Genomic DNA, 576,716 nt, shown 5'->3' with positions numbered 1-576,716 from the left:
TTTCATGAATCTGGCCGTTAATTTCCACGACGTCCCCCAGCGCCTTGAGACCCGTAAGGGTGAGTAGTTCGCGCTTTGCAAATACCGGATTTAGATTAATTTAGATTTTTATAAGAAGGGCCCCTCAAGATGGGGCAAAGGACGGTCGCGGGAATGGATGCCTTGAGTGTGATGGTCAGGGGCGTAGCTTGGTCAGTAAGACTAGGGGGTGAGCTTCAGAGTTTCCGACAATCACGCCGACATATCATGTTAATCACCTCTTGTGAGAAGCAGGGCATGAGGGGGACTTAAGGGCCAGTGGAAAGGGGTGCAGATTGTGAGGGGTCCCGACCATGTTTTAAGACCTTCAAAGCAGAGACGAGAGTGTTTTTGTGAGTCTTTGTCGGAGTATTTAAAATTCCCAGGTGAAATCTGAGCGTCACCTTACCATACCCGACTGAAAGCGCCTGTACCCAACTATTTATTAAAAAAACATTAGTGGGTGTAATACCCTAAACACCCCCCTGAAGCTATACCCCTGATGATGGTAGAAGTGCTCCTTAAAGGGACCTGTGTCCAAGCAAGAGGGTGGCGCAGGCCTGGTGTGCGGTGGGGTTCTGTTGCAAATGTCTGACTTGCCGCTTGGCCATACGTGTCTCTTCATCTTTTCTGTTTCGCACTTCGCGACTCTCTTTGACACACTTTGGGGCATATTAACAAGGCCAGGCTAGGATAATTATCGCTGGCCAACTCTAAATGTTATCGTAGAGAGTGCTGCGTGATATCTTTGGTGGTTAATATATATATATATAAATATTAACCACCAAAGATATCACGCAGCACTCTCCAAAGGGTTATTTTCTTTAAATGTATTGAGCCATCCTTACTCCACCTACGCGTTTTGACCAAACTGGTCTTGATCACGGTACATGGCAGTTGTCCGTCTTTTCTTTTTCCTTTTTATACAAAATTCCATTTAGCCAATAATGGTGTATTACGGGATAGGTAGTTTATACACCATGTGTATTGAACACAATTTTACATATTTACAAATTCTATTTACACAACACTGGTTTTTGTTTGAGTGTGTTTATAATTTATACTTTTCCAAGAGTGTAGATGTGTTCACACATTATGCATCATCAATCAGTATTTTAGTTATAATTTAAAGCGAATACCCCTGATCAGATATACCCCTGTTGTTGACATTATTTTCTCTACTCAGACTCAGTTCAAATCTTAGGTATAAGCTCTTGTCGGGCTGAGTGCCCTAAATCATATATATACATATATAACAACTGATTGTTTTAGTATATAATATATGTCCCTTTTGCACTCTGGCAAGCTTACACGTAGGTACCACATAGTCAAGGATATGCATTTTTATATATTATACACTCTGTGAGTCTTTGGACATGCAGATGCTGTCTTTTTAGCTCATTTCTTGGGTGCTAAGAGTCATACTTTATTAAACATTGTTGTTATAAATGTATATACATCTCTTCGTCACTATTCAGGCCTATTGGAATCTTTGCTTTGAACCTTATGATTAGCCATGACCACAAGCGTCTATATAATAAAGTTGAAGTAGCAATTCTGTTATTATATTTCAGCCATACTTGCCAATGAAAATATATTTTGTTGTTAACTAATACCTTTGGTCCCATTTTTGCACAAAATGTTGCACACCGCTAGTAAACGAGGGTGATGGTCAACTTACCAGGCGTTGCGGAGATGCATGCATGGGAAAAGGCTATGGGGGTATCAAAAAGTTGCATTTCCCATTGTACGTCCCATAGGATATTTTGCTATTTGCTATAGCAAAAGCTGCAGAACGAATTTACACCAAACTTGGCACAAAGCAAGACTTTCACTCAGAAAGCATCCTTTTGTGGTTTGGTGTAAACACATTCAGTAATTTTTCAGTATTAGTGGTTAAAAATGTGCTGAGTGAGTATCAAAGAGTTAAAATGTAGAACTATCTTGGCTGTTTAAGTCCTCAAACAATCCAGGACCCAATGTAATATATAAACACAAGTGATGGGAGGTCAGAGCTCTAGGTCCCGTTGTCCGGTCTGGGTCCGCAGACCCAAAGGTGGGTCCACTGGCGCATCAGCTCTTACTGACTGACCGCAAATGAAGATTTTCTCTCCTCCGACCCTCCTACCTCACAAGGAGAGGGACCACTCTGGGGGAAAATTATTTTCCTAAAAAATTGTTTTTACGGCGGGTTCGCAAACACAAAGCCCTTAACTGTCCTCAAATCCGTGTTTAAGGAAAGTTTAGTATCCAAATTTATAAACCCCCGAGTCCTCTCACATACGGTCCTCGAACCCAAGTTTAAAGACAGTTTGAGAAGCCAAAGTTAAATAATATGCAAAAGTGATCAGATGAGAGATCTTTTTCTGCCACCGTCCTCTTCAAGTTCATGGAAGACAACCCTGTGACCGGGTTTGCAAACCTAGAAAGGGAAACATCCATTACAAGGCAGTCATTATAACAACCTACCTTTACAACGCAACTGTTACAACGCAACTGCCTTTACATCGCATGCCATTACAATGCATGCCATTACAACGCATGTCACTACAACGCATTATAAGGTTAGTAATGGAGATTTTGAAGTATTAGGGTGGGTATGGGTTTTGGGGTACAGAGGAATAGTAGTTTTTACCCCTACACTATTCAACACTTTCCCTACTGTTGCAATCACTGGAGTGGGAATAGTAATTTTTACCCCTACGCTATCCAACACTTACCCTACTGTTGTCCCAAAAGTATTATGCGTTGTAATGGTATGCGTTGTAATGGTATGCGTTGTAATGGTAGGCGTTGTAATGGTATGCGTTGTAATGGTATGCGTTATAATGGAGTGCGTTGTAATGGTAGTTTTTAAAAATGCGTTGTAAGGGCATGCAGTATAAAATCATCCAATGTAATGGTAGTTGCGATGTAAAGACTGCATTGTAAAAGCATGCGTCATAATTGCATGCGTTGTAACTTCATATATTTACCTAGAAAGCCTTTAGCGTTTGTAAAACCCAGCCGCAGGGCCTGCAAACCCCTCCGGGCCCAGGCACTCTCTTTATGGAGAGCTGGACAGGCCGTTTCAACCCCTGCTGCAAACCAACCCTGACAGTCCCCCCCCAGAGGCTGTCTGTAGTGGTTGGACTCGGCTAGGACAGGGCAGAGAGCTTGGCCAAAGGCCTTACACAGTGGTACAAGCTACATGGCAGGTGAATGTAGCACATCATACGAAATATAGAAATTCACGCAAAACATATTTAAGGTTTTTTTATGGTTCAGTGAAGAAAAACACAAAAAAGCCTTGAAATTCACCAGTTGTGCAATGCATTATGCACGCTATAAGCCACGTGCCTGCCATGCTCCGTAGCCCCCTTTTCCGATGGTAGTGAAACAAGCATTTGCAATGCAATAGGTCTCCCATTTGTGAAAGCCAGAGCTCATGGAGGTGAAAATGACAATGTTTTTTACTTTTGTTCTTTTGAATGCAGTGGAGTGATGCTATTTGCAGGTCAAACAGGATGACTTTAGAAGCCATCCCAGAGTCATTGAATGATCATCCAACAACACTAGAAGTCATTTTCTCATCTTCAGACATCATCAAGCTCTTGTAGTCATCAGGAGAGTTTATAAACTCAGCTTGATGACTTCAGGATGACTTGAAAATAACTATCTGATTACTTCACAGGATGTGCTTGCTCTTGATGACTTGAGGATAATTCGAAAATGAGTATCTGATGATTTTACAAGGACAGTTCTATTCATTAAGATAACACTGTTTCTCTTGATTTACTGATTACTTTAAGACCATGCTCTCAATTAGGGTGTCATTTTTGTCTTAAAAGGTGAACCTGTTGCATGATTTCAGAACTATTTGCTAATTACTGTACGATGAGAACATTTAAATATCACATTTAATTTCTAGTATATGTAAATATGCCGAAAATTTGGTTTAGAAAACCGCCTGTAAGAAGAGTCACAAGTTAATTTCCCGTCGTTTCAGTACTGTCTTGAATAAGGGTAAAAACAAGAATCCATTGTGAAAAATAGCAATACATATTAATAATGATGGAAATCTGGCACAAAAGTGAGGGATGATTGAATTTGGCAGCACTGAAGTACAAGATTCAGACGACATTATGCATTAGGGAAAGATAAATTATACTGTGAAATATGTATCTAAAATAGACATAGGCTGCATAGCGTGGTAGCTGACCTATTACTTTAGTGGGCTGTGAATGAACGACTTTCGACAACCAATTAAGTTCGGGAAGTGTTAAGCAAAAGCAGGCCAGTGAAGTGGCCTTTTATCACAGTGAGTAACAATTTCAGGTGCTGTGAGGTTACTTTGGTATTAGGTTCAGCTCTCCCTTGTCAGGGGCCTACCCCCCACATCCCCTGATCAGACCCCAAAGACCACATCCTGCTCCATCAGACCCCCATCCTCATCAGCAAAGTTGTTTTCTCTGAGCCACCCACCCTCGTTATTAGAGGTTGAGTCTAGTGCTTTAAATGGGGAAAAATAGTGCAAGGACTCAATTAAATGTGGCGGTGGGTGGTGCTAGGTGCAGGACTAGGGGCAAGACATGCCGATACATAATGACTTTTACAGTAGTTGCAGCACCTATTAAATGAGAAATGCGTTGTTACACAAAACGAAAGTCAAACACAATGATATTTTAACACGTTCTTGTTTTGTAATATTCGCAGTTACAATACTGTTATTTGTTATTGCTTGGTACTAAACTATGTAATCTTGAGCGTGCACACACACATAAAGAAACAAACAGACGTGCACACAAAAAGCATTCCACACATTACCTTTAATATACCTCCTGAGAATCTAAATTATCTCTCCCTTTCTCAAGCTTTTCTATCACACACAAACTTTCACAGGCAAACGCCAAGACATAATGAGGCACTCACACAAAAGACTCAGGTGGAATTAAGTACACTTTAACCTGCTTACCTCCCATGACTTTCTTAATTGCGCTGTCACCTGGCTGCCTCGTTTCCTGTGTTTTTGCAACACAGAGTGATGGTTAACACAGGGGCATCATGCAAATGAGCCTACGCTGAATAGTTCAGCGGGGCTCAGCTCAGGGCTACAGAAGGGCCTTGTCTGTTCACCAGCACTAGCACCCAATGCGCCTACCCTTTCCGAAGTACCAGTACTCTTCTGGGCAGTGAAGACGTGCCCGTACTCATAGAGATAAAAATAAGAAATGCTGGTACTCATTACATTTAGTGCACTGGGTGAGTCCCTATGCCACTCTATATACAGTCCCCCACAATACTGTGCACTCTCAAGGGTTGGTCGTCCTGCAGGTCAGAGTGCAGGCGGATTCCACTCTCCCTCTGTGAACTTGGGACAAGCCAGGTATTTTCACACCCCTTTGTGGAAGTGAAACGGTTAAGAGTTCATCGCAATGGGCAAACCTTCTGTCTCATTTATAACACAGTGAGGCATAAATATAAAGTGTACTCCAGTACTTTAGAACAATATATTCTTTCACTTCATACTGACTGTTCGAAGTGTTGTTCCTTAAAGTATATATATTATTGCACTTCTAGCTTCCGTTCCAGGACTGGATTTTCTTTAGCACATTACAGTTCCCAAGACCCTGCTAGCAGGCTGTTGGTTTCATCTACAGTCCAGTGTGTTGTCACATGCATCCACTGCCTATTAACCAGGTGCCCATCATGAACGGTACTGTCCATAGTGTTTAATTGTTTTGCCATTCCAGGGTACCATATTGGTTCTAAACATTGCGATCATCCAGCAACTTCAAACCATGTATGTACAATACAACTGCAAGTCAGTCATCACGTGTTTGGCTGCATTTGAGTTTTTTGAAGCATATACCTGCTGTGTTTAGTCAGCAGCATTCATTCTTTCTCTACTTTATTCCTTTAATTTACCTGCACATGTTGGGTTTGTGCCTGCGTGTAAGTGTCAATTCAAGAATGGGTGGATGAACGGATGGATGCATGAGGGCAAGGATGAGTGATAGTAAATTATCATAAATGCAGTCCACGTGCCTAATCCCATGAATGACTGAATAGACCCTTTCCTTTATAAACTATATCTATCGGAATTGCCAATTTTTGTTTTAATTTTTAGATTATAACTATAGCATTAATTAGAGCTTTTTGGATTACATCGATTTGTATTAGTCTTTCTAGCAGAAAATAATAACATTTAACACAAATGCTTGCCTTCATCACAAGGCCGGCGAGGTAATTAGAGTTTTAAAAAGGATTTTTTATGATTGTAGTAATGTTAACAAAAAACATAAGCCAGTGCTTTTTCGAGATCTGTGATTATATAGTTTAAAAGTACTTGAAATGGCTGTGGCCTTCAGTGCTTAGGATGTGGCCTTTGAGCCTGCACTGTACACACCCTTCTGACCAAAGATTTGGGAGACCTCTGACAATGCCCTTTTGCCAGTGCCTTAGATGCAGTGCCCAGTTGGCTCTGGGAGCAGGAATTGGCCTCCGAAATTACCCGCTTGCCTGGATCCCCCCACAGAGCTGACAGGTTACAGACAGAGTCTGTGCCTGGCAGACTCGGGTGGCACGCTCGCACGCGCATGCCCCCATAACCTCCTGTGTGTAGCCTTTGCAGTGCCCAGCAGGCTTTGTGCTTGAGTGTGACTTTCCGTCTCGCCCTTCAAGACTTGCACCCACTCTCTGCAAAGCCTTCTGGTCACAATTCTCAAAGTGAAGATTTCTTAGTGTAGACCCCGCAAGGTATCCCTGTCATTCTCTACTGTGTTGTGTCGAGATTAACCCACAATGAAAGCGAGTAGTTGAAAGAAATTCTTTTATTATTAAAAGTAAAAACAGGCCCCACAAGACAACGCCACTGAAACGGTGTTGCTCACAGCAAGGAAACAAATTACCTAAGAACAGTTAAACACAATGCCTCAGTACAATAGTCGAACCTCCTTACATTTTGACATTGTTCTTGGCGTCAAAAGGTGAACGTCATGAACAAGTCTGCATGAACGTACCCAATGCAGACATGCCATTCCTCCCGATTCCGGCGGGAGACTACCCATTTGAAGGCAAGTCTCCCACCTCCCGCTTCATGCATCTAGAGGTGCCCCCCCCCCGTCAGCCACTCTTTCCAGTTTGTTGCTGCTGGTTCAGGTTGCCACTTCCTCGAATGAAAGAAGAGATGCACATTATTCAATTACGTGCTGCCATCGGTTTTCTAGATGCATGAATCGGCAGACTGGAGACTTGCCTTCAAATCGGTAGTCTCCCGCCTGAATCGGGAAGGTCGACAAATCTGTCCGCTACAGAAAACGTGCAGAAAAGAAATCTTGCTCATACTTGAAAAACGATCAACAACATTTTTGGGCATAAGATTAAAAAATATCTAGCAAATCGTCAATTATGTCATTTCCATCTTATGTTTTCCTGTGCCGATTCTCATGGATTTGCGTTAATAACGTGGGGCTACAATTGAAACTACATGTCCCATAATGCAATATGGTGAAGAGGAAGAAAGGGGGCGTGTGTAAAGTTTGTTTGGTGCCCGAAATGCAGCTCAAACAAGCCCCCCAAACACTGCCAAATGCCCAAATCGTTATTTCGCACTGTTTCAGACGTGGATGTCCTCACCCTGTCACATGCACTCGTCTCTAAAAGTGCAATTGGGATAGAATAAGGTCTGGTCAGATTTTTTTTTAACCCCACGCACTTCCGGTCACGCCGGAAGTTCTGCAGTGGAAAGCCATGTTTGGCGAGCGTTGTGATGGCGAGGGCAAGTGAGAGCCATCGAGATCTTTGGGGGTTCAGAGATGGCGATTTATTTGTGATATCCGAGACCTGGTTATCCTGATTGCTGCAGGAAGATGTTGCAAACAAAATAATTGGAGATTGTTGATCCTAGCAGGAGGGAGCAGGTAATGATTGTGGGGCACGGCTCGGCTCTGGGATTGTCTTATTTTTTGGGGAGGGGGAGGGATGGCAGTTTTATGCAGCGCGAACTCAACCTGAAGGTATCGGAGCGTTTTACACGCGCACCAGTTGCGTTACAGATGGACACATGCATTTTTTGGGTGGCACGAGCAAACGAGGTGATTTGCCCCAGAATCACAGGGTGTTGAGCCTACGAAACTCAAACCTAGTTACAGCTCCAAAGCCGGCAGCTCTGCCATGCTTGTTAGGATTACTTTTAGCGCTCTTAGCAGCTCCCACAAATTACACGAGGAGAAGTCCCAAAACATACCAGCAGTAACAGAATGCATGACATACATGTGTGCTCATTGCGCCGCAGACTACCAAAGATTCTTCTCTAGAGCAAATACTCCATGCGCATCTTTTTAAGCAGTCTGTGCACTCACTTGTTAAAAAGAGCGCCTGTCTCAAAGTGATTGAGTAAGTGGGCGAAGTTGCACAATAGAGGTTTATTCATTCACTCGTATCACTCTTTCATGTATGCCTCCATGTGATTCAGTTTGTAGTTACACATTACAGGTTCATTCATTCATTCGTCATTTCAGTCTTTCATGGGGTGCATGCTTTTAGGTGAGTGGGGTTGCAGTTACCCAAAACATAATTCATTTCACTCTTTCAAGAACGTATGCCCCCTGGGGAGGATTCCGTTGCAAACTTAAGTAATACAGGTGTAATCATTCCTTTCACTATTCCATTCATTTATCTCCCGCTTCTGTACATAGGTTCAGTGAATTGCCTTTTTCTCAGGTCAACGTTGGATTCTGGATTGTGCATCCAGCACGGGGAGAGCTGGCAGATATGTTTTATGGTAAATGCCAGCTATTACTTTTATCTCTTTCTATGGTAATACCCACCTCCAGAATGATAAAATGCTGAGCCCACACACCAAAATGTAAAAGGTGACTCGCGGGGTGGACTGAGTCGCTGCAGAGCGATCGTCAGCAGGTGTGCTGACCTCCTAAATCATGGGTACTCATAGTAGACAGACAGGGACAGGCACAGACGGAGACCGGGACAGGGACAGACCGGGACAGGGACAGACCGGGACCGGGACAGGGACAGACTCAGACAGGGGCAGACTCGGACAGGGGCAGAAGACACGGACCGGGGCAGACAACACGGACAGGGGCAGACGACACGGACAGGGGCAGACGACACGGACAGGGGCAGACGACACGGACAGGGGCAGACGACACGGACAGGGGCAGACGCCACGGACAGGGGCAGACGCCACGGACAGGGGCAGACGCCGCGGACAGGGGCAGACGACGCGGACAGGGGCAGAGGATGCGGACAGGGGCAGAGGACGCGGACAGGGGCAGACGACGCGGACAGGGGCAGACGACGCGGACAGGGGCAGACGACGCGGACAGGGGCAGACGACACGGACAGGGGCAGACGACACGGACAGGGGCAGACGACACGGACAGGGGCAGAAGACACGGACAGGGGCAGAAGACACGGACAGGGGCAGAAGACACGGACAGGGGCAGACACGGACAGGGGCAGAAGACACGGACAGGGGCAGACACGGACAGACAGACAGGGGCAGGGGCAGACCGAGACAGGAGCAGACAGAGACAGGAGCAGACAGAGACAGAGACAGGGGCAGACAGAGACAGGGGCAGACAGAGACAGGGGCAGACAGAGACAGGGGCAGACAGAGACAGGGGCAGACAGAGACAGGGGCAGACAGGGAGAGACAGGCTCGGACAGGGACAGACTCGGACAGGGACAGACTCGGACAGGGACAGACTCGGGCAGGGACAGACTCGGGCAGGGACAGACTCGGGCAGGGACAGACTCGGGCAGGGACAGACTCGGGCAGGGACAGACTCGGACAGGGACAGACTCGGACGAGGGAGACAGAGGGAGGGAAACAGAGGGAGGGAGACAGAGGGATACTGAGAGGGAGACAGAGGGATACTGAGAGAGGGAGACAGAGGGATACTGAGAGAGGGAGATGTAAGGAGGCAGAGTGAGGGAGATGGAAGGAGGCAGAGCGAGAGGGAGGGAGTCGGGGGGAGGCAGATGGAGACGGAGGGAGGGAGTCAGGGGGAGACGGAGGGAGGGAGTCAGGGGGAGACGGAGGGAGGGAGTCAGGGGGAGACGGATGGAGGGAGACAGACAGAAGGAGGGAGACAGAGCTGGAGACAGAGAGCGAGGGAGGGAGACAGCCGGAGGGAGGGAGACAGAGGGCGGGAGTGGTGGAAATTGAACTTCATTCACCTAACGTGGAAAGGCTATGCTGGTTCTATTAGTGAACTCCCTGTGACCTGGATACTGCTGCCCTATGATGAATAATGTTATTGCAATCACTGTATTTTTGTGAAACTGAAACCAGAAGAGCACTGCAACCGGACAAGGAACTATATCGAGGCACATTGTTAGTAGTGACAAGCTAGTAACACAAGTCTCTAGTTTTCATTGTGCCTTATGGGTAAAGGATAACATAAAGGGCACAGTCATTGAAAAAATATTGAACAGTCCGATCTGTTTTATATAGCGAATCAATACAGGTAAGGAAGCGATGTTGGGACTCGAACTGGGGACCGTCCAATTAAAAGAGCAGTTCTTCCCGCTCGGCCAATTAGCCCTGCCAAAAACACACTGAGATGCCCTAAAAAAAGTTAATTATGTTTATAAAGCGAAAGGAAAAAAAATTACCTTTTAAATTTCACGAGAGGAGAGGCAAGTCAGGGCGGTGGCCCAAATAATTATTGTTATATTGGAAAAACTGTGTATAAAAGCAAAAAGTAAACCTTTGTGATGTGATGATGTCCTTCTGTAGCTCCTCTAGCCCCTACTCCTGGTATCAGGGCTGCTTCACTGAACGCAAACCAAAAAAGTGGCACTATTTATTGTTCTTTTATCCCCCTAAATGTTCCTGTGTAACATAGGTTAGTTCTGTGGGTGAAGCCAGAGTATGAAGCACGCACCAGTTACCCCATATAAATGTGAGCTCTTGTGTCTGGCACAGATCAGTGCTCCACATCGAGTGTATGTAGCATGAATTAAATATGTTCTATGCAGCTAAGCCCTGCTATATTGTATTTGAGCCTATGTTATACAGCTTCTGCCAGGGTCCTGCTTTTTCTTAGCCTGGTTATGCAGCATGGCTGAGAGCCCACATCTTTGTTTGCCTGGTTCTGCAGAATGGGCAGTGGCCCTTTTTTGTGAGCTTAGTTATTCACCTTATGGTAAAAGGGATGTCACCTTTCCCAGAGAAAAATACAGCCCAGCTCGTCATGTTTTGAGTCACCTACGATTCTTAACTAGAACTTTATATGAAATTGCCAGTATTTGTTGGGAACACAGCCTTTCTGTCTTTGTATACCTTAATTGTCGTTTTGGGTCATGAATGATGTTGTAGAACACAGTTCAAATGGTTTTCTCGTTACATGATTTAATGTTTAAAATATGTACTGATAAGGGAAAAATACAGGCATGGGGGATTTTCCTAACTATTGTTCCGGCAGGGAGATTATAATAACGGCCATGCTGTACAAAACTGGCCAGGTGGCAACCCTAGAAGTAATCGTAAAACGTACCAAGAGACATTCCACTACCAAACTTCTAGGTAGCTATTATTTTAGCAAAGTATCCTTACACTTTCTTTAAGTTCTTTATTCTGTCGACCACCACAAGCATTGTCACATAAGTGACTACCAATATTGTGTGATTTGAAAGCCTGAGTTATGCATACTGGGATTAAAACCCTTAACTGCATTTTACGTGAGATTATTTTCAGCCGGCTACCTTTGCAGTAGTACATGAAGTTGAACCTGTGCAGTGAGGGATAACTCAGTTTGTTAAGCACCACGGCTTTAGGAGCAATCTGAATCCTTGTGTGGTGAACTCAGCCTTTCATCTTTCCAATATTACTTTACTGCACCACCCCACTCTACTTTATGCCACACAATTCCACTCAAAGCTACTCTACCCCACTTTACCCCATGCCACTCCACACAATGCCTCTCTACTGCACTATATGGCTCTCTACGCCACTCTACACAATGCCACTATGCCATTCTGCACAATGCCACTCTATCCCACTGTACTCTGCGCCACTCTATCCTATGCCTGTTCTATCCCCGCCACACTGTCTAGCTCCACCTATGCCATTTGACTCTGTGCCACTCCACTCTACGCCACTCCATTAACATTTAGCCATGCTAAACAGCAGCCACACTGCTGTACAACATGGCTAAAGGACAGTGGCAAAGACAATAGCTCTCACCTAGGCGCAATTGTAGGACTTGCCAATGCTTGTTTTTATTGTGACCCCCTCCCCCCATACCGATTCAGTATTTGGAAGGGACATGTTGTAAGCATCCCTTCCAAATATGGAATTGATTTGTGATGTATCAATGTCAATGGCAATGTCTGCCTGCTGCATAATGTGTGGTAGTGCACCTTTGGCAATGTCTGCCTGCTGCATAATGTGTGGTAGTGCTCTTTTGGCAATGTCTGCCTGCTGCATAATGTGTGGTAGTGCACCTTTGGCAATGTCTGCCTGCTGCATAATGTGTGGTAGTGCTCTTTTGGCAATGTCTGCCAGCTGCATAATGTGTGGTAGTGCTCCTTTGGAAATGTCTGTCTGCTGCGTAATGTGTTGTAATGCGCTTCTGGCAGTGTATGTCTTCTGTACAATGTGTGATCACACACACTCTTCAGTGCCTGTCTCCTGCGTAATGGATGGTAGTGTACTTTCGGCAGACTTGTTATGCATTTATGAAATTAATACATATGACTCTCTTCCTGGAAGTAAGCATGCTAAATTCTACTTACAGGTGTATGTCTACTCTACTATGCACAATTTCACTCTGTGCCACTCCACTCTATGGCATCCTATGTCGTAACACTCCACTTTATGCCACTGCACTCTTCACCAGCGGGCTGTACTCTCTACCACTTCACTGTATGCCAGTGCATTCTATGCCAATCTGCTCTACGCCATTCTAATCTACTCTGGATTACTGTACTCTACACTGAACCAATCTGCTCGGTGCCACTCCACTCTATGCCACTGCACTGTATTCCAATTTACTATACCCCACTTTACTCAATCCAAATAGCCTGTACGCCAATCTTCACTGCACTTTATGCTTCTTAGCTCTCTGCTATAGCACTCTATGCCATTTTACCCTGTCACTGCACTCTATGCCACTCTATTTATTCTTCTCTGCGTCACTGCACTCTACACTACTGCACTCCCTGACACTGCACTCTAAGCCACTCTTTGACACTTTGTTCTACCCTGCACCACTCTATGCCTCTGCTGTCTATGCTATGCCACTGTACTGTAAACCAGTGCACTCTATTCCAATGCACTCTACACCACTATACTCCACCCCAGTGCACCCTTTGCCACTGCGTCTATGCCAACTACTTTGCACCACTGCACTTTACACCAGTATACATCATTCTACTCTGTGCCACTGCACTCTACACCACCCTATTCTGTACCAATATACTCTACTTCACTGCTCTCTGCACCACTCTACTCCGCATTGGACCACTCTACGATCTGCAATCTATCCTGTACTACTCCTTTGTACCCTGCACCACTGCAATCTACTCTGCACCACTCTACGCCAATGCACTATACACCACTTTACTCAAAATGAATGCAATCCAATCTACTCTGCACCACTGTACTTTATGCCACTTCACTCTTGGCCACTCAACTCCACCCTCTGATACTCTCCTCCATTAAACTCAACTGACCCTCTACTCCACTCTGTGTCATTCTATGACACTACTCCACCCTACAAAGCTCTACGCAGCTCCCATTATGCCACTCCGTGCCACTCTACTCCACTCTACCAAGGGCCCTGCGTCCCTCCGAATGGCTGTAAAAGATAAATTGTTCAAATTTAAAGGGATAGACTGAGAAATGGAAAACACTTCCCAGACACCTGTAAGGTGGATGCCACAGGGTATATTGAGGTAGGAAATGAAGGCCTGGGAGGGGCAGCCACCATACTGACCCTTAATATGAGAGATCGCTGAGGCCAAGCACTTCCGGTGCATCGGTGGTATGAGTGTTAGGGGGCATGAATAACTCTCAGTACTACTAACAAGAGGTGAGAGGATGTAGCCTTACGTCTACAGCGGTCATCCTCGTAGCTGGGGAACTGGGTTTGAGTCTCAGCCATGACGCTCAACATCCTGTGATTCTGGGCAAATCACTTAATCTCCTTGCGCCTAACAAAAATGAATGTGTCCCTCTGTAACGAAACTGGTGCTCATGTAAAGCGATCTGATACCTGAAATCTTTGGGTCGAGTTTGCGCTATATGAACTCATTAAAAAAAATTTTTTTAAAAGGTAGGTTATTACACTTAACTTTCCCAAACTTCACAAGTTAGTCCTTCCTAACCCTACAATGTCCTTCATTTTGCCTCTTATACCTTATTCCTCTTCACCGGGTACATTTTTAATCATTCTTCTTGCTTCTTCACTTCCACTTAGTTGTTTCTTGCCAGCATTCTTCGGTCTTAACCTCCTCTTCAGCCTCCCTTCTCCCCCCCCCCTCAGCTCCGACTTTTCTGCCTGTACTCCTTTTTAATACATCGAGTCTTCTTTAGCCTCGCCTCTTCTCCTTTTCTGTGCTTCACATACCCTTACCATTCATCTCCCCATTTTAGTTACTTCATCTACTTTAACTGCTGTGACAAACCCCAGCAAAATCGACCTAATGGTTATCGTCAATGGTTTGGGAAATCCTGCAATATATTTCTACGTAATGTAAATCATTTGTATATGTTTTTCTAAAGTGTTTGTTTTTATTTCGTATGGTTAAAAAGTATGCATTTTTAGGTTGAGCTTTGGCAGCGCGCAAGCGTTGCTGCAAGCAAGACTTTCTGTAATCGATAAAACCACGTTATTCCTGCCTACAATTGGTTTATTCCAGCGTTGAACTTCTTTGCCGGCTCCTGTCGTGTTCCCCCTGCCGATTCTTCACTTCCTTTGAAAACTCAGGAGCACTGGTAAAGTACAGTGTACTAGGGCTTGCCTTCCTTATAGCCTTTGTGTAAGAACTTTTGTATGTATCTTTATTGATGCTTTTCTCCAGTCGCTGCTTCTGCCCGTTTTGGTTCAATACATTTTAAATTAATTGTGATTGTTTATATAAATTGTTTGAGATTACGTGTTGATCAGCATTAGGCACTGTATTAAGAAATGTTTATGCGAACCAACGTGTGAAATTGTAAGAATATTTTTTAAAGTCTTGGGTAAAACCTTTTTAATAAAACAATAGAATGTACATGTGGAATTAGTGATTCATTGTTATATTTTCTGCCTTTTGTGGTTCTACTTATGAATGTGAGGGAATTGAATGTGAGAATTAAGTTTAATTTGGTGCACATAGGAATTATTTACCTATGATAAGAGCTGTAGAATTGTCCTAATAGACAAATATAAAAAGACCCAGGGAACAATCCTTCTGTTTACTGTACTATACCCAGTTCCTGTGGGTTCAAGGGTTACTCTCTTTCTTTTATAAACAAATCAGATAAGAATATAGCCTCTCCTTAAGAAATTAGGAAACTAACTTACATCTATTTTCTTTTTATATCCAGCCCGTGTTAAATAAGGGAAACAAAAGAATAGCCATTTATCCACTCTCCGTGGATCAGATAAATCAGATAAGTAACTGTCCTTCTAACCATATATAACATCATCATCCTACCATATACCTGATAGACGAGGATTCTTTGGTTAAATATATCTTTCTTCTCTCATTGTATTCTGTACTGGACGAGAGGCTGAAGAAACTCGGGCGCGAAGAACCCTAGCTACACAAGCAGGTACCTCCGGCGAGGGACCATGGATGCGGACCGGAACCTGGAAGAAGAGATCAACGAACTGTAAGAGGAAGACCCGCGTGTCGGAGCCGTAACATGTCAGAGACGTCCAATCAAAGTACCACGAATTCCCGACTGCAGGACAACAGGACCGAGCAGGTAAGTCGACAACACAAAGGGAATGCAGGAACTGCTAGGCAGATCTGTGACTGAACGCAAACCACATTCTTGTCACGGACTGACCAATTTATCCGCACTTTGACTCCACCCAGCTCCCTGTCTGCAGTAGGAGTGGGCGTGACTGACAATGCCTGCACCCTGCTCTCCTTGAGCCTTGTTCTGTCTAATACTGGGTGTTTAGGGCCTTGTTTTTAGTGAACCAGCTTTTGTGTCATAGAATATGTCCATCTTCAGTATTACCTGTTTTATATGCTGAAAGAAGGTTGCAGAATGGATCATTGTTCAACAAATTTGAAATGCTTTGATAGTTATGGAACAGATGGATCACTGGTATCCTGGAAAGCTATCACTCTGCCCTGATTAGTATTTCCAGAGGCATATTTGTTTGAATGAGTGGTGAAGGGGCTTGGTGCCACAGCCATGCAACTGTAAAGGGACAACATTGAATCCGTCAACTGTTAACTGCCGAACTTATCACTTCCCCAAGCTGGAAAAGAACACACAGGATATCTCTCTCGTGTCTCTAGATGTGTTAATGTCTATTTCTGACCTGCACCATTAGTTGGCCATGTGAAAGCCACTGCAACCTTGGCTGTGCATTGAGATTTAGTCTTACAAAAATATTTGAACTCTTGCAGCAATAAAATTACCTTTCTCATGCTATCTTGGCAAAAATATTAACGTATGTCCATGTGCTAATATATAGTGAACCCCAAGTTTTTCTCAACCAGTAAGACTAAGCAACTTACAACCTGAAAAAAGAAATAGCAACTGGTGACCTGACATTATATATCCATTGTCCATGGTCTGAATCACAGAGTTGTGCCCTGTTCCTTATAATCATGAGTCCATTAAGTTATGTGGTCAGTGCCCCATGCCGGTGAAAAGTGCCATGGGACAAACTTGCCTTGCTCTTACTAAGCATGGCCTCATGGCTCTGTTTGCACTTGTCAACTGGTATTGGGGGATTCTGTTGCCCAAGCAGAACCACACCCAGCCACTACTGGCACAATTTGCACTCTGATTGATTTAGGACTATGAAAATACATGAATATACATACAGTGTTAAAATATATGTTTGCATATGTGGTCCTGGATCAAATTATTGTACACAGACTCCTTCACACTTAACTAACAGCTGTCTGCAAAAGAGCAATGGTGGAGGGGTTGTAACTCATTGAGAATTTGCGCTACAAATGACATGCAAATCTGGCGCATAACCTTGAGTTGGGATTTAATTTCAGCTCTCCCAATAATTAGATCAGTTCCTAGCATTTGGTTGTAAGCTCCTATTTGGATTTCTGGTCAGTATGGTATTTCTTTAGACTGTTTTCCAAATAAGAATACTGTCAGTAGAGTTCAGGCTCAACATGGCTGCCTCCATGATGGTTTTGTAAATGAAATCTGATATTGATTGCTTTCTGTTTGCAGAGGAAGCGTGACAGCGTCTGGTGAACAGCGGTGGTTTCTTCACTTGGACAGGTGAGTCTTCTTTACCTCCTGCCTACCGCTTCATCGATGCCTTGCTCTCACCATACCTCTTTGACCAAGTAACCTTAATGTTAAACTTATGAACCCTTGTAAGCATATCTCATCGGGCACACTATATGAAATAAATGGATTGGAATATTTTAAAGGCAGCCCCGTCCTATTAAAAACCTAAAATAGTGGTGTTAACATGATACTGATGTATGTTAATTTCTTTTTCCTCCAGACTCTTTGAAGTCTATGTGCACGGATGAAGGCTGGTCATCACTGGAAAACAGAACTATGAGAAGGAAGCTGGCTATAAAGATTTGCAATACTGGAAGAGGACTGAAGAAAACTCTGAATCTAAAAACAAAAATTGAAGTTGCTGGCTTTCATTAAGCCTGTTTTGTTCTTTTTGTATTATTCTGGCATTTTCCCCCTCTTGAACAGTGTCCTGGACTTTCTCTCTGTTCTCTTGTTCAGTATCCTGGCTCCTATGGGGCCAAAGGTGTGTTTTAGATCAATAAAATTACATCTTAACACATCCTCTTTGATGCTTTTTCATTTAATTATTACTTTTTTTAGTCTTTTGCCACTGGTCACCACATTAAACAGCTTCAGCTAATGCTCTGTACCTCAAAGTAAGGCAAGTCCCAGTGAGTCAGGAGTATGGGAGTAGCTGCCCAAGTTGTTAATCTTATCTGAATGCAAAATATAACATTGTTGAAGCCACAACTTTTGTATGCATATGGTCTTGCTACAGCACAAAGCTAGCCAGAAGGAATCTTTCTAAGATTTATTTTGTACAGTGAACCCATCTCACAGTAGAGTTTAAAAAATAATCTTTCCAGAGTAGGAGAATATTGATGTTATAATTGGGACCAGATTCATGGAAGTATTGTTTTTGGTTTGCTTAAGCTTTATAATGCAGACTTGACACACAATCTTTTCAGGATTTATAAACCAGAGCAAATTGGTATGTTACAACACTCATCCACATGGGAAAAGTTTTCAGGTTTTTCTTGGCATAGTATTTTTTGTACTGCAAGGGGGCCCTTCCAGTAAAAAATCTAAGCTAGACACCTTTGCACCATAGTGCAAACGCATGTGCATGGTGCTCGACTGCCTAATGGTGCAGTGGTGCAAGGGAGAGGGGTAGACATGGCACTTTCCTGCTCTCTCCCTGTGATGCAACGCAGCAAATTTGAGTGGTGTGCTGCGTTAAGTGACACTATTGTAAATCTAGGCCTTACTTTAGAACTCATGGCATTGCAAATAATTCATGGTATTGTATAAAGAGGGCATATTGCATCCAAGAGGCCTGTTTTTGACAGGAAGGTTCATTGAGGAGGTGATCCTCTAAATATTTCCCTACCACCAAATCAATATTCCTAAACTAATAGTGGGACCGTGCAAGGGAATACTGGCAGTCGGCTAATGTGCTTGTAACATGGAATTTTAAGGTGTAACCCAGCCCGTAACGATTTATTATTGATCCACAGCCACGCTAAGTTATTCATTAAATCACCTGGGAGCTATCTACACTTGGCCTGCCGTTGGTATAAAAACCTGCAAGAGTTTTTCATAGCCATCTTAAAGCCCTTATGTAGTCATTGTCTAGTAATCCATGCTCATTCTGTAGTAGTCCTAATATAATCCTAAAGAATCTATGCTCATTTTTGAGTTATCATTAAATTATCCTGGAGTAATTCACACTCATCCTGAAATTATCATGGGATCATTCCAGAGTAATCCACTTCCATCCTAAAGCAGTAATAGGATCATCCAGGAATAATCCACAATCATCCTTAAATTGTCTGGAGCCCATCCTGGAGTAATTCACACTCATCCTAAAGTTGTCAATTAGTATTCGTGGAGTTGTAAAAGGTAATCACTCCCTGCCAGTGGAAGTCATCAGAACACCATCCTAGAATAGTTTTTGTGATTACAGTAAGAGTCATCAGAACACCATCCTAGAATAGTTTTTGTGATTACAGTAAGAGTCATCCCATTTCCATTTTTTCCCCTGTGGGCAGACTTCAGGATGGTTTGGGATGACGTCCCCAGATAATTGCAGGAGAAGTCATCCAATGACTTCAGAATCACTCCAGGATGATCTTCATTGTTTTCAGTTTTAATTTGCAAGCACGCCTCCGCTTTAACTGTGATTTTTACAGAATATGTGTGTGATCAAATCTTGATCAAATGACAAATATAATAATGCCAAATAAATCAGTAATCCACCGTCTCTTCGGTTGCTTGTAAGAACAGAAACACACATAACCAGAGAGCTTCCACAGACAGCAATCACCCACCGGAAACCCACGGAGGGGGAAAGAACAGAGGGCAAAGGTCAAGGATACACCCGGAAATGAAAGAGCGGCTCTGGTGAGCTTTTCCCTTGCACTGCCCCTGGCACTGTGAGAGTTTGCACAGAGAGGCGCCCACGCTCTTCAAGAAAGCTCTGGAAACATTGAGGCATTTTACAGCATGTTTCCCACTATACTGGCTAAAAATTAAATAGCAACAGTTTTACAAGCAGTTGTTAGGGGGGGACTAATGAAATATTCCAATACTTCACATCCTGAGTCATGCACAGGAGTGGAGCAAACACACCCACACACATGTGTGTTGCGCAGTGTTATAAATGGGGGTCTCTAGTTGGCAGTGCCTTGCACCCTGTCCAAGTAGGGAGCCTTCTTTCTGGTCAGGATAAGGGGGTTATGCACCCAGATAATCCTCGTTCACCCCCCTTGCTAGCTTGGCACCAGCAGTCAGGCTTATATCAGAGGCAATGTATACGCACAGTAAGACAGTGAAAACACTACAAATGGACAACACACCATTTTGGAAAAATAAAGTATCTATATCTAAACCATACAAAACCTAAAATGACAAAAAAAATCCAACCTACACAACTCAAAATATGACTTTTAAAAGGTTTCAAGCAATTCTGTTCATAGAACAATGCGTTAGTTCCCGAGTCCACAGGGAGGCGGTGCGTGAATTCTGAAGCACGCAGGAGAAGTGTTGCGTCTATGATGGGGAAATTCTGGCACCCTCCCAAGAGCAAATGAATGAAACTCACCAGACATAGCAGGTTTGCTCAGAAACAGAGTGAAATGTATTTATTGGTACCAAAAGCATGCATCAATGCTAGTTAGCAAGGAAGAAGTCAGATCTGCCACCTTAGGGGCTCTCAGACCGCTTCTTCCCAGAGTGACAGGTTTCTAGGTGCTATATACCTAAAGTAATGCCATGTCAGCGGAACTAGAATAAGGCACCAAGCCAGATATGGCTAACATGGATTTGCAATGTCTGCACCATGCAAATTATAAACACCAGATATGGGCAGACCAGAAAGGCTGGCTCGGCACTGTCGCAGGAACTTGCACAACCAGAATAAGAAATATTATGTACCAGGACAAGCAAGGTGACCTCTAAGGGGGTACAGAATAGCTTGTTGAAGCTTGTCCAGTCAAGGTCAGATAGGAAGCCTTTTTTTAGCTCTAGTCCTCATGTTAATGTGATCTATCTAAGCATGATATCTTTTGAAGTGCATACACATGAATGTATATGGATATTCATATATATTTTAAAACAATCCCCCCTTTTGGATAGACCTATCCAACATTAGTGTAAAACCAATATATATATATATATATATATATATATGTATATATGAAGGAAACATTAGTTACATATCTTTGGATGGCATTACACACTGTTTGCATAAGATGCATACATTGTCACATTGATACATCCTGATGAGATCATTATTATATCAGCAGGCTGTTGTGATACCAGCAGTAAGTGTCCAACAAATATTTTTCTCTGTGCAATGAATAGTGCTACAGTGTCACTTTTAGTCACTCAGGGCCAGATGTAGGTAATCCAGATTTTCCAATTCTAAAATACAGAATTTTACTGATTCGGTATTTTAGAATCGGGTAAATTGGATGTAGGTAATCATTCGGTATTTTTTACCGAATCGGTAAGATTCGGTAAATACCGAACCGGTATTTGCCTATTCGGTAATTCCCATTCATTCCTATGGGCTTGGAGGCCCATAGGAATGAATGGGAATTACCGAATCGGTAAATACCGATTCGGTAAAAGGGGAACACAGTAAAGGGTGGCAGGGTGTCACTTTGATACCCTGTTGCACCCCTGAATCGTGCTTGTGTACAGATGTGGCACACATACATGCCCTAAGGGCATGTATGTCTGCCACATGGCACAGTTGAAAATGCACTGATTTGCATTTTCAAAGGTATTCGTTATTTACCACCAACTTATAGTTGGTGGTAAATAACGAATCCTAAAATGGGAAAAGCACTCATTTGAGAGCTCCCTACATTGCAAATTCGGTAATTTACCGATTCAGTATTTGAAGGAATCGGTAATTTACCGATCCTTAAAATAACGAATCAGTAAATTACCGAATTTGCAATTTAGGCCACCTACTTCCCAAATGCCCAATACTGGTCGGTAACGGCCGAAATTTGGTAATTTCGGCCGTTAACGACCGGTATTGGGCCACCTACATCTGGCCCTCAGTTCCTGGGCACTTTCTGCGAGTCTCAGTAATTTAAAGGCACGCAATGATTGGTCATCTGCTTCTCCTCCTGGTCCGCAGTCGTCTTGTTCAGGGGCTTTTTCATGGACCAGCCCTGCGTTGTCCTCTTCAGTCTATTTTTCTGCAGGTGCAGACATCACATTTCTTTGAGACTGCGTTGTGTACTTCACTTAACAGCATCAGTAGATGGCGTGTCCCTCTGACACTTTATGATGGGCCCCATGGATCGTGGAAATGGTCTGGTCTGTCCTCTTCTGGACTGCTGTGTTGCTCAGGTCCTCTGGTGACAGATGGTCATCACTTTCTGGTACTGTCCTCTCAGGCGTTGGGGCGCTGCCTTGCATCTTCTCCTCTCAATCCATTCATGGCGTTGGTTCACCGTCTGTGGTCCAGTCCACCTAGAACTAAAATAAACAGCTTTTATTTTTCTCACAATAACCATGAATCCATAATCACTTTAGAAGTCTTTGCCACATTGCAGGCATTACTAAAGTCAGAGCATCAGGCCATTTCAGGCCTGTTCCATCAGTTGCTTTTAGTAATAATCTATTTTTTATTTTTATTTTGGAGTTCATTTACTCCTCCTGGCCTCAAGTTGGAGGGTGGTATGGGGTATGCATGTTATAATTTATTCCCAAAAACAACCTCTTAGCATAAATGTAGTCACTAAGGGCTGGATGTAGGTTGCCAAATACCGGTCGGTAACGGCCGATTTCGGCCGTTACCGACCGGTATTTGGAGTTTGAGATGTAGGGGGCCTAAATATTACAGAATCAGTAAATTTACAGATTCGGTATATTTACCGATTTGGTAAAATACCGAATCGGTAAATATACAGATTCTGTAAATCCCGATGTAGGTGGCACTGAAAACAGTGCCACAGGCCCCTAGGAATTCGTTATTTACCACCAATTAATATTTGGTGGTAAATTATGAATTTCTGTGTACATGCACATCTGTGCATGTACACCGGTGCCATGTGGCACACATACATGCCCTAAATGGGCATGTATGTGTGTGATATTGCACACAAGCCAGGATCAGGGGTGCAACAAGGTGTCAAAGTGACACCCTGTTCCCCTTGTAAATTCGGTAATTACCGAATCTTACCGATTCGGTAATTGAATCGGTAAAAATACCTAAATCCCGATTGCCAGTTCTTAAATACGGAATCGGTATGATTCGGTATTTAAGAATCGGTAATCTGGGATTACCTACATCTGGCCCTAAGTGATCTCCTTCTACCGCTATTTATGCCCTGGTGGGTCCTAACCTTGGAGAGATGGCTTTTTCTGAAGTACTGCGCCCCAGTTGCTGCATCATTCTACCCACACCAGCAATATTTAAATCCATTAACTGGGAAGCAACATGCATCTGCGTATTCATCCTCCCTTGTGCAATATCAGAGGGTCCCTACTCCAATCTTGTAAGGGAAAGGAACATACTGCGTGGGGACACAGGCCTCTATCTCATCCTGGTAGGCCCATACTCTCTTCATTATTCGGCTCATATCCGTCATCAATCCTCCCTCTATGTTCATCTGTTGTTGGAGACCATTGTGCTTCCTTTACATTAGCTTGCAACAATTGTCTCTGAATGAGCTGTATTTTTGGAATGCTTTGTTCATTAGTCCCATCTGCACTGGCTGTAACATGCTTTCGTTTAATGCTGTGTCAGCAATTGCATCACCTTTGGCTAACTTAGATTTAGCGCCTGTGAGGGCTTCACATGTTATCACCGCTATCCTGGTGTATAATAGTATTGCTTTTAACAAGATCCTTACTAAAGGACCATTTGTAATAAGGCGCCCTGCTTCTGTTATGAATCCGTGATACCTCCACAGCTGGTCACAAATAAGTACTGCAAGCATAATGTGAGTTAGTGTTAATGTTAACAGTTTTACCCTTGACTAGTATTCATGCTTTGTTACAGCATACAGCTCATCTTATTGGGTGGATGTTCAAAGTTTGGTATAGCATACCCTGCTCTGTAATCAGTGTCTATCAGTCTGCTGGAGGAACCATCAGTGTACCACTCCTATAGTCGTCCTTTTTTAATGGTGTCTAATCTTGGCGTGGTGCCATTTTCTACAATCTGAACACCAACTTACTTAGTGGTCTTATCTGTTTCTAAGAGAAAGGATCTCATCAGAATAACCTATTGCAGGTAATACTTTTGCCAAATTAACAGGTGGGCATCTTGTTATGACAATTAAACAACGTGGTGCCATTAATAACCTGTGTGCCTGCCAGCAGAAAAACATTGTGTCGATCCAGACACCAACAACTGCACCAAATATGGCACCTAGACAATACAGGTAAAGTCCAACACAATGAGAGCCGTCCTCTCCACCATCACAGCTGCGGACCCCTGTTAGAAATGGGATCCCTGGCTGGCCAGGGCTTGCGCCAAAGTCAGTCAGAGACCACCACTTCCGTGTCAGGGCAAGGGAGTTACACGCCAAGATAACCCCTACTCACCCCCTTGGTAACGTAGTACGAGCAGTAAGGCTAAACTCGGAGGCAATGTGAGTTAAGTGTTTGCACACGCACCCCCAGCAACAACACCCCAGGCCACCACAAAGGAAACTCCACACAAGGTTATGTATAAAAATAGCCTTTGTATTACACCAAAACACATTAGATAAAAACACACACTTTACAATGTACCAACAGGCACAGGCAGAATTTACAGGGGATATGTACAAGACAGGGCCACCTGGACCACTGTCAGGAATCAGCACTTTTAGAACTTAGCACTTGGTAGAATTAGCACTTAGAACATATAATGTAAAATCACTGTAGCACAAATTAGCACACAACCAGTCACTACTGGTAACCAGGACCTCACTAGCGCCACCTGTACTAGGAGAACAACCCCCTAAGTATCACAATATCTGTAGGGGTATAAGCACATAACACATGATGCATAACATTCATTCAGAGGTGTAAGGAAGGAAAACACATGATGCCTAAAAACATTCAGAGGTGTAAGAAATGACAATTGCGCAGAAATCACCTTAGCAATTAAATCACAAGTTGCGCAAAACTCACATTAGTCACCACCTGTGACTGTCCCTATGCCAACTGGTCTCTCTAGGGCTAGGCCGCCCTGTGTCCCAAAGTCAGGGGCCTAAACGTAGCAGTTGCCGACAAAGTGCTGGGCAACTGGTGCAAACAATGGGGCCACACGTTGGAGCCTCGTGGGCTCAAGAACCAAAAGAAATGCCCCCTAGAGCCTTTCTGGGCTCTACAAACAAAGATGCAGCCTCACTGGGCGGTGGGGTCCCTCACGGGGGACCCAGGAACACTTGGGGCGCCTTGAGCCTCTCTGGGCTCTCACGACAGGTAGGTGCTTTGAGCTTCTCGGGGCTCTGACAACAAAGGGGCGGCTTGTTGGAGTCCCTCGTGGACTTGAGTGGCAATGCCTCAATGCCCCCTGGTAGTTGGAGTCCCTCCCGGACTCTGCATAAACAAAGATGCCCCCGACGTCGGAAGAGCCTCGACAGGCTCTGGAAACAACTGCGTCGGACTTTAAAGGGGGAGCGGCCTTCCGGGGCCGCTCCAGAAGTATGCACGGGCCCCCACGGGGCCTTTAAAGAGCACTGGGGCCCCCGCCTCGAGACGCCCGCACTCCACTCACCGGGCTCTGCTGTGGGGGCTCCGAAGTCGCGCTGGGTTCCTGCAGCGTCTCCCTGCTGCCGGGACTCTTCTCTCTGGTGCTCCGGGGCTCTCCCTCCTCCTTGGGAGCCCCGGCCACGATCCGGCAGACTTCTTCCGGCCTCAGGAGCGCGGGGTGGGCTCCCGTCCGCTTCCTGTTCGTTGAAGGCCTGTCCTCGTCCCACCGCAGCTTGCCTGACTTCCAGGGTCGCGGCTGCGGCCAATAGCAGCGCGGACCTGGGGTGGGGAGGCGGGACAGCGCCTCACAGAGGATCCCGGGGCCGGCGGCGGTGCTTTTCACGAGCAATGCCGGGTGGGCACCGGCTTTAAAGATAAATTAAGCGCTCCCAAAGCGCTAGTGAAAAATAAAGCGCCCCATGCGCTAGGGCACAAATAAAGCGCTCACAGGCGCTTGTGGGCACAAAATACAGCGCTCCCAGCGCCAGGACAAAATAAAGCGCTCTCAAGCGCTAGAGGCCCATATAAAGCGCTCCCAGGCGCTAGGGGCCAACAAGCCCAGCAAAAGTCCTCCAGGAATGCAGCAAGGCAGGGGTGGGCAAGGCTGGGCCAAGGGCCAGCTCACTGGCCCTCCAGGCAGGGAGGCAGTCCAAGTGGCGGTTCCTCCTGGCACCAGCAGCAGCAGCCCCCCTCAAGTAGGATCAGGAAAGAACAAATTGTAAGGGGACACAGCCCCTTCTTATACTACTAAATCCTTTGTCTATAGGTGCAGGGTGGGAGAGAAACCAGTCGCAGCTGGTTTTGGAGCACCCTTGATGGCTCAACCACCCCTTTCATTCACTAGGGAGGCAGGGGTCGTTAGACGCACCACAGGGGGCAGAGCCAGCATTGTGTGGGGAAAGCCCCATTCAGGAACCAGGTGCACTCCTCCCCAGCCATCAGCATGCTGATCTCAGCACTCACCACCGGGCAGACCCATCATGACTCATGGAGCCTGGCATCCCAGCCAGCCCCTGCCAATCACACTCCAGCACCCTCACAGCACACATACAGCCATGTCTAGAAGTGGCACTTCCACACTAGACACATACATGCCGCATACATCATCTCGCAGCATTCAGTCACACGAGTCTGCACATACCAGATTCGAGCCTGTACACCCCACGCATCAGGAACTACCAGGGACACATACATTCCTCATGCATTCGTATGGGAGGGCAGGCCAACCTTACTCCACGCAGAGTGCGCACGCACTTTCCACTGGGACACAGTGAAAGTGCGCAGAACCCAAAAATCACCATCACTAGGTCACCATTAAAAGCAAAAAATTTAGGGGTGAACCTGCCAGAAGGGCCAAGTCCAACAACCCCTAATCACTGCAGAAAGCAAAGTCACATAGTTGTGTCCCACAGGCCTTTCTTTTCCAGCTGTGTCAGCACCCCATTGGCAGCATCACTTCATTTGCAATGTTATTTTGCTCTGAAACAGAGATGGAAAGGCAGTTTGTAGTCAGGCAGTCCCCATGATGACGCAGAACACAATGTCTCTTTCAATTTCTTGAAACAGTTTGCAAGGTCATTAGTCATAGCATCTGCATTTATGGACCCATGGATGGCAGCAGTTCATTATCCCCAGGAAGGACATCATTCCTTTCTTGGTGGGCAGGAGCTGAATGCCCTGAAACATTTTTATCCTGTCAGGTGATATGCAGCGTGTACCTTGGAATATCACAAAACTCAAGTAAGTCACCTCTTTTTGGCAGCACTGGCATTTTGACAATGAGGCTTCTCTTCTGGAGGTAGTTCAGCAGAGCTACAGTGTCTTTTTCACAAGCTTTCACAGGCGTCAAGTGATGGAGGTCATCAGCCTACTACAAGACGATGCTACCGCCTTCCAGGCATAGGTGGTCCAAGTCTCTCTTTGCTGCCTGCGCATTGACATTGGGACTCACAGTGAACGAAGTGTACTTGGTATCCCAGTATGACGACCAAGAGGCTTTCCCCCTGTGGATGGACCTTAATGCTAAAACCCACTGAGGAGAGAAAAATACTCTGCCTCTACAGGTATTAATAATAATATAGTACTGGTGTCAGGCACAACAGGCTCTAAGGTAACCACAAGTTCATAAGGCAATAATTTTATGGGGACAGCATGTTATCACCACCCTCTCTTTTTTATTTTATTTATTTTAAATATCACTTTATGGTGAGGTCATTTTTCCAAACCTCTCCATTCCCTAGATCTAGATCCTTATTTATAGTTATGTGTACATCCATCCATTTCCTTTTCATATATAACAAAGTGCAGTCTAACAGCATCATTCACCATCTCTCAACACATCCACACGTGCTCTACAGGGGGTGCATACAACAGAGAATCATTACTGAAGCTGCAAGCAGCAAGTGCCCTGTTCTAACCTATCCTTAGGTATTTGTGGGTAAATTCCATTTATTAAAAAAAGATATATATATATATATATATATATATATATATATATATATATATACTGCTGCAAAATTATATTTATATATATTAAAATTGTGAAATGTATCCCTTTATCTCCCACATTAGTGGAAACATCTTCCACCTTAGTGGAAACATGATATTCTCCTTGGGCCTGTCTGATATCTTCATCCTGAAACACTGTGCAACAATAAAACGGATACCATACTCTTATCTACTCTCTGGTATCTACGCTGCACCCCTTGATAATGTTATACAGTTGAATGAACCCACCCTGCATATCTCCTACAAAGGTATTATTTCTCAAGAAAACAGGGATATCCTAAACAGATCTGTGGTGTCCAATCTAGTTCCAGGAAGGCTTAATCAAGGCCATAATTTAATTGAAACAACTATGTAAAATCTTTCATTCATTAAATGTAGTTAAATTACTAATGGCCTAGTATTATTACCATGAATTGAGAATTAATTTTGACCCTAATTTCCCTAGGCACATTATAGATTTAGACATCATTAGAGCAAAATGTACATTTACCTGTAGTGTTGTACCCTACAATCGTAGAATCAGAATATTTTATTAACACAATGGAATTAAGTTGTTTAAACTACTCTTCAACATTACAAGCAGGTATTATATCTATGTTTTTCTATTTAGAACAAGTTGCACTGGAGTTTGCATTTGCTTAACACGTGTTATTTGCTGTAGGCCAAAATAGAAGCAAATCTGCTGAAAAGGAATATGTTCCTTGTTCAATCAAACACAGCCCTGTACACACACACACAGTGGCTAACCTCAGATAAATAATGCTCAAAACTCCCTGCATGGACATTTTCTTTCGGTAGTGGTGGTCAGTTCTAACTATAGAACTTGGCCTGTATTTGACACTGCAGCCATTAGGCCATACTACAGTTTAACATTGTCACTAAGAGATAGTAATATTGGTGTTGTTAGATAAAGTAATATTCACACTTTTTATGTGGTGCAACAACATATTTTAACCAGTTGGGGATGAATCTTAATGTGCATATTGAAATCTGGATATATACTTTACACAGAATAATTTTCAATAGTGCTAAATATTCCAAACTAGTCTAAAGCTATTGTTAGCAGTTTTTATTTTAAAGCAGCTCATCCTCTGAGCAGCCACCGATTACTCATATAATGTGAATACCTTTTAATATATATATATATTTTTTTTAAGAACCTTTATTAGTTTCAGCATAGAAATACAACCATAGGCCTACAACCAATCCGGCCGGCCGCTACGCAAAGCAGGAGAAAGGGCAATAGAGCTGACAAGATGCAGCGGTCCGGGGGTCGAAGGTTGAGTAACAGCCAGGATATGCCATACATTGAAATCGCCGCACAATAATAAGGATCAGAGACGGTTCATTTTGCAATAACAAAAATAGAAGAGAATCAATGTCGCAGAGTCATACACACCCCCAGCACAGCGAATTAATAACAAAAAGGTATGCCAGCAATATATAAAGATCAAGAATGACGGGGAGGGGGCAGCAGGGCAAGGAGAGACGCAATAAGCACGAAGCGATCATGGCGAACTAGTCAAACCCAGCAAGGCAAAACACACTATGGGAGACATGAAAGACAGCGACATCGAAAAAGAAAAGGGCAAAGGGCCATAGAAACAAAAAGGGAGAACAAAACAACACACCCATCCCCAACCCCCAACCCTGCACCCCTGCAGAAGGCTATGGCCTACCCCCCCAGCAGCGTGCCTGTCGCCCTAAATAAGAGACCCGAAATACAGAGAAGAAAAAGAGAAAAAGAAAGAGAAAAAATACGGGAGGAAGGCCCTCAATCTAATGTCCCAGCCCCTCCTACCCCCGCAGGCAAAAAAAAAAACGTCTAAATGGCAGAAATTGAGAAATACAAATAACGGCAGTCATGTAGAACGCAATCAATTATAGCTCCGCGAAGCGCACCCGTAAAGCCCCATAAACCGCCATGAGTCTCTCCATGCCCCAAACAAAGTCACCCCTGGCCTCTTCTGTGAATAGTACCAACGTTGAACCAGCCTGCAGACAGGATACAGAGCAGCACAGAAGGTCCGATCACACCGGGAGGACCTGGCAGCGCCGTCGCTCCATAGGATACAAGCCACCGGAGTCCCGCCAACAATGTATGGCGGGAGACGGACCGCGACAACATCAACAGCGCCAACAGTCTCAAATCAGGATACAGTCCCGCCATCCTTAAAGAGGGAATCACACGAAGCAGGAAGCGCTGAATCCACACCGGGGTCGTCCAAACCATGGACCTACGCTGTTCCCCCACTCGCGGTTCAGAAATAGGCCCCGAGGAGACAATCACACGCGTAACCGGTGTAGCCACAGCCAGCACATGAACCAAAGCTACCCTCGTCTCCACGAGTGCAGATGCATCCGGGGAACACGCCAATGCAGCAAAGGCAGACACAGCAGTGCCTCCACGAGAGCGATCCGTGCCGACACAAAATGGCGGAGCAACAATGGCTCCCCTCAGCCTCAGGGGCTCCTCTCAGCCTCTCTGCCTCAAGGGCTCCTCTCAGTCTCTCTGCCTCAGGGGCTCCCCTCAGCCTCTCTCCCTCAGGGGCTCCTCTCTGCCTCAGGGGCTCCTCTCAGCCTCTCTGCCTCAGGGGCTCCTCTCAGTCTCTCTGCCTCAGGGGCTCCCCTCAGCCTCTCTCCCTCAGGGGCTCCTCTCTGCCTCAGGGGCTCCTCTCTGCCTCTGGGGCTCCCCTCAGCCTCAGGGGCTCCTCTCTGCCTCAGGGGCTCCTTTCAGCCTTAGGGGCTCCTCTCTGCCTCAGGGGCTCCTCTCAGCCTCAGGGGCTCCTCTCAATCTCAGGGGCTCCTCTCTGCCTCAGGGGCTCCTTTCAGCCTCAGGGGCTCCTCTCAGCCTCAGGGGCTCCTCTCTGCCTCAGGGGCTCCTCTCTGCCTCAGGGGCTCCTCTCTGCCTCTCTGCCTCAGGGGCTCCCCTCAGCCTCAGGGGCTCCTCTCAGCCTCAGGGGCTCCCCTCAGCCTCAGGGGCTCCTCTCTGCCTCAGGGGCTCCTCTCTGCCTCAGGGGCTCCTCTCAGCCTCATGGGCTCCTCTCTGCCTCAGGGGCTCCTCTCTGCCTCAGGGGCTCCTCTCTGCCTCAGGGGCTCCTCTCAGCCTCAGGGGCTCCTCTCAGCCACAGGGGCTCCTCTCAGCCTCAGGGGCTCCTCTCAGCCTCAGGGGCTCCTCTCTGCCTCAGGGGCTCCTCTCAGCCTCAGGGGCTCCTCTCAGCCTCAGGGGCTCCTCTCAGCCTCAGGGGCTCCTCTCAGCCTCAGGGGCTCCTCTCAGCCTCAGGGGCTCCTCTCAGCCTCAGGGGCTCCTCTCTGCCTCTCTGCCTCAGGGGCTCCCCTCAGCCTCAGGGCCTCCTCTCTGCCTCAGGGGCTCCTCTCAGCCTCAGGGGCTCCTCTCTGCCTCTCTGCCTCAGGGGCTCCCCTCAGCCTCAGGGCCTCCTCTCTGCCTCAGGGGCTCCTCTCAGCCTCTCTGCCTCAGGGGCTCCTCTCTGCCTCAGGGGCTCCTCTCGGCCTCTGGGGCTACTCTCAGCCTCAGGGGCTCCTCTCTGCCTCGGGGGCTTCTCTCAGCCTCAGGGGCTTCTCTCATCCTCAGGGGCTCCCCTCAGCCTCTCAGCCTCAGGGGCTCCTCTCAGCCTCAGGGGCTCCTCTCAGCCTCTGGGGCTTCTCTCATCCTCAGGGGCTCCCCTCAGCCTCTCTGCCTCAGGGGCTCCTCTCATCCTCAGGGGCTCCTCTCAGCCCCAGGGGCTCCTCTCAGCCTCAGGGGCTCTCCTCAGCCTCAGGGGCTCCTCTCTGCCTCAGGGGCTCCTCTCTCCCTCAGGGGCTCCTCTCTCCCTCAGGGGCTCCTCTCAGCCTCTGGGGCTCCTCTCAGCCTCAGGGGCTCCCCTCAGCCTCAGGGGCTCCTCTCTGCCTCAGGGGCTCCTCTCAGCCTCTGGGGCTCCTCTCAGCCTCAGGGGCTCCCCTCAGCCTCAGGGGCTCCTCTCAGCCTCAGGGGCTCCTCTCAGCCTCTCTGCCTCAGGGGCTCCTCTCTCCCTCAGGGGCTCCTCTCAGCCTCTGGGGCTCCTCTCTCCCTCAGGGGCTCCTCTAAGGCCCAGGGGCTCCTCTCAGCCTCAGGGGCTCCTCTCAGCCTCAGGGGCTCTCCTCAGCCTCAGGGGCTCCTCTCGGCCCCAGGGGCTCCTCTCTGCCTCAGGGGCTCCTCTCTGCCTCAGGGGCTCCTCTCTCCCTCAGGGGCTCCTCTCTCCCTCAGGGGCTCCTCTCTGCCTCAGGGGCTCCTCTCTGCCTCAGGGGCTCCTCTCTCCCTCAGGGGCTCCTCTCTCCCTCAGGGGCTCCTCTCAGCCTCTGGGGCTCCTCTCAGCCTCAGGGGCTCCCCTCAGCCTCAGGGGCTCCTCTCTGCCTCAGGGGCTCCTCTCAGCCTCTGGGGCTCCTCTCAGCCTCAGGGGCTCCCCTCAGCCTCAGGGGCTCCTCTCAGCCTCCTCTCAGCCTCTCTGCCTCAGGGGCTCCTCTCTCCCTCAGGGGCTCCTCTCAGCCTCTGGGGCTCCTCTCGGCCTCTGGGGCTACTCTCAGCCTCAGGGGCTCCTCTCTGCCTCGGGGGCTTCTCTCAGCCTCAGGGGCTTCTCTCATCCTCAGGGGCTCCCCTCAGCCTCTCAGCCTCAGGGGCTCCTCTCAGCCTCAGGGGCTCCTCTCAGCCTCTGGGGCTTCTCTCATCCTCAGGGGCTCCCCTCAGCCTCTCTGCCTCAGGGGCTCCTCTCATCCTCAGGGGCTCCTCTCAGCCCCAGGGGCTCCTCTCAGCCTCAGGGGCTCTCCTCAGCCTCAGGGGCTCCTCTCTGCCTCAGGGGCTCCTCTCTCCCTCAGGGGCTCCTCTCTCCCTCAGGGGCTCCTCTCAGCCTCTGGGGCTCCTCTCAGCCTCAGGGGCTCTCCTCAGCCTCAGGGGCTCCTCTCTGCCTCAGGGGCTCCTCTCTCCCTCAGGGGCTCCTCTCTCCCTCAGGGGCTCCTCTCAGCCTCTGGGGCTCCTCTCAGCCTCAGGGGCTCCCCTCAGCCTCAGGGGCTCCTCTCAGCCTCAGGGGCTCCTCTCAGCCTCTCTGCCTCAGGGGCTCCTCTCTCCCTCAGGGGCTCCTCTCAGCCTCTGGGGCTCCTCTCTCCCTCAGGGGCTCCTCTAAGGCCCAGGGGCTCCTCTCAGCCTCAGGGGCTCCTCTCAGCCTCAGGGGCTCTCCTCAGCCTCAGGGGCTCCTCTCTCCCTCAGGGGCTCCTCTCAGCCTCTCTGCCTCAGGGGCTCCTCTCTCCCTCAGGGGCTCCTCTCAGCCTCTCTGCCTCAGGGGCTCCTCTCTCCCTCAGGGGCTCCCCTCAGCCTCAGGGGCTCCTCTCAGCCTCAGGGGCTCCCCTCTGCCTCAGGGGCTCCCCTCAGCCTCAGGGGCTCTCCTCAGCCTCAGGGGCTCCTCTCAGCCTCTCAGCCTCAGGGGCTCCTCTCTCCCTCAGGGGCTCCTCTCAGCCTCTCTGCCTCAGGGGCTCCTCTCTCCCTCAGGGGCTCCCCTCAGCCTCAGGGGCTCCCCTCAGCCTCAGGGGCTCCTCTCAGCCTCAGGGGCTCCCCTCTGCCTCAGGGGCTCCCCTCAGCCTCAGGGGCTCCTCTCTCCCTCAGGGGCTCCCCTCAGCCTCAGGGGCTCCTCTCAGCCTCTCTGCCTCAGGGGCTCCTCTCTCCCTCAGGGGCTCCCCTCAGCCTCATGGGCTCCTCTCTGCCTCTCAGCCTCAGGGGCTCCTCTCAGCCTCAGGGGCTCCCCTCAGCCTCAGGGGCTCTCCTCAGCCTCAGGGGCTCCTCTCTGCCTCAGGGGCTCCTCTCTCCCTCAGGGGCTCCTCTCTCCCTCAGGGGCTCCTCTCAGCCTCTGGGGCTCCTCTCAGCCTCAGGGGCTCTCCTCAGCCTCAGGGGCTCCTCTCTGCCTCAGGGGCTCCTCTCTCCCTCAGGGGCTCCTCTCTCCCTCAGGGGCTCCTCTCAGCCTCTGGGGCTCCTCTCAGCCTCAGGGGCTCCCCTCAGCCTCAGGGGCTCCTCTCAGCCTCAGGGGCTCCTCTCAGCCTCTCTGCCTCAGGGGCTCCTCTCTCCCTCATGGGCTCCTCTCTGCCTCAGGGGCTCCCCTCTGCCTCAGGGGCTCCTCTCAGCCTCAGGGGCTCCTCTCAGCCTCTCTGCCTCAGGGGCTCCTCTCTCCCTCATGGGCTCCTCTCTGCCTCAGGGGATCCCCTGTTCACAATAATTGCCACAGCCAGAGCTTTAAGTGGGATGAAAAAACTGTGTGTGTGTGTGGGGGGGGGTGTCTCTCAAAGGGGCGTGGTTGATGTAATGTAGGGCGTGGCTTAAACACACAAACTAAAAATCTGTGCTTAGTATAGTGGTATTCTGCTGCTTCTGTCATTGCAGCCAGATAACTAATACAGCAAGTAACATCACACCTCCAACAAGTCAGGACTGTGGGCTTTGTCAATGGTTGTTTGTTGCATATGATAAATAGGCACCAATACGGCTTCCTTGTAAATAACATTGAAAATGCTTTAGTTCTGAGATGAGACTATGAAAGAACTGTAAGGCGTCTCTGCGAAGTTACATCAAAGGCAGTGAAGGGCGGGCCTGGACAGAGTTCAAGTTTTTGAGGCAAACGTGGAGACCTCGCCTGGGACCCGTCTCAGCACCTGCGCTTTAGAACTGCCGGCGCTGAGTACCGGCAGGACCCGGCACACTTAAAGCCCTGGGTACAGCCTAAGTCTAATCTCCAACCTCGGCTGGCGCCATCCACTCCACCGACCACCTCTTCCTCCTGCCCACCATACAGTGCTTCTTAAAAGCGGCAGGCGGGCAACTAGAGCCAAATTTCGGGGGCGGCTGAAAAATATGTGGGGGGGGGGGTAATTCTTTCAACCACAGACAGGGTGCTGTAAAAAGGCGCGAACACACAACAAAAGCCTCATTTACAATTATTGGTCTTCTAAAGACCTGTCAAGTGCTCGGGTGGGGCTGCAATCAGACGGTCGTCAGCCCGCGAAGCTGTCTCAGTTGGGGGGGGGGGGGGGCTGAAGCCCAGTGAGCCCAACTGAACAAAAAAGCTGAATTCGTCCAGGTGTAATTTCCAACAGTGCTTAATTTGAGCAGGTGCTTTCTGGTGCTCGGCACCTTATCCTGAGCACCGGTGCTTATAGCACCAGGTAAGGACACACTAATTTGTACGGCACTTGATTTTCCACAAAATCACAGCACGTCGAGCCACGCCGAGACTCAAAACCGGTTCCCCAGCCCCGAAATCGGCAACTTTAGCCATTAGGCCAAGTCCCCCCAGAATAATAAGTGCCAGGGCTTTTGTCGAGAGGCAGTGTGCACCAGCACTTTTCACCTGTTAGCGCTGTCTACCGAAGAGAGCCCCGGCACTTTTTATTTTACAAATTAACCACTGATTTCCAAACACCAGGACACTTTAGCAGCACCTGCACTTTGTAATCTGCTTTTTATCCTTAACAACGCGCAGGGGGGACTGGATGGGGCTCTGTTATTTCTGACTCCTGCTGGGCCCTTAACAAAGGCCGAGTCTCAGGGGTCATCAGGACTTGTTTTGTTGGAGTCTCTTGGCTGGCAGCAGTCAGGAGTTTCACACCTGATGCAAGTGCAGCAGAGGGGAAACAAAGGCTCGCACCTTGTTAGCACTTCACACATACTTAGGAGCGGCACCGTTTCACTGTGTTCAGGCTCTGTTTAAATACCCCTGAGGAGGCCTTGTAATAATTTAAATATCACTATTTCTTTTAAAGCACTGTGGCTGGAGAAAGCTTAACGCCGACAAAAGGTAACATTGTTCTATGTGTGGCGTACAAAAGTGTGAATCTTCTGCCTAAATTAGGAGGGTGTTTGCAAGTATACTCGAAATGTGCTCAAATGTACTCATGGTACAACTGCTAAACATATATGTGAGGGCTTAAGAGCTGATGTCACTTCTTGTGATGCCAGTTCCTGTGATGTCACGCTCTGTGATGCCACGCGCTGCGATGCCACTTGCCTACTGATTAACTAGGTTAGTCCCCCCACTTCTTTTTTAGGTCTCGCCTAAGCCATCGCGTTAGCGATGCTTTGGCGAGATATCAAGTAGGGGCTTTCAAAAGTGCTCCCAAAGTGCGGATTTGGTATAGTGTATGTGCGCCGGGCGTGCGCACCATTTGTTCGCCTGCTGATCACTTTCGCGGCCGCTTTGATGTTCTCAGTGAGCCGCTCGGCCACTGAGAACATCAAAACGGCCGCAAAAGTGCTCACCATTTGCCACCCTCTCCCTTATCCCACTTTCTGCTTGTTTTGAAAGCAGTTAGCTGAGCCTGCACAGTGTGTTTCATGTTCACAAACGAGTGCAAAAGGGACTAGTATGTTATGACTTTTACCACTAGCCTCTTTCTGTCTGGGTTACCTGTTCTCTAAGAATTTGGGCCTGGTAGCCCTTTCTTCCATTAGTAACATGGCAGTGCACTCTCCGAAGTAGTCATTTTTGTTCTCATTTCGCTTCTAATAAAAGCATTTATATAATCTGCAAACGAGTGGCGTGGTCTTCTCGTTTATCCAGCGGGGGCGCTATTGTATTATTGTTGTGCTGTTGGACTGTTCTAAACCTCGGAGTTCATTACAGTACCCGGGTCTTGCGGGAGGGGAGCATTACCATTTCTGGGCTTAATCCTGGAAATGTGTTACTTTTGTGCTAGGTTTATTGTCTGTGTTCGGTATTCCCTCCTCTCACAAACCCCGGCCCTCTCGCCGTATGGCCGTAATAACGCTAGCGCTTCCTGCCAGGGGCTTTGGAGCTTTCACTCCCTTCAGGATTTGCTGTTGGTGCCCTCGGGGTCAGCTCCTATCTCCAGGTTTGACACATGGACACCTGACGAGCCTAGTCCTGTCTTGGGGGTGGGGGGGCTCTGCCTTTCAGCAAAGAGGGTGCCGTTCATGAAATGAGCCACTTGGAATGGTACTTTCCTCTGTTGCAATCAATGTTTAGGACGCTTGTTCTCCCACAGGCGAGTCAGCGCGGTCCCATCCCACAGGAGCTGTCCTGTCCAGCTCTGCTGACGCTGTAACCTGCATAAAACACAGTCCGTGGACTCATTGTTTCAACCTCTACCAGGCCCAGAGGGCAGCGTGCAGTAAAATCTTTAGCCTTGGCAGCTATCGATTAACCAAAATGCACGTTCCGCCTCCATGGACATTCCACAGGGTATAATACCTCCGGCTTTCCGGGGGCTGGCTGTTGGTTGGAATGTGCAGTTCGTAGTCTGCATACATGTACGAATAATGCAGACTGCAAGGTCTTCTGATCGTCCACCACCACCCCTGACCCCTTGCTTCATATCCTCAGCTCCAAAGGGTCGTCTATGTGCCGGAGGCATATGTGAGGGGGCAAGAAGGAAGGGCACGTGGTAGAGGGTGGATCTTTGCACACGCTGAGCTCTGCTCATGCCCTGTTACTGGGTGCCTTTGCCTTCGTCTTGATTGCAACCAGTACAAATAATGCCAGCACTGAATGCCTGCCTGGTGTGTTTGTTTTTTGTGTTTTAAGGGACCGGTGGGTGTGTGACTTCATGTGTGTCTCCCACACATTGTGGTCTCCTTTTTGTATCCTTGGTGCTGTCTTTCTGGATTTTTCAGCATTGCATTTGCACAACCTGCCCCTCACCCCAAATCATGCCTGGTTGGGAAACATATCCATCCAAATCCCTTTTGAAAGCCCTCTGTTTTCTTGCCAGAGGGACCCCCCCATCTTTTCTTCCTGTGCTAGTTTCAGAAAGGCAGATCTTGTGAAATTGGAACACCAAAGTTGGAAGAAAGCTTAAGAAAAATGGAGGTATAGCTGAAAATTTCTGTTGAGCATCCACACACACACAACCACACACACACACCCAACCACACACCCAACCACACACACACACACATAACCACACACAACCACACACAACCACACATACAACCACACACAATACCACACACACAACCACACACACACACAACCACACACACACAACCACACACACAACCACACACACAACCACACACACAACCACACACACACAACCACACACACACAACCACACACACACACCACACATGCACACACAGCCACACACACACACAACCAAACACAACCACACACAACCACACAAACCACACACAACCACACACAAACACAACACACACAACCACACACACAGCCACACACAAACCACACACAACCACAACCACACACACACACAACCACACACACACAACCACACACACACACAACCACACACACACACACAACCACACACACAACCACACACACAACCACCCACACACACACACACACCCACACAACCACATACACAACCACACGCACAACCACACACAACCGCACATAACCAGAAACACAACACACACAACCACACACACAACTACACACACAACCAACACACAACACACACACACAACCACACACACACAACGGCAATCACAACCACACACACAACCACACACACAACCACAAAACCACAACCACACATACAACCACACACACAACCACACACACAATCACACCGTCAGTGCACACTTTCACCAGGCACACACACACCAGCAGCCGTCAGTGCACGCCTTCACCAGGCACACACACACCAGCAGCCGTTAGTGCACGGTTTCACCAGGCACACACACACCACCAGCCATCAGTGCAAGCTTCCACCAGGCACACACACCACCAGCCGTTAGTGCACGCTTTCACCAGGCACACACACACCACCAGCCATCAGTGCAAGCTTCCACCAGGCACACACACCACCAACCGTTAGTGCACGCTTTCATCAGACACACACCACCAGCCGTCAGTGCACTCTGTCACCAGGCACACACACCACCAGCCGTCAGTGCACACTTTCACCAGGCACACACACACCACCAGCCGCCAGTGCACGCTGTCACCAGGCACACACACCACCAGCCATCAGTGCACACTTTCACCAGGCACACACACACCACCAGCCGTCAGTGCATGTTTTCACCAGGCACACACACACCACCAGCCGTCAGTGCATGCTTTCACCAGGCACACATACACCACCAGCCGTCAGTGCACGCTTTCATCAGGCACACATACACCACCAGCCGTCAGTGCACGCTTTCATCAGGCACACACCACCAGCCATCAGTACACGCTTTCATCAGGCACACACCACCAGCCGTCAGTGCACGCTTTCATCAGGCACACACCACCAGCCGTCAGTGCACGCTTTCATCAGGCACACATACACCACCAGCCGTCAGTGCACGCTTTCATCAGGCACACACCACCAGCCGTCAGTGCACGCTTTCATCAGGCACACATACACCACCAGCCGTCAGTGCACGCTTTCATCAGGCACACACCACCAGCCATCAGTACACGCTTTCGTCAGTGCACGCTTTCACCAGGCACACACACCACCAGCCGTAAGTGCACGCTGTCACCAGGCACACACACCACCAGCCGGCAGTGCACACTTCCACCAGGCTCACACACTACCTGCCATCAGTGCACACATCAATTGTTAACGCATCCAAATGAACTATCGTAGCAATCGCAGTATGGCGCACTTTACTTTTAAACATATTCATCTAAAGCGCAGCAGGACACCATTGCTACAAAAATAAATACACACTTTTTTGCCCTACAATTAATAGACTTTTGTTGCAATTGGTGTTGCAATATTTAGCAATGCCAATAGCTCAAACATAATTAATGCGAGACCTATTGCATTGCAAATGCTTGTTTAGGACTTGTGCCCTGAACACGTATGATAGAGTGTGCTAGTGAATACTATTGCCATGTGTCACCCGGACACTGAATAGTGTGACTGTGGCGGATGCAAACATGTGAAGGGCGGGGGGTTCCTCAGCGCCTGTGACCTCCTAAGCGGGCGCCACACTTGACTGCATTGATGAATGAATGAGTTTGCAGCGCTAGATGACTGCGCCTGAATAGGGTTATGTAGCCGTGGTGTAGCGCCTAGGAGGCGCCCTTCCAGCGCCAGCATGGTCCAAGCACCGGCCCTGGTGATGGACAGGGCCGAGCCTCGCATGGGGGCGGCTCCTGTATAGAGCTATGCAGCCCTGTAGCGCCTAGGAGGCAGGCTGCCCCTTCAGCGCTAGCATGGTCCAAGCACAGACTCCGGTGATGGACAGGGCCGAGCCTCGCATGGGGGCGGCTCCTGTATAGAGCTATGCAGCCGTGTAGCGCCTAGGAGGCGCCCTGTCAGCGCTAGCATGGTCCAAGCACAGGCCCTGGTGATGGACAGGGCCGAGCCTCGCATGGGGGCGGCTCCTGTATAGAGCTATGCAGCCGTGTAGCGCCTAGGAGGCGCCCTGTCAGCGCTAGCATGGTCCAAGCACAGGCCCTGGTGATGGACAGGGCCGAGCCTCGCATGGGGAGAGGGGGGCGCCCCCCCCCCCCCAGCTGCGCTCCCTGCCCTCCTGGACTTTGTCCATGGTTTCCTGTTATTCCAGGAAGCTCGGAGGGGGTGACGTCACAGGACTCCATGGACCTTGAATGAAGGGTCACCGGGTGCACCGAGGCCCCGCCTCCAGTGTTGAGACATGAGGCTGTTTCTAGGCAGGACGTGGGCACGGATGCGGGCAGTAACGGGGCTGTAAGGACCCCTGGGCTAGCAGCAAGGAGGGGGGGGGGGGCTTCCTAGCTGGTCAGCTCGTCCTACTGGAGGCTTCTACTCGACCCGAAGGGCCTCTTTCCATGAGCACCAGTCACATTACACAAGTACACGTTCATTGTTGGCAGGCGCAGGGAGACGAAGTGACTTGCCCAAATTCACAGGATGTTTGAGCCCGTTCTAAATTCGTCAGCTCTGGCCGTTACGCCACATCCTCTCCCCGCTTCCTGGGTGAGGCGGGAGTGAGTCCAGTGGTCTGTCCCTCACGCTGGAGCTGGGGCAAGTAGCAGCCTCCCTGCCACGGTTGCTAGGGACCGGAGGATGCGCCACGGTTGCTAGGGACCGGAGGATGCGCCGGCGTTGCCAGGAGCAGGGATGCGCTTCTTAGAAACATCCCTTGCTGTCAGGAAGAGGAGAGTTGCGGCTATTTTTAAATCCCTCCTTCCTGCAGGAAGGGCCCGGAGCCGCAAGGTGAAGTCTGAGCTCTCCCGACGGACGGGGTCTGTCTGGCATCTGCATCTACAGCAATGCCAAGGTGAACCTGGCAGAGCAGGCAAGGGCAGGGCCGGGGCTGGGTGTCCACCTCAGGCAGCAGAGGGAGGCCACCTGCTGCCTGAGGTAGGACCCTGACCCGGAAAATTACACTTAAATAATGAATGTATGTCCTGATCTCGGCTGCTCTTCCACAGGGGGGTAGGGTTGTGACCTGGAAGTAGTTACTTTAGGAGCAGAGGCCTACAGTGACCTCGTCTTCTAGGACCGTGACCCGGAAATAGTTAAGTAAGCATCAGAGGTTTACACTGACCTCGCCTTCTACGTGACCAGCAGGCAGGACCTTGATGTGGAGATGGCTTTTTAAGCAGAAGAGGTATGTCTCCATCACATTGCCTGTTCTGCCGCTGGTGGGGCCCTTGGGCTACTTTCACTTTGATCGACAGACGGCATCTGTGGTACATGTTTTTACTTCCTTGGGTCTCACCAGAAGTCGGGTCTGGTGGCTCAATGGACTAATGCATCCATTGCAGGGGCCTGTGTTCGACCTCATGGTCACAGGTTCAAATCCCGGCGGGTCCACTCAGCCTTTCATCCACCTGAGGTCGATAAAATGACCATTGGGTAACAATGAACATCTGTTATTCAGCGCCAAGATACCCACGGGTGGACGTGCGCTTTACAAATACACATGTTATGTTATGTAGACGCAGTACTGTGGCACCAGTTGAATCCTCTGCGGCCTGTGCTGTCACTCACACAGGTTGCCCCTTGGACCACTTAAGTGGTGTCTGAAGCACTTCCACAGCTTCTGGGATGGCCTTTAAACCTGGGGCTATTCTCCTGCTTGCTTCCTTGTGTTGTGCTGCCATCACATGCTCCCAGATCCACGCCTGTGGTGTGTGTGTAAACATCCTTGCATGCACCATCACAACCTCTAGGTTGTCCCCCTAGATCCACGCCTGTGGTGTCTGCGTAAACATCCTTGCATGCACCATCACAACCTCTAGGTTGTCCCCCTAAATCCACGTCTGTGGTGTGTGCGTAAGCATCCTTGCATGCACCATCACAACCTCTAAGTTGTCCTCCCAGATCCACGTCTGTGGTGTCTGCGTGAACATCCTTGCATGCACCATCACAACCTCTAGGTTGTCCCCCTAGATCCACGTCTGTGGTGTGTGTGTAAACATCCTTGCATGCACCATCACAACCTCTAGGTTGTCCCCCTAGATCCACGTCTGTGGTGTGTGTGTAAACATCCTTGCATGCACCATCACAACCTCTAGGTTGTCCGCCTAGATCCACGTCTGTGGTGTGTGCGTAAACATCCTTACATGCACCGTCACAACCTCTAAGTTGTCCTCCCAGATCCACTACTGTGGTGTGCGCCTAAACATACTTGCATGCACCATCACAACCTCTAGGCTGTCCCCCTAGATCCAATACTGTGGTGTGTGCGTAAACATCCTTGCATGCACCGTCACAACCTCTAAGTTGTCCTCCCAGATCCACGTCTGTGGTGTCTGCGTGAACATCCTTGCATGCACCATCACAACCTCTAGGCTGTCCCCCTAGATCCAATACTGTGGTGTGTGCGTAAACATCCTTGCATGCACCGTCACAACCTCTAGGTTGTCCCCCTAAATCCACGTCTGTGCTGTGTGTGTAAGCATACTTACATGCACCATCACAACCTCTAGGTTGTCCCTCTAGATCCACGTCTGTGGTGTGTGCGTAAACATCCTTGCATGCACCGTCACAACCTCTAGGTTGTCCCCCTAGATCCAATACTGTGGTGTGTGCGTAAACATCCTTACATGCACCGTCACAACCTCTAAGTTGTCCTCCCAGATCCACTACTGTGGTGTGCGCCTAAACATACTTGCATGCACCATCACAACCTCTAGGCTGTCCCCCTAGATCCAATACTGTGGTGTGTGCGTAAACATCCTTGCATGCACCGTCACAACCTCTAAGTTGTCCTCCCAGATCCACGTCTGTGGTGTCTGCGTGAACATCCTTGCATGCACCATCACAACCTCTAGGCTGTCCCCCTAGATCCAATACTGTGGTGTGTGCGTAAACATCCTTGCATGCACCGTCACAACCTCTAGGTTGTCCCCCTAAATCCACGTCTGTGCTGTGTGTGTAAGCATACTTACATGCACCATCACAACCTCTAGGTTGTCCCTCTAGATCCACGTCTGTGGTGTGTGCGTAAACATCCTTGCATGCACCGTCACAACCTCTAGGTTGTCCCCCTAGATCCAATACTGTGGTGTGTGCGTAAACATCCTTACATGCACCGTCACAACCTCTAGGTTGTCACCCTAGATCCACTACTGTGGTGTGCGCCTAAACATACTTGCATTGCACCATCAATGACAACCTCTGCTTAGCTCTTAGATGTATGGTTTTGTTTACTTCCTTGTGGGTCTACGATCATGACTGTGCATTGACTCTATTGACCCCTTCCTGTGGTGTCTGTTTATCTTCCTGGAGTGGCTTGATAACTTCCTGCCTCTACTGTTGACTGTCTTCAGTTGTCTGTTGTTATCTGTCAGATTAACAACATCCAAAATATTGTCTCACATAACTATCTTGCACTGAATGCTGTTTGGGTGTAAATTGTATTTGATTAACTGTAAGTTGGCGATATTTTTGTAAACATTATTTAGGACACTCTTTTTAGGTCTTGCCTAGGCAGCGCGTGAGCTGCTTCTTCGACACACGCTGCATTCAGGATATGTGTATCTGCAAAAAATGATGGACAGAATGCTGACCTATTCAGACATTCTCCCCCAGTCAAGAAACCTGGGTTAAATCCATTGTTCTTTTGCCCACTACGCCACCCCAGTTCAGACATGGCCATATGCAAATCAGTCTTGACCCTGTGCCTCATGGGAACAGTCCAGACCGAACTGCCAAGCCAGGTCCTCCTTACTCACTGTGCCACTGGATTCAAGCTATCCTGGCTGATCAAGGGTAATACCCAGACACTAGTCACAGGATGCTTGTTTCCGATCCAGGGAGGACCTGGCTTGGCAGTTCAGTCTGGACTGTTCCCATGAGGCACAGGGTCAAGACTGATATGCATATGGCTGGGTCTAAACTGGGGTGGCATCGTGAGCAAAAGAACGATGGATTTAACCCAATCTCTTGACTGGGGTGAATATATGATTCATTCAGCATTCCGTCCATCATTTGTTTGCATAGCAGTATTCAGAATATGGGCATGAAGCTCCCGCCACTTTCCGCCCATCTTTTTAGTTGGCTCCTTTTACTGTCCTTTGTAAATGGCTTTTCATTGGTCAATAGGCTTAGTAGTCCTTCCTTAGTACCGCCTTTTCTCTTGTTGTAACATCCCATGAGGACTGCCCCTGCTACATGTGTTGCTACTCGGCATGTTTTAATTACAGCTTCGAGCACTATTTTGTTAAATCCCTTTCTCCTGCCTGCCGTTGCAGACTGGACACCCTCTCCCACAATGATTTTTTTAAAATGTATTAATTTAACCAGCACGGCACGCCTCAGCTCCAATAATGGCGGCCGCACTTATCGTTTTGTTATTTAAGTCTCGCCGCTCAGCTGTATGCCTTTTTTGTCTTGGTTTCTTTACTTTTCTTACAATGGCGGCATGCCCAGCTTGAGCTTTAAATATCTTAAGCTTCAACGCGTGGAAGCGAGACCAAGACTGGTGTTGCCTGGCTGAAAAAACTGTCTACCAGAGCAGGGGATGCACCAAAAAGTGGTAGAAAATATGAAGTGCATGGGACACGTACAGATCCTTGACACACACTGGCACAGCCGAAGGGGACTGATGGTTAAACCATAACAAATAGTTGAGAGAGTAGTTTTTCCCTCATACCCATAGAATACATCACTGTACCACCGACCTGCACTATTACTATTGTATAATATGATATCTACTGTAGGAGAGTAGGATCTGCTTCCTATGGTTACCCCCACTTTTTGCTGTGTTTCACTGGTTTTTCGACTTTAGTCTGGCTGTGGCCCTGCCAATCAGGACCACAGCCTAGCTGTTCTCTCTCTAAATTACTTACATGTACTTTAGGTACATACCAGATTGGTTACTGAGTTACCATGTGAGCCCCTAGTATATGGTACCTTAGGTACCAAGGGCATAGGTACCCCAGAGGCCTACCAGGGGCTGAAGCATGTATTATGCCACCCCTGGGAAGCCTTCCAAAATGGCACCACAGGTCTGCACTTGCAGCCTGGGTAAGGTGGTGTAAGCACCCCTACTTAGATACAGTATACCTATATCTACCTTTACATATAGACACATATTAACCTATAAGTCACTCCTACGGCAGGCCTTAACAATCCTGGAGGCAGAGTGCTTGGTTTTGTCTGAGAGGTTGCCCTAGCATGAGCTGAGCCCCACTGCAGCTTTCGGAAATCCTTCCTTATAGCTGTTCTATGATCTAGCCATACCATATACTCCTAAGTGCATTATAATTCTCGCGGTTAATGCTAACTTTGGTTTGGCTTTATCAAAACATGTCGTGGTTGGTGTCAAACACTTTCGAATACTACCCACCCGCCAGTTCTGGCGGCGGGGGTAGCATTCTGCCCTTCTAGATGGTGAAGACATGTACACACTGGTATACCACGTTAAAGTTTAAAAGAGCCTCAGCATCACAAAATGGATGCTGCTGCCACAGACAGGAGTCTGACCTCCTGCTGCAGGACGAAACTGCGGCAGGGCAGGCCTGGAAAATAGGTTTCCTGTCCAGGGAGGTGCCAGCACCCCCCCAGACAGGCTTTAGTTTATTGGGGCAGGGTGGGTTGCATTCAGTGAATGCTTTTCAGACACTGCCTGGGGCACACAAGGTGCTCCATGCATTTCCCAGTTCAAACCGGTTGCTGGGGCACTCTGCCCCAGCTCTGGCACAAAACTGGACAAAGGGGAAGGAGTGTAACCACCCCCTCCCCAGGTCCTCCCATAGGTGGGACCTTAGAGTTAGTCCAACCCCTAAACTTGGTATAAGTATAGGAACTCAGTCACTAGGACTTTAGATTACTTTGGACGAAACTCTGAAGAAGAAATCTTGGACCTTCGACATTCCATATCGACTGGAAGACAGAAGAAATCTCCCTTGAGGTCAAGGAGTGCCTCCCTGTTCAAATAGGCACCTAAGAACATATTGCCAGTCTGCATTTTCGAGGCTCCCACCGGATCCCGAAGAATCTGCGACACAGGACATGGACTTCCAGACATCTCTGAGGCCAACACGAGATCCCTGCACATCAGAGACCCCCAGCCGACACGAGAGAAGTGGGACAGGAACGCCTGGACATCCTGCAAGTCTGCCACTGCACCTACTTCCCGAAGTTTCCCGAAGCTGTGCATTGGGCTATTTGTTGCCCTTGCCCCGAGCACCTTTTGCACAAAAGCTGAGAGGCCTGCACTCCACGAGTGTTCCGTGAGTCCCTTTTCTTCACTGCAGCTCGAGGCTCCTTCGCAATCTCTAGTCTGTTGGCTAGTGGGTCCCCACGAAGGACAATTCTTTGTTTCTTGGGCTTTCCTGGTTGCTCCAGACGTGCCCTGACTCCCCTCCAAAGGGGAGTCCCTCAGACCTTGCTGGTCTGCACCGAAGCCAATCTTGTCTTCTTGTGTGGGTTGCTGTTACCAAGGCTTGTTGGGTCCAATCCAGATACCGACGCTGCAGCACTCGACATCCTTCGTGGGACAGCTCAAATCCAGCTTCTGGTCATCGTCGACGCCTCCTGGACCTCGTGGCTGAAGAGTCAAGCTTCACCTACTTCCCTTGAAAGCACCCGACATCGGCTGGCATCTTCTTGTCGCCATCCTGGTCACTGGCTAGTGACCCAGACTCTGTCCCCTCTGCTTTTAGGTTCTTCACATCTCCGATCCACCCTTGGATCCACCCGGACACTTTTCCTCTGGTCGCCTGCAGCACTTCTTTGCAGATCGCCATTGAAATCGACGACTAAACCCGACACCAAAAGACACCTATGCACCCGGCTTCCCTGGGTGAGGTAACACTAGTACTCTGGTGCTCCCGTGGGTCTTGACTCTCGAAGTGTCTAAGTCTGAAAGGGTTCCTTCGTAGTTCATCCCGAAGTGTCCTTAATCTTTAAAATTGTAACTTGCTTTTCCTCCACAGAAGTCAATGGTAATTCGCGGCTGTGTTTAGACACTGCACGCGTCCCCCATGGGTCTCCTGCGTCCCTACATTGTGTGGTTCCTGGTTGCTCCGGCGGTTCTACAGGCCCTAGGCCTCACTTCTATCCCTTACGTGGTTCTTATACCACTATTTTAGTATATGGTTAGTGAGGCCCCTAGGGCATAACGTATACTGTGCTGTTTACTGTGTGCTATCTAAAGTCCTTGTATTGTACTTTTGCCTCTAGCCTCATAAAGAGACTAGGGGGGTTGTGTTTAGAATAAACAGTGTGAACTTATTTTTCCCTTGGGTTAATTATCACAGCTAGTCTTTCAAGCTTCCACACTCTTATATCCACACAATATCAGAGGGGACAGACTCCCTCAATTAAAAAAAGACAATGCGTTTTTAAAAATCCAAGGAACTAATGCTACGTGATTTGCCAATATTGGCTTGATGGGGGATTGAAGATTCTAACGGATTTATGTAACTTGATGATTTGTGTAACAACTCACTAGATTTTGTCTCCTTTTGTGTACATGTTTTTAACTTTTTATTCTGTATTTGAGTTCAGCAAAATGTATTGTTGATTAATGTGTTTTTAAATGATCTTCATAAACGTCGTAATACATTTTTGATATTTTTATAATTTTGGAGTCACATTGTGTTTAGAATAAATACTGTAGGAAGGTGGCTACCTGACTATGGATACCCCTGATTTTTTGCCTATGTTTAGCTGGTTTTTAGGTCTCGCCTGTCGATGCGCATGCGCATCGAGCTTGCGAGCCTATTGCGGCTTAAACAACTTTTAACTAAGAAGCAAGGAATCGTGGCGATTCCTTGCAGTGCCCGTGACTTTTAAGCTCAATGCGCATGTGCATTGAGCTTAAAAGCGCGTGCACAGCCGCAATCGCCGTCAGCCGCATTCCTCCGACACCTTTTGAAGTGAAGCTTAGCTTCACTTCAAAGGCCCGGCTTCTTAACACCCACATGCCGCTCTCCCCGCTCCGCCCCCTCCCCTGCCCGCCTTGTGCATTTCTCCCGACTGACTGTCTGCTCTCTGTGCTATCTTGGGGGTGCCTGATCCCTTTACTCTCCCCCGTAGTCTTGGCCTTTCGTATCTCTCTGCCTCTCGCAGACTTCAAAACTTCTGGCAGATTCTCTGTTTCTTGCTTATTTCCCTCCCCTCAGCCCCCATAGGACTGACAGCAGGAGTTTCGCCGACAGCAGACTGTGCCAGCTTTACAGGGAAGATGTGCTCAGGGTTTAAGCACAGGTTACTTTACTGTAACCCCCTTAACACTTGCAGCAAGGACAGCTTTACTGTAACCCCTCACCCAGACACAGGTACGGTAACTGGGTTTGTTTTTGTAATCCACTCCGGAACCAAATAACTTGTATCTTCTCCCCAGTTTCCAGTTAAAGTTGCAGAAGAGTAAAGCAAAACCACATCCACAAGTATGTCTGCTGTGTGGGACTGGAATGATCGAACCCTTCTTGCCTGCACGTGGACATTGGGTTGTTGAGATGCATTTCTGACATGGGGTGTGTGCACATGCCCCCAGCCGCCTGCCTTGCCTACTCTCCCAGCTGGTGCCGCTCCACCCCCTGCGGCATCAAAGGCTTTCACGGCCGGCCGGCCATGCTTTCAGTTTCACGACCGGCCGGCCGTGTGAAGTGCATTTCAAAGCCCGCTCTCCCTGCTCCGCCCCCTGCTCCGGCCGAGACGCATTTCTCCTCCCTCCTCCCCCCTCCCCATGCACCCTCAGTGGGCTGAAGAATTGCCAGAATGCAATATCACAGGCTTAGCTCTTGTTTACGTTGGTAGTTCTCGTGGTGATTGGCTTGTGTGGTAGGTTTAAATAATCTTACCCTTATCGCACACCCATGTCTGGTTTAAAGACTGCGTTGCTTGCAGTTTGCGCCTTTCCCCGTCAGCCCAAGAACAGACGTGCTGCCATACTGACACCCGCCAGGTTGTGCTGGCTTGTATCCGGTCCGGTGCAATCCTTTTATTAATGACCCTTTGGTGGTACTCAGAAGCGTTCGTCCTCAGCCCCTCGTATCTAGTTAATAATCCGCTCTTTGCGAGCTTCTCCTCCGTGTGCTTGTCCTCCCCATTACCACTCGTACCACTCATTCCACTCCTTCGAATTTCTCTTCAACTCTTCTATGCATCCATCTCACTCCTGCCTCCCTGCTGTCTTAGCCTACCACTCCGTCATTCAAAATCTACTCTTAAGGACAGTCTGCTCTACTATTCCGGTAAAGCCTACCTGGACTCACATGTGTGGGTTCTGGTGTTTTTCCCCTCGATATGTTCAACTTCTAAACACAAGCTGTTGCATGCCTTTGTTTAACATTGTTGCTGAGAACATGACCTCGCTCATACGGTTCACGTTTAGGATACTACTTCTGGCTTAAGCACCATCAGGACATAGTATCACCGAGTGTTCGATTTTCTAAACCTCTCCTTGCCCTTTATGTAGATCCTTAATTGTGTTAAAAGCTGCTCGCGTTATGCACAGTCCCGAATAAAATGTTATAAGATACATGCATTAAAAGTTTCAAAATCCCTTAAAGATACATGATAGTTTTGCACAAGTGAAATGTCGGCATTAGGGCTACTAGAATTAGTGGCTTAAATCTATTTTAGTACTGTAGCCGCTGACACTTTAGTCGCTGGCCAGATGGTGGTTGTATTAGACGTTACAAGCAGTTTCTAAATGGGGGTGGGTAAATTCAGTGATGACACCTTCTTTTTGTAGTGGCTGCAGGCCGCCATTGTATACTGTTTTTGTGCTTTTTATACTTCTACAACATGAAGATCGAAAAAAATAACTTTTCTTTACTGCAACAGCCAGGCATATGCTCTTTTGTGTGTAATGGTAGCATCTGCGGGTATTATTTTTAGCCCGTTGTGGAAAACTGATGACTACATATAGACCTCGATAAGACCCTTTCGCGTTTAAAATAGTTTACCATTTGAGTTTGAGATGCTAATTATTTGCCTAAGATTATTCTCGTCCTATCAAAACATAAAGCACTAGTCCGCAATTTAGAACACGTATATTGTGCAACACTTCAATGACATTTTTAAAGTAACTATGCTGATTTTCCTGGCTATTGCACATTTTTCCCTCACCCACCCTCAACCCCTCATCCCCACTCACCCTCAACCCCTCACTCACCCTCAACCCCTCACCCTCACTCACCCTCAACCCCTCACCCTCACCCTCACTCAACCCCTCACCCTCACTCACCCTCAACACCTCACCCTCAACACCTCACTCACCCTCACTCTCACTCATCCTCACTCACCCTCAACCCCTCACCCTCACTCACCCTCACTCACCCTCACCCACCCTCAACCCCTCACCCTCACTCACCCTCAACCCCTCACCCTCACTCACCCTCATCCTCACTCACCCTCAACGCCTCACCCTCACTCACCCTCAACGCCTCACCCTCAATCACCCTCAACCCCTCACCCTCACCCACCTTCACTCACCTTCACTCACCCTCACTCACCCTCACTCACCCTCACTCACCCTCACCCACCCTCAACCCCTCATCCTCACTCACCCTCAACGCCTCACCCTCAACCCCTCACCCTCACCCTCACTCACCCCCACTCACCCTCAACCCCTCACCCTCAATCCCTCACCCTCACTCACCCTCACCCTCACTCACCCTCAACCCCTCACCCTCACTCACCCTCAACCCCTCACCCTCAATCCATCACCCTCACTCACCCTCACCCTCAACCCCTCACCCTCACTCACCCTCAACCCCTCACCCTCAATCCATCACCCTCACTCACCCTCACCCTCATTCACCCTCACTCACCCACACTCACCCACACTCACCCTCACTCACCCACACTCACCCTCACTCACCCTCACCCTCACTCACCCTCACCCACCCTCACCCTCACTCACCCTCACCCTCACTCACCCTCACCCTCACCCTCACTCACCCTCACTCACCCTCACTCACCCTCACTCACCCTCACTCACCCACCCTCACCCACCCTCACCCTCACCCTCACTCACCCTCAACCCCTCACCCTCACTCACCCTCACTCACCCTCAACACCTCACCCTCACCCTCAACCCCTCACCCTCACTCACCCTCAACCCCTCACCCTCAACACCTCACCCTCGAACACTCCCCCTCAACCCCTCACCCTCACTCACCCTCACTCACCCACACTCACCCTCAACCCCTCACCCTCACTCACCCTCAACCCCTCACCCTCACTCACCCTCAACCCCTCACCCTCACTCTCACTCACCCTCACTCACCCTCAACGCCTCACCCTCACTCACCCTCAACACCTCACCCTCACTCACCCTCACCCTCACTCACCCTCAACACCTCACCCTCACTCACCCTCAACCCCTCAACCACTCACCCTCACTCACACTCACTCACCCTCACTCACCCTCAACCCCTCACCCTCACTCACCCTCAACCCCTCACTCACCCTCACTCACCCTCACCCTCACTCACCCTCACTCAGCGCAACAACAGCATCTTCACTAAATATATTTAATAAACTTTAAGCTATTGGCAATATAAAATAAAATCCATTTTATTTACGTATTAATTATTAATTGTTTTTTAAAGCCATTGATTTTTTTTATATCAATACATATAAGTCACATATAAGTCCCGTTAATACAAAAAATGTTGCTTTACAAATGCTAGAGGTGTCACATTTACAAAAATTATAACTATTGGCTTTGTAAATAAGAAAGCTATTAATTTAGCTATTTAGAAAAAACAACACATAAATAAAAAACAAAAAAATAAATAACACCTATAGCTCAAACTTTCCTACTGCGAGACCTATTGCATTTCCAATGCTTGTTTGACTTAGTTGACCTGGTTCCCTGCTAATCAGGGCCCCAGGCCATCTGCTCTCTCTGTAAAATGGATTCCATGTACCCTAGGTACATCCCACAATTGGAAATGGACTCCTTGTCAGCCCCTGTATAATGCACTATAGGTGCCCAGGGCATAGGGGCCACCAAGGCCTACCAGGGGCTGCAGCATATCTTTTGCCACCCCTGGCTGGTTCTTAAATTGACACAACTGGCTGATCACTCAGCTGGGGTAAGGTGGTGTAAGCACCCCTTACTTAGATATAGTTCTTTCGGCCTGCTGGCTCCACAGATGTGGAACTCGCTTCCGCTTCCACTTCGGGGGGCTACTAGTCTTCTTGACTTTAGGAGAGGTCTTAAAACCTGGTTGTTCACCCAGTAAGCCTCTCAGCAGTCCCTTTTTATCTGTCTGTTTTGTATTCTCTTCTTTTACTGTGTTATGTTATTGTAAAGTAGTTCTCCTTACCTAAAGCGCCGGGACACTCTTTTTGAGTAACCGTTGCGCTATACAAAAGAATAAATAACATAACATAACATAACATAACAGTATACCTATGTCTAAACCTATATCTGGACACATATAAACCTATAAGCCACTCCTATGGAAGGCCTCATCAATCCTGGAGGCAGAGTGCGTGGTTTAATGTGAGATGGAGCTCTAGCATGAGCTGAGCCTGTCTGCAGCTGTCGGGAACAACTCCCTAAGCTGTTTCAGGATAAGGCCATACCATATACTCTTAAGTGCCTTATAATCCTCGCGGTTATATAGCAACTTTGGTTTGGCTTTATCAAAACATGTCGTGTAAGGTGTCATACGATTTGGAATACTATCCCCTCGCCAGTTCTGGTGACGGGGATAGCATTCCACCCCTCTAGAGGGGTAAGACATGTTACTTTACTTAAATGCGGTTAATTTCTAAAAGGGCCTTAGATCCACAAAATGGATGCCTCTGCCACAGACACGGGTCTGGACCCCTGCAGCTGACCGAAACTCAGCCAAATGGGGCCTGGACAAAGGGTTTCCTGTCGCAGGGGGGTTTTACCACCCTCCAGACAGGAGATAGTGGATTGTAGCAGGGAGGTCTGAAAGAAACCAGACACTGCTTGGGGCGCACAAGGCTGCCCCTTGCATAATCCGGCCAAACCGGTTCTGGGGCACTCCAGCCCTCGTGCCAGGGCGGCCTGGATCAAAGGAAGGGGGTGTATCCACCCACTTCCTGGGTCCCACCCATAGGGGGGGACCTAGCAGGTAATCACGCCCCCCAGATTCGAATAAGAGTGGGAGCAGTGCCAATGCACTTTAGATTTCCTGACGAAACATAAGAAACGAAACTCTGGACCCTTGGACCTCCTACTCAACGTGGAAGTCCGAAGAATCTCCCTTGTGGTCAAGGAGTGACCACCCTGTGCAAACAGGCACCATCCATCCCTCGACGTCTACTTTGTCGCAGTTCCCGCCGGAACTCGAGCGACAGAGATCAACGAGATCAAGCTTGCCTGCCTTCCTACAGCCCGATCCACAGTCCCTGCAGAGCTGAGACCCGTGGAGGCGACCGGAAGCGTGGGGCACGCCATCTTGAATTGACCACGAGACGCTGACCGTGCAGCCCACGAGTGACCCTCGAAGCTGTACACCGGGGTTTGAGAAGCCCCAACCCTGAGCCACTCTTGCAACGAAGTTCAGCCCTCCACACTCGACGAGTGCTGCGTGGGGCCCTTCTGCTCCATTTGGCTCAACGCGTTGGCCCGGTCACTTGCCAGCCGGCTAGTGGTCCCTGTGCCGACGAAACTACGAAAACGACTTGTGAATCTGGTTGCTCCAGATCTGCACCAGCTCCCCTGAAAAGGAGCCCCCACTCTGACCTTCCTGGTTCGAGTGAGAAGCAATCTCCCGGTTCCGCGTGGATTGCTTTTGCCAAGTGTTGTTTGCTCCAATCTTGAAGCCGACAGCGCCGACGGCTAGAGCCTGCGTGGGACAGATCGTGACCTGCTCCTGGACGTCGCAGATGCCCCAGAGCCCACGTGACAGCAGAGAGAAGCTCCTCGACGACCACCTGATTGCGCCCGACATTGCCTGGTTCCGTCCTGGTTCCACCTTGGTCACTGCTGAGTGACCCAGACTCTGTCCCCTCTGCTTTCAGGTACTTTTCGACTTGAGTCCACCCTTGGACTCCACCGGACACTTCTCTTTCACCCCGCCTGCAGCCCTTTCAGCTTCAAGCACCAAGAGCCTGCGTGACGAAACCCGACTCAACTTCGACCCTGTGCACCCGCTTCCTGTGGGTGAGGTAACTTTGCTCCGCCGGTGTTCCCACACTGGTACACATCTCTAGGGTCTGTGTCTTAAGTTTTGTTCCTCTAGGTTCAGCGGAAGTGTCCTTAAACTTTAACTTTACAACTTTTACGCACCATTGGTTAACATTGGTGCATGCGTGCGCTTCCCGCACTGCACCCGAATCCCGCGGGCTTTTCCCGACTTCAGCACTGCTTGTCCTGACTGCTCCCAGCGATTCTCTAGGCCCTAGGCCTAACCACTGTTCGATTGGTATCTCTTATACCACTTGTTTAGTATATGGTTTGAGTGGCCCCCCGCCCTCATCCATAATTGTGCAACTTTGTATGTTTAAACTGTGCTTTTGATTTAACGCTTGTGCCCCTTTATTCATAAAGAATACTGGGGATTGTTTTTAGTAATAAACACATATATTTTTATAATATATACTTGTGTGGTGTCCTTTCATTTGATATTACAGGATTGTATGTGGTAAAACAGCTCGCTTAACACGACCTCTTAAGTTAAGCCTTTAGGCTGCTTAGTCCATGCTACCCCTAGGATAGCTTGTCTAATAAGGTTGACTTACAACCAGACACCATAAGGGATTGTTTGGTCTGATAATCGGTGGTTCCAGAATTGGAAACATCACCTATCAGGCCAACTTCTCACAAATACATATATATTTGATATATACCTTGTGTGGTGTACTTTCATTTGATCATTCAAGAGATTATAGACTGGTAAAACAAGTTGCTTTACATTCCTTCAAGACTTAGCCTAAAGGCTGCTCTCCATAGCTACCACTAGGATAGCTTTCAATAAAGGTTGTCTAAACCTACCATCAATAAGGGTCGTTTGGACTGGTGCAAGGTGCCCACTAGAATAGTGGACATCATATGCCAGGCCAACTTCTCACACACACCACCAGCCGTCAGTGCACGCTTTCACCAGGCCCACACACCACCAGCCGACAGTGCATGCTTTCACCAGGCACACACACCACCAGCCGTCAGTGCACGCTTTCACCAGGCACACACACCACCAGCCGTCAGTGCACGCTTTCACCAGGCCCACACACCACCAGCCGACAGTGCATGCTTTCACCAGGCACACACAACACCAGCCGTCAGTGCAGCAGGCAGGCTCTTCTCAGAGTTTCTTGGTAAGTATCTGTTTGATGCCTGGGAGGAAGTGGGTCGAGTTTCCTGAAACCATGCTGAGTATGCAGGTGCAGTGCATGAACTCCTGTGTGAGTGAGTCATGCTGCCTGGATCTCACTCACTCCACACTTGTAAATTGCGCCTGCACCAGACTTTTTCTCATTTGCAAAGTTCGGCGCACAGCTAGGCAGCCCCCACACTCCCGGGAATGACTGCTTCCTACAACCAGAATGGAAACAACATTCAGAGCAATGAAAACAAGTTCATTTGATGCAAAGAACTGTTAACAAAAACCATGTCCAGCTATTGTAGATCTGGCAACTTAAACAAAACCGCAACAAAAAACAAACAAGCATTGGCACAGCCAATAGGTCTCGCTTTTTGGACCCTATAAGTATTTAGTTATGCAGCAGAATATCCTTGGTGCAACAACACCTACTGTTGCATGGCTAAACACTTATAAGGTCCCAAAGGCTAGACCTATTGGCTTTGCCAATGCTGGTTTCCTTCGTTTTACAGTAGTGTGTGTTTGCAGTTTGGTAGGTTCCTTCCATTTTGGTTTCTTGGCTTCAGCCCTTTTTACCTCCTTCTTACAGTAGTGTTCGAGTTAGGTAGGTTCCTTCCATTTTGGTTTCTTGACTTCAGCCCTTTTTTTCCTTTTTAGGTCTCGCCTAGCTATCGCGTAAGCGATGGTCTGCAAGATATTAAGTAAGGAGCTTCTGAACGTGCACCCAAAGGCTGCAGGTGGATCAGGTACAGTGCACGTGCACCAGGCAGGTGCACCATTTGTCAGCCTGCGTGATCATTTTTGCGGTCGCTTTGATGTTCTCAGTGAGCCACGCGGCCACTGAGAACATCAAAGCAGCCACGAAAGTGATCACCATTTGCGCGCGCACCACTCGCGTGCTTCCCCCACCCATCACTTTCCCTGCTGGCATTCCCCCCTCCCTTCAAGCCCAGTCCTTGTTTCCCTTGTTTTTTGATCTCAGCAAACAGCATGGAAAGAAACGTCACGCGGGAGGAAGAGATGAGCTGCATTCCCAGCCGAAGCAGCCCCGGAAAGCGTGTGAGTAAGCTGGTACCGACACTTCATTCCAAATGCCAGAACACTGCTGCTTACATGTCAACACAATTTTGCTGGCACAAAATCTTGTTATTGGTGTTGCAACTCTCCCACTCCCCGCAGGACTGCCTCGATGCCGCTCCCCACAGTGCCCAATGTCGCAACTCTCCCACAGGACTGCCTTGACCCGCTCCCCATAGTGCCCTGTGTGGCAACTCTCCCACTCCTGCCATCCCCTGCAGGACTGCCTCGACCCGCTCCCCACCGTGCCCGGTGTCGCAACTCTCCCACTCCCCCCCTCCCCCGCAGGACTGCCTCGACCCGCTTCCCACAGTGCCCGGTGTCGCAACTCTCCCTGCCCCCGCCTCCCCCCACACAATGGAACGACCCCATCAATCCCAACCGCCAGACACCATTCTTGTTATCCCGCACAATCTCCTCCAGGCCAGCCCGGTTCCCTGCCTTAACCCTGCAACCAGACCCTGACTGTCCTGTCTCACGCTGGCGAAGTTTCCTATCTCTGAGCAGCATGCACAGGACCACACTGTTTGCGGAAGGCTCAACTCCCAGTTTAAAGGCGCTGCGCCAATGAAGCTCGTTATCTCGGTTGCACACATATGCTGTTTTTATTTTGTAAGTAGATCTCAAATATTCCATATACCATTCCAATATAAAAATGTGTATCTCTGCTAATTCATATTTTGCCTTAAATGGAATGTTTACGACTTATATTTTTAAAGCAGATACACGTCAAGAGGTCAGGGTCCCGTTAATTTAGAGTTGTATTTAATAACATTTGGCAGTGTTCCAGGCGTGCCTCCGGGACCAACAAATGGTACGAATGCGCAATACAGGTGCTCGCAACGTAACATAGTTCATGTGTGCCTGCTGTGCACAAAGCAAGTCTGACACTTTACCATTGTACACAGCCTTGTTTTTCTTTACTAAGTTCTTCGTGTTTACTTTGTGACACATAGTGTTTACTTTTCATTTCTTCGCTTTTCTTGTCTAAATACACAACAGTACTGTATTCTGTTCCCTTTTCCATATACACACGCACTTTGCCTCTAGTTGATATATAGCAAACTCATGCCCTGCAGCACTGTTTACTGTCTGCGAGAAACATTCCTTTTCTAATTTATCACACCATTTATTGTGTGTTCTCAATTAGCCCCTAAAACATGCTTGTTTTGGTTTCTATACTTCAAGCTGCGCCTTTACCCCTCCCTTAAATCTTCAATCACAATTGTAAACCGCAAACAGCCAGACTAAAAAGTACCTTTAGCCATCTACCACTTACATTTCCTGTTTGACATTTCCACAAAACTTGTGAAACGTTTAACATCAGTGCCAAAACAATACAACAAATAATCTTTAAATGCATTCTCCTACTGTAGCAACAGCCACCTTATACTAGTCACAAAGCTACAATTACCATTTTCTCAGTGGACATTACCCTCCACAGCAGCACTAGCCTTATGCTAATAAGTTAATGCACCTTTCATTTTGCCTTTAAATACTCATTATTTCTTCCATCCTTTGCACAAGCTACACACGTTTCTCAGCACTCTCCACACTAAATCCCAGGAACATTTATAACACATACTACTCAAAATACAGTTCGCCCATTGCTTCCATGCTCACCTAGCCGTCCCTCTGCCCCGCACTCACTCCTGCCACCTAATATCATGTTCACTTTGCCCCTTGTACTGTCCTCATACCTACACTCATTCTTGCTTCACCTTCCTTGCACTCTACACCACACTCTGTCCTGTCACGTATCCTAATGGTTTTCGCTCGCCATGCCTATCTCTGTACCCCGCAATAAGTCCTCTTACATTAAAGCACATACATACCATACCTATAATATTTCCCCAAATCCTCTCTGCCACCTAATGGTCCTTAACCTTCAGATTGCTCCATATTGCTACTACACAAAGGTGTCCATAAAACTCCACAGCAGTGAACATTCATTGCAGCACTTAGCCCTTTTGCTCCTAAACAGTAACCTAGGCAACTCCCTTACCACGCCTCCAATCTAACAGCCAACTCTTGCTCTTTCCCAACTTGCTCACACGCTTCAAATCGCCACACTAATTAACCACACAAAAGTATCAAATACTTAGCAAAAACATTCTAGCTCAACTATCTCCATGCGAAAGCTTTCATTGTAACAGCAGCAAGGGAGCCGTCAATTTGCATTATCTTTATTAAAGTAAAAAACGGTTGCATGTAGGCGCTTGAAACAATACAAATGGGTAGTAAGTCGTTTGCCATGTCTCCTGCCACCTAAACATAAGCACACGCTCTACCTTTGCTTCCACTGTTTGCTTACTCCCTTTTTATGTTTGATAAATTCCTCGTGTTTTATTATGTACAGCAGGGTATTAACTTTCCTTTCTTAGGTCTCGCTACTAATGCTGCGCATGCGCTGCTTCGCTAGCGAGCCTCTATTGCCGCCGCTTTCTTTCCCGAAGGGAGACAGGAGGTGGCACACACAACCACAAGCACACACAAACACACACAAGCACACACGCACACAAACGCACACAACCACACACACCCAACCACGCACACACCCAACCATACACACACACACAACCACACACCCAACCATGCACACAACCACACACATCCACACAACCACACCCAACCACACACACAATCACCACACATGCACACAACCACACATGCACAAACCCAACCACACACACACCCAAGCACACACACAATCACCACAAACACACACAAGCACATACGCACACAACCACACACCCAACCACGCACACACCCAACCACGCACACACCTAACCACACACACACAACCACACATACACACACGCAAACACAGACAACCACACACACACACACACACACAGACAACCACACACACACACACCAACACACACACACACAACCACACACACAATCACCACACACGCACACAACCACACACCCAACCACGCACACACAACCACACACACACACCCACACACACACAGACAAACCCAGACAACCACATGCACACACACACACACAACCACACACACACCACACACGCACCCAACCACACACACACTCAACCACGCACACACCCAACCATGTACACAACCACACACGCACACACCCAACCATGCACAAACCCAACCACACACAAAACCACACCCACACAACCACACACACACAACCACACAACACACACACAACCACACACACACAACACACACACACAACTACACAACACACACAACCACACACACAACCACACACACACACAATCACACACACACAACCACAAACAACCACACACACACAACCACAAACAACCACACACAGAACCACGCACACACAACCACACACACAACCACATACAACCACACACACAGCCACAACCACTCACACAACCACACCCATACAACCACACACAACCACACCCATAGAACCACACCCATAGAACCACACCCATACAAACACACACACACACAACCACACCGTCAGTGCACACTTTCACCGGACACAGACACCATCAGTCGTCAATGCACGCTTTCACCGGGCACAGACACCAACAGCCGTCAGTGCACGCTTTCACCAGGCACACACAACCACACCGTCAGTGCACACTTTCACCGGACACAGACACCATCAGCCGTCAGTGCACGCTTTCACCAGGCACACACCACCAGCCGTCAGTACACGCTTTCGTCAGTGCACGCTTTCACCAGGCACACACACACCACCAGCCGTCAGTGCATGCTTTCACCAGGCACACACACACCACCAGCTATCAGTGGACGCTTCCACCAGGCACACACACCACCAGCCGTAAGTGCACGCTGTCACCAGGCACACACACCACCTGCCATCAGTGCACAATTTCTACAGGCACACACACCACCAGCCATTTGTGAACACATCAATTGTTAACGCATCCACAATTAACTAATGTATCAATCGCAGCATGGCGCACTTTACTTTATTCATCTAAAGCGCAGCATTCCACCATTGCTACAAAAATAAATACACATTTTTTTGGCCTACAATTTATAGACTTTTGTTGCAATTGGCGTTGCAATATTTAGCAATGCCAATAGCTCAAACTTAATTTTTTAAGCTTGTTTTTCTTCATTTTACAGTGGTGTGCGCACTTCGGTCGGTTCCTTCCATTCCTGGGGCGTTCCTCGATCCGACTGGAGCTGGGTACGAGGGAGGCACACACATCCCTCGAAGTCTGCTGCGAATTACCAGGCTGACCTTCCACAGTGCGGTCTTTTTCCAGGCCCTCCCGCCCTCATCCGCCATTACGTTGTAAGCCATTCTCTCACCCTCTGCGACCGCACTCACCGCCACTTCCCGGCTTTAGACTGAATTCCACTTTGTGTGTTTCAATCTCACACTGTAGGCGCCAGGAAATGATTACACAGGCTTCTTCGGCAGATCATGAAATGTATTTCTGCTGTTTCCAAGTAAGCAGAGGTTGCCACGCCATCTTTTCCATAAACGATTTTCGAGAAGAAAAAATCAGAGATTCGTATTTTTCTTTAGATTTCTGAGCTCAGAGTAAAACCACCCTATCATGATGATGACGCACACTTATTGACGGGTCGACGCGCTGCAGCTCTCAAGACACACAATTCTCCTTTTGTGCGTAGTTTGTATTAATAAATAGACATTATGTCACTTTAACTTTGTAAGTTACTCAGTGTGAAGCCGTTTCTTTTTCTGTTGTAGCTCCTTTAGACAATAATGTTTGCACTTTGACACTGTGTGATCACATATTTGCACTTGGCACTTTTTGTAATGACTTTACAAGTTTTCAAACATGGATGTTTCCTGAATAGATTCGAACCACTTCCTAATGGACTACCTACATTTAGGTGCGCATGGCTCTTGTTTTTGTCAATAGGTAAAAGTATGCTTTATTAAACGTGCCATACCCTGTTGATTAATTGGTGTTTCTCTTTAAGGTAGAAAAAGACTGGCACAGACATAGTTCCCAGATTCAGGAAGGCCAGGCTAGGAGGCTGCTCTTTCAAATGCCTGGCAGAAAAACATTGGAATTCATTACCAATGGATTTGAGGAAAGAACCATGTAAAGCTGCCTTTAGGAAAAGGCTGAAAACTAGTTTTTTTCCCACACCTATAAACATTAAGAGAACTTGAAACATTACAGCTAGGGCTCTCCTACCTATCTCTTGTCATTTCTGAGTTTCTGCTCAGCGCAGGGACACACCGTTGGTGTAACCAGGCGCTCTACAAATGCTGATGATGACCCCCCCCAGCCCACTACAGACTGGAAATGGAGTCATGGAGAATGCTGTACTCTACATTTTGAACGTGGTAGGAGCAAGATTTTGAAAAATAAATCAGGGGAATTGATTTTCCCGATTGGCTTACCTAGAAGTAGAGTAGATTTTAGGCGGGTGACACCTGACGTAAAATGAAGCCGTTTTCGGCTTAGAACCCGGGAGTCTCCTGCCGGAATCGGGTATGTTGGGAGTAAGCATGCTCTGGAGTCCACCACACTCCCTACCCCCGGTGCCCAGACTGCCTCCCCTTCTGGCACGCCGTGCTCAAACATACCAATGGGTGTAAAATCCCAACCTCAGTGCCCCCCTGTGGCGAGGCACATGGCTGGAGCGGGGAGCGACCCTAAAGGGGTTCACTCAGGGGGACTTCATCGAAATCTTAACCCTGGGAGATATTTGGAAGGGTTACAACATTAGCACACCCTGGAGACGGAGCATCAGCCACGCACCACCCAGTACTACAAGGATTTACACCCGAGATACACACTAACCACCTATAGAGACCAGCTGGCCAACCTGCCTGCCGGAACGCAGGCCCATTGAGACCCAGTGGTGAAGGATAGACTGGCAGAGGGGGCATAGCAAGACTCTTTATGACCATAGCCAACTACTCACCCAACCAGGTTCACCCACTTAGGGTGGCCTGGGAGGGAGACTCCGGCGAGCAAGATGCCGAGGAGTGGACTGAGGCCAGAATGCCCCCCGGGTGCTGGCAATCTCCATGCACTTCAGACTTATCCAATATCAATACTATAATACTATGAACCAGTCAGAGTGTGGCGCGTGGGTGGGACGGCCAGGTACAAGGAGGTACTGGCTATGTATTATCAAGTAATCTGGGGATGCCCTGTGGTTCAGCGGTACGGGCTCTCCAAAGGGGTTGAGGAGTGTGGTGGCGAGGGCCCTAGATCTTGATCCGAAAGTTGTCCTTTTGGAACTCATGGAGGACTTTGGTGGCCCAGGTAGTGTCTGCTCCCTCGTGTTGATGGGATGCGTAGCCGCCAAGAGAGATATTGCACGTCACTGGCGGAGTGGCGATCCCCCAACTATTGCAGAGTGGACACGAGGATGGACCATTGCGCCACACTGGAAGAACTGGTGTTTAAGAACAGAGTAGTGAGTAGGAAATATGCCAAAATATGGGCTCCTTGGCTTGAATGTAATTCTATTACGTGATTATTGGTACAGCAGGGGCTGGGGATGTCTCACCACCCTATTACGGTGTTGTTGTGCCACTGTGACATTTTCTAGGTGTAGCATCATGAAATGTACCGTATCAGACAAAATCTTGACTTGTTTTATTGTTTATGCAATTTCAAAATCAATAAAAAGAGTTTATTTAAAAAAGTAGAAAAATAACATTGTGAAAACATTGTTGTGATAAATATTCCATTGCCCTCGTCCCCCAAAGGTTTCGAATCTAAACATGATTGCAAAGACATATTTATGCTATAAGTAGAGAGAGTCAAGATATAGCAAATAAGGGGCTCATTACGATGTCGGGTGGAAAGCCTCCTCCCGACAGTTGGAATCTCCTCGACCGCGTCGGAGCCCTTCCGACCGACTCGATCGGTTTACATTCTGACCGTCCGATTACGATGTTCGCAGACTGAATGTAAACTGTGAGTCATTCTGAATCGGTTCCGAGCGACTCGCTGTTGGTCGGAACCGCATCGTACACCTCTATGGACAACGTTTCCGTCCTCAGGATTACGATGTCGATTTCCAACAGCCTTTCCGTGTCGGCCTGTCCGACACGGAAAGGCTGTCGGAAAGCAACTTCGGGGGCCGCTGGCAGGGCCCACTAAGCCCCGTGGTCTACGCTTGATGGCAGATGGGGTACCTAGGAGACCCCCCCTGTAAAACCCTGCACTGTGTGGCAGGCGCCGTGGGGTGCCTGCAACAGAGTGCAGGGTTTCCGCAAACACCCCATTTCCCCATAGGAGCCTGTTACACTGCTGGTTATCGGGCGGAACATGAGCTCCCATAGGGAACAATGGGACTCTGACCGAACAGTGTTTGGTCGCATCGTAATCCGGCGGTCAGAGCCGCTGACTGCAAGTCAGTCATTCCAGATTCTGAGTCGACGTAATGAGCCCCTTGATGTATTAATACCTTCTGCTTTACCTGAGCCTTTTTTGGTGATGAACATTAACACTGTAATGTCAAATGAAAATTTGTCATTTAGGGATAAATTCTGTAAATATGGAAGAGAAGCTCATTTTCCCACGTGGGATGTGCCTTGACCTTAATTCCAGCATTTTAGCTCTAAAGGGTAGCACACCTGGATTGTCTGAACAACCCACATGGCAACTGTAGCATTTGTCATTGGACTTCCATGACTTGTGAGGATATACCACAAACATTGTCTAATCAATTTTGTGTCATGTAATACATTATAGCTCTTTTAATATCTAACTTTGGAATTAACCTCCCTGCAAAGACCAAATTACATTAAAAAAAAGCAAGGTACCGGAATAGTTTCATTGTATGAAATTAGATGTTACCTTGGATTGAATAGGAGTTTTAAGTACCAGTGATATGAAAAACATAGGTTTTATTCAGGAAGCAAGAACAAGCACTTACACACAGTTCCTCTTCCAATATGTTGGAAGCTTTGATTGACCATGTGGCTCTGGAGGGAATACGTAGTGAAATGGCATGGACAATGGACTACAACACATACAGCATTTTGCTCTATATTACCGGAAAGAGCTATAATGCTTTTTGCAAATTTGCAGGTAAGAAAGGAAGCGGGCAGTGGCTGTACATCAGATAGGCTAGCTCTGCTCTATTACCTGACATAGAAAAGTCGGAATGTGGTGCAGATGTGTTTTTAGGTTTCGCTTGTGCCATGCACGCGAAATCTTATGTAATGAAAAAAAAACATCTTAAAAGGGGTTGCGAGCCCGCCTATTACTTACCATTGGTTGGCTTCCACAGGACTCTCATTTCCTTTCTTCCAGTTGGTCAGCACATCCTCCTGCCTCCAACTCTGCTTCACGTCTTCATCCTTGTGTGGAGCCTGGACCAAGTACTGCTTCCACCAGGAAGTGTCCTTCCACTTGCGGCGACTTGTAACATACTTTATTTATTTTTTTACTTTCCAGCATCCGAATTCTGTTAATTGCTTACCTGTCCCTACCACCACCTTACTTCCGTCGCTGCATGCCCCTACCCCGCAAGCCCCTTCCCTGTTTGTTGCTGGCCTGTCCCTCCCACCCACTTCATTCCGGTCACTGCACGCCCCTTCCTCACCCCGTCGCTAGTCATAGCTTCTTTTATAAAGAGCGAAGTCGACTGGAAGGACTTATATCGCTTTACATGAGGGCTAGTTACATTAAACAAGGACACAATCATTTTTACAGACACTGGGAGATGACGTGATTTGCCCTGAATCACATGATGCTGAGCCGGCTCACAGACTCAAACCTGGTTCCCCCACTCCAAAGTTAGCAGCTCTGGCCGTAATGCCACAGCCTACCCATACTCAGTGTTCCAGCTAGCTACACTTTGATACCCTGGTAACTGTAATGAGAATTTGTTCAAGAATATAAACTGCATATTAAGTAGAGAGAAAATTAAAATTTTAACTTGTTTGTACGTGCATTGTTTAAAGTAAAAAAAAATAGTGCTATTAGGTGGTCTGGCCACATCATATTCCTTTTTTTTTTTTACTTAAAGCTATGTAGCACAGCAGCCGTACCACTGTGCAACAACTTAAAACAGCATTGACAAAGCCAGTAGATCTCAAATAGGCAAAGCCTATTGGCTTTGCCAATGCTTGGTTTACAAAGTAGTGGCTCAGGTGATTTATTACACCAGTGTTGAGTGATGTGGTGGGCGCACCCAGTGAAGTGATGGTGGCATGGAGTGCCAGTACATTTCCAGGATCGATACTCATTCTGGTACACGCTTACATAACAATACTGCCCCATATATTGGGTACAGACGAGGACAAGTTCGGATCTAGTTGATTCAGAGGAAAAGCACCTCACCACATATGGGGCCAGATGTAGGTAATTGTGATTTACCTACTCTTAAATACCGATTCAGTATTTAAGAGTAGGTATATTGGAAGTAGGAAGATGTAGGTAATTTTTATTTTACAATTACCGATTCTGTAAGATTCGGTATTTACCGATTCGGTAAATCGGTAAATACCGAATCCTGGCAGGGGGAACAGGGTGTCACTTTGACGCCCTGTAGCACCCCAATTGCAGGCATGTGGCACACATACATGCCCTAAGGGCATGTCTGTGTGTCACATGGCATAGGTTTACATGCACAGATGTGCATGTACACTGGAATTCGGTATTTTACCACCCAATAGGATTGGGTGGTAAATTAAGGATTCCTAAGGGCCTGTGGCACTGCAAACTGTGCCCCCTACATATGGAGTTACAGACTCAGTATATTTACCGATTCGGAAAAATACCGAAGCGGTAAATGTACCGAATCGGTAAATATACCTAATCTGTGAATTTCGAGCCACCTACATGTCAATAGCCAAATACCGGTCGGTAACGGCCGAAATCGTCCGTTACCGACCGGTATTTGCCTACCTACATCTGGCCCATGATGACATTGTAGCGAGCCATTTGGCTGCAGTGACAGATACCTCTGATGTCAGCAGCACCTGAGGCCGGGCACTGCATCCCCTATAAATAAAAGGACGTCCTGCTGCTCAAGGCAATGCCCAGACAGAGTATCCAAGAATGTGTCGTTATTAGCTGAGCACATGCCACTGAAGTGAGGAGCTTCCTGGAGATGGGCATTCTGAACCTAGCTGCCCTGAATGAGCCACTAAATGCCCTAACCAAAGCCTTGCCAAGTGGGAGTAGGGCTGCCACAACAGACTTCTTTCATACAAGAATGCTCTACTCCATGAGGTCACCATGGCGCACTTTGACCCCACGAGAGACAGAACTCATTGTTGATGCCAGCCCAGTAGGCGTTGGAGTGGACTTAGATCTAGAGTGAAGTAAAGGACAGTATATCCCTCGCTTGCTTTCGCTAGCAAGGCTCTAGCTGAAGTCGAAACCTGCTACGTGCAGGTAGAGCAGGAGGCCTTGGCCATAAAATAGAGTTGCAGCCATTTTCATCCATACCCGTTTGTTAGGAAGTTCAACGTGGTGACCAATCAAACATTGCTAGTGAATCTATTCTTCAGGACCACTGAGTACCCTTTAACACAGCTGCGACAATACCAGCTGGAGGGCGTTGATCGGCTAGGAGCCGAGAATCCAGTGGATTTCCTCTACAGACTCCTGATACATTATCCTGAGATAGCAGCATGGTAGTCAACAGTCAAGGAGCAATAACCACAGTTTGTCGCACATGCGGCTTGTCCTCAAGTACTGACCTTCCAAGTCTTCGTTCGAGCCATCGGCCAGGACGGCTGTCTAAGGTGAGTTGCTGAAGCAATCAGCCAAAACAGATGGGGAACATTCCAAGCAAAGCTTCGCCAGCATGACCAGAGATGATCGAGAGAAACCTTAGTACAACTGTGGAGAGCCAGGGCTGAGCTCCACACAAACGCTAGACTGTCTAATATTACAAGGTCGGAGAATTGTGGTTGAATAGAACATGCAAGACCAAGTGGTGGCCCTAGAACACAAGGAACCCCAGGGAATGGCGACAATCAGGACTCATCTCAGAAAAAACCTCCAATTCCCAGGGAGGGACTCTCGAGTAAAGTAGCTGATTCTGCAAGGCCGTGCCTGCTAGCTCATGGACACCCACTCAAAATTCACTGTCGTTGAGATCGTAGAGACCACGGCCTTTGAGAACATCAAACCGAAGATTGAAAACATATTTGCGACCTTTGGGCTGCCTCTTGAACTCCGGTTAGACAATGGAGCCTGCCTTTCAAGGGCCTGACATACAGAGTTACCTGGAGAACCACAGCATCAGGCATTACTTCGTCAACCCCAGGTGGCCTAAGGCAAATGGCGTCGTAGCGAGATTAATGTGAACGTTCACAAAAGCCCTAAGAATTAGCCTAGACCAGGGAGAAGATCTGAAGTGGACATTCCATAACTTTCTGAAGACACACAAAACACACCACACTGTGTAGCTCAATGCACACCGGCATCAGAGAAGAACAATAGTTACTTACCTGTAATCTGTGGTTCTCCAGTATTGGTGTCTTTCATAGATTCACATGCCTGAATCATTTCCCGTCGTCGGAGTCCCACGGTACACAAAAAAGCAATAACATGCACATAATAACCAAAAAACCTTGGTAATAAACAACCAGGAAGTAAAGTAGCCCTAAGCTACAAGAGCAAAAACTTCCACACTCATGACTATCATAGTCATTTTGTATAGTCCAAACTGCAGCCAATCAGGCGACAGCACCCACCAGAATGTTCTCCCCAGAGGCTCAGGCTCTCAGATTTTCTCGCACAGGAGTGAAGCTAAACATCATAGCCAAAGAGCCTCTGCGGGGAGGTGGGCGGGTTGCATGCGAATCTATGAAAGACACCAATACTGGAGAACCACAGATTATAGGTAAGTAACGATTGTCCTTCTCCAGTATTGGGGTGTCTTTAATAGGTTCACATGCCTGAATCAGAGTAGATAGCAGTACAAAGCATAATGCTCGTTAGACGCTCCTTGTATCACTGTATATATGTAGACATGCATCTCAATGCAGCATGAGCAGAATCTTAAACGTATATAAATACAATAGTGCTTACAAGTGCATACTGGGTAAGACATAACAACAATGTAAGAATAAGCGTCTAAAAAGAGCATAGTGGAGGAGGGAGAACAGAGGCTCACCTTATTTAAAAAGATTGCAGAGAACTGTTCGTCCCACTGACGTATCTGCATCACTTCCAGTGTCCAAACAGTACTGTTTGGTAAACGTGTGCCGGCTGGACCAGGTTGCCTCTCTGCAGATCTGATGAAGAGGCACACCAGCAAAGAGAGCGGTGGAAGAGGAGACCGCTTTTGTAGAATGTGATCTTGGCATGGAGCGTAGAGGCCTTCCCGCCTGTTGATGACAGACTAATCGTCAAGGACATCCAACAAGCTATAGTCTGTTTGGATACAGCGTAACCTTGACGTAACCTTCCATATGCAACAAATAGCTGATCTGTTTTCCGAATTGTTGCAGTTCGCTGCAGATAGAACTTGAGACATCTCCTGATGTCAAGGAAAGCTCTTTCTGCCGCTGTTTGAGGATTTGGAAAAAATGTCTTCGGAATTACTGGATCATTAAGGTGAAAATCTGTAGGAACCTTAGGCATGAAGCTTGGATTGGTATGAAGCACCACTGAGTTTGACGTGAATTGTAGAAAAGGTGACTTAATCGTGAATGCTTGAAGGTCACTGACCCTTCTTGCTGATGTCAGCGCCAAAAGTAGAGATACCTTCCAAGAAAGGACTTAAGGTCCACCTTATGAATAGGTTCAAAGGGGTGACGCATGAGCTGAGCGAGTACCACATTAAAATGCCAGGATGGAGGCGGACGACGAATAGGAGGAAACATTCGAAATAGTCATTTAAAAAATTGCTGAATAACTCTAGTAGAATAGAGAGAGTTAGAGCCATCCTGATGGAACCTCAATATAGCTGCCAAGAATACTTTCAACGTGGAATGAGATAAACCCGATCTAGCCAAATGAAGAAAGAACGGTAAGATCTGTCCTGGCTTGGCATGAATTGGATGTAAATTGGCAGAGTGACACCAGGCGCAGAATCTCTTCCAATTGAGTTTGTATGTCTTAATCGTGGCAGGTGCTCTAGCATTGGCAAAAACTTCTTGGCAATCCGCAGGGATATCTAAGTGTGCAAACTCAAGGTGTTGAGGAGCCAAGCTGCTAATCTCAAGGAGGCTGGGTCCGGGTGACAAATTTGACCCCTCTGAATGGTCAGAAGGTTCGGTATTGGTGGAAACTGAATGGGATCGCACTCCGAAAGGAGGAAAAGTTAGGTGAATCAGTATTGGCGAGGCCATCTGGGAGCAATGAGGATGAGGCGACACGGCTGTCTTTTCATTTTGCGGATGACTCTCGGAACCAACGGAATCGGAGGAAAGGTGTATGCATATATCTGAGACCAGTTCATCGAAAGCGCATCCCAGCATGAGTCCTTGTGGGGAAGCCAGCTTGCAAAGTGTGGGCATCTGCGGTTCCGAATTGTTGCAAACAGGTCTAGATCGGGTGACCCCACCCCCGAAAGACTCGGTCCAACGTCGGTTGATGGATCTCCAATTCGTGATTGGATATTGCAGATCTGCTGAGAGAATCCACTAGGACATTGAAAATCCCTGGAACATGGATCACTGAAAGATTGATCTTGTGACGTAGAGCCCAGTCCCAAATCTCCTGGGCTTGCTGGGAGAGAAGGGCCGACTTTGTACCGCCTTGTTTGTTTAAGTAATGCATACTCGTTGTATTGTCTGTCCGAATTAGTACCGAGGACCCTTGGATGACTGTTCGAAAGGATTTCAAGGACAAGAATATGGCTCGTAGCTTCAGGAGGTTGATGTGCCACTTCCTTTGTTGCACATTCCACTTTCCGTTGACAGTCATTCCCTGAAGGTGTGCTCCCCATCCTTCGAGGGAAGCATCTGTGGCGATGGTAACATTTGGTACTTCCGCCAGGAATGCACATCCCTCTTGTAAATTCTTTATCTGAGTCCACCAGTGAAAGACTTCTCTCATACAAGGAGTTATGTGAATGATGTCGTCGAACGACCCCGAAACCTGCAACCATTGGAGGTTGAGTTCCTCTTATAAAGGTCTCATTCTGAGACGACAGTTGGGTATTAGAGGGATACAGGATGAGATCATCCCTAGGAAAGATTTGAACATTCGAACTGAAACGTACTCTTTCTTGCAATAGTCAAGCCATCTTGCAGATTTTGTGTTGTCTTTCTTTTGAGTCGAAAGCCTGAGTGAGATGGGTATCCAGTGTGGCTCCCATGAATGAATTTCTTTGAGACGGAATGAGATGGGATTTTTCGAAGTTGATGGAGAGACCCAGAGACTGGAATAGAGACAGGCATCTTTGAACATGTGCACTTAATGTTGCAAAAGAACTGGCCTTGATAAGGCAATCGTCCAAGTATGGGAAGATTTGAATGCCCTCTAAGCGGAGATGTGCTGTCACCGGAGCTATAACTTTCGTGAAAACACGGGGCACTGAACGAAGTCCAAAGGGGAGACCTTTGAACTGAAAATCCCTGCCAGCCACTCTGAAACGTAAGAATTTTCTGTGTCTGGGGAGGAAAGGCACATGAAAATAAGCATCTTGAAAGTCGAGGGTGGCCATGTGATCCCCATTGCAAGAAGCTGGAGGATTTCTTGAAGTGTTAACATTCGGAAGGTCAACTTCTTTAAGTATTTGTTGAGGGCGCGCAGGTCGAGGATGGGGCGCCATTCCCCCAATTTTTTCCTTAGGAGGAAAATTCCTGAGTCAAAGCCTGTTCCCTTTAGCAAATAAGGAACTTTTTCAATCGCTCCCTTCTGTATCATTGATTGTATATGGGTGAACAACTCCTTGATATGAGCTGGAGGTGGGTCCTTGGGAGGAGAATTTGGGGGAATCTTGACGAATTCTAAATTGTGTCCTCTGGCCACTATATCCAGGACCCACTTGTCTGTAGTAATTGCAGACCAGTTCGAGTAGAATTGGGATATTTTTCCTTCAACTTTTGACTGGGGGAGGGTAGAGATGGTTGCAGGTGGCATGTCTCACTGTTTTGTATTGAAATCTCTTCCACGGTAGGAGGACTTCCTTCTGGACTGCGTGTAGGAGTTACCCCGCTGTCTGTAAGACTGTTGTTTGAAGGGCTGATATCTCTGGCTGGTTTGATATGGCTTCTGCTGATTGTAGTTTCCTCTGTTGGAAAAGGAACCACGCCCTTTAGCCCCTTGAAAGGACGACTTACGAAACTGAAGGCTACCCAGAGATCTCGCCGTCTACGTGTCCTTCTTGATAGCCTGTAGGGCTAGTCAACAAGCTGGCCAAAAAGAAACACGCCATCAAAAGACATGTCAATTATTTTGGTCTGGACCTCTTGGCGAAACAATGTGGACTTTAGCCATCCCTGTCTCCTGAACACAGCCGCACCCGCTAGCTGTCTGAAACCTGTAGACGCCACGTCTACTGCTGCGTCGATCATTTCTGCTGAAGCAAGTTCACCCTCTCGCAATATCTGCCTTGTCTCAGATCTCGCAGGTTCTGATAACATCTCAACATAGGGGGAGATGTCGGACCACATTTGCCTGTTGTCTCTTCCTAATATTGCTAGGGAGTTCGCGGCACGTACAGTGGTTGCTGCCATTGTGGAGACCTTTTTCCCAATGGAATCCAAAAGTCTGCCATCTCGATCGGGTGGAGCAGAAAGAGGTGAAGAGGGGTTCCTGGCCCATCTTTGCGCCGCTTGAGCGACGACCGAATCAGCCTTAGGTTGTCCTATTAGGCATGCAGGAGAGTTGTCCGGTGCCTTGTACTTCTTGTCATACCGGGGCAATACAGCAGGAAGGGAATTGGGTGTCTCCATAATTTTTAAACCTTCCTTTCATATGAAGTCAATGATGGGAATAGTTTTGACTTGCCTTCGCAATTGATCTTTAACCCTTTACGTGCTGCCGTCGGACATTGGCCGTCGCGAGCACTCCCTCGACAGTGCTGCGCACGACCAACGGCCGACCCAGCCCCGCCCACCCTTCAGAACGCCAGGCGTTAAAATCATAAGGAAAGCACTCATCTTTCTTTGTTTCCATTGGGATTAGGAATCTTTAAGTAGCTCTTTCCATCAGGAGATGGAAGCCTCCGAGGTCTACTGGAGGCGAATTAGCCGCAGCTGGAGCAGAAGGTTATGGCGTCTGAATTTGGTATTCATCTCACACCGACAGACTAGATTTGTCATCCACCTCTCCTTCCTCTCTATCCTGATCCATGGTGTTCGCTTCTTGAGAATGATGAGATGGTGCTGGAGAAGGTGGTCTTGGAGATTTCAAAGAGGATGCAGAGGCCTGAGGCATGGGAGTGGATGGGAGACGGGGTATTCTTCGTCGACGGTGGGGTCGTCGACGTCGAGCCAGTCTTCGTCGACGGAGTACTCGTCGACGGAATCTTACCTTCCTTCGTCGTCGACGACGGAGCGTCGACGATGGAAGGCATTATCTTTGTCGACGAAATAGGTCTTACCACAACAGAGACCAGCGTCGACGGTGAAGAGGCTGACGACACTATCATTTTAGGCTTAGGTGATGAGAAGGTGACTGTCGACGTTGAAGTGGCGAGGGAGCCGATGACGACTCCGTCGACGGCGTAGTCTTCGTCTTCTGAGGAAAAACCTTCTCAGGAAGCCTCTTAGATGCCAAAGACTTTCCAGTCTTTTTAGGGGGCGATACAGATGATGATCCAGAAGGTGGAGAAGCCTTTTTTGCAGAAGGCAAGCCAGAGCCCTTGGAGGGCTGAAGTTTCCTCAACACCTTAGCCTCAGTGGAAGATGGATCTTCCTCAGCCATCCTCTTTCTGGAGGATACAGATGACCCTGAAGCCACACTTCCCACTTCAGATAAGGGATTGTCCTGGTCTTTAATCTTCTGTAGCCACAGAAGAAGGCATCCTTCCCCATCTCTGAGGGTCTTCTGAGAGAAGGTCCTGTAGATCTTACACTCTCTCACCTCATGATCAGGATAAAGGCAGTAGATGCACTTTTTGTGGGGATCTTCTTTAAAAAGCCAGAGCTTCCCACAAGATTCACAAGGCCTGTAGAGAGATTTTTTAGTAGATGACATCTTAGATGAAGAAATCCAGTCAGAAAAGTGAAGTACTGAGCAGAGCTCAGGGAGACTCCCTTCACACAACGTGCGGTAGAAAATCTGAGAGCCTGAGCCTCTGGGGAGAACATTCTGGTGGGTGCTGTCGCCTGATTGGCTGCAGTTTGGACTATACAAAATGACTATGATAGTCATGAGTGTGAAAGTTTTTGCTCTTGTAGCTTAGGGCTACTTTACTTCCTGGTTGTTTATTACCAAGATTTTTTGGTTATTATGTGCATGTTATTGCTTTTTTATGTACCATGTGACTCCCACTCCGACGACGGGGAATGATTCAGGCAAGTTAATCTATAAAAGACACCCCAATACTGGAGAAGAGTGCGAAACCTGTTCTCAGGAGCTCTATGGTGGAGTCCTACAAAACAGTTGGGGTGTCTAGTCACCAACAGAGAACTCATAATTATGAAAAGGACACCATCAGACGACAGGCGCACCATAAAAGGCAGTGGGTGCACCATAAGAGACGGCAGGTACACCATAAGACACGTGTGAGAGGGGATACCGTCATCCTTAAAGACAAACATCCCAGAAGGAAATTCCAGACCCCTTATATGCGAGAGGTCAACCATGGACACTGCCAACAAGGGAACGCAAAAAGTGGCCAGCAACATATCTTGGTGCAAAGAGATAATCCCACACTCCAAACCCTGAAAGGAACACACCATGGTGACACTGACCTCTGAACCCCGGTGACGAGTGACCTCAAGCTGGAGATCATGATGAGCAGCCAGCACGGATCCCAATCCTGCCAAGTCCCTCACACCCAAATCACCCAGGCAGTCCTCAGTGGCGGCCGGCATGGCTAGCGGGCCTCAGCCGTAACAGATCTTCCTTCAATGACGTACCTTCTCTTCATCTTTGATGCTGCCTCCGTGTCAGTGAAGCAATGTTTAGTGCAGTTTCCTGCCTTGAGCCATCCTGCACAGCGTACCGTGCGTGCCGGTATCTTGTGTTTGGCGTTTGCCTTGGTTATCATTGGATTATACCTAATTCTGCGGTGACTAAGTTAATTATTTTAATTTGTTTCTTTTATTCTTTATAGCTTGTAGTCTATTGTACATTGTTTGTGCTTGTGATATATTCGATTACTTGCACTTTTCTTTCTATTCAATTTCTGGTAATTGTTTTCATATTATTCTGTTATATGAACATTCAATTGTCAGTTTTAGTGTGTGTAACCCTTCGTAGTCATAAGCCTGTTTAAGTTTTTTTTTGGTTAGTTTCTTTTGTATATTGATATAACTGTACATTTCTGTTCTTCTGTGAAAAGTATTTATTACTACATTGCAGTTCTCTTTCCTTTTGCAATGTGTGACATGCTTTATCTATGTGCTATGGGTGTGTGTACCCCATTACAATTCTTAGTGGGAGGTTACATTAACTTACTTTTACCTGTTCTTTGATTCATATCACTTTAACCTCCTTTTCTTATATGTGTACCCAGCTATTATTCATTACTTTCTGTTTTCATGGGGTTTACTTGCATTAATTCATATGAACGTTCTTTCTTGGTGTAGAATGTTTACACAGTATAGTTTTAGGCCTAGTTCTTCATTTACATACTTCAGTCTTTACAGACTTACTGCACACTTTTTAGGTCTCGTCCTATTCCATTCCGCAAGGAATGAATAGGACGAGACTATTGGTGCTAAACTAAGAGCTAAACTAAGCTCTGAAAAATGCAGATTTCCAGAAGTGCATGTGGTCTCGTGAACGTGCTTCTATCTGCCTGCCTCGCATCACCACATGAAAGCCATTTGTTGCCACACCACCATTAAAGGTTTCTGCTCCCCCTCACTCCCTTTCCTCCCCCCCACTTGCTGGCCACGTCAATCGCGAGAGCTTTAAAGGGGCTTGCTTAAAGCTTGAAGGCAATCTGCTTCCCCGCCCCCCTGGTGTTTCTGGCTTTTGTCACTCGCGAATCAGTTTTTTTTCCCCTCTCACCCTTCCTTTGATGTCCGCCGCGCGTGGCCTCTGCCTGTCGCCTAAGACGGTCGTTGGTGCTACCACCTCTCACAAAGCTGCATTTACAATTCTTGAATCTTTCCTATCTGCGCTTGTCACTTTATCCACCCGGATGTTTGCAGCCTCCAGCAATGCTTTTTAAATGTATTTGTTTGCAGTTTTATATAGCGCAAACTCGACCCGAAGGTATCAGAGCGAGCGCTTTACATGAGCACCAGTTGCATAACAGAGGGACACATTCATTACTAGGCATGGGGAGATTACGTGATTTGGCCGGAATCACAGGATTTGTGAGCCTTTCGTCAGACTCGAACCTGGTTTCTTAGATTCAAGTCGGCCACTCTGCTTGTTAAGCTACATCCTCTTCCAAGGGTTTCACTTCTTGAGGTATAAATATATTATTTTATTTTTGTTAGTGCTCTGCATAATGCGGTTTCTTCTGTGTGTCATTCATATCTCAGTGAAATTTACTTTTTTATAAGGGAAGCGGAACACTAAAGGGTTTGAAGACATACAACTGTCATTTACAATGCCTAGAAACCACAACGTGCCGCATGACGTGCTGTATGCAAAGCTATTGTTGTGGTGTGTCCCTGCGCACCTCGATAGTGCACCCCAGAGCTGGAAGATACCCCTCACCACACTGTCATCCAGCTCGCCGTGTTTCCTTTCGCGTGGGGTGGGAGCACACAGTATATAATCTCAACATCCATTATTTACATGAAAACACTTCAGTCACTTTAGAAACATGTCGCTCCGTGTTACACGTCTTTTGGTGCCTCTATCTCTACAGGTCATCACAGGGATAAGTCAGGCCCGACCACCACAACACAATGCTCCTGGCACTTCCTCTCCTCCGTTCAGACAACAGTCCCAGAAGCAGGCGCCATTTTTTTTTTTTCAGCGCACCATGCACGCTTTCATTTTGTAACCAGCCATACCCCCACGCTTTAGCAGTGGCCGCCGCACACACCACTCACAGACATTGCTTTCACAATGGCGGCTGCTTCATGTGTTTTTGGTTTTCAGCGTGCCATGTGTGCTTTCCTTCTCGCAAGGGCATTTGTTCAGCAAGTTGAGAGCAGAGAAAACGGTGGGGTGGTGTGGCTCACTGGTTAGAGGCGGCAGACCCGGACGCAGAGGACGGCCCGGGACCAGGGTTCTATTCCCGATGCGGCAGGGTCGGGACCAGGGTCAGCGGACTCGATAATTCTCGCTTCGGTGCCTACTCTAACCAGGGATCACACTCGGCAACTCTGGGCATTAGCTTGCCTCATCTCTACAACGGCCCCATACAGACGCTGGGGATGCCTGGTTTCACCCTGGAGATACCCAGCAGGGACCATCTCACAGGGATAGCCAGGACGGGTTCCCCAGCGGTCTACATTGTTGGTGTAGTCATGCGCTTTACAAGACAACCTATCATAACATAACACCACGGAGCAAACTTTTCTTGGCGGGGAATTGCCCTTTTGAAAACATTTATTTTCCGTTATAGAAGCTTTTATTAAAAGACGCAAAGAAGAAAAAAAAGTTACATCTCTTCACATCTCTTGAAAGAGTACAGCTAAAAATCGAACGGCGGGAGCAGCAGAGTTTAGATAGGCGAAAGCAGTTCCCCAGGTCTAGGTGAGGCTGCTTACATTTTCTATGACTGCCACTGTGACACTGTTACTAAATATGCCCTCTCGTTAGAGGACACAATAATTTCGTTTTCAGATAGATTCTGGATTTGTAATTTCACTTTGGTGGAGCAGAAAAGAGGCTGAGCAATGAAATTGTGTTTTCATGCCAGCTCTCCGAGCATTCAAGTGCGCAAGTGTTTTAAATGTTGTAAATGTGACTTGTTTTTTTCTTCGATTACCTAACACTGACAAGTACAGCATTGACATGCAAGCACCCTGCTCACTACAAGCTCACAAAGACACAGCAAAGCTTCTCCTGTGACATTCGATGGCACTCAACCAAGTACACTTTATCGCACACTCAAAGTCACACCTCTCACACTACACTCACATAGACATATCTCTCATCCTGCAATCATATAGGCACATCTCTGACCCGTGCTTGTTAAGAGCAATGTAAACTTCTGTCATGGCTCTATTTTAATATCTCACCGATAGAGGGGGGGGGGTCCATTTTACTTGCGTGTACCAGGGTCACTAAGCGAGCTCACCGATACCTGCCTGCAATAAGACACAGTTCATGCAATGCAGAGGCTGACTCAGGGATCTCTGCACTTACGTACTGTTATCATGCATATTTGGAACTGCTTGGCAAGGTATGTGAGAATGGTCATGCCACTGCAGACTCTGGAACTAGGGAACCGAGTTCAAGTCTAGGTTCAACATTCTGTGATTCTGGGCAAATCACAATCTCCCAGAACCTACAAAAAATAAATCTGCCCTTCTGCATGCATGGTATTCCAATAAAAATTTCTTTATTTATCTATCTGTCATTAAAATAAATAACCACTGCCCACTCAGAGTGAAGTTCAGTACCTTTTTATTAATGCATCAAATAAGTCATCAGGACACAGTGCTGCATGTGCGACACTCAGTCTAGGCGGTTACCCTTGCAGCATTATGACGGAAACTGGCAGACTTTCCTCCTTCTATTCATAGATCACTGTTAGGAGGCCACTCAACAACACACAAACACAACCACACACACGACCACACAAACAACCACACTCACAACCACACACACAACCACTCCCAAGCACACCACAACACACATCCACACCCCCCGCCCCACACACACACACACACAACCACACCAAGCTTTGGCATAGCCAATAGGTTTCGCCTTTGGGACCTTATAATTGTTTAGCCACGCAACAGTTGATGTGGTTGCACAAAGGATATTATGCTGCATAAATAAATACATAGAAGGTCCCAAAAGCGAGACCTATTGGCTATGCCAATGCTTCGTGTGGTTGTGTGTGTGGCTGTGTGTGTAGTTTGTGCTATATAAAAAAAACAATTGCAATGCAATAGGTCTCACATTACTGAATCTTTGAGCTGCCAGTGTTGCATTATTATTAGCAATGCCAACAGCTAAAACGTTTATAATGCGAGACCTATTGCATTGCAAATGCTTGTTTATATTGTACTTCATACCCCTTTATTTCTGGGTGTGTGTAGGCGTTCAATTTTGCTGTTATGTTGTTCTGGAGGGTGCCTACTTTCTATTCTACACGCACGGACATTTTTCTTTTCTACGTCTGTGCTCTGGTATTTCTCGGTTTGCAGCGCTAGTTCATTGTTTTCTCCTTTCACAGAACGTAGACGTCAGGCGTACTGGTTTAGTGCGAATTCTTCTTACATTGAGATCCTGTGTGCTTGCTGTTTCTTGTGATTTGCAGGATTTGCGTCGTATGCTCTTTCTGTGGCATACACTTTACTTCTCTTTCCTTGTGAGAATAGGGGAGGGGTGTGGTTCTCTCCATTTTATTGTTATGTTATGTTCTTATTTAGCACCTGCTTCCTCCATGTCGTTTTACTGCTTATTTTATATTGTTTCATTGTTAGATGGTATTTTGTATCAATCTTCTATTTATCTTTAATTGCACTTATTTGCTCAAGTGATGTATTTATTTTTTTGCACATCTTCTTTCTTTGTTTTTTTTTGTGTAAAGAAAGAGGATATGTAGTGGGGTTAATGTTCCTATTCTTTCTGTGCTCCTTCTTTCCCCTTGCTGTTCACCCTGAGTATGTGTGGAATGTTGATTATGTCATGGAATGTTAAATGTCTGATGTGAGTCACTTGATGTCAGCAGGCTGAGCAGCTAGGAGGCTGCTCCTGGTGGGGCGTACATACAGGCCTACTTACCATCTTGGCTATACTTATAACTTCTGCAACTTGCATCTGAATAAAGCTACTTGGAACCACAACCTGGCCTCCTGTGGACTTTCATACTACGACACGCAGCAAGCATTTCTAGGAAGAACTTATACCCTTGTAACACAACGCCTGCCTTAATCCGACTTGTGACCTGATAAGACCCCATTTTTGTTCATTTCAGCCGAACGCTGCATCCCAATATCTCTGAAATAGGCGCAACCGTGGCCCGACGCCCAATTGATAAAACGGCAATCTTGCGACCTCAGGTTGGTATCCATTCCGGGTATGCCCTCGTAGAGAGATCGATTCCGGGAACGGGCCTAGGGAGCTCCGGGTCCTTCATATAGTTTTATATATATATATTCCTGTACTTTTATATTTAGGTATTCGCAAAAGAAGTACTCTTCTATATAAGTATGACGCAAAGGCTATATCTATCTACATATATCCCTATATTCGTCCCAAGTAGCCTGCACGCATAATAAGGAATAGGACCGTCAGTAAGCTCATATGCCCCCATGATTGTCCCCTACTCTTTCATTGCAGTCAATATCCTCCTTGTGCCTAATGATAGACGGCCATTCCACCTTATCAAAGAGACTTCCCCTACAACAGGGGGCTACTTTAGCCATAAGAGGTATTTTTAAGTTCTGTAATAAATTCTATAAGAGTTATATACCACATATAGGCCATTGATAACTTTGCCTTATGTTTTCCCCGCATAGCTGTTAGGAAGCATTGATCGTCTTCCTCTTACCACATGGAAGAACGTGTGCATGTAGGTTTGTGAACATCCTTTATGGAATTTCTAAGAGGTATTTGAATACATCATCTACATACGTATAGGCCTCTGCCAACGTGAAGCAAAAGTCACAGCCTGTTGCTCATTTCTCCTTCTGTCTCCATACATTCAGGACAGAGACCTACTTGCTCCTCCTCTTTCCCTTTGGTTGAAGATTGGTCATCTCTCTTGACAACCTATAAAATTACAGGTATGATATACATTATAACCTGTCATCAATTTCCTCAGTATGAATGGATTTGAGTAGTATCAGAAGCAAGTATGTATGTGGCTGCTGTACACTATCTATTGTTCACCACGTTTCCTTCCATGTTGAGCACTAATTCAGTACTGGTTCCACGCTGTGTTCACGTTATTGTTCGCACATATAGATATCTCTGGTATGGAGGACTCTCACTTTCATTTCCACACTAAAACGTCCAACAAGAGATAGTACCGTGCCATTTTTAACTATCCTTTCAGTTACCTGTTTTCTTCTAATATAACTTATTTATCAAAGGAAATATGCAGACAGATAGATTTCCATTACTTAACAATGTTTCACATTTCATTCAGTGATTACTAGGAAGGAGTCCTGATGAAGGCAATGCCGAAACGCACGTAGCTCGTCAACACACCGCCAGTTTCTGCACATCATAATACTGTGGTCTTAAATGTTAATTAACCCTGTCAAGAATCTCACAGAACAGATCGAAACATAAAGATATTGTTAAATTATGATAAGTACTCCCTTAATCCAATATACATTTATGTACGTAATCACAGAAGGAATGTTAGAATGACTTTATTCAAACATATATTTGTATACATCTGTAATCATATGTATCCCTACTAAAAGAAAGTTATATATTTTATGATATAAAACCAAAAAGAACAAAAAATATATCAATTATAAATATTTTTAATAACTCATCATACATGATATTGTGAGTATTGTATTTGCCTTGGAACTGTCTTGCCTGCACAAGTTGTTAATCACCCAGCCCAGGTCTGTCTTTTCATGTTATTAGGGTGGGCATGTAATGCCTCCTGCATGGAGAACACAGAAAGTGCGCATGGCTGGTTTGGGCAGCCCGAGAGGACAGCCCGAACAGTCATTGTGCACTTAGGAGCTGCCTGACAGATGTCTTGTAAGGGCACACCCCTGCCCAGGGCAGTGGTAGTCGCCGTGGCTCGGGTAGAATGAGCCCGCAATCCAGCAGGGGGCTCCTTCCTAGCCAAGGAGTAGCATGCCTGGATACACAAGATGATCCACTGGGAGATGGTCCTCTTGTGTACCGCTTTCCCCTTCTTAGCGCCCACGTAACCAACAGAGAGTTGGTCATCCACCCGGAACTGGCGTGTGCGATCCAAATAAAATGAGAGCGCACGTTTTGGGTCCAGACGGTGGAGCCGCTCTTCCTCTTTAGAGGGATGCGGTGGCGGAAAGAAGGTTGGCAAGGTGATAGACTGCCTGATGTGGAAGGCCGTGACAACCTTGGGCAGGAAAGAAGGTTTGGTACGTAGCACCACTTTGTCCGGATGGACAGAAAGGAAAGGTGGAGTACAAGAAAGGGCCTGGAGCTCACTCACTCTCCTGGCAGAGGTGATGGCAACCAGGAAAGCAGTCTTCAAAGTCAGAAGGCGAAGAGGACAGTTGTGAAGTGGCTCAAAGGGAGCGCACATCAGAAATGTAAGAACCAGGTTCAAGTCCCACTGAGGCATCACAAACGGAACAGGAGGAAACGTGTGTGTGATGCCCTTAAGAAATCTATTTACAATAGGGGACTTGAACAAAGAAGGCTGATCAGGTAGCCTGAGCAAGGCTGAAAGGGCAGAAAGGTAGCCCTTGATAGTGCCCAGAGCAGAGCCCTTCTGGGCAAGAGAAAGAAGGAAGAGAAGAACCTCAGAAAGAGGGGCAGCAAGAGGATCCACAGCCTTTGCTGTGCACCATGCCACAAATCTGTTCCACCTGCAGGCGTATACCGACTTTGTGGAGGGACGCCTGGCTGCCAGAATGACGTTACAGACTTCAGGAGGCAAGTCAAATGGCCTCAACTGTCGCCGCTCAATCTCCAAGCATGGAGGTGGAGACTGGACAGGTTCGGGTGGAGGACCGTCCCCTGCTGCTGCGACAGAAGGTCCTCCTGAAGAGGCAGACGAACCGGGGGATCGACTGACATACTGAGTAGCTCTGGATACCAATACCTTCTCGCCCAGTCCGGAGCCACAAGGATGACTTGGGCCCGGTCGCGCTTGATCTTCTTCAGCACTCTGGGCAGAAGTGGTATAGGCGGAAAGGCGTACAACAGACCGCAACTCCACTCGCGACGAAAAGCGTCTCCAAGCGAGTGCCGCCTTGGAAATTCCAATGCGCAGAACAGATGACATTGCGCGTTCTCTTCGGTGGTGAATAGATCTAACCAAGGCTCTCCCCATTGCTGAAAGAGGCCTTGCGCCACGTCCGAATTCAGACGCCATTCGTGATCCATCATGCACCGACGGCTGAGCTCGTCCGCCCTGGCGTTCAGAGAACCTGCCAGGTGTTGAGCCACCAGAGTCAAGCCCTGGCGTTCCAGCCATTGCCAGAGGCGCAGAGCCTCCTGGCAAAGGGTCCACGACCCCACCCCGCCCTGTTTGTTGCAGTACCACATGGCGGTGGTGTTGTCCGTGAACACCTGCACTACACTCCCCCGGACAGAGGGGAGGAATGCCTTCAGTGCTAGACGAATCGCCCGTAACTCCAACAGGTTGATGTGGAGTCGGGCCTCCGCCGGAGACCAGAGGCCTATGATCTCCGCCTCTCCCATGTGGCCTCCCCAGCCCTGGAGTGACGCGTCCGTCACAACTACATGCTCCGGTTGGGGAAGGGAGAGGGATCTGCCGCTGACCCAATCGCGGTCCGTGAGCCACCACTGCAGCTGTCTCGCAGTGCCCTCCGAGATCAGGACGTGGTCGGACAGGTTGCCCTGATGCTGGGCCCACTGAAACCTCAGGTCCCACTGCAGAGCCCGCATCCGCCACCTGGCGTGATGCACCAGTAGGATGCAGGAAGCCATCAGCCCCAGAAGCCGCAGCATCAACCTGACCCAGACCCGGGATAACGGCTGAAAGATGGGAATCAGAGCCTGAATATCCCGGGCCCGCTGTTCGGGAGGATAAACCCGAAACTGCGCCGAGTCTAGAACTGCTCCCATGAAGAGGAGCTTCTGAGAGGGGCACAGGTGTGACTTTGGCACATTGATGGAGAACCCCAGCTGGTGCAGGAGATCTGCCGTAGTCTGGAGGTGGCTGACGACTGTCTGGGGCGAGCCCGCCTTCAACAGCCAGTCGTTGAGGTAGGGGAAGACTGAAACCCCTAACCTGCGCAGATGAGCTGCGACCACCGCCATCACCTTTGTGAACACCCGTGGGGCGCTGGTAAGGCCGAAGGGGAGCACGGTAAACTGAAAGTGCTCGTGGCCAACCGTGAACCGCAGGTAGCGCCGGTGGGCCGGCAGGACAGGGATGTGGAAATAAGCGTCCTGCAAGTCCAACGCTACCATCCAGTCTCCTGGGTCCAGGAGAGCTAAGACCTGAGCCAGTGTCAGCATTTTGAACTTCTCCTTCCGGAGGAAGCCGTTGACGTTCCGTAGATCCAAGATAGGGCGTAGGCCCCCTTTGCCCTTCTTGGGTACCAGAAAGTAGTGGGAGTAGCAACCACACTCTACTTCTGGCCCAGGAACGCGCTCGATGGCCCCCTTGGCCAAGAGGGCAGTAACTTCCTCCTGCAGAAGTCGCAAATGATCCCCCGATACACGGTGGTTCTGCGGTGGCATGGCTGGAGGAGTCGCCCCGAAGGGGAGGGAGTAGCCCCTTCGGACGATTTGCAGCACCCACCTGTCCGAAGTGACAGTGCGCCAGTGGAGGTGGTGATGGCGAACCCTGCCCCCCACTGGCGTCACATGGGCCTGAAAGCACGGACTAGGAGGGTTTCGAGGCGGATGCTGCGGGGGACGGTGTGGACTGACCTCGCCGTTGACCCCTCCCGGCCGGATGGCGGTTACCACGGCCGCCACCGCGTTGGGTATTGGCCTGCGGAGCGTGGCTAGCGGCACGTGTGGGTGCACCCCTTCCGTGGCCACGAAAGGAGTGATAAGCAGCCGATTGCTGGCGCGAGGCCGAGAGGCCCAAGGACTTGGCCGTAGCCCTGGAGTCCTTAAAGCGCTCGAGCGCATGGTCTGCTTTGTCGCCAAAGAGGCGACGGCCATCGAACGGCATGTCCATGAGTGTGTTCTGGACATCTGCCGAAAAGTTGGCGGACCTCAGCCAGGCGTGGCGTCTGACCGCCACCGTCGTTGCCATCGCTCTGCCTAGCGAGTCGGTGGTATCCAGCCTACACCTGATGGAATATTTGGCTGCGTCCTGGCCCTCCACAAGGGATTGGCCGAGTTTGGCCTGTACCTCCAACGGACACTCTGGCAGCACTTCCGTGACCGTATCCCACAGAGAGTGGGTGTAACGGCCCAAGAGGCATGCGGTGTTGGAAGACCGCAGACCCAGACTAAGGGATGAGAATATCTTTTTACCATACTGCTCATACCTCTTGGATTCCCTGTCCGGCGGAGCCGACGGGAACGCGGTCTGGGAATTAGAGGCCTGGATGACCAGTCTCTCGCGGGTGGTGTGGGTGGACACGTTCCTATCTACGGGCGAACCCGTAGCGGGCTTGGACCAAGTGCCCAGAAGAACGTCGGTCAAGGCCTCATTAAAAGGCAGCAGAGGCTCGGCCGAGCTTGACTGCGGTTTAAGGACCTCAGTGAGGAGATTAGTCCTCACGGCCGCGACGGGGAGCTCAAGGCCCAAGGCCCAAGGCCTTGGCAGCCCTCATCAGCACCACACTATAAGTTGCCCCCTCCTCCGAAGCCACGGTAGGAGGGGAGACAAAACCAGTGTCTGGAGAGGTGTCCAGGCCACTGGCCTCCCCAAGGTCTCCTGCCCAGTCCTCATGAGACTGACACTCCCTGGTCAGAGGGTCCTCAGACCCCTCCCAGTCCTCTTCATCACCCATCTCCTGAAACTCAGGGTTATCAACTAATGGGGCCTGTTCATAAAAGTGAAACTCACCAAACGACGTCTGGAGCGGCGCCCATCGGGGCCGTCCCGACGTCTGAACAGGAACAAAGGTGGAACCGGGGACGGCGCCGGAGGCGACACCTGAGGGTCCGACGCCGGGGAGGTCGTAAGGTCCACCGGCGACAAACCAGATCCCGAAGGAGTGCCAGCGGCGTCCCGCACGCGGTGAGGATCCGTGACCGACATCAGGCGGTCGCAATCATCGCAGTGCTTAAAGCCGGGCATCCCTACGGCACCGTTCGGAGTCGAAAGACTTCGGGAAACAATCAATGGTGATCAAAAAAGTTAGTCAAAAAATGACTAGGGTTACTGCTTTTTCCAGATCTGCGCTTGCTGGCGTGGAAAAAAGAAGAACTGACGTCAGCACGCGGAGGCGGCGTCTAAGTACTCCGACAACGTCATCACGGCGCCCACGACGGACGCGGAGCCGCAGATGACGCCTACCGACGCGCAAGGGTACTGCTACGCAAAAATGTCCGGATCCAGTCTGACGCCTGGGGATATTCTAAGGTAAGGAATCTAATACTAACGTGTCTCTTTCAGATGCATAAAATTATAATGACTTAAAATTTATTATCATTTTATGTTTCTTCTTCACAATGCTTAAAAACAGTGCTGCGACACTGGCAGTCCTGCAAGAGGAAGAACCAACTTCGCCTGGCCGCATCGTTCCTCCGACTGCCTGGGGTTAGAGTAGCCAAAGCTACCACCTGAGACCTATCCTCAACCCACCATGAGACTCAGAGACTTTGTCAACATCACGTCTCCGATATTAGTCCAGGTTGGGAGAGCAACACAGAGATATGGGGCAAACGAAAGTGGGGAGGCATGTAGTGAGCCATGACAGCCATGACCCGAGGCCGTGCCAAGCCTCAGCTATACATAACAAGACGTCCTGCCCCTCGGGACGGAGTCCAGTGTATTCGAGAGTTTGGCATCGTTTGCAGAGTACTTGCAGGCCTGCACAGACCCCCGGCGTCCTACCGCACTTGCGCTCAGTACAGGGGTGCATGCTTGAATTAATCATAAATACCATTATATGTAATGGCGCCTTGACATTTGTCATTATTAACCAACTACAATATAACATTGGAAGACATGGCGAGACATTGGAGATTATACATTGATGATTGCACATGGGTTTTTGAAATGAGGTGTCTTAGATGCTATACATTGTTCTTCTTGACTATAGAGATTGTCTTTAATGTTTTCCCCTGTGGAAGAAGGATACATAGGATCACAGAAGAAACAAACAATGTTTACAACATTAGAAGAATGCAATATGCTGCATGAAAATTTGTTGGAATAAATGATAGGTGGCCCGATTCACAGTTTGGTGGACGGGGTACTCCAGCACAATAGCGACAGAGCACCTCGTCCACTAAACTCACAGTCCGCCCGCCCAATTTTGAGATGGGCAGACCACCAGATTTACACGGACTAAGTAAAAATTTACCTTGTTGGCATAAACCTCCTCTGACAGCCCAAGGGAGCATGAGCCATTGGAACAATCCATCAATCAATCAATCAATCAATCAAGGACATTTATAGAGCGCACTACCTACCCGGAGGGTCTCAAGGCGCTTAGGGGGGGGGGGGGGGGTGCTGCTACTGCTCGAACAGCCAGGTCTTGAGCTTCTTCCTGAAGGAGAGGTGGTCTTGGGTCAGGCGCAGGTCGGTCGGGAGGGAGTTCCAGGTCTTGGCGGCCAGGTGGGAGAAGGACCTTCCTCCTGTTGTCGTTCTTCGGATGCGGGGGACGGCGGCGAGGGCGTGACTGGCTGATCGGAGGTGGCGTTTGGGAGCGTAGAAGTTGATGCGGTTGTTGAGGTAGCTCGGGCCTTGATCGTGTAGGGCTTTGTGTGCGTCCATCAGACTGTCCGCTCTCTATTGAATGGGCAGACGTATGTTACCTTTTTTCTGTCCCGCCAGACATATCCTGATGGTGGGGGACAGTAAAAAGAAAATACCCCTCTCACCAAAACTTGCATGATGTAGAGGCAATACATTTTTTCTTTTCCAAAAACAATCTCCCACTCTGGGAGCATGTTTTTTGGAAAAGAAAAATCTGAAAAGTTTGGTGCAAGTGTCCGTCGTCAATGACAGATGCAAACTAAACTTTTAAAAGGCCTTGTATGAACTGCCCTCAAAGGGAAGTGCAATACAAATTATTCTTTGGGTTCTCAAACCGGTCGAACTTGTCCTTACCTGCAAACATCGTCTATGATCAAATTAAAAGCCAGTAACTGATTCAACATTGGAAGTCCTGCTCAGTAGTTCCTCAAAGGGGAACTTTTCTGAATGACCACAGCAAGAGATGTCTTCTAGTACTTCGTCATTTAACACTCAGTCGTGTTGTTTCCACAGATGGGAGCTCAGTTTGCTCCCTTATCATAACCTCCTTCTGCTGGAGACCACAAGCCTTGTGATGTGAGATCTTCCATATGAATGCACCAGCCCTCTAAAGAGGCACCGGTCACTAACGTTCGAGTAGGACCCAGAGGACGTAGCGGAACTCCTGCTCTTCAATCACTGCCGCGACTGCAGACCATTTGGAGTCGACTGAATCGCCTTGTTCCAGTCTCCTGACTTTTGACACCACTGATCCTACAGATCAGAAGACTTCAAAATGAGGGGCGGGCCCCCATGGGAGGCCTTATGTGATCCCAGGGGGGGGGGGGGGTAGAAAGCATCATGCTTTATTTTAAGTGATAAGAAAATGAGTGGCAGTAGGCCACTTTGGAATGCGCCATCACCAACATCTTTTTTCCTTTGTATCCAGACTGGGAGTAGGTGTCAGATTTGATAGCTTGAAGCGCCTTATCTACATGTTTACCGAAAAGGTTCTCCCCGTCAAATGGCATGTCAAGCACCTTAGCTTGGATTTCTGGGCGAAATGTCGTGCCTTCAGCCAGCCCAGGCTGGGCAACACAGCAGAACCTGCCATCTGCCTAAAGGCGGTAGAAAAGATGTCCAGCGCAACATCGATGACTTCCGATGAGGTTCTCTCTCCGTCCGAGAGTATTTCTTTCGCCTCTTGTCTCTTGTCCTCAGCCAGAAATTCCAGAAAAGGAGCAATGTCTGACCACATCTGCCTATCGAACCTCACAAGGATGGCCATAGCATTGGAGGCTCTGATGGCAGTTTCCGCCAGCGTGGAAAAACTTTTCCCAATATTGTCTAACCTGGGTCCTTCCTTGTCTGGTGAAGCAAGGCTCTTAGATCGCATTTGAGCAGCCTGCATTATTACAGAATCAGGCTTTGGATGGCCAATGAGACATGCAGGAGAGTCCTCAGGCGCCCAGTACTTCTTGTCTATTTTTGGAGTAACTGTCGGCACAAAAGCTGGATTTTTCATCAACTTAATGCCTTCTTGCCACAAGAAGTCAACAATAGGGATTGCCCTAACAGAATGCTGCGTAGCAGCCTTAACATCATATAAGGAGCATTCCGCTCGCGTTACTGGCATGGGAAGGTCAATGTGCTTCAACGCTCTTTCGGTAAGGTCATGGAAGCCGCCGATATCTGCTAGAGGAGAATAAGCCACTGGCAGCGTGGAAGAAGGCGGTGTGTTTATAGTAATCACTGAGTATCATACGCAAGTCCGTGACCAGTGACATCGGAACATTAATGGAGGGATCCTGTTGACGGTCCTTCTCTTCACGCACATAATAAGGGTAACGCTGTTGAAAAGTGTCCATGCACTGCATGCATGAGCGTCTGTCTGAGAAGGAATACTCATCTTCCAAGTACGCAGAAGGGTCATCTGGTTGGTCTTCTTCCTCGGATTCCTGGCACTTTACTCTAAGTTGAGAGGGGCTGTAAGCAGGGTCAAAATGACCTTCATCCTCAGATTCCTGGAAATCCAGGAGGAGAGAAGGAGGCAGAGGAGAAATCTTAGAAAAGCCCCGCAACAATGAAGGAATTGTTTTCGAGACTGGCATGACCATTTTCCTCGTCAACGGGATCGTCGTTAGAGACTGCATCGATGGTGTGAAAATGCCAGTTGACGGGGCGGAGAAGCTCGTCGACAACGTAGCTCCCATAACCGTCGACGGCGAAGCTCTTGATGACGGTGAACTCCTCACAGAAGCCGCCAACAACATCACCATTTCAGTTTTCGTCTACGCCACAGCCGCCGTCGTCTTGATAGTCAACGTCATTGATGTCACTGAAGAAAGCACCAACGGAGCCCTCGCTTCAACGGTCGTAGGCGGAGAATGCCTCGCCGACTAAGGGCGGATTTTTCTGACAGGGAGTATGTGGCACAGGAGGAGCAGAACCAGATCTTTTTTGGGCCAGAGATTAGCCAGATTGCTCCTTTTTCATCCTTTTCCCACAGAAGACTCCTTGCTCTGAGCTCTTGACTTCTTTGGATCTCTCTGGACAGGAGGAGGATCTTCTTCCTTTTCTTAGAGGAGGTACGCGGCCTCTCCTCTCTCTCGGAATCAGAATCATTTACAGGTTTTCTCTTTTGAAGCCAGAGTAGAAGTCTTCCCTCCTGATCTTTGAGGGTTTTTGAAGAAAAAGTCAGTCAGAGCTTACAGTCTCTAGGCTTGTGATCTGGATAAAGGCAGTATAAGCACTATTTATGAGGCTCTTCAGAGAAAAGCCTGGACTTTCCACAAGTCTAGCAGGGCCTAAACTGCCCTTTATTACACTCTGACATTCTGCAGCAAACACAGAAAGAAAAGGATAAACTCACTTTCTAGCAGCACCTCAGTTGAAGAGCAGGTTTATGAAAAGGAACTTGTAGGTCAAAGTTGAAAAGTTCAAGGAAGAAACACTGACTGAGAAGGTTCAGGTTCAAAAACAAGTTTGACAATTTGTCTATAAAACATTCTAAAAAAAAATTCTAAAAAAAAAAACTCACTGACTGAGAAGAGCTCAGGGAGACTCCCTAACACACGACGTGCGGTAAGAAATATAAGGTACGATGGCCCTGCAGGGGATGGATACTCTGGTTCTCTGATGTGATTGGCTGGGGTCAGGATGTTCTTTAATGAGGTTAAATAAATCTATTGATTTTCAAGGGAGGTTATCCTTTAAGCGGTTATACAGCTATTTTACTGTTATTGTAGGACTCCCACCAGGACGACGGGGAAGATTCAAGCATGCGAATCTATAAAAGATACACTACTGGAGAAATGACAATGCCTTTTTTTTATGTTTTAAAATCCACAACATAAATAAAAGGCATTGTCATTTACAGTGCCAAATGCTTACACTTGCGTAAATGCGAGACCTATTGTATCGCAGATGCTTGTTATCTTTTGGAACCAAAGGTTTCCGAACTGAAGGAGTGTCATCTCCGCTCGAGCCCAAATGCTGGACTTGCTGTTTCGGTGCCGAGCAAGCGGGCAGGGCATCGGAATCAGAGTCTGGGTCCCTACCATGGCTTGATGGTAGTGGTGGCCCAGAGCCTTTTGTTAGGTGAAAGTGGGTTTTGTGCGCAAAAGGGCTTTGGTACTCACGGCACCCAATCCAGCTGGAACGTTGTGGGACTCTAGTTTGATCTCCAATTCTGAATCGGAGTCCTGGACGGAGAAGGCTTCTTCCTCTTCTGCTGCAGATGCTTCCATTTCTTCTTGGGCAAAATCTTCTCCGAAGATATCAGGGGTATCCTCGAAACTCTGTCGCTGCATGTCTCTTCGAGCCTGGCGGTCCTGCAGTGTCTTTTTGGATCGGAACTACTGACAAGCGTTGCAGTTTTCTTCTTTATGCTCCGGGGAGAGAAAGAGGTCACAAAACGTATGAAGGTCAGTGCGTGGGTATTTGGAAAGGCACGGAGGACAGAACTGAAACAGAGTCCATTCCATCTGCAGAAAACTCAATGAGGGATTTTCAAGTGGAAGAAGATAGATGAAATGGGGTAGGCCCGAAGGCCGTGATTAGAGTTTCCTGACTGTATAATGAACGTTTTCAGAATTTCGACATGCAGCTGGTTAAATACGTGATCAAAACAATTCCGATGAGGGTTGAGTGAACCTTCCACTGAAGGGCTCCCGATTAACTTATTTAACAATGGAGTCTATGCCCATGCACACAATCACTGAAAAAAGTCACCAAATTGTCTCATGACTGGAAAAGACTTGTTAGAACAAAACAACTGTCAAACATCCGGACCCAACACTAGATAGCAGGAGTATGCAAAGCATGTGTATCTACAGCGCACATTCCTCAAACAGTGTTCAACAATAGAGATGGGGGCGTGGCTACGCAGCATAGCGCGATGGCCGCAAGTTAGAGTCGCTCCGTCCGATCTTTCTCCCACCCGTATATCCGTCACACAAATCCGGCCCCCGAGTCGGGAATGGGCTGTCGGAAGATCCACTGACCTCAACAAGCCAAAAACTCGAGCGGGAGGGATCTCTACAACCGAAGTTAGAGTCATCACCGATTGCAGACTTCTCCGAAGCTGAAACCGGGACCAAAGGTAGCTGCTGAGCCCGAATGGGCACCAATGAACAGCGGCCTGAGTCTGACGTGGGCCCGGGGATTGGGCCTACACCTCTACGAGCGTTGTCACCGGGAGGTGAAGGTGGTTACCGGCAACAACACCTCCAACCGGCCATAATTAGTGGCGATTGGAGCCCACGACTGACAGAAGTTTGAGGGTGGAGGTCAGGCCAATCTGGCAGTGGTACGCCCGTGATGCTGAGGCCCAACCCTGTGGAATTGCGGCGGCGAGGGAAAGGCGCCGCCAGTAGTAGGAGCCCAGAACACGCCTAAAGCCCGGAGAAGCCTGCTTTGGCCCCAGAGTCACACCCCCAACCAAGAGCGGCATCCTGCACCGCCCAGCGGAGGGTAGATGGTGTGCATTCCCGCAAGAAGAGGAGCAAATTTCACACACTGAGTGGTCCAGAGTATTGGTGGACACAGAGTCCGGAGGTCAATTTGGGCTTTAAAATCGAGCGTAAGTGGCGGCTTCCTCCCAATTGCAGATAGCAGTGTACAGGGCCCTGGAAAAACCGCAAAGAGGGACACACTGAACGTTGCGGCTTCGGGTGGCAGCTGTCGAGGGGCAGAAAACCACATGGGAGCACACTCCCCCACTTCCTCGCCAGAGACGAGCTGTAACCAGTGACACCATCTCCACCGCGTAAACCCGGAACTGGGGCCAAACCAGCACGAACCACGGTGTCGAGCACGAGAGACCCCAAAGTCACCCAACAAAACAAACTGGAACGATACACCCTCCCAAAGGCGGCGCTCCCTGACCAGCAGCAATCCAGAGATAAATCGATGGGGGGAGCAGAGGATGACCTTCCTGAACTCACACTTAAAGACGTCATGGAGGCAATCACCGGGGTCAGAATGTCTCTGGAACAGAGGATGGACACAATATCCTCTGAAACGATGCTCATCAGGGCAGACCTCACAAAAAATTGACATAAAAGTAAAACAACTAGAGATTACCACAGCAAGCCTGGTGGGCGATGCCGCACAGCTGCAAAATGAAATCCAAGAACTGCAAACATTTCGGAAATTCATGGAAAGCAAACTGGACTATGAAGGGAGCACCAGGCGTCACATACGCTTTCTTGGGGTGCCGGAAAAAGCGGAGGGGCAGGCTAAAGACCTCTTCGTTGAGAACCTTATAACCAACCACCTACAACCTAAAGGCCTATTGAAACTCTTCGTAATTGAGAGTGCTCACAGGGTTCCTGGGGGACGACCCAAACCCGGGGCCCCACGTCCAATATTGGCCAGGCTTCTCAATTTTCACGACAGAGACGCTATACTACAAACCGCCAGAGTGGCTCCGTGTAGGAGAGTAGGGTCTGCAATCCTATGATCACCCAGATTTTTGCTTTTTGCTGCACTGGTTTACGACTTTCCCTGGCTGTGGGCCTGCTAATCAGACCCACAGCCTAGCTGTTCTCTCTATCCAAAGTGTACTCAGGTACTGAATTGGCACTGGGCCCTCTCCAAGTCCCTGTACCCAGGGCTGAGGTGCACTCAGAAGTCTCCCAGGGGCTGAAGCATGTATTGTGCCACCCCTGGATTGACTAACTAAACTGACACAACTGGCTGCACGACAGCTGGGGCAAGGTGGTGTACTCACCCTTTGCTTTAGATATAGTATACCTATATCTAACCCTAAAATGGACACACAGATCTCCTATCAGTCACTCCTATGGCAGGCCTTAACAATCCTGGAGGCAGAGTGCTTGGAATCGTGTGAGATGGTGCTCTGGCATGAGCTGAGCCTGTCTGCGGCTTTCGGGATCCATCCCTTAGCCGTTTCCATGATATCGCATACCATATACTCTTAAGTGCATTATAATCCTCGCGGTTAAATGCCAACTCTGGTATCGCTTTATCAAAACATGTCGAGTAAGGTGTCATACGACTTGGAATACTAACCCCTCGCCAATTCTGGCGACGGGGTTAGCATTCCACCCTTCTAGAGGGACACGACATGCATGTAGCCTGTAACCCCGGTTAAAGTCAAACAGAGCCTCAGCTCCACAAAATGGATGCTGCCACCTAGACACAAGTCTGCCCTCCTGCTGCTGGGAGTCCTCCCAGAGCAGGAGATAAGGACAAAGGGTTTCCTGCCAGGGGCGGTGCCAGCACCGTCCCAGACAGGATTTTGTGTATTGTAGGTAGGCAGGGCTTCAGAGGAAGGTGACTGCACGTGGCACCCCGGTGCTCACTGTGCATAGGCTGGCTTGAACCAGTTCCAGGGACACTCCAGACCCTGTGCTGGGGAAAAGCCCGCCAAGGAAGTGGGTGTAACCACCCCCCTCCTGGTCCCACCCATAGGGCAGGACTTAGTCGCGTGCCAGCCCCCTTTTCCCAGATAAAAGTAGGGACTGGCCCCCTTCCAAATCAGATCATCTTTGAATCCTGAAACTACTTTCTACGAAAGGAACTCAAGACTTCTTCCTAAGATTTCTCCCTTGTGGCTAAGGAGTAGTCACCCTGCATCCGCAGGCACCATCGCAAGAACACTGCGGTCTGCTGAAAGTCCTTCCTCCGGAATCCGACTGCCCAGCTCGACGAGAACCGGCTTCCCTGGCACCTCTGACCTCTACCCACCTCTACAGCCCAGCTGAGAACCGTGGGTGCGACGAGACCTCGAGGGACCGGCCATCTGCAAGACTGCACGACTTCTGCACAGCAAGCCCGCCGAGTAATTTCCTGGTGAGTGCTTTGGGGTCCGAGAAGCCCCGACCCTGAGCAGCTCCAGCACCGAAGTGCAGCCTCCCAGCATCTCCACGATCTGCGTGGGGCCCTTCTGCTTTTTGCTGCTCACCGCGTTGTTTGGCTACTAGCCTGCTGGCTTGTGGCCTTCTGAACGACGCCCGACGACATTTCTGCTGCTGGTCTGGTTGCTCCAGACTGGCCCTTGCTCCCTTCCAGAAGACGCCATTTTGAGTCCACCGCGTGGGCTTGAATTAGCCAAGGCTTGTTGCCCAATCCTGGGTAACTTCGACGCCGACAGCTTCATCCATCGTGGGACAGCTCGCCTCTCCATCCTGGTCGCCGACAACGCCTCCTGGTCCGTGAGATCTGCAGAGCCAGCGTCGCCCACTCACCTAGTCGAGGTGACTGCCATCCGGTGCCCTCCTGGTGCCCACTGACTACTGGCTAGTAGTCACGAACTTGGTCCCCTCTGCTGTCAGGTGTCATCCATCTTCGATCCAGGCTTGGATCACTCGAACAATCTTCACTGGTCGCCTGCCAGCAACTCCTTTCTTCCAGGCTCCTGGTCCGGCAACGAGGATTCCCGACGTCTTTTGAGACCTATGCAGCTGCAGCCCCTGGGCTAGGTAACTTCGGCACTCCGGTGTCCCAGCATAGCCTCACTATCCAAGGGTCAGGATCCACTGTCGTTTTCTCCCTACCAGGTCGGGTTCGCCCGTGAACACTAACTTTAACTTTACTAGCTTCCATAGACTTTGTCCCGCATCCCGCGTGAGAGTGCACACTCTGCACCCGAGTCCCCTAGGCCTCCTAGAAGTAATCTAACGATTCCCTAGTCCAGTCCTAGCGATTCCAAAGCCTATTAGTATTGTACTTACCTGCTAGTAATTTCGCATTCCACTTTTAGAGTATAGGGTTTTTCGTGCCCCTCGGGCATTTGTATATACTGTGCTAACTTAAGTATTTTCGTAAGAGTTTTGTTGTGTGCCTAGCACCCTGTCCTCATAAAGAGTACAGGGTTGTTGTGATTCTAATAAATACACTGTTTATTTTCATAACACTTGTGTGGTGTCCTTTCAATGGGTGTTCAAGGGGTAATGTGATGGTAAAACAGCTGGCTTAACACGCCCTCTAGAGTCTTAGCCTTAGACTGCTCGTATCCATGCTACTAGGATAGCTGGTCTATAAGGTTGACTTACAACCAATCATCAATAAGGGTTGTTTGGACTGATATATAGTGATCACTCGAATAGTGAGCACTGCACATCAGGCCAACTTCTCACATTGGTGAGCAGCGGTTGGGATTTGAGCTTGCTGTTGTTTTACCACACATGCCCTAAGAATATCTTGTGAAAGATCACATAAGTACTAAAGGTACATATAACTTAGCTTAGAATACTCTGAGTTCTACTGAACCAGCTGTTGTAGCTCCTAGGGCCTAGCACACCCTAAACTACAACTCTAGCAAGGGATCAGTAGGCAAACACATAGTGTAGGTAAGTGCACCACTTACACCTCACTAGAAAAGCATGTCTACCCAGGGAGAATCTACTGAGACTCCCCTGGTCAGTGTTGACCCTCCACAGGTCACTTCAAGATATGCAGCTCTCAGTTTCCAGGAGATGAGACAAATCTGTGTCTCCAGGAAACTGAAGCAGGGGTCTAACCCCACCATTCCCTTTCTGATAGGTCTCTTAGAGACATATGATGCCAGAAAGATTTCTCAGTTACATGAGAATATGCCAGCCTTAGAGGGAACCTCTGGGGATCCAGACCTCCCCAACACTGCTACTGCAGTTGAGGAGGAGGAGGATCAGGAGGAACTCTCTGGGGATGAGGTAGACAAAGGTCTTGAGGTAGTCAGAAGGCTAACCCGGGCCAACTTAGACTTACTTGGGCTAGGATCTGGGGGACCCCCAGTACTAACCCGAAGTGGGCCTAACCTTGGAGTTAGGAGAGATAGATCTCTTTCTAGGGACTCCAATAGATCTCTGCACTCTAATGCCTCTTCCCAGAGGATAAAGAATCCTCCACAGAGGAGATTCACTTCCCCTCAGAGAATGGAGCATGAAGCTAGGATGAGACAAGCTGAACTGAGGATTGAAAGGGAAGAACTTGCCCGGGCCAAAGAGAAGCTTGCCTTTGCTAGAGAGCAGCAGATGAGTGGGCTAGCTCCCACTGGTGGCAGCAATCTCCCAAGAGATAGAGAGAAGGGTTTAGATACTAAACACCTGACTAAGATAGTGCCCCCCTTTAAGCAAGGGGATGGTATCCAGAAATGGATGGCTGCTCTGGAGAGGGCCTGCACTGTGCAGTGCATTCCCCAGAGTCAGTGGGCAGCTATACTGTGGCTCTCCTTTGATGGTAAAGGTAGAGATAAGCTCCTCACTACAAGAGTGGAGGATGCTAACAATTACCAGGTCCTGAAGAATACACTGGTTGATGGGTTTGGTTTAACCACTGAGCAGTACAGGTTGCTGTTCAGAGACACCCAGAAAACTCAGTCTCAGGACTGGTCTGACTTTGTGGATTGTGCCACTAAGGCTTTGGAGGGCTGGTTGCTGGGTAGCAAGGTTACAGATTACACAGGATTGTATAATCTAATGATGAGAGAACAAATTTTAAACAATTGTCAGAACCAGTTGCTGCACCAGCACCTTGTTGATTCAGATCTGACCTCTCCCCAAGAATTGGGAAAGAAGGCAGACAAATGGGTCAGGACAAGGATCAAGCAGAACCAGAACCAGAACCAGAACCAGGGTGGTCAGAAGAAAGCAGACCAGAAGGGTAATGTTAAGAATGAGCAAAATGACCAGAAGTCTTCACCAGGTCCCCAACAAACCAAAGAGGGTGGAGGTCAGGCTTCCCAGAAGAAGAAGACTCAAGAAGGCCAGTCAAAAAGGTGGTGCCAGTACTGCAAAAGTAAATCTCACTGGTTTAGTGAGTGCACCAAAAGAGGAGGACAAACTCCTGCCACTACAGCCCCTAAGGCAACTGCACCCCCTAGTACAGTCAGTAGTGGTAGTGTACCTCCCAAGGCATTAGTTGGGTTAACCTTGGGTACTGAGGGGTCTGACAACTTAGTTGGCACACTCACTCAGGCTGTCCTTGTCTGTACAGGGGATATGGATATGTCCCCTGAAATAAGTCCCAATACTTTGGGCAAATACAGGCAGACACCTTTGATAAATGGCAAAATGGCTCAGGCCTATAGGGACACTTGTGCCAGTGTCACCATGGTGACACCTAACTTTGTGGACCCTGGACAGATCATGCCAGGTACTGATTTCCTGGTGACCAATGCCAGTAATGTCACTACTAGTCATAGTGTGGCAATTGTGGCTTTCTCCTGGGGTGGAGTGAAGGCACAAAAGAAAGTTGTAGTCAGTTCAGACCTCCCAGTTGATTGTTTGTTGGGCAATGATTTGGAGTCATCAGTATGGTCAGAAGTGGAGCAGAGGACTCACATGGAAATGTTAGGCTTGCCAGCACATGTGCTTGCTGTGACTAGGTCACAGGCCAGAAGATGCCCCACTGAACAGGTGCTGGATCCTGAAATTATGGACCAGACACCTCCCAAGAAGAAGAGCAGTAGGGTTAAGGCTTTGCCTTCCCCCTTGCCCCAGGTTGAGGATCAAGTCTCTGAGGAGGCTGATCTGAGAGAACTGAGGGAAACTGAGCCTAAAGAGCTTGAACTTGATCAAGTTGAGTTTCTGGGCTCAGGGGGACCCTCCAGAGCAGACCTGGGGAAGGCACAGTTAGACTGCCCTTCCCTTGAACCCCTCAGACAGCAGGCTGCTGCTGAGGCTGCAGGGAATGCCACAGGTGCCCACAGGGTATACTGGGAAGATAGACTCCTATACTCTGAGCCAAGAGACCCCAAGCCTGGTGCAACCAGGAGGCTGGTCATCCCCTTGTCTCTGAGAGGTTTCCTTCTCACCTTGGCCCATGAAATTCCCCTTGCAGGTCACTTAGGCCAGACAAAGACTTGGGACAGGCTTGTCTCACACTTTCACTGGCCCCATATGAATGAGAATACCAAGGAGTTTTGTCGCTCCTGTGTCACTTGCCAAGCCAGTGGTAAGTCAGGTGGCACAACAAAGGCCCCCCTCATACCACTACCTGTGGTGGGGGTTCCCTTTGAAAGAGTGGGGATTGACATTGTTGGTCCAATGGAACCCCAGACAGCATCAGGGCACAAGTTTATACTGGTGGTAGTGGATCATGCCACCAGGTATCCTGAAGCTATTCCCCTTAGGACCACTACAGCACCTGTAGTGGCAAGAGCCCTAGTTGGAGTGTTCTCCAGAGTGGGTTTCCCTAAGGAGGTCGTTTCTGACAGAGGTACAAACTTCATGTCAGGATATCTGACTGCAATGTGGAAGGAGTGTGGTGTGAACTACAAGTTCACCACACCCTACCACCCACAATGCAATGGGCTTGTTGAGAGATTCAACAGGACCCTGAAAGGGATGATTCATGGACTACCTGAAACTCTTAGGAGAAGATGGGATGTCCTGATCCCCTGCCTCTTGTTTGCTTACAGAGAGGTCCCACAGAAGGGGGTTGGCTACAGCCCTTTTGAGCTTCTGTATGGGCATCCTGTAAGAGGACCCCTGTGTTTGGTGAAGGAAGGATGGGAGAGACCTCTCAAAAAGCCTGCAACCAACATAGTGGACTATGTACTTGGTCTCCGCTCCAGGATGGCTGAGTATATGGAAAAGGCATCTAAAAACCTTGAGGCCAGCCAAGAACTTCAAAAAGCTTGGCATGACCAAAAGGCTGTTCTGACTGTGTACCAGCCAGGACAGAAGGTGTGGGTGCTGGAGCCAGTGGCCCCAGCAGCTCTGAAAGACAAATGGTCTGGGCCCCACACCATCATTGAGCAAAAGGGAGAGGTTACCTACTTGGTGGACCTTGGAACTCCCAGGAGCCCTCTCAGAGTGCTCCATGTTAACAGGCTCAAGGCATATGTTGACAGGAAGGACATGAGCTTGCTCATGGCCACAGATGAGGGACAGGAGGAAGAGAGTGACCCTCTCCCAGACCTGCTCACTCAGAATCCTGATGATGGGTCAGTTGATGGTGTTGTCTTTTGTGGCAGCCTCACTGAACATCAGCAACAGGATTGCAGGCAAGTTCTGCAATCCTTCAGACATATGTTCTCTCTGACACCCAGCCAAACTGATTGGTGTACCCATGATGTGGACACTGGGGACAGTCTGCCTGTCAAGAGTAAAATCTACAGACAGCCTGATCATGTTAGAGACTGCATCAAAACAGAAGTGCAGAAAATGTTGGAGCTGGGAGTCATTGAGCCCTCAGATAGCCCTTGGGCTAGCCCAGTAGTTCTAGTGCCAAAGCCTCACACCCAGGGTGGTAAGAGAGAGATGAGGTTTTGCGTAGACTACAGAGGCCTCAATGCAGTCACTAAGACTGATGCCCACCCAATTCCAAGAGCAGATGAACTTATAGATAAATTGGCTTCTGCCAAATTCTTAAGTACATTTGATTTGACAGCTGGGTATTGGCAAATCAGGTTAGCTGAGGAGGCCAAACCCAAGACAGCATTTTCTACCCCTGGTGGGCATTATCAGTTTGTGGTAACGCCCTTTGGTTTGAAAAATGCACCTGCCACCTTCCAAAGGTTGGTGAATCAAGTCCTCACTGGGCTGGATGACTTCTGTGCAGCATATCTTGATGATATTGCTGTCTTTAGCTCCACCTGGGAGGATCACCTGGTCCACCTGAGGAAAGTGTTAGAGGCTCTACAAAAGGCAGGCCTCACTATCAAGGCCACAAAGTGCCAGATAGGGCAGACACAGGTTGTATACCTGGGCCACCTTGTAGGTGGAGGCCAGGTTCAGCCACTGGAGAGTAAGATACAGGCCATCAAGGACTGGACTCCTCCAATCACCCAGACTCAAGTTCGAGCTTTCTTGGGCCTGACTGGGTACTATAGGAAGTTTGTCAGAAATTATGGGTCCATAGTGACCCCTCTTAATGACCTGACAAGCAAAAAGATGCCAAAGAAAGTTCAGTGGACAGCAAGCTGTCAGAAAGCATTCAATGACCTAAAGCAGGCCATGTGCACAGCACCTATCCTAAAGAGTCCAGATTACTCCAAGCCATTCATTGTCCAAACAGATGCTTCTGAGTTGGGTGTGGGGGCTGTTCTGTCTCAACTGAATTTTGATGGTAATGATCAGCCTATTGCTTTCATTAGTAGGAGGTTGACACCCAGGGAGAAAAATTGGTCAGCTATTGAGAGGGAGGCCTTTGCTGTGGTCTGGGCCCTGAAGAAGCTGAGGGCCTACTTGTTTGGCACTCACTTCACCATTCAGACAGACCATAAGCCCCTCTTGTGGCTAAATCAGATGAAGGGTGAAAACCCCAAACTGCTTAGGTGGTCCATTTCCCTACAGGGGATGGATTTTACAGTGGAGCATAGACCTGGTACTGATCACAGCAATGCTGATGGGCTCTCCAGGTATTTCCACTTAGAGCAAGAAGACTCACCTGGTCAAGGTTAGTTTATTGTCCCAAAGTTTGGGGGGGGGGGGGTCATGTAGGAGAGTAGGGTCTGCAATCCTATGATCACCCAGATTTTTGCTTTTTGCTGCACTGGTTTACGACTTTCCCTGGCTGTGGGCCTGCTAATCAGACCCACAGCCTAGCTGTTCTCTCTATCCAAAGTGTACTCAGGTACTGAATTGGCACTGGGCCCTCTCCAAGTCCCTGTACCCAGGGCTGAGGTGCACCCAGAAGTCTCCCAGGGGCTGAAGCATGTATTGTGCCACCCCTGGATTGACTAACTAAACTGACACAACTGGCTGCACGACAGCTGGGGCAAGGTGGTGTACTCACCCTTTGCTTTAGATATAGTATACCTATATCTAACCCTAAAATGGACACACAGATCTCCTATCAGTCACTCCTATGGCAGGCCTTAACAATCCTGGAGGCAGAGTGCTTGGAATCGTGTGAGATGGTGCTCTGGCATGAGCTGAGCCTGTCTGCGGCTTTCGGGATCCATCCCGTAGCCGTTTCCATGATATTGCATACCATATACTCTTAAGTGCATTATAATCCTCGCGGTTAAATGCCAACTCTGGTATCGCTTTATCAAAACATGTCGAGTAAGGTGTCATACGACTTGGAATACTAACCCCTCGCCAATTCTGGCGACGGGGTTAGCATTCCACCCTTCTAGAGGGACACGACATGCATGTAGCCTGTAACCCCGGTTAAAGTCAAACAGAGCCTCAGCTCCACAAAATGGATGCTGCCACCGAGACACAAATCTGCCCTCCTGCTGCTGGGAGTCCTCCCAGAGCAGGAGATAAGGACAAAGGGTTTCCTGCCAGGGGCGGTGCCAGCACCGTCCCAGACAGGATTTTGTGTATTGTAGGTAGGCAGGGCTTCAGAGGAAGGTGACTGCACGTGGCACCCCGGTGCTCACTGTGCATAGGCTGGCTTGAACCAGTTCCAGGGACACTCCAGACCCTGTGCTGGGGAAAAGCCCGCCAAGGAAGTGGGTGTAACCACCCCCCTCCTGGTCCCACCCATAGGGCAGGACTTAGTCGCGTGCCAGCCCCCTTTTCCCAGATAAAGGTAGGGACTGGCCCCCTTCCAAATCAGATCATCTTTGAATCCTGAAACTACTTTCTACGAAAGGAACTCAAGACTTCTTCCTAAGATTTCTCCCTTGTGGCTAAGGAGTAGTCACCCTGCATCCGCAGGCACCATCGCAAGAACACTGCGGTCTGCTGCAAGTCCTTCCTCCGGAATCCGACTGCCCAGCTCGACGAGAACCAGCTTCCCTGGCACCTCTGACCTCTACCCACCTCTACAGCCCAGCTGAGAACCGTGGGTGCGACGAGACCTCGAGGGACCGGCCATCTGCAAGACTGCACGACTTCTGCACAGCAAGCCCGCCGAGTAATTTCCTGGTGAGTGCTTTGGGGTCCGAGAAGCCCCGACCCTGAGCAGCTCCAGCACCGAAGTGCAGCCTCCCAGCATCTCCACGATCTGCGTGGGGCCCTTCTGCTTTTTGCTGCTCACCGCGTTGTTTGGCTACTAGCCTGCTGGCTTGTGGCCTTCTGAACGACGCCCGACGACATTTCTGCTGCTGGTCTGGTTGCTCCAGACTGGCCCTTGCTCCCTTCCAGAAGAGGAGCACCCCGGACCCTCCTGGTCCACTCAAGACGCCATTTTGAGTCCACCGCGTGGGCTTGAATTAGCCAAGGCTTGTTGCCCAATCCTGGGTAACTTCGACGCCGACAGCTTCATCCATCGTGGGACAGCTCGCCTCTCCATCCTGGTCGCCGACAACGCCTCCTGGTCCGTGAGATCTGCAGAGCCAGCGTCGCCCACTCACCTAGTCGAGGTGACTGCCATCCGGTGCCCTCCTGGTGCCCACGGACTACTGGCTAGTAGTCACGAACTTGGTCCCCTCTGCTGTCAGGTGTCATCCATCTTCGATCCAGGCTTGGATCACTCGAACAATCTTCACTGGTCGCCTGCCAGCAACTCCTTTCTTCCAGGCTCCTGGTCCGGCAACGAGGATTCCCGACGTCTTTTGAGACCTATGCAGCTGCAGCCCCTGGGCTAGGTAACTTCGGCACTCCGGTGTCCCAGCATAGCCTCACTATCCAAGGGTCAGGATCCACTGTCGTTTTCTCCCTACCAGGTCGGGTTCGCCCGTGAACACTAACTTTAACTTTACTAGCTTCCATAGACTTTGTCCCGCATCCCGCGTGAGAGTGCACACTCTGCACCCGAGTCCCCTAGGCCTCCTAGAAGTAATCTAACGATTCCCTAGTCCAGTCCTAGCGATTCCAAAGCCTATTAGTATTGTACTTACCTGCTAGTAATTTCGCATTCCACTTTTAGAGTATAGGGTTTTTCGTGCCCCTCGGGCATTTGTATATACTGTGCTAACTTAAGTATTTTCGTAAGAGTTTTGTTGTGTGCCTAGCACCCTGTCCTCATAAAGAGTACAGGGTTGTTGTGATTCTAATAAATACACTGTTTATTTTCATAACACTTGTGTGGTGTCCTTTCACTGGGTGTTCAAGGGGTAATGTGATGGTAAAACAGCTGGCTTAACACGCCCTCTAGAGTCTTAGCCTTAGACTGCTCGTATCCATGCTACTAGGATAGCTGGTCTATAAGGTTGACTTACAACCAATCATCAATAAGGGTTGTTTGGACTGATATATAGTGATCACTCGAATAGTGAGCACTGCACATCAGGCCAACTTCTCACATTGGTGAGCAGCAGTTGGGATTTGAGCTTGCTGTTGTTTTACCACACATGCCCTAAGAATATCTTGTGAAAGATCACATAAGTACTAAAGGTACATATAACTTAGCTTAGAATACTCTGAGTTCTACTGAACCAGCTGTTGTAGCTCCTAGGGCCTAGCACACCCTAAACTACAACTCTAGCAAGGGATCAGTAGGCAAACACATAGTGTAGGTAAGTGCACCACTTACACCTCACTAGAAAAGCATGTCTACCCAGGGAGAATCTACTGAGACTCCCCTGGTCAGTGTTGACCCTCCACAGGTCACTTCAAGATATGCAGCTCTCAGTTTCCAGGAGATGAGACAAATCTGTGTCTCCAGGAAACTGAAGCAGGGGTCTAACCCCACCATTCCCTTTCTGATAGGTCTCTTAGAGACATATGATGCCAGAAAGATTTCTCAGTTACATGAGAATATGCCAGCCTTAGAGGGAACCTCTGGGGATCCAGACCTCCCCAACACTGCTACTGCAGTTGAGGAGGAGGAGGATCAGGAGGAACTCTCTGGGGATGAGGTAGACAAAGGTCTTGAGGTAGTCAGAAGGCTAACCAGGGCCAACTTAGACTTACTTGGGCTAGGATCTGGGGGACCCCCAGTACTAACCCGAAGTGGGCCTAACCTTGGAGTTAGGAGAGATAGATCTCTTTCTAGGGACTCCAATAGATCTCTGCACTCTAATGCCTCTTCCCAGAGGAGAAGGAATCCTCCACAGAGGAGATTCACTTCCCCTCAGAGAATGGAGCATGAAGCTAGGATGAGACAAGCTGAACTGAGGATTGAAAGGGAAGAACTTGCCCTGGCCAAAGAGAAGCTTGCCTTTGCTAGAGAGCAGCAGATGAGTGGGCTAGCTCCCACTGGTGGCAGCAATCTCCCAAGAGATAGAGAGAAGGGTTTAGATACTAAACACATGACTAAGATAGTGCCCCCCTTTAAGCAAGGGGATGATATCCAGAAATGGATGGCTGCTCTGGAGAGGGCCTGCACTGTGCAGTGCATTCCCCAGAGTCAGTGGGCAGCTATACTGTGGCTCTCCTTTGATGGTAAAGGTAGAGATAAGCTCCTCACTACAAGAGTGGAGGATGCTAACAATTACCAGGTCCTGAAGAATACACTGGTTGATGGGTTTGGTTTAACCACTGAGCAGTACAGGTTGCTGTTCAGAGACACCCAGAAAACTCAGTCTCAGGACTGGTCTGACTTTGTGGATTGTGCCACTAAGGCTTTGGAGGGCTGGTTGCTGGGTAGCAAGGTTACAGATTACACAGGATTGTATAATCTAATGATGAGAGAACAAATTTTAAACAATTGTCAGAACCAGTTGCTGCACCAGCACCTTGTTGATTCAGATCTGACCTCTCCCCAAGAATTGGGAAAGAAGGCAGACAAATGGGTCAGGACAAGGATCAAGCAGAACCAGAACCAGAACCAGAACCAGGGTGGTCAGAAGAAAGCAGACCAGAAGGGTAATGTTAAGAATGAGCAAAATGACCAGAAGTCTTCACCAGGTCCCCAACAAACCAAAGAGGGTGGAGGTCAGGCTTCCCAGAAGAAGAAGACTCAAGAAGGCCAGTCAAAAAGGTGGTGCCAGTACTGCAAAAGTAAATCTCACTGGTTTAGTGAGTGCACCAAAAGAGGAGGACAAACTCCTGCCACTACAGCCCCTAAGGCAACTGCACCCCCTAGTACAGTCAGTAGTGGTAGTGTACCTCCCAAGGCATTAGTTGGGTTAACCTTGGGTACTGAGGGGTCTGACAACTTAGTTGGCACACTCACTCAGGCTGTCCTTGTCTGTACAGGGGATATGGATATGTCCCCTGAAATAAGTCCCAATACTTTGGGCAAATACAGGCAGACACCTTTGATAAATGGCAAAATGGCTCAGGCCTATAGGGACACTTGTGCCAGTGTCACCATGGTGACACCTAACTTTGTGTACCCTGGACAGATCATGCCAGGTACTGATTTCCTGGTGACCAATGCCAGCAATGTCACTACTAGTCATACTGTGGCAATTGTGGCTTTCTCCTGGGGTGGAGTGAAGGGACAAAAGAAAGTTGTAGTCAGTTCAGACCTCCCAGTTGATTGTTTGTTGGGCAATGATTTGGAGTCATCACAATGGTCAGAAGTGGAGCAGAGGACTCACATGGAAATGTTAGGCTTGCCAGCACATGTGCTTGCTGTGACTAGGTCACAGGCCAGAAGATGCCCCACTGAACAGGTGCTGGATCCTGAAATTATGGACCAGACACCTTCCAAGAAGAAGAGCAGTAGGGTTAAGGCTTTGCCTTCCCCCAGGTTGAGGATCAAGTCTCTGAGGAGGCTGGTCTGAGAGAACTGAGGGAAACTGAGCCTAAAGAGCTTGAACTTGATCAAGTTGAGTTTCTGGGCTCAGGGGGACCCTCCAGAGCAGACCTGGGGAAGGCACAGTTAGACTGCCCTTCCCTTGAACCCCTCAGACAGCAGGCTGCTTCTGAGGCTGCAGGGAATGCCACAGGTGCCCACAGGGTATACTGGGAAGATGGACTCCTGTACTCTGAGTCAAGAGACCCCAAGCCTGGTGCAACCAGGAGGCTGGTCATCCCCTTGTCTCTGAGAGGTTTCCTTCTCACCTTGGCCCATGAAATTCCCCTTGCAGGTCACTTAGGCCAGACAAAGACTTGGGACAGGCTTGTCTCACACTTTCACTGGCCCCATATGAATGAGAATACCAAGGAGTTTTGTCGCTCCTGTGTCACTTGCCAAGCCAGTGGTAAGTCAGGTGGCACAACAAAGGCCCCCCTCATACCACTACCTGTGGTGGGGGTTCCCTTTGAAAGAGTGGGGATTGACATTGTTGGTCCAATGGAACCCCAGACAGCATCAGGGCACAAGTTTATACTGGTGGTAGTGGATCATGCCACCAGGTATCCTGAAGCTATTCCCCTTAGGACCACTACAGCACCTGTAGTGGCAAGAGCCCTAGTTGGAGTGTTCTCCAGAGTGGGTTTCCCTAAGGAGGTCGTTTCTGACAGAGGTACAAACTTCATGTCAGGATATCTGACTGCAATGTGGAAGGAGTGTGGTGTGAACTACAAGTTCACCACACCCTACCACCCACAATGCAATGGGCTTGTTGAGAGATTCAACAGGACCCTGAAAGGGATGATTCATGGACTACCTGAAACTCTTAGGAGAAGATGGGATGTCCTGATCCCCTGCCTCTTGTTTGCTTACAGAGAGGTCCCACAGAAGGGGGTTGGCTACAGCCCTTTTGAGCTTCTGTATGGGCATCCTGTAAGAGGACCCCTGTGTTTGGTGAAGGAAGGATGGGAGAGACCTCTCAAAAAGCCTGCAACCAACATAGTGGACTATGTACTTGGTCTCCGCTCCAGGATGGCTGAGTATATGGAAAAGGCATCTAAAAACCTTGAGGCCAGCCAAGAACTTCAAAAAGCTTGGCATGACCAAAAGGCTGTTCTGACTGTGTACCAGCCAGGACAGAAGGTGTGGGTGCTGGAGCCAGTGGCCCCAGCAGCTCTGAAAGACAAATGGTCTGGGCCCCACACCATCATTGAGCAAAAGGGAGAGGTTACCTACTTGGTGGACCTTGGAACTCCCAGGAGCCCTCTCAGAGTGCTCCATGTTAACAGGCTCAAGGCATATGTTGACAGGAAGGACATGAGCTTGCTCATGGCCACAGATGAGGGACAGGAGGAAGAGAGTGACCCTCTCCCAGACCTGCTCACTCAGAATCCTGATGATGGGTCAGTTGATGGTGTTGTCTTTTGTGGCAGCCTCACTGAACATCAGCAACAGGATTGCAGGCAAGTTCTGCAATCCTTCAGACATATGTTCTCTCTGACACCCAGCCAAACTGATTGGTGTACCCATGATGTGGACACTGGGGACAGTCTGCCTGTCAAGAGTAAAATCTACAGACAGCCTGATCATGTTAGAGACTGCATCAAAACAGAAGTGCAGAAAATGTTGGAGCTGGGAGTCATTGAGCCCTCAGATAGCCCTTGGGCTAGCCCAGTAGTTCTAGTGCCAAAGCCTCACACCCAGGGTGGTAAGAGAGAGATGAGGTTTTGCGTAGACTACAGAGGCCTCAATGCAGTCACTAAGACTGATGCCCACCCAATTCCAAGAGCAGATGAACTTATAGATAAATTGGCTTCTGCCAAATTCTTAAGTACATTTGATTTGACAGCTGGGTATTGGCAAATCAGGTTAGCTGAGGAGGCCAAACCCAAGACAGCATTTTCTACCCCTGGTGGGCATTATCAGTTTGTGGTAACGCCCTTTGGTTTGAAAAATGCACCTGCCACCTTCCAAAGGTTGGTGAATCAAGTCCTCACTGGGCTGGATGACTTCTGTGCAGCATATCTTGATGATATTGCTGTCTTTAGCTCCACCTGGGAGGATCACCTGGTCCACCTGAGGAAAGTGTTAGAGGCTCTACAAAAGGCAGGCCTCACTATCAAGGCCACAAAGTGCCAGATAGGGCAGACACAGGTTGTATACCTGGGCCACCTTGTAGGTGGAGGCCAGGTTCAGCCACTGGAGAGTAAGATACAGGCCACCAAGGACTGGACTCCTCCAATCACCCAGACTCAAGTTCGAGCTTTCTTGGGCCTGACTGGGTACTATAGGAAGTTTGTCAGAAATTATGGGTCCATAGTGACCCCTCTTAATGACCTGACAAGCAAAAAGATGCCAAAGAAAGTTCAGTGGACAGCAAGCTGTCAGAAAGCATTCAATGACCTAAAGCAGGCCATGTGCACAGCACCTATCCTAAAGAGTCCAGATTACTCCAAGCCATTCATTGTCCAAACAGATGCTTCTGAGTTGGGTGTGGGGGCTGTTCCTTCTCAACTGAATTTTGATGGTAATGATCAGCCTATTGCTTTCATTAGTAGGAGGTTGACACCCAGGGAGAAAAATTGGTCAGCTATTGAGAGGGAGGCCTTTGCTGTGGTCTGGGCCCTGAAGAAGCTGAGGGCCTACTTGCTTGGCACTCACTTCACCATTCAGACAGACCATAAGCCCCTCTTGTGGCTATATCAGATGAAGGGTGAAAACCCCAAACTGCTTAGGTGGTCCATTTCCCTACAGGGGATGGATTTTACAGTGGAGCATAGACCTGGTACTGATCACAGCAATGCTGATGGGCTCTCCAGGTATTTCCACTTAGAGCAAGAAGACTCACCTGGTCAAGGTTAGTTTATTGTCCCAAAGTTTGGGGGGGGGGGGGGTCATGTAGGAGAGTAGGGTCTGCAATCCTATGATCACCCAGATTTTTGCTTTTTGCGGCACTGGTTTACGACTTTCCCTGGCTGTGGGCCTGCTAATCAGACCCACAGCCTAGCTGTTCTCTCTATCCAAAGTGTACTCAGGTACTGAATTGGCACTGGGCCCTCTCCAAGTCCCTGTACCCAGGGCTGAGGTGCACCCAGAAGTCTCCCAGGGGCTGAAGCATGTATTGTGCCACCCCTGGATTGACTAACTAAACTGACACAACTGGCTGCACGACAGCTGGGGCAAGGTGGTGTACTCACCCTTTGCTTTAGATATAGTATACCTATATCTAACCCTAAAATGGACACACAGATCTCCTATCAGTCATTCCTATGGCAGGCCTTAACAATCCTGGAGGCAGAGTGCTTGGAATCGTGTGAGATGGTGCTCTGGCATGAGCTGAGCCTGTCTGCGGCTTTCGGGATCCATCCCTTAGCCGTTTCCATGATATCGCATACCATATACTCTTAAGTGCATTATAATCCTCGCGGTTAAATGCCAACTCTGGTATCGCTTTATCAAAACATGTCGAGTAAGGTGTCATACGACTTGGAATACTAACCCCTCGCCAATTCTGGCGACGGGGTTAGCATTCCACCCTTCTAGAGGGACACGACATGCATGTAGCCTGTAACCCCGGTTAAAGTCAAACAGAGCCTCAGCTCCACAAAATGGATGCTGCCACCGAGACACAAGTCTGCCCTCCTGCTGCTGGGAGTCCTCCCAGAGCAGGAGATAAGGACAAAGGGTTTCCTGCCAGGGGCGGTGCCAGCACCGTCCCAGACAGGATTTTGTGTATTGTAGGTAGGCAGGGCTTCAGAGGAAGGTGACTGCACGTGGCACCCCGGTGCTCACTGTGCATAGGCTGGCTTGAACCAGTTCCAGGGACACTCCAGACCCTGTGCTGGGGAAAAGCCCGCCAAGGAAGTGGGTGTAACCACCCCCCTCCTGGTCCCACCCATAGGGCAGGACTTAGTCGCGTGCCAGCCCCCTAGTCACCCTGCATCCGCAGGCACCATCGCAAGAACACTGCGGTCTGCTGCAAGTCCTTCCTCCGGAATCCGACTGCCCAGCTCGACGAGAACCGGCTTCCCTGGCACCTCTGACCTCTACCCACCTCTACAGCCCAGCTGAGAACCGTGGGTGCGACGAGACCTCGAGGGACCGGCCATCTGCAAGACTGCACGACTTCTGCACAGCAAGCCCGCCGAGTAATTTCCTGGTGAGTGCGTTGGGGTCCGAGAAGCCCCGACCCTGAGCAGCTCCAGCACCGAAGTGCAGCCTCCCAGCATCTCCACGATCTGCGTGGGGCCCTTCTGCTTTTTGCTGCTCACCGCGTTGTTTGGCTACTAGCCTGCTGGCTTGTGGCCTTCTGAACGACGCCCGACGACATTTCTGCTGCTGGTCTGGTTGCTCCAGACTGGCCCTTGCTCCCTTCCAGAAGAGGAGCACCCCGGACCCTCCTGGTCCACTCAAGACGCCATTTTGAGTCCACCGCGTGGGCTTGAATTAGCCAAGGCTTGTTGCCCAATCCTGGGTAACTTCGACGCCGACAGCTTCATCCATCGTGGGACAGCTCGCCTCTCCATCCTGGTCGCCGACAACGCCTCCTGGTCCGTGAGATCTGCAGAGCCAGCGTCGCCCACTCACCTAGTCGAGGTGACTGCCATCCGGTGCCCTCCTGGTGCCCACTGACTACTGGCTAGTAGTCACGAACTTGGTCCCCTCTGCTGTCAGGTGTCATCCATCTTCGATCCAGGCTTGGATCACTCGAACAATCTTCACTGGTCGCCTGCCAGCAACTCCTTTCTTCCAGGCTCCTGGTCCGGCAACGAGGATTCCCGACGTCTTTTGAGACCTATGCAGCTGCAGCCCCTGGGCTAGGTAACTTCGGCACTCCGGTGTCCCAGCATAGCCTCACTATCCAAGGGTCAGGATCCACTGTCGTTTTCTCCCTACCAGGTCGGGTTCGCCCGTGAACACTAACTTTAACTTTACTAGCTTCCATAGACTTTGTCCCGCATCCCGCGTGAGAGTGCACACTCTGCACCCGAGTCCCCTAGGCCTCCTAGAAGTAATCTAACGATTCCCTAGTCCAGTCCTAGCGATTCCAAAGCCTATTAGTATTGTACTTACCTGCTAGTAATTTCGCATTCCACTTTTAGAGTATAGGGTTTTTCGTGCCCCTCGGGCATTTGTATATACTGTGCTAACTTAAGTATTTTCGTAAGAGTTTTGTTGTGTGCCTAGCACCCTGTCCTCATAAAGAGTACAGGGTTGTTGTGATTCTAATAAATACACTGTTTATTTTCATAACACTTGTGTGGTGTCCTTTCACTGGGTGTTCAAGGGGTAATGTGATGGTAAAACAGCTGGCTTAACACGCCCTCTAGAGTCTTAGCCTTAGACTGCTCGTATCCATGCTACTAGGATAGCTGGTCTATAAGGTTGACTTACAACCAATCATCAATAAGGGTTGTTTGGACTGATATATAGTGATCACTCGAATAGTGAGCACTGCACATCAGGCCAACTTCTCACATTGGTGAGCAGCGGTTGGGATTTGAGCTTGCTGTTGTTTTACCACACATGCCCTAAGAATATCTTGTGAAAGATCACATAAGTACTAAAGGTACATATAACTTAGCTTAGAATACTCTGAGTTCTACTGAACCAGCTGTTGTAGCTCCTAGGGCCTAGCACACCCTAAACTACAACTCTAGCAAGGGATCAGTAGGCAAACACATAGTGTAGGTAAGTGCACCACTTACACCTCACTAGAAAAGCATGTCTACCCAGGGAGAATCTACTGAGACTCCCCTGGTCAGTGTTGACCCTCCACAGGTCACTTCAAGATATGCAGCTCTCAGTTTCCAGGAGATGAGACAAATCTGTGTCTCCAGGAAACTGAAGCAGGGGTCTAACCCCACCATTCCCTTTCTGATAGGTCTCTTAGAGACATATGATGCCAGAAAGATTTCTCAGTTACATGAGAATATGCCAGCCTTAGAGGGAACCTCTGGGGATCCAGACCTCCCCAACACTGCTACTGCAGTTGAGGAGGAGGAGGATCAGGAGGAACTCTCTGGGGATGAGGTAGACAAAGGTCTTGAGGTAGTCAGAAGGCTAACCAGGGCCAACTTAGACTTACTTGGGCTAGGATCTGGGGGACCCCCAGTACTAACCCGAAGTGGGCCTAACCTTGGAGTTAGGAGAGATAGATCTCTTTCTAGGGACTCCAATAGATCTCTGCACTCTAATGCCTCTTCGCAGAGGAGAAGGAATCCTCCACAGAGGAGATTCACTTCCCCTCAGAGAATGGAGCATGAAGCTAGGATGAGACAAGCTGAACTGAGGATTGAAAGGGAAGAACTTGCCCTGGCCAAAGAGAAGCTTGCCTTTGCTAGAGAGCAGCAGATGAGTGGGCTAGCTCCCACTGGTGGCAGCAATCTCCCAAGAGATAGAGAGAAGGGTTTAGATACTAAACACCTGACTAAGATAGTGCCCCCCTTTAAGCAAGGGGATGATATCCAGAAATGGATGGCTGCTCTGGAGAGGGCCTGCACTGTGCAGTGCATTCCCCAGAGTCAGTGGGCAGCTATACTGTGGCTCTCCTTTGATGGTAAAGGTAGAGATAAGCTCCTCACTACAAGAGTGGAGGATGCTAACAATTACCAGGTCCTGAAGAATACACTGGTTGATGGGTTTGGTTTAACCACTGAGCAGTACAGGTTGCTGTTCAGAGACACCCAGAAAACTCAGTCTCAGGACTGGTCTGACTTTGTGGATTGTGCCACTAAGGCTTTGGAGGGCTGGTTGCTGGGTAGCAAGGTTACAGATTACACAGGATTGTATAATCTAATGATGAGAGAACAAATTTTAAACAATTGTCAGAACCAGTTGCTGCACCAGCACCTTGTTGATTCAGATCTGACCTCTCCCCAAGAATTGGGAAAGAAGGCAGACAAATGGGTCAGGACAAGGATCAAGCAGAACCAGAACCAGAACCAGAACCAGGGTGGTCAGAAGAAAGCAGACCAGAAGGGTAATGTTAAGAATGAGCAAAATGACCAGAAGTCTTCACCAGGTCCCCAACAAACCAAAGAGGGTGGAGGTCAGGCTTCCCAGAAGAAGAAGACTCAAGAAGGCCAGTCAAAAAGGTGGTGCCAGTACTGCAAAAGTAAATCTCACTGGTTTAGTGAGTGCACCAAAAGAGGAGGACAAACTCCTGCCACTACAGCCCCTAAGGCAACTGCACCCCCTAGTACAGTCAGTAGTGGTAGTGTACCTCCCAAGGCATTAGTTGGGTTAACCTTGGGTACTGAGGGGTCTGACAACTTAGTTGGCACACTCACTCAGGCTGTCCTTGTCTGTACAGGGGATATGGATATGTCCCCTGAAATAAGTCCCAATACTTTGGGCAAATACAGGCAGACACCTTTGATAAATGGCAAAATGGCTCAGGCCTATAGGGACACTTGTGCCAGTGTCACCATGGTGACACCTAACTTTGTGGACCCTGGACAGATCATGCCAGGTACTGATTTCCTGGTGACCAATGCCAGCAATGTCACTACTAGTCATACTGTGGCAATTGTGGCTTTCTCCTGGGGTGGAGTGAAGGGACAAAAGAAAGTTGTAGTCAGTTCAGACCTCCCAGTTGATTGTTTGTTGGGCAGTGATTTGGAGTCATCACAATGGTCAGAAGTGGAGCAGAGGACTCACATGGAAATGTTAGGCTTGCCAGCACATGTGCTTGCTGTGACTAGGTCACAGGCCAGAAGATGCCCCACTGAACAGGTGCTGGATCCTGAAATTATGGACCAGACACCTCCCAAGAAGAAGAGCAGTAGGGTTAAGGCTTTGCCTTCCCCCAGGTTGAGGATCAAGTCTCTGAGGAGGCTGGTCTGAGAGAACTGAGGGAAACTGAGCCTAAAGAGCTTGAACTTGATCAAGTTGAGTTTCTGGGCTCAGGGGGACCCTCCAGAGCAGACCTGGGGAAGGCACAGTTAGACTGCCCTTCCCTTGAACCCCTCAGACAGCAGGCTGCTTCTGAGGCTGCAGGGAATGCCACAGGTGCCCACAGGGTATACTGGGAAGATGGACTCCTGTACTCTGAGTCAAGAGACCCCAAGCCTGGTGCAACCAGGAGGCTGGTCATCCCCTTGTCTCTGAGAGGTTTCCTTCTCACCTTGGCCCATGAAATTCCCCTTGCAGGTCACTTAGGCCAGACAAAGACTTGGGACAGGCTTGTCTCACACTTTCACTGGCCCCATATGAATGAGAATACCAAGGAGTTTTGTCGCTCCTGTGTCACTTGCCAAGCCAGTGGTAAGTCAGGTGGCACAACAAAGGCCCCCCTCATACCACTACCTGTGGTGGGGGTTCCCTTTGAAAGAGTGGGGATTGACATTGTTGGTCCAATGGAACCCCAGACAGCATCAGGGCACAAGTTTATACTGGTGGTAGTGGATCATGCCACCAGGTATCCTGAAGCTATTCCCCTTAGGACCACTACAGCACCTGTAGTGGCAAGAGCCCTAGTTGGAGTGTTCTCCAGAGTGGGTTTCCCTAAGGAGGTCGTTTCTGACAGAGGTACAAACTTCATGTCAGGATATCTGACTGCAATGTGGAAGGAGTGTGGTGTGAACTACAAGTTCACCACACCCTACCACCCACAATGCAATGGGCTTGTTGAGAGATTCAACAGGACCCTGAAAGGGATGATTCATGGACTACCTGAAACTCTTAGGAGAAGATGGGATGTCCTGATCCCCTGCCTCTTGTTTGCTTACAGAGAGGTCCCACAGAAGGGGGTTGGCTACAGCCCTTTTGAGCTTCTGTATGGGCATCCTGTAAGAGGACCCCTGTGTTTGGTGAAGGAAGGATGAGAGAGACCTCTCAAAAAGCCTGCAACCAACATAGTGGACTATGTACTTGGTCTCCGCTCCAGGATGGCTGAGTATATGGAAAAGGCATCTAAAAACCTTGAGGCCAGCCAAGAACTTCAAAAAGCTTGGCATGACCAAAAGGCTGTTCTGACTGTGTACCAGCCAGGACAGAAGGTGTGGGTGCTGGAGCCAGTGGCCCCAGCAGCTCTGAAAGACAAATGGTCTGGGCCCCACACCATCATTGAGCAAAAGGGAGAGGTTACCTACTTGGTGGACCTTGGAACTCCCAGGAGCCCTCTCAGAGTGCTCCATGTTAACAGGCTCAAGGCATATGTTGACAGGAAGGACATGAGCTTGCTCATGGCCACAGATGAGGGACAGGAGGAAGAGAGTGACCCTCTCCCAGACCTGCTCACTCAGAATCCTGATGATGGGTCAGTTGATGGTGTTGTCTTTTGTGGCAGCCTCACTGAACATCAGCAACAGGATTGCAGGCAAGTTCTGCAATCCTTCAGACATATGTTCTCTCTGACACCCAGCCAAACTGATTGGTGTACCCATGATGTGGACACTGGGGACAGTCTGCCTGTCAAGAGTAAAATCTACAGACAGCCTGATCATGTTAGAGACTGCATCAAAACAGAAGTGCAGAAAATGTTGGAGCTGGGAGTCATTGAGCCCTCAGATAGCCCTTGGGCTAGCCCAGTAGTTCTAGTGCCAAAGCCTCACACCCAGGGTGGTAAGAGAGAGATGAGGTTTTGCGTAGACTACAGAGGCCTCAATGCAGTCACTAAGACTGATGCCCACCCAATTCCAAGAGCAGATGAACTTATAGATAAATTGGCTTCTGCCAAATTCTTAAGTACATTTGATTTGACAGCTGGGTATTGGCAAATCAGGTTAGCTGAGGAGGCCAAACCCAAGACAGCATTTTCTACCCCTGGTGGGCATTATCAGTTTGTGGTAACGCCCTTTGGTTTGAAAAATGCACCTGCCACCTTCCAAAGGTTGGTGAATCAAGTCCTCACTGGGCTGGATGACTTCTGTGCAGCATATCTTGATGATATTGCTGTCTTTAGCTCCACCTGGGAGGATCACCTGGTCCACCTGAGGAAAGTGTTAGAGGCTCTACAAAAGGCAGGCCTCACTATCAAGGCCACAAAGTGCCAGATAGGGCAGACACAGGTTGTATACCTGGGCCACCTTGTAGGTGGAGGCCAGGTTCAGCCACTGGAGAGTAAGATACAGGCCACCAAGGACTGGACTCCTCCAATCACCCAGACTCAAGTTCGAGCTTTCTTGGGCCTGACTGGGTACTATAGGAAGTTTGTCAGAAATTATGGGTCCATAGTGACCCCTCTTAATGACCTGACAAGCAAAAAGATGCCAAAGAAAGTTCAGTGGACAGCAAGCTGTCAGAAAGCATTCAATGACCTAAAGCAGGCCATGTGCACAGCACCTATCCTAAAGAGTCCAGATTACTCCAAGCCATTCATTGTCCAAACAGATGCTTCTGAGTTGGGTGTGGGGGCTGTTCCTTCTCAACTGAATTTTGATGGTAATGATCAGCCTATTGCTTTCATTAGTAGGAGGTTGACACCCAGGGAGAAAAATTGGTCAGCTATTGAGAGGGAGGCCTTTGCTGTGGTCTGGGCCCTGAAGAAGCTGAGGGCCTACTTGCTTGGCACTCACTTCACCATTCAGACAGACCATACGCCCCTCTTGTGGCTATATCAGATGAAGGGTGAAAACCCCAAACTGCTTAGGTGGTCCATTTCCCTACAGGGGATGGATTTTACAGTGGAGCATAGACCTGGTACTGATCACAGCAATGCTGATGGGCTCTCCAGGTATTTCCACTTAGAGCAAGAAGACTCACCTGGTCAAGGTTAGTTTATTGTCCCAAAGTTTTTGGGGGGGGGGGGTCATGTAGGAGAGTAGGGTCTGCAATCCTATGATCACCCAGATTTTTGCTTTTTGCGGCACTGGTTTACGACTTTCCCTGGCTGTGGGCCTGCTAATCAGACCCACAGCCTAGCTGTTCTCTCTATCCAAAGTGTACTCAGGTACTGAATTGGCACTGGGCCCTCTCCAAGTCCCTGTACCCAGGGCTGAGGTGCACCCAGAAGTCTCCCAGGGGCTGAAGCATGTATTGTGCCACCCCTGGATTGACTAACTAAACTGACACAACTGGCTGCACGACAGCTGGGGCAAGGTGGTGTACTCACCCTTTGCTTTAGATATAGTATACCTATATCTAACCCTAAAATGGACACACAGATCTCCTATCAGTCACTCCTATGGCAGGCCTTAACAATCCTGGAGGCAGAGTGCTTGGAATCGTGTGAGATGGTGCTCTGGCATGAGCTGAGCCTGTCTGCGGCTTTCGGGGTCCATCCCTTAGCCGTTTCCATGATATCGCATACCATATACTCTTAAGTGCATTATAATCCTCGCGGTTAAATGCCAACTCTGGTATCGCTTTATCAAAACATGTCGAGTAAGGTGTCATACGACTTGGAATACTAACCCCTCGCCAATTCTGGCGACGGGGTTAGCATTCCACCCTTCTAGAGGGACACGACATGCATGTAGCCTGTAACCCCGGTTAAAGTCAAACAGAGCCTCAGCTCCACAAAATGGATGCTGCCACCGAGACACAAGTCTGCCCTCCTGCTGCTGGGAGTCCTCCCAGAGCAGGAGATAAGGACAAAGGGTTTCCTGCCAGGGGCGGTGCCAGCACCGTCCCAGACAGGATTTTGTGTATTGTAGGTAGGCAGGGCTTCAGAGGAAGGTGACTGCACGTGGCACCCCGGTGCTCACTGTGCATAGGCTGGCTTGAACCAGTTCCAGGGACACTCCAGACCCTGTGCTGGGGAAAAGCCCGCCAAGGAAGTGGGTGTAACCACCCCCCTCCTGGTCCCACCCATAGGGCAGGACTTAGTCGCGTGCCAGCCCCCTTTTCCCAGATAAAGGTAGGGACTGGCCCCCTTCCAAATCAGATCATCTTTGAATCCTGAAACTACTTTCTACGAAAGGAACTCAAGACTTCTTCCTAAGATTTCTCCCTTGTGGCTAAGGAGTAGTCACCCTGCATCCGCAGGCACCATCGCAAGAACACTGCGGTCTGCTGCAAGTCCTTCCTCCGGAATCTGACTGCCCAGCTCGACGAGAACCGGCTTCCCTGGCACCTCTGACCTCTACCCACCTCTACAGCCCAGCTGAGAACCGTGGGTGCGACGAGACCTCGAGGGACCGGCCATCTGCAAGACTGCACGACTTCTGCACAGCAAGCCCGCCGAGTAATTTCCTGGTGAGTGCGTTGGGGTCCGAGAAGCCCCGACCCTGAGCAGCTCCAGCACCGAAGTGCAGCCTCCCAGCATCTCCACGATCTGCGTGGGGCCCTTCTGCTTTTTGCTGCTCACCGCGTTGTTTGGCTACTAGCCTGCTGGCTTGTGGCCTTCTGAACGACGCCCGACGACATTTCTGCTGCTGGTCTGGTTGCTCCAGACTGGCCCTTGCTCCCTTCCAGAAGAGGAGCACCCCGGACCCTCCTGGTCCACTCAAGACGCCATTTTGAGTCCACCGCGTGGGCTTGAATTAGCCAAGGCTTGTTGCCCAATCCTGGGTAACTTCGACGCCGACAGCTTCATCCATCGTGGGACAGCTCGCCTCTCCATCCTGGTCGCCGACAACGCCTCCTGGTCCGTGAGATCTGCAGAGCCAGCGTCGCCCACTCACCTAGTCGAGGTGACTGCCATCCGGTGCCCTCCTGGTGCCCACTGACTACTGGCTAGTAGTCACGAACTTGGTCCCCTCTGCTGTCAGGTGTCATCCATCTTCGATCCAGGCTTGGATCACTCGAACAATCTTCACTGGTCGCCTGCCAGCAACTCCTTTCTTCCAGGCTCCTGGTCCGGCAACGAGGATTCCCGACGTCTTTTGAGACCTATGCAGCTGCAGCCCCTGGGCTAGGTAACTTCGGCACTCCGGTGTCCCAGCATAGCCTCACTATCCAAGGGTCAGGATCCACTGTCGTTTTCTCCCTACCAGGTCGGGTTCGCCCGTGAACACTAACTTTAACTTTACTAGCTTCCATAGACTTTGTCCCGCATCCCGCGTGAGAGTGCACACTCTGCACCCGAGTCCCCTAGGCCTCCTAGAAGTAATCTAACGATTCCCTAGTCCAGTCCTAGCGATTCCAAAGCCTATTAGTATTGTACTTACCTGCTAGTAATTTCGCATTCCACTTTTAGAGTATAGGGTTTTTCGTGCCCCTCGGGCATTTGTATATACTGTGCTAACTTAAGTATTTTCGTAAGAGTTTTGTTGTGTGCCTAGCACCCTGTCCTCATAAAGAGTACAGGGTTGTTGTGATTCTAATAAATACACTGTTTATTTTCATAACACTTGTGTGGTGTCCTTTCACTGGGTGTTCAAGGGGTAATGTGATGGTAAAACAGCTGGCTTAACACGCCCTCTAGAGTCTTAGCCTTAGACTGCTCGTATCCATGCTACTAGGATAGCTGGTCTATAAGGTTGACTTACAACCAATCATCAATAAGGGTTGTTTGGACTGATATATAGTGATCACTCGAATAGTGAGCACTGCACATCAGGCCAACTTCTCACATTGGTGAGCAGCGGTTGGGATTTGAGCTTGCTGTTGTTTTACCACACATGCCCTAAGAATATCTTGTGAAAGATCACATAAGTACTAAAGGTACATATAACTTAGCTTAGAATACTCTGAGTTCTACTGAACCAGCTGTTGTAGCTCCTAGGGCCTAGCACACCCTAAACTACAACTCTAGCAAGGGATCAGTAGGCAAACACATAGTGTAGGTAAGTGCACCACTTACACCTCACTAGAAAAGCATGTCTACCCAGGGAGAATCTACTGAGACTCCCCTGGTCAGTGTTGACCCTCCACAGGTCACTTCAAGATATGCAGCTCTCAGTTTCCAGGAGATGAGACAAATCTGTGTCTCCAGGAAACTGAAGCAGGGGTCTAACCCCACCATTCCCTTTCTGATAGGTCTCTTAGAGACATATGATGCCAGAAAGATTTCTCAGTTACATGAGAATATGCCAGCCTTAGAGGGAACCTCTGGGGATCCAGACCTCCCCAACACTGCTACTGCAGTTGAGGAGGAGGAGGATCAGGAGGAACTCTCTGGGGATGAGGTAGACAAAGGTCTTGAGGTAGTCAGAAGGCTAACCAGGGCCAACTTAGACTTACTTGGGCTAGGATCTGGGGGACCCCCAGTACTAACCCGAAGTGGGCCTAACCTTGGAGTTAGGAGAGATAGATCTCTTTCTAGGGACTCCAATAGATCTCTGCACTCTAATGCCTCTTCGCAGAGGAGAAGGAATCCTCCACAGAGGAGATTCACTTCCCCTCAGAGAATGGAGCATGAAGCTAGGATGAGACAAGCTGAACTGAGGATTGAAAGGGAAGAACTTGCCCTGGCCAAAGAGAAGCTTGCCTTTGCTAGAGAGCAGCAGATGAGTGGGCTAGCTCCCACTGGTGGCAGCAATCTCCCAAGAGATAGAGAGAAGGGTTTAGATACTAAACACCTGACTAAGATAGTGCCCCCCTTTAAGCAAGGGGATGATATCCAGAAATGGATGGCTGCTCTGGAGAGGGCCTGCACTGTGCAGTGCATTCCCCAGAGTCAGTGGGCAGCTATACTGTGGCTCTCCTTTGATGGTAAAGGTAGAGATAAGCTCCTCACTACAAGAGTGGAGGATGCTAACAATTACCAGGTCCTGAAGAATACACTGGTTGATGGGTTTGGTTTAACCACTGAGCAGTACAGGTTGCTGTTCAGAGACACCCAGAAAACTCAGTCTCAGGACTGGTCTGACTTTGTGGATTGTGCCTGTAGGAAGGGGGAGTCTCTGGGTGGCGCAGTGCAACACTGGCGACAATCAGGGCCTCTCTCTTCCTCGTCAGGGCTGAGGGTTACCTTCAAGACAACCTCTGCTTACCCTCTAGGTAGTGTGGCTTAAGCAGTCTTAGGCTAATCTCTGGGGCATGTAGGGTTAAACATTTGCAATATTACACCATCACCACCAACCCACCACACAATGACACCAAACTGTATTTGTAAAAATATATGTTCTTTATATAAATCTCAAGCAGGCTTGTAAATACAGTTGTCAAACTTTCAATAGCGGTTCCAGTTTACTTAGGTTCAAGTTGCCACAGTTCTTTCTTAGCAATAAGCAATCTTTTGGGCCTTCTGCCCAGGTTCCAGCAAGGTTCAGTGTCTTGTAGCGCCTCAATGCGCGTTCCGCTGTCTCCGCTCGCTTCAGAGAGGAGAACGGGCCCGGCCGGCTAAAGCTCACGCTTCCTGCGTGGGCCTCGTCGATCTGGCACAGTGCGAGCCTTGGTTTCAGGGGCGGCTCGCGCTGGGAAGCAGGGAGCGCGGTGCGAGCTCAGGACGTAGGATGCTCACACCGCGAGGTCAAAGAACACAGTACCTTGGCTTGCTGGTAAGTCTTGGAGCGGACGGCTGTCCGGGGATCTGTCCCACGTCGCGTTGTCTTCCTGGAGGGTGCGGCGGCCTGCGAGTCTCAGCGCAGGTCACAGGGCACCCGGGATGACGGTGCAGATGCGGGGCAGGAGTCTCCGGAGTCCGGCTCACTCGCACTGAAGGGGGGAAGCTGCAGGCAGGCGGGGCTGAGGGGGGTGCACTCCACGGAGCGCGGGGCACAATCCAGGCACGGCTCCGCAGCGAGTCACTTCCAGCTGCGGGGGCCAGGGGGTCTCAGCGCCCAAGTCACGAGGGGCACAATCTTGGCAGTACCGGTCTTGGCGGAGCAGCCTGTACCTCGGGGGTCACACAGGCGGCGATGCTTGGACCGGACAGGTCCTCCCTTTCCGTTGCAAGGGCGGCTCAGCGCGGACAGTCACGGCGCTCGAACCAGCGCGGGGCTGATCCTTACTTTGCGGCTGGCACACGAACAGGCCGCAGTCACGGTGGTTGGGGAAGGGCACAGCTGCACAAATTGGTAGAGAGCGTGGCGGCAGGCACAGCGCTCTCAACTCTCCTTTCCTTGGCGCTGTAGAGACACACAGCACACGCCAGCAGCAGCTTTTCTTCAGGGGGGTAGCGCTCACTGTTCCTGGAGCGCTGGTCAGGGGGCAAGTTCACAGGCAAGCCCTTGGAGATCTTTCAGCAGAGTTTGGCACAAAGTTCAAATAAGCAAAAGTCTTTGGTAGTCTTTTCTTTCCTCTCCTTTGGCAGCAAGGCACCAGACACAGGCCAGAGTCAGCACTCCTCCTTGTCCTTCCAGGTCCTTCTCTTCGGGCAGAGTTTCTTCTGTAGCACAAACAGGATCTAATTTACAAGGAGCAGGGCTCCTACTTTTATACCCAGTTTCTTTTGTTCTAGCAAGCCAGGGGGGCCTCTGCATAACTGCTCCAGTCTCTGAGTACTTGTTGTGGGTACTTGTGACTTCTGCATTCAGTGTGAGGGCAGGCACATCAGCCGCTCCCCAGGGGGGCGGAGCCGGCATTGAGAGGGCAGGAGTGGCCTGAGCACTTTGTTTACGAGCTTCGGTCCTTCCTGGGCCAGGTGCAGGCGGAGTCATCAGTCGCTCCCCAGGAGGGCGGAGCCAGCATTGTGGTGGCAGGGGCACAGCCTGATGCATCATTCAGGGGAAACTCCCACCACCCATTAAGGGGTCCTCCTGCTAATCACTACCTGTCAACTCCCAGCCCTGTCACTCACACACACCAGACAGTCAGATCCACATCCAAGCAGAGGCGGGCTGAAATGGTTAGGCAAGCAAATGCTAACTTTCTAAAAGTAGCATTTGCAAACACAGGATATTAAAATAAACTTTACTAAAAGAAGTATTTTATTATTCTGAGTCCAGGCATACTAAACACGAATTTCTACCATGTTCCCTGAGCCTGCTGGGATTATAGAGTGTAATAATTCCAGCAGCTCATCTGGCCTAGAAGGGAACAGGTAGCCTTACAATAGTGAAAAACGAATTTGGTAGTAATTCACTATTAGAACATGCCACACACATCAGGGCATGTTCTACCTTACACTACAATGCACCCTGCCCTCAGGCCTACTATAGGGGTGACTAATATGAAGTTAAGGGAAGGTTCAGGGGCTGGCAAGTGTGTGCACTTGCCCAGCTAGCATGACAGTACCACTGCACGCAGGTTCTGCAATGGCAGACCCTAGACACATTTTAAGGCTGCTTCTGTGGGTGGCGCAACCAGCGCTGCAGGCCCACTAGCAGTATTGGCATTCACAAGCCCTGGCACTCCTAGTGCGCTTTACTAGGGACTAATAGTAAATCCAATGAACCAATCATGGACATCAATCATATGTACACTTTACAGTAGGGAGCACTTGCACTGCGGCACGGGTTGGCCGTGGCGCAGTGCCTCGAGTAGCAGACACCATCAAAACATTGGAGGCACAACAGCAAAAAGTGGAAGGGAAACTCACGCCAAGGTGCCAGGTCTAACACGTGTCCCCTCCAGCTGAAATGTGGGGAGAACTACCCTTCCCCAGGGAGTTCCTCATCACTAAGGCGGAAAAATCTGGACAGACCATCAGCGTTGGCGTGATCTGTGCCAGGGCGGTGTTCCACCGTGAAGTCCATACCCTGTAGGGAGATGGACCACCTCAACAGTTTTGGGTTCTCACCCCTCATTTGCATCAACCATCTGAGGGGCCTGTGGTCCGTCTGAACCCGGAAGTGAGACCCAAACAAGTAGGGTCTTAGCTTCTTCAGCGCCCAGACCACAGCAAATGCTTCTCGCTCTATTGCACTCCACCTACTTTCCCGTGGAAGTAACCTCCTACTGATGAAGGCTACGGGTTGGTCCCAGCCCTCCTCAGTCATCTGTGAGAGAACAGCCCCTACACCATGCTCTGAAGCGTCTGTTTGCACTATGAATTCCTTGGAGAAATCAGGAGCCAGGAGCACGGGCGCCGTGCACATGGCAGTCTTTAGGGTGTCAAAAGCCTTCTGACAGGTGTCAGTCCAAATCACATTCCTGGGCTGCTTCTTAGAAGTCAGTTCTGTCAAGGGGGTCACAATAGTGCCATAGCCCTTGACAAACCTCCTGTAATACCCAGTGAGCCCCAGGAAGGCTCTCACTGCAGTCTGGGTCTTGGGGGGTTCCCAAGCCAGGATGGTCTCAATTTTGGGTTGCAAGGGTGCCACCTTGCCACTCCCCACTTGGTGTCCCAAGTACACCACCGAACCCTGCCCAATCTGGCACTTGCTTGCCTTGATTGTGAGGCCTGCCTTGCGCAGCGCCATCAACACTTCCCAGAGGTGCCGCAGGTGTTCTGGCCAGGTGCCACTGAACACTGCGATGTCATCCAGGTAGGCGGCACTGAACTCGTCCAGCCCGACCAACACCTGGTTGACCAACCTCTGAAAGGTGGCAGGGGCATTCTTCATCCCAAATGGCATAACCCGGAACTGGAAATGCCCATCTGGTGTGGAGAATGCTGACCTCTCCTTTGCCCCATCGGTCAAGGCGATCTGCCAGTACCCAGACGTTAAATCAAACGTGCTGAGGTACCGGGCAGCCCCTAGCCGATCAATGAGCTCATCAGCTCTGGGGATAGGGTGCGCGTCAGTCTTGGTGACTGAATTGAGTCCTCTGTAGTCCACACAGAACCGGAGTTCAGGTGTGGCTCCCGGCGCAGCAGCCTTTGGGACCAAGACCACGGGGCTGGACCAAGGACTGCTGGAAGACTCAACCACCCTAAGAGCAAGCATCTTGGAGACCTCCTCCTTGATGCAGGCCCGTACCCTGTCAGTTACCCTGTAAGCCTTGTGCTTCACAGGTAAGCTGTCCCCTGTGTCCACATCATGGACGCACCAATCTGTGACACTAGGAACCAGGGAGAACAGGTCTGGAAACTGCCCCAGCAACTGGCGGCAGTCTTCCTGTTGCTCAGGGGTCAGGGTGGGTGAGAGGTTAACTCCATCCACTGACCCATCTTTCTCACAGGCCACTAAGAGGTCAGGAAGAGGCTCAGACTCCTCTTCCATTCCATCATCAGTGGCCAACAGCATGCCCACTTCGGACCTTTTCAAGTGGGGCTTGAGGCGGTTGACATGTAAGACCCTTAAAGGATTCCTGGGCGTCTTCATGTCCACCAAGTATGTCACTGAGCTCTTGCGCTCCACAACCTCAAATGGGCCTGTCCACTTATCCTGAAGTGCACAGGGTTCCACTGGGGCCAAGACATACACCTCCTGTCCAGGCTGAAGCTCTACCAGAGTGGCATTCTGGTCGTACCACCGCTTCATCTCCTCCTGGCTTGCTTCCAGATTTGCCTCAGCAAGTTGTCTGAAGCGCCGGGTTTGGTTTCTGAAGGCCAGCATGTAGCTATATACATTCTGGGGAGGTTTCCTGGGAGATTGCTCCCAGCCTTCCTTTACCAAACTCAGTGGTCCTCTCACGGGGTGGCCATACAGCAGCTCAAAGGGGCTGAACCCTAGAGACTTCTGTGGCACCTCGCGGTATGCAAAGAGCAGGCATGGTAAGAGGACGTCCCACTTACGCCTCATTGGACCTTCCAGGCCCATGATCATGCCCTTCAGGGTTCGGTTAAATCTTTCAACCAACCCATTTCCTTGGGGATGGTAAGGTGTGGTGAACTTGTAGGTTACACCACACTCTTGCCAAAGGGACTTCATATACTTGGATATAAAGTTGGTCCCCCTGTCGCTCACCACCTCTAGAGGGAACCCCACTCTGGAGAAAATTCCCATCAGTGCACGCCCCACCACGGGGGCCGTCACTGTCCTCAGAGGGATGGCTTCAGGGTACCGGGTGGCATGATCCACCAAGACCAGGATGAACCTGTTGCCCATGGCTGTCTTGGGGTCCAGAGGCCCAACAATATCAATACCCACTCGTTGGAATGGCGTACTGACCACAGGGAAGGGTTGGAGGGGAGCCTTGTTCTTCCCTCCGCTCTTCCCACTTGCCTGGCAAGTTGGACAGGTCCTACAATGAGCATCTGAGCTCTTGTGCATTTGGGGCCAGTAGAAGTGGGTGACAAGCCTGTCATAGGTCTTGTCCATCCCCAAATGTCCTGCTAAAGGCACATCATGAGCCAGTCCCAGTAGGAAGGCTCTGAACTTCTGGGGTACCACCAGCACACGGGCTGACCCAGGTTCAGCAGCCTTAGGCTCTGAGTACAGGAGGTCATTCTCCCAGTACACATAATGTGTTTTGGCCTGAACACCATTGGCCTGGTCTGCAGCCTGCTGCCGCATACCCACGAGAGAAGGGCATTCTTTCTGCTCCCTGCAGAATTCCTCCCTGGAGGGGCCTCCTTCTTGCTGCCAATGGGTCAGCTCAGGCAGGTCCCCCAGTTCGGCAATCTGTTCCCCAGTAGGCTCCAGGGCATCCCCCTCAAGGTCTGCTTCCTCCTGGACCGTGGGAACTTCAGGGGCCGGTTTCCCGCGCACCCTGCGCCTTCTCCCTAAGGCCGGTTCCTGGGCCTCTCCGTCAGGCCCCAGGATCTCTTGATCACCCCTACTGGCTGCCATTGACCGGGTGGTCACGCACGCCCAGTCAGGTAGACCCACCATCTTCAGGTGAGTCGTCTTCTCCACCTTTTCCCAAGGGGAGTCCTCCAAGTCATTCCCTAGCAAACAGTCAACAGGCATGGTTTTCCTCACACAGACCTGCAGAGTACCAGAGACCCCCCCCCACTCGAAGGGAACTTGAGCCATCGGACACTGACTCTCTGAATTGTCAGCGTTGACAACCCTACAGTAGGCATGGGGTACAACCTGCTCTTGAGACACCAGGTGATGCCTCACTGCAGTCACACTGGCTCCTGTGTCTCTAAGAGCCTCAGCTTTCTTACCATTGATGGTAACCACCTGCCCATATTTTTTAGTGTTAGAGGGCAGGTAGCTTGTAGGGACCATCTCACTGTCTCCTAGCGAGACTAGGGTCATCTGAACAGGATCTCCACCCCCCGGGACCATCACTTCTTCTCCTAAGTGAACACTGGTCACTTGTCGGGGCGGAGCACCAGTGGGTGCTGGTTTTCCAAACAGGCGACACTTGGGGTCACTGGCTATGTGCCCCGGGTCACCACATTTGTAACAATTGAAGGGCCCCTTTGGAACAGGTCGACCTGTCGGGGCCCCATTCTGCTTAGGGGGTGGGGGAGGCTGAGAACCTTTCTGCTGGTCCCCTTGGGGATTACTTTGGGGGCCTTTTTGGAACCCTTTCTGTTTTCCCTTGTCCCCCCCACTCTTCTGCTGGGGACCCTGCCCACCCTTGGCGGAGTCTCCCACTGGACCCTTGTGGACCCTGGTGCTGAGCCAGCGGTCCGCCTCCTCAGCAAGTTTCCTCGGGTTGGACAACTTGCTATCAATCAGGTGCTGGCGTAACTCAGGAAAACATTGATCAGACAAGTGCTCCCATGCAATTAAATCAAAGAGACCTTGAAAATCATTCACTTTGTTACCCTTCACCCAACCATCCAGTGCTCTGCAAAAAAAAGTCACAAACTCCACATACGTATTCCCAGGCCGCTTATGACACCCCCTAAACTTCTGCCTATACATTTCAGGGGTAAGCCCATACCTGGTCATTAAAGCTTCTTTCATATGGGGATAGGATCTCTGGTCTTCAGTGGGCAAATCTAGCAGGGTGTCCCTTCCTTCGCTAAGGAACCTTCCCCATAACCCCGCTCCCCAATCCTTCTCAGGGACCCGGTGGGAAAGCATGGCTACCTCATATGCCCTAAACCACTGTCCTATGTCATCCCCCTTAAAGAACTCTTTAACTACATCTTTGGGGATGTGCACTCTTGACTCTACCTGCACCGGCGTTGTGCTGCCACCAGAGGGAGGACGATCCAAGGCTTTCTCTTTTAGACTCATCTCCCTCATTTTCATATCAAACTCAAACTGGAGTTTTCTTTCTTCCAGAGCCATTTTTTTGCTTTCAAGCTCCATTTGGCCCTTCAAATTCAATTCTGCCATCTTGATCTCATGATCCCTGGTTGCCTGTCTGTCTGCCAGCTCCTCTGGCGACAGGCCTCTGCCAAAGCTAAGAACGCTGTCTGGTTTTTCCAGACCCACAGGATCCACAGGTGCATTCTGATCCTCAGGTGCCTTCCTAGATTCAATCCAGGCTCTCATGGCCTTGTAGAACTCAGGTTTGTTTCTGCATCCTGCGTGTGGAACCTTGAGTTTCCTGCAAAAATAACTCAACTGCTTCTTTGTGTAGTCATCCAGCTTTGATGCATCCCATTCTAGCCCCTGCGCACTAGAGGCTATGGACTCTCCTCCATCAATGCTGTTTGTGCCAGGCATGTTTGCAACACTAGGGATCTTCTTCTTTAGCAAAATCAAAAAATCAAAAGTCTGTGGCTAAGTTACTGGACTGTAATCACTATGCAATGGTCAGTAGCTAAGGTAAAACACTGCAAATGTAAATTCGCGAATCCTCACCGCTGCGTCCAATGTAGGAAGGGGGAGTCTCTGGGTGGCGCAGTGCAACACTGGCGACAATCAGGGCCTCTCTCTTCCTCGTCAGGGCTGAGGGTTACCTTCAAGACAACCTCTGCTTACCCTCTAGGTAGTGTGGCTTAAGCAGTCTTAGGCTAATCTCTGGGGCATGTAGGGTTAAACATTTGCAATATTACACCATCACCACCAACCCACCACACAATGACACCAAACTGTATTTGTAAAAATATATGTTCTTTATATAAATCTCAAGCAGGCTTGTAAATACAGTTGTCAAACTTTCAATAGCGGTTCCAGTTTACTTAGGTTCAAGTTGCCACAGTTCTTTCTTAGCAATAAGCAATCTTTTGGGCCTTCTGCCCAGGTTCCAGCAAGGTTCAGTGTCTTGTAGCGCCTCAATGCGCGTTCCGCTGTCTCCGCTCGCTTCAGAGAGGAGAACGGGCCCGGCCGGCTAAAGCTCACGCTTCCTGCGTGGGCCTCGTCGATCTGGCACAGTGCGAGCCTTGGTTTCAGGGGCGGCTCGCGCTGGGAAGCAGGGAGCGCGGTGCGAGCTCAGGACGTAGGATGCTCACACCGCGAGGTCAAAGAACACAGTACCTTGGCTTGCTGGTAAGTCTTGGAGCGGACGGCTGTCCGGGGATCTGTCCCACGTCGCGTTGTCTTCCTGGAGGGTGCGGCGGCCTGCGAGTCTCAGCGCAGGTCACAGGGCACCCGGGATGACGGTGCAGATGCGGGGCAGGAGTCTCCGGAGTCCGGCTCACTCGCACTGAAGGGGGGAAGCTGCAGGCAGGCGGGGCTGAGGGGGGTGCACTCCACGGAGCGCGGGGCACAATCCAGGCACGGCTCCGCAGCGAGTCACTTCCAGCTGCGGGGGCCAGGGGGTCTCAGCGCCCAAGTCACGAGGGGCACAATCTTGGCAGTACCGGTCTTGGCGGAGCAGCCTGTACCTCGGGGGTCACACAGGCGGCGATGCTTGGACCGGACAGGTCCTCCCTTTCCGTTGCAAGGGCGGCTCAGCGCGGACAGTCACGGCGCTCGAACCAGCGCGGGGCTGATCCTTACTTTGCGGCTGGCACACGAACAGGCCGCAGTCACGGTGGTTGGGGAAGGGCACAGCTGCACAAATTGGTAGAGAGCGTGGCGGCAGGCACAGCGCTCTCAACTCTCCTTTCCTTGGCGCTGTAGAGACACACAGCACACGCCAGCAGCAGCTTTTCTTCAGGGGGGTAGCGCTCACTGTTCCTGGAGCGCTGGTCAGGGGGCAAGTTCACAGGCAAGCCCTTGGAGATCTTTCAGCAGAGTTTGGCACAAAGTTCAAATAAGCAAAAGTCTTTGGTAGTCTTTTCTTTCCTCTCCTTTGGCAGCAAGGCACCAGACACAGGCCAGAGTCAGCACTCCTCCTTGTCCTTCCAGGTCCTTCTCTTCGGGCAGAGTTTCTTCTGTAGCACAAACAGGATCTAATTTACAAGGAGCAGGGCTCCTACTTTTATACCCAGTTTCTTTTGTTCTAGCAAGCCAGGGGGGGCCTCTGCATAACTGCTCCAGTCTCTGAGTACTTGTTGTGGGTACTTGTGACTTCTGCATTCAGTGTGAGGGCAGGCACATCAGCCGCTCCCCAGGGGGGCGGAGCCGGCATTGAGAGGGCAGGAGTGGCCTGAGCACTTTGTTTACGAGCTTCGGTCCTTCCTGGGCCAGGTGCAGGCTGAGTCATCAGTCGCTCCCCAGGAGGGCGGAGCCAGCATTGTGGTGGCAGGGGCACAGCCTGATGCATCATTCAGGGGAAACTCCCACCACCCATTAAGGGGTCCTCCTGCTAATCACTACCTGTCAACTCCCAGCCCTGTCACTCACACACACCAGACAGTCAGATCCACATCCAAGCAGAGGCGGGCTGAAATGGTTAGGCAAGCAAATGCTAACTTTCTAAAAGTAGCATTTGCAAACACAGGATATTAAAATAAACTTTACTAAAAGAAGTATTTTATTATTCTGAGTCCAGGCATACTAAACACGAATTTCTACCATGTTCCCTGAGCCTGCTGGGATTATAGAGTGTAATAATTCCAGCAGCTCATCTGGCCTAGAAGGGAACAGGTAGCCTTACAATAGTGAAAAACGAATTTGGTAGTAATTCACTATTAGAACATGCCACACACATCAGGGCATGTTCTACCTTACACTACAATGCACCCTGCCCTCAGGCCTACTATAGGGGTGACTAATATGAAGTTAAGGGAAGGTTCAGGGGCTGGCAAGTGTGTGCACTTGCCCAGCTAGCATGACAGTACCACTGCACGCAGGTTCTGCAATGGCAGACCCTAGACACATTTTAAGGCTGCTTCTGTGGGTGGCGCAACCAGCGCTGCAGGCCCACTAGCAGTATTGGCATTCACAAGCCCTGGCACTCCTAGTGCGCTTTACTAGGGACTAATAGTAAATCCAATGAACCAATCATGGACATCAATCATATGTACACTTTACAGTAGGGAGCACTTGCACTGCGGCACGGGTTGGCCGTGGCGCAGTGCCTCGAGTAGCAGACACCATCAAAACATTGGAGGCACAACAGCAAAAAGTGGAAGGGAAACTCACGCCAAGGTGCCAGGTCTAACAGTGCCACTAAGGCTTTGGAGGGCTGGTTGCTGGGTAGCAAGGTTACAGATTACACAGGATTGTATAATCTAATGATGAGAGAACAAATTTTAAACAATTGTCAGAACCAGTTGCTGCACCAGCACCTTGTTGATTCAGATCTGACCTCTCCCCAAGAATTGGGAAAGAAGGCAGACAAATGGGTCAGGACAAGGATCAAGCAGAACCAGAACCAGAACCAGAACCAGGGTGGTCAGAAGAAAGCAGACCAGAAGGGTAATGTTAAGAATGAGCAAAATGACCAGAAGTCTTCACCAGGTCCCCAACAAACCAAAGAGGGTGGAGGTCAGGCTTCCCAGAAGAAGAAGACTCAAGAAGGCCAGTCAAAAAGGTGGTGCCAGTACTGCAAAAGTAAATCTCACTGGTTTAGTGAGTGCACCAAAAGAGGAGGACAAACTCCTGCCACTACAGCCCCTAAGGCAACTGCACCCCCTAGTACAGTCAGTAGTGGTAGTGTACCTCCCAAGGCATTAGTTGGGTTAACCTTGGGTACTGGGGGGTCTGACAACTTAGTTGGCACACTCACTCAGGCTGTCCTTGTCTGTACAGGGGATATGGATATGTCCCCTGAAATAAGTCCCAATACTTTGGGCAAATACAGGCAGACACCTTTGATAAATGGCAAAATGGCTCAGGCCTATAGGGACACTTGTGCCAGTGTCACCATGGTGACACCTAACTTTGTGGACCCTGGACAGATCATGCCAGGTACTGATTTCCTGGTGACCAATGCCAGCAATGTCACTACTAGTCATACTGTGGCAATTGTGGCTTTCTCCTGGGGTGGAGTGAAGGGACAAAAGAAAGTTGTAGTCAGTTCAGACCTCCCAGTTGATTGTTTGTTGGGCAGTGATTTGGAGTCATCACAATGGTCAGAAGTGGAGCAGAGGACTCACATGGAAATGTTAGGCTTGCCAGCACATGTGCTTGCTGTGACTAGGTCACAGGCCAGAAGATGCCCCACTGAACAGGTGCTGGATCCTGAAATTATGGACCAGACACCTCCCAAGAAGAAGAGCAGTAGGGTTAAGGCTTTGCCTTCCCCCAGGTTGAGGATCAAGTCTCTGAGGAGGCTGGTCTGAGAGAACTGAGGGAAACTGAGCCTAAAGAGCTTGAACTTGATCAAGTTGAGTTTCTGGGCTCAGGGGGACCCTCCAGAGCAGACCTGGGGAAGGCACAGTTAGACTGCCCTTCCCTTGAACCCCTCAGACAGCAGGCTGCTTCTGAGGCTGCAGGGAATGCCACAGGTGCCCACAGGGTATACTGGGAAGATGGACTCCTGTACTCTGAGTCAAGAGACCCCAAGCCTGGTGCAACCAGGAGGCTGGTCATCCCCTTGTCTCTGAGAGGTTTCCTTCTCACCTTGGCCCATGAAATTCCCCTTGCAGGTCACTTAGGCCAGACAAAGACTTGGGACAGGCTTGTCTCACACTTTCACTGGCCCCATATGAATGAGAATACCAAGGAGTTTTGTCGCTCCTGTGTCACTTGCCAAGCCAGTGGTAAGTCAGGTGGCACAACAAAGGCCCCCCTCATACCACTACCTGTGGTGGGGGTTCCCTTTGAAAGAGTGGGGATTGACATTGTTGGTCCAATGGAACCCCAGACAGCATCAGGGCACAAGTTTATACTGGTGGTAGTGGATCATGCCACCAGGTATCCTGAAGCTATTCCCCTTAGGACCACTACAGCACCTGTAGTGGCAAGAGCCCTAGTTGGAGTGTTCTCCAGAGTGGGTTTCCCTAAGGAGGTCGTTTCTGACAGAGGTACAAACTTCATGTCAGGATATCTGACTGCAATGTGGAAGGAGTGTGGTGTGAACTACAAGTTCACCACACCCTACCACCCACAATGCAATGGGCTTGTTGAGAGATTCAACAGGACCCTGAAAGGGATGATTCATGGACTACCTGAAACTCTTAGGAGAAGATGGGATGTCCTGATCCCCTGCCTCTTGTTTGCTTACAGAGAGGTCCCACAGAAGGGGGTTGGCTACAGCCCTTTTGAGCTTCTGTATGGGCATCCTGTAAGAGGACCCCTGTGTTTGGTGAAGGAAGGATGGGAGAGACCTCTCAAAAAGCCTGCAACCAACATAGTGGACTATGTACTTGGTCTCCGCTCCAGGATGGCTGAGTATATGGAAAAGGCATCTAAAAACCTTGAGGCCAGCCAAGAACTTCAAAAAGCTTGGCATGACCAAAAGGCTGTTCTGACTGTGTACCAGCCAGGACAGAAGGTGTGGGTGCTGGAGCCAGTGGCCCCAGCAGCTCTGAAAGACAAATGGTCTGGGCCCCACACCATCATTGAGCAAAAGGGAGAGGTTACCTACTTGGTGGACCTTGGAACTCCCAGGAGCCCTCTCAGAGTGCTCCATGTTAACAGGCTCAAGGCATATGTTGACAGGAAGGACATGAGCTTGCTCATGGCCACAGATGAGGGACAGGAGGAAGAGAGTGACCCTCTCCCAGACCTGCTCACTCAGAATCCTGATGATGGGTCAGTTGATGGTGTTGTCTTTTGTGGCAGCCTCACTGAACATCAGCAACAGGATTGCAGGCAAGTTCTGCAATCCTTCAGACATATGTTCTCTCTGACACCCAGCCAAACTGATTGGTGTACCCATGATGTGGACACTGGGGACAGTCTGCCTGTCAAGAGTAAAATCTACAGACAGCCTGATCATGTTAGAGACTGCATCAAAACAGAAGTGCAGAAAATGTTGGAGCTGGGAGTCATTGAGCCCTCAGATAGCCCTTGGGCTAGCCCAGTAGTTCTAGTGCCAAAGCCTCACACCCAGGGTGGTAAGAGAGAGATGAGGTTTTGCGTAGACTACAGAGGCCTCAATGCAGTCACTAAGACTGATGCCCACCCAATTCCAAGAGCAGATGAACTTATAGATAAATTGGCTTCTGCCAAATTCTTAAGTACATTTGATTTGACAGCTGGGTATTGGCAAATCAGGTTAGCTGAGGAGGCCAAACCCAAGACAGCATTTTCTACCCCTGGTGGGCATTATCAGTTTGTGGTAACGCCCTTTGGTTTGAAAAATGCACCTGCCACCTTCCAAAGGTTGGTGAATCAAGTCCTCACTGGGCTGGATGACTTCTGTGCAGCATATCTTGATGATATTGCTGTCTTTAGCTCCACCTGGGAGGATCACCTGGTCCACCTGAGGAAAGTGTTAGAGGCTCTACAAAAGGCAGGCCTCACTATCAAGGCCACAAAGTGCCAGATAGGGCAGACACAGGTTGTATACCTGGGCCACCTTGTAGGTGGAGGCCAGGTTCAGCCACTGGAGAGTAAGATACAGGCCACCAAGGACTGGACTCCTCCAATCACCCAGACTCAAGTTCGAGCTTTCTTGGGCCTGACTGGGTACTATAGGAAGTTTGTCAGAAATTATGGGTCCATAGTGACCCCTCTTAATGACCTGACAAGCAAAAAGATGCCAAAGAAAGTTCAGTGGACAGCAAGCTGTCAGAAAGCATTCAATGACCTAAAGCAGGCCATGTGCACAGCACCTATCCTAAAGAGTCCAGATTACTCCAAGCCATTCATTGTCCAAACAGATGCTTCTGAGTTGGGTGTGGGGGCTGTTCTGTCTCAAATGAATTTTGATGGTAATGATCAGCCTATTGCTTTCATTAGTAGGAGGTTGACACCCAGGGAGAAAAATTGGTCAGCTATTGAGAGGGAGGCCTTTGCTGTGGTCTGGGCCCTGAAGAAGCTGAGGGCCTACTTGCTTGGCACTCACTTCACCATTCAGACAGACCATACGCCCCCTCTTGTGGCTATATCAGATGAAGGGTGAAAACCCCAAACTGCTTAGGTGGTCCATTTCCCTACAGGGGATGGATTTTACAGTGGAGCATAGACCTGGTACTGATCACAGCAATGCTGATGGGCTCTCCAGGTATTTCCACTTAGAGCAAGAAGACTCACCTGGTCAAGGTTAGTTTATTGTCCCAAAGTTTGGGGGGGGGTCATGTAGGAGAGTAGGGTCTGCAATCCTATGATCACCCAGATTTTTGCTTTTTGCGGCACTGGTTTACGACTTTCCCTGGCTGTGGGCCTGCTAATCAGACCCACAGCCTAGCTGTTCTCTCTATCCAAAGTGTACTCAGGTACTGAATTGGCACTGGGCCCTCTCCAAGTCCCTGTACCCAGGGCTGAGGTGCACCCAGAAGTCTCCCAGGGGCTGAAGCATGTATTGTGCCACCCCTGGATTGACTAACTAAACTGACACAACTGGCTGCACGACAGCTGGGGCAAGGTGGTGTACTCACCCTTTGCTTTAGATATAGTATACCTATATCTAACCCTAAAATGGACACACAGATCTCCTATCAGTCACTCCTATGGCAGGCCTTAACAATCCTGGAGGCAGAGTGCTTGGAATCGTGTGAGATGGTGCTCTGGCATGAGCTGAGCCTGTCTGCGGCTTTCGGGATCCATCCCTTAGCCGTTTCCATGATATCGCATACCATATACTCTTAAGTGCATTATAATCCTCGCGGTTAAATGCCAACTCTGGTATCGCTTTATCAAAACATGTCGAGTAAGGTGTCATACGACTTGGAATACTAACCCCTCGCCAATTCTGGCGACGGGGTTAGCATTCCACCCTTCTAGAGGGACACGACATGCATGTAGCCTGTAACCCCGGTTAAAGTCAAACAGAGCCTCAGCTCCACAAAATGGATGCTGCCACCGAGACACAAGTCTGCCCTCCTGCTGCTGGGAGTCCTCCCAGAGCAGGAGATAAGGACAAAGGGTTTCCTGCCAGGGGCGGTGCCAGCACCGTCCCAGACAGGATTTTGTGTATTGTAGGTAGGCAGGGCTTCAGAGGAAGGTGACTGCACGTGGCACCCCGGTGCTCACTGTGCATAGGCTGGCTTGAACCAGTTCCAGGGACACTCCAGACCCTGTGCTGGGGAAAAGCCCGCCAAGGAAGTGGGTGTAACCACCCCCCTCCTGGTCCCACCCATAGGGCAGGACTTAGTCGCGTGCCAGCCCCCTTTTCCCAGATAAAGGTAGGGACTGGCCCCCTTCCAAATCAGATCATCTTTGAATCCTGAAACTACTTTCTACGAAAGGAACTCAAGACTTCTTCCTAAGATTTCTCCCTTGTGGCTAAGGAGTAGTCACCCTGCATCCGCAGGCACCATCGCAAGAACACTGCGGTCTGCTGCAAGTCCTTCCTCCGGAATCCGACTGCCCAGCTCGACGAGAACCGGCTTCCCTGGCACCTCTGACCTCTACCCACCTCTACAGCCCAGCTGAGAACAGTGGGTGCGACGAGACCTCGAGGGACCGGCCATCTGCAAGACTGCACGACTTCTGCACAGCAAGCCCGCCGAGTAATTTCCTGGTGAGTGCTTTGGGGTCCGAGAAGCCCCGACCCTGAGCAGCTCCAGCACCGAAGTGCAGCCTCCCAGCATCTCCACGATCTGCGTGGGGCCCTTCTGCTTTTTGCTGCTCACCGCGTTGTTTGGCTACTAGCCTGCTGGCTTGTGGCCTTCTGAACGACGCCCGACGACATTTCTGCTGCTGGTCTGGTTGCTCCAGACTGGCCCTTGCTCCCTTCCAGAAGAGGAGCACCCCGGACCCTCCTGGTCCACTCAAGACGCCATTTTAAGTCCACCGCGTGGGCTTGAATTAGCCAAGGCTTGTTGCCCAATCCTGGGTAACTTCGACGCCGACAGCTTCATCCATCGTGGGACAGCTCGCCTCTCCATCCTGGTCGCCGACAACGCCTCCTGGTCCGTGAGATCTGCAGAGCCAGCGTCGCCCACTCACCTAGTCGAGGTGACTGCCATCCGGTGCCCTCCTGGTGCCCACGGACTACTGGCTAGTAGTCACGAACTTGGTCCCCTCTGCTGTCAGGTGTCATCCATCTTCGATCCAGGCTTGGATCACTCGAACAATCTTCACTGGTCGCCTGCCAGCAACTCCTTTCTTCCAGGTTCCTGGTCCGGCAACGAGGATTCCCGACGTCTTTTGAGACCTATGCAGCTGCAGCCCCTGGGCTAGGTAACTTCGGCACTCCGGTGTCCCAGCATAGCCTCACTATCCAAGGGTCAGGATCCACTGTCGTTTTCTCCCTACCAGGTCGGGTTCGCCCGTGAACACTAACTTTAACTTTACTAGCTTCCATAGACTTTGTCCCGCATCCCGCGTGAGAGTGCACACTCTGCACCCGAGTCCCCTAGGCCTCCTAGAAGTAATCTAACGATTCCCTAGTCCAGTCCTAGCGATTCCAAAGCCTATTAGTATTGTACTTACCTGCTAGTAATTTCGCATTCCACTTTTAGAGTATAGGGTTTTTCGTGCCCCTCGGGCATTTGTATATACTGTGCTAACTTAAGTATTTTCGTAAGAGTTTTGTTGTGTGCCTAGCACCCTGTCCTCATAAAGAGTACAGGGTTGTTGTGATTCTAATAAATACACTGTTTATTTTCATAACACTTGTGTGGTGTCCTTTCACTGGGTGTTCAAGGGGTAATGTGATGGTAAAACAGCTGGCTTAACACGCCCTCTAGAGTCTTAGCCTTAGACTGCTCGTATCCATGCTACTAGGATAGCTGGTCTATAAGGTTGACTTACAACCAATCATCAATAAGGGTTGTTTGGACTGATATATAGTGATCACTCGAATAGTGAGCACTGCACATCAGGCCAACTTCTCACATTGGTGAGCAGCAGTTGGGATTTGAGCTTGCTGTTGTTTTACCACACATGCCCTAAGAATATCTTGTGAAAGATCACATAAGTACTAAAGTTACATATAACTTAGCTTAGAATACTCTGAGTTCTACTGAACCAGCTGTTGTAGCTCCTAGGGCCTAGCACACCCTAAACTACAACTCTAGCAAGGGATCAGTAGGCAAACACATAGTGTAGGTAAGTGCACCACTTACACCTCACTAGAAAAGCATGTCTACCCAGGGAGAATCTACTGAGACTCCCCTGGTCAGTGTTGACCCTCCACAGGTCACTTCAAGATATGCAGCTCTCAGTTTCCAGGAGATGAGACAAATCTGTGTCTCCAGGAAACTGAAGCAGGGGTCTAACCCCACCATTCCCTTTCTGATAGGTCTCTTAGAGACATATGATGCCAGAAAGATTTCTCAGTTACATGAGAATATGCCAGCCTTAGAGGGAACCTCTGGGGATCCAGACCTCCCCAACACTGCTACTGCAGTTGAGGAGGAGGAGGATCAGGAGGAACTCTCTGGGGATGAGGTAGACAAAGGTCTTGAGGTAGTCAGAAGGCTAACCAGGGCCAACTTAGACTTACTTGGGCTAGGATCTGGGGGACCCCCAGGACTAACCCGAAGTGGGCCTAACCTTGGAGTTAGGAGAGATAGATCTCTTTCTAGGGACTCCAATAGATCTCTGCACTCTAATGCCTCTTCCCAGAGGGGAAGGAATCCTCCACAGAGGAGATTCACTTCCCCTCAGAGAATGGAGCATGAAGCTAGGATGAGACAAGCTGAACTGAGGATTGAAAGGGAAGAACTTGCCCTGGCCAAAGAGAAGCTTGCCTTTGCTAGAGAGCAGCAGATGAGTGGGCTAGCTCCCACTGGTGGCAGCAATCTCCCAAGAGATAGAGAGAAGGGTTTAGATACTAAACACCTGACTAAGATAGTGCCCCCCTTTAAGCAAGGGGATGATATCCAGAAATGGATGGCTGCTCTGGAGAGGGCCTGCACTGTGCAGTGCATTCCCCAGAGTCAGTGGGCAGCTATACTGTGGCTCTCCTTTGATGGTAAAGGTAGAGATAAGCTCCTCACTACAAGAGTGGAGGATGCTAACAATTACCAGGTCCTGAAGAATACACTGGTTGATGGGTTTGGTTTAACCACTGAGCAGTACAGGTTGCTGTTCAGAGACACCCAGAAAACTCAGTCTCAGGTCTGGTCTGACTTTGTGGATTGTGCCACTAAGGCTTTGGAGGGCTGGTTGCTGGGTAGCAAGGTTACAGATTACACAGGATTGTATAATCTAATGATGAGAGAACAAATTTTAAACAATTGTCAGAACCAGTTGCTGCACCAGCACCTTGTTGATTCAGATCTGACCTCTCCCCAAGAATTGGGAAAGAAGGCAGACAAATGGGTCAGGACAAGGATCAAGCAGAACCAGAACCAGAACCAGGGTGGTCAGAAGAAAGCAGACCAGAAGGGTAATGTTAAGAATGAGCAAAATGACCAGAAGTCTTCACCAGGTCCCCAACAAACCAAAGAGGGTGGAGGTCAGGCTTCCCAGAAGAAGAAGACTCAAGAAGGCCAGTCAAAAAGGTGGTGCCAGTACTGCAAAAGTAAATCTCACTGGTTTAGTGAGTGCACCAAAAGAGGAGGACAAACTCCTGCCACTACAGCCCCTAAGGCAACTGCACCCCCTAGTACAGTCAGTAGTGGTAGTGTACCTCCCAAGGCATTAGTTGGGTTAACCTTGGGTACTGAGGGGTCTGACAACTTAGTTGGCACACTCACTCAGGCTGTCCTTGTCTGTACAGGGGATATGGATATGTCCCCTGAAATAAGTCCCAATACTTTGGGCAAATACAGGCAGACACCTTTGATAAATGGCAAAATGGCTCAGGCCTATAGGGACACTTGTGCCAGTGTCACCATGGTGACACCTAACTTTGTGGACCCTGGACAGATCATGCCAGGTACTGATTTCCTGGTGACCAATGCCAGCAATGTCACTACTAGTCATACTGTGGCAATTGTGGCTTTCTCCTGGGGTGGAGTGAAGGGACAAAAGAAAGTTGTAGTCAGTTCAGACCTCCCAGTTGATTGTTTGTTGGGCAATGATTTGGAGTCATCACAATGGTCAGAAGTGGAGCAGAGGACTCACATGGAAATGTTAGGCTTGCCAGCACATGTGCTTGCTGTGACTAGGTCACAGGCCAGAAGATGCCCCACTGAACAGGTGCTGGATCCTGAAATTATGGACCAGACACCTCCCAAGAAGAAGAGCAGTAGGGTTAAGGCTTTGCCTTCCCCCTTGCCCCAGGTGGAGGATCAAGTCTCTGAGGAGGCTGATCTGAGAGAACTGAGGGAAACTGAGCCTAAAGAGCTTGAACTTGATCAAGTTGAGTTTCTGGGCTCAGGGGGACCCTCCAGAGCAGACCTGGGGAAGGCACAGTTTGACTGCCCTTCCCTTGAACCCCTCAGACAGCAGGCTGCTGCTGAGGCTGCAGGGAATGCCACAGGTGCCCACAGGGTATACTGGGAAGATGGACTCCTGTACTCTGAGTCAAGAGACCCCAAGCCTGGTGCAACCAGGAGGCTGGTCATCCCCTTGTCTCTGAGAGGTTTCCTTCTCACCTTGGCCCATGAAATTCCCCTTGCAGGTCACTTAGGCCAGACAAAGACTTGGGACAGGCTTGTCTCACACTTTCACTGGCCCCATATGAATGAGAATACCAAGGAGTTTTGTCTCTCCTGTGTCACTTGCCAAGCCAGTGGTAAGTCAGGTGGCACAACAAAGGCCCCCCTCATACCACTACCTGTGGTGGGGGTTCCCTTTGAAAGAGTGGGGATTGACATTGTTGGTCCAATGGAACCCCAGACAGCATCAGGGCACAAGTTTATACTGGTGGTAGTGGATCATGCCACCAGATATCCTGAAGCTATTCCCCTTAGGACCACTACAGCACCTGTAGTGGCAAGAGCCCTAGTTGGAGTGTTCTCCAGAGTGGGTTTCCCTAAGGAGGTCGTTTCTGACAGAGGTACAAACTTCATGTCAGGATATCTGACTGCAATGTGGAAGGAGTGTGGTGTGAACTACAAGTTCACCACACCCTACCACCCACAATGCAATGGGCTTGTTGAGAGATTCAACAGGACCCTGAAAGGGATGATTCATGGACTACCTGAAACTCTTAGGAGAAGATGGGATGTCCTGATCCCCTGCCTCTTGTTTGCTTACAGAGAGGTCCCACAGAAGGGGGTTGGCTACAGCCCTTTTGAGCTTCTGTATGGGCATCCTGTAAGAGGACCCCTGTGTTTGGTGAAGGAAGGATGGGAGAGACCTCTCAAAAAGCCTGCAACCAACATAGTGGACTATGTACTTGGTCTCCGCTCCAGGATGGCTGAGTATATGGAAAAGGCATCTAAAAACCTTGAGGCCAGCCAAGAACTTCAAAAAGCTTGGCATGACCAAAAGGCTGTTCTGACTGTGTACCAGCCAGGACAGAAGGTGTGGGTGCTGGAGCCAGTGGCCCCAGCAGCTCTGAAAGACAAATGGTCTGGGCCCCACACCATCATTGAGCAAAAGGGAGAGGTTACCTACTTGGTGGACCTTGGAACTCCCAGGAGCCCTCTCAGAGTGCTCCATGTTAACAGGCTCAAGGCATATGTTGACAGGAAGGACATGAGCTTGCTCATGGCCACAGATGAGGGACAGGAGGAAGAGAGTGACCCTCTCCCAGACCTGCTCATTCAGAATCCTGATGATGGGTCAGTTGATGGTGTTGTCTTTTGTGGCAGCCACATCAGCAACAGGATTGCAGGCAAGTTATGCAATCCTTCAGACATATGTTCTCTCTGACACCCAGCCAAACTGATTGGTGTACCCATGATGTGGACACTGGGGACAGTCTGCCTGTCAAGAGTAAAATCTACAGACAGCCTGATCATGTTAGAGACTGCATCAAAACAGAAGTGCAGAAAATGTTGGAGCTGGGAGTCATTGAGCCCTCAGATAGCCCTTGGGCTAGCCCAGTAGTTCTAGTGCCAAAGCCTCACACCCAGGGTGGTAAGAGAGAGATGAGGTTTTGCGTAGACTACAGAGGCCTCAATGCAGTCACTAAGACTGATGCCCACCCAATTCCAAGAGCAGATGAACTTATAGATAAATTGGCTTCTGCCAAATTCTTAAGTACATTTGATTTGACAGCTGGGTATTGGCAAATCAGGTTAGCTGAGGAGGCCAAACCCAAGACAGCATTTTCTACCCCTGGTGGGCATTATCAGTTTGTGGTAACGCCCTTTGGTTTGAAAAATGCACCTGCCACCTTCCAAAGGTTGGTGAATCAAGTCCTCACTGGGCTGGATGACCTCTGTGCAGCATATCTTGATGATATTGCTGTCTTTAGCTCCACCTGGGAGGATCACCTGGTCCACCTGAGGAAAGTGTTAGAGGCTCTACAAAAGGCAGGCCTCACTATCAAGGCCACCAAGTGCCAGATAGGGCAGACACAGGTTGTATACCTGGGCCACCTTGTAGGTGGAGGCCAGGTTCAGCCACTGGAGAGTAAGATACAGGCCACCAAGGACTGGACTCCTCCAATCACCCAGACTCAAGTTCGAGCTTTCTTGGGCCTGACTGGGTACTATAGGAAGTTTGTCAGAAATTATGGGTCCATAGTGACCCCTCTTAATGACCTGACAAGCAAAAAGATGCCAAAGAAAGTTCAGTGGACAGCAAGCTGTCAGAAAGCATTCAATGACCTAAAGCAGGCCATGTGCACAGCACCTATCCTAAAGAGTCCAGATTACTCCAAGCCATTCATTGTCCAAACAGATGCTTCTGAGTTGGGTGTGGGGGCTGTTCTGTTTCAACTGAATTTTGATGGTAATGATCAGCCTATTGCTTTCATTAGTAGGAGGTTGACACCCAGGGAGAAAAATTGGTCAGCTATTGAGAGGGAGGCCTTTGCTGTGGTCTGGGCCCTGAAGAAGCTGAGGGCCTACTTGCTTGGCACTCACTTCACCATTCAGACAGACCATAAGCCCCCTCTTGTGGCTATATCAGATGAAGGGTGAAAACCCCAAACTGCTTAGGTGGTCCATTTCCCTACAGGGGATGGATTTTACAGTGGAGCATAGACCTGGTACTGATCACAGCAATGCTGATGGGCTCTCCAGGTATTTCCACTTAGAGCAAGAAGACTCACCTGGTCAAGGTTAGTTTATTGTCCCAAAGTTTGGGGGGGGGTCATGTAGGAGAGTAGGGTCTGCAATCCTATGATCACCCAGATTTTTGCTTTTTGCGGCACTGGTTTACGACTTTCCCTGGCTGTGGGCCTGCTAATCAGACCCACAGCCTAGCTGTTCTCTCTATCCAAAGTGTACTCAGGTACTGAATTGGCACTGGGCCCTCTCCAAGTCCCTGTACCCAGGGCTGAGGTGCACCCAGAAGTCTCCCAGGGGCTGAAGCATGTATTGTGCCACCCCTGGATTGACTAACTAAACTGACACAACTGGCTGCACGACAGCTGGGGCAAGGTGGTGTACTCACCCTTTGCTTTAGATATAGTATACCTATATCTAACCCTAAAATGGACACACAGATCTCCTATCAGTCACTCCTATGGCAGGCCTTAACAATCCTGGAGGCAGAGTGCTTGGAATCGTGTGAGATGGTGCTCTGGCATGAGCTGAGCCTGTCTGCGGCTTTCGGGATCCATCCCTTAGCCGTTTCCATGATATCGCATACCATATACTCTTAAGTGCATTATAATCCTCGCGGTTAAATGCCAACTCTGGTATCGCTTTATCAAAACATGTCGAGTAAGGTGTCATACGACTTGGAATACTAACCCCTCGCCAATTCTGGCGACGGGGTTAGCATTCCACCCTTCTAGAGGGACACGACATGCATGTAGCCTGTAACCCCGGTTAAAGTCAAACAGAGCCTCAGCTCCACAAAATGGATGCTGCCACCGAGACACAAGTCTGCCCTCCTGCTGCTGGGAGTCCTCCCAGAGCAGGAGATAAGGACAAAGGGTTTCCAGCCAGGGGCGGTGCCAGCACCGTCCCAGACAGGATTTTGTGTATTGTAGGTAGGCAGGGCTTCAGAGGAAGGTGACTGCACGTGGCACCCCGGTGCTCACTGTGCATAGGCTGGCTTGAACCAGTTCCAGGGACACTCCAGACCCTGTGCTGGGGAAAAGCCCGCCAAGGAAGTGGGTGTAACCACCCCCCTCCTGGTCCCACCCATAGGGCAGGACTTAGTCGCGTGCCAGCCCCCTTTTCCCAGATAAAGGTAGGGACTGGCCCCCTTCCAAATCAGATCATCTTTGAATCCTGAAACTACTTTCTACGAAAGGAACTCAAGACTTCTTCCTAAGATTTCTCCCTTGTGGCTAAGGAGTAGTCACCCTGCATCCGCAGGCACCATCGCAAGAACACTGCGGTCTGCTGCAAGTCCTTCCTCCGGAATCCGACTGCCCAGCTCGACGAGAACCGGCTTCCCTGGCACCTCTGACCTCTACCCACCTCTACAGCCCAGCTGAGAACCGTGGGTGCGACGAGACCTCGAGGGACCGGCCATCTGCAAGACTGCACGACTTCTGCACAGCAAGCCCGCCGAGTAATTTCCTGGTGAGTGCTTTGGGGTCCGAGAAGCCCCGACCCTGAGCAGCTCCAGCACCGAAGTGCAGCCTCCCAGCATCTCCACGATCTGCGTGGGGCCCTTCTGCTTTTTGCTGCTCACCGCGTTGTTTGGCTACTAGCCTGCTGGCTTGTGGCCTTCTGAACGACGCCCGACGACATTTCTGCTGCTGGTCTGGTTGCTCCAGACTGGCCCTTGCTCCCTTCCAGAAGAGGAGCACCCCGGACCCTCCTGGTCCACTCAAGACGCCATTTTGAGTCCACCGCACGGGCTTGAATTAGCCAAGGCTTGTTGCCCAATCCTGGGTAACTTCGACGCCGACAGCTTCATCCATCGTGGGACAGCTCGCCTCTCCATCCTGGTCGCCGACAACGCCTCCTGGTCCGTGAGATCTGCAGAGCCAGCGTCGCCCACTCACCTAGTCGAGGTGACTGCCATCCGGTGCCCTCCTGGTGCCCACGGACTACTGGCTAGTAGTCACGAACTTGGTCCCCTCTGCTGTCAGGTGTCATCCATCTTCGATCCAGGCTTGGATCACTCGAACAATCTTCACTGGTCGCCTGCCAGCAACTCCTTTCTTCCAGGCTCCTGGTCCGGCAACGAGGATTCCCGACGTCTTTTGAGACCTATGCAGCTGCAGCCCCTGGGCTAGGTAACTTCGGCACTCCGGTGTCCCAGCATAGCCTCACTATCCAAGGGTCAGGATCCACTGTCGTTTTCTCCCTACCAGGTCGGGTTCGCCCGTGAACACTAACTTTAACTTTACTAGCTTCCATAGACTTTGTCCCGCATCCCGCGTGAGAGTGCACACTCTGCACCCGAGTCCCCTAGGCCTCCTAGAAGTAATCTAACGATTCCCTAGTCCAGTCCTAGCGATTCCAAAGCCTATTAGTATTGTACTTACCTGCTAGTAATTTCGCATTCCACTTTTAGAGTATAGGGTTTTTCGTGCCCCTCGGGCATTTGTATATACTGTGCTAACTTAAGTATTTTCGTAAGAGTTTTGTTGTGTGCCTAGCACCCTGTCCTCATAAAGAGTACAGGGTTGTTGTGATTCTAATAAATACACTGTTTATTTTCATAACACTTGTGTGGTGTCCTTTCACTGGGTGTTCAAGGGGTAATGTGATGGTAAAACAGCTGGCTTAACACGCCCTCTAGAGTCTTAGCCTTAGACTGCTCGTATCCATGCTACTAGGATAGCTGGTCTATAAGGTTGACTTACAACCAATCATCAATAAGGGTTGTTTGGACTGATATATAGTGATCACTCGAATAGTGAGCACTGCACATCAGGCCAACTTCTCACATTGGTGAGCAGCAGTTGGGATTTGAGCTTGCTGTTGTTTTACCACACATGCCCTAAGAATATCTAGTGAAAGATCACATAAGTACTAAAGGTACATATAACTTAGCTTAGAATACTCTGAGTTCTACTGAACCAGCTGTTGTAGCTCCTAGGGCCTAGCACACCCTAAACTACAACTCTAGCAAGGGATCAGTAGGCAAACACATAGTGTAGGTAAGTGCACCACTTACACCTCACTAGAAAAGCATGTCTACCCAGGGAGAATCTACTGAGACTCCCCTGGTCAGTGTTGACCCTCCACAGGTCACTTCAAGATATGCAGCTCTCAGTTTCCAGGAGATGAGACAAATCTGTGTCTCCAGGAAACTGAAGCAGGGGTCTAACCCCACCATTCCCTTTCTGATAGGTCTCTTAGAGACATATGATGCCAGAAAGATTTCTCAGTTACATGAGAATATGCCAGCCTTAGAGGGAACCTCTGGGGATCCAGACCTCCCCAACACTGCTACTGCAGTTGAGGAGGAGGAGGATCAGGAGGAACTCTCTGGGGATGAGGTAGACAAAGGTCTTGAGGTAGTCAGAAGGCTAACCAGGGCCAACTTAGACTTACTTGGGCTATGATCTGGGGGACCCCCAGTACTAACCCGAAGTGGGCCTAACCTTGGAGTTAGGAGAGATAGATCTCTTTCTAGGGACTCCAATAGATCTCTGCACTCTAATGCCTCTTCCCAGAGGAGAAGGAATCCTCCACAGAGGAGATTCACTTCCCCTCAGAGAATGGAGCATGAAGCTAGGATGAGACAAGCTGAACTGAGGATTGAAAGGGAAGAACTTGCCCTGGCCAAAGAGAAGCTTGCCTTTGCTAGAGAGCAGCAGATGAGTGGGCTAGCTCCCACTGGTGGCAGCAATCTCCCAAGAGATAGAGAGAAGGGTTTAGATACTAAACACCTGACTAAGATAGTGCCCCCCTTTAAGCAAGGGGATGATATCCAGAAATGGATGGCTGCTCTGGAGAGGGCCTGCACTGTGCAGTGCATTCCCCAGAGTCAGTGGGCAGCTATACTGTGGCTCTCCTTTGATGGTAAAGGTAGAGATAAGCTCCTCACTACAAGAGTGGAGGATGCTAACAATTACCAGGTCCTGAAGAATACACTGGTTGATGGGTTTGGTTTAACCACTGAGCAGTACAGGTTGCTGTTCAGAGACACCCAGAAAACTCAGTCTCAGGACTGGTCTGACTTTGTGGATTGTGCCACTAAGGCTTTGGAGGGCTGGTTGCTGGGTAGCAAGGTTACAGATTACACAGGATTGTATAATCTAATGATGAGAGAACAAATTTTAAACAATTGTCAGAACCAGTTGCTGCACCAGCACCTTGTTGATTCAGATCTGACCTCTCCCCAAGAATTGGGAAAGAAGGCAGACAAATGGGTCAGGACAAGGATCAAGCAGAACCAGAACCAGAACCAGGGTGGTCAGAAGAAAGCAGACCAGAAGGGTAATGTTAAGAATGAGCAAAATGACCAGAAGTCTTCACCAGGTCCCCAACAAACCAAAGAGGGTGGAGGTCAGGCTTCCCAGAAGAAGAAGACTCAAGAAGGCCAGTCAAAAAGGTGGTGCCAGTACTGCAAAAGTAAATCTCACTGGTTTAGTGAGTGCACCAAAAGAGGAGGACAAACTCCTGCCACTACAGCCCCTAAGGCAACTGCACCCCCTAGTACAGTCAGTAGTGGTAGTGTACCTCCCAAGGCATTAGTTGGGTTAACCTTGGGTACTGGGGGGTCTGACAACTTAGTTGGCACACTCACTCAGGCTGTCCTTGTCTGTACAGGGGATATGGATATGTCCCCTGAAATAAGTCCCAATACTTTGGGCAAATACAGGCAGACACCTTTGATAAATGGCAAAATGGCTCAGGCCTATAGGGACACTTGTGCCAGTGTCACCATGGTGACACCTAACTTTGTGGACCCTGGACAGATCATGCCAGGTACTGATTTCCTGGTGACCAATGCCAGCAATGTCACTACTAGTCATACTGTGGCAATTGTGGCTTTCTCCTGGGGTGGAGTGAAGGGACAAAAGAAAGTTGTAGTCAGTTCAGACCTCCCAGTTGATTGTTTGTTGGGCAATGATTTGGAGTCATCACAATGGTCAGAAGTGGAGCAGAGGACTCACATGGAAATGTTAGGCTTGCCAGCACATGTGCTTGCTGTGACTAGGTCACAGGCCAGAAGATGCCCCACTGAACAGGTGCTGGATCCTGAAATTATGGACCAGACACCTCCCAAGAAGAAGAGCAGTAGGGTTAAGGCTTTGCCTTCCCCCTTGCCCCAGGTGGAGGATCAAGTCTCTGAGGAGGCTGATCTGAGAGAACTGAGGGAAACTGAGCCTAAAGAGCTTGAACTTGATCAAGTTGAGTTTCTGGGCTCAGGGGGACCCTCCAGAGCAGACCTGGGGAAGGCACAGTTTGACTGCCCTTCCCTTGAACCCCTCAGACAGCAGGCTGCTGCTGAGGCTGCAGGGAATGCCACAGGTGCCCACAGGGTATACTGGGAAGATGGACTCCTGTACTCTGAGTCAAGAGACCCCAAGCCTGGTGCAACCAGGAGGCTGGTCATCCCCTTGTCTCTGAGAGGTTTCCTTCTCACCTTGGCCCATGAAATTCCCCTTGCAGGTCACTTAGGCCAGACAAAGACTTGGGACAGGCTTGTCTCACACTTTCACTGGCCCCATATGAATGAGAATACCAAGGAGTTTTGTCGCTCCTGTGTCACTTGCCAAGCCAGTGGTAAGTCAGGTGGCACAACAAAGGCCCCCCTCATACCACTACCTGTGGTGGGGGTTCCCTTTGAAAGAGTGGGGATTGACATTGTTGGTCCAATGGAACCCCAGACAGCATCAGGGCACAAGTTTATACTGGTGGTAGTGGATCATGCCACCAGATATCCTGAAGCTATTCCCCTTAGGACCACTACAGCACCTGTAGTGGCAAGAGCCCTAGTTGGAGTGTTCTCCAGAGTGGGTTTCCCTAAGGAGGTCGTTTCTGACAGAGGTACAAACTTCATGTCAGGATATCTGACTGCAATATGGAAGGAGTGTGGTGTGAACTACAAGTTCACCACACCCTACCACCCACAATGCAATGGGCTTGTTGAGAGATTCAACAGGACCCTGAAAGGGATGATTCATGGACTACCTGAAACTCTTAGGAGAAGATGGGATGTCCTGATCCCCTGCCTCTTGTTTGCTTACAGAGAGGTCCCACAGAAGGGGGTTGGCTACAGCCCTTTTGAGCTTCTGTATGGGCATCCTGTAAGAGGACCCCTGTGTTTGGTGAAGGAAGGATGGGAGAGACCTCTCAAAAAGCCTGCAACCAACATAGTGGACTATGTACTTGGTCTCCGCTCCAGGATGGCTGAGTATATGGAAAAGGCATCTAAAAACCTCGAGGCCAGCCAAGAACTTCAAAAAGCTTGGCATGACCAAAAGGCTGTTCTGACTGTGTACCAGCCAGGACAGAAGGTGTGGGTGCTGGAGCCAGTGGCCCCAGCAGCTCTGAAAGACAAATGGTCTGGGCCCCACACCATCATTGAGCAAAAGGGAGAGGTTACCTACTTGGTGGACCTTGGAACTCCCAGGAGCCCTCTCAGAGTGCTCCATGTTAACAGGCTCAAGGCATATGTTGACAGGAAGGACATGAGCTTGCTCATGGCCACAGATGAGGGACAGGAGGAAGAGAGTGACCCTCTCCCAGACCTGCTCACTCAGAATCCTGATGATGGGTCAGTTGATGGTGTTGTCTTTTGTGGCAGCCTCACTGAACATCAGCAACAGGATTGCAGGCAAGTTCTGCAATCCTTCAGACATATGTTCTCTCTGACACCCAGCCAAACTGATTGGTGTACCCATGATGTGGACACTGGGGACAGTCTGCCTGTCAAGAGTAAAATCTACAGACAGACTGATCATGTTAGAGACTGCATCAAAACAGAAGTGCAGAAAATGTTGGAGCTGGGAGTCATTGAGCCCTCAGATAGCCCTTGGGCTAGCCCAGTAGTTCTAGTGCCAAAGCCTCACACCCAGGGTGGTAAGAGAGAGATGAGGTTTTGCGTAGACTACAGAGGCCTCAATGCAGTCACTAAGACTGATGCCCACCCAATTCCAAGAGCAGATGAACTTATAGATAAATTGGCTTCTGCCAAATTCTTAAGTACATTTGATTTGACAGCTGGGTATTGGCAAATCAGGTTAGCTGAGGAGGCCAAACCCAAGACAGCATTTTCTACCCCTGGTGGGCATTATCAGTTTGTGGTAACGCCCTTTGGTTTGAAAAATGCACCTGCCACCTTCCAAAGGTTGGTGAATCAAGTCCTCACTGGGCTGGATGACCTCTGTGCAGCATATCTTGATGATATTGCTGTCTTTAGCTCCACCTGGGAGGATCACCTGGTCCACCTGAGGAAAGTGTTAGAGGCTCTACAAAAGGCAGGCCTCACTATCAAGGCCACCAAGTGCCAGATAGGGCAGACACAGGTTGTATACCTGGGCCACCTTGTAGGTGGAGGCCAGGTTCAGCCACTGGAGAGTAAGATACAGGCCACCAAGGACTGGACTCCTCCAATCACCCAGACTCAAGTTCGAGCTTTCTTGGGCCTGACTGGGTACTATAGGAAGTTTGTCAGAAATTATGGGTCCATAGTGACCCCTCTTAATGACCTGACAAGCAAAAAGATGCCAAAGAAAGTTCAGTGGACAGCAAGCTGTCAGAAAGCATTCAATGACCTAAAGCAGGCCATGTGCACAGCACCTATCCTAAAGAGTCCAGATTACTCCAAGCCATTCATTGTCCAAACAGATGCTTCTGAGTTGGGTGTGGGGGCTGTTCTGTTTCAACTGAATTTTGATGGTAATGATCAGCCTATTGCTTTCATTAGTAGGAGGTTGACACCCAGGGAGAAAAATTGGTCAGCTATTGAGAGGGAGGCCTTTGCTGTGGTCTGGGCCCTGAAGAAGCTGAGGGCCTACTTGCTTGGCACTCACTTCACCATTCAGACAGACCATAAGCCCCCTCTTGTGGCTATATCAGATGAAGGGTGAAAACCCCAAACTGCTTAGGTGGTCCATTTCCCTACAGGGGATGGATTTTACAGTGGAGCATAGACCTGGTACTGATCACAGCAATGCTGATGGGCTCTCCAGGTATTTCCACTTAGAGCAAGAAGACTCACCTGGTCAAGGTTAGTTTATTGTCCCAAAGTTTGGGGGGGGTCATGTAGGAGAGTAGGGTCTGCAATCCTATGATCACCCAGATTTTTGCTTTTTGCGGCACTGGTTTACGACTTTCCCTGGCTGTGGGCCTGCTAATCAGACCCACAGCCTAGCTGTTCTCTCTATCCAAAGTGTACTCAGGTACTGAATTGGCAATGGGCCCTCTCCAAGTCCCTGTACCCAGGGCTGAGGTGCACCCAGAAGTCTCCCAGGGGCTGAAGCATGTATTGTGCCACCCCTGGATTGACTAACTAAACTGACACAACTGGCTGCACGACAGCTGGGGCAAGGTGGTGTACTCACCCTTTGCTTTAGATATAGTATACCTATATCTAACCCTAAAATGGACACACAGATCTCCTATCAGTCACTCCTATGGCAGGCCTTAACAATCCTGGAGGCAGAGTGCTTGGAATCGTGTGAGATGGTGCTCTGGCATGAGCTGAGCCTGTCTGCGGCTTTCGGGATCCATCCCTTAGCCGTTTCCATGATATCGCATACCATATACTCTTAAGTGCATTATAATCCTCGCGGTTAAATGCCAACTCTGGTATCGCTTTATCAAAACATGTCGAGTAAGGTGTCATACGACTTGGAATACTAACCCCTCGCCAATTCTGGCGACGGGGTTAGCATTCCACCCTTCTAGAGGGACACGACATGCATGTAGCCTGTAACCCCGGTTAAAGTCAAACAGAGCCTCAGCTCCACAAAATGGATGCTGCCACCGAGACACAAGTCTGCCCTCCTGCTGCTGGGAGTCCTCCCAGAGCAGGAGATAAGGACAAAGGGTTTCCAGCCAGGGGCGGTGCCAGCACCGTCCCAGACAGGATTTTGTGTATTGTAGGTAGGCAGGGCTTCAGAGGAAGGTGACTGCACGTGGCACCCCGGTGCTCACTGTGCATAGGCTGGCTTGAACCAGTTCCAGGGACACTCCAGACCCTGTGCTGGGGAAAAGCCCGCCAAGGAAGTGGGTGTAACCACCCCCCTCCTGGTCCCACCCATAGGGCAGGACTTAGTCGCGTGCCAGCCCCCTTTTCCCAGATAAAGGTAGGGACTGGCCCCCTTCCAAATCAGATCATCTTTGAATCCTGAAACTACTTTCTACGAAAGGAACTCAAGACTTCTTCCTAAGATTTCTCCCTTGTGGCTAAGGAGTAGTCACCCTGCATCCGCAGGCACCATCGCAAGAACACTGCGGTCTGCTGCAAGTCCTTCCTCCGGAATCCGACTGCCCAGCTCGACGAGAACCGGCTTCCCTGGCACCTCTGACCTCTACCCACCTCTACAGCCCAGCTGAGAACCGTGGGTGCGACGAGACCTCGAGGGACCGGCCATCTGCAAGACTGCACGACTTCTGCACAGCAAGCCCGCCGAGTAATTTCCTGGTGAGTGCTTTGGGGTCCGAGAAGCCCCGACCCTGAGCAGCTCCAGCACCGAAGTGCAGCCTCCCAGCATCTCCACGATCTGCGTGGGGCCCTTCTGCTTTTTGCTGCTCACCGCGTTGTTTGGCTACTAGCCTGCTGGCTTGTGGCCTTCTGAACGACGCCCGACGACATTTCTGCTGCTGGTCTGGTTGCTCCAGACTGGCCCTTGCTCCCTTCCAGAAGAGGAGCACCCCGGACCCTCCTGGTCCACTCAAGACGCCATTTTGAGTCCACCGCACGGGCTTGAATTAGCCAAGGCTTGTTGCCCAATCCTGGGTAACTTCGACGCCGACAGCTTCATCCATCGTGGGACAGCTCGCCTCTCCATCCTGGTCGCCGACAACGCCTCCTGGTCCGTGAGATCTGCAGAGCCAGCGTCGCCCACTCACCTAGTCGAGGTGACTGCCATCCGGTGCCCTCCTGGTGCCCACGGACTACTGGCTAGTAGTCACGAACTTGGTCCCCTCTGCTGTCAGGTGTCATCCATCTTCGATCCAGGCTTGGATCACTCGAACAATCTTCACTGGTCGCCTGCCAGCAACTCCTTTCTTCCAGGCTCCTGGTCCGGCAACGAGGATTCCCGACGTCTTTTGAGACCTATGCAGCTGCAGCCCCTGGGCTAGGTAACTTCGGCACTCCGGTGTCCCAGCATAGCCTCACTATCCAAGGGTCAGGATCCACTGTCGTTTTCTCCCTACCAGGTCGGGTTCGCCCGTGAACACTAACTTTAACTTTACTAGCTTCCATAGACTTTGTCCCGCATCCCGCGTGAGAGTGCACACTCTGCACCCGAGTCCCCTAGGCCTCCTAGAAGTAATCTAACGATTCCCTAGTCCAGTCCTAGCGATTCCAAAGCCTATTAGTATTGTACTTACCTGCTAGTAATTTCGCATTCCACTTTTAGAGTATAGGGTTTTTCGTGCCCCTCGGGCATTTGTATATACTGTGCTAACTTAAGTATTTTCGTAAGAGTTTTGTTGTGTGCCTAGCACCCTGTCCTCATAAAGAGTACAGAGTTGTTGTGATTCTAATAAATACACTGTTTATTTTCATAACACTTGTGTGGTGTCCTTTCACTGGGTGTTCAAGGGGTAATGTGATGGTAAAACAGCTGGCTTAACACGCCCTCTAGAGTCTTAGCCTTAGACTGCTCGTATCCATGCTACTAGGATAGCTGGTCTATAAGGTTGACTTACAACCAATCATCAATAAGGGTTGTTTGGACTGATATATAGTGATCACTCGAATAGTGAGCACTGCACATCAGGCCAACTTCTCACATTGGTGAGCAGCAGTTGGGATTTGAGCTTGCTGTTGTTTTACCACACATGCCCTAAGAATATCTTGTGAAAGATCACATAAGTACTAAAGGTACATATAACTTAGCTTAGAATACTCTGAGTTCTACTGAACCAGCTGTTGTAGCTCCTAGGGCCTAGCACACCCTAAACTACAACTCTAGCAAGGGATCAGTAGGCAAACACATAGTGTAGGTAAGTGCACCACTTACACCTCACTAGAAAAGCATGTCTACCCAGGGAGAATCTACTGAGACTCCCCTGGTCAGTGTTGACCCTCCACAGGTCACTTCAAGATATGCAGCTCTCAGTTTCCAGGAGATGAGACAAATCTGTGTCTCCAGGAAACTGAAGCAGGGGTCTAACCCCACCATTCCCTTTCTGATAGGTCTCTTAGAGACATATGATGCCAGAAAGATTTCTCAGTTACATGAGAATATGCCAGCCTTAGAGGGAACCTCTGGGGATCCAGACCTCCCCAACACTGCTACTGCAGTTGAGGAGGAGGAGGATCAGGAGGAACTCTCTGGGGATGAGGTAGACAAAGGTCTTGAGGTAGTCAGAAGGCTAACCAGGGCCAACTTAGACTTACTTGGGCTATGATCTGGGGGACCCCCAGTACTAACCCGAAGTGGGCCTAACCTTGGAGTTAGGAGAGATAGATCTCTTTCTAGGGACTCCAATAGATCTCTGCACTCTAATGCCTCTTCCCAGAGGAGAAGGAATCCTCCACAGAGGAGATTCACTTCCCCTCAGAGAATGGAGCATGAAGCTAGGATGAGACAAGCTGAACTGAGGATTGAAAGGGAAGAACTTGCCCTGGCCAAAGAGAAGCTTGCCTTTGCTAGAGAGCAGCAGATGAGTGGGCTAGCTCCCACTGGTGGCAGCAATCTCCCAAGAGATAGAGAGAAGGGTTTAGATACTAAACACCTGACTAAGATAGTGCCCCCCTTTAAGCAAGGGGATGATATCCAGAAATGGATGGCTGCTCTGGAGAGGGCCTGCACTGTGCAGTGCATTCCCCAGAGTCAGTGGGCAGCTATACTGTGGCTCTCCTTTGATGGTAAAGGTAGAGATAAGCTCCTCACTACAAGAGTGGAGGATGCTAACAATTACCAGGTCCTGAAGAATACACTGGTTGATGGGTTTGGTTTAACCACTGAGCAGTACAGGTTGCTGTTCAGAGACACCCAGAAAACTCAGTCTCAGGACTGGTCTGACTTTGTGGATTGTGCCACTAAGGCTTTGGAGGGCTGGTTGCTGGGTAGCAAGGTTACAGATTACACAGGATTGTATAATCTAATGATGAGAGAACAAATTTTAAACAATTGTCAGAACCAGTTGCTGCACCAGCACCTTGTTGATTCAGATCTGACCTCTCCCCAAGAATTGGGAAAGAAGGCAGACAAATGGGTCAGGACAAGGATCAAGCAGAACCAGAACCAGAACCAGGGTGGTCAGAAGAAAGCAGACCAGAAGGGTAATGTTAAGAATGAGCAAAATGACCAGAAGTCTTCACCAGGTCCCCAACAAACCAAAGAGGGTGGAGGTCAGGCTTCCCAGAAGAAGAAGACTCAAGAAGGCCAGTCAAAAAGGTGGTGCCAGTACTGCAAAAGTAAATCTCACTGGTTTAGTGAGTGCACCAAAAGAGGAGGACAAACTCCTGCCACTACAGCCCCTAAGGCAACTGCACCCCCTAGTACAGTCAGTAGTGGTAGTGTACCTCCCAAGGCATTAGTTGGGTTAACCTTGGGTACTGAGGGGTCTGACAACTTAGTTGGCACACTCACTCAGGCTGTCCTTGTCTGTACAGGGGATATGGATATGTCCCCTGAAATAAGTCCCAATACTTTGGGCAAATACAGGCAGACACCTTTGATAAATGGCAAAATGGCTCAGGCCTATAGGGACACTTGTGCCAGTGTCACCATGGTGACACCTAACTTTGTGGACCCTGGACAGATCATGCCAGGTACTGATTTCCTGGTGACCAATGCCAGCAATGTCACTACTAGTCATACTGTGGCAATTGTGGCTTTCTCCTGGGGTGGAGTGAAGGGACAAAAGAAAGTTGTAGTCAGTTCAGACCTCCCAGTTGATTGTTTGTTGGGCAATGATTTGGAGTCATCACAATGGTCAGAAGTGGAGCAGAGGACTCACATGGAAATGTTAGGCTTGCCAGCACATGTGCTTGCTGTGACTAGGTCACAGGCCAGAAGATGCCCCACTGAACAGGTGCTGGATCCTGAAATTATGGACCAGACACCTCCCAAGAAGAAGAGCAGTAGGGTTAAGGCTTTGCCTTCCCCCTTGCCCCAGGTGGAGGATCAAGTCTCTGAGGAGGCTGATCTGAGAGAACTGAGGGAAACTGAGCCTAAAGAGCTTGAACTTGATCAAGTTGAGTTTCTGGGCTCAGGGGGACCCTCCAGAGCAGACCTGGGGAAGGCACAGTTTGACTGCCCTTCCCTTGAACCCCTCAGACAGCAGGCTGCTGCTGAGGCTGCAGGGAATGCCACAGGTGCCCACAGGGTATACTGGGAAGATGGACTCCTGTACTCTGAGTCAAGAGACCCCAAGCCTGGTGCAACCAGGAGGCTGGTCATCCCCTTGTCTCTGAGAGGTTTCCTTCTCACCTTGGCCCATGAAATTCCCCTTGCAGGTCACTTAGGCCAGACAAAGACTTGGGACAGGCTTGTCTCACACTTTCACTGGCCCCATATGAATGAGAATACCAAGGAGTTTTGTCGCTCCTGTGTCACTTGCCAAGCCAGTGGTAAGTCAGGTGGCACAACAAAGGCCCCCCTCATACCACTACCTGTGGTGGGGGTTCCCTTTGAAAGAGTGGGGATTGACATTGTTGGTCCAATGGAACCCCAGACAGCATCAGGGCACAAGTTTATACTGGTGGTAGTGGATCATGCCACCAGATATCCTGAAGCTATTCCCCTTAGGACCACTACAGCACCTGTAGTGGCAAGAGCCCTAGTTGGAGTGTTCTCCAGAGTGGGTTTCCCTAAGGAGGTCGTTTCTGACAGAGGTACAAACTTCATGTCAGGATATCTGACTGCAATGTGGAAGGAGTGTGGTGTGAACTACAAGTTCACCACACCCTACCACCCACAATGCAATGGGCTTGTTGAGAGATTCAACAGGACCCTGAAAGGGATGATTCATGGACTACCTGAAACTCTTAGGAGAAGATGGGATGTCCTGATCCCCTGCCTCTTGTTTGCTTACAGAGAGGTCCCACAGAAGGGGGTTGGCTACAGCCCTTTTGAGCTTCTGTATGGGCATCCTGTAAGAGGACCCCTGTGTTTGGTGAAGGAAGGATGGGAGAGACCTCTCAAAAAGCCTGCAACCAACATAGTGGACTATGTACTTGGTCTCCGCTCCAGGATGGCTGAGTATATGGAAAAGGCATCTAAAAACCTTGAGGCCAGCCAAGAACTTCAAAAAGCTTGGCATGACCAAAAGGCTGTTCTGACTGTGTACCAGCCAGGACAGAAGGTGTGGGTGCTGGAGCCAGTGGCCCCAGCAGCTCTGAAAGACAAATGGTCTGGGCCCCACACCATCATTGAGCAAAAGGGAGAGGTTACCTACTTGGTGGACCTTGGAACTCCCAGGAGCCCTCTCAGAGTGCTCCATGTTAACAGGCTCAAGGCATATGTTGACAGGAAGGACATGAGCTTGCTCATGGCCACAGATGAGGGACAGGAGGAAGAGAGTGACCCTCTCCCAGACCTGCTCACTCAGAATCCTGATGATGGGTCAGTTGATGGTGTTGTCTTTTGTGGCAGCCTCACTGAACATCAGCAACAGGATTGCAGGCAAGTTCTGCAATCCTTCAGACATATGTTCTCTCTGACACCCAGCCAAACTGATTGGTGTACCCATGATGTGGACACTGGGGACAGTCTGCCTGTCAAGAGTAAAATCTACAGACAGCCTGATCATGTTAGAGACTGCATCAAAACAGAAGTGCAGAAAATGTTGGAGCTGGGAGTCATTGAGCCCTCAGATAGCCCTTGGGCTAGCCCAGTAGTTCTAGTGCCAAAGCCTCACACCCAGGGTGGTAAGAGAGAGATGAGGTTTTGCGTAGACTACAGAGGCCTCAATGCAGTCACTAAGACTGATGCCCACCCAATTCCAAGAGCAGATGAACTTATAGATAAATTGGCTTCTGCCAAATTCTTAAGTACATTTGATTTGACAGCTGGGTATTGGCAAATCAGGTTAGCTGAGGAGGCCAAACCCAAGACAGCATTTTCTACCCCTGGTGGGCATTATCAGTTTGTGGTAACGCCCTTTGGTTTGAAAAATGCACCTGCCACCTTCCAAAGGTTGGTGAATCAAGTCCTCACTGGGCTGGATGACCTCTGTGCAGCATATCTTGATGATATTGCTGTCTTTAGCTCCACCTGGGAGGATCACCTGGTCCACCTGAGGAAAGTGTTAGAGGCTCTACAAAAGGCAGGCCTCACTATCAAGGCCACCAAGTGCCAGATAGGGCAGACACAGGTTGTATACCTGGGCCACCTTGTAGGTGGAGGCCAGGTTCAGCCACTGGAGAGTAAGATACAGGCCACCAAGGACTGGACTCCTCCAATCACCCAGACTCAAGTTCGAGCTTTCTTGGGCCTGACTGGGTACTATAGGAAGTTTGTCAGAAATTATGGGTCCATAGTGACCCCTCTTAATGACCTGACAAGCAAAAAGATGCCAAAGAAAGTTCAGTGGACAGCAAGCTGTCAGAAAGCATTCAATGACCTAAAGCAGGCCATGTGCACAGCACCTATCCTAAAGAGTCCAGATTACTCCAAGCCATTCATTGTCCAAACAGATGCTTCTGAGTTGGGTGTGGGGGCTGTTCTGTTTCAACTGAATTTTGATGGTAATGATCAGCCTATTGCTTTCATTAGTAGGAGGTTGACACCCAGGGAGAAAAATTGGTCAGCTATTGAGAGGGAGGCCTTTGCTGTGGTCTGGGCCCTGAAGAAGCTGAGGGCCTACTTGCTTGGCACTCACTTCACCATTCAGACAGACCATAAGCCCCCTCTTGTGGCTATATCAGATGAAGGGTGAAAACCCCAAACTGCTTAGGTGGTCCATTTCCCTACAGGGGATGGATTTTACAGTGGAGCATAGACCTGGTACTGATCACAGCAATGCTGATGGGCTCTCCAGGTATTTCCACTTAGAGCAAGAAGACTCACCTGGTCAAGGTTAGTTTATTGTCCCAAAGTTTGGGGGGGGTCATGTAGGAGAGTAGGGTCTGCAATCCTATGATCACCCAGATTTTTGCTTTTTGCGGCACTGGTTTACGACTTTCCCTGGCTGTGGGCCTGCTAATCAGACCCACAGCCTAGCTGTTCTCTCTATCCAAAGTGTACTCAGGTACTGAATTGGCACTGGGCCCTCTCCAAGTCCCTGTACCCAGGGCTGAGGTGCACCCAGAAGTCTCCCAGGGGCTGAAGCATGTATTGTGCCACCCCTGGATTGACTAACTAAACTGACACAACTGGCTGCACGACAGCTGGGGCAAGGTGGTGTACTCACCCTTTGCTTTAGATATAGTATACCTATATCTAACCCTAAAATGGACACACAGATCTCCTATCAGTCACTCCTATGGCAGGCCTTAACAATCCTGGAGGCAGAGTGCTTGGAATCGTGTGAGATGGTGCTCTGGCATGAGCTGAGCCTGTCTGCGGCTTTCGGGATCCATCCCTTAGCCGTTTCCATGATATCGCATACCATATACTCTTAAGTGCATTATAATCCTCGCGGTTAAATGCCAACTCTGGTATCGCTTTATCAAAACATGTCGAGTAAGGTGTCATACGACTTGGAATACTAACCCCTCGCCAATTCTGGCGACGGGGTTAGCATTCCACCCTTCTAGAGGGACACGACATGCATGTAGCCTGTAACCCCGGTTAAAGTCAAACAGAGCCTCAGCTCCACAAAATGGATGCTGCCACCGAGACACAAGTCTGCCCTCCTGCTGCTGGGAGTCCTCCCAGAGCAGGAGATAAGGACAAAGGGTTTCCAGCCAGGGGCGGTGCCAGCACCGTCCCAGACAGGATTTTGTGTATTGTAGGTAGGCAGGGCTTCAGAGGAAGGTGACTGCACGTGGCACCCCGGTGCTCACTGTGCATAGGCTGGCTTGAACCAGTTCCAGGGACACTCCAGACCCTGTGCTGGGGAAAAGCCCGCCAAAGAAGTGGGTGTAACCACCCCCCTCCTGGTCCCACCCATAGGGCAGGACTTAGTCGCGTGCCAGCCCCCTTTTCCCAGATAAAGGTAGGGACTGGCCCCCTTCCAAATCAGATCATCTTTGAATCCTGAAACTACTTTCTACGAAAGGAACTCAAGACTTCTTCCTAAGATTTCTCCCTTGTGGCTAAGGAGTAGTCACCCTGCATCCGCAGGCACCATCGCAAGAACACTGCGGTCTGCTGCAAGTCCTTCCTCCGGAATCCGACTGCCCAGCTCGACGAGAACCGGCTTCCCTGGCACCTCTGACCTCTACCCACCTCTACAGCCCAGCTGAGAACCGTGGGTGCGACGAGACCTCGAGGGACCGGCCATCTGCAAGACTGCACGACTTCTGCACAGCAAGCCCGCCGAGTAATTTCCTGGTGAGTGCTTTGGGGTCCGAGAAGCCCCGACCCTGAGCAGCTCCAGCACCGAAGTGCAGCCTCCCAGCATCTCCACGATCTGCGTGGGGCCCTTCTGCTTTTTGCTGCTCACCGCGTTGTTTGGCTACTAGCCTGCTGGCTTGTGGCCTTCTGAACGACGCCCGACGACATTTCTGCTGCTGGTCTGGTTGCTCCAGACTGGCCCTTGCTCCCTTCCAGAAGAGGAGCACCCCGGACCCTCCTGGTCCACTCAAGACGCCATTTTGAGTCCACCGCACGGGCTTGAATTAGCCAAGGCTTGTTGCCCAATCCTGGGTAACTTCGACGCCGACAGCTTCATCCATCGTGGGACAGCTCGCCTCTCCATCCTGGTCGCCGACAACGCCTCCTGGTCCGTGAGATCTGCAGAGCCAGCGTCGCCCACTCACCTAGTCGAGGTGACTGCCATCCGGTGCCCTCCTGGTGCCCACGGACTACTGGCTAGTAGTCACGAACTTGGTCCCCTCTGCTGTCAGGTGTCATCCATCTTCGATCCAGGCTTGGATCACTCGAACAATCTTCACTGGTCGCCTGCCAGCAACTCCTTTCTTCCAGGCTCCTGGTCCGGCAACGAGGATTCCCGACGTCTTTTGAGACCTATGCAGCTGCAGCCCCTGGGCTAGGTAACTTCGGCACTCCGGTGTCCCAGCATAGCCTCACTATCCAAGGGTCAGGATCCACTGTCGTTTTCTCCCTACCAGGTCGGGTTCGCCCGTGAACACTAACTTTAACTTTACTAGCTTCCATAGACTTTGTCCCGCATCCCGCGTGAGAGTGCACACTCTGCACCCGAGTCCCCTAGGCCTCCTAGAAGTAATCTAACGATTCCCTAGTCCAGTCCTAGCGATTCCAAAGCCTATTAGTATTGTACTTACCTGTTAGTAATTTCGCATTCCACTTTTAGAGTATAGGGTTTTTCGTGCCCCTCGGGCATTTGTATATACTGTGCTAACTTAAGTATTTTCGTAAGAGTTTTGTTGTGTGCCTAGCACCCTGTCCTCATAAAGAGTACAGGGTTGTTGTGATTCTAATAAATACACTGTTTATTTTCATAACACTTGTGTGGTGTCCTTTCACTGGGTGTTCAAGGGGTAATGTGATGGTAAAACAGCTGGCTTAACACGCCCTCTAGAGTCTTAGCCTTAGACTGCTCGTATCCATGCTACTAGGATAGCTGGTCTATAAGGTTGACTTACAACCAATCATCAATAAGGGTTGTTTGGACTGATATATAGTGATCACTCGAATAGTGAGCACTGCACATCAGGCCAACTTCTCACATTGGTGAGCAGCAGTTGGGATTTGAGCTTGCTGTTGTTTTACCACACATGCCCTAAGAATATCTTGTGAAAGATCACATAAGTACTAAAGGTACATATAACTTAGCTTAGAATACTCTGAGTTCTACTGAACCAGCTGTTGTAGCTCCTAGGGCCTAGCACACCCTAAACTACAACTCTAGCAAGGGATCAGTAGGCAAACACATAGTGTAGGTAAGTGCACCACTTACACCTCACTAGAAAAGCATGTCTACCCAGGGAGAATCTACTGAGACTCCCCTGGTCAGTGTTGACCCTCCACAGGTCACTTCAAGATATGCAGCTCTCAGTTTCCAGGAGATGAGACAAATCTGTGTCTCCAGGAAACTGAAGCAGGGGTCTAACCCCACCATTCCCTTTCTGATAGGTCTCTTAGAGACATATGATGCCAGAAAGATTTCTCAGTTACATGAGAATATGCCAGCCTTAGAGGGAACCTCTGGGGATCCAGACCTCCCCAACACTGCTACTGCAGTTGAGGAGGAGGAGGATCAGGAGGAACTCTCTGGGGATGAGGTAGACAAAGGTCTTGAGGTAGTCAGAAGGCTAACCAGGGCCAACTTAGACTTACTTGGGCTATGATCTGGGGGACCCCCAGTACTAACCCGAAGTGGGCCTAACCTTGGAGTTAGGAGAGATAGATCTCTTTCTAGGGACTCCAATAGATCTCTGCACTCTAATGCCTCTTCCCAGAGGAGAAGGAATCCTCCACAGAGGAGATTCACTTCCCCTCAGAGAATGGAGCATGAAGCTAGGATGAGACAAGCTGAACTGAGGATTGAAAGGGAAGAACTTGCCCTGGCCAAAGAGAAGCTTGCCTTTGCTAGAGAGCAGCAGATGAGTGGGCTAGCTCCCACTGGTGGCAGCAATCTCCCAAGAGATAGAGAGAAGGGTTTAGATACTAAACACCTGACTAAGATAGTGCCCCCCTTTAAGCAAGGGGATGATATCCAGAAATGGATGGCTGCTCTGGAGAGGGCCTGCACTGTGCAGTGCATTCCCCAGAGTCAGTGGGCAGCTATACTGTGGCTCTCCTTTGATGGTAAAGGTAGAGATAAGCTCCTCACTACAAGAGTGGAGGATGCTAACAATTACCAGGTCCTGAAGAATACACTGGTTGATGGGTTTGGTTTAACCACTGAGCAGTACAGGTTGCTGTTCAGAGACACCCAGAAAACTCAGTCTCAGGACTGGTCTGACTTTGTGGATTGTGCCACTAAGGCTTTGGAGGGCTGGTTGCTGGGTAGCAAGGTTACAGATTACACAGGATTGTATAATCTAATGATGAGAGAACAAATTTTAAACAATTGTCAGAACCAGTTGCTGCACCAGCACCTTGTTGATTCAGATCTGACCTCTCCCCAAGAATTGGGAAAGAAGGCAGACAAATGGGTCAGGACAAGGATCAAGCAGAACCAGAACCAGAACCAGGGTGGTCAGAAGAAAGCAGACCAGAAGGGTAATGTTAAGAATGAGCAAAATGACCAGAAGTCTTCACCAGGTCCCCAACAAACCAAAGAGGGTGGAGGTCAGGCTTCCCAGAAGAAGAAGACTCAAGAAGGCCAGTCAAAAAGGTGGTGCCAGTACTGCAAAAGTAAATCTCACTGGTTTAGTGAGTGCACCAAAAGAGGAGGACAAACTCCTGCCACTACAGCCCCTAAGGCAACTGCACCCCCTAGTACAGTCAGTAGTGGTAGTGTACCTCCCAAGGCATTAGTTGGGTTAACCTTGGGTACTGAGGGGTCTGACAACTTAGTTGGCACACTCACTCAGGCTGTCCTTGTCTGTACAGGGGATATGGATATGTCCCCTGAAATAAGTCCCAATACTTTGGGCAAATACAGGCAGACACCTTTGATAAATGGCAAAATGGCTCAGGCCTATAGGGACACTTGTGCCAGTGTCACCATGGTGACACCTAACTTTGTGGACCCTGGACAGATCATGCCAGGTACTGATTTCCTGGTGACCAATGCCAGCAATGTCACTACTAGTCATACTGTGGCAATTGTGGCTTTCTCCTGGGGTGGAGTGAAGGGACAAAAGAAAGTTGTAGTCAGTTCAGACCTCCCAGTTGATTGTTTGTTGGGCAATGATTTGGAGTCATCACAATGGTCAGAAGTGGAGCAGAGGACTCACATGGAAATGTTAGGCTTGCCAGCACATGTGCTTGCTGTGACTAGGTCACAGGCCAGAAGATGCCCCACTGAACAGGTGCTGGATCCTGAAATTATGGACCAGACACCTCCCAAGAAGAAGAGCAGTAGGGTTAAGGCTTTGCCTTCCCCCTTGCCCCAGGTTGAGGATCAAGTCTCTGAGGAGGCTGATCTGAGAGAACTGAGGGAAACTGAGCCTAAAGAGCTTGAACTTGATCAAGTTGAGTTTCTGGGCTCAGGGGGACCCTCCAGAGCAGACCTGGGGAAGGCACAGTTAGACTGCCCTTCCCTTGAACCCCTCAGACAGCAGGCTGCTGCTGAGGCTGCAGGGAATGCCACAGGTGCCCACAGGGTATACTGGGAAGATGGACTCCTGTACTCTGAGTCAAGAGACCCCAAGCCTGGTGCAACCAGGAGGCTGGTCATCCCCTTGTCTCAGAGGGGTTTCCTTCTCACCTTGGCCCATGAGATTCCCCTTGCAGGTCACTTAGGCCAGACAAAGACTTGGGACAGGCTTGTCTCACACTTTCACTGGCCCCATATGAATGAGAATACCAAGGAGTTTTGTCGCTCCTGTGTCACTTGCCAAGCCAGTGGTAAGTCAGGTGGCACAACAAAGGCCCCCCTCATACCACTACCTGTGGTGGGGGTTCCCTTTGAAAGAGTGGGGATTGACATTGTTGGTCCAATGGAACCCCAGACAGCATCAGGGCACAAGTTTATACTGGTGGTAGTGGATCATGCCACCAGATATCCTGAAGCTATTCCCCTTAGGACCACTACAGCACCTGTAGTGGCAAGAGCCCTAGTTGGAGTGTTCTCCAGAGTGGGTTTCCCTAAGGAGGTCGTTTCTGACAGAGGTACAAACTTCATGTCAGGATATCTGACTGCAATGTGGAAGGAGTGTGGTGTGAACTACAAGTTCACTACACCCTACCACCCACAATGCAATGGGCTTGTTGAGAGATTCAACAGGACCCTGAAAGGGATGATTCATGGACTACCTGAAACTCTTAGGAGAAGATGGGATGTCCTGATCCCCTGCCTCTTGTTTGCTTACAGAGAGGTCCCACAGAAGGGGGTTGGCTACAGCCCTTTTGAGCTTCTGTATGGGCATCCTGTAAGAGGACCCCTGTGTTTGGTGAAGGAAGGATGGGAGAGACCTCTCAAAAAGCCTGCAACCAACATAGTGGACTATGTACTTGGTCTCCGCTCCAGGATGGCTGAGTATATGGAAAAGGCATCTAAAAACCTTGAGGCCAGCCAAGAACTTCAAAAAGCTTGGCATGACCAAAAGGCTGTTCTGACTGTGTACCAGCCAGGACAGAAGGTGTGGGTGCTGGAGCCAGTGGCCCCAGCAGCTCTGAAAGACAAATGGTCTGGGCCCCACACCATCATTGAGCAAAAGGGAGAGGTTACCTACTTGGTGGACCTTGGAACTCCCAGGAGCCCTCTCAGAGTGCTCCATGTTAACAGGCTCAAGGCATATGTTGACAGGAAGGACATGAGCTTGCTCATGGCCACAGATGAGGGACAGGAGGAAGAGAGTGACCCTCTCCCAGACCTGCTCACTCAGAATCCTGATGATGGGTCAGTTGATGGTGTTGTCTTTTGTGGCAGCCTCACTGAACATCAGCAACAGGATTGCAGGCAAGTTCTGCAATCCTTCAGACATATGTTCTCTCTGACACCCAGCCAAACTGATTGGTGTACCCATGATGTGGACACTGGGGAAAGTCTGCCTGTCAAGAGTAAAATCTACAGACAGCCTGATCATGTTAGAGACTGCATCAAAACAGAAGTGCAGAAAATGTTGGAGCTGGGAGTCATTGAGCCCTCAGATAGCCCTTGGGCTAGCCCAGTAGTTCTAGTGCCAAAGCCTCACACCCAGGGTGGTAAGAGAGAGATGAGGTTTTGCGTAGACTACAGAGGCCTCAATGCAGTCACTAAGACTGATGCCCACCCAATTCCAAGAGCAGATGAACTTATAGATAAATTGGCTTCTGCCAAATTCTTAAGTACATTTGATTTGACAGCTGGGTATTGGCAAATCAGGTTAGCTGAGGAGGCCAAACCCAAGACAGCATTTTCTACCCCTGGTGGGCATTATCAGTTTGTGGTAACGCCCTTTGGTTTGAAAAATGCACCTGCCACCTTCCAAAGGTTGGTGAATCAAGTCCTCACTGGGCTGGATGACCTCTGTGCAGCATATCTTGATGATATTGCTGTCTTTAGCTCCACCTGGGAGGATCACCTGGTCCACCTGAGGAAAGTGTTAGAGGCTCTACAAAAGGCAGGCCTCACTATCAAGGCCACCAAGTGCCAGATAGGGCAGACACAGGTTGTATACCTGGGCCACCTTGTAGGTGGAGGCCAGGTTCAGCCACTGGAGAGTAAGATACAGGCCACCAAGGACTGGACTCCTCCAATCACCCAGACTCAAGTTCGAGCTTTCTTGGGCCTGACTGGGTACTATAGGAAGTTTGTCAGAAATTATGGGTCCATAGTGACCCCTCTTAATGACCTGACAAGCAAAAAGATGCCAAAGAAAGTTCAGTGGACAGCAAGCTGTCAGAAAGCATTCAATGACCTAAAGCAGGCCATGTGCACAGCACCTATCCTAAAGAGTCCAGATTACTCCAAGCCATTCATTGTCCAAACAGATGCTTCTGAGTTGGGTGTGGGGGCTGTTCTGTCTCAACTGAATTTTGATGGTAATGATCAGCCTATTGCTTTCATTAGTAGGAGGTTGACACCCAGGGAGAAAAATTGGTCAGCTATTGAGAGGGAGGCCTTTGCTGTGGTCTGGGCCCTGAAGAAGCTGAGGGCCTACTTGCTTGGCACTCACTTCACCATTCAGACAGACCATAAGCCCCCTCTTGTGGCTATATCAGATGAAGGGTGAAAACCCCAAACTGCTTAGGTGGTCCATTTCCCTACAGGGGATGGATTTTACAGTGGAGCATAGACCTGGTACTGATCACAGCAATGCTGATGGGCTCTCCAGGTATTTCCACTTAGAGCAAGAAGACTCACCTGGTCAAGGTTAGTTTATTGTCCCAAAGTTTGGGGGGGGTCATGTAGGAGAGTAGGGTCTGCAATCCTATGATCACCCAGATTTTTGCTTTTTGCGGCACTGGTTTACGACTTTCCCTGGCTGTGGGCCTGCTAATCAGACCCACAGCCTAGCTGTTCTCTCTATCCAAAGTGTACTCAGGTACTGAATTGGCACTGGGCCCTCTCCAAGTCCCTGTACCCAGGGCTGAGGTGCACCCAGAAGTCTCCCAGGGGCTGAAGCATGTATTGTGCCACCCCTGGATTGACTAACTAAACTGACACAACTGGCTGCACGACAGCTGGGGCAAGGTGGTGTACTCACCCTTTGCTTTAGATATAGTATACCTATATCTAACCCTAAAATGGACACACAGATCTCCTATCAGTCACTCCTATGGCAGGCCTTAACAATCCTGGAGGCAGAGTGCTTGGAATCGTGTGAGATGGTGCTCTGGCATGAGCTGAGCCTGTCTGCGGCTTTCGGGATCCATCCCTTAGCCGTTTCCATGATATCGCATACCATATACTCTTAAGTGCATTATAATCCTCGCGGTTAAATGCCAACTCTGGTATCGCTTTATCAAAACATGTCGAGTAAGGTGTCATACGACTTGGAATACTAACCCCTCGCCAATTCTGGCGACGGGGTTAGCATTCCACCCTTCTAGAGGGACACGACATGCATGTAGCCTGTAACCCCGGTTAAAGTCAAACAGAGCCTCAGCTCCACAAAATGGATGCTGCCACCGAGACACAAGTCTGCCCTCCTGCTGCTGGGAGTCCTCCCAGAGCAGGAGATAAGGACAAAGGGTTTCCTGCCAGGGGCGGTGCCAGCACCGTCCCAGACAGGATTTTGTGTATTGTAGGTAGGCAGGGCTTCAGAGGAAGGTGACTGCACGTGGCACCCCGGTGCTCACTGTGCATAGGCTGGCTTGAACCAGTTCCAGGGACACTCCAGACCCTGTGCTGGGGAAAAGCCCGCCAAGGAAGTGGGTGTAACCACCCCCCTCCTGGTCCCACCCATAGGGCAGGACTTAGTCGCGTGCCAGCCCCCTTTTCCCAGATAAAGGTAGGGACTGGCCCCCTTCCAAATCAGATCATCTTTGAATCCTGAAACTACTTTCTACGAAAGGAACTCAAGACTTCTTCCTAAGATTTCTCCCTTGTGGCTAAGGAGTAGTCACCCTGCATCCGCAGGCACCATCGCAAGAACACTGCGGTCTGCTGCAAGTCCTTCCTCCGGAATCCGACTGCCCAGCTCGACGAGAACCGGCTTCCCTGGCACCTCTGACCTCTACCCACCTCTACAGCCCAGCTGAGAACCGTGGGTGCGACGAGACCTCGAGGGACCGGCCATCTGCAAGACTGCACGACTTCTGCACAGCAAGCCCGCCGAGTAATTTCCTGGTGAGTGCTTTGGGGTCCGAGAAGCCCCGACCCTGAGCAGCTCCAGCACCGAAGTGCAGCCTCCCAGCATCTCCACGATCTGCGTGGGGCCCTTCTGCTTTTTGCTGCTCACCGCGTTGTTTGGCTACTAGCCTGCTGGCTTGTGGCCTTCTGAACGACGCCCGACGACATTTCTGCTGCTGGTCTGGTTGCTCCAGACTGGCCCTTGCTCCCTTCCAGAAGAGGAGCACCCCGGACCCTCCTGGTCCACTCAAGACGCCATTTTGAGTCCACCGAGTGGGCTTGAATTAGCCAAGGCTTGTTGCCCAATCCTGGGTAACTTCGACGCCGACAGCTTCATCCATCGTGGGACAGCTCGCCTCTCCATCCTGGTCGCCGACAACGCCTCCTGGTCCGTGAGATCTGCAGAGCCAGCGTCGCCCACTCACCTAGTCGAGGTGACTGCCATCCGGTGCCCTCCTGGTGCCCACGGACTACTGGCTAGTAGTCACGAACTTGGTCCCCTCTGCTGTCAGGTGTCATCCATCTTCGATCCAGGCTTGGATCACTCGAACAATCTTCACTGGTCGCCTGCCAGCAACTCCTTTCTTCCAGGCTCCTGGTCCGGCAACGAGGATTCCCGACGTCTTTTGAGACCTATGCAGCTGCAGCCCCTGGGCTAGGTAACTTCGGCACTCCGGTGTCCCAGCATAGCCTCACTATCCAAGGGTCAGGATCCACTGTCGTTTTCTCCCTACCAGATCGGGTTCGCCCGTGAACACTAACTTTAACTTTACTAGCTTCCATAGACTTTGTCCCGCATCCCGCGTGAGAGTGCACACTCTGCACCCGAGTCCCCTAGGCCTCCTAGAAGTAATCTAACGATTCCCTAGTCCAGTCCTAGCGATTCCAAAGCCTATTAGTATTGTACTTACCTGCTAGTAATTTCGCATTCCACTTTTAGAGTATAGGGTTTTTCGTGCCCCTCGGGCATTTGTATATACTGTGCTAACTTAAGTATTTTCGTAAGAGTTTTGTTGTGTGCCTAGCACCCTGTCCTCATAAAGAGTACAGGGTTGTTGTGATTCTAATAAATACACTGTTTATTTTCATAACACTTGTGTGGTGTCCTTTCACTGGGTGTTCAAGGGGTAATGTGATGGTAAAACAGCTGGCTTAACACGCCCTCTAGAGTCTTAGCCTTAGACTGCTCGTATCCATGCTACTAGGATAGCTGGTCTATAAGGTTGACTTACAACCAATCATCAATAAGGGTTGTTTGGACTGATATATAGTGATCACTCGAATAGTGAGCACTGCACATCAGGCCAACTTCTCACATTGGTGAGCAGCAGTTGGGATTTGAGCTTGCTGTTGTTTTACCACACATGCCCTAAGAATATCTTGTGAAAGATCACATAAGTACTAAAGGTACATATAACTTAGCTTAGAATACTCTGAGTTCTACTGAACCAGCTGTTGTAGCTCCTAGGGCCTAGCACACCCTAAACTACAACTCTAGCAAGGGATCAGTAGGCAAACACATAGTGTAGGTAAGTGCACCACTTACACCTCACTAGAAAAGCATGTCTACCCAGGGAGAATCTACTGAGACTCCCCTGGTCAGTGTTGACCCTCCACAGGTCACTTCAAGATATGCAGCTCTCAGTTTCCAGGAGATGAGACAAATCTGTGTCTCCAGGAAACTGAAGCAGGGGTCTAACCCCACCATTCCCTTTCTGATAGGTCTCTTAGAGACATATGATGCCAGAAAGATTTCTCAGTTACATGAGAATATGCCAGCCTTAGAGGGAACCTCTGGGGATCCAGACCTCCCCAACACTGCTACTGCAGTTGAGGAGGAGGAGGATCAGGAGGAACTCTCTGGGGATGAGGTAGACAAAGGTCTTGAGGTAGTCAGAAGGCTAACCAGGGCCAACTTAGACTTACTTGGGCTATGATCTGGGGGACCCCCAGTACTAACCCGAAGTGGGCCTAACCTTGGAGTTAGGAGAGATAGATCTCTTTCTAGGGACTCCAATAGATCTCTGCACTCTAATGCCTCTTCCCAGAGGAGAAGGAATCCTCCACAGAGGAGATTCACTTCCCCTCAGAGAATGGAGCATGAAGCTAGGATGAGACAAGCTGAACTGAGGATTGAAAGGGAAGAACTTGCCCTGGCCAAAGAGAAGCTTGCCTTTGCTAGAGAGCAGCAGATGAGTGGGCTAGCTCCCACTGGTGGCAGCAATCTCCCAAGAGATAGATAGAAGGGTTTAGATACTAAACACCTGACTAAGATAGTGCCCCCCTTTAAGCAAGGGGATGATATCCAGAAATGGATGGCTGCTCTGGAGAGGGCCTGCACTGTGCAGTGCATTCCCCAGAGTCAGTGGGCAGCTATACTGTGGCTCTCCTTTGATGGTAAAGGTAGAGATAAGCTCCTCACTACAAGAGTGGAGGATGCTAACAATTACCAGGTCCTGAAGAATACACTGGTTGATGGGTTTGGTTTAACCACTGAGCAGTACAGGTTGCTGTTCAGAGACACCCAGAAAACTCAGTCTCAGGACTGGTCTGACTTTGTGGATTGTGCCACTAAGGCTTTGGAGGGCTGGTTGCTGGGTAGCAAGGTTACAGATTACACAGGATTGTATAATCTAATGATGAGAGAACAAATTTTAAACAATTGTCAGAACCAGTTGCTGCACCAGCACCTTGTTGATTCAGATCTGACCTCTCCCCAAGAATTGGGAAAGAAGGCAGACAAATGGGTCAGGACAAGGATCAAGCAGAACCAGAACCAGAACCAGGGTGGTCAGAAGAAAGCAGACCAGAAGGGTAATGTTAAGAATGAGCAAAATGACCAGAAGTCTTCACCAGGTCCCCAACAAACCAAAGAGGGTGGAGGTCAGGCTTCCCAGAAGAAGAAGACTCAAGAAGGCCAGTCAAAAAGGTGGTGCCAGTACTGCAAAAGTAAATCTCACTGGTTTAGTGAGTGCACCAAAAGAGGAGGACAAACTCCTGCCACTACAGCCCCTAAGGCAACTGCACCCCCTAGTACAGTCAGTAGTGGTAGTGTACCTCCCAAGGCATTAGTTGGGTTAACCTTGGGTACTGAGGGGTCTGACAACTTAGTTGGCACACTCACTCAGGCTGTCCTTGTCTGTACAGGGGATATGGATATGTCCCCTGAAATAAGTCCCAATACTTTGGGCAAATACAGGCAGACACCTTTGATAAATGGCAAAATGGCTCAGGCCTATAGGGACACTTGTGCCAGTGTCACCATGGTGACACCTAACTTTGTGGACCCTGGACAGATCATGCCAGGTACTGATTTCCTGGTGACCAATGCCAGCAATGTCACTACTAGTCATACTGTGGCAATTGTGGCTTTCTCCTGGGGTGGAGTGAAGGGACAAAAGAAAGTTGTAGTCAGTTCAGACCTCCCAGTTGATTGTTTGTTGGGCAATGATTTGGAGTCATCACAATGGTCAGAAGTGGAGCAGAGGACTCACATGGAAATGTTAGGCTTGCCAGCACATGTGCTTGCTGTGACTAGGTCACAGGCCAGAAGATGCCCCACTGAACAGGTGCTGGATCCTGAAATTATGGACCAGACACCTCCCAAGAAGAAGAGCAGTAGGGTTAAGGCTTTGCCTTCCCCCTTGCCCCAGGTTGAGGATCAAGTCTCTGAGGAGGCTGATCTGAGAGAACTGAGGGAAACTGAGCCTAAAGAGCTTGAACTTGATCAAGTTGAGTTTCTGGGCTCAGAGGGACCCTCCAGAGCAGACCTGGGGAAGGCACAGTTAGACTGCCCTTCCCTTGAACCCCTCAGACAGCAGGCTGCTGCTGAGGCTGCAGGGAATGCCACAGGTGCCCACAGGGTATACTGGGAAGATGGACTCCTGTACTCTGAGTCAAGAGACCCCAAGCCTGGTGCAACCAGGAGGCTGGTCATCCCCTTGTCTCTGAGAGGTTTCCTTCTCACCTTGGCCCATGAAATTCCCCTTGCAGGTCACTTAGGCCAGACAAAGACTTGGGACAGGCTTGTCTCACACTTTCACTGGCCCCATATGAATGAGAATACCAAGGAGTTTTGTCGCTCCTGTGTCACTTGCCAAGCCAGTGGTAAGTCAGGTGGCACAACAAAGGCCCCCCTCATACCACTACCTGTGGTGGGGGTTCCCTTTGAAAGAGTGGGGATTGACATTGTTGGTCCAATGGAACCCCAGACAGCATCAGGGCACAAGTTTATACTGGTGGTAGTGGATCATGCCACCAGGTATCCTGAAGCTATTCCCCTTAGGACCACTACAGCACCTGTAGTGGCAAGAGCCCTAGTTGGAGTGTTCTCCAGAGTGGGTTTCCCTAAGGAGGTCGTTTCTGACAGAGGTACAAACTTCATGTCAGGATATCTGACTGCAATGTGGAAGGAGTGTGGTGTGAACTACAAGTTCACCACACCCTACCACCCACAATGCAATGGGCTTGTTGAGAGATTCAACAGGACCCTGAAAGGGATGATTCATGGACTACCTGAAACTCTTAGGAGAAGATGGGATGTCCTGATCCCCTGCCTCTTGTTTGCTTACAGAGAGGTCCCACAGAAGGGGGTTGGCTACAGCCCTTTTGAGCTTCTGTATGGGCATCCTGTAAGAGGACCCCTGTGTTTGGTGAAGGAAGGATGGGAGAGACCTCTCAAAAAGCCTGCAACCAACATGGTGGACTATGTACTTGGTCTCCGCTCCAGGATGGCTGAGTATATGGAAAAGGCATCTAAAAACCTTGAGGCCAGCCAAGAACTTCAAAAAGCTTGGCATGACCAAAAGGCTGTTCTGACTGTGTACCAGCCAGGACAGAAGGTGTGGGTGCTGGAGCCAGTGGCCCCAGCAGCTCTGAAAGACAAATGGTCTGGGCCCCACACCATCATTGAGCAAAAGGGAGAGGTTACCTACTTGGTGGACCTTGGAACTCCCAGGAGCCCTCTCAGAGTGCTCCATGTTAACAGGCTCAATGCATATGTTGACAGGAAGGACATGAGCTTGCTCATGGCCACAGATGAGGGACAGGAGGAAGAGAGTGACCCTCTCCCAGACCTGCTCACTCAGAATCCTGATGATGGGTCAGTTGATGGTGTTGTCTTTTGTGGCAGCCTCACTGAACATCAGCAACAGGATTGCAGGCAAGTTCTGCAATCCTTCAGACATATGTTCTCTCTGACACCCAGCCAAACTGATTGGTGTACCCATGATGTGGACACTGGGGACAGTCTGCCTGTCAAGAGTAAAATCTATAGACAGCCTGATCATGTTAGAGACTGCATCAAAACAGAAGTGCAGAAAATGTTGGAGCTGGGAGTCATTGAGCCCTCAGATAGCCCTTGGGCTAGCCCAGTAGTTCTAGTGCCAAAGCCTCACACCCAGGGTGGTAAGAGAGAGATGAGGTTTTGCGTAGACTACAGAGGCCTCAATGCAGTCACTAAGACTGATGCCCACCCAATTCCAAGAGCAGATGAACTTATAGATAAATTGGCTTCTGCCAAATTCTTAAGTACATTTGATTTGACAGCTGGGTATTGGCAAATCAGGTTAGCTGAGGAGGCCAAACCCAAGACAGCATTTTCTACCCCTGGTGGGCATTATCAGTTTGTGGTAACGCCCTTTGGTTTGAAAAATGCACCTGCCACCTTCCAAAGGTTGGTGAATCAAGTCCTCACTGGGCTGGATGACTTCTGTGCAGCATATCTTGATGATATTGCTGTCTTTAGCTCCACCTGGGAGGATCACCTGGTCCACCTGAGGAAAGTGTTAGAGGCTCTACAAAAGGCAGGCCTCACTATCAAGGCCACAAAGTGCCAGATAGGGCAGACACAGGTTGTATACCTGGGCCACCTTGTAGGTGGAGGCCAGGTTCAGCCACTGGAGAGTAAGATACAGGCCATCAAGGACTGGACTCCTCCAATCACCCAGACTCAAGTTCGAGCTTTCTTGGGCCTGACTGGGTACTATAGGAAGTTTGTCAGAAATTATGGGTCCATAGTGACCCCTCTTAATGACCTGACAAGCAAAAAGATGCCAAAGAAAGTTCAGTGGACAGCAAGCTGTCAGAAAGCATTCAATGACCTAAAGCAGGCCATGTGCACAGCACCTATCCTAAAGAGTCCAGATTACTCCAAGCCATTCATTGTCCAAACAGATGCTTCTGAGTTGGGTGTGGGGGCTGTTCTGTCTCAACTGAATTTTGATGGTAATGATCAGCCTATTGCTTTCATTAGTAGGAGGTTGACACCCAGGGAGAAAAATTGGTCAGCTATTGAGAGGGAGGCCTTTGCTGTGGTCTGGGCCCTGAAGAAGCTGAGGGCCTACTTGTTTGGCACTCACTTCACCATTCAGACAGACCATAAGCCCCTCTTGTGGCTAAATCAGATGAAGGGTGAAAACCCCAAACTGCTTAGGTGGTCCATTTCCCTACAGGGGATGGATTTTACAGTGGAGCATAGACCTGGTACTGATCACAGCAATGCTGATGGGCTCTCCAGGTATTTCCACTTAGAGCAAGAAGACTCACCTGGTCAAGGTTAGTTTATTGTCCCAAAGTTTGGGGGGGGGGGGGTCATGTAGGAGAGTAGGGTCTGCAATCCTATGATCACCCAGATTTTTACTTTTTGCTGCACTGGTTTACGACTTTCCCTGGCTGTGGGCCTGCTAATCAGACCCACAGCCTAGCTGTTCTCTCTATCCAAAGTGTACTCAGGTACTGAATTGGCACTGGGCCCTCTCCAAGTCCCTGTACCCAGGGCTGAGGTGCACCCAGAAGTCTCCCAGGGGCTGAAGCATGTATTGTGCCACCCCTGGATTGACTAACTAAACTGACACAACTGGCTGCACGACAGCTGGGGCAAGGTGGTGTACTCACCCTTTGCTTTAGATATAGTAAGTATACCTATATCTAACCCTAAAATGGACACACAGATCTCCTATCAGTCACTCCTATGGCAGGCCTTAACAATCCTGGAGGCAGAGTGCTTGGAATCGTGTGAGATGGTGCTCTGGCATAAGCTGAGCCTGTCTGCGGCTTTCGGGATCCATCCCTTAGCCGTTTCCATGATATCGCATACCATATACTCTTAAGTGCATTATAATCCTCGCGGTTAAATGCCAACTCTGGTATCGCTTTATCAAAACATGTCGAGTAAAGTGTCATACGACTTGGAATACTAACCCCTCGCCAATTCTGGCGACGGGGTTAGCATTCCACCCTTCTAGAGGGACACGACATGCATGTAGCCTGTAACCCCGGTTAAAGTCAAACAGAGCCTCAGCTCCACAAAATGGATGCTGCCACCGAGACACAAGTCTGCCCTCCTGCTGCTGGGAGTCCTCCCAGAGCAGGAGATAAGGACAAAGGGTTTCCTGCCAGGGGCGGTGCCAGCACCGTCCCAGACAGGATTTTGTGTATTGTAGGTAGGCAGGGCTTCAGAGGAAGGTGACTGCACGTGGCACCCCGGTGCTCACTGTGCATAGGCTGGCTTGAACCAGTTCCAGGGACACTCCAGACCCTGTGCTGGGGAAAAGCCCGCCAAGGAAGTGGGTGTAACCACCCCCCTCCTGGTCCCACCCATAGGGCAGGACTTAGTCGCGTGCCAGCCCCCTTTTCCCAGATAAAGGTAGGGACTGGCCCCCTTCCAAATCAGATCATCTTTGAATCCTGAAACTACTTTCTACGAAAGGAACTCAAGACTTCTTCCTAAGATTTCTCCCTTGTGGCTAAGGAGTAGTCACCCTGCATCCGCAGGCACCATCGCAAGAACACTGCAGTCTGCTGCAAGTCCTTCCTCCGGAATCCGACTGCCCAGCTCGACGAGAACCGGCTTCCCTGGCACCTCTGACCTCTACCCACCTCTACAGCCCAGCTGAGAACCGTGGGTGCGACGAGACCTCGAGGGACCGGCCATCTGCAAGACTGCACGACTTCTGCACAGCAAGCCCGCCGAGTAATTTCCTGGTGAGTGCTTTGGGGTCCGAGAAGCCCCGACCCTGAGCAGCTCCAGCACCGAAGTGCAGCCTCCCAGCATCTTCACGATCTGCGTGGGGCCCTTCTGCTTTTTGCTGCTCACCGCGTTGTTTGGCTACTAGCCTGCTGGCTTGTGGCCTTCTGAACGACGCCCGACGACATTTCTGCTGCTGGTCTGGTTGCTCCAGACTGGCCCTTGCTCCCTTCCAGAAGAGGAGCACCCCGGACCCTCCTGGTCCACTCAAGACGCCATTTTGAGTCCACCGCGTGGGCTTGAATTAGCCAAGGCTTGTTGCCCAATCCTGGGTAACTTCGACGCCGACAGCTTCATCCATCGTGGGACAGCTCGCCTCTCCATCCTGGTCGCCGACAACGCCTCCTGGTCCGTGAGATCTGCAGAGCCAGCGTCGCCCACTCACCTAGTCGAGGTGACTGCCATCCGGTGCCCTCCTGGTGCCCACGGACTACTGGCTAGTAGTCACGAACTTGGTCCCCTCTGCTGTCAGGTGTCATCCATCTTCGATCCAGGCTTGGATCACTCGAACAATCTTCACTGGTCGCCTGCCAGCAACTCCTTTCTTCCAGGCTCCTGGTCCGGCAACGAGGATTCCCGACGTCTTTTGAGACCTATGCAGCTGCAGCCCCTGGGCTAGGTAACTTCGGCACTCCGGTGTCCCAGCATAGCCTCACTATCCAAGGGTCAGGATCCACTGTCGTTTTCTCCCTACCAGGTCGGGTTCGCCCGTGAACACTAACTTTAACTTTACTAGCTTCCATAGACTTTGTCCCGCATCCCGCGTGAGAGTGCACACTCTGCACCCGAGTCCCCTAGGCCTCCTAGAAGTAATCTAACGATTCCCTAGTCCAGTCCTAGCGATTCCAAAGCCTATTAGTATTGTACTTACCTGCTAGTAATTTCGCATTCCACTTTTAGAGTATAGGGTTTTTCGTGCCCCTCGGGCATTTGTATATACTGTGCTAACTTAAGTATTTTCGTAAGAGTTTTGTTGTGTGCCTAGCACCCTGTCCTCATAAAGAGTACAGGGTTGTTGTGATTCTAATAAATACACTGTTTATTTTCATAACACTTGTGTGGTGTCCTTTCACTGGGTGTTCAAGGGGTAATGTGATGGTAAAACAGCTGGCTTAACACGCCCTCTAGAGTCTTAGCCTTAGACTGCTCGTATCCATGCTACTAGGATAGCTGGTCTATGAGGTTGACTTACAACCAATCATCAATAAGGGTTGTTTGGACTGATATATAGTGATCACTCGAATAGTGAGCACTGCACATCAGGCCAACTTCTCACACTCCGCCACTTCGATATGATAATGCTGAAATCGCCTTCTTCCCGGATTTCACACAAGCTGTGAAGAAACAGAGGAGATCTTTCCTTGTAAGCAAGAAGAGACTCAGAGAAAAAGGACTAAAATACGCAATGCTGTTCCCGGCCCGACTGAGTAGAAGCCGACAGAAAAACCCAGTTCTTTGACTTCCCAGAGACTGCTGCCGAATGGCTGGACGGGAGGAGAGGAGCTGAGGAATACAATTCCTGTTGAGACAGTGGCCAGCTCGACTCATACAACTGTAATATGGGCCAGTTCTGGGGAGCAACAGACGCTCTCTTCTTACTGAACTCTATCTGCATCGGAGTGTGATACAGGTATGTAGCAGTTATGGCAGACATGAACTTGTTGAGCTACCTTGCTAATTATTGTGTACTGGTTACGCAGCCCGGCCCTTCTCAGGGCATGAAATAGAACTGCATGCAAGGGGGGAGGGAGGGAGGGACGAGACACCGCATTCCCCCCACTTTTCTACTTTTAGTTAGTACGTTAGGCGTTGGATTTAAGGGCACTTCCGAGCCCAGAGTGCAGGGGAGCAGGGAGGGGGGGGTAGTTGGGTTGGGGATTTTTTTACCTTTTATATATTTTTGCTGAATCGACAGAGTCTATTTACTTCTTATCATAGAATTATATGATATACACAGGTCCTGATAAGTACACAATGGGACAAGAGTATTAAAATGATGAGTTGGAACGTTAACGGTCTTGGGGACAAAGTTAAACGTTGTGTAGTATTGCATCATATTAGACAACATGCCCCAGATGTTATCCTTCTCCAAGAAACACATCTGGTAGGTAACTCCTGTAAGGCTCTAAATAGGTGGGGCTACAAGTTGGTGGCCCATTCAGGTTTTACCATGGGATCAAGGGAGTCGACATAATGCTGAGAAATTCCTTTCCACTAACTGTACACTCCACCTGGCCTGATGACTGAGGTAGGTACATAGTGATCACGGGACTGTGGGAAGGGAACACATTGACCCTCATGTCTGTATGTGTGCCACCCGGCCTTCAAAGCCGCACCTTTAAAGACCTGGCATCCATACTGCTATTACTCCCAGATGGTCTCCTATTAGTGGGAAGAGACCTCAATTCAGTGGTTTCAGGCACACTAGACCGGCACCCGCCCCGAGAACTTGGCCCATCGTACTGATGGCAACCTCACTTTCTAGAGGCCTTAGGCCCAACGGACGTCTGGAGAGCTTATCACCCAGACAGCATCCAGCACACTCTTCACTCACCACAGCTTGTCCCGTACAGACTACCTGCTCGTCCCAGCATCTCCCATCACACATGTCCAAGAAATAAGGCACATGGCGCAGGGCATCTCTGCTCATTCCCTGATATGGGCCCAGTTAGTTATTGGTCAGCAAAGGGTGGGTAGAGTCGCCCCATCAATCCCTGGCATCTCCGAAACCCGGAAGTCCGAAAGTCATTGCTTACAGCGATAGACCACTATTAATAAGGGGGCACGCACCCTCCCTCAGTCCAATGCATTTCGGGCATTTATCGCATCGGCGTTTGGATATAATGGTTTTGCACCGAAGATACTGAATAGACTCGACGATACAACAGATAAGCTTGCGTATCTCGAGGCAGATGTGAACACGATAGGAATCGACATTGTTATTCCCTGATGAAGGGCTGAGATAAATGCCCGAAATGCATTGGACTGATTCTAACAATGTCGCATGTTAAATGTACAAAGAGCAAGAAACAATGATGGAATGAAAAACATATTACCATAAGTACAAAAGATAAAACCAACAAAGTATTGAATCATCAAAATTCGTGTTGGAACCCTCATTTTTCCACTGAGGGGGAAAAGGAGTGCCCATAGGGATGGGTCTAGTGGTTCACTAGAAACACAAATGCCTTTGGCTTAGTCATTTTATCACAGATGGGCTGTGCTTTGGTACCTTGCTTGGCTTGTAGCGCTAGCACGCTCGGTTTTATTAATGTGTTCTTTATTGCGTGTGGAATTTAATTTCTGTCAGCGCTTCGGCGCGCTTTTGTTGTGGTTGCAGGAAGGCAGCGGTCAAGTGTTTATTTTTCTATCACGGCCACCGCATGCCACTCTCACGGTGCGGTTTTGTTTTTCCTGTTTGTGCCACAGTTTACCTGACCGCGGGAACTTTCTACCGTTCCTATGCGGCCGATCCTGGTGCGCTTGGGTCCTCCCGCCGCTAGGGGGCGGGTTAGTCCTGAGAAACCGGCGCACGCGTTCATATCCTGTGGGGTTTGAATAGCATGCCGTAGTTTCCTCTCGAGCTCCGGCCTGGATGTACGTCTCGCTGAGGTTGTATTTCTAATTCTCTCGTGCTCCGCTGCTTTCTGGCACATACTGCAGATGGAGTCTGTATTGATTGTTTTTCAAGCCCTGTGGGGTCTGTATTGAGGCTTCCAAGCCTTTTGTTGGGCACTTCCCAGGCTGGTTCTTGTTATATATATGTTTCTGCACCAGATGTCTGTGCCCGGGGCTTTGGCCTCTTGGAATTTGCAACTGTCCCTCGCATCCTAAGCACAGGCTGACACCCAACCGTCACTAAATTGAAGTGACTGACACCCAGTCCTGTTTACTACCAGGTACTTCTGTGCTGGTTGCGTCTCTTAGTCCAGGCATGGAATGGACTTCGAGGAAAATGTTCAGGGGGAAGAGGATGCCCTAGCTGACCTTCCCTGGGCCGACGATTTTTATGATGCTGTGGATGCATCAATTTACAAGGCTGTGGGCGAAGCCATGGCCCCTTTAGAGGACCGACTGTCCAGTAAGATTAACCAAGCTCTTGCTCGCCTCACTCACCCCACTTTGACTCCTCTCCAAACTGAGCCCCCCGCTCCTTCCCTACCCACCGATCTTGGCCCCCCCCCCCTCCAAACATGCCAGCGAGGCTGGGGTGGACACCTCCACTTTTGACAGGTTAAAACAAGCTTTTTTAGCCACGCAACCTAGTCTCCCATCTTCTAGTGATGGTCTGCCGAATCCTCAGAACGCCTCAGGGAACCTTCAACGGTGCCGGATGCCTCAGCTGATATGTTCGATCCTGAAGACATTATACACCCCGCTTATTCCCTGTAGACGAGTTTCAGATGTACGAGCTTTAGATGTGACATGTAGAATGTTCATGCCGACTGGAGTCATCTTTACCCTTCAAAGAAGGACGAAATGTCACAAAGTAATATCTATCTTACCCGGAATTTCCAGACTCTAAAGTTGCGCGTGGTTCGGTGCCTCAAGGCATATGAGATGCCAGGAGTACCGTCCTCCGGGAGAACGCCAACTTTGTACTGCCCTACGCAAACCCTTTTGGCTGTGTCTTCCCCCACCATTGCTAGCTGGGTCAGGTGGGAAATGCGAGAAGCAGGCATTAACCTTGGGATCTTTGAAGCTCACTCAGCACGAGGTACTATGGCATCGAAAGCATTTGGCTTGGGTGCCCGTTTAGAGGATATCCTCAACGCGGCTGACTGGTCTTCAGACTCTACCTTTAAGAGGTTCTACTTCAAGCCAGTCCTGAATAGGGCTCACCGTGTGGTGAGCAGGCTTTGAACTAGCATAATCCTCACCTCCAGTTCTGACAAAATGAAAAATTTCCTAGCTATCGTAACGGAAAGTTTCAATTCTATTAAGGACTCAGAAGTGAGGATTATCCCCCCCTAGGGTTCTGAATGACGAGACCCACCACGTATTGGAGTAAGTAGCTCATTTTGGGAAAGTTTCTCTTTATGATTGCAAACTATGAGAATTTGCTTTGTGTTCAGTTACCCAGTCTGCCTCACTGATTTTGAAGTTCTAGGTTTTTATTTATAACCTGTTTCGGGGTTTCAAGATTTAACTTTGTCCTCGTAGGTGTGATACGACCAAACAAGACGCATGAATATTATATAACGGATGACTTTGCGTGACGAAAGAGGACGATGGGCCAGTGAGGTCAGACTACATCAAGGGAGCTGTGTCCTTATTTGATGGACCACGGCTGTTGCTCATTGGAAAATGGTGTTTTGTTCTCCAACTTTACATTTTGCCAATGGTTTTGAGAAATGTAGTTTGTTCTTTTAAAAATATCGTTTTAAAAAATGTGGCTGATGTTAATAAAAGTAGCGAAAGAAGGCATAATCCTCACCCCTTAGTCCTTAATAGAATTGAAACGAATAATTTTTTACCTGTCGGTGTAGTTTTGCAGCTTGAAGTTCTTTCTGGATTCACTATGCTGTGCATATTCCGCAATCTGGTGGTTGGGTCCCGAATCGTAGTCTTTTTCCTCTTTTCTTTCTTTTTTTGTAGCCCAGGTGGGACGTCGACGTCCCACCATTTGGTGTACCTTCGGTGATGTCGGCATGCTTCCTGCAGTAGCTCCCACCCTTGGGCGCCATCTTTGGATTCTTTTTTCTCTTTAGTGTCCTTGTAGTGAATCCATGGCTATGTTTGTTAATACTTTTTTCAACGCAATTCTTTTTACGTATCTTGTAAGCTTCAACTTGCTTTCGATTCCATGTGTTTTCACCCTCTTCTCCAGCCTCATCTTTCTGGCGGATGCGGTGGGTTCGCTAGTGAATCCAGAAAGATCTTTAAGCTGCAAAACTACACCAACAGGTAAGAAACTATTCGTTTTGCAGCGTGAATCTTTCTGGATTCACTATGCTGTGCATAGATTTTGTAGCGGTTTTGCTATCTTTGTGGCGGTTGGGTGGAAAATGAGCGTTGGTTGTTGAATATATGTTGAAGCACTCTTTGTCCTACTTGTGCTTCCTTGTTCATCTGTACATCCACGCAATAGTGCTTAGTGAACGTGTGCACTGAAGCCCATGTTGCTGCCAGGCATATGTCCTGAATTGGTGTTTTGGCCAGAATTATTATGAAACTTATAATGCGCTCGGCTTACCCAGGGGCATCCCGGCGCAACAGACCACAAAAAAGGAGAAGACTCAGCTAACACTACCGAGGAAACAGATGAGTCTTAAGCAACTTCCTAAATGATAGGATCTGGGGTTCTGAACGGATCTTAAGGGGCAGAGAGTTCCAAAGGGAGGCTACCTGCACAGAAAAACGCCTGCCCCCCGACCGGGCTCTTCTTACTCTCGTTGACTGCAAAAGATGTTTTTGCTCAGAGCGCAACAGACGAGAGGGTTTATAGGGACGGGCCATATTTGCAAGAATGGAAGGGCCTTTACCGTGTAAAATTTTATGAGCTGTACAAAGCGCTTTAAATTTCACCCGCTCCTTCACGGGGAGCCAGTGGAGCGCTTTAAGGGCCGGAGCAGCAGACTGCCTTCTAGGGACATCCATAAGGACTCTCGCAGCTGCATTTTGCACCTGTTGGAGAATTTTGAGAGTAGCTTCCGGAGCACCGAGAAACAGCGCATTCCCATAATCGAGCCTGGATAGAATTAGGCCACGAATCAACAACTTCCTTGATGGAGCAGGAAACAGAGGTAACACCTTACGGGCTGATCTCAACAAACCAAAACAGACCCCTGCGGTCTTCTTGGCATGAGTCCGAAAGGACAGATCGTCATCCAACCATATTCCCAAGGATTTGATCTCCTTCTTGGGGGATGGTGGGTCGCCAAGAGACCGGGGCCAGCAACTCGCAATGATGGAAGGATTGGAGTTGCCCAGGAGCATCAGCTCGGTCTTACCTCCATTGAGCTTTAAATCAGAGATGGACATCCACCGATAAACATTGGCGAGGCAGTCATGTAATACCTCCGGGTGTGACGCCAATTGCGTGAGGCCCACCACCAGCTGAGTATCATCAGCATAGCTGATGATCTTCACCCCCGAAGGGGCGACCACTCTTTCAAGTGGAGTCATATAAATATTAAATAAGGAAGGGCTCAGCGATGAGCCCTGCGGGACTCCACATTGAAGAGGGATTGGGGCAGATTGCTCTGACCCTTCCCAGACCTGGTAGAAACGATCCGCAAGAAAGGAGCCCAGCCATTTCAAAGCTGTCCCCGAGACACCTGCCTCTGACAGCCGTTGGAGGAGCACCTGATGGTTCACGGTGTCAAAAGCAGCACTCAAGTCCAGGAGGATCACTGCCACTGACCCCCCTGTATCGAGAGTGCTTCTTGCCTCCTCCACTACTGCCAACAAGGCAGTGTCTGTTCCATGGCCGGGGCGGAAACCAGTCTGGGAATCTCCTAGCAGGTGGTTAGCTTCAAGATGGTGCGAGAGCTGACGATTGACAAGCTTCTCAGCAATTTTTGAAAAACCAGGAAGGAGAGAAATTGGCCTAAAATTGGTCAAATCAGATGGATCCAATCCTGGTTTTTTCAGTATGGCTTTCACCACAGCCTTTTTCCATCTCTGTGGCACTATGCCCTGAGCAAGTGAGAGGTTTATGAGATCAGTCAAAGGAGTTAACAGGATGTTAACCACGGGCTTAAGGTGTTTCATCGGGACTGGATCGGTCGGAGAGCCACTCTTCATCTCCAGCAGGACCTTTGTAACCTCCTCTTCCGAGAAGGGGCCAAAGGATATAAACTCAGTCGGGCAGTTTATAGAACCAATGATTGATTCCTGAATGAGAGGGATAGAGGGTAAGGAGGATAATATTTTCTCTATTTTAGAGTAAAAAAATTTAGCCAAATCCTCACATTGTTCTTTAGGGTCATCGTGAAGCACTGGGGGGGTGGGTGCTTTCAGAAGTTCTTTAAAGATTTTAAACGACTCGCCGGAGGAGTTACTTGCCCTCGCGATCCTCTCACTAAAGAAAGCCCTTTTAGCGTCCTTCAGTGCCCTTTTATATTTCCTCAGCTCCTTCCTATAAAAGGCTCGACTTTCCTCAGTCTGCTCTCTCCTCCAAGCACGTTCAAACCTTTTACAGGAAGTTCTGATACACCTGAGTTCGAGGGTGTACCAGGGAGCAGAACCAATTCTTCTCTCCCTGACAGGTCTCCTTTTATTCGGGATCAGCAAATCCAAGGAGTTAGTTAGCCAATTGACTACAAGCTGATCTGTGATGCTGGGGTCATCTACAGGATGGGGACAAGTTCTGGCTAGCTCTTCCGCCCACTTGTCTACCGGAAGCTTCGACCAGAGACGGTCCACAGTATGTTGCCTAAGTGGAGGATCTCTCCGGTTCCCAGGCAGCCAGCTAAACGGAATGAAATGGTGGTCAGTCCAAGGGAGAGCCAACGTCTGGAGGGCCTGCAAGTTCGCCGAATTAGCGAAGACCACATCCAGCTGATGACCTCTATTATGAGTCACTCCCACATTGACAAGATGTAGGTCAAGTGCACCAAGCGAACTCATAAGATCCCTTGACACCACGTCATTGGGGTCGTCAAAATGAAAATTAAGGTCCCCAAGAGTGAGAAAATTGGACGAAGCCGCAGCAAGTGGAATAACAGTTTCCATAAAGGAATCCACGAAGTTCCCTGGCGTAGCGGGAGGCCGGTACACCAAAATGCCAGAGATAGAGACAGTCGAAGAGATGCCAAGAGTGAAATGACAACTCTCCGCGTTATTAATGCCGCAATCAGAAAGGCAATTGTTGCTCCTTTCTTCCTGGTCGAGTGGGCCTGTGCCCCTCCCGTTAGCTCCTGCCCTGCTTGCTTGTGGCAGAATTGTATCGTTTGCGCGATCCATCGAGCTATGGTGTTTTTAGTCACTGGTTTACCCAGGTAACTGTTTGCGAAGGACACGAAGAACTGTTTTGTTTTCCTGTGTTCCTTCGTCCTTTCAATGTAGTGCATTACTGCCCTTCTTGCGTCTAGAGTGTGGAGCGCCCTCTCGGCGCTTGTCGTGAGGTTCTGGAAGAAGCTAGGGATTTGAATACTCGGATTCATGTGGAACCTTGACACCACCTTTGGCATGAAGTGCGGGTCTGTTCTCATCACGACCTTGTCACGGTGTATCTGGATGTAGGGTTCTTGCAGTGTTAGTGCCTGTAGTTCGCTCACCCTGCGTAGCGAGGTGATCGCCACCAGAAAGGCTGTTTTCATTGTCAGCATTTGCAGCGATGCCTTGTGGATGGGTTCAAAAGGTGTTTTCATGAGCTCTGTCAGTACGACATTCAGGTTCCATGTCGGAGGCGGCATCCTTTTTGGTGGCGCCATTCTCTTTGCCCCTTCCAGGAATCTCTTTACTACCCTTGATCTGAAGAAGCTTCTCCCAGTCTCTCCTCTTGTGTATGCCACAATTGTTTCCAGGTGAACCCTTAGCGAGGATGAGCTTAGTTTGGCTTTCAGTAGGTGTGTGAGGTATCTTAGCCCCGTTGATTCCTTGGTCAGCTTCCTCTGCAGCTTTTTCTTACTGCACCATAGAGTGAATCTTTTCCATTTTTCCCCATAGCATTTGCGTGTGCTGGGCCTCCTTGCCTCTCGCAACACCTTCAGGGTGCTCTCTGGGAGCTTTAGGTGTGCAAACTCTAAGTCCTCAGCAGCCAAGCCGCTAGGCTGAGGCCCTCCGGCTCTCGGTGTAGAATTTCTCCGTTTTGCGAACTTGTGGGGTGGACCCTGCGTCATCTCCATAATCTGTGAATACCATGTCTGTCTGGCACATTGAGGTGTCACCAGGATCAGGGTCATGTTGCTTATCCTGCTCTTGTTGAGCACCCTGGGGATCAATGCTATCGGGGGAAAAGCGTAGGCAAATGTTTTTGACCAGCTTATCCATAGGGCATTCCCCTGGGATTGTTTCTCTGGTTGTCTGGATGCAAAGTACTGGCATTTTGCATTCTGGCGTGTTGCAAACAGGTCTATTGTTGGGGTGCCCCATCTTCTGAATAGTCTCTCGGTTTCCTGATTGTTGAGTTCCCACTCGTGCCATGCTGAAGTCTGCCTGCTGAGCCAATCCGCCTCCACATTGTCCTTCCCTGGTAGGTGTATGGCCAGCAGATCTATTTTGAGTGGTATTGCCCATCTCCATATTTCCTGCGCTAGGCTGGACAGAGGGAACAACGGAGTCCCTCCCTGCTTGTTGATGTAGGACATCGTTGTTGTGTTGTCCGTTTGTATCAACACCTTTCGTTTGTACAGCTGTTTCTGGAAGGCCTTCAGGGCCAGTAACACTGTCTTTAGTTCCAGGTAATTGATGTCTGACCGCATCCACTGGTGTACACAGACCCCTCACTCTGAGCCTGTTCATGTGTGCGCCCCATCCCTTCTGGGATGCGTCTGTGGTGATGGTCACAGTTGGGTTTGGTGGAGTTAGAGGCTTCCCTACTGTAATGTTCTTTTTGGTCCACCACCTCATCTCTTCCTGCACTTCGTGCGTTACAACCACTAGATCCTCCCAACCTCCTGTAGCTTGTGACCATTGTTGTTGCAGCCGTTCTTGGAGTGGCCTCGTGTGTAGGCGTACATTGTGAACCAGGTGTATGCATGACGCCATCATCCCCATGATCTTGCTCGCTGTCAGAGCTTGCCCCTTCTGGTAGTGGCGAGTCTCCCTTAGCAGGCTGAGTGTCCTCTTCTCGCTGGGTAACACCCTGCATTGGATTGTGTTGATCTGAGCTCCCAGGAAGATCTTCACCTGCTCCGGCTCCATTGAGGATTTTCCCCAGTGTATGGAGAATCCCAGGTTCATCAGCGTGTTCGTGACTCGCTGTGCGTGCTCCTCGCATGTTTTGCGAGAGTTCGCCTTTATCAGCCAATCGTCTAGGTAGAGGTTCACGTGGATCCCCTCCCTTCGCAGATGTGCGGCCACTGCTGCGAGGCATTTTGTGAACACCCTTGGAGCAGACTTTAGACCGAAAGCCAGGGTTGTGAATTGGTAGTGATCCTGGTTTACTGTGAACCTTAGCATGTGCTTGGCTTCCTGTTCACTGGTATGTGCAGGTATGCATCTTTGAGGTCCACGGTGGACATGAAATCCCCGTCTCCTATTTGTGGGATGACCTCCTGTAGGGACGTCATTTTGAATTTTTGAGTCTTTATATGTTTGTTTAGGAACCGTAGATCCAGGATGGGTCTTAGGCTTTTGTCCACCTTTGGTACCAGGAAGTAGTTTGAGAAAACTCCCTTGTTCCTTTCTCAGAATGGGACCGGTTCGATGGCTTCCTTCCGGAGGAGTTCCTGAGCTTCTTCTCTGAGCAGCGTTAGCTCCCTTCTTCGAGTGATCTTTTTTCTTTGGTCTTCTGCTTGGGGGCCTCTTTTCCAACTCTATGCAGTATCCGAACTGTATGATGTTGAGAATCCACTTGTCTATGGTTATTTTTCTCCATTCTTGGAAGAAAAATCTTAGCCTGCCGCCCACTGGTGTTACATGATCTTTTGTGTCTTGTCCGTGTAACCCTCTCCCCTTTGCTTTCCTGTGCTCTTCCCTCGGAGGGCTTGAGTGGGGGAGCACATCCTTCTGTGCGAAGTCATTTGGAGGGGGGTTGCTCACCGCCTCTCCTTCTCTGGCCTCTGCCGTTTCCCCTCTCGCGAAACGACTGGCCCCTGTTCTGGTAGTGCCAAGTCTGCTTCTGCTGGCCCGGATTGTCACCCTGGTGGAACGCCTGGTGCGATGTTCCCGGTGGGTTACCACATCTTCCGTTTGGCCTCCCTGCCGGAGTGCCTCTTCTCATCCCTCTGAATTGCAGGGCCCCCATGGACCTTGCTGTTTCGTTATCCTTTTTTAGCTGGGTGAGCTTCTCATCAACCGGGGCGCCGAACAGCGATTCTCTGTTGAATGGAGTGTTCAGGATGTTGTTCTGAACCTCTGTCTTGAAGCCTGAGATCTTGAGCCAGGCTTGCCTTCGCTCTGTGATCCCTATCGCCATCAGCCTGCTGGAGGTTTCTGCTCCGTCTAAGGCTGTCTTCAGGCAGGAGTTCGCGATGTTTTTCCCTCTTCAACGAGGTGTGTGGCTCTCAGCTGGTATTGCCCTGGGAGGTGTTTTAGCAATTGCCCCACCTCGTCCCAATGTTAATATTGGTGCCTGTTCAGGAGGGCGTTGGAGTTTGCCATCCGCCAGTGCATTGCCACGTTTCTTTCGATTTTTTTGCCTGTTAGGTCCATCCTCCTGCTCTCCTGGTCAGGTGGTGGTCCAGATGTTGTCGGGACGTTGGCCCTTCTCCTTGCAGTTGCAGCGATAATTGAGTCTGCTGTGACGGACCCCTTGATGTAGGGAGGGTCCTGGGAGGAGAACTTGTACTTCTTCTCCGTCCTTGGCGTGACGGATCTGCAAGTCGCTGGTTCTTTGAACGCTTTCTTTCCTTGGTCCATGACACTCTTCAGCATGAGCATGAACTGGCTCCCTGTCTGTGTGGGAAGCAAGGTTTCCAGCAAGAAATCCGCTTTAGGCTTCTCTTCCTCCAATTTAACCCCATAAGCTGCTGCTGCTTTCCTGATGACTTCATTGTAAGCCCCAATGTCATCTGGCGGCGAAGGCCTCGAGGGGTATGTCCCCACAGCCTCCTCCGGGTTTTCGGCATCGATGTCCTGCCAGTCCAGGTCTTGAGCCGTCGAGGATCCAGTCGTAGCTCGAACGCTGATCTCCATATTCCCCCTCTGTGTAATAGAGGTCTTCCTCTTCTCCCTGATCCGAGGGCTCCGGAGTTTTCGGCGGTTCTTTGGCGTCGAACTCCTCGTGCTCCTCTACCTTGGCGGCGTCCGTCGCGGGGATCCTGTAGCTTCTCATCTTTTCTTCGAAGTCTTTCTTCCTCTGGAGGATGTTCCCCATCTCGGCCTCGAGCCTTCTTTTCTTTTTCTCCATCTGCGCGGCATGCTCGGCGTCGAGCGTTTCGGCCGCCCTCTTCGAGGTCAAAGTGGTTTTCGACTCCTTGTCCTTCGAAGTCGAGGTTCCTCTTTCGGGGACCTGCTTCGACGACCTTGGCTTTTCGCCGGTCTTCGCCTTTTGGGAGTCCATCTCGAAGGATCGCCTGGGCTGTTTTTCGGAGGATGCAGCTTCGGTCGTCGAGGTTTTCGGCGCCGGTGCTCCCTTCGAGGCTCTAGACTGATTTTCGAGAGTCTGCCTCTGGCTTTCGAGGCCCCGTCGAGGGTTTCGGGGTCGTAGACTCTCCTACCTTGTCTGATGTTTTCTTATCGGTCTCTGCGACCGTGGAGATATCTGGTCCCTCGGCGATGTTGTCCTCATCATCGGTGGAGAGGCCCAGATCCTACAGCGATGTTGCCTGGCCCATGCCCTGCATCGTGTGGTGAGCTATCCTCTGCTTCTCTCGGATTCTGAGTGTCTTCGGTGTGAAGACGGAGCAGGCGTTGCAGTCCTTGCTCCCGTGGTCGACCGGCAGGCAGAGGTTGCAGACCGGGTGCTGGTCCTTCTGCGCGTACTTGTGATGGCAGTTACGGCAAAATTAATTTAAAGGGTGTATTGTCCCTTACTGCGCTCAGGGGGCCCCCTGTGCGCGCATTCCCTGTCGGACGTCAAAGATCTCGAGTTAGTTCTCCTTCTTCGTCGTCCCGGCTTTGATGGTCTTCTTCTCCTAGTCCTTTTAAGTTCTTTCTGTAGATTTTTCGGCGTTTTCTTCTTTTCTCCTTCAAATTTCTGGAGCTTCACGCGACGATGCAGATCCAACGGCGTAAAAAAGAATCTGAAGATGGCGCCAAAGGGTGGGAGCTTCCGCAGGAAGCATGCCGATGTCACCGAAGGTACACCAAATGGTGGGACGTCGACGCCCACCTGGGCTACAAAAAAAAAAAAAAAAAAAAAAAAAAAGACTACGATTCCGGACCCACCCACCAGATTGCGGAATATGCACAGCATAGTGAATCCAGAAAGATTCACGCTGCAAAATGAATATGCTACTTACCAGTATGCATCTGTTCTTGGCATGTAGGGCTGCTAACATTCATATATATAGCATAGATCGCCGCCTAGTGTTGGGTCCGGATGATTGCACATTGTTGTCCTGGAAGAGTCTCCGAAGTATCACAAGATAGGTGGCTCCTCCCCTGGACTACAGTGCGCATGGGCATCGACTCCATCCCCAGATTGTTTTTAGCCATTGTGGCAAAGATGGAGTGTAATAGTGTAAACGATGGCCATGCTTGAGATTGAATGCAAGAAAGGTCTGTAGCCGCTACGGGCGCCGGGGAGGAGGGCGGGCGATATGAATGTTAGCAGCCCTACATGCCAAGAACAGATGCATACTGGTAAGTAGCATATTCAGTTCGAGGCATGTGGGCTGCTGAATTCATATCTATAGCATAGAATACATAGCAGTCCCTCCATTAACGGCGGCCGCCCGTGCCAGCTGCAGAAGTTTGAAAAAGTGTCTTAAGAACAGCCTGTCCTACAGCTGCCTGCTGTTTGGAATGCACATCTACACAGTAATGTTTGGTAAACGTATGTGGTGTAGACCATGTGGCTGCTCTACAAATGTCTTCCAAAGGAATGTTACCTAGGAATGCCATGGAGGCACCCAACTTGCGTGTGGAGTGTGCCCTGGGGGGGGACTGTTAAAGTGCGCTTAGCTTTCTGATAGCAAATCTGAATACACTTAACGATCCACCTGGCTATTCCTGCTTTGGAAATGGGGTTGCCTTTGTGTTGGGCTGAGAAGGCAACAAAAAGTTGTTGTGTTTTCCTAAAATGTTGTGTTCTGTCAATATAGTACATTAACGCTCTCTTGACATCAAGCGTATGGAGCATTCTTTCCGCAACTGTTTCTGGGTTAGGAAAGAATGCGGGCAGTTCGATGGTTTGATGGACATGAAACTGCGACACCACCTTCGGAAGAAACTTGGGGTTAGTGCACAGCACCACCCTGTTCGAATGAATTTTTATAAATGGCTTTTGTATTGTGAGCGCTTGTAGCTCACTAACGCGTCTTAGAGACGTGATGGCAATGAAAAAAGCCACTTTCCATGTGAGGAACTGAATCTCACATGAATGCAGAGGCTCAAACGGGGGACCCATCAATCTGGTGAGTACCACATTGAGGTTCCACACAGGAGCTGGCGGGGTCCTGGGAGGTATGACCCGCTTCAGCCCTTCTAGGAATGCTTTAATGGCAGGCACCCTGAAGACAGAGAGATGCTGCCTGTTTTGGAGGTAAGCCGCTATGGCGGATAAGTGTATCCGAATGGAAGCATATGCTAGATTGCATTTGTAAAGATGTAACAAATAGCAGATGATATTAGGAATGGATGCATCTAGCGGCTTGATATTGCGTTCTGTACAGTAAATGACAAACCGCTTCCATTTCGCTGCATAGCAAGCTCTGGTAGTGGGCTTTCTTGCCTCCCGGATGATGTCCATGCATTCAGGGGGCAAATTAAGGTAGCCAAACTCTAAGACCTCAGGAGCCAGATCGCCAGACTGAGCTGTTGCGGATCTGGATACTGAATGTCGCCATGGTTCTGCGTCAAGAGCCGGGGCGTGAGGTGTAGCCTTTGATGCGGTACCACGGAGAGTTCTAGAAACGTGGTGTACCATGGTTGGCGTGCCCACGTTGGAGCAACCAGGATGAGTGTCATCGAGTGTGCTTTAGCTTTCTTGCCACCAGCGGTATGAGAGGTGCCGGGGGAAAAGCGTACGCAAATTTGCCTGACCAGTTCATCCATATCGCATTGCCCTGCGACTGTGGGTGAGGGAACCTGGCGGCAAAGCTTTGGCATTTTGCGTTTTCCCTTGTGGCAAACAGGTCTATCTCTGGATGACCCCACTGCTGGAAGTACGGGCGGAGTACTGATGGATGTAACTCCCACTCGTGCATCTGGTGGCTGTACCTGCTGAGCAGATCCGCCATCTGATTGTCGGTGTTCGGCCATGAGGAAGATGTTTCTCTGAATGGCCCACTTCCACATGCTTTGAGCCAGATGAGACAACTGTGGAGAGTGTGTACCTCCATGCTTTTGGATGTAGTACATGGCTGTCATGTTGTCCGTCCGGATCAACACGACCTTGTTGCACAGATGTACTTTGAAGGACTTTAGCGCCATGAAGATTGCCATCAGTTCTAGATAGTTGATGTGCATCTTCTTTTGCTGCGTCGTCCATAGTCCCTGCACCGTGTAGTGGAGCACATGAGCTCCCCATCCCTGGAGAGATGCGTCAGTTGTCAGGATAATCTGTGGCACAGGCTCTTGGAACGGTCGGCCCTTGCAAAGGTTGTGTGGATTGCACCAATGCAGAGAGTTGTATGCCCGACCGGTCACCAACACTAGGTCTTTCAACTGTCCTTGAGCCGGAGTCCCCTGATGTGCCAAGCATTCCTGGAGCGGACGCATATGCAACCGTGCGTGCGGGACTATGAAGATGCAGGAGGCCATCATGCCTATCAACTGCATGAACACGCTGGAAGGGAGTGTTGCGGTCTGAACCTCTGGATGAACGACTGTATGTTGTCGATTCTCGCTGGGTTCGGTTGAGCCGTGGCAGCCAGAGTATTTATCGTCGCGCCCAAATACTGCCGCACGTGGGCTGGCTGAAGGTGCGACTTCGGATAGTTGAGAGAAAATCCCAGACTGTGAAGGAGGTGAATGGTGTGGGACATGTCTGCGGCGCACTGCTGGGCTGACTTGGCTTGAACGAGCCAGTCGTCTAGATAAGGGTAGACATGTATGCTTTGTCTCCTGAGGTGCGCCGCAACTGTCGCCAGACATTTTGTGAACACTCTGGGAGCAGTGGTCACTCCGAAGGGGAGGACCTTGAACTGGTAATGCCAGTTTTGGATGGTGAACCTGAGGTATTTCCTGTGGGATGGGTGGAGTGGTATGTGAAAGTAAGCATCCTTGAGGTCCAAGGTTGCGAGGAAGTCTCCCTGTTTTAACAATGGGAGAACCTGCTGCAGTGTCAACATGTGGAAGTGTTCTGATAGAATGTACTGGTTCAGGGGGCGTAGGTCCAGAATCGGTCTGAGTGAACCGTCCTTCTTTGGGATTAAGAAGTACAGGGAATAAACCCCTGTGCCTTCTTCCTCCATTCTTTTGGAACCATCCCTCATCGCCCTCCACAGAAGTCACTGGCTTACGAAATAAGTCCACCTTTGTCCCTAATCAAAACATCCCTAAAGAAGTCCTTGCATTTGAACAGGTCCTGTTGTCATCGATCGACAAACTCGAAAAGGGCAGACATTTTGTACAACAAAACATAGGCCAGAAACAACATGCAGCAATCAAAGCCCTCAAGGAAGACCATTCCATCATCATTAAACAGGCCGATAAGGGCGGGGCAGTGGTGGTGTGGTCTTGTGATCAATATCTAGCAGAAGGCAACAAACAGGTGAATAATGTAACCTGGTACAGACGTCTTTCTGAAAACCCTGTCAAAGAGATCCAACGACTCATTGCTGATTCACTGCAGGTGGGATTGGATGGCGGTTTTCTGGGCAAAAAAGAACATGAGTACCTTCTAAGAAAATATCCCAGAACCCCAGTGCTCTAACTCTTGCCAAAGATTCACAAGAGCCTTCAAGACCCCCCAGGACGTCCAATTGTTTCTGGATGTGACTCTTGTCTTGAACCTCTTTCCCAGTATGTGGATTTCTTCTTGAAACCATTCCTACAGACGGTCAAATCATATTTACGTGACACGACTGACTTTCTTCATAAGGTAGAAGACACTGAGTTCGATCCAGACACCCAATTGATGGTAACAATGGACGTCACCTCCCTCTATACGCAAATTCCACAGGAAGAAGCGTTAGAGGTGATGGAGATCTATTTGAACCTTAGGGTTAGGCCACACCAAGTACCCACTTCCTTCATTTTGAGACTGGCTGAAATTGCCTTAATAAAGAACTATTTTTCATTCAATGGCGATTTCTTCATGCAGGTTAAGGGCACCGCGATGGGGTGCCCTTATGCCCCTGAAATGGCCGTACTGTTCATGGCTCAGTACGAGCAAAAGTTTGTGGACAATAACAACCCTTTCGAACAGCATATCCTGCAGTGGTTCCGTTACATAGATGACGTCTGGCTCCTGTGGCAGGGGAGCAAGACTCAACTGGTAGCGTTCCATGATTGGCTCAATAACAGGCATGCTGACATCAAATTCTCGATGGCACAGAGCAATGAAAGGATGACCTTCCTTGATGTTGAAATATCAAACATCAATGGGGTTCTTAAATCATCCCTTTTTAAAAAAGACACTGACAGGAATACTATTCTGCACCACAGGAGTGCCCACCCGAGGAATCTGAAATCCAACCTTCCATATGGGCAACTGTTGCGCATCAGGAGGAACTGCTCTCACTTGGAAGACTTCACGTCCCATGCGGCGACGTTTTGTCAGGAAATGCAAGCAAGGGGGTACCCAAAGAAACTCTTGAAGCACTCTTTCAAAAGAGCTCGCTTCACCCCCGAGAAACGCTCCTACAAGTACGGCCCAAACCGACACTTGAAAGATTGGTCTGTGTTACCACCTTTGGACCAGACACACACACACTAAGAAAAACTGTGTTGAATAACTGGCACTTAATGGCAAACTTAGAATGTCCACTCCCGCGACCGCTGTTCGCTTATAAGAGAAACCAAAACGTGGGACAGCATATCATGAGGGCAGATGTATCGTTACCGAAAAAGAAAAGCGATTTACTAACTCAGTGGAACCTTAAACCAATCACAGGACACCATAAGTGTGGCACCTGCGTTGTGTGCCCAAATACAATCGAGGGCGATGAGTTCCATCATGGGGCCACCAGATGGAAACACTCAGAATTTTCTAACTGTAAAACCAAGAATGTTGTTTACCTGGTTCAGTGCCCCTGTGACCAAATTTACATTGGCAAAACTAGACAACAAGTGAATACACGCATTTGCCAACATCGGTCCCGAATCAAAAACAAAATCATGACTGCCCCCATGGTTGAACACTTCTTGACTGCCAACCATGATGCCAATGATCTTAGATGGACGGTATTGCATACATTACGTCCATCACAGAACAACGCAGATCTGGACAGAATGCTCCTTAAAAAGGAAGCATACCTTATTCTGAAATTTAACAGTGTACAGAAGGGCCTTAATAGCTTGTCCGAGATTGCGAGACTTTGATCCAGTTGTGCCTTTAGTCCTGATGCCCGGACAGGTCGCGTCTCAGTTTTTCCTCAGTCCTAATTGACACACTACATGTAATCCTCTCATCAGCACAGCACAGCATGAACTACAAATCCCACAAACCCTAGCACACATCCAAGTGCTTTTCTCCATGGTAACAATGGTGGCGTCCATCTTTGGATCCACGCAGAACGCTGGAAGCTTTGACCGAGTAACACGGAGGTAAGCATTGCTCCCGTGGCTCCCCGCCACTGTCTTTTGTTTACTCTCGGTCAACGCGAAAACGAACTAAACCGTTCCCGCTTGCCTTTAGTGGAAACGGTGCCCGGTGAAAATCGCACACGCCGGCTTTCGAGGTGAAGTTCGATCGGAGACCTAGACCCCTTTCACCGACTTTGACTGAATCTAAAAGGTATGTCCCTTGCTACATAGTATAGTTTTCGGCGACTATTTAAACTGCAGTCCCATACATCAACTTCGAACCTTTGTACACACAGCGTCAATGACCTCACTCTCAGCGAGAGTTTACAGAAGAATTTAATTTCCAATTTAAAGGCAGCCGCCCCCGTCAAGTCGAGAAACAGTTGACGGTATGTTAATTTTTAGTTCATTTTTAATCAATTTGGCATCACTACATATTCTGTCAGCCATACGTTCTAGCTGTGCTAATGGAAACTCACCTTGTTTTAGGAAGTTCCGCCTATCTGACTCCTCTTGGAGCCCATCCAGCCTGCACTGACAATTGTCCTTTGAATTTGTTTTCGCCGAAGATCTGGTAGGTCCCCTGGCTGTATGTCACATTACAGGGAGTCCTGTCTTTTTCACCCAAAATACTTAAAACGCCCTCTCTTTTCTAAATTTCACAGACAGAGTAATTGTGCCCTGATGAGAATCCGGAACACAAGCTCCTGGATTCGAAACGCGTCGGCCAATTGGAAAAGGATAACTTGGACACCAGCACTTGCTGGTTGATAAATAATTTCGAATTTGCCTTCACGCTCCTTTCCTAATTTTCTTTCCTACTTTTTTACAATTTTTCTTTGCTTTACACAAAGTCTTATTTATTCGATAATGTGTTTATTATTCATTGCATTGCATATTTAATGTCACTGTCTGTTGTAGAATGTTTTTCATTTTTGTGAACAATGATTATATTTTGTTTGTGAACACGTTGTTGTGTAGAAAAGTCTAACTTCAGTTCTAATCCATATTGTATATATGTGTTTGTCTGTCTATAACAAGTTGTTTTTGACAAAACAGAGTTTGATTCTAAAAAATTGATTGGCATAAATAAAAATACCTAGTTGAGTACGACAAGCAGCGTTTTCAACTTTCCTTAAATGTGGTAAAAAAGTAAGTGGTGGGGCACTCTTTCTTGTTTACTCATTCATTTAGGCCCAGCCTCCCCACTTGTCCTTTAGGGCCAAGCTCCCCCTTTGTTTCTCTCTTCTTCCTCCACTGGCACGAGCTCTATTGCGCCTTTTTGCAGCATCACCAGAACCTCCTGCTGCAATAAGTGCAAGTGCTCTGCTGACATAGGACGTTGTTGTGGGGGTATGTTTGGTGGAGTGGAGGTCAGCTCTAAACAATAGCCGAACTGGATAAGTTGCCTGACCCACCTGTCTGTGGTGATGGACTTCCAGACTAGCAGGAACTGTTGGAGTCTCCCCCCGACAGGTGTTGGATGGTCGGGGGGCAGTGACAGGGAGTCACTGTTTGTTGGCGGCAGAGGAACGGGAACTGTTGTTGCCTCTGCCTCTACCTTTGGCACTGTTTCCTCTGTATCCACCTCTGCTCTGCTTGGGGTACGAGGATTGCGCACCACCTTTATTGAATGGCGTCTGCTGCGACATGTGCCCTCTGTTAACACCTCGACTACCTGCGCGACGAAAAGTGTTTCCTCTAAATTGTTGTGACTGGAGAGCCCCCATGGACTTTGCAGTTTCTGTATCTTTCTTGATCTTTTCCAGGGTGGCGTCCACCTCTGGTCCAAATAACCTATCTGGGTTAACGGGCTGGTTGAGGATAGTAGTCTGTATCTCTGGCTTGAACCCTGAGATGCGGAGCCATGCCTGACGCCTCAACATCACACTAATGTTGATTGCCCTCGCTGCCGTGTCCGCAACGTCCAGCGCACACTTGATAGCAGCGTTGGAGATGAGCTTTCCCTCCTAGATAAGCATTTCAGCTCCCTCTTTGAACTGGTCTGGAAGGTGTTGCAATAGCTGCTCTAGGGTGTCGTAGTGAGCCCTATCGTATCTGGCCAACAGAGTCTGCGTGTTTGAGATGCGCCATATGTTGGCCGCCTGAGCCGCAACCCTCTTCCCCGATGCCTCCAGCACTTTTGACTCTTTGTCTGGGGGAGGAGCTTCACCCGTGGTTTGGGAGTTCGCCCTCTTGCGGGCATTAGAGACCACCAAAGAGTCCAAAGGCAACTGGCCCTTTATGTAGGTTGGATCGCCAGGTGCCGGCCGGTATTTCTTCTCTATTCTAGGGTTGACAACCCTTGATCTCGTGGGCTCCTTGAAAATGTCTGCCGCATGTTTAAGGACCCCTTTTAGCATTGGGAGAGTCTTGACTGTTTTTTCTGCAGTTGAGAAAGTGTCAAACAGGAAGTCAACCTCCACAGGGTCAGCATGCATTTCCACTTTATGATTTGTAGCTGCCCTTTCAATCAAGGCATTAAATGCCGCAGAATCTTCAGTGGGAGACCTCTTCACGTTATAAATCTGAGGATCATGGACTGTTTGCTGGTCCCCTTGATCACCTGTGTCCATCTATGAGTCTTGTTGCTCATCAGGCTCTGTGTTTGCAGGAAAGTTGTACTCCTCATCTTGCTCCCCTTCATCCCCACCAGAGTAAGTGGGTGAAGGTGTTGCACTCCTCCTAGGCTGTGGAAGAATCTGTTCCACCAGAACTGGTGTTTCTGGTGCAGGCTTCTTGCGTTTCAGAGGAATAGTATACGACTCCAAAGGCTGTGATGTTATTTTCCTCTTGTAGAGCGTGAGCTTCCCGATGTCGGCATCAATGTAACGTTCCGACCGCTCTTCAATTAAAGGTTGTCGATGACTTAAACCCCCAGCCGGGGGAGATGACTTCGACACAGTGTCAGTGGGCACCGACCGCGGTGCAAAGGCCTTCGGCGCCACCTTAGGCGGTAACGTGTAGAGGATCGGCGTCGAGGTCTTTTTTGGTAGATCAGCCGGCTTCGGTGTGGAAGGAGTCTTCGGTTCCGATGCCAGTGCCTTGTCCTTAATTCGCTTGAGGGAGTCCGAGACCTGCTTCGTAAAGGAAGCGGATGGTTTCGTCGACCCGACCGATGCCCTCGGTCCGCCTCCAGGGGAAGACCCGAGCGTCGATGACTTCTGCTTGTCTGCGAGAGGCGCAGGAGCAACCGGGACCGGTGCGCTTCGATTACTCTCCACGGCCGCGGACGTTGACGCCGACGGCTTCGGAGCAGTATCCTTTGCTTTTGGCGTCGGGACCCCAGACTTCGGCTCGGCGCCCTTGGCTGACTTTGTCTCGACGGCCCCTTTGTTCTTTGGGTCGACAGACTTTCCCGAGGCAGGCTCAACAGCCTTTTTGGATTTCGGCTCGACCGCCTTGCTAGAGACCGGCTCGACGGCCTTCTTCGAGCTTGGCTCTTTGACCACCTTTTGTACCTTTGCCTGGTCGACAGCTTTCTTTGGCTTCGAGGCCTCCGAAGACGACGGCGTTGATAATGGAGCAGGCGTCTTCGGTTTCGATGGCGCCTCGGCCATCTTAGTTATCGTCGACACCGATGGTTTCGGTTTCGATAATGGCGGCTCCGCTGAGGTCTTGGGTAAGGCCGAGTGGCGATCCCGCGACCTGAGCCTTTGTAAGAGTACGAACGGGGCATAGCTCATCCTCCGAGCTATCTTCCATGGCCCCATAAGCTTCTTCGTCGTCCCCTACCTCATCGACGATTTCCTCTAGGTCTTGGCCTTCGACGTCCGCTTCGTAGTTGGACTCTACCTCCACCGGTGCAGGTGAAATCTGCAGCTGAAGCTCTTGCTCTTCTGCGTCGTCGAAGATGTCCACCGGTGCTGGAGCCGATCGCTAGGCCTCGAGGCGCGCCACGCGCCGAAGCTTGATCGTTTTCTTTGATCGAAATCTGGAACAGGCCATACAGTTGGCCTCGTCGTGGTCCGGCGACAGGCACTTGTTGCACACAGGATGGACGTCGATGTGTGGGTACTTGGATTCACACACGGGACATTTCTTGAAAAGACTCCGCTCCATGTCGTCGAAGTCTTGCTGCGTCTACTGGGCCTCGATCACCGAAGAGTAACACGACTCCCCGGATATACGACTCGACGAATTGGAAGTTATACGGGACCGAACGCGAACAATACCAACGGTATAAGGAAGGCCTTTTGGCTTTGAAAAAGTTTTGTAACGACTCCGAACAGGAGACGTCGAAATCACATCCGAACCCAATGGCGAAAAAAAAACCAATCTGGGGATGGAGTCGATGCCCATGCGCACTGTAGTCCAGGGGAGGAGCCACCTATCTCGTGATACTTCGAAGACTCTTCCAGGACAACAATGTGCAATCATCCGGACCCAACACTAGGCGGCGATCTATGCTATAGATATGAATTTAGCAGCCCACATGCCTCGAACCTTTCTGTTACAATAGCTAGGAAATTTTTCATTCTGGCGCAAAATACATGATATGCTGAGTGAAGTACTCGCACTCACTATTCATCAGGAAGCAAAGAGATGTCTTTTGAATGTGTGGGAGCCCAAAGACCTGAACAGTAAACGCATACTAAGGGTAACACTGGGCCTGATGATAGCAAAGAGAAACATCGCACAACTATGGGGGGCCACACAATCGCCCAAAATAGAGGCCTGGAAGGCAGACATGGACTGGTGCATGTTCAGAAAAAAAAGACAGCATACGTGGCACGGGGATGCCCCCAAAAGTGGTCCTCCATTTGGAATTATTGGAATGTCTGTACCCCCCGCCCCGAGTGTTCCTCTACATGATGATTTTCCTTCGCCGTGAATGATCTAACAACTCAAGAGCAGTGGCTCAGGAACTGGTTAAACTGTGATTGCCATGTACTTTTGAATTCCTCTTTGATGTAATGTGTTGTCGATTCTATATATGTTCAATAAAAAGAATTCTAAAAAAAACAATAGAGATGGATCCATCCCAAGTTTTGAAAATGTCAGATATTTCTGACCTGACTGGGGACTCAGTGTCATTGCCACAGCGTGTAAAGAATCTGAAGCCAGAACATTTGTTGGCCACCATCAGGTGTGACCCAGTCACCGGCATCAGATAGTCTGCTGATTGCCCTGATTCTTGAGAAGATGCCAAAGTTGTTGATGGTGGTGACTAACTTCTGGAGGTATGACTTAGTGACTCGTGTCTTTTTGTGCTTACTCTTCCACGATTTTGAAGAAGGTGAGGATGGGTACTCAGATCTTGGATGGGATTTTCGACATCTCCACGTTCTTCCCTGGCCACGAACATTTTTGCATCACGTTCTGTGAACACCTGGGAGATTTAAACTACTATCTGGAAGCTCTAACGGAACCAGATACTGTGACCCTTATGGATATGATGAACAGTGCCGATCTTAGGCAGCACGTAACAGGCCCCACCCATGTGGCAGTGCATATGCTGGAAGGTATTGTTTCCAACCACACACATCTCTCATTCACTGCCTTGTTGCCTCTTGTCTGGACAGACCATGCAGCAGTACAATTTGAGCTGGCCCTTCCGGATCACCCCGCTGTTGGAGGGGGCCCTAAGAGGCAGTTGGAAATTAGAGCTTGGAACAAAATTGAGGGGACAGACTTAGAAGAAATGCTGGCTTCTAGTTTGCTAAGAAAATATCAAAAGCATAATCCTAGCCACCACCCCTTATGCAATCTAAACTGTCTTGAAAGCTAAGAAATGTGCCACTGTCTAGGATTAGATAAGTTTAGAGCACAGCACCAGAATGATATCAATGCCACCAATCAAAAGATTAATACAGGCACAGTTCTAAGTCATAACATTTCAAAAAATGTTTTATTGTTTATAATACATTTGTAAAATTCAGATGACTCCTATATACATTTACAATATTTTAAGTAAGGCTTATATTTAAAAATTAACTTGTGGAGTAGTAACTAAACTGCTTGGAGAAAGATTTCAGGTCTGAACATTGTTTCCTTCCTATTTGTTTGCCTGAACTCAAGGAAATGCTCTGCCTAATTCTCTCCCTCCCTTCTTCTGATCACGGTCCTCTTTGGGCAGGGATGGGCCAATTCTTAAACTCTTGCATTTGGCCACTGGAACTAAATTTACATCAACGCTGCACTAGAAAGTGAACATCTCCAGTTAGATTAGAATTCGTTCTTAAAGTCATACTTTCCAGAACACCAAACAAAATAATGAATGCTTTGGAGTTCTGATACACAGAAGTGTGCTGTGGGTGAGACCTGCAGAAGCACAATTACCAACGAAGAATAAGTGCCCAGCTAATCATGGATTCTAAGCTCAAAGGCAGCCCAAAAGACACCCGTCGAAGCCAAAACTGGGCCACATGGTTTAACTTATTGGTGGCAACCAAGTTCTCAAAATGTAAATGAGACCATCAAGTTTTAAGGAAACCAAGCACTCTGAAGAGCTAACTGGATGAATGCCTACTAGCAGGAATACACAAAGCGGTCTCTGTTACGATACACACATCATAACACTAAGTGTACAAGCAAGCATCAAAGAAAAAGTGGATGTGGAAGGGAGACTGGAATTCTAGATAGAGAGCAGAGTAGTGGCTAAGTTTACCATTTGGTTTTCTTGCAAAGCAGCAATAAAGGCAAATGGTAAAAGCAACCACAGTTAAGACATTAATTACTTTTGAAACACCATCTATCTATCCAAATTGATCTTCTAAACCAGAAAATGAAGGAGTTTTAATGTGACAATATTCCCTGAGCATCAAGCCAGTGCAAAGCAGTAATGCTCTAACCCACCAAAATGCAGCCAATGTGTGGCTGAGGTATACGTGTTGGCCCCTAGGCACTGCTAGATGTCCATTATCCCTATAACAATGCTCAACTCTCTCTGTACATATGAGGTAATCCATTTCAAACAGCTAACCAGACTTCTTGGTTTAGAATGTGCCTTAGTGAAGACAATACCTAATCTTGACAGGGAGAAGCAATTAAGAGTGCACTCAAAGTCACAGACAAACAGGATAACAGGTTCCCAAGGGCACACTTGGTTACCTACACTTTGTAGTTGGTCTTTCACAGGCACTTTACAGCACAAGTGGTCTTGAAGGTGCCAAATTGTATCCTGCGACTTTATAAGCACCACGCGGCAGAAATGTCGAAAAGCACAGGCAAAGAATCATTTCTGGTATGCAAGTGCAGAGATCGGTTTTCAAACGTGCACTGCAATCGCATCATATAATGTAAGTACAGAACTAGAACAGTGACTGCTCCAACCTTAAGCTGCCTGTCAGAGCTATGGCAAGAAGATCAAATGCAGGACACTCAAATGGCACTCTGCATAAGTAGTTTATAGAAAAAGGTCTTGAGGACCACCAGAGCACCATCGTTATGTGCAGGTCCAGGCAACTGGTTACAATGATACAAATTCACATCTCCAATCCTAACTGGAGATCGAGAAGACGTACAGAGGAGCAAATTCTACGTTACAAGAGTCCATATACTCCTGCCGCCAACCCACCTCACCTTTAAATACACTACGCATTTCCAAAGTAATACTGGTTTTATTCTTCCTGCTTGTTTTGATCTCATGTTTTTACAAATCTTTGGCTACTTTAAAAGTTAAGCCAGAATTAACCTCATAATTCTTCTCACCCTATGAAGAAAAAACATTACAAAACCCACTTCCTTATTTTAGGTCAATTAAAAAAAAATATTCACAAGAATCAAATGAATTCCACATTAGTTTTTTGTTTAAACAAGGCAATTATGAAAGATGTTTTTAAAACAACCATTTAAAAACTTTCTTACAAAAAAGTATATACCTGGATACAGTCTCAAAAAACTGAGGAAAATATAGTTCCACTTCACCCTCCTCCCCTCCCCACCGATACCCCCAGTGAGAGCCAAAGGATAAGGTAAACAAGGGTAGAAAGATTTCATATACTGAATATAAAGCTATGGACAACATATATAGAGAAGAACAGAGGTAGGGCTGGAAAAAATGAAGGGGAGGAGCAGGTCAATGAAGCCTGAGGATGTCTTGACAGTAATGATTAAAAAACCCACAGCCCATTTCCCCATCTGAGATTATAAGGCAGCAAAATGTGTTACTTCTTCAGTCTGTTTCAGTCTCCATTTTTCCTCAATAAACCCAGAACATGTCTTGCCCAAGCAAGAGGGAGCTCAGTCCAGAGGCCACCAGGCCTGGAGATGGCTGGATCAGGAATCCCTGCTCTCCAGAGAGAGATCAGTCCAGAGGCCACCAGGCCTGGAGATGGCTGGATCAGGAATCCCTGCTCTCCAGAGAGAGCTCGGCGGTGGCTCTTTGCAGATCTGTGCTGACACGTCGGACGGGCAGGTTCTCCTGAGCCCCTTCTCGCTCGGCCTGGACAGTGCTGCTCAGAGACTGCTTCCGGGCAGGGGAGCCGGGTCTGGCCTCCTCCACCGCCTCCTCAGCCCGGACCTTCTTGTCTTCAGACTCCTCGGTGCAGGCCTCCATCCGTTGATCCTCGCTCCAACGCCGCTTGAAGCGAAGCTTCAGGGGGATGCACTTGCCACTCTCCGCTCTCTCCTCCGGCTCACGAAGGACCTCCAGCCCTCTCTTTTCCCAGGTGGCAGCAGGAGAGTCCTCTTCCCTCTTTAGTAAGGGAGGTCTCTCCTCAGGCACTGGTGGCAAGGGTGGAGGTGGAGTCTTGAACACTTCCTCGTCACTGTCACTGTCAGTCACCTCAACATTCAGATCTTCATCAGACTCCATGTCTGAGATGGGCTCCACTTTGATCTGGGGCAGTCCCGGGGGCAAGCTCGTGCTGGCATATTCAGAGGAGTGGAAACCACTGCTGCTCCCCGCCCCATCTGCCTGCCCAATTCCCTGCTTGTCCCTGTTCCTTCTTCCCAGTGGTGGGGGCTGCAATTTGAATTTGAAGGATGTAGTGTCTTCAGGGGGCAGTTGCAGGGGTTTCTCCGGCCGCTGCGGTTGGGGTACCACAATGCTGGGGTAATGAAGGAAGGCCCGGGGGCTCAGGTGATAGTTATAGATACTTTGATGATGAGCTTGAAGATACCGCTTCATGTCATCCGTGTTGAAGGAGAAGTGGCTGCCTCCAGGGTACATGGGACTTAACGTGGGCGATGGCGTGTAGTTCATGTGGTTGGGTGTGATTGGGAGAGCAGGGGACAGCTGGGGCGGGAGGAGCCCACTTGGAGCCCCCATAGGTGAGACGGGGAACGGGCTCAAGGGTTCAGGGACTCTGGAGCGGGGATACACTCTGAAGATGCTCTCGTGGGCCATGCGAGCATGGGATGGGAGAGGTGGTCCACGGAAAGAGTTCATTTCAAGACTACGCCGCTGCTCCTCCGCTATGCTCTCTTCCACTTCAGAATTGGCGGAGGTCCCATCACTGCAGTCACTGACTGACCCACGGCCAAGGCGGCGGGCCACGGACGAGAACATTGGGGAGCGCAAATCTTCATTGGGAGACAAAATGTCAGAAGGCGTAGAAGGTGGGAAACGGAAATGAGTCCCGCCGGATGGCACAGGTGGAGCACTCTGGGGGACGGGTCCACCTGAAAGAAACAGAAAAGGGTTAGTCCAAACAGCCAGTCCAACTTTTCTCCCATCATCAGAGATCTTTTCTAAGCAAAGCTAATGTCCTAAAGGAAACGCGGTCTTGGAGACAGGTAGTTTATGGAAATCGCCATTTTGGGTCTATTAAGAAATATTACAAATGCAGCAATGGAGATCTAACTTGTGCTCCAAAAATGACAAGGTATGCAGCATAATGCGGCATATACGGTGGCAGTATTCTTTCACTGTTTTTCATTTTTAACGCACATAAAAACTAGATGTTTCACCTCTTGAGGTCTTGTTGAACACTGAAATACTGCAATCCACTATTGAAGGGTGGCCAGTTACCCTTGCAATGCGCCTGCCACTGCAAAGCACCAAGTGTGCATTCTTTTGTTTCCTTTCAAAGTAACCTTTGATACATTTATGCTAGATTTTTTTTTAACAGTAATGTTTAAAATATGCAGCAGATGGACATGAAAAGCGTCGTGACAATTAAGCAGAAAATGCAGCAGCATTGTCTAATCCGAATGCCGGGTTTCATACATCAAAATCATTTTTAAAAACTATCATTATACTGATAAACATCACAAATGCAAATAAAGGAAGGGGCTGACAAGAAAGAATTATACAATAAAAATCAGGTTCCTAATTACAAAAACATTTTAAAGTCTTTCTAGTAGCACAAACAAGGTAGAGGTGAACAAAACATGTACAAATAATAATCAAAATTCACTAAGAGAACAAAGAAAGTGTTAGACAATCATAAGTTCTACTATACAGTAAATAAAAGACAAATCGACCTGTCCGTCTGTACAAATCGTCAAAATGTTGGCCCTCCAAATATCTTCAATCTGCCCATTATCAGGACTAAGTGTTTTCATTCAGTTCTATTTAGATCGAATTTCCTACGATATTTTAAAACCATCTCCGAGGGAGCCTTTGCGCTTATCCCTCTTTACCAATTGGACATCCTTTTTGCTTTTTCCTTACGCGTATAAACACGAGAACTGCATCGTCACCAGAATACCTGTTTTTATGTAGCACCTTCCTCACGATTGTGTTAATTTACATATCTTACTAATTACCAAAACACTGAGACTTCCTCACTCAGGGCTCTTGCTATCAGATTTCTTCAACTAATGGGGACTATAGGAGAAACCAGCAAATCCGGAAAAGCAATCCTCCTTTTTCAAAAAGATTTCAGAATGTGCTAAACAAAATGGAGGCCCAAAAAATACATCCACATCTTTTTATTTAGAAGGAAGGTGAAAAATACCAAGGCCCAGAGCAAAACATTTACTGAGGAACAGTGGTGTCTGTGGTGCACGGACTGTTGCAAAGTCATCCTGTGCCCTGGGCACCCCCAACTTTTTGCTGACTGATGCTGGTGGCAACTGACTCTGACTGACTCTGGGCTCTGCCTAACCACGCCCAGTGCTATGCTGAAAGAGACACACTAGAATACAGTTAAAACACCCACATACACTAGGGTACAAAATGATATGGTGGGGTACCCCTGTGATTGACAAGCCCTCCCCTATAGGCCCCTAGTATATAATAGGGCAGGGGGATTGAAACTACCTAGAAGTTCCCAGTGCCCTGGGGAATGGCAGTTTAGAGGCCAGCAGCCTTTTTCTGCACGTGCATGTGTGCACTGCTGAAGCCCGAGATCAGTTTAAAAACAGCCTTTGATGCCAGGACTGCTTTCAAGAAGTACATTGTGCATAAATTCAACTTTGGTGTTTGGGGCCCTTAAAAATGGATAACCTACAATGTTTTAGCATATTTGGGGCCCCCAGGGTCTCCCCTAGGTATCCCAGGGGCAACGGGTCAGGTATTTATAAGGTACACCCTTATAAAATGAGTTTTTATATGTCTGGGTAAAGTGAAATTTCACATTTCACTCCCCACATTGCGGTAAAGTGCTGCTGAAATTCGACTTTGATGCTAGGAGCATTGTAGAGGGAGAATCTGCAATATTTCTACAGATTCAGAACCCCTAAAGTCTCCCCTAGTTGCACATGGAGTGGGGTTCTAGTAGATATAAGGCAAGTGCTTATAAAATATGTTTTTGTAAGTCCTGGTGCTGGAAAAATGGCCCAAGTCATTTTTTCCATTGCAAATCCCCTGTTACATAGGTTAACGTGGTAGAAAGGTATTGATTAATAACTATTGATAGGAGAGGGCTAGAAATGCCATTCAAAGATTTCCCAGAATGGTATTAATAAATTCAACAATATCATTGTGTTGAATTTCTCCTAAAGTGTACCTACAAGAAGTTATAAGAATTTCTTGTTTGTAGATCCAAATTCAGCCTTCCAGTGGTCTGCCCTGATTGGTCAGAGTTAAGTGGATTAGCCAGGCTGCTTTGAAGAGGTGATAAAGAGCCCCTGGAGTTAACCAGCTCTGCAGACAGGGCAGTGTGCTGTTCAATAGGAATGCCAGGCAAGGGGGAGGGGTCGTAAACTTTGGTCTACAGAGACCATTGTCATTTACAGCGCTGAACTTCCCACCTTAGGCAGATGGTAGGATTACGGAAGGTATGAGCAGATGCAGGGGGGGGGTTGAAGAGTCCCCACAAAGAATTCCCAGCCTGGAGTACCAGTGGATTTGTAAGGGTTTTGTTCAAGTGGATTGCAGAATTGAAGTTTCACACTTTCAAGGACCCTCTTGGAGATTCCAGAACCTTGGACTGTGTGTTGGACACGTTGGGACCCGCAAGCAGAACTTCAGGAAGGAGTTCTAACTGGACCCCGCCTGCTGGAGAAGGTGGCACAACACATTTGGTGAGATTCTCCAGAACAATTTCCAAAGGTGTGTCCCTGTCAGAGAAAACAAAATGACTAAAAGGGGCACTGTTGGTTTCTAAGCACTAGAAAGTGACTAATCTACAAATTCATATCTCAGGTTCCCTATAGTGGATTTATTTTGTTTTGGTGTCATTTAAAAATATAACCTATTTTTATAAATTGGAGTTGGATTTTTATTTTGTACTGTGTCTTAATTATTTACTGTAATGGTGTTTTTAAATGCTTTACATACCTCTTTTTGAAGTTAAGCCTGTCTGCTCGCAGCCAAGCTACCAAGAGTTGAGCATAAGAATGATTTTTTATGCTGAGTCCTACCATGTGTTAGTGGCCTTATTGCCAGCGGCACACCTACATTTGCCCCTACCAATAAGCCTCTTTCCAACATGGACACACTGAAAAATGGCAGCCTGGAACCTCAGAAAGAGGAATTTGGCCAATCCAGTTTACTTTGCCTTGGAAAATACATTTTCAAACATGAGTTTTAAGACCCGTGTTCCATGCCAGGGTCATTCTAATTGGCTTTAAAAACTTGACAAAGAGGTGTTACAGAATTATGTGCACAGGCACCAGTTCAATGGTTTATGGATTATTGATGCAAGTTCTAGGAGCATGAAGAGCGTTGTAATCGCCTCAGACAGGCCATCCGACAGTAACATTCACAAGGAAAACAAAAAGCACCCCGCCCAGCAACTCTTCTACAGCTGGACGTATCTTCATTGACGACTCTGTCATTCATAAAGCAGATTGAAGGCCCCAGCATCCCCCCACCCGCCCCATCAGCACCACCGGTACTCTCCACAGACCTTGTTTCATCCTCCCAATCGGAGGAGGACCCTCGCCAGAGCCTGTGAGATAAAGACTAGAGAGGAGGCAGCTGCACATACTCACCTCCCAGGCCCATATCAATGAACGGATAGTTGACCAGCACCAGTTTATTGAAGTTGAACTTGTAAGTAAAACGTTTGCCTTTGGTTTTATGCAGTATTCTCTTGTTGTAGTAATACCTACAAAGAGAAAAGAAAGAACAAATAAACCACTCATCCAACGGTTAATACTTGACATATACAATATGCTTTGATGACGTAGGAACGATTCCACAAACAGAGAGCAGATTTGTTGTCAGCAATGGAGACTTGCTGGTGTAGCGTGAAGCAACGTCTGAACTGGCTGACAACTACTGCACACAACATATCACGTTAAGATCTTAAATGGTCTCACTTCTTGTGAAGTTGCAACACTTCAAACGAGTTTTGAGGTAATAGCTTTTGTGTAGATGTAGAAAATAAGTTAGACAGAACTTCCGCAATCATTTCAAATAAAAAGCATGGGCTTCTGAATTTGTGTCTTTCTCTTACTCCCATGGCTTCTTTAAGGGAGACCAACCAGCCGAGAGAGATCTGTGTAGTTCGGGGAAGCTGCTGACAAACCTAGAAGTCAATTTGAGACACTCCTGTGATTCAGAAGAAACCTTTCTACTTTGGTATTAACAATATCAATAAGAAAAAATGGTAGACCAAGTTAAAGGAAAAGGTTACTTACCTTATAAGAATCTGTTGGTAGCATGTAGTGCTGCTGATTCACATTCTCTGAACATTCCTGCCAACTGGTGTTGGGCTGGGACATTTGCAAATTGCTTATTTTCTAAGAAGTCTTTAGACTCACAGGATGCACTGGGACTTCTCTCTTGGTGGGCATCATAGGGGCACCGACTCCAAGTTAGATTTTTACCCCCCGCCTTCTGGTTTGGATGCGTGTCAATGGTGCTCCAAGATTTGACCCGTCTTCAATGGTTTTTTCAGGCGCATGCAGTGAAATGTCACGCAAAGCGTCAAAAGAACCTTTTGTCGAAGGGGTTTCCCTTTGTTTGCACCCTTCAGAAACCGACACCTACTGACCTCGAGAATGCTTAAAGCGTGATGGAATGGATGCCTTTTCAGTACTGCCCCTGGTGCCATGCAAGTACCCATGGTCAGACCATCACAATATTTTCTGCACCATAAGGAAGCCGCTTGTGAAACTTGCTCCCGCTTCCAGTTTGAAGAAAACCATGTGATACAGAAGGGAGAGGCGCTGGGCGCACCGTAAGATGCATCTTCAACTAACAGGACCGCCCCAGAGCCCTTCCAGCTTTATGCTGCACAAACCTACACCTAGCCCAGAGGCCATCTCATCCAGCACCTCTGACCTAGAAGAAAAGGAGTAGGCTCTACTGAACCTCAGGGCCAGTGGTCCTCAAGAGAAGACCGCAAAAATGGTCATTAATTCGGTCAGCTTCAACATCCACTTCAAGCCTCACAAGAGGCCTCATGCCCAGGTAGAGCACCCCTCCAGAGGGAGTCTGGTATTGAGCTCTTGGCACAAGACATTACTGCCTCCAGGACCTCCGCCGCCTTCGGGCTCCTGTTGGCACCAGGTGAAGGCCTTGGATCTGGAGAAAAGATCCATCCAAGCATACCAGCTCAAGGACACCGACAAGCCTCGACATCAGTTGAAGCCTGCACCCAGACCTCCTTTGACAACCAAATCCAAGGATTACGAGCAACAGATATAAAATTGGAATCTCCCCCAGATGAAGGGCCCGAAAGGATGGAGAATATCACTTTCTGACAACGTATGAAGGCCACTACCATTCTGGCGATCCAAGCAGACGCTAGTATCTGTGTAATAAAGAGGGAAGAGGCAGTCGGATTCCAATTTATCTTTCTTAGTACATCTAAAATCCGGGGTGGGCAGAGTTTTTTCATACATGCATATCCAATATCTACGGGAAGAGGTTCAACAAGAGGCTCATCCTCGAAGGAAGATTTCCCCTTCACTAGCCACCCAAATAGTTTCCAAAGACTGCACCTGAAGTGACAGTGGCACAAGGGAAGAGGTCTGTGTCCACACTGAAGACTATGAGACCGATGCTATCGACTCAGCGTCTTCCGTGGAAGTGGTGCCATGACCAGAGCCTGTGAAAGTGTGCTGGCAAGTAGAGGTTGGGTCTCAGGATTCTGGCCTATAGGGGAATGAGGGACAGTCCAGAAGATAAATAAGCATGACCTGCCATAAAACCTTGACCTGAGACAGGTCCGATTTGAGTTTAAGGACCTTTCAGCCATGCAGAGGACAAGACCATCGTCAGTTCCGCAGACTCTCCGAATGGTCCCAGTAGCCGAACTGATTTCATGAGGATGAAAAATATTTTTCATATTCCTCCTAGTCAGGAAGGAGGAGGAAGAGACTGTTTGAGCAGCCTTAAAGGCCTAAGTCAGAAATAGTCTGGCTTTCCACTCAGCGATAGTCTCTGGGTACATTAAGGTATAAAGTAATAATAATAATAATCCATATTTGTAAAGTCACTAACCGAAACATGATCAGGTCACAGGAACTTCATGCAGATGCCCTGGGGACCTTAAAAGGGATCTCTTTCAACATCTTTCACCATGTTTGATCCTAGACCCCCCCTTATAAGGTTAAATCTGACCTAGCCAGTCAATAGATTTTGAGAAATTCAACTGGAACTGGTGTCAGCGAGCCAAACTGTGGTATATATGGGTAGGTGCGCTAAACTGTTACCAGGTAGAGTCACACGGTGCACTTGACAGGCTGGAGAAGTATTGCAGAGGAAAAGGTGCCTAGCTGTGCAGCCCTCACTTGTACTCTTCGCTGGAAAGCTGGTCTAGTTGGCTTGCTGTTGTGCATTTGGGTTCCAAAGATGAACCACTGGTATTACCAAAGGCAAATGGGATACTGCTTGTAACAGTCCTGTTTATTTCTAGTTTGTTCTAGTACCACAACTTCATGCCACTGTACATCTAGATCAAGAAATCTTAAAGGCAAGGAGGACAAAGTGACTTTAGTGTTTGGTCGACTGCTCAAATAATCGCATTTTAGTATGGTGGGACTAAATTTGGGGTAGCTATTTTTGTTGTTCTGCAAGTTGGTCCATGTGACCACCCCAAGCCTGCAGAGGTCCTCAGTCATATCAACTGTACAGATGCAATGACTGCAGAGGTGCTGTGGAAAAGCGAAGTCTGTTCAATCTGCTATCGGATCTTGGTACACCAGAGAGTCCTGCAGGTGTGTCATGTGGAGTCTCAAGATTAGAGAGATGAAAAGAAAATAGGTTACTTACCTGCAACTATGGTTCTCCAGCATTGGCATCTGGTATGTATAGTATTATTTAGCGCAAACATGACGGTATCAGACCGCTTTACAAATGATCAGGGACAAAATCGAAAGTGATGCGTGTGGCAGAACAACAACAAGCGTATAAAAGATGGGGAAGGGGATATATCGAACCATTGCAAATAGAAAATATATGAGCATAGAAAAACAAAAACAAATAAAGATGTTGCAAACAAGCAAAGGATCTGGAATGAAACCGGAAGTAGCCAGGCTAGTCTGGGAGAGGGAGTCCATACAAGGAGGAACAACAAATGTGTGATGGAGGTAACTTAACATGAAACCAAGGGCAGAACAGGTACCGTTCCAGTTCAGAAAGTATTCATCAGTAGTGCTTTCACTTCTTTTTAGGTCTTGCCTAGCGTTGCAGCGCGCATGCACTGCTCGCTCTGAGAGACATATTGTGAGACAGGACATTTCAGAGGGGGCTTGCCCCTCATTTTCATTGGATCGCGTCATCGTTTACCGTGAACGGTGGCCTCCCATTGAAAATTAGGTTTCTTTGTTACCACCCTTTTGCCTTTTGGGACGGCCCATCTGGACTGGATTGTTTGCTTCACGGCTGTCGTGAACCAATTTCTTATTTAAAGTAGGCATGTTATCTAAAAAAGCAGTGGACCAAAGGATCCAGTCCGGATGGGCCGCCCCAAAAGGAGGAAGGGCTGCAGGCCGGCACAACGCGCACAAAGCTTTAAGCTTTCCTTCCAAGCAGGACTGCCTCGTTTTTTTCTTTCAAGCGAGACTTTTTTTCCTCCACTTTACATATTTAGTAATAAACGCCCCTCACACCTCCCAAACAGCATCGAGCGGCGAACCCCGCGGCCATTTGCCGTCCGCCACTCACATCTAGCCCACTATGTGGTTGCGGGAATCCTCTGCTCACTTGAGGGCGAGCTGTATCACAGTGTGGACTGCAGAGCACCCCACTTCGTGGAAGCGGTTTCCAGCATGTTGAAATAATTATCTGCTCCTTTATATTGGAGAATGAAAGTGTAACAAATTCATGTGTCCCTCCAGCAATCCCTCCCCCTCTGCCCAGGAGCAGTCATAATATGTTCATTTCAAGTTTTGTGTGCTACTTGTTGTTAAAGGTGCCCTAATGTGTCCACTTGATCTCCAACGTGTCGACTGACGGGCATGCATGCAGCGGGCACGGCTTGCAGCCTGGAGATGTGCCCTCGTGTTCAGAGCTATGAAGTGCTGGCGAGTTCCGTAAACTCTGCCCAGGCCTGCCCATTATAAGCCGCTTCATAAAGAAAACAGAGGGGCTGTCCGGGGATAGGAGCCTTTGACTGTTTTTATAGTTTCGGTTTTGTTTTTACAAAAGTTGAGAATACAGATTGCCAGCCATTCCCTCTTAAAACTTTACAACTTTAGGATGCATGAGTGTGGGCGGAGGGGTCGGGAGGGGCGAGGGAAGAGGTGTTGGCACCGTGCCCCCCACCCCTCACAAAACTACAGCAGGGTCTGTCCGAGCAGGGACTGCGAACTGCTGCCTCAGACCTGCCGACCAACAAATATGAACTGGGCTACTGCTGCCCAGGAGAATGGTGACCATTGTGTCGTACTATAAAGGAACAGCAAATAAGCAAGTCCATCTTGTGGTTCAACGGTGTCACACACAGATCACAGCAGCATGTGCATAAGCCTCCTAAGCTGTCTGTACAGCCGGGACAAAAGTGATCCAAGGACGCGGATTCGTGGAGTTTGGGCTATCATGCACTCGGCTCCTCTGCTGCTATCTGTGTGGTTTTTACGGTTGTTTGAACCCAGATTCACTGAGTCCTGGTCCAGTTTGTGAGGGCTTCAGATGCGGCCGCTGAAGTTACTGAGGCGGCTAGTCGTTGGAGTGCTCGAGCCGAACAACAAACCCCGGCCAAGTGAGCTGCTCCGTGGAGCCCACGCTGCGTTCCTCAACCATCCTTTGGAGCGGCAGGGCATCTGATGTGCCTTGGTGAGTAGCCCGGAGAGCAGTGTGGATGAAGGAGGGCTCAGATGGATCATTCTGGGCAGCAGGGGGGTGCAGGGTGAAGTTGTGTACCGGTTGTGCAGTGTTGCCAGATTTTGAGACCTTCCTCGTACTGTCTTCTCCGTGCCTTATTTCCCCATCCCATACGTTATGTTGCTGGCAGGAAACATAAATTCTAGAATCTAGACCAATAGGAAGAGACTTCTGTATTTAAGCGAAGGGCTGGGAACAGGGAGGGGAGTACCATCAGTGTGAGGTGAAACTGAGGATGTTTGAGAGTTCCTGGTTATGGCAGGTACGAAGCATTATTATAATATAGTAAAATGTTGAATGATGGGGTGTTTGGAAGTTGATGTGAGCGAGTAAGGAAATGGGAGAGGAAGAGGTGAGTCGCGGGTTGAATGGTGTCACACAGGGGTATTTGTGGGCTGTGAATGAAGAGCGCACTGAGTGGTGTGTGAATGGAGTTACGAGCGAAAGATATAGTGAATGAATGTAAAGTTGAATGTGGCTGTGTTAATACAAGGGAGGAGTGAGTGGGGTACAAGGGTTGGGGGGGTTTCAGAGTGAGCACAGAATAGATTAAAGGTCAAGATTCCCGTTAGTGTATAGTTGTTGGGTTGACGGTATTTTTACTGTTCATGTACGAACCTCAATGAAGCATGTTAAAGAATGTAGTTAAGTCTCAAAAATTAAATGAATTGTTATTGTCGAGATTTAATGCGAAAATATGCCAATGGTAATACAGTTTTTTTGTACTTGTTTATAGTGACCCCCGACGAAGGGCACTTTAATGCCCGAAATGCATTGGGTTTCTACTAAAATAAACAACACTGCCTACAGACGAATTTGCTTCTGTCGTGTTTGTGCAAAGAGGTTCGGATGGCCCAGCACCAACATTAGAAACTTTGAAAATTGGCAAACATTATTCCGCCTGTGGAACGAGATTATTGTGGTGAAAGCGTAAAAGCATAGCGTTGAAAATATGGATCAAATTGCAATAACATGATATATTGGTTTAAAAGAATGACAGCCTATCAGGCGACTGCTAATGTGCATTAGGCTGGGGCGTATTTTCGCTCCTTCAGTTGTTATTTCCCCATCCCACATGTCTCGTAATTTCTTCTTCTCTCTCTGCCCCCCATCACACTTTTTTTTAACTTTAATAAGCGCTGTGCTGTCTTCATGGACACCGCGCTATTCACTACATGTTGCTTTTGGTATTTTAAATAAAAATGCATTTAAATTTTTTATTAAGACATTGCCATTTAGAATGTCAATAGCTCAAAATAATGTAATTGCGAGACCTATTGCATTGTAAATGCTTGTTTAATTATGCCATAGAGAGATTCAGTCTGCTTTCCAGAGGCAATGAGTTCCAGATATTCTGGGCAATATCAAAAAAGGATTGGACATAGGTTTACTTTCTTTTGAATTTTTGTGGTGTCAGCAACAAGGGGCTGGAGCTCCTAGAAGACCTGCAACCACCAGATAGTTCCAGTTTTTGGGCTAGGCACAATGGAGTGTTAAGTGAAGGGCTTTATGGGTCATGCAAGCAATTTTAAGATGCATCCTAGTTTCAGACTTGGTGTGATGTGTTTTTTTTTTCTGGATCCTGCGTTAATCCTTACCGCTGAATTAAACGAGTCCCTGAACTGTGCCAATATGTAGCTAGGTAGGCCTCAGTGAGTTGCACTACCATACTCCAACCTGGAAATGACTAGTGCTTGAACAGCAGACATGAAGTTATCTGTGGGAGGAAGGGTTTTGATCTTTCTTAGGATGCTGATTTGGAAGATGGCTACTTTGGTGGCTGAGCTGGTGTGCTCCTGCATGTTCAAGGTCTTGTCAAGTATTATTCCAAGAGATCTTGTGGAATCAATGATGTGTGGGATACAGTCGAGAGCCGTTTCATGTATTCAACCATAATGAGAGCCTGTTTAGGTGGAGAGATAAGGAGGAATTTTGTTTTGATGGAGTTTAGCTTGAGATGATTAAAAGTCAGCCAGTGCTGGGTTTTGAGTAGAGTCGCGTTGAGTGACCCGATATCTTCCAGGGAGGAGATTTTCAGGTACAGTTGGGTGTCGTCCGAATACATGTGATAGTGAATGTTAGATGATTTGAGCAATTCCTTCAGAGGCTCCATAAACAAGTTGTAAAGCATGGGTGACAGTGAGGACCCCTAAGGCACCCAAAGTGTGATCAGATTAGATTTGGAGAGGGCTTGATTGACTTTAATTATTTGCGTTTTGTTGTGAAGAAACTAAGCAAACCTGTTTAACTCTGAACCAGATTAACCCATCCAGTCCAGGAGGTTGTCATGTTTGACCGTATCAAAAGCGGACGAGAGGTCGAGGAAGATAAGGAGGCAGGCTTTGTTCTCATCAGCAATTGAACGAACTGGTGGACTGCAACATCCCTCTCTTGTATCTCCCCAACAGGACGACTGGAGCTCCGCATCTCTACCGCCCCTAAATACATTGGAGGATTATGAAGAGGGCTCCTTTAACTGGGGATTCCCGCCTGTCGAAACCCCGCCCCCGGAAGACGTCACAACGTGCTGCCCAATAAGGATGGACGACAACAGGGACCACCACCTGCCCTTAAAAAATTAAACAAAAAAGTTTCATTTTTCTATTTTTAAACGCATCCTGTTTTCCTTTAAGGAAAACGAGCTGCATTAAAAAATATATATATGCTTTACTGAAAAGCAGTCCCAGACATGGGGAGGGGGTCTGCTGCCAGCAGGCCACCATCCCTGGGAGGGCCAGCCATTCCTAATGGGGTCGCAAATTGCGAATCCCTCATTAATATTCTCGAGGCTCGCATTTTGTGACACCATTGGGAATCGCAATCTGTGTCTCTGATACTTTTGTACATTGTGTTTGAAAATTGTGACTCGCAATTCAGCGCAAATTGCGAGACGCAGTTTACACTGTTCGTACATCTGGCCCGTTGTTCTTTTACGGCAATCTTCATAGATGTCTTGAGCAATGCTCCGGCTTCGCTGGGGGAAAGGTCAGAAAGGTTTTACCAATGGATCAGCATGCTATGGTTCCACAGAAACATCTTCCGCATGGCTGGATGCTGCTGCAACTTCCCAAAGGTCAACAGGGCATCTTTCTGCTCGCAGAACATCCTTCCATCATGGGGTCTTTTAAAAAGACTTTGTATAAAGTACTTACACTCACTTGTGTTTATATTTATGACCTTTTTCACAAAATCCAATTTAAATGAAACCAATCTAATTTGCAGACAGTACCAAAGCTTGTTTACAATTCTTTAATGGTATCTTGGAAACAAAAGGTGGCGCATGACGGTACAAGTACAAATATTGCAAAAGTGCTGCAGATGGCTATGCATGGGCAGGACGCGCGTGGCCTGAATGCAGACTCCCTGAAGGAGGACGAGGGGCTTCTCTCACGGCCCCATGAACATGAGCTGATGCGTGTTCCTGCGGGAGATGTACGTGCAGGTAATCGTCGGATTACTGAAAAGTGCCAGTCCTCGTTTGAAAGTGCTGCAAGTTTGTGACCCAAAGTGAGCATCAAACGTCTGGAGGGGTGGAACTGGCTGGGTGATTGGCCTGCATTTCTTTCTCTTTAGGTCACATCCTTGCCCTTTTCCAAGAGCCGGACAGCTGTTTCTAACCAGACCCTCCTGCAGAACCGTGCATAGCCACTCATCCGTGGCCTCTGTGTCTTGTTTTCGTCTGTCAGATTCTTTCCGACAGTGGTAAGTTTTTGGATACCGAGGCAGTAGCCTCATTACTCCACATTCGTTTTGAATTTTTTAGTCGCTGTTTAGGTTGCACTCATCCGTGGCGCTTTGTGATGACGGATTTAAAGCAGCCACAAGTCCTCTGCGCCAGCCACCTGCGTCCAATGAGGAGGCGCTAATGTGGGGGTGACCGCTGCCAGGGGGTGGATCGCGTCTTGCCTTCGCTTCCCCATGCCCATCTTTCCCATGCTTGCATAGCAGACTTTGCAGTGACCTCATGGCGGGGGGTGCACAGAGCTCTGGTGTGACTGTAGGCGGCGTCCGATTGTCTCCATCATATATCTGCCTGTATGCTGCGATATTTGGGATTCTGCAGCCGACGCTTTGGACCGGAGCCCGTCCCGCGGACTGCACCCATACTCCGGTCTAGAATACTCTTTTTGGTTGCAGTATTCTTACTGAAGTCGGAAGGCTCTTCTGCCACACATCCCAAGCCGAAGCAGACACCCGGTCACTGGGCCCAGTTATCCGCTCTGTTTTGGGGGTTCCTGGGTGACCCAGTGTTTCGTGAGCTGCACTGTGGTTGCAGGGTCGTGTGTTGAGTTTTTCTGACACAAAACTGGAGCGCTGGGAGAGATCCTCCCTGGGCTGAAGGAAAAGTAGCAAGTGACAGCATTATGTAGAAGAGAAGGCACAGAGCTGGAGTCTCCGGGTTGTGATGTGCGCTGAGGATTGTGTGCCCAGGGCTCGCGTCGGGATACCACGTGAGTGGACGGCGTCCCCCCCCCTTATTTTACCGGGTGGACGCTGTCCCCCCGGCCAAACAGCTGGACTTCACTCTTTGGCCTCTCTGGGACGAGATCGGAGCTTCCAGCACGCTGCTCACGCGCTGGCTTCTCAGATGCAATCGCATCTAATGGGTGAGGAGGGGAGGCAATGAGCCCGATGGTGCAAGCCACCTTTCGTGACCTCACTTCCTGTCGTGACGTCACTTCCGGTGACAGCGTTCCCCCACTTCTTTTTGTAGGACTTGTACCCTAGTGTGCCTTCATACGGCACACCCAAGGGACTTCTATGCACACATCACAAAGGACGAATGCACACCTGTTACACCTCATGTTCACGGACTCGTTAATACTGCATGCAACCCTGTGGATGCGCTGCGCTCATGCGCGTAAGGTGAAAGTGCACAATGAGGTGCACACCCGTTTTCTCTTCCGTGTGGGGGCCACAGGGCCCATCTTGAAGCCCGACGCCTTTTAGCATGTACGTGATATCCTTGGCAGGCTTGATGAGATCCTATGGCTTCCAACTTATTTTCCATGCTGACGACACTCAAATAGTGTCACTTAGGGACGGGGAAGAGAAGGAAACTAGTTTGCCTCCACGATTGTATGAAAGCCATCTCTGGGTGGATGTCGTCCAATTGACTAAAACTAAATTTATTTTATTTATTTATTTATTTTATTTTGAGAGTTTTATATAGCGCGAACAAGATCTTTGCAGATAACAGAGCGCTTTACAAAGGCAGGTGGAGGGTAGGGGAACAAGGGGGCATAGTAGGGAGGTAGATCAACAAGATCATGTACATAGCACCAAAATAGTATATAACATAGTACCAAAAAACCGTACAGTACAGGTATGAGGTAGCAGGCATAGTTGGAGCGTAGGCCATCAGCAAGTTCATGTACAATAGCACCAATATAGTATATAACATAGTACCAATATAACATAAAGTACAGGTATGAGGTAGCAGGCATAGTTGGAGCGTAGGCCATCAACACGCTGTAAATAATACAGAGTAATATTATTATAAAAAATAGTACGTATAGTACGCATAGTACAGGTATGAGGTAGCAGTGCATAGTTGGAGCGAAGGCCATCAAAAACGCAGTAAAAAATAAAGAAGGACTAGAATACGTCAAAACACACGTGCATAAGAATATATAGGCAATATCATAACACAATACTGTTAATACTGTTCTTAATGAAAGTCAAACGAATTTGTTCAAGTGTATTTAGCCATAAGGATACTTTTGACTTCTTTCTTAAAAAGAAGGGAGGAAGAGATGAGCCTCGTTTCAGGAGGAAGTGCGTTCCAGATCCTGGGCGCCATACCAGAGAAGGAGCGTTTGTATGTTTTTTCTTTCCGTAATCTTCGCGGTTTCAGCAGAAGATTGTTCGTGCTCCTGGTAGTTCTGGACCCACCAGAGATTGTCAACCTATGAGTGAGGTAGCTGGGTGATTTCAAGTGTATAGCTTTGTGCGTCATGCAGGCAATTTTCAGCTGTATTCTGGCTTCCAGAGGCAGCCAGTTCAAGGCTTTGAAGTCAGGAGAGATATGCGAATGCTTTTTTGATCCAGTGATGAGTCTTGCAGCCGCATTTAGTGACGCTCTTAGGGGTGCAGTTGTCGTTAGGGGGAGGCCGCAGAGGGCCACGCTGCCATAGTCTATGCGAGGGATGACTAGAGCTTGTACTGCTGTTTGGAAGTCTTTTGCTGGGAGGAAGGGTTTCAGTTTTCTCAAGGTGTTTATTTGGAAGTTCCCCCCCTTAGTAGCCTTGCTGATATGCTGCTGCATGTTGAGGTTGGTGTCTAGTGTTATGCCTAGGGATTTAGCTGAGTCCACGATGGTCGGTTGGACATTGAGTGCTGTTAGGTGCTTAAGCCATGTTTGTGCGGAAGATATTTTCGTGGGAGGTGAGATTAGGAGGAACTCAGTCTTCATAGCATTGAGTTTGAGGTGGTTGTCAGCCAACCAAGATTGGGTGCTTCTGATCGTTGAATTCAGACTCAGGATGTCTTTGGGGGATTGTAACTTGAGGTATATTTGAGTGTCATCGGCGTACATGTGAAAGTGTACATTGGATGCTTGTAGCAGAGTGGTGAGAGGTTCCATAACTAGGTTGAACAAGGTAGGGGATAGGCAGGATCCTTGAGGGACGCCTAACGATACCGGTACTGGGGAAGACATTAGGTTTTTGCTCTTGAATTTTTGAGACCTGTTGTGTAGAAAGGAAGTGAACCAACGAAGCACAGTCCCAGAGAGGCCCATTCTTGATTTTAGGAGTTCGAGTAAGCTCTCATGTTTCACTGTGTCGAATGCTGAAGAGAGATCAAGAAGGATGAGGAGGCAGGTATTGTTTTGATCTAAGATTTGGATGGCGTCGTCAATAATGTGAGTCATAGCGGTTTCAGTACTGTGCCCTGCTCGGAAGCCTGATTGGTGTGGGTTGAGGAGAGCAAACTGTTCTATGTGGTTTGTCATTTGCAGTTGGACACATTTTTCTAGCAGCTTGGCAAGAGTGGGAATGTTGGTAATCGGACGGTAGTTGTTTAGATCAGTGGGGTCGGCTGTTGGTTTCTTCAGTAAAGGTGTAACTTGTCCAACTTTGAGGGAGTCCGGGATGGTTCCTTGTTGTAGTGAACTATTGATAATTTTAGTCCAGAGTGGGAGTAGCAGAGGGATGAAGTCTTTTACGGCGTTAGCAGGAAGAGGGTCCGTGAGGTGATTGGATAGTTTTAGGGTGCTGAGTATTCTGCCAATTTCTTCTTCAGAGTAGGTGTCAAAGGATGACCATGTCGCATTGTTTTTTAGTTTAATGGGTGTTATGCAGTTGGGTATGGAGTACAGGCTTGCGTCATTGAGGAGGTCGCTCCTTATGTTGTCAGTTTTATTGTTAAAGAAAGCTGCGAAATCTTCACAAGAAGGGGTAGTGCTGATAATGTCGACAGCTGGGGGTTGTTCCTTAGATTGAGATCGGATTAGTTCGAACAATTTACTTGGACGGTTTTTTGCTTGGTCTAGCTGGATTCTGAAGAACTCTGACTTTGAGCGTTTTATTTTCCTGAAGTATGCATTTCTCTTTTTCCTAAGAGTTTTGAGATGCAATGTCGAGGGAATTGATCTCCAGGTACGCTCTGCCGATCGCATAGCCCGTCTCTCTTCATTGAGACTCCCGTTGTACCAGGGGTTGGATATCTTAGTGGATACTCTTTTCAATTGCATTGGAGCGGCCTCATTGATTATTGTGGCCATGGAGTTGAGATAGTGGTCAGTTAGGACCTGAACGTCCGAAGTGTCGGTAGGGGGGAGTAGGAGATTGCAGCTGTTGGGGGGCAGAGAGTTTGGATTGAGTTTCCTCATGTCTCTTTTCCAGACTTTGGGCATGGCGTATTGCACCGGGATGAGTTTTACTTTTTCCTTGATGAGGAATGTGATAATATGGTGGTCTGACCAGTCACAAGGTTGTATTGAGTCGAGTTGAGTGGTGCCTTCTTTGGAAATGACCAGGTCGAGGATCTAGCCTTTGTCGTGTGTCTGGGTGTTGCAAATTTGAGTGAGGTCAGAAGCGGTAAGGAAACTTTTGAGGCTATTAACTACTGCGTCACTGCAATCATTCCAATGGAGATTGTAGTCACCAAGGTAAATTTGTGTGTGTAGCCGTCCTGCGTTGATTGTTATTGTGTCCATGAGTTGTTGGGAGAAGACGAGGTTGTCCCCTGGGGGGTGGTACATGATGTGTAACGAGCATACAGGTTTGTTCTCACTGGTGACATCAAGGCAGAAGTATTCACAGGAGGTAAGAGAAGGGGCGGTGACTTTATTAATAGAGAGGTTGCTCTTGTAAATGCAGGCGATTCCGCCACCTGTCTTGTTGGGCCTGTCAAGTCTAGTGATGTAGTAGTTGGGGCGGACTAGGATATCCATGATAGGATTGGAGGATTCGGTTAACCATGTTTCAGTTAGTATGGCCAGGTCAAGATTCCTAGACAGGATGAGGTCAGCGACCTCCGTCGAGTGTTTTTGGGCCGATCTACAGTTGAGAAGTGTGCATTTGAGACTGGGGGTGCAGGGGGAGGTGGAGGGTTCCGTAGTGAGAGGGACTTTAGTGAGGTTGTTGGGAACAGAGCCTCTGTTGCTATACGTGGGGGGCCTACTGGGGTTGGAGAGAATCGTAGAAATGGGCCTGTGCGTGTTGGTTAAGCTGTTTTGGGTTGCCGGGACATATGTGCTGAGTAGGGTGTGTATGTCGCGGTCCGAGAGAGTCTTGATTGCGCGCTGGGGGCTGTTGGCGGTATTGCGAGAGGGGATAGAGGTCCAATGCAAGGAGCGATTAGGATGTGTCTTGATAGTGCGCTTAGGCCTGTAGGAGGTATTGCGAGAGGGGATAGAAGTCCCATGTAAGGGGTGCCTAGGATGTGGGGGGGAGTTGAGGCACAAGAGAGGTCATCATATTTGGGAATAACCCTAACTTACGGATGCCAGACTGGTGGCCAGAAGAACTGGGTATCTGCCCCGCCCACCAGGAAAGCAAAAAACCTGGGGGTGATAATGGTCAACAAGCTTACGTTTTGCGATCACAAGTTCAGCGGTCTCAGCACGTTTCCTAATACTGAGTATTAGAAGGAAAATAAAGTTTTTTCTTCCTGAAGGTAGTCTTAGGATAGTGATCACGGTACTCATTATGGCACGGCTCGACTATTATAACAGTCTATATTTGAATGCCCAAAAACAGCACATTAAGAGGCTTCAAATCGCGCAGAATGCAGCAGCCAGACTATTGACAGGGACACCACAATTTGTCTCTGTAAAGAATGAGTTAAGACATCTACACTGGCTCCCCGTGAAACAAAGGGTGCGTTTTAAGGCCCTCTGCATGGCTTTTAAAGCCCTCAAAGGAATAGGCCCCGACCACCTGAGGCAAAAATGTAAGTGGTATGTTCCTGGAAGGACTCTTCGGTCCGCAGGAGTAAAACAAGTCCTAGTCCCCACCCTCCCCCCCCCCCCGTCACCTCCGATTAAAAACGCCAGCTGGGGGACAGGAGCTTTATCACTTGCACTTCTAAGGCCTGGAATGATCTCCCGTACCATTTAAGGAAGGAACTCAGTAGATCAGTAGATTTCCTCTCCTTCAGAAAAGGGCTGAAAACTTGGCTTTTCACACAGTAACACCTTCCAATATTGATAACCAGCAGGGAGTGCTCAGCGCCAGGACACCCCAGGGTAACCGTGACCTCTAGAAGTTCAAATAACAGAACAAATGAGGGAACCTCCCAGGTCCCGGAGACAGGGTGCACATGTGTTTCCGTGAATGGCACACTTGTGGAGTTTGGGCAAAATGAACAAGTTACTTACCTTCGGTAACGCTTTTTCTGGTGAATATAGTATCTGCCTGTGGATTCCTCACCTTGTGAATATCCCTCTGCGTCAGCAACATTCGGAAATTCTGTTGTAGCTTCGCGCCGACGTCACATAAGCACGGCATCACGCGCGGCTCCGCCTGACGTCACCGACTCCATAATAGGCCCACGTCCGCGTGATAACATCAGTTCCGCCCTTTTTTCCGTGCCTTCGAAGCACACGGACGGACCGGCAACAGTAGCTATATATACACAATGTACACAGAACAAAATAGTGAAGGTAACACACACAGTGTGAAGACAATGTATGAAAAACACAACATCTCTGTAAATAATACATATACATAAAACATTGCCATAATCTTAGGTATAGAAGAGTGGACAACAGGGAGGCGGGTGGGCATGTGAGGAATCCACATGCAGATACTGTATCCACCAGAAAAAGCGTTACCGAAGGTAAGTAACTTGTTCTTCTGCCAGTGGATTCCTCACCTTGTGAATAGATTCCCACAGCAGTCCCCACTTCCGGAGGACAGAACGCACAAAGTGGCTGTCTCTCCTCACTTCGGAATCCAAGCAGTAATGCTTCGCGAAAGTGTGGAGGGAAGCCCAAGTTGCCGCTCTACAAATGTCCTCTACAGGTACACCCCTAGACAAAGCAGATGTAGCAGAACTTGCTCTAGTAGAGTGAGCTCCTAAACCTTCAGGAGGTTCCTTACCTGCCAGAGAGTAAGATATTTTGATACACAAGACAATTCATCTTGACAACGTGCGCTTGTGCACCGCCTTGCCTCTTCTGGCTCCAACAAAACCCACAAAGAGCTGGTCATTCACTCTGAACTCTCTGGTTCTGTTCAGGTAGAAGCTCACCGCCCTCTTTGGATCCAAACGGTGAAGTCTCTCCTCCTCCTTGGAAGGGCGCAGGGGAGGATAGAAGGTAGGGAGGGTAATGGACTGCTCCAGGTGGAAGGGAGTTACCACCTTCGGCAGAAAAGAAGCCCTGGTCCTGAGTACCATTCGTTCAGCATGAATGTAAGGCCTTTTAGAAACCTCAAGACAACAGGAGATTTAAATAAAGACGGCTGATCCGGCAAACAGAGAAATGCCGACGAAGCCGATAGATAACCTTTTACTGTAGCCACAGCAAACCCTTGCTGAGCCAAAGAAAGCCCAAACTGAAGAATGTCAGATAAACAAGCCCTCGAAGGATCGATGGACTTCTCTCCACACCAAGAAACAAATTTAGTCCACCTATAAGAGTAGATAGACTTGGTGGAGTCACGCCTGGCCGATAAAATGGCATCCACCACATCATGTGGGAGAGAAAAGGAATTCAGGTTGCCCAGTTCAATCTCCAGGAATGAAGGTGTAAGATCTGGAGGTGGGGGTGTAGAACCTGCCCCTCCATCTGAGAGAGGAGGTCTGCCCTGAGAGGGAGATGGAACGGCGGGCACGAAGAGAGGTGGAGAAGATCTGTGAACCACACCCTTCTTGGCCCATGTGGGGCGATCAATATGACTTGGGCCCGGTCTTGGCGTATCTTCCTCAGAACCCGAGGAATCAAGGGTATGGGAGGAAACGCGTAAAGGGGTTGAGAGCCCCAACTCAACTGAAACGCGTCCCCCAATGCTCCCTTTATCGGATACTGGAGATTGCAGAATGACGGGCAGTGAGCGTTCTAGTGAGTGGCGAATAGGTCCACCTGAGGAGTTCCCCACGTCCGAAAGACGTGACGAACCACCTCCGGATGAAGCCTCCACTCGTGGTCGGCTGAGAACTGCCGACTGAGACTGTCTGCACATACGTTCAGAACTCCGGCCAGATGATTTGCCATCAGACAAATCAGATGTTCCTGAACCCAGGACCAGAGACGCAGAGCCTCTCTGCAGAGACACTGCGGCCCCACTACTCCCTGCTTGTTGACATACCACACCGCGGTAGTGTTGTCTGTCAAGACTTGAACCGACTGACCGCGAAGGGAAGGGAGGACGGCCTTGAGCGCCGGACGTATCGCCCGCAACTCTAGAAGGTTGATGTGAAGCAACCTTTCCTCTGGAGACCAAAGACCCTTGATCTCCAGATCCCCCAAATGAGCACCCCACCCTAGAGTGGATGCACCCATTATCACTGTGGCAACCAATGGAGGCAGATGGAAGGGCTTTCCTTGAGACAGATTGCCCTCCATGCTCCACCAAGACAGATCCGCTGCAGCTTCTCTGGAGATTCTGATCGACTCCCTGAGATCTCCGTTGTGCTGAAACCACTGCCTACGGAGGTACCACTGGGAGTGCCCTTATGTGCCAGCAAGCATGGTTGACCAACAGAATGCAGGAAGCCATCAGACCGAGCAGACGAAGGACCTGCAGGACTGGGACGACCGTTCCATTGTAAAATAAAGGAATAATTTCCTGAATGTCGAGAATCCTTTGAGGCAGTGGGAATGCCCGACATACAGTAGTATCCAGTACAGCACCTATGAACAGGTTGCGATGGGAGGGCACCAGGTGAGATTTGGGTACATTTAACGAAAAACCCAACCTGTACAACAACTGAGTTGTGACTTGCAGATGACGGATTACTTTCACTGGAGATTTCGCTTTGATCAGCCAATCGTCGAGATAAGGGAATAAAGGTATCCCTGACCTTCTGAGATGTGCCGCCACCACAGCCATCACCTTGGTGAAGTCTCGAGGCGCAGTAGTAAGACCAAACGGAAGGACCGTAAACTGGTAATGTTGCGAACCCACCGTGAAACGGAGATACTTCATGTGCCACTTCAGGATAGGGTTGTAAAAATACACATCCTGCAAGTCGATCGACACCATCCAGTCTTCTTCCAGCAGCGCTTGAAGAACCTGCGCAAGGGTGAGCATCTTGAATTTCTCCTGCTTCAGAAAGAGGTTCCAGACCCTGAGATCCAGGATTGGACTAAGTCTGCCATCCTTCTTGGGGATCAGGAAATACCGGGAGTAGCATCCCTGACCCCTTTCCTGCTCCGGAACCACCTCTATCGCACCTTTTCTTAACAACGCCAGGACTTCCTCCTGCAGGAGTAGCAGGTGGTCCTCTGAGCAAAAACCTTGACAAAGAGGGTAATTCGGAGGGAATTCCCGAAAGGGAAGCGCATACCCATTCTCTACGAGATTGAGAACCCAAAGGTCAGATGTGACCGATTCCCAATCCCGTAGAAAATAGGTAAGCCGAACCCCTACAGGACCCGCATGATCCGGAATGGCGGATCTAGGGCTGCTTTGCTGATGTTGGAGGGGGTTGGGGAGGAAGAGGAGGAGGAAGAGGCTTGACGACCTCGAGGACGGGCTCTTTGCTTTCTCCTGTATGATCTATACAGCGGATTTTGCTGATGCTGCTGTGGCTGTTTATAGGGACGAAAGGAGGACCTCCCAAAACCCCTATATCTTTTGTTCACAGTTCCTCTGGACTGTAGCCCCAAAGACCTGGCTGTAGCCCTACTGTCTTTAAATCTCTCCAAAGCTGCATCAGCCTTCTTTCCAAAAAGACCCGAGCCATCAAAGGGCAGGTCTAACAAAGCAGCTTGGACATCCGCAGAGAAATCAGAAGACTTCAACCAGCAAGCTCTTCTTGTGGCAATTGAAGTTCCCATAACTCTCGCCACCGAGTCAGCAGTGTCCAGTCTACTTTGTATGACTTGACGTGCAGCAGCTCGATTGTCAGCCAGTACTTCATTAAAATCCTTTCTGTCCTCTTCAGGAATCTTAGGGGCCAACTGCTTTACAGAATCCATCAAGGCATGTATGTACCTCCCCAAGAGACAGGTGGCATTGGTCGATTTTAGAGTCATACTCGCCGATGAAAACACTTTCTTCGCAGTTTGGTCCTGCTTTTTCGACTCTTTGTCCCCAGGCACCTGAGGAAAAGCCCCCACAGACTTCTTAGAACAGGCTGCCTGTATTACCAAGCTCTCCGGCAAAGGGTGTGAAGACAAAAAGTCTGGGTCACTAGGCGCCACCCTGTATCTCCTTGCAACAGCTTTAGCAACAGCAGGAGCAGTAAGAGGCCTACTCCATACCCCCAAAATAGGTTTGGTCAAAGCCTCATTGAAAGGAAGCATAGGATCCACCACAGAAGAAGGAGAGTGGAGGACTTCTGTCAACAAATTGGGCTTGAACTCAGTAGTAGGCAGACTTAAATTCAAAAGTTCTGCAGCCTTCTTGATGACCACATGGTATGGTGCAACATCCTTTGAAGGGGCATCTGAAACAGAGGATAGCTCCCAGTCAGGAGATAGTTCTAAACCGCTAGCCTCCCTCAGGTCATCAAAGTAATCCTCCTCCTGCAACTCTCCTTCTTCGACCTCGGCCTCTCTGTACCTTCGTTCTTCGACAAGACGCTGAGCTTCACGCCTCGACCTCTCCTTCAAGGGCGGCGGCGGCGGATCCGCAATCGACTCCGACGGAGCCGGTGTCGAGATCGGATCCAGAGGCACGGGCCGATGCTCTTGAGGTCAGACCGGCGCCGGTGACGAAGGTACCGGCGTCTAAGACCTCGGCGGCGCTGAGAAATGTCATGGCGGAGTCGGCGCCGGCATAAATGGAGCTGGAGCATAAGTCTGGGGGACTCCCAGGTTGTATGTTAATGGACCCATGGGACCTGCCGGTGCACCAGAGGGGTACATAGCTCTCGAATAGACGCCATACATCGCGTTTAAAAACTGTGCAGGGTCTTGACCTGGGCCCGGAAAGGGAGGATATGGACCCACCGGTTGCCCTCGAGGAGGCACCGGATTCGACTCTTCTTCCTCGGGTCGGTGAGCCGGAGTCGTAGAACCCTCAGGTAAGGGAGTCTCTTCCTCCTCTCGAACTGGAGATCGAGACGGCGCCGGAGAGGGATTCGACACCGGGGCCGGTGAATGCTCCGGCGACTCCACAGGCGAAACCTCACCTACCGGATCCACAACTGATGAAGGAGATATCTCCTTACGACGTCTCCTACTTGGCGACTTCGGTCTCGAATCCGATTCCTTCCCAGAGTGATGACGAGAACCGTGCTTCCTCTTCTTGTGCTTCTTTTTTGTTGATCTCGAAGCATGCCCCGACGAAGACTTTGAAGGCGACGCCGTGTGAGACCTCGACCTCGAAGACTTCTTTTATTTTATTTTGACCTTGGCAACCAGAAGCTTCGCCTCTCTTTCGCGAAGGGCCTTTGGGTTCATCTTCTTACAGGAAGAACACCCTTGAACGTCATGGTCCAAGCTCAGGCACCAGATGCAATCTTCATGCGGGTCAGTGATTGATATCATCTTCCTGCATTCTCCGCACGGTTTGAATCCGGTCTTCTTCGTGGACATCTCGACAGGAGACCAAGAAGCAAGAAGACACTGATAGAAACAAACAGTAACAAAGTTACCAAACAGCTACAGAGGATCCCTCGAAAACCGTTAGCGTCGACGCGGAAAAAAGGGAACTGATGTCATCACGCCGACGTGGGCCTATTATGGAGTCGGTGAAGTCAGGAGGAGCCGCGCGTGATGCCGTGCTTCTGTGACGTCGTCCACGTCGGCGCGAAGCTACAAAAGAATTTCCGAATGTTGCTGACGCAGGGGGAAATTCCCAAGGTGAGGAATCCGCTGGCAGATGTATCCATCAGAAGAATGTTCACTGAGCATTGAGAAGTAAGGCACGTTAAGGGCAGCACAGTAAAGCAATGGTTTCACAACAGTTTTTTTGTTTAAGTTTTGTGGGTTGAATTTTATTTTCTTTTGAAGTCAATCCAATGGAGAGCACTGCTTACTCGTGAAGTGGCGCAGGTTGAAACCATCAGGACATACTAGACTGAGAAGGGGTCGGGTCATTTACATATATTATTTGTAGTTGCCACTGAAGAAGGCATAGAGTGCCCGAAATGACCTTCAACGTTGTGTTCTGAAGAATGGCGAATCTCCAGGTTTGTAGAATAAAAAGCCTGGTCTGGCAGCGGTGGGACTTATGAAAACATTGGATGAAACATGAATAATGGAATTAAAAGAACGCACGCGCGGAGGACACTCACCGCAGGGCCCTGCTCAGCTTGTCGTAGTTCATCTGGGGCTTGCACTTGCGGACCCCCCAGAGCCGGGCCACCTCGTCGGGGTCCTTGATGACGAACTCGCCGTAGTCGCCCTGCCAGGCGATGACGTCATGGTACTCCTCCTTGCGCAGCAGCTCCAGGATGAAGTGCCAGAGCTGGATCTGGCGGGAGCCGGGGCTGGACTCGGGCTTGTAGGCCCAGTCAGGGAAGGCGAAGCCTGGAGAGAAGGAGACAGGAGGTCAGGATGAGGGGCTGCAGCCACAGGTGCGCGCGCAAGGTGGGGATCTCTGAAGGGACAGACACCCACCCACAGGCACAGACACCCACCCACAGGCACAGACACCCACCCACAGGGCACAGACACCCACCCACAGGACAGACACCCACCCACAGGCACAGACACCCACCCACAGGCACAGACACCCACCCACCCACAGGCACACGCTCAGGCAACGGGGGCCGCACCAGGGGTCAGCCAAAGGTGCACAGCGGGGCTCTCTGAAGGGACAGACACCCACCTACAGGCACAGACACCCTCCCAACGGGGCCGCACTAGGGGGTAGCCAAAGGCGCACGCGCAAGGAAGGTGGGGCTCTCTGAAGGGACAGACACCCACCCAGAGGGACAGACACCCACCCAGAGGCACAGACACTCACCCACAGGCACAGACACCCACCCACAAGCACATGCACAGGCAACGGGGGCCGCACCAGCACGACCCACTGGACTCTGCTGGGGGTCCCACCAGCATTCCCCGCTGGACTCCGCTGGGGGGCACACTACAAGGCCTGCCCCACTGGACTCCGCTGGGGGGCACACTACGAGGCCTGCCCCACTGGACTCCGCTGGGGGTCCCACCAGCACGACCCACTGGACTCCGCTGGGGTTCCCACCAGCATGCCCCACTGGACTCCGCTGGGGGTCCCACCAGCACGACCCACTGGACTCCGCTGGGGGTCCCACCAGCATGCCCCACTGGACTCCGCTGGGGGTCCCACCAGCATGCCCCGCTGGACTCCGCTGGGGGTCCCACCAGCATGCCCCGCTGGACTCCGCTGGGGGGCACACTACAAGGCCTGCCCCACTGAAATCCGCAGGGGGCACACTACGAGGCCTGCCCCACAAACGGGCACATCCAATGCGGTTACATACATCATGGAAAAAGTCACTTGGGTACAAGGTATGGAGTTCGCTAGGGGCAAAAAACCTTGGTAAGTCAAAGTCTCGCCTTTATGCTGCAAGTGTCGAGATGCTAACCTCGCCAGTGTTTGTCTGCAGTCTTTTTTTAAGTTTAAAAATAAATAAATGCGGGGGAAGAAGCCAACATATCAAATGGTGTCTAAAAAGTGCACATAACATTCAAAGCATTCAATTTCTATACATGGTATGGTTTATTTATCAAATACCTATCAGGAAACCCCAAACAGAATTGTAATAGAATAAGAAGTGTCAGAACGTAAAGAGAAACGCGATCCAAGGCTTCATTTCGCCCCACGGGATTCCACCTCTGCAGCAGCCCGTGCAGGCTTACAGGCCTCTAGAAGTGTCATGTTAAGTGCACCTTCTGCCTCAGATGCTGTAGATGGCCTTTCACCCAGCACTATACAAGCTTAGTGTGTGCCAAAGCTTGTGCTTTCATGCAAAAGATGAATCAAGCACGAGCCTTAAAGCTGCTCTTCAGCCACACCCCCCTGCTGCTGTGAGTTCACCAATGGGGCGAGAGGGAAGCAGCCACAGGCGCCAGAGGGAGAGCGCGGGCCCTCGAATGGAGGGCTACATGGAAACAAACCATTCCCTAAAAACGAGCAGTAGAGAATACAAGCAAATCACAAGCGGGCCATGCTCCAGGGGCGGGACTAACACGAGAGGAACGCCAGTCAAAAGAAGCAAGCCAATGAGTGACAGAAAACCAGTCAATGGTAAGCTGAGCTCACAATAGACCACTCTGAGGGGCTGGTGGGCTCAACCTCAAAAGTACAGTAGGGGTGCACAGAACACAGAGACCAAGGCTCCTGAACTGGGATTCGACCTGCCCCTTAAACAAACGCACAGAACTGTCTCCGCTCTCTGAGACTGAAGGGACGGGCGTCCGGACTCCAGAGACACAGGACGTCTCTGGGGCGACGCTCGCTGGAGCCCGGCTTTGGCCATGGACATTCCTCTACTGTTGGCAGCGCAGGCCCAAGGCTGTAAATGGACTGAAGGGATTAAGAGGAGGCTGTGCCGGTCACCCGGGTGGACAGGGCCGCCACCTCGGTCCAACCAGGGGCCATTTCCACCCAGAACTGTCAATTTTCTGGGAGAATAACCCGGCTGGCAGTAGCTGTGGCTGAGGGGCTGCCTGGCATTTTCTGGGCATTCAGGGTTACTTTCAAATAAACACATGCTCGCTTTTGAGCTGGGATCGATAGACGTCTGGTGGGTGCACAAGTTGGCAGGGCCTTGGGAGTGGCTGGGTGTGTGTGTAATACTAAGAAGCAGTACTAGCCACGGCTGCGTGCACCTCTGAGGATGCTAGACCGTCAGATATAGAGCTACTTCTGCAAAGCTGGCCATCCACCCCCATACACCACTCACAGACGCAACAGAACACGCACCAGGGCAGCCAACAGAACACGCACCAGGGCAGCGAACAGAACACGCACCAGGGCAGCCAACAGAACACGCACCAGGGCAGCCAACAGAGCACGCACCAGGGCAGCCAACAGAACACGCACCAGGGCAGCCAACAGAACACGCACCAGGGCAGCGAACAGAACACGCACCAGGGCAGCCAACAGCACTAGCGACCACCTACAAGCAGCTTTTACAGCACTTCCAACATCACTAAAAAAAGAATCCAGAAAATCTCAGGGGCCTTCGCGTTGTCCTTTATCCCTCAAGTAATGGGACCGCCTCTTCCAGTCCGACTCTGCTCATCATACCTCCATTACTGCCATGTACAGGCTTGACCCGACCCTTACTCTGCTTACATTCCTGTACATGTGTGGACTTATTCTTCACAGATACTGTGAAATGGTGCCAGTTTTTCTTCCTTGTATTCTCTGCATGTCCCCTCAATAGACTCCATACAGGAAGGACTTTCTGTCAGTCAAGGGCCTTGTTCGTGCTACATTAAAAAACACCCATAAAATAACAGACACACAGTACCAGCTCCAACACAGCTCCGTCAACTGAACTAAGCCCATACCAACCCACTGGGAATAGGAATCTGACGTACCAAAGGGGACCTGAAGCCACACCAACTCCCACCCCATCAAATCCACAGAGGTGGAATAAGATACTGCCACAAATCAACAAACAGAACCACGTGGCTTCCTACTCTTGAGCCCTACAGGTAACCGTGCCATCAAATCAAAGAACATAACCACATGGTCTTCTACTCTCGAGCCCTACAGGAAACGCTGCCCCATGAACAGGACCACGTGGCATCCTACTCTTGAGCCCTACAGGTAACCGTGCCACCACGAACATGAACGCGTGTCCTCCTACACTTGAGCTTCAAGGATAACCTGGCTATCACTCAGCACAGATCTGAAGTGCAGACCAGAGCACGTCAAAATACTATCCCAGGGCGACTCAAAACCTTGGCATGAAAATTATTGTCCAAGGTTATTCAAATGGCAGAGGTGCATTCTACTCACACGAGCAGAGCAGAGCTCTTGATCGGAAATGCATTCTTACAGTCAATATGTCAAACCAAAACCAGAAAAAGTAGATACTGTTGGGGGAACCCATCAAAATCAATGAGAGATACGACCTTAAACATTGGCTAACCGCCACTGTGAAAAAACAAGCATTTGCAATGCAAAAGGTCTCGCAATTGCGAGATTTTGACCTATTGGCATTGTAATTGACAATGCATTTATTTATGTGTTTAAAAAACACCTGCAAAAATAAAAGATGTTGTCATTTACAATACCAATGGGTCAAAGTTTCTAAAATGCGAGACCTATTGCATTGCAAATGCTTGTTTATTTAGGGTACCCGGGCATATTTTTGATCCCAATCCAACTGTGCTCGTGGACTACCTACAAAATGTACAATACATTACCCTATTATTTCTGTGCTGTTTACTACAGCTTGTATAGATAAGAATTATAATTCTGGATACTTATCGTTAATACGATTTGATAAGGTGATGTTTAAAGGGTTTGATAAATAGTCAATCAAGGGAAGTTTCAAACTAGTATGAAAACTACTCCTGGATGTATTCCACGAGAGGGCAGTAAAGGCTAAGAGAAAGCTAACATCACGAACCTCAGGGATCGGATTATAGGGCATCCTTAACCGAATTTGAGGTCAGTACAGTTACTTTTACAAAAAAAACATAGGGCTATGTCAACAAAGGGAAAATCTGAAATGGATGTCACATGTGCAACAAATTAGTTCAGTGAACACACAAAATATCCCGACTTTTTGCTTCTCACGAAAATACGTTTGTAACAAACCGCGCGTGTGCATACACGCCCGCCGACCAGCACTCGCGTGTGGAAGTAATTGGCATATATATGCCGATGCCTGAAAGTATGAACCCATAGCTAAGATACATGGCTCTCTGCTGTGCATGCGAGTAGCGTTCTGCGTACTGATTGATGAAGTTGTGTGCAGTGGAAATATCCGTTGAACAATATTATAAATAGAGGGGACTAGAAAGCTGCCCGCACCCGACTGCCCTCACACTCCAGGCAGCAATCACAATAATAAAGCACATAAACCAAGCAACCTCCCAGGACCTTGCCTCTTCACTCTGTGGCTCATAGCAGTTTTGATCCAGAGTGCATTCTAAATTACCTGTGAAAACGCAGACCCTCGCACTCGAGGTGGAGAGGAACTGCGCTGAGGAGTCACGGGCAGTGGCAAAAATGAGATCCAGAGGAGTGTAGAGAGGAAAAATATGCCATGGTGAAGGAAATAGGCTGAGTTGGTCCACTAATTGGTTTGGGGGGGGGGGGGACCTAGGATGTGATGGTATAGCCGCTGTTTATAGACCATAATTGCGGCAAATTAATTGAGGAGTGGGGTTTCCCCTATAATGGGTCCATGTTTAAAATTCCACGGAAAGTCGGCACTGTAGCACTTTTCGGATATGCTTATTTACACGTTATTATTGGCGCCATTGTACGTTTGGAGGAGAGGAAAAAATGAAGTATCATGGTGTGGAGATAGGAGTTACTGCTGCTTGTCAGTATGATGTGAAGCACTTTAACGAACATGTGGTACTTTCAGCACTTCAATTTAGCAACCCTAGTGCCAGAGATAACCAGCACAAGAGTGGTGCGGGCGTGCCCTGACGAGAGAGGAAAGCTAGATGACGCCTCTGCTCGTCACCGCACGCTCTAAGGCCACACAAAAAGCTGTGGTCGGCTTTTTAAAGCCCACTCACTAAATGTCTCGCCAGAGCAACGCATGCGCTGGTTCAGGCGAGACCTAATACAAATTCCCCATATATTTTAAAAGGGTATATCTCAACTAAACTCCGGAACATGTATGCGAGCTCAAGTGAGAAACATGGCCCACCGTGGACACTGCATGGGCACCGATGCCAGCTCGAAGCATGACAACGCCCTGGAACAAAACAGGGTCTCAGGTTACAACAAACAGCAGGTCGGCCACTTAGTCTCTTTACAGCAAGGCCACGGGCTTCCGTTTATTCTGGCTGGAACAAACAATTCAGCTTTGTGTGCCCGAAACGTAGTCTTCAGAAGAAGGTACAGAGAAGTGCCCAAGGCCAGAGGCAAGCCAGGGCTTGATGTGGGTTAACAGAGACTTCAAAGAGCACGAGAGGCCTTCAAACATCATCAGAAAACAGCCTCCACGTAGGCCGTGAACAATACCTACACACAGCGCTCGCTGCCTCCGTGACTTTCATGTGGGTTTAGTGGGAAGGGTTTGAGTTGAAGAAGAGTAGATCTAGGTTATCACAAACTTGTTCCAACCGAAGCAGTGCAGAGTGTACTGGTTAAGTTGGATTTATGCTTGCTATAAGGCACAAAAAAAGGAGGTACACACATTATCCACTCGCCCATCCAGTCATCCTCAAAGGCTCCGCAGCACCACAAACAGTACGAGACGAGAAAATCCAGATCACGATTCCACGAGAACAAAAATGTACAACTAATGTAAGGAGGTAATCACTTGTTAGTGGCCAATGTGTAATGGGGAACCTCAAATTATATATATATATATATATATATATATATATATATATATATATATATATATATATATATATATATATATATTCACTCCACGAACCTTCAAAATCTTGAAGAAAACAGGACACCCAGAGCTCCAGTTTAAGAATTTATAAGGCAGATGAAGAAATCTCCACGACGCGTTTCGCCAATAAGGCTTGGTCACGCGTCGTGGAGATTTCTTCATCTGCCTAATAAATTCTTAAACTGGAGCTCTGGGTGTCCTATTTTCTTCAAGATTTTGAAGGTTCGTGGAGTGAATTTGCAAGCTTGCTGGTAGCTGCAACAGGACCGCCCGTGACAGCCTTATTCCTTAACCAGCATTGGTGGAGTGTATATATATATATATATATATATATAAAACCTACTTGCAGTTGGTAGTTATAGTTGGGACCTAGTTTCCATAGGAAAACCTGTGTTTGGTCTCGCTTGGCGGGAGCAATTTGAAAACTCCCACCAAGTGGGAGCAAACACCAACGTGGGCTCTCAGCTGGCGGGAGCATAAAAAATGCCCAGCTGGGGGCGGACTTTATCCGTTTCCCTGCCCCCAGTGAAGCTGACTGGAAAACAGATGAAAAAATCGCTGCCCCCAAAGGAAGCTGCATTTTTTAGGTGCTCCCTGTGTGTGGGAGATATGGCAGCTCCCGCTGGAGGCGGGGAGCCGGCGGGGGCCTTGGAGCTTCGCCCACTGCCACCAACTACAGTGTGGTGGGTGCCCTCGGTCGGCAACAGGGCACCCACCAGTCGCTGGCCAGGTCACAGGGGTTGTGGTCCTGGGGCCAGGGAGAGCATGCCTCCCCCCCATTAAATATTGCACCAGGCCAGGAAGAGAGACTGCACGCCTCCCTCCCCTTTAAATATGGTGTTGGGCCCAAGTGGAAGGGGAGGTCTCCGGGACCAAAGGCCCAAGGGTTGGCTGCCTGGGGGAGGGGCAGGGGTAGTCCCTCACCAGGCCTGGCCATAGGCCGGGCCTTGTGGGCAACCCTCCACTGCGCCAGCCAGGGGTTGGCCTTTTCGGGGATTACAAAAAATGATTTACTTGAGAATGTTTTGTTCGCGCCATTTGAATCTCGTGAATCCAGTTTCGTTCTGTGAAAAACAAAGCGTCCACAGCCTTGAAGGCTCTAGCAGAGATGGAAGGCTGCTCGGATGAGAACGGGATTTCTACTCCTGCTAGAAAAACCCGGCAGAACCCGCTCCTTCTACAAGCCCTGTCCAGAGCCTCGAGCGGGCACCCCCAGCAGGACAGGGCGCGGCTGGGTACCAGCCAGCTTTACCACTGAGAGACACCCCCCGCAGACCACTAGGGACTCGAAAGGACACACCGCGGCGGTGAAACTCGACCCTGTGAACACGGGCGGCCGCGGGGAGCGCAGGGGCGGTGGGAAGGGGTCGCCGGCCCGTGCCAGGCGCGCCAGCAGACTCCAGGCGCAACCTGGCACCGAAGGCCCCGCACAGCCCCCTCCAGGAAAGGTGCGTCCGTTAACAGGCTGGGGAAGAAAGGTTGAAAGGAGGGCTGCGTGCTCCGGAGGGGGCAGGGCTTGACCAGAGGCATAGCCAGGAGCTGAGGTCAGAGCCGGGCGCACAAAGGCCCTTTCTTCGGCCGGAGCCGGCGCTGCGCCGAGGCCTTCCTGCAGCCGGGGCTCTTTACCCGCACACGAGGGCTCACGGCGGAGCCCGCAGCAGCTTTGGGCAGAATTAACAGCTTACGAGGCGCCGCTCTGCCCCCGCACAAGGAAAGGATGCGCACAGCTTCGGACGTTGGGGGTCCCCAGGGTCGCCTGCCACCCGCCACGTCCCACCCCCCAGGAGGAGGTCGAGGCACCCACTGGGCAGCGGGGGGGCTGCTGGATTCGGCCCTCGGTGCACGGTCACTCGAGGGGGCCCCAGACCAGAAGGGCTCCCCCCGCTCTGCAGGAAGGGGCGGGCCCGGGGCAGCATCACGGGGGGAGCGAGTCCAAAGACCTGGGGGTCGGAGCCGCCGCGCCCCCTCCCAGGAGATCTCACCCTGAACGAAGGACCCTGCAGGCCCAGCAGCAGCCACCACGAGGGGCAGGGCTGACGGGGGGGGGGGGGGCACCTTTAGGAAGCAGGCGCTAGCCGGGGGCAGGGACTCCACAACCCCAGTGTCCATGGGCGCCAACGGGTCACTGCAGCTTCCTGGGCACAAGGCGGCTCCAGGGCCCGGTGCCACGAAACCAGGACATTTTATTTTAATCTACATTTGGACTAGCAAACGAGGGGGGTGTGCCATCCCATGCGAGCCCCCCCCCCCGGTGCCCCCTGTCTGGGAGATGCCGTCCTATGCAAGGACCCCCAGTGCCCCCTGTCTGGGAGATGCCATCCTATGCAAGGACCCCCGGTGCCCCCTGTCTGGGAGATGCCATCCTATGCAAGGACCCCCCGGTGCCCCCTGTCTGGGAGATGCCATCCTATGCAAGGACCCCCGGTGCCCCCTGTCTGGGAGATGCCATCCCATGCAAGGACCCCCCCGGTGCCCCCTGTCTGGGAGATGCCATCCCATGCGAGGACCCCCGGTGCCCCCTGTCTGGGAGATGCCATCCTATGCAAGGACCCCCGGTGCCCCCTGTCTGGGAGATGCCATCCCCATGCGAGGACCCCCGGTGCCCCCTGTCTGGGAGATGCCATCCCATGCGAGGACCCCCGGTGCCCCCTGTCTGGGAGATGCCATCCCATGCGAGGACCCCCGGTGCCCCCTGTCTGGGAGATGCCATCCTATGCAAGGACCCCCCGGTGCCCCCTGTCTGGGAGATGCCATCCTATGCAAGGACCCCCCGGTGCCCCCTGTCTGGGAGATGCCATCCTATGCAAGGACCCCCCGGTGCCCCCTGTCTGGGAGATGCCATCCTATGCAAGGACCCCCCGGTGCCCCCTGTCTGGGAGATGCCATCCCATGCGAGGACCCCCGGTGCCCCCTGTCTGGGAGATGCCATCCTATGCAAGGACCCCCGGTGCCCCCTGTCTGGGAGATGCCATCCTATGCAAGGACCCCCCGGTGCCCCCTGTCTGGGAGATGCCATCCTATGCAAGGACCCCCGGTGCCCCCTGTCTGGGAGATGCCATCCTATGCAAGGACCCCCGGTGCCCCCTGTCTGGGAGATGCCATCCCCATGCGAGGACCCCCGGTGCCCCCTGTCTGGGAGATGCCATCCCATGCGAGGACCCCCGGTGCCCCCTGTCTGGGAGATGCCATCCTATGCAAGGACCCCCCGGTGCCCCCTGTCTGGGAGATGCCATCCTATGCAAGGACCCCCCGGTGCCCCCTGTCTGGGAGATGCCATCCTATGCAAGGACCCCCCGGTGCCCCCTGTCTGGGAGATGCCATCCTATGCAAGGACCCCCCGGTGCCCCCTGTCTGGGAGATGCCATCCCATGCGAGGACCCCCGGTGCCCCCTGTCTGGGAGATGCCATCCTATGCAAGGACCCCCCGGTGCCCCCTGTCTGGGAGATGCCATCCTATGCAAGGACCCCCCGGTGCCCCCTGTCTGGGAGATGCCATCCTATGCAAGGACCCCCGGTGCCCCCTGTCTGGGAGATGCCATCCTATGCAAGGACCCCCGGTGCCCCCTGTCTGGGAGATGCCATCCCCATGCGAGGACCCCCGGTGCCCCCTGTCTGGGAGATGCCATCCCATGCGAGGACCCCCGGTGCCCCCTGTCTGGGAGATGCCATCCTATGCAAGGACCCCCCGGTGCCCCCTGTCTGGGAGATGCCATCCTATGCAAGGACCCCCGGTGCCCCCTGTCTGGGAGATGCCATCCCATGCAAGGACCCCCCCGGTGCCCCCTGTCTGGGAGATGCCATCCCATGCGAGGACCCCCGGTGCCCCCTGTCTGGGAGATGCCATCCTATGCAAGGACCCCCGGTGCCCCCTGTCTGGGAGATGCCATCCCCATGCGAGGACCCCCGGTGCCCCCTGTCTGGGAGATGCCATCCCCATGCGAGGACCCCCGGTGCCCCCTTTCTGGGAGATGCCATCCTATGCAAGGACCCCCCGGTGCCCCCTGTCTGGGAGATGCCATCCTATGCAAGGACCCCCCGGTGCCCCCTGTCTGGGAGATGCCATCCTATGCAAGGACCCCCGGTGCCCCCTGTCTGGGAGATGCCATCCTATGCAAGGACCCCCCGGTGCCCCCTGTCTGGGAGATGCCATCCTATGCAAGGACCCCCGGTGCCCCCTGTCTGGGAGATGCCATCCTATGCAAGGACCCCCGGTGCCCCCTGTCTGGGAGATGCCATCCCCATGCGAGGACCCCCGGTGCCCCCTGTCTGGGAGATGCCATCCCATGCGAGGACCCCCGGTGCCCCCTGTCTGGGAGATGCCATCCTATGCAAGGACCCCCCGGTGCCCCCTGTCTGGGAGATGCCATCCTATGCAAGGACCCCCGGTGCCCCCTGTCTGGGAGATGCCATCCCATGCAAGGACCCCCCGGTGCCCCCTGTCTGGGAGATGCCATCCCATGCGAGGACCCCCGGTGCCCCCTGTCTGGGAGATGCCATCCTATGCAAGGACCCCCGGTGCCCCCTGTCTGGGAGATGCCATCCCCATGCGAGGACCCCCGGTGCCCCCTGTCTGGGAGATGCCATCCTATGCAAGGACCCCCCGGTGCCCCCTGTCTGGGAGATGCCATCCTATGCAAGGACCCCCCGGTGCCCCCTGTCTGGGAGATGCCATCCTATGCAAGGACCCCCGGTGCCCCCTGTCTGGGAGATGCCATCCCATGCAAGGACCCCCCGGTGCCCCCTGTCTGGGAGATGCCATCCCATGCGAGGACCCCCGGTGCCCCCTGTCTGGGAGATGCCGTCCTATGCAAGGACCCCCCGGTGCCCCCTGTCTGGGAGATGCCATCCCATGCGAGCCCCCCCCGGTGCCCCCTGTCTGGGAGATGCCATCCTATGCAAGGAACCCCCGGTGCCCCCTGTCTGGGAGATGCCGTCCTATGCAAGGACCCCCCGGTGCCCCCTGTCTGGGAGATGCCACCCTATGCAAGGACCCCCGGTGCCCCCTGTCTGGGAGACACCGTCATGGTGAGACCTGCACGACACACCGACTCGTACCGCGGAGGGGACGAGCCAGGTCCATCTGCGGGAGGCACCAAGATCAAGACCCCCGAGGCCTCTTCTGGGACGAGAGGCTGCGGCACCGGAGGCGACCTGCAGGAGACGGTACCCGGGGCCACCAGCTAAAAGAAGACCAGCACCCGGGGCCACCAGCTAAAAGAAGACCAGCACTCGGGGCCACCTGCGTAAGAGACAATCATACCCGGGGCCACCTGCGCAAGAGACAAGCGCATCCGGGGCCACCTGCGCAAGACACAAGCGCACCCGAGGCAACCCGCGCAAGACACAAGCGCATCCGGGGCCACCTGCGCAAGAGACAATCACACCCGGGGCCACCTGCGCAAGAGACAAGCGCGACCGGGGCCACCTGCGCAAGACACAAGCGCACCCGAGGCCACCCGCGCAAGACACAAGCGCACCCGGGGCCACCTGCGCAAGAGACAAGCGCTCCCGGGGCCACCTGCGCAAGAGACAAGCGCTCCCGGGGCCACCTGCGCAAGAGACAAGCGCTCCCGGGGCCACCTGCGCAAGAGACAAGCGCATCCGGGGCCACCTGCGCAAGAGACAAGCGCTCCCGGGGCCACCTGCGCAAGAGACAAGCACACCTGGGGCCACCTGCGCAAGAGACAAGCGCATCCGGGGCCACCTGCGCAAGAGACAAGCGCACCCGGGGCCACCTGCGCAAGAGACAAGCGCACCCGGGGCCACCTGCGCAAAAGAGACAAGCGCTCCCGGGGCCACCTGCGCAAGAGACAAGCGCACCCGGGGCCACCTGCGCAAGAGACAAGCGCATCCGGGGCCACCTTCGCAAGAGACAAGCGCACCCGGGGCCACCAGCTAAAAGAAGACCAGCACCCGGGGCCACCTGCGCAAGAGACAAGCACACCCGGGGCCACCTGCGCAAGAGACAAGTGCATCCGGGGCCACCTGCGCAAGAGACAAGCGCACCCTGGGCCACCTGCACAAGAGACGAGCATACCCAGGGCCACCTGCGCAAGAGACAAGCGCACCCTGGGCCACCTGCGCGAGACAAGCGCATCCGGGGCCACCTGCGCAAGAGACAAGCGCACCCTGGGCCACCTGCACAAGAGACGAGCGCATCCGGGGCCACCTGCGCAAGAGACAAGCGCATCCGGGGCCACCTGCGCAAGAGACAAGCGCACCCTGGGCCACCTGCACAAGAGACGAGCACACCCGGGGCCACCTGCGCAAGAGACAAGCGCACCCTGGGCCACCTGCGCAAGAGACAAGCGCATCCGGGGCCACCTGCGCAAGAGACAAGCGCACCCTGGGCCACCTGCACAAGAGACAAGCGCACCCGGGGCCACCTGCGCAAGAGACAAGCGCACCCTGGGCCACCTGCACAAGAGACAAGCGCACCCGGGGCCACCTGCGCAAGAGACAAGCGCACCCTGGGCCACCTGCGCAAGAGACGAGCACACCCGGGGCCACCTGCGCAAGAGACAAGCGCACCCTGGGCCACCTGCGCAAGAGACAAGCGCATCCGGGGCCACCTGCGCAAGAGACAAGCGCACCCTGGGCCACCTGCACAAGAGACAAGCGCACCCGGGGCCACCTGCGCAAGAGACAAGCGCACCCTGGGCCACCTGCGCAAGAGACAAGCGCACCCGGGGCCACCTGCGCAACAGACAAGCGCACCCTGGGCCACCTGCGCAAGAGACAAGCGCACCCGGGGCCACCTGCGCAAGAGACAAGCGCACCCTGGGCCACCTGCACAAGAGACAAGCACACCCGGGGCCACCTGCGCAAGAGACAAGCGCACCCGGGGCCACCTGCGCAAGAGACGAGCACACCCGGGGCCACCAGCTAAAGAAGACCATCACCCGGGGCCACCTGCTAAAGAAGACCAGCACCCGGGGCCACCTGCGCAAGAGACAAGCGCACCCGGGGCCACCTGCGCAAGAGACAAGCGCTCCCGGGGCCACCTGCGCAAGAGACAAGCGCACCCGGGGCCACCTGCGCAAGAGACAAGCGCACCCTGGGCCACCTGCGCAAGAGACGAGCACACCCGGGGCCACCTGCGCAAGAGACGAGCACACCCGGGGCCACCAGCTAAAGAAGACCAGCACCCGGGGCCACCTGCTAAAGAAGACCAGCACCCGGGGCCACCTGCGCAAGAGACAAGCGCACCCGGGGCCACCTGCGCAAGAGACAAGCGCACCCTGGGCCACCTGCTAAAGAAGACCAGCACCCGGGGCCACCTGCGCAAGAGACAAGCGCACCCGGGGCCACCTGCTAAAGAAGACCAGCACCCGGGGCCACCTGCGCAAGAGACGAGCACACCCGGGGCCACCAGCTAAAGAAGACCAGCACCCGGGGCCACCTGCTAAAGAAGACCAGCACCCGGGGCCACCTGCGCAAGAGACAAGCGCACCCGGGGCCACCTGCGCAAGAGACAAGCGCACCCTGGGCCACCTGCTAAAGAAGACCAGCACCCGGGGCCACCTGCGCAAGAGACAAGCGCACCCGGGGCCACCTGCTAAAGAAGACCAGCACCCGGGGCCACCTGCGCAAGAGACAAGCGCACCCGGGGCCACCTGCGCAAGAGACAAGCGCACCCTGGGCCACCTGTGCAAGAGACGAGCACACCCGGGGCCACCAGCTAAAGAAGACCAGCACCCGGGGCCACCAGCTAAAGAAGACCAGCACCCGGGGCCACCTGCGCAAGACACAAGCGCACCTGGGGCCACCAGCTAAAAGAAGACCAGCACCCGGGGCCACCTGCACAAGAGACGAGCGCACCCGGGGCCACCTGCGCAAGAGACGAGCACACCGGGCCACCAGCTAAAGAAGACCAGCACCCGGGGCCACCAGCTAAAGAAGACCAGCACCCGGGGCCACCTGCGCAAGAGACAAGCGCACCCGGGGCCACCTGCGCAAGAGACAAGCGCACCCTGGGCCACCTGCGCAAGAGACAAGCGCACCCGGGGCCACCTGCGCAACAGACAAGCGCACCCTGGGCCACCTGCGCAAGAGACAAGCGCACCCGGGGCCACCTGCGCAAGAGACAAGCGCACCCTGGGCCACCTGCACAAGAGACAAGCACACCCGGGGCCACCTGCGCAAGAGACAAGCGCACCCGGGGCCACCTGCGCAAGAGACGAGCACACCCGGGGCCACCAGCTAAAGAAGACCATCACCCGGGGCCACCTGCTAAAGAAGACCAGCACCCGGGGCCACCTGCGCAAGAGACAAGCGCACCCGGGGCCACCTGCGCAAGAGACAAGCGCTCCCGGGGCCACCTGCGCAAGAGACAAGCGCACCCGGGGCCACCTGCGCAAGAGACAAGCGCACCCTGGGCCACCTGCGCAAGAGACGAGCACACCCGGGGCCACCTGCGCAAGAGACAAGCACACCCGGGGCCACCAGCTAAAGAAGACCAGCACCCGGGGCCACCTGCTAAAGAAGACCAGCACCCGGGGCCACCTGCGCAAGAGACAAGCGCACCCGGGGCCACCTGCGCAAGAGACAAGCGCACCCTGGGCCACCTGCTAAAGAAGACCAGCACCCGGGGCCACCTGCGCAAGAGACAAGCGCACCCGGGGCCACCTGCTAAAGAAGACCAGCACCCGGGGCCACCTGCGCAAGACACAAGCGCACCTGGGGCCACCAGCTAAAAGAAGACCAGCACCCGGGGCCACCTGCGTAAGAGACGAGCGCACCCGGGGCCACCTGCGCAAGAGACGAGCGCATCCGGGGCCACCTGCGCAAGAGACAAGCGCACCCGGGGCCACCCGCCCAAGAGACAAGCGCACCCGGGGCCACCAGCTAATAGAAGACCAGCACCCGGGGCCACCCGCGCAAGAGACAAGTGCATCCGGGGCCACCCGCGCAAGAGACAAGCGCACCCGGGGCCACCCGCCCAAGAGACAAGCGCACCCGGGGCCACCAGCTAAAAGAAGACCAGCACCCGGGGCCACCTGTGCAAGAGACGAGCGCACCCGGGGCCACCTGCGCAAGAGACGAGCACACCCGGGGCCACCAGCTAAAGAAGACCAGCACCCGGGGCCACCAGCTAAAGAAGACCAGCACCCGGGGCCACCTGCGCAAGACACAAGCGCACCAGGGGCCACCAGCTAAAAGAAGACCAGCACCCGGGGCCACCTGCGCAAGACACAAGCGCACCTGGGGCCACCAGCTAAAAGAAGACCAGCACCCGGGGCCACCTGCGCAAGAGACGAGCGCACCCGGGGCCACCTGCGCAAGAGACGAGCGCACCCGGGGCCACCTGCGCAAGACACAAGCGCATCCGAGGCCACCCGCGCAAGAGACAAGCGCACCCGGGGCCACCAGCTAAAAGAAGACCAGCACCCGGGGCCACCTGCGCAAGAGACAAGCACACCCGGGGCCACCTGCGCAAGAGACAAGTGCATTCGGGGCCACCTGCGCAAGAGACAAGCGCACCCGGGGCCACCCGCCCAAGAGACAAGCGCACCCGGGGCCACCAGCTAATAGAAGACCAGCACCCGGGGCCACCCGCGCAAGAGACAAGTGCATCCGGGGCCACCCGCGCAAGAGACAAGCGCACCCGGGGCCACCCGCCCAAGAGACAAGCGCACCCGGGGCCACCAGCTAAAAGAAGACCAGCACCTGGGGCCACCCGCGCAAGAGACAAGCGCACCCGGGGCCACCTGCGTAAGAGACAAGTGCATCCGGAGCCACCCACGCAAGATGCAAGCGCACCCGGGGCAACCCGCGCAAGAGACAAGCGCACCGGGGGCTACCAGCGCAAGAGACAAGAGCATCCAGGGCCACCCACGCAAGAGACAAGCGCACCCGGTGCCACCTGCGCAAGAGACAAGCGCATCCGGGGCCACCTGCGCAAGAGACCAGCACCCGGGGCCACCAGCGTAAGAGACAAGCACATCCGGGGCCACCTGCGTAAGAGACAAGCGCACCCGGGGCCACCAACTAAAAGAAGACCAGCACCCGGGGCCACCTGCGCAAGAGACAAGAGCATTCGGGGCCACCCGCGCAAGAGACAAGCGCACCCGGGCCACCTGCGCAAGAGACAAGCGCATCCGGGGCCACCCGCGCAAGAGACAAGCGTACCCGGGGCCACCTGCTTAAGACACAAGCGCATCCGAGGCCACCCGCGCAAGAGACAAGCGCACCTGGGGCCACCAGCTAAAAGAAGACCAGCACCCGGGGCCACCCGCGCAAGAGACAAGCGCACCCGGGGCCACCTGCGCAAGAGACAAGCACACCCGGGGCCACCTGCGCAAGAGACAAGTGCATCCGGGGCCATCCGCGCAAGAGACAAGCGCACCCGGGGCCACCAGCTAAAAGAAGACCAGCACACCCGGGGCCACCTGCGCAAGAGACCAGCACACCCGGGGCCACCTGCGCAAGTGACAAGCGAATCCGGGGCCACCTGCACAAGAGACCAGCACACCCGGGGCCACCTGCGCAAGAGACAAGCGCATCCGGGGCCACCTGCACAAGAGACCAGCACATCCGGGGCCACCTGCGCAAGAGACCAGCACACCCGGGGCCACCTGCGCAAGAGACAAGCGCATCCGGGGCCACCTGCGCAAGAGACCAGCACACCCGGGGCCACCTGTGTAAGAGACCAGAACCCGGGGCCACCAGCGCAAGAGACCAGCGCCCGGGGCCACCAGCACACCCGGGCCCACCTGCGTAAGAGACCAGCACCCGGGGCCACCAGCACACCCGGGCCCACCTGCGTAAGAGACCAGCACCCAGGGCCACCAGCACACCCGGGCCCACCTGCGTAAGAGACCAGCACCCAGGGCCACCAGCACACCCGGGCCCACCTGCGTAAGAGACCAGCACCCAGGGCCACCAGCACACCCGGACCCACCTGCGTAAAAGACCAGCACCCGGAGCCACCAGCACACCCGGGGCCACCAGGACAAGAGACCCGCACACCCGGGGCCTTCTTGAGGGCAATTGTCTCGGAAAGAAATTACATTGGGGAGCATTTATGCCTCAAATCAGGACCAGATTGCATTCCTTGGCTTCCTTTCTACCTACATAGCTGGCCTGCCAGTTGATAGCATACTGGGGGGCGATTTCAATTGTGTATTGGATGTACAACTTGACCGCTCGACTCCCACTTTAGTGGGGACAATGGCGGATAAGCTGGCAGAGGGACTACGCGATGGGGTGGGATGCTGGGGCATGATGGATATCTGGAGGACCCAGAATAGGGAAGAACGAGACTTCTCATATTGCTCCCATGTCCATAGCCTACCCACCCAGATAGATCGTTTTGTGTGCTCCCAAAAACGTACTCCGAGCATTTTTCACTCTGAATATTTGGGACGCACTTTATCCAATCACAGACCTATTTTGTTGGGGTTCACACCGAGAGGGGAGCACCAACTTGCCCCTACATGGCAGCTCAACCCGGCCTCTTTGGAGTACGCATGCTATCGCAATTCCTTGGCAGAAGTGATCTCCAACTACTTCACTCATAACCAGGTCTCTGCAACCTCGATTAGAATAGAATGGGAAGCCTTTAAGGTAGTGATGCGGGCCATAGTATTGATCAAACAGTATCCAGAAGGAATTGCATAGGGGACTCCAGGCTCTGGAGGACAAACTGCAATGGAGGTGGTAAAGTGCAAGAACTGACCCCCTTGCCGGATGCCGGGACCCCTGAAATTCCGGCCTAATAAGCCATGCCAGTAATCGACAACTTCCCTTCCTCGTCATGGGCCATATAAATATAGTGCTTACAATCATATGATTACGCAGCATCTCTAGGGTAGCATTATACTGTTCTCACTTCTCCCTGACCTCATCCAATGTTTCTGGTCAGGTACCAAGGGCATTATCCAAGAAAAATGGTTAAAAGTACGTAAAGTACTAAAAACCGTCGAATGATGACAAAACAATTATCTCAGGTTAGCCTTTTTTTTTTTTGAGAAAAGCCAAAAAGTGAAGAGCTTAGGGCTCCAGGATCCTCACCGAAGGAGCAAGAAAAAAGAACTGAACTGTCACCTGTGGGGCATGATGGCTTTGGGAGGTCTTGTAGGTCTTAAAGACACGGCACCAGTTTACTCTGCTGTAGTTTTCAATACAGCCTATTGGCTCACGATGCCTTCTATTTTCTTTCCTTTTCCCTTTTAAATAGAGGCTCTGTTTCTAAGGTGTGCATCTTCTATGTTACAGAAATGCTAAATGTATATGGTTATTATAAATTAAACATTTAATCCAATGTGGGCATTTTAGGCAAATGCAGGTAGGCTGCATGTATTGATAAATATATATATGCATCTGTTAGAGTACTTTGTACTTTTAAATGTTTAAATACACATACATATTTATATAATATATATTTTATATGTGCTCTTCGCACGTGGTCAGGACTATTCAGTACTTATGACCATTGATGAGTATCCCCTGGAAGAGAATTGGAGTGACGTTCTCTTTTACAAGATATATGGTTACATTTTGTGCAGTGCTCTTTGTTTACACTGAGTTTTGATCCTCTGGTGTTCTATGTTTGATACTGTGCGTATATTATGTAGTGTGACTGCTGGCTGTAGCCTCTGACAACCCCTTTTATTGGTATTTTATTAGTACAAAGACTCCCAGCCTGACACAGTAGAATCAATTGAGCATGTGGATCTATGAAAGATCCGATGCTGGAGAAAAAAAGAATGGCTGCCCCTAGTAAGACATGAAGTTCCTTGGCTAAACATGGCAAACAGGAACCTGTAGGCAGGTGTGTAGCTAAGCACGGTAACAGCTTCACACCACACCACCTTTGTACTTTGTTCTGTGGACAGGCAATGACTGTGGACACCAGATTAGCATGGATTTACAACGCAGTCACTTGGGTCCTAACAATACTGGATACAGGAGAGAAAAAGTAAAGTTTCTTACCTGTCGGTGTAGTTTCCCAGCTTGAATAATTTTCTGGATTTATATGCTGTGCTTTTTTCTGCCATCTAATGGTTGGGTCTGGAATTGTTGTATTTGTCTTTGTTTTTTTTGCTGGTGAGCGTCGACATACCATCATTTGGGTCCCTCGGTTACATCGACCCCTGTTCTCCGTCTTCGGATTCCTTTTTTCTTTTAAGATAACTTCCAGTTTGTTGCCAATTGTTTTTCTATCTTTATTATCATTATTTTGTTTCTCTTTCTGTCTCATCTTTGGTGGAGGAGGGTGGGTTCGATAGTGAATACAGAAAATTCTTCAAGCTGCAAAACTACACCGACAGGTAAGAAACTACGTTTTGCAGCTTGAAACTTTTCTTGATTTGCATGCTGTGCAAAGATTTTGTAGCGGTTTGTTCGTTTTGTGATGGCTGGGTGGAAGATGAGAGCTGGTTTGTGAATAGATGCTGTAAGATTTTTTGTCCCACTTGCACTTCTTTATTCATTTGGATGTCCATGCAGTAGTGCTTTGTGAACGTGTGCACTGAAGTCCATGTTGCAGCCATGCAGATGTCTTGAATTGGCATATTGCTAGAAAGGCGATAGTTGCCCCTTTCTTTCTTGCGGAGTGAGCTCACAGAGTTGTTTGCAATGGGTGTTCTGCTTGCTTGTGGCACAGCTGTATGGCTTGTGTAATCCATCGTGCAATTGTGTTTTTGGTTACTGGTCTTCAAAAGAAACTGTTTGCGAAGGATACAGAGTTGCTTCGTTTTCCTGTATTCTTTTGTACTTTCAATACAGTACATGCCTACCCTTCTAGCGTCCAGAGTGTGCAATGCTCTTTCTGCATGTGTCTTTGGATTCTGGAAGAAACTTGGTATTTGAATGTACTGGTTTATGTGGAATTGGGAAACCACCTTTGCCATGAAGTGTGGATCCATTCTCATGACGATTCTGTCACTATGTATTTGGAAGTAGGGTTCCGGTAAAGTTAACGCCTGCAACTCACTAATTCTATGTAGTGATGTTATCGCCACTAAAATGGCAGTCTTAAGTATGATCAATTGTGGTGTGGCTTTGTGCAGTGGCTCAAATGGTGCATTAATTAACTGCACTAATAATATACTCAGGTTCCATATGGGTGCAGGAACTGTTTTTGGTGGGGCAATTCTTTTTCTTCCTTCTAGGAATCTCTTGACCACGTGAAAGGTGAAGAAGTTCTTCCCTGTGTGGCCTCTTGTATATGCTACGATTGCTGCCAAGTGAACCTTCAACGATGTGTAGGTTAATATCTTTTCCATTTGGCTGTATATCACGTTATAGAGGTTGGTTTTCGTGCTTCCCTTAGGACTGCCATAGTTCTTTCTTTCAGTTTTAGGTGTGCAAATTATATGCCCCCAGGTGCCATGCAGCAAGGTTCAGGCTTTTGCACCCTCCCCTCTTGAAGGGTTAGTAAGTCTTGTCTGTTTGGTCATTTGTGGATTGATCCCTGAGATATTTCCATTATCTCAGAGAACCAGGTCTGTCTCGTCCATGGTGGGGCAATGAGAATCATTGTCATGTGGCTGATCTCGCATTTGTGGATTACCTTGTGTAGTAGTGGTGGTATCGGGAAAAAAGCCTAAGCAAATATCCCAGACTAGCTCATCCATAGAGCATTCCCTCAGACTCAGTGGCAGAAAAAAAGAATCTGAAGATGGCGACCAGAGGGGGGGTGTCTGTCCGGTGGAAGCACGTCGACAGCAGAGGGACACCAAATTGTGGTATGACGACGCCCAACAGCAACACACAAAAAAAAAAAAAAATCAGACAAATACAACAATTCCGGACATAACCACTAGATGGCGGAATAATGCACAGCATGTGAATCCAGAAAAAATTCAAGCTGCAAAACCACGGTTCCACTGGTCTGTAGGGCAATACTGCAGCTCCTGGTGGGCTGGTCTGATTAGTAAGTCTATGGACCATCTGTGGCACTCTTAATGTCTTCAGGGCTGGACTTTACTGCGATTTTTCCTAGTTTTAAAACAAGCATTGCCTGCAACAAGCTCAAATACATGCAGTTTGCTATTTCTTGCAAAACACTCATACAGGATGTCTTTACGTGTTCAAAGCTGCCTCGAATAACAAACATAGGCCATTTATTGTAGCGATCTAATTCACTTATGGAGGCCACTTATTTTGGAGCCCAGGACTATTTTCTGTCCCAGTCCGACGCTTGAGAGAAGAGAATGTCCAGTAAATTGGACATAGCGCAGCGCAAGCAGCCAGGACAATGGTATCAATTAGCTGCAGAGGCAAGGAGCGGCAAAGGCTCAAAAACACCTCACACAAAGAAAAAAGGAAAACTGGATGCAACAAGGTCAGGAAAACCCAGTAGATGCACTCTACAACATGACTGCATTACTAATGGTGAAGTGTGAGAAAGCAGCTACAGAAAGGAAAGTGGGTGGGGCGGGACAGGGAGGGCGTTTGGATGCAGTGTCACCGAGCCCCAGCATCAGAAGGGGGAGCACGTCCGTGCATTCAGCGGGGATGTACTTACCTCGTGCAAACATATCACACAGAGTCCTCAATCCCAGCTTCTGCTGGAGGGCATGTAAGACCAGTCACACTTCCTTGAGTTTAGAGATTCATTTAGGGCCCGATGTAGCTAATTAGTATTTACCGATTCGTAAATACCGAATTTTACCGATTCGGTATTTACAAATCGGTAAATGCTATGTAGGTATATTTACCGAATAAATTACCGATTCGGCAACATTCGGTAATTACCGAATCGGTATTTACCGATTCGGTAATTGCCATTGATTCCTATGGGCCTTGAGGCCCATAGGAATCAATGTCAATTACCGAATCGGTAAACACTGATTCGGTAAAATTACCGAATTTGCAAGGGGGACAGGGTGTCACTTTGACACCCTGATGCACCCCTGATTCTGGCTTGTGTGCCATGTGACACACATGGGCATGTATGTGTGCCACATGGCACAGGTGTACATGCACAGATGTGCATGTACACAGGAAATTGTTATTTATCATGACATAGTATGTCATGGTAAATAACAAATTCTTAATGGCCGGTGGCACTGTTTTCAGTACCACCTACATCACAAATTAGAAATTCGGTAAATTTACCGATTCGATAATTTACAGATTCGGTAAATTTACAGAATCTGTAAATTTACAGAATCGGTAAATTTAAGGCCCCCTACATCTGAAACTCCAAATACCGGTCTGTATCGGCCGTTACCGACCGGTATTTGGCCTCCTACATCTGGCCCTTCGTGAAATTACAGTATTTAGGGACTAAAAGGAGGCTGAACGCGGAAGAAACATTGATCATATTTGCATCATTCTAGAGGAATCACGAAGAACTAATGGGTGGATAGTTGGCGAGTGGGTATAAAGAGAGTGATGCCCTATGCCAAGTCTTCGCCTCCCTGCCGACCGTGGATGTCGCGATGAAACGTGGGCTTGGGGAGGCAGGCGTAAGGACCCTGTGGATAGGCGGGTCGTGCCCAGACTGACCTCTCGTTTCTTTAAAACTACAGTCAGGCTCGGATTGGGATCACAACTAGGCCCGGGCACGCCCAAAAAAGTGGCCCACATCCCCCACTGGAATCTGATTGTTTATTTTGTGTTATAGTTTTATTTAGCGTGAACTCGGTCCAAAGTTATTAGAGACATGAGCACCTGTTGCATTACACAAGCTCAAACTCATTTTCACCTTCAGTAGGGAGATGAAGTGATGTGCCCAGAATCACAGGGTGTTGAGCTGACGCTGGGACTCGAACCCGGGTTCAACATCTGCAGCTCTGACCACGGCGCTGCATTCAATTATATGCAGCCCTCTCCTCTCCCCCCAACAAGGTCTGAAAGACAACGGGGCTGAGGTGAAGGGGATATTAGATGAGAATGGCCAAATCTATCTGTCGGCCCCTGGGAGATCCCTGCATAGAACACACCCCCCTTGCACCCCCCTCCCACACTGTCTAAAAGTGATGGCCCTGCGAGAAATAACACTGCTTCTTTTTGACACCCCCCTTGCCAGCTACATGCCTGAGGCTATGAAGGGCTGGGGACGGGGTAGGAGAAGTGGCCTCATGGCTGAGCACGCAGACTGCACCAGAGGCTAAAACAACACCCGGACCCCAGCCTCCGGTCACAGCGTGGCAGGGGAGTGACCATGAGGCTGGCGCCACATAAAGAGGGACCTGAAGCTGCCACCGTGCCACAAGGACCCTGGATGTCTGACCTGCACTCTCCATGCCAAGGCCGTGAGTAGCGGACAGACAGACCTATGGAGTGGACAGGGTTGAATAAAGCTCACACGGGCGTCGACTCTCAAACTGGACTCTGCTATGGCACCCGTCCTAGCTGCAGGTCACTTCCCTTCAGCTCAGGTCAGGTCGGTACAGAGCCTCTTCGGGTCAAGGGTCACCCTAAAGGCCACAACCCTTCCCACCCACGCGACTGTTGGATGTTTCTCCGGTTCGGCTGTGATGGCTGCACACAGAAGGGAAGGATCCAGGGCACAAGTCCTAAAAAAAAGAAGTGGGGGACGTGGACGTCACGACAAGAAGTGACGTCACGAAAAGTGATGTGGCACCATCGGCCTCATTGCCTCCCCTCGCTCACACCTTAGATGCGACTGCACCAAAGAAGCCAGCGCGTGAGCAGCGTGCTGTGAGCTCCGATCTCGCCCCAGAGAGGCCAAAGAGCGAATGTGTGGCTCCAGTTTTCGAGCTCCAGGTAAAATAAGTGGGGGACGCCGTCCACCCGCGTGGTACCCCGACTCGAACCCTGGAAGAATCACTCTTCCTCCCACCCTCCTTAGCAGCCAAGGAGCTGCCAACGGGATCGGAAAATGGGCACAAACCCCCACCTCTGCCAGGAGGGTGCCCACTGGGGACGACTCTCGGCGTCGGCTCAACATTAACAAGAGGAGGTGAAACGGATGGGAATCAGGATCTCCTGCACCCCACAGAGCTGGAGAAACGGCCAGAGCTCCAGACAGAACTTGGGGCGGGGGTGTCTGGAGCTGTGACACACAGTGTCATTGGTACGATTGGTGGGCGGGGACACCTTTCTAGGAGAAGGCTGCCGCTTGTTATCCTTTCCAGAATAAAAGTGAATGGCTGGATACCTCAACACCAGTGGATCGTTTATTTGGACGTTATCTCTGGAACTGTACTGATCGACGGAGCTTTTTCATCCTTTTACTCATTGAGGATGATAGGAACATTGCTTTGGTGTACATGGTAAATAGTTGTATCCAGACTACTTTGTTGATCTAGCGAATTAATACCCAAGGTGAGTGGGTATTCTGGCATATAGGAGCACCCAACACAAATGGATATGATACCAACTCAGTGCAGATCTTATTGTGACCTGATACTTTGATGTGCAGATCGAGAAGCATGTCCACCGTGTGTTGTACACCTTTATAGGAGAAGAGTTCTTCCACAGGTCCAGGGACCATTTCAACAGAGGCATCGCTAAACGGAGGAGGAGGTGTGGCGCCGGGGCCAGGGCGACTGACGCTGGAATCTGGGGATCAGGGTTCGATCCCCGGCTCCGGCGGCAGGTTAGCCCAGCACCATGTGACTCTGGGCAATAGCTCGCTTAATCTTCCCGACGGCCCCCAGCGCCTAGAGACCCTAACGGGTGATTGTGCATAATTATTATAAACGTCTGGCGGCCTTCGAGGGTAGACATCTTAGTCAAGATTCTACAAGGGACTCTACAGGAGCACTGAAGACTTTTCAGAGACTTGCTCAAGAATTTACACAAATACTTACTACACACAGTGCTATCTGGACAAGCTAGGTTCAACAAGATCATCCATGCTCTCAAATGTAAGGCTTTACTTCATATATAGCACCTGGAAACATGGCGTGAGGTGCACAGAACAGCAGACGCGTTGCAGCAGGGATCCAGATACATGAAGAATTGATCAGGGATCCTGCACCAAATTGTCAGACAAGGGGGGTCAGATCTGACCGCTAGAGAAAAGAACCGAGAGCAGGCACCTCCACTAATACCACTTCAACGTGACACAGAAACAATTAAAGGCGCTACAAACATGGTCATATTTCATGAGTAAATACAACACGGCACGGGCAGCATTCTTCACGAGGTCTTAGATTCAGGTTTTTAAATATATCTCAAGTGCATTAAAGGTTCACAGACTAACTGCTCATCACCAAAATTAAACATTCGTGGCTCCATGCAAACACATGAAGTCACTCTTAGAAGTTGCAAAGGGACACTGAACAAATTAACACATTTATTCGGTGCAATTTGAGGATGCGCGTCAGAGTCGGTGTCGGCAGCTTTCATGAAGGGATGAGGGGGCTCCATCCCTCCCCATGGAATCTGAAGACATCATTCCAGCTGGTATCACCAATCTCTGAGCCGCAGCACAAGTGTGCACTAGTGAAACACACACCCATCAGAAGAGTGGGCGTTGGGGGCTCCAATGATGGACGCTCGAACCCTCTGCTCCAACACTCCAAGGCTTGCTGTTCTGTTGCTCCTTTGAACCCCCTGCCCTCGCTGGTGGAACAGCTCTCCATCCCTGCTGCCTGGGCGACCCTGGCTGGCGAAACAGCTCTCCATCCCTGCTGCCTGGGCGGCCCTGGCTGGTGGAACCCTGGAACAGCTCTCCACCCCTGCTGCCTTGGCGACCCTGGCTGGTGGAACCCTGGAACAGCTCTCCACCCCTGCTGCCTGGGCGGCCCTCGCTGGTGGAACAGCTCTCCACCCCTGCTGCCTTGGCGACCCTGGCTGGTGGAACAGCTCTCCATCCCTGCTGCCTGGGCGACCCTGGCTGGCGAAACAGCTCTCCATCCCTGCTGCCTGGGCGGCCCTGGCTGGTGGAACCCTGGAACAGCTCTCCACCCCTGCTGCCTTGGCGACCCTGGCTGGTGGAACCCTGGAACAGCTCTCCACCCCTGCTGCCTTGGCGACCCTGGCTGGTGGAACCCTGGAACAGCTCTCCACCCCTGCTGCCTGGGCGGCCCTCGCTGGTGGAACAGCTCTCCACCCCTGCTGCCTTGGCGACCCTGGCTGGTGGAACCCTGGAACAGCTCTCCACCCCTGCTGCCTGGGCGACCCTGGCTGGTGGAACCCTGGAACAGCTCTCCACCCCTGCTGCCTTGGCGACCCTGGCTGGTGGAACCCTGGAACAGCTCTCCACCCCTGCTGCCTTGGCGACCCTGGCTGGTGGAACCCTGGAACAGCTCTCCACCCCTGCTGCCTGGGCGGCCCTCGCTGGTGGAACAGCTCTCCACCCCTGCTGCCTTGGCGACCCTGGCTGGTGGAACAGCTCTCCATCCCTGCTGCCTGGGCGGCCCTGGCTAGTGGAACCCTGGAACAGCTCTCCATCCCTGCTGCCTGGCGACCCTGGCTGGTGGAACCTTGGAACAGCTCTCCACCCCTGCTGCCTGGGCGGCCCTCGCTGGTGGAACAGCTCTCCACCCCTGTTGCCTTGGCGACCCTGGCTGGTGGAACCCTGGAACAGCTCTCCACCCCTGCTGCCTGGGCGGCCCTGGCTAGTGGAACCCTGGAACAGCTCTCCATCCCTGCTGCCCTGGCGACCCTGGCTGGTGGAACAGCTCTCCACCCCTGCTGCCTTGGCGACCCTGGCTGGTGGAACCCTGGAACAGCTCTCCACCCCTGCTGCCTTGGCGACCCTGGCTGGTGGAACCCTGGAACAGCTCTCCACCCCTGCTGCCTGGGCGGCCCTGGCTAGTGGAACCCTGGAACAGCTCTCCATCCCTGCTGCCTGGCGACCCTGGCTAGTGGAACCCTGGAACAGCTCTCCACCCCTGCTGCCCTGGCGACCCTGGCTGGTGGAACAGCTCTCCACCCCTGCTGCCTTGGCGACCCTGGCTGGTGGAACCCTGGAACAGCTCTCCATCCCTGCTGCCTGGGCGGCCCTGGCTAGTGGAACCCTGGAACAGCTCTCCATCCCTGCTGCCTGGCGACCCTGGCTAGTGGAACCCTGGAACAGCTCTCCACCCCTGCTGCCCTGGCGACCCTGGCTGGTGGAACAGCTCTCCACCCCTGCTGCCTTGGCGACCCTGGCTGGTGGAACCCTGGAACAGCTCTCCATCCCTGCTGCCCTGGCGACCCTGGCTGGTGGAACCCTGGAACAGCTCTCCACCCCTGCTGCCTGGGCGACCCTGGCTGGTGGAACCCTGGAACAGCTCTCCACCCCTGCTGCCTTGGCGACCCTGGCTGGTGGATCCCTGGAACAGCTCTCCACCCCTGCTGCCTGGGCGACCCTGGCTGGTGGAACAGCTCTCCATCCCTGCTGCATTGGCGACCCTGGCTGGTAGAACCCTGGAACAGCTCTCCACCCCTGCTGCCTGGGCGACCCTGGCTGGTGGAACCCTGGAACAGCTCTCCATCCCTGCTGCCTGGGCGACCCTGGCTGGTGGAACCCTGGAACAGCTCTCCACCCCTGCTGCCCTGGCGACCCTGGCTGGTGGAACCCTGGAACAGCTCTCCACCCCTGCTGCCTGGGCGACCCTGGCTGGTGGAACCCTGGAACAGCTCTCCACCCCTGCTGCCTGGGCGACCCTGGCTGGTGGAACCCTGGAACAGCTCTCCACCCCTGCTGCCTGGGCGACCCTGGCTGGTGGAACCCTGGAACAGCTCTCCACCCCTGCTGCCTTGGCGACCCTGGCTGGTGGAACCCTGGAACAGCTCTCCACCCCTGCTGCCTGGGCGACCCTGGCTGGTGGAACAGCTCTCCATCCCTGCTGCATTGGCGACCCTGGCTGGTGGAACCCTGGAACAGCTCTCCACCCCTGCTGCCTGGGCGACCCTGGCTGGTGGAACCCTGGAACAGCTCTCCATCCCTGCTGCCTGGGCGACCCTGGCTGGTGGAACCCTGGAACAGCTCTCCACCCCTGCTGCCTGGGCGACCCTGGCTGGTGGAACCCTGGAACAGCTCTCCACCCCTGCTGCCTGGGCGACCCTGGCTGGTGGAACCCTGGAACAGCTCTCCACCCCTGCTGCCTGGGCGACCCTGGCTGGTGGAACCCTGGAACAGCTCTCCACCCCTGCTGCCCTGGCGACCCTGGCTGGTGGAACCCTGGAACAGCTCTCCATCCCTGCTGCCTGGGCGACCCTGGCTGGTGGAACCCTGGAACAGCTCTCCACCCCTGCTGCCTGGGCGGCCCTGGCTAGTGGAACCCTGGAACAGCTCTCCACCCCTGCTGCCTGGGCGACCCTGGCTGGTGGAACAGCTCTCCACCCCTGCTGCCTTGGCGACCCTGGCTGGTGGAACCCTGAAACAGCTCTCCACCCCTGCTGCCTTGGCGACCCTGGCTGGTGGAACCCTGGAACAGCTCTCCACCCCTGCTGCCTGGGCGACCCTGGCTGGTGGAACCCTGGAACAGCTCTCCACCCCTGCTGCCTTGGCGACCCTGGCTGGTGGAACCCTGGAGCAGCTCTCCATCCCTGCTGCCTTGGCGACCCTGGCTGGTGGAACCCTGTAACAGCTCTCCACCCCTGCTGCCTGGGCGACCCTGGCTGGTTAAGGCCCTCCCCTCATCAGCCATGTCTGCGGTTCAAACCTATAACTCAGAAGGAGGTCTTTTCAAAACAGCTCCAGCCCTCGGCTTCAATCACACACAAAGGTTACCGAGTTACAGGAGTTCACGATCACAAACATTCATTCCAACACTTCATATCTGAAACGTGCGGCGAAGTTTATACCACTGGCTTTTGATGTTTCTGCATAATCGAAATAGTTAAGCTCCCCAGATTTTCCTAAATCCTCGGTCACCAGCCAACATCTGGCTTCCTACAGTAGATGTACCACCCAGACAGGACCAGGGCATCATGTGTGCCACCCATCAGCACAAAGGCAATCCATTCGATTGGGCAGAACTGCATGTCCTGCGGTAAACTGCATTCAACTGCACGACTCACAACCACGTACATTGATGCTAAAGGACCCCACGAACACGCGGTGCTCCTGCCACTATATGTTCATGTCTCCAGCACACAATCATAATAAAGTTATGGAGGCAGTTTCCATTCCCACCACCAGGTGGCATCGACCCCCTAGGTTCAGGACGTAAAAAAGACAAAAACTACAGAGAAATAAGCTGGGCACTCCGGAGCCCGGGCTCCCCAGCACCAATCCCACCCGACACAAGATGCCTGCTGTGCCCCGCACCCGCAGCGCGGGCCAGAGACCCCTGCGGTGTGGATCAGATACTGCGGCGGGTTCAGAATCACAGGTCACCCCACACCGCCTCCTGGGCAGGGGAGGGGATCAATAAGCAGTAATGTGGGAGGCATTAATGCTACATTGGCCCACCTCGCCCAATTTATTTATTTATTTTGAAGGTTTTATATATGTAAATGTAAATGTATGTGTCTTGTAAAGCGCACTGCTGCCCTGAGGCGTCGTGGCGCTGTAGACCGCTGGGGAGCCCATCCTGGCTATCCCTGTGAGATGGTCCCTACTGGGTATCTCCAAGGTGAAACCAGGCATCCCCGGCGAATGTGGGGGCCGTTGTAGAGATGAGGCAAGCTAATGCCCAGAGTTGCCGAGTGTGATCCCTGGTTAGAGTAGGCACCGAGGCGAGAATTATCAAGTCCACTGACCCTGGTCCACGACCCTGCCGCGTCGGGAATTGAACCCTGGTCCCGGGCCGTTCTCTGCTTCCGGGTCTGCCGCCTCTAACCAGTGAGCCACACCATATGTCCGGAGAACTTTGATGCAAAGTCGTTTTTGGATTCAGGCCAATATTTTCGTCTGCCTCAATCTGATGATCTACTGCAGATCTCGTCCCCAGCACAGCCGATGTCCCAGCCAGCACAGCCAGCACAGCCGTCGCCCGCACCAGCACAGCCGATGTCCCAGCCAGCACAGCCGTCGCCCGCACCAGCACAGCCGATGTCCCAGCCAGCACAGCCGTCGCCCGCACCAGCACAGCCGATGTCCCAGCCAGCACAGCCAGCACAGCCGTCGCCCGCACCAGCACAGCTGATGTCCCAGCCAGCACAGCCGTTGCCCGCACCAGCACATCCACTGAAGAGCGTGACCAAACCCACTGTCCTCACTTGAACAGCCACTGAACAGCACCCACGGGCACAGCCGCTAAAGAGCAGCCGGACAGCACCAGCACAGCCGCTAAAGAGCACCAGGACAGCACGAGCACAGCCGCTAAAGAGCAGCCGGACAGCACCAGCACAGCCGCTAAAGAGCAACAGGACAGCATGAGCACAGCCGCTAAAGAGCACCAGGACAGCGCGAGCACAGCCGCTAAAGAGCAACAGGACAGCACAGCCGCTAAAGAGCACTAGGACAGCACGAGCACAGCCGCTTAAGAGCAGCCGGACAGCACCAGCACAGCCGCTAAAGAGCAACGGGAGAGCACAAGCACAGCCGCTAAAGAGCACCAGGGCAGCACGAGCACAGCCGCTAAAGAGCACCCGGACAGCACGAGCACAGCCGCTTAAGAGCACCTGGACAGCACGAGCACAGCTGCTAAAGGGTACTCTGAGAACATGAGCACAGCAGCTGATACCCAGACAGCACCAGCACATCCGCTGAAGAGCGCGGCCACGCCCACTGTCCTCACTAGAACAGCCACTGAACAGCACCCACGGGCACAGCCGCTAAAGAGCACCCGGACAGCACCAGCACAGCCGCTAAAGGGCACCGGGACAGCATGAGCACAACCGCTAAAGGGCACCCAGAGAGCACAAGCACAGCCGCTAAAGGGCACCCGGACAGCACCAGCACAGCCGCTGTCTTCACTAGAACAGCCACTGAATAGGACCCACGGGCACAGCCGGCAAAGAGCACCCGAAGAGCGCGGGCACAGACGCTAAAGAGCAGCACCCGAAGAGCACAGGCACAGACGCTAAAGAGCAGCACCCGAAGAGCACGGGCAGAGACGCTAAAGAGCAGCACCCAAAGAGCACGGGCACAGACGCTAAAGAGCAGCACCCGAAGAGCACGGGCACAGACGCTAAAGAGCAGCACCCAGAGAGCACAGGCACAGGCAATAAAGAGCAGCACCCGAAGAGCACGGGCTCAGACGCTAAAGAGCAGCACCCGAAGAGCACGGGCTCAGACGCTAAAGAGCAGCACCCGAAGAGCACGGGCACAGATGCTAAAGAGCAGCACCCGAAGAGCACGGGAACAGACGCTAAAGAGCTGCACCCGAAGAGCACGGGCACAGCCGCTAAAGAGCAGCACCCAGAGAGCATGGGCACAGGCGCTAAAGAGCAGCACCCAAAGAGCACGGGCACAGCCGCTAAAAAGTAGCACCCAGAGAGCATGAGCACAGCCGCTAAAGAGCACCCTGAGAGCTCTGGCACAGCCCACTGTAGAGCAGCCGTGGCCCGTGCAGGTAAGAGTGGCGGGCTTTCGACAGGCGATCAGGGAAAATGAATTATTTATATACTTTCTCCTGATGGTCGTCTGTCGAATACTCCCCAACCCGGCCCCACCCGCTTACCTGCACGGGCTGTGGCTGTGTTAGGCACCAGCACAGCCCACTGTCCGCACCAGCACAGCCCACTGTCCGCACCAGCACAGCCCACTGTCCGCACCATCAACAGCCAATGACTGCCCCAGCACTAGTCCCCTCTGACACCAGCCTGAAGCCACCTTCATCAACAAACTGCTTATCTATGCTATAAACTAGGCAGTAACAACTATTTAAATTCATTAAAACCAACTAACTCAAGTGCGTAGAGAATCTTATTTTATTGGCTTTTTTATTGTAATTGTACAGCTCATTAGATTTATACTCCTTCCCGAAGCGTATTTCGAACTATATCACTTGCAATGTTTTTTTTATGTTTGAAAGCTTTATTGAAATAAAGTTGTTAATACAGTAAGGTGACATCAACAGAACAAAATGAGAAAGGGGAATTCATGGGAGAGATAAAACATTATCAGCTGATGGCACAATGGAAAAATCAGCCAATTCTCAAAAGGATTTGTGTATTAGTTTTAAAGCCTGAAAATTCAGGCGTTTGCATCCAGATCCGTCGGTACACAGTGATGCTCATAATATCACGAGGCTAAGCAAGTAAATAAAGGCATTGCTGCCAGTACCCATCTGGCAGAAACATTCTACCTTGTGAAAGCACAGCAAGAGTTTAACGTCTGCCAAGCGTGAAGCACCGGGTCTGACTCGGATTTCCAAGAAGTCTCCACAGGAGAGGGGGGTGAGCTCGCACCAGAGGATGAGGTCAACGTGGAAACCAGAGAACAAGCAACGCATTCACCACCAGGCCTGTGCGTAGCCACACAGGCCGCACACTGAGCGAACAACGGCAGCTTTATCCCAGAACATCTTGTGAACAATTCCATCTGCACACACTAGACCACATGACCAAGCACGCTATCCCCACAGCGGACTCAGGCACATGCGCCAAAGGCTGCACCATTACTACAGCGCGCAACTTGAAGAACGGCGAATAGCATTTGTACCCAACCAACTGACGTGGCACAGCCTGTGACCAACCACATCTGCACCGCCGGCGCACCTCTCGACCGAGCACATCTGCTCCGCCGGCGCACCTCTCGACCGAGTACATCTGCTCCGCCGGCGCACCTCTCGACCGAGTACATCTGCACCACCGGCGCACCTCTCGACCGAGCACATCTGCTCCGCCGGCGCACCTCTCGACAGAGTACATCTGCACCACCGGCGCACCTCTTGACCGAGCACATCTGCACCGCCTGCGCACCTCTCGATCGAGCACATCTGCACCGTCGGCGCACCCCTCGACCGAGCACATCTGCACCGTCGGCGCACCCCTCGACCGAGCACATCTGCACCGCCGGCGCACCTCTCGACCGAGCACATCTGCACCGCCGGCACACCCCTCGACCGACCACATCTGCACCGCCGGCACACCCCTCGACCGACCACATCTGCACCGCCGGCACACCCCTCGACCGACCACATCTGCACCGCCGGCGCACCTCTCGACCGACCACATCTGCACCGTGGCGCACCTCTCGACCGACCACATCTGCACCGCCGGCGCGCCTCTCGACCGAGCACATCTGCTCTGCCGGCGCACCTCTCGACTGACCACATCTGCACCGCCGGCGACCCTCTCGACCGACCACATCTGCACCGTGGCGCACCTCTCGACCGACCACATCTGCTTCGCCGGCGCACCTTTCAACCAAGCACATCTGCACTGCCGGCGCACCTCTCGACCGAGCACATCTGCACCGCCGGAACACCTCTCGACCGAGCACATCTGCACCGCCGGCGCACCTCTCAACCAAGCACATCTGCACTGCCGGCGCACCTCTCGACCGAGCAAATCTGCACCGCCGGCGCACCTCTTGGCCGAGCACATCTGCACCGCCGGAACACCTCTCGACCGAGCACATCTGCACCGTCGGCGCACCCCTCGACCGAGCACATCTGCACCGCTGGCGCACCTCTCAACCGAGCACATCTGCACCGCCGGCGCACCCCTCGACCAAGCACATCTGCACCTCCGACGCACCTCTCCTCTCGATCGAGCACATCTGCACTGCCGGCGCACCCCTCGACCGAGCACATCTGCACCGCCGGCGCACCTCTCGATCGAACACATCTGCACTGCCGGCGCAGCCCTCAACCGAGCACATCTGCACCGCCAGCGCACCTCTCAACCGAGCACATCTGCACCGCCGGCGCACCTCTCAACCGAGCACATCTGCACCGCCGGCGCACCCCTCGACCAAGCACATCTGCACCTCCGACGCACCTCTCCTCTCAACCGAGCACATCTGCACCGCCGGCGCACCCCTCGACCAAGCACATCTGCACCTCCGACGCACCTCTCCTCTCGATCGAGCACATCTGCACCGCCGACGCACCTCTCGACCGAGCACATCTGCACCGCCGGCGCACCTCTCGATCAAACATATCTGCACTGCCGGCGCAGCCCTCGACCGAGCACATCTGCACCGCCGGCACACCTTTCAACCGGGCACATCTGCACCGCCGGCGCACCTCTCAACCGAGCACATCTGCACCGCCGGCGCACCCCTCGACCAAGCACATCTGCACCTCCGACGAACCTCTCCTCTCGATCGAGCACATCTGCACCGCCGATGCACCTCTCGACCGAGCACATCTGCACCGCCGGCGCACCTCTCGATCAAACACATCTGCACTGCCGGCGCAGCCCTCGACCGAGCACATCTGCACCGCCGGCGCACCTCTCAACCGAGCACATCTACACCGCCGGCGCACCTCTCGACCGAGCACATCTGCACCGCCGGCGCACCCCTCGACCAAGCACATCTGCACCGCCGACGCACCTCTCCTCTCGATCGAGCACATCTGCACCGCCGAAGCATCTCTCGACCTAGCACAACTGCACTGCCGGCGCACCTCTCGATCAAACACATCTGCACTGCCGGCGCAGCCCTCGACCGAGCACATCTGCACCGCCGGCGCACCTCTCAACCGAGCACATCTGCACCGACGGCGCACCTCTCGACCGAGCACATCTGCACCGCCGGCGCACCCCTCGACCAAGCACATCTGCACCGCCGACGCACCTCTCCTCTCGATCGAGCACATCTGCACCGCCGACGCAGCCCTCGACCGAGCACATCTGCACCGCCGGCGCACCTCCCTATCGAGCACATCTTCACCCACAGCAGAATCCGGCACATGCACCAAAGGCTTCATCATTACTAAAGCACGCAGCAGGAAGACCGGCAAACGGCAACTGTAGCCAAGTAAGCAACCAACCAACATGGCACAGCCTGTGACCAGCACCTCTGTACCACCAGCACACCTCTTGGCCAATCACATCTGTACCCACAGCGCACTCCGGCACATGCACCAAAGGCTTCGCCATTACTACAGGGCACAACACAAAGAACCCCAAATAGCATGTGTTCTGTTGTCATGTTAGAAATGTGTAAAGCGCTTGATTACTCCAATAAGGAGTGTCCTCGCCCTAGTTTTTCTCCTAATAGCAATCTATTCAGAAAGCCAGCCATAACAATTAGATCACCATAGATTGCCTGAAGAACCAGGTCTTTAACTTTCTACAAAACAGATTTTCTAAGGTCCAAAGGGAGGAGATTCCACATCTTTGTCGCAAGAAGACTGAAGGAGCTACCATACCATTTTGCGTGTCATAAGCCTGGCCGTTCCAGAGGATCTAAGGCAGCGATTTGGGAGGTAAAGTTTGTAATGGGGAAACAGAAATCGAGGACCTTTTAGATTCACGATTCTGTGACAGAAGCATAGAGCTTTGAAAGCTGCTCTGGCCTGAATAGGAAGCCAATGGAGCTTCGCAAGTGAAGAGCCCAAAGAGGCACATCTAGGAATATTCCGAAGCATTCAGGCTGCAGTGCTCTGCACCATTCTTATTCCGCCTTTAGAAACACCAAGATAAAGAACATTGCAGTGGTCCAGGCGCGACACTACAAGCACCTGGATAACTATTTGCTTAGTCAAATCTGGCAAAAGCTCAAAAATCTTAGGAAGCATCTTCAAGATGCCGAAGCAGGATCCAGCCAAAGTAGAGATCTGGTAATCAAAGGACAGTGCCGAGTCGAACTACACCCCAAGATTTTGTATCTTCAGTTTAGGAGCAGGAACCGACCCCAATTCAGATGGCCACCATATAGAGGACTAAATAGACGGTCGCTTGCCAACCACAAGGACGGACCTCAGTCTTTCCGCTGAAATCCATCCATTTTGCCAGATCACCCAGGCATAATTTAAAGTAGGAGGCAGCAGCCTCATCTTCGTCCAGGGTCAAGGTGATAATCAGCTGAGTATCATCAGCATAAGATACCATCTACTCCCCGTGACACTCAACTACATCCGCCAGAGTGCGCATGGAGATATTAGATAGGGTCGAGCTTCAAAGCCGAACCCTGAGGCACTCCTTGCTGCAGGAGGAGAGTCTCCGACGCGAAGGACTGCAGGGAGACCTGAAAGGGGCGGTCCTGGAGGAAGTCTCTAATCCAATCAAGTGCGCAGCGCCCCACCAAAGGCCCCGAAGTCGTTGAATGCAGCACTCAGATCTAGCATAACCAGGGCCGCGGACCTGCCCTCATCAGCAGATCATCTAAGGGATTCAGAGGCTAGAAGAGCGGATTCGGTGCTGAACATAGATCCAAACCCTGACTGGGTCTCCTAAAGATGATTATTTTCGTCAATAAACTTTGTCAGTTAAAATATTTTTCAGCCACCTAAGCAAAAAGAGAGAGCAGGGTCTAAGGAAGACTTCTTTAGTAAAGGAACCACCATTGCAAGTTTCCAATTAAGAGGGACTCGGCCAGAGGCAAAGGAAAGGTTCAGTAGATTACAGAACACGGGGCAATAGCTTCCTCCACACATAGGAGCATGGTCGGTGAGATGGGGTCAAGAGAGAGACAAATTTCACACAGGAGAGAAGACTAAGTCTCCAAAACAGTTATAGCTTTGAGGTTGAAAAAACCCTCAGAGGGAGGAGTATTCTCCGGCGGGGTAAATTTAAAATTCCTGATAGACTCAGGGAAGGAAACATAGATAGTATCTATCTGTATTTGCACGCAAGCAACCAACCAAAGTGCCACAGCCTGTGACCAACCACATCTGTACAGATGGCGCACTCTGGCACAAGCGCCAAAGACTTCATCAGTATTATAGCTCGCAACACTAAGAACCCCAAATAGTTAGTACCCAAGCAAGCAACCAAAGTGCCACAGCCTGTGATCATACACATCTGTACCGCCAGCGCACCTCTTGACCAACCACATCTGTACCCACAGCGGAATCCGGCACATGCGCCAAAGGCTTCATTATTACTAAAGCTTGCAACATAAAGAATGGCTAATAGCATCTATAGCCAAGCAAGCAAAAAACCAACCAACATGGCACAGCCTGTGACCAACCACATCTGTACCACCAGCACACCTCTTGGCCAATCACATCTGTACCCGCAGCGCACTCCGGCACATGCACCAAAGGCTTTACCATTACCACAGCTCAAAACACATAGAACCGTAAATAGCATCTGTAGCCTAGCAAGCAAGCAACCAACCACCCGGCGCGGCACAACCTGTGACCAACCACATCTGTACCACAGGCGCACCTCTCGACCAACCACATCTGTACCCACAGCGGAATCGAGCACTTGCTCCAAAGGCTTCATCATCACTAAAGCTTGCAACATGAAGAATGGCTAATAGCATCTGTAGCCAAGCAAGCGACCAACGTGGCACAGCCTGTGACCAACCACATCTGCACTTTTGGAGCACCTCTCAAGCATCCACATCTGTATCCACAGAATACTCTGGCACATGTGCCAGAAACTTCATTATTGCTAAAGCTCGCAACTTGAAGAACGGCAATTAGAATTTGTACCCCACCGACTGACGTGGCACAGCCTGTGATCAACCACATCTGTACCGCCGAGGCGCACCTCTCGACCAACCACACCTGTACTCACAGTGTACACCGGCACATGCACCTAAATCTTCATCAGTACTACAGTTCAAAACACAAAGGTCAAAAATACTATCTGCAGCCAAGCAACCAACCAACATTGCACAGCCTGTGATCAACCACATCTGTACCGCCGGCGCACCTCTCCACCAACCACTTTTGTACCCACAGCGTACTCCGGCACATGCGTCATCATCAGTACTACAGCTCACAACACAAAGAATCGCAACTACAACTAGCATTTGTACCCAAGCAACCAATCACAGTGACACAGTCTGTGACCAACCACATCTGTATCTCCGGCGCACCTCTCCACTGACCACACCTGCAACCACAACGTACACAAGCACATGAACCAAAGGCTTCATCAGTACTACAGCTCGCAACATAAAGAACCGCAAAAAGCATTTGTACCCAACCAACCAAAGTGCCACAGCCTGTGACAGCCTGTAACCAACCACATCTGTACCGCCAGCACACCTATTGAACAACCACATCTGTAACCACACTCGTACTCCAGCACAAGCACCAAAGGCTTCATAAGTACTACAGCTCACAACACAAAGGTCACTAATACCCTCTTCAGCCAAGCAACCACCCAAAGTTGCACAGCCTGTGACCAACCACAACTGTACCCCCAGTGCACCTCTTCACCAACCACTTTTGTACCCACAGTCAGTAGAGGATGGCGGTGGAGATGCGGGGATGGTGAGGGCAGGAGGTAGAAAAAAAAAAATGTTTAAAAAAAAAATGCTGCTTAACTTTTCGCTGGCTGCCACCTTTCCTCGGTCTTGTTCGGCTTCCTTCTTCCTGCAGTCCTGGCAGCAGGAAGTATCTGGGTTCCCCATAGCCAATCACAACACTGCAATGCAGCGCTGCGATTGGTCTCAGCGCCGTGGTTCGGCGCTCAGAAGGGGACAAAAGGCTTTGCATGTTCCTCACACGGCTGTGTAAAGCAGCCTGGTGAGGAACATGAAAAGTGCGCATGACTGTTTGGTTGGCCCAAAACGACCGGCCAAACAGTCATGTGTACTTAGGCAGTGTGCAAACCACTCCTCCCCCTGTGCCATCAGCCCCACCCTTCCCTAACCCAGTCCCACCGCTACAAAAAATAAAAATGATAACGCTATAATAATTTTATTTTTGCTGCTCTGAGAGCAGTGGGGCGACGATCCTATACCTTAGCGGAGGAGCCGCCCTTGCCCACAATATCCTCCAGCACATGCGCCAAAGCACTCATCAGTACAGGGCACAACACAACGGTCACAAATACAATCTGCAGCCAAGCAACCAACCAACGTGGCACAGCCTGTGACCAACCACAGCCTGTGACCAACCACACCTGTAACGCCGGCGCGCCTCTCGACCAACCACACCTGTACCAACAGCATACTCCAGCACATGCGCCCAAGCATTCATCAGTACAGCGTACAACACAACGGTCACAAATACAATCTGCAGCCAAGCAACCAACCAATGTGGCACAACCTGCGACCAACCACACCTGGAACGCCGGCGCGTCTCTCGACCAACCACGTCTGTTTGTTGAAACAACCAGCAACCCGGTCTAATCCTCAACACACAGGAGAACTTTAGTGGTTGGGCATGCGGTAGAGTGGCGGCTGTACTGCTGATTTTAATCCCGGCTTCAGCACAGGACTAATAAATAATGCTCTGCTTGGCAAATGCCTTAATTACTCCTCTATCAAACGGTTAATGTTCAATGCTAAAGCATGCAATACAGCAGTGATCGGTGTGCTACGTAACAGAGAAAAACAAACCATAGAGGACTCTCTTCATTGGCTGTCCTCATCATCTCGACTTCCCAAACAGAATTACAAACCAGGTTCTGGTTTCTTTAGGTGGAATAGTCTGGAACCACAACACAGTGGCCCTGCTCCAGAGCACCCCACACATTCTTGGAGCCCGGTCTGCACACACTATCCGAAGATGGAAACCAGAAAACGTTCATCGGTCTTTATTCCGACTAACTGCATTAATACAGGAGCCACCACTGTCCTAGCACGCGACCTGACCCATCAGTGTAACAAGCACTCAACTGCTAATCCAGGATTACTCTTTCTTCAGACCCTTCGGGCAGGTACCAAACTATTCTTCACATAGCAAAACACATTTCTCTCAGTGGCTCTCCCAGCATGACCAGGGACAAGCTCTGCTCCTCGTGCACTCAAGGGGTAGCCGACAAGCTCCACTCCGCCAGAGGACACTGAGCGAGGATGATAGACGGATTCAACGGAGAAAAGGTGATCATGGACCAGGAGCACAAGGGCGAGCCCGGAAACAACCAGGATCTCGACCTGCCCTAGTAAGGATGCAGCTGCCAGGCAGAATTCTGCCATCTTGGGAATGGGCCTGGAACAGTATTTTGTGGGCATACACCACAGGCATATCTTGAATGACTCAGGGACATTGTGCCTAAGCCCGCACTGTAGACACAACCCTTACACAGTGTGAAGGATGAGACACTGGAGAGTGACAATTACTCACTTGTCTCCAAGAGAAATGGTGTGCAGAGAAGCAATTTGCTTGTTTTCGGCATAAATTTAAGATGCACTTGGGATTGTCCTGTTCGTGGGTATTTGCATACATGGCTCTTTGTGTGTTAATGTTTCCAATTCAACTCTTCCCCGAATTGCTTCATCACTAACAACTACTGTCCATGTTAACTTTTTAAATGGCCATTTAACCAGGTTATGTTATTCGGATTTGTAGAGCACGGCTAATCACCGTGAGGGTATTCAGGCGCCGAGCAGTGGTGTAGGCTCTATGGAACTCCAAGTCGAACAGCTAGGATTCCTCCAAAAGTTGAGAAGGGATGGGGACCTCCATATGTGCCACGGGAGGTCGTTCCAGGACTTGGCGGCTATGTAGCAGAAAGACCGTTCACTGAAAGGATGTTGTAGATGTGGTGAACTCATGTGAGCTCGAGATATGCCGAGCGCAGTGGTCTGGAAGACTAGGACACGTTAAGACGGTGGTTGAGGTATGCAGGTCCGGCATCGTTTAGTGCTCGTTAGCCATGGGTGAGTCGCTTGGAGTGGCGTTGTTTCTGTATGGACAGCCAGTGGAGCTCTCTGAGGCGAGTGGTGATGTCAGCTCTGCGGGGGGGGTCTAGGATGACTGGCAGAAGCATTCTGGGGTGTTGGAGCCATTGGGTGAGTTGGTGAACCCCTTCAGCGCTCATGATGAGCTCAGCTCGTTATGAGTTACGCCGCTCGTACGTTCATGCGGTTAAAAATGTGGACATAAGGTGTGTTGCCGTAGTACAGTCTGCTGGTTATGAGGCCTTCGGAGACTCTTCATCTTGTGTGTGTGGGGAGCCGCCTGCAGATCTTGCGGAACATTAGGAGTTGTGAGGAAACAAAATAAGCACACGGCGTTTACCTGCTTGGTCATTTGGAGTTTGTTGTCTAGGATGATACAGAGGTTTCTTGCGTGGTCTGTAGGTGTGGGTCCCAGTTTTGCTACCACCATAGCTGCAAACAGGGGTGACAGTCAAGATAGATGGATGTCCAGGCCCTCCGCTGGTGGCCATGTTCTCTGGTGGAATCATTATGTTGATTCGCCCTGGAAGGGATTTTAAAATAAGGATCCTAGGCGGCGATCTATGCACAGATATGAATTCAGCAGCCCACATGCCTCGAACATAAGGATCGTCTTTCTTTCCGCTTCGCTATGCTACCACTGCGGTTTAATATCCGCTCACTCTCGCAGTGGAAGAGACCTGCTCCAACAGCAGGAATATAACAGAACCTCCACAGTAGGCTTTTTCTAGTGGCCAATACATCTGCCACAGAGTAAGTAAGATGCACGCCCTATATGCAGCAGAGCCTTACGTCATTTTTTCATCACAAGTTTGCCTTAGGAACGCATCCTTCTTATCTACCAAAAGCTGTAGTAAATTTTCATATTAAACACATTATGTCACTGCTGACTTTTTTTCTTTTTTGATGATCTTGCCTCTTAGAGAAATCCCTCCACTTTCTTGAACTTAGAAGATTCTTCAGGTTTAGTTGGCCAGGACACCGGTCTACCATGAATCTTACCAACGCATTTAGGGCGATATGTATCAAGCATTTTCGCATTCGCAAAGGCCGAAATTCTCAGAATTTTGGCCTTTGCGAATGCGAATTCTCAATATGGTATGTATGAAAGAAATGTGGTACAAAATAGGGAATCGCACAATTTGCTATTCCTTATTTTGCGATTGCATTTAAGGAATCGCAAAATGTGCGATTCCTTAAATGCAATGTATGATGCAATAAAATATTGCTAATTGTTCCTAAGGAATCGCAAATTACCACCAACTTCAAGTTGGTGGTAAGTTGCGAATTCCTTTTAAAAAGCATTTTATTTAAATACAAAAGGTGCCATGTGACGCTCATACATGCCCTTAGGACATGTATGTGCGCCATATGCCCACACATGTCATTTTCAGGGGTGCAGCAGGGGTGTCCTTTGGACACCCCTTCACCCTTGAAAATATTCCCAAATTGCTATTAGCTAATTGCTAATCGCACATTTCCCCTTCGTTCCTATGGTCCTCCTGGCCCATAGACATGAATGCGAAATTATTCCTTATTTGCGATTAGCAATTTGCTAATCGCAATTAAGGAATATTAAGAAATCGCTAAAAAGAAGCTGATTTCTACATACATACCATTGTGCGATTCCTAAATAGCGATTCCTTAAAAATAGCTATTTAGGAATCGCACATTGGAATGTTGATACATATTGCCCTAAGTATAGCCTTCTCCGCACTGGTACAGCTTTCACCAAACAGCCCATTTCCAGATGAATAGAATTCTATATGACCTCCCATTATCAACTAGCCAGCAAATGTCTTCCTGGCAAACTTAAAGGTCAAGAAGCAGAAGTGCAGTTGGTTAACTAATGTCTCAGTGGCAGCGATATGTAAAGCAGCAGCAGGTCTGTCTACATCTCCACCCAGCACGACTGCTTAGATGAGCATGCTCCAGCCGCCACCTCGGTTGGCCAAGCTGCTCAGAAGTATATTTTCAGATGAAGTTCTGCTAGGCGGTCTGCTCTCCGGAACAGTTTTGTTTGTGGTCGACTGATAGTCACGCATGTGGAGGACAAAAGTAAATGATCCCAAAAACACACAAGTATCAGTGAAGCTCCGGGTGAATTGTACTTATTTGCAATCCAAGTTCTGCATCGTAGGTATTGTACTCCCTCGAACGCGCAGGAGCGGGTGGGAAGGACAGATTACCCTGCTTCTAGAGCCTCGCCCCTTACTCTGTAATGCACGGGAGCGGGTGGTGACGACGGATTACCCTGCTTCTAGAGTCTCGCCCCTTACTCTGTAATGCACAGGAGCTGGCGGTGAGGACGGATTACCCTGCTTCTAGAGCCTTGCCCCTTACTCTGTAATGCACAGGAGCTGGTGGTGAGGACGGATTACCCTGCTTCTAGAGCCTCGCCCCGTGCTCCTTGTAATGCACAGGAGCTGGTGGTGAGGACAGATTACCCTGCTTCTAGAGCCTTGCCCCTTACTCTGTAATGCACAGGAGCTGGTGGTGAGGACAGATTACCCTGCTTCTAGAGCCTTGCCCCTTATTCTATAATGCACAGGAGCTGATGGTGAGGACAGATTACCCTGCTTCCACAGCCTCGCCCCTTACTCTGTAATGCACAGGAGCTGGCAGTGAGGACGGATTACCCTGCTTCTAGAGCCTCGCCCCTTACTCTGTAATGCACAGGAGCTGGCGGTGAGGACGGATTACCCTGCTTCTAGAGTCTCGCCCCTTACTCTGTAATGCACAGGAGCTGGCGGTGAGGACGGATTACCCTGCTTCTAGAGCCTTGCCCCTTACTCTGTAATGCACAGGAGCTGGCGGTGAGGACGGATTACCCTGCTTCTAGAGCCTCGCCCCGTGCTCCTTGTAATGCACAGGAGCTGGTGGTGAGGACAGATTACCCTGCTTCTAGAGCCTTGCCCCTTACTCTGTAATGCACAGGAGCTGGTGGTGAGGACAGATTACCCTGCTTCTAGAGCCTTGCCCCTTATTCTGTAATGCACAGGAGCTGATGGTGAGGACAGATTACCCTGCTTCCACAGCCTCGCCCCTTACTCTGTAATGCACAGGAGCTGGCAGTGAGGACGGATTACCCTGCTTCTAGAGCCTCGCCCCTTACTCTGTAATGCACAGGAGCTGGCGGTGAGGACGGATTACCCTGCTTCTAGAGTCTCGCCCCTTACTCTGTAATGCACAGGAGCTGGCGGTGAGGACGGATTACCCTGCTCCCACAGCCTCGCCCCTTACTCTGTAATGCACAGGAGCTGGCAGTGAGGACGGATTACCCTGCTTCTAGAGCCTCGCCCCTTACTCTGTAATGCACAGGAGCTGGTGGTGAGGACGGATTACCCTGCTTCTAGAGCCTCACCCCTTACTCTGTAATGCACAGGAGCTGGTGGTGAGGACGGATTACCCTGCTTCTAGAGCCTCGCCCCTTACTCTGTAATGCACAGGAGCTGGCGGTGAGGACGGATTACCCTGCTTCTAGAGCCTCGCCCCTTACTCTGTAATGCACAGGAGCGGGTGGTGAGGACGGATTACCCTGCTTCTAGAGCCTCGCCCCTTACTCTGTAATGCACAGGAGCGGGTGGGGAGGACGGATTACCCTGCTTCTAGAGCCTCGCCCCTTGCTCTGTAATGCACAGGAGCTGGCGGTGAGGACGGATTACCCTGCTTCTAGAGCCTTGCCCCTTACTCTGTAATGCACAGGAGCTGGCGGTGAGGACAGATTACCCTGCTTCTAGAGCCTTGCCCCTTACTCTGTAATGCACAGGAGCTGATGGTGAGGACAGATTACCCTGCTTCCACAGCCTCGCCCCTTACTCTGTAATGCACAGGAGCTGGCGGTGAGGACGGATTACCCTGCTTCTAGAGCCTCGCCCCTTACTCTGTAATGCACAGGAGCTGGTGGTGAGGACAGATTACCCTGCTTCTAGAGCCTCGCCCCTTACTCTGTAATGCACAGGAGCTGGTGGTGAGGACGGATTACCCTGCTTCTAGAGCCTCACCCCTTACTCTGTAATGCACAGGAGCTGGTGGTGAGGACGGATTAACCTGCTTCTAGAGCCTTGCCCCTTACTCTGTAATGCACAGGAGCTGGCGGTGAGGACGGATTACCCTGCTTCTAGAGCCTCACCCCTTACTCTGTAATGCACAGGAGCTGGTGGTGAGGACAGATTACCCTGCTTCTAGAGCCTTGCCCCTTACTCTGTAATGCACAGGAGCTGATGGTGAGGACAGATTACCCTGCTTCCACAGCCTCGCCCCTTACTCTGTAATGCACAGGAGCTGGCAGTGAGGACGGATTACCCTGCTTCTAGAGCCTCGCCCCTTACTCTGTAATGCACAGGAGCTGGCAGTGAGGACGGATTACCCTGCTTCTAGAGCCTTGCCCCTTACTCTGTAATGCACAGGAGCTGGCGGTGAGGACGGATTACCCTGCTTCAAGAGCCTCGCCCCTTACTCTGTAATGCACAGGAGCTGGTGGTGAGGACAGATTACCCTGCTTCTAGAGCCTCGCCCCTTACTCTGTAATGCACACGAGATAGTGGTGAGGACAGATTACCCTGCTTCTAGAGCCTCGCCCCTTACTCTGTAATGCACAGGAGCTGGCAGTGAGGACGGATTACCCTGCTTCTAGAGCCTTGCCCCTTACTCTGTAATGCACAGGAGCTGGCGGTGAGGACGGATTACCCTGCTTCAAGAGCCTCGCCCCTTACTCTGTAATGCACAGGAGCTGGTGGTGAGGACAGATTACCCTGCTTCTAGAGCCTCGCCCCTTACTCTGTAATGCACACGAGATAGTGGTGAGGACAGATTACCCTGCTTCTAGAGCCTCGCCCCGTGTAATGCACGAGTTTTTATATAGCGCGAACTAGAACCGAACCGAATCAGGTATCAGAGCGCTTTACATAGCACCAGTACCGTTACATGAGGACACACTTTCATTTTTTTAGGCACGGGGAGATTAAGTGATTTGCCCAGAATCACAGGGGGTTATTGGCGTCGTTACCGAGACTCGAACCCAGATCCCCAGGTCCGAGGTCGAGCGCCCGAGCCGTTAGGCCAACCCCTCTCCCTGCTTCCACAGCCTCGCTTACTTCGTGTAAAGCAGAGGAGCTGGTGGTAAGGATGCATTATAAGGGGGACATGTGCTCGCCCACCCAGGGACCCATCGCCAGAGCAGCCACTGTAGACATAACACAAGAAGCATGTTAAGGTAGTAAAAGCCACAAGGAGGCGTGGTGAGGCCCTCACTGCTGTGGGGGGGGGCATAATCAATGCCTGCAAGGTATGCATTACACGACCTCCAGCGCCTCAAGGTCGCAGAGGCGGCGGCGGGCTGAGCAGCTCGACCAGGGCTTTGTGCTGGCGGGGAGGGGTCCCCTGCAGACCCCACAGTGCAAGAGACTGGGAGCCATGGGCTAACGAGGGAGCTTCGCCAACGCCTGCCTTCACGTCACCATGCTCGCTCCACCCAGTGACTGTCCCAGATGTTAACATGTATACCCGGGTCTTGGACCAGGGTCAAAACGGACTCGATAATTCTCGCCTCGGTGCCTACTCTAACCAGGGAACACACTCGGCAACTCTGGGCATTAAGCTTGCCTCATCTCTACAACGGCCCCCCACATTCGCCGGGGATGCCTGGTTTCACCTTGGAGATACCCAGTAGGGACCATCTCACAGGGAAAACCAGGACGGGTTCCCCAGCGGTCTCCAGCGCCGGGATACTCCATGGAGTCGCAGTGCGCTTTACAAGTACACCCACATTTACATTTACATTTACCCTGGAGGGGCGCAGGGTGGGCCTGTGGAAGGGCAGCGGGCGTGGGATGGATCTGTGGAAAGGAGAGCGGGCACTGGATGGATCTGTGGAAGGGGAGCGGGCGTGGGATGGATCTGTGGAAGGGGAGCGGAGCACGGGATGGGCCTGTGGAGCGGGCGCAGGATGGGCCTGTGGAAGGGGAGCGGGCGTGGGATGGGCCTGTGGAAGGGGAGCGGGCGTGGGATGGGTCTGTGGAAAGGGGAGCGGGCGAGGGATGGGCCTGTGGAAGGGGAGCGGGCACGGGATGGGCCTGTGGAAGGGGAGCGGGCACGGGATGGGCCTGTGGAAGGGGAGCGGGCGAGGGATGGGCCTGTGGAAGGGGAGCGGGCGTGGGATGGGTCTGTGGAAAGGGGAGCGGGCGAGGGATGGGCCTGTGGAAGGGGAGCGGGCACGGGATGGGCCTGTGGAAGGGGAGCGGGCGAGGGATGGGCCTGTGGAAAGGGGAGCGGGCGTGGGATGGGCCTGTGGAAAGGGGAGCGGGCGTGGGATGGGCCTGTGGAAAGGGGAGCGGAGCACGGGATGGGCCTGTGGAAAGGGGAGCGGAGCACGGGATGGGCCTGTGGAAAGGGGAGCGGAGCACGGGATGGGCCTGTGGAAAGAGGAGCGGGCGAGGGATGGGCCTGTGGAAGGGGAGCGGGCGTGGGATGGGCCTGTGGAAAGAGGAGCGGGCGAGGGATGGGCCTGTGGAAAGGGGAGCGGGCGTGGGATGGGCCTGTGGAAAGGGGAGCGGGCACGGGATGGGCCTGTGGAGCGGGCGCAGGATGGGCCTGTGGAGCGGGCGCAGGATGGGCCTGTGGAAGGGGAGCGGGCGTGGGATTGGCCTGTGGAAGGGGAGGGGGGTGCGGGATGGGCCTGTGGAGCGGGCGCAGGATGGGCCTGTGGAAGGGGAGCGGGCGTGGGATGGGCCTGTGGAAGGGGAGCGGGCGAGGGATGGGCCTGTGGAAGGGGAGCGGGCGTGGGATGGGTCTGTGGAAAGGGGAGCGGGCGAGGGATGGGCCTGTGGAAGGGGAGCGGGCGCGGGATGGGCCTGTGGAAAGGGGAGCGGGCGTGGGATGGGCCTGTGGAAAGGGGAGCGGGCGTGGGATGGGCCTGTGGAAAGGGGAGCGGGCGTGGGATGGGCCTGTGGAAAGGGGAGCGGGCGTGGGATGGGCCTGTGGAAAGGGGAGCGGGCGTGGGATGGGCCTGTGGAAAGGGGAGCGGGCGTGGGATGGGCCTGTGGAAAGGGGAGCGGGCGTGGTAAGGGCCTGCGGAAGGGGAGCGGGCGTGGGATGGGCCTGTGGAAAGGGGAGCGGAGCACGGGATGGGCCTGTGGAAGGGGAGCGGGCACGGGATGGGCCTGTGGAAAGAGGAGCGGGCGAGGGATGGGCCTGTGGAAGGGGAGCGGGCGTGGGATGGGCCTGTGGAAAGAGGAGCGGGCGAGGGATGGGCCTGTGGAAAGGGGAGCGGGCGTGGGATGGGCCTGTGGAAGGGGAGCGGGCACGGGATGGGCCTGTGGAGCGGGCGCAGGATGGGCCTGTGGAGCGGGCGCAGGATGGGCCTGTGGAAGGGGAGCGGGCGTGGGATGGGCCTGTGGAGCGGGCGCAGGATGGGCCTGTGGAGTGGGCGCAGGATGAGCCTGTGGAGCGGGCGCAGGATGGGCCTGTGGAGCAGGCGAGGGATGGGCCTGTGGAAAGGGGAGCAGGCGTGGGATGGGTCTGTGGAAGGGGAGCGGGCACGGGATGGGCCTCTGGAGCAGGCGCAGGATGGGCCTGTGGAGCGGGCGCGGGATGGGCCTGTGGAGCGGGCGCAGGATGGGCCTGTGGAGCGGGCGCGGGATGGGCCTGTGGAGCGGGCGCGGGATGGGCCTGTGGAGCGGGCGCGGGATGGGCCTGTGGAGCGGGCGCGGGATGGGCCTGTGGAGCGGGCGCAGGATGGGCCTGTGGAGCGGGCGCGGGATTGGCCTGTGGAGCGGGCGCGGGATTGGCCTGTGGAGCGGGCGCAGGATGGGCCTGTGGAAGGGGAGCGGGCGCAGGATGGGCCTGTGGAGCGGGCGCAGGATGGGCCTGTGGAGCGGGCGCGGGATGGGCCTGTGGAGTGGGCGCGGGATGGGCCTGTGGAAGAGTACAAGAGGTGACTCTTGAATGAGGGCCTAGTGATGGAAGCGGACCGAAGGGCAGAGCCAACTCACAATGTGCTACACGAAGGGGAATAGGTGCACAAATACTAAACAATGTCCACGGTAAAGGCGGTAAACGCATGCAAACGGCCTTCAACGTATTTAGCAGAGTAAAATACGATATATATATATATTTTTTAATGGGGCTTGGAAGAGGTAGAAGGGATGAGCACACACGAGTCTGGCGCAAGAAGCAAAGCCTGTTCTGGGGCCAGGGGCGAGAGAGGACACCTCGCTCTCCGTCCAGCAGCCACCACTCTCCGGGGGTGCCCTGCTGCCACGGCTCACATGATCCCCCCCACCCCCTCGGATAAGCAGCGCTCTTTGGAAGGGGCCGGGGGTGGAGACCGTGGACAATGGCCGCAGGCGGGGACCACTCAATCCCGCATTGTGCTGAAGCTGCAGCATGTGAGCCATGGAGCAAAGCTCCGGCAGAGCCAGCCCCTCGCTGGCACCCCCCACGTGTCCCTGTGTGCCCAGTAAGGAGCCAGCCCCTCGCTGACACCCCCGCCCGGCCCGGGGTCACCCACGTGTCCCTCTGTGCTCAGTAAGGAGCCAGGCCCTCGCTGGCACTCAGTAAGGAGCCCTGGGCTGCCCTGGGGTGGGGAAGAGATCCTGTCCTAAAGCACGCCGCGGGGTGTGCATAAAACAAGGAGCCAGGCCTGTCAATGACACCCCTGCCTGGCCCGGCGTCACCCCTGTGTGCTCAGTAAGGAACCCTAGGCGCTGGGCTGCCCTGGGGTGGGCATGAGATCCAGTCCTAAAGCAGCAAGCAGCAGCAGCAAGCAGCGGGTGTGCGTAAAACAAGGAGCCATGCCAGCTCACTGGCACCCCCGCCCGGGGTCACCCGCGTGTCCCTGTGTGCTCCACCAACGCACACCGGACAACCACGCAGCCCACAAGGACGCCACCCGCAGACATCACCACCTCATCAGATTAGCCAAGAGATCCTCCTTCAAAGACTGCCTGGACAACAACGCACACGACAGCAAAGAGCTCTTCAGCATCGTAAAGGAACTCTCCACCCCCAGCGCCAACACCATCCCGCCCTCACAAGAACTGTGCAACTCCCTAGCCACCTTCTTCCACCGCAAGATTGCGGACATCCACAACAGCTTCAACACCACAACCGCCCCGACTACACCAGACTCTACCTCCCCCGCAAACACCACCAGCGCCAACCGCCTGACCTCCTGGTCAAACGTCAACGACGACGAGATACACATGGTTATGAACTCCATCCACTCTGGATCTCCGTCAGACCCGTGCCCACACCACATATTCAACAAAGCAGACGCAGCCATTGTCCCCCAACTACGGAAGGTCATCAACATCTCCTTCGAAACAGCAACATTCCCAGAAAGCTGGAAGCACGCCGAAATCAACGCCCTCCTCAAGAAGCCCAAGGCGGACCCCAAGGACCTCAAGAATTTCAGGCCCATCTCCCTGCTCCCGTTCCCAGCAAAGGTAATCGAGAAAATCGTCAACATATAATTGGCCCGCCACCTCGAAGACAACAACATCTTGGACCCGTCCCAGTCCGGATTCAGACGAAACCACAGCACCGAGACAGCCCTCATCGCCGCCACAGATGACATCAGGCGCCAACTAGACAACGGCTAAACATCAGCCCTCATCCTCCTGGACCGGTAAGCCGCCTTTGAGACGGTCTGCCATCGCACCCTAAAGACACGCCTCCAAGAAGCCAGAATCCAAGAGAAGGCCCTCGACTTGGCCACGTCCTTCCTCTCCGGCAGAACCCAGAGCGTCCGCCTCTCACCCTTCCGATCCGAAGCCACAGACATCATCTGCGGCGTCCCCCAGGGCTCATCCCTCAGACCGACGCTGTTCAACGTATACATGGCCCCCCCTCGCACCAGTGGCCCGCTATCATGACCTCAACATCATCTCCTACGCCGACGACACCCAGCTCATCCTCTCACTCACCAAGGACCCACACACCGTCAAAACCAACCTCCACGAAGGAATGAATGGCCGCCGCCGACTGGATGAGGAGCAGCCGTCTGAAGCTGAACTCGGACAAGACGGAGGTTCTCATCCTCTAACCCATCCCCTCAGCCTGGGACGACTCCTGGTGGCCGACCACACTGGGAACAGCACCAACACCCACCGACCAGGCACGCAACCTAGGATTCATCCTCGACTTCCTCTCCATGTCTAAACAGGTCAGCGCTGTCTCTTCCTCCTGCTACAACACCCTCCGCATGCTACGCAGGATCTACAAGTGGATCCCGACCAAAACAAGAAGAACGGTGGCACAGGCCCTCGTCAGCATCAGACTGGACTACGGCAACGCACTCTATGCAGGAATCCCAGCCAAACACCTACGACGACTACAACGCATCCAAAACGCCTCCGCCCGACTGATCCTCAACGTCTCCCGCCGCAGCCACATCACCCCCCACCTGAGAGACCTACACTGGCTCCCTGTCAACAAGAGGATCCCCTTCAAGCTCCTACCCCATGCACACAAAGCACTCCACAACGCCGGACCAGCCTACCTGAACAGCAGACTCCGCTTCTACACTCCCACCTGCCAGCTCCGCTCCATCAGCCTCGCCCATGCCGTTGTCCCCGTATCCAAGGAACAACCTCCGGTGGCAGATCCTTCTCCTACCTTGCCGTCAAGACCTGGAAAACCCTCCCTGCCCACCTACAGTAGACCCAAGACCTAATCGCCTTCAGAAGACTCCTCAAGACCTAGCTCTTCGATCAGTAGCGGCACCCCCTCCCCTCAGCGCCTGGAGACCCTCATGGGTAAGTAGTGCGCTTTACAAGTACTCTGATTGATTGATTGAGTAAGGAGCCGTGGGCGCTGGGCTGCCCTGCATTTGGGGCATAAGATCCTGTCCTAAAGCAAGCAGCTGGGTGTGCGTAAAACAAGGAGCCAGCCCCTCGCTGGCACACCCGCCCGGTGCGTGTCACCCGTGTGTCACTGTGTGCTCAGTAAGGAACCCTGGGCACTGGGCTGCCCTGGGGTGGGGAAGAGATCTGTCCCAATGCAAGCAGCAGTGTGCGCGTAAAACAAGGAGGGAGACCCCCTCACTGGCACCCCCTCGCCCGCCCCCGCCCTGGGGTTACCCACGTGACCCTGTGTGCTCAGTAAGGAGCCCTGGGCGCTGGGCTGCCCTGTGGTGGGCATGAGATCCGGTCCTAAAGCACGCAGCGGGGTGTGCGTAAAACAAGGAGCCAGGCCCCTACCTGGCACCCCTACTGGCCCGGGGTCACCCGCGTGTCCCTCTGTGCTCAGTAAGGAGCCGTGGACGCTGGGCTGCCCTGGGGTGGGGAAGAGATGCTGTCGCCTTGGGTGATGAGGTGCGCTATATAAATCTACAATCTAATCAAGCAGCGAGGTGTTCGTGAGACAAGGCTGGGACCCACACCCTACAGCACAGGATACTGGTGAGTCGGGGTGGAGTCCTCCTCTTCAGGGGTCATCGCCCCACGCGTGGCGGCGCAGCCGAGCCATGAAAAGGCAGGGGGCAGCCGGGAAACAGTAGCGAGCAGCACTGGCCTCTGAAGGCAGGCCCTCCTTCTTTGACATGAACTGTGCCAATGTCCAAAGGTCTACACCGGAAGCTGTGGACGGCCGGCCCACTTTTGTCCACATAATGGCACAGTGGAGCACTCCATTCTGTTTGCTATACCGTTGATTTAGTACAAAGGGCATGTTTTACACTCCCCAAGGAGGGCCGAGGATCACTTCACAGCAGTGGTTCCGGCATTAAGCACACAGCAGGAAAAACTACAGGCTGTGCCAAACACGTGGCAACCCTTGAACCCTGTGCCGTGGACTCCACCCTGAATCTGGAGGACACGGCCGCTGGGAGTAATGCCCGGGGTCGTTTCAGAGGCTGGGGAGCTGCCCCCCTCGATACCCGGGGAACGGGGGTCTGAGTTAGTGGCACTTGCAAGGTGCTTAAAGCTGGAGGCGAAGAAAGGCGGATTGTTCAGGTTTCCAGCTCTCTTGGAGGTTCCCAGAAACAACAAGGAGTCGGCTCACTGCTCCCGCAACCCCCTGGAAGGAGGAGACACACAGGCTCACTGCTCCCGCAACCCCCTGGAAGGAGGCGTGACACACAGGCTCACTGCTCCCGCAACCCTCTGGAAGGAGGAGTGACATACAGGCTCACCGCTCCCGCAATCCCCTGGAAGGAGGAGTGCCACACAGGCTCACTGCTCCCGCAATCCCCTGGAAGGAGGAGTGCCACACAGGCTCACTGCTCCCGCAATCCCCTGGAAGGAGGAGTGCCACACAGGCTCACTGCTCCCGCAATCCCCTAGAAGGAGGAGTGCCACACAGGCTCACTGCTCCCGCAACTCCCTGGAAGAAGGAGTGACACACAGGCTCACTGCTCCCGCAACCCCCTGGAAGGAAGAGTGACATACAAGCTCACTGCTCCCGCAACCTCCTGGAAGGAGGAGTGACATACAGGTTCACTGCTCCCGCAACCCCCTGGAAGGAGGCGTGACACACAGGCTCACTGCTTCCGCAATCCCCTGGAAGGAGGATTGACACACAGGCTCACTGCTCCCGCAATCCCCTGGAAGGAGGAGTGAAATACAGGCTCACTGCTCCCGCAACCCCCTGGAAGGAGGAGTGACACACAGGCTCACTGCTCCCGCAATCCCCTGGAAGGAGGAGTGACACACAGGCTCACTGCTCCCGCAATCCCCTGGAAGGAGGAGTGACACAGGCCACTGCTCCCGCAATCCCCTGGAAGGAGTGACGCACAGGCTCACTGCTCCCGCATTCCCCTGGAAGGAGGAGTGACACACAGGCTCACTGCTCCCGCAATGTCCTGGAAGGACGATTGACACACAGGCTCACTGCTCCCGCAATCCCCTGGAAGGAGGAGTGACACACAGGCTCACATCTCCCGCAACCCCCTGGAAGGAGGAGTGACATACAGGCTCACTGCTCCCGCAACCCCCTGGAAGGAGGCTTGACACACAGGCTCACTGCTCCCGCAATCCCCTGGAAGGAGGAGTGACATACAGGCTCACTGCTCCCGCAACTCCCTGGAAGGAGGAGTGACACACAGGCTCACTGCTCCCGCAACCCCCTGGAAGGAGGAGTGACACACAGGCTCACTGCTCCCGCAATCCCTGGAAGGAGGAGTGACATACAGGCTCACGGCTCCCGCAACTCCTGGAAGGAGGTAGAACACACAGGCTCACTGCTCCCCCAATCCCCTGGAAGGAGGAGTGGCACACAGACTCACTGCTTCCGCAATCCCTTGGAAGGAGGATTGACACACAGGCTCACTGCTCCCGCAATCCACTGAAAGGAGGAGTGACACGCAGGCTCACTGCTCCCACAATCCCCTGGAAGGAGGAGTGACACAGGCCACTGCTCCCGCAATCCCCTGGAAGGAGGAGTAACACAGGCTCACTGCTCCCGCAACTGCCTGGAAGGAGGTAGAACACACAGGCTCACTGCTCCCCCAATCCCCTGGAAGGAGGAGTGACACACAGGCTCACTGCTCCCGCAATGTCCTGGAAGGAGGATTGACACACAGGCTCACATCACACACAGGTAACACACAGGCTCACTGCTTCCGCAATCCCCTGGAAGGAGGAGTGACAGACAGGCTCACTGCTCCCACAATCCCCTGGAAGGAGGAGTGACACACAGGCTCACTGCTCCCGCAACCCCCTGGAAGGAGGAGTGACACACAGGCTCACTGCTCCCGCAAATGTCCTGGAAGGAGGATTGACACACAGGCTCACATCACACACAGGTAACACACTGGCTCACTGCTCCCGCAACCCCCTGGAAGGAGGCGTGACACACAGGCTCACTGCTCCCGCAATCCCCTGGAAGGAGGAGTGACACACAGACTCACAGCTCCCGCAATCCCCTGGAAGGAGGAGTGACACACAGGCTCACTGCTCCTGCAATCCCCTGGGAGGAGTGACACAGGCCACTGCTCCCGCAACCCCCTGGAAGGAGGAGTGACATACAGGCTCACTGCTCCCGCAACCCCCTGGAAGGAGGAGTGACATACAGGTTCACTGCTCCCGCAATCCCCTGGAAGGAGGAGTGACACACAGGCTCACTGCTCCCGCAATCCCCTGGAAGGAGGAGTGACACAGGCCACTGCTCCCGCAATCCTCTGGAAGGAGGAGTGACACACAGGCTCACTACTCCCGCAAATGTCCTGGAAGGAGGATTGACACACAGGCTCACATCACACACAGGTAACACACTGGCTCACTGCTTCCGCAATCCCCTGGAAGGAGGAGTGACACACAGGCTCACTGCTCCCGCAATCCCCTGGAAGGAGGAATAACATGCACAACCTGTATTTGTAAAGCGTCTGTTCTCCCGAGGGTATCTTGACATTGAACAGATGTTTATTGTTACCCAACTCAATGCTACTCATGTTATCGAGCTCAAAAGGATGAAAAGCTGAGTGGACCTGTCTGGATTTGATTTGAGCCTGTAACTATGAGGTCACACACAGGCCCCAACAGTGGACGCATAAATCCACTAAGGCACTAGACCCGGCAGATATAAGATACCTAGACTTTTCTTATTCCCCGAGCTACAACTAGATATTTAAAGAAGGAAGAATTGTTGGGTAAACATGGGGGGAGGGGGGCGGAGAGCTGTAGCGGACCGAGGGGTCCTCAACCCAGATAGACTCCGGGTGGACTGCCGTGCCCACTTGTGTCAGCTACGTCAGTCCGCTGGTCCGACTCCTGCAGCCTAACGAGCAGCACCGTGCGTGCCAGCGGGTGGGTCCGTAGTGCCTGCTTCTAAGCGCCCCATGTTGCCACCCGCCCATCCAATCAGCCGGGGTTGCTGCCTCTGAGGGGTGCCCAGTGGTCCTGCGTCCTTAGCCCCCAGGTGGTCGTGCTTGGGCCCCCAGTCTTTGCTGGTGGGAGGGTTGCAGCTGGAGCTGCCACCTTGGCTGCATAAGGCAGCATCCGCCGTGGACCTCCGGGGGCCCTTGCCCGGTCACGGCTCCTGCCCAATTGAGTGTGTGCCAGGCCTCAGCATCGAGACAGGTTGGTCAGGAGATGCCACAAAGTCTGGGAGGTGCCAACTCAGGGCAGAGATGGCCCTGTCACGCAAGAGCAGGGAAGGCGTCCCCCTCACACTGCTCCGAAAAGACGCGAAAGAACCGGACCTGATCTCACTGCTTCTCACTCCAGCTCCCAGGGCTTCAAGGAACAGCACTGCAGACACCCGGCAATTCACAATGTCACGGTCTAGGCTAGGCCTGGGCGGTGAACTCCACTCTGTTCGCTGAGTTTGCAGAGTTTTCTGCGCTCCACTGAGCTCACAGAGTGCAGAAAACTCTGCTCCTTGAAGTGCAACTGTGCTTTTTCCCAGCTCACGAGCGGTAAGTTGGGGAGCGCGAGCTGCCGCTCTGGTTGAATTTCTACCCGAGCTGCAGGAATACCAGCGCAAACTGCAGTTCGCACTGCACTCTGCCACTTGCAGAAGTCCCTGGAGTTGGTCACTTCGAGGGGTTCCACGTAGCGAAACTCCGCGAACAATGCCCAGGCCTGGTTTAGGCACAGCTGCATAGCCTGAAGTCCTGGCCATACGTTGCCAGCCTTAAAGGAACAGCACTACAGACACCTGCCGGTTCACAATGTCACGGTCTAGGCACAGCTTCACAAACTTTAGTCCTGGCCATGCGCAGCCGTCAAGGAACAGCACTGCAGACACCCGCCAGTTTACAATGTCACGGTCTAGACACAACTTCACAGCCTGAAGTCCTGGCCATAGTGTGCGCAGTACAGGAACACAGACTACCTGTAACAATTCCTTAAAAAGAGCTTTGCGGACTGGCAGCAAAAAAAAACCATTGAGCCCAGTTATTCTGTTGTGTTAGTTGTAAGGTTTGCAGATGGCTGCACAACTTGCCATATGTTAGATGTATCGCTCTTTTCAGGTCCAGGGAGGACCTGGCCTAGCAGGTCAGGCTGGACTGTTCCCATGAGGGGCAGGGTCGAAACGGATTTGTATATGGCTGGGTCTGAACTGGGGTAGCGAATTGAGCTAAAGAACGATGATGGATTCAACCCAAATCTGTGGTTGGGGGGTGAGTGTCTGAAAAGTTTCAGCGATCCGCCTTTCATCTCCTTGTGTTTGCTTTGTTCGCCATAAGTTGGCAGGGTATGCCCAGACGTGGGTCCCTTGCTCACTTTGCCACTGGATTCAAGATAGCCTGGCTGATGAGGGGTGAAACCCCAAAACTGGTCCCAAGATGCTTGTTCCAGTCCAGGGAGGACCTGGCCTGGCAGTTCGGTCTGGACTGTTCCCATGGGGAGCAGGGTTAAGACTGATTTGCATATGGCTGGGTCTAAACTGGGGTGGCAGAGTGAGCATTTGAACGATTGATTCAACTTAGATCTCGACTGGGGTTAATGTAAGTTTTAGTCAGCATTCCATCCATCATTTGTTTGCGTTGCAGTCTCTATTTTAGCCTGCAAGAAAGTCGGATGTTATTGGTGGTTCATGATGCGTGCGCTTTAGTTATGCAACGACCTGCTTTTCGATTGTGTTCGCGTGTTGGGGGGTGTGTTATGGTGCATTAAGGACACCCTCGAGCCCCTTCAAGGGCCGCTCCAATGCTGCAAGTGGGGTCTCTGAGACAGGAAACTGAACTTTTAGCTTCAGCGGACACTCCCCTCCCAAGACCGACCCATGAGCAGGAGTGAGAGCAGAGTCCGGAGAGTCGCTTCTCCTGCGTGAAGTCGCCGCTCCACGGACACGGGTGCAGTTGGAAGGTCTCCATCCCAGGTGTGTCCTGTGGGCGCCAGCCAGGACCTGCAGACAGCGCTGGAGGAAATAAACAGGGGCAGTGAACAGGTAAAAGGGCCCCATCCACAGAGTGGATACTAGGATCCCCAAAACGCCACCTAAACCACAAACAAGGGCATTGTTGGACAGGCCCCACGAAGGGCTCGCTCCCTCCCCGCATGACAGGGCCCAGACACCGGCTCTCCGGGGGCTACCCGCAGAAGCAACCCGCAACCCGTCCCCTCCGGGACGCCTGCTCCCGGATGTCTCTGTGTCACGGGCCCGGCCCCCGTCAGCCCCATTGCCCGGCCCAGCCGCCATCTTGGACACTGCACCACGCGGCCGCGTGGCCTCAGCTCGACCCCAACCCTGGACCTGGCCAGGCCCCGCCATCCCGGCACCACCATCCACCCAGGAGGTGAACGGACCCCTTGGCAGGCTAATGGGAGAAAGAAGTGTCGATGGCTCTCCCCCCGCCAGGTGCCGATCGCCCCCAGCCTCCCCGGGTGCTGGCTCCACCCCCCTGCTGGGTGTCTGGACTCCCTCATCCCGGACCTCCCGACCTCCCAGTGCGAGGGTCCGGACATCAAAGGGCGCCAGACCTATAACTGAGGCAGCCCCAGAGCAGGAGGGGAGTTGTATCCTGGAGTCGAGAGACACCGAGAAGAACTCATCCTTGACGGACTGCTGGCGCTGCCGCAGCCCTGCCTTGTGAACTATCGCCCTGCCTGCTGGCGCTGCCGCGGCCTTCTGCAACCTTCATCCTCGTGGGACCTGCTGGCGCTGCCGCGGCCCGTTGTAACCGTCATCCTCGTTGGGACCTGCTGGCGCTGCCGCGGCCCGTTGCCATCTACGACCTCTTCGGGACCTGCTGGCGCTGCCGCGGTCCGACCCGTCCGAACACCGAGCTCGAGGATTGTGAGCTACCGCCGTTTCACCTCAGTACCAGTCGGTACCAAGACTGTCCCGCTACCCCCTTTCCCTACTAGAGACTAGAATTGAGAGGATCATCGTGTCCTGACCTCCTTGTATCGTACTACCTTACTTCCAGAACTGCCTATAAAAGGTGTTAATCTGATCTTCGTGTGGTGTCCATCTGTGGGGGGGGAAGGTACTTGTCTGTACGATCGCTGGAGACGGCCCTCACCGGAGGCCTCTCCCCTTGTGCTCGGCCGACCCTCCATGTCCCCGTCTAACAGGCATGCTGAGAGTGACAGCGCCATGTGCTGATCAAAATGACACAGTTGAGAGGGTAGCCAAGTGCACACCTTGTCTCCAAATAGTTTCACTGGGTAGTTAAATCATTTTTGAAAATATCGCGTGCAGCCCGGAAATGGGGTCTGCCCGAATACCACTTGCGCGTAAACTCAGGAGCGAAGTATCACTCCCACGCCGCACGCAAAGCACACTCCACAACTCGTGAACGAAATACTCCAAACTTGTCCATATTTTCAACAAATTTTCTTCCAGGTATTCCAAATGACATATTGCTCTTAACTTGTTATCCTGTCACATGTGAGGCGCATTATGTATTGCACAAGTTTCGACTGCTCCAGATATGCCAATCCAGGCCTTTTTCTGAAGCATGACGTTACATAAAACATCCCCGGTAGTTTCACATTTACCCAATGCATTTCGGGCTTTCCATAGCCCTTCGTCAGGGGTATTACTACAAGTTTACAAACATTACCATTAGTTTTTGTTTAAGAGCACTATGCATCAAATGATACAATACACAAACAATGCATGATATGTTATACTAATAACCGACGTTTTCCCTCAAAATGCGCAACCACACGCAACAAACCTGTGCCCGAAGGAGCTTCTCACACCCACCATTGAAATGACACCCCAAACCCCGAGAACATCAACTCCTTCTGTACAAAGACTCCACAGCACCACGTCCTCTGCCCAAGTCAGACCCAGGTCCGGGGCTGGCATCTCATGCCAACAGAGGTCCTCCAGAATGCCAACACCTTGAGGCCTTTCTTAGAGCCACAGCACTTTGAGGCCCAGGCACTTACGCAAAATAAACAAGTTACCGACCTGTAACTTCAGTTAACCAGTATTGGTATCTTACATAGATTCACATGCCTGAATCATTCCCCGTCGTTGGGATGGGACTCCCACTACGACGACTGGGAATGATTCAGGTAAGTGTCAGGACTTATGTTATTTTTATCTATATCTTTTCTTAAACTGTGACTGTAAATACTTTTATGATCTTATGTGTAAGATCGAATAAACGTTTTTGAATGAGTGAAAGATACCCCAATACTGGATAGCTGTACCCATCTCCGTTCCCTTTGCCAAAGAAAAGTGCCAATCCGTGAAGACGCATCGAAGTCTACCGAAACGTGTTGGCCGTTGGAGATCAAAACCAACGTAAAGAAAACGTAAAGCATCGAGCCAGCCATTTTACCACCAAAAGGCGGGTTCTGGGCACGGGAGTTCGCGTGCCACCATCCTACCTACCTCAGCCTGAAATGCTTCCATTCCTGGTCATAATACTTCTAAAGCGCCGTGGAGCAGGCGCCTGGAGCCACCGCGTGAAGAAGCATTTCAAGGCCCCAAACCCTGCCTGGGCGCTTCAACGCAGCCCAGCAACCCAGCTGTGGATGTCAGTTCTTACCGGCTCCGAGTGTTATGGTTATTTGATACCCTTTTCCTAATTTTCAGTCAGTCAAATCAGAGGGGGTTAGCTAAACATAACTCAAAATGCCTGTAAAGACTGTTCTACCAACTACGTATGGCTAACCTTGTAACAGAAATGCTAATGTCTTTGTTTATAAAACTAATAATACGTTGAAATGCAAAAAAAAAAAAAAAAAAGCACACACACACCGACCACCCCCAAAAACCTCTCACGGGCAACAGGTTTGAAGTTGTGTCTTCCACAAATGACATCGGTGAGCCAACCTCCGACCCCAACAGCAGGAAGTGGTGGAGCCTTGAAGGGACACAGCTGCGGGCACCGATTAACACAGATCCTCTGCGGCCCAAACCCACAGGAAACCAGGGCTGCAGGTGGGGCGCGAGACCGCAGGAGCAAGGGATCCCAAAGAAATGTTATGTTGTTTTATTTTTATATAGCGCAAATCACCACTGGTCTCTAAGCGCTTCAGAGAAGGAGCAGGTCACTGCATGGCTGCAAGGACGGAATGAATACATCGCTCACAATCACATCGGATGTTTTAATCGGATTACCTTTCATTTCAACTCAAGGCTTGTTTACAATGAATTCGGACTTCTTTAGCTGGTTTTTAGTCCATATACTTAAAAAAAAAAACCTTTTTAAATGTATAGCTTTCTAAATATTGACGAACACTAAAATCACGGATGGATGGATCTGTTAATTACTGGGGCAAAAGGCAACATCCCCTTTAAACAAAATATATATATATATATATATATATATATATATATATATATATATATATATCCTTCTAAAATATATTTACCCGCTTAAAACATACACCTCTAAACCGTAAAAACATCTATTTCTAACTCATCCCTAAAATTTAAGAAATCTCTTAACCCTAAAACCACTATACACATTACACACACACACACAGACTTCCCATCAGAATTAGTAACCAGGTCTAATCCGACCGAACTGTAATCCGCAGTTAATGTCCGAAGTCCCGTACAGAACCAGCACCCCGTGATCGGCTGCCCTGGAGCCCCGGACCGCACGCAGCGTGCAGGACTTCGGCAGGGCTCAGACGAGGCCCTGGGCGCTGCTTCACACCGCCCTGGGCCATCCCGCCCCCTGACACCTCCGAAGCGCCTGCGCGGGTCTACACAGGCAGACAAGGCCTCTGTTGGCCGTCATGGCAGAGCAGCCGACGTTCAAAGCAAAGCGGAGACGTTTCTTCGTGCCAAACAAGCGCCGCAGCGCGGCTCATTCACTTCAAGGCACTAGACAGGATCACTGATTTGAAGTGCGCTGAGCCAACGAGGACAGACAGGATCGCTCTCAGGACAGGGCCAGACAAGCCAGGAACGAGTGAGCTCTGTAGCCTTCACTCACTCCCCAGGGGCCACCGTGTGAAACGGGCCCCTTTGTCCGGATTGGTTTCTCACTTGCCTCCACCCTTTTCAGCCTCTATATAAATGGCTTAGGAGACTTTCTACTTGCAGAGAAAGATCTTGATGCCCCTAAGTTGGCGTCACGCAAAATCCCAGCAATGATGTTTGCCGATGATACCTTACTAGTATCTAAATCACCCATGGGGATCCAGAGGGTACTTAACAGATTCGAAGTGTTCTGTAGTGAAAGAGGATTAGAAATCAATCTCCAGAAAACCAAATTTATGGCGTTTAACACCACCAAAAGTACCCGAGCAAATCCAGCCTTAAACGGTAAACCCCTTGAGAGAGATCCTCTTTCGATTATCTCGGCATCACCATCACAGAGACTATGGACTGGGGGGGGGCACAAATCAAAAAATCAACTCTGAAATTGGTGCAATCGTCAGGTGGCCTAATGAAGGTTTTTCGGAAGTCCAGCCACAAACCGGTGAGCCCTGCTATTGAAATATATAAGGTTCAAGCCAGGGGAGGGGCGTTATATGTGCAGAATTATCGGGCCACTGTAGCTCAGAGAGCCTTACCCAGACAGAAAACAACTTTCTCAGGCAGCTGTTCAACCTCCCACGGAGCACCCCCCTCACCCGCTCCGTCTAGACCTGGGAGTAAGGGCAATCGCCGACGAATCTAATCTCAGACCCCTTCTATACTGGCGGCACCTGAGGGTGACTCCAGAACTTGCAGTATACAGGGAGGAACTAAAAGAGGTGATGAATCTATGGGGGGGGGGGGGGGGGGGGGGGGGGGGGAAACTACCGTGGCTTGCGTACATATAACACATGACAGCTAGTTTGGGGCGGGGTGAACTCTGGGGTGAACTCTGGGGTGACCCGGAGCTCGCCTGCGCATCACTCTTTAGGAAATTGCTTAAGGACCACTACGGGGAGTTTAAACTAGCTCAGCTTCATAGTAACCCCCTAGCAGGCAAGTTGACCTCTGCCTTTTTAGAAATTAAAGATAGATACAGCCTTGAGCCGGCCCTGAATGATATTAAGCCGGCAGCTGCAAGAAAGCTCTATCTACAATTTAGACATGGGGCCTTGCCTCTTCGCTCTTTTACACACCAGTGGTGGGGTCCGCAAGTTTTAAAGTGCCCGGCATGCGACTGCCCTGGACAGTCAGGCCTCCAATGTCCTTTAGCTGCCCCGGTTAATATAAGGCAAGAAAACAATGGCTGGTACAGATTTGTAGAAATGTAGGAACTAGGCGCGGCTGCGAGGCTTTCAGGATACTGAAACATGACTGTAGCATCCCGATAGTATACTCAGTAGCAGGTTTCCTATTTTCTATGTGGTGTACCCACAGAGCACTTTTAAAACCATCTCAAAAAGTATAGACCATGGCTCTGCACAAACGAAATGGTGCTCCTTTCAGGACCCCTTTCTATCACCATCTATCTGCAAACAGTAAGCATCCATGTACCTTTTTTATATCCAGGACCTACTGCCCAATGGCTAGTTGTAGCCGAGTTTTGTATTAGTATCTGTGCCCATGTTTTAGGGAAAAACTGACTTTTTTAATTATTCATTCACCTTGCACTATGCACTTTCAAATGGCAGTCACGTCTCCAGCCTTGATCAACTTACAGCTATATCTGATGTGATTGTCCTTTGGTGAAGTAACCTGAATAGAGGGCAGCTCAAAACTGTGGCAGGCAATACCCATCTACAAACTTGTGTCAGGCAATGCCTACTTCTGTTTTAATCAACTGTTTTTATTATATGCATCCAACTCTCCTCATAGTCTTAAATGTATCTGCATGTATTGTTGATTGTACTTTTAAGGTCATATTGACCGAAATAAAGTTTTATTTGACTTGACTTGTTTCTCACTTCTATGCATCGAAGTCTGAAGGCTGAAATTCCTACAAATCGGGGCCCTTACCCATGAATCCGTGCGAGGCCGCGGCTTCTTGCTGTAGAAGTGTCAAATACAACCGAGTGTGGTGCAGCGTTGAAACACACGGGCGCTACTGGCCCGGGGCTGAGGCTTCTTGGCCCTAGGCTGAGGCTTCTTGGCGCTATGCTGAGGCTTCTTGGTGCTAGGCTGAGGCTTCCTGGCCCTAGGCTGAGGCTTCCTGGCCCTAGGCTGAGGCTCCTTGGCCCTATGGGGAGGCTTCTTGGCACTAGGCTGAGGCTCCTTGGCCCTAGGCTGAGGCTTCTTGGCCCTAGGCTGAGGCTTCTTGGCCCTAGGCTGAGGCTTCTTGGCCCTATGGGGAGGCTTATTGGCACTAGGCTGAGGCTCCTTGGCCCTATGGGGAGGCTTCTTGGCCCTATGGGGAGGCTTCTTGGCCCTATGGGGAGGCTTCTTGGCACTAGGCTGAGGCTCCTTGGCACTAGGCTGAGGCTCCTTGGCCCCAGGCTGAGACTTCTTAGCGCTAGGCTGAGGCTTCTTGGCCCTAGGCTGAGGCTTCTTGGCCCTAGGCTGAGGCTTCTTGGTCCTAGGCTGAGGCTTCTTGGCACTAGGCTGAGGCTCCTTGGCCCTATGCTGAGGCTTCTTGGCGCTTTGCTGAGGCTTCTTAGCCCTATGGGGAGGCTTCCGGGCCCTAGGCTGAGGCTCCTTGGCCCTAGGCTGAGGCTCCTTGGCCCTAAGCCGAGGCTCCTTTGCCCTATGCTGAGGCTTCTTGGCCCTAGGCTGAGGCTCCTTTGCGCTTTGCTGAGGCTTCTTAGCCCTATGGGAAGGTTTCTTGGCGCTAGGCTGAGGTTTCTTGGCGCTAGGCTGAGGCTCCTTGGCCCTAGGCTGAGGCTCCTTGGCCCTAGGCTGAGGCTCCTTGGCCCTAGGCTGAGGCTCCTTGGCTCTTTGCTGAGGCTTCTTAGCCCTATGGGGAGGCTTCTTGGCGCTAGGCTGAGGTTTCTTGGCCCTAGGCTGAGGCTCCTTGGCCCTAGGCTGAGGCTCCTTGGCCCTAGGCTGAGGCTCCTTGGCCCTAGGCTGAGGCTCCTTGGCCCTAGGCTGAGGCTCCTTGGCCCTATGCTGAGGCTCCTTGGCCCTATGCTGAGGCTTCTTGGCGCTATGCTGAGGCTTCTTGGCCCGGCCCTAGGCTGGAGCTTCTTGGCCCTAGGCTGAGGCTCCTTGGCCCTATGCTGAGGCTTCTTGGCGCTATGCTGAGGCTTCTTGGCGCTATGCTGAGGCTTCTTGGCCCGGCCCTAGGCTGGAGCCTCTTGGCCATAGGCTGAGGCTTCCTGGCCCTATGCTGAGGCTTCTTGGCGCTATGCTGAGGCTTCTTTGCCCTAGACGGAGGCTCCTTGGCGCTATGCTGAGGCTCCTTGGCGCTATGCTGAGGCTTCTTGGCGCTATGCTGAGGCTTCTTGGCCCTAGGCTGAGGCTCCTTCGCCCTAGGCTGAGGCTTCCTGGCCCTAGGCTGAGGCTCCTTTGCCCTAGGCTGAGGCTCCTTTGCCCTATGCTGAGGCTCCTTGGCCCTAGGCTGAGGCTCCTTGGCGCTAGGCTGAGGCTCCTTGGCGCTAGGCTGAGGCTCCTTGGCCCTAGGCTGAGGCTCCTTGGCCCTAGGCTGAGGCTCCTTGGCCCTAGGCTGAGGCTCCTTGGCCCTAGGCTGAGGCTCCTTGGCCCTAGGCTGAGGCTCCTTGGCCCTATGGGGAGGCTTCTTGGCCCTAGGCTGAGGCTCCTTTGCCCCATGCCGAGTCTTCTTGGCCCCATCTGCAGGTGTGGTGCGTGCAGCGAGTGACCCTTCGAGTGCGAGAGGACGGGGTGGGCTGCTCGGGTCTATGGTTTCCCAAACAGCAGCCCTCAGGAGCCATCAATAATTCAAGGGCCTGTAATGGACGCCAGGGATGGAGGGTGGAGGCCGCGCGCTCAAGGGCAGGACAGAAACATTAGAGGGGTGAAGTCATCACCGCCCCGAGAGAGGCGCGGCAGCGCGTGTGGCGAGGGGGGGTCAGACCCCCCCCCTCCACGACCATCTCCTTCCTCGATACTCGTGCATGTGAAACCCAAAGACCGCATTCTACGCCTGACAACAGATCCAAGAGACCTATTGTGGACCCGAGGAACACACATGGGGGGTCAACAACCAGCGTGGAGTGGACCATGGAGGCCGGCGGGGGGGAGAGCACCACAGACCAGGGCGACATCCCTGGAGGGCGGGGGCCACCACAGACCAGAGGCGACATCCCTGGAGGGCGGGGGCCACCACAGACCAGAGGCGACATCCCTGGAGGGCGGGGGGCCACCACAGACCAGAGGCGACATCCCTGGAGGGCGGGGGGCCACCACAGACCAGAGGCGACATCCCTGGAGGGCGGGGTGGGGGGCACCGGGGGCGACATCCCTGGAGGGCGGGGGCCACCACAGACCAGGGGTGACATCCCTGGAGGGCGGGGGGCCACCACAGACCAGGGGTGACATCCCTGGAGGGCGGGGACCACCACAGACCAGGGGCGACATCCCTGGAGGGCGGGGGCCACCACAGACCAGGGGCGACATCCCTGGAGGCCGGGGGGGGGGTGCACCGGGGGCGACATCCCTGGAGGGCGGGGGGCCACCACAGACCAGGGGCGACAACCCTGGAGGGCGGGGGCCACCACAGACCAGGGGTGACATCCCTGGAGGGCGGGGGGCCACCACAGACCAGGGGTGACATCCCTGGAGGGCGGGGACCACCACAGACCAGGGGCGACATCCCTGGAGGGCGGGGGCCACCACAGACCAGGGGCGACATCCCTGGAGGCCGGGGGGGGGTGCACCGGGGGCGACATCCCTGGAGGGCGGGGGGCCACCACAGACCAGGGGCGACAACCCTGGAGGGCGGGGGCCACCACAGACCAGGGGTGACATCCCTGGAGGGCGGGGGGCCACCACAGACCAGGGGCGACATCCCTGGAGGGCGGGGGCCACCACAGACCAGGGGTGACATCCCTGGAGGCCGGGGGGGGGGGGCACCGGGGGCGACATCCCTGGAGGGCGGGGGGCCACCACAGACCAGGGGTGACATCCCTGGAGGGCGGGGGCCACCACAGACCAGGGGCGACATCCCTGGAGGGCGGGGGCCACCACAGACCAGGGGTGACATCCCTGGAGGGCGGGGGCCACCACAGACCAGGGGTGACATCCCTGGAGGGCGGGGGGCCACCACAGACCAGGGGTGACATCCCTGGAGGGCGGGGGCCACCACAGACCAGAGGTGACATCCATGGAGGGCGGGGGCCACCACAGATCAGAGGCGACATCCCTGGAGGGCGGGGGCCACCACAGACCAGGGGTGACATCCCTGGAGGGCGGGGGGCCACCACAGACCAGGGGCGACATCCCTGGAGGGCGGGGGGCCACCAGAGGCGACATCCCTGGAGGGCGGGGGGCCACCAGAGGCGACATCCCTGGAGGGCGGGGGCCACCACAGACCAGGGGTGACATCCATGGAGGGCGGGGGCCACCACAGACCAGGGGCGACATCCCTGGAGGGCGGGGGCCACCACAGACCAGGGGTGACATCCCTGGAGGGCGGGGGGCCACCTCGACCAGGGGTGACATCCCTGGAGGGCGGGGGCCACCACAGACCAGGGGTGACATCCATGGAGGGCGGGGGGCCACCACAGACCAGAGGCGACATCCCTGGAGGGCGGGGGCCACCACAGACCAGGGGTGACATCCCTGGAGGGCGGGGGCCACCACAGACCAGAGGCGACATCCCTGGAGGGCGGGGGCCACCACAGACCAGGGGTGACATCCCTGGAGGGCGGGGGGCCACCACAGACCAGGGGTGACATCCCTGGAGGGCGGGGGCCACCACAGACCAGGGGTGACATCCATGGAGGGCGGGGGGCCACCACAGACCAGGGGCGACATCCCTGGAGGGCGGGGGGCCACCTCGACCAGGGGTGACATCCCTGGAGGGCGGGGGCCACCACAGACCAGGGGTGACATCCCTGGAGGGCGGGGGCCACCACAGACCAGGGGTGACATCCCTGGAGGCCGGGGGGGCCACCGGGGGCGACATCCCTGGAGGGCGGGGGCCACCACAGACCAGGGGTGACATCCCTGGAGGTGCGGGGGGCCACCACAGACCAGGGGTGACATCCCTGGAGGGCGGGGGCCACCACAGACCAGGGGCGACATCCCTGGAGGGCGGGGGGTCACCACAGACCAGGGGCGACATCCCTGGAGGTGCGGGGGGCCACCACAGACCAGGGGTGACATCCCTGGAGGGCGGGGGCCACCACAGACCAGGGGTGACATCCCTGGAGGGCGGGGGGCCACCACAGACCAGGGGTGACATCCCTGGAGGGCGGGGGGCCACCACAGACCAGGGGCGACATCCCTGGGAGGTGACAGGGGCCCAGGCGAGACTGCACAGCAGACCCAGAGAGACCCAGCGAGACTGCACTACTGACTGACAGGGCCGGTCAACAGGGGCCCAGACTCCTCCAGTCAGAGAGGTCTGCACTGGACACTTACAGCATAGGACAGTCCACAGAAACCTACACTGGACAGTGACGGGGCAGGGCCTAGTCCACAGGGACCCTGGCACCACCATCATTCAGAGGACTGCACTGGATACCAAGAGCAGGGCCCAAGCAGTCACCCCATGCAGGAAGACAACAAACTGGACACGACTGCCCAAATCAATGCGGTGGTCTCTGCCTGTTTCAACACACAAAGGATGATGAAGAAAATATTCAACCAGCCACCACACAGCACCAGGAAAGCAATCGTCAAAGTCCTCATCATCAGCAGACTAGACTTAAGAAACGCCCTGCGTGCAGGGACACCAACCAGCTGAGACGACTGCAGGCTGTCCAAAATGCTGGCCCCTAATGCCTGAAATGACCTCCCACAACACATCGGGGCCTCCTCCTCGTTTCTTGAGACCCCCCACAACACATCAAGGCCTCCTCCTCATTTCTTGAGACCCCCCACAACACATCGAGGTCTCCTCCTCGTTTCTTGAGACCCCCCACAACACATCGAGGCCTCCTCCTCGTTTCTTGAGACCTCCCACAACACATTGAGGCCTCCTCCTCGTTTCTTGAGACCCCCCACAACACATCAAGGCCTCCTCCTCATTTCTTGAGACCCCCCACAACACATCGAGGTCTCCTCCTCGTTTCTTGAGACCCCCCACAACACATCGAGGCCTCCTCCTCGTTTCTTGAGACCTCCCACAACACATTGAGGCCTCCTCCTCGTTTCTTGAGACCCCCCACAGCACGACCCCCCACAGCACATCAAGGCCTCCTCCTCATTTCTTGAGACCCCCCACAACACATCGAGGTCTCCTCCTCGTTTCTTGAGACCCCCCACAACACATCGAGGCCTCCTCCTCGTTTCCCCACAACACATCGAGGCCTCCTCCTCGTTTCTTGAGACCTCCCACAGCACATCGGGGCCTCCTCCTTGTTTCTTGAGACCTCCCACAACACATCGAGGCCTCCTCCTCGTTTCTTGAGACCCCCCATAACACATCGAGGCCTCCTCCTCGTTTCCCCACAACACATCGAGGCCTCTTCCTCGTTTCTTGAGACCCCCCACAACACATCGAGGCCTCCTCCTCGTTTCTTGAGACCCCCCACAACACATCAAGGCCTCCTCCTCGTTTCTTGAGACCCCCCAAAACACAGAGGCCTCCTCCTCGTTTCCCCACAACACATCGAGGCCTCCTCCTCGTTTCTTGAGACCTCCCACAACACATCGAGGCCTCCTCCTCGTTTCTTGAGACCCCCCACAACACATCGAGGCCTCCTTGTCATTTCTTGAGACCTCCCACAACACATCGAGGCCTCCTCCTCGTTTCTTGAGACCCCCCACAACACATCGGGGCCTCCTCCTCGTTTCTTGAGACCTCCCACAACACATCGAGGCCTCCTCCTCATTTCTTGAGACCCCCCACAACACATCGAGGCCTCCTCCTCATTTCCCCACAACACATCGTGGCCTCCTCCTCGTTTCTTGAGACCTCCCACAACACATCGAGGCCTCCTCCTCGTTTCTCGAGACCCCCCACAACACATCGAGCGAGGCCTCCTCCTCGCTTCTTGAGACCTCCCACAACACATCGAGGCCTCCTCCTCGCTTCTTGAGACCTCCCACAACACATCGAGGCCTCCTCCTCGCTTCTTGAGACCTCCCACAACACATCGTGGCCTCCTCCTCGTTTCTTGAGACCTCCCACAACACATCGAGGCCTCCTCCTCGTTTCTCGAGACCCCCCACAACACATCGAGCGAGGCCTCCTTGTCGTTTCTCGAGACCCCCCACAACACATCGAGGCCTCCTCCTCGTTTCTTGAGACCCCCCCACAACACATCGAGGCCTCCTCCTAGTTTCTTGAGACCCCCACAACAAATCGAAGCCTCCTCCTCGTGTGAGACCCCCACAACACATCGAGGCCTCCTCCTCGTTTCTTGAGACCTCCCACAACACATCGAGGCCTCCTCCTCGTTTCTTGAGACCCCCACAACACATCGAGGCCTCCTCCTCGTTTCTTGAGACCCCCCACAACACATCGAGGCCTCCTCCTCGTTTCTTGAGACCCCCCACAACACATCGAAGCCTCCTCCTCGTTTCTTGAGACCCCCACAACACATCGAGGCCTCCTCCTCATTTCTTGAGACCCCCCACAACACATCGAGGCCTCCTCCTCGTTTCTTGAAACCCCACAACACATCGAGTGCTCCTCCTCGTTTTTTGAGACCCCCCACAACACATCGAGGCCTCCTCCTCGTTTCTTGAGACCCCCCCACAACACATCGAGGCCTCCTCCTCGTTTCTTGAGGCCACCCACAACACATCGAGGCCTCCTCCTTGCTTCTTGAGACCTCCCACAACACATCGAGGCCTCCTCCTCGCTTCTTGAGACCTCCCACAACACATCGAGACCTCCTCCTCGCTTCTTGAGACCTCCCACAACACATCGAGGCCTCCTCCTAGCTTCTTGAGACCTCCCACAACACATCGAGGCCTCCTCCTCGTTTCTTGAGACCCCCCACAACACATCGAGGCCTCCTCCTCGCTTCTTGAGACCTTCCACAACACATCGAGGCCTCCTCCTCGTTTCTTGAGACCCCCACAACACATCGAGGCCTCCTCCTCGCTTCTTGAGACCTCCCACAACACATCGAGGCCTCCTCCTCGCTTCTTGAGACCTCCCACAACACATCGAGGCCTCCTCCTCGCTTCTTGAGACCTCCCACAACACATCGAGGCCTCCTCCTCGCTTCCTGGTTTTCGCAAGAAGCTAAACACCTGGCTTTTCGAGTAAGTCCCCAGGGCTGGCATCACACACCTGCCACATTATACCCTCATGGGTGATTAGCGCACTATAAAAACACCAATAACACAACATAACAATGAGCACACTGACGGGGCGGGGCTAGCCACAGGAGCCCAGATATAAACATCAGGCAGGGTGGACCAGGCGAGGCAATAACATGGCCTGCGGAGGGTGGGCGGGAGAGGCAGCGCCCACCCCCGCCTGGCAGAGCTCCCAGGACGCACCACAGCCCACGATCTCCGGAACTCAAGGGCATCAGAACATTAGCAAGAAGGAACTCGGCAGAGAGAAAACATGTATGTGTAGGCACCCCCCCCAAGTTTGTTCAACTTGAATATGTGTGGCATTTAGAGGAAACATCTTCTAAGAGTGTACCAGTATCCAAGCAACGGGAATACAGAGAAAGCGAAATTGAAAGGCACAGCTAAAAATAAACTTCAGACAAGAAAAAAACGCAACTTAAAAATCTGCAGTGATCACACAAGTTAAAACAAAAAAACGGGTATAGCGGTGGCCAAAATGTGGCCCCATCGTGAACAGGTCTGGCTCTAGGGGGCAGAGTTCCTGAAGCATCATTGCCGAGCAGACAACAGGTGGTGGGACTCCGTGCGGCGGCATGCGAGGGGCAGGTCGCCAGGCCGCGCTTTCATAGCCCTTCACTCCCGCAGAGCCAGGAGATAGCCGAGGCCAAAGGGCAAGAGTTTACACTGGAGGGCATGGGGGGGGCATGCAGCGCTGACCAGGATCACACGGCTACTCTGCGCATCTCCCAGCCACAGCTAGCCCCCCCTGCAGCCCTAGGCGCTGCACCGCCACTAGGACCCCCCCCCCCTCCTCTTACAAAGGCCTGTCTCACCAGAGCCCCCTCTCTCCTAAGGAAGGGGCTCTTGGACCCCGGCGCGGGAAGCAGGCCCCCCTTTCAGCCCTAGGGCGCCCCCCCCATAATATAGGAGCGTCTAAGGGAGGGGTCCTCCCGCCTCAGGGGGCGGATCCGCCTGAGCCCCTAAGCCAGGAGTGGGAGCCCCCCCTCCTCGGCCCCTAAGCCAGGAGTGGGAGCGCCCCCTCCGAGCCAGCATGGCCACTGCTCACGGGAAGCCATTTGCAAAGGTCTCGCTTTGGGCTGGAATAAACACTTCTTCCTGCCCAACCAGACTTCCCCGACTCATCTCCGGGGCCTCAGAGGGCCCCCGGAGGGACCCGCGACGGCGCATTGTTGGCTCTGGGTGTTGACGCCTTTTACCAACAATACACAGAGCGGGCTGGAGCACAGCCCCCCCCCCCAGCGAAGCAAGGTGCAGTTGTATCGCCCGATGCGAGGGTGGTTGGTGTGCCCTCCACTTGCACTCGAGGGAATGCATTGAAATTCATGAGGGACTGGTTTATCACTACAGACCTTTGTCTGCTCCCGCCTCTCGTCCATGTCTCTCGCTCCAACATGCTAACGTGGCGTTCCTGAGCGGATTCCACTCAGACCTGTTGGCTTTGCCAATACTGGTTTTAAAAAGGTTCTAAAATGTAAATTCTAAAATTTCACTCCAGCTTCCACAGACCCCCGAGTGGCCCTGTGGTGGCCGTGCTCTTAGCCACGAGGGAAGCTTCCACAGACCCCTGAGTGGCCCTCTGGTGACCGTGCTCTTAGCCACGAGGAAAGCTTCCACAGACCCCTGAGTGGCCCTGTGGTGGCCGTGCTCTTAGCCACGAGGGAAGCTTCCACAGACCCCGAGTGGCCCTCTGGTGACCGTGCTCTTAGCCACGAGGAAAGCTTCCACAGACCCCTGAGTGGTCCTGTGGTGGCCGTGCTCTTAGCCACCACGCACCTGGTATGGTGCTTCTGCCACAATCACTGCAACTCACTCCAGCTCCACAGACTGCTCGAGCGGCCCTGTAGTGGCCGTGCTCTTAGCCACGAGGGAAGCTTCCACAGACTCACGAGTGGCCCTCTGGTGGCCGTGCTCTTAGCCACGAGGGAAGCTTCCACAGACCCCCGAGTGGCCCTCTGGTGGCCGTGCTCTTAGCCACGAGGGAAGCTTCCACAGACCCCGAGTGGCCCTCTGGTGGCCGTGCTCTTAGCCACGACGGAAGCTTCCACAGACCCCCGAGTGGCCCTGTGGTGGCCGTGCTCTTAGCCACGAGGGAAGACCCACAGACCCCCCCGAGTGGCCCTGTGGTGGCCGTGCTCTTAGCCACGAGGGAAGCTTCCACAGACCACGAGTGGCCCTCTGGTGGCCGTGCTCTTAGCCACGAGGAAAGCTTCCACAGACCCCTGAGTGGTCCTGTGGTGGCCGTGCTCTTAGCCACCACGCACCTGGTATGGTGCTTCTGCCACAATCACTGCAACTCACTCCAGCTCCACAGACTGCTCGAGCGGCCCTGTAGTGGCCGTGCTCTTAGCCACGAGGGAAGCTTCCACAGACTCACGAGTGGCCCTGTGGTGGCCGTGGTCTTAGCCACGAGGTAAGCTTCCACAGACCCAGAGTGGCCCTGTGGTGTCCGTGCTCTTAGCCACGAGGGAAGCTTCCACAGACCCCTGAGTGGCCCTGTGTTTGCAGTGCTCTCAATTAATAAATCAATCAATCAATCAATCAGGACATCTGTAAAGCGCACTACATACCCGTGAGGGTCTCAAGGCGCTTGGGGGGGGGGGGGTCTGCTACTTATCAAAGAGCCAGGTCTTGAGGAGTCTTCGGAAGGCCAGTAGGTCTTGGGTCTGCCGTAGGTTGGTGTGGAGGGTGTTCTAGGTCGCCAGCCAGGTGGGAGAAGGATCTGCAGCCGGCGGTCGTTCTTCGGATGCGGCGGAGCGGAGCTGGCGGGTGGGTGTGTAGAAGCCGAGTCGCCTGTTGAGGTATGTTGGGCCGGTGTTGTGGAGTGCTTTGTGTGCGTGGTGGATGAGGAGCTTGAAGGTTATCCTCTTGTTGACGGGGAGCCAGTGCAGGTCTCTCAGGTGGGGTGTGATGTGGCTGCGGCAGGGGATGTCAAGGATTAGACGTGCCGAGGCGTTCTGGATGCGTTGCAGCCATCTCAAGAGCTTGGCCGACGTTCCTGCGTAGAGGAACTCTTAGCCACGAGGGAAGTTTCCACAGACCCGGAGTGCCCCTGTGGTGGCAGTGCTCTTAGCCACGAGGGATCCCGTAAGGTGCCTCTGCCACAATCACTGCCGCTCACTCCAGCTTCCACAGACCGCCTGAGCAGCCCTGTGGTGGCCGTGCTCTTAGCCATGAGGGAAGCTTCCACTAACCCCCCCTCCCGAGTGGCCCTGTTGTGGCCCTGCTCTTAGCCACGAGGGATCTGGTAAGGTGCCTCTGCCACAATCACTGCCGCTCACTCCAGCTTCCACAGACCACCTGAGCAGCCCTGTGGTGGCTGTGCTCTTAGCCACGAGGAAAGCTTCCACAGACTCGAGTGGCCCTGTGGTGGCCGTGCACTTAGCCACCACACTCCTGGTATGGTGCTTCTGCCACAATCACTGCAGCTCACTCCAGCTTCACCCCTGAGCAGCCCTGGGGTGGCGGTGCTCTCAGCCACCCCTCTGCCACAATCACTGCAGCTCACTCCAACTTCACCCCTGAGCGGCCCTGGGGTGGCGGTGCTCTCAGCCACAATCACTGACACTCACTCCAGCTTCACCCCAGAGCGGCCCTGGGGTGGCGGTGCTCTCAGCCACCCCTCTGCCACAATCACTGCAGCTCACTCCAGCTTCACCCCTGAGCGGCCCTGGGGTGGCGGTGCTCTCAGCCACCCCTCTGCCACAATCACTGCAGCTCACTCCAGCTTCACCCCTGAGCGGCCCTGGGGTGGCAGTGCTCTCAGCCACCCCTCTGCCACAATCACTGCAGCTCACTCCAGCTTCCATACACCCCGAGCGGCCCTGGGGTGGTGGTGCTCTCAGCCACAATCACTGACACTCACTCCAGCTTCACCCCAGAGCGGCCCTGGGGTGGCGGTGCTCTCAGCCACCCCTCTGCCACAATCACTGCAGCTCACTCCAGCTTCACCCCTGAGCGGCCCTGGGGTGGCGGTGCGCTCAGCCACCCCTCTGCCACAATCACTGCAGCTCACTCCAGCTTCACCCCTGAGCGGCCCTGGGGTGGCGGTGCTCTCAGCCACAATCACTGACACTCACTCCAGCTTCACCCCAGAGCGGCCCTGGGGTGGCCGTGCTCTCAGCCATCCCTCTGCCACAATCACTGCAGCTCACTCCAGCTTCACCCCTGAGCGGCCCTGGGGTGGCGGTGCTCTCAGCCACAATCACTGACACTCACTCCAGCTTCACCCCAGAGCGGCCCTGGGGTGGCGGTGCTCTCAGCCACAATCACTGCAGCTCACTCCAGCTTCACCCCAGAGCGGCCCTGGGGTGGCGGTGCTCTCAGCCACCCCTCTGCCACAATCCCTGCAGCTCACTCCAGCTTCACCCCTGAGCGGCCCTGGGGTGGCGGTGCTCTCAGCCACCCCTCTGCCACAATCACTGCAGCTCACTCCAGCTTCACCCCTGAGCAGCCCTGGGGTGGCGGTGCGCTCAGCCACCCCTCTGCCACAATCACTGACACTCACTCCAGCTTCACCCCTGAGCGGCCCTGGGGTGGCGGTGCTCTCAGCCACAATCACTGACACTCACTCCAGCTTGACCCCAGAGCGGCCCTGGGGTGGCGGTGCTCTCAGCCACCCCTCTCTCCAGCTTCACCCCTGAGCGGCCGTGCTCTCAGCCACCCCTCTGCCACAATCACTGCAGCTCACTCCAGCTTCACCCCTGAGCGGCCCTGGGGTGGCCGTGCTCTCAGCCACCCCTCTGCCACCCTCACTGCAGCCCACTCCATGGAAGGCAGCCTTCTGCAGAAGAACTAAACACATCCAACAGTTGTTCTGGACAGCTGCAAGGAGTCAAGTAAAAGTTTTGCAACAAGGTGAGGAATTCGGGAACAAACATCGCGTGAGCAGGAGCCCGCTACTATTTTTTTTGCAAGAAGGTAATCTGAGGGATATCTCTGCTCACCTTCCAAGGACAATGCTGTGCTATTGGTCTAGAAGGAGCTCCTCAAATGCCTGTAGTTCCAGTGACGTGAACCAAGTCCGCGGTGGCTTGTTGGGGTCAGCTGGAGATGCTGGACACCACACTATACCACCAGGAGGGACCATGCTTCTGTTGTGATATGGCGCCAGCGGTGACAGCGGAGACGAGGCATCATGGCAGAATGTACCGAGAGAGCCATGGAGAACAGCAGACACCTCATGAAGCTACTAGGATTGCTGGCTTCAGCTTTAGGCCCTGGAAACAGACCTACTTTCCTCTAAAGAACCTGGTCTTGGACAGCGGAGAGGCCAGAGGCTAGACTCTGGTTTTGAAAGGCCTTGAATAACTAGAAAGGCTAACTTGTCTGGTCGAGTTCAGTATAAAGGTTTACCAGGATCTGGCAGTGACCATGCACGTATTGCACAGATGTAGATTTCCTGGTTATTTCCGCAACAGGAATCTGTGTTCATTGCGCTGGCTGCTGCATGAAGGTGGTGGATTAGCTTAATACCAAATTCCTAGAGGCCATGCCATCTTCAGATTCTAAAATAGTTGTGTTAAGTAATCTACAATACCTCACTGGAAAGAAGATCAGGTGCAGCACATCCCAGGAACAGCCCAGCCCTGGAGAAGAAATGCACGTCAATGCTGTGTTGTGGCATCTTCCATTTGGTCTGACAGCAGTGGTTTTAGAAAAGGCATCAAGATGTTCCACCTGTGGCTGTTCTTTCTGGTGACAACTGCAAGACCTAGACAGAAACACTTTTCCAAAACGAATGGTGGCATCTACTTTCCCAGCTAAAGAAAGGATCCTTTGGACCTCCAAGTCTGCTTTTGATTGGCTAGTGAAGCACCAGCGATTACACCTCACCATTTGGAATTCCCATTCAGCCGATGATGGAAAGCAAAACCCAGGACTTCAATGGCAGAAGGTCCACGCGATCAGACACGGAGAAGAGTCATGACCAATTGTGCAGACTTCTAAACGACAAAGTAGTAGTTTTCTCTCGGACATCGCGATGATGACTATATTGGGTGCGGAAACTGTATTTCTGGAGAGTCGTTTCAAAGGATGACCTTTTCATTGCACTCACCCCATACTTCTCTTCCATCGGTGTCTACAACGTTCTCGTCCACAGGGCTCTACTCTTCGACCACAGCGGCTTTGGAGTCGAAGTGGGCAGAGAGGAGGTCTGGGCGCCCTTGCCAGCCTGCTAGGATATTCTAGAGCTGGCTGGGATTAAAGAGCCATATGACAATGACAGCTGGGGAATAAAAGATAGAAGTTCTGGAAACCCCTTATAGGTTTACCCATTTACTGCAAAGAGGTCAAGAAAATCTGGGATCATGTGTATCACAGGGAAGAGCTGGAGTCTTGGGTAAATCTGTGCGAAAAACTGTAAATGCCTGCAATATTTTGCATATTTTTATCTAGTGGGCGACTTTCCTCCTATCAGTCTCCTGGCGTGCAACCTTTGAACACAAAGTATGTCGTTTATTGGTGTGATGAGATACCAGCAAACTGATTTTGAGAAATGTAATCTCATTTTATGCAAATTTATGAGGAAAAAAACACATTTTGCACACCCTCTACTGTTCAAATGCCCAGTGATCTCAACTGGAACAAGAGGATTCTTTGGATATTTGTCAGCTGTAATGCTGCTTAGTAAGCAGTGTGCAGCCACCCATTATGGACAGGAAACGAGATGTAGGGGGAGGGGCGGCGCAGGTCTGAACTCCGGAGAAAAGTTGTTCAACTTGGCTGCCTTTTGGACTGCAACTTTGCCAGCCAAAGGTCAAATATGAAAATAGCACTTTCCACTGCAAGCCGTCACATGACCAGTAGCAAACACAACAAGGCCTGGCTTTCCCTCTCTGCTCTCCCGCCATAAGTTGCACCTTCAGTGAAGAGATGACACTCTCGCAGGAGACAGCTGTGCCCTGCTCTCTGCCCAGCCCTGCACCAGGCGGCATCAGCACCCAGGAGGCAGGGGCCAGGAAGCCCATGCCAGCGCACGCCCCCCTCGCTTGCAGGATTGTCTGGACATGGGTAAAAAAAAAACACATTCTGGCCAGTGAACCCAGGCCGAATCTAGGCGCAGCAGCCCAGGTCCTGGCCAGCTGCCAGTAGATTCAGGGCGAGGGCAAGTTAAAGGCCCTTCCAGGGGTTGTACTGCGCGTTTGGTGAAATGTACCTTTTCTGCAGCACAGAAAGAACGCGTATGCTGCATTTCTTTTTTATGTTCAAATGTTTTTATTGAACAGCAAACAAGGTGACCATACACAGTAAAAAAGGAAAGTACATTATACCAATCCAAATTTGTTGCTTCGAAGATAAAGGAATTGGACTAAGAAAACAAGAAGGAGACATAGTAAACTTAAAAAGAATATATATATATGCATTCAAGAATAATAAAGAAGATATTATGAAACAATCAGGGAATTAGGGTGGTTTGGGAACCTCCTGTTGAGACGGTGTGGGTAGAAACAACTTTTAGCACTAACATCAATAAACGTTGTAACAGGTGACCATGAGGCAGCACGTTTTGTAGCCATTTGAGGAGGATATACAAAGGCAGTGTCTAATCTGTGATTATGGCAAACATTGTACCACCAGGCTCAGTATGAAATTTGAGAAATCTTTCCAGTTGACAGTAATTTGTTGAAAAGCGACTGCTAGTAAGAAGTCAATAATCTTGACGTTAAGTGGAGTTTCGTATGCTGCATTTTCTGAAGCGTATAGAACCCCAATCGTCCTGTAAATTGAGAATGGTGCAGATCTAACCCAGCAGAAGGTACAAAGCAGAAAAGCTCTAAGACTTTGCGCATGCGACCCTGGGCCAATGAACAGCCTCCGATTCCACTGGTTTCTGATCCCACTGCTCAACGATTAATACGATTTCTGCAATGACCCTTCTTCAATGAAAAATAATAATACTGCCCTATAAATGTGTTTTGTGGGCTACAGGTCAATATTTGATATTTTATTTATTTATTTTATTGAATTTGTATTGCGCACAACTACCCGCAGTGGGTTTCCCGGCGCTAGGGACAGACTGAAGAAGGAGATCAAGCAGGTGCAAAAAAGAGATCACGAAAAGGAGGAAATCAAAACAGAAAAGTCTTCAACTTTTTACGAAAAGCCAGAAGATTAGTTTCTGTTTTTAACGCCAGCGGAAGAGCATTCCACATCTTTGGTCCAATCTTTGATACAATCAATCAATCAACGACGCGTATGGAACAAACTTTCTAATTGGGGATTTGACCAATCTCAGCTGCGCTTTGAGCTTGAGCTCCACTCGGAAATCTGGATGAAAAGAAGTCTCACCCCCGGGACCGTCGTGTCCTCCAAAATGCAAAGCCCAGCGGGCTGGAAACACCATTGGACTTTACATTATATATTGCGGAGTCTCCTGAAAACTTGAACCACAAGCTGGGATTCCCACTTAAAATATGAATAGTTTATGCAAAGATTTACTCATTCTCTCTCAAACACCCAAAGGTTTTGCAACGATTAACTCAGTTAAAAGAGTTGAATTTAGTGAACGGGCTTTCGGCGAATTATAGGAAAACAAAAATCATGCTTTTCGGGAGGTGTAGCAGACTGATGCCATGGAAACAAGGAGCTGCTCAAATTGAAATTGTTAATCCGCATGATTATCGGGGAACATAAACTGACAGTAAGTTTTCAAGGACCGCCCACATTTTTAACGGGAAAAATAAGGCCACTAACATAACATCGGTGATCAGTTCCCATAGAGCACCTGAGCATCACTGGAGCATTACAGATGACGCGACTCCTCTACAATTATAAACTTCTCTGCTTTTAATGGTGACGTAGCAGAATTGCAACAAAATACATATGCACAATATCAGGCCACCCCCGAATATCCAACCAGGCCACGTTTAAGGCCAGAATTAAATATAAACCCCTAATCCATACCTCAAACTGCGGGAACAACAAACTATTTCTGTTAACAGATCCTGGGCACACGTAAGCAAGGTGTCAATCAAATGTAAGTCCATACAAAAGTTCTATAAGCAAAAAGTCTCAAAGTTCAATCTTCTGTATATTCTTGTTGTTTATTCAAAGCAACACACGAAACCAACCGACACGTGTTTCGTCGCAATTGGGAGTTTTCCTGCGACTTCCTCAGGGCTTAAAGAAATGGTGATGGTATCGTAGAAATGCTCTGCCAGTGATAATTCCAACCCAGCTGGTCAAAACTGATCTTGAAATCTAGATCAATATCTGTGTGTTTTCTATTGTTAATTCAAGAAACTTCAAAGCAAGTAAAGCCGTCCTCCTTCAGCGGATAAGCTGAGGTTCTGTGTAAAAGATATCATGCCGGACGGCCCCAAGTGTGGAAAGCTGTTAGCAGCTGTAAGTAGAACGGAGGGTAATCCGTGGTTCTAGAAGCGGGTGTGCTCTCTATCCTTGAACCAGCAGTCGGGTAGTGTTCGGGTCTCCTGTATTATATATATTATAACAAACTATTTCTGTGATTGTGCTGTCGAAGATACGCGGACTTTAAAACATTGAAACTTTGCAGAATTAAAAACAAATTCATACCGAAACATGGAATTAAACTACATGTCTCATCAATCAATAAGGTAATTCAAGAATTTAAACTACCAGCAGTTGACAGATGAATCAAGAATAGATTGAATCAAATTCACAAGGTGCATTAAAAAAAAATGTAAGACCAAGATTACTTCATTTACAGATCTGGAGGAACAAGGAATCCGAAACTCGTGGAAACAGAGTTTGTTTATTAGTCACAGTGTACATTTGTCCGAAATTGTTAACACTAAAGAAAATGCATCTGCGGACACTTTTTGAAGAAGTGAATATGAAAACAATTAGGAGGACCGTTGCCTACTGTTCTACAGCAAAATCTCTTATCTTTATTGATAAATGAAATTTTTAGATCTAGTTTACTGTATTCTGGGAAAATGGGATTAGCTCATTCAACATGGTTTAAAAAATGGAGGCAGCTTTTACACATTCTTATGGTTGTACTGGGTGTTAAGTGTTTTATTGTAATCTTTGTGACAAAAACAATAAATATAATACTACTCCTACACCCTGGGGCCCCAAACCATAGATCTCTAGTACCCGCCGCATCAGTCGGCACAGTTTCGAGAGCAACAGCCGGCACAGTTTCGAGAGCATCAGCCGGCACAATTTCGAGAGCATCAGCCGGCACAGTTTCGATAGCAACAGCCGGCACAGTTTCGATAGCAACAGCCGGCACAGTTTCAAGAGCAACAGCCGGCACAGTTTCAAGAGCAACAGCCGGCACAGTTTCAAGAGCAACAGCCGGCACAGTTTCAAGAGCAACAGCCGGCACAGTTTCAAGAGCAACAGCCGGCACAGTTTCAAGAGCAACAGCCGGCGCAGTTTCAAGAGCAACAGCCGGCGCAGTTTCGAGAGCAACAGCCGGCGCAGTTTCGAGAGCAACAGCCGGCACAGTTTCAAGAGCAACCGCAGGCACAGTTTCAAGAGCAACAGCCGGCACAGTTTCAAGAGCAACAGCCGGCACAGTTTCAAGAGCAACAGCCGGCACAGTTTCAAGAGCAACAGCCGGCACAGTTTCAAGAGCAACAGCCGGCACAGTTTCAAGAGCAACAGCCGGCACAGTTTCAAGAGCAACAGCCGGCACAGTTTCAAGAGCAACAGCCGGCACAGTTTCAAGAGCAACAGCCGGCACAGTTTCAAGAGCAACAGCCGGCACAGTTTCAAGAGCAACAGCAGGCACAGTTTCAAGAGCAACAGCCGGCACAGTTTCAAGAGCAACAGCAGGCACAGTTTCAAGAGCAACAGCAGGCACAGTTTCAAGAGCAACAGCCGGCACAGTTTCAAGAGCAACAGCCGGCACAGTTTCAAGAGCAACAGCCGGCACAGTTTCAAGAGCAACAGCCGGCACAGTTTCAAGAGCAACAGCAGGCACAGTTTCAAGAGCAACAGCCGGCACAGTTTCAAGAGCAACAGCCGGCACAGTTTCTAGAGCGCCCAGTAAGACCTGTATGACTCACAAGAGAACAGAGAACAAGCCTTGGCCAAGGTTCAGTGGCCGTGTTCTTCAAATCAGCCTACACAACACACATCAGAGCCTACAACATCGCCAGTAAAAAACAACTCTAGGGCATGTGCTCTGTAAAGAGTGGCAGTTCCTTGCAACTGAAAAAGAGCCATGCTCAATGCGCAGAGGGGTGCGCCGTGAGTCAGTGCCTGACATTCAGCAACCAGCAGGGGCGTACTAGGAAACAAATTTCTCCTTCTCTCCTTCAGGTGAACGTCTGCTTTACAACCATAAGATTATATACAGTTATGTCACTGAAGCAAACAGGCTGCCTGATATTACCTCTAGAGTATGAAAGATGCAGAGACACAAATAAGATGGAAACAGTAAAGGGATAGGAGTACAAGGTGAGCTACACATGAGGAAGGCTGGTATCAGTATGAGCAAAAGGGAGCCAAAATGAGCTCCCGGTGGCACGGGGGATTAAGAAGCGCTGTACAAATGTCAGATTACACACACATTGCATAAATGATCCTATGATTCCAATATTCAACCACTCCTGTGTCTCTTCCAAGATCCTCTACATGCAGCCACCACCAGTGGCAGTATTAGCTATGGGCTTGCATAGGAGTCTCCCACATGCCCAGCAGGAGGTTGACTGGAGTGAAGTTTGTCACGTGCACTTTTTGGGGTGGTGCTCGAACAAACGGTGGGCTCTCCAGAGGGCCATGAGATATGTTGTATTCCAGCAGCAGGGTGACTGGCGCAAGGCCTTCCATCTGTGGAGCACCATTCCCTGCCGGAACTATTAAGGGGCTCACTCGCTCAGTCTTCCAGAGGCTAGCCTAACCAATGCCTTCCACATGCAGGGCCACCATCATCTGCTGGCTAGCTTAACCGAGGCCTTCCACTTGTAGGGTACTGTCCACTGCCGGAACTATAGAGGGGCTCACTCACCCCATCCTCCGCAGACTAGGCTAACCAAAGCCTTCCACGTGAGGGGTCGCCATCATCGGCTGGCTAGCCTAACTGGGGCCTTCTACATGCAGGACCACCGTCCTCTGCCGGAACTATGGAGGGGCTTACTCACTCCATCTTCTGGAGGCTACCCAACCAAGGCCTTCCACATGCAGGGCCACCATCATCTGCTGGCTAGCCCAACCGTGGCCTTCCATGTGTGGGGCTAGCGTCGCTGCCAGAACTATGGAGGTGCTCACTCGCCCCATCCTCCGCTGACTAGACTAACCAAGGCCTTCCACTTGAGGGGCCACCATCATCTCCTGGCTACCCTACCCGAGGCCTCCCATGTGTAGGGCTAGCATCGCAATGGAGGTGCTCACTCGCCCCATCCTCCGTAGACTAGACTAGCGCTAGCAGAAACCATGATAGAAGTAAGACCGTCCACAGGCGGAACCACCACCCTGATCTGATGACATGGGCCACCATCCTCAGTAGGACTGGAGCAAGGCCTCAGCTGGGTGGAGGCAGATACACGCAGCCGCTTGTATTCCATAATTGAAGACGGCGGAGAGCACAGTAGGGCTAAGTATGACATCAGCTGCTGCTGAATCGACTACTGTATTGCCTCGGCTATCTTACACCAGATCCCAGGACATGCTGTGCAAGGTCCCTCCCATAGACAGTTCATAGCAAACAATGTACCTCAAGGGGAGCACAACACTCCCCCCACTGCCTAAAACTGAGAAAGTAAATGAATATGGGTGGAGGTGGGTGTCAAGAGTACATTGGCACACAGGCAAAGAAGGGGCATGACTTTCATAACTCGTTTACACGAGTTTCTGAATCCCCACCTGTTGAGAGCGACCGTGCAAAGAAGGAGGGCGATACATTAAAAGGTCCTCTAAAAATCCAGAACTAGGGGTAGGTGAAGATAAGACACCACCCACTCTCTCCAGCTAAGCTACACCAAGTAAAACCACGGTCTCAGCTAGGGGGGTGGGGGCGGGGCAGAGGTTCAGATCAGACACAGCCCCACTCTTGCCACCTACACCTGATCTGAACTAGGGTGGTGCAGGCTCACCAAGTAAAGATTGTCTCAACTAGGGGGCAAAGAAGTTCAGTTCAGACACCTCACCACCTACACCAAGTAAAAACACGGCCTCAGCTAGGGGGCAGAGGTTCAGACCAGACGTAGCCATATTCTCGCCCCCTAGTTGCCTCAACTAGAGGGCAGAGAGGTTGAGATCTGATGCTGCCACAAGGAATGAACATGGTCTCCAATTCTCCAAACAAGAGACTGCCAGGGCGGCAGCACAAGCACAGTTCAGACACTGCCTCGCCCAATCTCCCCAAAAATGAATTACAAAAAATGATGTTTGTCTGCATGCCAGAGGAAACAAGCCCTGGACAAACATAGACAGTGACAGACCAATCCTTCGGTCACACCGAACATAGCGCTCGTGGAAGTGCCTCACACTGGAAGAGACCTTGTCGGCACAACGAACGCACCTGGATAGCCAGTGGTGGCACAGCAGGTTTGTATCCGCAGAAGTGTCATATTTACCCTTGCTGACTCCCGGCAGAAAGTTACAGAAGTAGGGTCAACCCAAAGACTGTCACTGGGACCTGGGTATATAGTTTTATAGTAAAAGAGGGTCCCAGAACGGGAGATGGCGTCGAATAGAAGAGGCGGGAGATCTGGAGATTTACAGGCGCTAGAAGAGCCTTTCACACGCAAGTGGATGTATCGAGTGCAAAGGGACATAGCACACAACCATAGGTAAGGGACCCCAGCTTCACCCTTGCCACATCTCTGCTCGTGCACTGCGTGCTGGCTCCTGCAGCCCAATAACTAGCAGTAGCCATGGCAGGCTCCTGGCACCCACACCCCGGGCATACTTTTCTGTCCAAGCTGGCGATAACCTCTAACCAGTTTCACCTCATCGCCCTGCATTACACACACTCCATAGCTCTGCCACACCCACCGGTGAAATGTATGGTTTGTGAGAACTGGCCCTTTTACTTCTGTTGTTACACAGTATGTCTTATTTAATCTGTAAGCCCTCTTTTCTTAAATGGGTTTCTCCTACTTCAGGCACGACATGCTTTCCTGCAACACTCAGCATGCCATGCGTGCTTTCACTTTCCAAGTAGCCCGGGAAAATGGCGGCCACTAATTTGAAATGAAATAGGTCTTGCATTGACAAGAGATTGAGCTATTGGCATTGTAAATGACAATGCCTTTTATTTATGTGTTAATTATCAAAATAGATGAACAAAAAGGCATTGTCATTTACAATGCCAATAGCTTAAACTCTGGCAATTGCGAGACCTATTACATTGCAAATGCTTGTTTGAATGACTATCGCCCGAAGACACAGTATGAAGACACAAGAGAATGCAACATGTTCATGAAGGGCGGGACGTCAACTATCCCTGCTGGTGCCAGGGCTGTGCCAGCTCTCTGCCCTGTGGGAGTGCCGGGTGAGCGGATGCGCATTCTAGGCGCCTTAATATAGCCCGTGAGCTCAGCCCAATTCCAGGGTTTCCTGCTCCAAACACATGGACATCACACTGAGGAAGAGGCCGGGTTCAGTTTCCTGAAGCCCAGGCCAAGTTTAGCCCTCGCGCCCGAGGCGGACTTCCACATGCCTCAAGGGTCATTAATACACACTGCTATTCAGGGCGCGCCCTGCGACGAGCCCGGCTGCCCAGGACCACAGACGCGCCTCGAAGATGAACCGCCTCAGCCCGTAGGCGCTGCAGGAGGCAAAGCGTGCACCAGCTACAAGCACAGGCCACAGAAGCGCCTCGAAGAAGAACTCCCCTCAGCCCGCAGGCGCTGCAGGATTAGGGAATCGGGGACAGGTCATAGACATAAGAGTAGGACTACGGTTTACAGTACCCATCGACATAAAAGTAGGACTATTTGACAGCTGTCAGACATAGAAAAAGGACTACAGTGACAGCTCTCTCCACAGACCGAGATGAAGCATTACAGACAACAAATCTGAGGTCTTTTATTGGCACCCCTCTCCTTTACACAGCAGCATTAGTACTTTGTATTACATTACATTTACACTTTTAAGGACTATAGCATATATTTGCCAAAAATCAATAAAACATCACAGGCTAGCAAACACCAGTGCAAAGAGAGCATGCGCGCGCATGCTGAACCGGAACAATGAAAAACAGGGACATTTCTGTGTTTACCTGGGACACTGTTTGAAAACGGGGACATTTGAGTCACTTGGAGAAAAGGGACACTTCTCCAAAAACGGGGACCGTCCTGGGAAAACAGGGACGTCTGGTCACCCTATGCAGGATGCAAAGCGTGCACCAGATACAAGCACAGGCCAGAGATGCGCCTCTCTGCACCCATCACCAGCTACATTCACTCTAAGGAAGGATGAACGTCTAGAACCAGGTTGAAGGGTTCAGGGTTTGACTGACAGTGGCCAGTGGAATTTCCCCAGACTTGATGACTCCCTTCCAGGAAGAGCATTGAGACAGCCTTCCGGAAGCAGGAGCTCAGAAGGAGGGTCCAGGGTGTGCAGGCAGGGTGGCTGGAAGCCCTGGAGCAGGCAGGCACCTTAGTGTGCAGGCAGGGTGGCTGGAAGCCCTGGAGCAGGCAGAAGTCTTAGTGTGCAGGCAGGGTGGCTGGAAGCCCCGGTCAGGAATCTGAATGTGTGGACAGGGTGGCGAGAAGCCCTGAAGTATGATCCTGAATGTGCAGGCAGGGTGGCGGGAAGCCCCGGAGTATGATCCTGAATGTGCAGGCAGGGTGGCGGGAAGCCCCGGAGTAGGATCCTGAATGTGCAGGCAGGGTGGCGGGAAGCCCCGGTCAAAATCTGAATGTGTGGACAGGGTGGTGAGAAGCCCTGGAGTAGGCAGGCGCCTTAGTGTGCAGGCAGGGTGGCTGGAAGCCCCGGTCAAAATCTGAATGTGTGGAGAGGGTGGTGAGAAGCCCTGGAGTATGATCCTGAATGTGCAGGCAGGGTGGCGGGAAGCCCCGGAGTATGATCCTGAATGTGCAGGCAGGGTGGAGGGAAGCCCTGAAGTATGATCCTGAATGTGCAGGCAGGGTGTCGGGAAGCCCCGGAGTATGATCCTGAATAGGCAGGCAGGGTGGCGGGAAGCCCCGGAGTATGATCCTGAATGTGCAGGCAGGGTGGCGGGAAGCCCTGGAGTATGATCCTGAATGTGCAGGCAGGGTGGCGGGAAACCCCGGAGTATGATCTTGAATGTGCAGGCAGGGTTGCGAGAAGCCCTGGTCAGGATTCTGAATGTGCAGGCAGGGTCGCGGGAAGCCCCGGAGTATGATCTTGAATGTGCAGGCAGGGTGGCGGGAAGCCCCGGAGTATGATCCTGAATGTGCAGGCGCCCAAGCGTGCCGGTAGGGTGGCGGGAAGCCCAGGAGCAGGCTCGTGAATATGCAGTCAGGGTGGCGGGAAGCCCTGGAGCAGGCGTCTGAATATGCAGGCAGAGTGGCTGGAAGCCCCGGTCAGGATTCTGAATGTGCAGGTAGGGCGGCGGGAAGCCTTGGAGCAGGATTCCGAGTGCGCAGGCAGGGCGGCGGGAAGCCTCGGAGCAGGATTCTGAATGTGCAGGCAGGGTGGCGGAAGGCCCGGAGCAGGCTCTTGAATATGCAAACAGGGTGGGGAGACCCGGACCAGGCTACAGGATGCGCGGGCAGGGTGGCGGGAAGCCCCGGAGTAGGATCCTGAATGTGCAGGCAGGGTGGCGGGAAGCCCCGGAGTATGATCCTGAATGTGCAGGGAGGGTGGTGGGAAGCCCCGGAGTAGGATCCTGAATGTGCAGGGAGGGTGGTGGGAAGCCCCGGAGTAGGATCCTGAATGTGCAGGGAGGAGGGTGGTGGGAAGCCCCGGAGTATGATCCTGAATGTGCAGGGAGGGTGGTGGGAAGCCCCGGAGTATGATCCTGAATGTGCAGGGAGGGTGGTGGGAAGCCCCGGAGTATGATCCTGAATGTGCAGGGAGGGTGGTGGGAAGCCCCGGAGTAGGATCCTGAATGTGCAGGGAGGGTGGTGGGAAGCCCCGGAGTATGATCCTGAATGTGCAGGGAGGGTGGTGGGAAGCCCCGGAGTAGGATCCTGAATGTGCAGGGAGGGTGGTGGGAAGCCCCGGAGTATGATCCTGAATGTGCAGGGAGGGTTGCGAGAAGCCCTGGAGTAGGATCCTGAATGTGCAGGCAGGGTGGCGAGAAGCCCCGGACCGAGCCTCAATATGCAGGCAGGGTGGCGGGAAGCCCCGGAGTAGGATCCTGAATATGCAGGCAGGGTGGCGGGAAGCCCTGGAGTATGATCCTGAATGTGCAGGCAGGGTGGCGGGAAGCCCCGGAGAAGGATCCTGAATGTGCAGGCAGGGTGGCGGGAAGCCCCGGAGAAGGATCCTGAATGTGCAGGCAGGGTGGCGGGAAGCCCCGGAGAAGGATCCTGAACGTGCAGACGGGGTGGAGGGTTTGGGGGACTCAGTAGCAGGTTCCTGCATGAGCAGGCAGAGTGTAGTGCCAGGGGAAGCTGAAAGCCTTGACACGGGTGCCAGAAGTAGTACAAGAGGCAGGCTACCAGGCCACAGCACGAATGAACATGTAAACTCGGCAAGCAGCAACAGGCTCGCTGAGACCGGAGGGGCACCTCACACCAGCCGACAGCCCCAGTGGCACCGAGGCTAGGGCAGTGCCAGCTAGGACGAGCGCTGGCTGCTTCACTATCGTCCAGGATCTGACCAAGAATGCTCCATCAGGGATCGAACCATACAACCCTGGCAGAGCTCCAAGGGCCACAACCTCCTCTCTCGCAACGACAGCCACAATTCGTAGATCCAAAGGGGTAGTCGCGACTTCAAACTTCTGGTGCCCAGACTCTGGAACTCCATGCCACTTAAACTGCGCCCGTCAGATTCTGAACTGGTCTTCAGGAAAGCTCTTAAGACATGGATCTTTACCAATGTTCCCTCCCTCTGCTGCTAGCTGGCTCGCCCTTCTGAGATGCTGGTTTGAAGCAGCGCCTGGAAGCCTCTGGGTAGCCATGCGCAATACAATCGATTAGATTAGGGCCCACAGTCACAGCTCTTTCTGCATTCATGGTCCTAAGTAGGCACACCCGTAGCAGAAAGTCCACATCGAACAGCTGGACAGCAGTCCAAGCACCTACGCGACACTCCATAAAGCACCCAAACAACACAATTCAGAAAAAAAGATTACTTTTCATCTCACAGGCTGACGAAAATCAGGCTGAAGATGCACTGGGGCCGTGGTAGAGCGCAGCAAGCAGACCCCCATCCACCTCGCTTTTACACCTTACAGGCTGAAGGCCTCGCCGGAAGGGAAGCTGTAGCCTAGGTTTCCACCTGGAGAGCAGAGGCAGAGCTGCAGGACACAAAGGCAAACGCAAGGGGCAAGTGAAGACAGCAGCTTCGTGTGCAGTGATCAAAAGCATGTCAAATGTTATGACCAAAGTATACAAAATGACTGTAAAGCTATGGCATCTATGTTCATTAATTGGGCTACTGAGTAGCAAGATACACCATTAGTGATCTGTGGGGTGCTGGACGGACTCAGTGTACTACATTGGTCATGTAATCCTTTAGTTGGGATGGCATATACGCAATCGGGGGGTGGTGGGGTGGGGGGTTGTTTTCTGGCATAAAAGTCAACGGCATTATTGTAATTTCATTGATGTGTGCAGCAGTCTAGGGTTACGGAGCTATGCAATGTATGTGACCTGTGACAAATAAAATATGTTTTCAAAAAAAAGATACTCCATTTCCAAATATTTCGGGGGTGGGGGCAACTCCCTCTACAGAAACCTTCATTGGGGAGTGTGGCTGGGACTTGGCACCAGCTCCCGAACCCCATGCAGTGCCCATTTCAAGGGCACCATCTTCAGAACCTCGTTTTTTGACAATGTATTTGCAGAGGAGTGCTGCATGACGAACCATGTGGCACTCTCTTTGGCAACTGTGCCACGGTGAGTCATGGCCGCTCACTCTGTACCGAGAGAATTACAATCCTGCCCTGATAGATTGATATACCACCATCCACCACTGCTTTGCTTTTACACACACACACCCCGATCACTTTCATTGCCTCCATTTTAGAAGGTAGGCTTGTCGTGTTTTGATTCTGATAGCCTGGCACCTTCAGAAGAGCCTCGCGTTGCAATGGTGGTTTCTTCCCCTTTATGTATTGGGTCATGTGATTCCTGTATCTGGCTAGCAGGGCTCTGGTCTACAACTCACAGGCCTGGTCCTCCACCCTGAGGGGCTTTCAAAAGACTCATGCCTGTCTGGCGAGCTGAATTTGCCCACCGCCATGTCTGCAGCCCTGGCAGGCGATGGCCTTCCACAAGTCTTTTTTCCTCATGATTCGAACTGGCCCCACTGATTCCCCTAACTTTATATCTGCGGCTTGACATCTAATTACAAACTCATGGCTCGCCTCTTCCCAGTCCCAGGACTCCGTCAGACCCTCTGTGGCGTCACCTTCTGGAGTTTTCTGCAGAATACACATAGGTAAAGAGGCAGGTAACCAGACAGTGCTCCCCAACTCGAAGTAAAGCCTTTCTGTGGGGTCAATCAGTCAGTCAGTCTCAGTACAAGCAGCTCAGCTGCTGCATGAGCCACACAAACAATCTTCATACTAAAACCTCCTTGAGCAGCAGCACAACCTAGAACAAGCATTTGCAATGCAATAGGTCTCGTATTTGCAAGAGTTTAAGCTATTGGCATTTTAAATAACAATGCCTTTTATTTATCCACTTTGATAATTAACACATAAAAAAAGGCATTGTCCTTTACAATGCCAACAGCTCAAACTCTCGTAAAGGCAAGACCTGTTTCATTTCAAATAAGGGGCAGCCATCGTCCCGGGCTGCTTGGAAAGTGAAAGTGTGCAGGGCGCGCTGAATGTTGCAGGAAAGCTTGTCGTGGCTGCAGTAGGACAAACTCATTAAAGAAAAGAGGGCTTGCAGACATACCGTGTAACAATGAAGTAAAAGGGAGGTTACAAATGAAGAGAAGGTGGTACTAAGGAGGGACTATCAAGTCTAATAACAAATCAGAAGCGAGTATTTACAAAGGACAATGACACAAGCCAATGAAAAGTATGGGCGGAGCTTCGTGTCCTTACTCAAATACAGCATGCCTCGCAAAGCGGCACAGGCTCGACCTAAAAAACAGCCTGCACGTTTCAGAGTGCATCGGCCAGTCAGTGACAAACGTCCTTCAGATACAGGCGTCTGCCGAGCTCAACAAATTAGAAGTAGAACATCTCCAATGTACGGTCGTGCAAAACTACACGAGCCCTTCAGGTGGCTGCAGACCCACTCTGTAGAGCAGCAGTTAACATTTAACTCTCTTGAAAAAGGTCAGAAATCTAATGTGTGTCACAAAAGCTCTATGATACCTGCTGCAAGATTTGTTTTATAGGGTGTTAACAATATTTTAAGTAAATGTCTATTTTTGGTTAGAAATTTAGAGTACGCTATGAGGGGGTTAGGCAGAAAGGCATCAAAGTGTCCTGGATGCCCGTAGAACATCACACTCCAGCGAAGCCAAGGACTGAGTTTGCCAAAGAGCTGAAATATGTCTTGACACTTATGATAATAAAATAAAAAGCTAAAGAGAATCCAAACTTTAGCAGTTTTGAAATTGGGTCATAACTTGGCTCCATGATCTGGTAGGGAACCAGCAGTAATTTATAATGCTTTCCAAATCAGCAATATTTATGAATGACCATTTTCACAGATAACTTTTAAACCAAAACCTTGGTTTTCTTTTCAGATTCACGCACTCAAATTTTAAACCGAGGTTGGGATTCAGATGAAGACAGTGGAACATTATAATTTAATCTAAATTTCTCGATCAATTGAAAAGTATGTTAAAAGTCAGAGATATAGAATATTGCTTGGTGAACTGCCCAAACTGACAAGGAAGGGAAGCAGCTTGTGCAAACAATTCCTGGGCCACAGACTGAACTCGGGAAGAACACAATCGTTTTGGGAGAAGGTAACCATTTAACTCGTACAATCACCGTCAGTGAGGATTGCAGAGACGTTTCTTAGATTGCCCCTACAGAGTGGTGATGGTTGCTAGAATAAAAGGTGCCATTTGTTTGATTTCCAATGTAGGACCACAGAACACGTCATCAAGGCCGTCCATCCACTCAAGCTGTTAAAATGCTGCCAAATCTCTGGGACTCGTTTTGTCTCAGCTGTTATTTAAAACAGTCTGGTTTCCTGGAGACAAAAGCTGCACTCCTTTGATCACTTCTTCAAATAGGAGCTGGTTGATCATCTGTGTGGCTCTTCGTTCTGTGCAGTGCTGTCGACGAAGGAGACTGGCAGGAAGATGCTTTTTACAGTTTTTTGTGAACTTTGCAAGGGAGATTAAGTGATTTGGCCAGAACCCCGGGTCCAAAGTGGATTGCTCTGGCATTTACGCCACATACTCTCCCTCGCCTGTTCTACACTCGTTTGTTGTTACATCTTGTGGAAACGCTGCACAGCGCGAGCCGGTCCCCCCAGGACGGTGCTGCCCCCCTTGCCACAAAGATGCAGCAGTTTGGATGGATGGACGCATCACCAAGAAACAACCTGGCTGGATGCTTTTGGTGAAGTGTCAAAGATCAGCTTAAATAGAACATTTAAGAAGCTGATTTGAATTGGTCCTATTCTAGACTTCTTGTGCTGAAGTAACAAGCATTTGCAATGCAATAGGTCGTGCAAGAGCTATTGGCATTGTAAATGACAATGTTTTTTACCCTTGTGTTTTGGTCTGGAGTGGAGTGGAATTATGTGGGTTGTATTGGAATTATTAATGGTGGACCTGGGTGGTGTGGAGTGTATTTGGGTCGTGGAATTATGCGGCCTAGTGAATCAATAGGGGTAAGAGTTGCACAGAATAGATAGAAATGAAGACAGGAAGGGATAGGTAGTTTGCACAGGAAGTGGAGAATGAACTCGAGAAAGTAGCGGAAAGAGTGTGTGAGTTAGAGATGAGAGTGTGAGGGAGGGATAAGAGGGGGCAGAGGGATTGCGAGATGAGAGGGGGTAGTGGCAGTGTGAGGGGGAGAGGGGAGGTGGGTGTGTGGGGGACAGTATACAGAGTTGGTGGAGTGCAAGGGAGAGATGTGATTTGAAATTGCGTGGCTTGAAGTTGTGTAGTGGAAATATGTGGCAGGTCAGTGACATACCTGTAAACTGGATAAGCAAACATATATGCTTCTGTGGGGAGTCAGTGGTGTTGAGATGCAGGTATATCAGAAATTTGAATTATTTTAATTCCCCAACACATAACGAAAGAAAGCACATTCAGGGCACCTTTTTTGCATCAGCATAGCTATAAAGATTGTGGAGCGCATGCTTAAGGTTAAAACCGCAAAAATACATTGTTTTAAGATTAAATAACTGCCCCTCCCCTATCACCCATGTTGTGATGAAGCACAGGGAAAGGCTGCTGAGCCTGGAGTTTGGCTGAGAGTCCATCTATGCTCCAGTTAAATCCTGCTGTGCTCCAGGATCAGGCGAGTCTGTGCATCTGCAGGGTTCACTTCTGTCTACATTGTGATTGGACAAGATCTGGCCAGTGGAAATGTGAGCATGCACATTAGTTTAACATGCACGCTCACACCTCCACAGAGACTCGCTTACTGAATCACAAGAATTAGAAGATGCACCAAGTCGACTCACAATGATGCAGTATTTAAGAGTACCTCGTAAAGAAAAACAACAACAACAAAACAAACATTAAACGGGACATGTTTTAATGTATTAAAATGTGCCTGGGACAATGCCCCAAAAATCAGGCCTGTCCTGGAAAATCCAGGATGTCTGGTCATCCTATTTACAAGTAGACACTGGACTCTGCTGGTCCAGGCTTAATGCTACAAGTGCATAGTTTTAAGCGCAAACTCAATAGAAACGCAAGCTGTGCTGGACCCACGCCACGCAATACGCAATCAACCATGTACGCATTATCCCTCTGATACTGCATATACACAACCCACTAAGCATCAGAAATGTAACGAACTAACAACCTTGTGCGGGGGTCACCTCTTATGGCCATGGGTCGTCACCAGGAGTCGACCGGCTGCCACCCCAAGGATCACATCAGGTAAATGTAAATGTTGTATTACTTGTATAGTGCCCGAATCACCCCACATGAGGTCTCTCTGGCGCTTGTACGCATACCGCTGTGGAACCCTTCCTGGCTTTTTCCCTGTGAGGTGTCCACTCCTGGGCACCCCCAAGATGGAGGCCAGGCATCCTTAGCGTTGTGGGGGCCGTTGTGGAGATTACGCAAGCTATTGCCCAGAGTTGCAGAGTGGGACCCATGATTAGAATAGGCACCATGGCGAGAATTATCAGGTCCGAGGAAATTGAGCCCAAGACCCGCCGAGGCTGGAATTGAACCCTGGTCCTGGGCCAGAGCTCTGCATCAGGGTCTGCCGCTCCAATCATTGAGCCACACTTCTCCACTGTCCACTGTTTGGACCCGACATGAGCCCACACAATAAAACTCTGACAAGAAGGAAGGCACGCTGAATAGAACCCCGCAAGCCACCGCAAAATGTGGCGTCAACACATACAGCACTTTACTAAATAAAAAGTAGATACAGAAGGTGGACAAACTAGGAGGTCACATGGGAGTTAGTTGACATAGAAGACAGACCTGTAAAGATTACAACCGCAAACATCTCAATTCAAGCAGGGTACTTGAAAGTTACCTTTAAAACGTAGCGTTTCGCTTTCAATGTAGTGGCTACAGAGCACATAAATTTAAACTCGAATTTCTTGAGACAGTCAATTAACTAGAACTTAAACCGTGAGGTGCCATGGACAACAAAGTGGAGGGTAGTGAGCTTAAAGGCTGGGAGAAAGGATGGTAGTAAAACACGGGCGGGAGAGGCAAAAGAACAAGGGATGGGGAACCAGCTGCCCCGTACGGGCTGCAGGGGAGAAAAGAGCCCAATGTCCACTGAGCAGGAGGGAGAAGGAGGAAGCTGCAGTCGGAGGAGAGAAAGCGAGAGGCAGTACCAGTGGACCCAGCGACAGCGGCGGAGGAAAGCGAGCAGGGTCAGCAATGAGCAGAGGAAGTACGGTGGCCGTGAATCGGGCGCCGTGCTGCGTTAACAGCTGTTCAAACTATATAAAAAAAAATGAATTCCTGAGCATAGAGTCAAATATTAAAAAGCAGAAGCCCACAAGTCCTGGAGGCGATACTCCATGGAAGTTCAATTTTACAAAGAAGTTGGAGGCCGGGTCTAAAAGTTGCGGGCGGGCTTTAAGCCTATAGACTGAAGACAGCATGTCTCGAAGACAGCACGTGTGCTGCCTAGGCAAGACCTAAAAACGACAGCTCAAAGCGCTGTATAAAAGCTTTCTATGAGCAACTGGATGCATATCTTACAAGTCACAGTCCCTTGCACTCACCAGATGTCGACTTTTAAAGAGAAAAGTGGGCACACCATTGCTATAGCTGTAACCAACGGCAGAGGGGAAGGCAGGAGAATGTTGGGATTACAGAGCAGGAGCATCAATCATACTGTGGGTGATGACCACAGCAAGAGAATAGGTAACAGTAAGAGGAGGCAGATTTGGGAAACAGAACAAACAGGTTTCTAAACTCCTCTTGGCATTGACTCATAAGGAATGCTTGAGAGGTGACTAGTTCCATCAAAGGTGGACTTCAGAGATGCCCTAGACCTCTGCCTGGATAGAGAAGATATTCTCTATAAGAGGCAGCCCATGGAAGATTAACGTTGGGAGCAATTGAACGTACAGAAAAGCTGAACACAAGAAGGCAGCTCCATGGTCCTCCCGATGGACCACACCAAGGCGTCAATGTTGTTTAACATCCTCCTCCGAGGAAGGAGATTGCTACAAGAAGAACACGAGAGGAACAAGACTAGACTAGCATGACATCAACTTGGAGAACAGTGGACACGCTTGAGGAGCACTGACTGGACAGCTCGCTTAAGACCCGTATTAATTAATGGCTATCAGCAAATCTACTTTATGTTGCAGAAAGTCATAGGTATAAAGGGGCTCAGCATCAAGCAAAGGAAAATCTCTCCTAACACCTTATCGAAGGAAGCAAGTCCGTATTTGACAAACTCGCTGATGGCAGAAAAAAAATTCCCCCACTTTTTTCTGAAGGTAAAGCTAAGACAAAGTTGGAATACAAGAACTGACTGACAAGTATTTGGAGAAAGAGTTGGCGTCAGGGGACAGAGCACTGTGGAAAAGCCATAGCAGACAGGATATCCAAGGAGAAGCCTAGGTGGAAAATTCTTGCTCTGCAGGAACCAGTAAAGCTGAGATATTATACAAAGGGAGGACAGGTCCTTTAATCGCCCACTGACTAGCAAAGGAACTATCTGAAGGAGGTAAAAGGATGTCCTAGAACCCAGAAGCAGGACTGCATGGTGCCAACAGGCTAATTAAACACCTGGAGAACACTAAGCGCAAGAGGCCTACAGGCCAAAATACCCTAGAACCGCCAGGCCTTCCAGGAGCGGTCCATCAGTCGCCTTCCCTTTGAGCCGCCAGTCTTCCTTCCACATGACCTGTGTCCAGAATACCTCTTATGATGCTGGGGACAGAGCGGTCCATCAGTCCCCTTCCCTTTGAGCCGCCAGTCTTCCTTCCACTTGACATGTGTCCAGAATACCTCTTATGATGCTGGGGACAGAGCGGTCCATCAGTCCCCTTCCCTTTGAGCCGCCAGTCTTCCTTCCACATGACCTGTGTCCAGAATACCTCTTATGATGCTGGGGACAGAGCGGTCCATCAGTCTCCTTCCCTTTGAGCCGCCAGTCTTCCTTCCACTTGACATGTGTCCAGAATACCTCTTATGATGCTGGGGACAGAGCGGTCCATCAGTCCCCTTCCCTTTGAGCCGCCAGTCTTCCTTCCACATGACCTGTGTCCAGAATACCTCTTATGATGCTGGGGACAGAGCGGTCCATCAGTCCCCTTCCCTTTGAGCCGCCAGTCTTCCTTCCACTTGACATGTGTCCAGAATACCTCTTATGATGCTGGGGACAGAGCGGTCCATCAGTCCCCTTCCCTTTGAGCCGCCAGTCTTCCTTCCACTTGACACGTGTCCAGAATACCTCTTATGATGCTGGGGACAGAGCGGTCCATCAGTCCCCTTCCCTTTGAGCCGCCAGTCTTCCTTCCACTTGACATGTGTCCAGAATACCTCTTATGATGCTGGGGACAGAGCGTCCATCAGTCCCCTTCCCTTTGAGCCGCCAGTCTTCCTTCCACTTGACATGTGTCCAGAATACCTCTTATGATGCTGGGGACAGTGTGCAGAGGGCGTCGACAGGCAACGCCACAGGTCTGTGTCTGCAGGGCACGTGGGAGGGCAACTGGGGACAGTCACATGAGAACACGGAGGCCCTGGCCACCGTAAACACAATATTTAGTTGGTGAAAGAAGTTTGCGGGGCGAGGACTCTAAGATCTGAAGTCGACAATGACCATACAAGACCGACATTGCTCCATTTAGGAAGCTCTCACCAGAAGCCATCTAGGGCAGTGTAGGGAGGACTTCATACAGCGAGGAGAACTGAGTGCCAACAGAAGTGCTTCTGGTGGAGGCAGCAGGTGTGTTAGGACTTACAAGGCTGTATGGAGGCCACCAAAGCATCACTGTGTGCTGCTCATGTATGCTGCCCCTCGTGGGAACCAAAGTGAAGATGAAAACATGCACCCTTGTGATCCCCGGCACATGCCCATAGCCGAGCTGGGCTTCTGCCTAGCGCCAGAGTCGGCATCTTGAACTCCTGAAGGGGAAAGAGTAGCTTCAGTCCTAAAAACGCAGAAGGGGTTAGAGTTCACTGGCTTATTTTCGTGCGCAGAAGCACTGCCACACCAAGAGATGCGCTCTGCACCTCCGAGCTCTAGGGACACGGAGGGAGGCGTGAATGGCCTCGAGGAGAGGGGTCCACACACCCCATAAGGTGGCATGACTGGAAAAGACACAAGGACATGTCTGCTGAGGTCTTGCCACGGAACAGTCTCTTCTTGGCCTCTCGGTCGAGGACAGCACAGGAAGAAGTGTCATTCCCTTTGAAAGACTGAACCTCTGGTTCGTGCTGAAGGCGAGAGGGTCTGGATGGTACGTCTCGGATGGAACTCGGCTCTCTGCCTGGACCCTTCTGCTGCATAACTTGGTCAGCTGAGGCCATTCAGGCAGCCTTGCTGCGCACAGCGTGCACCTGTGTTAACACACAGGCGACACAGGTCCAACATTAGCAGCTTTGTTCAGCAGCCGACTCTACAAGAGGAGACAAGGGGCCCTGGGCGCGTTTTGGCTGCAGAGAAACAAGGCGATCAATTGTGAGCCAAAAGTGTGAGACAAAAATCACCAGGAAGGCATCGGCATCCGTCTGCCCGTGTAATGTAAATGTAATGTAAATTGATACTTGTATAGCGCACTACTCACCCGCAAGGGTCTCAAGGCGCTTGTACGAATACCGCTGTGGAACCCATCCTAGCTTTCCCTGTGAGGTGTCCACTCCTGGGCACCCCCAAGGTGGAGGCCAGGCATCCTTAGCGTTGTGGGGGCCGTTGTGGGGATTAAGCAAGCTATTGCCCAGAGTTGCAGAGTGGGACTCCATGATTGGAATAGGCACCGAGGCGAGAATTATCAGGTCCGTGGAATTTTTGAGCCCAAGACCCGCCGAGGTGGGAATTGAACCCTGGTCCCGGGCTAGACCTCTGCATCAGGGTCTGCCGCTCTAACCATTGAGCCACACTTCTCCACAGTGTAAAAGTTACGGGGACTTTGCCTTGAGGCGTGGCTTTTACCTGTGAAGGAAGGGACCACCGCAGACTGAGCAGCGAGTATACCGGTGACCAAGACCCCACTGTCCCCGGGAGGCGTGGTCTAGCGCCTAGAATCCAGGGGGCTTTGGGCACGGGAGAGGATTCTTTCAGTGACGGCCTGCTTGAGGACAGGAGGAGAGCAAAGGAGTGTTGGGAGAGGCTGCGCAGCCAGCGAGGGGTGAAAACAAAACCCCTCACTCCATCGAAGGAGCCAGTGGGGAAGCTCTTTCTCCAGGACTCGAAGGGTGCACGGCTGGTGGTGGCGCGGCGCCCGGATCAGGCAGTGGGAGCCAGGCTGCCATCCACCTGCGGCAGGGCGGGCGGGCACGCTGCGTGTCGGCTGGCACTGCCCTCCTCGGGGAGGGGGCTTGTTTGTTCCCCGGGCCCCGGGGAGGCTGCTGCGCGCATCCTGGTTGGTGGCCTCTTGCGCGGGCCCCCGGGGGCTCGGTGGCAGGCCTTGTTTTGCTCCTCAGCCGCCTGCCGCTCTCCCCGGACATGGAGCCGTGGCAGGAATGCACGGACGGAGCCTGGGCGCATTCCTGGAAGGGTGAAACAAGCCGGGGATGTGACCTTTGGAGCGGAAGGAAGGGCCCGAGGGCGCGGGTGCGTGCGCACAGGAGCCGGCCGGGCGCTGCCGCGTCGCGCTTCCAGGCCCGGCCACCCTTCCACTTTGATCCCAGCCACGGGCCGGCAGTGCACCCGGCCCGGGCAGGGGCACCGGATGGACCGTCCGTCTCACCAACAAGAGGCAGTCAGACCTTCTCAATCCCGCAGGAGACGAAGGCCGCCCCGAGGCCTGCCCGAGGTCACTCCCGAGGACACCACCCTTGAACTCGGATGGATGTGCCAGAAGGGGTCGCCTCGCGGCCGCCCCCTTGGATCGGGCTCAGATGAGGGTGGCAAACCTCGGGCCTGGAGCATGCCAGGAGGGCAGGGAGGGGACACTGCAGGCTCTGTGCCCAAACACCTGTGGGGCTCGGAAGAAGAGGGCACAGAACACTGCTGGGTATGGGCGTCTGTAGGGGGAGGGCAAGGAGGGGCGCAAGCCCCCCCCTGGAGCATGCCATGAGGGCAGGGAGGAGACACTGCAGGATCTGTGCCCAAACACCTGTGGGCTCGGAAGAAGGGGGCACAGGACACTGCTGGGCATGGGCGTCCGCAGGGGGAGGGGGGCGGGGGCAAGGAGGGGCGCTGCCCCCCCCCTCCACCGGGAGCATGCCATGAGGGCATGGAGGAGACACTGCAGGCTCTGTGCCCAAACACCTGTGGGGCTCGGAAGAAGGGGGCACAGGACACTGCTGTGCCCTTGAGTACCCCATGGGCATGAGAAGCCCGCGCCTTTTATTTATCGACTGAAAATCGTCAGGTCGATCAATGTGGCCAGACCAAGAGGTGCACACGAGAGTGGATAGAAATAAAATTTTAAAAACACGAGCGCCACGCCACGCTGAAAGTAGTGCTTTAGCGCTCCTCGCCAGGCTGCCAAGCACTGTGAAGACGGCCATGTGGCTGCCTCACAGGCCTCTCCCTCACTCGGGGCCACTGGAAGGATTCCATTTGCAGCCGTGGCGTTTTCCACATAATCAAGGATTTGGGATTGTGCCACATAATGCAGAATTTGCTGCATAATCTGCAGATTTCAACAGAAAAAATATCGTGTCTGGCTCAAGTGGTAGAAAATTGTTGAAAGACCCCGCCCAAAAGTGAACTGGTCGGTCACCTTTCAGTTGCTTCTTGCTATGCGTGGGTGTTAAACCGGTACAAGTATAACAAAGATACATACCATCACCAAACGTGCCACACATCCCTGCAGAATTGTTTTTTTCGTTCCACATACTTTAGGCCACCCTGCCACATCATTACCAACACCTGCCCAGCAGTTGCCAAGCTGAGCCCAATGGACTCACAAATGGGGGAAATCAACCGCTCAGACTTCCGATGCAATCCCACCCAATATTTGACCCGTCACAGATCTGTGCGCTGCTTGGGGGGGGAGGGGGGAATCGCTCAGACCCACATCTGACCAGCACTCAGCGTAGCACAAACCGATCGACTTTGAACTCGGCAAGGTTTGCACCAGTGCAAAGTATCGATCAACCTTGGTCTCGAGTCAGAAACTGGGAAACAGACGCACTAGAAGCAGCCAGGTGAGTTTCGAAGCCTTACGAGGCATTCATGCAAGATGTTAAGTTATTGGAAGGGTACATCTCACCCAGGAGGGTATCCTGGCACTGCTAGGGGGGTGCGGGGAGGAGTGCTCTGACTGGGGTCTACGAGAAGAGCCCCCAATCTCTTCCTCCATTCATGGCCCGAGTTGGTAGCCCTCATGTGTCGGGGAGTTCTTAGAGCCACGTACGACGCAGGGCCACCGACGCACGAGGGGATGGCGGTGATCACGAGGTCAGCCGAGTGAAGGCGTCTGGGAGAAGATGTAGCTGTTCACCCAAGGGAGGCCTAGATTGGGTAGTACTTGGTTGTGCAGGTGAAGAGGTCTTTGGGATAAGTGGAAGTGTGGCTGTGTGGAGGGAGGTTGAGTTTGAGTCCAGCTGCTGCATTCTGAACGATCATGAGCCTTTTGGTGAATTGGCCAAGACTCCTCCATAGAGTGTGTTTCTGTGATCTACCTTATGGTGAGATGTGCCTGGGTGATAGTTCATCAGGGGTTGAAAGAAAGACACGTGAGGATTTCAGAGTCTCCAGGGGGTGGAAGCAGAAAGAGGCAATTGATCCCACTTGGGTGGACATCAAGGTTTTTGTCGACCAGGATTCCCAGGGTACTAGCCTAACTGGACAGGGTGGGTGTGGGTCAAAGTTTGGATGGCCACCAGGCCGAGAAGCAGTGACGAGTCATTCCTAAAAGAGTACTACCCCCATCTCAGAGTTGAGTTTAAGGCAGTTGAATTTCATAAATAAGGCGACTTCTGACATACTTTCAGTCAACTTTGCTTGGCTGATGACCGTGTTCTTCCAGAGGGAGAGGAGTTGATTCTATGGGTTGCCACAATGTTGGCGAGTGGGGCCATGTCGATATTTAGGAGCGTGAGGCTGAGTGGCGACGCCTGGAAGAGCTGCACGTTGCACTCCGTGGGGTGGGAGATATAGAAGGTTAGGTTGCTGGTCTGTGTGCACCACGCGAGGAAGGAGATGGTCCACTGAAGAGATGTTCCTCGAATTCTTGACTTTGAGGTGTTGGATGACGATCGAGCAGGAGTCAGCACCGAAAGCCCCACGGAGGGACGAGCGGGATGAGTGCTGCAGGGCTGCCTCGATCCATGATGGTCCTGATGTCGTTGGAAGCAGCTACAACCATGATGTTGGTGCCTGCGTGGGACCAGTGTAGGAGGTGGCTGTCGTTCCGGTGGTTTTCTAGTCTCTTGTTGAGGAGTTCCTCCAAGACTTCCGCTGGGTGGCTAGCAGATAGATTGGCCTGTGGACAGCTGGTGATGGCAGGCCTGTTGTGGGTGCCTTCAGGGTGGTGGTGTGTTTCCAGTGGCTTGGGAAGGTAGCCGTGGTAAGGAAGCCATTGAGCATCAGGGTGAGGACGGTGCAGATGGTCTTGTGTTCCCCTGCGAGCGTGAGGTGTGGGCAAGGGTCACCTGGGCTTCTGAGTCCATGGATCCGACGGCAATGGTGGTTTCCATGTGGATGATGATGGGGTTAGGATAGTTTCCAGGTACTGTCATCACCTTGAAGCAAAGTTATCATAGATTGTGCTGATCTTGTTGCAAACACGCACTGGTAGCCGAGCTCCTGAGGGGAGGGGCGATGGGAACGGAGCTGGCAGCGAGCAGGATGAATTCATTCACTGCGGAGAAGATTCCCTTGAAGTTGTTGGCGCTGCGGTCTATTCCACTCATTCGGTGATTTGCGGTGGGTGGATTTCAGCTGCTGGTGGTATTGCTGGAGGGCTGATTTGTAAATGTGTCTGCGATGGGCCAGTCTCCATTGGCACCGGAGCTGCTTGTAGTGGGGCATCCAAGGTGGTCAATCCAGGCTGCACGTTTTCCAGAGGTGCCAGGAGTCTGCGCTGGAGGTGACGCAGTGGTCGAAGAAGTTGATAGGAAGGACGAGGTTGTCTAGGTGCAACTGACTGAGTACCAGGTCCCTTCAGAGATGGCATTCCAGTTGTGGCGGAGACATTCACACGGGAATAAGCGCCACATCAGCACTGGTAACGGGGACGATTAGAAGGAAATGGACACAGTAAACCATATTTATTGCTTCCATCTCTAGCAAACTCGTTTTATTCACCTAAGAGTTGAGCACACACAGGTAACTCGAAGCTGCAGGTGCGACCTCAGATATATTCCTGCAGTACATGCTCAGTCCACGACTCCCCGAACCTTGTCCAGCACGACGGTCCGAGGCCTCGACCGAATGGATTCTTTATACAGAACGTGGAGTTCACGGTGTTTAAAAGGTAAGACCCAACATGGCGCCCGCTGCACCGCTGGTTGTGAAGGCACTGCTGTAACAGGTCCGTTCTTCAAATGCACCAAGAGCTATAAAAACATGAGCCTTTTGCTTTTTAGGTCGTCTACAAGACCGTGCAAGCAGTCCACTTGCAACGGGATTACAGCCTGCTTATTGCTTAGCTTTCTTGGCACTCGTGTACCTGGCCTTCCTTTTCTTGCGTACAGCTTTTGATTGGCTGGCTTGTATCTTTCTACAGTTCACATTGAGGGACGTTCTTCTTTTTCATTCAGCGCTCCACGACGTGTTCTCTACCTCTCTCTCTCTCTCTCTTGTCTGCTTCTCCATCGTTTATATGACCCTCCCTAACTTTTCTTGTTCCCCCCCCCACCCTAGCGCGCCTCTAAAAACACAAGAAGGATATGTTTGCTGTGGTATGGCTGAAGAGCAAACTTTGATGGTTTATGGTTTTCTGTCCGGCCTTCCACAAAGTACATGAAATCATAAACTCAGTTGCAGAAAGGATTACAAGTGAAAGGCCGTGTGCAGCTCTCGGGGCTACTGCAGAGGATCAAACGGGTGAGTCCTGTGGAGAGTACACGAGGCCTCAGCAAGAGTCCCCTCAACATTCAGACACTTCAGATCTCTTTTATTCTGTTTAGTTTCCGGGCTGAAAGTATTTGAAGAAGTAAAGCACACCGCGTATAAAGATTAAAAACACTGAATTGAATGTACAGTGTTGAGATACCATAAAATGTCTGCTTTTTCTCCAGAAGAATTGATGAAAAAAACAAAAACCACCAGGCAATACTCACTAGACGAATGAATGAATGAATGAAAGAAAACTTATACCGCGCAACTAAGCCCAAGATGATCTTAGGCAAAGCCAACAACTCTGCACCCTTATAAAGACCAGAGCTTTGCCAATGCTTTTGTATAAAGTGGACTGAAAAACAAAACCTTCCAACACGGTGGATGAGTGGTGACATTTAGGGGGAGGTATAGACAAACATATATCCACCAGACACGGGTGGGACCCCTCACTCAGCGCAATCTATTGAAAGCAGTTGCTGAGTTCCTTTTGGGGGGACGGACAGACGGATGCGTGGCGCGCACAGCCTCCGTGGACGGGTGCGTGGCGCACAGACTCCGTGGACGGGTGCGTGGCGCACAGCCTCCGTGGACGGGTGCGTGGCGCACACAGCCTCCTTGGACGGGTGCGTGGCGCACACAGACTCCGTGGACTGCTGCTGGCGCGCACAGCCTCCGTGGACGGGTGCGTGGCGCGCACAGCCTCCGTGGACGGGTGCGTAGCGCACAGCCTCCGTGGACGGGTGCGTGGCGCACAGACTCCGTGGACGGGTGCGTAGCGCACAGCCTCCGTGGACGGGTGCGTGGCGCACACAGCCTCCTTGGACGGGTGCGTGGCACACACACCTCCAGGGACTGCTGCTGGCGCGGCCACCGAGCCCACGGGCCTCGGGCCTGGACCAGGGACAGTGACGGCCGCCGCAGCCCGGCCAGCCTGGGCTGCAGGAAGTAACCGAGGAGCACAAGGACAACAAGTGTTTCCCTTTGAGCGCAGCACAAGGAGCGACCACCGCCTGCCCTTCCCACTCAATCTTGGTCGCCTCTGCTGCTCGAACGTGTCCAAGGACGAGACTAACGTTACTAAAAGCAATATATAGGACGGCCTGAAAGAAAGCCCCTCATGCAACGCATCCTGAGCAGAAGAAACACCCACCCTGCAGCCCGATCCCTAAAGTTACTACCACCATCCGAAGCAACCGATCCACGAACGGTGCTGCACCCAGGGCAACAGCGCGCGAGTGACCCAGAGACGGGGACACAGAGCAGCCTTCTCAGACGGCCTAGACATGTCCTCACCAGGAAATAACACCTAAGTCGCCTCCCTCCCACGTGGTCACCAGACAAGTCCTGCCACCCCCTGTTTATTCATTTTATGTAACGCGACCATTGCCAAAGGTGCCAGAGTCCCTTTCGTGACATGAATAGTTCAAGATTTCAGAGCCAGGGGGGCCACCTGACCACCCGCCTCTGCCAAGGGTGCCACCTGACCTCCCGCCTGCCCCTGCTCCTAAAGTGTTCAGTGCCAGCTCTGCCAAGGGTGCCACCTGACCTCCCGCCTGCCCCTGCTCCTAAAGTGTTCAGTGCCAGCTCTGCCATGGGTGCCACCTGACCACCCGCCTGCCATTGCTCCTGAAGTGTTCAGTGCCAGCTCTGCCAAGGGTGCCACCTGACCTCCCGCCTCTGACAAAGGTGCCACCTGACCACCCACCTGCCCCCTGCTCCTAAAGTGTTCAGTGCCGGCTTTGCCAAGGGTGCCACCTGACCTCCCGCCTGCCCCTGCTCCTAAAGTGTTCAGTGCCAGCTCTGCCAAGGGTGCCACCTGACCTCCCGCCTGCCCCTGCTCCTAAAGTGTTCAGTGCCAGCTCTGCCAAGGGTGCCACCTGACCACCCGCCTGCCCCCTGCTCCTAAAGTGTTCAGTGCCGGCTTTGCAAAGGGTACCTACCACCTGACCACCCGCCTGCCCCTGCTCCTAAAGTGTTCAGTGCCGCCTCTGCCAAGCATGCCACCTGACCTCCCGCCTCTGCCAAAGGTGCCACCTGACCTCCCGCCTGCCCCTGCTCCTAAAGTGTTCAGTGCCGGCTTTGCCAAGGGTGCCACCTGACCGCCTGCCCCTTCCTCCTAAGATCTCTCCGCCACCACTAGTGCCCACCCCCTGAGCCCCCGGCCCTCCCCTCCCAAGGAGCCCACCATCAGCCCCGTGGCTGCCGACGGAGTACAGCTGGCGGCTCTCGGCGGACGGCCGCGGGGGCACCCCTGGCGAAGAGGGCACAAGACACTCATGAAGCGCATAGAGTGAGCTGGCCGAGCGACGAGGCGATGTGTGGGGGAAGAGCCCCCTCCGTCTGATGCGGATAACAAGAGTCCGGCACGTGGACTTTGCATCTGGAGTGCGGGGGCACACAAGAGTTGGCCGCAGGCTGGCACCACACGTGCACGCCTCACGCCCCGGCACTCGGTTGTGTCACGCTGGCTCCGATCCCCACGACAAGCCCACGGATACATTTGTTCCGAGTGGGAAAGTGTTCCACAATCCGCCCACGGCCATGTCTTCCGAGATCCCACGTCCTTCCCCCTCACGCACGCAGCCTGTCACCGCCCCCCACAGCCGAGCTGCCCCGCACGGGTCCCACGCAGGCACCTGGGGCCAGGGCTGGCCGTGCCCACGCAGGCAGGCACCTGGGGGCCAGGGCTGGCCGGGCCCCGCACGGGTCTCACGCAGGCACCTGGGGCCAGGGCTGGCTGTGCCCGCACATGTCCCACGCACCTGGCCGGGCCCCGCACGGGTCTCACGCAGGCCCCTCGGTCCAGGGCTGGCCGGGCCCCGCACGGGTCTCACGCAGGCCCCTCGGTCCAGGGCTGGCCGGGCCCCGCACGGGTCTCACGCAGGCCCCTGGGGCCAGGGCTGGCTGTGCCCGCACATGTCCCACGCACCTGGCCGGGCCCCGCACGGGTCTCACGCAGGCCCCTGGGGCCAGGGCTGGCCGGGCCCCGCACGGGTCTCACGCAGGCCCCTCGGTCCAGGGCTGGCTGTGCCCGCACATGTCCCACGCACCTGGCCGGGCCCCGCACGGGTCTCACGCAGGCCCCTGGGGCCAGGGCTGGCCGGGCCCCGCACGGGTCCAACGCAGGCCCCTGGGGCCAGGGCTGGCCGTGCCCACGCAGACAGGCACCTGGGGGCCAGGGCTGGCCGGGCCCCGCACGGGTCTCACGCAGGCCCCTGGGGCCAGGGCTGGCCGGGCCCCGCACGGGTCCAACGCAGGCCCCTGGGGCCAGGGCTGGCCGGGCCCCCGCTCACACTCGGCGGCAGGGGCTGGAGCCAGGCTGCACTGGCGGAGATCACACTATGAGTCAGATGTTCCCTCCTCGGCGTCTGATTACATCAAGGGAGGCAGCGCGCGTTACGAGCGGCGGCCGAGAGTGGATGCCACGGGCGGCGGCGAGAGACTGGGCACCCTCCGAGCCAGGGGCATCTTAAAGTTTGTGCCACACTCTGGAGGGGAGATGGTGCTGCCCCTGCAGCCTGTGACCCTGCTAGGACAGGGCACGTGTGCCACCGAGAGGTGCCCATGTGCCACTGACAGGGCACTTGTACCACCGTGAGATGCCCCTGTGGCATTGCCAGGGCACTTGTACCACCGAGAGGTGCCCATGTGCCACTGACAGGGCACTTGTACCACCGCGAGATGCCCCTGTGGCACTGCCAGGGCACTTGTACCACCGAGAGACGCCCCTGTGGCACTACCAGGGCACTTGTACCACCGAGAGACGCCCCTGTGGCACTACCAGGGCACTTGTACCACCGAGAGACGCCCCTGTGGCACTGCCAGGACACATGTACCACAGAGAGGTTCCCCTGTGGCACTGCCAGGGCACTTGTACCACAGAGAGGTTCCCCTGTGGCACTGCCAGGGCACTTGTACCACCGAGATGTTCCCCTGTGGCACTGCCAGGGCACTTGTACCACCGAGAGACACCCCCGCAACCTGTGGCACGCCAGATCACTTGTACCACCGTGAGATGCCCCCTCGGCACTGTCAGGGCACTTGTACCACAGAGAAGTTCCCCTGTGGCCCTGCCAGGGCACTTGTATCATCGAAAAGTGCCCCCTCGGCACTGTCAGGGCACTTGTAACACCGAGAGACGCCCCTGTGGCACTGCCAGGGCACTTGTACCACCGTGAGGTGCCCCGTGGCACTGCCAGGGCACTTGTATCATCGAAAAGTGCCCCAGTGGCACTGGCGGGCTCTTGTTTTCCAGAGCCCTCGCTTTGTTCAACGGCCTGCCTCTTTAAAGCCCCCGCCTCCCCAGAAGCCCCCACACCACCCGTCTGACTAATCCCCAGAGCCAAAAGCTAAAAGGCTGGAATTCAATCCGAGCTTCAAAAACTAACATTACATCACTGCCGAGGGCAGCACTTAAAGACACAGCGGCGGCGGGGGAGGGGCGCTGGCAGGGCTGGGACAGTGGCAACGGCGCTGGGACAGAGCCCTGCACACTCGGGCACTCTGCAAACTCTGCCCGGGCAGCGGGCACCAGTGTGCCAGGGCGGCACTAAACTCAGCGACTGCTGGGCCGGGCAGAGTCAGAAGGGAAATCACTGGCCGGAGAAGGGGCAGCCGAGGAGGGCTGTGCCGGGCAGGGATGGGAACTCACTGCCCGGAGAAGGGGCAGCCGAGGAGAGCTGTGCCGGGCAGGGACACGCCAGGCAGCGTTTAGGGCAGTACATGGAGCCACAGGGCAATGAGACGACAGTTAGGACTGTCCAGAGTACCGGGCAGTGGCGAGACTTTGTCCGCTCCGGGCAGTGTGCTATTGTAGTGGGAAGACTATGCCTTGGTAGTAGGAGACACCAAAGACTGCTGGGACAGTGAGTGTGGTCTGTGCACCCCCTCGCAGCCCAGTCTTGAGGCTGTAGGGCGGATCAAAGTGTTATTACGGCAGTGGGACAGGTCAGACTGCGCTGGACAGTGAGTAGGGTCTGTGCACTAGATGTCCAGTGTCTGCAGGGCACAGTCTTGTGCCAGCGGGGCAGATCAGAGAGAGCCGGGGCAGCAGGCACGCTGAGCCCGGGCAGTAGGGCACAGTCTTGTGTCAGATCAGAGAGCAGGGGCAGCAGGCAGGCTGTGCCCGGGCAGTAGGGCAGGGACCGTCCTGCCCCCCGCTCGGGTTTCAGGCTGCGGCTTTAATTAGAGGAGGAAACAAGTTTTAACAGAAGCAGACACAGAGCCTCGCATTCCGGGCGGGGGCTGAGGTGGCGCCAAAGGGGATCCTGGCTGGTGGGGGAGGGGCCGCTAAACTTCGCATCCCCCTCCGGCGGATTCAAGTCGGGCGGCAGAGATCACCCCCCCATACATACACAAGTATTGACAGGGAGAGGCTGAAACAGCCCCCGGCGGAATTATGTAAAGCGGAGGATCACCCCCCCCCCCCCCCCGCCCCCATATAAACATACATGCACACTCACGCGGGGGGGGGGGGGGGGGGGGGGTAAATGAGTTTAACTCTCTTGCTCAAGAGTAGAGGCGCTGCTGCTGGGGGGGCGCTAAGGTCCCACACCCCCTCCCAAGGACCCCCCTGCACGGAATCTGTTCCGAGAGGACACAAAGTTTGTTGTTCCTCCCGGCCTGCGCCCCCTCCCGGGACGCGGAAGTTTGGAGTTGCTTTGCGGCCCCCGATCTTGGCCCCGGGCCCCGGGCCCCGTACCTGAGTCCCCGGGGGTCTTCATGCTCGCTCCCGGCTCGCTGCGCTCCCCTCGGCCCCGCTCAGGTCCTCATGCCGCCGCGGTCCTCGGTCCTCGCTCCTCTCTGCTGTCTCTGAGTATTTCACTCCCGGGCCGCCCACGCCGCGGGGCGCCGCCCCCTCGTGACGTCACCGCCGAGCACCGCGTCGCTATGGAGACCCCCCCCTCCGGCCCCCAGCGGATCGGGACCGGGACCACGGGGGCCGGAGGGGGGGCCACGGCCTCGTGCCCCGGGGAGGGGGCGAGGGACCGTCCGAGGGGCATCAAAGAGCGCAGAGAGGCGGGAAGGAACGGGACAGAAGACAGAGAAGGGAGGAGACAAGGACGGGAGAGAAGAGACACGGAAGAAAGAGTGAAAGGCAAGGTGAGGACACGAGAAGACAAGAGATGGGAAAGAAGGAAAGAGACAAGGGGACAAGGAGAAGAAAGGTAAGCAAAGGAAGGGAAGAAAATGATGGAAAAAAACACATGAAAATATAGGTAAAGATGAGAAGTACATAGGAAGAAAAGACTAACAGAGGAAGGAGGAAAAGAAGCAAGGGAAGAGAAAGAAAAACAAGGGAGAATAGAAGAAACAGAGGATGGTGCAAGGGGAGAAAGAAACAAAGGGAGTCAAAAGAAGGAAATAAAGGAAGAGACAAGGGGACAAAGAGAAGAAAGGTAAGCAAAGGAAGGGAAGAAAATGATGGGAAATACAAGCTTGAAAATATAGATAAGGAGAGAAGTACAAAGGAAGAAAAGACTAACAGAGGAAGGAGGAACAGAAGCAAGGGAAGAGAAAGAAAAACAAGGGAGAATAGAAAGAACAGAAAATGGTACAAGGGAAGAAAGGAGAAAGAAAGCAAAGCAAGGGAAGGGAGACAAGTAAGGATAAGGTTAGGAATGGAGGGGAGAGGAAAGCAGAGTAAAGGGGTGACAAGGAAGGGAGAGAAGAGAAATGGAAGGAAAGAAGCAAAAGAGGCAACGGAAAGAAAGGCAAAATAAAGGAGGACACAAGAAAGGGGGAAGAAGCAAGGGAAAGGGAATAAAAAACAAAGAAAGAGCCATTGGAAGGCAGCAAAAGCAGAGGTAAAGATGAGGCACAGAAGGAAATAAAAGCAGAGGGAGAGAGAAGACAAGAGAAGGACAGGGAAACAAAGGGCTAAAGGAGGAAACATACCTGTAACTGCTGTTATCCAGTAATGGTATCTGATAGATTCACACGCTTGAATCATCACAGTCGTTAAGGTGGGAGTTCCACGGTATAGTTCTAAAAGTAGTAAATAGGGGGGGGCGTGGCCAAGATGGCAACGGCGTGAGACGTGTTTTTGAGTCCCTTCGGCGCCACGCGACATACAGCTTTGTTTAGCACCCTCTTGTAATGTAAATGTAATGTAATCCTGCATTTCTATAGCGCTCTATCACTCCAGGGAGCATCTTGGCGCTTTGGATCAAAGAGCGATGTAGGGGTGATCCGCAACTGTACTATCCAGAGGCCTCAACCATCATACCAGTGATTTACACACTGTGTCCGTGAGGCTGTAAATCCAGGTCTTAAGGGATTTCTGAAACACTGTTCTGATGAGATCTGACGTAGATGGGGGGGGGAAGTTTGTTCCAGGCCCTAGAGCCAATCACTGTCAGGGATTTCCCTCTTTTTGTGGCTAGCCTGAATTTAGGGATAGTGAGCAGGTTAGCTGTGGAGGACCTGAGGTTTCGTGATGGACGGTAGCGAGTAAAGCCTTTCTGGAGATTATTCGGGCCATACGAATGAAAGGCCCTGAAGGTGATGATTAGGACTTTGAACAAAATGCGTTTATGAATGGGAAGCCAATGAAGGGCATCTAGCGTAGCAGAGGCAGAAGACTTCCTGGGCCATCTGTAGCTTGTGGAGGACCACTTTATTCGACCCTGCATACAGGCTGTTACAATAGTCCAGCCTAGATGTTATTAGAGCGACAACCACCGTACGTCTTGCTGCCAGGGGAAGGAGATCAAAGAATTTTCTCAGGCCCTTTATGATATTAAAACAGGTACCTGCCACTGCCAGCGCCTGTTGTTTGAATGATAAGGAATCATCAAACTTGATCCCTAGGTTACGTGCTGCACTAATTGTGTTCGGGGGGGCTGCCGCATCATCAGGCCACCATTGCTTGGTAGAGAAGAAATTATTAAGTCCAAAAGGCAGGATCTCTGTTTTTCCTGAATTACATTTCAGGTGATTATTTCTCATCCAGGTGAAAACGGCCAATAGGCAATTTTTGAGATTTTGTTCCGCATTTTCCATGTCCTTATCGACAACCAAAATCAGTTGCGTATCATCCGCATACGCAATCGTGCTGATCTCAAAGGATGAAATCAAATTTATCAGGGGAACTATATAGAGGTTAAAAAGCGTCGGGCTCAGACTGGAGCCTTGTGGTACCCCAGTCGTCAGCGCTTTTTCCCCAGAACAAAATTGTCCTAGGGTTGTCACCTGCCGTCTATGAGTCAAGAAGTTCTTTAGCCATTCCAACACGGTTCCTCCTATCCCAGATGTTACTAAACGATGCAAAAGGATAGCATGAGAAACCGTATCGAAGGCTGCAGATAAATCTAAAAGGATCAGGACAGCCTTCTTGCCCTGATCCATTGCAGCCCGTAAAGTTTCTGTTGTAAACAGGAGAGCGGACTCTGTAGAATGCTGGGCTCTAAAGCCCTCTTGATTGGTGTGCAATATATTATTTCCTTCCAAGAACTCCGTAAGCTGCCTATTTACAAATGTTTCAGCTAATTTGAAAAGTACTGGGGGTAGTGATATGGGGCGTAGATTAGAAAGGGTCGTAGGATCTGAAACCTGCTTCTTCTGAAGGGGTTTTACCGCTGCGAGTTTCCATTCCGGTGGAATCTCCGCATAACGAAGTGAGGAGTTAATGATGCTGTTTATGATAGGATTTGCCGTATCTATCATGGCCTGCAAAATGGCCGGGGGACAGGGATCGAAAGGAGATCCTAATTTAATTGAGCATATGGCTTGATGGGATTCCTCCAGGCTTATTGGATGAAAAGTCATCATACTAGCCTTTTTAATGTCCATCATCAAGACCTCATCAGAGGCAGATGATTCAAAGGGCGGAAAATCTTTAGTGATATCCTGTACCTTATGCTCAAAAAAATTGGCTATAGAGTTACACAGCATTTGAGATGGTGGGATTTCCTGTGTAAGTATTTTGGGATTCCTAAAGATGTTTACAATTCTAAAAATCTCCTTCTGTTTGTTTTTAGTAGCTTCAATGGCAGCTGTGTAGAAGTCCGCCTGTGCGCACCTGATAAGGGCACGATATTTTCTCCTAGCCATTTTATAGAGACCTAGGGCCAGATGTTGGTATCCAAATACCGGTCGGTAACGGCCGAAAGTACCGATTTTCGGCCGTTACCGACCGGTATTTGGATACTGAGATGTAGGGCCACCTAAAATACAGATTCGGTAATTTTACAGATTCGGTAAAATTACAGATTCTGTAAAATTACAGAATCTGTATTATGAGATTTAGGTAGCACTGTAATCAGTGCTACAGGGCTTTAAGAATTCGTTATTTACCACCAACTAGAAGTTGGTGGTAAATAATGAAGAGCCTTGAAAAAGCATTTTTTTGCTTTTCAAACGCTGCCATGTTGCAGACATACATGCCCTTAGGGCAGGTATGTCTGCAACATGTGCACCCATACACGATTGAGGGGTGCAACAGGGTGTCAAAGTGACACCCTGCCACCCTTCATTGTTTCCCCCAATTACCGAATCGGTATTTACCGATTCGGTAATTGACATTCATTCCGGTGGGCCTCCGGTGGGCCTCCAGGCCCATAGGAATGAATGGCAATTACCAAATCGGTAAATACTGATTCGGTAATTACCGAATCTTACCAATTCGGTAATTTAAAAAGAGAAATTACCTACATCCCATTTACCTACTCTTAAATACCGAATCGGTATGATTCGGTATTTAAGAGTAGGTAAATTGAGATTACCTACATCTGGCCCTTAGTTCCCTGATGTCATAGTTACGACGCCATCTTCGCTCAAGTGTTCTCACTTCACTTTGCTTTTCTTTCAAGGTCCTAGATAACCAAGGTGCAGATTTTTTCTTGCAGCGGGGTCTGGTGTCTGGACTTAAGGGATCCATACGTTTGCCGACTTCACCGGTCCATTCCCCAAATTGCTGATTGTCTGTCATTGTATTCCCCGTCAGGGTGGGTTTGTTTTCCTTAATCCATCTTGAGAAATCAGGGTGTTCTATAATTTTTTTCCAGCAGGGTTTATTCGCCCGGCTGGTAATCACAGCGCTCTTTCCTGCGACCGTGCTTTCTATTAAAAAGTTGAAGGCAATGAATTTATGGTCTGACTAGGTTTGCGTCAAAGGGGGCTCAACTTTGATTGTGTCTAAGTTCGAACTTATACAGTGTAGTATATGGCCAGCTTTATGAGTGGTATCTAAGGTGAGGAGAGTTAGCTCAAGGACATTCAAGATGTCTCTAAAACAGGTTACCCCTAGGTCAGTGATGTCATCCAAGTGGAGGTTCAGGTCTCCTAATAGCGTAAAGTTTGCGAACCTAAGCGTCAAATTACTAAGCACTTCCCCAATGCTTTCCAAGAACTGATTTTTCTGACCGGGTGGGCGGTAGATTAGGGCTCCCGTAAAGGTAAAGGAATCATGGACCTGGAGACAGAAGCAAATGCTTTCTGCTCCTTTAATGTCTGCTAGCTCTGTAATAGAGCATGTCATCTTATCCCGATAAATAATCGCAAGTCCTCCACTACGTTGTTCCTGCCTATCCATCCTTTGGATTAGATAGCCTGGTGGGAGAGCGTTCACAATATCTGGGTTGCTCCACTCTTTTAGCCATGTCTCGGTGATAAAGTGACAGTCAGGTTTCCCCTATATTATTAGGTCATAAATGTGCAGTGCATTTTTGCACATTGATTTTGCATTTATGAGTCCCCCGATAATATTCCTAGGTACCCCTTTTCCCTTTATTCGTTGGTAGGGCTCTAATACCTGTTAGCATTGGAAACAGTTAATTAGACCTACCCAAGTATCCACATTCAGGCTCTGATGACAGAGATTAGGTTGTTTATTGAGTGATAATATCAAATCTCTAGTGAGATGATGTTTGGGAATTGGCTGTGCAACATGTCCTGCTCTTGGCCCGGTCGCGGCACGGACGGGCACAGACGGGCTGGACTTTGGCTTGACTTCGGCGCCTTTATACTGGCGCCTAGACCGCTACCAGTTACCTCCCTCTAAGATGGCCGCTCCGTAGTTCAGCCGCCTCAGTATCCCTCGGACTCAGCACCTAACTCGGCTGAGTGCAGAATGACTGCAGGGTAGGTGGTTTAAAAAATACGGCGATTTAACAAAGTGAAACAAGGGATTTAAAAATTAGGCATGCGGCGATTTAGCAGAATAAACAAAGTATTTTACAAATCAGGCAACAGTACAACTCCCGGCTTCCGCCTCAGGAGGACAGCAGAGTCTGTCTTGGGGCTCCAGCTTTCCGTGCCTCGCACTGCATGGGATCCTGAGACTGCCTGGAGGTCCCATTCTGCCCACTGGGACATTGCGTGGTGAAGATCAGCGGTGCGGCCTGCTTGGCGGCAATTGCGGGCCGGGCCTGTGCTGCGGCGGAACCTGGAGTTGGTATAGGCCCCGGCGCGGTGACTACCCGAGCCGGTGAGGACGGCGGAACCTGGGACCTGTTGCCAGAAGTAGCCTGCCTGGCGCCCTGATGGTCGGCGGCTAGATAGCCTGGAGGTGAGACTACAGCGACCCCGCCGCCTGGGAGGAGCTGGAGCAGCGAGCAGGCGCCGGAACCCAGCTGCCGAGACTCGGCTACACTGGCAAATCGAGGTCGGGGCTCCTGGGCCTGTGTAGGCCCCGACCGGAAGCAGCGTCCGTTCCTCCAGGCAATTGACGCTGGGGCCAGCGCCGGCTCTCCTGGCGGGGGGAAGAGACGTTGGTGGCCAGCGGCGGCGGCGCTACCGGGGCGCACAGAGCACCTGACCCCGGATTTGTGAGCGCTGAGCCTGCACCGCGCTCAGGAAAGCGTCGGAGGAATTCCTGGCCTAGTGGAGCTGGCTCCGGGAGTAAAGGGGGCTCATCTGGCAATCAGACGGACGTCTGCGGAAGGGGAGGCGGCCAATCACTTACCCTCATGCTCTGGGGGTGAGTCTAAAGGAACTGTGCAGGGCAGCCCGAGGAAGGAGCGGCCTGGAGAGCTCTGGAAGGAGGCAGTCTGGTGGTTCGCCACGTGGTTCAGCCTAGCACTGCTCGCGCAGGGGCTTCTCATCTGGGGAGCACAGCAGTGGTAAACTTGACGCCCGGTGGAGCCCGACCTGGACCATGACAAGCGAACCGGGGTGGTGAGCACGGAACACCCCTAACCAGTGTTGACGACATCTCCCGGACCGGCATTGAGGCCCCGAGTGAAGAACGGAAAGGGGCAGGGGTGCGCAAATAGCGGGTCGCATTGTGGCGGTCGGTACAGGGCCACCCCGGGAGAAAGCGGGGGCGTTGGACGGACGTAGTGACCCTCCCCAAGAAGTAGCTTTGGGGTGCGTGCCGGCAGTCATGGCGCCCAACAGGACAAAAAAGGATAAACCTGGGAAGGATGGGATACCGAAAGGAGCGGCGCAGCCCGCCTTGCCTATCCCCGACAAATCCCCCAAAAAGGGTGAGAATGAAGAACCCGCGACCAAGGCCTTTATGATTGAACTTTTCGCGGCCATTAAAGAAGACATATCGGAGCTGCGCTCACAACTGGCCTCGGACCTGCGCGAAGTGAGGAGAGATGTGGACAGTGTGGGGGAACGGGTCGCGACGCTAGAAGAACACGCCGTGGGAACAGCAGAGGACATTCACCGTCTTCAACAAGATGTGATTCGCCTGACGGAGCAAAACCTTGACCTGTAGGCCCATACCGAGGACTTGGAGAATAGGTCACACCGCAACAATATCCGCATTCGCTCAGTGCCCTGGAAAGGAGAGGGGGCGGACTTGAGGGAGTACGTCGAGGCGCTATTCCAGCACATCCTTGGGGAGGAAGACATCCAGACCATATGAATGGACCGAGCGCACCGCGTTGGATTGCCGCGAGGACCCCAAGCGCCACCCCCCGACATTCTGGTGTGTGTACATGATTTCCAGTTGAAGGAAAAGATCCTTAGGAAAGCTCGAGATCTGGCTCCCCTCCAATTCCGGGAACATCGCCCCCTGTTGTATCAGGATTTAGCGGCTTCTACAGTGCAAAAGGGCAGGGATTTTAAGCCAGTTACCACATACCTGCAGGAGCAAAAAGTGCCCTATTCCTGGGGGCACCCCTTCCGTCTCATCTTCCGTTGGCAGAACAAGTTGGTTCAGGTGCGTTCGTTGGAGGTGGCAATGGATCTCCGAGCGCCAGGACCCGGCGTCCAGAGACAGTGGCTCAACTGGCAGGCGACGACGGCGCTCCGCAGAGTGGCAGAGAGTGGGCAAGCCCAGGCAGGTGGGGGGACCGGACCTGTCAGCAAGGATGCAAGAGCGGGGTGCAGCGGTAGCTTCTGTGGCCCAGGTCACTGACGCAGCAATAGATCACGGTGAGGCGGCCTCATGAAACCGAGAGGGCCTTCTGCATGCGCCGGAGGGGGACACCACTATGAGGTAACACTTGTGCTTTCTCTCCATGATCGTGAGGGTGCCCGACGACACGAACTGGAAGAAAAGTGACTGGTGCCATGTCCCCCTGTCCTTAAGACTTCTCCTTTTTTGTTCTGAGTACTGTGTTTTTCTTCTAGGGTTGTTGGAGGGGTGGGATAGGGTGGGTAGTCAATCAATCAATCATAACATTTGTATAGCGCACTACTCACCCGGAAGGGTCTCAAGGCGCTTGGGGGAGGGGTCCGCTACTGCTCGAACAGCCAGGTCTTGAGTTGTCTCCTGAAGGCGAGATGGTCCTGTGTCAGCCGGAGGTGGATGGGGAGGGAGTTCCATGTCTTGGCTGCCAGGTAGGAGAAGGATCTTCCTCCGGCGGTGGCTCTTCGGATGCGTGGAACAGCGGCGAGGCTTGTAGAACGTAGCTGGCGGGTGGGCGTGTAGAAGGTCAGGCGGTCGTTGAGGTATTTGGGGCCCAGGTCGTGGAGAGACTTGTGTGCGTGGGTAAGGAGCCTGAATGTGATCCTCTTGCTGACGGGGAGCCAGTGCAGGTCCCTCAGGTGGCCGGAGATGTGGCTGCGTCGGGGGATGTCCAGGATGAGTCGGGCGGAGGCGTTCTGGATGCGTTGGAGTCTTTTCTGTAGCTTGGCTGTGGTTCCGGCGTAGAGGGTGTTTCCGTAGTCCAGTCGGCTGGTGACGAGTGCATGGGTGACCATCTTCCTGGTTTCGGTCGGGATCCATCGGAAAATCTTGCGGAGCATGCGTAGGGTGTTGAAGCACGATGAGGAGACGGCGTTGACTTGTCTGGTCATCGAGAGGGAAGAATCCAGGATGAAGCCCAGGTTGCGTACGTGGTCTGTTGGCTTGGGAGCGGTGCCCAGGGCGGGAGGCCACCAGGAGTCGTCCCAGGCGGAGGGCGATGGTCCCAGGATGAGGACTTCCGTCTTGTCTGAGGTGGCTGTTCTTCATCCACTCGGCGACGTCTTTCATTCCTTCGTGTAGGCTGGTTCTGGCGGTGGCGGGGTCTCTGGTGAGGGAGAGGATCAGTTGGGTGTCGTCGGCGTAGGAGATGATGTTGAGGTTGTGTTGGCGTGCGATGGCTGCAAGTGGTCTCATGTAGACGTTGAAGAGGGTGGGGCTGAGTGATGATCCTTGTGGAACGCCGCAGATGACTTCGGTGGCCTCAGAACAAAACGGGGGGAGGTGGACTCTCTGGGTTCTTCCGGCGAGGAACGAGATGATCCACTCCAGTGCCTTCTCTTGGATTCCGATGTTGCTGAGGCGCTGCACTAGGGTGCGGTGGCAGACAGTGTCGAACGCTGCGGAGAGGTCCAGGAGGATGAGGGCCGCTGTTTCCCCGTTGTCGAGCAGGGTTCTGATGTCGTCGGTGGCCGCAATGAGGGCGGTCTTGGTGCTGTGGTTGGCTCGGAAACCGGACTGCGATGGGTCGAGGGATCCGTTCGTTTCGAGGAAGGCGGCAAGCTGACTGTGACGGTCTTCTCGATGACTTTGGCAGGAAAAGGGAGGAGCGAGATGGGGCGGAAGTTCTTGAGGTCGGTGGGGTCCGCTGTTGGTTTCTTCAGTAGGGCGCTGAGCTCGGCATGCTTCCAGCTCTCCGGGAAGGTGGCGGTGTTGAAGGAGGTGTTGATGATGTCCCGGAGTTGGGGTGCGATGGTGGAGTCGGCCTCGTTGAAGATGTGGTGGGGGCAGGGGTCAGTTGGAGATCCGGAGTGGATGGTGTTCATCGTGCGGGCTGTGTCTTTGGTGGTTACCGTGGTCCAGGTGCAGAGGGTGGCAGTGGGGGGCGTTGGTTCAACAATTGGGTGCGTGGATGATGCGCCAAAGCTGTTGTGGATGTCGGCGATCTTGCGGTGGAAGAACGAGGCGAGAGAGTCGCAGAGATCTTGTGAGGGAGTGATGTCGTTTTTGCCGGTGCTGAGGTTGGAGAACTCCTTGACGATGCTGAAGAGTTCCTTGCTGTCGTGGGCGTTGTTGTCCAGTCGTTCCTTCAGTGCTGTCTTCTTGGTGGTGCGGATTAGCTGGTGGTGCTTGCGGGTGGCGTGTTTGAGGGCGGTCATGTTGTCTGTGGTCTGGTCGAGGAGCCAGGATTTCTCGAGGGTGCGGCAGTTCTTCTTGGAGTCCTTGAGTTCGTCGGTAAACCAGGAGGCTTTCTTGCTTCTGGGTCTGCTGGGGGGGATCTTCAGTGGCGGAGGTCGTCGGCGCAGGCGGTCAGCCACTGCGTGAAGTTGCGGGCTGCTTCGTTGGGGTCCGTTGTGCTGGTGGGAGGGTTATGGCTGAGGGAGGTGGTGAGCTGCTCTGCGGTGATCTTGCTCCAGCTCCTGCGAGGAACCTGTTGCGGGTGGTGGTGGGTCGTGGTTCTTCTGAAGCTGAAGTGGACGCAGCTGTGGTCGGTCCAGTGAAGTACGGTGGAGTGGCTGAAGGTGATGTGCTTGCTGGATGAGAAGACGGGGTCAAGCGTGTGGCCGGCGTAGTGGGTGGAGGTGTTGACCAGTTGCTTGAGTCCGAGGTTGGCGAGGTTGTCCAGCAGGGCGGCGGTGTTGTGGTCCTTGTTGTTCTCCAGGTGGAAGTTGAGGTCCCCTAGGAGGATGTAGTCGGCGGAGGGGAGGGTGTGCGGGCTGATGAAGTCCGCGATGTCTTCGCTGAATTGTGTGCGTGGTCCAGGGGGTCTGTAGATGAGGGTGCCTCTGAGGGTCATCTTTGGGTCGGTGTGTATCTGGAAGTGGAGGTGCTCGGTGGCGGAGAAGGTGTAGTTTGAGTCGGTCGTGATGCGGATGGTGTTCATGTGTACGATGGCGATGCCTCCTCCAGTCTGGTTGACGCGGTCCCTCCGGGTGATCTTGTATCCGTCCGGGATGGCGATGGCGATGTCGGGCGCAGAGGAGGCGTTCATCCATGTTTCTGTGAGGAAGGCGACGTCTGGTGAAGTTGTGTCGATCAGGTTCCAAAGTTCGATGGCGTGTCTGTGGACGGATCGGGTGTTGAGCAGGATGCACTTGAGGTGATTGTTGCTGGTGCTCGGTTTGGCGGGTGCGGTGCAGGTCCGGAGGCAGGTGAACTTGCAGGCTTGGCAGGTGAAGGGTCCGTGGGTGCGTCTCGGGGTGGCTTGGTAGCAGGCTCGGTTTCGGTCGGGTTAGAGTGCGATGAGGGTGGCGGCGTCGTAGGTCCGTCGTGTGGGCTGGCAACGTCGGGGGCCAGGGGTCCTGGCACTGGGCGCGGTCCAGGCACGGACGGGCGCAGACGGGCTTGCCTTTGGCGCGCCTTCGGCGCACAAACGGCGCACCCGCTGCGCGTGACTGCTGCGCGTGCGCGCGGTCGCCATTTAAGGCGAAGTGGGAGGGAGGAGCAGCTGGGAGGCGGGAGCGGAGAGGACACAGAAAAGAAAAGGGGGCGGGGCCGCGATGTCACGGCGGCGGGAAGCGGGGAGCGAAGGGGGGGTCACACCAGGGGAGCAGCATGTGAATACAACCAGAGTTAACAGTTTAAACAAAAACAATCAGAGGCACAGGAGTAAAAACTGAGAAACAGTAAAGAAAAATGCCAATTACACAGTCAGAGGCGCAGGAGGGAGCAAACAGTGTCACGGGCAGTAACGAGGGGGAGACTCACCTACAGCAGGAGGGCCGTGCGGCGTGGGGGTGACCTGAGGACAGGTCACACTCACCTGCGCCGCGCGGTCGCCATTTAAGGCCAAGTGGGAGGGAGGAGCAGCTGGGAGGCGGGAGCGGGGAGGACACAGAAAAGAAAAGGGGGCGGGGCCGCGATGTCACGGCGGCGAGAAGTGGGGAGCGGAGGGGGGGTCACACCAGGGAAGGTGTGAATACAACCAGAGTTAACAGTTTAAACAAAAAACAATCAGAGGCACAGGAGTAAAAACGGAGAAACAGTAAAGAAAAATGCCAATTACACAGTCAGAGGCGCAGGAGGGAGCAAACGGTGTCACGGGCAGTAACGAGGGGGAGACAACCTACAGCAGGAGGGCCGTGCGGCGTGGGGGAGACCATGAGGACAAGTCACACTCACCTGCGCCGTGCGGTCGCCATTTAAGGCGAAGTGGGAGGGAGGACCAGCTGGTAGGCGGGAGCGGGGAGGACACAGAAAAGAAAAGGGGGCGGGCCGCGATGTCATGGCGGCGGGAAGCGGGGAGCGGAGGGGGGGGTCACACCAGGGGAGCAGCGTGTGCATACAACCAGAGTTAACAGTTTAAACAAAAAACAATCAGAGGCACAGGAGTAAAAACGGAGAAACAGTAAAGAAAAATGCCAATTACACAGTCAGAGGTGCAGGAGGGAGCAAACGGTGTCACGGGCAGTAACGAGGGGGAGGCTCGCCTACAGCAGGAGGGCCAGTGGCGGTAGCAGGGGCAAGCTCGTAGATCGGCCTCAGGGGTGCTTACGAGCGGGGTGGGTCGGCGGAGGGGAGTTCGGGGCGGGGAGGTCCTGTGCAGCGGGTTGGTCCTGACATGAGCGGGTGGTTGCATGCTACACTCGGGTCCTGGCGGGGAGCTGGGGATAGGAGAATCGTTAACGCGGGCGCTCACCTTGGTGGGCTGGGACAGACGGCCTTTGCGGAGCTGTGTCGTAGGAACTTCCAATGCTGCCTCTAACCTTAGGAACATGGAATGTTAAAGGGCTGAATTCTCCCCAGAAGCCCCAAAGGTTCTGGAAATATATAATTGATCATCATCTAGATATAGTGGGCCTTCAGGAGACTCATCTGACTTAAACGGAGGACTCACGCCTTAAGCACAAAAGGTTCCCATTAATCTATAGATCCTCCGCCGCCACGAAACAGAGGGGGTGGCCCTAATGTTCCGCTCGACCCTACAATTTCAACCCCTGGGTGTACAGAGTGATAGGGAGGGTCTCTGGATCATGGTTAAGGGCCTCTTGCGGGGTAAACTCTGCACATTTCTTGTACTGTACGCACCTAACACTGGGCAAAATGCCTTTCTACATACCCTGCTGAGGATCGTGGTTGATTTTGTGGAGGGGCCGCTGATCGTCATGGGGGACTTTAATTTGGTGTGGCAAAAAGATCTAGATAGCACGCACTTACAGAGGTCAGACATGGGCACGTTCTCCCCGACACGCAACAACAGATTTCTGACTTGGGCCTTTTTGATGCTTGGCGCTTCCTATATCCCCAATCCAGAGATTTCACCTTATTCTCCCACGTTCACCGCTCCTATTCCCAAATTGACCACTTCTTCCTGAGCCAGTCCCTTCGGGGGGATCTACGGGAGGCCAAGATCTTCCCACTATCTGTTTCTGATCATAGCCTACTCGCAGTGGGTCTCCAGTGGGGTGTGAAGAGTAAGGATAGTTCCAGATGGTATTTCCCAGCTTCCCTGGTTCGGGACAAACCCTCTTGTACCAAACTGAGAGGCCTTATCACCGAGTTTTTCGCGCTCAATGATCCAGGGGACACCTCGGTCTTCACCACTTGGGATGCCTTCAAGGCGTGCCTTCGTGGGCATTGTATAGCACTGAACGCTGCTCTTAATCAGCAGCGCTGTCGGGAGCGAGAGCAACTAGAGAAGGAGCTCTCCTCCTTAGAAAAGGCGCATAAGGGAAACCCCACCAGATTGGGACTAAGGCAGCTAACGGCCGTCAGAGGCAAACTCCGAGCCCACTATAATAATAGGGCCGAATATACCCTGCTAAAACTGCGGCGCCTCTCTTACTCCCAGGGCAACAAGGTGGGGAGACACCTTGCCAGGCAGCTACGGGACAAGAGGGAGCAGCAGTATGTAGGGGGAATTCAAGATGCACAGGGAGGAGTGACGCATCAGGACGAGGCAAAGGCTGAACTCTTTGGGGCCTTCTACAAGACCCTTTATGCAGGGGATCACCTAGACGCTACCGCTCAAGCCGAATACCTACAAGGATTAACACTGCCCCAGGTCTCAGCAGAATGGAATGAGGCACTCTCTGCCCCCTTCTCTAGGGTGACGTGCTGGCTGCCATTAAAGTTCTAAAACCCCGCAAGGCTCCGGGGGCTGATGGGTATACGGCCATCTTCTATAAAACTTTCGCCTCTGAACTATGCCCATATCTAGTCCAGCTGTTTAACGGCGTGGCGGAAGAGGGCGAGACCTCCCGCACAATGGCAGAGGCACTTATATCCATTATTCCCAAACCCGGTAAAGACCTTAGTAAATGCGCTTCCTATAGGCCGATTGCCCTCCTGAATCTAGACGCAAAGCTCTACTCCATCATCGCCCAGCGGCTCAATGACCTGATGCCGGCTCTCATAGATCCCGATCAGTCAGGGTTCATCAAAGGGCGCCAGATCCATGATAACACAATGCAGGTGGTACACCTAATTGAGAGAGCCAATACGTTTAAAATTCCAGCGGTTCTGGTGGGCCTGGATGCCGAGAAGGCGTTCAACAGAGTGGACTGGGGATTCCTGTTCGGCACGCTGGCCGCCTTCGGCTTTTCATCCAAATTTATAACCATGATTCGGGCGAAAAACCTCTCCCCCCAATCCCGAGTAGCAGTGAATGGTCAGTTATCCCCCTTTTTTTAGCACTCCAGGGGCACAAGGCAGGGAGGTCCTCTGTCGCCGCTGCAATTTGCTCTTAGCATTGAACTACTGGCAATAGTGGTGAGGGCCAACCCCGACATCCATGAACTGCCTTTCACTGGGGAGTCCCACAAGATTACTCTCTTTGCAGACGATGTACTCCTCTCCCTCTCTGAACTGGCCCACTCTCTTCCCTATGTGCAAGCCACACTGGAGCGCTATGAAGCGGTGGCAGGGTTCAAAATTAACTACGACAAATCTTATGTCCTCAACCTCACGATTACCCAGTCGGAACTTCCCCATCTTAAGTCGTTAACTCCTCTGTCGTGGACAGATTCCTCTTTTCAATACCTGGGGATCCACCTGACCCCAACGCTGGGGAATCTGTACTCTGCTAACTTCCCTCCACTCCTTGCTAGGATCCAGTCCGACTTGGCACAATGGAAACCCATGTTCATTTCCTGGCTAGGAAGGATCCACGCGATTAAAATGACCCTCCTCCCCAAGCTCCTATACCTGTTCCAGGCCCTTCCTATAGATCTTGACGGAGAATTCTTCAGGCGAGTGAAGTCCATGATGCTGCGTTTCGTCTGGCAGGGAGGCCGGGCGCGCTTCTCCTTCGCCGTCTTACACAAACCAAGGAAAGAGGGAGGCGTGGGGCTACCTGACATTCATTTGTATTATAAAGCTGCACAACTTCGTATACTAGTTGAGTGGTCACAACAAGAATCAGAAAAACACTGGCTTCATATGGATAGGAGCGTGGCCGGGAGAACAATTTGGGACTTGGAGTGGCGGCCCAAGTGCGATAGACCTAAGAATGCATGTCAGTACCCTCACTAGCACCACCCTGAAGGTTTGGGACTCTTTCTCTACAGATGACAGGTGGACCACCTTCCCCTCCCGCCTTCCCCCCAGCCTCACTCGAGGGCCCCTTCGGGGCTTGGAAGGAAGGAGGTTGCCTAGCACTCACACACCTATTCCACAATTCTGACCCGCTCACCTTTGAAAACTGTTGGAGGGATTACGGGGTGTTGGAGGGTGAGCAAAATCATCACGCTCAGCTGCTGCACTGGGCGCTCTCTCCTCAGGTGAGGGAGGCGGCAACTCGTCCCCTCACGAAGTTTGAGGCCTTCTTGACCAGGACTTCTTCTATGAAAGGGGCCATCACTTTCATCTATGGGCTCCTCCTCACCACTGCAATTTCCCCTAGGCCCCGGTATATGAATATGTGAGAAGGGATCCTCCAACAGGGCATCTCCGACGCCGAGTGGACTCACCTATGGTCCGATATTGCCAAGTTTAATCACTCGGTGGAGCTTAGGGAGGCACTTATGAAGACCATAGTGGACTGGTACCTACACCCCGCCAAGCTGAAACTGATTTTCTCGGGCACCTCCGATAGATGTTGGAGGGGATATGGGCTCTTAGGGGACTTCCAGCACATTTGGTGGGACAGCCCCATTATCCGGCCGTTCTGGGAAGAAATTTGAGCCCAAATTAAGGAAATGCTGGGATACCCTATTCCTACTTCGATGGCTTCCACTCTGTTGGGTCTCCGTGATCCTGATCTCGAACACCAGACCAGGGCGGACAAGAGGATCATGTGGCTCAGCATTGGCGCGGTCAAAATTACTCTGGCTGCAGTGTGGAAGAAGAAAGAGGCTCCGGCCTCCTCACTTTGGCACTCGAGGATTTGGAAGTTGCTCAGTATGGAAAGGATGGCGGATATCTTTCTAGATGATTTTAAAAATTTTGAATTTTGCTGGGGCCCGCTGGTTGCATTCCTCTCCAAGGGCCTGCCATCCGCGGTTTATCCACCTAGCGTTTGAGCTCTCCACTTGTTTCAACTCTGAATCCCTGCCTTTTCAAGTCAGGTTCCCTGCCCTGGGCTTATTGCTACCACCGCTTGGGAGGTGGGTGGGGGGGAGGGGAGGGGTTATGCACGTTTCTTTGTTCGTTATGACATCTCTCTTAATGCTCCATTATAGTAATGCATGCTAAGCCACATGCCTGCAGGAGGGTCTATTAGCACTACTGCAAGCTGTTTGTGATCCACTTTCCGGGAGGTCTAGCCGTTTGAATGCATTGTTATGATTCTGTACAACCGAGACTTTTAGCTGGCCTCTTCCTCCATTGCATAACGTATGATGGTTCACATGTTGGCTGATTGGCACTTCCAAGGACACTACGCTGAGTATAAGAGACTTGATCACGGGGACCCTTCCCCCGTCTATCGTGTTGTCTTCAGGCAACTGCTCTGGCTACCCCCTGTGTGGGATGAAGTGCGGGATTGTCGCATGTTTATTTCTCCTGTTTTTTATTGAACTATCAATAAAAATACTTTTGACAAAAAGTAGTAAACAACATATAGCCATACGCCTCAATGCAATGAAAAATCAGTGCAATAGCCTATCCATGTCATTTCGTAAAAAGAACCAAACTTGAACTCTAACCAATCAGGCAATAGCACCAACACTCAAGAGAGACTCAGTCCCTCAGATTTCAAGCACTAGTCTGAGCAAAGAACCCAGTAGAAAAGCACAGGCGTAGCCTCTCATGGGGGAAGGGTGAGTACGTGAATCTATGAAAGGTACCAATACTGGATAACTGCAGTTACAGGTGAGAAACTCATTTTCTTATCCAGCATTGGATCTTTCATAGAGTCACATGCTTGAATCAGAAAAGTAAGCAGTTAAAACAATGCAATGTGAATACATGTACACTTAGAAGATGGCAGGTAATAACATCAGTTATATATGTATAACAATAATAATAATATAGAAAAAATGCAACTATATCAAATGAAACAGTGATAAAACCACATGAAGCGAAATTAGATAGATATAGTGGAAGAGAAAAAATACCTCTATGACTAGAGGCTTACCTTACTGGAAGAGATTTCGTAGAACCGCTTGTCGTACAGCTGCGTCACAGCAGATTGGTAAATCAAGGCAATTACGCAGTGTGAAAGAATGAGTGGTCTTCCACGTTGCGGCACGGCATATCTTGTTTAGTGGGACCCCCCAAAGAGAGCAGAAAAGGTTGACAGTGCTCTAATGGAATGTGCCTTGGTCTTGCTAGTAAGCCGCTTAAAGAGATTGAAGATGACAGAGTTGAATGACAGCCACAATCCATCGTGCAAGTTTGCTTTTGTAACTGGAGAGCCTGCTCTTTGTGGAGCATAAGAAACCAGCAAATGGTCAGTATTTCGGATTTGTCTTGTTCTTTGTAGATAAAATTTAAGACAGTGTTTAATGTCTAGAGTGTGAAAAGATCTTTTCGCCAGTGAGGATGGATTAGGAAAGTAAGTGCTTAGACCCACAGATTAATTGAGGTGGAATTGGGATGGAACCTAAGGAATAACATTTCAGATTTGTCCTGAGAAGAACATATTCGTCATGACGCATAGATAAGGTTTCTTTATAGAGAAAGCCTGGAGTTCACTAACCCTCCTGGTGGAGGTGAGAGCTAGCAGCAATGCAACTTTCCAAGTGAAAAACTTTAGTTCTACCATGTGAACAGTCTCAAACAGTGGTCTGATAAGTTGTGAAAGGACTATATTGAGGCACCATTCAGGTGGAGCAAGCCGAATGGGAGAAACCGTTCTGAATAATCCCTGCATAAACTGTTTGACAATGCGAGTAGAACAAAGAGAAATTGAAGAAGAGGAGCACCTCTAGCAAGAGATTGCAGCAAGGTGTACTTTAACTGAGGAATGTCCCAGTCCCGATTTGGTCAAGTAGAGATGGTAAGGCAGAATATGTTCCGGTGAGGAATTTCCCGGGTGGATACTGTTCTTCAGATAACAGGAACAGAAGCGTTTCCATTTCAGTCTATAGGTTTTCTTGGTAGAGTCAGCTCTGCCTCTAGACAAAATATACAGGTAATCCTGAGGAATGTCTATATTTTTGAATTCTTTAAATTCAGGAGCCAAGCATGCAATTAAATAGTTGCTGGATGAGGATGAAGATTCTGTCCTTTGTTCATAAAGAGTAGAGTCGTTGTTACTGGAAGGCGGCAGGGTTCAGGCTCCGAGAGTAGAAGGAGCTCCGTGAACCAATGCTTGCAGGGCCACTGTGGAGCAATGAGGATCATCCAGCACGTCTCTTTCTTCATCTTCATAAGAAGCCTGTAGATGAGAGGGCCTGGGGTAAAGTGTAAGCAAAGATATCTGACCATCTTATCGAAAATGCATTCTCCCATGACCTCATCTGCAGTTCCCAGCTGGGTTAGAACCAGCATTTTCGGTTCAGTCAAGAGGCTAAGAGATACAGATTTGCCATGCTCCACTGTTGGAAGATGTAGTTGAGAATCGATTAATTGAGTTCACACTCGTGGCAGGTTTGAGTGGTTCTGCAGAGGGTGTCACAGAGATTGTTGCTCGGTCCTGGGAGATGTTCCACTCTGAAGGAAATGCTGGAAAGAAAGGCCCAGATTTTATGCTCTTCCAGAGATGATATGAGAGACCTTGTACCTCCCTACATGTTGAGGTAGTGCATGCAGGTGGTGGTTTCTGTTCGTATGAGGACAGAAAAGTTCTGTATACTCGGGAGGAATGATTGAAGCGCCAGAAGGATAAGTTTCTTACCTGTAATCCTCGTTCTCTTCCAGGGGTACACTCATCAAAGGCATGAGCACTGACTAGTCCCCCCTTGCTGAATATATATATATATATATTTGTAGAATATATACATTCTGAAACATATACCAATATATATATATATATATATATATATATATATATATATATATATATATATATATTGGTAGAATATATACATCACTGAAAAAAACAGAGGTGTAAGGGACGTTACAGTTAGGCGGACATTTAACTCATAGAAAACCTGAGAAATTCAGCCGTTATAGCTAGCTGAGCTAACTATAACCCGCGCCCCTGCAATGCACTGCTGATGAAAACTTCATTGGCTTCCAATAACAAGCCGAAGTTCAAGGCTCTTTGTATTGCCTTCAAGTCCATACACAAAACTGGATCTTACTTCCTGAAGAAAGCCTTGTGTGGATATACGCCTAACAGAACTCTCCGCTCATCAACGGCTAACCTCTTGAACATTCCCCGCACAAAATAAGTAGCCTGGGGTGACAGAAGATTCACCGTCGCCACTGCCAAACTATGGAACACCCTTCCCCAGCATATCAAATCATGCTCAACGTAATTCGCCTTAAGGAAGCGGATTAAGACTTGGCTTTTTATTCAATAGGCACCTCATCCCTAGCTCCTCCTCTACACAGTCCGCAGCTCCGAGACACCCATGGGTATGTGCGCGCTCTACAAATTGCTTAAATAAATAAAATAAATAAATGATGTCACATATTACATCACTCATTACATGGGCAGTGACATCACTGATGACAACACTGGTGACATCCTCGTGTGAGTGTTTCTAAAAAGTTTAAGAATGTTATATATGTATATATACATACGCTATAGTGTATTGAAGAATGAGTGTGTATATGAGTGTCTGAACGGATGATTTAGTGGGTATGTGACTGACTGTATAAGTGAGTGCTTAAACATGTCTTAGTGAATGCATGGGAGAATGACCAATCTATGTGAATGTCTTTATCAGTCTGTCAGTTGGTGTGTAAGTGGCTGCATGGGTTTGTGAGTAGCTACATGAGTGTCTAGATGGGTTAATGATTGGTTGTCTGAGTACCTGTATGGGTACCTGAGTATCTGTGTGGGTGGGTGATTCACTGGGTGTATGGGTTCAGGAGTGCATCTGCTGAGTGGATGAGGAACAGCCGCCTGAAGCTGAACTCGGACAAGACGGAAGTCCTCATCCTCGGCCCTACCCAGTCTGCCTGTGACGACTCCTGGTGGCCGACAACACTAGGAACAGCACCGACACCCACAGACCACGCTAGCAACTTGGGATTCATCCTCGACTCCTCCCTCTCCATGTCCAAGCAGGTCAACGCCGTCTCCTCCCCCTGCTTCAACACCCTCCTCCTGCTTCGCAGGATCTACAAATGGATCCCGATCGAAACCAGAAGAACAGTGACCCAACACCATTGTTAGACAGCATTAGACTATCTATTTGCAGACGACCTCATGGTCGAATGCAGTCCCACAAACACTAAATCAAGGTTCCTTTGTGTTGGACTTGGCCTTTTTCCCCACAAATTTTTCGCTTTTTGCCCCCCTAACTTGAATGTCTCCCCCATGGGATTAAACCTGTATAGGCCATGAGTGGTGTGAGACATCTTGTGAAAAATGTAATTACCTGAAGTAATGTGAGCACTTGTAAAATCCCCCATTTTAAAACTGCACCCCCATTTTAAAACTGCACCTGACTGAAATGTATTGCTTTTAAAATGGATGCCATGGCTATGGGTTTTGCCACTGGACTGACATAGGTCAGCGGTCTAGATAATATCACCCAGCTACCCCTAGCTTTTGGAGGGAAAGCCTGGCACCCAGGGTGCTCACCCCCTCCCCTAGAACCAGTTTAGGCTAGATGTGCCAACATTCTAGAAGGTCCTGGCACTGCCTGGGAGGAGGGTATAAATAGGGAGAAGTGTCACCAGAAAGTCAGTCAGCGCTGGGACAAGGAAGAGAGGGGACCAGCTGTGAGGTGCTACCGCCACATGGGCCTGTGAGCTGGGCCCTGCACCCCTATGAACCCCCCCTCTGCTGTCCCCATGGGCCCCTAACAAGGGAGGGCCCCTACCCAGGTCCCTGACACTGTGGGAACCGGGAGTTACGCCAGCGCTGCGATGAAGAAGCGCCCAGGAGGTGAGAAATAGGATTGTCCACTCCCCCTGCTGAAGCTGTGACCCTGTGGAAGTACTGGGTCGTGAGGAGCTGCCCGGGGAGGATTGTGCCCCGAGGAACTGTGTCTCTAAATCTGCCCCTGGACTGCCTGCATAGCGCTGTGTGGTGAAGTGCTGGAGAAGTGCTAAATTCCTGCCCCTCTGTGTGGCCTGAGAAAGAAGCTGAGAGCTGCGTGCAGAGGGAAGAGCAGTGCGCTGTAAATAGCGCCATCTGCTGAGGAGAATCGCGCTGTGTGGGCTAAGGAAACTGTGAGGAGAAACAGCGCTGAGGAGCCTACCCTCGTGTCAGCGCGCTGTCTGCCGTAGTATTAATTAATTACAAGGGAGCCTACCCCTTATCGCCGCTGGAAATCACCGCCGCAGCCCGGCGCGACTGTGGAGGGGCCCCCACCGCTGTGGAAATCGTCGCGGCGGCCCCCGGTACCAGGAGAGGGCCGCCGAAGTGCAGGAAGGGCCGCGCTAGGCCCTGAGGCCGTCAGGTTCTCCCGTCACATGACGGAGGCCCGGCCGCGTCATCGGCCCGCCCCCGTCGCGCACTGATTGGCCTGCGCGGCCGTGACCTTTGAAGGCCGCGCAGGGATTGGCTGTGGAGCGGGAAGCCCAGGAGAAGGGAAATCGAAGCCCCGGGTCCCCGTGAGGTAGGAGGGGGACCCGGGTGAAGCTCCGTTGCGGGGCCCCCGGGCCAAGGAGGGAGCCCTGGGAGAAGCGACCGGAGCGGGAGGCCACCCCGCCGGTCTGTGCCCCAAAGAGAGCCTGCCCGGACCTAAGGCAGCCCCGGGTCCCCATGAGGAAGGAGGGGCCCGGGAGAAGCTTCGGTGCAGGGCCCCCGTGGTCAGGAGGGAGCCCTGAGAAGGACGACCAGAGCGGGAGGCCACCCCGCCGGTCTGTGCCCCACGCGAGGGGCCGGTAATGGTAGGCGGGGCCGGGGTGCATTGCCGGTGCCAGCCCCGCCTCCCGACCTGTGTGACCCAGTGAGGAGAACCCCGCGCAGGGAAATCCCGGGCCCCCGAGCTGTGGAGGATCCCGGGGGAAAGCAGGGAGAGGGCCCAGACGGAGCCCGCAAGCCCCATCCGCCGGTGCCTGCAAAGGAGGAACCGGAGTACCTCCACCGGTGAGGAAGTGCCCTGAGTGCTGCCGCGAGTCCTGCGGCTGGTGGCAAGGTCACAGAGGGGGGGCCTCGAGCCACATTGTCGGTGCTTGCCCCCCCCTTATCTCGGAAGCCCCGGGAGAAGGCCGCGTGGAGTCTCCTGACTGCCCCCCCCCCCATGACAAAGGGGCCAGCAGTGTGGTTGGAGCCCGGATCCAGAACCCAGGAGTAGCCGGTGAGTTGGGCCTAAAAAGAGGGTGAAGAGGGCAGCGGGGCACAGGGTCGGTGCTCGCCCCCACCCGTGACTTGTACACTTAAGACACCTGAAGAGTGAATTGACAGTGATGCCTAATGGTTGCCTGTTACCTGTGGTGCATAGGGTCCCAGACAGGTCGAGAAGCTCATGGACAGGTGCTCCGGCCCCTAGAGGATAGGCTGAACATTCAATCTATATGTTTATTCCCCCAAGGAGGGTTTACCCTATGTTGAGGTTTGTAGGCCTATGGTTCTATGCCCCAGGGAATATTGTCTCCTCTAAGGTGACCCAGGAAGAGTTGTTGCCAACGCACTGCCTAAAGTTTATGTTGCTGGTTGAGGGCTGAAAAGCCATGTTCCCAGGTTACCTTTGATGCCTAGGGTGTATACCTCAGATATTATTGAATGCCAGGTGCCTTCCTACCTGTTGTTTTATACCCGTAGGTGGAGGGTGGAGTAAATCTGGGTGTTCCCTTCTACTGCAGGGGTGCCCCTAAGCTTGCCTGACGAGTTATTCCAGGCCCCTGTTCATGCCCCTGGTTAATGAGCCAGCCATGTTGATTCATGATAGGTGCTCCTGTCTAATATTAAATGTGCTGTGATGCTCTGTTTTCCCTTACAGGGGTGGGGATTGGCGTTATAATGCATGAGGTGTATTTATGCATAATGTTGTAACTTACATTTTCAGCCAACCCCCTAAGGATGAGAGCCTGAGTTGGCCCCGCCAGATTGGCCCAGATCTAATGTTTAATTAACCATCCTTTTTCCTTACAGCTATGGACTATGGACTTAACCCTTTTTGTCCCATGTAAATAATCCCCCACTGAAGTACTTGGCTTGGGTGCCAGTTGGCGCCTTGTTGTGATTACCAGTGTATTTTTCCCTTTTTACCTTACAGGTTGGAGATATCACTAAACTTCTTCTTTTCCTACCAAAGGTGGAGTTGCGTCTCTTTTGTAGTGTGCCTGGTGTGTCGTCTGTGGGTACTGCGTGAATGCTTCACATGTCCTCGAAGTTTGGCCTGCCCGCTTGATGCCATGCTACCCCCTTTGAGACTTGGGCAACCCCCATTTCCAACATTTTGGATGTGGCCTCAGCCGCTCGAACTGTTATAAAAGATTTGTGAGTCTATATCGGCACATACACAATAGGCACACTACACTCTGACCAGGGCCTGCGTTTAGCTCTCGAGCTTACAAATAAGCCATGGCCAGTTTGGGTGTTTAACTGCGGTACTCTAGTCCATTCCATCCTGAGGGAAATTCTGTTGTGGAAAGAAAAAACCGGGTCATAAAGCAGTCTATAACAGTTAGGGTATTAGGTTCGGATGGTGGGTGGGTCAAACACCTTTATGGGGTCCAACGAGCTTTAAACAATTTCCAAGAAGTTCTCTAGGGGGTGTCACTCCATATGAGGTCCTATTTGGGACAAGAATTTTGTTCCGGATCTTGATTTTCATGGAACAGTGGTGGAAAATAAGAAATTTGATATCAAAGATCTGTTGGCTGTTTTACAGGACTTAAATGAACTAAGATTGAAACAAAGCAACATGTTCCTGAAGCCAACCACCACTGGGGAAAAACGAGCCGTCCAGCAAGGCCTGTCTGGAACCCAAAGCTTGGTGATCTAGTCAGAGAAAAGATTGCGGACAAGAAGGAATTTGGGCCTTCTTACAGACAACTAGTACCTGTCCTAGCAATCCACAGATCAAGAACAGTTTTACTGCCACCACTTGCTGGTAAAAAGGAGAAAAGATTTGTGCCCATCGACCTCATCAAACCACACTATGTGGCCGATTCTCAGCAGTAGGCCAAGTGGATTCTGACAATATAGCAGACGCACTCCCCTAGCTACAATCCAAGAGGTTCAAACTGAGACCTTTGAAGATTCTACAGTGAGAAAAGAAGGACTATGCAATAAAACTATGGAACTTGTTCCTCTTGAAACCCAAATAACAGTTCGTCCTGATACACCTGTCTACAACGAAGTAACAAGTGATCAAGTGGGTCCAGCGATTTCAACGAATCCGGATGCAATTCCAACCATTGACAGAACTGCCTCTGGCTATTTCATTAACGTTGATAAGTTTTCTGAGGATCCCAGCGAACCTGAAACGACACCAGCACAAAAAACTTTCAAAGACAAGCAACAGACTTTTTTCTTCTCCTGAAAAATACTTATCTGGTTTCGCCATGGATTGAACTATAGATTGTTTTGGGAATATTCTTTTTTCTACTTTGGTTAGCTCTGGTATAACTCTGGGTATGCTGATAAATGGAAGATCTATTCAAATGGACATAGCAAGTAAAAAAGTGAACTTACTTCTCCAGCCACACAAATCATCCCATCGTGAACAAAGAGACTTGTCAGCAGTGAACATCACACCCGTTCCTATGCCAGATGGTATAGTTTGGGACAGAACTGAATATGACATTTTTGGCCCCTCAGAGCTTTTGAAGATTCCACACTTATTCAAGATTTCATTAAGTGACTTTATTACCTCTAGTACCTTTCTGATGACTGAGACTTTGAGACTGTTAATAACATGATGTCTGATCTAGAAATGTGTGCAGTATTCTCAAATCATGAATATTTAGAGGGTTCATCAGACTATGAACAAATGTATTGTTATAACCATTATGGTCATCATTTCTTGCACAAATCTGCAATGCCTAGAAATGTATATATGTATAACCAATGGGAACATTGTCCTACACCTCCAAAACGTAGCTCAAAAACTTTTGCAAACAAATTTCCATATTTTTCAGGGTTGTCAAATACAGAAACGTTTTTCTTTAAAAATATGAACAGGACAGGAACGAAAAACAAGTTAACCAATACAAAACATATTTATTCTGCAGCTTTTATTGCTCAACTGTCTAGACGAGGTTTCAACTTAACTTATGGAAAGACAACATTGAGACAAAATCTGTCTGGGGTACAAAAGATTGGCAAGTACAGGGGGTAGAAGCATTATTTAGAGCCTGTATCATCCCTGAGCAAATTACGTTTTTGAATGACACTGTCCAACAAACGTCTTGCCTTGGGTTAGCCAAGATCAAAAACATGAACACTCCATCCATACCTACACCTGCAAGTAATAGCACCACACAGGGGGAGGTGGATGTACATACTACTTTGCATCACACCAGATCAGATTGGAACAAATGGTTGCTCTGGCCCACAGGCACGAACAACTGTCAAGATCGATTCCTGAACAAAACACAGGGTTTTACTATCAATAGGCCAGACCCACACTATGTTCAAAGACAGCATCCAGGGGTAGTAACAACATACAGTGTAGGGAAACTTTGCCTTGATTGGCTACAGAAAGCCATACTAGAGTATGTGAAGCAACACTTAACTTTACCTCAAGAAGAAGCAGTCCTTAAGGAATTCTTGCTAGGACCAAGAAAACCGCGTCAAAAACATTTCATATATGCCGGTATCTATGCTGCTTATAATGAAGTATGAAAGGTTACCCAAGCAGAAACTTCAGAAAGAATATGAGAAATTAATCATATTCATTTAGAGAAATCTCTCGCTGTAGTAGACAATGGGTTAACAACTCTGTAGTCCAGAATATATTAATTGGGCAGCATTGTGTCTTCTGCCATACACATTATGAAATAAGAGTTGGTCATGTTGCAACATGGTCAGTTCTATCATGCTATTAGGCTGGACGCTACAAAACGTGCATGCAGGCTATGTGCCTTGGTGTTTAATCAACACTGTGTCACTGTTTTCAGAATTCAATCTCACTGATAAACAGATCAAACTGGCACAAAGGGGAACAGACTACACGGTGCTGAGCATTGAAAAACTGGAAAGATAACTATTCAAGGTGGCAGAAAAAACAGCTACTGAATGGGTCATAAATGGTAAAATTGCTCTGCCTGTTACAACTTTCCATTTTCAGTATTGGCTAAAACATATACCAGCAGGCAAATATGAAAGGTTGGGTAAAGAATACATCAAGACATCCTGGGATTTACCTTACACACACAGATGTTGGAGTGGGGGGCGTGAAGTGTTTCTAAGTGGTAGAAACTGTGAAAACGCACTAAGCGGTTCTCTTCTATGCCAGAGTATTAACTTACACGGGGCCAGTGATGGTTCCACTTCAAACTTATCCTGCCACCTGCAAGGTTCACCGGCTGCATAGATTAATCCAATTTTTGGCCAACTTTCGAATGGAAGTTACATTATGTTGAATGATCACAGCTGCTGTGGTATGTTGCCAGGTATCCCATATCTAGTAATGTTTACATCCAGGGTCACTTGCTGTATGAAAGTCTTGTTCCCTCAGATCAAGACAGCCAGGGAGTCGCCTTTATGGCCTTCACTGAACATCTCTTCTATACATATTGATACTCTAAGCAGAATGAAAGCTATTCTTTTACAGCAAGCAGTGCATCTGATCTTGGCCAGAGACACCTATGATCTACAAGTCTCAAGGACTTCCGCCGAGATACAAGCCCTTTTGAATACAAACTGCCCTATACATTTCACAGAAATGTTGGAACGTATCTCAAACATGTCTGATACGAGTGGTATTGTACATGTATTTAAGAACATGTGTTCAGGACTGTTAGCACCTTTTCAAGCTGTCCTCGGAATCGTTCCCAACTTCATGCACTCTGTGTTTGGCGGACTGCCACTACTTTTAGCACTCGTTGCAGGGATCCTATTTTTTCTCCTACTGCTACAATATGGCAAGCCAAGTCACCAGCGTCACTCCAAGCACCATAGAGAGAGCTCTACTGAAGATGAAGTGTCGTAAGCGCATCGTCCAAATTTTAGGTTTACCTTGTCTACGAGAATTAAATACCACATGCTTTCTGTCATTCAGACCAATCTGGCAAGATTGTATCTTACCTGTTCTACGCTGCCTGCTTTGCGATGAAGAATGCGTGCTAGACATCTGTCTAACACTCCCATCAGTCATGCCTACAGATATAGATACTCTGCTGGACCCGGTAACGGCCCATGCTGTGTTGTTTCCAGCGGCTACCAATCCTGATGACGCCATTCATTGAGATCTTAGAGATGCAAATTGCTACTGCGGAGGAACGAGAGGAAACAACAGGCATGCAGGTAACAATTGATACGAACATTGCTGATGTGACCAATGCTGAAGGCGATGCTTCTCATCTATGTGCGGGTAATCTTCTAAACGAGGTAATCCAACTTTCACCTACAACGGTAGACAACTTTTTGTCCACAGGATTAGAAGATTTCATGTTTTCTCCATCCCCATACACTAACTTTTGATTCAGCACACAGTGTACCGGAAAGACTCTGAATTTGGCCTTCATTTTTTAAAACAAAAGACTAAACTTGGAACTTTTTCTTATGATTATTTTTTTCCCCAAATTTGAATTTTTTTGGGGGGCAAAGTAATCTGCTTATAGTAGAACTATTCATAGAGAACAGAATTATTTGAAACACTTTCCGAGACATTATGGCACCTTGTCAATAACAATTGTTTTATGTAACTTGACATGAAATGGTTTCGGCCTTTTTTCTTCTGTATTTATGAGCCATTTATCATGTGTATATATATATGTATGGTAATTCATTTAGCATTCACTGTAAATATATGCTTGGAATGAAACATTACTTTAATATGTACAGCACCATGGCATTTTTTATGCATAGCAACAGTTTTGATGCATTTTTATAATATATTTTAGACATGTTTTTAGCAATTCATGTGTAGCAATATTTTTTGAATTTAGTAATGTCGTTCATACGAAACTGGAGTGGGTGTTGTGTGTCGATTTAGATACCGTATATAGGTTTCCCGATTTACGCCCTTATATAGGCACAATTCACATTGCCCTTATTTAGGCATAGAAATCCCACCCTTATTTAGGCATTATCCATGCTAACCAAATACAGGCATGGCCACCTACATCCATCTTTCCACGTCACAACGAGTTCTTGGAAAAGCCTTTAGGACTTCCCCTTGCTTGAATTATTGATTTCTCCAAGAACTTATTTATTATGCATGAACATCTATTCCTTAGGGGTTCATTCATGATGTTCCTCTGCCCGACTTTTACATCAATACTGGCATTCCTTCAAGGTATAAATATACCTTCCCTTGCCATGGCAAACCACGGCATGGTTCGGCTACATACTTGCATGGCTCGCCACGGCAAATTCGGAAGGAAGTCAAGTCCCCACCTGAGGCACTGACCAGACGCTGTCATCCTCCTCGCAGAGAATCAAGCTCCAGTGTTCTGACTCCCCTTGCAGAGTTTTAGAGTTCGAGACCCGTAAAGAGATTCCAACCTCTCTCAATCTAAGGTATGGAGCAGACTAGAACCTAGAGGGAATCTTGGCAACTCTGACAAATCTTAGCAAACTATAGCTGAACTAGACTATAGAAAAACAGCACCTACTTCTTACCTCGTACTCCACTTAGGTAAGGTACACTGGGGCAGAACTAGCTAGAAGCACCAGAGGAGTATTCACATTAAAGCCTGTGTTATTTATGTATGTATTTTTATGAATATATGTCATAGCTACAAACCATGCTATTGCAGTATTATCTAATCTTACTCCTGACACTGTATGTATTATACTTGGCATTCTGTTTTTCGATTGTAGCAGTTCATATCTCTTACACGAGAAAGAAGGCTGTTCAATAAACCCTTTTTATTGAAACGCCCGTCTACAATATTTCTGTGTAAAACTCTGTAGAAACGAAGCATGCACGATTGACTGAGTGAAACTGTTTTCTATTGTTTCCACGATTCTGAGACTGTTCCGATTCTAAAGGGAAACAAAGTTGTCATGTTTATGCGGTTGTCAGAAACTAATCCCTTCTTGTTTATTCGAGACGTTTCTAGTGACCTCTGAGTTCAAAAGAAATATAGCACGCAGTTGGGGAGCTCAACAAACACCAACACTCAGCAACTGGAACAAAGATATGGACTGGTACATGGTGGCCGAGAAAACAACCTACCAGAATTGGGGCTGTCCTAAAAAATGGGGAAGGGTCTGGACTTAATGGAACAAGTATAGAGGACTTCTGTGCACTGCCCCTACTGCTCAAGCTCCACAGAGGGGATTGGAGGATGGAAATTATTAAACGTGGACCATGGAGGGGAAGTGACGGAAATGTTGGGAAATATCATTACAGATAAATTATGTAATGTGCTGATAATTTTTTCGGAATGGTGGGTAACCAATAAGTGATGTGTATGTAATTTTGCTGTAACACTGTAATAAAAATACGTTTTATTTTTAAAAAAAAGAAAAACTTTATAGGAAAAATTAAAACAACTAAAATCTATTAAGAGGGAGTAGAGATACAGATTTATAAAGTTTGAAGGCTAAAAGGGCCAAGCAGAAAGTAACTGAAATCACTGTTCATGGTTGACCGGTAGATAGCCTTAATTTCAGGACCACTGCACTGGATGTGCAGGTCGGATACACCGAGCAGGCTGTCAAATATTTCTTTATGGACTGCAACATTCGGGGCAAGGTTGAAGTCTGTATTGGTCAACGTCTTAATTGAGTGGAAGAAAGTCAGATTTCGCAGCCAACAAAGTTCTCTCATTAGGCAGATACTTTTTGCATCTTTGCTTGCCAAGATTTCTGCATTCGAACTTAAGAGTCTGATTTAGAGTTTGGCGGATGGAGTATGTACAGTGTCCATGACGGGGCACTTTACTGCTGCCATTGGGAAGGTACCCAGCTTGCAAAATTTTCAGATATCTTCAAGCCCAGCAGATATCTCTTACAGTTCTAGAATCACCGTCCCAGTCACACCGGTTGCTGTAAATTATTTTTATTTCCAAAAACAGAATCATATAACAGGATTTTGTTTTTGAAAATAAAAACAACGATGACTACCTCAGCATGGGAGTTTTCTCCCAATGCGAGGAGGGTCATTTTACAGTTTTCACTGTCCCTCACCGTCAAGTTTTACCTGACCGTTATGGACAAATACCATTTGCTGTTTATCAGCCCACTCTAAATAGGGCGGGAGGACAAATGGCAAAGCCTTCAAGGGCCATTACTCTGTCAGGCCATCGGAAGTGTATGTCTGCTGTGGAGAAGTAGTAGTCGCCGCCATCGACATAATGATGGTCTGCCTGACTATGATGAGGTGGATGGACCTTCAATTTGGCGGAGAGAGTACGCCGTTGACTTTGCAAAAAAAGGGTCAGTTTTCACTGTAAAATGTGGTGTGTCCACATTGCATTTTGGGCTTTTTCTTGTTCCGGCACTAGGCCTACCCTCACAACTTAGGTACAATTGTTATTCGAAGATTTTGAGGAATGCAGGGTGGGTGGAATTTTGTGGACCTACGCAGATTCCAGGACTTTCATCACAGAAATGAGAGGAAAATATATTTTTTCCCCACAAAGTTTCAGGTTTGCAAGGGATTCTGGGTAACAGAATCTGGTGAGAGTCAGACATGTCACCCCTTCCTGGATTTCCCTGGGTGTCTAGTTTTCAAAAATGTATAGGTTTGCTAGGTTTCCCTAGGTGCCGGCAGAGCTAGGGTTCAAAATCTACACCTAGGTATTTTGCAAAAAAAGGGTCAGTTTTCACTGTAAAATGTGGTGTGTCCACGTTGCCTTTTGGGCCGTTTCTTGTTGCGGGCACTAGGCTTACACACACAAGTGAGGTACCATTTTTATTGGAAGACTTTGGGTAATGCTGGGTGGGTGGAATTTTGTGGACCCACGCATATTCCACAACTTTCCATCACAGAAATCGAAGGAAAATGGGTTTTTTTGGACTAAGTTTGAGGTTTGCATGGGATTCTGGGTAACAGAACCTGATGAGAGCCAGACAAGTCACCCCTTCCTGGATTTCCCTGGGTGTCTAGGGCCATATGTATCATCATCACCATTTGCGATTTCTAAATAGCGATTTTTAAGGAATCGCTATTTAGAAATCGCAAAATGGTACGTATGTAGAAATCAGCTTCTTTTTAGCGATTTCTTACAAATCCTTAATTGCGATTAGCAAATTGCTAATCGCAATTAAGGAATAATTTCCCATTCATTTCTATGGGCCAGGAGGCCCATAGGAATGAAGGGGAAATGTGCGATTAGCAATTAGCTAATCGCAAATTGGGAATATTTTCAAGGGGGCAGGGATGACCAAAGGACACCCAGCTGCACCCCTGAAAATGACATGTGTGCGCATATGGCGCACATACATGCCCTAAGGGCATGTATGAGCGTCACATGGCACCTTTTGTTTTAAAAAAAAAAGCTTTTTCAAAGGAATTCGCAACTTACCACCAACTTGAAGTTGGTGGTAATTTGCGAATCCTTAGGGTTAATTAGCAATATTTTTTTGCTTCATACATTGCATTTAAGGAATCGCAATTTTTGCGATTCCTTAAATGAAATTGCAAGTTGTGCGATTCCTTATTGTGAACCAAATTTGCATAATACATACCATATTGAAAATTCGCATTCGCAAAGGCCGAAATTCTGCGAATTTCGGCCTTTGCGAATGCGAATTTCAATGATACATTTGGCCCCTAGTTTTCAAAAATGTACAGGTTTGCTAGGTTTCCCTAGGTGCCGGCAGAGCTAGGGTTAAAAATCTACAGCTAGGCACTTTGCATAAAAAGGGTCAGTTTTCACTGTAAAATGTGGTGTGTCCATGTTCCGTTTGGGCCCTTTCCTGTCGCGGGCACTAGGCCTACCCACACAAATGAGGTATCACTTTTAACGGAAGACTTTGAGGAATGCACGGTGGGGGGAAATGTGTGGTTCCACACAGATTCCAGAACTTTCTATCACAGAAATGTGAGTAAAATTTGTTTTTTTAAACAAAATTTGAGGTTTGCAAGGGATTCTGGGTAACAGAACCAGGTGAGAGCCACACAAATCACCCCATCCTGGATTCCCCTGAGTGTCTAGTTTTTAAAAATGTATAGGTTTGCTAGGTTTCCCTAGTGCTGGCAGAGCTAGGGTTCAAAATCTACAGCTAGGCACTTTGCAAACAAGGGTCAGTTTTCACTGTAAAAAAGGTGGTGTGTCCATGTTGCGTTTTGGGCTGTTTCCTGTCACGGGCACTAGGCCTACCCACACAAGTGAGGTACCATTTTTATCGAGAGACGTAGGGGAACACAGAATTCTAGAGCAACTGTTATTACCTATTGAATTTCACTGCATTTCTGTCTTGCAAATGTGACAAGGTGTAAAAAAAGAAGTCACTTTGAAAAATGTCCTATAATTCACATGCTAGTATGGTACCCACAATTTCGGCGATGTGCAAATAGCTAGTGTTTCTAAACTCTATATTTTGTTCCCATTTCGGCAATACATAGGTGTCTTTCATACCTTTTTTTCACTCTTTATATATTACCAATTGAATTGCTATATACCCAGTACACAAGCAGTGTTTGAACCTTTCTGCTGTCTCTTTAGTATTGTTTGCAATTGACACCACGATTTGGGTGTCGTCAGCGTAGGAAACCGGAAGGAAGCCACAGTTCCTTATTATTGTCTCCAGGGGTGCTACGTATAAGTTACATAGAGTGGGACTTAGCGAGGACCCCTGAGGTACCTCACATGGAGAGTTGAATGATTTCTATTTAGCCTCTCCCAGCTCAACTGTGAACGTCCTATTGGACAAGTAGGAAGCCAGCAGAGTCCAAGCCGTCTTGTGCACTCCTGCTTCTGTAAGACGAATGAGGAGAGTGTCGTGGTTTACCGTATCAAAGGCCAGTAAGATCAAGGCAGCCTTTCCTCTGGCATCCAGTACACTCCTGAGTTCCTCAGTAGCCATCAATAGGGCTGTTTCTGTTCCGTGCCCTTCACGGAAGCCAAATTGCGAGTAGTCTAATGCATTTGTCTCCACGAGGAATTGAGATAACTGTCTGTTTAGCAGCGTTTCAAGCACTTTAGCAGCAAACGGGATTCTCGCAATGGGTCTGTAGTTTCCTGGTTCTTGTGGGTTTAAGTTTTTTTTTTTTAGAAGTTGCAGCACTGAAGCTGTTTTCCATGCCTGTGGGAAGTGGCCTGATTTGATTATTTCTGTGAAAAGCGGACCTAATTGCTCACTTAGTAGGTCAGAGAAGAGGTGAATCACCTTAGGCGGGTGTGAGAAGTTGGCCTGGTAGGGGATGTTTCCAATTCTGGAACCACCTACTACCTGACCAAACAATCCCCTTATGGTGTCTGGTTGTAAGTCAACCTTATTAGACAAGCTATCCTAGGGGTAGCATGGACTAAGCAGCCTAAAGGCTTAACTTAAGAGGTCGTGTTAAGCGAGCTGTTTTACCACATACAATCCTGTAATACCAAATGAAAGGACACCACACAAGTATATATTATAAAAATATATGTGTTTATTACTAAAAACAATCCCCAGTATTCTTTATGAATAAAGGGGCACAAGCGTTAAATCAAAAGCACTGTTTAAACATACAAAGTTGCACAATTATGGATGAGGGCAGGGGGCCACTCAAACCATATACTAAACAAGTGGTATAAGGGAGGCCACTCGAACAGTGGTTAGGCCTAGGGCCTAGGGAATCGCTGGGAGCAGTCAGGACAAGCAATGCTGAAGTCGGGAAAGGCCCTCGGGATTCGGGAGATGTGCGGAAAGCGCACGCATGCACCAATGTTAACCAATGGTGCGTAAAAGTCAAATAGTTAAAGTTTAAGGACACTTCCGCTGAACCTAGAGGAACAAAACTTAACACACAGACCCTAGAGGTGTGCACCAGTGTGGGAACACCGGCGGAGCAAAGTTACCTCACCCACAGGAAGTGGGTGCACAGGGTCGAAGTGGCGTCGGGTTTTGACACGCAGGCTCTTGGTGCTTGAAGCTGAAAGGGCTGCAGGCAGGGTGAAGACGAAGTGTCCGGTGGAGTCCAAGGGTGGACTCAAGTTGTAGAGTACCTGAAAGCAGAGGGGACAGAGTCTGGGTCACTCAGCAGTGACCAGGGTGGAACCAGGATGGAACCAGGCAATGTCGGGCGCAATCAGGTGGTCGTCGAGGCGCTTCTCTTCGCTGTCACGTGGGCTCTGGGGCATCTGCGACGTCCAGGAGCAGGTCACGATCTGTCCCACGCAGGCTCTCACCGTCGGTGCAGTCGGCTTCCGGTTTGGAGCAAACAAGCCTTGGTAAGAGCAATCCACGCGGGATTGGAAGATGGCGTCTCACTCGGACCAGGAAGGTCAGAGTCGGGGCTCCCTTTCAGGGGAGCTGGTGTGGATCTGGAGCAACCAGAATCACGAGTCTTCTTTTGTAGTTCGTCGGCACAGGGACCACAAGCCAGCTGGCAAGTGACCGGGCCAACGCGTTGAGCCAAATCGTGCCAAAGGGCCCCACGCAGCACTCGTCGAGTGTGGAGGGCTGAACTTCGGCTCAGGAGTAGCTCAGGGTGGGGGCTTCTCAAACCCCGGTGTACAGCTTCGAGGGTCACTCGTGGGCTGCACGGTCAGCGTCTCGTGGTCACTTCAAGATGGCGTGCCCCACGCTTCCGGTCGCCTCCACGGGTCTCAGCTTTGCAGGGACTGTGGATCGGGCTGTTAGAAGCTGGGCAGGCTTGATCTCGTCGATCTCAGTCGCTCGAGTTCCGGCGGGAACTGCAACTAAGTAGACGTCGAGGGCTGGATGGTGCCTGCTGCTGCAGGGTGGTCACTCCTTGACCACAAGGGAGATTCTTCGGGCTTCCACGTTGAGATGGAGGGCGAAGGGTCCAGAATATCGTTTCAAATGTTTCTTCCAGGAAATCTGATGTGCATTGGCACTGCTCCCACTCTTATTCGAATCTGGTGGGCGTGATTACCTGCTAGGTCCCCTCCTATGGGTGGGACCCAGGAAGTGGGTGGATACACCCCCTTCCTTTGATCCAGGCCGCCCTGGCACGAGGGCTGGAGTGCCCCAGAACCGGTTTGGCCGGATTATGCAAGGGGCAGCCTTGTGCGCCCCAGGCAGTGTCTGGTTTCTTTCAAACCTCCCTGCTACAATACACTATCTCCTGTCTGGAGGGCGGTGACACCCTCCTGTGACAGGAAACCCTTTGTCCAGGACCCCCTTGACTGGGTTTCGGTCAGCTCCAGGGGTCCAGACATTTGTCTGTGGCAGAGGCATCCATTTTGTGGATCCTAAGGTCTTTGGAGAAATCAACCGCATTAAAGCAAAGTAACATGTCTTACCCCTCTAGAGGGGTGGAATGCCATCCCCGTCGCCAGAACTGGCGAGGGGATGGTATTCCAAAGCGTATGACACCTTACACGACATGTTTTGATAAAGCCAAACCAAAGTTGCTAAATAACCGCGAGGATTATAAGGCACTTAATAGTATATGGTATGGCATTATCCTGAAACAGCTTAGGGATTTGTTCCCGACAGCTGCAGACAGGCTCAGCTCATGCTAGAGCTCCATCTCACATGAAACCACGCACTCTGCCTCCAGGATTGATGAGGCCTTCCATAGGAGTGGCTCACAGGCTAATATGTGTCCAGATATAGGTTTAGATATAGGTATACTATATCTAAGCAAGGGGTGTTTACACCACCTTACCCCAGCTGAGTGATCAGCCAGTTGTGTCAATTTAAGAACCAGCCAGGGGTGGCAAAAGATATGCTGCAGCCCCTGGTAGGCCTTGGTGGCTCCTATGCCCTGGGCACCTATAGTGCATTATACAGGGGCTGACAAGGAGTCCATTTCCAATTTGTGGTATGTACCTAGGGTACATGGAATCCATTTTACAGAGAGAGCAGATGGCCTGGGGCCCTGATTAGCAGGGAACCAGGTCAACTAAGTCAAAAAACCAGCTAAACACAGGCAAAAAATCTGGGGTAACCATAGTCAGGTAGCCACCTTCCTACATAACCCCCCCCCAAACGAAAGGAGATAAGGCTATCCTTGGCCAGGTAAGCCTATATTGCCTGAGTGGCCATATAAGGAAGTACCTGCACTAGCATGGGTACCCCCTGTCTCATGGTCCACTAAGCAGTCCCTCACCCTTTGGGTATTAGAGGGTCTCCACCATAGGGAATCACTACCTTGGGTGTGTTTATGCAAAGTTAAAGGCTGGTTTGGATGTGGAGTATTGAAGCGAGGCTCTACTAATTTAGGGCTTAGCTTCCTCCAATTATCTTCCACCATGTGTGCCTTTCTTTCTTTAACTGAGTTGCACTGTGCTCTCAGGGTCAACCTCTGGCTACCTAAAGCTGGAGGCTGGGTCCCTCTGTTTGGCTTGCTGGAGGGACAGTTCAGGTTTGGGCCCTTTGGGTCCCAGGTTTGGCTGTGCCCAACAGAATCCATCTGGGGGAGGTCCCTAACTGTTTTTAAGGGGGCTCCCTCAGGAGTTTTTAAAGTTTTCACCTTACTAGGGCTACTAGTTTTGGTGCACCTAATCTTTTGATGGGGGTGCTTTATTTGACAGGGGGCCCTCTGGGTCTCACTGTCCTTCTTGTCCTCTGCAGCCCTGGGCTGGCTAAGGCAAGGGAGAGAGGGGCAGGTTACCTGCTCCAGACTGGGTCCCACCTGAGAAGGGTCCACTGACATCAGAGGTTCTGTCAGGCTAGGCCCAACCACCTCTGGGGCAGTTCCTTCATCAGGGGTAAGATCAGTTCCCTGAGGAGGCTGATCCTGTCTTAAAGTCTGGTGAGGGGGAGATTTCTCTTCCTCCTCCATGCTCTCAGTTTGTGTGGAGTTATCCATCATTTCAGGTTTCACAACACACGTGTCAGTTTGAGTTTGGGCTGTGGCCATCACAGCCCCACCAACCTTTTCAGGAGGAGACTCAGTTTGGGTTTCTGCTGTTATCATAACAGCTTTGCTATTCTGTTCAGGAAGAGCTTTTGCTAAAGATGGGGCAGGGAGTATCTCCGCCCTACCAACCTTTTCAGGAAGGACATCTTGAATTGGGGCTGTAGCCATTACAGCCCCACTAACCTTTCCATTGGAATTTACCATTCTAGAATGGATTTCCTGTTCAACCCCAGCCCAGGCTGAGATTTCTAAATCATTACCCAGTAGACAGTCTACAGGCAAGTTTGGGGACACTGCCACTCTCTTTGGGCCAGTGACACCTCCCCAGCTGAGACTTACTACTGCCATGGGATGATTTGTTTGGATGCCATCAATGTTTATTACCTGGTATGTGGCACCAGGTAAAAGTTGCTTAGAGGGGACTATGCCATCAGCCACCATGGTGATGCTAGCCCCTGTGTCTCTAAAAGCTTCAACTCTTAAACCATTGATGATGGGTTCTTGTCTATACTTGCTCAAAGTATTTGGGCAAGCAGAGAAGTTGGCAAACCCCATGCCAGCCTCATAAACAAGATCATTGGGTGATGGGGACCTGGATAGGCCAGGGTCCACCTGATTTCCAAAAGTAAACCCACCCAGATTCCTGGGTGTGCTTCCACTTCCTGGGGGATTACTGCTGACAGTAACAGGAGGTGTTGAAGCTGGCTTTGGAGGTATATTTTCTTTATTGTTATTCTTGGGACAACAGCTGTCTGTTTTGTAATGCCCCACCTGTTTACAGGGATAACAATAGGGTTTTTTCTCAGTTGAAGAAGTGTCTTGGGACCCACCCCCATCCTTGGAATTTTGGGGCCCTGGGGAAGTCTTTTCTTTACTTTTATCCCCACCCTTATCTTGAGGCTTGGTAGACTCCTTCTTCTGGTTACTGTCCTGATTCTTAGGCCTAATCCTGGTTCTGACCCATTTGTCTGCCTTCTTTCCCAATTCTTGGGGAGAGGTCAGATCAGAGTCTACCAGGTGCTGGTGTAAGAGCTGGTTCTGACAATTACTTAGGATCTGCTCCCTCATAATCAAATTATACAATCCTGTAAAGTCATGTACTTTGCTGCCATGTAGCCAACCCTCCAGAGCCTTAGTAGCACAATCTACAAAATCAGTCCAGTCCTGAGTCTGTGTCTTCTGGGTGTCTCTGAACTTGAACCTGTACTGTTCAGTGGTTAAGCCAAACCCATCTATCAGAACACTCTTCAGGACTTTGTAATTGTTTGCATCCTCATGTCTAACAGTGAGGAGCTTGTCTCTCCCTTTCTCTGAAAAGGAGTACCATAAGATTGCTGCCCACTGTTCCTCAGGAACCTGCTGTACCATGCAGGCTCTCTCAAGAGCAGTCATCCATTTGTGGATGTCATCCCCTTCCTTGTAGGGGGGCACAATCTTTGTCAGGTTTCTACTATCATAGGACCTGGGTTTCTCTTTAGGAATATTGCTGCCACCAGTGGCATCTAAGCCACACAATTTTTGCTCTCTTGCCAAGGCAAGTTTAGCTTGAGCCAAGGCTACCTCCTCCCTCTCTATCTGGAGTTTGACAGCCCTCATTCTGGCCCTATGCTCTAGCTTTTGAGAAGCACTCATGCCTCTCTGTGATTCCCTGGAGGCACTAGAAAGATGAGAGTCTCCTGAGGGAGATCTCACTCTTCTGTTGCCTGGGGGAATCATATGTTGGGTTCTGGGGAGGTGCTGGCCCTCTCCATTCCCCAGTAGGTCCAAGTTGGCCTGGCTAAGCCTACCAACTGGAACCTGGCTACCCTGATCCTGTACTTCTAAGTCCTCAACCTCTGAGTCCTCATCCAAGTCATCATCATCCTCCTCTTCAGGGGGATCAACTGCAGGGGGGTTCCCTTCAGTTCCTGTATCTAGGGAAGCTGCTTTTGCCCTCTCTAAGTCATCCTGTTCTAGGAGTTCTATCAGGGTCAGGCAGGTGGGGCTTCTGCCCCTTTTTAACCCTCTTGCTTTGCACAAGACAATCAAGTCTCTGCGGGTTAGTTTGTCATATCCAGAAGTTGCCTGGGTAGGGTCAACTGTCACAGGACTAGACCCTGAGGCCTTTCCTGTGTCGGACATGGTTACTAGTGAGGTGTAAGTGGTGCACTTACCTACACTAAGTGTTTTCCTACTGGACCTTGCTAGTGAGTTGTAGTCAGGGGTGTGCTACTCCCTTCAACCTACAACTACTAAGTTCAGTAGAACTTAATATGCTAAGCTTTTGATTTTATATGTACCTAGAGGTACTTGATGTGATCTTTCAATTTGATATAAAGATTGCAATGGTAAAACAACAGCAAGCTCAAATCCGCACCGCTGCTCACCAATGTGAGAAGTTGGCCTGGTAGGGGATGTTTCCAATTCTGGAACCACCTACTACCTGACCAAACAATCCCCTTATGGTGTCTGGTTGTAAGTCAACCTTATTAGACAAGCTATCCTAGGGGTAGCATGGACTAAGCAGCCTAAAGGCTTAACTTAAGAGGTCGTGTTAAGCGAGCTGTTTTACCACATACAATCCTGTAATACCAAATGAAAGGACACCACACAAGTATATATTATAAAAATATATGTGTTTATTACTAAAAACAATCCCCAGTATTCTTTATGAATAAAGGGGCACAAGCGTTAAATCAAAAGCACTGTTTAAACATACAAAGTTGCACAATTATGGATGAGGGCAGGGGGCCACTCAAACCATATACTAAACAAGTGGTATAAGGGAGGCCACTCGAACAGTGGTTAGGCCTAGGGCCTAGGGAATCGCTGGGAGCAGTCAGGACAAGCAATGCTGAAGTCGGGAAAGGCCCTCGGGATTCGGGAGATGTGCGGAAAGCGCACGCATGCACCAATGTTAACCAATGGTGCGTAAAAGTCAAATAGTTAAAGTTTAAGGACACTTCCGCTGAACCTAGAGGAACAAAACTTAACACACAGACCCTAGAGGTGTGCACCAGTGTGGGAACACCGGCGGAGCAAAGTTACCTCACCCACAGGAAGTGGGTGCACAGGGTCGAAGTGGCGTCGGGTTTTGACACGCAGGCTCTTGGTGCTTGAAGCTGAAAGGGCTGCAGGCAGGGTGAAGACGAAGTGTCCGGTGGAGTCCAAGGGTGGACTCAAGTTGTAGAGTACCTGAAAGCAGAGGGGACAGAGTCTGGGTCACTCAGCAGTGACCAGGGTGGAACCAGGATGGAACCAGGCAATGTCGGGCGCAATCAGGTGGTCGTCGAGGCGCTTCTCTTCGCTGTCACGTGGGCTCTGGGGCATCTGCGACGTCCAGGAGCAGGTCACGATCTGTCCCACGCAGGCTCTCACCGTCGGTGCAGTCGGCTTCCGGTTTGGAGCAAACAAGCCTTGGTAAGAGCAATCCACGCGGGATTGGAAGATGGCGTCTCACTCGGACCAGGAAGGTCAGAGTCGGGGCTCCCTTTCAGGGGAGCTGGTGTGGATCTGGAGCAACCAGAATCACGAGTCTTCTTTTGTAGTTCGTCGGCACAGGGACCACAAGCCAGCTGGCAAGTGACCGGGCCAACGCGTTGAGCCAAATCGTGCCAAAGGGCCCCACGCAGCACTCGTCGAGTGTGGAGGGCTGAACTTCGGCTCAGGAGTAGCTCAGGGTGGGGGCTTCTCAAACCCCGGTGTACAGCTTCGAGGGTCACTCGTGGGCTGCACGGTCAGCGTCTCGTGGTCACTTCAAGATGGCGTGCCCCACGCTTCCGGTCGCCTCCACGGGTCTCAGCTTTGCAGGGACTGTGGATCGGGCTGTTAGAAGCTGGGCAGGCTTGATCTCGTCGATCTCAGTCGCTCGAGTTCCGGCGGGAACTGCAACTAAGTAGACGTCGAGGGCTGGATGGTGCCTGCTGCTGCAGGGTGGTCACTCCTTGACCACAAGGGAGATTCTTCGGGCTTCCACGTTGAGATGGAGGGCGAAGGGTCCAGAATATCGTTTCAAATGTTTCTTCCAGGAAATCTGATGTGCATTGGCACTGCTCCCACTCTTATTCGAATCTGGTGGGCGTGATTACCTGCTAGGTCCCCTCCTATGGGTGGGACCCAGGAAGTGGGTGGATACACCCCCTTCCTTTGATCCAGGCCGCCCTGGCACGAGGGCTGGAGTGCCCCAGAACCGGTTTGGCCGGATTATGCAAGGGGCAGCCTTGTGCGCCCCAGGCAGTGTCTGGTTTCTTTCAAACCTCCCTGCTACAATACACTATCTCCTGTCTGGAGGGCGGTGACACCCTCCTGTGACAGGAAACCCTTTGTCCAGGACCCCCTTGACTGGGTTTCGGTCAGCTCCAGGGGTCCAGACATTTGTCTGTGGCAGAGGCATCCATTTTGTGGATCCTAAGGTCTTTGGAGAAATCAACCGCATTAAAGCAAAGTAACATGTCTTACCCCTCTAGAGGGGTGGAATGCCATCCCCGTCGCCAGAACTGGCGAGGGGATGGTATTCCAAAGCGTATGACACCTTACACGACATGTTTTGATAAAGCCAAACCAAAGTTGCTAAATAACCGCGAGGATTATAAGGCACTTAATAGTATATGGTATGGCATTATCCTGAAACAGCTTAGGGATTTGTTCCCGACAGCTGCAGACAGGCTCAGCTCATGCTAGAGCTCCATCTCACATGAAACCACGCACTCTGCCTCCAGGATTGATGAGGCCTTCCATAGGAGTGGCTCACAGGCTAATATGTGTCCAGATATAGGTTTAGATATAGGTATACTATATCTAAGCAAGGGGTGTTTACACCACCTTACCCCAGCTGAGTGATCAGCCAGTTGTGTCAATTTAAGAACCAGCCAGGGGTGGCAAAAGATATGCTGCAGCCCCTGGTAGGCCTTGGTGGCTCCTATGCCCTGGGCACCTATAGTGCATTATACAGGGGCTGACAAGGAGTCCATTTCCAATTTGTGGTATGTACCTAGGGTACATGGAATCCATTTTACAGAGAGAGCAGATGGCCTGGGGCCCTGATTAGCAGGGAACCAGGTCAACTAAGTCAAAAAACCAGCTAAACACAGGCAAAAAATCTGGGGTAACCATAGTCAGGTAGCCACCTTCCTACAGCGGGCAAGGGTCAGTTGTACCTCCAGATTTAGTTGACTTAACCACCTCGAGAATCTGTTCTCTGGAAGGTGGCTGAAAGTGAAATGTGTGATCCTGTGTGAGTGGGGAAGACTAGTCCTGCAGTGATATGTTGGGCAGAGTGTGGGTAGGAACTACAGACCTCTTGAAGGACCATTGCAAGACAGTGCAAGTCCTATATATCCCCACAACCAGAAGGGCCCAGTGGATATAATGGTATATTGCTTTCAGAAATCTGTCATACTTAGAAGTTGTTACAGGTGAAAACGTGGGCACAAATGGCTGTTTTTTTCAACCTATTTTTAATTGTTCTTATTTTCAACTGTTAGTTTCTATAAAAAAAGACCTTGAATTATCTGCACAAATGACCCCTTGCTGAATTCAGAATTGTGTCTTCTTTTCTGAAATGTATATCTTTCCAGGATCCATTATTACTTTCATACCCATTCATACCACTAACTGGAAGGAGGTTGAAAGCACAAAAAATAGCTAAAATAGGCTTTGTCCCTGTAAAATGCCAAAACTGTGTAAAAAAGTTTGGGTTTCTGACAAAAGTCTGCCAGTCCATAAAAGCTGAGAAGATGGTGATTTCAGCACCACAAACCCTTTGTTGATACCATTTGCAGGGGAAAAAAACAGACACTTTCTTCTGCAGCACTTTGTTCCCATTCCCCACAAAAAAACTGAAAATTGCTGTATTTTGGCTAATTTCTGGGTCCCCTCCAAGGGAATCAACAAACCCTGGGTACCTTTAAAATCCCCATGATGTTGGAAGAAAATGATGCAAATTTGGCGTGGATACCTTATGTGGTCAAAAAGTCACAAGGGCTTAAGTGCGAACTACCCCAAATAGCCAAAAAAGGCTTAGCACAAGGGGGGGGAAAAGCCTAGCAGTGAAAAGGTTAAGGATCGACCCCTTCTGAAACCTACTTTTGTCGATATTCAGACTTTAAATGGCGAGCTGACGGGTGAGGAGGTGGGACAGGCGATCAGCGAGCTTAAATCCGGGACAGCACTGGGCCTCAACGAGATCCCAGTCGAATTGTAAAAACTAACGGTGACAACTACAGTGCCGTGCCTGCTCAGGATGGACGAGGACAGCAGGGAAGTTGGTACTCTGCCCAGAGACCAGCGCCTCTCGACAATAGTGGTAATCCACAAGGAGGGTAAACCACCTGACAATTATGGATCATATTGACCCATATCCCTGATAAATGCTGAAGTGAAAATCATGGCTAAATGCCGGGCCTGAATACGGCCTCAATCTAAGACGACTACATGGAGTCCTTGGGCTAGTTAACCAAATCCAAGAAGAAGCAGTGGTTTTGTCTCTAGATGCTTGTATGGCATTCAATACCATTGAGTGGCCATACCTATTCGCAGTCCTTGAGCACCTAGGAGTAGGACAACGATTCATTGCCTGGATTCACCTCCTCTACACAGTCTCTCCAGTGCAAGTGGTGGTGAATGGTAGAGTGTCCCGCACTTTCCTGCTCCGTCGGGGCAGCAAACAAGATTGCCCTATCTCGCTATTCCTATTTGCATTGGTGTGGAGACGCTGGCAGCTTGGATACGGGGAGACCCACTTATCCGTGGCGTTCGATGGAATGCAGACTGGGAGGAAAGAATATCCCTGTTTGCAGATGACATTCTCTTATATGTGGCGGCTCCATATGCGTCCATCTCCAGAATACTCAATATTTTTGCCACATTCCAGCGGTATTCAGGATATGAAATAAACTGGGCTAAGTTTGTTGTATTTGTCTTAAGCGGTTCATCACCATGAATGCTGAGAGAGTGTGAGACACAGGAGGTAACAGTGGGGTTCTATAATTTAGGAATATTTGTTACGACTAGTCAGAACCTCTTTAAGTAAAAAAACATACTCCCTCCATTAAAACGACTGAAGGGAGACGTGAGCCATTGGCGGTCCCTACCCTATCCCTGTTGGGAAGGGCGGCGTTTTTTAAGATGATGGCACTGCCACGTTTTCTGTATGTCTTACAGAATAATCCCTATCCGGTATCGAATGCCTACTTCAGAGACATACAGAGTGAGGTTACAACCCTATTGTGGGATGGGTTTCCCATAGAATAGCGTTCAATAAATTAACTCTGGGGTGGTATGACGGTGGAATCGCCCTCCCTGATATTCAGTCATATTACCGAGCTGCTCAGCTAGTAGTTATTAACCAGTGGGCCAATCAACCAATAACGGATCCAGCATATCGGATGGACAGATTTGTATTACAACTAAGGCTTCCTGTTTTCCGTTTTTACAGATTTTTACAGATAAATACAGACAGAAAATATTTATTTTCTTGTCTGTATTTATTTTCAAATGTGGATAAAATTAGAAATGGGGTTGTTTTTTGAATAATTCTAAATACTGACTGCCATGACTGCCAGGCCAATAGATCTGATAGATAAGGGGGTTTACTAAAGGAATTTTAGTAAAGAGGATTTAGCATGGGGGCGTAGCCAAGCAGCATGGACGACAGGACGTGAGCTCCTTCGGCTCCCGACCGGCCAGCCGCACAAATCCTGAAAAAATCCTTCTTGCAGTCCTCGGACCGGACCTGTGAGTCTGTCCGGGACCCTACAGACAGGGGGGAACACCTGGTGGAGAATTCGGACTGCCCCGCGGTCTGGGAGCGGCCATCACAGCGTTGAGCCCGCGAGACTGCCAGCCTGAAACTACACGAGGCCGGGGATGCGGCCTTTGCTGGCGTGAAGAAGACTCGATGCAGGCAGCCGCCTCTGACCAGGCGGATTGACCCTGGCGCCTTGCTGCTGCAGGGGAGGCACCCACTGCCATCAGGGTCCTCCTGCGGTGGGGGGGTTAACATCCGTATCGCATCCGGCCCCACGGGTGGACGTTGGACCGTGTGCGGAGCTGCGGGGAGCCTGGGGATTGCAGCAGAGCTCCTCCTGCCTGGAGCGTGCCACCCGCTCCTCGACTGTCCCTGTGATCACTCCGGAGCTGCGACAAAGTGGTGGCGGCGCCCTGTCGGGGTGAGGGCTGACTGGCGGCCAGGAACCCGGGAACGCACCTACGCAAGGCCAGGGATGCGGCCTGCATCGCCGCGGGTGAGGCCCGCTGCCTAAGACTGCTGCGCATTCGGCGGACCGGATTGGGCATCTCGCTGTGACCGGAGGTGCACCCACAGACATCTGGAGCCTGCCGCGAGAGGCTGGGCCCCTGTATTACCTCTGCCCCCCACGTGTAGACAGCGGATCCCGCGGGTGCCAGCGATTGGACATTGGCGGCCCGGTGCAGGCGATCTTCAGTCGGGTCTCCCTGGAACCCATCTGAGGTACGGCGGGGGGTGCGTGGTGGCGGCGCCCCATGTAGAGGCAACCCGAACTACAGCCAGACACCCGGGGCCATAGCTACGTGAGGCCCGGAAAGCGGCCTGCATAACAGGAGGTGAGCCGCGTGGTCTGGGGCTCGGTGGCGGCTCCTGTGGACTTTGTGGAAGCAGAGTGGGTGCCCTCTGCTGAATCCTGCTTTGCCCTGAGGCTCCGAGAACTGTGGCATGAGCCCGGGGGCAGGGTGGAGCCGCACCTGAGGATTGGGGTCTGAGATACTGGTCGAGGGGACGGTGACCTGCGGCGGAAGCCCTGCAGAGACTGTGTTCTCCCTTATTCTATGCTCATCGTGACGAAGAGGAGTGAGGGCGGCACACCGTGGTCGGACCCGGGCTCTTCTACCGGCGGGACTCCTGCAGTGTCTCCTCTGGCTCACGGTGGGGCAGATATTTTGTGAGGAGGGGACCTGAGACGCGGACCCCAAAGTGACCCTCACAAGCCAACACAATGGGTAAGGACAGGCTGCCCAGCGCCTATCAACCCAATACCATAATGCAATATACCACCCAACGCCTCCCCTCGCAGCGGATTACGCGTCAAACGGGTCTAGATGGGGAGGGTGATGCGGCCGACGAGCCCTCTCGGGCAGAGCTCCAACAAGCGATACAGGGATCCCGCACCGCCCTGGAGAAGCAGATAGAGACAGTCTCTATTGATGTAAACCTGTTGCGGGCGGACCTGAGGAAAGTAGCGGATAAAGTTTCCACTGCGGAGGGGGATATCGTCCAGCTACAGGGAAAGGTGGCTTCCCTGAAAAAACCAGTCTCGCAGCTCACCTCCGCGACAGGGGAACTGGAGCGCAGAGCGGAGGAGGCGGAGGGGAGGGCACGCCACAGCAACATCAGGGTCCTGGGTGTTCCAGAACGTTCAGACGGGGGCAATGCGGAAAGATTATTGGAGACTTGGATACGCACGAAACTCTGCCCCACGGGTCTGTCGGAGGTATTTGTGGTAGAGCGAGCCCATAGGGCGCTGGTCCCGCCGCCGTGGCCGGGCGCTCCCCCGAGAGACCTAATTGCTAAAATCCTGAATTATCGAGACTGTATCCTGAAAGCGGCCAGAGAAACGGCGAACCTCACCTTTGACAACGCGGACTACACCCGCCAGGTGCAGGAGCAGAGGAAATCCTTCCTCTCTGTTAAGCAGAAACTCCGAGACCTCCACATGCAGTACATGTTACTCTACCCTGCCAAGCTCAAGGTCATATTCCAGGAAAAGGCGCACTTCTTTGATATCCCGGAGGAGGTATGGAGTGGCTTGAGATCCGGGGAGATGCCCTCCCGCCGGGTGAGCGTGGGGCAGCCCAGAGTGCTTGGGGCTCCAGATCGCCGAGGAGAGGCAACAGACGCAGGAATCGATCGGCGGATGCCGCCAAGGGAGAGAGACAGCGAATCACGGTGGGCGACGACGGCGCCCTCCGCCTGGAATCTTCAAAGACGGATGAACCCCCCGTGCTTTCGGTAGCGGCACCCCAGGACGGGGAATTGGTGCCGGAAACCCTGCCGCCAACTACGGATACTGTTCCTGAGACTGTCAGGGGCTCACTTACAACCTCCCCGGTCCAACATTGAGGATGATATCTTTCCATTGTTTCTTTACTCGACTGTTATGGTGGGGGGAGGCCTAACATTTAAGGGCTGGGGATTGCCTCCCTTGGGGGGTTCCGGCTAGTCGAATCTTCGCACATAACTAGTGGGGGAGTTAACGAACAGAGAGCTGGGATCCCAAATATGGGTTGGATGATCACTAATGCACTACCCTGGGGGCTCGGGCGCATGCCCCTGGGCTGTCCCAGACAGCGAAATACGCACTGAGGAGGCTGCATTGAGTTGGGCGCTAGGCCTGGACAAGGGGGGACTTAGTAGTTCCCCGGACGCTTACTCAGTTGACCAGAGACTCTGCACAATGACTTGGGGTGGCTGGCATGTGCCGGGCGCTGGACATGGGGGAAGGGGGTTCTCTTCTCCACTGGTTGGGTAGTTTGGCCCGGTTGAGCTTATGGGTTGGCTGTGCACGTCCTGGCACCAGCATGGGAAGGGCATTTCTGCATGTTTTGTTGTTGTCAGTAAATTGCTCGTGGGAGGGTGTTCATGTGGGGGTTGTTTGTTTAATTCAGGCATCGTGTGTATTGCATTTTGGGCACGGGATTGGGGTGGCCACACGGGACATGGGCTACGGTATGATTGGTTACTTCACCTTATATGGGGCATAAATTCCTGAGTTGGAACGTGAGAGGGCTGGGTACGTGCACCAAGAGATATAGGGTCCTGTCTTCCCTTCGTAGGCACAAGGTCTCGATAGCGTGCCTCCAGGAAACTCACCTCACGGATGACGGGGCTCAGAAATTGGGGAAAAAGTGGTGGGGACAGGTTTTCTACTCTTCATTTTCCACATATGCCAGGGGGGTCCTAGTGTGGGTGGCCCCCGGAGTCCCGTTTGCTGTCCAGTATGTGGAGGCTGACATCCATGGGAGGTTCCTGCTCCTTAGAGCTAAACTAGATGGCAGGGATATCGCCATACTCAACACCTATGCCCCGAACACTGATGACCCAGACTTTTTTCAGACCATACAGGAGGTTCTGGTCCCGGAACTGGAGGTTCCGCTGTTCTGGTTTGGGGACTTTGCGTCCTAGACCCCATCCTTGATAATTTCCACCCCGAGCGGGCACGAAGCCGCGTATGACAGCGAAACTCCAGGAGGTCATAGGGATATAGGAGCCCAGGATATCTGGCGCCAGAGACACCCGACTCAGAAGGTATGCACCTGTTTTTCCTCCACTCACAATACATATAGTCGTCTGGACAGGGTCTTAGTCGCAAACCCAGAAGCCACCATGTCCTTTGAGGTTACCCATCAGGCACGATTCCTTTCTGATCACTCCCCTGTGGCGTGTATGGTGCAGTGGGGGGCCCTGGTGTGTCGCCCCCGGACCTGGAAGTTACCAGCGGAGATCCTTGAGGACCAGGTGGTGAAGCACCACATAGAAACTGCCATCGCCTTCTACGTAGACCTTAACTGGGGGGGGGGGGAGGATATCTCACTGGCCACGAAATGAGACGCCCTAAAGGCGGTGGTGGGAGGGGCGTGCATGAACCTAACCTATGGGGTTCGGAAACAGCTCCAACGAGAGCTACAGGAGGCGGCAAGCCGCCTCGTGGAATTACAGACCTCTGGGGCCCACAATCGACACTGTCAAGAGAGAGGGGGAGTAAGACACTCAGACCTGCATCCACGACATTCTAGGTAGGCTCGATAAATATACTCTCACACAATATAGGCGGCGTCTTCATAGGGAGGGATATAAATCGGGCCGACTGTTAGCTTGGATTCTTTGATGGGAGAGGGCCCCGGAGAGGATTGTGGCCCTGTGGGGGCCTACGGGGGGCTTGGTCCACTCTGAAATGGGACTGCTGCGGGTCCTTCGGTCCCATCTCCAGCGGGTGTACGCTATGGACCCCACGGTTACTGAGTCGTCTTATCTCCCTAACCTTCGGGAATTGTCCCTGCGGTCTCTCCCTAGGCCGGCGCAGGAAGGCCTTGATGAAGTTCTGTCTTTGAGTGAGGTGCGCACCGCCCAGCAGCGCCTGCCGAGAGCCAAGTCACCAGGGAGTGATGGATTCCCTTCTGAGTTTTATCAGGCCTTCGGGGTGTACTCCCCCAACTCCTACTGCAAGTTTATCTTGAGGCGTTTGAAAGCGGGACTCTCACGCCGAGCATGACGCTGGGGGAAATATGCATGATCCTGAAACCGGGGGGAGATGCCCAAGAGCGTTCATTGTATCGTGCGATCACGATGATCAATATGGATGTTAAGATCTTGTGCAAGCTCCTGGCCATGCGCTTAGCGCCGTACATGACTCATTTGGTCCACGAGGACCAGTGCGGCTTCATACCGGGACGTAATACGGCCATTAATCTGCGGCGGTTGAATCACATTTTACACGAGGTGCGTGGGTGGGAAGAGCAGATGGTGTTGGTATCTATTGACCTCGCCAAGGCGTTCGATACAGTCAACAGGGGTTATCTTCTTGAAGTCCTCCGGGCCATGGGGCTAGGTCCCAATTTTTGTCACTGGATTCCCATCTTGTACACGGCCCGCGTGGCGGTTGGGATGGGGTACGCGTCAGGGGTACCCCCTCTCGCCGCTACTATTTGCCCTAGCCATAGAGCCCCTCGCTGTTCAGGTCCGCACAGACATGGAGCAGTGGGCGTCAGGGCGGGGGACACGTGCAATGTAATTTCCCTATATGCGGACAATGCTTTGTTCTATTTGACCGCCCCCCGGGACGCAGTGCAGATTCTGTTGCATCATTTGGACCGTTTTGGGGAGGTGTCGGGGCTAAGACTCAACCGCCATAAGTCCCTGATCTTCCCACTGGCGGGGTTGGACTCGGTGCCCTTGGGAGACCTACCTGACCTCGGGCTGGGCGGGAAGGGTTCCATTATCTTGGCATACGGGTGGCTCCGACGGACGCGCAGGCGTTAGCCCAGAATGTGGATCATATACTCGCGTCCCTACAGCAGTCAGTGTCTTTTTGGAATTCTTTACCACTCTCGTTGATGGGACTGTGAAAAGCAGCGAGTATCCTAAGACCCCCAATGCTGCCCGGCGCAGGGTCACCTTTAATTCACTTTGGATTCCCTATCAAAATAACGAGGCAGGAGCTGAAAACTGGAAGGCAAGAAAAAGGTTTATTACTCTTAAGAGGAGACCACGTCAACTACAGACACCGGGATGTCTCAGGGAGGAGTTCTGCTGGGAACTCCTTTAGCACTTTTTTATACAGGTTTGTTTCATCAACATGGTTACACAAGTCCAACATTGTTTCATCAACATGGTTACACAAGCCCAACATTAATTTTCCTCCCACCGAGGTCAAAACAGACAATCTAATCTTGCAGCTGGACCTTGCTTCAGGGTCTAAAACATGTGAGACCGGCCAGATCTAAGAGTCTGTTCTGTTGATAAAAACAGGTCCCATTGTTGGCAAAAACAAGTCTTGCTGTGTGCAGTGCAATAAACCATGTTTGCAAGAGTCTGTTCGGTATTTAGAACCTGTTTGTGTAGGAGTATCCATGGGTTTGCCTGTAAACAGAGATGAGAGGAAAGACGAGTTTGTGGCAGCAGGTGGTGTTGATGTTTGTCGTGGCAATAGTTTATAGCCCCCAGCGCACATATCAGGTTTGGTCAGAGAGTCAGAAGGATGCTAGCAAGGACAGGGTGAAACAAAGGTGACCAACAGAGTACAAAATGGCTGCCGTCGGACAGAATGACTGCAGTTTATGTGGACGTAGGAACTTCCATCAGACAATATGGCGCAGATAATGTTCATGATTGTCGTTTTGATTTTAACAGTCGCCCCTTTGAACATAACTAGCCAGCTTGTCAGTCTATTTCGATCTCCATAATGTCCTGTATCTGTTGTCCATACATTACTCTCATTTTTGTTAACTGAGTGTCCATAGTCTTAGGGCGCAAGGTACTTATGCAAAGAGAACACAAAGGTGGTATACAGTGTACACCCAAACAACAACCACATATTGTCAATACTGGGACCAAGAGAAACATTGATATTTTCCAACCCCATTCCTTCAAGATGCCCCAAAGCCAACTTCCAATTCTTCAAGTCTCTGATCCTTGATGAATTTCTGAAGACAGTCTTTGGAGATGTTCGATTGCTTCATAGACAGAGGGTGAATTATCAGGGATGTATATGCAGCAACTGGCACCGATGATGCGACATGCTCCTCCACGGTCCGCTAGTACCACGTCCAGGACCATGCGGTTTTGTAGGGCCACCAGACGGACCGCTTGAAGCTCGGCAGTGTTGTTGGTGAGGATGCCAGCTGTGACGTTCAGGGCGGTTTCTACTGCTTGAGACAGATGTCTGATGTCTCAGCTGTTTGCCATCGGACCCCATAGCGGGACGAGCCCTTTTGCTCCATCGAAGAACTGTGATGCGGCAGAGTCTGCTTGATCAGTGTCTTTAGAACGCTTTTCTTGATGATGCTCTGCAGGGGCTGTGTAGGTTGGTGGCGAAACAAAGGCGATGTAGCACGTGCCACCCCAGTTTCTTGGAAGCCAGGTGTAGGCTTTGGTTCCGCAGACAAAGTACATATTAGGTGATGCAACAAATGCTGGAGGGTTGGCAGTGTTCAAAGTCCTTACAATGTTACAAGTGCTGTGACCCACATTCTTAGTCCCATGGCCTTTAATGCATACAAGGCCAGAGACGTTCACCACAGATAGGGCCACAGTCAGTGTTGCAGCAGTTCTTTTCTTCAGGTAGGAAAATGTGGCTCCGATAGGATTATTGAACACTTGTATTCCCACTTGTCCTTGGAGGGGACATTCATTGGGAATGTCGCATTGGAGGTGTAAGGGCAAAAGGGAGCGGCTGTTCTTCCTGTTTTGTTTAGCCAGAACTCGTTGTAGAACTGAGCGATTTTCCCATCGGAAGTGGCATTGTCTTTGTAACTTTCTTGTAGGAGCATCATCCAGGCAAGGCAAGATACGTGAACAGAAAAGGGTTAAGGGATGAAAGGGATGGAATGTTCAGTGGCATCTGGTAGCAGCCCTCAGACCCAACAGTTAGTGGCATTGGTGGCAAGATTGTGCTGGTTCAGCATCTGTACGAAATAATGATTCCAGAATTCTTTGCGTCGTTCTCGGAGATGTGGCAACAGTGATACCAGGTAGTGTTCTTTCTTGGTGATTGGTTGCATGGTTGCTGACAATGTTCTGTATGCAGGTGCATTCTCTTCAATGAGAGTGTGACCATTAGCAGGAGGCAGGTGAGAAATGCGGCTACAAGTGCAATTGTCTTTGTACTGTGCAGTTCAACAGTCTTGGTGTCTTTGCGGTGGCTTTGCAGGTGTGCCGTTTCTTCCATCATCTTCGAGGAGCTCACCAACTGTTAGGACCATAGACTTTTGTCTGGTGCTTTTCCTGGTAGCATTGTTTGGCTGTGCTACCGATCTGAGACTCTGACTCAGTTAGTGGCCTGGTTGTTGGAGCTCCCCCTTTTCGTCGATCTTAGGTTGTACCCTTCCTTGGATGGCACCGTGGGGTCGGGAAATTCAGACAGTTGGAGGGTGTCTTCTTGTGGGTAGCAACTCAGAGCTGGTCGGTCCTTTGCGAGTACTTCCTCTTGCACCTCCACCTCTTCACTGGTTGCCAGCGTTGGAGGGGCTTTCTTGCAGTGTTAGGCGTGCAGCCAGTTTCGTTTTCCTTCCACTCGGAGGGCAGTTCGAGTGGTGATTAGGACTTGCCAGGGGCCCGTCGACCGGGGCTCCAGATTCTTCGTTCTTTGGAAGTTGCAAACTAGGATGAAGTTCCCAGGCTTTATCACGTGTCCTGGGCCCCTGGATACATCAGGCAAGGCTTGCTGCACCTGTTGGTGGATAATTGTTAGCTCGTTTGTCAATTTATGCAAATAATCTGACATTAATATGTTCGAGACATCGTTAATGGAGGTGGGTCTTGGTGCCGCCCAAATGCTCATAGGGGTCAGTCTGTGTTTGGTTGGGGTGGAGCGCATTGATAGCAATGCCAATGGAAGGGCGTCGGGCCATTTCAACCCGGTCGTGGCAACTATTTTGGATAGCTTTAGTTTCAATGCTGCATTGTGTCTCTCTACCAGGCCCGCTGATTGGGGGTGGAAGACGGCATGGAACTTTTGTTTTACCCCAACCCTTTCAGTATGTTCTGTATCACTTCGGCTACGAAGTGTGGGCCGTTGTCCCTCCATAAAATTCTGCCAAGGCCGTATCGGGGGAAGAATTCTTTCAACAATATTTTGCAGTGGCTATGGCAGTATTGTCGCGGGTGGGATATGCCTCCACCCATTCGCTAAAAGCGCACACAACCACCAGGACATATTTTAGACCATGGCATCTCTCTAGTTGGATGTAATCCATTTGAAGGACTTCAAAGGGGTGGTCAGGGACTCCAAACCCTCCCCGTGGTAGTACTGTCCCCTTCCCTGGGTTGTGTTGTAGGCAGACTATACATTGTTGTACTAGGCATTTTGCAGATTCTGTTATCTTGACATTATGCCATACTCTGGTGATTAGTTCAATCGGTTGTCGGTGTATATGTTAACTGTCGTGCCAGCTGCTAAAATACATGCTCGTGTGAGGGCAATGAGTTCTGCTGCCTGGGCGGAACGTTGGGCAATACGGGCTGTTTCTAGAATGGTTCGGGCTGTGGTGACAGCGTATGCAGCTGAGGTGGTGCCGTCGGGGAGTTTGATGCACGAACCATCCACCCATAGTTCTCCATCTGGCTCTAGAAAGGCTGTGTCTCTGAGGTCTACTCTACTCTTTGTTTGTTCATAGGTTAGTGTCACACAGTCGTGTAGTGAAGTCACATTAGGATCATTTTTGGGTAGGGGTAACAGTGTGGCTGGATTGAGGGTGGTGCATCGCTTTAGGGTAATGTGCGGTGCTAGCAGGGTCAACTCATATCCTGTCAGTCGGGCGCTAGTCAAGTGTTGGGTTTTGGCCTGGTTCAGTAGTGTGTCTACTGCATGGGGCACTAAAACAGTGACTGGATTGGAGAGCACTATTCCTTCGCTCTGGCGTATTGATACTGCTGCAGCTGCCACTGCGCGCAAGAACGCTGGCAGCGCTCTGGCTACTGGATCAAGGGTGGCAGAAAAATATGCACAAGGGCGTTGTTTGTGACCAATTGATTGTGTTAGGACAGACAATGCACATCCCTCCCTTTCGTGTGTGTAGAGGAAGAATGGTTTGGAGTAATCTGGGGTTCCTAGGACTGGTGCTGGGCAAAGGGCATTGCGTAGTTCTTTAAAGGCTATCTGGCATTCAGGGGTCCAGGGGAGAGGTGAGGGGATGTCTTTAGCTAGGAGGGACAGAAAGGGTTTGACAATGAGGCTAAAGTTCGGTAACCACTGTCTGCAAAACGAGGTGAGGCCTATCAAAGAGCGGATTTGCTTCTGATATTTGGGGACAGGGGTGTCTAGAATTGTCTGGATCCTGTCAGGCATGAGTTTGCTCCCTTCTTTTGATAAAAGATGACCCAAATAGGTCACTTGTGAATTACAGAACTGCAATTTCTTTCGGGAGACCTTGTGACCATTCTCAGCGAGGAAATGGAGTAGTTTGATGGTGGCTGTGACGGCTATTGGTATGGTGTCTGCTGCTAGAAGGATGTTGTCTACATATTGTATTAGTGCCACTCTATCTGGCAATTGTATGGCGTCCAACTGTCTTTTAAGTGCCTGGCTATAGATGCTTGGGCTCTCAGTGTACCCCTGAGGTGCTCTACAAAATCTATACGAACAGGAATTTAGGGTAAATCCAAAAAGATAGCGGCTGTCCTCGTGTATAGGTATGGAAAAGAAGGTGTTCTTGAGGTCGATCACAGCGAAGGTGGTGGCAGTGGAGGGGATTAAAGTCAAAATTGTTGTGATGTCGGAAACTCCTGGGTATTGTGGTACTACGATTTTGTTTACCTCCTGCAGGTCAATGATGAAGCGGAAGGCTTTCCCGTCTCCCTCTCCCTGTCTCTTTACAATCTGTAGTATGGGACTGTTACAAATGTTGCTCACTACTTCCTCTACCACCCCTGCCTCTAGCAAAGAGTGTATGATCTCCGTCAGTGCTTTCTCACCCTCTGGCGATATTTTGTACTGCGGTACCTTCGGTAGGGTTGCGTCCTGTCGTATTGTTACATGTACTGGGTCAATCATCATTCGTCCTACGTCTGAATCAGCCCTAGCCCATAAGTGTGATGGTAAAGTGTCTAGTAGGGATGCGTCAGTCTCGGAGATGGAAAACAAGTGCTGAAAAGGGTTCTCTCTATGGCGTTGGGGGTTGACATACAGGATGACACGCACTCCGTCTGGTGAGCATCTGATAGTCGCATTGAAGAGTTTCAAAAGGTCGAGACCCATAATGGCATCTGGGGTGTCAGATGAGAGAAGGAATGTCGTTTTGACGCCATTGCTGTCAAGATTAAAAGGGATCGGTCGGGACAAAGGGTTGGTGGAGGGCGTGCCGTAAAATCCTATTGAGGTCACACGTGAGCCTGACAAGGGTGCCCTTGTCGACTGGAATCAGCCGTTTGGATAGTGCACTACGTGTTGCTCCCGTGTCAGTTCGGTATGGTCTACTTTCCTAATCTGTTTCCACACATCTGCTGGCAAACATAACCCGAAGAACAAGTCTATGTCGGCAAGTGTCATTATTGTTGATCCCAGAGCGGTACTTAGCTCGGTGTAAAAGGCGGTGGGGTTCTTTCGTAAATCCGGCAAAGATTTATGGAATGTCAAGATGTCCTGTCTGTCCCATGGCTGATACACCCAATTGTAGACCACCCTTCCTCTAGCGTCTTGATGTTTTATATTGTCATTAGTCCACTGTCTTCTAGGAGGTACCCAGTAAGGGGCAGCTTCTTTTATTGGCATCATGCTATCAGGTTTTTCCACCGGGGTCCTGCTATCTTAGTTGTCCTGTCCCTATCTATCTGTCCTTGTTCTTCGAGGTGACGCAATACTTCTAGTGTGGATGAAAATAGTTCTGCAACATCGTTGTCGCCTTCATCTCTGATGTCTACCTTCCTATAGAGAGCCACTAGTCGCTCGGGCCCTACGTCTTGGTACTTCTCTTCATATGCAGTAAGGGTGTGGTAACAGAGACGTACAATAAAGTATCATTTGTGGTTCTCAACATCGGAGTCGCATATGTCAGTTACATATTCTTCTGTTTCTTTCCTATCTATGAGGGTTTTAACTATTTTATCAATGCCTGCTTGCTCATTTTTACTTAATCGCGGGACCCTGGGCGCTCCTATTTCTTTTGTTCCTACCTCTACTACTGCATCCTTTGATGAGGCATTTGGTGTGGGTGACAAGGTGGGAGCAGAGGCGGTGGAGACTGAGGCGATCTTGCCATCTCCAGCTATACTTTGGGGGTCCTGGCGTTGTACTACGGGATAAGTAGGGGCATAAGGGGGTGGCATGTATATCATTGGGGGACCTAACAATAAATCATCATCTACCCTCTGTTTTGCTGGTAACTCGGGGTAAAGAGTTTAGGGCGTTCTAACAGGGCATTGACATGATATTTTTGATTCCTGTTCTTTTTTATCGATTTCTTTTTCTTTTAGTTCTTCTTCTAACTTTTTACAGGCTTGGTAAGCTGATTTTCGCGTTTCTTTATCTTGTCTAGCTTCGTCTCTTTTCTTTCGTTGAGCTGCCTCTTTTTGCCATAAACCAAAACTGTCAAACATGGCTGGTCTAGCTTTCTTTTTGTGGAGAGCTAATTCTAACGTTTCTATTTTAGCGGGATCGAAAGATCCCGTCAGTGGACACTGATTTACCCAGTCCTTCCTAGTGTACTTATGCCATAGTTTGCTATAAGCTACGGTGGCTAATCCATATTTTACGTACATGTCCTTGTTAGGGGTGCCTTCCAGCGGTGCCGGATGACTGACCTCTAACAAACAGTCCGGTCCAAAACAATCAAACAATCTAGAGAAAACAGGCATGACGTATTTAGCGGTCAAAATGAATATCACAATCAATTTTAGACAAAAAGTCTGCACTACCTGTCCTTCGCTGTCTGCAAACAGACAATATTCCTATTCTACGATGTTTGCAAACAGGGAATGTCTCAAATAACTCAAAAAAGGTATACTAGTATTTCTATCAATCAATCATTCAATTTAAGTTGGTTTTTTTCACGACCTTACCCGGACCGTATGGACAGTTCTTCGTCTTCCCCTTCCAGCGCCTGGTTGTCCTCTTACTCCAACAATCAATGTGGCATTTCTGTAAGGTCCCAGTCAGGACCACAGGCCACTCGAGAGAGATCCGTTCGGAACCGGTGAAGTTCAGTCGATCGGCAGCCAGACGAGGGTCTCTTTCAGGCAGGTGCACTCCAATCATTTAGTCGTTCACTCCGTCGTTAGGACTTCTCTACCGGACCCATGTGTCTCTGATGGCCCCCACCATTGGGTCGCCAATTTGTGAAAAGCAGCGAGTCTCCTAAGACCCCCAATGCCGCCCGGCACAGGGTCACCTTTAATTCACTTTGGATTCACTATCAAAATAACGAGGCAGGCGCTGGCACTGGAAGGCAAGAAAAAGGTTTATTACTCCTAAGAGAAGATCACGTCAACTGCAGACACCGGGATGTCTCAGGGAGGTGTTCTGCTGGCAACTCCTTTAGCACTTCCTTTTATACAGGTTTGACACAATGCATTTGTGTCATTAACATGGTTACACAAGCCCAACATTGTTTCATCGACATGGTTACACAAGCCCAACATTAATTCTCCTCCCACCCAGGTCAAAACAGACAATCTAATCTTGCAGCTGGACCTTGCTTCAGGGTCTAAAACATGTGAGACCGACCAGATCTAAGATCTGTTCTGTTGATGAAAACAGGTCCCATTGTTGGCAAAAACAAGTCTTGCTGTGTGCAGTGCAATAAACCATGTTTGCAAGAGTCTGTTTGGTATTTGGAACCCGTTTGTGTAGGAGTATCCATGGGTTTGCCTGTAAACAGAAATGAGAGGAAAAACGAGTTTGTGGCAGCAGGTGGTGTTGATGTTTGTCGTGGCAATAGTTTATGGCCCCCAGCACACATATCAGGTTTGGTCAGAGTCTCAGAAGGATGCTAGCAAGGACAGGGTGAAACAAAGGTGACCAACAGAGTACAAAATGGCTGCGGTCGGACAGAATGACTGCAGTTTATGTGCACGTAGGAACTTCCATCAGACAATATGGCGCAGATAATGTTCATGATTGTCGTTTTGCTTTTAACAGTCGCAGTGCAGTTTAAGAGTACACTATCAAAGAAATTGTCCCCCTTAGCAAGGAAGCTTTACCTACATTTCAGGAATGGCTCTCTACCTGTTAAAGCTTTCATTAAGAATCTGTCAGGAACTGACCTCGCACCTACCGAACTACACATCCCATGATGCTCGGGCCTCGGACTACATCTCCCATGATCCTTTGCTGCACATGGGATATAGTGAGTCTGGGTGCCGGAGCAAGTGTACTTGATTTTACCTGTTCCCTGCGGAAGCGCTTGCTGCTTGTTTTGCGTTTGAACTTCTAGATGCAGCGTCTCCCTGAAAGTATTGCCGGCTGGTGATATCTTCGTTCTGGTAAAGTACCGCACTTTCTACAGGCGCTTCTGTGTTTGCTTTCGTGAGCGTTTTCAGCTCAGTGACTTGGCTTGTGCTGGTTTCCACTTCATTTTGGGGCATTTGAACTAAAGACTCAGTGAGAGGAGGTGTGGCAGCGAGTCGGCTGTTGTGTTGTAGATTCAGATCCGTCCAGTGGCGGAATGTAGGGGGGGGCTCCTCCACATTACCGTCATGAACTCATGACTATTGGATTTACCGTTATTGGATTACAAATACCAAAGCGGACGGCGGTAGTGCTGGAACTATGCCCTGCCGTGTTTGGTGTAACTTATGACATTTCCTGGATTTGGGTTTACCAGCGGTGTGGATGAAGGAATCTATATCGCTGGCTTATGATTACTTTGAAGGTTGTTTTGAGCGGGTGGTTAATCCCCCAGGGGTAGGTTACTTTCCCTAGTGTTTAATACTCCCAGTAATACTAGGATAATCATAGACTCTAATGTTGGTATTTATGTTGTTTAGGGAAGGAAAGAAGGAGGAGTACGTGTTGGCTGGAAGCTCAAAGGGCAGAAAAGGGCAGGTGACATCTTTCCTTTTTAGCGAGAATTGAATGAGAGTAGGGTTAAAGAATTGTATTAACCTGTGTGCATTTTGTTTTACAGCTTCCCTTCCCAGCAGCCCCCTTCCTTTCCTTTCCCGGGTTTTTCCCCTTTTGGTTTTTTTTCCCTCACCGTATCACCTGAACACCCTGCGATCATATATTCGGGGTGTTCGGGAGGTCCGGAGGTGGAGCTTTATCACGGCGCACCGATCCTGCGGAGTGCCAACCTTGACAGAATCGGTCGATGCCGATGGTCTTTGTATGGTCTGCTGAGGGGGCCCCAAATCGCTTATCCATATATTGTTCTTCTGTCTGTTTTATAACCAGCTTTGTACAGAGTGGATTGATCGACTTTGTAAAAATGTGGGCATTAGTAAGTACCAAGAGGGGTTTAGACTGCTACAAACCGACCTTAGTCAGGTTATGGTCTTCATTTTGGGCAATTTTTTAATGGCCATGTGGATAAGACGTTTGAATCCTGTGTAAAGTTATTTTTTCTCTGATAGCTACTCTCAATGGCACACAGGATTGTTGTTTTGTGTTCCATGTTTTATTCAGTACACCTACCTCCCTTTGCCCCACCTCTTATATGCTGCTATTTTGTTGTACTGTTGACAGTCTTTTGTATGAATTTTTACTGTGGAGGGGCTTTTTAATCGGTGCTGCTATTTCGTATGGATTTTACCTCTTCTACGCTGCTATTCTAATGTATTGTTGATAGTTTTTTTTACGGTGCTTCCTATCGTTTATCACTTTTATATTTCTTAATCATTAGTTGCTAACTGTACTGTGATATTTTATCTCATGTGTACATATTGAGTTATTTATTTATTTTCATCTATCTTATATGTATGTCTGATGTTCTAAAGTCTTTTGATGACGATGATTCTTTTAATGGTTTATGTGTATGTGAATGTAAAATAAATATTTGTATTATGTTACACTATTTATACATAATGTATGTGTATATATATATATATATATGACATTGTATTTACGAGTGCAAACAATACTGTGTGTCATTTTCCATGCACTTTATCTGTAATAGTCTGTTCTTTATCTCTATGAATTTTTGGGGAGTGATTTTAATGGAGCCATGTGGTATTTAAGGGCGTGGGATCTCTAAGCATGTCATGTGATCAAGGCCAGGGCAACCTGGTTGAAACGCGTCATGTTGGAGGAACATAAAATTGCACTTTAGGAATTTACCTTTTGTTGCGGTCCGTTCCTGTTTTCAAGCGCTGGGTGGAGTTTTCGCCCTACTTCGTGCTGTTCAAGGACTTGGTTGTCCCACTTGGGCGGGACTTCATCACATGCCATGTAAATGAAAATGTATAATCAGCTAGTGATATATTCACAAGCAGAGTGATTACGACAATACTTGGCTACAACATTGTGTCGTCATAAACGTAGGCTGGATGATTGAATATTAGGATTCATGACATTGATCGCTAATGTTTGTGGTATGAACCTTAGTTATTTGATTGATCCAAAAAAATACACTAGGTTTACTAATGTTTAGATATGGAATAATGCAAATGGCATGTTTATATCAATGCATTGCGTAATATGTAGCACAAGGCATAGGAGGGTAAGCCTTATTGCATCACATATATCAGTTAGTAATGGCCGCCATGATTTTGCACTGTTTGTTTGACACAATGGGGATTAGTCCTATTTTCATGTCTAATAATGAAGTAAAAGGACATACTGTGGGGATTCACGGCTGAAACGTGATCAAGCCGTAAGGTGAAACGCGTTGTTTCCTGCCATTAAATTCTATGTGCACCAGCAATTTTGGAGTGTCGAGTACGTTCCTTTTTTATAATGGGAATTCGCATTGAATTCATAGGGTGACCGGGAGCCCTACCTCGACCCACCCATGAGCGGAACTGGCTTGTTTACCGGAACTGTTTGGGCGCGCTATTTAAAAAAAAGCCGGTCCGTTCCCTCGCTTTGACTTGCCAGCCAAATATCCGCCCATTTTCGCAGTTTTCAACAGACGGACTACCTGCGGGGAGATTTGAGGAAAGCGGCAAGAAACTAGCAGGATAATCGTATCCGGAAAGAAGCAGTGTTGAGCCGTGAGGTCGCTACGAAACACGCAGACTCGCAGTTTGTGTAAGTACGTTCGGCCGAGGCTTGTTACTGACTGTGTATTTGAGACCAAAGCGGGGTTTGGGAGCTGATAATACGTAGGAGGAGACGTCCTCCATATCGGCCGAAATTGCTGGATATGAGATATAAAAAGACTACACAAACGAGAAAATAATGGCAGCGTTGGATTCCAAAAGGAAGGCAACTGCAGACAAGTTGTTTTTTATGCAAGGTGGCTCAACCAATAACGCGAATGTCCAGGTGGTAAGCATGAATGATGAAATTCATTTGCAGACACTACTTGGAAGAATGGAAAAACTGCACAAAAAAGAACTTTCCAAATGGTGGGAGGCGGAGTCTTTACAGCGCTACATAGAAGTAGCAAGAGTGGCTTAAGAATTTTTACCATCCCTACGTTTGAAGATCTTGACCCGGAAATGCTAGAGGAATGGGCGAGCAACTCCGCCTCTTGTTCGATCACCATGATGCGTATATTGGTCAAATATGCCTTAAAAGATCGCTGCAAACTATTGGAACAAATAGAAAACCTGATGACCGAATTAAGTACCCTAATGTCGAAAGAAGCGTTGGATGATTTCATGAAAAATCTGGAAATCAAAATGGCTAAACTTGAAGAAGAAATAACTCTAAAAAAACAACGAAAATTTCTAAGAGACTTCAAGGATTATCAATCGGGGCGGACTCTCACCTTTCACCGCAAGTATGACCATCTTTTTGAGAAATCGACATCGGTAGCGACACTGAACCAAAGTGCAGTATCTCGAGTTGAAGTAACTGAGAGTGACATATCTGACAGCAGCCTCCCAGACCTTTCCGTTGTGGGCCTGAATCAAGCAAGCAATGATGATCATCAGAAAAAGCAGAGTAATTTTTTATTACAATTCCAAGTCCTGAATCAAGGAAGGACAGAATCCCAACAAGATCAGGTGAACCAAAGGGGAAGAGGACGAGGAGGACGGGGAAGAGCAAGAGGAACAAGCAAGCCAAAGCAAGACAGAAACGCAGAAAAATTGCCCGTGGGAGTAATGACGAGGGGCAGCAAAGCCAAAGTATGACGGTAATAAATCTTTCTCAAAGATTATTATCTGTTCATGAGACTGAAGTTCTGTCCTTAGGACTATCCTTTTGTCCCTCTGCGAATCATAACTATGCACAAACCAGAAAAGATCTGTTTGATTTTGCAAGAAAGTTGAAACTAAAGAAATGGTTTGAAACTCATCCGAAAAAAACGGCCCCTGATGTGAATGCATATGTCGCTAATGATTTAAACAGTCATGATGTTGATCTCTTGAATGTAATCTCTTCAGGTGATATTGTTAGAGAGGATTTGGTGAACAGTGAGGATATCGATGTCAATCCAGGAAGTAATTTTCGATCTAAATCTACATTTTTACCAAACATTGCATGTGAAGCTGTGGAGGTCTTTGAAAAGGGAGTGTTATCAGATATTAAAAAATTAAGAACTAAAAAAATACCTAACAACAAGAAAAATCTATCACCAGCACTCAGACAGGCAATAGATGACTTAAAAAATGACACTGATATTGTAATCCGTAATGCAGATAAAGGGGGTAACGTAGTGGTGCTCGATAAAGAGAAATATCTATCAGAGGTCTACAGACAAGTAGAAGACCCCACCTGTTACCAAACCTGTACCCTTGTAGATACAAAATCATCGAAAGTTGCCTTTGACAACCTGCTTCAGGATTACAGAGATAGAGGGCTGTTGGAATGGGAGGAATACAAATATCTAAAATGTGATCATCCCAAAACTCCCATCCTCTATCTCTTACCTAAACTCCATAAAAACGCAACAGACCCCCCCGGGAGACCTATTGTTTCATCAATGGGATCCCTGCTAGAACACACTTCACAGTACATCGATCACTATTTACGACCCTTTGTGATCGCCCTCCCGGCCTACCTGAAAGATACAACCCATTTCCTAAAAATCATTGAAGGAATTCATTGGGAACCCTCGTATACATTAGTTACTCTGGATGTGAGTAGCTTGTATACTTGCATACGACATGATTTGGGAATCGCAGCAGTTGAGCATTTTTTGAAAATGAGATCGATCTCCTTTTCAAACCATTCCAAAATGTTGACAGAATTAATTTTTTTCTGTTTAACTAATAATTTTTTCATATTTGATGACAAGATGTACCGACAGTCACAGGGCACGGCGATGGGCACCTGCTTCGCCCCCAGCTATGCCAACCTATTCATGGGCTGGTGGGAGAAGCAGGTGTCTACGCAATTCACGGAATTTAACAACGAAGTGGTCCTGTGGCTTAGGTACATCGATGACATTTTTATGATGTGGAATGGTACTACTGAGACAGCTAAGAAGTTTGTGCAGCTCCTTAATAATAACAAGCTGAACATAATACTAACAGAACACATACACAAGACCCGCATTGAGTTTCTGGATGTATTAGTGGAAATTCAAGGAGAGACTATAAACACCAGTCTCTTTCGAAAGGAGACTGCTGGCAATAGCCTCTTAAGTGCAAGGAGTGCCCATCCACGGAATCGGAATCTAGTGGACAGTATACCCTATGGGGAACTACTCCGAGCCAAAAGAAATTGTAACACCAATGCTGCATATGAACTTGAAAGGGATAGAATGTGCAACCGTTTTAAAGAACGAGGTTACAGAAATAAAACTATCAGACAGGCATGTGACAGGGCAGACGCCACTGTCAGAAATGAATTGCTTAATCCAAACCGAATTAGCAGCGAGGAGGACAAAGTAAGATTTATCACTACGTTCTCAGGACAAGCCCATGAAATCAAAAGGATTTTTAACAAACATTGGCATGTCCTTCTAACTGACTCTCACCTCAAATCACATTTGAACACAAACCCTCAGATTACATTTCGTAAAAGTAGATCATTGAAAGATGAAATAAGCCACAACTCTGTGACCAGTAAAAGTCCAACAAAGGGGAAGCCAGGTTTCAGATGTTGCAAGAAATGCAAGGCATGTCGGAATAGTGTGGATTGTGTAAATCTAACTATCCCTACATCGGGGAGAGAATTTGTCATCCGAAAACAACTCTCATGTAACACCACATATTGTGTCTATGTACTCATCTGTCCTTGCGACAGGTGGTACGTAGGCAGTACAATACATACAGCCAAAAAAAGAGTAATGGAACATCTCAGGGCAATTAAAAAACACAATGAACAATACCCTGTGGCACGCCATTTTCGTGAACATCATTTTCAGAATGTAAATGAATTGAGAATGGTTGTAATAGATGTGGTGGACATGGGAATTCGTGGAGGGGACAGAAAGTTGGCTTTACGGAAATTGGAGTCGAGATACATAATAGACTTCGAATGCATGACCCCGAATGGCCTTAATTCCAATGAAGAATTAGCAGTTCACCTTGCTTAATACAACTGTAAGAATGAAATGACAAATATTTGCTAACTGTCTTCCAGGTGTCTGATTTTATACTTTTTAATGTTTTTATAGGCCCTTTGATGAAATGGTTCGGACCATTACTAAGAAACAGACTCTAAAAACGTTACATGGATCATGAAAACCATACAAAGACTTTGTTTGAAGAGAGACATTCATTGTGGCGATACTTCAGCATTATATACATTTGTGAATAGAATGGCATATGCCCACGTGGGCGGAACTGTACAATGTTGTATGCTCACTAGGGCGTGATTATGTGAATGTAAACATAATACAGTTAACATTGATTGGCAATACATGCCCACTTGGGCGGGACTTCATCACATGCCATGTAAATGAAAATGTATAATCAACTAGTGATATATTCACAAGCAGAGTGATTACGACAATACTTGGCTACAACATTGTGTCGTCATAAACGTAGGCTGGATGATCGAATATTAGGATTCATGACATTGATCGCTAATGTTTGTGGTATGAACCTTAGTTATTTCATTGATCCCAAAAAATACACTAGGTTTACTAATGTTTAGATATGGAATAATGCAAATGGCATGTTTATATCAATGCATTGCGGAATATGTAGCACAAGGCATAGGAGGGTAAGCCTTATTGCATCACATATATCAGTTAGTAATGGCTGCCATGATTTTGCACTGTTTGTTTGACACAATGGGGATTAGTCCTATTTTCATGTCTAATAATGAAGTAAAAGGACATACTGTGGGGATTCACCGCTGAAACGTGATCAAGCCGTAAGGTGAAACGCGTTGTTTCCTGCCATTAAATTCTATGTGCACCAGCAATTTTGGAGTGTCGAGTACGTTCCTTTTTTATAATGGGAATTCGGATTGAATTCATAGGGTGACCGGGAGCCCTACCTCGACCCACCCGTGAGCGGAACTGGCTTGTTTACCGGAACTTTTTGGGCGCGATTATATATATATATATATATATCCAAACAAAGATTGCCTGTTTATGAAGAAAGCCACCAAGACAGGTAAGTGATGGCCACAGTTCTTTATTGCAAGGAGCATCAAGGACCTTCAGCTTAGTTCCCACAAATTAAAGTCCAGCAGGTCGGCGCGTTTCGTGTTCTTCCACACTTTTTCATAGACACTGGAACACGGAGCAGTCATGGCGATTTCAGAGCACTACTAAATATTCACAACCAACACTAGTGGGTGTGGCCTCAGTGAGGCCTGATGGTCCTTGTAGTGCGCTCTCTTCCTTCAGTGAGGGCCATGATTTTGCCCCGCAATTGAATGAAATTGAACCACAGTGGGTGGTGAAAACCAGGCTCGAGTCCCCAATGCTACTCTTTTCTTGCAACAACCATCTCCCAATACGGCGGCGGCGTTTGGCGGTGGCATTGGAGTGCTGACAGCACAGGGGCTCTCAACGCGGCTCAGGCAAGCCACCGAAATATCCAAACAAAGATTGCCTGTTTATGTAGAAAGCCGCCAAGACAGGTAAGTGATGGCCACAGTTCTTTATTGCAAGGAGCATCAAGGACCTAAAGCTTAGTTCCCACAAATTAAAGTCCAGCAGGTCGATGCGTTTCGTTATATAAATATATAAATACACATATATTTGCGCTTGTGTGTTTAGATAAGTATACACTTAATTATAGTATTGAATATTATTGGAATATAATTATTTACATTGTATTACATTTATATATTAAAACCTCTTCGAATAATTGAAACTCTATGTAATAAAAATATTGATATTTTGGTTGATATTAGTGTCAACAACATTTTTGTACTTACCATTATAAGTCTAGAAGCACCGATATTGTGGTAAATTATATTTTTGACACAATATTTTTGTCAACCGTATTGTTTATCACGATACGCTGTCAGTGATCCAGTCACTGTACAAACATACAAACATTACATTCTTAAATATTCCTCTTTTAAATATCAGGTACCCTACTTTGTGGGCTACAAGGCCTACTTAGGAGTGAGGTACATCATATTTAAGAGAAGGGTTTTCATCCCGTTGAATGGTTTATTCTGACAGGTCTACCTGCAGGTTTATATGCGCTAAGAGTAATGTTACCTATTTAGCACTGAAGCCATGTTTTTCTTGTCAGTCTCAGACTCGAAAAAAATCTACTCACCCATTCATTATGGCAAATTAAGTTGTATCAGGACACCAACCGCTAGCGCCAACCTCCTAACACTCATAAATCGACTTACACCACGAATTATGAGGAACCGACTTTGCCTACTAGTTAAAGAGGGTCTTCTGAGCCTATTAGACTTTTCTACAAGGATGGAGAAGCGTTGGATCCTCTACATGTCTTTCAAGACTAATCAACCTTGCCATTCCACTATGGCTAAACACTACATGAATAAAGATTCATCCTTGGAAAACAAAGCAAATTTTCCCTGGAATCAAGGCCTCATCTTAACCAACACTCCAGGCCACATAGGATCACTGACCATATGTTGGGTGCTGAAATTCACTCCCTTCTACTATCTTACAACGCCTACTGTTATAAATCTTCATTTGCACCATCAAATATCCAAACTATTCCCTCCAACCTGTTTAGAGAAAGCAGTGTCAATTTCATAACTATGAACATTGATAATATATTACCGGTCTCCACATGTCTCCAAGAAGCTGTAGTTACTAAATCCCACATCAAGTCGATGCTTCTGAATTGCAGATCAGCGGTAAGGCATGCCGCTGTTATAGCTTACATGATTCTGTCGCCAGAATGGACCTTCTGATCCTAACAGAAGGTTGGCTTATTAACTCCTCCTCACCAATTACTTCATATTTTACTATACTAATTTTCAACACTAATCCTTTATGAGTTCCGGAGTGGTGTGCTACTCGCCAGAAAAGAGCTTCAACACTCATCAGGGGTAACAAGTGATATATGAATGCAAACCTTTCTTCCCCTTTTATCCCTCCGCTATCCTTCTCACTCCAAATAACTGACTAATATCCACCACTGAAATTACTTTCATATTTCACCATATTAATTCACCACTAATCCTTTATAGGCTTCCTGAATAGCAGGTTTCAACACCCCATCAGGGGTAACAAGCGCTATATAAATACAAACCTTTTTTTCCTCCTCTATCCTTCTGCTATCATTCCAAATCCAAATAACTGACTAACCTATCCACCACTTAAAATGTACTTGGATGTTTCACTATACTAATTCAACACTAATCCTCTATGGGTCCCGGAGTAGCTTGCTACCCGCCGAAAAAGCGCTTTGACGCCTTGTCAGAGTTAGTAAGCGCTATATAAATGCAATTACAATATAATACAATACATCTTCATATTGGATAGACCTCTGAAAGTAGTGGGTGGCACAGCTAGCATCTTTCGCTCAATTCTCACCCTGAGACACGCTCAAACTGTTCCGATATCAACCTGCGAGCACATGGACATCGAAATCTGAAACAATGACAAGTCAGTGTGTATACTTCACACGATCCATCACCCCCCAGGTGATATTCTCCTCTTTGTAGAACAAATAATGGAGACTGTAGCCTCCAAATCTGACCAACTCCACAACCACATCTTCCTTAGGGATCTCAGCCTACATTGGAAAGACACAAATGATCCCTTACTATACCTTCAATGCTTTCCTTTCCGACCTGAACCTCACACAGTCCTGCAATGAACCTACCTTCCCTAATCAAGGGATCCATCCTCGATTTAATCATTGCTAAAGACAAAGGCATTCAAATGGATGCCATAACAACCTGTGACTGGTCGGATCATTACCTAATCTCATTTCTCATCTTGGAAAGGGTGCTGGCCAGACAAGGTCAACCTTGCAAGGTTCGAAAAATCATTTACATTTTACTAGACCTGCAGGTCTAGAAACCTAAAAAATGTACTCAACCTAACTGAAATGCACTTGACCTCAGTTTCAGAACCGGAGCAAATGTGACAAGTTAACAAGATGTAAAGACATTTTTATTGCTCATTCACTTTGTGAGCAAAAAAAAAGCTTTTAAATCTTGCTATCTTGTCACGTTTCCTCTGCTTTCAGAAACAGGGGTAAAAAGTCAGTTTGTCTTCCTACTTGCCAAAAAAGGCGACTAGGACCCAAAAATAGGACGTCCTAATTTAATCTGGCTCGCAAATGCAAGCGGGCGAGTGGATTTTTCGAGCCCTGTCTTCTAAGGCCAAGTAATGGTCATGAGACTTAAGGAACATCAATATAAATGAGCTAAACAACATTAGTAATAACCTACTTCACGCCCCCTAACTTGACAAATCTGAATGACAGAGTTTTACGAATTATACACTTGACTTAATTGCTCCAAAGCAACTCAAAAGAATGCCCAGCAAATCCTCCAAACCCTGGTTCAACTGCTCCCTTACTGAAGTATGATGCAATCTAAGGATGGCGGAAAAGTCATGAAGTAACTCTCCCTCAAGCAGCTTAGGACGACAAGAAGCACCTTTTACAAACATATCTGTAGTGCCAAAACCGCTCACATCAGGGTCACATCTCGACTATGCCAAAAACAGGCCAAACAAACTGTTCAAAATTATCAAATAACAAGCTACTCACTCCACTAATCAACACTCTACACTCAATAACTTAACCCCTAGCAGTGAAGATTTTTCTGCACACTCCATTGAAAAGACAAGAAAGATCAAATTAGAATTACAGCGCACCTCACCAAATATGCTTTGTCTGACCCAGTCCACTGACTCTCCGCTCCCCTTGGTGAGTTCCCCTCTTTCAGGCTCTATGGTTCACTCGCTAAAAAATCACTACCACTACCAGGAACACGGCGACCCGCAGGATTTTAACCGGTCCTGGCTGCTACATACCAGCAGCAGTTATCCGCTCCCCGAAAGCACTTTTAACCTGCCTGCGGGGCTCCATGAACTTTGATCACACGTACTGCGTCTGATTAGTATCGAGTCACTTTGGGCTCTACCGCAGCTGTAACCCCTTTAGTTTTGACGCTTGTTTAAGACTGAATATGCTACTTACCAGTATGCATCTGTTCTTGGCATGTAGGGCTGCTAACATTCATATCTTAGCATTAGATCGCCGCCTAGTGTTGGGCTCGGATGATCGCACATTGTTGTCCTGGAAGAGTCTTCGAAGTATCCTGAGATAGGTGGCTCCTCCCCTGGACTACAGTGCGCATGGGCATCGGCTCCATCCCCAGATTGTTTTTCGCCATTGTGGCAGAAGATGGAGTGAAAAGTGTAAAGGATGTCCATGCTAATGAATAAATACAATAGTATATCTGCAGCTGCGACAGGCACCGGGGAGGAGGGCGGGCGATATGAATGTTAGCAGCCCTACATGCCAAGAACAGATGCATACTGGTAAGTAGCATATTCAGTTCGAGGCATGTGGGCTGCTAAATTCATATCTTAGCATAGAATACATAGCAGTCCCTCCATCAGCGGCGGTTGCCCGTGCCAGCTGCAGAAACCTGAAAAAGTGTTTTCAGAACAGCCTGTCCTACAGCAGCTTGCTGCTTGGAATGCACATCAACACAGTAGTGTTTTGTGAAGGTATGTGGTGTAACCCACGTGGCTGCTCTGCAAATATCCTCTAAAGGAATGTTCCCTAGGAAAGCCATGGATGCCCCCAGTTTGCGTGTGGAGTGCGCTCTGGGGGGTATTGTTAAAGTGCGCTTGGCTTTTTGATAACATATCTGGATGCACTTAACAATCCATCTGGCTATCCCTGCTTTGGAAATTGGGTTGCCTTTGTGTTGTGGTGCGAAGGCAACAAAGAGTTGTTTTGTTTTTCTAAAGGGTTGTGTTCTGTCTATGTAGTACATCAACGCCCTCCGTACATCTAAGGTATGGAGCATTCTTTCCGCCACCGTTTGAGGGTTTTGAAAGAATGCTGGTAAGTCAATAGTTTGGTTTAGATGAAACTGTGACACCACCTTCGGAAGGAATTTGGGGTTAGTGCGTAGCACTACCCTATTTGGATGAATTTGAATGAATGGCTCTTGGATTGTGAGCGCCTGCAGCTCACTGACACGCCTCAGAGACGTAATAGCTACAAGGAAAGCTACTTTCCACGTAAGGAACTGGAGTTCACACGAGTGCAGTGGCTCAAATGGTGGTCCCATCAGTCTGGTGAGAACGACATTGAGGTTCCACACCGGAGCTGGCGGAGTTCTTGGGGGAATGACTCGTTTCAGACCTTCAAGGAAGGCTTTAATGGCGGGCACTCTGAAGACAGAGAGGTGCTGCCTGTTTTGAAGATAAGCCGCTATGGCGGATAGATGTATCCGAATGGAAGTGTACGCTAGATTGCACTTGTAAAGATGCAACAGATAGCAGATGATGTTGGGGATAGATGCATCTAGCGGGTTGATGTCATTGGTTGTACAGTAAATGACAAAACGCTTCCACTTTGCAGCATAGCATGCTCTAGTAGTTGGCTTCCTTGCCTCCTTGATGATGTTCATGCATTCCGGAGGTAGGTTAAGGTATCCAAACTCTAGGACTTCAGGAGCCAGATCGCCAGGTTGAGCTGTTGCGGATCTGGATGCTGAATTTCTCCATGGTTCTGCGTCAAAAGACTGGGCGTGAGGCGCAGTCTTTGATGCGGCACCACTGAGAGTTCGAGGAACGTGGTGTACCAAGCCTGGCGCGCCCACGTTGGAGCAACTAGGATGAGAGTCATCTCGTGCTGCCTTAGCTTTCTTGCGACCAGCGGTATTAGAGGGGCTGGCGGAAAAGCGTACGCAAATTTGCCTGACCAGTTCATCCATATCGCATTCCCCTGCGACTGTGGGTGAGGGAACCTGGCGGCAAAGTGTTGGCATTTTGCGTTCTCTTTTGTGGCAAACAGGTCTATCTCCGGATGACCCCACTGCTGGAAGTACGGGTGGAGGACAGATGGGTGTAACTCCCACTCGTGCATTTGATGGCTGCACCTGCTGAGCAGATCCGCCATCTGATTGTCCTTTCCTGGGAGGTGTTCTGCCATGAGGAAAATGTTCCTCTGAATGGCCCACTTCCACATGCTCTGAGCCAGATGAGACAGCTGTGGCGAGTGGGTGCCTCCCTGCTTTTGAATGTAGTACATCGCGGTCATGTTGTCCGTCCGGACTAGCACGACCTTGTTGCACAGATGTACAATGAAGGACTTGAGCGCCATGAAGATTGCCATCAGTTCCAGATAGTTGATGTGCATCTTCTGTTGCTGTGTCGTCCATAGTCCCTGCACTGTGTAAGTGAGCAGATGAGCTCCCCATCCCTGGAGAGATGCGTCCGTTGTCAGGACAATCTGAGGCACAGGCTCTTGGAACAGTCGGCCCTTGCAAAGGTTGTGTGGAGTCCACCAATGCAGAGAGTCGTATGCCCGACTGGTAACCAACACTAGGTCTGTCAATTGCCCACGAGCCTGTGTCCACTGATTCGCTAAGCACTCCTGGAGCGGGCGCATATGTAGCCGTGCGTGAGGGACTATGAAGATGCAGGAGGCCATCATGCCTATCAACTGCATGAACACTCTCGCTGGAAGCGAGTGTTGTGGCCTGAACTTTTGGATCAGAGACTGCATGCTGTCTATCCTGACTTGGTTTGGTTGAGCCATGGCCGTCAGGGTGTTGATCGTCGCACCTAGGAACTGCCGGACATGTGCTGGTTGTAGATGCGATTTTGGGTAGTTCAGCGAGAAACCCAGATCGTGAAGAAGGTGAATTGTAGTCGACATGTCGGCGGCGCACTGTGGTTCCGACTTGGCTTGCACGAGCCAGTCGTCTAGGTAGGGGTAGACATGGATGTTCTGCCTCCTGAGGTGCGCCGCTACTGTCGCCAGACACTTGGTGAACACCCTCGGGGCTGTGGTGACTCCGAAGGGTAGGACCTTGAACTGGTAGTGCTTGCCTTGAATAGTGAACCTGAGGTATTTCCTGTGGGACGGGTGTAGTGGAATGTGGAAATAAGCATCCCTGAGATCTAAGGTTGCTAAGAAGTCTCCTTGGTTTAGCAAGGGGAGAATCTGTTGCAGTGTAAGCATGTGGAAATGTTCTGATAGTATGTACAGGTTGAGGGGACGTAGATCTAGAATGGGTCTGAGAGATCCGTCCTTCTTTGGAATAAGGAAGTACAGTGAATATACCCCTGTGCCTTCCTCTCCCACCGGCACGAGCTCGATTGCTCCCTTTTGCAGCATCACCACTACTTCCTGCTGCAATAAGAGCAAGTGCTCTGCGGACATAGGCCTTTGCCTTGGCGGGATGTTGGGTGGAGTGGACTTTAACTCTAGGCAATAACCATACTGGACTAGTTGTCGCACCCACCTGTCTGTGGTGATGTTTCTCCAGACGGGCAGGAACTGCTGCAGTCTCCCCCCGACAGGTGTTGAGTGGTCGGGGGGCAGTGACAGAGAGTCACTGTTTGCTTGGAGTAGAGGAGCGGGAGCTGTTGTTACCTCTGCCGCGACCTCTGTTGCTGTTATTTCTGTAACCTCCCTTGTTCTGTTTTGTGAACGAGGATTGTGCTCCACCTTTTGAGAACTGGGATTGTTGACCCATTTGTCCTCTGGTGACTCCACGTGCACCTGAGCGACGAAAATTGCTGCCGCGAAACTGTTGTGACTGTAGGGCCCCCATGGACTTAGCAGTTTCTGTGTCCTTTTTTATTTTCTCTAGGGTGGTGTCAACATCTGGACCAAACAGACTATCAGGATTGACTGGCTGATTAAGAATGGTTGTCTGAATATCCGGTTTAAACCCTGAGATGCGGAGCCACGCTTGTCGTCTCAGCATAACGCTAGTGTTGATAGCTCTAGCAGCTGTGTCTGCTGCGTCAAGTGCACACTTGATGGCTGCGTTTGAGATTAGCTTCCCTTCCTCAATAAGCAGTTTGGTGCCCTCTTGGAACTTTGGAGGCAGGTGTTGTACAATCTGTTCTAGGGTGTCGTAGTGCGCCCTATCGTAACGCGCTAAGAGCGCCTGTGTATTGGCAATGCGCCAAAAGTTTGATGCCTGTGCAGCTACTCTTTTGCCCCCTGCCTCTAGCACTTTGGACTCCTTATCCGGGGGAGGAGCTTCACCCGTCGTCTGGGAGTTGGCACGTTTCCTGGCATTGGCGACCACAAGAGAGTCCAGTGGCAACTGTCCCCGAATGTATGCGGGGTCTGCAGGTGCAGGTCTGTACTTTTTTTCAATACGAGGGTTGACCACTCTCGCTCTTGTAGGCTCCTTAAATATGTCCCCAGCATGCTTGAGGACGCCTTTAAGCATAGGCAGTGTCTTTACTGTCCTTTCAGAGACTGAGAACGTGTCGAAAAGGAAGTCTTCCTCAACTGGGTCAGCATGCATGTCCACATCATGATTGGCTGCCGCCCTCTCGAGTAGTGCATGAAAACCTGCTGAGTCCTCAGTCGGGGATGCACGTGCATTAAAAAGTTGCGGGTCCTGCCCCACACCTTGGGTGTTCTGGTCACCAGTGTCATCATATGAATCCGGTTGTGCATCCGGTTCATTGATAGGGAAATTGTACTGCTCGTCCTCATCATACCCCTCACCCGCAGAGTGTTCTGGTGAGGGAGTAGGGCTCCGTCTCGGAGGAGGCTGGATTGGTTCCGTGAGGCCTGAGGCGTCAAGGGGCACCCTCTTCTTCTTTAGTGGGATGACATATGGGTCCACTGGCTCCGAAGTGATTTTCCTCTTGTAGAGGGTCAGTTTGCCTGTGTCAGCGTCGATGAAATGCTCTGAATCATCCTCTGATTCGAGTATCCGACGTGGAGGCGGGCCTGCCGGTGAAGAAATCACCTGTTTCGGTGCCGATTTGGTTGAAAAAGCTTTCGGCGCCTCCTTCGGCGGCAAAATAAACAGAAGTTTCCCAGAAGGCTTCGCTGGAGTGTCCTTTTGCGGCTGCGGCGATGGTATCGGAGCCGACGGGGCAAAGGCCTTCTCCCTGATTCTCTGTAGTGATTCGGCTATGGGGGACGCCTCACTCACAGTTTGTTTCGGCGCTGACGAGGATGGTATGATTTTTCCCTCGGATCCGACGTCTTTGTGGGCCTTGTGCGCTTTGGGCGCGGATCCCGTCTTCACCGGCTCCGATTCCTGGGTTCTGGGCGCAGACGTGCCAGACTTCGGTCCGTGTGCCTGCGTAGCCTCCTTGGAGCCGACTTTGGCGGGCTTGGACGGCGTCGTAGCCGTTGACCCGTGCCGACCATCCTTCTTAGAGGACCCCTCCTCTGGCGTCGTTTTCGATTTTGCAGCGTCTGAATCGACGGACTTCTTCGACTTCTGCGGACCGGAGGTCGACGGAGTCGATGGGGTAGCGGGCACCGTCGTTTTCTTTGGCACGGCAGCCATCTTAGGGACACTCGAGTCCTTAAGTTTCGGTTTCGTTTTCGGGTCGGCCATTTTAGAAGTGGTCGATCCCGATGGTTTCGGTTTCGGTTTCGAAACAGTCTGCTCAGCAAGTAAGTCCGTGGCCGGGCCCGAAGGCGGGGCTGTGGCTTGCGGCAACGGGACTTGGGTAAGGCCGACAGGCGATCCTGTGACCCGGTCGGTATCCTCGTAACCTTTGGGGCAGAGCTCGTCCCCCGAGCTATCTGCCGCGGCCCCATATATCTCATCGTCGTCACCTACCTCGTCGACGTATTCAAGGCCTTGACCCGCGACTCCGTCGTCGTCTCCCGGATCCGCCTCGACCTCCGTCTCGGGTGGGGAGATTTGAAGATGATGACCCTGGTCCTCTTCTTCCTGTTCTCCGAAGATGTTCTCCGGATCCGGGGCCGTTTGTCTAGCTTCCATGCGCACCGCGCGGCGAAGCTTGAGAGTCTTCTTGGAGCGGAACTGCGCACAGGCCTTGCACTTGCCGTCGTCGTGGTCGGGCGAAAGGCATTTGTTACATACGGGGTGTAGATCGATGTGTGGGTACTTGGACCCACAAAGCGGGCAGTACTTAAACGGGCTCCGCTCCATGTCCGAAAAGTTTTGCAGTCGAGTCGCGATGAGAAGGCCTCAAAGTTCTGAGAGCGAAAGAAAACTCCGCTTATTCCGGCTCCAAGAGACGGAAGACTCGAGACCGTGCGCAGACAATACCGACGCAAAAAAATCGAGGCCTTTTGGCCGCTAAAAGTTAGTTTTTCTCGGTTTCGACAGAAAGACGTCGAGACCACATCCGAACCCAATGGCGGAAAAAAACAATCTGGGGATGGAGCCGATGCCCATGCGCACTGTAGTCCAGGGGAGGAGCCACCTATCTCAGGATACTTCGAAGACTCTTCCAGGACAACAATGTGCGATCATCCGAGCCCAACACTAGGCGGCGATCTAATGCTAAGATATGAATTTAGCAGCCCACATGCCTCGAACACACAGGATCCCATACCGGAGGTTTCCTCGAATCTGACCCGATTTCTTACATACTTGACACATCACCATTCAAGTCTCGGGTCTTGCCGGGTCGGAAGTATCACCGGCAGAGCGACTACTACATTTGCTTTCACTTTTATACAGCCCTGAGGAGTCGGGGAAAGATTTTTCCACATGCGACGAAACACGTGTCAGCTGGCTTGTTGAAGGAATTAAATGAGACCGAACTCTTTACTCCAAACAAAGAAATGTTGTATTTTCTGTCAGCTTTACAGTGAAGTACACGTGTCTACAGCGACTCACTTTTGCTCTACTTGTCTTGTTGTGTGCATTGGGTATCTCGTTGCACACCTCACCAAATATGCTTTGTCTGACCCAGTCCACTGACTCTCCGCTCCCCTAGGTGAGTTTCCCTCTTTCTGGCTCTATGGTTCACTCGCTAAAAAATCAGGCATTGTGGAATTCCTTTTTTCTACCAGACAATGCTGAGCTATTCAAAACTATAGATTAATTAAAACCTTCAAATAATTTCAAGGAGCCTCTGCCTGCCAAGCTCTTCAAAGAACTTATATCCTCAATGCTTCCACTCTGATCTCAGATTAACCATGAATCTCTCCTTCAAGGCATAATTCCTGATTGTTTCAAGATTAGTCAAGTCACCTCATCCCTAAAAAGCCAAATGCAGACTTAACTGCTCCTAACAACTTCAGACCTATTTCCAATGTCATGACTTTAGCCAAACTATTTGAGAAATGTATCCACACGTAACTGTGTAATCACATCAATCAATTTCAACTTGTCGACCAATTCCAAACAGGTGTCAGAGCGCATCATAGTACTGAATCTGCCCTGACACACATTGTTGATGATGCCCTGAGACTACTTGACCAGAATGAAAGTTGCCTACTTATTCTCCTTAATCTTTCCTCAGCATTTGACACGGTCAAACAAGACACCTTGATTGATCTTCTCGAAAAAAGGATGGGGTTATCAGGCCCGGTTTTAAATTGGTTTGCCTTGTTCTTACGCAATAGAACAAAGAGAATCAAAGTCAACCATTACCATTCTAACATCACCCCGTTATCAATTGGAGTGCCTCAGGATCTGAACTATCACCCACGCTCCTCAACTTGTTCATGAAGCCGCTCACCGAAATTCTGAACAGCTCGAACATACACTATCACATGTACGCAGATGATACTCAATTGTACTTAAAAATTTCCTCACCTGACAATATCAAAACTCTTAACTTTGCACCTGCGAAAACTCAACATTGGCTAACTCACAATAACCTTATGCTAAATACTCTCAAGAGGGAATTCCTTCTGATTGCACCCGCAATCATTCTACCGCCATTCAAAATTGGCTCAAACAACTAACGGCCCTCAATTGTGCTCCACACATTGTGGATTCCACCAGATCATTAGGCATAAACCTGGACATACACCCGAGCATGCAAGACCACATCAGCAAAACAACTAGAGGAGCCAATCACCAAGTCAACACTTTAAGGAAAATCAAACCGTTCCTCTTTCCAGACGACATGGAGCTAGTATTCCAGTCCCTAGTTATCTACCGCTTAGATTACAGAACTGTGACCCTGGCTGGGTTTCCCAAAACTAGACTGGTCCCTATAAGGGCTACTCTGAACTCTGCTGCCAGACTCATCACAAGTTCTAGAAAACAAGATTACATCACGCCTCACTTAATTCAACTCAAGTGGATCCCTTTCGAAGCAAGGATTTGTTTCAAGATAGCCTGCTTGACACACAAAGCGCTTCATTATAACACTCCAGTATACCTGGCAAAAACTTGAACTATCTTGTTTGAATCAAGCCCTAAGAAGTTCTAATAATCTATTTCTAAAACCACAAAAATTCTGCTGCGGTGTGGGCATTTTAATCAGTGGGCGGGGTTTGGACGGCCCCCGGCCGTCCCCCGCACACGCCCACTGTCACGTGGGACGGTCAGGGGGCCGTCCTCAGCATGGAACGGGTAAATGTACTGTTTGTAACATTCTACAATACATTTTACACTGCTGTATAGCTCCGATGACCTGGGCTGTTCATTACCTTCCTTGATTTGAGAGGTTTGATAGCACTGGCTAGACCCGGAGGCATCAGAGCGCTTTACATGAGATTAGACATTGCACCAGAACATTGTTACATAGTTACATCAGTTACAGTTGCAGTTATCAGTATATGCTTGGGAGAAAAATGTGAGCTTACAGAATAATAAGATATTAGCGCGTAGCATATCCAAGACAAACGTCATTTAGGGAACGGAAGGTAGTGGGGGAAAGGTAAACGGGAGAGGAAAGCAGACAGAGTGAGATGGATCTGAAGGGGCAAAGTAGTAGAAGAGAGAGACAAATAAAACCACATAGAACCGTGAAAAACAATGACCGATGTCCGGCTGGGTAGGTGATGGCCAATGGGCTGACACAGGGCCAGACTCCACCATAGCTGCATTGGACAGCTCCACCGGGCATCGGCCATAATTGCTCAGTCTCAGCGGTCAGTATAATGATCACGATTACTCTGAACAATTTGAATACAAACATGAGAGTTTGAGAGATGGAGATCACAGACAGATCTGATCCCAGGTAAGAATAGGGGTTGTCAGACTTCCTCCCCCCTACCTGTCCTTCCGTCAGCAGTCTAAACGGGGTGCTCCATGGAGGAAACGCGAGTGCAGCCGTTACCGGACTACGAATCCCGGCGGGCCTAGCGCGGAGCATGCGCAGGCCACCGCTGTATCTGAACTCCCCCTTCCGGCGGGCCTAGCGCTGAGCATACGCAGCCGCTGCAACATCAGGACTCCCATTCCCGGCGGGCATTGCGCGAAGCATGCGCAAGCCGCCTCCGCCATAAATGGCGATCGCGGCAATGGAATGGCGTCGGATATTGACGCCGGACGCCGACGAACCTTGCTTCTAGGAGAGGCGCATTGCTTTGCGTCTGTCTCCCATTCCCCTGGTACCTTCAATTGAAATTGGGCTGCGAGGACGAGTGGCAGCTTCCTCGTGGTCTCTTTCACTGGCAAATTACTCTCGAGTGCTGGGACCGGCATTCAGTGATAGAAAACCCGAGTGGGTTTTTTTCATCATCCACTCTGAATATCTACTGGCTCCTAATTCAAGTGAAGAGGCCGTGAGGGTCTTTTCCGTTTTGTCTCTTTCACCTCATAGTAGGCTTTACCACCTGGCGGTGAGTTAACCGTTGGTGAGCATAGCATTTGCCAAGCATAGCCACACCATTCCTAACGGGCGGAACTCGAGCCGCATTGTCGGCTGCTACTTAGCACAGTGTCCTCCGTTGGAGAGCTGTCAGGACCGGCGCTCATGCGGAGGACGGTTGGTCCCTGGTAATCGCTCGGCTTTGTCGGCCGAGGGGGTTCCGCTAGGATTTGCTGCCTGGTTACTGGTATCGTTATTCTTTTCCTTATTACATTGGTTCTTTGGGTGAAGCTAACCCATTCTCTGTGAATGCAATAGACTGCCTAATTGCATAACTATGTCTCTTGTTTGGACTGGCTAACAATCCCTTTTCTTATCACGTTGGATGTCTAGTGAATAACCAGGCGTTCCTTGAGCTTCATAAGAAGGAACGATGACATAGCTTGTTATCTTTTATTACAGGTACAATGTGCAGTCAATAGTATTATAGAGGTTAAGAAGACTTAGAAACGTGAAGATATTAACCTGTGTTTGTCTCATTACAGGTCTCCCTCCCTGATGTTCCCTTCCTTTCCTTCCCTCACTTGACCCTTCCAATGACCTGTGCCATTACGGCTCGTTAAGGCTTGGTTAGGTGAAGAGGTGGAACCCTATTGTCGTCAAACCGATCCTGAGGACCGAAGAGGATTACAGGGGTCCAAGAAGAGGGGTAGCTCCAAAGGCAATAAAGCCTAAAAGTCAGTCCTTGGCAGGGGGGGTCCTGGCCGGAGCTCATCATCTGTCGGCCATCTTAAAGAAATTCTTTGTGAGATATATTGCAGGATGTATCTCACTGGTTACCATTTGACAGAACTTTAGTAGAAGCAACGTGATATCCGGGATCGGCCGCCATTCTAGAAATCACGATCAGGCGCCATGTTAGGGTTAGGCAGGCAGTCAGGCAGGTATACATTGGCTGAAATCAGTGGTTAGCAGTTAAAAATCAGATCCAATTAAGCCCATTTAATAACAGATGGTGGTGATCTTTAGTTTTAACTGAAGTGACTGGTTTTCCATGTCCTTCAGCACTTCTAGGGATCACGATCAGCCGCCATGTTAGGGTCAGTCGGGCAGACAGGCAGATACGCGCTGGCCGTAATTAGAAAAGTCATTAGCCTGTATTTTCAAGACTCACAGACAGCCTTACTTGTGTGACGATTTTGAAAAAAGCTCCAGCTGCCCCTTGCTCCCATTAAGCCAAAGCAGTGCATCCCCACCTCATCAGTTGAACAGACGGCGCCATCCAAAGGGTCCCATGTGCGCAGGAAGGATTAGTTACTTACCTGTAATCCTAGTTCTCTTCCAGGGGTATACTCATCAAAGTCATAAGCACTGAATAGTCCCGCCCACATGCGGGACCCCGGAGCAATAGCCAATAATATGCATATATCTACATATATATATAAATACATATAAATACACATAAAATAACCATATATATATAGATAATATGCATATACATGTGCAGCCCAATATACACCATACTAGGCTTAAAAACTGCCATTATTGCCTGTAAAATGTTTACATTTGCTAAATAAAGACATATAAATTACATTATATGACAATGCAAAGAAGAAAACACTGCCCTGGGTTTCTTTGAAACACACAACCTTTATTTTCAAAGGTAAAAACACTCTTAGTTTTATCAAGATAAAACTTCAATACTCTTTTGTAATCTAAAGAGTGTAGAGCTTTTTCAGCTGGAGTGCTCGGATTAGCAAAAAACGTAGGCAGTGTAACTGACTGGTTAATGTGAAAATCCGAGACTACCTTAGGAAGGAATCTTGGATGAGTCCGAAGCACCACTCTATTCGCATGGAAAACGAGATAGGGTTCTGTAGCACAAAAGGCCTGAATCTCGCTCACCCTGCGCGCAGAAGTGATAGCTACAAGGAAGGACACCTTCCACGACAGATGTTGAAGGGAGGCCTTATAAATAGGTTCGAATGGGGGTCCCATCAATTTAGACAAAACCACATTAAGCTCCCAAGGAGGAGAGGGAGCCCTCACGGGAGGATACACTTTTCTGAGACCCTCCAGAAAATCCTTCACAACTGGTATTTGAAAGAAAGAAACCTGGGTAGGGGACTTTCAATATGCTGTTATTGCTGCCAGATTGACCTTTTTTAGAGGAATGCTGTAAACCTGCTTTGGCCAAAGAAAGTAAGTATGGTAACAGTACCTGTTCCTGACCTCGAATAGGGTCATGACCTTCAGCAGCACACCACATGAAAAACCACTTCCACTTGAAAGCATACGACTTTCTTGTAGAAGCTCTCCTTGCCTCTCTTAAAATGTGCATACAGTCCTGCGAGAGGCCTAGATGTCCATACTGGACGAACTCAGGAACCATACTGCTAGCTTCAGGGACGGCAGGTTGGGGTGGAACACCCTGCCGTTCTCTCTGGTCAGCAGATCCGTCCAGCAAGGAAGCCTCCTGGGCGGTACTTTGGATAGATACAGGAGATCCAGGTACCACCATTGGCGAGGCCAATCCGGAGCCACCAGGATCATGTCTGTCTTGGACTTGTACAGCTTCTTGATCACCAAGGGGATGAGTGGAATCGGTGGAAAAGCATAGAGTAATGTCTCTGACCAGTCCATCCATAGAGCATTCCCCTTGGACCCTCGTTGTGGGTACCTGGACGCGAAGACGCGGCATTTTGCGTTTCTCGGCATCCGCAAAGAGATCGATTTCTGGTGACCCCCCGGCCTGGAAGACATCTCTTATCACTTCGTCTTTTAAGACCCAGTCGTGTGCTTCTGCGAAGTGTCTGCTTAGGTCGTCTGCTTGGACGTTGAGGACACCGGGCAGATGAACAGCTGAAATTTTCATACCCCGAGCCAGAAACCACTTCCAGATTGCTTGCGCTTCCAGCGACAGAGGTCTGGATCTCGTTCCGCCCTGCTTGTTCAGATAGTACATCGTTGTTGTGTTGTCCGTCTGAACAAGCAGAGAGGATGTCTTGAGCGCGGGAAAGAAAGCCTTGAGAGCTAGATGGACAGCTCTGAGTTCCAACATGTTTATATGATACAGTCTTTCTTTCTCTGACCACACTCCTTGAACTTGAAGGGACCCCAGATGGGCGCCCCATCCCTCAAGGGACGCATCTGTCACCAGCGATCGTCTGGGCATGTCCTCTTGGAAAGGCTCTCCCACTACCAGATGACTCCGCTGCATCCACCATCGAATGGAGATCCGCACTGACAGAGGTAGTGACAGTTTGTCCTCCCAACGGTTTGAAAACTGGGACCACTGATCCTCCACAGACTGCTGTAGAGGTCTCATGTGCAACCTGGCGTTCGGAACGAGGAAAATGCAAGACGCCATGGACCCTAGCAGAGACGAGATCTGTCTGGCCGTTGGTCGAGGAATCTTTAGTAAGGTTTGACACTTGAGGAGAATGGAGGATAGTCTCTCCTCCGAAGGAAACGCTTTTGCGTCCTTTGAATCCAGAAGTGCGCCCAGATAGTGTATCCACTGCGTGGGATTGAGGATAGACTTTTTGAAGTTTATGTGCAGGCCAAGCCTCCGCAGCTGATGTATGCAGAACGTGAGATGTTGCTAAAGCAGAATCGGAGACGCACTCTTTAGCAGCCAATCGTCTAGATAGGGATAGACGAAAATATGTCTCTTCCTTAGGAAAGCCGCTACGACTGCCATGCACTTTGAGAAGGTGCGAGAAGCTGACTTTAGCCCGAAGGACAAGACTGTGAACTGGTAATGGCTGGTTTGTATGCAAAACCTTAGAAACTTCCGATGCTTTGGGGCGATGGAGATGTGGAAATAAGCATCTATAGAGCACATCCAATCCCCTTGATTCAACAGTGGAATTATTGGATGTAACGCCAGCATTCTGAACTTTTCTCGCCGAATGAATCGATTCAGGTGCCTGAGATCTAGTATGGGCCTGGACTCCTTGTTTGGACCTAGAAAATATCGGGAGTAATGCCTTGTCGACGCTGTGTCCTCGGGACCTCCTCGATGGCTTTCTTTAGGATTAATGCAGACACCTCCTGCTTCAAAAGATGAAGTCGATGGATCACAGTCTTTTGAGGAGGAATGGAAGGTGGAGAAGACTTGATTGTATATCCATTTTGTACAATATTCAGCACCCATTTGTCGATTGTGATGTTTTTCCACTCTTCCAGGCAAAAACGAACACTTCCCCCCACCGGAGTGGGTAACGGGCTCAGGGGAAGCAAAAACTCACTGTTTTTGTTGTTGAAGCTTGTTTCCAGGTGCAGACTGTCTGGAAATGCCACCCCTTCCTCTACCAGGACCAGGACGACGCTGGGAGAACTAAGATCTTCCCTGATTCTGCTGTGACGACCATTGAGGGGTTTGAACCCTCTGTTGGTTCTGTCTCCGATCGTAAGGACGGTATTTTTTCTTAAAGTCCTTTCTCTTTTCGAGACCAACAGCTCTCACAGTATCAAGCTCTGTCTTCATTCTTGACATCTCATCGTCAGCATGAGAGCCAAAGAGCGATTTTCCATTAAACGGCAGATTAAGTATTCGATGTTGCGCTTCAGGCTTAAGACCCGTAAGCCTTAGCCAAGCTGAGCGCCTAGCACAGAGTCAATGAGCATAACCATGTGTAGACAGGTCGGAAGCATCAGCAGCTGCGCTAATCACATGGTTAGCCACTAGCCCACCTTCATGAAGAATTTCAAGAAAATCATGCTTGTCTTCTTTGGGAAGTTTACCAGCAAACCGAGACAAGGAATCCCATAGGGCGCGGTCATAGCACCCAGTAAAGCGGAGGCGCTGGCGACCTTTATGTAGGAAGCAGAGGTGGCACACATTCTCTTCCCTACTGAGTCCATAGCTTTACTGTCTTTATCAGGAGGCACAGAGGATGACGTCGCTCCTGTCTGATTCTTACGTGCCGCTGAGACGATGACCGAATCAGGTTGTGGCTCAGACCTCAGAAATAACGGATCATTGTCCGGAGCCTTATACTTCTTTGCGATCCGCGCAGGAACTGCTCCCAAAGATGCAGGAGTTAAAAACTTGTGCTCCGCAGGCTCCAACAGACCTGGAACCAGAGGAAGTAAAGGCCTTGATGATAATTTCTGATGTAACGTTTCAAAAATGACCGCTGTCTTGGCAGTAGAGACCGGCATCTCGGTATTAAGTTTCGCTGCTCCACGACAGAGAACTTCATTAAAGGTAATCACGTCATCAATCGGTGATATCCTACTTGGAGGAGTTGACAACAGCGTCGGTGAGTAGTCCCTCTTCGAATTTGTAGACCTTGTCGAGGATCTAGCATCGCGTCTCCTAGAAGAACAGTGACACGAAGACCTAGGAGAGGGTGAAGACTTTCTCGGAGGAGTACGCTCACGTCTTCTTGGAGATTGCACCAACTGTATTAGGGGCGATCTTGATCTTGAAGTAGGTCTTACCGACACAGGAGACCTGGAATAAGACCTTGGAAGGTTAATCCTCCTTATCTTCCAGTCTCTGATCTCCCCCAGCCATCGTGGCGAGATATTAGCCCCTGTCGGGGAAGGTGCTCTTCAGGGTTCTGGAGAGATTTGCACAATCCGCACCCGAGGGGAGGAAGAGGAACTCCCAGAAGACACAATAGAAACCTTAGACCGGTCTTTGGACACCGTTCTAGGCCTCTTAGCTGCAGGACGTCGACAACAGCCTCCTCGACGTCGATTTTTCCAACGGCGAGCTCCTCGACGGCGATCTTCTCGGCGGCGACTTCCTCGGAGGCGACCTCCTCGGCGGCGACCTCCTTGGCGGCGACCTCCTCGACGACAATGGTCTCTTCGGCGTCGACGTCATGCGCCTCAACGGAGATGATTTTCTCGGCGTCGGTTGTCTCGACGCCACTTGACTTGGGCTCTTCGACGTCGAAACCTCTACTGCCCGGTTCGACGTCGACGTCATGGCACCTCTCGACGGCGACCTTGACTGATGTTTCGAGCCTCTCGGCGGCGACCGTCGACGTCGATGATACGACGTCGAGTCCCGCCCTCTCACAGTCGTAGGGGAGCCAGACCTGGACCGCCTACGCTCATGTCGCTTCTCACCTTGCTTCGACGGCGAATTCTTCTTCGACGGCGAGAGATGTTTCGACGTCGACGGACACCGCGACTGTGATTTCGATGCTGATTTTGGGCACACAGGTACCTTAGAAGATCTGTCCCTCGAAGTTGAAGGAGACCGAGGTTTTCTCTTCTCCCCTCTGTCCTTGCGCTCTTTGTGCTGAGAAGAAGGCTTCCTGGAATGAAATTCTTCTCTTCCACTCACAGTTTCTCCTCTGTCATGCAGGGACTTAAGCCTGCTCTTCTCTCTCTCTCTCAAAGTCCTATTTGACAACTTGCTGCAGTGGTAGCAGAGTTCTGGCTTGTGAGAAGATGGTAAACAAGCTACACAGACCGAATGTGGGTCTGTCTTGGCCATTTTTTTTACCACAGGCCGGACACTTTACAAATAAGGCCGGCATTATGACTGAAAAAATAGCCAAAAAAACAGCAAAAAATTGTTGGATTAATCAGATAATGACTAAAGACGTCGAGTGAAGACGAAAAAATTAGAGAAATACCAGAAGAAAGTGAAAAAATATCACCAACTGGCGAGCTCAATGCTCCAAGATCCTCACAGAAGGAGCCGGAAAAAAGAACTGACCTAACTGTCACCTGTGGTGCATGATGGGAGCCTGGAGGCTCACAGAGGTCTTAGAGGCACGGCGCCAGATTTTTCTGTTACTATGCAGCCTATCTAGGCTAAGGCTGCCTCTATGATCCTGCCTGTTTTTACCTTTGAAAATAAAGGTTGTGTGTTTCAAAGAAAACCAGGGCAGTGTTTTCTTCTTTGCATTGTCATATAATGTAATTTATGTCTTTATTTAGCAAATGTAAAGAATTTACAGGCAATAATGGCAGTTTTTAAGCCTAGTATGATGTATATTGGGCTGCATATGTATATGTATATGCATATTACCTATATATATATATGGTTATTTTATGCGTATTTATATGTATTTATATATATATGTAGATATATGCATATTATTGGCTATTGCTCCGGGGTCCCGCACGTGGGCGGGACTATTCAGTGCTTATGACTATTGATGAGTATCCCCTGGAAGAGAAAGACCCTCCACGAGCCCCTCCGGTCACGGACTGCAGCTGCTCCGGTCGTGAGCGTGAACACCTCAAGTCCTTCCCTACTGCTCCGATAAAGGTGCCTGGGCATCAGCGGCTTCTCCGTCCCCCAGACACGGTGGCCACCATTTTTCTTGCGCTGCAGCAGCTCTCACGGAGCCCGGCGAGTCACAAAAGGGGTATTTTCCTAATGTGAAGTGGCACTCGCTCAGCCCCCACTGGATCGGTCGCAGTTTCTCAGCCTCTGTAGCCGGTTTGGCGAGTTTTTGGGCGCATATGCGCTCAGGACACTGGTGCAGACCGGGAGCCGCGGTGGAGCACGTCCACCTGGCTCCTGCTCCCCTCCTTCCTCGTTTATCTTGCTTGCTTTTGTGTACAACGTTCTGATACCCTGATGGGGCATGATCATGTTATATAAAACATTTCAAATAAATAATCAGGGTGAGCTAGTTGTATGGCCTATTTGCCCATTCTGGCAAGAGAGCGTGGGCTGGCAAAGAACAGGTGTTCTATTCATTCAGAAGAATGAGCAATAAGGATGCCTTTAATTTTTTTATCTTGACACATTTGCTGTGCATTCAAAGACAGGTCAAATGTCAAGTAATGTCTTCTTAAGAATTGCAGTTTATTTTATCATGGAGACAAGTGTATACTTTTTTCTGACTGCAGAGTTTCAGGATTTGTAAAGTGAACTATCTAAAAATCATGCTGCTCCACAGGGAGTGTGAGAGGAAATGCTGTAGGATGTCAGTTCTCTACTAAAACACATTTAAATACCGTGTGAATGGACTGTATAAATATTTCAAAATATATCAGCAGTTAGGAAAGCACATGTTTGTAATTCTGAAGCGTGATAGAAACAAGCATTTTAATAAGATCAAAACAAATCAGAATACTTTTCTTGGTGATGTGCAAATGATAAATGCTTGCTGAAACAAAATTTCCACACATTATAGATTGCATGCGATACAGTTTTATCAATAAAATTGCATACCATTGGGACATTTTGCAACCATTTCTATGGAAAATATACTGTTTATAAATGACTGCGCTATCGCTTCATGCTTTGGTAATCGATTTGCGACAGTGTGATCCAAAAAGCACCACTGGCTACATACCGTTCTCATGTTCTATGGGTCTAGGTCATTTGCAATATTTGTTCTTTGTGTGATGGTTGGATTCTTGATTATACCAGTGAATTCAGTAATATAATATTGATGGTAGAATCCCTACCACTCTGAAAATTGTTCCAGCACCACTGGTTCTGATTGGTTGATTACAGTGTGGGCTCAGACTGCAGAGCCCGAATTGCAATCATCCAATCAGATTAAAGCTTACACTTGTGTTTTCAATCAAAGATATAGCCTGCTTCTAATTAAATGATTACAAGGTGGGAGGATATACAGCCCAAGACCTGTGCACACTGCTTTGGCCAGACAATGATGCGGTGTCTCAGTGCTCTGTCCAGGATCGAGTAGGAGCACAGGACTGCACTATTAAAGTGCAAGAAAATAATGGCAAATTAAATTGCCATGCTTCCTTGTGCATCTGTTTTACTTGCTACTTGCTAGGTCGAAGGCAGCAGAGGCTGTGCCCTAGAGGAAGATGCACCAGCCCCGGGGCTTCAGATCTACAAGCTTTAGGGCAGCGCCCACGGCAGAGAGAGACAGACACAAGCTTGGGTCTATAGCAGATGACTGGTTTAGGGGTCGAGGGGGAAGAAGTACAAGGGTAAAGAACGTCCAGCTGTAATGAGCATTGTATTAACCATAAGTGCAATGCCTTAATCTGGTGCCGCGGGAAACAACCATAACAACGCAACTTTTACAACGCACTACCAATACAACGAGACTTTTACAACGTAAGATCCATTACAACGCATGCTTTTACAATGCATGCCATTACAACGGAGATGCTATTACAATGCATGCCATTACAACGTAAGTATGGGTAAGTATTTAATTAAAATACTATTAATTTAATTTTAAATTAATTTACTTAAAATAATTACAATTTAATTTATTAAAATAAATTTTAATATTTTAATTAAATGTAATTTAAATAAAATGTATTTTAATTAAACCCCCTGGAGTTAGAATACTAATTTTAACCCCTACACTATCCAGCACTTACCCTACTATTACACCCCTCTGGAGTTAGAATAGTACTTTTAACCCCTACACTATCCAACACTTACCCTACTATTACCCCCCCTGGAGTTAGAATACTAAATTAAATTTTATTAAATAAAATTAATAATTAATTTAAATAAATTTAAAAAATGTATAATTAGATTAAAATTAAATTAATATTAATAAAATTATATACTTACCTATACTTACGTTGTAATGGCATGCGTTGTAATAACATCTGCGTTGTAATGGCATGCGTTGTAATAGCCTGCGTTGTAATGGATCTTGCGCTGTAAAAGTTGCGTTGTGATGGTATGTGTTTTGAATGTATGCGTTGTAACGCATACATTCACAAGCCCAGGTCTGCTACAGAATCGAGGTCATTTACAGCACTTACAGCACTCAAAGAACAGGACGGGCATGTCCTGGCTAAGTGCGGCGATGAGTGCAGACATGGCACTGCAATCGTGCAGGAAAAGTTCTGAAACAATTTTACTGACTGTAGTCACCCCAGATTAGTTGCAATTCTAAAATCGGGAATAGCACAGCACATGATCAAGACCCTTGCAACACTGAGATCCTGCAGCGGACCCAAATAGCTCAGAGATATTAGCCCAAGCTAAAGAACTTGGTTACAGACTTTAGATATGTAATCTTTACGTCACAAGTCTGAATATTGGTTTGCCTGCTCAGCCACTCTTCCTTCTCAAGTGGATACAGTGAATGCCTCTGCGTTGTGGATGACAAAGTAAGATATGTTATTTGCAGTGACACAAGGCTGCACAACTGGTTTTGTTTCTTAAGCATTTGATGTAGTCCTTACTGTTTTCCAATGAGTTCATATAACTGAGGTTTTTCTTTCCATCCTCCAAATTGACATCCCTGGTGCTGTTGTTTTACTGCACCTCACCCACCTTCTGCTCTGTGGAGGCGTCCGAGCCAACAAATTAACAGGAAGAGGCGAGCCAAAGGTCAGCTATGTCTCAGAGAGCATGTGCCGAGCCTTAAAAAGATTTGGCATGCAGATCATGCATGAAAGATCATATTATGATACAGGCTTTTTAAAATGTTGGTTGGGTGGGTGGAGACCCTGCTTAAGCAACACCCACAATTCTGTTAGGGTGAACCACCAAAGTCACTAAGTAACCTGTGCTTAACCCTCTGGTATCTTGGCACAAAAGCAGCCAGGCTTAATTTAGAGGCAATGTGTAAAGTATTTATGCAGCACACAAACAGTAATATCGTGAAAACACAATGCGATAATAATTCAAGACTAATTTAGAAATCGGAAGTACATTTTAATACATTATTTGACACCAAGAAAACAAAAATCCAATCATTAGAACCAGTTATGAATTTTTAAAGTTTAAGGCAAAAACTAGCACCTAAAAATTCAAAGTGCCACCCGTGGACATCTACAATCCAAAGTCGAAAAATATGACGAACCATGATGGAGCATGGGTCGGATACATAAAGTCTATTGGGTCCGGTCGGCGCTTACCTTTCGACTTTAGAAGATATTTAGTGGAAAAATGTTTGAGAAGGAGAAGTTCTGCGGGGCAAGGCTGCATGCGGTGTCCGGCAAGGAGGCGGCATAGTTGGGGAGCCGCTGGACGAAGTCACAGTGAAGATTTTCACGTTCAGGGTAGGGGCCCGATTATAATGTCATACATATGGTCACCGGCACGCCATCTGTGGCAGTCCACCCGACATCCAGGAACATGGTCCGATTGCCAGATTACAATGCTGGCGGTCGGAGCACTGCGGGTGGGGGGGTAAGACCGCCGCCTCTGACAAGATCGGAGAGCCTGCCGGGGCAGTGGTCAGACAGGTAATCCCTGAATGGCGGTGGTGCCTGCGCAAGCTGTAAGGATTAAGATGTCCCTTTCCATGGTGGTCTGACTTCCATGAAAAGGCAGATGGAAAGCAAGTTTGGGGGCCGCATCCCCCCGGGGCCTCTACTATGGGGTTGTGCCCCCCGAAACATCCATGCACCCTGTGCCAGGTACCACATGGTGCCTGGCACACGGTGCAAGGATGTTTCTAAACAATCCTTTTTGCATCGAGGCTTGTGCTGCGGCATTTTTCTGGGCCACACCACAAGCCTCAAATCAAAAAGGAATGTTTCCAACTGCCTACACAGTGGTCAGATCGTAATTCAGAGGTCTGGGCCGCTACCTACTTGTTGGGCGGTCCCGATCCTGAAATGAGAGTCCGACCGCCTTAGTCTCTTTTTTGGAAGGTGAAAACCTCCAGGGGAATGAAGCTTCAAGCTGAAGCTGGTGAGGGCTCTACAAGGCTGGATGCCCCTTCTACAAAGGACTGCTGAACAGGATTTGCCACTACGGAGAATAACATAGCGAGAGCTGCCACAAACTCAAGCCGGCTGGCCATGCACCATGAGCGGATCGACGAGCAGGTAGGCCCCGGTCTCCTTTTCAGTTCACAGAGCACTTCTTAGTCAAGAATATTTAAAGTCCTGAGTTTAGGATTTTGACTATCTGGCCACCATTAGCAACACTCCTAAGGGTCCAGGACAGGAGAGGCATCATGTATGAGAATCAGGACTCACTCAGGCTAGGTCCAGGTGTGGGTTCAAGATGGTTGGAGCTTTTCTGTCTCTGAGGCTCTGATCAGAAGACCTGCCAACTAGCCCTTGGAGTCACTCTGGTAGTCCAAGCAACAGGGCAGGCCTCTGATGGTTTGAGGCAGGCTATATGGCAGCAGAGCAGACCTTCCAGGTGCAGCAAAGCAGTCTTCTGAACTACACAACAGGCCACAGCAGCAGGCAGTCCTCTGAAAGTCCTTCTGTAGGTCCAGAAAGTGAACTGAAGAGTGGGTCTGAGGGTCCTCTTTTTATTCCTGGTGCCTAGTTTGAAGTAGGGAAAAGTTTCTAGAGATTCCCTTTTGAAGTGCTTGGAATTTCCAACCTCCCCAGTCCAGGCTCTAGCCTGGCTGCAGGCATAATGCACCAATGTGAAGTTCTTTGTATTAAGGCAGGAAATGTCATATGGCTTGTACCACCCTCTGTAAAACTGTGCGTTTGTCGGACAACATAAACGTCAGGATTGTGCCAGACTGATTCTGTGCACACCCTCGGGATATGTTGGCCTATGCCCCTGCTAGCCATAGTGCATCATCTGCAGCCCTAACCCTGCAGGGAAACAAATGTGTGTGCAACCTTATAACATGACAACCCTGATCCCCTGAGGAAATCATGATAACAGATCTAGAACCTTTTTGTTTGGACTCTCATGCATACCCAAAGAAGTACACAAGAAATACTCAGCAAGCCTTTTCAATATTTATTGAAGCATTGTGAAAATACATGCGCTGTAATAATTAGTAGAATGAAAAAGATTAGCATAATTAGCATCACAAGAACAGTGAAAAGGATGAACATTTCTACTATTGTGCTAAGATCAAGTCAATAAACTTTATTCGACTATATTTCATAGCCATAAAAGTACATAAAATCACATTACAAAGTAGGCAAAAGTAAAACAATTATGAACAGAGATCAGAGATGTGCATGCTTCATGAAAATAAAAGCGTAAATGGAAATCACATTATCATAGTTTTACGCAAATAAAATACACTTTTGAGATAAGTCACAATAGAAGAAACAGTGAAAATGTCCTCCAAAGTCGAAATAGCCAAAAAGGCTGGGCGACAAAATCTCAAATCCAAATATTTTAAAATGGGCACAATCCATCTCTTTCTGGATAGCGAGTAAAATCTACAAAAAAATAATATATGTATATCTGATTGATCAGAGATACTATCACAGGGACATTTAGGCAAAACCCTTGCCCAGTCATTTATAACGGGGAAACTTAGTGATCTGAAAAGAATTCCAAATCTAAATCTAATTAATAGAAATCTTTCCTGTTCTTTCATGTGCAATTTGAGATAGGGTTGAATGGAGTTAACATTAGTAGCCAACTGATGAGAGATCACAGTTTTTTTCGTTAATTCACCTACTTGTCTTTGGTCGTGGAAAAAAGCCAGACACAAAGTTTTAAGGTTTTTTCTGGTGATCCCAAACAGAGTTTCCGGGTCATCAAAAAACTCTGGATGCTTGATATTCTTACAGACTAATTTAATGTAACAAAACCATTTTATCCCTTTTGCCCCATCAAGTTTTAACACATCTCTCAGTATAAGTCTGTTTAGATGACATTTCTCATTACACCAAACACGATGCCATAATAAAATAGGTTGAACTCTAATTAGATCTTCTAGGAATGATATTCCCAGTTCAGTATGGCAATTGTAATTGGACAAGCTCCAATGGGAGGGACAATAAATAATGGAGGAAGTCATTTTTAGTAACTTGTAATTTATAAACATCTGAGTTTCCCCATAAGCCAGCCCCGTAAAGTGCTACTGGGACACAGCTAGACTTATATATGTAAATAAGTTCTTTGACCGTTTTTTTGCCCAATTTTTTGCTAAAAGATTTGACTGCCATGATCGCTTTAGAAAAAAGTAGGTTTCTTGTCTGTATTGCATTTGTCCAGTTTCCAGTTTGATCAAACAAAATGCCTAAATATGGAAAACTAGGAGTTGGTGTATAGGGGTACCTTTGATGAACATTGTTTTTTTCTTCAAACGAACGTTCCCACCACAGTTCATTGCGAATGTCTTTGTGCAGTTAATCTGTAAGTCCAGTTTCTCCATGAAAACGCTAAAGGATGAAATCATGGTCTGCATTGCTAGCGGGGTTCTAGCCATAAGCACCGTGTCATCTGCGTAGATGAGTGCAGGTAGCCGACGGGCTGAGGCGGTTGGCATATCAATGCATTCCTGCAAAAGTGTGGCCTCAAGGTTATTAATATAAATAGAAAATAAAAAGGGGGCAAGGACGCACCCCTGCCTCACACCCCTGCTGATACTAAATTCCCTTGTGCATTCACCCCTCATGCCATTTCTGACCATAGCACTAGCATTACTATATAATTGTCTTAGAAAACAGATAATGTTTGGTTCTACACGCAAGTTAGTTAAAATAGTCCACAGTTTACTGTGATTTACAAAATCAAAGGCCGAGGTAAGATCTAGAAAAGTTAAGTATAATCTACCTTTCTTAGCTGTTGTATACTTTTCTGTTAATATCAAAAGATTTAGAGCTTGCTCGATAGTGCCGACCCCTTCTCGGAACCCATATTGGAGATCAGTAATTATATGGGATTCCTCAGCCCATTTTTGTGCTAAGATAATTAATATATGCAGACCTATAAGTACTGTGCATATTTGTATCCCTAACTAGAGCTTCCAAACCTAGTTTAGCCTAGGGTGGGTGAGCTGCCAAATCCCTGCCAGGGTGGACTAACTCCCCCGTTACCTGTGGATAAGTGTTACCAGGCTGCTTGTCTTGGTGTAGAGCTGGACATCCCTCGTGTTGGTATGCAGGAATCAGCTGAGCTGGAATTCCAACATATGGTAGCCCTGGGGTGTCAGATGAGTGTTCCTCTGCCTAAACAACAAAGTGGTTGTGTATTTATAATAACAATACTGATGTAGCCAGGTCGCAACAACACTTGTCAGGCTGCAATTGTTTAATCTAGTTGGTTAGCATCATCGCCTTATGGACAAAAACATACATAACATTTCCGCTGTTAACTTTATCCCTTGTACTGAATGTTCTAGGTGTCATGATAATGTACCTACGTAGTGGAAATGTAGCAATGCAGACTCAGAGAATGTTATCCTGTTTTGTCTTGTAGCAAATGTATGTAAAAATCATTGTGTGTGATAGATAAGGCAACTTAAGAAACGTGGGTAGGTGGTGTTTTCTTACCAGGCCTATTCTGACCACTTGACAATCAATCAATAAAATAATCAATCAGGGGGGCGTGGCCAAGACGGCGAGCATGGCGGACGTGGCTTGAACGAGCTCCGTCCCGCCGCTAACTATCCTTTACCTGATCCTGCGTCGTCCCGACCCGGTTCCGCCCAAAAATGTGTGGCTGTCCGCAGGTGTCGGAGGGGACGCCCCGACGGCGATTTGAGAGCCCTGGGGCATTGTTTTCTGCCTCTTTCAGCCGTGTGGAGCCGGGACGGCAGCGTGGCCTGCGTGGAGCACTGACGCCGGGGACTCGATTTGAGGGCGGCCCGCCCGGCAGTGAGACTACGCCGGACACGCAGGGGCGAGGAGCACCGCCCCCACCGTGAGACCGGAGGGGCCGCCGCCGGAGACCAGCTGATTCTGCACGGTCCTTGGCAGCCGGTGAGGGTGCGGAGCAGGCGGAGTGCAGGCGGTGAGACAGGAGCCCATACAGCAACCGAGGCGGTAAGGGGAGGCTGCGTGGCGTGCGGCCCAGTGGGGGAGGGGAGGCTCCGGTGGCCGGACCCAGCCCCGTTCAGCGGCGCTATCGGACCGCGGGGCTCGGGGGCCTTGGTGTATCCGTCTCTTATTCCTCCCCCCCTCCCCCCTCTCTGCTTCGATACCGGCTTGCTGGGGCCTGGGAGCCGGAGTGACTGTGAGGAGCGACCCACTGATCGGCGGTCGTGCCGGACCGCAGTGGGGGACACTGGCTGGCGGTGACAGTATTTCCCAGGGGCCGTGTGACACTTAGCTGCCGCCTTGGCTGATGCGAGGGGTGGCGGGGTGAGTGGCCTGAGCTGCCTCCGGTGGCCCCAGGCGTAGAGTGCTTGGACATCTGGTACTACGCTATCTCTACCACGTGGCCCCACCATATTGACTTAACTATTGGGCGCGACTACATTGGCACAACCACCCTGTCGGGATATAAGTGGGGCCGCAGAACACGCCGAGCCTGCTGAGAGTACTGATCATTGGATACTGCCTGGACTGTGGGGGCTGCCTCTGGGTCCGGGCCTCCCTTGCGGCCAATCGTAGGCCCCTGAGTGCACGATGACAAGAGGAGGCAACAGCGGGAGCTCTTCAAAGCAAGGCCCGATGGATAAATTTGCGGGGCCGAGTGGGGGTGCCGGGGCCCCGGGAGAGATACCAGAGCTCAGGTCCGGATAATGCGGCACTGATGGCTGCAATTACGCAATCGAGAGACATGCTGGACGCGAAGATAGGGGCAGTCGGAGCCGACGTTACACTGCTAAGGCAGGATCTGCGCAACGCGCTTGCCCGTATCACGGAAACTGAAACCAGGTTCACGGGGGTGGAAGACGACGTGGTGATCCTCAAGAAAAAGGATGCCGCCATGGAGGGGATCCAGAAGGGTTTGGCGCTGCGAGTGGAGGATGCGGAAGGACGGGCCAGGAGGAACAACTTGCGCTTTGTGGGCTTTCCGGAGGACTGTGAGAAGGGAAACATGGAGGCCTTCTTGACGCAGTGGCTAGAGGGATGGCTTCCGCCGGACTCCCTGTCGCGCTGCTTCGTCATAGAGCGGGCACATCGTGCACTTCTCCCGAAGCCGCCTACCGGGGCCCGTCCCCGTGCCGTGATCGCCAAACTGCTTAACTACCATGACAGGGATACCATACTCCGGCAGGCTCGCGCCAAGGACCCTCTGATGTTTGACAACCACAAAATCCTGATTTTCCCGGACTACACCAAACTGGTCCAACAGCAACGACAGTCCTTCACTGCAGCGAAAGCTCGCCTACGAGAAGTGAAAATCCCCTATGCTCTGCTCTACCCGGCCCGCCTGAGAGTGGTCTTTCAATCTCGCACTCAGTTTTTCAACTCTCCGGAGGAAGTATTTGAGTGGACAGACGAAACGGTGCGGGTTAAGGTGCATACCCCTCCTGGACGAGGCTCGGACTCATCATCCATGACGGAGTCCAAGAGGACGCCTCGCAGATCACGCAGCAGGAGTAACTGGAGGTCGCGCTCCCAGAAGCACCCGCCTCCTGGGGAAGAGACAGCGGAGGACGCTGAGGAGACAAACTCTTCTCCCCTGAAGTCTTGAGTCCCTATGCCGCATTATCCTGGGTCACTATTTCAGGCCCGAGGGGCCGCTGAGACGTCACGACGGTAAAGACAGGGCAGATGCTGAAAACGGACATGCCACCTGAACTGCTACTACATGATTGCTTGTTGTGGGTGGACCGTGGGTCGGGAGGCGCCCGTGAGTGTGCGGGCCTTCTCCCGGAATTCGTTCCCACGTGTTGGGTGAGGGGTTTGTTTGTCACCTGGTGGGTAGTTGGGTGGGATCCATTGGTGTAGTGGGTCTCCGGCCTCCCGTTGGAGGACCGGGATCGCCTGCACCGCGACAGGTACTTCTATGTTGCTGAGGTATGTGGTGGGGGGTTGGAGGGGGAGTTGTTGCCACAGTTTAAAGGGGGGGGGCTGGTGGGGGGGTCAGTCGGGGTGGGGGGGTCGACCGGTGTTGAAGGGGTGGGGGGGTGTAGTTATTGCACGGTGTGTACGGGAATCTGGAGGAAGGTATCTCTGTGTGTGTGGCCTTTGAAGCCAGTCAGATTGAAGTTCCGGCCTACTGATGACGGATGATGGACAGGGGGTGGACCCCTTAGGTTGGAATGTGAGAGGGGTGCTCGACAAGATTAAAAGGAGTGCGGTTTTACGGCTGGGGAAGAAAGAGAAGGCGGATGTGTTGCTCCTCCAAGAAACGCACCTTATGGGTACCAAGACCCTTAGCCTACGTAGGTACGGTTATGATCAAGTGTTCCACGCTGGGTTTGTGAGAGGGTCCAGAGGTGTTGCAATTTTGATACACCGTAGAGTACGATATACGCACGAGACACAATGGTTGGATGCGCATGGCAGATTTGCCTTAATTAAGGGTATGGTGGGCGATGAGCCCATGGTGTTCGGTAGTGTTTATGCTCCTCCCCCGCTGCAAGAAGCCCTGATAGAGAGACTGTTCGATGTTTGGGCTGAGGTCCCGCATGCCTTGACGATTGTGGGTGGTGACTGGAATGACGTGATGGATGTGCGGCTGCACCGCTGTAGGCCGGGGGGGGGGGGTCAAGCGCCTGAGGCCACCACGAAATTGAGCAGGATGGTGCAGGGGATGGGTTGGATTGACGCCTGGCGATATCAACATGCCTGTAATCGTGAATTTACGTTTGTTTCTGCAGTCCATAAATCCTTTTCTCGCCTTGATTACCTCTTCATCCCTCAGATCCTGGATAGGGAGGGTGGACTTTACCTCCATACTTCCGAGGGGTCTGTCTGACCACTCCCCGGTGACTCTGACACTGCTCTTAGGTACGAAGCGACAGCCGTTTCGTTGGCGCCTCTCCGCGTGGCACCTACAACGCGATGACTATCAGTCACACATGAGGGACGCTATAGCGCATTATTTGACTGACAATGATGGCCCAGATACGGATGCCATGACCCTGTGGGAGGCCCTGAAGCCGGTGCTTCGTGGTGTAGACATTGCATGGTGAGCAGCGCACCGTAGGGCCCGTAAGTTGGCTATCGTGGAGGCAGCAAGTCAGGTTCATAGCCGAGAGGCGGAATGTGTGTCGGGAGGGGGCAGCAACACAGTGGGGCAGTTACTTTATCAGCAGACATATGCCTCCTTATTGATGGATGAGGCCCGTCAATCTTGGCTGGCCACACAGAGTAGAATTTATCAATGGGGGGACAAATCCGGCACGATGCTTTACAGACTATGCCACGGTGCATATCAGCCCCAGTCCCTGCCGGGACTCCGAGATGAAACTGGTGGCCCCATAACGGCCCCGGAGGTTCTGGCCGAGACCTTTGCTCAATACTATGCGACGCAATACGCACCCCGGGAGTCCCTTACGGTGGAGGAAATCGACAAATTTGTAGCGGACCTTCCGCCCCGGGCGCTCTCGGATGAAGGCCGTGCCCGTATGGACCTCCCGTTGTCGGCGGAGGAACTGGGAGAGGCGCTTGGTGAACTGAACGCTGGCAAGGCCCCTGGGCCTAACGGCTTCCCATGCGAATTTATGAAAACGTTCCATCTCCAGTTAGGGATGCGCTACAGGAAGGCTCTGGAGGCAGCCAGGGACTATGGGCGTCTGCCAGCAGACTGGCGTCACGCGGAGGTAGTGGTCTTTTGCAAACCGGGGAGACCGCCGGATCGCCCGGAGTCGTACCGTCCGATTTCATTGCTTAACTTTGAAGCGAAGATTTTAGCTAAGGCCTTAGCAAAACGCCTTCTCCCTTACATTACAGACCTGGTCCATCCGGACCAGGCCGGCTTTATGCCCCACAGAGCGACGAGACACAACATTCGGCGGGCGCAGTTGGTGGTCGAAGCGGCGTGAGCGGCGAACATCCCAGCGGCCCTCTTACTAGCGGACATAGATAGGGCATTCGACTCCCTCAGTTGGTCGTATCTTCGGGCACTACTTCTCCGCCTCAATCTGGGCCCGTGTTTTCTGTCCTACATTAATTTACTATACACGGACTTGACAGCGGCGGTAAGGGTGGCGGGGGCGTTCTCCAGCTCATTCCTTATAGGCCGAGGCACACGGCAGGGATGCCCACTTTCGCCATACCTGTTTGCCCTGGCAATGGAGCCGCTGGCGGCTTGGGTGAGGATGGATGCACAGCTCCGTGGGGTGGAATGGGTGGGGGGCCCGTCCGACAGAATCGCACTCTATGCCGACGACGTGCTTTTCTTTCTTACTGACCTAAACAGATCGGGTCCTAGGGTCCTTGATATAATGCGTATCTTCGGAGAAGTGTCCGGTCTCATGCTCAATGTGCAGAAGTCGAAATTGTGGGTCTTGTGGGGCAGGGGGGCCCTGGGTCCTTGGGCCTCGGTCCTTCAGGAGGCGGCGGGAGGTATCAAATACTTGGGGGTCTTCTTGACAAATGTGCCAGGAGTTTCGTGGTCCCGCAATGTGGTACCTGTGTGGGATAAAATACGGTCGGACATGCAAATATGGTCCAGGATGCCCCTGAATGTCTATGGACGCTCTGCCATCTTTAAGATGGTAGCTTTACCCCGTCTCCTGTACCAGCTCCAAAACCATCCGTACCCTATTTCGCCGCAGTGGTTTAAACAGGTGAACTCGGCATTGGGTCGGTTCTTGTGGACCGGGGGGGCTGTCAGAGTGGCACTCCGCACTTGCTTCCTCTCGACTTACTGTGGGGGACTAGCCTCTTCCGACGTCCAGTCTTACTACCAGGCGTCACACCTGCTGGTCCTCAATGAATGGTGGTACGGGGACCAAGGAGATCCGACCTATGCTTTGGAGAGATATCTTATGGACCCATACACGCTCCATACAATTTTATACTCGGCGGCCATCCGGAAAAGACTCCCAGCGGTCACTCAGACAATTTTCCGGGTGTGGCGCGACGCGCTCCGCCGCATGGGATGGTGGAACAGACTAACGGGGGAGACCCCGCTGTGGCACAATGGGAGTTGCCGGCTCTAGCCTCCCTGCGAGGTTTTGATGGCTGGGATGCTATCGGCGTCTCGGCGCTGGGCCACGTCATGAAAGGCACGGCCCTTAAGTCCTTTCAGGCTCTGCGGGATGAATATGACATGCCCCAATCCCAATTCTTTCGATATTTCCAGCTCCGACACGCCCTGACCCCTGCTATAGCGGACTTGACTTCTCTGCCAGAATTCAGCCCCCTGGAGGCTAAGTTGTTCATGGGGGAATTAGAAACCCGAAAGATCTCGAGTATATATCAAACACTAGTTACCCACTGCTCCCCTTCCCTTGATAAATTGCGATCGGTTTGGGAGGGAGAGTTAGGGAGTTTGGAGGAAGAGGACTGGAGAGATGCCCTGGAGGCCCCTAGGGGCGCAGCGATAGCAGTGCGCTTGCGCTTCATTCAATTTAAGTACCTTCATAGGGCGTACTATACGAGGGAACGACTGTGGAGGGCGGGGCTGATAGCATCCCCGGAGTGCCTGCGATGTGGAAGTGCTGTGGGCTCCTTTCTTCATACAGTGTGGGAATGTGTGAGATTGCAAAGATTCTGGACTGGAGTGTGGGATTGCTTGGAGGAAGTGCTGGGCTGGGAACTACCCCGCTCACCGAAATTGGGTCTTCTCCATGTTATGGAACAAGTCGGGTGAAATGTATATGAACGTCATCTGCTTCTTTTGGGCCTCACAGTGGCCAAGAGAGATATAGCCCGGGCCTGGAAGGCTCCTAGAGCCCCATTGCTGGAGGTGTGGAAACGGGGCATGGACTTTAACATGGGCCTGGAACGCCCAATATTTGAGGCCAGGGGGTGTCCCAATAAACACTTCAAGGTCTGGAGGAAATGGGCGGACTACAGGGGTCTACTGCTGGACCCCCCGGCGCCTAAAGCCAGACGCGGATCGTGTGCCTACTGACTCTGGGTGATTTGGTACACACACAGCCAAAGGTAAGCCCGTCTACGCCCGTCCGCGCCTGGCCCGCGCCCAGCGTCTGTCCCCCTGCCCCTCGCTCTGCCCAGCCCTCCCGCATTACCTACGATGCCGCCACCCTCCTAGCCCTTAACCCCGGTCGCGCCCCCAACTGCGTCCAAGCCGCTCCTGGACACACCCATGGACCTTTCTCATGCTACTCCTGCAAATTCAGCGGCACCGACAACATCTCCGCTACGACCACTCCACAGACTCCCGACCCCAACCACCTACAATGCATCCTTCTCAACACCCGCTCGATCCACAGACACGCCATTGACCTATGGAATCTACTAGACACCATCTCTCCGGACGTCGCCTTCCTAACAGAAACATGGATGAACGCTTCCTCCGCCCCAGACATCACCATTGCCATCCCTGAAGACTATAAGATCACACGCAAGGACCGCACCGACCACACAGGAGGAGGCGTCGCTATCGTCCATAAGAAATCAATCCGCATCTCAACCAGCTCTGACGCCAACCTCGCCAACTCCGAACACCTTCACTTCCAGATCCACATCGACCCCAAGACCACACTCAGAGGCACCCTCTTCTACAGACCACCAGGACCCCGCGCAAAATTTAGTGAAGACATCACGGACTTCATCACTCCTCACGCGCTCCCCTCCAAAGACTACATCCTTCTGGGAGACCTCAACTTTCACCTTGAAAAGATCAACGACCGCAACACCACCACCCTCTTGGACAACCTCGCCAACCTCGGACTTAAACAACTGGTCACTTCCCCCACCCACATCGCAGGTCACACACTCGACCCCATCTTCACCTCCAGCAATCATGTCTCCTTCAGCCACACTACGGATCTCCTCTGGACTGACCACAGCTGCGTTCACTTCACCTACAACAAGCCAAAACCCATCAACCACCTCCAACCAACTCTGCAAAGAAACTGGAACAAAATCACCACCGACCAGATCTCCTCATCGCTCCTTCTAAACACCCCAGCCCACTCTTCTAACCCAGACCAAGCCGCCGCCAACTTCACCCTATGGTTATCCAACACCGCCAACACCTTAGCACCACTGAAAAAACATCAAAGCAAACCTGGCAACAAGAAGGCCTCATGGTTCAACGATGATCTTAAGAAGTCCAAGAAGCTCTGCCGCTCCCTTGAAAAGGCCTGGAAAAAAGACCCAACCACTAGCACCAAGGACGCCTTCAAAAACGCCACCCGCACTCACCACCAACTTATCCGAAAGGCCAAGACAACAGCATTCAAGGATCGACTTGACAACAACGCCCACAACAGCAAGGAACTTTTCAACATCGTCAAGGAATTTTCCAATCCCTCGGCCAACTCCAACGACATCACCCCCTCTCAAGCCCTCTGCGACTCCCTAGCCTCATTCTTCCACAACAAGATTGCAGACATCCACAACAGCTTCGACAACCAACCCGGAGACCAACCCAACCAACCATTTGCTGAACACTCTCCCCCCGAGAACACCCTTAATGACTGGAACCCAATCTCCACTGAGGACACCATCCGCCTGATGAACTCCATCCACTCAGGATCCCCCACAGACCCATGTCCTCACCACATCTTCAACAAAGCAGACTCCGTCATAGCACCGCACCTCCGGGACGTCATCAACTGCTCCTTCAACTCCGCCACCTTCCCGGAAAACTGGAAACACGCTGAACTCACCGCCCTTCTGAAAAAACCCACAGCGGACCCCACCGAACTAAAAAATTACCGCCCCATTTCGCTCCTTCCATTCCCGGCCAAAGTCATCGAGAAAGCTGTCAACAACCAACTCGCCGCTTTCCTCGAAGCCAACAAATCCCTCGACTCCTCACAATCTGGCTTCCGAGCAAAACACAGCACTGAGACCGCCCTCATCGCAGCAACAGACGACATTCGAACTCTACTGGACAATGGAGACACAGTCGCCCTCATCCTCCTCGACCTCTCTGCAGCATTCGACACAGTCTGCCACAGCACCCTTTTACAACGCCTCAGTAACATCGGAATACAAGGAAAAGCACTTGAATGGATCACCTCGTTCCTCACCGGAAGAACCCAGAGAGTCCGCCTTCCACCATTCAAGTCCGAGGCCACTGAAGTCATCTGTGGCGTACCCCAAGGGTCCTCACTCAGCCCCACCCTCTTCAATGTATACATGAGCCCCCTCGCGGCCATCGCCCGCCAACACAACCTCAACATCATCTCTTACGCGGATGACACTCAACTAATCCTTTCTCTCACCAATGACCCCAGCACCGCCAAAACTAACCTACACGAAGGAATGAAAGAAGTTGCCGAATGGATGAAACACAGCCGTCTGAAACTGAACTCAGATAAAACAGAAGTCCTCATCTTAGGCACATCCCCCTCTGCATGGGATGACTCTTGGTGGCCGGAAGCCCTTGGAAAAGCACCCATCCCGACAGACCACGCACGGAACCTAGGCGTCATCCTGGATTCTTCTCTCTCAATGAACAGACAAGTCAGCGCCGTATCCTCATCCTGCTTCAACATTCTTCGCATGCTCAAAAAAACATTTCGCTGGATCCCCACCGAAACCAGGAAAACTGTCACCCACGCTCTGGTCACGAGCCGACTGGACTACGGAAACACCCTCTACGCAGGTACCACCGCTAAACTCCAGAAGAAACTCCAACGAATCCAAAACGCCTCAGCCAGGATCATATTAGACATCCCACGCAACGAACACATCTCTGGTCACCTGAAAGACCTCCACTGGCTACCCGTCAATAAGAGAATCACTTTCCGACTGCTAACCCACGCACACAAATCACTCTACGACATCGGACCAGAATGCCTCAACTCTCGACTGTCCTTCTACACCCCCTCCCGCCAACTGCGTTCTTCCAGCCAAGCCCTCGCCACTGTACCTCGCATCAACAAGACCACCATGGGAGGCAGATCCTTCTCATACCTGGCTGCTAGAACATGGAACTCACTCCCCACTTACCTTCGCCTTACCCAAAACCACCTAGCATTCAGAAAGCAACTTAAAACATGGATATTTGACAAGTAATCCTCCTCCCCTTCCTAAGCGCCTTGAGACCCTCTGGGTATGTAGTGCGCTATATAAATTCTTTGACTTGACTTGACAGCTATTGAGATTGCAAAGCCCCTCTGGATGAACAATGTAGACACTGTGCGGGGTGGAGGGTGGGCACCGGGTGGGATAGTTGTGGGTGGGATTCTGGGGGAATGTTGGTGGAATGTCCTTAAAGATGATGCTACTATATGCACACCGCCTCTCTGATTCTTAGGGTGCGGTGCTTTGTTTCGTATATTCTGTCAACTACCAAAATCTAATAAAATTTTGTTCTGAAAAAAAAATAAAAAATCAACTTGTAAAGTGCAACTACTCCCCCATAAGGGTCTCAAGGCGCAGTAGGGGTACTTGGAGGACTGCTGATCGGTCAAAGGCACTGTGGTTCAGTCGTAGAGCCAGGTCCTGAGCTACTTCCTGATTTGGGGCAGTGAGGGTGATTGCCTGAGGTGGTCTTTGCTGCGAGGTAGGAGAAAGATCTTTCCCCCGTCGTGGTCTTACGGATACATGGGATGGCAGCCAAGGGCAGTTGGGCGAAGCGGAGGTCTCTGGTGGTTGCGTGGAACGTGAAGTGGTGGTTGAGGTATGCAAGTCACGCTTTGTGTAGGGCTTTGTAGGTGTGTGTGAGAAGCTTGAAGGTTGATTCTTTTGTTGACTAGGAGCCAGTGGAGGTCTGTCAGGTGGTTGTGGATATTGAGGATGAGTCTGGCGGAGGTATTCTGAATGTTCTGCAGTTTCTTTAGGAGCTTCTGGGTTCTCCTGGGGTAGAGTGCATTGCCGTAGTCGAGTCTGCTGCTGATGAGTGCGCGGGTGACCGTCTTTCTGGACTCTGTGGTGATACATTTGAAGATCTTTCGGAGCAGGAGTAGCATGTGGAAGCAGGATGATGAGACAGCATTTGTCTGGTGGTTCATGGTGAGCGAGGAGTCCAAGATGATGCCGAGATTTTGTGTGTGGTCTGTGGGTGTGGGCGGATCCAAGATCTGCGGGCCACCAGGAGTCGTCCCAGGCTGAGGGTAGTGGAGCCCAGGATGAGGCCTTCGGTCTTCTCTGAGTTTAGCTTGAGGCAGCTGTCCTTCATCCAGGTGGCGACAGCCTTCATCCCGTTGTGGAAGTTGCTCTTGGTGACTGTGGGTGCGTTGGTGAGTCAGAGGATGAGCTGAGTGTCATTGGCGTAGGAGACAATGTTGAGTCCGTGGTTCCTGTGATGGCTGTAAGCGGGGCCATGTAGAAGGTGACGAGCGTGGGCTCAGGGACGAGCCCTGAGGCACTCTGCAGCTGATCTCTGTGGGTCCAGAGTGGAACAGTGGTACTCTGGCTCTCTGTGTTTGGCCGGTGAGGAAGGAGCGGATCCATTCCATGGCTTTGCCGAGAATGCCAGCATTGTACAGTCTCGTGCATAAGGTGCGGTGGGAGACTGTGTCAAAGGCGAGCGAGAGGTCCAGGTGGATGAGGTCTGCAGTTTCGCCTCGGTCGAGGTGGGTGCGAGTGGCATCTGTGGCGGTGGAGAGGGCAGTCTCGGTACTGTGGTTGCTTCGGAAGTCAGATTGGGAGAGTTCCAGGACGTGGTTCGCTTTGATGAACTCTAAGAGTTGGGTGTTGGCCTTCTCGATGACCTTGGCTGAAAGGGGAGCAGAGAGATGGATCTGAAGTTCTTGAGGTCCTTCGGGTTGGCAGTGGATTTCTTCAGCAAGGGGTTCACCTCTGCATGTTTCCGGTCTTCCGGCAGAGGTGATGGAGCAGTTGATGGTGCAGTTGATGGTGAGTTCGGGGGCGATGGAGGTGCAGGCTCTGTTGAAGACTCTGTTGAAGATGTCGTTCGGGCAGGGGTTCAAGGGTGATCTGGAGTGGATGCTCTTCATGATCTTGAGGGTGAGATCAGCAGTGAGGGGAGTCCAGCTGAGCAAGGTCTGTTGGGGTCCGGTGTCGTTGGGTGCGGTGGTTGTGAGTGGGGTGAGAGGGTCTTGGCTATCGGGGCTGTTGAAGCTGTCATAGATCTCCTTAATCTTGTGGTGGAAGAAGGTGCTGAGGTTGTTGTAGTGGTCTTGGGAGATGTCTGTCGTCTCTGTGCTGGGTTTGGCAAATTCTTTGAGAACAAGAAAATCTCTCACACGACCTTCAAAGGACTTCTAGAGCTCTATGACTGACCATCACTAGATGTATTAAGATGTGAGTTACAAACATAGACATTTGTGTATTTATCTAGTAATTACATTTTTTTAACGTTAGTTATATTTTTTCAATTAGAGTTTCTTTGTCATTTGATTATACAAAGTTAAAAACATGTTTATGAAACCTCAGATTAATCATACAATTCATTCACATTGTGGAAAATCAAATGCTTATCTTATTGGAATAAAACAGAGTGAAAACTATACATATGTGTTAGACATATATCAACCATGACTTAAAGTCTACCCCCCATAGCCAACCACACATGACCATTCTTTCCTCATACAAAACACACTGTCACACTCTCATCTCATATATAACCTACCAACCACAATTGCATAAACAGGTGGTAATAACGGAGAAAACACTTTAAAGAATAACAATCATTCTTTTGTAAGTTGGGATTTCAAAACAACCAGGTCAAGGCATGTTTTGGTGGGATTTCTAATTTGCATCCACCTACATCAGGACCACCCATTTGTTTATTCTGAGGTAAATGGTAGGTGGAATCTGTAAATCAGTAAACATCTTATTTCAAATGATCTGCCCAGAAATACACAATTCCTTGACAGAAAAAAGCTCTCAGGTTTATTCTATACAGTTTAGAACCACCGCCAGAGAGAGAAAATAACCATGGAAAACAGATGAGTGAACATACTCCCAATATTAGTACAGGCTTAAAAGCCCACCATATATACACTCTACATTATTGTTCCGAAAAGGTGTATCAAACAATGTGCAAACATAAGATCATGAAAACATAAATACACCCAAAGCTACCAACTATTACTGCCACCTACTACCATCAGATTCACTTTGCTTGCTTTAAAATATCTCTAATTGATCACAGATATTCAAAAGTGAAGCCAAATTTGCCTAGCCTAAGGCAATGGTTCAACTATATGAGTTTCTGTGGCAAATACGTCCAGTCTATGGAAAAAATTCCAAGCAGATGTCTAAAATGAAATACCTTTGGAAAACTGAAAACACAACGGAGACTACAGAATCAGATATGGATTAGTTATTTACCTGTAATCTTAGTTCTCTTCCAGGGGTATCCCCCGGAAACACTATATTATATGTGCCCCACATATATATATATATATATATATATATATATATATATATATATATATATATATATATATATATATATATATATATATATATATGGAAACAAAATCCTGGGAAGAAAGCAAACTCCCTTTCGGCAACTGCTATACCAGGAACGGACCACCACAAGGTTTGAAGTTATCTTTGTGCTTTTTAATCCAGCCTTCACACAACATGACGCGTTTCAACCGAGTTCCCTCGGCCTTGATCACATGACGTGTTTAGGAAAAGTTACACCCATAAATACCATGGAACAATTGAAACCCTCCCATCTTTCACATAGAGAGGGAAATAAAGTGCATAATGCAGTATGTGCAAAAAAACATCCAAAACAATACTTTCTGAATAAACAATTATCAAAATAATACTTTTTAAACATTGTTAATACAAAAGTTAAAATCTTGTTGAAAGTTTGAATGGACCAAATAATTATAATTATATTGTAATCATAATCAGGAAAAAATCCGGGGCAAGTGCCCAAATTTCAATCCACATAAAGGATTATTCGTATTGCACAAAAATCACGACAAACAATTGATCACGGTAAATTCCCAATGTGCAGATCATAGAATGTGACTGCTTTCAGCCATACATTATAATTAGTTAAAATCAGATGATATTGGGGATGCCATTATTTCCAGCAAGTCTTATAAACGTGAAGAAAAAAATACAAAAATTAATGTCATAAATCTTATATAGCAATAATAGAAAAGGATCAATTCTTATAATTAATCCAAATGCATAAACACATGAATACATTTTGAAAATACGGCTATCTTTGTGGGATCATTATTAAATAAATGAATTTAACTGTTATTTACAAAGAAAATATATATATTTTTTTTAGAAACTGAAATTCCTCCACCAGATCGTCATTTGGTCAAAATTTAATGACCAAGATTACACATAAATGAAACATATGTTAAAATTCATTATTTATCAATAAATATAATACCCAAATATAAAACCTAAATTCATATATATACATATTTTTACACATAAGAATTTCAATAGAAGACCATGATTTCATCAAGGATAATCAACAACTGAAAGTTGGTTAAGACACAAAGGATAAAGGTCTGATATTGAGCCCAATATCAGATATATGGACAATTCAAAGTCGCATGTTACAGGTATATTTATAGAAAATGGACCAAGTCTTCCCCTGTATTCAGCCCATTTGGTATCTTCGTATTGAGTCTGACTATGTACTGACTCTCTAGTTGGCGGAGTTTCTTTTCTCTATCCCCACCCCTTATTGATTTCGGTACAGAGTCAATTACATAGTACTTAAACTTACCAGCATCTTGCCGCCACCGCCACGAGAGTCATTTGGGCAGAGACCAGCGGGCGCGAAGGAGCGCAGACATCACCGCCGCCACCGCCAAGAGTCCCTGGACACCGGACTCCGCGCCGCCGCTCCGGGAGACCACAAATCCCGGCAGGCCTCGCGGCGGCGCGTGTGCAGTGACGCGGGTCGTCGCGCAGCAGAGGGCGCCAGAGCCCTAGAAAGGGAGGAGAGCCCCCGCGTCGCGGGACGGCCGGGGCTAAGCCCAGGCAAAGGGCGGGCCCTCTTAGGCCCTCAGAGGCCTGAGGAGCCTGGCCTGTGCCAGATACCCTGCCCGGTTGCCAGCAGCCAAAGGACATTGAGACTGCATAACTGTAAGTTGGCTGTCAAATATCACTGTGAGCCCCTGAGCTCTTATTACACTGAGACGGGTATTGATAATTGACAATAAGCTTTTTGCACCCGCTTAGTGGGTTATTCACTGGGCCTGCCATGAATCACCCAGAGACTAGAAGCATGGCAGTTGCTGGGGCAAAGAAACTAACTGGTACCTTAGACGATTTTATAGTGCGCACACATGCCCTTATTGATGAAGGGATCATTCTGATGGACAGAAGGGTGTCCCAAGATCTAGCTATGGCAAAGCGTTCCTCTCTGGGCCATATTGCACAAGCTTGTACACCCAACAATGTATCCGCCCTAAAGGCACTCGTAATGGTACACAAAGACCAGGGTTGCGACCTACCTGACTCGCAGGAAGGCCTGGAGGCAACCCCAAATCTTTCCTTGTTACTGGAAAATGGCCCTGCGGTAACAGAAAATGAAACCACAGTTAGTACCCTAACTGAAAGGGGGAGGAAGGAGGGGGCAATCCCCAAACGAAAGAGTACCAAACAAAAGTCGATTAAAAGTACTACTCGCAAAGGGAAAAAAGCCCTGACTGGCAAAACTCACGACCCAATCCAGTTGGATCCGACCCCATTAAATGTGTGCACCAACTCAGACACCCACACTAATATTAATGGTCCCGCTGGCGTGCCCCGGGTAAGTGTGGGCATAACACTAAGTCTGCCAGATGAAACTATCTTGGATAGTAGCTTGGAGGGGATCTTGGAACAAAGTGGGGTAGTTGACAATCAAGCTGGAGGGAGCGAGGACAGCAGTAGCCTAAGCATGGTTAATAATAACATCCTTGCAATGCTAAAAATTCTTTTAGAACCTATTGAGGTTAGGCTACGATGTCTGGAAACAATATTGACTAATATCCATAAAGATATCAGTGCCCCTAGCTTCAATTCGAACAATAAAGTTCCTCAAAAAAAACCAACTATGAATAGACCACCCACAGTTGCTAAAAGCGATGCTAGCACTAATCTACCTCCAAAATCTACCACCAATCCACCTCCAAAACCCACCACTAACTCACCCTCAAACCCTATGCCAACACCTAAAAATTCTACCATAACTGATAAAGCAGCGCCACCCACACAAATTCTTAAGGATAATGTTAATGTAGAAAAGAGGGAGACACGTAGAAACATACATCTACCACCAGAAGCCTCAACATATGTTGTGGTCCTTACTGGAGTCCCCCAACCTGATGATAAATCACATGAAAACAATGGGGGACTTGTAAATAAAACAATTCATTGGTTAAATGATAACTACCCTCTCCCCCCGGCTTTTAAAAGCAATATCCTTATGGTCGAAAGGGCTCCCTGGGTGGGGTATAATAATAAAAAAAGGACACACGGTGACTGCGTGGTAATAACATTTGAGAATCCCCGCACCGCAGAATTTATTATATCGAGGCCTCCAAGAAACTATGGTTTGTCTATTGTGGCTAGGCCATTATCTTATTTCTACCCAGAGGGTGAACAACCAGATAATAGGTGGAGTTGGATCAGGGACAATCGACACCGTGGTGGTAATATTGGTCAGTCCTCTGATAATAACTTTCACAACACACGGTGGAATGGGAGGTATGATGATGGTTGGAACACTGTGAAATACAAAGGTAGGCCTCCTTATTCTTATCCACAAGGTTATGATCCAGGATGGGTAGGTAATCTACAATTTCCTTCGTCTTTCCCATGTTACAACCGGTTCGACTGCTTGGAAGCAGTTGATTGACTCCCCAAGATTAAGGAAGATGACTGGCTGCCCGTCAATCCCGTAGACCTGGGTTCTATATGTTGCCTGGGGTCGGAGGAAACCCCAGTAATACAGGGGGGGAATGAGCACATACGAGGGAGCCAGGTCAGTAGACCAGGGGACATCGTAGATATTTCATCTCTAGATAAAGATTACTGTACGGTGCTATTTTGGAACGTGGCTGGGTTAAAACAAAAGATTGTCAATCCAAGTTGGGATGAGGCCATTACCGACGTGGGAATACTAGCCCTTCAAGAAACTTGGGCCACCACGCCGATACATCTTAATGGCTACAAAACTTACTTTACCCCTGCGGTGGGTGGAGTACATGGAAGACCCAAGGGGGGGTTGATTGTATACATATCTAATCTTTTAGTATACGATAAAATTTCCTTTTCCCCCGGATCCAGCTACTACCAAAAAATAGTGATATATACAAGGAAGGGTCCAAAGATGGTTCTTTTTAATTTCTATAATAACTGTTCAGGTAGCATGATTAAGGACGTACTTGATACACTAACCCTAGAAATGCAAGACGAACTTGACAAGAGCAAGAGGGCTGAAGTTATGTTATTATGGGGGGGTGATTTTAATTGTACTCTCTGCAAAAAGGCCCAAAAGGGTATTTGTGGTTTAATGCTGGAACAAGATGTCAACTTGACGCATTTTGAACATACCCTATTGGGCGACTCACTAAATGAAATGATTTTTAATTTTAATCTTGGGTTTGTAAATGAATTAGCACACCATACAACGACATTTGTTCCAACCTTTGTCGGGCGGGGTGCCTCATCCATTATCGATTTTAGTTTATGTACACTTAGCTCTGCGAACAGATTGATTAGAGCAAATATCATGGATTTACCACTAAGTGATCATCTGCCACAGGTATTAAAAATGGAGAACATATTTGCTGTAGTTGACACCAGAGAATGTCAGAATCTAATTGTTCAGGACGTGAGGTTGGGTGCCCAAAATGGTTACAACCTTAAATGGAGTAGACTGGTCCCGGATGATTTTCTGTATAAAATATTGAGTAAATGCATGAGCAGCTTTTCGATCTGTTTAGATGAATACGCAGAGAATTGTGAAATAATAACCCATTTTAATATCATTTCCAGTAAAATTAAGGAAGCATTGTGGGTTAATAGGAAAAATTCCCTGAAGTCCAATAGGAAATGGTTTGACAGAAAGTGCACCAGAGCTCTAACAAAGCTTAGACATGCAATTCATAATAGTCCACGGGATGTATCCCAAATTAGAATTGCAAGGAAGGACTACAATTTAGCATTGAGGGATAGGAAGGCCTCGATAAAAAGGGAGGCTTGGGATAACCTATGTGATGCCTCAAAATCAAAGGATCCGGCTGCTTTCTGGAGGGTTATTAATACCCCCCTCTTACATGAACAAAAAGCACGCATGGAAATTGCCATCTCAGAAGATGAGTGGGTGACACATTTTTCCTCCCTTTATAAGGCTGTGGAACTAACCCCTGAAACAGGCCAGGATGTGGGGTTGCTAAATTTAGATACATCCAGAACTCTGACTGTAACCCTTCCTGAAGTTATAGCAAGCCTGAAGGCGACTAAGGGGGGTAAAGCAGCAGGACCAGACGGTATACCAGCTGACCTCTATAAGGCTAACATCGAACTATGGGGGCCACTGTTAGTCCAGCTCTTCAATGCCGCTCTGGCAAATAGCCCTATTCCTACCTGGTTTACATCAGTAATAGTCCCAATCTTTAAGAAAGGGGACAGGCTAAGTTGTACATGCTATAGGCCAATTTCCTTATTAGACTCTTCTATAAAAATTTTGGGGAGAGTGGTTTTAGCTAAACTGCAAAGCTGGGCTGAGGATACTGGGGTGTTAAGTGACTTTCAATTTGGGTTCCAAAAGGGTTTAGGGACCATAGAGCAAGGTTTGAATCTTTTCACCTTGCAACAGAAGTATATAAAGGTCAAAAAACAACGTCTATACCTCACATTTGTTGATTTATCATCAGCCTTTGACTGTGTGTCTCATATTAAATTATGGTTAATTATGGCTGGTTTGGGGGTAGACAACGCCATTATATGTTTTTTGAGAGAGCTGTATTCTGGGGCCACTGCTAGTGTCAGATATGGGAACAATGGTGAATGCAGTAGACAATTTGGGATTGGTCGGGGTGTGCGCCAAGGGTGCGTTTTAGCCCCCTTTCTATTTCTGTTATACATAAATGGAATGGAGAAGCATCTCGTGCAGGAGGGCAGGGACATGCCTATGGTGAGAGGTAGGCCTGTCCCTGCACTGATGTACGCTGATGATGCTGTCCTGATGGCGCGCACCCCAATGGCTTTACAAACTTTGGTTACAGCCTTTAACACCTTCATGCTTGGTTTAGATTTGAAAATTAATTGTTCTAAAACTTTATCTATGTACTGCGGGTCCAGAACAAACCAGCATGTGAAGCCTATCTTCATAAACTCCAATCCCTTAGAAAGGACCCCCACCTTCCCTTATCTGGGGATATTGTTCCATGAAAGTGGCTCATGGACTACAGCAATTCATGCTAGATCTTTGTTATTTTCTAAAACCATCATGGCCCTAAAATGTTTTATGAAAAAATTAGGTAAAAAACCCATAAAAGAGATTTTAACTGTTTATAATGCGACCTGTATATCTGTAGCCACCTATGGTGCAGGATTATGGGGCTATTCAAACATCAGTTCAATCCAAATCATGGAAAATAAAGTTTTTATGCCACATTCTGTCCGTACCCCAAAGTACTGCAACAATGATATGCCATGCTGAATTGGGAATATTCTATGCTACTGATACTATCAGAATTCAGCCAGTCCTTCTTTGGCATAGGGTGTGGACAAATGAAGAATGTGTTGTCAATCGGGCTATTTTAAAGGACATCATGGTATTGGACAATATCAGTGATTTTAAATGGATAGACTACGTCAGAGACTTTCTCGAAAAAATAAGTTGCCCCCAATACTTTGAGGACCCACAATCAATGGAATACATATCCAGAAGAGATTTGAAAAATCTGTGTATGGCTTACCTCAAGGAAAAGAGATATATAGAGGAGGCGAGAAAAAAGACTGTTTCTGCCCACCAGGATATCCTAAGTGGAGAGAGATTGCAGCCATATCTTTCATTGTATATGTCCAATCATGAACGGTACCTTTTGACCCGATTTAGATTGAATATAGTTTTTAGGACACTATCGTTCCCCGTGATGAATTGTTGGTCGAAGGATTTATGTCTTTGTCCATGTGATGATGTTTCCAAACAATCTGATATACATATTTTATTCTTTTGTAAATTTTATACCCTTCCTCGAAAGAAACTTATCATCCCTATCCTTAAAGATTTAAATGTATATAGATGCCGCCTAGCGTTCACAGAGTGCCAGAAAATGGATACTGTTTTTATGGTTGCCTCTATTGCAGAATTTTTAAAATTGGTTTTTAAGTGTCGTAAATCAATTCAAATGGATTGATTATTTTTATTGTATATATGAATTTAACTCTACCTCTTGTAAATTGTACCTTTCATGCTACTTTTATGGTTATCTCGTTTTTTAACCGAATAAAGTATTTTCGATTCGATTCGACATAGTACTTAAGGTCTTCCAATTTGTTTTGATGCACCAATTTAAAATGGCGAGCAACCGGATAAGATGGATCAGAATTCAGGATTGCCCGCAAGTGCTGGAGGATCCTATTGAATACAGGGAGTTTGGTACTACCAATATATAAAAGATGACATGTGCATTCTAAAACATATACCGCACAGTCAGTTTTGCAAATAAAATGTCCATTAATCTTATTTATAGAACCTGAAAAAGGATCCAAAAAAGACTGTTTGTTTAAACCGAACTTACATGCACGACAAGAGTAGCATTTAACAAAACCCCTCTTGTCTGTCAACCAATTACTTTTATCAATCACTTCAGGATTAGTCTTCACTAATGCATCATGCATCGATGGTGCTCGTCTGAAAGTGATAGTAGGTTGATCAAGAAGTTCAGGAGATAAAGTAATGTCAGTATGTAAGATAGGCCAATGTTTACTGACAATTTTTCTGATGGCCTGTTCTTGACTACAAAAGGTAGTAATTAGCCTTACCGGAGATGGAACGGTTAGTTCAACAGGATTTACATCAGTTACTTCGTTAGTCTCTAATGGAACACCTATATTCAGTTTGTCAAGTGCCCATTGCGAATCCTTAGCCTTGTATCCTCGATTTAAAAATCGTTCCCTAGATTCGTTCAAACAGGTGTCTAAATCCTCTTTCCTATTGCAAATCCTCTGTATGCGTAAACTCACCATAAGGAATACTTTTTATGAGGTGCCTAGGGTGAGCACTACTGGCATGAAGAATGGAATTTCCAGCAGTTATTTTGCGATGTAGTTTGGTGCAAATATTCATACAATCAACATAAACCTCAACATCTAAAAATTCTACCTTTTGATCACTGACTTGTGCTGTGAACTCCAAATTTAGAGAGTTGTCATTGATCTTACTGACAAACTCCAGCGCTGATTCTTTCGTGCCATTCCAAATGACAAACACGTCATCAATAAAACGCCACCAATTGATGACATGTTTAGAAAAATCATTTATATGGGATTGTCTGAGGACGTGCTCCTCCCACCAGCCCACGTGCAAGCACGCGTAGCTGGGAGAGAAGCACGCCACCATTGCCACACCTCTAAGTTGTTGAAACAATTCCTTATTAAAAATAAAGAAATTGTTGGTCAGACACAATTCCGTCATATGGAGTAGCATTTTGTTATGTTCATTATAACAAATATTCCTTTTTGACAGAAAGAATTTGATAGCATTTAAACCATCTAGATGGTCGATACTTGTATAAAGGGAACAGATGTCCATCACTAGAAAATGATACCCATCTTTCCAAATCACATCTTTCAGTTTTTTCAAAAAATCTCCCGTGTCACGAATGAAAGAAGGTAATTCAGCTACATAGTCATGAAGGAAAAAATCCACATACTTAGACATGGATTCTAACAGGCTACCTTGTGCCGAAATAATAGGACGGCCTGGCACTGGAGTAATCAATTTATGAACTTTAGGGAGTAAATATAAAACAGGAGTAATAGGATGTTGTTTTTTGAAAATTGTACTCATCTTTGTCAATTAAACTCTCCCTCTTCCACTTGGATAGCTCTTTAAAAATCTGATCTTTAACTTTTAACAAAATTGGAAAGACTACTTTTTTGTAACAATTAACATCACCTAATTGTTTTTTGGCTTCTTCCAAATAAGCATCTCGAGGCCAGAGAACAATATTTCCTCCTTTGTCTGCTTTGTTGATTATGATGTTTTTTTCTTTACTCAGTTTATCAATCAGGCGGAAATAGTGTTGCTCTCTAAATTGGCCTTTTTTAGTTACAGAAATGCATTTCTTGTGTAAAGCCTTAAGGTCATTAATCACACAGTCACCAAAAATATCTATGGCATCTCTCGCCATAACTGGCATAAATGTCGAGGGTGGACGAAAAGGAGTGAGGGCAGCAGTAGAGGTGGAGATACCCATACCCAACAGATCCTCTTGTGTATTTAATATATTTTCATCATTATCATCTGCCAATCCACTAAACTGTACGCAACGCTACTACATCAGCCACTTGAAAGCGAGTACTAGGCTGATTACTAGCAATAATTGATGTTGCTTTTGCATTCACCTTTTTAAGTTTATGAAACTTTATAAGCTTCAACTTTCTAATAAACTTAAAGATATCTATGCGTGATTGTACATATTTAAAGTTACTTTTAGGACAAAAAGAAAATCCCAACGACAAGAGCTGCAATTCAGCAGTGTTTAATTCAAGCTCCGTCATATTAATCACAGTGTTGACAGATGTTTGAAATACGTCTTTATGTTGGCTCTCCTGAATACTCAATTTCTGTTTTTGTAACCTCCGCGCTTTTCTCCTCTCTTTGCGTTTCCTGTTGCGTTCACTACATTTTGTTGCTGGGGTTGGGGCACCCATGATCTGAGCGTTTGACGGCGATCCTCGATCATGAACCCCAACTCTTCCGAGGGAGTGAAGCTTTGGGGTTCCGACATGTTTAAATGTACCTCATTTTCGCTTGGAATTGACTCGTCATTACTGCTGGATAGTATACTTGTTCCTGAACTTGACGCAGTATCAGAGATGGTGCCTTGATTTATAGATACCAGTGGAGGTTGGACCTTGTTGATTGCCAGTTTTTTCACTTTATCAAAACGTTTAGCAAATGTAAAAATGCGTCCAGTCTCGTAATCACGTTTATCATGCGCAAATTTGGTGATTTTTCGATTCATGATCACATTTTCGTGTTTGTCAAGGCGTTTTTGTATTTCATCCCTTCCTTTTTTAACAACATCTTTCTGATCAAGGGCATCAAATTCACCAGTTAGATTTTCAATTTCCGCCGCTATTTCCAATCTGTCGATCTCGGCGTATTTCACCAACATTATGACCATATTCATTGAGCATTCCAAATTATTTGTAGCCCACTCCTTTAGCATTAATGGATTAGGCTTGTCAAACGAGGGGGCAACCAAAACACGCAGTCCTCTAGGCACCCTGCCAGCCTCCTTATATTTTTCTAGGGATTTTCGCTCCCACCACTTTGTTAGTTCATTTTTTTGAAGTTTCTCCAATTTCTTCAATAAGCTTTTTGCATCTTTTACTTCCGTTGCTTGCACATTCGTCTGTTGCTTGGCTCCGGTAATTACCGGCATGCCGGCAAACATTGCATCCGCCCGTTCATCTCGGGTCCTAAGCACGTCAGTTGTGGACGCCATAGCGTTTTATATGGCATTAAAGATATGCACAGTTCAATTTATTGCGACTTGTAACTAAATCGTGAATCCCAATCCTACTAACACCTTATATCGCAAGAAGATGTTCGATAAATGTTGCAGGGAAACAAACAATACGCAATTTCCTTGTTAGTCTTCACACCCACTTAAATCCGGCACACGGGCTTCTTCGGCGCATAAGGGCAAGCGTCTCACCTGTTTCAGCAAGCAAACCGGACCGGGAGTCCTCCGACGCCGAAATCCAGCCGCTCACATACAACCGGCTTCCACTTCACCCTCAATGCGCTTCGAGCTTCCTCGTTTCCGCCTGGTGGGGGGCTTGTTGCTACACCACTTCCGGGTCAAATACAGATATCGGAGAACCGATAGTAGCCGCAATAAACAAGCCACCAACGTGAAGAGGGTCCGTAAAAACACGCTGACAGCCACCGCGTGTTGGAATCAAATGGATACAAAATCCTGGGAAGAAAGCAAACTCCCTTTCGGCAACTGCTATACCAGGAACGGACCACCACAAGGTTTGAAGTTATCTTAGTGCTTTTTAGTCCAGCCTTCACACAACATGACGCGTTTCAACCAAGTTCCCTCGGCCTTGATCACATGACGTGTTTAGGAAAAGTTACACCCATAAATACCATGGAACAATTGAAACCCTCCCATCTTTCACATAGAGAGGGAAAACAGACTAAGTCAAATAAAGTGCATAATGCAGTATGTGCAAAAAACATCCAAAACAATACTTTCTGAATAAACAATGATCAAAATAATACTTTTTAAACATTGTTAATACAAAAGTTAAAATCTTGTTGAAAGTTTGAATGGACCAAATAATTATAATTATATTGTAATCATAATCAGGAAATATATATATAAGCAATTGCAGCCTAATAAACACTAGAGCTGAAACATGCTGTAAAGAATTTCCACCATACATGAATAACATGCATTAGAAACATGAGAAACAACAATAACGTTTGTTTTGGAACTGTTTTAATGCTCAGAAAACAGCAGAAATTATTATAACACACTGAAAGCATAGGAAGCTCCCAGGCTGCATTGCAAATACACAGTCTAAAAAGACTGAAAAGCTAACCTGTAGCTGCATGCAATAAACCGACACCGTGCCTTTAAGGCACTCCTGACCCCCAGCTTCCCATCATGCCTCAGGGGTGATAGTTAGGTCAGTTGTTCTTTGCGGAGACTGAAAAACCATGAAAACTAAGAGGTTAACAATATCTCCAACTTAACATAGTCCTTTGCCCGGGGAGGCGGGAGGGATGCTATGACTTTGATGAGGATACCCCTGGAAGAGAACTAGGATTACAGGTAAGTAACTAATCCTTCTCTTCCAGGGGATCCTCATCAATAGTCATAAGCATTAGAATAGGATAGCGAGCCTCACCTCATCTCCCTGCGAGCAAAGGAAAACACAGTAAATATAATCAGTAAGCTTAGTTAAAAACACCAAGCCAGGATCGACTAAAAAACCCCTATCCGAACAGATTCCTCAAGGAGGCCTGGCCTACTTGAGCATCAGCCCTGGAATCAGACTCTAGGCAGTAGTGCCTCGTAAAAGTATGAACTGATTTCCAGGTTGCGGCCTTGCAAATTTCTGACATAGGGACGTCATGCAAGAATGCAACAGTGGCCGCTTTCCCCCTGGTGGAATGAGCCTTGGGAGGTAAAGGTAAAGGCCTTTTCGCCAGTTGATAAGCTAAGGTAATGCATGTAACAATCCATCTTGAAATGGATCTCTTAGCGGCTGGGAAGCCAGTTCTCTTGGCACGATAATTAACAAACAATTGATCTGTCTTCCATATCTCTTTTGTACTTTGTAAGTAGAATTTAAGTACTCTTTTAAGATCTAAGGAATGAAGCGACCGCTCAGCTGGAGTCGCCGGATCAGGGAAGAAAGATGTCAGGGAAATGGACTGATTGATGTGAAAATCAGATTCCACCTTAGGGAGAAAAGAAGGATGTGCCCTCAAGACTACTCTGTTATGGTGGAAAACAGTGTAAGGCTCATTGGCACATAACGCTTGTATCTCGCTTACTCTGCGCGCTGATGTAATCGCTACTAGAAAAGCGGCCTTCCAAGATAAGTGCTGCAAGGAAGCTCTGTGGATGGGCTCAAAGGGAGGGCCCATCAACTTAGATAACACCAGGTTCAACTCCCACGGAGGAGAAGGGTTTCTAACAGGGGGATACACTTTCTTTAACCCCTGTAAGAAGTCCTTGACCACCTGCATTTGGAAAAAGGAGGGCTGACTAGGTGACTTCCTATAAGCTGTAATGGCAGCTAAATGCACTCTGATCGAAGCATATTTAAGACCAGATCTTGCTAGGTACAGACGGTAAGGGAGAATAACATCCTCCTGTCCCTTTGGGGGATCAAAGTGATGCTCTCTACACCAAAGAAAAAACCTCTTCCATATAAACGCATATGACGTTCTCGTGATTGTCTTTTCGCTTCCTTTAAAATATGCATACAATCAGGAGGCAGATTTAAATGTCCGTATTGTAGGACTTCAGGAGACATGCCGTCAAGTTCAGTGAGGGAAGGTTGGGATGAAGAATCCTCCCTCCCATCTTGGACAGCAGGTCCGGCCTGCAAGGTAGTCTCCTGTGTGGAAGCACCGACAGATGTAGAAGGTCTGGGTACCACCACTGCCGTGGCCAGTCTGGAGCTATCAGAATCATGGTCATGTTGGATCTGAGTAGCTTGGACACCACCTTCGGGATCAGGGGTAGAGGAGGAAAGGCGTAGGCAAATGTCCCTGACCAGTCCATCAAAAGAGCATTCCCTCTTGTCCCTGGATGGTGAAACCTGGACGCGAAGGCGTGGCATTTTGTGTTTTCGTCGTCCGCGAACAGATCTATTTCCGGACGACCCCAACGATGGAAAAGGTCTGCCACCACCTCGTCGTGCAGCACCCAGTCTGGCTGATCTTCGAAGTGCCTGCTGAGGGTGTCTGCCTTGACGTTTAGCTCTCCTGGAAGATGCACTGCCACCACCAAGAGGTTCCGGGCGAGAAGCCAGTGCCAGATGGCCTGAGACTCCAGGGAGAGTGGACGTGACCAAGTTCCACCTTGCTTGTTCAGGTAGAACATGGTCGTTGTGTTGTCTGTCTGGACCAGGATTGAATCAGACTCGATTGCAGGCAGGAAAGCTTTCAGAGCTAGATGGACTGCCCGGAGTTCCAGCATGTTGATGTGGTAGGTCTGTTTTTTTACGGACCACCGTCCTTGAATCTAAAGGCAGCCCATGTGCGCGCCCCAGCCTTGCAGAGATGCGTCTGTCACCACCGATTGCACTGGTAGTGGTTGGTGAAAAGGGACTCCCACCATCAGATTCCGCTGCTGAGTCCACCATGAGAGGGAGGATCTGGCCGCCTGAGAGAGAGAGATCTGATCCTCCCAGCGACCTGTCGACTGATCCCACTGGTCCTCCAGAGTCTGCTGCAGAGGACGCATCCTCAGCCTGGCATTGGGAATTAGGAAGATGCAGGACGCCATGGATCCTAGCAGGGATGCCACCTGCCTGACTATCGGATTCTGCGCCTGGAGCAGAAGCCTGCATTTGTGCTTCATGGAAGACAGTCTCTCCTCCGAAGAATACGCTCTTCCCACGCTTGTGTCCAGAACGGAGCCGAGATAGTGGATCGTCTGGGTGGGCTGCTGCACCGACTTGTCCACGTTGACATGCAGCCCGAGGTTGTGTAGCTGCTGCAGGCAGAACTGGAAGTCGTGACTCACTTGCAGTGGGGACGGACCTTTTAGCAGTCAGTCGTCCAAGTATGGATAGACGAAAAGTCCTTTTCTGTGAAGAAAGGCTGCCACCACTGCCATGCATTAGGTGAAGACTCGCGGAGCCGACTTCAGTCCAAAGGGCAGAACCTTGTATTAATAATGCTTGTGACCGACCAAAAACCGCAGGTACTTTCGATGTCGTTTTGTGATGGTGATGTGGAAGTACGAATCTTGGAGGTCCACCGAACACATTCAATCCCCTACTTGCAGATGTGGACATATTTGGTGAAGGGCCAACATGCGAAACTGTTCTTTTACTATGACTTTGTTCAGTAGTCGAAGGTCCAGAATCGGTCGAAACTTGCCCTCCTGATCTTTTTTGGGGACAAGAAAGTATCTGGAGTAAACTCCTTTTCCTCTTTGAGAGGATGGAACCTCCTCTATCGCCTGCTTTTGGAGAAGAGTTCTCACCTCTTTTTGAAGCAGCTGTAACTGATGGGGACGAGACTTTTTTTGTGGAATGTCCTTCGGAAGCGCTCGGAAACGTAGCGCATATCCATTGCTCAGTATATTCAGCACCCAGCGATCTTTTGTGATGCTGGCCCACTCTGCTAGATGTTGAGAAGCACTTCCCACTGGAGTGGGCAACGGAGTCGGAGAAAGCCACTGCTCAGGACTTCCCTCCTCTCGTCGTGGTAGAGGACTGCTGTTGGTGACCACCACTACACTACCTGTGTTGGACTTTCCTCCTCGAAACTGGGTCTTCCCCTGGTTCTTATTTTGGGACCACTGAGGGGTTTGAACCCTCTGTTGAGGCCCTTTGCCACGGTTGGATTTGTAGCGGCGCTTAAATTCTTTTTTCTTCTCCAGCCCAACGGCCTTGACCGTGTCCAATTCTGTCTTCATCCTAGTCATCTCCTCGTCAGCGTGGGAGCCGAAGAGAGAAGAGCCGGAGAACGGGAGGTTCATGATTCTTTGTTGAGCGTCTGGCTTAAGTCCTGTTAACCGCAACCAGGACGATCTTCTGGCGCATATTCCATGCTCGTAGTAAGAGTGCGCTGATAACACCGCGCCATCCGCTGCTGTGCTTATTGCTTGGTTAGCCACCAGAGATCCCTCTGTGACTATCTCTGCAAAATCTTTCTGGTCTTCCTTTGGGTGCTTGGCTTGGAAACGCTCCAAAGAGTCCCAGAGAACCCTGTCATACCTGCCAAGCAACGCAGCCGCGCTGGAGACCTTAAGAGAAGACCGCAGCAGAAGTGCAGACCTTGCGACCCCACGAGTCCTGGGACCTGCTGTCCTTGTCTGGTGGAACAGAAGATGTGGCCGAAACAGCATGTGTCTTTTTCGCTGCTGACACAATGAAAGAGTCTGCAAGAGGGTCTGTCTTGACGAAGATTGGATCTGAGGTTGCCGGCTTGTATTTTTTCCAGAGACGAGCCGGAACCGCCTTAATGGTCGCTGGAGTTAAAAACGTGTCCATGACTGGGTCAAGGATCCCAGGAACCAGTGGCAGTAGAGGTTGAGATGCTGTCTTCTTATGGAGAGTCTCAAAAATAACTTTTGTCGTGACTTGCGGGACAGACATCTCAATATTAAGCTTTTGGGCACCTCATGGTAGGTGGTAATATCGTCTATGGGAGAGACCCTGGTGGTCGGGCTGTCCGATAGTGTGGGAGAGTAATCTCTCATGGAGGATCGGGTGGAGGAAGACGAGGACGTAGATGGTGTTCTCCTACGCCGTCGATGTTCAGAAAACCTCCCTTCTCTCGATCTCCCAGTGCGGTCCTCGCGTCTCGGAGAGCGAGACCTGTGGCGCCTTGTCTCTGGAGACCCCTCCTGTCTGCGTCTAGGAGGGCTCGCTCTGTCTGCTTCGTCCACTAGTCTCTGCAAAGGAGACCTATGTACAGAGCTGGCATATTCCTGCATCCGCCTTGTTGCTCCAGAGTCCTTCCAGTGACTTGCAGGTAGGTACCATCTTGGGGACAACTGAGTCGCAGCAGGGGCCCCCTTTGATCGTGAAGGAGACTTGCGGACGCGGGTAGCAGGTTCCGGAGTGTGCGACTTTGTATATGCCCTCCTGGAAGAGTGAGGAGACGAATGTCGTGACGCCGACTCCGTCACCAGGACCACTGAGTCCCCAGATCTCACTGAGGCCTGCCTCGCTGTCGAACGCATTCTGGACGCCGATCTAGGCTCCTGCCATCCTCTCGACGTCAAACGCATCTTCGGCGTCGATTGGTGCCGATGAGATGCAGGTGAGTGCTCTCTCGACGTCGAACGGCGATGTGAAGCTGGCGACGGAGGACGTCTCTCACTCGACGCCGAATGTCTTCTAGACGTCGGCGGAGCTGGATCCAGTCTCGGCGTCGAAGGTCTTCGAGACGACGGCGTAGGGGTTTGTCTCGCCCTCGACGCCGAACGCCGTCTATACGACGACGGAGACTTCAACCTCGATGCCGATCGTCACCCAGTTGACGACGGCGGAGGTGTCCTCGTTCTCGACGTCGATCGCTGGTGGGATTGTGACGACAGAAGAGAACCTGCCCTCGACGTCGAACGCCTAGCCGACGTCGACGGATGGCCTTGGTACCTCGATGACGACGGCGGAGGGTCTCTGCTCCTCGACGCCGATCGTCGCCGGGTTGACGACGGCAGAGGAGTCTTATCTCTCGACGCCGATCGTCGCCGGGTTGACGACGGCGGAGGAGTCTTGTCTCTCGACACCGATCGTCGCCGGGTTGACGACGGCGGAGGAGTCTTGTCTCTCGACGCCGATCGTCGCCGGGTTGACGACGGCGGAGGATGAATCTTCGACGTCGACGACATACCTTTTCTCTTTTCTTCGATAAATGACCCTTTTGAAGATCTCTTTTCAGCGCCGAGCCCGAAGCTGAAGCTGAAGGACGCGAGGACTTACTTCTAGAAGATGTTCTAGCCCTCTTGGAGCCCTTCTTGACTGGAGATCTTCCTCTTGACAGGCCATAAATACGAATTCGCTCTCTGTCTTTCAAAGTTCTACTGGTCAGGTGCTGACAGTGAGAGCAGGTCTTTGGGTCATGGTCTTCCGGGAGACAAAGGATACAGACTTCGTGAGAGTCTGTTTTGGCCTCTGTTGACCACAAGAAGGGCAAGAGTCAAAAAGAGACGGCATTTTAAGGAGTTAAAAATGCCTTAATCTGTCAAAAAAGGACAGTCTCTTACTTCTAAGGATGTAAAAACGTCAAAGTAAAGAGAAAAAGTTGTCAAAAGTGAAAAGATTTTTCTGAAGAAATCAGCGAAGAGTGGAGCTGTGTTGCCAGGATCCTTCCAGAAGGAGCCGAAAAGAACAACTGACCTAACGGTCACCCCTGAGGCATGATGGGAAGCTGGGGGTCAGGAGTGCCTTAAAGGCACAGTGTCAGTTTATTGCATGCAGCTACAGGTTAGCTTTTCAGTCTTTTTAGACTGTGTATTTGCAATGCAGCCTGGGAGCTTCCTATGCTTTCAATGTGTTATAAGAATTTCTACTGTTTTCTGAGCATTAAAACAGTCCCAAAACAAACTTTATTGTTGTTTCTCATGTTTCTAATGCATGTTATTCATGTATGGTGGAAATTCTTTACAGCATGTTTCAGCTCCAGTGTTTATTAGGCTGCAATTGCTTATTTTTATATATATATATATATATATATATATATATATATATATATATATATATATATATATATATATATATATATATATATGGTTATATATATATATGTGGGGCACATATAATATAGTGTTTCCGGGCTCCCGCGCATGGGCGGGAATATTCTAATGCTTATGACTATTGATGAGGATCCCCTGGAAGAGAACTCAAAGGATGAGTACTAAATGCACAGCTGTGCAATATAGAATTATTTTATATAGGATACCTTCGATCTTGCCAACGATATTCATGTGGTTTAGAGTTTATAAACAGGTTGCTATATCCACAGACTGCAGCCTTGTTTACTGAGTTTTTTAATTCAAAAGCCTAGGTGAATAAAAAAGGCACTATCAAGGAACCTCTGTCTAGATTTTTGGTTTTAAATTTAATTCTAGGACACCCCTTTGGGGCGAGCTCCTAGCTTTACAGAATGCATACATCTGATTCTGTGTACAGGTGACTGCACACGTGTGCACCTAAATAGTTACATGCACGCCAAAAAAACACACAGTCTAACTTCATGGAAGAAAAAAGGGTGGCAATATGAAAAGAGTTACTTACCTGTAACTGCAGTTATCCAGTATTGGCATCTTTCATAGATTCACATGCTTGAATGATTCCCGGTCATCGAGATGGGAAACCCCAGTACATTTAAAAGGGTATGGTCACATTAGACATAGAAGGTAACAGGCCTAAGGCATTATATTTAGTAACATATCTGAGTCCTTATTTAAAAAATGGCAAAACTTAAGCGAACAACCAATCAGCTGACATCCCCCTCTAGAACCTTCCTGGAACAGTCCCTCAGATTTTCAAAAGCACTGTGCGTACCCAGAGGTACAACTGAGAGTATTAAGTGAGCCCTTCTAAGGGAGGCGGGCAGGTCGCATGTAAATCTATGAAAGATACCAATACTGGATAACTGCAGTTACAAATAAGTAACTCATTTCTTATCCAGTATTAGGGTATCTTTCATGAATTCGCATGCTTGTATCAGAATAAAAAGCAGCAATGAGAACATTTCATCATATACATAAGCCGTACATATACGAATAGTCAACAACTATTTCTTGAGAATAAAATATAAAAGCATGCATACAGATAGTTGAATTATGCATATAAATACAAAATAGCAAATGCATAGTTTCCAATATTGGCATAACGAATAGAAGAGAACAGAAAAATGTGCATTAGAAAGGTTGGTTGGATGGGAGGAATGCTCACTTTTATTGAAATAGATGTCTGAGCACCGCCTGTCTCAACGCAACACCCTTCATCAATTCAGAATGTATGCAGTATTTTCAAGGTTGCTGATCTAAAAATGTCTGAGAGGGGCACGCCAACAAAAAACGCCACTGATGTATATATTGACCTAATGGAATGGGCACAAACTTTTGATTGTAGAGGTTGACCAGCTTGCTGGTGACAGAAGAGAATACCACTAGAGATCCATCTAGATCTGCTCTGTTTTGTTTAGGGAAAACCTTTTCTGGGTAAGCTACAAAAAGCTGATTAGACTTGCGGAAGGATTTTGTTTTGTCTAGATAAACTTTAAGGCAGCGCTTCAAGTTCAAAGAATGCAAGGCTCGTTCAGCTGTCGTTTGTGGATTCGGAAAGAAGGATTTTAAGACAATTGGCTCATTAAGATGAAAGTCAGATGGAGCTTTATGTATAAATTTCGGGTTGGTATGAAGGATCACTCTATCGTACTTAAATTGAATAAATGGTTCTTGTATTGTGAAAGCTTGAAGTTCACTAACTCTTCTTGCGGACGCAAGAGCTAGAGGAAGAGCAGTTTTCCAAGAAAATAATTTTAAGTTGGCTCTATGTATTTGTTCAAAAGGGTGCTTCATATGTTGAGCAAGTACCATGTTGAGTTTAAGTTCTGAATAGACCTTTAAGAAACTGTTTTATCAGTCTGTTTGACCACAAGGGAGAACCTTTGGAAGATTTTCAAAAAGGGGAGATACAGCCAAGTGAACTTTGATCGAAGTATGAGCAAGACCTGAATTCGCTAGATGGAGTAGATATGGCAAGACTACCTCTGGAGATGATTTGAGGGGAAGCACCTTAGCAGACCCACACTAGACGCAGAATCTTTCCCATTTTAAATAATATGTTCTGTTGGTACTGTCCGCTCTAGCACGAGACAAAATCTCCATGCACTCTTGAGGAATATTCAGGTCTCGAAATTCCTGGAACTCAGGAGCCAAGCCAATAATCTCAGTAAGCCTGGATCCGGGTGCTGAACTTGTCCCTGGTTCATCGTTAGAAAAGAGGGAAATGGCTTCAGAGGAATCAGCGGCTGAAAGGACCGGAGATGAAGTTCCGTGAACCAATGTTGGCGAGGCCGCGCTGGATCTATTAGAATTAGTTTGCAAAGTTCTGCTTTCATCTTTTTTAGAACCCAGGAAGGAGAGGAATCGGTGGAAAAGCGCAGGCAAATACGCCTGACCATGCTATTGAAAACGCATTCCCCAGAGATCCCTGTTGGGGATGATGGCAACTTGTGAAGTGTTGGCATTTGGCGTTGGTTTTTGAGGCAAACAGGTCTATCGTTGGTTTGCCCCACTGAGAGAAGATACTGTTGAGTGTATGTTGGTTCAACTCCCACTAGGGGCAGGTTGTCTGTAATCTGTGTAGTGAATCCGCTATTATATTTCCCTTTCCTGGAACGTACTCCGCACTCAACAAGATTTCGTGCTGAATTGCCCAGTTCCAAATTCGTTCAGATTCTTGGGAGAGGGAGAGAGATCAAGTTCCTCCTTGTTTGTTTAGATAGTGTATTGTCGTAGTATTGTCTATCCCGACAAGCACTAGAGAATCTTGTATCCTGGGTAGGAAAGCCTTAAGAGCTATAAAGACTGTTCCTAGTTCCAAGAGACTTGTGTGTAGATTCCACTGAGAAGATGGCCACTTGCCACTGATCTGAAGTTCCTGTAGGAAGTCTCCCCAACCTTCTAGAGAAGCATCTGTCGTTATCAGCAGAGGAGAGGCTTGTGGAAGGAAAGGTAAGCCCTGAGACGGATGACGAGGATGAGTCCACCAAGTTAGGGAGTTGACAATTTGTGGAGTCACTTGGATTATGTTGTCGAAGGTCCCATTTACCTGAATCCACTGAGCGGTCAAGGCTTTCTGAAGAGGACGCATGTGTAGACGGCAATGGGGTATCAGAAGAATACAAGAGGAAATCATGCCTAGCAGAGATTTGTACAGGCGCACCGAAAGAGACTTTTTTCTCTGTATGCGGCTTGCTAACGCCAGGGAATTTTGTTGTCTTCCTCTGTTGGATAGGTCCTTTTCAGAACCGTATCTAGGATAGCTCCCAGGGACGTTAGATGTCGAGAAGGTTGTAGGACTTATTTATCAGGGTTTAGAGTGAGACACAATTCATTGAAAAGCCACGAACAGGCTTTGGAAGACTTCTGCGTGGCGTTGAAAGAAGGAGTTTTGACGAGCCAGTCGTCTCGATACGGGAAAACCTGGTGATGATGTTGTCTGAGATATGCAGCTACTGGAGCTAGACACTTTGTAAAAAGAAGTGGGGCCACTTGAGCCCGAAAGATAAAACTTGGAATTGATAATGCCAGCCGGCTACAGCGAACCTTAGAATTGTTTTTCGTTTCTTGTGAATAGGTCTATGGAAATTGGTGTCTTGGAGGTCCAAGGATACCATATACTCGTTTCCATTGAGAAGCTGCAAGACTTCCTGAATGGTGACCATGCGGAATGACTGTTTCTTGAGGAATTTGTTTAGATTTCGTAAATCTAAAATTGGCCTCCACTTGTTTTTCTTATTGCACACTAAAAAGAAACGGGACTAGAAGCCTTTTCTCCTTTGATGAAAGGGAACACGCTCTATTACTCCTTTTTGGATCATTGATGTTATTTCCAACAGTAACAGGCGCAAATGTTTTGTGAGCCAGAAGTTGAGGAGATGTTGGTGGTGGTGGCTGTATAAATTCTAGGGAATGGGCGAATTGTACAAGTTGTAAGACTGAGCAATCCGTTGTAATTTGCTTCCAGTTTTGGAGAGAATGGGATATTATGCCTCCTACTTTGGGGGGAGGTGAAGAAATTGCAACCTGCAGAAGTGAGAGGTCATTGACGTCTTGCAGAATTTTTTGTCGTCCAGCCTTTCCTCGAAAGGAAGATTTATTGTAGGCAGTCGCAGACTGTTGTCTCTGAGCGAACTGCGTCCTTTATTGCTGGCTAGAGGAAGTATAGGAAGGATACCTATACTACTGGTAGCCTTCCCTGTAGGATGACTGGCTTTTACCCTGTGCACCACGAAAAGGGGTTCTTTTGTACTGGAGGGTGCCTAAAGCTTTGGCCATATCAGTGTCTTTTTTGATTCCCTGAAGGGCTTCGTCGATATGCTTACCGAAAAGTTCTTGTCCATTGTAAGGTATATCTAGAATCTTGGTCTGGACCTCAGGCCTGAATGTTGTAGCCTTTAGCCATCCTTGGCGCCTTAGGACCGCAGCCACAGCTAGCTGACGGAAACCAGTGGAAGCGATGTCCAATGTGCAGTCAATAATCTCTGAAGCAGATCGGTCGCCCTCCAGTAAAACTTTCCTTGCCTCCTCCTTGATGTCTTGTGGGAGAACGTTGAGGTAAGGAGCGATGTCTGACCACATTTGTTATAGCGCCCCAATAGCACTAAGGAATTGTTTGCTCTGACTGTCAATGCAGACACAGTGGAAAAACGTTTAACAATGATATTTAGCCTCCTACCCTCCTTATCTGGGGGTGTTGATAGTGGAGCAGATGGGTTCCTTTACCTGCATTGTGCCACCTGGGTAATCACTGAATCAAGTCTGGGGTGACCTATGAGACAGGCAGGCGCGACGTAAGGAGCTTTGAATTTTTTGTCGAGCCTTGGTAGAACTGTAGGATCTGTGGCAGGGTTTCTCATTATCTTAATGCCCTGATCCCAAATATAGTCGATAATGGGCATAGACCTGACCGATGTTTTAAAAGGTTTGTTGAAATCGTAAAGGAAACAGTCTTGTTGGTGACTAGACATTGGAAGTTCAAAATGTCTGGCTGCTCTTTCCAACAGATTATGAAATTCTCCAATATCCTCTGGAGGAGAGTCCACATGAGGCGGAGATGGTGACTCTGGTAGAGGGATAATGTAATAGTCCCATTCATCTGGACGTGGTTGTGTATCCTGGATTTCTTGCTGCTCTTCTTCATTCTCGTCTGTAGATGGAAGGAGCTGCACGGGCACTTGAGATATAGGAAGCTGTAGAGGTTGAACTTGCACTACAGGAGGTGGAGAACATTTCGCTGGTACAGGAGACGGTGCGGACGTAGGCAACCTCTTTTTGTAGTCCGACAGCATAAATTGTAGGTCTGTTATCAGAACAGAAGGAAGACAAACCATTTCTGGCTGTTGCTGTTAACGTTGTTGGTCAGGGTATAACAAATGTTCATCAAACACCTGGCTTGGCAGTTCGGACTGGACTGTTCCCATGAGGCACAAGGCCAAGATTGATTTGCATAAAGCTGGGTCTGAACTGAGGTGGCGAAGTGAGCTAAAGAATGATGATGGATTCAACCCAGATCTGTGACTGGGGGTGAGTGTCTGAAAAGTTTCAGCACTCTGTCCATCATCTCCTTGTGTTTGCAACATATAACTGATCTTCATAATCAGAGTCGTCTTGGTATTTGACATTCAACTCCGAGGGGCTTTGTGCAGCCCCAAACAAACTGTCTTCGCCCAAGTCATCATCGTCATCTAAAAGATGAGTTGGTAATAAGGCTTGAACCCTACTAGGAGAAGTTAATGAGGGTGGCAATCTCTCTTTTTGAAATTGTTGCTGGGAAATTAAGTTTGTTGCTTTGGATTTTGGTGTCGTCTACAAGGTTGTCGTCGGTACATATACCATCGTCGAGGAACCGTTGACGGGCATTGGTATTTGATGTCCCAGACATAACTGGCGTAGATGACAAAGTCGTCGTCGACGATGGAACTTTCGCCGCCGAGCTCGTCGACGATGCAATAGGAGAAATCGTCGATGAGAGGGCTGTCGACGGTAGACTCGTTGTCGACGCAGGCCACACCGTAGACGAAGCACTCGTTGTCATCTTCGTCGTCGGACTGGTCGTCATCGTAATCTTCGACGATGACGAATACTTTCAGATTATTTTTATCGTCGACGACAAAGGAGCTTGACTTGTCGACGAAGACGTTGTAGACGATGAAAAAGGCGCAGACGAGACTGATACTGTGGCGACGGTTGTCGTCGACGAAGTCACTCCGACGACAGTAAGTGGAGTTCTTGTCATCGTCATCGGTACCGCCGCTGATGAGCTGTCCGTAGACGGGGCTGAGGAAGGCTTTTTAAAAGCATGTTTCACATTCACTGGAGGAGTAGGGGGGTCTAAAGCTGATTTCTCAAAGGATTTTTGGGCAGAAATCAAACTCTGAAGGGAAGGAGACGCCCTGGAAGGCAGTACTTGCTTCTTAGTAGCCTCTGAAGGCTTTTTATGCGTCTTCTTGGGAGGTTGCTGCGAGGAGTGACCTGGAGAGACGTCTTAAGGTCTTTTTTGAGGCGGCTTTGAGGAGGATCTTGAAGAACCTTCACTCTCCTCAAAAGATATATGGTCCTTCCTGTCTTTAAGCCCTTACAGCCATATTAATAGCCTCCCCTCACGGTCCTTCAAAGTCTTTGAAGAAAAAGTGCAACATACTTTGCAATCCTTTGGTTTGTGATCAGGATAAAGGCAGTAAAGGCAGTCTTTATGAGGGTCATACATGTGTAGTCTTTTCTTTCTGCCGGTACCGAAGGACCTAAAAGGCAATTTTTAGGTGTGTCTGACATGAAGAAATTAGAGAACTTCACTCAAAGGAATTAAGATGAAAAATACCTTGAATCCAAGAACAAATCTGTAGACAAGGGAAATTGGAAGATAAGATGAGGAAAAATTGAGCAAAGCTCAGTGGAGACTCCCTTAGCACGACGTGCGCTAGAAATCTCAGGGACTGGAGCTTCTTCCAGGAGGGTGTGGGTTGTGTCAGCTCAATGGTTGTTCTCTTAAGTTTGGTCCTTTATTTAAATAAGGATTCAGATATGTTACTAAATATATGGACTTAGGCCTGTTGCCGTCTATGTCTAATGTGACATTACCCTTATAAATGTACCGTGGACTCCCATCTCGACGACGGGAAAAGAGTCAAGCATGTGAATCTATGACAGATACCTTAATACTGGATAAAGATAAATGTGTAAAAGCCAGTAGCTAGTATATAAGTTAAATATGTCAAAACAAGGTGCTAGGGAGACAAACAAATATCATTAGTATATCCCCTACAGCCAGATACTCCGTCTCAAACAGAGAAGGGGTTATGTAACTATTAGTATGCTTGTGAAACCAGCAAGAAGAGGGTCCAGAATACTATGTATCTGACAAAAACAAAGGCAACTGGTACATTACCTGGGAATATCTACATCTGGTCCACTTCCTGGAAACAGGTACATTCCCTGGAAATGTCCATATCTATCCCCCCTTCTGACATCAGTGTCCGCATTCACTTCTTTGAGGAGAAGGAACCTATCCTGGCAGCTGCACAAGGCAAAGCTGACCTGATCTTTTGTGGAACAACAATTCACCTATTTCAGGACCTGGCACAAAGCACTCTGTGAAGACGGAGGGAGGTCCGCCCCATCACAGCAACTCTAATGGACCGCGACATCAGACACCAATGGGGCCACCCCTTCAGTCTTATCTTTCAATGGAATGGCCAACACAAGGTTCTTAGAACATTGCAGGAAGCTGCTAGACTACTGTGTCTTCCACTGGATCAAATGGCAGAGTCCCCGAGGCCCAAGCAAATAGCCTGCTGGCCGAAAGTGGCGTAATTCAACCTGCAAGCATCATCCCCGCCATAAGAGGCACTATACAACAAAGTTAAGGCCAAAGTCATATCGCACCTGCTCAGGATGAACCGGGACTCAGTCTCCTGGGGCATCGACCCTCGGAACTCTCTATCCAAAAGAGACCGAAACACCCACATTACAATTTTCTCTCCACTTTGAGTGCCCAAAAGGGTCACGGTGAAACTCTAGAAACATGAAGTCTGTGACTCTTCACTCCCCATTCTGTTAACACCACGATTGGCTGCTTCGATCCCTTGAGCCCCTCCACCATACGGATCCTTCATTCAAGGAGGGGGGGGGGCGAGCCCCTGGTGGGCTTTGGTCTTTAACCCAAAACATGGACAATGACAGTATTCATTAGGGCCCAGTTGGCCACACCTTTTTCTTCTCTCCTCTTCTTTTTTCTTTCCCTCCCAGTGGGTGGGATCTATGGGTAAGGTGGACACGCATAGCGCAATGATCCACGGCCTTCATTATGCATGGAGTTCTCCTCCCTTGCACGCTTAACACCCCCCAACCCTGGGTAGTCATGGCACCCAATACTACATCCAAGCTACAGTAACTGCATGTGAGAGGCCTCAATTTCCCTAATAAGTGGCAGCAAACATGGCGATATCTGATGCAACATGACTGACATAATCTACTCCAGGAGACTCACTTACTGCGAGCGGACCAGCACCGAATGTACCACAGGCACAACCCTCTTCAATACTGGGGATCTTCCATGGCTGCCATGGTAGGGCTGGCGGTGTTCTGCAAGTCACATGTCGGGGGTACCGACGTCTTAGGGAGGCAGGACCCCGAGGGCAGTTATATCAAAATTGCCACCCGTCAGGCTCGCAAACACCACTCGCACACTGCTCAATGTCTATGCCTCCAACTCCACGCATTTCTACGCACTACACAGCAACAACTACTGCAATGCACCTCAGGGGATATTATTGTTGGGGGGTAGTTCAACCTGGCTTGGGTCCCCCTGGGATAGCAACACAAACACATTTCAGGCCAGTGGGGTGATATCAGCCCCACTAAAGACAGACATCACTGAAATTGTGTTACTCACATGTCCACTCTTCCTAGTCTCGCAAAGACTACATACTGATCACATATTTATTCCTCCCCACACTAGAATTTGCAGCTATACTGGACATCTCGATCTTGGACAAAGCCCATAAAGGACTCACATTGCAGCGAGACCCTCTCACCCCTGGGCGCCTTTTACCATGGCACCTCAAACCCTACATCCTCTAAGACCTGGTAAATAGAGCTTATATAACGTAAGCCATAACTCTACCCCAGAACTTTAATATAACAACCGCTGGGATGCTTTTGAGGCTACCATTTGGACATCGGGGGGAGGGGCGCAAAGGAGGCCAGATTTGTTGAGAACTCCTAACGACATGAGATAAAAGACCTGAAGATCGAAGACAATCAAAAACCCTTGAAACTCCTGAACTGCAAACTGGCAGTGGTACGCAACCAGGTGAAACTCCACAGGGTCGGTATCACCGAACTTACTTTAGTAGCAGTGGGTCAAAGGGTTTATGAACATAGCGATAAAATACACATCCTCCATACCCGCAAACTCAGAGTAAAACGCGTTAGAGCCCATATCCCGAGGGCTAAAATGGAGTTCTGGCCTGAGCTGTGACAGAACCGGATAAACAGACTGCCTTTTGTGCATTCTATAGAAGCTCTATACACAAGATTCGGTGCATCCTGATCGCATAAAATACGTCTTAGACCGCTGTGAGTAGCCCCCCAACCCCGCTCACTATGCGGATCTCCTTGACTACCCCATCGACATAGCAGAGCTCCAGCAAGCGATTAAAGTAATGGCAACGTGCAAAACCCCAGGCCCGGTAAGCTCCCTCTCAAGCTCTAGAGGACTTTTTTGCCCTCTACAACTTCTTCTCCTCTAGCACAGGCCTAAACCCCACTATGCATGAAGCGGAGGTTGCTCTGATCCCTAAACCTTTTAAGGACCCGATTGAAAGTGCAACCCACAGGCTCATAGCACTTCTAGACTTAGGCGCCAAAAGCAAAACAAAAATTATGGCGGTGCCGTTGGACCCTCTCCTCCCCTGACAGATCCAGGCAAGGTGGGCTTCTTCCGCTATTGACAGAGATCTGACAATATTCGCTGCTTTGTCTACCTCATCAAATAGACACACCAGTGTAAGATTCCTGCTCTGCTCCTCCTCTTAGACACGGAGCAAGCCTTTGATCGAGACAATGGTTGTTCCTTACGGAGGTACTTTGCAATCTTAACCTGGGACAGGACATGACCCAGAGGATCCTAGCAGCCTATACTGACCCCATGGCAGCAATCCGGATAAATGGATAGCACATAGAGTACATAACCCTGACCAGGGGAACACGGCTGGGCCCCCATTTATCCTCCTTTTTTTGCCCCTGTGGTGAAGTCCCTGGCTATTAGGATCCTACAAGATCAGGGTATAAAAGGGATCCCTTTTGGAAATCAGATGCACAAACTCAATCTCTTTGCGGACGATGTTTCCTCACAACGACCAATCCAGCACAATCGCTGACATGCCTTTTTGCTCTCCTTTAAGAATTCTAAAATGTGTCAGGCTCCAAGGTCAACCTCGCGAAATCCCACATCCTTAATATTACAATCCCGGAGGAGGACATCCACTAAACATCTTGTGCTCAATATCACATGCAATCTCAAGGATTGGTCGAAAGCCAATTGAAAACCCCTTTGCATGAGTGTTCTTGATGACATGCAGAGGTGGCGACTGCTCTATCTCACATAGCTAGCTCGTATGAATGTTGTTAAAACTAAAATTCTCCCCAGGGCCCTCCTTCCATTCCTATACGAGATAAAGGCCTTGCCACCTTCCCACCTTCTAACAACGCAACCGCCATCAACCTAGACTTCACACCTGCATTCACCCCTATATGCCTTTTCGGAATGGGAGAGAGGTAATTGCAGAATTCTTAGCGATCTCTCTCAGGGTGCGGGCATCTAACCATTTGAACAATGCAAACAGGAGTTAATGGTGTCCAGAAAACTCACAACTCCAATACTACCTGATGTTGGGCCTTCCACCTTACTAGTTTTGGGTCTGCCACCAGACCACTCACCCACTTTGGAAAGTTGATGAGGTTGTTTGCAGGGGCAAAGGGGCTGATCTCGAGAATTTGCAGAATAACGGTCAGGGTCAGCAGGCCTGCATCACAGTCACAGTGCACAGCGTTACAGGATAATCCCAGCAAAATTGTTCCTCTGCTGAATGTAGCACATAGGCAATTTAATATAATAAAAGCAAAATTGCAATCCCACAGTGTCAAAGATGAACAGCTGATGCAATGGTTTGTCTGGAGCCTTAGAGCTGTCTCCAACCAGACAACATCATAATAGTTACTAAGAAATTAGCTGCATGTAGAATAGCTTCTCATTACATTATCGAGTAAGTGTATAAATTGTAAAATGTCATAATTAGAAAAAGATGTCAAGCTAAAATGTGTAGCTAAAATGGAGACTTAGCGCTGGCCCTGTTGTACATTACAGCATTACCAGGCCCTATAGGACTCCAAGGCTAGAACAGCACACATATACCAAACCAGGTGGGCAAGGGACTTGGAGATAGACATATCACCAAAGGAATGGGACATACTGTGGAGGAACATTCCCAAATCAATGCTCAGTATCCCCCAAAGAGTGTCATATAGCTAGTGTTATTTTGAATACTGTGTTAAGTTAGCGTAGGCTCATGTAATGTTTAAACGCCATTTTTTCCTTTTGCTACTTCTGCACACGATACATAATTGTTGATTTAACTTTCAACCTAGTAGTTTACTTGAGAATAATATGTTATTGCTTTCAAATCAGCGTTGCTTATTAAATAATGTCTGTACAGTGAGTGCTGAAGCTACCAGGATAACCAGACACAGATTGTTGTGAGAACTGATCTCCGCACCTCCATAGACACAACATAAGTGCAGCTCCTGCCAACTTCTGGCTTTAGGCGGGTTTTATATTGCGATGTTCAAGGCACATAGAGGGACTTGGTGCTGTTCGCAGGCAGAGAGAGCTGGTGTATGCTGATGTGATCTCTTCATTCTAGGATCCTGAGGTATGGGCCCGCCCTAATTTAAAACCCAAAAGAGACCTTCTTAGCTATTAATATAAATATACCGATTAGGGAGGGTGAGAATTCTGTGTGGTTAGCACTTATTCATTTCAGCATAATAGTATGCTGTCACCGTTTGCACTCTATGGATTAGTAACTATGCTGATAACTTTGCTTCTGATAATATGTTTCCTTGTATTATCTAAGATACTACGTTTGAGACAACGGCATTAGTAAATAAATATTTCAAATGTGCACGTTTCCTCATTACTCCACGTTCTGGTTTGAAATGATTGTATAACGAAAGAGTGCTCATGTGTTCCACGTAACCTGAGGTATAATAAGTCCATGTTCTGGTTTGTCTAAACATTGGGGGTTTGTTATGACCAATGAGACACTGTAGCTAGCCTGGTAAGGGGTTTTGGGTACTGAGGTGAGTTTTGGGTCACCCTATTTTACCGAGGTTCCAAATCTCTATGCACAGTTCTGTGGGAGAACGGAAACCCTGCTACATGGCGCCCGTATGTTGGTGGTCTTATATCATGACACTTGAGTAGTATATCATTCAATCCTTAACCTCTTCACTGTCGTTTCTGGAAAACGGTGGTGTCGAAAAAACCTACCTATTTTTGAAATAGGTCTTTTCAAGCTTGAATCTTTCTAAAACGGTTTCCTTGAATTACTACCCAGTTGTGCTACAAAGTTGCTTTGTTTTTCTGTAGTTCTGGTGTAATCATGGCACAGGCTGTGGATATCCCGCAGCATAGTCGCATCGCGGTGCGCAACCATTTACTGACTTTCCAAGTCCCAGTGGATGGCTTGGCTGTGATTTTGGTGGCGTGTGCGGATCCGGCGTACCCTTACGAACTGTTCTATTCGTGGGTAACGTTTCCGGCTGTGGACGCGAATTCTGGTGTGTTCCACCACTACACCCCCTCGCCTGTACCGGCTGAATATACTCCATACAGGGCACTGGAAATACGTATTGATCATTGGCAGCATCGCGTTTGGTTTGGTGGCGCCCTACCCCACTCTTAGGCGAGGTTAGGTCCTTTGTCCATTCCAGGTACTAATTGGCCTGCTCTGGCTGGATTTACTCCTCATCCTCAACACGGCAATTGTACCTTGGCGGAGGTTCGCAGACTCCATGTTGTCTCGATTGCCGTGATTCGTGCATTAGTGCAATACATAGGTCGACATCTCCCGGGTGGTCCCCGGGGGGTCCGGCCGTCCGAACGGAACATGGCGGTTTAAAATTGAATCCGGTGATGGTCAATTCAGTTTTTGGTAAACGCCCAGATGATAGGGATGAGTTCCCGTTCTGGCTTGCCGAGAGGTTTGACCAGCTGGAGGCTGTGTTTCCGAATTCTACTCCTGCTGATAAACATCGAATGTTGACGATTACTTTGCCTAAGGATTTAACTCCTGAACTAGTTGACTGTGAAAGTTGGGGAAAAACTTTTGCGGCCGTTTATGCAAGGTGTTTCGGCACCCCATCGATGGCTGTACTGCCTACGATCCTTAAACGTGTTCAGGATGATCACAGACCGGAAGCAGCGGTTGAATTGGGTATGCGCCTGTATGGTTCTTTTGAGATTGTTAGCGATCTCATCCTCTCCAATGTTAAAGGAGACGCAGTGAGCTTTCAGGTGTCCAATGCTTTGGCAGCTATACCCGAGGCCGAAAGACCCCGCCAGTTGGCGAAGATTGTTGTGGCCGCTTATAAAACGATTGGTCGCACGAGTAAGGGTCTGAAATATTTTGCAGTTAAGGAGAAGAAACAACCACAGGGACAGACTGCTGAGGCGGATGTCCAGCCCAAGTCCAAGAAACAAAATTGGCCTAAAAAACAGAATAAGGGGAAGCATCAGCAGCAGACTCAGGAGTCTTTTCCTGCGCCGCAAGTTTCTGCGCCGACAGAGAGAGTTTATGATTTGCGCGACCGCGCGATGATTAAATCACCTGATCGATTTCAGGGTTCTGATCAACGCTCTCCTCGTTCCTTTCAGGACTCATCGGCCCCGAAGACGGGTGGAGGAGGAAGAGGACATGGTGGCCAACAGGGACGTGGCCAGCCACGCCAGGCAGACGGCGCAGGAAGACTCTACGCCTAAGAGACCGCAGTTTGCGAAAAAGAAAGTCGCAGCCTTAACAGCGCAGCGATATGCCACAGATAGTGAGAACGCGGCTTCGGAATCTGACGTGGGCTCTGACCTTGCTGGACAGCGCGGCGGAGATTACCATAGTGAGAGAGGCGCTGCGTCCACTACTGAGGGTGACAGCGACTGATGTCTACGTTGTAATAGAAACAGCTGACACGAGAGTAGCTCCCCCGATAGACTTTTTGAAATTGTCCTGTTAATAGAAGGAGACATACAACGCACTATTAAAGGGGTGTTTTGGGAAAACCTTTCGTCTACATATGACATTTTGCTTGCGGAGGCTGACTGGCCCCCACCTTTTGTGCTCGCAGCGCCGTGAGGGGAGGAGGTAATCCTCCCCAGTTTCGCGAACACTGTCTCGAAAGAGCATGCGCAACATTTTGCAGAAGAGTGGGCTCTGGCTCTCGCACCGGCTCTGTACCGCAACCAATGTGGTTGGGATAGATTGTCCCCGTGTCACGAAATTCCGTTGCGGTCTCAGCCGCAGCCTCAACCTCAATATCCCATTCGGCGAGAAGCAAAGGCTTCCGTCGCCACGATCCTTGAACAATTGGAATATCAGGGTGTAATTGAAACGTGTGTGTCTCCGATGAATAATCCTCTTTTTACTGTGACCAAGCCTGACGGATCGTATCGTTTGGTATTGGATTACCGGCATTTGAACTCGCATTGCCGTAACTGTGCAGTACAGAATACTCACGGTTCTGCCTTGGTGGATAGTCTAGTGCGTAAGGGTTTTAAAACAACGCTTGACATTTCCAACGGTTTTTATGCCCACAGATTGGATAGCTTTAGCTCCAAATGGACCAGTTTTACAAGCGCAGGCGTCCAAAAACAATTCCGGCGTCTCCAAATGGGCTATAAGAATAGTCCAGGTATATTTACCGCTCGGATTGTCTCTCTTCTAGAGAGAATCGACCCAGATGCTTGCTCTTATGTGGATGACATTTATCTCACAGACGACGAAATTTGGGAGCATCTGTGTCGTGTTAATTCGATTATTTGTAACTTTGCAGACATGGGTTACAAATTTAACTTTGCAAAATCGCACATTGCAGAATACACAGTGTTGTTCCTGGGCTATGAGCTCAACAATGAAGGTAGAGGTTTGGCTCCTCACTTCTTGGAGAAATGTGCACAACTGCGCGTTCCAACGACACTGAAGAAATTACAGTCTTTACTGGGCTTTTTAAATTTCGGGAGGACATACATTCCGGAATATGCCCAACGTATCAAGCCTTTGTATGCTTTGATACAACCAACTTTTTCCAAATCATGCTGGCTGCCTGAGCACTCAGCCATTTTGCAATCTTTGCAGGCTGATCTGCTCGCTTCTAAATACTTACTGACTCGGGATAACCACACTAACCTGGTGATAAGAATCATACCAGGGACTGTGGGTTTCACTTATCTCACTTTTAATGAGGGAGACACAGTACCTATTGCTTACAAGTCACACTTGTACACTTCGGCTGAAATGCGGTTTCCCACTGTGGAAAAGGTTAACAGCTGTGCAGATGGCGATTCTTAAGGAACGAGCTCTGTCACAGGGGAAACGCATGTTGGTTGTTACACCCTGTCCTCATTTGGAGGCAGTCACGAAAGCCAGTGTACCAAATTCAAAAGCTTTGCACCCTCGGTGGATTCAGTGGGCTGTGTCCTTGACGTCCACGGATGTCACGTTTATTTTTGACGCCTCGTTACGGTCGCAAGAGTACTTGCAGTATGAATTCGTTCATCCTGCTCCTCTAGCTATGCGACCTTTGGAGGACTTCCATTGCATCATTTACACTGATGGTTCGGCGCAGGTTGCGCATGGCTCTAAACACGCCTACGTTTCCGCATGCGCCATTGTGGTCGGTGCCATGGTAAACAATGAGTTCCATTCCGTGGAAGTACACACACTGCTTCTCGGAGACTGCACCGCACAATTGGCTGAGCTTCGTGCTCTCTTACTAGCGTTGGAGTACGCAGATCCTAGTGTGACTACACTTGTTGTAAGTGATTCCTACTACTGTGTCCCGTCTTACAATGAAAATTTGTTCTTTTGGATTCAGAATGATTTTCGTGATTCCAAGGGTAGCACAATAAAACACAAAATGATCTGGGTTCGAGTGGCAGAGCTTAAGGCTCAACTGCCGCTCGTTTTTGTGATTCATACTCTCAGCCACCAGCGTGTTGGAGTCCACGCTGTCGGTAACTCGCTTGCTGATGAGGCGGCGAAATTAGCAGTGTCTAAATATTTGGTTGCAGCAGTTACACGGTCCAAAAGTATGATTGATAATGACATTTTGGCGGCGGTGGCTGCCACTGAGAAGGGAGGTAAACATCCTGCGGGGTTCCCTTCGTAGTATAAATACCACTTAAGTCCCGAAAAGGTTCCTTTTGTGACAATACCTGATGTTGGTGAACGTTTGATTCCAAACTCGGATCGCAGGTCTGACTTGATTACAGCGGCTCATGAAGGCGTGGCGTCTGCGCATGCGGGCGTCTCGGCCACTGTAACCCAGTTGCAACAGCGGTTCTGGTGGCGGGGACTGTACAAACAGACGCGCGACTATGTCCTTCAATGTGACATTTGCCAGCAGATTAAGCCTTCGACTGCTGCGCGTCCGCCACAGACACAGTTGTACATATCGAATAAACCACTAGGTTGTGTTTATTTAGATCACTGCGGTCCTTTTTCCTCTGATACTGCATATAAGTACATCTTAGTAGCAGTTGATTCATGCACACGCTTTGTGTGGGTCTGGCCCCATCGCAGCGCTGACACATATGGTTGAGGAAAATGCTTAAAAAAAGAATTAACTCAGGCTGGGAGGCTATGATGTTCATTGTCAGGAATTCAATTCTACATTGGACTAGTCCACTAACTGCAAACAACTCATTGCAAATGCTCTTGCAGAAGGTTCATGTGTCCTCACTCACACTAGATGGCATGTTTCATCTCTGGGCAACTTGACATCATGGACATCTGCCCTAGATGGGCCTCACTGAGGCTAACTCCAATCTAGATGAGCTAATATTGGTATTCCTTGCACCTATAAATGTACTACACTCAGTAATAACGTAGGTCTATACATTACAATTGCATTGTGCTGGGTTATAAATTGTTTTTTATCCCTACTTCCTCAAGGTTAAAAACTGTACAATTTACTATGGCAATTGCTGTCAACAGAAGATGGTCAACATATGTCTACCCCAATGTATAACTAATAACGTGAAGGGGCTTCTCGAAGACTTTTGCTCTACAATCAATCCCTAGTCTCACTACTCAGTGTCTTGTGTGGATATTATGTATGTGCAAAAAATGAGAGAACTGCATCTGTTTTCAGGAGCCCAGGTGTCCAATCACAGGAAAGGCATCTTAACCTTAGGAAACAACAATTGCAAAGGAGACATGATTAATTTAGCATATGTGCCGCCATTGTTAATATTAGGGTGCATACTTTAATAATTGTGTCATTTTAGATTCCACTTTATTATTAAAAACATAAAACACTGTACTGTACAGTGGAGGAGTGTGGCTCACTGATTAGAGCGGCAGAGCCTGATGCAGAGGTCTGGCCCGGGACCAGGGTTCAATTCCCGACGCGGCAGGGTCCTGAGCCCAAAATGTCCACGGACTCGATAATTCTCGCCTCGGTGCCTATTCTAATCATGGGGTCCCACGCTGCAACTCTGGGCAATAGTTGCTTAATCTCCACTACGGCGGCCCACCCGCTGCGGGATGCCTGGCTTTCACCCTGGGGATACCCAGTAGGGGTTATCTCACAGGGAAAAGCCAGGACGGGTTCCCAAGGCAAGCGCCTTGATGCCTTCGGGTGATACGTGCGCTATATAAGTCGCAATACATTTACATACATTTACATTTACACTGACTGTCATCAGGGATTTGCGTGTCTTTGTGGGAATTTTTGCCTGTGGTACCTTCCATTCGGATCAGGGTCCGGCTTTCGCCTCTAAGGCGTACAAGGATGCCATGAGTTCAATGGGGGTCCAAGTCAAGTTTTCGTCTCCCTACAGACCTGAGGGTAATAGTGTAGTGGAGCGAATGAACCGCGAGTTAAAGCAATCTTTGACAGCCCGAGTTATAGGCACTGGCAGAAACTGGCTAGCCCACCTCAATGGCGTGCAGCGTGCTCTTAATAATCTCCCTAGAAGGTCTCTGGGTGGGCGGACCCCATACGAAATGCTCTTCGGCATCAAGATGTACGTGCCTGACCTTGACGGTCTAGACTGTGTGGTTCGCGCCACTTCCTTTGACGCAGATGAACATTGTAATGTTTTACAGAATCTACAAAAGACCAGAGACAGTCTTGCAAAGGAACATTTGCCCTCCACATCGGATGTTGCGCTGCAGATCCCGGTAGTTGGCTGGCTACCCCAAGTTGGAGAACTGGTTCGAGAGAAGATCGACAACAAGAAAGAATTTGGTCCTTCCTATCGTGCTCTGGTCCCAGTACTTGGAGAGAAGGGTACAAGAACAGTCATTTTACCCCCTCTTCCAGGTCGTAAAGGAAACAGGTTTATCTCCATTGACAATGTCAAGGTACACAGAATGGCCGATTCTTCTTAGTATGACACCAGCAGTATCCTGTCCCTCAATAGTGAGAAATTCAGTGTTGGCTACTAGATCTAATCCTGAGCCTGAGGTGGCCATCGAATTACCTGCCCTTTCCAGTCCTTTATTAAGTACTTTGCCTGGCACTGGCCATGATGATATCGATTACACTTATCCCACTGACTTATCGATGCCTGACTTGGAAGCCCGTTTGGCCACTGAATCAAGATTTTTGTTTGACTCTGTTTCCCTTGCCTCGAAGGAACCCTCACGATTTGCAGTGTATGCCACATTATTTAAAAAACATTTTTTAATTCCCCCATGGACATATATTTGGCTGATTCTTTTTTCAGTTTACCTTTTTATGTCAATTTGTTTTGTGTTTTATTTTTTTCGACTCAATGTCGAGGAAAGGCCATGCATTACACATCTCAACGGAACTTTGGCTCCACTTTCCTCGTCACATTCTGCACACAGACTGAAAAGAGACTTGACATTTGTTAACATCACTGACAGATCCAGGCAAGGTGGGCTTCTTCTGCTATTGACAGAGATCTGACAATATTCGCTGCTTTGTCTACCTCATCAAATAGACACACCAGTGTAAGATTCCTGCTCTGCTCCTCCTCTTAGACACGGAGCAAGCCTTTGATCGAGACAATGGTTGTTCCTTACGGAGGTACTTTGCAATCTTAACCTGGGACAGGACATGACCCAGAGGATCCTAGCAGCCTATACTGACCCCATGGCAGCAATCCGGATAAATGGATAGCACATAGAGTACATAACCCTGACATGGGGAACACGGCTGGGCCCCCATTTATCCTCCTTTTTTTGCCCCTGTGGTGAAGTCCCTGGCTATTAGGATCCTACAAGATCAGGGTATAAAAGGGATCCCTTTTGGAAATCAGATGCACAAACTCAATCTCTTTGCGGACGATGTTTCCTCACACCGACCAATCCAGCACAATCGCTGACATGCCTTTTTGCTCTCCTTTAAGAATTCTAAAATGTGTCAGGCTCCAAGGTCAACCTCGCGAAATCCCACATCCTTAATATTACAATCCCGGAGGAGGACATCCACTAAACATCTTGTGCTCAATATCACATGCAATCTCAAGGATTGGTCGAAAGCCAATTGAAAACCCCTTTGCATGAGTGTTCTTGATGACATGCAGAGGTGGCGACTGCTCTATCTCACATAGCTAGCTCGTATGAATGTTGTTAAAACTAAAATTCTCCCCAGGGCCCTCCTTCCATTCCTATACGAGATAAAGGCCTTGCCACCTTCCCACCTTCTAACAACGCAACCGCCAGAAACCTAGACTTCACACCTGCATTCACCCCTATATGCCTTTTCGGAATGGGAGAGAGGTAACTGCAGAATTCTTAGCGATCTCTCTCAGGGTGCGGGCATCCAACCATTTGAACAATGCAAACAGGAGTTAATGGTGTCCAGAAAACTCACAACTCCAATACTACCTGATGTTGGGCCTTCCACCTTACTAGTTTTGGGTCTGCCACCAGACCACTCACCCACTTTGGAAAGTTGATGAGGTTGTTTGCAGGGGCAAAGGGGCTGATCTCGAGAATTTGCAGAATAACAGTCAGGGTCAGCAGGGCTGCATCACAGTCACAGTGCACAGCGTTACAGGATAATCCCAGCAAAATTGTTCCTCTGCTGAATGTAGCACATAGGCAATTTAATATAATAAAAGCAAAATTGCAATCCCACAGTGTCAAAGATGAACAGCTGATGCAATGGTTTGTCTGGAGCCTTAGAGCTGTCTCCAACCAGACAACATAATAATAGTTACTAAGAAATTAGCTGCATGTAGAATAGCTTCTCATTACATTATCGAGTAAGTGTATAAATTGTAAAATGTCATAATTAGAAAAAGATGTCAAGCTAAAATGTGTAGCTAAAATGGAGACTTAGCGCTGGCCCTGTTGTACATTACAGCATTACCAGGCCCTATAGGACTCCAAGGCTAGAACAGCACACATATACCAAACCAGGTGGGCAAGGGACTTGGAGATAGACATATCACCAAAGGAATGGGACATACTGTGGAGGAACATTCCCAAATCAATGCTCAGTATCCCCCAAAGAGTGTCATATAGCTAGTGTTATTTTGAATACTGTGTTAAGTTAGCGTAGGCTCATGTAATGTTTAAACGCCATTTTTTCCTTTTGCTACTTCTGCACACGATACATAATTGTTGATTTAACTTTCAACCTAGTAGTTTACTTGAGAATAATATGTTATTGCTTGCAAATCAGCGTTGCTTATTAAATAATGTCTGTACAGTGAGTGCTGAAGCTACCAGGATAACCAGACACAGATTGTTGTGAGAACTGATCTCCGCACCTCCATAGACACAACATAAGTGCAGCTCCTGCCAACTTCTGGCTTTAGGCGGGTTTTATATTGCGATGTTCAAGGCACATAGGGGGACTTGGTGCTGTTCGCAGGCAGAGAGAGCTGGTGTATGCTGATGTGATCTCTTCATTCTAGGATCCTGAGGTATGGGCCCGCCCTAATTTAAAACCCAAAAGAGACCTTCTTAGCTATTAATATAAATATACCGATTAGGGAGGGTGAGAATTCTGTGTGGTTAGCACTTATTCATTTCAGCATAATAGTATGCTGTCACCGTTTGCACTCTATGGATTAGTAACTATGCTGATAACTTTGCTTCTGATAATATGTTTCCTTGTATTATCTAAGATACTGCGTTTGAGACAACGGCATTAGTAAATAAATATTTCAAATGTGCACGTTTCCTCATTACTCCACGTTCTGGTTTGAAATGATTGTATAACGAAAGAGTGCTCATGTGTTCCACGTAACCTGAGGTATAATAAGTCCATGTTCTGGTTTGTCTAAACATTGGGGGTTTGTTATGACCAATGAGACACTGTAGCTAGCCTGGTAAGGGGTTTTGGGTACTGAGGTGAGTTTTGGGTCACCCTAATTTACCGAGGTTCCAAATCTCTATGCACAGTTCTGTGGGAGAACGGAAACCCTGCTACAAGAGAGTTGGCATACAAGTGATGTTTCAATGATACCTCACTCCAACTAGGCTACAGTGCATGTTCCCTAAGGCTTCTAATGTTTGTTGGAGATGTGACAAAGATAGGGCCACTTTCTGACACATGGTGGAACTTTGCCCTCATTCAGAAGTTCTGGATGAATATCCTGGGACATATCATTGCCACTGTAGGTTACCCCATCCAGGCTGAGCCTTCCATAATTCTCTTGCAGCAGAAATCCACCGAGTTGGAGGGGATGTTGGGCTTGAACTGGATCCTCGTATGCCACCTGATAGGGGCAGCCACACAACTGATGTGATATGGTTCCACAAGATGTAAATAGGTCCTTGCCATGGAACACATAGCCTCTTGAACACAGACAAGACATTTACTAAGCTTTGGCAACCCTTCATATGCTACATGTTGAGGCTTGAATCCAACTCCAATATACCTCAAAGGCTCAGGACAATTCAACTCTTTGATTAAGAGTAAGGATTCGTCCCATCTGGTCCCCTGAGATGCCAACAAAACTCTGCACCCCCACTCTCTTTCAATGTCTTTCTTCCCTGTATCTCTCCCACCCCTTCCCCTTCCCCACCAGCTGAGGAGGTCCTTCCCATCCTCTCCTCTAGCCTGACTTGCGACCTACCACTTCTGTGGTTTCACTCGGGGGTGGGGCTCTGCCAAGAAAGGGGTGGGTGGGGGAGGGGTATTGAGTCTGTGATCTGCTATATGTAATTGGATGCATTGTGCAGCAACGAGCAGACCATTTGCCACACTCCTTTGTTCTCTCTCTAGGCAAACGCAATACAAATATTTAATTGACAAAACTGCATTCAGGCAGAAATGACAAACCTGGGGCAGGTTTTAAGGGGCTACTTAAGTGGGTGGCACAACAAGTGCTGCAGGCCCACTAGAAGAATTTAAGTTATAGGCCCTCTGTATACAGTTTAGCACTTGACTAGAGATTTAAAAGTAAATTAAATAGGCCATTAAGGTTTACCATCTTTTCGGAGTGAGCACAATCACTTTAGCACTGGTTAGCAGTGGTAAAGTGCATACAGGCCTATGGCCAACATAACCAAATTGACAGACCCATGCCCGCACCACATCTTGATCCTCGGAAACCAAAGGATCGGCCAGGAACTCACCACCCTAAGCAACACCTCTATGACTACTGCAACATTTCTCAATGCCTGGAAACCCGCAGAAGTCAGACCACTACTCAAAAAACCCTCTGCTGACTCCAGTGAGCTCAACAACTACCAGCCAATCTCCCTCCTCCCATTCCCAGTGAAGTTACTGGAAAAGATAATCAACAATCAACTCATGACACACCGGGAGCAGAACCAGTTACTTGACGCCTCCCAATCTGGCTTCTACAGTAATCACAGCACTGAAATAGCCCTGATCACAGCGACCAACGACATCCGAACCCTCCTCAACCAAGGAGAAACAGCAGCTTTGATCCTCCTCAACCTATCGGAAGCCTTCAACACCATATCCCACCACATGCTGATTGAAAGACTCCACCACATTGGCATCCAAGGGGATCCACTCAGATGGATAACCTCCTTCTTCACTGGAAGAACCCAGTGGATCCATCTCCCACCTTTTACCCCTGAACCCAAGGAGATCACCTGCAGTGTCCCACGGGGCTCATTCCTCATCCCACCGCTCTTCAACATATATATGATCCCGCTGGCCAACATCGTCAGATCCCGAGGTCTCAACATAATTTCCTACGCAGATGACACCCAACTCATCCTCTCACTCACAGATGACCCTACCACCACCAGAACCAACTACAACAGATGCATGAGAATGTCGCCTATTGAATGAAGAACAACTGCCTGCAGCTGAACACAGACAAGATAGAACTACTGATCTTTGGCAACAGCAGCAACACATGGAACGACTCCTGGTGGCCATCAGACCTAAGCTCCGCATCCACTCCCTCCGACCACGCCAAAAACCTCAGAATTATAATTGACAACAAGCTCATTGTTAGACCTGGCATCTTTTAGCACGTTTCCCCTATCTTTTTGCCTTCTGACCTCCAGCTTTTGATGGTATGCTGGACTTTGTTTTTGCTCATCTAGGGCCAGATGTATCAAAGGGTTTTGCCCATTCTGTGTCTATGGGGAAATGTGTTGATACATATGACCCCTAGTGTCTCTGCTCACTTTTTCACTGCTAAAGGGCAAGTGCTCCTACTTGAAATCATGTTATGATTGATTTTCATGATTGGGATATTTGATTTACTAGTAAGTCCCTAGTACAGTGCGCTGTTTGTGCCCAGGTCCTGTAAATCAAATGCTGCTAGTGGGCTTGCAGCACTATTTGTGCCACCCACACAAGTAGCCATCCAAAGATGTTATGTTATAATTAATTTATAGAGCGCGCAGCTACTCAAGAGTGTCCCGGCGCTAACTTCCAGAAAGGGCCAAAGAGCACAAATCAACGACTAAAAAAGCAACGTTTTCAGTTTTTTCTGAAAGAACAATGGGTTCTGGATGCACCGAAGAACCAAGGGAAGCGCGTTCCAAGCCATACTGGCTTTGCGCACAAACGTGTTCCCACCAAGTCTTTGGTGGTTGAACCTAGGGGTCTCTAACAGCCGCTGGGCAGACGAGCGCAGCTGTCTTCCTGGTGTGTAAAAAAAGAACCTCTTCTGCAGGTAAATGGGACCAAGCCCATAAAAGGCCCTATGTGCGATAGTCAGCATCTTGAATTTCAAACGAGATTCGACTGGAAGCCAATGCAAGGAAAGCAAATAAAGGCGCACACTGTGTCTTAATGCCAATCTAAAAAGAAGTCTGGCTGCCGAGTTTTGGACAACCTGCAATTTCTTAATAAGAAAGCCCGGGCTGCCTACCAATAGGGCATTGGCATAGTCCAATCGGGACAAGATGACAGCCCGAATCAAGGTTTCTCTGGCACTACCTGGCAGAAAGGGAAGAAACTTTCTCAGGATTATCAAGGTGCCAAAGCAAGTGCCCGCCAGCTTCTTTATTTGTGTGGAGAAATTCAAATTGTCATCGAACCAGACGCCCAGATTTTTTGCGGCACCTTTGTCTGCCATTGGACGAGGAGAGCCGGGAGGCCAAAGTCTGTCTTTAAAATCCAAAGTGAACGAGCCATAAAGAAGCACTTCCGATTTTCCTTCGTTACATTTCAGCTGAGCATTGGCCAGTCACTGAAAAACCGAGGACAGACAATGTTGGGCCACCACTACGAGTCATCCTCTTGCTCCATGAGAACAAAAGCTGGGAGTCGTCAGCATATGCCATCACTTTAGCCCCTAGTGACTCCGTAAGTGTGAGAAGTTGGCCTGATGTGCAGTGTTCACTATTCTAGTGATCACTATATATCAGTCCAAACAACCCTTATTGATGATTGGTTGTAAGTCAACCTTATAGACCAGCTATCCTAGTAGCATGGATACGAGCAGTCTAAGGCTAAGACTCTAGAGGGCGTGTTAAGCCAGCTGTTTTACCATCACATTACCCCTTGAACACCCAGTGAAAGGACACCACACAAGTGTTATGAAAATAAACAATGTATTTATTAGAATAACAACAACCCTGTACTCTTTATGAGGACAGGGTGCTAGGCACACAACAAAACTCTTACGAAAATACTTAAGTTAGCACGGTATACACAAATGCCCGAGGGGCACGAAAAACCATATACTTTAAAAGTGGAATGCGAAATTACTAGCAGGTAAGTACAGTACTAATAGGCTTTGGAATCGCTAGGACTTGACTATGGAATCGTTAGATTACTTCTAGGAGACCTAGGGGACTCGGGTGCAGAGTGTGCACTCTCACGCGGGATGCGGGACAAAGTCTATGGAAGCTAGTAACGCTAAAGTTAGTGTTCACGGGCGAACCCGACCTGGTAGGGAGAAAACGACAGTGGATCCTGACCCTTGGATAGTGAGGCTATGCTGGGGCACCGAAATGCCGAAGTTACCTAGCCCAGGGGCTGCAGCTGCATAGGTCTCAAAAGACGTCGGGAATCCTCGTTGCCGGACCAGGAGCCTGGAAGAAAGATGCTGGCAGGCGACCAGTGAAGATTGTTCGAAGTGATCCAAGCCTGGATCTGGAAGATGGAGGACACCTGAAAGCAGAGGGGACCAAGTTCGTGACTACTAGCCAGTAGTCAGTGGGCACCAGGAGGGCACCGGATGGTAGTCACCTCGACTAGGTGAGTGGGCGACGCTGGCTCTGCAAATCTCACGGACCAGGAGGCGTTGTCGGCGACCAGGATGGAGAGGCGAGCTGTCCCACGATGGATGAAGCTGTCGGCGTCGAAGTTACCCAGGATTGGGCAACAAGCCTTGGCTAATTCAAGCCCACGCGGTGGACTCAAAATGGCGTCTGGAGTGGACCAGGAGGGTCCGGGGTGCTCCTCTTCGGGAAGGGAGCAAGGGCCAGTCTGGAGCAACCAGACCAGCAGCAGTGATGTCGTCGGGCGTCGTTCAGAAGGCCACAAGCCAGCGGGCTAGTAGCCAAACAACGCGGTGAGCAGCAAAAAGCAGAAGGGCCCCACGCAGATCGTGGAGATGCTGGGAGGCTGCACTTCGGTGCTGGAGCTGCTCAGGGTCGGGGCTTCTCGGACCCCAAAGCACTCACCAGGAAATTACTCGGCGGGCTTGCTGTGCAGAAGTCGTGCAGTCTTGCAGATGGCCGGTCCCTCGAGGTCTCGTCGCACCCACGGTTCTCAGCTGGGCTGTAGAAGTGGGTAGAGGTCAGAGGTGCCAGGGAAGCCGGTTCTCGTCGAGCTGGGCAGTCGGATTCCGGAGGAAGGACTTGCAGCAGACCGCAGTGTTCTTGATGGTGCCTGCGGATGCAGGGTGACTACTCCTTAGCCACAAGGGAGAATCTTGAAGAAGGAAATCTTGAAGTCCTTTCGTAGAAAGTCGTGTCTTGATTCCAAAGATGATCTAATTTGGAAGGGGGCCTGCTCCTACCTTTATCTGGGAAAAGGGGGCTGGCACGCGACTAAGTCCTGCCCTAGGGGTGGGACCAGGAGGGGGGTGGTTACACCCACTTCCTTGGCGGGCTTTTCCCCAGCACAGGGTCTGGAGTGTCCCTGGAACTGGTTCAAGCCAGCCTATGCACAGTGAGCACCGGGGTGCCACGTGCAGTCACCTTCCTCTGAAGCCCTGCCTACCTACAATACACAAAATCCTGTCTGGGACGGTGCTGGCACCGCCCCGGGCAGGAAACCCTTTGTCCTTATCTCCTGCTCTGGGAGGACTCCCAGCAGCAGGAGGGCAGACTTGTGTCTCGGTGGCAGCATCCATTTTGTGGAGCTGAGGCTCTGTTGGACTTTAACCGGGGTTAGGGGTTACATACATGTCGTGTCCCTCTAGAAGGGTGGAATGCTAACCCCGTCGCCAGAATTGGCGAGGGGTTAGTATTCCAATTCGTATGACACCTTACTCGACATGTTTTGATAAAGCGATACCAGAGTTGGCATATAACCGCGAGGATTATAATGCACTTAAGAGTATATGGTATGCGATATCATGGAAACGGCTAAGGGATAGATCCCGAAAGCCGCAGACAGGCTCAGCTCATGCCAGAGCACCATCTCACACGATTCCAAGCACTCTGCCTTCAGGATTGTTAAGGCCTGCCATAGGAGTGACTGATAGGAGATCTGTGTGTCCATTTTAGGGTTAGATATAGGTATACTATATCTAAAGCAAAGGGTGATTACACCACCTTGCCCCAGCTGTCAAGCAGCCAGTTGTGTCAGATTTGGATGGCCAGCCAGGGGTGGCATAATACATGCTGCAGCCCCTGGTAGGCCCTGGGTACACCTATGCCCTGGGTACCTAAGGTACACTGTACAGGGACTGATAAGGTGACTCAGTATCCAATTTAGATATGTACCTAAGGTACATGGAATCCATTTTACAGAGAGAGCAGTAGGCCTGGGGCCCTGAATAGCAGGGTCCCAGGTCAACTGAGTCAGAAAACCAGCAAAACACCAGGCAAAAAGTTGGGGGCAACCATAGTCAGGGATCTACCTTCCTACAGTAAGATAAACCAGCGGAGTTGCCAATGCAGTGAATGCATGCAGTTTTTACTGCCATGTCGACCTACCAAGTGCCCCCCCTTGCCAGGCCCTAACCTTCCCATTTCTTAAATGCACGGCACCCCTCAGGTATGCCCAAGGTACCCCTAGGGGCAGGGTCCAGTGTGTGTGAAATGTAGGACATGTACTGGTGTGTTTTACATGTCCTGAGAGTGAAATACTGTGTACTTCATGTTTCACTATTGCAAGGCTGTCTGTCCCACTGCTATCATGGTAGCTCTGCTGAAATTTTTTACAAATGTAACTTCCATTGGGACAAGGTAGAGAAATGGGGTTTAGACTTCCTGAACTCAGAATTTAAAAATACATGTTTTAGTAAAGATGATTTTATATATTGTGTTTGAAAATGCATTTTTTAGAAAGTGCCATTTTCTTGCTTAACCATCCTGTGTGCCTCTGCCTGTTTGTGTATTCAGTCTGTTTTGAGAGTGACAGGAGCTGGGATGTGCATTCACACTAGACATACACAAGGAGGAGGTCGGGTGTGTCCTGCCCTTCCTGGGTGACCTATAGCCAGGCTGAATAGACTTGGCTGCTTTTAGAGTAGCCGGAAGAGTTGTTGCTTGCGCCTGAATGGACTATGGCTGCCTCTCACAAAGCTACCTCCCCCTCCTGGAATGAACCTGGCCTGAGCCAGGCGGAACTGGTTTATGTATGCCAGAGGAACTTTGTGCCAACTTCAAAGGGAAATGTGGCATACATATTTGGGCCCTGACCCCAGGGCTTTAGAACTCTTTGGGATTAAGGAACCTGCCAAGAAGAGCTGGAGAAGTTGTGAGGAGAGATTACCACTTTGCTGTGAGCTCTGCTGCATTGGCATGCAGTGGCTGCTTCTGTCTTGAACAATGAAAGGACTGGACTGTCGCTGCTCCTGACTTCAACCTCAAGGAGTTTGACTTGCCACACGTGTGACTTCAAGGGCCCAATGACTCCTGCACTGACCTGCGGAACGGACGCCGACTCTTTGGGGCTCCTTGTGAGGTCACAGACACCCTGCATTTCTAAAGGTACTGTTTTGCAGGTCTTCCTGACACTGTTGCTGATCCACGATGCTACTACCAGTCTGAACAGTTGGATTTATTTGATCACGACATCATGATAGCCCCAGATGGAGCTATTGACATCAAATAACTGTATTTAAAGTCTATTTGTGCATTATTCGTATCTTGTTGGATTTTGTATCGTTGTGGTCTTGTTTTACACAGATAAATATTGGCTTTTTTTTCTAAAACTGGTGTGGTGTCCTTTTGTAATGTTTTCACTGTATTATTGTGTGTTATGTGCAAATGCTTTACACATCGCCCCTGAGATAACCCCCTTATCTTGACTCGGAAGAAGGGTCCCTACTTGTACAGGGTAACAACCTGCCTTCTAGAGACCCCCCGCTGATCAGGCGATTAGCAGCGCTTTATAAGTCTTTATTGATTGAGTACCCTTCGGTGTACTGGAATTACATACAGATTACATACAGAAAAAGCCTTTGATTCACTGCACAAAACCAATTGAACACAGTGCTTAAGAATATGGTATTGGGCCATGGGCTTTAGAAAATTGGTAACACTCCTATGATCACTACTGTTAGAGAGGTTTGTACATTCTTGTTTCTGAGCAATATTAACAATGAGCAAAAATGTGTTTTTTCACTTGATTACACATATATACACTGATCAGGCCGTGATAAATCTACTCGCCCACTCGTTATGGTGAGTCAGATTTTATCAGGGCGAGTTATATTTAGGGCCTCCTTACCCTGCCTGAGCTGACAAACAGGTGTTCTGTTCACTCAGAAAGTGAAGGGGTACTAAAGATGCCTTTTGACTGCCGAGTTCCAGGATTTTGTAAAGGGAACTGTCTGTTGTGCTGTGAAAAGAGTGTGAAATGAAAAGCTGCAGGGTATCAGGCTTTCTTCTAACACACAGCATTTAAACAGCTAGTACGTGATGTGTACAAACATTGCAAAATATATTTGAGTAGTTATAAAAGCCAATTTTTTGTAACTGGGAAATGAAAAAATAATCTAATGGGATTAAAACATATAGAATACTTTACTTGGTGATGTGCAAATGATAAATATGTTTACTGAAAACCAATTTTCACAGTATAACTATGTCTGAATGGTAAAGTTTTTGGCAATTTCTACACGAAATTCACTGTCTGTAAATTACTGTACTACCACATCTTTCTTTAGTAATATTTTTTAAAAGTGAGCTTTCAATTATGTACTGAGTAACACTCCTGTCCCAGCCCTGATTGCAATGCTATGAGTGAACTAAAGAAGCAAGTCAGAGATCATGTGTAACCTATATGTGGATAGATTCTTATTCCAAATGGAGCAAACATTTAGTCCACTTAATCAAACAAAGGATTAGGTTACCCTGTAAGTATCTGTTCGTAGCGTATAGTGGTGCAGATTCACATGCTATGCATACACCTGCCATCTATTGTTGAGCCCGGACTTTGCAAGTTGTTTTTCTCGGAGAAGCTTTATGATCGGCATTGTGCGTTGATTCTCCTACCCCTAGAGGCATTTCACGTGTCGAAGTCTTTGTTCCTCAGAAAGTTTTGGTTTTGCCATAAAAGGAGTGAGGATATAGTCTGCTTCATAACCACTCTTTGTTAGACATGCTGCTTGTAGGTATTTTGTCATCATTTAATACCTGCCTAGGAGGCGGGAGTGTGCATGTGAATCTACAGCACTACACACTACAAGCAGATGCTTACAGGGTAAGTAATATAATCCATTTGAAGCATGTGCTGGCAGCAGATACACATGCTATGCATAGTCTATAAGGCTGGACGCCTCCCCATGGTGGCTTTAGGCATGAGTTGGTGCAGTTGTTGAAATAATGTTTGAAGGACAGTTTGTCCAACTGGAGCTTGTTGTCTAGATTGAACATCCACACAATAATGTCTTGGAAAAATGTGTGGGTTTATCCATGTTGCCGCTTTGCAATGGTCATTGAGTGATATTTCCTAAAAAAGACATACAGCCTGATTCATCAACGGGCCGTTTTGCGAGCCCCTAATAGCGATTCATGGCGAATCGCTATTAAGGACTCGCAAAACGGTATTCATGTAGGAATTGCTAAATAAATAGCGATTCCTACACATTCCTTATTTGCGAGTAGCAAATTGCTAATCGCAAATAAGGAATACTCCCCATTCATTCCTATGGGCCAGCGATTTAAAGGGTGCCAGGGGTGTCCAAAGGACCCCCTGTAGCACCCCTTAAATGCAAATTGAAACAGGTGTTGCGCACACACATGTCCAAAGGACATGTGTGTGTGCAACATGCAACTTAGAAAAATGCTTTTAAAAGCATTTTTCTAAGTTTTTGCTATTTACCGAGAGGTCTGACCTCTCGGTAAATAGCGGCCCGAAATTGCGAATTAGCAATTTAAAAATGGTTGATGAATTGCATTTAAGGAATCTCAAATAGAGATTCCTTAAATGTAATTCCTCGCAATTTAGCGAATTAGCAATTACCGATTTTTGCATTTGGGATGATGAATCCCAAATGCAAAAATTGCGCTCGCAAAGGGCCAGATTCTCAGATTCTGGCCCTTTGCGAGCACAATTCGGCTTGATGAATCAGGCTGATAGTTGCTCCTTTTTTCCTTGTTGAATTAGCTCTTTGTGCCTGTGGTACGTTCTTTTTGCTTTTTCATAATATATTTGAATGCACTTAACAATCCATCTTGCTATAAAGGAAACAAAAAGTTGGTTGTTTTTTCTGAAGGGTCTAGTACGTTATTACACAGTAAATAAGTGCCCTTTTAACTAACATTTAAGGTGTGTAAGGAATGCTCTGCAACAGATTGTGGATGGGGAAAGAAAACAGCAGTTCAAAGGTTTGATTTAAATTAAATGGTGAAATAACCTTGAGTAAAATTTGGGGTTAGTACGTAAACACACTTTGTCTGTGAAGACTTGGAAATAAAGCTCTTTAATGGTGAGAGCATGTATCTCACCGACCATTCTTAATGATGTTATTGCTACTAGGAACGCTACCTTCCATGTGCTTGCTTACATGACTTCGCTCTTTGTATTGTTGTAGAAATATGTGTGTTGCCATACCATAAACTCAAGAATTCTTGCTTGAAGCCATATATTTGATATATAAGGAGACGGCTGGTTCTGTAAAAACGAACAGTCTCCCAAGAACCTACTCTCTGTGTGGTGTACTTCTGGGACACGTGTTACTTGGTAGCTACCAATAAAACTTGATCTTTGACTGCGACTAGAAGACTACGTGTTTCTGTGGTCCGGAACAAGGGAACTCAGAGGTCTTCGGGTGTTATCCCCTGACACCAGCGGGTTCCTAAAAACCCGTTACCTCAGTTGGCGCCCAACTCGGGGCGATATCAAGCGGTGACGGTCCAAGCCAGATGTTCGTGAGGAGCTTCGTGTGAAAATTCCGGAGGACGGCCAGCCACTTCAGCGACCCCTGTATGTCGACGTGGTTCCGAAGGTCTTTGCTGCGAGGTTCCCCGCGTCCCGACGGCTACGAAGGACTGCTGCCCTGACTATCGCCTTGTTTTGGACCCAGTGATCCTTGGTAGAGCGAAACGATAGACGAGTCTTCTAGCGACGTCATCGATCTTCAAATACTTCAGTTAAGTATAAGTGGAGCGTCTCCTAGTCCTTAGTTTGTTCTTAGTTTTTGGTATCCTTGAGATACGACTTGATTTGGAACTTGCAAGCCCCAAAGCCGAAGGACTCGTGTATTCACGAGAAATATCGTAACAGATAATCCTTTGAAGTTTGAAGCTAGACCTGTGAGCGAAGATGCCTGGTTTTAGCAAACTTGGAAACTTGTTTTGTCTTGGTTGTAGTAAGGACTCCCAATTGGAAGATTCTTGTCCGGTTCCTCCAATTGGAACTCCAATGTATGAACTCTATGTGAAGCACGGCGTAGGTCCTATCACATATAACGAGGTATGGATAAAATACACCCGCAAGGATGGTGTTTTAAAATGGCCCCAATATGGTAGTTTCGACCAAGAAATATTAGATAACTTAGAGGTCAAATTGTTCAAGAAGAAAGCCCGGCCGGCAATGTTTGACTCTTTCCGCTTATGGCGCAAGGAAGCCAAACAGAAAGAAATAAGACTAGCAAAAAAGAATAAAAGAGGTATGTCAATGGTGCAAGCTGCCGTTGCATACAGAGATAACGAGGAAGAGCAGGAGAGCGAACAGATGCTTAGGAGCAAGAAACTAGCGATAGATAAATGTTACCCAATGCTGCCAAATAGAGGAAAAAGTCAACAGGAAGGATCCGAGAAAGATCCATTGATGTCCCACCTATTAAATTCTCCGCCACCCTATGCACAAAATGCCACAGCACCTCCGCAACCTTTCGTTGCACCTTTGGTAGCTGTAATACAGGCTCCTTTACCGCACTCACCAGCTACTCTTCAGCTGGCTCCTGTTTCTTTGGCACAGCCTCCTCAAGGCTCACCGATCACATCTATTTCTCCTACCGTTCCTTCTAAAATTTCGCCTAGCGCACCTTCTAGTCTCTCTGATACTCGTTCTACGAACATTTCTGTTTCTGCTTTGCGTGACTCTGTTCTACTACCAGCTATTCCTCCACTTTCACCTTTCGTCTGGCATAAAATGGCCAGCATTGTTACTAACTTTCCTTCACCACTTTTTCGGTCGCCTAAAACGACCCCTAACACGGAACGAAGACAATTACGAAGCCAAATGCCTGATTATCAGGAAAGGGAAACATTGAATAAGTTAGCACGAAATTGGGCTATGGATACAGCGAGATATGATGTAGAGTCTGTCATGAACGTTTTCCGTCAATGGGATGAACCAACGCAAAGATACGTCTTTGAGCAGATGTGTGTTTTCCTGTGTGAGGATTTGGAAGATAATGGTCAGAAGAGCAACCTGCAGGAGTTGTGTAGGTTACGATTTAAATTTGGGGAGGGTATGATAGCTGGTCCCGACGTTGAAAGAGCAATAGAGATATTATTATCACATCGAAGTACAGGTGGTAATTCTGGGTCATCCTCTGACAGTGGTACGTATAGTAGGAAAAGAGCGAGACAGTACCCTATGAGAGAGGTTCCTCCGGTTTGGAGGGAAGGTGATGCAAACGCAGTTCCACCGGTTCTGCCTCATTTCCAGCGTGTATGGGTACATGTCCCCTGGAAAAGATCCGAAGTTCTAGCACTCAAGCAGACACTACCCGATCCCCGTAAAAACCCGACTGGGTATTATAAGGAGTTGTCCCAAACTGCAAGCTCATGTATAATGAATTTAGCGGATATAGACATGTTGTTTGGGAACATTGTTCCACATCCTTTATGGAGTAAGATACGTCATACGGATCATGACCAAGAATTAGGTGACTCATGGGCAAACATTGCGACTACAGATGCTAGACAAATCGGTGGTTTCAAGCCTGAGCCGTTAATAGCTGAACTTCCTGGTAGAATTATCGCATACATGAAGACAATTATGCCTGAAGTACGTGTAAACTGGGACAAGCTATCCGCGTGCAAGCAGAAGAAAGACGAGAATGTGTCTGACTTCTTCACGAGATTTGAGGAAACCTTCACTGACCATAGTGGTCAGGATATGGCTACCGAGGGTGGCCAAAGACTGTTTGTAGACAAGTTTGTACACAATTTGCTTCCTGAATTGTGTGCTAAACTAAAAGACTCAGAAAGTGCTTGGGCTGTCTCTACGTCAGCGCAGATCCTAGCAACAGCCCAGTACTATGAAAATAGGCGTAAAGACGAGTTAGACAAGGCAGACAAAAAGACGAAAGATTTGAAAACTAAAGTTCTTCTCCAACAGGCCTATCAGCCTCGTATGGCTAGCCAGCCTAATTATCAACAGAATCAGCAGTACTCTAGAGACGCGCAAGGAAACGAGCTTTCCCATCAGCATCCTACGTATGGCCCGAATCAATGTGCGTATTGCAAAGAAGAGGGCCATTTTAGGAATAATTGTCCGGCTCTTGCACGACGTTTAAACGGTGCACAAGGTGTAAGGGAAAGAGGTGTTCAGCATGCCTCTAGAGGTAGAGGCCGTGGAAATTTCACTCAGAATATAACTTCTTTTCCACCTCAGAAATCAATGAATAGCTTTGATCAACAGGGTAATTCATCGTCCAAGTCAGCTCAGTACTATGCTGACGACTATTACACCGAACACGACAATGAGGGTAACGATCGCTAGGACAGCCATGGACAAAGAGAGGGAGTTGTTTCAGTTCCAGTAGATCAGGATGGACCTTATGTCGAGGTAATTACCTCAGGAGTGTCAGAACCATTTCTGCTGGATACTGGTGCTACAAAAAGTTCTATTATGCACTCAAAACTTCCTGGCGCACCTTTGTCTGGCGAAATGAATGTCTCAGTAGGCTTCTCTGGCGCCCCTGTTAGAAACCCGATCTCTAGTCCTGTTTCCGTTTCTGTTGGCCCCTGTGAATTAGAAGCACCCCTCATTCTTACAACAGGTTGCGGTGAAAATTTGTTAGGATTGGATTTGCTAAAGAGGTTGTACGCGACTTTGTACTGTTCTCCCTCGGGAGTACAGCTTACTTTAGGGAGAAAAGTCATTTCTCCAATGTACTTGTCAAAAAAAGGTATCCCAACAGAATTGTCATCACTTCCAGATATACTATGGGCTAATGGTTCCAACGATGTAGGTCGTTTAGAGATAGCACCGTATGTCATAACTTTGAAAGCAAACGTCAGATTGCCACGTATTCCCCAATACAAAATTTCTAACGACTGCAAACAGGCATTTTTAACGATCGTTTATGATTTGGTCGATAAAGATGTTATCGAGGAAACAACAGGAAACATTTGTAACAGTCCAGTTTTACCGGTCTTGAAACGTACTGATCCTTCACAGCCCCCTGTGTATAGGTTTGTGATTGACCTCCGAGAAGTAAATAAGGTAGTTATACCGCAGTTTCCAGTCGTCCCCGACATTACTGCTTTATTGACAATGGTTCCAGCTTCAGCAGCTTGGTTCTCGGTGATTGACCTGAAGAACGCTTTCTTCAGCATCCCGATCGCCGAAGAGAGTAGAGACCTTTTCGGCTTCAATTTAGGAGGACGAAGCTTCCGCTTCAAATGCGCTCCTCAAGGCTACTGCGAAAGTCCATCAATATTCAGTCAGGCTCTGAAAACACAACTAGACACAATTGTACTGCCAGATGGGTCAACATTGATTCAGTACGTAGACGATCTACTGATCGCTGCAGACACTGAAGAGATTTGCAAGGAAGCTACGTTGTCGCTATTACGTCACCTATGTGACATGAAGCACAAAGTCTCCCTTTCAAAACTGCAATTTTGTCGACAAGAAGTAACCTACCTAGGTCACATCTTATCGAAGGAGGGAAGGAGACTGACACCAGAAAGAATACAGGCAATCACAGAACTAAGTGCCCCAAGGACACTGAGAGGTGTCCGAGCTTTTTTGGGCATTACATCGTACTGTAGACAATGGATACCGAATTTCTCACTACTAGCCAAACCCTTACTGTCACTACTCCGCAAAGACACGCCTAAACCTATGCCTTGGTCTGAAGATTGTCAGACGAGTTTCCGCGAGTTGCGCGATGCATTGTGTTCGGCTCCTGTGTTGGGAAACCCCAACTACAGTAAGCCTTTTACATTGTATGTCCACGAAAAAGAAGGTTGTGCATTATCAGTCTTAATGCAACTCTTTGGGGACAAACAGCGCCCATGCGCGTATTTTTCGGCAACTCTGGATCCAGTGGCTAAGGCACTGCCAAGTTGTCTAAGAGCAACAGCCGCAGCAGCTGTCTGCATTCGACAGTCTGCTGGATTAGTCATGAATAACACTCTGATCGTTATGGTTCCGCATGCAGTAGACATTTTACTAAATAGGACAAAGACACAACACCTTACTAGCGCTCGACTATCCAGTTACGAACTTACTCTGCTAGCAAGTCACATCCATATAAAGAGGTGTGATACACTCAATCCCGCTACGTTATTACCCATCCCGACAGAGACAGACAAGATTGACAAGCATGACTGCTGTTTCAGGACAGAGGAAGAGACAAAAGGGAGAGTAGACTTACAGGACACTCCCCTTCCCGAATGCAATGATACTCTATGGGTTGATGGTTCATGTTTCAAGTTGCCGAATGGTGATACGACTACAGCATATGCCGTAACGACGTTACACACCATTGTAGAGACTGCACGCATTCCCCACAGTTCTGCACAAGCTGCAGAGTTGATAGCGCTTACTAGAGCATGTGTGCTGGCGAAAGGAAAGCGAGTGAATGTGTACACTGACAGCCAATATGCCTTTGGTGTGGCTCACAGTTTTGGGAGATTATGGCGTGAACGTGGGTTCCTTACGTCCCATGGTGCAAAGATACAACATGGCCAGCTAGTTAATGAGCTCCTTGAGTCACTCACCTTGCCCCTACAAGTCGCCATTATAAAATGTAGTGCACACAGAAAGATTCAGGATGATGTTGGCCGCGGAAATGCATTTGCAGATGAGGTTGCGAAAGGAACTGCAAGGAACACAATGAATCGGATGTATGTCATGGGTCCCGCTAGATGGATTGCTGATGTAGGAATGTGTGAGGACACCATTGAAAGCGTAAAATCAATACAAGCCGAGGCCACTGAGAACGAGATGAATGAATGGAGAGAAAGCCCAGGTAGATTGGATGCGAATGGTTGTTGGGTCGAACTATCGGAACACCAGCGATGGTTACTACCTAATGCATACGTACTTGCAGTGGTAACGATGGCTCACGGAATGGCACACATCAATTCGAGAGGAATATGTAAACTATTGGCCCCAGTATGGCAGAATAGCAATATCCCAAAGTACGCAGAAAACGTGGTCAGAAAGTGTATGGTATGTTTGAAGTACAATCCCGGTAGGGGAACGCCAACTCCAGCTGGTCATTTTGCGCCTCCAACGTACCCGTTCGAGGTTTTGCAGCTAGATTTCATCCACATGGAGAGGTGCAACAACCTGAAATACGTTCTCGTTGTTGTTTGCGCCTTTTCAAGGTGGGTGGAAGCGTACCCCCTTAAGGACAACACCGCCTTATCGACTGCCAAAGCCCTTGTCAAAGAGTTCTTCCCTAGATTCGGTATGCCTAGAATTGTCTGGAGTGATAACGGAAGTGAATTCGTAGGATGCGTGATGAAGAGAGTGTGTGAGTGTCTAGGCATACACCAAAAATTCCACTCTGCGAATCACCCCCAATCGGCTGGATTAGTAGAATGCTACAATGGCACTCTGAAACTCAAACTAGCCAAAATCCAAGCCAGTACAGGTCTTAAATGGCCTGATGCCTTGCCTCTAGCACTTTTGTCAACCAGGACGACTGTCCACTCCAGGTTAGGACTTAGCCCCCATGAAATCGTGTTTGGCCGCCCAGCCAACGTCTGGGGCGTGCCAAGACCCAAGAAACTGAGCGAGATAGAGCACCCCGTACTGCTTGACTATTTGTGCGAATTGACAACTAAATTGCGTGTTTTACACCAACAGGTTCACAGTTCTTCTCCACCAGCCTCTGACGATCCAGGTCACCTCATCGAACCCGGTTCGTGGGTTTTGTTGCGGAATTTTCAGCGCACCAACAACGGACAACCGAGGTGGACCGGACCGCACCTGGTACTACTTTCAACAAGATCTGCTGTTCGGGTTGAAGGCAAGAAGAACTGGGTACATGGGACCCACTGCAAACGGGTCCCTCTACCCCTTCCATACGACCGGTGGGTCAACAAAGGACTTGCTGACTCTGAGACAGAATCCGTACCGCGCTTCATCCCTTTCAGCGATGTCCGTTTGAAAGAAACTAGCACCGAAAAGAAGAGTGATCATATTTTGCAAGGACTTGTGTCACCATCTATGCAATTGGACACTACTGAACCTGAAACGCTGTTTGAAGATCACACCGTACCTGGGAAACGACGATACAACCTGCGGTCTAGACAAAAGAACTAATAAAAGCTTGATCTAATGTAATTTCCTTTTCTCCCCTAAGAACTATTTTTGAATTTTCAGCTCTCTCGTCCCAAGGGAACTAGCTCATTTTTGATTTTTCGAACCGCCATCCGGTTCTGCTGCTAGGGTCGCGGTTGAAGTCTGGGGAGTGCAACTGGGAAGTTCTAGGTCCACGGTTCTGATTGGTCCACGGGAGTTACCCCGGACTGAGCAGAGCGCGCTCCCTGGGAGAATCAATCAACCACCGCGGGCAGCAACTAGAGGATGGAGTTTCCAAGGGTAGAGAGACCTGTCAGACTCACGAACTTCGAAAAACAGTTATGCACGATACTGTCCAGAAGAAGATTCCTGATATTATGTGTTTTAATGTTATGTAGCATACTTGTGTTTTTTATTGGTTATACCTTGTTCGTATTTAAAGTTACCTTTTCGAATGACACCCAGACACCACCTCCTCCCACTATTTCTCCACACTACTTTCACCCTTTACCTGAACACGAGTCTGCCCGAAGACTCGAATTTGTAAACAACTCTTTCATCCAGCTTCTACACCAACACCAGTCCATAATGAACACGTCAAACTGTTGGATATGCGGACTTATGCCACACACAACCGATAAGGGTATCCCATACTTCGTTTTGCCATTTAGCTACTATAGTTCTCTGTGGGCTTTCCAGACCATGTTCCTATTCGCCCTAGAACCATACCCGACCCGTTCCGCTGCGAGCGACTCCAGTAACAAGGCACTAATTGCAGGGATAAGGAACATGAGTAGGGATATCGACACCTATCTGACAATCCCCAAAGATGAACTGAGTCCCTACACCCGTTGGAACGTGACCAAACATGGGGTTTACCTGGTCAAGAGCCAGGCAGCACAGAAATCTCGCCCAGTTTGGATAGTTCCCCACCGAGGTCACTTATGCTTACAGGGTATTGGTAGGAACCCCACAGCACAGTTAGGAAAGAGCATTTGCACGGAAACATATGTATTTGCTTCCCGAACTTCCCCGATACTCTTGGCAGCTAAAGGCACGTATTTCGTTTGCCACGACCAAGCCTACACGTGGTTGCCCCCTGATTTCTCAGGTATATGTTTTATTTCATTTCTGCTGCCTCCTACCTACACGGCCCGAGCAGATTACCACCGGACAAGGACAGCTAGAGGTGTCGTGAGTAAAGACGACACCGCGGGTCAGGAATTCGCTGACTTCGCAAAGGGTTTTCTGCCATGTTGGGGGCCTATGGTGAACAGCAGGAATATTCGCCAGTTAGCGAGGATAGTTGAATCCGCCGTGACCACAACGGCCGGATCACTTGGCAATTTGACAACAGAGCTTCAGTCGGATCGACTTATGACCCTTCAGAACCGAATTGCCTTAGACATTATACTCGCAGATCGTGGTGGTGTGTGTAGAGTCATCCAATCCAGTTGCTGCATTTTCATCCCTGATAACGCACCAACAGTATACCAGGCCATCTCCAAACTACACGAAATATCTGGTTCCCTTCACATTGAGAAAGGGGATTGGTCCCTGCTGGGGTGGTTCTGGGAACTGATCACTGCCTGGGGATGGAAAACTTGGATTTTCATCGGGATGATCTTGGCACTTCTGTTCATGTTTTGCTTGTGTATACAGTGTGCTCCTGCACTATGTGGCCTCTGTGCTACCTCGTGTGTACGGAAGCCTGTGTCACAGGACGAGCTGAGTAGCAGAATGATGCTCCAGCAACATCTCCACGAATTTCTTCATACCGATTTGGACTCAGATTAGCATGAGTTATTGCCTTATATGAGGGCAAAAGAAGGGTCTGTGGTTCCCAAAATCCGGACCCTGTGGTTTTCCCGATATCGAGGTCCAATACCCGTGTCACGAAACCTCAACGTACCGAGACGATTTTGGTGTCTACGAACCGATAATGATTAGGACATCATTCCTATGTATTTGCGTTACAATCGAGGGTTGCCAACACCCCTAAATCACAGTTTCCGTCCCATCCCTTAAACTCCATTTTGTGAACGGCATCCATCTTGCATCTTGCCCTCATGATAAGTCAATTAAAGGTCGAGCTTGATCCAAATAGACACGTCCACCTTTCGTGACTTTCCCCTGACCTGTCCCAACTGACTCCACTGTCTTCGGCCAAACCTGTTTAGGCAGCTCCTCGCCCAGTGGACGAATACGATAGCATCTACGCATAACATTCCACGAACCATTCACTACATACAGCCCATGTTTCCTTCAAACACGCACCTGTCCCCGTATCTTGTTTATGGCCCTTTTATGGCTGGGTTGTACCTTCCTTTATTGGTGGTTCATCTATATCTGATGGGAGTTCCCGATCCAACTGGGTAATCTATCAGCAAACTGGACATCTAAAATATGGGCTTGCTTACATGACTTCGCTCTTTGTATTGTTGTAGAAATATGTGTGTTGCCATACCATAAACTCAAGAATTCTTGCTTGAAGCCATATATTTGATATATAAGGAGACGGCTGGTTCTGTAAAAACGAACAGTCTCCCAAGAACCTACTCTCTGTGTGGTGTACTTCTGGGACACGTGTTACTTGGTAGCTACCAATAAAACTTGACCTTTGACTGCGACTAGAAGACTACGTGTTTCTGTGGTCCGGAACAAGGGAACTCAGAGGTCTTCGGGTGTTATCCCCTGACACCAGCGGGTTCCTAAAAACCCGTTACCTCAGTACAATGTTTAAATTCCATGCTGGTACTGGTGGTGTACGTAGTGGAATGATCCTTTTTAATCCTTCCAGAAGGCTTTGATTACAGGAATACGAAAAAGTGACTGGTGTTTTCTGTTTTGTAAATATGCTGCAATAGCTTTTAAAAGTAGTCGGATTGAGGTGTACGCTAAGGTTGACTTTTGCTGGAGAAGAAGGGCTAATGTGTATCACAATCATGTACAAAACACTCCCATTTAGCTGCACTGAAGTCCGTTTGAATTTCCAGGCAATATAAGTTAGTAGTGGGAGAGGAGGAAAAGCATACGCGTACGCAAATATCCCTCAACAGTTCATCCATAAAGCATTGCCCTTGGATTGTGCGTGTGGATGTCTGGATGTGAAGTTTTAGCATTTTGTGTTTTCCTTTGTTGCGAACAGGTCTACTGTGGGGTGTTCCCCACCCTTGGAAGTATGTTTATAGTAACATACGGTGTATCCCACCATTCGTGCACCTGTTGTTGTGTTCTGCTGACGAGATCTCCCATGGTGTTCTCCTCTCCTGGTATGTATTGTGCTAGGAGATGGATCTTGTGATTGTCAGCCCATTTCCATAATTTCTGTGTGAACTGGGTCAATTGCATTGAATGCCCCACCAGTTTCTCTATGTAATGCATGGCAGCCATATTGTCTGTGCGTAGAAGGACTGTCTTTCCTGTTATATTTATGAGAAAAGCTGCGAGTGCCATGGAAATGGCTAATAGCTCCAACATTCTGATGTGTAGAAACTGTTGTTGTGGTGTGCAGTGTCTCTGAACCACAAAGTCCTTTATATGAGCACTCCATCCCAGAAGTGACGCATCTGTTGTGAGCGTTATTTGCAGGATTGGATCCTTGAAGGCTCTCCCTGCTAAAATGTTTTGATTGTTCCACCTTGATAGAGCCTGGAGAACCTTTGGTGAAACCAACACTTGATCTTCCAGATTTCTTCCTGCTTTTGACCATTGAGATGCTAAACACTCCTTGAGGGGTCTCATGTGTAGGCAAGAATAAGTATAATTGCTATACAAGAAGCCATCATTCCTAAAAGTCTCACAATTGTTTTCACTGGTCGGTGATGATGTGGCTGAAATATATCCAGTTGGTTCTGGAGAGTGAGAACCCTGTGGGGATTGGGGTAAGCTGTCACTGAAATGTTACCCCAGATATGGTTGAATTTGGGATGGTTGGAGATGGGATTTTGTCACATTGACTGAGAAACCCAGTTGATGCTGTAGGTTTGTCTGCTACACATTTGTGTTTGTTTGGACTCTTGATCAGCCAATCGTCAAGATAAGGAAACACATGAATGTTTTGCTGCTACTACTGATAGATATTTTGTGAATACCCTTGGGGATGTTGTTACCCCAATGGATAGTAAAGTGAATTGATAATGATGTCCACTTACCACAAATCTCAGAAACTTTCTGTGTGCTGGATGGATTGGAATGTGGAAGTAAGCGTCCTTCAGGTCTAATGCACTCAAAGTCATAAAAAACGTTTTGAAGCAGTCGTGTTGCATCTTGTAGTGTGACCATGTGAAAATGTTCTGACAGTATGTGGCGATTCAGGGCCGGAGATCCAGAATGGGTTTTGGGGTTACTTTTTGTTGGCATTAGACAGTAAACAGAATAAACCCACTTTGTTTTGGTATTTGTATGGGACTCTCTCGGTGGCCCCTTTTATTTCTTCTTTGAACAAGTGTAGATGTTGTGGATTTAATACCTGCCTTTTTGGTGAAATATTTGGTGGTGGTTGAAGTAATTCTAGGCAATAGCCTTGTTTGATAATGTCTAAGACCCCTTGTTCCGATGTAATGTTTTGCCACAGTAATTGGAAGTCTTGTAGCCTTACCCAGACAGGTGTTTTGTGGTCAGTCAGTTTCAGTTTCAATACCTTATTCGATTTCATAATAAAATCATAAAAATGTAATACATAACACTGTAAAATCTTAATATGCAGTTAAGTAAAAACAGTGTGTAAGATAAATCATTTGTTTTAAAAAGTTGTGCCCAATGCTAGTCAAGAGCAATTTAAAACTTTATTTCTAGCATAAAATACAGCCCATAAAAAACTTGACATAACACAGCATATCTCCGTGGTACACTGTCAGGGGGTCCCTGCCTGCCACGAGTCGGGTGCCGACTTTAACCGGTATTCCTTTCCGCCCAGAGCACAGGACGGATACGGTCCCTTTAAGGCAGCCTGGGCCTTCCCGGAGGAGGGAACTCCGCCACTGACGTCATCATTTTCCCTCCAATCGGGAGCAACGAAGGTGCTGATAGCGCGACATCCGGAAGAGAACGCCGCGACCGGGACAGGAGAGGAGGAGACGTCCAGCGAGCCTCGTGAAGACTTCGGTATCCAGCGGAGAGAGAACACGGAAGCTGTACCACCCCAGGAACCGAGGACGGAGGACTTGGAAGCCGCCCCGCCTCAGGAGGAGAAAAAGCCGGGAGGCCAACGAGACCCCGCTCCGCCCCGCCACACTTCAGGAGGAGAAGTGTGGCTCCACTAGGTACGGGCCAGGTTAAGGGGACTGGTCTTTTCACAGGGAGGGAACGGGTAGGGGGTGGTTGAGGGTGGTCACGGGACATGCGTGTGTCTGTGAGCCGTTTTCACACCCCCCCGGTTGAATCCACACGAGCGCTTGTCATTGCAGTTTATATTCACTTTGTGGTAGTGGTCCCTGGTGATCCCCTCACTCCCCGTTTCCCCTTCCTTCGTAATCAGACTACCGGCAGCGCCAGTAACCCCGGGTCTCCTTTTCCTTCTTTTGAGTGCCTTTGGACCCTGACACCTTCGGTTGAATGAGACGTGGACCCCTTCTGCAAGAGGATCTACACCGGCCAGACCCGGAGGCCATAAACATCTAGAACTGAAGACCTTTTGTGTGTTATCTCGGAACCACGAGTACCTTGTTGTTTCGATTGGACTTTTTGACACCTATAATAAAATGCTCCTCTATATCAAACCTTCTGAGTGAAGCCCCTTCTCTTCTACGGGTTTGCCCCCCCTCAGTGCATCCCTCACAAGTGGCGAGCCAGATAGGAGCATAACCGCCCTCTGATACAAGATGGAGACCCTCATTCAACAAATGAAAGAGGGCCAGGATAAACTGGATTGGGCCATAGGACAGACATCCACCCAGGCTGAGGCTGACCGCACGGCATTCACCACTGCCATACAAGCTGAGGCAGACAATCTCTTGAAGTTGGCTGAGGGTCAACACCAACTCATGGCGGTACTGGGACAAGGAAGAACAAACGCCCCTCCCCCAGGAACGGTCGTCCCTCTTCAAAAGTTCACCCCAGGGGATGACCCTTTGGCTTTCTTTTTGAACTTCGAGAGGGCTGCTAGGGCCAGTGCTTGGCCCGGTGACAGGTGGCCCTTTTACCTTGCACCTCTCTTAACGGGTGAGGCCCAGGCCGCCTACCAGATGGTCAATAAGGACGGTACTTCTGTTTATGCCGTGGTTAAACAGTATATCCTCGACCGTTTGGGTGTGGATGAAGACACCCACAGACTGAAGTTCCCACAGGAACGCGGAACCCCAGGAGATCTTCCCAAGACCCTCTTTTACAAACTTAAAGCAGCTGCTGACCTGTGGCTCAAGCCACAGGAAGGGAACATGCAAGAGGTGATGAATAAGATCTATCTGGAACAGTTTTTGGAGGCGTTACCCTATGGAACACAGCGTTGGCTGAGGCAACATGCAGGCCTGACTCTCGAACATGCCATAGAAATGGCTACTTCCTATGCCCGGGCACAAGGACGCCACCCCTTAAGAGAACCAGAGAAAACTAGTAAAAACATACCCGGAAAACCCGACAAGAAATACCCAAAAGAACCGATAGAACCTCCACGACCACGTCTACCCAAACCAGACTTTCAGCCTAACCCGGGTCCTCAATGTTATGACTGTGGCGAGTGGGGACACATCGCAAGGTATTGTCGAAAAAAACAAAAGGAAAAAGAAGAAGAACCTATGGATGTGAGCTACGCCCCACATTCAATTCTATACGCCCAGGAGACAGGACCTGTGTTCTATGTGAGTGTCAACATTTATGGGAAGGTGGTTAGTGCTTTACTCGACTCAGGATGTAGACATTCGGTAGTAAGACAAGAATTGGTTCCCTCGTCCTGCCTCATGCCAGGGAAAAGTGTTCACATAAGGTGCGTCCATGGGGACGTTAGGGAGTATCCATTAGCCACCATTAGCCTCTTTACTGCCGCAGGAACTAGAACAGAAGTAGTGGTTGGGGTTTTGGCTTCGCTTCCTGAACCAGTGATAATAGGAACAGACAACCCGGGCTTCATCGCCCTTATGTCTGACGCCTTACAATGCACTCCACGTGACACTCTGCTTGTTTCCGAACCATGGGCTAGGGACACCCATTTCAGGACCGCACAACTAAACGATGCCTCTCTCACCAACGCTTGGCACATAGCCCGTTCAGCTCAGGACCCTGTACATAGAACCTATCCTACTTTCATTGGAAAAAACGGGTTGTTGTATAGGGTGGCTAAACCTAATGCAGTTCCCCAGCTACTGGTACCTGTTGCCTTTAGGGACCAGATACTCTTTTTTGCATACGCACATTTACTTGCAGGACATTCAGGCGCAGAAAAGACAGGGCAGGCCATTTTACAACACTTCTTCTGGCCGGTAGTGTATGCACAGATACAACGCTATTGTCAGGAATGCCAGATCTGTCAACGGCGAAACCCCTATATTCCCCCTGCGGTTCCTCTGAACCCGTTACCCATCATAGGGAAACCATTTGATAGGTTGGGAATGGACCTTATAGACCCGTTGCCTAAGTCTGAGAGAGGTCATCTATATGTCTTAGTCTTAGTTGACTATGCCACTCGCTACCCCGAGGCATATCCCCTCCGGGCAGCTACATCGTCAGCCATTGCTCAAAAGCTCGTCAAGGTTTTCTCTAGAATGGGATTTCCTCGCGAAATCATTACAGACCAAGGAACACCTTTTGTTTCGAGCTTAATGGCACAGGTCTGTAAACAACTAAGAATCACTCACATTAAAACGTCTGTCTATCTGTGGAAAAGTAAATTTTGCCATGTTCTGTGTCCCTACGCGTCCTCCATCATATGTTATCTGTGCATGATTAATATGCATATGTATTCCCTATGTTCGATTAAAGACGCAATTACAGTTGTGTCCACCTCTAGTATGTCAGTTTCCAGTTCTCGTGAATACTACGAATATCAGGCCTATGTAAAGTTACGTTGCCACGTTTCTCAGTGTGCACGTTATTCCATTGTAAAGTCCCCGTTTCTAGGCCTCAAAAGGGCCTGGACACCAGATTCAGCTCCTGACTCCTGAAGCCTCGCTGAGGAGCGATACAGCCCCCACCTGTATCCCTGACCCTTCACTTACTTCCTGCCTCGCAGTGCCCGGCTCAGCCTGGCTCTGCCTCTGAGTCTGCCAAGAGTATGTTATGATTCCAGTTATCAGTTCAGTCCTCCTTCTCTGCATTTCTAAAGCTACTGAATCACATCAATAGTTTCCGTCATTGTCTAGCCTTTACGTCCCCATGTAAGAGAAATACTGTATTAATGCTCATTTAATATTCTTCATCACGCACTACATGTAGAATAATGCATGCTCCAGTCTTAGAGTCTGTTCGCCTTTACCCCGATAACTTTTGGATTCTATCAACATGTTCTCTAAACATCAGATACTAGATACTGCTTAGGTACATGTCGCCCTAACTCTCCAGACTTCAGTCTCTGCTCCTAGCACAGAGTTCGAAGCCCCCAGCTTCTCCTAGTAACACGTCATTGCCAGTTTGCGCGCACCATTAGGTCAGAGGTCCCGGCTCCTTAGGTAGCCCCCTCCATGTTTCCGCCCCATTCATGACATATTCTGTTACGTTTGCATCACATGTCTATGTATACGCCTCTGTTACACCTACTTTCACCCTTATCTTTCGCGACTGCTATTGACCACACCCACTGCTCCGCCTATCGTATGTATTGTAATGCAACTGTTTTAGTATATATGATCGTGCACTGTTAATAAATGTTACGCCGATTCCGACCCTGCCCCCGGCAGCGCTGCTATCCTGTTCCCGTGCAGGTTGTCCTGTTCCTGTCCTTTATGCTGTAATAAACCTGCAAAACTCCTACTACCTCGAATCTTGACTCTTATTTTTTGAGCTATCTGTTATTCATTTATCCATTCAAAAATAGAGGTATTATTTATTTATTTACCACATAATGGCGCCCGAATAGGGACTTGCCCTTTCCCCACGCGTCGGTGAAGCCACGCCGACCCCCTGACCCTCTGCAGTCGTGACGGAACTCTTCTGCGCACCGGCAGATATTTCTGCTTCAAGTATCCCTCAGGCCCACGGAGGAGACGGAGGAGGCGGTCCAGCATCCAGACGAGACGGTGGAGGAACGCGGCGAGTCCCGACCAGAGCCCAAGCCGAGAGTCCAAGGTCCGAGGTATCCGGAGGCCCACCTGTAACAGAAGTCCGAAGTTCGTCCGTCCGGCGTCGAAGCAGTCCAGTCCAGTCTGAGGCCTTCCGTTCTTGCTGCCCGGTGAGTACCGTTGCTGGGGTAGTATCTAGACAGGGTCGATCTAATTGACTCTGGTCCGTGGGTTGGTGGTACACAGGCCCACAAACGAAGTGTCCACTTCGGTGGATGCGGGTTCTGACGTGTCTCTTTATGGGACCGGTAAGTTTCGTACTGTTTCAGCAGTGCATCTAGTTCCTGTTCTAGTCAGTTCTGTTCTCGAGAAAATTCATGTATTCTGTTTTCCGTATTCCAGGTGGTATTCTGTTCGAACTGTTATTCATAATGTTCTTCATGTATTTTAATGTCGTGGTATGAGTGCGAAGTGATTCTCGTGTTTATTGTGTATTGTATTGTGTCCAGATTATAGTTCAGTCATGCCACTCTTTTCAAAACTGCGTCAGTTAAAAACCAGAAAAGGTCTGCTAGAAGCAGCAGTTCCTGTCCCGCCTAGGGACAGTCCAGGTCATTTTATGTATCAAAAGCATGGCATAAGTGCCATACTATATCTAGATTTATGGGTAGAGTATACCAAACAGTTAGAAGAAAAGTATAGATGGCCTGTATCAGGCACATGGGATGCCGAGTGCATCATGAGAGTAGAAGAAGCATTATGGAAAAAGAAAGCCAGACAGTCACAGAAAGATGCCATTGAGTTATGGCGCAAAGAATCTCATAAAAGAACCGAAAAAGAAATCAGAAAGTCAGAATTAAGTAGAGAATCCTTAGAACGAGCCCAAGAAAGGGAATTAATCGAGATTGGTGAACGAGTTAAAACCGAACAGACAGACAGACAGAGGAACGCCCTCATTAAGGGTATGTATCCTCTTCTTGCCGAGGGTTTGCCAAAAGCGACCCCGGAGGCATTCAGTAATTTCCCGCCACCATTAGTTCCGCTCAAGCTACGTCACAAACCGACCGCAGCTGATATTTTCATTTCGTCCTATTTGGACGACACAGTCCCAGAATATGCAAATCCTGTTCCTGCTCCGCCAGTCCCTGTAAATCAGGCACTTCCCGCTCCTCCAGACACCGGAGTACCTGTTACGGTACCCCCGGTCCAGCCCGCCATACAAGTCCAGCCTGCATTTCCATTTCCCACTCTGCCAGGACGAAGAGCATCAGTAGACGACTCTAGTTTAGGGGCCGCAGGGGGAGGTCCTCCTCAAACCCCGCCGCCACACAAGCGTTTAACGTTAGCCGAATTACATGCACAAGCGTCACAGCGTACGCCCAGGTATCAGTCTGTTGCAGAAATAAGAAAAGCCCTTACCGAATGTGGCTATGATCCAGTCCCAGGCGAGGATAGTATGGTTTTATATTCATTACGCGTGAGAAAGGTGACCGAGTATCTAGTCACCCTACCAGATATGAAAGAAGATCTAGACAGAATATATCGTTTCATCCGTACAGGGAATGATCCAGAAAGTATTAGTGAAGTCATGTGCCAAAGAAAAGTTGAAGTCCAGCTCATGATATTAAAGTTTCTGATTAATTGTCTAATAAGGGAACAAGATTATCCGACCAAAGATCGAGCCGAAATGAAAGTCCTGACAAGGTGGAGTGATAATATAGCCGAGGGTAAGCACAAGACTATCAGTAGTATAGAGAGTATGTACAAGAAAATCCTTAAAGAAATAATAAGGTTACATGAACAACGTAAAGAAGCACAAGTAAGCGAGAAAGAAAATGACTCTTCTACAGAAGAGGTAGAGGACGAGAATCCCGACAGAATAGCGTATGTAGGAAAATCTAGATTTCCAGATCACCATTTACGCCTAGAACACAAGTCAACTTTCCATCATCCAGCACCAGAACAAGGTTCTCTGGAACAAGTATTTCAAGTTACCGATCACATTCTGAAATCACGAATCGGTTATAGCGAGTTAAGTACTATGCATGAACAAGAACTAGTCCGATCAGCAGTCCGATGGATTACTGATTCTACCACTTTTCCAGACGAAATAGTGGCACAAATGTTTCTGAAATTGCCCCCAGCCGAGCAACGACTGGTGGGTATGTATATGATCCAGCACCTCATTACATTGTATGAGGGTCAACATTCTGATCCAGGTCCGTTACACGATGTCCTGAACGAGTTACTCCAGTATAGATGGAAAGGTTTAGGTACCGATTTAATTAGTATCATTCTAGAACAGCGCCACAAATATAGTATGTTTTTGAACCCGCATTTTATTCATGTCTCACCCCCAGAAAGTAAACCCATTTACATAGACAGACAGAATCCGTTACGAGAAGTGCATCCAGTTAAGACAGACGGTGGTGAGATGCAACGAGTGTTTGTTTACACCCCGATCACAAAGATGGAACTCTTAGAGATGAAAAAGTTAATTCCCTGTCATGATAAAGATCCAGCAGGGTTCCACCGAGAATTAAAAGACATGCTCCGTATGGGAGAATACACGTATCCAGATATTATTAAAATGTTAAAAGTCCTGTTGCCCGCAGGGGTATATGAGAAACTCAAAGAAAAAGAATGGGAGGTGGGAGAGAAAAAGATCGATTGGGCAGTTCTAGAAGCTGAAGATAAGGCACGAATACCAGGTACCGGTCTTGGAGATAAATGTAAAGAATTACCAGAATTATTAATACAAGTTTTGCCCAGACTATTAGCAACTAGAAAAGAAGACTGGGATGCAATCTCAGCCTGTAAACAGAAACAAGACGAAGATATTAGTGATTATTATTCTAGATTTGAGAAATGTTTTACCATAAACAGTGGCCTCAAGACAAGTAGCGAATCATACCCTCATCTTTTTGTTACTAAATTAGTCGAGAATTCAAGTCCACAAATTAAAAACCGAGTTTTGAAAGTCGAAAGTACCTGGCAAGCTAATACCCCGTCCCAAATGTTACAGATGCTTCAATATCACCAGAATAGAATCAGAGAAGAGCAAGATCACGAAAGGAAACGTATGAAAGACACAAAAATGAAAGTACTAGTTGCACAATCCGTTCCTCAAGACAGTCAGAAAAGGGGTCCGAATCAAGCCAGTCATCCTGCAGCTCCCGTTAAAGGGAACTGCAATTATTGTAAACAGCCAGGTCATTTTATAAACGAGTGTGCAGTTCTGAAAAACAACATAGCTACCGGTAAGACTAAAGAAAGACCACGTCCGCCTAGACAAGAACAAGTTACACAGACTCCTCAGTCACAGAATGCACCACAGACAGTTACAGCACCGCAGCCTATCGCTGCAACACAGCATGTTACACAGCAGATGTACCAGTATGCACAGTCTGAGTATCCAGAGTATCAGCCGTATTCATGAAACAGCCTAGAGAGGGAGGTAGGCTTGCCTCTCATCGAGATACCTGTAGATCAAGAAGGTCCCTATGTTCACAGTCAAGTATTAGGGAAAGACAGAAAGTTTCTGATTGATACAGGGGCAAGTAGGACCACCATCAGTCACGCCGAAGTTCCAGGGGCTCCGCTCTCAGGCTCAAGAAATGTTTCCCTTGGATTTTCAGGAAAACCTATTGTAAATGAAATATCAAAGCCAGTTACTCTAGAAGTAGGTCCATTGTCCCGCACTACTGATCTGTTACTTACTAAGTCATGTCCAGAAAATCTATTAGGCATTAAAACACTGAAATAATTAGGTGCAGTTATATGCTGTTCCCCAGAGGGAATACGATTGTTCCTACGTGACTTCAAGGGTCACTATGTATTACGAGATTTTGATCCCAGATTGTCCAATGTTCCACAGCATCTATGGGCGCAAGGTCCAACTGATGTTGGCTTTATGCAAATCACACCCCATCGTGTGACTCTCAAGCCAGGTGTAGTCCTGCCACGAATCAGACAGTACAGATTGCCACCAGAGGCTGTAGCAGCCTTATCCAAAATTATTGACGAGCTCATGGCTCAAGGAGTAGTTGTAGAAACTGACTCCAATGTATGCAATTCTCCGATCATTCCTGTTATGAAACGTACTGATCCAAATGCACCCCCAGTATATCGTTTAGTGATTGATCTCCGAGAACTTAATAAATGTATTATTCCCCAGTATCCAGTTGTCCCAGATATCTCTTCCCTGTTGACAGCCATTGATTCCGAAGCCTCATTTTTTACTGTCATAGACCTCAAGAACGCGTTTTTCAGTGTCCCCATTCATCCAGACAGCCAGTTTCTTTTCGGATTTTGTTTAAATGGAAGGAGCTATATGTTCACACGCGCTCCTCAAGGTTTCACAGAAAGTCCTAGTATTTACAGTCAAGCACTCAAGAGACAACTAGACAACATTCACATGCCAACTGACACTGCCCTGCTCCAGTATGTCGATGATCTCCTGATCACAGCCCGTTCTGAACGTGCTTGCGAGCGAGCATCCCTTACAGTCTTGTATTTCCTAGCCGAGATGGGACACAAGGTGTCCCCTTCTAAACTTCAATTCTGTGCCCAGCAAGTGGTCTACTTAGGACACTTGCTGTCCAAGAGGGGTAGGCAGTTGACACCAGACCGAATCCAGTTAATAGCGAGTCTTCCTCAGCCCAAGACCCAGAAGGAGGTACGTGCTTTTATTGGCCTCACTTCTTACTGCAGACAATGGATTCCTCAGTATGCATTTCTAGCTAAGCCACTGATACAGTTAACGACACAGGAGGCAGCCGTATCGACTGTCCTCCCTTGGACATCTGAACATACACTTAGTTTCAATGAGTTAAAGAAAGCCCTATGTCAAGCCCCAGTTCTAGCAACACCGAACTACAGTAAGCCTTTTACACTTTTCGTCACTGAACGTGAAGGTACAGCATTATCAGTTCTCACACAAGATCAAGCAGGACAGTACAAGCCCTGTGCTTATTTTTCGAGCACATTAGATCCTGTAGCCCAGGCTCTGCCTGCATGCCTCAAGTCAGTTGCAGCCACAGCACTAGCTATCAGACAAAGTGATTCCATAGTATTAGGACACTCCCTGACAGTACAAGTTCCACACTCCGTGGAAGTTCTTTTGAACCGAACACAAACTCAGCACTTGACAATTGCACGTTTAACAGGTTATGAATTGACACTGTTCCAGCCACACATAGAAATCAGACGCTGCAACGTTTTAAATCCTGCTACATTGTTACCATCAGTTACTTTGAATCCTGCCACACACGACTGTGTGGAAGTAGTTAACATTGTGACAAAGCCAAGACAAGATCTGACAGATATTCCATTACCAGATCCAGACCTGACACTTTATGTGGATGGTTCATGTATGAGAACAAGTACAGGAGAACTAGTCGCCGCGTATGCAGTGACTACCGACACCGACGTTATAGAGACACACCGTATTGACACCCTGTCTGCTCAAGCAGCAGAGCTAGTTGCTCTGACACAAGCCTGCATTCACGCCAAGAACCTGAAAGTTAATGTTTACACAGATTCACGTTACGCATTTGGAGTTGTACACGACTTCGGAGTGCTCTGGCAAGAGAGAGGTTTCATGACTTCTCATGGAACCAAGATTCAGCATGGTCTCCTCATTCAGGCTCTGTTAGATGCAATACATTTACCGACATCCATTGCTATCATGAAGTGCAAAGCACATACGAAAGTTACTGACATTATTTCCCAGGGTAATGATCTAGCAGATCGCACAGCCAAGCTTACAGCTCAGACACCAGACGTTCCAGTAAATAAGACACCGACACACACTCCAGATCCGACTACATGTATGACAGTTAAAGACCCTACTCAAGATGTCATAGATATCCAGTTACATGCTACTCCCGATGAAATCAGGAAATGGTCCGAACAAGGAGGGGTCCAGACAGATCAGGGATGGGTAACAAAGGGTAGAACCACATGGTTTCTCCCCGACTCTATGGTTCAAGTCATTATTAATACCGCACATAGTCCAGCACATTTAGGAGAAAAAGCTATGTTAGACAGTATCCAGAATATTTGGTTCAACAAGCATTTACGGGCTGCAGCCAAGCAGAAAGTCCGTACCTGTATGATATGTTGCCAGTTTAATCCAGGTAAAAGTGTCCCGGTGGAACAAGGTGGATTCCAGCCCCCTGACCACCCTTTTGAAGTCCTCCAGATGGATTACATTCAGATGGAGCGATGTCGAGGTTTCAAGTATGTCCTTGTAGTTGTATGCGCTTTGTCCAGGTGGACGGAGGCATATCCAGTTCCAGATTACACAGCTGCGACCACTGCCAAGCAGTTGGTTCGTGAGTTCTTCCCCCGTTACGGACTCCCTAGAGTCGTATATTCTGACAACGGCCAACCATTCTCATCTGAACTCATGAAGCACGTTTCCCTTCTGTTAGGGTACCAGTGGAAGTTCCATTGTGTACGCCATCCTGAAGCAGCCGGTCTCGTAGAGAGACATAATCAGACCCTGAAAATCCGAATTGCAAAAGTCTGTCAAGAGAAAGGTGTGGACTGGCTCATAGCTCTGCCAGTCGCTTTGTTTTATAGGCGCATGGTCGCACATTCCAGATCAGGTCTGTCCCCGTATGAGGTCGTTTTCGGCCGCCCCCTAACATGTGGGGTACTCCTAGACCCCGGAGTATTACCGATGTTTCAAGTAATATGCTGACAGATTACCTAGCTTCCTTGATGTCTGCCCTCAACTCTTGTCGTTCACAGGTTGCTGCCGCATTTCCAGACAATACCGAGGTGGCACCGCATGAAATCGTTCCCGGATCCATGGTCCTAGTGCGAAATTTCGATCGTTCAAGTCCGCTGGAGCCTCGCTGGAAGGAGCCCCGACAGGTCCTCCTGGCCACCCGCACAGCCGTGAAGTTGGAGGGACGCAAAGGCTGGGTGCATCTTTCGCATATCAAGCGGTTTTATGGATTGAAACCAATTTCAAAGAACATTTCCGAGGACTCAAAGGACTGCCAAAGTACTATTCTTAAGGACTGTCCCGCAAAAGACACTGATACTGCACCTTCCCTGTTAGAGACAACTCCGCAACAGGAGTATAAGCAAAAGCTAAGGTCTAGTAAAATAAGTCAGCCAGTTTGATTGTCTAAGTCCTCCCCTAGGTGAAACGGTTAGACCGGTTTCTGACATGTATAAAATAGACCCCCATAGTGAGAGAGTTAGTCAAAACTCAATCCGATGTATCGTTTTTCTATGTTTCATATTATTTCTCAGTATTATGATTTCCTGCACCAGCTATGCATTCTACTTGTATTTTCCAGTTTCTCATGTAAATAAGTCTTCTAATGCTACAGTAGAGCACACGTTTAGTGATCTGCCTCCTCATGAACTCTCTTACCGCCTCGCTATGCGTAACAATTCTTTTATCCGCATGTTACATTATTCACACCAGACCAGCAATGCCACTAATTGTTGGGTGTGTGGTCGACTCCCCCCTTTCCAGACCCCGAAGGGAGTTCTGCCACTCTTTCCTTATCCATTTTCACATAATGGTTCGTGTGGAGCATGGTCCACGTTAACGTCATCTTCAACAGATATGTCTTTTCTTAACAGTACATGTTTCCCAGACAAGCCAGGTCTTCCCCACAGAACAGGGTTAGATCTAGAAAACGAAGTTTACAACTTAGGTAATTATTCTTCGAATTTCATGGTCCTGAATGTTCAGTCTGATTCCACTCCAGACTTACCTGCTATTTCAGTACTACCAGTCAAAGGCGAATTATGTGTTAGAAATAATGGTTCCGTACATGTAGGACATAGCGATTGTACTACTATTGTCAAATATAGTGACAGTGGGAAATCTATTTTCAAAGCTTCACGTCATTCTTATTTTATTTGTGGTCAGACCGCATATGCTCGTCTGCCCCTCGATTGGGAGGGAACCTGTTACATTGCCTTCCTACTGCCACCTGTTTTCCTAGCCCCATCTGATTATCATAGAAACACACATCTAGTACACCTTAGACATAGAAGGGAGTCCCCCATTGTCGACTATACTGAAACTGCCCTAGAACAGTATACAGATTTCAATAGAGGTTTCTTCTTCTTTATAGGACCTATCCAGAATAGTAAACTAATTCGTAGGTTAACCAGAACCCTTGAAGCAGTAGTTAATGAGACTGCCTCTGCCCTAGGTAACTTAACTGAAGAGCAATCTGCTATGAGATTTGTCGTTTTACAGAATCGTCTCGTCCTTGACGTCATATTGGCCGATAGGGGCGGGGCCTGTAGAGTCATCGGATCTAGTTGCTGCATTTTCATTCCAAATAACGCGCCGTCTGTTTATTCAGCTATAACCAGACTCCATAAAATTGCCCATCTGTTACACCAAGACCCAGGCACCTGGACATGGTCCGGTTGGTTCTGGAATATAATTTCCGCTTGGGGATGGAAAGTCTTGTCCTTTCTAGGTATTGCAGTAGCGATCATATTCAGCTGCTGCCTCTGTATACAATGTGGCCCTGCGATTTGCGGCATTTGTGCTACCTCTTGTATTCCTAGTCCCAAGTCCCGTTCTAAAACCCGTTCCTAGAAAATTCGAGACGAGCAAATGATACTGTATGAAATGATAGATGGTATCATGAATATTGATGTTTCCTGATGGAAACGTAGTGACAAGGAGGGAATGTGGAAAAGTAAATTTTGCCATGTTCTGTGTCCCTACGCGTCCTCCATCATATGTTATCTGTGCATGATTAATATGCATATGTATTCCCTATGTTCGATTAAAGACGCAATTACAGTTGTGTCCACCTCTAGTATGTCAGTTTCCAGTTCTCGTGAATACTACGAATATCAGGCCTATGTAAAGTTACGTTGCCACGTTTCTCAGTGTGCACGTTATTCCATTGTAAAGTCCCCGTTTCTAGGCCTCAAAAGGGCCTGGACACCAGATTCAGCTCCTGACTCCTGAAGCCTCGCTGAGGAGCGATACAGCCCCCACCTGTATCCCTGACCCTTCACTTACTTCCTGCCTCGCAGTGCCCGGCTCAGCCTGGCTCTGCCTCTGAGTCTGCCAAGAGTATGTTATGATTCCAGTTATCAGTTCAGTCCTCCTTCTCTGCATTCCTAAAGCTACTGAATCACATCAATAGTTTCCGTCATTGTCTAGCCTTTACGTCCCCATGTAAGAGAAATACTGTATTAATGCTCATTTAATATTCTTCATCACGCACTACATGTAGAATAATGCATGCTCCAGTCTTAGAGTCTGTTCGCCTTTACCCCGATAACTTTTGGATTCTATCAACATGTTCTCTAAACATCAGATACTAGATACTGCTTAGGTACATGTCGCCCTAACTCTCCAGACTTCAGTCTCTGCTCCTAGCACAGAGTTCGAAGCCCCCAGCTTCTCCTAGTAACACGTCATTGCCAGTTTGCGCGCACCATTAGGTCAGAGGTCCGGGCTCCTTAGGTAGCCCCCTCCATGTTTCCGCCCCATTCATGACATATTCTGTTACGTTTGCATCACATGTCTATGTATACGCCTCTGTTACACCTACTTTCACCCTTATCTTTCGCGACTGCTATTGACCACACCCACTGCTCCGCCTATCGTATGTATTGTAATGCAACTGTTTTAGTATATATGATCGTGCACTGTTAATAAATGTTACGCCGATTCCGACCCTGCCCCCGGCAGCGCTGCTATCCTGTTCCCGTGCAGGTTGTCCTGTTCCTGTCCTTTATGCTGTAATAAACCTGCAAAACTCCTACTACCTCGAATCTTGACTCTTATTTTTTGAGCTATCTGTTATTCATTTATCCATTCAAAAATAGAGGTATTATTTATTTATTTACCACAATTAAGTAAAAACAGTGTGTAAGATAAATCATTTGTTTTAAAAAGTTGTGCCCAATGCTAGTCAAGAGCAATTTAAAACTTTATTTCTAGCATAAAATACAGCCCATAAAAAACTTGACATAACACAGCATATCTCCGTGGTACACTGTCAGGGGGTCCCTGCCTGCCACGAGTCGGGTGCCGACTTTAACCGGTATTCCTTTCCGCCCAGAGCACAGGACGGATACGGTCCCTTTAAGGCAGCCTGGGCCTTCCCGGAGGAGGGAACTCCGCCACTGACGTCATCATTTTCCCTCCAATCGGGAGCAACGAAGGTGCTGATAGCGCGACATCCGGAAGAGAACGCCGCGACCGGGACAGGAGAGGAGGAGACGTCCAGCGAGCCTCGTGAAGACTTCGGTATCCAGCGGAGAGAGAACACGGAAGCTGTACCACCCCAGGAACCGAGGACGGAGGACTTGGAAGCCGCCCCGCCTCAGGAGGAGAAAAAGCCGGGAGGCCAACGAGACCCCGCTCCGCCCCGCCACACTTCAGGAGGAGAAGTGTGGCTCCACTAGGTACGGGCCAGGTTAAGGGGACTGGTCTTTTCACAGGGAGGGAACGGGTAGGGGGTGGTTGAGGGTGGTCACGGGACATGCGTGTGTCTGTGAGCCGTTTTCACACCCCCCCGGTTGAATCCACACGAGCGCTTGTCATTGCAGTTTATATTCACTTTGTGGTAGTGGTCCCTGGTGATCCCCTCACTCCCCGTTTCCCCTTCCTTCGTAATCAGACTACCGGCAGCGCCAGTAACCCCGGGTCTCCTTTTCCTTCTTTTGAGTGCCTTTGGACCCGGACACCTTCGGTTGAATGAGACGTGGACCCCTTCTGCAAGAGGATCTACACCGGCCAGGCCCGGAGGCCATAAACATCTAGAACTGAAGACCTTTTGTGTGTTATCTCGGAACCACGAGTACCTTGTTGTTTCGATTGGACTTTTTGACACCTATAATAAAACGCTCCTCTATATCAAACCTTCTGAGTGAAGCCCCTTCTCTTCTACGGGTTTGCCCCCCCTCAGTGCATCCCTCACAAGTGGCGAGCCAGATAGGAGCATAACCGCCCTCTGATACAAGATGGAGACCCTCATTCAACAAATGAAAGAGGGCCAGGATAAACTGGATTGGGCCATAGGACAGACATCCACCCAGGCTGAGGCTGACCGCACGGCATTCACCACTGCCATACAAGCTGAGGCAGACAATCTCTTGAAGTTGGCTGAGGGTCAACACCAACTCATGGCGGTACTGGGACAAGGAAGAACAAACGCCCCTCCCCCAGGAACGGTCGTCCCTCTTCAAAAGTTCACCCCAGGGGATGACCCTTTGGCTTTCTTTTTGAACTTCGAGAGGGCTGCTAGGGCCAGTGCTTGGCCCGGTGACAGGTGGCCCTTTTACCTTGCACCTCTCTTAACGGGTGAGGCCCAGGCCGCCTACCAGATGGTCAATAAGGACGGTACTTCTGTTTATGCCGTGGTTAAACAGTATATCCTCGACCGTTTGGGTGTGGATGAAGACACCCACAGACTGAAGTTCCCACAGGAACGCGGAACCCCAGGAGATCTTCCCAAGACCCTCTTTTACAAACTTAAAGCAGCTGCTGACCTGTGGCTCAAGCCACAGGAAGGGAACATGCAAGAGGTGATGAATAAGATCTATCTGAAACAGTTTTTGGAGGCGTTACCCTATGGAACACAGCGTTGGCTGAGGCAACATGCAGGCCTGACTCTCGAACATGCCATAGAAATGGCTACTTCCTATGCCCGGGCACAAGGACGCCACCCCTTAAGAGAACCAGAGAAAACTAGTAAAAACATACCCGGAAAACCCGACAAGAAATACCCAAAAGAACCGATAGAACCTCCACGACCACGTCTACCCAAACCAGACTTTCAGCCTAACCCGGGTCCTCAATGTTATGACTGTGGCGAGTGGGGACACATCGCAAGGTATTGTCGAAAAAAACAAAAGGAAAAAGAAGAAGAACCTATGGATGTGAGCTACGCCCCACATTCAATTCTATACGCCCAGGAGACAGGACCTGTGTTCTATGTGAGTGTCAACATTTATGGGAAGGTGGTTAGTGCTTTACTCGACTCAGGATGTAGACATTCGGTAGTAAGACAAGAATTGGTTCCCTCGTCCTGCCTCATGCCAGGGAAAAGTGTTCACATAAGGTGCGTCCATGGGGATGTTAGGGAGTATCCATTAGCCACCATTAGCCTCTTTACTGCCGCAGGAACTAGAACAGAAGTAGTGGTTGGGGTTTTGGCTTCGCTTCCTGAACCAGTGATAATAGGAACAGACAACCCGGGCTTCATCGCCCTTATGTCTGACGCCTTACAATGCACTCCACGTGACACTCTGCTTGTTTCCGAACCATGGGCTAGGGACACCCATTTCAGGACCGCACAACTAAACGATGCCTCTCTCACCAACGCTTGGCACATAGCCCGTTCAGCTCAGGACCCTGTACATAGAACCTATCCTACTTTCATTGGAAAAAACGGGTTGTTGTATAGGGTGGCTAAACCTGATGCAGTTCCCCAGCTACTGGTACCTGTTGCCTTTAGGGACCAGATACTCTTTTTTGCATACGCACATTTACTTGCAGGACATTCAGGCGCAGAAAAGACAGGGCAGGCCATTTTACAACACTTCTTCTGGCCGGTAGTGTATGCACAGATACAACGCTATTGTCAGGAATGCCAGATCTGTCAACGGCGAAACCCCTATATTCCCCCTGCGGTTCCTCTGAACCCGTTACCCATCATAGGGAAACCATTTGATAGGTTGGGAATGGACCTTATAGACCCGTTGCCTAAGTCTGAGAGAGGTCATCTATATGTCTTAGTCTTAGTTGACTATGCCACTCGCTACCCCGAGGCATATCCCCTCCGGGCAGCTACATCGTCAGCCATTGCTCAAAAGCTCGTCAAGGTTTTCTCTAGAATGGGATTTCCTCGCGAAATCATTACAGACCAAGGAACACCTTTTGTTTCGAGCTTAATGGCACAGGTCTGTAAACAACTAAGAATCACTCACATTAAAACGTCTGTCTATCATCCCCAGACAGATGGATTGGTCGAGCGATACAACGGTAGCCTAAAGCTCACATTAAAGAAACTTTTGTCTGGGGATGGTAAGAACTGGGATCAGTTGCTACCCTTGGCTCTTTTTGTCCTTCGGAGCCAAAAACAGGCCAGTTTAGGCACCTCTCCTTTTGAGTTACTGTTTGGTCGGACCCCAAGAACCCTTTTAGAAATCACCAAAGACAGTTGGGAAAAAAAAGGAGCACAGGAGGCAGAGGCCTTACTGGACTACACACAACAATTCCAAACCAGACTTCATAAACTTAGGACCTTGGCCCATGATCATCTCGCCATAGCCCAGAACAAACAAAAGACATTTTATGACAAAGGGAAAAAATGGAGGGAACTCAATGTTGGTGACTGGGCTTTGGTGTTGTTACCTTCCTCCACCCATAAACTCAGAAAAGAATGGCAAGGACCTTTTGAGGTCCTCAGGAAAATCGGTAAAACCACTTATATCCTGCGAGTTAAGGGGAATAAGACACAAATGTACCACATAAACTTGTTAAAAAAGTGGTTGGGGAAACCTCCCAAAGCGGTCCATACCATCACGACTGCCCCTCATACTGTTCATGACACTCCTATAAATCCAGACATAACAGAAGGACAGCGAGAAGAGGTTTTGTCTCTTCTGCTCCGTTACTCAGACCAACCAGCAAAAACAAACATAGCGATGCATTCCATACCTACTCCTCCCGGAACTGTAGTGAAACAAAAGCCCTACCGTGGCCCAGAGGCTAGAAGAAGTGCCTTCCAAGACGAGATCAACCAGATGTTGCGCTCCGGGGTGATTGTACCCTCACACAGCAACTGGTGTTCTCCAGTAGTACTCGTTCCCAAAACGGACGGCAGTATTTGTTTCTGTATAGACTTCAGAGCTGTAAATAGGGTCTTCAAACAAGACGCTTACCCACTGCCTCGCGTGGACGAACTGCTAGAACGCCTTGGTGAAGCTCGGTATATCACAACCACAGACCTCACCAAGGGGTATTGGCAGATTTCGCTAAACCCTGCAGACCAAGAGAAAACAGCTTTCTCTACGCCCTCTGGCCACTATCATTACACCGTTCTCCCGTTCGGACTGCACGGCGCTCCGGCGACGTTCCAAAGGGCAATGGACACCGTCTTGTCTTCCCACCAACAATATTCCTCCACTTACTTGGACGATATCGTCGTCTACAGTAAAACGTGGAAAGACCATACAAAACATCTTAAAAAAATACTCACTAGTCTAAGAGCAACAGGGTTCCATATATACGCCAAAAAGACTAGAGTAGCCTTCAGAAAAGTGAAATATCTAGGTTATGTCTTAGGTAACGGGATGATAGAACCACAAACAGAGAAAGTGAAGCCTATCCTTGGAACTCCCCTATCCTAAGACCAAAAGAGATTTGAGAGCATTCCTAGGCCTGGTGGGAAACTATAGAAGGTTTATTCCACAGTTCGCGGATATGGCTGGACCTCTTACAGACCTGTTAAAAAAAAAACAGTCATCTCCTAGGTTACCAGCCCCTACTCCCAAAGAAACCAATGCTTTTCAGGCGCTACAAACTGTCCTTATCACGGCACCTGTCTTGATTTCTCCGGACTTCACAAAACCCTTCATCCTCCAGACAGATGCCTCAGGAGTAGGTATTCGGACGGTCCTTTCTCAGGAAGACTCAGACGGGTTGGAAAGACCGGTTCTTTACATCAGCCGTAAACTGTTCCCCAGAGAACTGGCCTACTCTACTATAGAGAAGGAGTGTTTGGCGGTCCGCTGGAGTGTGAACAAACTCAAGTACTATCTGGAGGGTAGGCCCTTTGTGTTATATACAGACAATGCCCCACTGACGTGGCTTCAACGGAACCGGGGTCACAATGACCGTATCCTCAGGTGGTTTTTGGCCCTACAACCCTTCCAAATCGAGGTCCGTCATCGCAAAGGTCTGGAACAGGGGAACGCTGACTTTCTGTCCCGATTTCCTCTTTCCCCCGATCGGGGAAATCCTGGGGGAGGGATGTGTCAGGGGGTCCCTGCCTGCCACGAGTCGGGTGCCGACTTTAACCGGTATTCCTTTCCGCCCGAGCACAGGACGGATACGGTCCCTTTAAGGCAGCCTGGGCCTTCCCGGAGGAGGGAACTCCGCCACTGACGTCATCATTTTCCCTCCAATCGGGAGCAACGAAGGCGCTGATAGCGCGACATCCGGAAGAGAACGCCGCGACCGGGACAGGAGAGGAGATGTCCAGCGAGCCTCGTGAAGACTTCGGTGTCCAGCGGAGAGAGAACACGGAAGTTGTACCACCCCAGGAACAGAGGACGGATGACTTGGAAGCCGCCCCGCCTCAGGAGGAAAGCCGGGAGGCCAACGAGACCACGCTCCGCCCGCCACACTTCAGGAGGAGAAGTGTGGCTCCACAAGGTACGGGCCAGGTTAAGGGGACTTGTCTTTTCACAGGGAGGGAACGGGTAGGGGTGGTTGAGGGTGGTCACGGGACATGCGTGTGTCTGTGAGCCGTTTTCGCACCCCCTCCGGTTGAATCCACATGAGCGCTTGTCATTGCAGTTTATATTCACTTTGTGGTAGTGGTCCCTGGTGATCCCCTCACTCCCCCATTTCCCCTTCCTTCGTAATCAGACTACCGGCAGCGCCAGTAACCCCGGGTCTCCTTTTCCTTCTTTCGCGTGCCTTTGGACCCTGACACCTTCGGTTGAATGAGACGTGGACCCCTGCTGCAAGAGGATCTACACCGGCCAGACCCGGAGGCCATAAACATCCAGAACTGAAGACCTTTTAAATGCTATCTCGGAAACCCGAGAACCTTGTTGTTTCGATTGGACTTTTTCACACCTATAATAAAACGCTCCTCTATATCAAACCTTCTGAGTGAAGCTCCTTCTTTTCTACGGGTTTGCCCCCCCTCAGTGCACCCTTCACATACACAAAGATTGTAAGTAAAGATAAGCAGGGGTGCTTGTGTGAATGTTGATCTGTCTTAAAATAGGTAAAATTTCACGTTTTGTCAAATTACTATAAAATTTGCAGAAAAGAACCATGTGCATAGTACTTTCTGCCATCAAAGTATCACAAGGACAATTATTTAGTTTTGGATACCAATCATTAATTTCAGGAAAACAAATTAAACAATGACAAATATCCATTCTTAAACCGATGAAAATAAATCTATGCCTAGAGTTTAATACAAATTTAAGATACGGTTGCATTTCATATGTAGTTAGGATTTCTTGACTTTTCATTACGTAAGGATTTTATATTTCAGTAGTCAATCTAAGATTCTCAAGGTGCGCCAAACTTTTGTTTTTCATGTCTTTACTATTAATGGCATCCAGGGATTCAGGCTTCTTGTAATAATCAGAATACCCCAGATAACAGAAAAAACTTTGAATATATGTCAACCAGGGTATGCGTAAGTATTAGCAACTCATTTTGCTGTGGGGTGGAAGAGCTTTTGTTGGGTATGCCTCTTCCTCTACCTTTGTTGTTTTTGTATCCTTTCCGATAGTAACCTCACTCTTGTTGATGGTATTGCTGCTGCTGCCGTTAAAGTATTTTCTGTGGTAGAGGTTTTTGTGGCTCCATTACCATGGTACTTCTGAAAGGGTTATTGTTTCTGTGTAGTGGTTTGTAAAACACCTATTGACTTTGCAGTATCAATGTCTTTTTAATCTTTTCTAGCTGATCATCTACTGCTGGCCCAAAAAGATGTTCTCAATCAAAAGGTACACTTAAAATATGTTGTTGTACCTCAGGTCAGAAATGCATGGCCATGTACGCCTTCTGAACCGAAGTGTCAGCTACATCTAATTTACAATTGATAGTAACATTTGAAATACTTCCCTTCATTAACTAAATCTTCCCCCTTCTTCCTGTATTCCTCTGGAGGATGTTGCATGAGCTTTTGTATCTCACCCCAGGTAGCTCTGTTATAGTGTGAGAGGAGCCCCACGAACTTTGCAATCCTCCAATGATTTGCATGGCCTGCAGCAACTCTTTTTGATGTTGTGTCTGTTCTTTTGCTTTCTGTATCTGGAGGCGGGGCTTCTCCAGTGCCTTGTGCAGTAGCCCTCTTCCTAGCAATGGTGACAAGTGCATCTGCAGGTGAATGATCTCGAATACATATTGGGTTGTTTGGGAGGCTTTATATTTCTTTTCAGAACCTGGTGTTAGGACTCTTGATTTTACGGAGTCCTTGAACCCCTCTTTAGCCACATTCAGAATGGATCAAATCAGGGACAAATATTGGACAGTTCTTTCTGTGTGTGATAGTGTTTCAACCAGAAAGTCATGTTCTTCTTAGGTTGAAAGCATGGGGGTCTTGTATCGCACTGTGGTAGGAGGAAGTGTCATCAGGGGGAGAATGTTTTATGGGCACAGGTGTGCCTATGTCATAATCTGGTAGCACCACATCATAGTCTTCCCATGGGTCAGGTGTGTCATCAATATTGAGTGGACCATGGGAATCAGTGTCTTCTCCTTGTGGAGATGGTGAACAAGTGTGAGGTGAAACAGGTACACAAAACTATAGGACTTGTGCCTCTAGTTTCTTGAATTATAATATTTTGTGGAGGTTTAGAAAGTTGTCCATCTTCTGCCTTTCTTTTTGCAGTCCCTTTTCTCTCTTGTTACATGAACTGTTGTAGTCCATCAAATACTACCCCTTGATCTCCAGTGGGTTTAGTACTTTGTGTCCTCTGTTTCTTGTGTGCAGTTGTTGTGTTTTTAGAAACAGCCTGTGCCTCAGAACTACTGGAATCACAGTTTTTCTTCTATTTAGAAGAGTGTCCATGGTTTTTCTCAGAACTTGGTTCCAAAGTTTTAGACTTTGGTCTGCTTGATTCCGAATGCTTTTTCGGCTCAGATGTGTGTGTCTTGGAGCTCTTCGGTGCTGATGTTTTCATCGGTTCCGACTGATGCCTTGGAGTCGAATGCTTGGTCAGAGTTGATGTGGTCTTAGGTGCCATAATAGTTTCAAAACCGTCCCCTTTTGATGCCTGGCCACCAGATCAGGATCAAGAATACTCTTGTCCTTTCTCGGTTCTGAGGTTTGGTCACAGTGTCAGCCTGAACCGGAAGGTTGCGACACCATGTCGGGGTATTGGTGGTGGCAAATGTATAATCTTTTATGGGGGGTAGTAGTACTCACGGTATGTGGCATCAATTCGGTCCTCGGTACCGAGTCTGTGGCCGGCGCCTGTCATTTTGGTTGTACTTGAGCTAGTTCTTCTCCAGAAGATACTTCAGACGTGGTGTCCTGCTTCCTGTTGGAGTGCTGGCTTTGCCGTGCACGTCACTGTCGTGGCTGAACTCCGCCTCAGCTTCGTGGTCCATATTATAAGAGAGCTGTCGATCCCGTGATGATCGAAGAGTCTTTTTATTTTTAAACAATGCGCAGGCAGCAGACTGTTCTTATTTGTGCTCCGAAGAGAGGCACTAGTTACAGATGTCATGTGTGTCTGAGGGTGCGCCCTATGCTCCGCACTGAGAACACAGTCTGAAGAGTTCTTTCTTCGTCTCCATTACCCGGAGATGATCATTCTTGACAGTTGAGTATATTTGGAATCCGGGAAATCCTTCTCCAGTGCAGAAATCGATTGCGGTGATTACTTTTTTTCCCATAAGCTGTATGGCATTGAATCTTGAACAGCTTCAACGTAATCCGTTCAAGACTGATGGCAGAAAAAGACTTTCTGAGGAACAAACCCCCAGATGCATCAACAACCCATTTTGCGATTCCTTAATAGCGAAAAATACCGATTCGCTATTAAGGAATAGCAAAATGGAATGCATCAAGAAATCACTAAAAAAATAATGATTTCTTAGAATTCCTTAATTGCGACTCGCAATTAAGGAATACCTCCTCATTCATTCCTATGGGCCTGGAGGCCCATAGGAATGAATGGGAAGACAATCTCAATGTGCGAATCGCAATTAGCGAATCGCAAATTGAGATTGCGATTTCAAGGGTGCAGATGGTGTCCAAAGGACACCCTGTTGCACCCCCTGAAATTGATCTGTGCACATATGTTGCGCGCACACATGCCCTTACGGCATGTGTGTGCGCAACATGAAACTTTGAAAAATGCACTTTAGTGCAATTTTCAAAGTTTTTGCAAATTACCATGAAGTTGTACTTCATGGTAATTTGCGTGCCCTATTAGCGAATTCGCTATTTTTAAAACTTTCATGCATTGCATTTAAGGAATCTCAATTTGACATTCCTTAAATGCAAATAATCGCAATTTAGCGAATTCTCAATTTGCGATTTTTGCATTTGCGATGATGCATCCCAAATGCAAAAATACCGGTCTCAAAGGGGCAGATTCTGAGAATCTGCCCCTTTGCGAGCAGATTTTTGTTTGATGCATCTGGGCCAAAGACTTCAACACGCGCAAAGCTTTGAGGGAGAGGAGAATCGATGCAGGACGCCGATCATAACGCTTCCTCTAAAAAACAACTTAAAAAGTCCGGGCCCAACACTAGATGCTAGGAGTATGCACAGCATGTATATCTGCAGCCAACAAATGCTAGGAATAGTTATTTTTTTTGTACAGCAGAAATGCTGAACTCACATTTGAAGGTGGTCTCAAATGTGAGGATGAAGAAAAAGGTGGCTCTATAAATACAATATTGGCCTAGGATCATACAATGTGAGATCAGTTTAAGGGTCAAGTACATTACGGTTAGGTCAAGTAGAAAATTCAAATTACTAGACCTGCAGGTCTAGTAAAAAATTTTACGATTTTTTGAGACCTGCTGATATAGTACAGTTGCTGTTTAAAGACATTTCTTATGATGTACAAAAGTGTGTTTTCCTGACCCTTGAAAACTAGGACTCAATTAGGGCCTAGCAGCCATATTGTTCAAAATGGATGTCTCTTCTATCCTCCCCCAGCACATTTGACTGTTTGTTATTTATGAAGCACACTGTCAAACAGAATCATGTTTGTTTACTTTCATTGTCATTGTTCATGCTGTTTTCCATTATTCTTTCCCCAGGCACAGGAACAAAACTGTGTCTTTGATTCAGGATCCTTCTGCTAGCTCACTGTACCCTATTTATTCATAACAGCTAGCAGCTGCTCATGTGGCTAGTTTTTTCTACCATCTCCGGATGGCATTAGCATGGAATGGGCAGAATAAATATTTATGTAGTGGGATAATGCTTGGGTGCTAAGGTAATATCAGTTTTGCAGTTTCCTTGCCCATTCAATCTCCGGCAGTGTTGTTCCTGTTACGTTAGGGTGGGACTCATTCCCCCAGTCCACCACGCACCTGGATTGGCGAGCCAGTTTCTGTAACGCTAAAAGTGCGCCAGCAGACCCGTAGAGCGGGTCCTTCAGTTTTGCGTTCTCCCTACCTATTTGTCCGCTGGCAGTGTTGTTCCTGTTATGGTTATGGTTGGACTCAGTCCTCCAGTCCACCAAGTGCCCGGAGGGGCGGGGATAGTTTCCTTTGCTGTAAAAGCACCCCAGCAGTGCGGGGCGTGCCCAGGTGTGTGCCTGGGCCAAGACTGGGCCTGTCTATGCCTGTCGTCGGCCAGAAGAGGCTGGGCTGGGTCACCCCTCTTTCGCTTTGCTTCCTGACCATATCCCTTGCCCTCCTGAAAGTGCCAGTACATGATAGTTGTTGGAGGTCGCCGACATTGGTGAGTGTACTGTTACTTTTTTGGGCCTATCTTGTTGCCCAGAGGTTAAACGATCGGTAAACGGAAATCACAAGGTGATAAACCAGCCAGCCAAGGTAATACCCCAGGGGGGACTACCCTAGACTCCTTCTTGGCTTGTGCTGTTAGTGTTGTCTCTAAGGAAATCGTTTTGGCCGAAAGGCATTTGTCCAGGGATTTTGGTGTTGCCACTGCTTGCTCTTTGATTTCCGCAGTAGATAAACCCAATAGCCCTTTGTCTACTATAGTCCCAACAAATATGCCAGGCTCATAAGCTGACGTGTCATCTTGCCATTCACCCAGTGTCCTTGCTCAGACTAGTATTGACAATTTGGATATTACACCATCCAGTAGAAATGTACCCTGAGCTAAAAGACCATGCCAAGTTAAGCGTGGAGACAATACCAAATTAAAACCTAACAACAGATGCAAGGCTGGACGTAAAAACCAGGCAATTACTGTGGAAACTCCTTCTAGGCCATTGTTTGGGCAGGTGCAGAGTGGGTCGGCAACTGCAGTGGATGAATTGCCAGCCTTCGATTAGGATTTTTGTGTCTTGGATACATTTTCTGCTATTGCACATGCATGTCTTTCTCCTTTGTTGGACAAGATTTGTGCTCTGGAGAAAATTGTTAAACAGCTAATTCCTCATCAAAATGGCACTTGCTGTCAGTCTGCATCAGTGGAGCCTTGTGCTCAGGCAACTAGAACCGATTATAATAGTATCGTTTCTGCCTCTGTGCCTAGTTGTATAGGTCCAGCAAAGGTGATTCTTTGAGGCATGTAACATTGGCTAATAAAATGCAAAAAACATGCAGCATACAATATTGGGCATTTTTTGTTCTTTTGAGTGGATTTCTGTTCTGCAAATTTTGTGCACCTTGACAGAGCAAGTGGGACATATCCTTTAACATGACGTCGGAATCATGCTGTGCCTTTACATCACAGGCACCAGAACAAATGCATTGTTACCTTCCATTTGTTTAGCATGCAAGTCTTTACAACGACTTGCTTTAGGGGGCGCATTGGTGGAGTGGTGTTGGATTTAAAGTCCAACACCTTCCCTACTGTTGCGCAGACTGGAGATGAAATAGTAAATGGTACTAATCCAAAGACCAACACCCCCCTAACGACTTGCGTGCAATAGGAACAGGTTGTAACTACTCATTCGTTCAAATGTGGGCATTAAAAAGGCATGCATGTTAAACACATGCGTGATTCCGTCATGCAAATAGAGCAAGTTCCCTGAAGACAATAACAGCAGGGTATATACCGCACTAGCTGAAAATAAAGCAACACTGCACAGGGTAGCAGCCTGTTTAATTACATGGGATGCAGGCTGTTTACATGTCTTCATGAAATGTAAACAATGTTAGACATTTGTTTAGAGTCTCTATGTGGAGGTGCCATATTTAATAAAAATTATTTGTCCATTTGATATACGCCTGGTGTCTGGAAAGCTTTGAAGTCATTACTATTCAGAATAAACTGTCTTGTGGACTATACACATAAAATGTAACCATTTTAGAAAAGGGATGTGGTAGCTTCTAAAAAGAAAATCAGGGGAATGTATCTTCCCCTTTGACTTATATTGAAACAGATGGAATTTCAGGCAGTAGACAGCTAAAATAAAGCTCTCATTTTGGTTACAAAATCAGGAGTCTACTGTCTGATTCAAGTCTATTGGTATGTATGTAAATAGATTTGAACACAAAAACTCATGAAAACACACATGACTGTCCTCTGTAGTCTCAGATAGAGAGGACCAAGGCTAGGCTTGTGACACTCCCAGGAGACCTCGAGATGGGCCAGTGGAATTATTGACCATCAATGATAGGTGGTTACTGGACTGTGTCAACCACCTACAGTTTTTGTCTCCCTCTCCCTCACTGTTTGCCTAATTATTATGTTTTTGCTTATATCTTTTTTTGCTTCCTTAGATCATGCTGTGTAATGCAACCTTTATTTCCTGTGTATATGTAAAGCGCTCTAATACCCACGGGTCAATCAAGCGCTATATAAAACTTTTTTTTTTAAATAAATACAATTATGTGATTGTGCAGCTGTGGCGATTTTCACAAAATTATTGATTCGCTACATTTGTCACATAATCCATTATCTGCAGAATAACCGCTTAACCACGGCGCGAATTCAGCCGCGGTGCGGCAGTTTAAATGAGTGGGCGTGGCCGCATCGGCCAACGGACGTGCGCAGTACTACCGAGGTAGTGCTCACGACGGCCGTTGGCTGACGCGCGCAGCGAAGGGGATAATCTGCAGATTTTAACGAAAAAAGTTTTTTAAAAAGTAATGACGAATGTGTTGTTGCACAGTGGAAGGCCCTTTGCAAAGGTTGACTGGTCACTTTTTTGTAGCTTATTGCCATATTGGAGTGATACACTGGTACGAATGAGGTACAACTAATTAGCAGACTGAGTTAATAAGCTAAAAATGTCAGAATAATGAGGTAAAACTATTACAAAATGTGCTCCATGATTTGTTTTCTTGCTGCATAATTTACACAACCCTGCCATATCATTTGACCTTCCCCTGCCGCATCCTTGCAGTGGCCCTGGCCACACCCAAAGGCTTGGCCCGAGGCTTCAGTGGCTTTTAGGGTGACCAACTGTCCGTACATTTCACGGACCGCCCGTTATTTGTGCCTCTTGTCCGTTGTCTGTGCGGAATTCCTTTACGGACGACTTTTGTCCGTAATTTCGGACATCAGAGTGATCTGCGCTGCCCCCCCTGCACACATCCTGAGAGTTCTGTAACTCACTGCAGGGGCCAGCTCGTGCTCCTGCTGTGATCAATGGCCTGTAACGCCCCCCCCCCCCCCCTCGCCAACCTGACACAGATTACTATCGGCCCATTATCATTCTGTATTTTCGGCCTAATTATCACATACAGAATGATAATGGGCCTCTCTGCAGTGACAGCATTTGCTGGGTCTCCTCCTCCAAGGGCATGGCATTCTGCTTTTGTTTAGTGGCTGGTGTCAATTGAAAATCCAGTTGAACAAAAAAAAAGGCATCATTTATAAATCCTGGTGAAAATGGGTAAAGAAACATTTCAAAATAACAACGTGGATAAGTAAAAAACAAATTAATAAAAAAAAAAGAGGGGAATATTTTTGCAACATTTATGAAACAGCGCGAGCTGTAGAAGCATTTTAAAATGTTAAAACAGACACATGTCGGTTGTTAGAGGTGTGTTAGGAACATCACACTGCTTGCTTGTGTTTTGTACATTAGTTTGCTCTTAATACATCTTGTCCGTGCCGAAGAGAAGTTTAAGGAAGAGTTTGTTTAGTAAAAGTAATTTCAAATCAGCTTTTCACAATCCTCCTGGATGTTTCAAGTGACAGGTTGAAAACAGCCCAGCGGAAAGGAGATTTTATCTTGGCATGCTGCTGTATAAGCGTAAAAAAGTCAGAAACCAAACTTTGTTAAAGCAATACAGCATGTAAAACAAAGCATAAAAAGGCAATAAATGCAGCTATTGAGATGAGTGTTGGAAGTCCATTTCCCACAATCTTTGTCATCTTCTAATTTACGAGTTCACAGACCTCTTTGCAATACTGAATTTGAGCATATTTAGTGAAATTTTGACGTACCTCAGGACGGTAACATCACCCCAGGAGCACATCAGAAAAGAGTTAACTCTCTTAAAGATTCAATCACCACGGTTGTGCGCACAGCTATTAACATTTATTGAATTTGAGCATTTCCCACAGTTCGGCACCAAAAACGCTAATAGATCACCTGTTCTTCAAAGAAAAATGTACCATCATGATTGCTCTAATTGTGAAAGGCCATACAGTCATACATGTTGCATGAAAGGACTGCTGCAGGCAGCAGTATTGCTAATTGTGAGTGCTGATTAAGTGTATTTCAAGAATGTCACTATTACTACTGTAAAGGTGCAGCACTAATGCCACATGAGCCATCCCTCTGGCGCCCCACACTCGCAAGCAGGAAGAGACACTAATTCTTTATTGGCTGATTTCAATCAGGGTGGGCTAGGTCAGCACTCTCCTAGCTGAACCATTTTGACTGACTGGTATTGGTGTGCAGGTCAAACAGGCCTATAGGGCAATCTGGCAGTGGAGAAGGGCTGGCCTGACAAGTTAGTGTTTTCTGTCCGCTTTTGGGCCTGTTTTAATGTCAGGTGGGCATGTTGTTCTTTTGATGTGTCTTCAGAAGATCAAAACTGTCCAGGTTTGTAAATATGGACCACTATTTTTTGTCTATCTGCTTCGCTGATGGGAGCCACATTTATTCTTGATGCCTGGGCCTATTTTCTGTCCCAGTCCAGCCCTGTTGATGTGGCCAGATATAGATTTAGAACCACAGTGAAAACCAAAGGGACTACTTAAGATAAACTAGGGTAGGCAAGTAAACAATCCATTTATACATTTTTTCATTTAAATCTGATATTTGTGATGTATTTTCTATTATGAATGGTGAGCTACTGATACCAGGATATAAAGAAAAAACAGCAAAGCCATCAAGAGCCAGTTTTCAGCTTCTTGCGGAACACGAGATTTGAAGAGGAGGTTGTTCCATGCTTTGGAGGTTACATGGGAGAAGGCAAGGCCTCTGGCTTGCTAGAGAGAGTCTGGCTGAGTGGAGGTTTCTAGGAGGTGTGTAGAAGTGTATGTTGCTATTCAGGTATGCAGAACTGGTTTTGTGTAGTGCTTTGTGTATGTGTGTGAGCAGTTTGAATCAGGTTCGTTTGTTGATTGAGAGCCAGTGTAGTTCCCTGAGGTGAGAGGTGGTGTGGGTGCAGCAAGAGAGGTTGACTGTTTTAAAACTTGAAATGATCGTGTCTGTGCTTCTTAAGGTGGGCCTCCATATGCAGCTGGGTGCAGGTGCTGTACAGTATCTGTGCACTACCGTAGACTGCACTCATCAAGTGGTGACATAGAGCAGGCGGACACCTTTATGTTCAATTGTGGACAAAAAGGTAAGGTAGTTTATAGCTGTTATTGACCTGAAGCCATGACTGTAGGGAAAGAACGCAGGTACTGGGAACCTGGACAACAGGGACCCAGTACACCTGCATCAAAAGCCAGGCAAAATGTAGGGGGTGAGGTGGGGGGGGGGGGGTACTGCAACAGAAACTTAAGTTTCCTACGGCTGGCCACTTGGAGAACTGCACTCTAGTCCAGCACTACAGGTCCCAATTAGCTATATTTTATGCATGCTGCTTTACATCTTTTAATGCTCAGATATCAGATGCGAGTAACTAAGTCCACCGAGCAGATCTTCCTGACCACTTCTCTCACCAAACATGCCTGCTCAGGACCATGAACTGAAACAAAATATCAGACTGGACAATTCAGTGCAGTAACCATATAAATAGATCATGTTCATATGAAATACCACAAAAAAAACACACAGTTGATCAAAGCTGTATGTCTACCAAAAAACCATGAAATACACAATTGTCTCAACCTAATAACTTATTTTGGATTGTACTTATTATTGTAAATAAACGTAGCGTAGTCTGTGTAGTTCCTTGTAGTTCCTATATTCATGTAAGATGGTAAGTTAAGTATAAAAAGGAGAAACCCCACCAGGAGCAGCCTCCTGCCACTCAGCCCTCCATCCAACTGACAGTCTTACAACACTTATGTTGGTTGTCTTTTTACTTATGTAATATTGTGCAACCTCCTCTGATGTGTCTGTAAAGCTTACCTTCTGTCCTGAATTTTTGACCTGAATTTTGACTCTCTGTCCTGAATTTTCACATTCACCGTCCTGAATTTGCAACCATGCCAGTTGGTCACCCTGTCCCCACCTACACACGCTCCTGTATCTTCGTTTCTATCTCTTCACCTCCTAATTCCCATTTGCCAGCCCTCTCTGTCCTACCTCAGGCCTGCCCGCCCGTCCTCCTCCTCCCCACGCAGTTCTCTCACCCCTCTCCCGGCCTCTCTTCTCTCACCCCTCTCCCGGCCTCTCTTCTCTCACCCGGCCTCTCTTCTCTCACCCCTCTCCTGCTCTTTCTTCTCTCACCCCTCTCCCGGCCTCTCTTCTCTCACCCCTCTACCGGCCTCTCTTCTCTCACCCCTCTCCCGCTCTTTCTTCTCTCACCACTCTCCCGGCCTCTCTTCTCTCACCCCTCTCCCGGCCTCTCTTCTCTCACCCCTCTCCCGGCCTCTCTTCTCTCACCCTCTCCCGGCCTCTCTTCTCTCACCCCTCTCCCGGCCTCTCTTCTCTCACCCCTCTCCCGGCCTCTCTTCTCTCACCCCTCTCCCGCTCTTTCTTCTCTCACCACTCTCCCGGCCTCTCTTCTCTCACCCCTCTCCCGGCCTCTCTTCTCTCACCCCTCTCCTGCTCTTTCTTCTCTCACCCCTCTCCCGACCTCTCTTCTCTCACCCCTCTCCCGGCCTCTCTTCTCTCACCCCTCTCCCGGCCTCTCTTCTCTCACCCCTCTCCCGGCCTCTCTTCTCTCACCCCTCTCTCCCGCTCTTTCTCCTCACCCCTCTCCCGGCCTCTCTTCTCTCACCCCTCTCCCGCTCTTTCTTCTCTCACCCCTCTCCCGCTCTTTCTTCTCTCACCCCTCTCCCGACCTCTCTTCTCTCACCCCTCTCCCGGCCTCTCTTCTCTCACCCCTCTCCCGGCCTCTCTTCTCTCACCCCTCTCCTGCTCTTTCTTCTCTCACCCCTCTCCCGGCCTCTCTTCTCTCACCCCTCTCCTGCTCTTTCTTCTCTCACCCCTCTCCCGACCTCTCTTCTCTCACCCCTCTCCCGGCCTCTCTTCTCTCACCCCTCTCCCGGCCTCTCTTCTCTCACCCCTCTCCCGGCCTCTCTTCTCTCACCCCTCTCTCCCGCTCTTTCTTCTCTCACCCCTCTCCCGGCCTCTCTTCTCTCACCCCTCTCCCGGCCTCTCTTCTCTCACCCCTCTCCTGCTCTTTCTTCTCTCACCCCTCTCCCGGCCTCTCTTCTCTCACCCCTCTCCTGCTCTTTCTTCTCTCACCCCTCTCCCGCTCTTTCTTCTCTCACCCCTCTCCCGACCTCTCTTCTCTCACCCCTCTCCCGGCCTCTCTTCTCTCACCCCTCTCCCGGCCTCTCTTCTCTCACCCCTCTCTCCCGCTCTTTCTTCTCTCACCCCTCTCCCGGCCTCTCTTCTCTCACCCCTCTCCCGGCCTCTCTTCTCTCACCCCTCTTCCGGCCTCTCTTCTCTCACCCCTCTCCCGGCCTGTCTTCTCTCACCCCTCTCCCGGCCTGTCTTCTCTCACCCCTCTCCCGGCCTGTCTTCTCTCACCCCTCTCCCGCTCTTTCTTCTCTCACCCCTCTCTCCCGGCCTCTCTTCTCTCACCCCTCTCCCGGCCTCTCTTCTCTCACCCCTCTCCCGGCCTCTCTTCTCTCCACACCGCTCCCGTCCGTCCGCCTCACGCAGTTCTCTCACCCCTCTCTCCCGCTCTTCCTTCTCTCACCCCTCTCTCCCGCTCTTTCTCCTCTCACCCCTCTCCCGCTCTTTCTCCTCTCACCCCTCTCCCGCTCTTTCTCCTCTCACCCCTCTCTCCCGCTCTTTCTCCTCTCACCCCTCTCCCGGCCTCTCTTCTCTCACCCCTCTCCCGGCCTCTCTTCTCTCACCCCTCTCCCGGCCTCTCTTCTCTCACCCCTCTACCGGCCTCTCTTCTCTCACCCCTCTCCCGCTCTTTCTTCTCTCGCCCCTCTCCCGACCTCTCTTCTCTCACCCCTCTCCCGGCCTCTCTTCTCTCGCCCCTCTCCCGGCCTCTCTTCTCTCACCCCTCTCCCGGCCTCTCTTCTCTCACCCCTCTCCCGGCCTCTCTTCTCTCACCCCTCTCCCGCTCTTTCTCCTCTCACCCCTCTCCCGCTCTTTCTTCTCTCGCCCCTCTCTCCCGCTCTTCCTTCTCTCACCCCTCTCTCCCGCTCTTTCTTCTCTCACCCCTCTCCCGGCCTGTCTTCTCTCCACACCGCTCCCGTCCGTCCGCCTCTTTCCAGAACTCTCTGCGGCCCCGGCCGCTTCTTTCCCGCCCTCGCAACGGCCTCGTGTCTGCGCACGAGGCACGCCGCGTGCCACCCACGTCATCGTTACACTAACGGTTCATTCAAGGCGCGTGACCTGCGGCGGTCATCGGCTCGCCGCTCATTGGCGGTCGGAGCGAGGTTATTCCAGCGAGCGCGCGCGTTCCGCCGTTTCGTATGACCACGCCGCGCGCGCTGACGTCTGGCGCACGCGGACGCACGGGACGCAAGATGGCGCCTGGAAGTGGGAAGGAGCCGGCGGTTTTATGAAATGACGGAAAGCGGGAAGTGAGCTCGAAGCTTCAGGGGCGCCTCACGGTGCGGGGTATCCTTGCTATAGGGACACCTTTATTAGCAAACAATTGTTAGAGTTTATTTATGAGAGTTTGTGAATAAATAGTATTTCATCCATTCAGGGTTCAGAGGCCTGCCTGCACTGTACTCTGAGAGTGTATTTAATTGCATGGGCTTGATCAGACCGCTTAGGCGGATCTGTTCCTTCGGGTGAGGGAAACAGTTACATAGCGGCCAAGGTTTTATATTGCTATGTGTGACATTTTAATAATTTCAGAGTAATTATGAGCAGGGCACAAGTCCTAAATAAAGAAGTGGGGGGACGCTCAAAGACAGGAAGTGACGTCACGACATGACGTGACGACACGAAAGGTAAAAACATTTGACCGGAGACGCTGGACTTCGAAAAGGGAAATATAAGAGTCTCATATCATTAAATGTCACGACTAAAAATCTCTTCATTATATTTATCGATGTCTACATAGAATTCCAAGCCAGTTATCAGTATGATGTTCACATTATGACCCCATATTAACAATGATGGGGTCAGCATCAGGACAGGAGATACTTAATGGCTTTCCATGATCTATATTGCAACCACAAGGGAGCCAGCAAATATTAGGACGTCAACCCACCTTGACAGCTCACTGATGCAAGTCAAAAAGGAAGTATCAAAGAAAAGATTCCTTTCTGGGTAATTATTTCACAAGGTGACCATGAGGCCTATCCATAGCAGTTAGCTGTATTAAACATTTGCAATTGACGAATTTCAAGAAGTCAAAATTTAGTCTCCACACTAGGTTAATTATACTTTTTGCTCAAAGTTTATTTTAAAAAATTCATATTTAGGAATTCATTTTAAATACACATTATAATTTTACACTGTGGTACTCTGGTACAGGTATATATCTAATAGCTAACAATTCCGTGTTACGGTTCTCTATCACAAAGTCACCACTTTATAGTATGCATTCAATGTTTAAAATACAACAATACAGTAAATTCATAAAAAACATTTTTTCACAGTTTAAAATAGTCCAAAAGTCGACGCGTTTCGGTGCGTTTATTATACTTGGTGCACCTTCATCAGGACAGAGTAAGTTAAAAACAGGTATACTTCTTCTTTCTGAAAAAATGAATAGAATGCATATAATTAGTGCGGAATTCCTAATTTGAATTTTGTCCTAGTGGTGGACTTAATACTTCAAGATTACATCAAGTTTTTCTTACTTTAACTTTAAAGAAAAGGTGTCCTTCAAGTGGTTTCTGGGACGTTTTGTTCTTAATTTATCTGGTAGCACGTGTGTTATCAATTCACGGCCGTCAGTGATCTAGAATCATAATTTCCTTTTTAGTTACTTTTGCCATTTTTTATACTTTCAAGTCTAGAGTTAGTTACAGTATGCTGTACTGCACTTACTTGTATAGGTTATTGGTAGCATATAGTCAATGATGCAGAGTAGATGATGTCATCTCCCAGTTGCGTTTTTTTAAATATGTGCTCCTCTATGTAGTCACGTGACAATACTCTTAAATGGAAGAAATATAATATATATATTTATGATGGTGAGCCATGTTTAGGGGATATTAGTATCCGACATGCCAAATTTATACATACCAATCATGTGAATCGTGTCAGGTTTCAAGGCTTTAGCTCATTGTATTGGTAATCCTGACGTTTCTTTGATTGGTTGTCACTAGTCTTGCTTGCCTGGGACCAACCTCGCTCCTTTCTTGATTTTGAGAGCTATTTGTGGGGCATAACAAGGGTGAGGCATAGATGTTATTTTGGCTTGGACGATTATGCAGTGTATTAACATCACTGTCAGTTCTAAAAGATAGACACAGCCCATTCTCGCCTGACAGTATACTTCAAAAATTGTATGGATTCCTTTTAAGCCCTTCAACATAAGGAACATAAAAGAGTGTCAGCTTATCCTCCTAATTCCCCATTTGAACTATGAGGGCGCTCCTATACCCTTTACCATAAGTGACATAAAGGATTGTTCGCTTGTGCTCCTAATGCCCCATTGGAACTGCGAGGTCGCTCCTCTACCTGTCGGAAATATTTGCATAACCCTGCCTCGCCTCCGCTTCGTAACGCAGGATGTTTAGAGCGTTCTTACCTGTATTATGGCTGGTGATTCCCTCGTTTGTTTGTTTTGACCCCCGCGAGCAACCTGAAGCGCAAAATAATCCCTTGTTCATTTATAATTATATTATAATTATAAAAATAACTTTAAGATGGCGCGCATAGTAATGCTGGCACTACAGATTGTGCATAGCACACCCCGGCAAATTAGGGAGAGTACCATATGCGGTGGTAATTCTAAACATAATGAAGAAAAACCGCGGAGAGCTATGAACCATCCTTAGAATCCGTGAATAAAGAAAAGCACACATATCGTAGTGCGCAGACTACTGCAAGACGCACTGACGCACATGTACAACATATGTAGGGAATGTCTAAATGGGCCTTTTTTATTAATAAACACTTGGCTCTTACTAATATTGGCCTCTTGTATTTCGGTAGTTTTATTTTTGTAGTTTTTGCGCATTGACAACAAACTACTGTCATGGCCGTCGTTCCCCGTGAATATACACTACTTCCGGTACATCGTTAGTTTCGCCTGGGCACTGAGACGAGAAAACCAGCAAAAAACTACACTAATGGCGATGAGACACGCAACCGAAACACTTAATGCTCAATTAGTGCCGTCAGCAGCGCAATAAATCAATTAGCATAGGTATAAAGTTGTCACAAGATCTCTCGTGAACCCAAATAAATGCAAAGACTGGTGACCAGATGCTGGACCACTTTTTTGTCCAGCATCTGGTCACCAGTCTTTGCATTTATTTGGGTTCACGAGAGATCTTGTGACAACTACAACTACAATAGATTGCAAAAATATGAAAAGAAATATTTTGAACTGATTTATTTACCGATGCTTGGACGCACTGTTTTCTTATTTTTTCAACTGTTTTGAATGGGTTGTGTATGAATGGATGGCCAAGTGTGCTTGAAATTGTGTATTCATATGTTTGTATATATTGTATATAAAACTTTTTGCATTTTGTATTTTGTATTTTCCATGCACGACAAATAGTGTGCCAAAAAAAGAAAAAAGAACGTTTAATAAAATAGAATAAACTTGTATGGTGTAAAAGAAAAACAGGTTGTTTTTGCTTTAATCAAAGCAGCTCTCTTTGAAACTTTGTGGTGTTGAATTGATACTCCAGTATTGGCTCGTGTTTTGTTTAATAGTTTTGGTTGGACTCAGCCTTTCTGAGTAAGGAGTCAAGGCCCTTTTTTGATTCTTCCACCAAGGAGAGACAACAGAGATGCAGCGGAACAGCTGCATGCGGGGGCTCAGTCTGCACCTCAACTCGGCTCACGCAACCTCTCTCCCGCTGACCACGACTAGTCTGACATGAGCTGATAGCAAAGTTTCACTAATCTGACTCAGAAGAAGGGCCTTCGAGTGACAGACTGTCTGTTCTTGCCGCCCCTGTGTCACTGACTTCTCTCCCTCGGCTGCACTGTGCAGTAACAAATTGAATTCAGCGTGGGGGGGGGGGTAAAACCAATAGCTAGCATGCGGCGGCCCGGGCCGGTGTGAGCCCGCTGGCGGCGCCATGATTATATGCAGCGCTCCCTATGGCCACAAATACGTGCCCTGCAGCCAGCAAACTATTCAACCACATTCGAGCTCCGAAAATAAACTCAGCGCGCTCCCGCGCAGGATATGACGTCCCCCGCGATGACCTCATGCTGACAGTAAAGACCGAGCCGCGGCAGTTAGATTTACAATTTTCATATATCGTAGCAGTGAGTTAAAGCAGCCAGCCACCTTAGCACAGCTGCAACCCGAAGCCTGCTGGAGCAGCGCGAGTAAGCCACAGTGCTGTAAGCCACAGCAACGCACTGCCACAGACTCTTTTTAGTCAGGCTTTCACTGACAGCTGACACACTGCATAGGCGTGACAATGCATTTCAGTGCGGTAATGCAGAGTACCACACTGAAATGCGTTAGTCTAACACCTGATGCGTGATACTTAGCAGGACTGCTGTTATGCTTTGAACAGTGGCTTAAATAGGCAGGCACTGCCAGGTAGTGAGTACCAGCACATATTTAATTTGAAAGGGGAAGTACCTGCACGTATTAGTAAATACTAGGGGGCCCATTAGGATCTCGGGCGGATCGCCACCACCCGCATGGCTGTGGCGGTGGGCTCAAGATCCTTCCCCGCCTGCCACCCATTTCCCCCCGCCAAATTACTATGCCGGGGGACCGCGGCGGACGGAAAGACCGCCCGCTGCTTTTCCGCCCGGTCATCAAGTTGACGGGGCGGAAAAGAGTTTAATATGGTGGCGGTGTCTGTTAGACACGGCCAGCCATATTAGGATGGGGGCAGAAACATGCCTTTCAGCCGCCACATAAAGGCATGCGGGGATTACTTGCGGGGGCCCATTGCAGCATTGTGGCAGGCGGTGCTGAGCGCACCACCCACCACAATGACAGAAATGCAGGATGCGCCCGCCACTGTGGCGGGCGCATCCTAATGGCCCCCACGGGACCCCCGCCCTTATGGCGGGCAGTCCTATTTCACGATAGGATGGCGGGCGGACTTTGTCCACCCGCCAGCCTAATGGGCCCCGTAGTGTGGCCCAGGGAGTACCAACTTTTCAATATTTCTTTAAAAAAAACTATAACAGTCCAAATGACAGTCCTCCAGCATCTCACAGTCAAGGTAGAAGTTAACAAGAGCTTTGCGCTCAATGATGCCAACCATAGGAGAAACAATTAGAATAACTCTGATAACGCAACAGTTGGCACAAGTGTACTGCTGCTTGAAAAATCCTACAAACATCCCACAAACTGCCATAATCATTATTAAATGCTTTCTATCTGGCATGTCAAATTAAGTCCTGCTTGAACTACAAACGTGCATTAATATTTGTACCTAAATTATAGTTTTGCTTCCCGATCAAGCATAATGATATTATTCATCTTAAAAAGTTCACACTCAGACTAAATCACTCCTGCTGCTATGCTTTGCTGCAAAATTCTAGACTCATGAATATCTTCAGCAGTTTCAGCATCTTTTGATAGAACAATTGATCGCATTCAGACAGGGGCAGCCACCACTGTATTCAGAGTGTATATTTTGAAAACTTGCAGGTATGGAATAAGACACCTCTACACATCAGCTGCTTGAGAATTCAGTCTTTTTTCACTACCACTTAACTAAATATCCACTTTTAATGTGTGAAAAGATGCATAAAGGATAGTAGACAAATTGCAGTCATACACAGGTGAAGGTCATGACATTTGAGAGACAATTCAGTATGCAACTGATGAAAAGTTGTAGGAGTAAGCATGGGGTGCTGTTATTGCTTTAGTCGAAAAACTAAATAAATTCTATGACTTGTCACAGACTTGAAGCAGCATTGTGTGATTTACTGGGAGCTTAGACATGCATATTGTATTCTCCTACACATCATCTAAAGCAAGAGCCGGTGCTTATAAAGATCTTGCGTTTTACACTCCAATTTGATGAGTTGAAGATGACAAATCCTGTCATACAGAATTACTGTAGCTATTAAAGAAGGACATTAAGTCATATGCGGATTAACAATGTTTTAAAAGAGGGAGAAAATTAAGTGAATACTGAAATGTTTAACAAAGGTCCTTATTTTATACAGAGGCAAATTTTCATACTAGACACACTGGAGTACAGAATTCGATTTGCACATGAAGAAATTGTATGTTTCTGTCTACGGTTCATGAGTATCATCCAGTGTGACCAGATGCACCCAGTGGGGGCTTTTGCAAAGACATCAAAGATTGAGATGCAAGGGTGCATCAAAGTACTTAAGGACCAGCATCCCATTAGTGTGGAAGGCCTTCTTAACAGGGTTAGATTGGCACAGAAATTAGGCACAGGCACCAAAATAAAAGCCCCCCCATTACTGAATTAGATATCTAAATAAGTGGCATGTTTACAAATTGAGGCAGTTTTGAAATTGTAAAGACAAGCTATATACATGTGTTTGCAAGGTATGGAAAACGACATGGATTTGAGCTTGCTGCAGGCAATGTTTGTTTTAATATCAGGGAACTCAACAGAAAGAACCAGCCCAGACCATGCAGTAGGCCCTCAAATAGACAATATATCGGGCACTGCCTTATTTCCCCACAGGCCAGTCCGACCCTACTTCTTAATGCTCTCAAGTACACATCAAAACATTTGAATGATGAGACTACCTGAGCAAATTGAATGAATGATACAAGAACTTTGAACTGGGACTTTTACCTGCTGTAGACAGAAGACAGTATTCAGCAGTCACTGAGATGCAGAGAATTTTTACAAATGGCAGCTGTTATCTTGTTCCTACAATTCGTTTCCAATTTGTCCTTATTTAAGTCGTCTTACTTTAAAGTATCCTCTTTCTTTTTTTCGGTGTGTGTCTAAATGCTGGAAAGCATTATTTTGACTTTTTTCAATGTTCCTTAAAGTGGCAGGCAGCTATTTATGCAGGACCTTTGAATCCTGTTCAGTGGAGCATTCAGTGAACTTTGAATTCGTATTCATTTTCAGGAAAAATATTTAATATTTCTTCCTCTGAATGGCGAACTGCCTATCTATTTTCAAGATTTACAATATCATCACTTTTAAACATTTTCTTTTCAACATTTTTCATGTGATGTCAAGAGAAAAATATGAATAGATGTTTAAATTTACTCTAGTACAAAATGGTACTTAGTAAAAAAAATGTAAATGTCTGTTTTGGTTAGAAATGCGTTTAGAATTATTTTTGTAAGGATTTATGTTGTTTCGCTTTTTAACTTTTAATGAGCAATGTGTTTTTCACTGTTGCTTTAGCAGTAAATTTTGTTATTAATGGTTCATAAAAAGGCCGCCCGCTGGATGTCCGTGCACTGATATCACATGCATGTTCATGTTAAATGGGCAGAGGTGGATAAAGTTTTATTAAACCTTTCGCTGCTAGGTCTTCCCCCCCCCCCCTTGGCTATTTGGGGTAGTTTGCGCTTAGCCCCCTGCAACTTTTTTTCCACAAAAGGTATCCACAGCAAATTTGCGCTCTTTTCTTACAACACCCTGAGGATTCTAAAGGTACCCAGGGTATGTGGATTCTTCTGGAGAGTACCCAGAAATTAGCCAAAATACAGCTAAGGTTTTGTTTTTTGAAAAAATTGCTACAGACGAAAGCATCTGTTTTTTTTTCCTGCGAATGGCATCAACAAAGGGTTTGTAGTGCTGAAATCACAATTTCTCAGCTTTCAGGGACATGCAGATTTTTGTCAGAAAACCAACATTTTCTACACACAGTTTTGATATTGTACTGGGACATAGCCTATTTTTCCTATTTTTGTGTTTTCAACCTCCTTCCAGTTAGAGGTAGCAATGGGTGTGAAACTAATAATTAATTCCAGAAAGCTATACATGTTGGAAAACTAGACAACATTCTGAATTCATCAAGGGATCACTTGTGTAGATCCTTTAAGTTTTTTTTATAGAAACTAACAGTTTAAAATATAAAATATTGAAATTGAGTTGAAAAAAATAGCCATTTGTGCCAACGTTTTCACCTGTAACTTCTCCTAACTATGACGATTTTTTGAAGCAATATACCATTATATCCACTGGACCCTTCAGGTTATGAGGACATATAGGACTTGTAGGTTCACCAAGAACCTGAGGAACCCACAGCCAATAACTGAGTTGCATCTTTCAATGTTTTTTCATTGTGTACCGGTTATATAGCAATTGATTTGGTAAAATATAAAGAGTGAAAAATAGGTACCAAGAAACCAATATATTTCTGAAATGGGAACAATATTTAGAGTTCATAAACAGTGGTTTTTTGCACATCTCCAAAATTGTGGGTACCCATACAAGCATGTGACTTCTTTTTTTACACATTGTCTCACATTTGGAAGGCAGAAATGTAAAGTATGTCAATTGGTAATAACACTTGTTTAACAATTCTGTCTTACCTTAAGTCTCCAGATAAAAATGCTACCTCACTTGTGTGGTTAGGCCTAGTGTCCGTGACAGGAAACGGCCCAAAGCGCAACATGGACACATCACAGTCTTCCAGTGAAAACTGACCCTTTTTAGGTCGAGGGACCGTAGGCTTGGCCGTAGGCCAAGCCGGAAGTCCGGAGAATTATTGTTTCTTAGAGTAGCTGCTTTATCCCGCCTCTCTTTTCGTCTCTCCTCCATTGGCTGGCTTCCTAAACGGAGGCCAGCCATTGGAGGAGAGATGCGTCACTCCAATTTAGCCCCGTCTTTTTCGGATTTGGGGGCGTAAGTTTTGCTGTTCTTTAGACAGTGACTTCATGCATCACTCAAAACAGCAAAACCATGCCCCCGATTCCGAAAAATTCGGAAGCCTGCGGCCGCCATTTTTCTTTTCCCGCAGTGAAGGTGAGGCTCGAGCCTCTGCCTCTGCTCCCGTTTGTGCTGTTTTTAGTGCTCCTGCCCCCCTGTTTGTGCCGTTGTTCGTGCCACCGGATTACAGGCCGGTCCCTACTTGCCTGGGCGGCGGCTGACGTGCGATGCGCGGTGACGGAGGTGACTTGCCCTGACAGACGCAGCAGCAGGCAGAGACTGAGCTCGACGGCCATGGCAGCTACAGCAGCAGTATCTCCTCCAGTGCCCCCGGACGCTGTTTTTCCGCGTGGTGAGTGATTCCCTCGCCCCCCCCTCCTTCTCCCTTTTCCTGGGTCCTTCCATGTTTTCTTGATGTCGGGGCTGCCTTTCTGTGCGGGGGGTGGGTTGCGGGCTTTGGGCGGGGAGACCGGGTCCTGTGGGGGCGCTTACACAGTGCTGGGATGTGGGGGGTGGGCCTGGGTGTGGGCGTTTTGAGGACCGGGGGTCTGTCCGTTATGCGCTGGTCTGTCTTTTGCAGCGCAGGCTTAGTAGAGGAGTTGGTTGTTCCTTCGAGGGTGTGGAACAGGGGGTCCGGTCGGACCCTCGTGCGATTAGTGCTAGAGCTCCGGGGGGGAGGGGGTTGGGCCTCGCGGGCAGGTTTCGTGCTGGCTGGGGGGGCCCTGGTTTCCTCGTGGGACGCTTCGCGGCCAGAAAGAGGAAGAATGAGGAAGGAATGCAGTGATATATCTACACGCAATTTGGTGTAAACTGCTATTCGGCCGGCCCTTCCACAACTGCAAAGAACGCACAAATGGCCGAATTTTCTCGCTTGCAACCCGATTCGTTTTATCAGATTCCTTGTGCTTCTGGAATTTTGTGTAGGTATTACTCGTATATTAATACCGATTTGATCTAGCATGCGGTTTTATTTTCAAAATTGCTACGCCTAATCACGCTGCACCCCACCCCCGCCCTATGCGTTGCTTTCCCGTCTTCCGTCTGCATCATCACTCAGATGTCAAGCCCTCCCTCGGTTTCTACTCTCCTCCGTTTTTTGCACATTAGTGTGTGTTGGATACACATAATCCACAGCTGCACTCCCTGCGGGAGACGCGGTGTTTGCCAACCTGCTTTTCCCTGCAGTTCACACTGCAGCCTCTCCCAGCATTGCATCAAAATAAATCTTTACATGTATGCATACAAGAGACAACTGTGTACAGACTACCGCCTAGCTGATTTAATTTATTTAATGTGATGGAGCCCAGCTCTGTGTTCTCATTTGATGAGCCTTATTTTAAAATCGTGCATTTGTATGCATGGTGAAACGCAGACTGATACTTACGTGCTGAGTGCAGAGTGCTGTGTACTGTTGAGTGCAGAGTGCTGTGTGCTGTTGAGTGCAGAGTGCTGTGTGCTGTTGAGTGCAGAGTGCTGTTGAGTGCAGAGTGCTGTTGAGTGCAGAGTGCTGTGTGCTGTTGAGTGCAGAGTGCTGTTGAGTGCAGAGTGCTGTGTGCTGTTGAGTGCAGAGTGCTGTGTGCTGTTGAGTGCAGAGTGCTGTTCAGTACAAAGTGCAGAGTGCTGTTTAGTGTGTCTGTGTGAGGGTGGCTCTGTGTAGGGTGTAGCTATTGGCATTGTAAATGACAATGCCATTTATTTAACGATTAAGCTATTGTCAATGTAAATGACAATGCCATTGATGATTTAAAAAAAAAAAGAAATGTCATGAGCAATGCCAATAGCTCTACCTTTAATGATGCCGAGACCATTGCATTGTAATTGCTTGTTTTGCAATGTGCCTCACTGTGGATTTTGAACCCTAGCTCAGCCGGCACCTAAGGAAACTTAGCAAACCTATACATTTTTTAAAATCAAGATCCCCTTGGGAAGCCAGTGTTAAAATCTGGATTGTGGCGTAAACATTATCGGCGCCATCTTGTCCTTTTCAGATCCATACGTGCGCGTAAGCAGCAGCCATTTTGATTGCCATGGCCTCTCTGCCCACTCCCGATAGCCAGCGCGCCTCTCCCCCCTCACTCTCTTGTTTCCCCAAGCATCCCCCTGCGCTCCGGCAACCCCCGATCTCTCCTCCTTGAACCATAAACGAACCATAAGCGCGATCCTGCCTCAGCGCAATATCCCGAGCCGAAACCATATAACCCTTTCATCCCTTCACGGGAACAAGCCTTTGATATCCTCTTCCTCCCTGCCCGATTGTCCAAGCTGTTCCCAGGCCACCGCCAGGCCCCGCAGATGTAGTTTATTGCCCCCTACAGTAGGAACTCACCCCATCAAAGGAGCGGGGATTAATCAACGCTTTCGCACCCCGAAGATCCGACTGATCACACACATCCCCGTTCCCAGCGGAATGTCCAGCTGCGCGATAACCACCACATGCTGAGATCGGGGTGGGAACTCTACTGTAGATGTGTGTGGGAACGGGCCTGGACCGGGGATTCCGAGGATGTATTTTCTGTCCTTCAAAGAAACATTACGGATGCAGTGTATGTAATAAAGCCATAAACCTGTGTATAAGAGGCCAGGCCTCAGATGCGGTTAGAGCACCTCGAGAAGATACCCTGTTGTCTGATTTGACGTGTTCTGCTCCGTCGGAATAAACTCCTGTTTCTAGCCTTCCAGTCTCCAGCGCCTGTTTGATAAACTTGAGTTGAGTTAGAGACGGCTACGCCGGGCATTCTTAGAAGAAAAGGGCTATCGATTGCACCTGCCTGCCCTTTTACAATTGGCGTCCCAAACGTGGGGCCCATCAGCGACACGTGGATCCAGTGGGAGAGGTCCTGACGACAGTGTGAACAACTGCAACGATCGGGAAGAGCTCCTGCCCGATAGACCCTCGTATGGCAGCCGATCATCCGAACTTCACCAGTTCTGAGCAGACCTCTCTCGAGTGATCTACGGTCCTGACTGGGAACCATCAGGAGTGCCACAGCAATTACGGAGAATAGAGGACGATCGGGCGCTGGAAGCGGAAGACGAGAAACCGTCCATGCGGTCCGGGTAAGGTCATGTAACACGACGAATTGCGAATTGATTGTTTGATTGTTTGAAAATACTAGTATTACTCATTTGATTGTTTCTGAGAGATTCTCTGTCTGCAAACAGGGAAGAATAGGAGTATTCTCTCTTTGCAGATAGTGAAGGGTAGGTAACGCAGGCCTTTGCCCCCATTGTAATCCACCGTGCCTCCTTTCCTCTCCATTTGATTGATTGTTATCCAAGCATTTACTGTTTTGGAATTGGTTCTTTTTGGATCATTCTCTATTTGCAAATAAGCACAGAGTCGCAATACTCTGTTTAGTCTTTGCAGATAGTGAAGGATAGGTAATGCAGGCTTTTGCCCCCGTTGTAATCCGTCGTGCCTATTTTTATCCCTCATTTGATTGATTGTTTATCCGAACATTGATCGTTCGGAATTGGTTCTCTTTGGGGTATTCTCTATTCACAAATAAGCACAGAGTCGCAATACTCTGTTTAGTCTTTGCGGATAGTGAAGGATAGGTAGTGCAGACTTTTGTCCCCTTTGTAACCCGTCATGCCTATCTTCGCCCCGTTTGTTGGTAGTTGGTTCAGCCCGGACCGCTTATTAGAGGTGAACCATCCGGCTCCACTGGAGGGCACCCCTAATAAGGACATGTTTACTAAATATGGACTAGTCACCGTGGCTTATAGTAAGCTGTGGCATAAATACACGAGAAAGGATCGGGAAAATCAGTGGCCACTGATGGGATCCTTTGATAACGATAAAATAAACGCGCTGGGAACAGCCCTTTATAACAATAAGACAACACCCACTATGCTCGATAGCTTCGGCATGTGGCGCAAAGAAACAGAACAGCGGAAAAAGAGAAATGAGGTCAGGTTAGAAAAGGAATTACGCAAAGCAGCTCACCTAGCCGCTAACAAATTGAAGGAAGAAATAAAAGAAAGAGAGGAAACCAAGCTAAAACAAGATTCCGAATCATCGGGTCAGTGTCCCGTCAGGACACCCTCTACACTTTACCCCGAGCTACCTTCGAAACAGGGAACGAACGATGATTTACTACTAGGTCCCCCGATCATCTACATGCCCCCTCCATATGCCCCTTCCCAACCCTTAGCGCCGCCCCCGCAACCACCAACGACAGGCGAGAGTAGTGCCGGGGCCTCGGTCCTCATGGCCTCTGCGCCGACCAAACCCCTCGCACTCAGCGCAGCGCGAGCAGCAACTTCAGATGATCCCGAAGCTGGGAGGAAAGACCCTGCGAGATCGAATAGATTAAGTAAGGATGAACGAGCTGGGATTGATAAGATTGTAAAGACACTGGTGGTGCGAAAGGAAAGTGAGGATTATGTAACGGATATGTACAATACATATGCCAATAGCCACAGACGACACTTTGTCGTACGCCTTTGTTACCACACCCTTAAGGCCTACGAGGACCGATACCAAGGGAAAGGCCCTGAAAACCTAACGACTCTGTATAGGAAAGTTGATGTCGGAGATGGGGGCGAGTGTGATGTGACGAACCTCTTCACGCGTACGCTTGAAGTTTTCCGCCACCTCACGGAACTGAAACCAGAGACTAACACCACGACTCCTGCAGCGACTGAAGCCAGAGTAGAAAAAATTGACACTATGATGCCCATAAAGGAGGCCGCTCCCTATTGGGTCCCCCCACGAGGACAGGGAACACACGACGATATTAACCACCAGATGCGAGAGGGAGGGTAGTTTACAACTGGGTTTACCAACCATGGGATCGGCAAGACATCCTGACTTTCCGAAAGTCCTTGCCTGATCTGCGAAAGAACCCAACAGCCTTCTATACAGAATTAGCCACCGCTTTGGGTTCGACGATTATGACCCTAGCGGATATCGATTTGTTTTTCGGGTTATGTCTGCCAGCTGATGTGTGGAAGCAAATCCGGAAAGTCGACCACCTTGAGCTGTTCGGACATACCTGGATACAACTCGGTGATGTAGACAAACAGCGAGAGCCGGGACAGAAACCTTTGAAAGCCATTCTAGACCTACCAGATAAGATCGTGCAGAAATTAAAAACCCTAGTCCCAGAAAGGAAGGTGGACTGGTCGATAGTAACGGCCTGTCGCCAGAAACCCCAGGAAGACGTATCAGAATACTTCTCCCGGTTTGAAACGGTGTTCTCCGATTACAGAGGCCAGGACATGACCACTGCAACCGGACATCACTTGTTTGTCCAGAACTATGTGAAAGGCCTGACACCAGAAGTCTCGCAGAAACTACAGACTAGCGAGAGTAGTTGGGCGGCCTCCAAGCCAGCAGCTATCCTTCAGATGGCTCAATACTATGAGCGACAAAAGAACGAGAACGATCGAGCGACTGAGAAAAAGAAAAAGGACTTCAAAGAGAGGGTGATGATTGCTCAGTTGCAAGGGGTGACTATAGGAAGGGAACAGCATAGAGGGAACTACCAGTCGAATGCTCCTAGAAATCCACCCCCTAGAGACCGCACACCCGCACCCGGCGCTCCACGAACAGACCTCGATGAGAACCAGTGTGCGTTTTGCAAAGGATTTGGCCATTGGAAGTTTCAATGTCCAGCTCTGCAAGAAGCACTCAGAAATAAAGACACGAGAGACGTAGCGGGCGGGCCGAGAAATAGAGGACAGGGACGAGGGCACACAAACGACACCAACAATGACAGACCTGGCAGACCGAACACGTTTGACCGTCCCCGACAGAATCAGTGCCAACAGTCTGACTGCGACAATGCCCACGACTTTGCATAGGACTGCCAAGGGCAAGGAAGGGATCCAGTCGAGCTCTATGTTGACCAGCAAGGTCCTTATGTCACCGCTAAGGTCCTAGGTACGAAGTCTCCATTTCTGGTAGATACTGGTGCAACACGTAGTGCGTTGTCTAAACGATTGATTCCCAGGGCACCCTTGTCTGGCTCACATGTGACATCAATAGGTTTTGATGGAACGCCCTCCACTAATCCCTTGTCCACACCGATCTATTTTAACTTGGACAATAACACCACTGACACGACATTTTTGCTCTCCTCCAACACCCCCGACGCCATTATGGGACTTGACTTGTTGAAACATTTTGGAGCTACTATTAGGTGTTCACAAGACGGAGTTCGAGTCATTCTGTACGACAAGCCAACGCTGCTCAGATCTTGTCACACGCAACGCATGTTTTCCATCACTGACGCTGACTTGTCCTTACTCGACACCCTACCTCTGTGCCTATGGGCAAAGACTGACTCGGACATAGGACGCATGATGATAGACCCTGTACACATAACTGTTCGACAGGACGCAGTGCTCCCAAAACTCCCACAGTATCGGATATCGCCCGAAGGCGAGAAGGCATTGGTAAAAATCATCCAGTCCCTGGTAGACGCAGGAGTGGTAGAAGAAGTAGTTAGCAATGTTTGCAACAGCCCTATCCTACCCATTGTGAAGAAGCAGGGTGAGGGAGATGAAAAAGCGTACCGCTTCATCATCGACCTACGAGAAGTCAACAAAGTAGTCGTACCTCAGTACCCTGTAGTCTCAGACATCACCACCATTCTGACCCTGATTCCTTCCACTGCCACCACCTTCACGGTAATCGATCTCAAGAACGCATTTTTCTCCATCCCCATCCACTCAGACAGCCGCTACCTTTTCGGCTTCACTTTAAAATCCCGCTCATTTAGATTTTGTAGAGCACCCCAGGGCTACACTGAAAGTCCAAGCATCTACAGCCAGGCCCTCAAGAGACAACTGGATGCAGTCCAGTTACCGGATGGAGTGGTGTTGATACAGTAGGTCGATGATATCCTTTTGGCGGCCGACACCACTCCACTCTCAGTCACAGCCACCATCCAACTCCTGCACTTCCTCGCGGAAAACGGCCACAAGGTCTCCAAGAAGAAGTTGCAATTCTGCCAACCACAAGTCACTTACCTAGGCCACCTCTTGTCCAAAGATGGGAGAAAACTCACACCCGATCGAATTCAGGCTATTCTAGAGACCCCTATCCCTAGAACCCCGAAGCAAGTCCGCTCTTTGGTAGGCCTCACCTCCTTCTGTCGACAATGGTTGCCAAATTTCAGCCTCATTGTGAAACCACTACTTTCCCTACTGGCTAAAGATGTCCCCTTCCCACTCCCTTGGACCCCTGAATGCCAATCCTCCTTCAAGGAACTACGAGATGCCCTTTGTTCAGCACCAGTCCTAGGAACCCCTGATTATACAAAACCCTTCTCTCTCTACACCCACGAAAGGGAGGGATGCGCTTTGTCTGTCCTGACTCAAACCATTGGCCCCAAACAACGCCCATGTGCCTACTTCTCTGCCACTCTTGACCCTGTAGCGAGAGCTTTGCCTGCCTGCCTTCGAGCAGTAGCTGCTGCTGCTGTCTCTATCCGACAAAGTGAGGGGATCGTACTCTCGAATTCCATCACGGTACTAGTGCCCCATGCTGTTGACACCCTCCTAAACCAGACCAAGACACAACACCTGACCAGCGCACGACTGACTGGGTACGAACTGACACTGCTCGCGCCTCACATCACGTTGAAACGATGCACCACACTGAACCCAGCCACCTTGTTGCCTCTGCCTGAGAATGATCCCGATGTGCCCCCTATACATGACTGTGTGACCCTCACGGACGAACAGACTAGGAGTAGAGTGGACCTTCGAGACACAGCTTTCCCAGATCCTGACGGAGAGCTATGGGTGGATGGCTCTTGCATCAAATTCACCGATGGCACCACCTCAGCTGCGTATGCAGTCACCACAGCCCGAACTGTAGTTGAGACCGCCCGCATCACACAGAAATCTGCACAGGCAGCAGAACTGATTGCCCTCACACGAGCTTGTATCCTAGCAGCAGGGACGACAGCAAACATTTACACGGACAGCCAGTATGCCTTCGGGGTGGTGCATCATTTTGGGCTCCTGTGGAAGGAAAGGGGATTCCTGACCTCAGACGGCACCCCCATCCTACACGGAGATCTAGTCTCCGCTCTGACTGAAGCAGTTCTCCTTCCCAAACGACTTGCTGTGATCAAATGTTAGGCACACAAAAGGGTGACAGATATCGTCGGACAGGGGAATGCACTGGCGGACATCACCGCCCGGACGACAGCAGAGAATAGGACGACAACACGCATATACGTGACCAGGAGGGGGCGTGGCCGACCAGCCACGATGGCGGACGGCTCTGACTAGTGCTCCGTGCCCGGCCGGGCTTACTCTGTCGATACACGGACACACAGGAGATCCAGAGCACTGCAATCACCTGCAACTGCTGCAGGACACTGCCCGGAATCGGGGACCCTGAGCAGCGGCGGGGAAAACCGCCGTTGAGAGCGACCTCCGGACCGCGCCGAGACTCGGGGAGCAGGCCTGCGAGACCGGAAGGTAAAGTGCGCTGCCGGCCCGCCGGCGGCCCTGGGAGCACCGGGATCGGACACGGGACGGCGCAAGAGCACTCTGCGAGCGACGGAGACGCCCGGCGGGCCACCCGGGAAAACGATCGCCTTGCAGAGGAGTGGCCACAGAGGAGCGAAGAGGACCTGAGCGGGAGCACCGAGACCCGGGGGTCCGCCAAGGGCCGCTGGACGGAGCGGAGCCGCCATTTTGTGCCGCCCGACGGGGGCTGGGAACGAGGTGAGCCCTAAACACTACTGGGGGCCCTGGGACACCCTGTGTACATTACTCCGGCACTGGGGGCGGCGAGTTGCCTGCGCCTGGGGGAGTTGCCTGCGCCCGGGGACTGTGAGGGGCCGAGACTGACCACGGCACTCCGAGTGGGACCGGGGCCGCCTTTGACGACGACCCAGACCCTGCGGGGGCCCCGGCCTCGGAAGGAGACCGCACCAGAGGGACCCCCTCTGCAGGGGCCCCAGACGCGGGCCCGGACCCCCCCCCCCCGAGGGGGACTGCGTCTGCTTAATCCTGCACCACACAGCGCACCGGCCCATCCCCCCACCTGAGGACTGAAGCGGGAGCGCCGGAGGCACCGTCGCGGGGGACGGGGACGCGCCCCGTGGCCGGAGGGGCCCGGAGGGCTGCTACTTGCAACGAGGCTGCTGCGTGCACTCCACATGAACAGGGGGCCATAGCCCAGGCAGAGCGGGACTCACGCAGAGACAGACCGATTTAAAACTATGACCTCTGGACGGCAGAGCCACTGCCGGAACGCGAACGGCTGCCTCCCGGACCCCCTGATTGACCACCTGGCACTGAGAAGGCCACTGCGTGCGCACTACCCACCGAGAGACACTCGACGGACGCGGCGAAGACCGCCTGATTTGGGACACCATGGGTCGGAAGGGGTTGAGGACAGTGGAGGGTCCGGGCGAGCTGACGGGGTCCGACCCGCTGAATGCAGCTGGGGGGACGGAATGAGGCGCGGAGCGGCTGGCCAGATAGAGCAGAATGGTGTACAGCCGGACAATCTAGACCTCATTCTCCAAGAGATCCGAGACTCCCGACATGCACTGGAGCACCAACTGGGGACCCTCACCAGTGACCTGTCCCTACTAAAAGCAGATCATGGCAAGTTGACAGGGTCAAGGACCAGGGAATGACGCTCACGGACATCACACCCAAGGTGGCGGACCACGGTAAATCAATCCAGGCTATACAGAGGCAGATGGCCGCACTGATGGACCGGGTCGAGGATGCGGAAGGCCGCAACCGAAGGAACAACATACGGGTGACTGGCCTTCCGGAACGCTGTGAGGAACCGCGGGCTGCGGAGTTCATGGAACAATGGTTCAGGGACCATGTGGCGACGGATGGACTCTCTCCGTATTTCTGTGTGGAGCGAGCACATAGGATCCCGACGGGACAGCCCCAGCCGGGGCGGTCGCCTCGCCCTCTCATTGTCCGCATTCTTAATTACCGGGACAGGGACACCCTCCTGAGGAAAGCTCGAGAGAAATCCACCATCCACTTCGAAAACCGGAGGATATCGCTCTACCCTGACTATACGAATATGGTGCAGAAGCAAAGGGCCTCCTATCTGGAGGTGAAGAAGAAACTGAGAAGCGCGCACCTGAAATATGCTTTACTCTTCCCCGCCCGCCTGAAAATCACCCACGGGAAGAAGTCCCACTTCTTTGAAAGCCCAACGGACGTTGAGGAATGGCTAGAGGTGACGGGCATAGACGGCAGTCAAGAGGCATCCCGGGACGCGGAGGCGAGAACACCGGAGGAGGGACCGGGAGGTAGCCGCAGATCCCCAACTGGACCCAGAAAAGGAAACACCGAACGCGGCCCGTCAAGGAACCACCAGAGGGACGGACAACGGGAGGCCATCTCGCTGGCCGGCACCTTTAGGGAAGACCCAGCGAAAATAACCTTGGATTCCGAGGACACCACCGGTCACTCGGACTCAGACAACAGCGTGCTGCTCTTTCCCACCATCACGCCTAGAGCTGCAGATGATCTCATAGACAGCTGATCGGCCGGAAGATCCCCGTGTAGAATCCTCTACGATGGCTGCAGCGAGTTTCCTACAATATACTAGAGTATCCTTTTTTGATATGCCTAGCCCCCGGGGGGCTGAATACTGAGGGAGCGGTGGAGGAGGCGGGAGGGGGGGTAGGGGTGGAATGGACACATTGGAACTCGTGGTTTCAACCCCCCCCCCCGCCAAAACGACTCGAACAGGTACTGCATGGTGGGGCCCCGGGGTGCGGCTTCTGACCGATACTGGTCTATTATGAAACCCTGTCCGTGAACACAAGCTGCTTCCATTGAGCTCCCGGCCGGGCCACAGTTGAGCCGGTGGAGACCGAACTTGCTAGCGAAATGACTGCATGTGTGCTGGACCCACCCCCCCAAGGCGAATGCACATACATTTGGTTCTATAAGTTGTTACTGTTAACGTTGGGCTCAGCTAGGTTGTATGGCTGCGCCAGGTTTGGTTTAGAATTGTTAACATTTTTTACAGGTGTACACTTCTGTTTTCAGCTCCCCGAAGCTCCCGAAATAGACTCAACCCCGAGACTGACTTCCCCACATATCGACCATGGCTGACCGGACAGGCACATACAAGATAGTCACCTGGAACGTGCGTGGGTTGGGGGCAGTGCCAAAACGACACTGGGTCCATGCCTATCTTCTTAGACAGCACACACAAATCGCCTTCTTACAGGAGACACACCTTACGGTATCCGAGGCTCAGAAGCTACGGAAAAAGTGGAGAGGGACTATATACACAACATCCTACTCCGCATTTTCCAGAGGGGCCACCATCTGGGTGCGACATGGAACACCGTTCACTGCCATTGAACAGAAAGTAGACGATCAGGGCAGATACATCCTGGTGAAAGGGGCCTTAGATGGCAAGTTGATAGTCCTAGGCAGTATATATGCTCCGAATTACGATCAGGATTCATTCCTACAGAGGGTCGGGAGGGCCCTCTCCCCATGGGCGGACATTCCCTGGGTGCTCGGCGGGGACTGGAATGCTGTACTGGACCTGGCCCTAGATAGGTCGCACCCGCCCCTACAGGCGGCCGGCGCGACTAGGCTCACTGACGCATTCAAAACTTGGGTGGACGGCTGGAGACTCAGGGATGTATGGAGGGAGGCACACCCCACACATAAGGAATACTCCTTTTATTCCCCTGTACACGACCTGCATACACGCATAGACCGCTTCCTATGTTCCCAAGCACTAATCTCACAGATGAACGTCCCGGAATATCTGGCAAAGACCTTCTCGGACCACAGACCCCTCAAATGCACCCTCTCCTGGGGCAGGATCCCAACTCCCGTCCCTACGTGGCGACTCAACCCTCGACACCTAGAACACGGCCCGTTTAAAGCTGCTCTTTCGGAGACCCTGTCACGATACTGGGAGATCAACTGGGACACAGCCTCCTCTAACCTCATAGTCTGGGATGCGATGAAGGTGGTAGTGAGGGGAGAGGCGATTGGGAAATTAGTGGGCGCCAGACAAGAGATCCACCACACGCTGTGTGCGGTGGAGGACCGCTTGGCGGAACTGGAGCGGGGAGCGGTGGAAGATCTGGGGAGGAAGCTGGCATTGCAGACACAACATATCCTACACGCTGAAACATTAGAGACGCTGCGTAAAATAGACTACAAGGCCTACTTGCAACGGCAACATACAGAGGCTGACCGCTCAGGGGCGTTGCTTGCCCGCATCATACGAGACAAGCCGGACACCCCGGTTATCACTCGGATACGTGACCCAAGGGGCGCCTTAGTGGACACACAATGCGGCATAAACCGGGCGTTTTATGACCACTTACGGGCCCTGTATGCCCGACCCGGACCGGACGACCCTGCCTCTCTGACTGAATTCATGCGGGACCTCCCCTTCCCACAACTGACGGTAGGGGTACGAGAATCCATGGCGGGCCCCATCACTCAACACGAAATTCGTGCCGCAATCAAACACCTGAATAGAAACAAAACCCCGGGCATGGATGGACTCCCAGTGGAGTTTTACTCCACTTATGCCGACACGCTAGTGCCAGTCCTGGAACGAATTTACAAGGAGGCCTTCGAGAAAGGTCACTTGCCACACTCGACCATGCAGGCTATGGTGATATCTATCTCTAAGCCGGATAGGGACACTCTAGAGCTCGCGAATTACAGACCACTGTCCATGTTGGCTACAGAATACAAATTCCTGAGTAAGGCCATTGCCCTCCGAATTCAGCCCCACCTGACCACACTTATCCACTGCGACCAATGCGGGTTTCTCCCGGGACGCAGTACTTCCCTCAACACGAGGCGCCTGCACGCTGTCATGGCGGCGACGCCGGCCATGCTGGTGCGCGCGGGTTGTATCGTTGGACCTAAAGCAGGCATTCGACTCGCTCTCATGGCCCTTTATGTTCGAGGCCCTGCGTCGATTCGGGTTCCCGGACCCACTGATACGATGGATCACGCTGCTGTATACCGGTCCCACTGCTCGGGCGAGCACGGGACGCCATGTGTCGGACGAATACCTGGTTCACCGGGGCACCAGGCAGGGCTGTCCCCTGTCCCCACTGTTATTCGTGCTGGCACTGGAACCATTAGCAATTGCCCTACGCCAACACACGGAGGTGAGAGGGATACTGGTGGCAGGTTCGTACCATCTTCTTTCAATATACGCAGACGATATGCTGCTGTATCTGCGGGACCTGGAAGCTGACCATACACTATTATACGACACCTTCCGCCGATTCGAGACGGCCTCAGGGCTGGCTATTAACCCAGACAAATCAACGGGGTTTTACTTCCATGAGCCCACCGTCTTTGCCATTTGGCGATTATACAATCCAGGTGGCCCAAATGACCTTTAAATACCTGGGAATACACGTATACCGAGAGCCGGAGGACCAACTTGAGGGTAACATTTCTAGGGCTATAACCGGCCTCCGGGGTAGCATCGGCTTCTGGACCTCGCTCCCCCTGTCGGTTATAGGCCGTGTCGCGATAGCAAAGATGGTCATGCTACCACGCCTGCTATATTACTTTGTGAATCTACCCATATGCGTACCGCGCCGTACCTTTGAGACCCTGAAATCCCTATTGATTACCCTGATATGGGGGCCGGGTAGACGACGGGTTGGCCTGCGGAAACTACAACTTAGTACCTCACAGGGAGGGCTGGGGGCTCCTGATTTCCAAGGCTACTTTTATGCAAGCCAACTTCAATGGTTGTCTTACTGGCTGGCGGGGAGGAATCTCCAGGAGATAGGTTGGACAGCGGGCCGTGTAGACCGAGGGGAATTACATGCCTTACTGCTACCCAAAAGCAGGATTCCGCGTGAGTGCCACCCGCTGCTCCGCGTCGCCCTCCTATGCTGGAGGAAGGCTCTGGCCTATACGTCCGCTGCACTGCCGTACGCGGACAACACACCACTGCTCGGCATCCCGACACCACAGGGACAACTCACTAGACATGCCCTTAGGGACTGGACGGCGAGTGGAATTGTAGGGGTGGGCAGCTTCTTTGGGGACGACCTCCTACTAGACCACCGTACTTTTGTGCAGGTGACTGGGGCGTCGGACAGACATTACTTACTACACGCCTCGATCTCTCACTACATTAGGACGACATGGGCGCCCCTACGCACCCGCCCACAGCAACACGAACTGGTACACCTAATGCACCTCATGGGGACTGGGGGACACCTGGTCCGATGGCTGTATACCGGGATCAGGGCCCAGGCTGCGATCTCCCTTGACACCCTAAGAGAGCTCTGGTCCCGGGATACTGGGGAGGAATTCACGGACACGACCTGGCAGGTGGCTCTGGAACACCCGAGGAGGGTCTCCAGAAATGCTAGATTTAAATACATCCAAGCCATGATCCTTCATAGGGCGTACCTTACTCCGAAGAGGTTACATAAAATGTTCCCCAATGCCTCCCATCAATGCCCGAGATGTAACACAGACGAGGCAGACCTCCTCCATATGCTCTGGTCATGCCCGAGACTGCGGGGATACTGGAATGAGGTGTGCCAGATGCTACGGGAGGTGACCCAGATTCAGGTACAGGATGGTGCATTGTATTGCCTGCTAGGAGCCAGGCCTCGCCCTAGGAAGCTGAAGCCCAAACTGCGATTTATAGACTTGGCCCTGCTCATAGCACATTGGAACTCGTGGTTTCAACCCCCCCCCCGCCAAAACGACTCGAACAGGTACTGCATGGTGGGGCCCCGGGGTGCGGCTTCTGACCGATACTGGTCTATTATGAAACCCTGTCCGTGAACACAAGCTGCTTCCATTGAGCGCCCGGCCGAGCCACAGTTGAGCCGGTGGAGACCGAACTTGCTAGCGAAATGACTGCATGTGTGCTGGACCCACCCCCCCAAGGCGAATGCACATACATTTGGTTCTATAAGTTGTTACTGTTAACGTTGGGCTCAGCTAGGTTGTATGGCTGCGCCAGGTTTGGTTTAGAATTGTTAACATTTTTTACAGGTGTACACTTCTGTTTTCAGCTCCCCGAAGCTCCCGAAATAGACTCAACCCCGAGACTGACTTCCCCACATATCGACCATGGCTGACCGGACAGGCACATACAAGATAGTCACCTGGAACGTGCGTGGGTTGGGGGCAGTGCCAAAACGACACTGGGTCCATGCCTATCTTCTTAGACAGCACACACAAATCGCCTTCTTACAGGAGACACACCTTACGGTATCCGAGGCTCAGAAGCTACGGAAAAAGTGGAGAGGGACTATATACACAACATCCTACTCCGCATTTTCCAGAGGGGCCACCATCTGGGTGCGACATGGAACACCGTTCACTGCCATTGAACAGAAAGTAGACGATCAGGGCAGATACATCCTGGTGAAAGGGGCCTTAGATGGCAAGTTGATAGTCCTAGGCAGTATATATGCTCCGAATTACGATCAAGATTCATTCCTACAGAGGGTCGGGAGGGCCCTCTACCCATGGGCGGACATTCCCTGGGTGCTCGGCGGGGACTGGAATGCTGTACTGGACCTGGCCCTAGATAGGTCGCACCCGCCCCTACAGGCGGCCGGCGCGACTAGGCTCACTGACGCATTCAAAACTTGGGTGGACGGCTGGAGACTCAGGGATGTATGGAGGGAGGCACACCCCACACATAAGGAATACTCCTTTTATTCCCCTGTACACGACCTGCATACACACATAGACCGCTTCCTATGTTCCCAAGCACTAATCTCACAGATGAACGTCCCGGAATATCTGGCAAAGACCTTCTCGGACCACAGACCCCTCAAATGCACCCTCTCCTGGGGCAGGATCCCAACTCCCGTCCCTACGTGGCGACTCAACCCTCGACACCTAGAACACGGCCCGTTTAAAGCTGCTCTTTCGGAGACCCTGTCACGATACTGGGAGATCAACTGGGACACAGCCTCCTCTAACCTCATAGTCTGGGATGCGATGAAGGTGGTAGTGAGGGGAGAGGCGATTGGGAAATTAGTGGGCGCCAGACAAGAGATCCACCACACGCTGTGTGCGGTGGAGGACCGCTTGGCGGAACTGGAGCGGGGAGCGGTGGAAGATCTGGGGAGGAAGCTGGCATTGCAGACACAACATATCCTACACGCTGAAACATTAGAGACGCTGCGTAAAATAGACTACAAGGCCTACTTGCAACGGCAACATACAGAGGCTGACCGCTCAGGGGCGTTGCTTGCCCGCATCATACGAGACAAGCCGGACACCCCGGTTATCACTCGGATACGTGACCCAAGGGGCGCCTTAGTGGACACACAATGCGGCATAAACCGGGCGTTTTATGACCACTTACGGGCCCTGTATGCCCGACCCGGACCGGACGACCCTGCCTCTCTGACTGAATTCATGCGGGACCTCCCCTTCCCACAACTGACGGTAGGGGTACGAGAATCCATGGCGGGCCCCATCACTCAACACGAAATTCGTGCCGCAATCAAACACCTGAATAGAAACAAAACCCCGGGCATGGATGGACTCCCAGTGGAGTTTTACTCCACTTATGCCGACACGCTAGTGCCAGTCCTGGAACGAATTTACAAGGAGGCCTTCGAGAAAGGTCACTTGCCACACTCGACCATGCAGGCTATGGTGATATCTATCTCTAAGCCGGATAGGGACACTCTAGAGCTCGCGAATTACAGACCACTGTCCATGTTGGCTACAGAATACAAATTCCTGAGTAAGGCCATTGCCCTCCGAATTCAGCCCCACCTGACCACACTTATCCACTGCGACCAATGCGGGTTTCTCCCGGGACGCAGTACTTCCCTCAACACGAGGCGCCTGCACGCTGTCATGGCGGCGACGCCGGCCATGCTGGTGCGCGCGGGTTGTATCGTTGGACCTAAAGCAGGCATTCGACTCGCTCTCATGGCCCTTTATGTTCGAGGCCCTGCGTCGATTCGGGTTCCCGGACCCACTGATACGATGGATCACGCTGCTGTATACCGGTCCCACTGCTCGGGCGAGCACGGGACGCCATGTGTCGGACGAATACCTGGTTCACCGGGGCACCAGGCAGGGCTGTCCCCTGTCCCCACTGTTATTCGTGCTGGCACTGGAACCATTAGCAATTGCCCTACGCCAACACGCGGAGGTGAGAGGGATACTGGTGGCAGGTTCGTACCATCTTCTTTCAATATACGCAGACGATATGCTGCTGTATCTGCGGGACCTGGAAGCTGACCATACACTATTATACGACACCTTCCGCCGATTCGAGACGGCCTCAGGGCTGGCTATTAACCCAGACAAATCAACGGGGTTTTACTTCCATGAGCCCACCGTCTTTGCCATTTGGCGATTATACAATCCAGGTGGCCCAAATGACCTTTAAATACCTGGGAATACACGTATACCGAGAGCCGGAGGACCAACTTGAGGGTAACATTTCTAGGGCTATAACCGGCCTCCGGGGTAGCATCGGCTTCTGGACCTCGCTCCCCCTGTCGGTTATAGGCCGTGTCGCGATAGCAAAGATGGTCATGCTACCACGCCTGCTATATTACTTTGTGAATCTACCCATATGCGTACCGCGCCGTACCTTTGAGACCCTGAAATCCCTACTGATTATCCTGATATGGGGGCCGGGTAGACGACGGGTTGGCCTGCGGAAACTACAACTTAGTACCTCACAGGGAGGGCTGGGGGCTCCTGATTTCCAAGGCTACTTTTATGCAAGCCAACTTCAATGGTTGTCTTACTGGCTGGCGGGGAGGAATCTCCAGGAGATAGGTTGGACAGCGGGCCGTGTAGACCGAGGGGAATTACATGCCTTACTGCTACCCAAAAGCAGGATTCCGCGTGAGTGCCACCTGCTGCTCCGCGTCGCCCTCCTATGCTGGAGGAAGGCTCTGGCCTATACGTCCGCTGCACTGCCGTACGCGGACAACACACCACTGCTCGGCATCCCGACACCACAGGGACAACTCACTAGACATGCCCTTAGGGACTGGACGGCGAGTGGAATTGTAGGGGTGGGCAGCTTCTTTGGGGACGACCTCCTACTAGACCACCGTACTTTTGTGCAGGTGACTGGGGCGTCGGACAGACATTACTTACTACACGCCTCGATCTCTCACTACATTAGGACGACATGGGCGCCCCTACGCACCCGCCCACAGCAACACGAACTGGTACACCTAATGCACCTCATGGGGACTGGGGGACACCTGGTCCGATGGCTGTATACCGGGATCAGGGCCCAGGCTGCGATCTCCCTTGACACCCTAAGAGAGCTCTGGTCCCGGGATACTGGGGAGGAATTCACGGACACGACCTGGCAGGTGGCTCTGGAACACCCGAGGAGGGTCTCCAGAAATGCTAGATTTAAATACATCCAAGCCATGATCCTTCATAGGGCGTACCTTACTCCGAAGAGGTTACATAAAATGTTCCCCAATGCCTCCCATCAATGCCCGAGATGTAACACAGACGAGGCAGACCTCCTCCATATGCTCTGGTCATGCCAGAGACTGCGGGGATACTGGAATGAGGTGTGCCAGATGCTACGGGAGGTGACCCAGATTCAGGTACAGGATGGTGCATTGTATTGCCTGCTAGGAGCCAGGCCTCGCCCTAGGAAGCTGAAGCCCAAACTGCGATTTATAGACTTGGCCCTGCTCATAGCAGTTCGCAAAATTACAATGCAGTGGAAATCCCTGGTAGCGCCTATGGTGGAGCAATGGCGGACGGAAGTGGTGAAATGGGGTAGAGCGGAGGGAGCTGCCCTTAGACAGGAGGAAGAAGGGAGGAGGAGGAAAATCCCCGTGGCACTGGACTGGGAAACTGTGCTCCTAGAATTGGAAGACATTGATCAACCTCAGTCCCAGGCCACATAAGCGTACTGGACCCCAGTGGAACGCTGATAACATGAGAATGGCGTTGGGATATGTGGGGATTGGGTGAAGACTGCAACATTGCAAAATCCTGTGAAGACGGAAACAGCAATGGGGAGCGTGGAATGCAGGGACAGAATGTTTAAGCACCAAAGTTATATGGGTAGGGGGAGGGTTAGTTGGGGAGGGTAAGGGGAGGAGGGGGGCACCATGAGGAGGGCACGGAATTTATACCTGTTGGAAATGACGATAACCGTGGGAACAAATGATTAAAGCTCTGAGTTTGTTGGTCGGTTGGGGATGAAAAATGAAAACCGTGATGTATGTCATGCTACTGCCGATTGTATAACATGCTGAACAAGTACAATCACGAATAAAGTTCTTAAAAAAAAAAATATACGTGACCAGGTCACAAACAGAAAAATGGAAGGACGCTAGGGAGACCATCAGGGACATCCAGATAGCCAGTGCACCACACGAATTGACTGAATGGGCACGGGTGGGACTGAAGGACGATGAAGGCTGCTGGCGGACAAAAGACACGAACAAATGGCTGCTACCCAATTCATACTTGATCCCTATACTGACCATGGCTCACTCCCCTGCACACATAGGAGCAGCCCCTATGGCTGAACTTGTCTCCCGAGTGTGGCATAACGACAAAATTACAGACTCAGCCAAACGTCTCGTCCAACAATGCCTAGTTTGTCTGCAACACAACCCTGGGAAAGGAACTGTCGTACCCCGAGGAGGATTTGGGGTCCCCAACCACCCATTTGAAGTCCTACAGATGGACTATATTCAGTTAGAGAGATGTCAAGGACTGAAGTATGTACTTGTTGTTGTATGCGCTTTTAGCAAATGGGTGGAAGCCTACCCGACGCGTGACAACACTGCCATTGCCACTGCAAAAGTACTACTGAAAGAGTTCTTCCCTCGCTACGGCCTTTGCCGTATTTTATGGAGTGACAATGGCCCCCATTTCATAGCCGAGGTTATCCAGCTTATCCTGAAAGGACTGGGGGTACGACAGAAATTCCACGCAGTTTTTCACCCCCAATCTGCTGGACTGGTCGAGCGGCACAATGCCACATTGAAACTAAAACTGGCGAAAATAGTGGCTACCACAGGACTAAAATGGCCAGACGCTCTTCCCCTGGCATTGCTGTCAATGCGTTCCACCCCCACCAAACACCACTTGACCCCTTACGAGGTCGTTTTCGGCCGGCCCATGAGTATCTGGTCTGCACCCAAACCGACATCTATTCACGACGTCCCGGACGTCCTAATGTCTGACTATCTGTATAACCTAACTAAAACACTGTCTGTTATTCATCATCAGGTGCTGCAGGCCATCCCCGATGCTTCCAGGGGCCCCGGACATACCATCCAGCCTGGAGATTTCGTCCTAATTCGGAACTTCCAGCGGGAGAAGAGTCTGGAACCCCGCTGGACGGGCCCCTGGCAAGTCTTGATCACCACCCGAACAGCTCTTCGAGTGGAGGGGAAGCGAAATTGGCTGCATGCACATCATTGCAAGAAAATCTCTCCGACCCTGACGTCGACCGAAGACGTGGCCACCCAAGAAGAGCTCCTGAACAAAGACCGACCATCCCTGAGCTGCTACCCTGAGACAGAGACACTCGAACAGAGACTGGTGGCCTAACACTACTAAGGCTGCCAGGAGAGAAGCCCAACGAAGTTTGTGGTTCTGCCCACTACCGAGCACCTTGAAGATGATGGAAGCGCCCGATACGAAGATGATGGAAGCGCCCGATACGAAGATGATGGAAGCAACCGGACATCCGAAGACCCACTACAGAAACCAGAAAACTGACAGGTTGCACAGCTCAAAGACTATTGCTCTTCTTATCGCTCTTCTCTTTTGCCTCCTCCTCATGACTACCTTCTGGATCGTGGAAGGGAACGCACCGGCTCATAAGACATTTCTAACGACTGCACAGCCTACCACCATGAAAGAACACTACCTGGTCTCTCTTTCACCTCAAATCCAAGAAAGGCGTAAGGAGTTCTGGAACAACTCCTTCGTACAGTTGCTGCACCAACACAACCTTGCTGCCAATGCCACGAATTGCTGGATCTGTGGGTTGATACCACATGCCACCGGACATTCCATCCCCTTCATCCCTTCACCTTTCTCTGTTCATGGTTCCTGCCTTGCTTGGCTGATCCTCTTGCAAGAGAGCTACAGAGACAATGCCACTTCCAGCGGAACTATGTCGCACTTTTATCATGGGGTCTGGCTGAACAAAACCGGAAGAACTGCTGCTCCCTTCTGCCCTCTATCCTCCAATGCTTCTGTTCACATGGACATCCCCGCCAAAGAAAGGGTGGAGATGCAAGTATTCAACAATCCAGCCAGACCCACCTTCTCCTACCTCCGGAAACGAACGGCTGCCACCCTGACTGTGGCCCTATCTGTCGTCAATGTCTCGGGCCTTGTATGCATCACAGGCTATGGGACACAACTGGTGGGCCACAGCGCTTGCCGCATCACCAGAACTTTGGACTCAACCGACCCACCCTCTTTTGTCACCTCTCCAAACATGTACTTCGTCTGTGGTACAAAAGCCTACACCTGGCTCCCAAAGGGCTGGGGAGGTACCTGCTACATTGCCTTCATCCTTCCTCCGACCTATGTGGCTCCGGCAAACCATCACCGACAAAAACGAGCAAAGGACATTGAGCAGGCCGACTCCACTGGAGCACAATTCTTGGATGCAATAAAGGGACTTGTTCCACTTTGGGGTCCGATGGCGAACAGTCGTGCCATTCGGCATTTGTCCCTGGCAGTCGAAACAACGATGAACATTACAGCTGGTATCCTCACAAACAATACAGCCGAGCTTCAGGCGGTCTGTCTGGTGGCTCTTCAAAACCGCCTTGTTCTAGATGTGGTTCTGGCGGACCGTGGAGGAGCATGCCGTATCATCGGGTCCAGCTGTTGTACCTACATACCAGACAATTCGCCCTCAGTCTACAAAGCCATTGAACACCTCCACAGACTCTCCTCAGAAGTTCATCAGGAACAAGACGGATGGTCACTTGGGAGTTGGTTCTGGAGTGCTGTAAAGGACTGGGGATGGAGGTTGTTCATGATCGTACTGATACCAATCGTCGTAATATGTGGACTCTGCCTGGGTATTCAATGCTTGCCGCCTCTGTGCTCACTGTTTGCTAACTGTATTTGCCCTAAGACTCCGAACTTCGAAGCTGAACGTATGAAAGCTTTGTATGATATCGAAATACGTAATATAATGGGGATAGACATAAATTGACAAGCTGGCTAGATATGTTGAAAAGGGAGGACTGTTAAAATCTGGATTGTGGCGTAAACATTATCGGCGCCATCTTGTCCTTTTCAGATCCATACGTGCGCGTAAGCAGCAGCCATTTTGATTGCCATGGCCTCTCTGCCCACTCCCGATAGCCAGCGCGCCTCTCCCCCCTCACTCTCTTGTTTCCCCAAGCATCCCCCCGCGCTCCGGCCACCCCCGATCTCTCCTCCTTGAACCATAAACGAACCATAAGCGCGATCCTGCCTTAGCGCAATATCCCGAGCCGAAACCATATAACCCTTTCATCCCTTCACGGGAACAAGCCTTTGATATCCTCTTCCTCCCTGCCCGATTGTCCAAGCTGTTCCCAGGCCACCGCCAGGCCCCGCCGATGTAGTTTATTGCCCCCTACAGTAGGAACTCACCCCATCAAAGGAGTGGGGATTAATCAACGCTTTCGCACCCCGAAGATCCGACTGATCACACACATCCCCGTTCCCAGCGGAATGTCCAGCTGCGCGATAACCACCACATGCTGAGATCGGGGTGGGAACTCTACTGTAGATGTGTGTGGGAACGGGCCTGGACCGGGGATTCCGAGGATGTCTTTTCTGTCCTTCAAAGAAACATTACGGATGCAGTGTATGTAATAAAGCCATAAACCTGTGTATAAGAGGCCAGGCCTCAGAGATGCGGTTAGAGCACCTCGAGAAGATACCCTGTTGTCTGATTTGACGTGTTCTGCTCCGTCGGAATAAACTCCTGTTTCTAGCCTTCCAGTCTCCAGCGCCTGCCTCTTTGTTTGATAAACTTGAGTTGAGTTAGAGGCGGCTACGCCGGGCATTCTTAGAAGAAAAGGGCTATCGATCGCACCTGCCTGCCCTTTTACACCAGGATGGGGTGACTTGTATGACTCTCACTAGGTTCTGTAAACTAGAATCCCTCAAACTTTCTTAAAAAAACAAATTTTCCTCACATTTCTGTGATTGAAAGTTCTGGAATCTGCGTGGATCCACAAAATTCCACCCCCACATTCCTCAAAGTCTCTCAATAAAAATGGTACCTCACTTGTGTGGGTAGGCCTAGTTCCTGCGACAGGAAACAGCCCACAACGCAACGTGGACACGCCACATTTTTCCTGTGATAATGGACCTTTTTGTATGCAAATTGCCTTGCTGTGGATTTTGAACCCTAGCTCAGCCGGCACCTAAGAAAACCTAGCAAACCTATATATTTTGTAAAACAAGACACCCAGGGGAGCCCATGATGGGGTGACTTGTGTGGCTGTCACCAGGTTCTGTTACCCAGAATCCTTTACAAACAGATTTTCCTCACATTTCTGTGATGTAAAGTTGTGTGATCTGCATGGATCCACAAAATTCCACCCACCCTGCATTTCCCAAAGTCTCCTGATAAAAATTGTTACTCACTTGTGTGGGTAGGCCTAGTGCCCGGGTCAGTAAATGGCCCAAAACCCAACGTGGACACACCACATTTTTACAGTGAAAACTGGCACTTTTTTGCAAAGTGCCTAGCTGTGGAATTTGAACCCTAGCTTTGCCGGTACCTAAATAAAGCTAGCAAACCTATACATTTTTTAAAACTAGACACCCAGAGGAATCCAGGATGGGGTGACTTGTGGGGTTCTTACCAGGTTCTGTTACCCAGAATCACTTGCAAATCCAGAACTTCGTAAAAAGAAAACATTTTTCTCACATTTCTGTAATGGAAAGTTCTGCAATCAGCGTGAATCCACAAATTTCCACCCACCCCACATTCCCCTAAGTCTTCCGATAAAAACGGTACCTAACTTGTGTGGGTAGACCTAGTGCATATGACAGGTAAGGGCAGGGCCGAACTGGGAACAGAAACCAGCCCTGGCAAAGTGCTCGGCCAGCCCCGCCGGGGCAAGGGGGGCAGTGCTTGAAGAAAGCACGGACTGTTTTTGTTGCTGGACCCCGGTAACAAAAACGGCCCCCAGGGGTCTAAAACTGGCCCCACCTTGGTGGCCCACCAGGGAAATTCCCGGTGCCCGCTACGGCTAGTCCGGCCATGGGAAACGGGCCAAGCCCAACGTGGACACACCACATTTTTACAGTGAAAATAGACCCTTTTTTTGCACAGTGCCTGGCTTGCAAACCTATACATTAAACTAGACACCCTGGGGAATTCAGGGTGGGCTGATTTGTGTGTCTCTCATCAGGTTCTGTTACCCAGAATCCCTTGCAAATTTCAAACTTTGTAAAAAAAAAACCATTTTCCTCACGTTTCTGTAATGGAAAGTTCTGGAAGCTGCATGAATCCACACATTTCTACCCACTCCACATTCCCCTAAGTCTCTTGATAAAAATCATTCCGTACTTGGGTGGGTATGCCTAGTGCCTATGACAGGAAACAGCAGGGCCGGAGTGGGAACCGAAACCAGCCCTGGCAAAGTGCTCGGCCAGCCCCGCCGGGTCGAGGGGGGCAGTGCTTGAAGAAAGCTCGGTGTCGTTTTTGTTGCTGTGGGCCGATAAGCAGCAATATCAGACCCCAGTAACAAAAACGGCCCCCAAGGGTCTAAAACTGGCCCCCACCCTGGCGGCCAGTCTTGCCCTAGGAAATGGGCCAAGCACAACGTGGACACACCACGTTTTGAGTGAAAACAGACCCTTTTTGTTGCAAAGTGCCTAGCTGTAGATTTTAAACTCTGGCTCTGCCAGCAGGTAGGGAAGTGTTAGACTTGTCACTATTGGCATGAGTCTCCCTTCCATTTTTCGCTGTGCCTCGTGTGTTTTTCTGGTAATAGATGCTTTGGGCACTGTGCCACTGCTGTCCAGTGCCACAGTGCAAGTGCTCCCTACTGTACATTGATGTATTGATTAGTGGTTCCCTGATTGGATATTTGGTTTACTTGTCAGGCCCTATTACAGTGCACTGAGTGTACCCAGGGCGTGTAAATCCAAATGCTGCTAGTGGGCTTGCAGCACTGGTTGTGCCACCCACAGAAGCGGCCTTGTAAAACGTGTCTAAGGTCTGCCATTGCAGAGCCTGCGTGCAGCCTGGTACTGTCATGCTGACTGGGCAAGTGCACTCACTTGCCAGTCCCTAAACCTTACCTTTTCTTCGTATTAGCCACCCCTATAGTAGGCCCAAGGGCAGGGTACATTGTAAGTATAAGGTAGGACAAGCCCTGATGTGTGTGGCATGTCCTAATAGTGAATTACAGCCATTTTCGTTCTTCACTATTGCAAGGCTAACTGTTTTCCATAGGCTAGAATGGGCTGCTGGATTGTTACATGTTTGTAATCCTAGCAGACTCAGAGAACATGGTAGAAATTCGAGTTTAGTATGTGTGCCTGGACTCAGAATAGGTGCTAGGTTGTGTATTCCTTGTCTGGGTTTGTGTGTGACAGGACTGGGGAATTCCAGGAGACAGGCTGGGGCAGCCCGGTGGTGAATAGGGAGATCTGCATCCAGATGGGAGGGAGGAGTTGCACCTGGGACCTGAATAGGGCTGTTTCTTCCCTCTACAATGCCGGCTCACCCCCTGTGGTGTGTCTGATGTCTCAGCCCTGCACACTGAAATAAGAGAAGGAAGACTGTCAACAGAGTGCTCCAGGACTGTACTTGCCTTCCACAATGCTGGCTCCACCTCCTGTGGGGCGTCTGATGTTCCTGCCCTGCATGATGAAAGGAAAGGAGCAGTCTGGTAAACACAGTGCTCAGGAACTGGTTTGGACTGGGCACAGGCCCCTCTCCCCTCAGAGAACAAAGGATTTTGGGGTATAAGTATTGGGTCCCTGAGCCCATGAAATTAGATCACTCCTGGAACTGACAAGACGAAACCTGGCCAGCAGTGATTGCCTGACTGCCAAAGAGAGGAGAAAGGACTTTGTGGACTTTATTTTTAATTTTCAACTTGTGCAAAGACTCCCAAGGGCTTGGAAGAGAGCTTGCCACCTGACCGAAGTCCCAGGACCAGTGGACGTCACCAGCCTTTGTGAATTGCTGCTGTTCCAGTGGCTACAGAGGCAGGGAGCTGTGACCGACTCTCACGACTGGCCTGGTGTCCTGTAGGCACCGCATTAAGCAACGTCCGCCTCGAACAATGCAAGCTTTGCGCTCACCGACTCCATCTCGACGCCGTCAACGAGCCGTAACCTGCACCACGACTGGAAGGACACCGCAACATGCAACGCCTCGCTACACCGAATCAAACTGGTCTGACCGACGCAGTCACTGCTGCTGATTTCAAGTCCTGTGACCGCACCGGAGTTGGGCACCGCCTCGCACGCTTTGCGACGCACCGCCCGGCTCGCACCGCTGTCCGGACTGACCAACGCCAGCTCCCGAACTCCGGCTCTGTCGCCGCAC

The 576,716-nt window shown here is 49.8% G+C and overlaps 1 protein-coding gene and 1 pseudogene across 4 annotated transcripts; one reads left to right on the top strand and one right to left on the bottom strand.

Annotated features, from left to right (window-relative positions):
- Positions 1 to 202,000: 202,000 nt before the first annotated feature.
- On the bottom strand, positions 202,001 to 539,451 carry ERF (ETS2 repressor factor). Of its 4 annotated transcripts, XM_078651328.1 has the most exons (5): positions 339,912 to 340,075; positions 230,580 to 230,814; positions 209,438 to 209,553; positions 204,438 to 205,735; positions 202,001 to 204,373 (listed from the first exon to the last, which is right to left on the bottom strand). In XM_078651328.1, exons 1-4 carry the CDS (start codon positions 339,931 to 339,933, stop codon positions 204,453 to 204,455), a joined length of 1,656 nt encoding a protein of 551 aa, XP_078507454.1. In that variant the 5' UTR covers positions 339,934 to 340,075; the 3' UTR covers positions 202,001 to 204,373; positions 204,438 to 204,452. The 4 variants fall into 4 exon arrangements, with proteins under 4 accessions (XP_078507454.1, XP_078507456.1, XP_078507457.1 ...); XM_078651330.1 differs by lacking the exon at positions 339,912 to 340,075 and adding an exon at positions 539,244 to 539,451 and having other exon boundaries at positions 202,001 to 205,735; XM_078651331.1 differs by lacking the exon at positions 339,912 to 340,075 and adding an exon at positions 357,031 to 357,222 and having other exon boundaries at positions 202,001 to 205,735.
- A 7,955-nt stretch (positions 539,452 to 547,406) lies between these two features.
- On the top strand, positions 547,407 to 548,110 carry LOC144767970 (CYFIP-related Rac1 interactor B-like; annotated as a pseudogene).
- The last annotated feature ends 28,606 nt before the right edge of the window (positions 548,111 to 576,716 follow it).

The sequence above is a fragment of the Lissotriton helveticus genome, chromosome 7, assembly GCF_964261635.1.
Source record: "Lissotriton helveticus chromosome 7, aLisHel1.1, whole genome shotgun sequence".
NCBI classification, from domain to species: Eukaryota; Metazoa; Chordata; class Amphibia; order Caudata; family Salamandridae; genus Lissotriton; species Lissotriton helveticus.
This window is presented reverse-complemented; position numbering and strand designations above follow the sequence as displayed.

Coding starts and splice junctions, on each gene's coding strand:
- ERF (XM_078651328.1), bottom strand. CDS start 339,933: ATGAAGACCCCCGGGGACTCAG. Junction 230,815..339,911: donor GAAGACCCCCGGGGACTCAG/GTACGGGGCCCG, acceptor CCTTCTCTCCAG/GCTTCGCCTTCCCTGACTGG. Junction 205,736..209,437: donor CATTGATATGGGCCTGGGAG/GTGAGTATGTGC, acceptor TGTTTCTTTCAG/GTGGACCCGTCCCCCAGAGT.